The 576,716-nt window shown below is 44.0% G+C and overlaps 1 protein-coding gene and 3 pseudogenes across 7 annotated transcripts; 3 read left to right on the forward strand and 1 right to left on the reverse strand.

The window, feature by feature from the left end:
* Positions 1-51,527: 51,527 nt before the first annotated feature.
* On the reverse strand, positions 51,528-473,829 carry FOXN3 (forkhead box N3). Of its 4 annotated transcripts, XM_081226912.1 has the most exons (8): positions 473,592-473,829; positions 353,101-353,216; positions 289,642-290,198; positions 236,942-237,078; positions 177,255-177,319; positions 85,783-85,848; positions 76,278-76,383; positions 51,528-58,319 (listed from the first exon to the last, which is right to left on the reverse strand). In XM_081226912.1, the coding sequence occupies exons 3-8, from the start codon at positions 290,182-290,184 to the stop codon at positions 57,770-57,772; spliced, it is 1,467 nt and encodes a 488-aa protein (XP_081083038.1). In that variant the 5' UTR covers positions 290,185-290,198; positions 353,101-353,216; positions 473,592-473,829; the 3' UTR covers positions 51,528-57,769. The 4 variants fall into 4 exon arrangements, with proteins under 4 accessions (XP_081083038.1, XP_081083039.1, XP_081083037.1 ...); XM_081226913.1 differs by lacking the exons at positions 353,101-353,216; positions 473,592-473,829 and adding an exon at positions 293,928-294,203 and having other exon boundaries at positions 85,786-85,848; XM_081226911.1 differs by lacking the exons at positions 353,101-353,216; positions 473,592-473,829 and adding an exon at positions 293,928-294,202.
* LOC308613424 (large ribosomal subunit protein uL6-like) lies at positions 132,220-133,528 on the forward strand (annotated as a pseudogene). Its single transcript has one exon. The product of its transcript is annotated as a large ribosomal subunit protein uL6-like (transcript).
* Positions 473,830-529,615: 55,786 nt separating the features above from the next.
* On the forward strand, positions 529,616-529,963 carry LOC308614111 (10 kDa heat shock protein, mitochondrial-like; annotated as a pseudogene). The gene has a single exon. The product of its transcript is annotated as a 10 kDa heat shock protein, mitochondrial-like (transcript).
* Positions 529,964-573,838: 43,875 nt separating this feature from the next.
* On the forward strand, positions 573,839-574,305 carry LOC308614534 (cytochrome c oxidase subunit NDUFA4-like; annotated as a pseudogene). Its single transcript has one exon. The product of its transcript is annotated as a cytochrome c oxidase subunit NDUFA4-like (transcript).
* The last annotated feature ends 2,411 nt before the right edge of the window (positions 574,306-576,716 follow it).

Here is a 576,716-nt window from a genome sequence, read left to right on the forward strand (position 1 = left end):
TGCAAAAAAAAAAGGACAGGAAAAAAAAAAAAACCCAAACCTTTCAATCTAAACAGTACTGGAACCATGCCCTGGCTTTATTTATAGCTCCTTTTAAAAATAAATGGAATGTGACTTGTTAATAAGTGTAGCAGGAATAAGAAAGCTGTGACTGACTTCCCACCTTCAAATATTGCCATTTCCAAATCATTCTAGAAAACATGCATACACAAAAGCATTTCATCACCACTCAAGCCGGTTCTGGTGTTTAACAATTCTCAGTGATGAGAAGTCCTTTCATCTCTCAGCCGTTAGTCTTTTTCAGTAGATACGGAAAACAACAGGTCATCCCTACCATGAACCCTTCTTTCGAATCACCTTTCTGTGCCTCGTGAGTGACAGTAGCTGAGTTCTTCCACAGATGAGCCATAACCGAGTACGTAAAAGTCACTCTGTCTCTCTGCAAGCTCTTGGGGTATTCAAATACAATTGATGCCTTAATTCCTGACTTCTTAAATAAGAAGGAAATGGTTTGCTGTGATCTTATGTTGAAGCTGCTCAGATGTCGGGGTGAAGTGTGAATTACAAAATCAAGGAGGGGGGGCTTCCCTGGTGGCACAGTGGTTGAGAGTCCACCTGCCGATGCAGGGGACATGGGTTCGTGCCCCGGTCCGGGAAGATCCCACATGCTGCGGAGCGGCTGGGCCCGTGAGCCATGGCCGCTGAGCCTGCGCGTCCGGAGCCTGTGCTCTGCAACAGGAGAGGCCACAACAGTGAGAGGCCCGCATACCACACAAAAAAAAAAAAATCAAGGAGGAAGGACTTTTTAAATACCTCTTGGCGTGTTTATATTTGAAGGGGGAAGATGTACTTGTTCAAACATTTATGTTGCTACATTTCCACTTCTGTCAAAGGTAATAAATACTGTAAGTGGGTTCTTCAACCCTAAGTTGCCTTTGTATTATTTTGGGCCATATTCTTTCTGTCTTTAATTAAAAAGGGGCTAAGTTAAAATAAATATAACAGAAGACTCAAGGCTCAAGTTGATAACTATATATATAAATTACAGATTTCAAGCAACCAAAGGCCAGCCTGGGCGACCCAGTCTCCGTAGAAATGTGAGAGGTGGTGTGTGGGAGAGTGCCTGGCCCAGTGCTTAGCGTTTAAGTCCCTGCTCCATAAATGTTAGTCCAAACCATTCCCCTTTCCTGCCAGAGAGGGACTGGGGTTAGGGTCACATAATTCTGTTTGGAGACACTGACCAAAATGATGGTGTAAACACAATAACAATCACCTGTCTTCTCAGACATTCTTTGGGCCATCTTTAATCCCACCAGAGGTAAGATTTGGAAGGACTCTTTTTTTTTTTTTTTTTTTTTCGGTACGCGGGCCTCTCACTGCTGCAGCCTCTCCCGTTGTGGAGCACAGGCTCCAGACGTGCAGGCCCAGCAGCCAAGGCCCACGGGCCCAGCCGCTCCATGGCATGTGGGATCTTCCCGGACCAGGGCACGAACCCACGTACCCTGCATCGGCAGGTGGGCCCTCAACCACTGTGCCACCGGAGAAGCCCAGGACTCATTTTTAATACAGTTCCTCAGTGAATTTCACCTAGTCCTGGTCCTTTGTGCTTGGGCACCATTTTCTTGAGTGTACTCTTATTCTTGGCTTGATATTCTTCAGTATGTTGACATCACTGAGCAGTTGGCCTTGTTAACCGTCTTCACTACTCCATGTTTTCAGTTCATCAGCTGATGTTTCTTTTCCTTGAAAGATGGCCAGACCATGTGCACGTGTGAGTGTGTACACATGCTGGTGCATGCATGTGCGTGTGCGCTCATGTGTGTGTGTACAGTCACTAGGGAACAAACATCATAAATATATCAGGAGAGCAAAGCAGTTAGGTGACACGTGGTCCTATTTGATGCTGCAAACTCTGGGATTTCAAGCTGTTTTCAGAGGTAATGTTAGTTAGGCCCACAAGAAAAAAAAAAACTTGAGAGATATACTGGGGCATTTTAGTCAGTAACATGGCCCACTGTTTTCAGGACCTGTTTTGAGTGGAGAACATATTGCAAGAGGAAATTCCCAGCTTGCCACTCTTTTCATCAAGCCTATTAAGCTAATGATTTTATTTTAACAATGGCTTTCCCCACAGCCAGCCTGTCTGGGGTATAGACTCTGCCAGACATGGTTACTAAACACCCAGAGACTCAAGCAATTAGAGAAGATGCTATTTTTAAGTTCTGTTGTAGAGTCTCCTGGGCAATAAGCCGGCTAACCTCAGCCCCAAGTGTTCTGGAAGCTTCTGCTCTCACCATTGTGAGCTTTGACTTCCTTCAGGTACTTCTGGTCATTTCTGCCCAGGACTTATCCAAGAACTGGATGCCTGGGGGGCAAGGGGCATTGCTAATCTAGGTAGGACTCTCAAGAATCTGCAATAATGCAATAGTGCTCATAAGAGATGCTGTTTCTTTTCCCCAGTAGCTGTTGGGCTATTTACTGACATTCCCTTCCCTCGCCTGGTCCTGCTTGTGACCAAAGGTACACGTGTGTGAAGCATCTGAATTTAAAGCTTCCATGTGAGCCAGGTGGCAGCCAATGCCCTTGGGCACACTTTCAGAGTAGATCAGCATAGCCGTTGGTGGCATCGCCCCCCTTTTGGAGGTCTTTTCTCCGCTGGACCTTCTCTCCCCAGAACCCTACACGTTACCCCCAAACCCCTCCCACCCCCATTTTACTATGAGGTTGCACAGCCCTCAAATGCTGTCTGATCATTTTGTCACAGCACACCCCCCTCCCTGTCCTTGTACCCTATCCCTGCTTCTCTGCCCTCCGTGGGTATTTGAATATGCAACTGGAGTTCGAGGTCAGCCTTCCTGCCATCCTTCTCGAGTCCTACTTATACACAGGTCATTGGCTGGTTACAAGATTCCAGGGGCAGACTTACAGGGTGAACATTTTAAAGGGGGCAATCTGGGTGGGAGGAGAGAATGCTCCACCTGCTTCCCCGACCCTGGGACCAGCCCCACCTGGCTTCCACCCTAGGAACACTGACCACAATTCCAGTGGTAGGTAGTTTATCCCAATCAACCCCATCTTAGCAAATGGTGATGGGGAAATTCCCCTTGGGAAGGAGTCAGAGCCACCTTCTCTCGGTCACACACTGAGTCAGATGCTGGAACTTATTTCTTACAGAATTTGAATTCTCTACACCTCCTTGCTCTCACCCACAAATACAGTGTCTCTAAGGGCAGCTACTAGTCCAAAGGATGTCTTTCGTCGACATCTTCGAGATGAGAGTGTTTCTTTGGGGCAGACTCACCCCAAACCCAGGAGCATGAGCTTAGCTCCTTAGCACACCTCCAACCCTCCGGTGGTACCCTCATACAGAGAATAGTCTCCCCGCTGAAATCACACAGCTCTGGCCTGATTGTTATATGGTTTGAACACAAGTTTATCACTTTTGTCTACATTCTATCTCGTTCCAGAGAGGACTTGTGGCAATTTACAGACACACAAAATCAAATTGAAAAATTACACATAGATAAAAATCAAATCCAAGGACAGTGTCGATAAATGTAAGCAATTTTTTTAACAAGGGAAAATCAGAATTCAGACATACAAGCTGAGGCAGTGTTCTTAAGCACAGCTGCACATCCTTTAAAAATAGGATGTCTGGGCCCCACCCCCAGAGGTTCTGAATTAATTGCTCTGGGAAGTGACCTGGGCATTGGAATTTTTTTTTAATCTTTTTTTTGAAAATCAAATTTTTTAAAATGCATCTTTATTTTATTTTTTGGCCGTGCTGTGCAGCATGCAGGATCTTAGTTCCCTGACCAGTGATCAAACCCACGCCCCCTGCAATGGGAGCATGGAGTCTTAACCACAGGACAACCAGGGAAGTCCTGGGCATTGGAATTTTTAAAAGCTGCCCAAGTGAGTCTAACTGCAGCCAAGGTTGCGAATCACTGCTCTCAAGTGGAGCCTACCGTGATTAAAATGAGAATACAAGCCTAAATCTGAGCTCCCCAGGAGCTGAAGCCAAAAGGGAAATCTGATAAGTTTCATAATACACATTATCTCAAAGATAAGAAAGCTTTTTCTGCCTCTGAAGTCTGAAGGAAATCACTGAAATGAGAGTTCCAACATTTGCTGCACAGTTGCATGTGTGTGTGTGCACATATTCCTTGTGCGGTTTATATGCATTTGTACGTACCTTCCTTTTTATGCAAATGGGTCATATGCTCTCCTGCAACCTGCTCTCTTGTTTACAAGCCTGTCAGAACATTCGGATGTTCAGGAAACGTTTGGCAAACTTGATTTAAGAGTAACCCAGGGGCTTCCCTGGTGGCGCAGTGGTTGAGAGTCTGCCTGCCGATGCAGGGGACACGGGTTCGTGCCCTGGTCTGGGAAGATCCCACATGCCGCGGAGCGGCTGGGCCCATGAGCCATGGCCGCTGAGCCTGCGCGTCCGGAGCCTGTGCTCCGCAACGGGAGAGGCCACAACAGGGAGAGGCCCCTGTACCGCAAAAAAAAAAAAAAAGAGTAACCCAGAAGAGCATAGATGGCATCTATCCTCCCCTTTGGTAATTAAAATAATAATAATAGTAGTAATGGTAATAATAATGCTTCTATCTTTGTAAATGGTAAACTGCACTCTCACTCTCTCTTGGCTTTTCTCTGCATTTCTGCCTTCTCGGTAGCATTTGCAATCCTCGGAAGAGAGGGTGCCCAGACCAAGGGCGATGAGTGGGTGATGCTAGCAAAACCCCTTTTTATGGACAAGGGATGCCAACAGTAACCATGTTATGGTTCTTCCTTTCCAGAGACAAAACTGGACACATAATCTGTGACCATAATTCCAAAGTAGGAACCAGACCAGAAAGAGATCTAGTAGAAAAAAACAGCCCCTCAGTGTGCAAATTACATCAGGCAGTTGTAGCTAGGGTTACCATAGCCCATCATTTTGTCCCTAAGAGAGGCAGCAAGAGGGAACAGAACCTGTCTCCTTTTACACAGCTGCCTGTGTACCTGGATACGTGGGCAGGCTTCGCTCACCTCTTTGGGTGTGGTGCCTATGACAGCGGTCTAGATGCACCTCTAGCAGAAACAGTGAGGACACATTCCAGTGTCACTCAGTCTTGCCTTAAAGACTGAATGGCTCTCCTGAGCAACCCCTGTGTCTTCGTGGCCTGAAACTTTTATCTCATCATTTTAAAAAGAGTCTCCATATGCCTGGCACAGAAAACGGAGCTGCCCCTACTTTTGGCAAGATTTTAAAACAACATCCCGGCAGTAAGCATGGAAAAGACAAGCTAACTGCTTCTTGATGCTTGTAAGAAAGTAAACTCCATATGGGAGAGATTGTTGTGTGTGTTTTTTTTTTTCAGCTGCCACGTACCAGTGGCACTATGACAATTGGAAGATGTTGAAATACTTCCAGACCACTGACAGTCCCTGTTCTGAGACTCAAGTGCCCCTTACTGCCTATGATTCAACACCTAAGAGTGAGTGCCTGGCCCACCAGGCCTCCAGGACCCTGTTCCAGACCCTGTTCTGGTTGGTCATCACTGGGGCTTTGCCAGCTGTTACTATGCTGCAAACCTTCCCTGTAGCAACTCCAGCATCTGGAGCCATGCTTGGCACCTGGTAGACCCTCCATAAGTATTTGTTGAGTGAATAAATGAAGGTACAACTGTATTCTGCCTGCCTTTTAGTAAATGGACCACAGGTATGAGCATGGACCCTGGCTGGAGAACTGGCTCTTCTGTGGAGTGAAGGAGCTGAACTGAGAAGGGTCATTTACTCGTGAAGACATCGTCGGGACCAATGGGCAGACCAGGCATGACTCACCCCAAAGAGATACAGCACTCTGCCTGTGCTATATCTCAGGGTCCAGGGGCAGCCCAGATCCATCTCCAAGTTGCCCTCACCCACAACTCCAGGCTGAGCTCAGGATAAAATGTGGGCACTGACAATGCGTGAATAACCACAAACAAGCTGATATTAAAATCCCATCCGATTAAAGTTCACTCTGTGAACACTGATTTTTGCCAGGAAATAGGGAGGACTCCTGTCCCTCCCCCTCCCTTTCTCTCTTCTTTTTCTTTTTTAAAACACATTTAGAAGTGTTTTAATGGCTGTTGAAGGAAATTATTGCTGCCGCAATCACCACTCTCTGTGTGAAACGCCTTCAATAGTCCGCAGCCTCCCTCCTGAGGGTGGGGGGGACATTTGTATATGAAAATGCCACTGAGCTACATCTGCCGACAAGCAGCCACTAATCATCTCTTAAGGCAGCGGGGGCAGCCAGATGGTGGTTTTTAAGGCAAGGACAGCAGAGAACAAGGAATAAAGAGGTGGAAAAGGACCTGGCAAGAGGCCAGCACAGAAAGACTCATGTGCTCATCCTTTCTGCTAGAGGTGAGAACAGACCTGCACGCCTGGTGTCTGGGAGGTCCAATTTTCAGTTAAGTGGTGCCTCGGAAGAAGCATGAGGACTTCTCATTTGCAGTTACCTCTACAGACTATAAATTCTTTTTTTCTTTCTTTCTTTACTTTTTTTTGTGTGTGTGTGCTGCTGTAAGTTGGGCAGCTTCATCCACTGGATTGGGGGCATATAGTCACTGGACCCATGGGCTCCCCTCTCCTGCATCAAGGGCCCTCTTTTCCTCTGCCTTCCTCTGGAGTCTGGAAGTGGGGAGCAACGGCAGGAGTTAGGAGGGTGGGAAGAGAGTAGGGTCAGAATCCATATTACCCAACTCCCTCCCTGCAGAGACTCCACTGGTCCACGTCATCTGTCGGAGAACCGGCCGCCATTCCTGTTGGATGGCCCTCTCCGTCATGCCACCTGGATGTAGCATGGCTTCTGGATTCTGATAACGGCTCCCTTCTCTCCCCTTTAGGCCCGGGGGCAATAACGACTACTCCCCAACCCCTGTACACTCCATTGATGCCCCAGGACTCACTGCCCCGGGACTCACTGCCCCTTGTTAGTCTCCCCGTCCCAGCCACACCTTTGTAAATTGCCCTTTATTACACTCTTCCAAATCACCCAGCTTGATGTGCCATCTGTCTCCTGCCAGGCCCTGGCTGGCACTTGGTGCACTCAAGTCTTTATGTACCTTCTCACAGACCTTCATGCCAATCCCACAATGTCATCATAAAAATCTTTCCTCACAGAGAGGATGCTTCGTGACTCCCCCAAGGCCACTCAGCTGGAATTTGTTACTCTAGGCATCAAACGCATTTTGGTCTCACTTCCAGGTTTAGGTCTTGCTCACTGCCCCATAGGGTCCCTCAGACTTCATGGGGCTCTGCCTGTGGCTCCCTAAATCCTTCCCTCAGTCTCCTCTCATCTCCAGCTGCTTTACAACTAAAATTTGCTTACCATCTTTTTATCAAAGCACTTCAACACCTATACTTTCATTTGAGTTTCAGAACATGGACTTGCTTGGATCCAAATCATTCCAAGGCATATGAAGAACCTACAAGTTATAAGGCATCCAGCAAGGGATGCCCTTGTATCATCTTTCAGTATCTGGGACACAGTGGGTGCTCAGGAATGTCATGCGGAGGTGTGGCACTGTCCCAGCAAGTGGAGTTGACACATCTACACAGGTAGTTTGAGAAGCACTGCACTAGGGCTCTGCCACCCTGTCTGATCAATTCTTCAAGCAAGAAATAGGAAAAGAGCATGCAAGAGGCACATCTCAAGTTTTAAGATGTCAGCCAGGGAAGGGAACACTTTTTTCTACTCACATTCCATTGATGAGGACTTTCCAACATGGCTGCCACCCCTGGCAACAAGGCAAGTTGGGAAATGTAGTCCCTAACTGGGTAGCATGAGTCCAGCTACAACAGTATCACCATGCAAGATGAGGAGAGTGGATTTAGGTGGACTATTAGTTTTCTTGGTTTTGTTTTTTTTTTTTTAATCACATCAGCTTTCCTAAATACAATCTACTCCATCTCAAATCAGTCCCACCTTTTCTATAAGCTTGCTAGTAGTCTTTCCTGCCCTCTCAAGTCTCAGTTGAAACATATGGGAACAATACCAGACCAGCATCCAAAGACCTGCACTCTATCCCTGCCTCTGCCAAAAATAACTCATGATGTGGAAGAGGCTGCTTCAACTTCCTCCCCTGTCAACAGGGATAGAGATATTTATCAAAGAAAATCATTGCTGGCCAAGCACACCATGCATTATTTAACAGCAATAGCTAACGTTTATTGTTTGCTGTGTGCCAGGCACTGTTCTAAGTATGTTACGTGTATTAGTTCACTTAACTTTCAGTAAACCTATACAGAAGGTGCTATTATTATCTTCATTTTGCAACTGAAAAAAAAATGAGGCACAGAGCAGGTAAGTAACTTGACAGGGTTTCATAATCAAGTTCATAACGACTGCTATCCTGCTTCTTTAATAGACAGGTAAAGGATTTTTGAAGTATTTTATCTTGTTTTCCTAGAACCTCCTGAATTTTCACTTTAATTCATGGGCCATCTGGCTTATCTCCCTGTGAGATGAAGAATTACTTTTATGAAGGCACCATTTATTCTTCATCCTCATGCCCCCCATCAACTTTCCCAGCCTGGTGCTTTCACAGAAGAAACACTCTGTGAATGTGTGTGGATAATCTAGGTAAATATAACAATGCAATTTGTATTGAATTCATGATCCCCTAGTGGAAATGGTATAAATTTGCCATCATCACACCTGGATTCAAATCCCCTCTCTCCTGGGTACTAGCTGTGCTAGACTGAGATAGTTCTTTATCCACCTAACCTCACAGAGCAACCATTTTCTCACCATTAAAATGGGTGTAATAAAGAGAAGTTTAGTTCTTGAAACCGAGGCTGGCTATAGTAGCTTCTGCCTCCTGTGGGTGGGGTTATTCATAATAACACTGGGGAATAGATCATTAATCCATGCTTCCCCCAGCAGAGATGGGCGTGGCTGGGAGAAGGGCAAGACAAAGTGCAAAGCCAAGCTGGTTCCTCTGTGCCGCTCAAAAGAGGGACCCAGAGTGACTGTCCCACTGATGACAAAGATGTTCACCAGTCTTTGGATAAGCCCAGAACTTGGGTAGGGGTGAAAAACTGACTCCTTTTTTTGCAGAAGTGAGTGACTGGGAATCAAGTTGGAAAGGGGAGAAAGAGAAAGAGAGGGAAAAGTAGAAAGGGGGATGAACCTGGATAAGTGAGTAATGAGGGATTTGGAAGAAGAGAGAGGGCTTAGTTAGCAACATGGCTGGGATGAGAAACAGCACAAAGGAGAGAGTCTTCTTGTTGGAAATGGTGAAATAAATAAGTGCAGAAGGATGCATATTTGATTTCTTTTCTTACCCAGTCTATAATGTAATCCCCCTCCATCTCTCTAAACCTTCAGTAAAACCTTCTACATACAAATGCCTTGTGTTAATATGACTTGTTAATAATATGGGGGGTCCACACCTGGTCAAGGTGATTAGTAACTCATAGGAGCTTGAAGCCAGCGAGAATAAGAAAACTGTGTAAGCCGCCATTTCCACTCTCCACAAAATCCCAGAGAGAGTAACACTGGCTGGCTGTGACCACACACAGAGTAGCATTGAATCAATTTAATTTGAATCTTAAAGGGAAGGGAGACTCTGCTGACGCCTGGGATACAAGGAGATGATAATATCCAGGAGTCATATCTAAAAACTTTAGCAGCCTTTATGGCATGGGCACCAGCCATCAGAATGGTATGCTGGTCTGTGCACCATCATGGTAATACTGGGTGAATATCAGAACTCACAGAGGTGCAATCACATATGTAAAAACACAACATATGTAAAATCTGGCACATATTAGGTCCTTAATTAATGCTAATGTCCTCTCCTACTTTAGGAAGGAAAGGGTCAACAGGGTCAAACAACCTGGGGGAGATGGTGTGGGAGGGAGTAGAATGGAATTTGGAAAAAGGGGTTCAGAGTTCTGCCACTCCTAATCCCGGTTAGCCCAGGCGAATTCTAGAGGCAGAGGGAGGAAAAAGAAGGGAGCAGGACAAGGCCTTAGGGATAGGAGGTGTCCTCTCTTAGTCCCATGGCAAGGAGTCACAAAGGACCTTCTAAGAAGAGACGAGAGTCAGACCAGGCCTCCAGCATGATACAGAGAGAAAATGATGCCTGGGTTATATGTTCTCCCTTTGAAGTTAGTATCAAGAAGTAGGACCCTTATGGCTGCAAGATTTATTTAGAAAAAACAATTCAAAATAGTTTAAGCAAAAAGGAGGATTTATTGGCTCCTATAAACTGAAAAATCTAGGTGTTGTGAAGTTTTCGGGCTCGGTAGGATTAAGAGACTCAAACAATGTCACCCATCTCTGGACTCCACTGTGCTCCATTTTGGCTTTATGCTATGGCTCCATGAGGGGACAGGATGGCTGCTGACGACTCAGCCCATATCTTTATAGTCCATCCCTGAACCAATAACTGTGCCAAGGGAACTAAATATACTGGTTGACTTGGCCTTGCATCTGGCCCTTGACTTCATGGCATCCTACCTGTCCCCTTGCCTACTCGGTTTCAGCCACATTGGCCTCCTTTTTGTCACTCAGACGCTTCAGATATGCTCCACCTCGGGGCTTTTTTACATGCTCTTTCTTCGGCCTGAAGCACCCTTCCCGCAGAAGTCTATGGTGGCTCCCTCCTACGTGTCTTTCAGGTCTTTACTCAAATGTCACCTTCCCAATTAGGACCACTGGATTTAAAATTCACACTGTTACACCACCTACGCATACGTACGCCCTGTCCCTGTTTCCTGCCTTATTTTCCCTAGGGCACGTTTTCGTATCAGCCTATCACCAAATCAGTAAGTAAAAAGACAACATGTCAGTTTTCTCCCACCCACCCCAGTGGAAGGTGAATTCCATGAAGCCATGGATTTTTGTGCATCCCATTCGTGGCTGTGTCCCCAGGACCTAGAATAATGTCGGGCACATAGCAAGTTCTCAATAAATTGTTGAATGAAGGAGTAACAAGGTCAGAAACTCTAGATCTGAAGGCAGGACTGAGGTCAGGAGAAGTAGTTCCCTGACTGAATTGGTGGGAGGGGTATCTACTAGCAGGAGGGTGACTGGCAGCTTGGCCTCCAGAAGAGCAGATGTCCAGTTTCCCTCTCTCTCTGCAATATACACACACGCACGCGCGCACGCGCGTGCACACACACACACACACACACACATAGGTGCCCGCCATACCTCTGGCTTCCACTCAGAGTCACAGCTGGAGCGTCCTGCAGCAATCTCTCCTGTTACTGTAGCACCTCTGCACACAGACCCTGGCTGCTCTCAGTCCCGTCCCAGAAACTAGCCCTGGGAGCCAGGGGCAGAGCCATGATGGTACTCAGATGGCAGGGACAGGGATGCTTCAGTCCAACTCAATCAAACTCAATCCCTTTGCTCCCTCTTCCTCTGTACCCCACTCCCCTTTGTGTCTTTTTACATGACAATCAATAGATGCTGGGCTTTGGGGATATTATCAGAGCCCTGATTGCAACCTCTAACATTATAATCCACAGGGTTGCGGGGTGCATTAGTACATCGTGGATAAATTAATTCAGTGTAAGTAAGCACTTTGAAGCTGGGCACATCATTCGGCTTTTGAAGCTTAAGCCCCGTTTAGATTACTTGATTAAAGTGGGTCCAAAGCTTTGGCGATCAATATATTTTGCTTAAGAGCAGTGTTGCTACAGAAGCAGATTTAATTGCATCCGTGGTGCCCTGCTTTGTGCATAGCTCTTTAGAATATAATGAGATATCACCGAGCAAAAAATCAGGGCCGAGAGGGAGCAGGGAGGGACACTCATTCAATTCACCACCCTGAGAATGCACAGGGACACATATTTGCAGGACATGAGCATAAATAATCCCTGAAAATGAGAAGCTGGAAAAAATAACGATGATCATCACTGCTCATAAAATCTTGATGCACGAGACACAAGAGGAAAAGCTTGGTTCTCTGGCTCTTTTGAGGATGGTTTTCTGGATTGTGATGGGGGATTCTATTAGGTCTCAATAATGGGACACTTTCAGGATTACAGGCTGACACTTAAAGTCATTGTGGTTGATGAGTGGGTTGGCCTACCCGCCCCCACAAGGGAGGAGATGGAAGGTGTCTCGAATATCAGGGACAGTCACGCCAAATCAGCAGCAGGAACACTGGACTAGGAGTCCAGACGCGATGGGAAGAGAGAACTAGCACGTACTACATGCCTGCTATGTGCTAGCTCTAAGGGTTTCACATTTTTATTTCATTCAACTGCTAAAGCAGTGCTACGAAATGCAGGGGACTATGCCCATTTTACAGGGGTGGGCAGTGTCAACTACAAATTGTCACTTGCCACCTACCTCCACAAAGATTAAATCATGAGCTACTGCAGCTGCTGACTTTCAACACCCCCTGAAAGGAGTTCAGGTGGAGAGCAGAAATGAAGCACTCTGTGCTCTGGGGAGAACTAGCAGAACACGTCTTCAGATAGTTAGATACTTTCAGGAGCCAATTTTATGAGCCCAGTTCTTGTATCTCCTCATATCTAGAAAAGCATTAACATCCTACATGGTGACATCTGCTTCTTGTGACTAGCAGTAATATGCACAAGACTAGCAGAAACCTTGTGTAAAAAATATATGCTTGATCGCATGTATTCCCCCTTCACCAAAATCACATACGTACTGACATTCCCCCCTGCCTCTTTGGAGCAGTTTCTCAGAGCTGAAATGCTCTCTCCTGGGCTGCAGTCCTCATTTTGCCCCAAATAAAACTTAACTCGCAACTCTCACATTGTGCTTTTTTTTTTTTTTAAGTCAACAGCTGGTTGGCAATGAAGCGAAGGCAGAATTTGAACCTGGTTTTGTTTGATTCTCAAAGCCATAGTCTGTGCCAGTTCTGGTCTCCATTGGGCCACTAACCAGATGTGCCAATGTTTACCAAGTCATTTAACCAACCTTGGCCATGGTGTTCTGACCTATAAAATGAGAGGGATTCTAAGATTCCTTCTGACTCAAAGTCTTTGGTCTAGAGTAACTCTGGTTTGGGAGTCAGGAAGCTTGGGCACCAGTCTTTGACCATCAAGAACTAGCCACGTGATGGGCCAGTGGTCATTTCCCCCCTTTGCTGAGTTTACCCATTTACACTTCAGGGTAATAACTTGGTGACAATGAGATGTCAGATGAAGGAGGCCTCTGACACATCATAAATACTACACAAGTGAACCTGTTTAAAATGTTGAAATCAGATACCCAAAAGCCCATCTCTTTAATGGAACAGGAAACTCACAGACTGTCAACCCAGGACGTGAGCCATGTCAGAGTCAATAGAGCCATCGACCAACCAACCAACTAACCAACAGGTGTGGTTTTCTCCATCCTAAGTGTTCTCTCTCCTACTAGATTCCTGGAAAATTCACACCTCAAACCAGGTGCTACCGAACCAAACTTGGGTCTGCTTGGCCTCGCACAGTAAACCCAGTCTACTGACAGCAGGCTGTGGTGAAGGAAAGTGCAGCATTTATTTCAGGCACCAAGCAAGGGGGCCAGGCAGCAAGTGCTCAGAAGACCTGAACTCCCCTATGACTTTCAGGGAAAGGTTTTTTAAGACAAGGGGTGAGGGAGGGGGCTTGTGGGATGCATGATTGGCTCACGGACATTCTTCTGATTGGTTAGTGGTGGGGTGATTGGGAGTCAACATCATCAGCCTTCTGGTTCCATCCAGTCTGGGGTCTAAGTGCTCATGGTCAGCATGTAGTTAACTTCTTCCAGCTGGTGTGGGTTTCAGCATCTGCAAAACAACCCAAAGGACATGGCTCAAGATGTTATCTATAGCCCTTGAGGAGGAACTAAAAGTCCTTGACTTTGTTTAATGGCTAAACCATTACTATTGTGTCTTGCCTGACTCTTTTCCTTCCTGCATTTTCTCACTTCTCTGATTCAATTTTTTTTAAAATTATTTTCTGGATGTTTTGAAGCTCAGGGAAGGCATAGGAGGCTAAAGTTTTTCTACAGACAAGAGGCAGGCGGAAAATATGGGATGGGAGTGGGGGGTTCCTGTCTTGGGAAGGCCCCGTAGGGTCCTGCTCAGTTACACAGGAAGCCTCTGCCTTTCCAAGCCATGCCCAGTTAATTAATTGCCTTGGGGGTCAGGGCAGGGGAGGAGAAGGAAGACATGAGGAGAAAGATTCAAAACAGGCAGCAGGAGAGAGGCAGCCTGCCCCCAGCATCTTCCCACAGAGGCAGTGTGGACACCAAACCCACTCTTCCCTTTATAGCTTGAGGTCACTAATAGAGCGTGGGGCTCCAAGAGGCCTCCATCCCTTAAGTTTTCATGTAAAACCTTTTTATTTATGTTACAACAACATGATACAGTGCCATATGCCCGTGAAGCAGACCCAGTATAGAGGCTGCTGGGAGCTGAGAACGGCAGGCTTCGGAAAGCTCAGTAGAGGGCACAAGCTCTCAGAAGCAGGAAAGGGGCACAGATGGTATTTGCTTTTGACTCCTAGGGTGAGGGCTGGGGAACAAGTCAACAGTTCCTGAGACAGCATTTACTCCCATTCAGAATTTCAAAAACACTAGTTCTGGCCATCAAACACTTGAATCCCCTTTCGAGGTCTGGGAAACTCACCACCTTTTCGAGTATTGGTGGGTGGCACGAGTGCTTCTCACTCGAAAAGCTAGAATTGCCAGATCCTTACTTTCAGCCTCCCTTGCAGCTAGGACATGGGTGCATGACATAGGCTCCACCAATCACATATACCTAACCGGACTTTGAATGCAGGGTTAGCAAGATAAGGAGGCAGGAACCACAGCACGTGTAGGAAAATGGAGTTACAGTGTGTGTGTGCATACGTGTGTGTGTGTGACATTGGCCAGTGGCTAGGGGTGGCATCCGGTGCTGGTAGTTTTGGTGGTGCCCACTGCTGTGTCTGGTGCTGGGCAGTGGTGGAGGGGGTGTCCTGCCAGCCAGTTGTGCAGCAATTCATGCATTGCTCCTGCCACATAACCCCCGCCTGGTTCTCCAGCCTCTCCAGAAATTCTGTCAGCTCTCCTTTCATTCATTCCTTTGGTTTGCATTTCTGTGGCTTCCTCTTAGAAGCTCTGGCAGATGCAGAATGGAAATCAGAAAGCTGGGGCTTAGTCTTGGCTCCACTGGGCCTCAGTAAGATGGAGCAGTGGGACCCTACATTTCCTGAGTCCCATCCAGGTCTACCATGCCATGACAGGCAAGGAGAACATGAAGAACAAAAGCAGCATCCCCAGGTGTGACCCATGCAGGATGCTCAGACAGACCTGAGTATTAATCTCCTGCCTCCATTACCTACTATCTGTGTTCTTTGGCAGAGTAACTTGCATGCCTGAAGCCTCAGTTTCCTCATCTTTAAAATGGAACTAATAGTAGTGCCTACCACCTAGAGTTAGGTAATAATTAAATAAGATAATCCATGTAAAGTGTTCAATAAATACTAGATAGAAGTCAGCACAGGAATAGACTTAGTTAAAGAGGTGTCTGGAACATGCTTTGAAAACAAATTCCTGCAAAATAAATTAGGCTTTTATGTTTACTTAGACCAAAGATAATATACATGCCACTCAACTTGCATTTAAATTACTTTTTAAGGCTAGTAGAAACTTTCACATTCTTACTTCTTTTGAGCTTTTCAATCACCCTATGCAGAGCAAATATTCTCATCTCCATCTTAGAGAGTTGAAAGCCAGGACTTAGAAAAAGGTGATTCACCCAAGGTCAATTACCTCGGAAGGGGAGGGCAGGATGAGAAATCCAGGTGTCTTTTGACACAGAAACGTACTTCCTTTCTGTGCCTGCAGAGGTGTGGACCCCAAACAAGAAAAATAATTTTTTGCTCCAATGGTTTATGCTCTCATGGTTTCCTAGAGACCCTGGAATCTAGTCATGGCTAAAACCAACTCCACCACTGGACTTCTGGGTTATATGAGCTAGAAACTCCCTGTGTTGGTTTAAACTAGTTTGACTTGGTTTCTGTTGTTTGCCACCAAGAGTTCCCACTGGTACAGAAGTATCACCACTAATGTTGTTTCCTTTTATCTCTTCCATTTGACAGCTATTCACTGAATTTTTGTGATGTGTCAGGGGCTATGTTGGGCTCTGGGGATGCAACGATGAATAGGGTACAGTTCCTGCCCTCAAAATACAACCACCCTATGAGCTAGGGGTTGTCAGATGCTCCTGCTTTGGTTTTCTAGAACAAGAAACCTAGTCTCAGAGAGGTGGAAGGACTTTGCTCACAGTCATAGTTTTTTGGGGCAAAGCCAAGGAAAGAACCCCAGCAGAGAATTTTCTACAGAGAACATTACTTCACAATTGGAGTCCACAGCTGATGGATGAGGGCACAACTCAACCACAAGTCTCAGGGGTTGCCTCCATCATTTGGAATCCAATAAAAGCTGAAAGAATAAATAAGTTTCAGAAGGGCTTAGAGGAGCTCACATGAATGATAGAGCCAGAATGAGTTATTAAGGGCAAGTCAAAGAGGCTCACATCCCTAACCTTTGGAAATTGACTTCACTGAAGGCAACTACTGTGTCTTTCCCATAAAGCATCTCTTGCTACTACTGCCAGAGACAGAACAAAGGGACAGAACAAACTTTATTCTGTGCTCGCTTAGTGGGTTTTATATTTCAGATTTTGTCCTCTGCTTCCCTCAAGAAATTGGATCCAAGTGCCTCAGAACTTCTAATCAGGAAATGGAATTCCTTGGAGGAGAGAAGCAATGGCAGGAGACAAATAGATTTGCTCCTGAGGTGAGGCAAACAAGCACGGAAATTCCCTACTTGGGCCCTTTCTTAGAGCCCCAGACGTGGTACCTACAGTGGGGATGAGAACAAAGAAGGAAGTGGTCACAGCACAAAGCTACACATCGCACTGCCTAGCTATCGCCATGGTAAAAGCGAGTCCGCTCCAAGCTGGGAAGAGGAAGTGGGTCCTGTGGCCATTTTCTGCCTCATGGTCTGAGTGGTAGTTTCTAGGTCATAGGGAAAACTGGGGACAGAGCTACCAAGAACCCAGGCTCACTTCTGTCTCGAGGTCCCTGACTTCCCTAAGTGTCATCTGACCTCCCCTGTTCCCTCTCCAAATCCTCCCAAGGATTATTCCCTCAATAGGGATCTCCTTACGTCTCCCTCTCAGCAGCCAGTCAGCAAGCTACTTTTCAAAGGTATCGTGTCCCAGAATATCTGAGCTGGATGGAGCCTCAGGCATCATCTATTTCAGAACCCTTCCCCATTTTTCATGGGAGGAGATGAAAGTCGGCACATCCTGTCCTACTCTGTCTTGTCGCTGGAGAGCCATGGCCAGAGCACACTTCCTGGCTTCTGTCACGCTGTAACCAGGACCTGTAACCTACATGCCTCCCATTTTTCACACCCCCATAGGTTCCTGTGTGCAGAGTTATCCTTTTCCTTCTTCTTGCCCCAGCAGGTCTCCTTAATGAGCAAAGCCGAGAACAATGGTCCAACGACCTCGTCCTCCCACACATGTCCCTGTGCCCTGCACCTGCCCTGAGAGACCTGACTCCTGCTTCCTTCTCAGGTTTCTCCATGGCAGTGATTTTAGAAAAGAAGCACCCTGAGGGGAGTCAGCTGGACCACAGCACAGAATCACATTTTCAGAGTCTCTAAAAGAACTCTCTAAAAAGAAATGCAACTGTGAATTTTTAAATGTTGATTTACTAGAATCCACTTTAAAGCATTTCAACATTTAAAAACTCTCCCTGTATTCTCCGCTGTTTAACAGAACAGCTATTTACATTAATTTCATCTCTTCTGCATTATCCATAGAAGGCCCTGTAAGCAGATGATGTAGCATCTGCGAGCGTAATAAATCTCAGTCTTGTGACAAGCCCTCTCCACTGAAGGACCTAAGAACCCATATAGCACAGAGAGATGGGCCTCCACGGCCCCTTGCTAAGGAGAGGCCCCTCCCTGACTTATAATTTGTGATGATAATCACCTGTCAGAGCTTGAGGCTGAGAGTGCCCTGGACCAGCGGTTCTCCACCTTGACGGCACCTGTGAATCAGCTGGACATTAGTATTTTTTAAAGCTCCCCAGGTGATCCCATGTGCAGCTGAGGTTGAGTGCTCCAGGGGTTAGAAATTGTTCCACCAGTTCCCGATCTGCAGGTGAAGGGGGAACTTGAGGGCCACCCCTCGCTTGTCAGACACCACCCCCCTTTTTTGCTACTCAGCCCTTGCAAAGACTCTGCCTGCAGCAGGAAGGATGTTTATGAATACAACTTGTTATGTGGGAAGATTACAATGTGGCATATGCTTTTATTAGTTTTTAAATTATATTCTATTTTTTAATAAAGATTTTTAAAATTAATTTATTTTATTTTATTTATTTTTGGCTGTGTCAGTTCTTCCTTGCTGTACGCAGGCTTTCTCTAGTTGTGGCAGGTGGGGGCTACTCTTCGTTGCAGTGCGCAGGCTTCTCGTTGCGGTGGCTTCTCTTGTTGTGGAGCACGGGCTCTAAGCGCGTGGCCTTCAGTAGTTGTGGCACACGGGCTCAATAGTTGTGGTGCACGGGTTTAGTTGCTCCACGGCATGTGAGCTCTTCCAGGACCAGGGCTCTAACCCATGTCCCCTGCATAGGCAGGCAGATTCTTAACCACTGCACCACCAGGGAAGTCCCTATGTTCTATTGTTATAGACTACAATAAATTTATATTTTAAAGTATAACAAATAAATTATAAAATAAATACATTTATTGTATTTAAAATTTTTATGTTTTTGTTATTTTCTTTCCTTTATTATACCCACATCTATAAATAAGTTCGTGTTTGTAAGCTGCCCCCTTACAGGCCCTGCTATTTAAAATGTTGGCACAAGGCCCTGTCCTGACATTTGAGTTGCTGCATGAGACTGCTGTGTGTCCTACAAATCGTGATAATCTGCACAGAACTCTCGTCTGAGAAGACAGAGGATGTTAGCTGGAGCCCTACTGACTTTGGTGTTCCACTGGAAGTTTCATTTTTTTCCCACATCCCATACATCTGCATAGTTACGTATGTCTTTCGCTTGAAAGAGGAAGACTGAGGGAAATGTTTGTAGCTGAAAGTTCAGGTGCAATCTGTCTTTGCACCAAAGACACAGAGATGAATCATGGTCCACACACTCAGCCTAGAGGGAAAAACGGACACGTTCATTCAACATTCAACACATAATTATTGAGCACATATTAGCTCATTTTATTCACACAACAGTAAGTAGTAGTATTATCCCTATTTAATAGATAAGGAAACTGAGGCAGAGGGATTTAATAATTTGCCCAAGGTTTGCCAAAGATGGTAAGTGGAGAAGCTGGGAGAAACTTGGAGGTCAGGCAGCCTTGGTGATACCTCACAGAAACAGTGTTTTGAGCTAACAGGGTGAGTGATCCAATGGCTTCCAAGGGGGCGTTTTGAGGGGAGGGGGACACAGAGTCTCGAGTTTGGAAGGGACCTTTGAGAACATCTGATCCAATTTCCCACTGGGGCTCAAAGTTCCCGTTCAGATGCCTTTACAAGTCAGGAAGTTCTGCTTTCTATTGAGTGAAAAGAGCATCTCCCACAGAGGGATATATCCTTGGGACCAAAAACTCTGCCAAAGCAGGAAAGCACCCAGGGTAGCAGGCCCAAGGCCAACCTCCCAATGAAAGCTTTGTATTTTTCTATTCCTCTTTTCTCACCCCTGCGGGGAGGGCAGGTGTCTCTGGGTCAAGGTTCCATACTCCCTGGCATGGGGGAGTCTAATCCAACACCAGTTACCACACATTGAAGGGATTCTATCACCGCCAACAGCTCACCCACTCCCCTATCCCTAAACTTTTGCCTTTCATGCCAGTCTAAGACTAGAGAGGACCCAGCAAGGCAGCCAATGTTCATTCGGATGCACAACCAGCACTCCTCTGCCAGCCTGGAAAGCTCAGATGCAGGCAAGTGGGACAGGTGAGGCACAACTGCACTGCATGCAGGATGGGCTGGGAGCCAGTTACACAGTCAGCTGGTGTGTCTCCCTCCTCTGCGCGGTGATCTTTCTTTCCGGTGCTCCTGGGGCCCTGCACCCCTGTCTTTTTCCTTTTGATGAACTCCTTAGCCATCACTAGGCTGAGTCACCTTTACAATCCAAGAAAACATTTCCGTGAAATGTAGGCCTGGACTCTGTTCTCCAGCATCCCTAAAATTGGGGGTTCCTCAAGAGCATGGACCAAAGCCTATTTACATTTACATTTCCTACAGCACATTAAATATCTGATTTTCTTTAAAAAGTGAGGCATTTAGGGCTTCCCTGGTGGCGCAGTGGTTGGGAGTCCGCCTGCTGATGCAGGGGACATGGGTTCGTGCCCCGGTCTGGGAGGATCCCACATGCCGCGGAGCGGCTGGGCCCGTGAGCCGTGGCCGCTGAGCCTGCGCGTCTGGAGCCTGTGCTCCGCAACGGGAGAGGCCGCAACGGTGAGAGGCCCGCGTACAGCAAAGAAAAGAAAAAAAAAAAAAAGTGAGGCATTTAAAAAGGGAAAAGTTAATTTGGAAAGGCAAGATGAATGAAGAAGCACAAGAAAGTAGAGTTTAAGACTCCGAAGGGGTCTTAGAGATGCTTGATCTGGGTACAGGCAACTAAGTCGCAAGAGACTGGAGGATTTGGGCTCTTATTCCTACGACAGACATCAGTAGTCAATCACTGCATTTCTTCCCATGGTAGACATTACTAGTCAATCACAGAAGTCTTTCCAACATTTCAGATTCAATTTTGAATTAAGATTCCAACATTTTCTCAACACAGTTCCCCAGTCCAGCAAAGTTAATACTTGAGTTGAAATCTAATGCCATCTCTGATTTCTCATTACAAAAATGAACAAACGGGGACCCAGAGATTTGCTTCAGATGGTTCGTTGCAGACTGATCCCAGAACTTGTCTCGTCCAATGATTGAGCTCCCGACTCCCCACACTGATTTTCAAATGTAACGACCATGTCGGGTGAAAGAAATGATTGGACAATAGCAGGGCAATACATATTGGCCAGAACACCAGGATGAATTTTGTTTGCTTAGAAAAAACTCATTTATTGTTTGGGTGTGTGTGTGTTTAAAAGTAATGGATGATTCTTGCAGAAAATTTGAAAACATCATAAGTAAAAGGAAAAATAGTAAAAGTCATCTATAATCCCACCTCTCAAAGGTAACTGCTATTAACATTTTGGTTTATAATTGTTATGTCTTATGGGAGCATGTATGTATGAGTATATAAACATTAAATATTTTAACAAAATTGGGCTGTAGTTATACATGTATATGTATATGTGTGTGCATATATACAGGTATATATCTTTGTTATCTGGCTTTTTTTGCTGTTATCCCAGCAACCCTGCTGTTCAAACAGTGGTAGAGTGAGATGCAGGATAGGGATCCAGCTTCAAGCGTCAGGGAACAAGATAGATGCATGCTACTGCCTTGTACTTTGATAGTGTTCTAATTCCCCATTCTAGGACTGTTGAGTCAGAACCACATATTAACATATCAGTGTTAGCCCATTAGCCAAAGACATTTTAAAATATTGGCATCCCAATATAGGGGCGTGTGGGGTGAGGGGAAGCCTGTGCTCTCACATTTGGCTTGAAGAAGTATACATTAGTACAACTTGTCCAGGTGGATATTTGTCAATATGTATCAAAAAACTTGAAAATGCACATTTCCTTAGCTTTAGAAATTCCACTTTAAGAAAAAATCATTTAGAGGAAACAGGGAATATACACCTGAATATTAAATACATAAATATATGTGAACATAAAATATATAAATGTACATTGAAGCAGTCATTCTGATAACAAAGAGAAATAATTTAAATATCCAACAATATGCTAGAGTACAATGTAGCCATTAGGAAGACGTTAACTACTGACAAATGCAGCAGAAATTAGCACAACATTGTAAATCAACTATACTTCAATAAAAAAATAAATTTAAAAAAAATAAAATAAATTACTAACAAATATTGGAGAGGATGTGAAGAAAAGGGGGCCCTCGTGCACAGTTGGTGGGAATGTAAATTGGTGCAGCCACGGGGGAAAACAGTATGGCAGTTTCTCAAGAAACTAAAAATAGAACTACCATACAACCCAGCAATTCCACTCCTAGGTATTTATCCAAAAAAAAAACCCAAAACACTAATTCAAAAAAGATACATGCACCTAATGTTCATAGCAGCATTGTTTACAATTGCCAAGATATGGAAGCAACCTAAGTGTCCATCGACAAATCAATGAATAAAGAAAATGTGGCATATATATACAATGGACTACTACTCAGCCATAAAAAAGAATGATATTTTGCCATTTGCAACATGGGTGGACTTGGAGGGTAGTATGTTACGTGATGTAAGTCAGAGAAAGACAAATACTGTATGATATCACTTATATGTGGAATCTAAAAATTAAAACAAACTAGAAATATAACAGAAAAGAAACAGACTCACAGATATAGAGAACAAACTAGTGGTTACCAGCGAGGAGAGGAAAGAGGGGAGGGACAAGATAGGGGTAGGGAATTAAGAGGTACAAACTATTATATATAAAATAAGCTACAAGGATATATTGTACAACACAGGGAATACAGCCAATATTTGCTAATAACTATAAATGGGTAGTTTATCCATTTAAACTTCTAAAAATTATGAATCACTATGTCATACACCTGAAACATAAAATATTGTACAACTATACCTAAATGAAAAAAAACAATTAAAAGACATTAGCTAAGAATATCCAAAGAATATCTAAAGTGTTTATAACATATTGCTAAGTTATGGCAAGCAGATTATAAAGCAGTGTGCCCAGGCTGATCCTGTTACTGTATACATGTGAATGTGTCTGGGTAAGTGTGTTCACATGTAATTATGTCTGTATGTCTGTATGTGTATATGGGTGTGTGTGTGTGTGTGTGTGTGTTAGGCTGGAAGTAAATACCTCAAATGAGCAGCTTTTTCATGAACAGCATGGCAAAATGATGGATCATTGTTTTTCTTTGGGCTGTTCTGTATTTATCATATTTTCATCAATGAATATGTATTACTTTGGTAATTTGAAATAAAAAAGTGTTTAAAAAGGCACCAGCCCATTTGCCACCTGACAGATGGAAAACTGTTCAAGCACAGAGAAAAACAATTGCTTTAAAGTTTTAAAATTAAAATTAATATTTTTTTAAAAATCAGATTTGAGTCCAAAGAGTGAGCTACAGACAAGATAATTGAGGTGCCCCGTGGTTTCCAAACTCGTGTAGTTTTAGATAAACATCAGACTCATTTCAACTCACTATTTGCTAAAATGAATGTTTTTTGAAACAAACTCTTCTGATTCCAAATCACATTGATTTAAATGAACATCTTTGCTTTTCAGTCTGCTCTCTTTACCAGGCTCTTCTCTGTGATCAGATGGGCCCCATCTGCCATTTTGCATCAGGCCAGCTTAGGACAATGGTCTATAAAACTTGTAAAATACCTAATAAAATCTGATTAACTGAAAACCTTAATTAATCAGACCTGTGGGGCTTTGTTTTTAGGAGAAAGATCAAGGGAAGAGAAAATAAAATATTAGGGCCTTAAAACCAACAAAAAGCCCCTAAAGCTCAGCTTTGCACATGTGCTTTTTACCTTCTCCACTTTCAGACGAATCTTAAAAATCCAAGCAAAAAGAAACCCGCAAAAGCAAATAAAAGAAAATTAACATAGCCTACAATCTCTTCACTTTGATTCAGCCACCTTTTGTGATTCTGCACATTACCCATGTTACCAGTCTTCAATGCATACGCAAAACACATGCGTGCACATGCAAACTGTCGACTGAAAAGAAATGCACAACATGAGAGTTATGAGTTAAGTTTTATTTGGGGCAAAATGAGGACTACAGCCCGGGACACAGCGACTCAGATAGCTCCGAGGAACTGCTCCAAAGAGGTGGGGGGAAGGTCAGTATTATCTATGATTTTAGTGAAGGGGGTATGAACAATTCCCAGCAAGCACACATGCTGGCAGAGGCTTGCTGCCAGTCACGTGGAGCAGACGTCACCGTTAATGATTTTAGTGCTCTTCTAGATACGAGGAGGTGCAAGAATTTGGGCTCATAAAGTCTTCTCCTGAAAATATCTGTCTGGAAGGTCTGTCCTGCCACTTTTTCCCTGAGCACAGAGCACCTCATTCCTGATCTCTGCCCTGAACTTATTTCAGGGTGTGTTGAGGGTCAGCTGCTGCAGTGTCTAGTGACTTAATCCTCATAGAGGCAGATGGCAAGTGCTAATTTTTAGTTGGCAACACACACACACACACACACACTCACATATCAGGTAGTAGGGTGATGGCTGGGGGTGCTCCCTTCCTGGTGGAAGTTTGTAACTGGAGTATTATATTTGAAATGTGTTGATAATTTTTAGTTTCCGGAGGTGGACACATCATTTCTCCTTTGGAGTAGACTTCTAATATTTTCAGAAAATGTCCCAGTCTGGGCTCTTCAGTTACACAAATGTAAAGAACTTACCTAGGATACTGAGAGAAAATGGTAAGGTCACCATATGTGACCGACCGCAGCTGTGTAGTGTGACATGGCTACTGATGGAAACAAGACCATTCTTTAGCCCTTAATGCATCGGAGAAACGACTTTTATTTAAATGACAGTTTGGGTTGGACTGTTGGTGTTCCTTTCATTGTGTTATTTATAGTTATATAGCTGGCTTTAGGAGTTGTGCTGACAACCGCTGTTTTTGCTTTTTTCTGGGTCAGAGAGGTCAGAACAAACCCTGTGTGCCCATAGACATGTGGGGTGTGAGTCTGTGGGTGTGTGGGTGTGTGGGTGGGTGGAACCCCAGAAGGAAAGAGATCCCTTCTCTTTCAGTCATCTGGGGTGGGTGTGAGAGTCAGCTCTAGCACCAGGGAGGGGCCGCCTTACCTCGTTAGGGCTGGAGGAGGGCTGGGCTGGTATCTGCCCTGGGCTGGTGCCTGTGGGGCCTCCCAGGCTCTAAGCACAGACCCTGAGGGGAGCTTTGGGCCAGTGAATCCCAGTGGGCTGTAGCGCCCTGAGCTGCCAAGGCTTTTGCTGCGCTTGACTCTGGGTTATTCCCCCAAGCATTCAGCAAAGACTTGTTGAACACCTGAGTTTGGATTTAGGCAGATGGAGCAGCTAAGGGAGGGGCCCTGCTTGGAGCTAGTGGCTTAGAAAAGAGAGCCACTTCCCAAAACAGCTGCCAGAGGTGACCTACAGGGCTTTGAAGCTGTACTTACTGCAGCAAAGCAGGGCTGCCGCAGGAGGAGCAGGCAGGTCGGATTTGTGACCTGCCAATCATTCCCTAGGTCTTGAGAATGACCTTGGAAGGGAACAGGAAAGAGAATGGATTTCCTGTAATCTTTGGGGTGGGGTGTCTGGGATCATTATAATTTGGATATAAAAGGAAATGTAAACTACTTCTGTGCTCCAGCTGGGAAGTGGGTGACATGTACTAATAATATGCATATTCTTATAAAAAAAAAGGGAAATACATTACATTGTATTTTATAACCTGATTGTTTTGCTTAAGACTATGTTATAAAAAATTTCCCATAATATTAAATATTTTTACATGACATTTTATAAAATGGCTGCCATGTATTCAAATGCATGGATGTGCCATGATTTATTCAAACAATTTATTTCCAGTGTCATTATTATAAGTGATACTGTGATAAATATCTTTACTGCTAAATCTTTAAATACTCCCATGCATAGTTATTTAGATTAAAACCTTTGAAGCAAAATTTTTAGGTCAAAAGATAGACACTTTCAACGTTTGGCCACGTTGTCCTGCGCAAAGACTGCATTTCCTCTCGCAGCCCTGAGCCCTTAGCAATTCTGGCTATTGTTTCATTAAAAAATTTTGTGACTTTTGATGACAAAATAAAAAGGGCATCTCCTGGCAGTGGTGTATGTCTTCCCAGATGCAGGCAATTGGGGGGACATCCTCTGTGGAGAATTTAAAAACAATAATGAAATATGCTTTTTATTAGCGCCATACGTCAGCAATACTAAACATTATCATTGATAAATACTCCTCAAAGACAGTTTTTTGGGTCCTAATTTCTAAACAACTGCTATGGTTATTGTTGTTTCAATACCTTATATGTTACCTTAAAATTAGTGCATTTTTATTACTTATCCTTTAATATAAATTGTATTCTATATGGGAGTTAATTTGGAGAACTCCTGGTTATGTGATTGTTCCCAGTTTTGGACACATGTCGGGCAGCTACTCAGGTTCCTTTCAAGATTAAATTCATGATGGCTTGCAGTCCTTCAAGTGTACTTGGGGCACAGTTCCTATCCCCAGCCAGATGGCTGGGTTTGAACAGAAGTTTGAAATAATGATTTGAAATAAATAATGATAGCACAGAACTTGAATGACTTCATTCTGCTGTGACCACTTGGAATTTGCATTTGTGTCTAAATTTAAAAGGAAACAAAGTACAGTGTAGTAGTTTAATTTTGAAAGTGCAAATTTTAGTTCGTGCCTGAACTATTTCACTGAATTTAAATACGATCTTTAAAATCTATTCTCCTTTGAACATTGTTCATTGTTTAGAAATGAAAAAACAGATCAAGAAAATAAAACATTACTGAACAATTAGTTACTGGACACTTATTTTCATAAAACATTATTAGTTCAAACTGTTAGGTAAATATAAAAACTGTTGAATAAACAGTTGAGTTTTTTTCCATTTTTGTGCTGTAATACTTAAAAAATTTTTATTTATAGATTATATGTACAAAGTTCAATAAAAGAAAAATGTCAATATCTGCATTTCTCTTCTGGTCATTGTTATTATTCATTTTATTTCATGACTGTTACTGAAAAGAATTTTGCCCTGTTAAGGGGGTTTAAGCAGTGGCCTGCTTCAAGCAGGACTGGCTGTACCACTTCAACAGCCTAGTGCAAGATCCTTTGCTCAAAAAATGATTAAGAATTTCAAGATGGAAACAGTAGTAGAGCATTAAACCAAGTTTGGAGCCCTTCTGAACATGGGTGCTGTGTGACTCAAAGACCACACACCCACAAAGCTGGCCCTGACTCTTGAGTGTCCAATATGCTGGGAATGCCATTGTCCCCAGGTTGGCTCCCATCCTTGACTACAGGTGAGGCCCCCATATTTGCTGCCCCTCCTCCAGCCATCAGAGCAGAGCTGCAGCTCAGCAGGGTGGCTCCAGCACCCTTCACATTCTCCATCATCCTGAACTTGAATGGGACTCTGGGGGGCTCCTATGCATGGAGTCGTTTCTGTGTCCCCTGTTTCTTGTTTGTAGGGAATAGACTCCAGCCTCCATGACCTTCCCTGAATTATAAAGGGCAAGTTCAAACAGTTGCTAATCAGGGAAGGGAGGGGATGCACAGACAAGGGAGGAGCAGTCAAGAAACAATAGTGCACCATATGGTCACCTAATCTATGACAAAGGAGGCAAGAACATACAATGGAGAAAAGACAGCCTCTTCAATAAGTGGTGCTGGGAAAACTGGACAGCTACATGTAAAAGAATGAAATTAGAACACTCCCTAACACCATACACAAAAATAAACTCAAAATGGATTAAAGACCTAAATATAAGGCCAGACACTATCAAACTCTTAGAGGAAAACACAGGAAAAACAGTCTTTGACATAAACCACAGCAAGATCTTTTTTGACCAACCTCCTAGAGTAATGAAAATAAAAGCAAAAATAAACAAATGGGACCTAATTAAACTTAAAAGCTTTTGCACAGCAAAGGAAACCATAAACAAGACAAAAAGACAGCCCTCAGAATGGGAGAAAATATTTTCAAATGAAATAATGGACAAAGGATTAATCTCCAAAATATACAAACAGCTCATGGAGCTCAATATAAAAAAAACAAACAATCCAATTAAAAAATGGACAGAAGACCTAAATAGACATTTCACCAAAGAAGACATAGAGATGGCCAACAAACACATGAAAGGATGTTCAAAGTCACTAATTATTAGAGAAATGCAAATCAAAACTACAATGAGGTATCAACTCACACTGGTCAGAATGGCCATTAACAAAAAATCCACAAATAATAAATGCTGGAAAGGGTGTGGTGAAAAGGGAGCCCTCCTGCACTGTTGGTGGGAATGTAAATTGATACAACCACTATGGAGAACAGTTTGAAGGTTCCTTAAAAAACTAAAAATAGAACTACCATATGACCCAGCAATCCCACTACTGGGCATATAACCTGAGAAAACCATAATTCAAAAAGAGTCATGTACCACAATGTTCATTGCAGCCCTATTTACAATAGCCAGGACATGGAAGCAACCTAAGTGTCCCTCAACAGACGAATGGATAAAGAAGATGTGGCACATATATACAATGGAATATTACTCAGCCATAAAAAGAAATGAAATTGAGTTATTTGTAGTGAGGTGGATGGACCTAGAGTCTGTCATACAGAGTGAAGTCAGAAAGAGAAAAACAAATACCGTATGCTAATGCATACATATGGAATCTAAAAAACAAAAAGTGGTACTGATGAACCTAGTGGCAGGGCAGGAATAAAGACGTAGACATAGAGAATGGTCTTGAGGACACGGTGGGGAGGGGGAAGCTGGGGTGAAGTGAGAGTAGGATCAACACATATACACGACCAACTGTAAAATAGTCGGGTAGTGGGAAGCAGCAGCATAGCACAGCGAGATCAGCTCGGTGCTTTGCGACGACCTAGAGGGGTGGGATAGGGAGAGTGGGAGGGAGGCTCAAGAGGGAGGAGATATGGGGATATATATGTATGCATATGGGTGATTCACTTTGTTGTGCAATAGAAACTAACACAGTATTGTGAAGCAATTATACTCCAGTAAAGGTCTATTTTTAAAAAAGAAAAGAAAAGAAAAGAAACAATAGTGCAACCTTGGGACAGGATCCTGGTTCTACCTCAAGGGATACACATAACAATATCTTTGACCTCTTCTGCAGAACTAAAGCCCCCAACAAATGGAAGATGTCAGCATTCTTCATTCCAGAGAAGACCACCTGAGACCAGATTAGAGGAACCAGAGAAGCTCAACAAGAGATTATCTGAGGGACTTCCCAGGCGGTCCAGTGGTTAAGACTCCATGCTTCTACTGCAGCAGGCACGGGTTCGATCCCCTGTTGGGGAACTAAGATCTTGCATGCTGTGCAGCGTGGCCAAAAAAAAAAAAAGAGAGAGAGAGAGAGTACCTGAGACCAGATTAAGGAGTGCAGGCCCTGCACATACCTTAATCTTATCAGCAACTCTGCCCTTGAACTATTGCTATAAAACTCCTCAACAAATCCTCCCAGGTTGGGACACACAGATTTGGAGGGCAGGAGCCCACTGTGTCTCCCTTTGCCTAGCAAAGCAATAAAGCTATTCTTTTCTACTTCACCCAAAACTCTGTCTCTGAGATTTGATTCGGCACCAGCGCACAGAGGCTAAGTTTTCGGCATCAATCCCCCCACTGAAGAAATCAGCTCATCCTTCTCACCCCCAGCTGCAACCAAAATGCAGAGACAACCATGAAACTTTTGAAAAGTTGATTTCCCAGAACTGCCCGCTCCCAGATCTTTTTGAAAAAAAATTATTATTTTACCAAATGAATAGTTCTTACTCTATTGCATCTCTGGAAAAACTGTTGGGTAGTTGTTTCCTTGTCTGTGATCTCTTTGGGGATGAGTTTTATGCCAAATCTGTGCTGGGTAGAGAGAGGTAAAATTTGACCTACTCATTTCCTTGCACACCATTGTAAGAAAACACTAACGACGGTTTGGATGCCACGCAACTGTGACTGTTTGAAGATAAAGCAATGGTGATGAAGGTAAGAAATTTTTATTTAAGTGCCTATTGAGGTCCAATTCCCAGACATAGGAGGGAAACAAAGACAAATTAGCACAGTCCAGCCCTCCAAGGCGGAGAGGGCTCCTTACACAGTGGAGGGATAGCCTTCCTCAGAAGCAAGCAGAGACTCACTGGAGAAGGGGCAAGGGGGAGGTGGTGGCTTCTCTGCTGCCCCAATCTGATGGAAGAGGCTGTGAGACAGTAAATGTCTCTTGGCCTTGATATTCCTGCCTGTAAAAGAAGCATCTATAAAATGCTCCAAACTTCATAGGTCGCTAGCGAGAAATAACTAATAAAAACCCACTTGTGATTCTTAAAGTGCATTTGACACAAACTGAAACTACACAAAGGAATGTGCTTCTTGGGTTTTCTTGTGAAAGGCTGGGAGTAAGTGAACCGTAGCCTTTGCAAAGAGGCCACAAGAGTATTTCTGAGACAAGAGTCTTGTTTTCATGTACGTAAAGGGATCATCTCCTTGAAGTCAAGAATCCCTGATGTGCTGGATCAAGTGCTGCCGATATGCCCATTTGGAGCTGGTAAGAAAGGTAAACAGGGATTTCAGAAGATTTGTCATTGTAATTTAAGATAAGCCAGTGACGCAAATGAAGCTTCCATTTAACTCCAAGTGCTGATTGTGTATTGTGGTCTCGGGGTTCCACCCCTGTCCTGCATATCCTTGAGAATGGAGCCCCTCCCTGGATCCAGCTCACAGGTGACAGAGACTCTGCCACTCAGACACTGGTCTGTCCCCAAGCCCAGTGTGCCTCTGGTATATGCGTGAATGGGCCCCTGCAGCCATGGAGTGGGAGTTGATTTCAGGGATGTCTGCTCCAGGCCAAGAAATACCCTTCTAGTGGAAGCCCTTACAGAGAGGTGAAGTCTGTGTGATTTGGGGATGCTTCATCAATGAAGCTCAGAGCCTGGCCCCATGGGACTAAATCCTGAGCTCACCACCATACTACCCTGAGACCATGGGCAAGTTACATTCTAAGTTTCACACTCCTTGCCTGCAAAATGGGTGTAATCATAATATCTACTTCAACACCTGACATGTAGTAAGTGCTTAATAATTATTAGAAGAAAAGTAAAGCTTTTTTTCACTTAAAACTAAGGCAGAGGAAGTGTACTTAATGCCACTGAACTGTACACTTAAAAAATAAGTAAAATGATAAATGTTATGTACATGTTACCACAATAAAAATTGTTTTTAATTAAAATTTTATGGGAACTGATGCTTTCAGCTATGATAGTGTAACAAGGATTGGACTTGCTCTCCTTCCTTAACTAAAAATGTGGATAAAACATATGAAAAAACACTTTTCAGATGTTAGACAATAGGCAGTACAGAAAATGATCTCTGAGAGAAGAGAAATAAATAAGGGGAATGAATTTCAAGGTACAGCCAGGGAGGGAAGCCCAAACGGAGCCTGATGGTCTTTCTGAGTTGGGAGACAGAGTTGAGAATTCAAGGCTATTATAGCCTCTAGAACTCACAGGGCAGAACACCTGAGAGAAGAGAGCTGCATGGAGAGGAGAGAGCTACAAAGAGAAGGAGTGTTGAGCACCTGCAGTGGGACCTGCAGGGGTTCTCCTTGAATGGCTGCTGATCATTGTATGATGTGAGGAGACTACCTGAGGCTGGAAAAAGAACCAGCAAACAGAGCAGACCAAACACTCCATGCGGCTCACTCAGGGCTAAGTAGTGCATGTTCTCATGAGCCAGAATGGAAAAAAATGTCACAACACACAGGGCGAAGATAGAGGTGCTCAGGGGGCCTGTTTCAGTAGTGGGAAAAAATTTCCCTAGTCTAAAGCATGTTCTGGTCTCACCTAACAAAGCTTAAAAGCAAGACTCAAAAGGATTAAAGTAACTTAACTATATCCCAGAACAAAGTTCAAGAATATTTAAGGAGACATAAAAATATCCTGCACCCAACAACATAGCATCTGGCATTCAATTAAAAGAAATTACTAGGCATGTAAAGAAGCAGGAAAATATATATGACCCAAAATGAGTTGAAAAATAATTCAATAGAAACAGACATGACACAGATGATGTAATTAGTAAACAAGGACATTAAAACAGTCATTTAAACTGTATTTCATATGTTTAAGAAGGTAGAGGAAAGCATGAGCATACCAAGGAGAGACACAGAAGATAGAAAAAAAAAAAGACCCAAATAGAGCTACAAGAAATGAAAAATACAATGTCAGCAATAAGAAATATACTGGGTGAGAGTTACAACAGATGAAACACTGCAGAGTAAGATATTAATAAACTTGAAGTCATAGCAATAGAAATCATCAAAAATGAAACAGAAAAAAAAAACAAATGGGAAAAAACCAGCAGAGCATCAGTCATCAATGGAACAATTTCAAGCAGTGTAATATGCATGTAATTGAAGTCTCTGAAGGAGGGTGGGAGGAATGGAAAGAAATATTTGAAGAAATGATGACTAAAATTTTTTCCAAATTTGAAGAAAAGTATAAACTCATACATCCAAGAAGCTCAGTGACTCCCAAGCACAAGAAACATGAAGAAAACTATACCAATGCAAACAAAAATGGAATTGTTTAGAACCAGTGATAAATAGAAAACCTTAAAAGCAGCCAAAGGAAAAAAGTACACACTACATACAGAGGAAGAAAGATAAGGATGACCATAGTTTTCTCACCAGAAATAATGTAAGTCAGGAGACCACGGAGATATATTTTTAAAATAGTGAAGGAAAAAAAAAACCCTGTCAACCTAGAATTCTATACCCAGCAGAAGTATCTTTCAAGAAGCAGAAGCTGACATACTAAAGCTGAAAGAATTTATTCCAAGCAGACCTGCACTACAAGAAATGTTAAAGGAAGTCCTTTGGAAATTCCCTAACAGTTCAGTGGTTAGGGCTCGGCACTCTCACTGCCGGAGCCCAGGTTCGATCCCTGGTCAGGGAACTAAAATCCTGCAAGCTGTGCGGCTCAGCCAAAAAATAAAGGAAGGAAGGATGGAAGGAAGGAAGGAAGGAAGGAAGTCCTTTGGGCAGAAGGAAAATGAGACAAGATGGAAATATATATATTCACACAAAGGAATGAAGAGCACTGGAAATGGCATCTGTGTGAGTGAATATAAAAGACTTTCCCCCTTACTTTGAAAATATCTTTAAAAATTAAAGCAGATGCTCTCCTCTTGCCATTTAAATTGCCCATTTTCTGGAGCAGATAATTCACAGGATTGGGACCCACAACATGAGACTCTTCCTGCTTTTTCCTCTAGCAAATGAGGTGACAATTGGCCTCTTTGGCCCTTAGTTTCCCTCACTTGTCAAATAGGGGATCCTTTGTCTCAGCCTGTTTTACAAGTGGTTGTGAAGATAAAATAAGCTAATAAATCATAAACTTTTGTAAGATTAAAGCAGCCTACAACATGACTGGTCTTGTTTTAATTTTGCAGCCCACTCCAAGAAAACAGCTTCTCATGGTGAATCTGCCCAACTGATGCTGAAAGCTATTTCTAGGGCAGCAGATCTGTGTCTCCTCTCTCTCTCCATGGAGATTCCTCCTCCATCGTTTGGGGTAGGTGAGATCCCTCGAGAACACACCTTCCCTCATTCTGGTCAAGCCCACCCAAGAGTCCTGCCCAGTCCACTCACAAAGAACAGCAGTGCCCTAGTGGTTCTTGCTGGCCCTGCCTGGTCAGGCTCATGGAATAATACTGTTTCCTGGCTGGACACGGTGCAAGGAATGGAGCCTTATTGGAGTGGCAAGAAGCCAGGTCTTTCTGACTGTGGACTCTTCCTGCTTGCTCAGGCCAAGGTGGCACTAGGGTGACCTATGCCAGGGCTGCACCAGTGGGCAATGGATCAGGCCCATGCTGAGGTTTAAGAGCAATGAGTCACGCTGGGTTTGTGCCCTGGGCAGGGAGAGTTTCCTCTATCCCAGAAGATTGTTCAGAACGCTGTCCCTCCTGCTTTTGCTTCAACAAGCATTTGCCGAACACCACCACGTACCAGATTCACGGCCACAGGCAGTCTACACGTCATTTAATTTCTTTACAACAGCCCTGGGCGGTTGGTATTTACATCCCCATTTCACAGATGAGCAAACTAAGGTTCATTTTCCTTAGCTGGTGGTACAGCTGAATCCAGCCCTTTTCTCCTATCTCAAGTCCAAAGCTCTGGTCATCTTCCTGCATGACCTGTATGTTGGGGGCTCGCAGAGCACAGGGGACTGAGCAGGCTTCAGAAGAAGGAGCACGAGAGTAATATTGGCTAACATTTATGAAAAGGCTAGTCTGTGCGAGCCACTGTGCAAACTCTTCACAAGAACCATCTCATTTAATCCTCACAGGCATTCTAAGAACTAAATACTAGGTTTCTCCCCATTTCACTTGCCCAGCTTGGAAGGGGTCGACTGGGATTTGCAGGACTTCCATTATTTTGTTCCAAAGAGGCCATGGGCCTTAGGTTGGTTCCAACAAGAGCAGATCCGGAGACAACATAGTTTACTTGGGAGGGGGTCCCAGGAAGCAGTGGGGGCAGGGAGAGTGAGACATGAAAGTGTAGGAAACCATAAAGGTATGGTATGGAGAAGGCAAACTCTATGGGCAACCAGGCCTTCATCCCTAGGGAGAACTTTGAAACAGCAAAGGACAGTGCTTTCCAAACTTTAAGAAGCACACAGATCTCCTGGGACCCTGAAAAAAATGCAGATTCTGATACAGACGTTTGGGGTGGAGCCCGAGAGTCTGCATGGCTCACAAGCTGCCAACGATGTGGATGCCGCTGGGCCCTGGACCACACTTTGAGTAGCAAAGGTGTAGCACACACATTAGAATGACCCCATACCAGAAGGCTGAGAATGCTGGGATATTTAACTCCATTTCCCATCCAGAATTGGCTGAGGGCTGCTGGGCCCTTCTGACCAGCCCTGGAATGACGTTGTGCTGTTTGAGGCCCTGTTGGCGGGGACAGGAGCCTGCATGCTAAGGGGGCCCGGGCAGGGGACACAGACAGCTTCATGACATCCTGGGATTGTCCTGATCACACGTCCTCCCCGCCCAGGTTCCTGCCTGCTGTCTCTGGGAGGGAAGCCTATCTGTGCCCATGTGTATAGATGCCGAGAACAGCTGAGGCATCAGACAGAGCCGCCCTCCAGCAGGGGCCCTGGGCTGCTCCTAGCCCGTCCAGACCCCAGAATTCCTTAGGGGGTTCCTCCCCACTCCCTCAGTCACTCTGGGGCTCCAAAATAGGGGGCCAGCTTTAAAAGACCCTCCACTGATGAGTGGGATTCAGGCCAGGGTCCCTGAACACAGTCCTGTCGGCCTGGCCTTTGTCTTGGGCCTGGCCCCCCTGCTTCTGGTAACATTGTGACCCCAGGGACTGGGCATGGTGGCCCCTCCCCACAGGGACCCAAGACCAGTCCCAGATGGGCACAGCACACGGTGTTAATCGGAATGCCGGGGACGGAAGCTGGCTACTTGTAGAGCTCCTGGAGCAGGCTTGCTGTTTATTCCAGATGCAGAAAGGAGTACGTAAGATAATTAAATTGGGTCGCTGCAGAACTGCTTGGTTCCACATTTAGCAGAGACATGAAACAATTGTAGAAAAGTTGTAGGGCAGCAGGCTCCCGCGTCAGCTCGCAGCTCTTGATGGGTTACTGAGAACATTCCCCTCCATTCTTGAATTCATCTCCACCTTCTGCCACATGCCTGCAGTACATGTCAGGTGGCTGAGGAGTGTTCTTGTTTTTGTTTTGCTTGTGTTTGGGTGTTTTAAGACTAGGCTTCTGGTATAATTACCCCTCCTTCTCAGCTCCCCAAACGTCATTGCTTTGGGTCTTTTATCTTAATTGCAATTTGTTGATTCGTATCTTGCTTGGTTCCAAAAGGGAATTGAGGTAGTTTATTTTCATACTAAAGGAACAATAAAACAAGCCATCATGAAGCATAAGAGAAGAGGAAAATGTAAAAAAGAGAAAGGAGAAAATGTGTACCAAAAACCCTTGTCTGAGGGAAGTTACAGTAGTGAAACCCAAGCTTCCTTGCTGTCTGAAAAAAGTGAAGGAAAATATATACCATGTATATTTCATTGTCTACAAGTTCATGGTGGGGGGAATAAACAAACACTCAACTGATTCTTGGCTCTGAGTTTTGAGAAGATTTTATCGTCATGGGGGTTTTGGCCGGGGTCCTTGAGTAACTTAAAGAACAATACCCTAAATGTCATTCTCAAACACAGAAGAGTTCCTTTTATTGACAGTTTCTTATATCACTTCTTAAAACAAGATGACTGCACAATAAAGCAAGGTTTCCTTAAAGGAATTTATGAAGCTATCTTATAATAAATAAAGCCAAGAATTTAAATGTTTTATTTAAAAAGATTTTATTCATAATAATAATAATGTGATTAGTACATATGTGTGATAGCCAGATAATCCCCAAAGACTTATTAAGTTTTTTTTCAAGAGTGAAATTAGGAAGCGTTTACACACAATGGCAGCAAGATCGGCCACCAGTAAAGAGGCAGCCCAAGTGGCTGATGGCTGTGTTGGTTTCCTAGGGCTGCCGCTACAAAGCACCAGTGACTTAAACAACAGAAGTGTATTGTCTCACAATTTCAGAGGCTAGAAGTTCAAGATCAAGGTGTCACTAGGGCCATGCTCCCTCTGAAGGCTCTAAGGAAGGATGTGCTCCAGGCCTCTCCCCAGCTTCTGGTACTTCCTTGGCTTATGGAAGCATAACTCCAGTCTCCGCATGGTGTTCTCCCTCTGTGTCTGTCTCCACGTTTTCCTTTTTTATAAAGACACCAGTCATATTGGATTAGGGGCCCACCCTACTCCAGTAGGACTTCACCTTAACGAATTCCATCTGCAATGACCCTATGTCCAAACAAGGTCACATTCTGAAGTGCTGGGAGTTAGGACTGCAACATATGAATTTTCGTAACTGTGGCCAAGGACATGGGTGACCCTGAAATCAAGTCACAGGGACCGGGCTGTTCTCTTGGATGGAAAAGCTGACATGTTACTGAGCTGAAACCAAACTGAACGTCTCATGTCGAGGCTGGAGGGAAACCTTATAATCGAAACTGCAAGATTTCTCCTGGAGCCTGGAAAAAGAGAAAGCCAAACAGCAAGAATCTGTCTGTGTTTATCCAGCATCAGCCGAGAGGGAGAGTCAGCAAACCTGGGGACTCTAGCAACCTGGCCTCCAGAGTGCCCACCAGGTCTTTCCTTGGTTTGGATGAGATCTCTCTCAAGATCTTCTTGGTTCTCGTTTTGAGCTCATCAAATTCATTACTTCACTTTCTCACGGACCCTAATACACGATCTACAATATGGATCTGGGGTCGGGGTTCTTTGGACTCTGCAGAGGGAGTATACAGTCTCCCCCCTCCCCCCACCCCCAAAACGACTCTGTTGTCAATTCACCTTTTTTTTTGTGTGTGTGCGGTACACGGGCCTCTCACCACTGTGGCCTCTCCCGCCGCGGAGCACAGGCTCCGGACGCGCAGGCTCAGCGGCCATGGCTCACGGGCCCAGCCGCTCCACGGCATGTGGGATCTTCCCGGACCGGGGCACGAACCCGTGTCCCCTGCATTGGCAGGCGGACTCTCAACCACTGCACCACCAGGGAAGCCCTCATTTCACCTTTTGACAGTATGGTTTATCCATCAGTCTTTTGTGACCTTAGTTAATGGTAGTCTGGCCTGCCCCACCTGTCCCTTGGGAGCAGCTGCCAAATCCAGAGACCAGTTCCCTGGAGATGCTAATTCAGAGAACAGAAAGGAAAAAGCAAGGCTTGAGAGGAGGGGGGAGGAGTGGAAGGACATAGAGAGAGGGCACTGAAGTAGAGCTGGTGGAACAGGTGGAGAGAAAACAAACGTCCTGTGGGCTGAAGTGGAGAGATCGCTCATGTGTACGTGGCACTGGGGGGCAGGGACATGGCAAATGAAAGGCTATAGAACAGCACTGGGTGCAAGAAGATTGGGGGGAGAGGAAAGGTGTTATGAAAAGCATTAATGCCGCATATATTTTGCTTGTTTTGTTGTTTTTTAAAGAGATACAAATTAAAAATTGGAATTCCTAGGGTTTTTGTGCGTCGCTTGCTTTTTGTTGTTGTTACTGTTGATGACTTTTGGCTATTTGACAGGACTTCTTTGAAAGCAACGCATAGGACAGCACTGTGCAAGAGAAATAGAACCTGAGCCACATGTGTAATTTAAAATTTTCTAGTAATAGCCGCTTAAAAAAAAGGTGCAAGGAATTTTAATAATATATTTTATTTAATACAATATATCCAAATATTACTGCAAAATGTAATCAATATTTTATAAGATATTAATGAGATATTTTACATCCTCTTTTTCATATTGAGTCCTTGAAATCCAGTGTACTTAGAGCACATCTCAATTTAGATTCCACATTTCAACTGCTCTAGAGTGGCCACATATGGCTTGTGGCTCTTATATTTGTCAGTGCTAGCACAGATATAGAGGCTAGACTGTGTAGTTCTGGGATTCCTAATGATAACATAATAATAATAGCAATAATAATAGTCACTTCTTGAGCCTCTTAGATGTGACACATGCTATATTAATCCTCTTTGTCATGTATCATCTCATGTAATCCTTTTAACAGCCCTACGTGGTGGTACTGTTATCATTCCATTCTATGGATGCAGAAACAGAGCCTCAGAGAGGGTGAGCGATTTGCCCAAAGTCACACAGCTGGTAAACAGCAGAGCTGGAATGGGAAACCTAGCTGGCTTGACACCAGCCACTTTACCTCATTTGCTCAGGGTCAGCAAAGAGGCCAGCCAGCGGCCAGGTTGCCCCAGCCCTTCCTTTAGAGCCTGGGCACAAGGGCTGACTTTCTTTTCTGATTAGTGGAGCTGCCATGTTGACTAAATAAAGACCAGTAAGAACATTAATTGTACAGCAGAGTGTTCTTTGTGACTGAGAACAGAGCAGTAACAAGATGTCCTGACTCTCATCAGCTGCAGGAAGCTGCAACTTCAAGGCCTGTGACCAGGTCCACACAATGCAATTCTTCTCAATGACACTTAGCAAAGAGGCAGAGAGAGAATTGATTGTCATTAAAAGCCGGACAAGAGTGTTGATTGTCCCCCCAGTGATGATTTGAGGATTCTGACTTAGCGATGCCAAGAACATCGGTGCAGAGACATTTGTGATGTGATTTCCCCCATGGAAGGGGGCTCCAGTGTGGCCAGACAGTGTAAAAGAAGCAGGAAACCGAGGCCAGGGCAAAGGATGGGTGCCCATGTCTCCCTCCTCCATCCCATCCCCCACAGGCAGCAGGAGATGACTGGCGGGTCTGGTCTGGGAGGTGGGTGATCCTATGGGACCTGGGAGAGGGGCCGTTCCTTTCCCACTGGCCCTGTTTGCCTGGATGCTCTAGGAGCCCTTCGAGATGTGACATTTCTGGGTCTGGGGCTCCGTGGGAAAGGAATGGTCCCCTCACCCTGTTGGCCACAGGGGCAGCACCATCTGAAGGTGGAGGACCTGGCCATGGATGTGGTCAGGACAAGCCAAGCCAAAGCATCCTCTATTTACCCCCTGAAACCCCAGGCAGGGTGGTCTCACGCCCAGGAGCTCTCCTAGGCGGGAGGCGATACGGTGTTCTCAAGGGCTCCTGAATGCATTTCCAGCTTGCCTTCATTCTGCTTCTTGCTGCAGTTGGAAGAGCACATGCAAGGCTCTCCCACAGAGCATCTGGGCTAAGATCCCAGTGACATGTGCTCCTCCACCCATCCACCCGTCCACCCATCCAGCCATCCATCCATCCACCCATCCATCCGTCCGTCCGTCCATCCATCCATCCATCCACCCACCCACCTGTCTGTCCGTCCATCCATCCACCCATCCGTCCGTTCGTCCGTCCATCCATCCATCCATCCATCCGTCCATCCATCCATCCATCCATCCATCCATCTGTCCATCCATCCAAGAAACACTGACCAAGTGACCACTGCATGCCAGATGATTTGGTAGATCCTGGGGATAAAGAAATGTGCAGGGTGAAAGGCTTGTCCTTTAGCAGAACATGGCACAGACAGACATGGAAATCAGTAGCTACAAGGAAACATGGCAAGCGCTAGAATACAGGAATTTTAACCACAAATACCTTGGTTGCAGAGACTATGGAAGTTAAATGCCTAGAGAAGACAGGGGAAGGGAGTTTTGCAGGATGAGAGGCCATCCCAGAAAGGCAGAGAGGACAGTCTGTGCAAAGGGACAGGGGCCACCAAGAGACATTCTAGAAATTGCAACTTACCGAGCAGCAGCTGGAGCTCAGAGTGGGCATGGGAGGGGTCGGGAGATCAGGCTGGGGGCTGGTAGGGGCCAGGTGTGCAGGGCTCAGATGCCATACTTGGAATCCGGACCTTAGTCAGAGCTCAGTGTACATGGGGGGATTTTAGGCAGGTGAAGTGTCAGAGGGGTGATCAGGATGGTCAGCCTGCCTGTTGTAGTGCAGGGGACAGACAAGAGGGGCAGGACCAGAGTGCGGCCCGGGGCCTGTTGCCCCCAGTTTCATTGCTTGACCTTCTTCTGCTTGGCTCTGCTGAGCTTGGCTAGGCATTGCAGCAGGGCTGACACTGGAGGCTGTATTTCCTGCTCTCACGCCACTTGGCTTCCCTCAGGGTTTGTCCAGTGGGAAGCAGTGACAGGTGGGTGGAGGAAAGGGCTTTTCTTTCCAAACTTCTCTGCCCAGGTGGTCTGTCCACGGCTTTGACTCCACGGCCCCTTCCAGCTAGACAGGCCTGTGCAGCTGTGCTTTCTAGTAACCCTGCCTCTCGCCAGCCCCTCTCGATTCAGGGGTGGTGACGGCTCTCTGCTCTTGCTGGGCCACCCCACTGCCCCCTCAGAGGGCCCAGCAGCCCCCTCAGCTCCTCCATCACCAGCACAGCCAGCTCCCCCCGGGGTCTCTCCCTGCTTGGGCTTGACTGACACAGTGAGGAAGGGGGCTGGTGGGCGCCAATTATACAAATTCTCTCACCACAGAAGTCCGAAGGAGTGATGACAAAGGTCTGAACAGAGGTTATGACTGTAGTTGGAATGGAACTTAGAGACACCTGAGAGGCAGAATTGATAGGACTTGTTGACACAATGTGGGAAGCAAGGGCTAAAAGAAATTGTGGACCGCTTCAGGGTAATACAGGGGTCAGCAAACTTTTTCTGTAAAAGGCCGGATAGTAAATATTTTAGACATCGTAAGTCATTTGTCTCTGTCTCAAACACTCAATTTTTGCTGTTATTGTGCAAAAGCAGCCATAGACAATGTATAAAAGAATGGGTAAGGCTGTGTCTCCCAAAAACTTCATTTATAAAAACAGAGGGAGGCTGCAATTGGCCCGTGGGATGTAGTTTGCCGACTCCTAAGCTCGGGCCTTAGGTGGCTGACGGAAGGACTGTAGTGTTGGGAACACAACAGGGCATCCAGGAAGAAAGACTGATGTGGGACAGGAGTCAGGAGGAGAGTTGGGAGATGTATAATGGTGTGTCCTGCATCCATTAGGAATTGTGTTTCGCTGCAAGTAACAGATCTGAAACAATCATGTTTTAAAGAAGACTGGGTTTTATTTTGTCTCATGGAAAAGAAGTCTGGAGGTTGGGAGTACAGGGCTGCTATGGCAATTCCATGGTGTCAGTGTTGTCCCAGGCTCCTTATAACTTTCTTCTCCACCATCCTTAGCACTTGGTTTTCATTTTCAAGGTCATCTCAGAGTTGCCTCATGGTCACCAAATGGCCTCTGCTCTCTGGCTATCACATTATTTATTTTTTTAAAGATTTATTATTTATTTATTTATGGCTGCATCAGGTCTTAGTTGTGGTACGCGGGATATTCATTGTGGTACGTGGGTTTCTCCCTAGTTGTGGTGTGCAGGTTTTCTCTCTCTAGTTGTGGCGCGCAGGCTCCAGGCACGTGGGCTCCGTAGTTTGTGGCCCACGAGCTCTAGCTGAGGTGTGCAAGCTCAGTAGTTGTGGCTCATGGGCTTATTTGCCCTGCGGTATGTGGGATCTTAGTTCCCTGACCAGAAATTGAACCCACATCCCCTGCATTGTAAGGCAGATTCTTTACCACTGGACCACCAGGGAAGTTCCCAGCTATCACATTAGAATTCCAGCTTTCACAATGGAGTTTCATGTTGTAGGAAGGAGGGTGGGGAGGAGGATCAGTAATGGTAAGAGATGTGTTAGTCCTCTTTTAAAGAGTTTTCCAGAAGCCCCACCCAATACTTCCCCTTACATCCCACTGGCCTCAATCTGCAAGGGAAGCTGGGAAACGTATAACAGCTTTTCAGATGGGCATACAGCCACTCCCATTGAAATCACGGTTCTGCTGGTGAGTGGTGAAGGGTGAATGGACATTGGATGGGTAGCTAGAGGTCTCTGTCAACAGTGCTGGTTTGGCTGTGTTGAGTTGGAGGTCTTTGTGGTCTGGCCATACAGGTCTGGATCTTGGGTAAGGAGGTTGGGTCTAAGGTGACATGGAATCACTCTCAAATGGGTGGAGCCAAATGTGAAGATGGAAGCTCCCTGGGAAAGGGCTTACTCTTCTCTCTCTGGACCCCAGTGTCCCACCTGGAGAGATTTGGTGCAATGATACACAGGTGGCTTCCCATTTGGGAATTCTATCTTACTATACTGCGACATTGCAATGCCTTGCAAGCTTCCTATGGGCGTGCATCTTGTCTTAGTCATTCTGTATGCCCAGGACCTAGCATGCATCTGACCCTAGAGTCCTAGTATGTGTTCGCTGAATGAATAAATGAGCCTTTTTAAGCTCATGCAGACTCTTGGGGATGGGAGGTCTTAGGGGACCCAGGGGAGAGAATTTTCAAATGTAGATGGTAATCTAATTTGCAGATCTAGGACCAAGAACATACCTTACCCCAATTTCTGGTCTGGAAATGACACAACACCTGCTTTGGATCCCTGACTACATTGACTACAGAACCACTTTCCCACAGACTCATTCTACCTTTGCTTCACAGCTTGGCTGAGGATGAATATTAGGCAACTTTCTTATGGAAAAGAGACAGAGATGCAGCACTGGCTCAGGATCAAAGGAAAATTTGGGTGGACTGACATATCATTGCCAACCATCGGTTTAGTCAAATGAGGACATTAAAAACTAACATCTCCGGGCTTCCCTGGTGGCGCAGTGGCTAAGAGTCCGCCTGCTGATGCAGGGGACACGGGTTCGTGCCCCGGTCCGGGAAGATCCCACATGCCGTGGAGCGGCTGGGCCTGTGAGCCATGGCCACTGAGCCTGTGCATCCGGAGCCTGTGCTCTGCAACGGGAGAGGCCACAACAGTGAGAGGCCCGCGTACTGCAAAAAAACCCCAAAAAACTAACATCTCCATCTATGATCACCATAATTTTATAGAAGACAGGACATTCTAACACCAATAGAGCAGAAGAGATATAATCTTAGACTAAAGGATAGTCTTTTGAATGGAATAATTTGAACTTTTTGAAAAATTCCCTCCATCATTCAACTATTCTTATCTTGCCAACCACCAAGAACTTTGTCAGGAGCTGTTGCTGATTCACCAACCAGCAATCAGAACTGATGAACAAGGCCACCCTAGACAAGTTAAGTGACGTTCCCAAAGCTGGTAGAGATGGAATCAAAACTTCATTTCCTGCCTCACTGAGTAAGACACTCTCACAAAATAAACTGGGTGAACGTCAGTGAGTTCTCAGTTTTATTGATCGTCATATGGCAAAATATCATGACAGAGTTTAGCTTTTGATTTTAAATACTGTACAGATCATTGTAGACCAGCAAATAAGAGCTTCCAGCTATTCTGGTGGTCTCAAGTGGGGAGAAGTTATTCTCACTCCGGGTCCAAATTTCCCTTGAATGGAATGTGCCAAGTGAATTTACCAACCTATAAGTTCTTTTGAGAACACTGGGACATTGGAACCATCAAGTAGATAAAATGGGATGAGACTGAATTAAATAAAAATGTTTAAAGTATCCAAGTTGCAGTGACTGTCTTGGGGGTTCAGCGTAGAACAAGATCTGATGCCTGCTTTCATCCAAGGAGCTCCCCTCTAGGGGAGGGAGCTGACAGGTAGATGAAGAATCTTACTTTCGTGTGATGGAAGCCACCATACAGGCAGGACTTGGTGCTATGGGGACATGGGGAGAGAATCCTTTGACTTAGGTCTTAAAGGATTGACAGGGATTTTTCTGGAGGAAAGAGGTAGGGAGGGGGGAGAACATACATTCCAGGGAGAGAGAAAGAATATGAGGAAGCCCAAGCCAGGAAAGACCTGAGGAATTTGGAGGCTGGGGTCATCGAGGGTGGCCACAGTCCACGTGGGTAGAGGGGCTCAAGATTAAGTTGGAAATTTGGGCTGGGGCTCCTTTTGGAGGGCCACCTTGTGGGATTTGGCCATTCTCCTGCAGGCAATGAAGCCAAGTGTGAAGATCTGAAGCAGATGATACAATCAGAAGTGACTGGGAGGGACTTTCCCTGGCGGTCCAGTGGTTAGTACTCGGCGCTTCCACTGCAGGGGACACGGGTTCGATCCCTGGTGGGATAACTAAGATCCCACATGTCGTGAGGCACAACAACAACAAAAGAAGTGACTGGGAAAGATGATTCTCGTGGCTCTGAGGGAACGTGTGGTCAGGGGAGGCTCATGGTTATGGCTGACATCCAGATGAGAAGCAACGGAGCTTGACCAGGAGGGTGGTCATGAAGGTGGAGGACAAGGAACAAGCAAAGGTGAGTTTGAGGTGCAACTGACGAAATATGGTGCTGGATTCCCTGGAGGAGCTGCCAGAGCAGAAGGGATTCAGGATGACTTGGGGGCTCTTAGAGAGGTTGGTTTGGGATGGGTGGGTTGCGTTCTTGATAGCACCTTGTAAACACTAAGGACCAATTTCATGTGCAGCGTGTTTATGTTATTATTAAGTTATGAGTTCTTAGATATATGAAATGAGCTCCATCCTCAACGTGTAAGACTGTTAACTTAAGCATGAGTATAACCTCCTTCTGAATTTTCTTAATTAGCGCTTGAACTTTTCACTCCGAAGGGGCTAGTTATTGCCAATAAAGATGAGAAAATATTGAGTAGTTTCCCTGCCAATGGGTCAGGATGGGTTAGATGACATTTTCAGTCTGAAAGAAATGGTCTAGTAGAAAGGATTAAGCATCAAAAAGTCATGGCTTTTGTATTGTGTGACTAGAGCCCCTGATAATCAGTGTGCATGGCATGCCCCCTCTGAGCTCTGGGTGGAGTTTGCTGCCATGGTCCACCTGGGGGCAGGAGGCTGAACACATTGAAACTTCTCAGGTCTGTGGGTCCATGTTCAGTGAGTAAGAGTTTCAGGGAGAGGACTAGACTGATAATCAACTGAATGCTTCATGGATCTTTCTGCACATCCTTGTTCTCCCATAATGGTGGCAGGATTACTAAAATAAAGCAAGAGGATGCTGTGCCGCTTGGATTCTCCAATCTTCGCTCTTACAGCAATTTTGAGTGATGAAGGCTAGGTGGTGGGGAGAGAAAGCAGGGAGGGGGGAAGGGTGAGGTTGAATGCTTGCTTATAAATCGAGAACTTGAAGCATTGTGTGGAAGAGAAGGACACACCCAATTATTTTATCATAGAGCTGGTAACCAGTAGCAAGTATCAATTCAGTAAGAAATCATTCTCCCATGGGAGGGATGGCCATGTCTGCAAATGGCAAACAGGCTCTTATCTAATTCCTCACCAGCCAACAGACGTGAGAAGAGGAGAGATGAGAGGAAGAGGAAGACAAAAGCTGTATTGATCTTCACAACAAGTGTTTTTATGTCTTGAAAAGGCCACCCACTACTGAGAAGTTTGGGGAACAATATACCACCCGCCAGTGAGATACCCATTACTTGATACAGCTGCATTTTTAGAGGTGATCATATTTGAAGGTAGGAACCAGATTTTTCGTCTTCATTCCCAGAGCCATCAGGATTGGCAAAAAGTTGCTGAAAAACACGGGTGGGTTGACTATGACTGTGAAGGAGAGAATCTATTTTAAAATTTCCTTAATCTATTTCTTCTTTAATTTCTTCTCTATTCTTTCATGTTTTGGTGTAGCCTTCTCAGACTACTGAAGTTCTGGATGCTTAACTATATATGCCATGCGGGATAGTGTCAAGTATTTAAAAAGAAATAGGTGCCAGAAGTAACCAAACTCAAGTTCTGAGTTTTGTTTTAAAGAGGAAGACCATTATTTTAGATGCATTTGACTATGTTTAGAGACTCACTACCGGCTAGATATGGCAGTGCTCTAAATGGGCTTGCACATGGAGTGAAGAAATGCCACTCAGCATTATGCTGAGACTTCTTGATTGTAAACAGGAGGAGACTGTCTGCAAACTTCAGATCTATAGTCTCAATGCTGTCCTTGGGCAAAATTCTGGGACGGATTATTACAAGAATGGTTTGTAAGCTCTTGGCAAGGAAGCCAACTTGAGCTCGCTAAGATATAGTAAGTGAACGGATGGATGAAGATGTGGATGAATAAATTGTGGCTGCTTTTCATATGAGGGGTATATTCCTTAAAATCTCACATTATTTAATATATGCATAAATCAAGACTAATTCCCCCCATAGGAATAAAGTAGGATTTACATTATTTCAAGGTTTGTACATTAAGTGAAACAATTTTTCTCCGTTGCCTTATTTCAAATTTGCATAATTCACATTAGCATAGAGTAGGACTTTATTTCCCTTTTTATAAAGGAAGACTATGGACTTATACTTGGAGATCAAGGGTGTACTTGACAAACTTTTGACTGGATGGAGACATGTAGGCTTCATATATCTTCATAAAGCCAGGTATACATATAACTAGTTGAATGATTTCCCTCTAAGGGGGATGATTGAAATGAAAGTTGACTTACAAGGGGGTCTCCAGAACCATGCTACATGGCTCCAGCTTTGTCCTAATCAGCAAACAAAAGACATTTTCAAATTTGTGATCCAATGACGCCTGGAGGGAAAGCAAGTTTTTCCGATGGACCCTCATACCCCCACCCCACTGCTAATCTCAATTGGCCTTGAACAATGGACCAAATCTAAGGAGGTGACATTTAATAGAGATAAATATAAAGTCCAGCACTTTGATCCAAAATGAACATCTGGAGAAGCACACTAACAGCTGGGACTTAGTTGTTTTAGTTAATAGCAAGTTCAACGTGAATCTGCGGTGTGATACTGACTTCTGAAAAAAAAAAAGAGTTTAGCCTTTGGTTACATTAATAGAGGATCTAGAATGAAGAAAGTGATAGTTTCTCATCATCAAACTGTACTCAGTTCTGACTACAAACTGGAACATGTCCAGAAGAGAGAAAGAATAGACAGAACTTGGAATATTTATTCTGGAAAAGACTTTGGGAAGAAATTATTCAAACATATAAATGGTTGCCATGTAGAAGATGAGTTAGGTTTGCATCTTTGTGGCTTTCCAGGCTAGTCCATGGAACTTCAGCCAAACGTTTTAGGGGGTGGAATTTGTCTCAATATAAGGACAATTAGAGTGTCTGAAGAAAAGAGAACCATCTGGGGACAGCTGATGTGTTTGGTCATCATGGCACCATTTAATGGCTAATCAGGAACACTGCTAGAAAAGAGACTATGACTCTCATTTCTTTTTCCTCAACTCTTGAAGAGTCAGTCACAGATGATTCAGAAAGAAGAAAATAAATGGCCAGTAAATGATGGGAAATCATGTAACTTTGCTAGTAAGTAAACGAAAACTCAAACAGTAATTAATTGTCAATTAAACCTCAATTTTAAAAAAACAGCAATAAAATACTACTTTTGTCTGGTAGCAAAAATTAAAGAGAAAAATAAATTCCAATGTTGGTAAGGGTGCAATGAAATTGGGGTTTTCATTCATTGCTGTTGGCACTGATGCCTTTTGGAAAGCCTGTATATAAAGCGCTGTAACATTGATAATACTTTTGTTCCAATAGTCCAACAGGCTATCCAACCAAAAGACAAGTTGAAACTATGCAAATAGCCACTTACCTGAAGATCTTCATTGTGGTATTACTTAAAATAGAAAGAAACTGTAAGCAATTTAAACAATGAAAAGGAAGGTAACAGTTGAAGATGACAGGCCACCTACTCAATAGAGTGTTATATATCATTTACAAAGAGAGTCATTTTCACTACAGCTGTAGGCAAAATGCATAGGACATGATATTAAGTGTGTATGTGTGGGGAATTGTCAGCTACGAAATTCTAGAGATGTGATGATTATAATTATATACCAAATAGATGGATATAGCAAAAGATAAGAAGGAAAATTTCCTCTTGAGTCCAGGTCTGCCATTAGACAGCTGTGTCATCTTGGGTAAATCCCTTAACTTTTTTGTGCTTCAGCTGCCAGGTCTATAAAACAGGGTGTTAGGACTCAACGGTCCCCAATGTCCCTTCCAGTTTTATGATGTGACTAGAATGGACCCATTTAATGAAGAAACCACATCCCAGTAGGATTAAGACATCAGCCACTGTTTTGTTTTCAGACTTCCCTCATCATACAGTGCTTCATCCATATTACATATTTTTAGAAATCAGTTTTGAGATGAGTAACAGATGAGAAAAAATAGAATTCCTTGATTCTTCTCAAATAAATTGCTGCATTTTGAAGGAGATTTAGCCATATGTTCTGTAAGTACTTTACTATGGAGTAACATAAAACATTAGGAAACTTTATCCCAAAATGCCCCAGAATGATTGCAACTCAAGATGCTGTTGTTTGAGTATTATTTAAAGCACTGTTCTGGGTTTATTGACACGAAACAAAGGGAAGAGGTGGATGTTCAATAAGCTGATTTATTCACTTATATTTGAGTCTTTTAAAAAATGGTCCTCTAGGTGGTCACAAAGCACCGAGCTGATCTCCCTGTGCTATGCGGCTGCTTCACTTCGTTATAAAGCAGAAACTAACACACCATTGTAAAGCAATTATACTCCAATAAAGATGTTAAAAAAAAAAAGCGGTCCTTACCAAGTTCCTGAACCCCTGGTTTTGTATCCCAATCGATTTTAAAATGGTCAAAACACATTTATGTTTGTGTACTTACAAGACCATTTGATTCCTAGGGGATCTGAGAAGCAGGGTGACAGACATGAGCTTTCAAGGGATAAACAAAAGCCTCCTAGTCATGCCAGACTCCCTCTGAAATTGCCCTCATCTGTTCAGAACTTTCTAGAAGGATGGTGACTTCTTAGTTCAGAACACTTCCTTTCACCAGGCAGAGCAGTCAAGAGGCGAAGAGAAACTGGTCAGGGTAGCAGCACCACTCACCTTCACTCATCCCACCAGGGCAGCATCAACACGCCAAATGGCCTTTGTGGTCCGTGAGGTACTGGGGCGCGGGTGGTGGGTGGGTCGTTTCACTGCTCTGAGGATTCATACAACTCTGCAGACAGTGTTGTCTTATCTTTTCAGAAAATATTCCATTTTCAATTGTCCAGGAAGAATTTTTAAGTAGCAGAGAGAGCCCACATCTAGATTACCCAAACATTAGAGGACAGCTTGCATTTTACTTAAATATGCAAATGAGGCATCTATCCAGCACATAATTACATCCTCAAGGCAGAGTCCAGAATCTCGTAGTTTGCTCAAAGGAAACACGAAACATTAGATATACAGTTCCGCAGCCAAATGCACGGCACAGATCGCAAATGCTGCTATTAAACCACGGAATAAAAGTCACTTATGAGTGTGAGCTTTATTAGTACTTTTGATGTCCTCTTTCTTTGCATTTATACCAGGCTGCTTTTAATAAAATGAAGACACTGGTCATTCCTTTGTTTACTTCTTTTGGAGGAACTGGAGAGTGAGTTGAAGAGGGAGGCTGTGGCCCCATTTTGATGAGCGCAGAGGACACAGAGAGGCACATGAATACAAGGTAAGGAAGTAAAGCTGCTTGAACACACGTAGAAGCAGCTCAGAGACATGCGAGTGCTGTCCTTTCAAATCAGTCACCTGACAATACTCTGAACTTATTTCAACAAGGTCACCACTGCTTAACCCTTGGGAAGCGCTGCTCCAGAAAGACTGGCCCCAACCCCTCTGGGGCATCATCAAAGCACCTGAGCATATGCCTTCCCAGCAACTCAGCTCCTCTTCCATTAGCTTTCAAGTCCCTTCCACACTGGCTCACCTTGTCACTGTGGCCCTTCAGTCACTGGGATAGAGTGGGTGCTAAAGGAATGCTTCTTGAATTAGAAAAGAACAAAAATAATGTGCAATACCTAATACGGTGAATTTGACTTTGGTGGCAGTTTTACTCTATTGTCATGCAGTAATTTCAATTCCACCTTTTCCACCTGTCTCCTTTCCCATTTATACCGTCTTATAGCCCAGAGGCCCCCTACTGTGGTCTTCACTACAGGTAACGAACAACTATCAGATGTTTTCCCTCTCTTCTGTGGAATGGTCAATGTCCCCCGGAGGTCAGATCAGAATTTTGAAGGTGTTATCATCTTGACAGAGTTCCCTCAGATCTTCTGATAATCTAACTGGCTGTCTTGTCTTCAGACACCTTGAGAATCACTTATGAAATATGTTTGATATGGGCTTTTTATGGTGGGTGGCCACACTTTATATTTGGTATTGTCATACCCAACTTGGTCAACTACCCGATTCATCAGATTTGACCCAAATGACTTTCTGATATTCCTCCCAATCAATTCCCCTGAAATACTGAAGATCTGTCAACGAGGAGGGAGCACCACAGCTTTGAAGGTGATCCCAACAGTGCAAATGGACATGGCTGCAACCCTGGCAAACATACTGTATCCTGGAGCGACCACTCTGAGAAGCCTTGCTGGGAATCCATTCCAGCAGGCCCAGTAGAAGTGATTTTGCAGTAGCACCTTGACCACAGGAGGTACAGCCTGGGCACCTAGAAGACACTCGTGAGTATGGGGGTCCAGCAGAAGGGTATCGGTGGAGACCAGGTCTAAGAGTGTTGCTGCTGCTACTGTGAGATCTACAGATGGTCATAGTACACTAGAACAACCATCACAAAAGGAACCAGAACTCTGAAAGAACATCCCTTCTACTCCTCCAGCAGGGTGACTGGTGCCCTGGGACCTATTACTTGTCCCAACCACTCCTCTCCCAACCAGCTCCTTCGTGCCTCTTAGGGCATGTGTGTGGCCCTTGAGGGGTGATGGATTAAATCCTGGAAGGTCAGAGTCTCAGGGTTAGGAAAGTTATCCTAAGAAGCCCTCGGGACCTGGGATAGGCTGGCAGGCTCCAGCCCCATTGTATAATTTTAGTATATTGTTTGACAATTTCCAAATGAAAGGCACAATCTTTCTTAACCACAAGCTCTAAGGTTTGTGGCAGGAGGCCTGCTGTCCAACAATTCTTCAGGTCAGACTTGGAATTCTCCCGGGTTCCACCCGCCCTTAGGCTGTGAATCTGTGTATTTGCAAAAGGTGTGTGATTTTCTACTGAAAAAGCAGCATGCATGAGGATAGGCACAGATAAGTACAGTGGAGACTCTAACATCAGACCGTAAAAAACAGAACACATACCCTAGTGCAGGTAAGAAATATAAATGATTTTACTGCTCAGCATTTGCATATGGAGACGCAGTGCACACAATACCACGTGGCATTTTTCTTCAATTGATGCAACTCAGTAATTTTTATTGCAACTGGAAGACAATACATCACAGAAACTTTATGGTAGGTCTGGGGAAAAGTGTTATTTACAATAAATGATGAAATAGTTTGTCTTTGGCAATATGATTACATATGAAGAATGCGAAATGCAAGTATGGATGCCTCCAAAGCAACACCATCAGGTCCCTAAACTTAGGCGGATTGTGCCTGCTTCCACACTGCTCCTCTAGGTAACACAAACGCAACTGAACATCACTGTCTCCTCTATGGTTCTCCCTTTCTATTCATGATATTGGCAGTTTCATACAGAAAAAAAAAATACCGAAAAAAATTGGCTTTTGAAACCTTATTACTCTAGTAAATGAATTTGGCCATCAAGGTCTATTGGCCAGAGGTCACATGACCCTAAGTATTGAGAGTAAACCTCTTGTCTTCTGATTGCTTTATCACTGTTACTTATTTTTCTGTAAAACAAAAGCAGAACTCAGAAATGTTACAGAATCAGAGTATCAAAAAATGTACAAGTGTATAATGCTTCCCAGACACACACGGATACTTGTTTCTTCCACATTGTTACCATGGCAGTATAAGTAGTGAGTGTGAATGACAGCAGGAAACTGGTTACTGAATCAGCTGTGAGCGTCGATGTCTCAACATACATACTCAAGAAATGCTGAACGTTTAAATAACTGAAATTGTGCTAAGAGTTTCATCTAAAAAAAAAAGGGAGGGGTTGGGAACTCAGGCCACAGTCATGAAAGGATGAAAGACAATTTCTAGGTTTGATAGACTCACCATATCGAAGCCTTTGAGAATCCAATATGGAACATTAACTCTTTGCAAAAAGTAGGGAAGGCTGTTCTCAACTTTTGCAAATGAAATACAGTGGAAAACACTGTTGCATCTATTCCAAATAAATAGTCTTGATTTCAACACTAACAAAACGAACAGGAAGGGTACTTGTGAGCATGGTCACAGTAAGTCAGAAGTGATCTTTCACCCAAGTCTGATTTCAAAAGTAGGACAGACAGCAAAATGCAGCACCATAGACACATTGGTTTCGGCTGTTAAAAGATGGATCATTTTAAAAATCGGATTTTCCTTCCTTAATTTTTGGTCAGTGAAGCTAGCACTTGTTTGCTGAACTGTGGAAGAATTGCAAGGTCACACGCTATATTCATGATAAAGCAACGGAGCTGATGAGTCTGTGCTTAATTCAAGAATAACCAGTAGGGGAGAGAGAGAGAGAACAGGAGTTTACCACCATCACTGGCTCTCTCTCAAAGGAAGAGGGGTTGACAGATGAATTCACAAAGGCAGGCGGGACTATACAGAACACTGAATGCCATGTGTAAATCCTCATGGGATTCCAGAAGGGGGAACACCACACAACGTATATACTTTGATTTACACATTCCGTTACAAAGAAAAGAAAAAAAAGACACCATTACAACTTTGTAACTGTGTTAACTGCAATATAAACCAAAGTCCCGAGTTTTAGCAGGTAACTAAAAAGAGGGTTATCACTTAGGTTATATAGCAAAAGTGTTGATGTATATTATATATAGTAGTATAAATAATAAAAAAGTATTATTTAAATTAGATCACAGTGCTGCATTATGTGCATAACAGTGTTTGATATAGTATTCGAGCTGGGACCTACGACACAAAGGATTTAACTGTCAACACTGGTTAAGTCACAATCAAGAGGGGACATGGAGTTCAAATGCGTTCTTTTGGTGGCAAAAAAAAAAAAATCCTGAAGATGAAAGAAAAATACTCCTCTACAGAAACATAAAAAAGAAAAAGGCAACATCTGGGCAGCTGTGATCCACCAGAAAGAAACGAGTCCCAACCTGAATCAAGTTTAAAAGGGAAAGAGAAGTCACATTGAGTTGAATCCAATCCCATATGGAAAACCCTCCCATGTAGGTCACTTGTACATAACTCTGATTCCTCCTCCGAGAGCCCTTTGATGACAGAGGCCAAGGGCCCACACACGTGGAGTGGCGGTCACTGAAAGGAGGAACTGGTAGCGCTTGGTGCCCAGCAGTCCTGCCGCGTCCCAGGACTGAGTTGGGCACAAAAGCCATCCGGACGGTTTTCCCTCTACAAAGCCCACAGCCTGAAGCCGTCCCAGGTGAGACCACCTTTCAGTGCGATGGCCTTCTCCAGTGGCCCCGTGGTATTCACAGCCATGCCTAGCAAGGGCTAGACACGCTGAAAATCAGCTCTTAGGAAAAGCCTCCCACACATGCCTTCTAAAAACTCAGCCCCAAGACTAAAACCTGCTACAGTTGTCTTGGCCAGGGTTTTCTCACACCACCATCTCGATGTGGGTTGGGTTCATTTTAGTTTCAGATAGACAGTTTTACCAAAGAACTCTTGAACGTATATATACTGCTTAGAGAGGGGGAAGGGAAGTAGGAGCTTAGGGTATATCATAAGGCTGGGGAAAATCTATGATGCAAACCTTTTCCACATAATACTAGGTAAAGATAAAAGACAACGGTAGAAGCATAAAAATAACTGTCTACGTGTATATCATTTAAGAAAAAAGAGCTTACGATCTCTTTCTCTTAAATGTGTCCGAGGACCAACAGCAAGTAACTGTAGATGTCATGGTGCCGACGGATGTGTTCACGTTTGTTTTCCAAAAGCATCTTCAAATATTGCTATAGTTCCCCATTTTCCCCTCCCCCCTGCCCCACGTAAGTATGTGAGATACTGGAATGACACGTGAAACGCCACTTCTCCCGGCAGGAGAAATGAAAGCAAAAACACCAAACCCCTTGAACGGTGCTCAGGCAATTGTTGTCAGACTAATGCATACATAGGCTAGTTTGGAAGCTAAAAGAACACCTGACGTTTGAGAAGAAATGCCAAGACTAAAGTGATTACACTTGAGCAAAATATTCTTTCACAAATAGGCTTGTGCTTAAATTCTCTACTGCTCTTGGAGGAGGGGGTGAGAGAGGGTGCCTCCTGCCCCTTGGCTTGGCAAGGACATGGACAACCTCATTCTGCAATGAATTCACTACAAACGGCCACATACACATCGATACTTTTTTTTTTCTCAACAATCAAAATACAAAGTTAAACACAATTGAGCCATTGTTTTGGTTATGCATAATGTGTATGCCTCCAAAAACAGAAGAAAAATAGAAAAAAGTACCCTCACTAAAGTTTCCCCTAGGTCTCCCAGCGGCTCCTACGTAGGGACTGAGGGAGACTCAGGAAAAATAACACTTAGAAAGCTGCCCGATGAGGTATTTATGCAAAAAGAGTGGTTCTGGAGTTAAGAACACACTTTTATAAGATATTTATCTATTTCTCAAAGAGATCAGAAAAGTAAATCACACACATTGCATTTTATTATTTTCTAAAAGAGGCCTTTGCTCCTTTAGAAAAAGGAAATGAGGGGAGACAGCCCACGGTGGGGTTTGAAGTGGAAGAAATCCCCTGCCAGAAACAGTCCTGGATGTTTACCTCGGTCTTTCAGGAGGGAAGTCTGAATTTGACCTTGGGGGTGGGGTGAGCGTGGGAGACTGAGGTGGGCTCAGTCAGGTGACAACACAAAAAGTGTCGCCCAGGTTCCACAGCTGTGGATGGCTTTCGGGGTGTCAGATGTTTGGGGAGACAGAGGGAACGGAGCACTTCAAAAAGACATCCTTATTCCCATCGACACCCTGAACAAGTACGCTGCAAGTTTTCAGGTTCAGGTAATGAATCTGACCTGTGTAGGGGTGTAGATCTTTTTTTTTTTCCCCCTCAGGTTCTCTCATCAGCAACCCAGAGGAAGATAATGCACCAGTTAATTTCCACCGTCCTGGCTGATGGAGCTTCTGACAGTGCCTGGTGCTGGCAGATGGGCTCCACAATGGCCCACCCTGTCCTATCTTAAAAATCAAGATCACCCCAGTTCCCTCCCTCTCCCTCACCATATCTTGAGCCATGGGAGTGGGCATTTTTGTTCATGTTTTAAAATTCCCTTCCATGTGGGTGGAAGATCAAATTCTTTTAGAGGGTTCTCTGGATCTCCCCAAATCATTTCTTTTAGGCAAAGATAACAGGAGTTTCTGGTCTGCGTGGCATCATCTGGTTGTCTAGATTCAGCGCTCACAATCTAGGTGGGCTTCATTCCAGGCTGGTTCGCGTGCCCAGGTGGTAGAGACGGCCAGCCCCTCCTTCCCACCATGAGATGGCGTCACGGGAAAACATCTGGGGCTGGTCCTTCCAACACCCGCGTCACTTCCTCCTTCACGTGTACCCTAACTCACACCCTCATCCAATAAGGCCCATTAGTGTGTTTCCCCTTCTCCTGGTGAATTTGCATAATTATTCACTGCCTTTTTCCTCGAAACCAAATCATGGTCATGGTTTTCTCAAGTCAGCGTCCCATAATTCTCTTGATTCTATCATACACACTCACTACTAAGTTTGCCCTCAAATTATTGCGTCATGGTAAACATGTACAGACAAAGAGAAAGGACACACTTTTCAACAGAGAATCAGAGGGGGTCGGGGCTGAAGTGCAGACAAGGCAGTGCAGAGCTCCACCATCCAGGCCCTACTAGAACATGAAGAGATTTTGTATTGCAGAGTAAGCTCCCCAACAGTCAGAATTTGTCCCTGAAGAAGGTTAAACCTTAAACACCTGCTTCAAAAAACAAAAACAAAATAACTGGAAAAAAGGGGGGAAAAAACAACGAAAAAAATTAAAGGAAAGGAAAATAAAAGGAAAAAAAGAAGAAAACCAAAAGAACCTCTAAGCCTAAGGGCTTAAAAATTAGAGGCATAGCCTTTTCTCTATTTTCTATATTTATATGAAAATAATTCATGCTTCATGCTAAATACATTGTTTACCTTACAAGAACTTTATTTTTGAATAAAAAAAGTTTGTGTTTTTGTGATTTTTTTTCTTTTTTTTTCTTTTTTCAAAGGAATTCCATGCATTGTGGATCAGAAATTTCTGCTGGCTACACTGGCTGAATGTGGAAATCATTGATTTTCGCAAAGATGAATCTTGACTGACATTAATTGCAAACTCCATTTTGAGGGCAGTATAGGAATTTGTTTTCCTTTCTTTTTTGCCATGTTTTACTTTAGTTTGTCCATCAATGTGCCTTGCATCTTTTAAAAATACACCACAATACTAATGGCAGGTTCTGTAGCTTTTTGTTTTGTTTTGTTTTCACTTGGATCAAATGGTTTTGACAGACAGAAAAAGATTTGTACCATGATTTCCTTTGTTAACAGCTACTGTAATTTTTTGGAACTTGATTCTCACTTGGGCAGTTAAGAAGACATAGCTTGTTTTTTGCATCAGTTTTTTCTTTTTCTCTCCTGTGTGTGTGTGTGTGTGGTGTGTCTGTGTGTGTGTGTGCATGCGCATGTGTGCAGGACCAACCTTCAGGCTTATGGCTTGTGGAACCTTCTCTTCATTTAATGTAGAACAGAATTCAATGATTAGCAACATCACTAAAAACTGACCCAGTTTCTTCTCATGAGTCACTGACACCTGTTGAACATGAATGGTCCAGTGTCCACCCCGGAAGATGCTACTAGGCTTCACGGTTAAGAAGCACAGAGGACTGGTGACCGCCTCCCCACCCCTGCGTCGCACGCTTGGGGCAATGCCAAGGGTTTTCCTGGCACAGTTTGATGCCCAGCGCCACGAGCTTGGGTCTGCTCCTAGGGGGACCAGGGGTCCTTCCTTCTCCTCGGTTGCCTTATGTGCATTCACTCAGCAAACCCGACTGGGTGCACATCCTGACCTTTTAAACCTAAAGGTTGGGCCTGATCGATGGTTACTTTGCACACGTGCCTTCTAAGCGCCAGATGTGTATCCCCGTGGCATTATCGTTGCCATCCCTGTGGATTCAGCCACGGGTTTCTGACAAGCTGGAGGAAGCAATGGTAATTTTGGCTTTTTCGGTTTTGTCTTCAGGTAATGAAAAGCTTTTGTAAAACAGCTGAGTGTCAATATGAGTTCTATGGCTTCAATCTCCTTTAAACATAAAATTCTTAAGGGTCCAAAACAAAGGAGGGGGGCAAATTAAAAAAAAAGAAAGAAAGAAAGAAAACCAAACCAAAAAAAAAAAAAAAAGAAAAAAGAAAAAAGAATAATAAATTGCTGATATTGCCACAAATCATTAGAAATCTCCTGACATGCTGAAACCAAATGGCCGTAAGTTCAAAACAAATCAGTGACTTGTTTTTAATTTTTTGTGGTTTCCTTTTGTTCTTTCTGCCCCTTTGCCGTCCGATTGGTGATGTTATTCAAACAGGACCGAATCCCCGCCAAGTGCAGGAGCGACCCCGCCGCCTCTTTCATCTCCTCGTCATCGCTTTCGGGGGGCTTTTCCGTGCGTCTCTTTTTGAGGGGCAGCGTGTCGCTGGGGACCTTCCTTGCCTTGGCGAGGTGCTGGCGCTTCTTGTGCTGGGACGCGTAGCCGCTGTCCCCCAGAGCATCCTTGGCCTCCTTCGGGCTGCGTTTCCTGTCATCCTCCTCCGCCTCGCTGTGGCTCTCGTGGCTCTGGAAGCTGCCCTCGCTGCCCTCGCTGCCCTCCTGGCTCCCCTTGGTGGCAAACTCGTAGTGGTCGTCGGCCGAGGAGGAGGAGACGGAGTCGCTGGCGGGCGAGGTGCTCCTGGCGTTGGAGGACTTGGCACTGCTGTAGTTGTGATCCTCCTTGGGGTCTCCACTGACCACCGGGGAGCCACACGACGGCTCGCTCTCAGTCCGCATCCGGCAGCTGGTGAGGCCATTCCTGCGGGGCGGGGACAGCGGTGGGGAGAGGGGCGGGGAACGGGAGACAAGAGAGGACACGGATTAAACCCCTGCGACGAGACACCCAGCAGCCCACTGAGTTGCCACAGCAGACGCTTTGCCATCCAATCCGGCGATGTGCCAACAGGTGGGTCTGCTTTGAAGACAGGGTCCTAAATCCTGACACCTCCGTCTTCCCTGCTTATCTGCTATCATTGACATTTTCACTCAAGTTGTGCAGCTGAGACATCAAAACAACACTCTTTTGAAGTGACGGCGGTGGAAGCGCCATCTCTTCTATTAAACCATAAAAATCAAGCTGTGCTGCTTGGTTTCACATACCCATCAACACCGCGGAGGAGACACCACCGGGCGATGCTGGCTGGGTTACTTCAGAGAAAAAAGCCTGCTCTGTTCTAAAGCGGCTCTGGTAGGAGCCTTTTGTTAGAAGACTAAATCTGATGTTCACGAAAAAGAGGTACCTGCCATGTGGTGACAGCTACTCACTCCTGCGTCCCTTCCCTCATTCATTCATTCCACAAATATTCACTGCACACCTAATATAAATGCACGGCCTTAGGGAGGGTCCCGGGGGGAGGCATCCGAGGTGGAATCAAATCCAGACTGTCACAAAGATGTGCACAGATGAACAGAGAAGCAAGCCATGGTTAGATCACAGACGAGAGAGCAGTAAGCCACCATCTACTAAACTTACCACCTGCCAGGCGCCCTGCTGCATCTGCACAGATGACTGCATTTAACTCTATAAAGTGGTTATATTAGCATCCTTATTTTAAGGATGCTGGAAGTGAGGTCTGGAGATGTCTGGTAATTTACTTAAAGCCACATCGCTAATGAGTAGCAGAGTTGGGATGAGAACCAAAGTCTTAAGCTCGAGCTCTCTGTAACATCATCAGACCGACGCTCACTCTTTCCTGATTTCCCTATAACTAGGTCACCTGCTATGTATTTCCATCGGAACCCGGTAGCACCCATCACACCTCTGATCATGTGATCGTGTCCGTACGGCTGAGCAGTGAACTGGCCTCCCTTGTGCTTCCTTATTGGCAAAGTGGGTATAGTACCTGCCTCCTGCTCCACGGGGTTGTTGGGCTGAGGATGTGGACGAACGCCTGCCGGCACCTGGACCAGCGCCTGGCATAGCAGCAAGGACTGTGATGCTTATTCCTGGTTCGGCCATACACTCTGTGGAATGAGCACCAATCCTGTCTGCACGGCAGCTGTAGTTCTGATGGTGCCTGGCACACAGAAGGCGTTCATAAGAGGCAGTGATCAGAGGTGAAGACCCACAGGTGGGGGGGGTGTTACTTACAGCTGGAGGGGGCAGAGGGAGGGCACAAGGTTTGTGGAAGACATGGAACCTGGCCTTGGATGTGAGGGCCGGAGGCTCTGGGCAGGGAGGAGAATGTTCCACTGTACCATGTTGGCCCCATTTCCTGCAGACTCATCCACAGGTAATATATTTCTAGATCTTGGGAAGATGGGCACACTTTTCCTTCCTACACAGCCCCAACTGTAAGCACCCTACGTTCCCTCCATAGACAGCACTTCCCACCATCACTATGATCGTGTGGTGATGCCCAGTGTCGGTGGTTCCCACTAAAGAGTTAGCACCACAAGGCAGGGCCCAGTCATTGATCTGTCCTCAGGGGCTAACACTGTGCCAGGCACGGAGTGGACCCACAACACATACACTGAGCAAGTGTCGGAGCAGATGGGATTGTTTGGCAGAGAGTAGGAACTCTGGGGAGATGGCTGTGGGTCTCCACCAGCACGCCTTCCCAGACACTCCCCGAGGAAGCGGCCCTGGCAGAAAGGCTATGGGGTGGGCCCCCCCATGAGAGTCAGTCTGGAGCCCTTTCCCTTTCTCTCCTGCCACCCCTGTGGGCCTCGAGGCTCAGGGAGATCCTGCTGCAGGCCAAAGAGAAAGGAAGAGGCGAGGAGAGTCCTTGGTGTAAATGGTGTAGCAGGCATCTCCTTCCTTCCGGTGCTCCGTTAAATTTAAGCTGGTGGTGAGGAACACCCCGCCCCCGTCATGTGCACCAGCAAAATTCATGGGGGCCATTATCAAAATTCCATCCTTGCCAGAGGCCTTAAGATCATCACGATAAACCGTGACAATTACAATGTGTGCATTTGTATGATAAAGTCCTAGCAGGCTCCAGAAGGGTCCCAGCATCTGTCTTGCACTCTGTGATCCCAGATCGACACCCCCTCCCCAAAGTCCTTATAGAAACAGCCTGCCTTTCAAGACAGACAGACTTTGGGGTTCGCATCCCAGCACTGTTTATTAGTGAGACCCTCTACAGGCTCCTCATCTGCCTTATGGGGCTATGTGACAATAAAATGAAAAGCTCCAAGCACAGAAGACGGCTCTTAGGGGTGCCTGAGAATTCTGACATGGTCCCCTCTCTTGCTGTCTGCCTGCCCAGAGCTCTCCCTGCTGCCCCAAGCAGTCCCATTTTCTTCCTAGGCCAGGTCAGCAGGCTGATGGGAATGCAGCATAAGTAAGAGGCAAGAGGCTCGGAGACAGAAATTCCTCACGGGCTTGCCTGTACAGACAGCCCCTGTGCTTTGGGGTATGGTCTCTGCCATATGTTTTCTGCAGACTTCCTGTTTTTTGGCTATGTCTTGGATGCACAAAAGTGGCCAGGGAAAGATTCCTGTGAGGTACTACCAAACGTGAAACTGGGTAAATGTAATGAATTGTACAGGTAGCTATGAAGAGGTATTAAAGTGAATGAAAATGAAAGTCCCGTACAATGGTTCTCAGGATTGCTGCTGTTGCAGGTAACTCCTGTGAAATCCCCACAAAATTAGTCTACTGAACTAACCTAAAAGGGTTCTGAATGAACCCAACTATACTTGGATGAGTTGACTGGGCTATGGTTGGCTTTTAGAAAATCAATTCAGTTCTGAATCCTTTTTTTTTTTTTTTTTTTAACAACATGGGCCTTATGATTCACTTCACTACCACAGTTAAGCAGAATTTGATACCTCTCTGAGCATGTATGAAGAGGGAGACGGAGAGGAGAGGGAGAGAATTCCGGGAGCAAAAGAGTAAGAAAAAGGCAAGTGTTGCAAAAATCTAATTCTTAGTGAATCTGGGTGAAAGGTATATATGGTGTTCATTGTGCTTCTTTTTCTTTTTTTTCCACAGGTGAAACATATTTTTAAGTAAAATGTTTGGGGTGCAGGGTAGAGGAGTGGGAGAAATACACCAGAATGAAAGCAACGGTACATTTCAGTTACATGCTATCATAAGAGGGAAGGTTCTGAGCCTGAGAACTTCTTTTTCTCTCTTTCTCTTTCAAGGATATAAGCAAGCATAAACCATAATGGAAAAGAATATTTTAAAATATGTATATATGAGTATAACTGAATCACGTTGCTGTACAGCAGTAATTAACACAACATTGTGAATCAACTATACTTAAAAAAACAACAACAAGGATATAAGCATGAGAGAAGCACTCAAGACACACCAGAATCACACTGAGACCTTCTTCTTAAAGGCATCATAGGAAGTGAAGGATAAGAGAGAAGCAAATCACTTCCCTAGCTTATGAATTCAAGGTTGTGTAGTGCAGGGTCTCTGGTTCCTCCTGGAAACATACTGCACGTCAACAGGGATTCCACAACCCACACCTTGCAGCGCTGGCCCCACACAACCACTTCACAGACAGACAAACAGAATAAACTCAGGGAGCCCCGTGACTCATCCGAGGTGGCCCTGCTAGTTCTCAAAGACGGCTCAGGCAGGAAACTTAAATGTCTCCCTGTCCGCCCCAGGAAGCAAGCTTACTGTGATGAAGACAGGAAACAACTTACCATTGGACAATATTTCTGGACGAAAACAGGTACACAGACGTAACTTCAAGGAGTCAGAATTAAAATATAAATACACCTCTCTCACACTTGATATTGATACAATTAGCTTTCCCTGAGATTTTAGCATGGGCTCATAATCCATAAATTACACACAAACTCAGCAGGAAGCAACAAGCTCCTTCAATTATTAATCACTCGATGCAATGTTGTTCATGGTGGGACATGCTGGCTGCACTGACTTGGCGTCAGAGACCTCCTGCTGCAGGGGCTGTCATTCCGGGGAACCAACTACTTTAAAAGAAGAAACCAGGCATCCTGGACATGTTGGAAGGGGGATTTCTAACCACCTCCTTAAAAATCATTCATTAAAATGAACACTCGATACATCTGAAATGCCTGCCATTTTTCAGTTTTAGCTGAGTTTCTATGTAACAGTACTCACAACACTCATGTGAGCATAAATTAAAGCCACCTGATTCTACTAGGATGCCACAGAACCACACGCTATTCATCTCAAATAAAAACCTGGTATTCATTCTCTCGTCAAATCGGCGGGGGCGGGGGGGGCGCAGGAAATACTGAACATAAAAGGTGAGACATCACATTAGTTCAGGCCGACAATGAGCAACGCTTGCAACTAACAAGTTAAGGTATAGCTTCTGATCAGACATGGCCATTTTGCTGGGTTTTTTTACGGGTTCATGATTTGTTCCATTATCGTATCATCAGTATTGATCTCATCAGTGTTGTCTCCACCTTTCACTTGTGTACTAGGGTTCTGTCTGGAGCTGGCGGTTTTAAACCTAGCTAGCACTGAGGGTGAAGTTGTCCTCCTTAGGGATTTACTTGAGAACACTGGTCTTTTGCTAACTGTGAAAAGAAGAAGGTTCAATTAATGGGATTATAGAAGCAGCACTCGAAGTGCGGCGCTTCTCTCCAAAACCGACTGTAGGTAGAAAGACACAGAGGACAAGAGATGACCTGAAGCTTCCATTTCCAGCCAGTTGGCAGAGGAGATATTTAGAAGGCATTCTTCCAACTATCATACAAAAGATGCTGGATAAAGGGCAGCAACATATTTCTGAGTCGTTGCTGGGTTCCCTGGAAAATAAGGGGACTCTTAGAGCTCTACATAAATGCACACGTACCAAAAGAACTTCACACACACACACAGACGAAAATCTAAAAAAAAACGGGACAGAATCTGAAATGTGAGCAGTAGGCAACCAAGAAAGGCAGGGTTTTCATGAAGCAAATGCCTCCTCTAGCCCTGGGACAAGAGCCCAATCTTAGGGGGAGGGAGCGGCAGGAGGATTGATTTTGGCAGCTCCCGGGTTTCTGTGGCCCCTTGAGGGGGTTAAAGTGGCCTTGGATGCATTGGTCCCCAGGCTACCAGCAGAAGTTTTAAAAGCAAATGCTCTCTTAAAGAAAGTAAGCCACACTGAGGTCACCAGGATTCCTGTATATCAAGTTTAATCAAACATTCAAGTAGAAGCTCATAACCTAAAATCACCAAACAGGCCACTAGGAACGTATAAATGTAAAAATGCCACATAAAAAGCTGGGACCCTTGAATGATGATGCCTTCAATGAGATCCTAGGGAAAAATAACTGCCCCTCACAGGCAGACAATGGGGATAAAAGCCAGCCTTGACCTCAGCTCCAGATGGAACTGGAGACAAGAAAAGCCTCCCTTGAGAATTTTTAACCACAAGCCTGAAGTCTTGTGGGTATGAGGCCAGAATTCTACTGTGTGGACCAAAAGACCTTAAGCTAAATTTAGTTTCAAATGCCCAATTGTGCCTACTAGAAGAAAATACAAACCCTTTTTGGAAGAACATACTTTAAACCCAGGCCACAAAGAATTCCCACAGATAAGGTTTTAAGGAACATAGGTTCACAATAAAAAAAAAATCATTAAACACAAAAGAAACAATCCACCATAAAGAGACAACAGAAAAAAACATCCTATAGAATCTGAACGGCAAAGTCTGAAAATATTGCAATAATTAGGCACAGAATGTAAACTATGTATAAAATAATAAAAGAGGGAATTGACAAATATTAGAAAGAAAGACTGGATTATTAAAACCAAGCAGACTTGGGCTTCCCTGGTGGCGCAGTGGTTGAGAGTCCACCTGCCGATGCAGGGGACACGGGTTTGTGCCCCGGTCCGGGAGGATCCCACATGCCGTGGAGCGGCTAGGCCCGTGAGCCATGGCCACTGGGCCTGCGCATCCAGAGCCTGTGCTCCGCAACAGGAGAGGCCACAACAGTGAGAGGCCCGCGTACCACAAAAAACAAACAAACAAAACAAAAACAAAAAGAAGCAGACAGGTTTTGGCATGCATCAAATAGAATTTCTAGAGCTGAAAAATATAATCCCTGAAATTAAAAAACTCAATGTAATTGAGTTGTAAAAAAAAAAAAAAAAAAGTAAAAAAAATTAGTGAATTGAACGATGGAGCTAAAGATATGATAGAAAATCCAGCAGAGAGAGATGAAGAGATTGAAAATATGGAAGAGAGATTGGGTAATATGGCACATAGTAAGAAGATCCAATATAAATCTAACTGGAGTTCCAGGGTGAAAGGAAAAATGGGGAAGATCCAATCCCAGAATAGAAAATGGCTGAGAATTTTCTAGTTTTGATGAAAGTTACCAATCTTCAGATTCAGAAAGCCAACAAGTCCCATGGAGGATAAATAAAAAGAAATGCAAATCTAGATGTATCATAGTCATCACAGACAATACAAAAAAAAAAAAAAAAAGGAGTAGAAAGGAAACACATTACCTAAGGAGAAGTAGCAATTAAGATAAAACCGATTACACAGGTGAAGGTGGAACAATATTCTCAAAGTGAAAGAGAAAAAAAAAACTGTCAAACTACAATACTATTGTCTAAGAATGAAGGCAAAATAAATATATTTTCAGACAAATTCAAGACTTTAATTAAAAGCAGATACTCATCTATAGGAACTTCTTAAGAATATTTTTCAGGAAAAAAAAGAAAATGATCCAAAAAGAAAGGTCTGACTTAGAAAACAAACTTATGGTTACAAAAGAGGAAAGGTGGAGGGGAGAGATAAATTAGGAGGCTGGGATTAACATATACACACTACTATATATAAAATAGATAATCAACAAGGACCTGCTGTACAGCATAGGGAACTTTACTCAGTACTCTGTAATAACCTACATGGGAAAAGAATCTGAAAAAGAATAGATATATGTGTATGTATAACTGAATCACTTTGCTGTACACCTGAAACTAACAACATTGTAAATCTACTATACTCCAATGTAAAATAAAAATGAAAAACAGAAACAAAAAGAAAGGTCTCAGATGCAAGAAAAAAAATGATAAGCAAAGAAAATGTAATCAGGTATTGACCAGACAATACAATAGAGTCGTCCCTTGGGGACGACTGTGGGGTTTTGGTTCCAGGACCCCCACAGGTACCCAAATCTGCAAATGCTCAAGTCCCTTATATAAAATGGTAATAGTGTTTGCTTATAACCTATGCACATCCTCCCATACACTGTAAATCATCTCTAGATTACTGATAATGCCTAATTCAATGTAAATGCGATGTAAATAGTTGCTGGTGCACAGGGCAAAGAAATTTTGATTTTTGTAACTTTCTGGAATTCTTTTTTTTCCCCAAATATTTTCTATCAGCAGTTGATTGAATCATGGATGCAGAATCTGTGGATACGGAGGGTTGACTCTAATAACAACTGACTTAAAACAAACAAACAAACAAGAAACTGAAATAGAACTAAAGTCCTAGACAAATGTAGCATATCATTTGGGAGGTGGAGAGAACAGAAGTTAAAGCATTCCAGGGGCCTTGTATTGATCAGGAGGTTAAAGATACTGATTAACTCTACACATTTTAAAATATTCATGTTAAAAGTTCTAGGATCAACACTAAAAGAAGAGAAAAATATATATAATTTCTAAAACATCAGAAGAGGGGAAAAAGGAATGAGGAGTGGAAGAATCTGATCAATTTAAAACGATGTTAGAAAGGAATCTGGAAAAGGGGGGACAAACAAATGCAAATTAAGATGGTAGAAATAAATCCAAATATGTCATTTAAAATGGGCTAAAAATCTTCATTAAAAGGTAAAGATCATTAACACAGATTTTTTAAAAAGCCATATGCTGCTTATAAGAGATGAACCGAAAACATAAGGATTAAGACAGGTTAAAAGTAAAAGGAGGAAAAACATCGTGCCATGCTGGTGTAGCTACATTAAAACCAGATAAGATAGATTTTTTTTTTTTTTTTTTTAAGACTATTTTTTCTTTTCTTTTTTTTTTTTTAAATTAATTTATTTATTTTTGGCTGTGTTGGGGCTTCGTTTCTGTGCGAGGGCTTTCTCCAGTTGCGGCAAGCGGGGACCACTCTTCATTGCGGTGTGCGGGCCTCTCACTGCGGTGGCCTCTCTTGTTGCGGAGCACAGGCTCCAGACGCGCAGGCTCAGTAGCCGTGGCGCACGGGCCCAGCCGCTCCGCGGCATGTGGGATCCTCCCAGACCAGGGCTCGAACCCGTGTCCCCTGCACTGGCAGGCAGATTCTCAACCACTGCGCCACCAGGGAAGCCCCCAGATAAGATAGATTTTTAAGGCAAAAATCATTATTACAGATAAAGAGAGTCATTAAACATTCATAAAGGTTCAATTCACCAGGAAGATATAACTGTTCTAAACATGGAGACCTCCAATAAGATAGCTTCAAAATATACCCCAAATTGGAAGAGCTATGAGAAATGATCAAACCCACATCTCCTTCCCTCCCTCCTTCCTTCCCTCCACCCCCCCCTCCTAAGACACACACAGACATGGTTAATAGGTAGATTTGATCTAATGGACATACATAGAACATGTGCTCATAATGGAGAAGGTATATGATTTTGAAGCACACACAAAATATTTATAAAAAGTGATATACACTACTAGACCACATAGCAAGTCTCCACAAATATCAAAAAAGCAGTATCTTACAGGTCAATTCTCTGACCACAATGTATTATAATTAATAATCAATGTTGAAGAGGTAACTAAAAGCAAAAATAAGAAATAACCATCTCCTCCTAGGTTTGAAAATTTAAAGACACACTTCTAAAAACATGTATGGGTCAAAGAAGGAATCAAAATGGAAATTAGAAAATACTTTGAACATGTAACAATAATGAAAATAAAAGGTATCAAAACTTACAGATGCAACTAAGCAGTAGTTTGAAGGAAATTATAACCTTAAACTTTTATATAAAAAGAAGAAAAGTTTAAAATAAAAGTATCCAATCCAGACCAAACAACAAAAAAGAATAAGCTCAAAGAAAGAAAGGAAATTATAAAGTAGCAGAAATCAATGAAATAGAGAATAGATACAACCTTATGCCAACATATTTGAAAACAGGTGAAATGGACAAATCCCTACAGTTACCAAAATGAATTTAAAAATAAATAAAAAATAAGTTAATCATTAAAGAAATTAAATCAATAGTTAAAAATCACCCCACAATGAAAACACCAGCTCCACAGTGTTTTGCAAGTAAGTTCCATCAAACATTAAGCAATGGATAACTCCAATCTTACCTAATCTCAGAGAATCTAATAGCAAATACTCTTTTAACTCAGTATATGAGAATAATGTAATCCTGACATGAAAACTAAATAAAAATAGCACTAGAGAAACATGGACATGGGCAAATATGCAAAATTCATACCTAAGATGTTAGCGTACCAACACTAGCAATATGTAAAAAATATATGTATCATAAGCATATCAGAAATGAAGATTTTACTCAAAATTGGGAATTGATAATGTAATTCACCAAGTAAAAAACAATGAGAGAAAATATTTATAGTTATCTTAAATGATGTAAACATTTTGTTGATGAAATTCAACAACCATTTATGATAAAGTATCATAGCAAGCCAAAAATAGAAGGAACTTTTTTTGTTATGATAAAGTATATTTCCTAAAAAAACCCTATAACAAACATTCTATCAATTGTTCATCAATAACACAGCTCCCTTTAAAATAAGACACAATATAAAGATGTCTATTACCATTACTTTTACTCAGAGGTCCTAACTGCAATAGGACAGGAAAAATAAAAGATATAAGAATTAGAAAAATCCACACCATTATTTATATAAGATATAATTTTATACATAGAAGAATCTACAGATAAATTATTAAAGTTACTAAGGCGGTTTATTTTATTTGGTAAGGTTGCTGGAAAAAATCAAAATAATTAACTCCAGATGGATTACAGCTTTAAATGAGTAGGAAAAACTTTTTGAATCTTTTAGAAAAAAACTACAGAAGACCATACAATCTTGGAACAGGGACTTTATAAAGACACTAGATTTCATTACAAAATGATTACTAAGCATGAAAATTAAGAGCTTCTGTTCATCAAAAGGCATTATTATGGACCGTGAAATGACCATCCACAAACTTAGAAAAGTTATTAGCAACACATATAGTCAATAAAGGATTAATATCCAGAATATACAAAGAACTCCTACAAAGATAAGAAAAAGAGAAACAACCTGATAGAAAAATGAATAAAAACGTTGAGCAGGCAATCCATCAAAGAGCACATTCAAGCAGCCAATTAAATATATGAAGAACTGTGCAATATCTTTAGTAAGAAGGGAAATGGAAATTAAAATGCAATGAGATACTGTCACATATTCACTAGATGGGTTGAGATTGCAAAGTATGACAATTCCAAATGACTGTGAAGATGAAGAGGAAAGGGAAGTATCATACTCTGCTGGTAGGAGTGTAAATGGATACAAGCACTTTAGAAAACAATTTGTCATCACCTGGTAAAGTTGAGCATGTTCATACCTTACAAACCAACAATTCCCACACCTGGACATGCATCTTAAACGAAACTGGAGACATGTATAGGAATTTCCATAGCAGCTTTGCTTGTAACAGCGAAGAACTATAAACAATTCAAATGTCTTAAAAAAAACTGTGGTATAGCCACATAGTGGAATATTATACAGCCATGAAAATCATCATCAGTTACAACTATATGCAGCAAACCAAATAAACTTAATAATGAATAAAAAGAGCAAGTTGGAAAGAAGATATATAATATCATTCTAGTTATATAAAACTCAAAACCAAGCAAAACTAAATATAGTATTTACAGATATCAAAAATACTTTTAGAAACCTAGGAATAGTAAATACAAAATTTGGGATTATGGTTATCTTTCAGATAGCAGGTGCAGGGGCCTCTGATGCTTGCTCCAGCTGGGTAGCCCTTGCCAGGAAGCATATGGGTTCAACAACTCCAGGACTTCTGTCTCAGTGGTCACCTCCAGGGTGGGGGCAGGAAGGAGCACAATTTTCTCCCATGAGCTGCAAATTATCCCCTTAAAAGACTGAGGTAAATGTGACTCCCTCTCTGTACTAGATCGCAGAACACAACAGGAATGATCCTAAAACTCTCTATGAACTGTTTTGCATTTGGCACAGTTCTGCATACCGGGAGAGCAGGGGATTTTTAGATACAATGGGAAAAGCCGCCTGGACTTTCAAACCAATGCCATTGATTTGAAACACGAGGAGCAGCTCCAGAACGCTGATCAAATTTTACACAGGGAACTCGCTGGTCATTGTTTAGATTTCTGGACCAGAAGACACAGAAGTCGAGACAAAAAGCCGAGCCGGCAGCCGAGTAGGAACTCTTGTGCATCCCTTGTCCTCCTGGTATTGTTTTTTCCTTTTCCCTTTAACCGCTCCGTTTAGTAATATTTCCTCCTCTCCTTCCCACCAAGCATAACCTAATACTGAGTTTTAGAATTGCCTTCAAAGACCATGGTTTCAGAAGATAAAATCTGACAGGTACTTGGTTTTTTAAAAACAAAACAAAATACAATACAAAAGAGAAAGATCAGCGGCAAACTTTCCCTCCACTTGTATAACTGGTCCCCACCCTATCTTAAAACTGAAGGTTGCAGGCTTCCTAAACTCCTGTGACGAACATCTTCTCCAAGGGAAAGACAAAGAGAATGACAAGGAGTAGATCTAAAGCTGATACATAGGTTTTCCTGGTGACTCTATATTGACAGGACCTTACGTATTAATCTTTTGTATGTACAGAACCATTAATTTCTGACTTGCTTCCTGTTCCACGGGAAGTACAGTTTTCACTTGAGGTTCTTAGAGATCCATATAAAATTAAGCAGTCTTAGGTGGGTGATCAAATGGAACTTCCTTATAATTTTACAACATGCTATGGTTTAGACTACTGTCATGACTCCTCAAAACCATGGCTTTGCCACAAATGTGCACTGTCCTCAAGGTGGCACAGAAGCCCAATCTAAAGCCTTTCCTGGGGGTTGGGACTGAGCTTCAGGTACCCAGAAAGGGGACTTGGGAAGGTCTGTGGAGGGCAGGTTGGATGAATCCATAAGGCTCTCTCCATTACTCATTTCATTTTTTTTCCTCTTTAAAAGTTTGTGATAAAATACACAAACAAAAAACCTTACCATCTTAACCTTTATGAAGCATACAGTTCAGTGGCATTAAATACATTCATAACATTGTGCAGGCATCCCCACCATCCATCTCCAGAACACTTCATCTTGTAAAACTGTAACTCTGTCCCCATTAAACAATTTACCGCCCCCCATTCCCTCTCTCCATAGTTACTGGCAACTACCATTCTACATTCTCTATGAATCAGACTACCCTAGGTACCTCATATAAGTGGAATCATACAGTATTTGTCTTTGTGAGTGTCTTATTTCACTTAAAATAAATGTCCTCAAGGTTCATCCATATTGTAGCATGTATCAGAACTTCCTTCCATGTTAAGGCTGAATATTCTATTGTGTGTATATATACCACATTTTGCTTGTTTGTTCATCTGCTGATGGACTCTTGAGTTGCTTACACGTTTTAGCTACTGTGTGAATAATGTTGCTACGAACACGGATGTACAAATATCTCTTGGAGAACCGGCTTTCCATTCTTTTGGGTATATACCCAGGAGTGGAATTGATGGATCATATGTTAGTCACTATTTTTAATTTTTGGAGGACTGCCATCCTGTTTTCACAGTGGCTGCACCATTTTATAACCCTACCAACAGTGCTCAAGGGTTCCAATTTTTCCACACCCTTGGCAACACTTATTATTTTCTGTTTTCTTGGTAGTGCCATCCTAATGGGTGTTAAGTGGTATCTCACTGTAGTTTTGATTTGCATTTCCCTAATGATTAGTGATGTTGAGCATTTTTCTATGTGCTTATTGATTACTTGTGTATCTTCTTTGGACATAAGTCTGTTCAAGTCCTTTCCCATTTATGAATAGGGTTGTTTGTTTTTCTAATTATTTATTTATTGAACACCTGTATAATGTTTACTGTGCGCCAGGCATGTAACTGTGTGTTAATCCTAATAACTCATGAGGCAGGTGCTGGTTTTCTCGTGAGAAGCCCAGGTACACCTGGCCCAAGGTCACACAGCTGCAGGCTATGGACCCAGGAAACTTGGTTCCCAAGTTCATGCATGCAATTTCTGGGCTCTTTTGACATACAAAGGATGGCCCTCCCACCAGTTCTCTCTCAATCCTCTGGCAAGCCCTGGACATTTAATTTTTCTCTGCCACCTGAGAGGTCACTTGGGGTCAAAAAGTCTTAAGAGTTGAAAACAAGGTGGCTCAGACCCAGGAGATTGCTATGGCCTGTACCTGGGAAGCAGCCCATAATTCTATGAATTAAGAAGTCTTATGCTCCCATTTCCCAAGAGTTCCAGAAACAGTTCTTCTTGGACTAGAATTGTTTGGCCTATTCAGTGTATTCTCTGCAAGAAATTTCACTGGAGATGCAGCAGAAGACACGGGCATAAAACTATGAGACGTGGGAGCAGTTACTTTGAGGAAAATGTGTCTCGAGGACTCTCTGCCCAAAAGCAAATTTAAAAATAAGCAGGTTTCCGATGTCTAAGGATGGGCGATCCCTGAGGTTACTGAGTAAAAAGTCAACACTGTAAAGTCAATTATACTATTGACAGATACTCTTACAAGGAGATTACACATCATAATTATATGCAAAGGAACCCAGCAAATACAAGCTGTGTAATGATCAGCTAATAAAAGTAACACTTCATCTATGTCAATAACAGTTTCAGAGTTAAGACAAACAAACATGGCCTTTGCCACTCGGGAGGAAAAAAAAAATCCCTGAAAGACAAATATTTTCACTTAAGGAGAAGTTGCTTAGACTCACACAGAAAACCTGTCACACAAAGCAGAGTAGGAGACAGGTCTTCAGGGGGTGCTAATGACTATCTGGCCTTCCTGCCAGCCCTAGCTGAACTGATGGGGGCAGCAACCCCTGTAAACATGTGAACACCCCCAGGGACCCTTGGTCACTGCCACGTGGTCTGGCGGATGACGTTTGCTGTTGTTCTATTCTCTGCTGGACTGTTTCCCCCCCCTTTTTTTTTTTTCGGGTACGCGGGCCTCTCACTGTTGTGGCCTCTCCCGTTGTGGAGCACAGGCTCCGGACGCGCAGGCTCAGCGGCCATGGCTCACGGGCCCAGCCGCTCCGCGGCACGTGGGATCTTCCCGGACCGGGGCACGAACCCGTGTCCCCTGCATCGGCAGGCGGACTCTCAACCACTGCGCCACCAGGGAAGCCCTGTTTTCCCTTTAGCCTTAGTTGAATTTAGGTTCAACTGACACATGGCCAAATTAAAAAAAAATTGCAATTGTAATGAATGTGAAAAAGCAAAATAAGATCCCCCCTCCCCTCCAAACACTTCTTAATGGGTTTTACACAGTCTCCCGCAAATACCCACCTAGCTATGTTTATGTTCATTTTTCCTGAAAGTGTCACACTGCCTCCTATTTGGGCCATAAAGAGGGCAAAGGTATTATAAGCAAGGGTCCCTGATCTTCCAGAGCCTGTGACATTCCTCTCACTAATGTCTCTTAAACTGAGGTGTAAAGTGCAGAATTGGTATTTGGATAATGGACTGCTAATGCACAATGGTTTTCTTTATCTCTATTTATGCAAATGGGAACTTGTCTAGTTTCTGCAAACTGCGGTTGTACATTTCACTGAAATGATTCTGCTTAAACCTCCTGTGATGTTGAGGAAGGTCACTCTTCGACTATGAGCGCTTTTGTAGGGGGACAGACGTTATGAAGCTATTGTCACTCAGCCCCAACCCCAGCCTACTGTAGTGTTTCGTAAGCTGGGGCAGGCTGGGCTGGGCAAGCCATATGTCTGCAGCACTCCTGGCTCTGCCTTCGAGAGACTGGGAAGGGGGTGGAGGAAGAGGGGACACGCTCCTTCCTGTGTGCTTCCTGTTCCTGCATCACCCCAGCAATGCCTCTTCCCCTCTGCAGCGCCAGTTCAGTCCTATAGTAGCTGCTGAATCCAGTTCGTGATTCTTCCAATACTGGAGACCCAACTTCTTCACGTTCCCTGAGAGGTACGTGCCCTAGCAGGAGCCTTCTCCTTAGGGATACCTCTGGTCCTTCCACGGGTCCCTCTTCTGAGCTCAGAGATTCCAGCCCAGCTCAGTGGTACCTCCTAAGAGGTCTGGATCCCAGCCCCAGCCCCTCCTCTGAGGTCTGAGGTCCAGCTTTGAGAGGCAGTCATTCCAACCTCACCCGAGGGGATGTGGCTGCTTCCTACAACTGTTTCCTCCGTGATACCCTGAGTTCTCTGTTACCCTTCCAGTTGCCTGGTTACTAACTTTCTACCTGGTTAACGGTTCTTTATTTTGAAGTCTCTCTATTCGAGTACCTAGTGTGGCTTCTGTCTCCCAACTGGATCTGACTGATGGATAGGTCTAGCCCTGAACCTGTTTGTGGTCTTTTACCGTGGAAGGAGCCTAGGTGAGGCACTGGCTGGACTGGATGAGTAGCAACTCTTTTACCAGAAACAAGACATCATTGTTTTGCTGTAGTGCTATGTTATCTTCTAACCAGAACATAACCAGTTAAAAAAAATTATATTTTACATAATGCTTCTAGAGGCTAATCAGTAAATTTTTGCAATAATATATGCCATGAAGGTAATAATTAAAATTAGGAATTAAAATTAGGAGCAGCTCCTGCTGAAGGCCAGCCCAGTCTCAGGCCTCCCTTTGCTCTGCCTGGCTCTTCCCTTCTCTGAGGGAATGGCTGGAGCCACGTGGAGAGCTTCGTTTGCTTTCAAAGGCACGGAAAAGATGCTGAAGACGACAAACTGAAAGTCTGTACCTAGCATCTGCTCAGGAAAGTAGATTGTTACTCCCCATAAGAACAGTCTACGGTCTCAAAGTCTTCTCAACCAAAAAGGTAAACTAGGAGGTTAGGCAGAAACAATTTTAAGAAGGAATGGAAAACAGAATGTCTCTCTCATAATGTGAGGCCAAGGCATGGATATTTTGGCTTCATGGAAGAGGCTTACCATTTATGAATTCAGTTACCGATCTCAGGATATCTAAGAAAAATATGGGAGAAGTACAAGAAAAAGAACCTTCCCATACACTTTTGGAAAGTATCACCATGTCTGGTTAAGAGAAATGATAGGTGCTTTTTATCATTCTGTGACTATTCTAATTCCTACCAACTTTCCTCCTTAGCAGGTTCCAAATGCCAGCGCCTGCCCTGAAGATTAAGGACTTCCATCCTAGCAAAAGTAGTTGGTTTGCTGGGAAGATTAAAAGACACAAGTGAGTGGAGAATCTCCACATGGTTGATTCACATCAGGGAGCTCGATGCTACATGTCCCTCAGGGCCCAGTTAACAGACTTCCTGGGATGGTTTCCTTTGGGACATGAAACACTATGAAAGCAAAATTGCCATTAGGCGTGAACTGGATCCAAAAGTGCAGGAAAGAAGCTAGAAGGTGATGCTGTGAAGGGATGCAGCTCAGCATGGCAGGCCTTTTCTAAACAAGTAGCTGTGCAACGTGCAATGAGACATCAGCCAAGTGAGTGAGACCCAGCCCCTGTCCTCAGCAAGCAAACCACAGAGGACAGAGGGACACACACACACAGGGTCACTCATCAAAGGGTCACAACCAAAGCACGGGCTTATGGGTTCCAAGAAAAGAGAAATTAATCTGATGTTGGCTCAGAGGCCTGTGCAGAAAAGCTCTGTGAAAGAATCATGTTTGTGATGGGCCATGAAGGATATGCTGCCTTGTATATGGGGTCTGAGGGAAATCGACAGAGAGGAAACTGTATGAATAAGATGGGCAAACACTGGATGTATGTGGAGAACAAATTTGGCTCAAGGAGATGGGAGGACCAGGGGGACATCAGGGTGATGTGGTGGGAGCCAAGGAGGATGCTTCTGCAGACAGCTGGAGAGGCACATTTTAGGAAATCAGTCTGGCGATGGTTGATGGGTGGGCGAGGGCAGGCAGAGAAGCAGCAAGGAATAGGAGGAAGGCATTCAAACTGGTGCGTGTGAGGCTTCCAAGCTAGCGACAGACCCTACTCTGGGGCTGGCAGAGGAGGTGAGAAGGATGGAGGAAAGAAGTTTCCCAAGGAAGAGTTCATGTGGTTTGGCAACTGACTGGATTCTCAGAAGCAGGGGACTGATGCCACCTGGTATTTATACATCACTTACCAAAGCACTTTTCACACATGATTTTTTGCATGGGAGTTCCACTGCAACCCCTCCCAGGACTAGAGGATTTCATGGATGAGGGAACTGAGGCCCAGAGAGGTCAGACATCCACCCAAAGTCAAAGGACTGGGAAGAGACAGGGCTAAGTCTAGAGGTCGACCAGCTAGCCTAGAATCTAATGACTAACTTGCCCACCATTGCCTTCTGTTCACCTGACCCCACCTTTTTAGAATAAAGCAACTTAGTTTCATCTGTCTTCATTTAATCTGCAAAGAGACCAGGATAATCTGATGGCCCAAGAAGGAGAAGGTGGCACTTGGATTGGGGTCCCTGGGAGCTCCTTGAACTTTTTCGAACACCCAAACTGTTTCTGTCTTTACTACTTAGAGGCTGGTCTTCTCCATCCCCTCGAGTAGCCCCGTGGGACACACAGTGTCCTTCCCACTCCGCAGGTGGGCTCTGCCCAGCCAGCTTCTCCCTTACCTCACGGCTGCTGTCATTCCAATGGGAGAGATTGGCAGCGGCCGGACTCCGGGAAACAGGCCTCGGCTCAGAACCCGCGTTCCGTTTTGTATCACTCCTGGAGGAACTGCAAGGGCAAAAAGGGAAAAGACACCAACACGTGAATCCAACTGTGAAGCTTTCTGTTCTGAGTCAGAAATTTTGGATACACCAGAGACAGAGAGAGAGAGAGAAGGGAGAAAGAGACAGTCATAGGTACACAGAGCAAGCAGAGACAGAGAAACACACACACACACACACACACACACACACACACACGGAGATAGATACAGAAAAAAATACCATGAGAGCGAGACAGAAAGAGAGAAAGATACCACACCTCAAGAAAGAGATCTAGTCAGCCAAGTCAGACCAATAGCTTATGATTGATGCCTTGGTGGGGGGGAAAAAAGATGAGTTTTAAAAAGTGGGCTTCAAATATTATTTTCTTGCACTTATTAAATATAATCTTTTATCTCTAGTCAGACCCTAAAGAGATCTTAAGAACCTGACACCATCTGACAGCAGACGACCAAACAAAAGCATTTCCTCATGCTTCGCTGTTCATGGTCAGAACTGGGAATATCTTTCTAAGCGTCCTTAATCCAACAAGGGAAAAAGAGCCAAAAGCAGAGCAGAGCTGATTTTACAAACTCAGCACCTCAGCGCTCACAGCATCATCTCGTCATCTCATAATCCTCACAACCATCTCGGCTGGGAGTGAAGGGTCGTCAATGGCGTGGATCTGGCTTCTGCCTCAGAGTCACACAGCCCACTCTGGAGGGCCTGCCTTCCTCCTTGCCAGAAGCTTCCTCTAAGCAAATCTCCTGAGAGCTCTCTCATCATCCCATGGCCTCCTCAACACACTCATCCCTGGATTAATCCTAAACCAACCTTTCACGCCAGTGACCATCAGATACTGCCCATGCTGCATATAAACTCACGGTGGCCTTACATGAATCTGAGGATTTACAGAAGAGGGGAACCGTAGGAAATCCCTGATATTCGATCTTTTTTGACCTCCCAAACAGCAGTTTCTTCTGGTTCAAGCTAATATGCTTACTGCACCATCGACACTCCTCCATGTGTGTGTGTATGGGGCCAGGCATGCATCCTGTGTGAGCACACTGACACAGGGCTTGTACACCTGGGTTTTAATCTTAGTTTTTCTGGTAGGACTCCATGCAAGCTCACGGAATCTCTGTGTCCCGCTTTGAACGGTGTTCTCTAAGACTCCTTCCGCTGCCAGCATCCTAAAGAGTCCCCAGAGCTCTGGCTGTGTTCATGTAGCCCCTGGCACAGTCTCATCCCGGGGCAAGGTGGACAAATTGTGCTTTCTCAAACAAACACCTTACCAAAAAGACTCTAGAAAATCGTACCTTCAAAAATAAAAACCACTCTGGATATTAAGTTTTTAAAGCTGATATTATTTGTGTAGAATAACTACTTTTCCCAAAATACACAGCATATACTTTTTACTCCTATCATTTTCAGGTCTCTAAGAGCACATTTACTTAAATATTCTGAACCTTTAGTCAGGTCTTTCACGTAGGATGAATGTCCACTCTGGAATATGGGATTAAGTTACAGACCGATCCCTTGGGCATTCTGTAGCTCCTACTAATATATTTTTTTCCATTTCTCATCCAGGTTTGTGTAAGGCCCTAGTTACTAGGTTTTATAAAAGGTGGGATGGGAGACAAAATTGAAACCAGTGCCTGAAGTCAGTACTACTAGTGCAGTCGGGGTTCCAGAATCCCCTGTCTCTTCCCATATTTAATTATGAAGGTAGGTTGAACTAGATCAGGAATTCCTACCCATCCCATACTATCAGCCTGATTTCAGATATTAGATCATCTGAGGCAGGGGACTCACCAGGTATCTTAAAAGCATGAAACCTGTTATGATGTGATATTGCAGCTAATTATCATAGTTTGCCCAGTTGATGAGTTTTCTAGAACTCTCAAAGAGTGTCTAGAATTTATATTTACCTGAATTATTCCTATAAAGCTACAAGACAGTGTGGTATTGGTGTAAGTGCAGAAATATAGATCAATGGAACAAAACAGAGTCCAGAAATAGACTCGTGTGTGTGGTCAACTGATTTTTTGACAAAAAATATGCAGACAACACAATGGGGGAAAAGAGAGAACAATCAGAGATCCATTTGGAAAAAAATGAACTGCGGTCCTAAACTCATACCATTAGGAAAATTAATTAGAAATGGATCATAGACCTAAACGTAAGCACTAAAACTACGCAACTTCTAGACGAAAATACCAATAGTTTCTGTGGACAGATATATGAAAAAACCAGTAGAACTATGCAGTTTGTAGACAGATGCTTCAGGTTGCTTGAAAAGAGAGGTGTTTTTGGTTTGTCTCTCTGTTTTGGGGATCGTGGGAAAGGGTTTTTCAATTATTTTGCTGTAGGGTACTCTCTTCAAAATGGTCAGATGACCACAGGTTCAGTTTAATTCTGATAATACTATTTAATATACCAGTCACTAGGGGTCTCATCTAGAACAGCAAGCAAATCTCATAGAATGGTATCCCCCCCCCAAACTTAAATATTTAAAATGTATACCATGGTTATAATTCTCACCAGTAAAAATTATTACAGTCCCATATACAGATTGTATCAATTAATGGATTAAATTACCAACTACCTGCCTATGTATGAGAAGAAGGGGACACAGGGTCCCCACAGTTAAGTGGGACAGATAGAGAACTGAAGAGGTAATGAAAATATACTATGGCGACTGCTAGGGCAGGGGGCCTATAGGCACGAAAGATGGAGACACCTAACCCCCAAAAAAGCTATCTGGGAAGCCTTCCTGTAAGAAGTGCCGTCGAAGTTGGGATTCAAAGGCACAAACCAGGCCTAGAAGTGATAAAAATCACAATGCGCACACGAACTAAAAAGTAATTTTGATAAAGCACATAATCCTAGCAGGAATGAGATGCCTTTGGACTTCATCCCATGGATACTGGGAAAACCATTTAAGGGTTCTGGGCAAGGAAGTGGTCTGCAGCATAGTGGCTGAGAGCCAGACTCTGGTGTTTCCCATCTATGTCCTTTACTGCCTGTGTCCCCTGACAAGCTACTTAAGTAAGAAAGAGACAAATGGTATTTATCACACAGAGTATTTAGAGATTTAACTGAATTAATAAAGGCATTGTTATTTTGAAAATACACGTTAGTCATCAATCCCATCATCATCATCATCATCATCATCATCATCATCATCATCAACATGCTCAACATTCCCAGAGCAATCCTGGGGTGGCCTGTGCTGTCTCCAGTCCAGGTAAGATGAAAGCCCCCAAGAATAGGTAAAGACAAAACCAGACCGTATTGGAAGACCTTGACCATCTTTCTGGTCACAGACTTAGCCGGAAGAGCAACCACTGCTCTCACGGCGCTTCCATTCTCCTTGAACAAATCATGCCAGAGTCACCATTTTGGCCAAAACACCGGAACCACCTAAAATCCTGGGACAAAGGCTAGGGAGCCCTGGAAAGTGAAGAGCGCGGATGAGAGTCATGGAGCACGCATTCCCCTGGCCTCTGGTACGGCCATGGAATCAGCTGCCAGTCAAAGGAGAAATGCAGCCCCACTTTTTCCTTTGCCCAGAGTCCTCTGCCCAAGTGCCTAGAACCTCTAAGCACCAGGGGCGCACCTGGCATGAAAGGAAACAGAGAAAGGAAGCCAGCCCTCACTGAGCACCTACTGGAGCCTGGGTTCTTTTGACTCTCTTGTCTCATTTAAGCTTCAGGGAAGAAGCCTCCTGCATGGTTACAAGTCATGGGGCCACATGGCCTCCGTTCAGAGTCTTGCCCCACCACTAGCTCTGTGACTTTGGGCAAGTGCCTTACCCTTTCTGTGCCTCAGTTTCCTCACCTGTAAAGTAGGCATAAACATACCTCAGAGGATCATTTTGAAGATTAAACAAGATAAAGTACACAAATTGCTAGCTCAGTGGCTGGCCCATTATATAAGCTCATCATCACCGTCATCACCATGTTCATCCTTCCACCATCCCATCTCACCGCAATGGCATCTTCTTACTAATTATCTCTGAGGCATAGGACCTAACGGGGTCAGGACATGGGGAAATTCTTTCAGCCTATTATGCTTTTTGTAGCTCTCCCTAACTCTGCACTCATCCCTGAAAACATCTTCCTGGTTAATGAACTGTATTCACTTCAAAGAGAATCTCACGGACGGAGCTATGCCCCAGCATTAAAAGGTTTTCCCTGAGCTATTTTCTGAACCTCGCAAGACTTCTGGTGTGCAGACTAGGCTCTTCTTCTGAATCCTGGAGCTCGTTCTCAAATGAGCTGCCACTGAACGGTGCCTCGGCCAAACCCGGCATTTCTCAGTCCTCAGCACTGGCAGTGCGCCTCACGTGCGGCGGGCGGGTGTGCCCCTCTCTGCTCACAGGCTGCCAGGAGCCCGGCTGTGACACTTAACTGTCCTCCCATCTTTTCTCCTTTCTGTCTCTATCCCCAAGTGGTAAGAATGTGGCTTCTGAAAGATGAATCACAGCCAGTCTAAAATGTCTGAGAAAGGTATTCTGAGGTCCCTATCGCGTGGTTTTTTTAACCCGAGTCCACCACTCCTCAGTCCTTCTCCTATCAGCACGTCGACTTCCTTTCATTTCCCTTGCATTTCCCTCAACGTATTTCAAAGCACGTAAACCCCAGTGCACCCCACCCAATGTGCTGAAATTATACCCGGGCTCCAGCTAGAGAAGAGATGTCATAAGAAACTGGACATTCAAAATCAACTTTAAACTCAGATTTGTGGCTCTCACTAAATCAACTATACTCCAACAAAAATTAAAAAAAAAAAAGCACAGGCCTCCAGCATCATCCCTTTCTGTTAGATCAGTTAAATACTTGGCTCTTCACAGGGAACTCTGCCCAATACTCTGTAATAACCTAAATGGGAAAAGAATTAGAAAAAGAACAGACACATGTATGTGTATAACTGAACCACTTTGCTGTGCACCTGAAACTAACACAACATTATTAATCAACTATGCTCCAATATAAAATAAAAATTTTTTCAAATGGCTTTTATAGGTGAGAAGACATACATCTGAGACTCTCAAATCCTGGGATGAGGTGCTAAGGACATCAGCACCAGGGCTCCCAGCTGATCGACCACTTTATCTTAAGTTATACAATGACCCTAAACTTTCTTACTTTTAACGAGCAAGAAAGCAACACACACACACACACGCACGCACACACACACACACACACACACACACACACTCCAATCAAGCAGCACCGCTCACTGTGATCTAAATGTGATCGTCTCCAGAACCTAAAAAAAAAAAGTTGAAGGCACAAGAGAAACCTTCCTGCAGCTCCGCCCCATCCTGGCTTCCCCAGCTTCCCTCCTGATGCTCAGTTTCCTTGATTTTCACAGCTTGTGAAAGTAACCCCTGCGCTCCTGCTGCTGCCTTTGGAGACAAGCCCTGGCTAAGCTACCAGAGGCCATAAGCTGAGCAGCAGGTGATTCCGATAAGCCTTCCCTTTCCTAAAATTGGCCTTTCCACCTGCTTCCTTGGAAAGATGCTGGGGAGGGGGCTGAGAGAGGGGAGCCTGCTTCCTGGTTGCCCTGCTTCGCCGGTGGCTGGTGCATCCATACACAGCCTCGTTCTGGGGAGGGGGATGCAGAACTCCGCCTCCCCCCTCCGCCCCATTTTGTTGTTTTGTTTATTACCTAGAGTTCCTCTCTGGAACATTCCAACCAGGGATCGTGCAAGCCTTTGAAGATGCGTAATGGTGATCTGACTTCTCCTGACTTAATAACAATTCTTCCACTGGGGTTAAAGATGACTCACAGGGCTTGTCGAAGGGGAACTGCAAAGCAGGTATTTAAGTAGACTCTAGAGGCTGGAATTAGTCTACACAGCCACTTTTTACTGGGGGGCGGGTAGGTGGATGGACTTGACTAGAAGCATCATCCAAAGTTCAAGAGATAAGGAGGAAGCAGTGTCCTGCTTGGATTTTTCTGGAAGTAGTGTTTTCCAGAGCACCTGAGACACGATGGCACACCTTGTAGAATGTTCCCCATACTGCGATCTGGGAAAGTCTGAGAAAGGTAACATTACCGCTGGTGCCACCAGAGGAGACAAAACGCTGTGGCCTGAGGTTTTGATTAGACGTGCACTGCTGCCGCACCCAAAGAGAAGCATCAGAGTGCAGGGAGGGGCTGAGGGGACCCACAGGGAGCCCAGCTCAAGCAACACACAGTGCAGTGAGCACCCCTGGGGCAGGATCGGGTCCCCCCAAGAGAAGCGTCTTGGCTGACTGGGGTTCTTGTCAACTTCTGGAGAAGTTTCCTTTGTATGACCTACTCAGCTCACACCCAGACTGAGGCCAGGCTGCACCGAGCTAGCTGTGCAGATGCTGAGCAGGGAGGGTGAGTGGAAAAGACCTAAGTGGCTGCCATCTGGTGACCTGAAGTGGACTGGCTACGAAGGGTGATGACAAAGGAAAAGGCTTTCTTTCAAACCATCCAGGACAGCCTCCGACTGCTGGGAGTGCCAGTGGCAGACAGACTAGGTTGGTGGCCGGTGGCCCCCATTCAAAGAGGGGCATCACACAGCCTGGGAGGTGAAAACAAGGGGCTATAAATAGCAGCACACGAGGAAGCTCTATAAACAGAGCCCAGCCACGGAGCAACACGGGGGAGAACACAGGCACGCTCCGTGCAGACAGGAACCCGTGCTCCCCACGCGTGGGCAGTGGCAGGACCCCTGAACCTGGGTGATGCACGTACACATCCTCACCGGGACACGTGCACACAAACACCCCTCGGCAGGCTGCCCACGCTCCATCACTGCCTGGGTGTCTGCTGCCTTTGAACCTTTTGGTCGAGGGGTCACCTCTTACTTTTTCCAGGCTTTGCACAAAGCCAGCAGTATAGGGCACAGTGGCTTCACCACCGTATGTATGGAATGCGTCTCCCTTCAGGAGGCGAGGTACTGCATCACTTCCCAGGACAAGAAACATCAGGCAGGGAGGGGAAGGGAGAGTGAAGCAAAGAAGAGCTAAGTGAAAAGAGAGGCCTGGCGTCGGGGACACAAACCTCTGACTGCGTTTCTCAGAAGGCTGAGGAGGGACCCCCTGGCTCCCCCAAGTGCCTGGAGCAGACGCTCAACGGACACTCACTTCCTTCCAACGGTACTGGTCCAATTTTGGGGGGCTTTGCATCCGGTCCACTGAGTATGCCCTAGCTTGGCCTCAAGGGGATTTGACAAGGCTTGGGGTCAGACAGGAAGGTGACTATAAAGGTGATGTTCTACCCTCTGCCCAGTCCTTAAATTTACTTCTCTGCTGCTCCTGCCAATGTGCCTCCTTCCACGACTTTCATGGGCTTCCTGGTTCCTTCCTTCCAGGACCCTGGAACCCCCTCTTGGCGGGGGCCTTCACAAAGGCTATAGCCGGGTTTCTCACAGTGGTGAGAGTGAGGTAGGAAAGCCCTGCATGACCCTACAGCTTCAAGATGCGAACGTGCTTTGAAAACTCAAATTCAGCATTTCAATGTAACTAAGACTACGGACACCGTGAAAAAAATAAGTATTACAGTTTATGTTACAGTAAGGGAGAGAAGAAGTTCATTTAGCCATGAGAACATTGAAACAATTAACTTCTCAGCTAAGCAGGATCAACCCTTTTCCTCTTCTATCTGTGGTCAAGAATCTAGTGATAATGGATTTTTATAAAGCTGCTGTTAATGACCAATCCCTTTGCCTTTTCCTGCTTAACTCCATTATTCCAGTTCATCAAGTTATTTCTTTAAACCAATGATCACTGCGGGCAGCGGCTGGGTGCAAAGGAAGGTGCCTGAACCTTACACAGCTCTGATACAATCAGTACGCTCGTCTCATGATGAATTACGCAACTTGATTTCAGAAACCATTTCAGACCGTAACTGAATTACAGTCTGGTCTATCCTCTTCCTGCAAGAGTCATCTGAGAACGGAGGTTTTGGTGTTTTTTTTTCTGATTTTGTTTTTTTCATTTCCTTGTAACTTCAAACATCATTTAAAACCCACGCTTCAGGTTAACCGCTAGTTACAGGACTGCACCAGTACACATCTGCTTACAGTGGTGTTTCCTTCTCGGAGGTGTGGGCAGCTGTTATTTCAACTGTCGGCAAGCTGAGTTTAGCAAAGAGAGAATGAGAATTCTGTGCCTTCAGGATCAGGTAATGGCAGCCCGCGGCACAGGCATGAGTCTCTCCCGAGAATGCCTGGCTGCATCTCTTGGATCCTTTAAAAAAAGGACCAGGTAAGGAAGGATGGAGCCAAGTTTCCTAAAGCTGTTGGAAGGCTGTGACGAGTAGAAGGCTAGGAGGGATGGTCTGGAACGCCACATCAAAAGACGCCTGGGTAGGGTCTGGGAACAGATGTTCTCCTGTGGGAAACCCTATCAGCTCCAGAAGCGGGGGATTCCCTTTGCTCAGGAAGCCATGCAGCGCTCAGAATGAGGCAGGTGGGCGCCAGCCCTGCTGGGCATCGCGTGCCGCTTCACGCCGCCATCTCCATGCCGTGAGTTTCATGTGCAGGAGGCGGTGATGCAATTGTCCTGCCAGCGAGCTAAGCGGCCCGTGGTGGCTATCTGCTCAACAGGCTTCTGGTGGGGGGTGGAATGTGCCAGAGAAACTAGCCTCAAGTTGGGAGGAGGAGGGGACAGATGTCTGCGTCTGGGTCATTTGTCATCACTTGGGAAGGAGACCTTTCTAACAATGTTGTAGCTCCAGAGGTGGGGAGAAACAACCGATGGTGGAGAGAAAAGTTCAAGTTAGGAAAAGAGTTGTCTCAAGCTTGACATTGCTCAAGGGCCAGCAGAAGATGAAGACAGGAGCCCTGCTTCGCTAAACCAGCCCTGCCCTTCTATCTGTGGCGCCCTGGAAAGCTGGCGGGGAAGACGCAGGGCGGGGGGGCACCACAGTGTTTCCATTTTAAGGCTGTTCCAAAGTCCTGCATCCCCGCCTTGCCAGATTTTCCTCTCCTCTCTCTAAAATGGTAGCCTGTTATTAATGAGGTCCCCAAGGGGAGAGGAATGTCTAAAAACGGACACTGCTGAGTTCCATGACTGTCAGGTTGGCCCCCGGTAGCCTCTTCTAGCAGAAAACTATAAACTCACAGGAACAATTCCTGCAGGACAAAGGGTCTCTCCTCTGAGACTCATTACAGGGTCCACTTCCCTGCCCCCAAGTCTTAAGCCCTGAAATTATATTAGAACTTTCTCATCTTGGATACACACCTATGCATTCATTCATACATATGCGTAGCTGCATCTCTATGTGCACATGTATGTAATCATGCACTGAGGTAGTTTAAAGTGATTCTATAAGGGAAGGTTGGCTTGAGCATTAGTTTTTCCTATGGCCTGGTATATAAAGGAGAAGGTTAAGTTCACAAACTATGGTGCTGTAGGCTATAGAAATATCTACTCACAACCTGCTTGTATCTCAGGGGGAGTATTCAAAAGCATCATGGCACTGGCAGCATCAATGTCAGGATCTGGAAAAATCAACCAATAAACAACATTATTTACAACGGGGCGGGTGTGTGTGGGTGTTTTTCCCCCTGTACGTTACAGTTTATGAATGCAACAGAGAAAAAAAATTCCAGGAACTAGAGGAGCTATCCCAAAGGTGACTTTTCTTCCCATTTGGATTTGCAAGGAAGAACGTTACTCTAGAACGAGATTTAAGGGGCATGTTAGCAAGTTTTTCAGATAAAGCATGGTTTTTTTTTTCGCATTTTGCTAATTTCATAATTTGCACTGTATGTTCCTGATAAGTTGCTGATCTTTTCACCAGCACAGCTTTGTCCCCGGGGGTGAAGGAGAGGAGAGTGGGGTGACAATAGAAAGTTCAGCCACTGGAATCTTTAATGAACCAGGGAAGCTCACAGCACCAAAAGAAAGCACTAAATACACCTGCATCTAGGGAGACACAAACAAGATATTCGGTCATTTCCATTTGTCAGCAGAATGTAAACTGTATTTTTTTTTTTTTTTTTTTTTTTTTGCTGTACGCGGGCCTCTCACTGCTGTGGCCTCTCCCGTTGCGGAGCACAGGCTCCGGACACACAGGCTCCGCGGCCATGGCTCGCGGGCCCAGCCGCTCCGCGACATGTGGGATCCTCCCGGACCGGGGCCCGAACCCGTGTCCCCTGCATCGGCAGGCGGACTCTCAACCACTGCGCCACCAGGGAGGCCCTGTAAACTGTATTTTATGAGGTTGTCACAGCAGTGGTGGAGGCAGTGAAGGCATTAAACACACACACACGTCAATATAAAGAAAAAAATTAAAGTTCTGATGTTGAGGGGACAACATTTGTTTCCACATCTATTATTGCTTTTAATATGGGACCAAAAAAAAAAACCCAAAAAACTCATCACTTCATTGCTATCAGTCTTAATAGGTTTCTGAATCCTTTCTGATCCACCGGTTGACAGATGGCAGGTTATATACAGACAGAAAAATATTATCCTTTTATAACTAAATTCATTTTCCTCTGAGAAACAGCAGCTCTGCTGCTATGGAAATGAAAGTCACCATGGCAACAGTAAACAACCCCCAAGAATGGTCACTGAATAGGCTGAAAAGAACATCTGCCCCAGCGCAGCGTCCCAGCTGCCCTGGGGTAAAATTCGCTAATAGTGCAACGAGGCCGAGTGACAGGAGCTGCCGCTTGAGCCCGGTCCAAATAAAGGAAGTCTACATACAAATGCCTGCCCTTGAAGATTACTACCTCCGCGTCCACTAAACCGATGACTAATGACGGGGTGCGGGGTGGCGGGGTCGCACTTGTCAGTTTTCGTATACATTACAAACCAAAAAATTCAATTTACTGCTAATGGCTCCATGGCACTTTATCTGGGGTTTGATGTTAGAAAATAACTTTTTTACCGTTTAAAAAAGTACATATTTCATAACTTTATATGTGCAGTTTAATTCCAGGGGAGTAATGTGATACAGTATAAAGCCCTACCAGTGATTAATAATACGGTTGACTCTGGTTTCAGAAGACAGTGTCTCAAAACAGAAAAAAACCCAAAAAACAAACAAAGGTGAAGGAACTTGACTCTTCAGGTCTTTTTCTATTTTGCCTGCAGGAGGTCCGTTACTTACACTTCATAATGGAGTGAAAATTTATTTTAAGAAGTATATTGTATGAGAAACAGGTAGACTAACTTATTTGACAACTCCTGGGGTGAAACTCCTAAAACAGTCATCGATTCCCACTGATGTTAAAATATATATATTAGTTGAATGATGAACCAAAAAACTTAAAGTTCCACTCAGTGCTCCCAGGGTTGCCGCTGCCCCTGCCCTCTCATGTCCCCACCAGGACAAAGGGCTCACAGTGTCAGCGTACTGCTGGTACCCCACAAGCCATGGGCAGCAAGCAGCTCCTGGGAGGTGCCATGGTTGCGGGGGCTGAGGCCTTCCTCTCCTAGTCCCTCTTTTTGGAAAGGACCTTTCCTTTCTCAGGAATGAGAAAACATGCCTGTTTCCCCTCGCCAAGCAAAGGTTCTTTGCCATCTTCGAGAATGCAAGTGCTGCAGGCAGCCCAGGTTTGGCCTGGCTGGACGGTCCCCACCTCCCCAGGCCACTCTCACTGGAGTTTTCCTGAGTGACCAGGAGGTCTGATGCAGGCAGAACAAGAGGAAATATAGTTAAGAAGTCTGGAGCCTTTTCCTACTTATTTTGCCAGAAAACTGAAGAAAGTAGTTCCGTACTCTTCAAAAACACATCCGACTTCTGGAGGAAGGTGTAAATGGCCACAGATAGAAAGATGTAATGAAAGAAAGAAAAAGGGAGAGAAAGAGAACTTTAAAGGGGAAGAGTATTAACATCACATGGACTTCACAGAACCTAAGCGGGGCAGCCTCAAGGGCAACATGGGGAATGCTTCAGACCCTCGTAACATCCACCCATGACCCCTACCCCCACCCCACCCAGCCAAGCCCAATAAACATATAATCTAAGTAAAAATAGGATGCATTAGGACAAGCCCTCCAATCCTTCCTTCCAACCAGATTTGCCATGCCTGAGGCCTACACAGATAAGAATTCTGTCGCTATCTTGGCACTCCTGCTGGTCTCCAGGCATTTGGGGCAAATGTAACACCCCGTCTTCTCATTATTTCATTCATAGTCAATTCCTAAGCCCCACTCTCCATTCTGAATGGGTCAGTTCCTGCTCATGAAGCCCTATGAGCAGAATGGAATGGAGGGCAAGGCATGGGACTCCTCCCTCAGGGTATCTTGGTAGGTGAATTGGCAAACATGAGAACTGTAAATGGTATGAGAAAACGGGATCATGAGTTTGTGCAGCTGTGTACACCCTGGCACGACAGTGCCAGCCCTTCCCTGGGGGATGCAGTGAGTGTCATCCTTGGCGTATTGTTTGATGAGTCTGACAAATTTTATACCCGTGCTACCACCCCCATAATCAAGGTAAAGAGCAGAGTGAAGATACAGGTTTCCATCACCCCAAAGTTTCCTTGTGCCCCTTTGCTGTCATCCCTACCCTTGCTCTGGGCAACTACTGATTTGCTTTCTGTTATTCATCCAGGCTGTGGTGTCAGCAGTTCATCCACCAGTTCATTCCTATTACTGTTATTGTCAAGTAGTACCCCATTGTATGGATACACTACAATCTGTTTATCCATCTACCTGTAGATGGACATTTGGGTTGATTCCAGTTTGGGAACTTACAAAAAAAAGCTGCCGTGAACTTGTCTACCAGCCTTCCGAGAACAGCTTTTCATTCCCTTGGGTAACCGCTGGGAAGTGTATGTTTAACGTGACAGAGGACTGATTCTCTTTTCCAAAGAGGCTGTACCACGTATGAGTTCCAGTTGCTCCACATTTTTGTCAGCACTTTTTGTCAATCTTTTAAAACTTGAGCCTTTCTAGATGTGTTGTGGTACTTCCTCGTGGTTTTAACTTGTATTTCCCTACTGACCAACGATGTTGAACATCTTTTCATGTGTATAATGGCCATGTGTAGATCTTCTTTTGTGGAAAGCCTGTTCAAGTTTGTGCCTGTTTTTTCATTGGGTTGTTAAATTTCTTACTATTGAATTGTAAGGTTTCTTTAAACATTCTAGATAGAAGTCCTTTGCAAGATACATTTTTCTGAGTCCACGGCCTGTCTGTTCAGCTTCTTTTTTCTTTTTTTGCTACACCCCCAAGTTGTTCAGCTTCTTAATAGTGTCTTTTAATAAGCAGAAGTTTGAAATTTTTGTAAAATCCAATTTCTCTATTTCTTTTATAGCTCAATGCTTTTTGTGTCCCAACTAAGAAATCTCTGCCTACCCCAAAATTGCACAGAATTGTCTCCTGAGTGGCATCTTTTTGTCTCATTTGTTAGTGTATCAAATATAACATTATCTGGGTTCAATACTCAGATACAGATAAATGAAAATGGAAGTAATCAACCAGACCTCTTTCTTGATCCAGTAAGCTGCTTAAGCACAGATCTCTCAGAACTGTACAGTCAATGCTAGAAGGGCCAGCTTTGGCTCCAGGTGTGTTGAAGAAACACCAGACAGCCTGAAAGAAGCCTCAATCAGCCATGTTTCTATGTCAAAAAGTCTCTCGGATCCTCTACTAAACATCTGACACACCTTTACGCTTGTCACACCCAGGCATCCTGTGCGTGTTTCAGTCTTCAGAGCCGAAAACCACCCATCTCTCCTCTCTAAAGAGATGCTACAATATTATTAAAATGTCTGAGATTTTTTCCCTTAAAAAAAAAATCAAGAAAGTGATGCATGCCCACTGTGAACAAAATATATACACTAGGTGGATATAATTTGAGGAATAAATGCCTTCCCCATAGACCCACTCCCAGATTCACATTTTCCTGTACATATGTCCAGAAACTGTCTATACAAGTACAGGTGTTTATGTATAGTCACTGAAATACCAGCACACATACACTTACACATGCACACATATCTATTCTTTAAAAATTGGTTCATGTGGAAAATACTCTTCTGAAGATAACTTTGTCCCTCTATTTTTCACTTAATGACAGATCTTGGCACACTGTCTTATTAGTATACATAAGCCGAAGTTTTTTGTGGTGACTTTTTCATGCATAAAAACACACCACAGTGTTCGTACCGACATTCCCCCTCCTGTAGACTGCAGACTCTCATAAGGCAGACACAAAGCATTTGTAACCGGAAACCTGTGCCCAGCACACTGCTTTCTCCCTACAAATCCTGAGCCCCTGAGGACACCGCCTTAGCACAGCAATCCCCTCCTCCTCTCCCGGCCCCCCTCCCTATGAGGACCCAGCATGGCCCCCATCTCTCCCTCCTCTGCCATGCACAGCTCTTACTTCTCAACCTCTCTCTGGGGCTCACCCCCAGCTGCCACCTTGGAGACGTGTTAGTTTTCATGAGCACACTTTGGGTGTCCCTAAAAGACTCTCAATCCCTGTGCTCAGGAGAGACTTGGCAGTGGTCTGTGTCCTTAGGTAGCCAAGGGGCTTTCTGATGGAAGCATAACTTCCTGGTGGGATGCTTTTGACCAAGGATGCTTGTTTTGGAGCTTTTTGGCTGGAGCTGTTTTAGGGGACTGGGCAGCTGTTTTGGAGCCAGAGATGCTTTGCTTCGGAGGCATGGTTGATTCTGACAGATGAAAGGTCCAGGACTAGATCCGGGGAGGAAGAGCAGCATGTTGGCTGCGTCATATTTTTCCCTGGGCTTAAAAGAAAGGAATTCTACCCCCAAGATGGTTCAATCCAGCTTACCAGCATAAGAAAAGAGGAAGAAGATATTTTGGCCAAGAACTCTTTTTAGGAATGAAGATCCACCTGGCAGAAGTACCCTTTATGTTGTATCTCTGGGGAATGTGGGTGAGGCAGAGGGGGACAGGAGAACAGAGCAGCACAACCCTCTTTATTTTTGGAGGGGGTGGGGGCGTGTTTCACAGCAGTACCGAGTTCAGCGTCCTAATAGCAGAGGCCATATCATTTACCACTCGGTTAATTCAGTAAAACATCAAGAGTGCCATCATGGATGCTTAATGACCATCCTTAAAACCCAGCGAATCTCAAATCCCATATTTAAAAAAATTCCTCCTTTCTCATGCTTCAGTAACAAATGTTACTTCTCCTCTGGCCTGGCTCCCAGCGGCCCATTTCAATTTTCATCTTTAATACAGTTGTCTTATCACATTGCCTCTTCTCTGTACTATGAGACTGAAAAATGGTCACACATCTTAAAGATGTTTTCAAATCCTCTTTCTCCTGAAGGTATATAGACAATTATGTTATCCTACAGTGAAATAACAGGTAACAAAGTTTCCAGAACCAATGGTTCAGCTGTTTGGATTTAAAAAAAAAAAAGGTTGTGCTTCATTTTACCAAAATGTGGAGACAGTTTCTTCTGGGCACCGGGGGGAGGCTTTTTCTTTGTGAGTATCATGGGAAGAGCACAAGGCAAGGCATGAGTATTCTTGGGTTTGAGTCCTGGGGCTGCTGTTGATCAACATGTGACTTTCATTTTGCTGGGTCTGAGTTCATTCCTTTTAAAAGGGTGATGGGTGGCTACAGACATGGGAGGGGCTGAACTGGTTTTAAATCTCATTCCACAGAGTTCCTGGCTCCACCCACAATGTCCCATAATGTCACCTGACTTTTTCCTCCCTTTCCAGCTCACGGCTGCCGGAACTATGGACTCCAAGGAGTATCTACCAAATGGGGCATCTGCTCCAAGGCCTTTGGAGGCAGTTAACACTCTTAGCAAGGCTGGAAGACTATCCTAGTGTCCCTGGAGTGTGGTGGGCTGTCATTCTGGGCATCTGCTGGGTCCACTTCAGAGCAATCCATTTGGCCTGGCATGGGTATGTTGCGGGTTCTTGGTGTGGCTTCTGTTTATACCCATGTCCCTTCCTCTAGGATCTGGGGTCATAAGGAAGTGACTGCAGAGACCATCTGTTTTAACAAACGAAGAATACAAAAGATGGCCAGAAACCCCTGGTTCAATCCTCACTGCTATAGAAAGGCTGCAAAAATGTGAGTACCATCCTGAGCATCTCTGAGTTGACCGACCTAACAAAACAGTGATAATGAAACTTTTCCCATATATAAAGCCTGAGAACAACCAACAATCATAGCTCTCTTAGAAATCACTGTTTCTGGACTTCCCTGGTGGCGCAGTGGTTGAGAGTCCACCTGCCGATGCAGGGGACACGGGTTTGTGCCCCGGTCCGGGAAGATCCCACATGCCGCGGAGCGGCTAGGCCCGTGAGCCATGGCCGCTGAGCCTGTGCGTCCGGAGCCTGTGCTCTGCAACGGGAGAGGTCACAACAGTGGGAGGCCCGTGTACCAACCCCCCCCCCAAAAAAAAAGAAATCACTGTTTCTCTATTTCTCCCTGCTCCCTTTCATATCTGAAATGTTTTACAGGATGCTAAAAGGTCTTTAGGTAACTGAATAAAAGAGATTCAAGCAGCATTAAAAAAAAAGCCAAACAATGGATGACAAACACTCGGCCAAAAAATTACTGGACATATGGACACAGTATACATTCAATCAGATGCACACACCAAGGTGCTCATATTCTCTCTGACATTCTTCACAAGAAAGTGAGCCCTGCTACAAGGGCTCCTCCCTCTCTGCCTTTTCACTGCTGTATCCCCAGCACCTAGAACAGTGCCTGGAGCACACGGGGTGCTAGAAAAATAGATGTTGAACATTTGAATGCACACCTCATCCAATTCAATTGCCTGATGCTCCCAGGGCATAAGCCTCTGGATGTGCAGTGGAATCCCCAGGAAACTCCAGAAAGCCAAATGTCAGGCCCCATCCCAGATGACACTGAGCTTTGTAAAAATTTATCAGGGGGTTCTGATGTGCAGGAAAGGGAAAGAGCCTCCTTTAGTAGGGTTTTTTTTTTTTTTTTTTTTTTTTTGCGGTACACAGGCCTCTCACTGTCGTGGCCTCTCCCGTTGCGGAGCACAGGCTCTGGATGCGCAGGCTCAGCGGCCACGGCTCACAGGACCAGCCACTCCGCGGCACGTGGGATCTTCCCGGACCGGGGCACGAACCTGTGTCCCCTGCACCGGCAGGCGGACTCTCAACCACTGCGCCACCAGGGAAGCCCTTTAGTAGAGTATTTGAATGCCATCCAAAGAAACCCATTGAGGATGGCAAGTTCTCCCTAGAAATCCTTTCTCATCTATAACTTTCCTAGATCTCTTTGCTTTGAAATACCTTTATCCATTTTCCTGTAACTGCATGAGAGTGACATCTGAAAGTATTTACTTAATCCCTGAAAATGGAGGGAAAAAATACTTGGATTACTTTTAGAGCTAAGGGAACAAGAAATAGATGAAAGCAAATACACAAGCAAGAAAAGAAATAAAAATCTCAATAAGGTGTACACTTCCTGGGGCATTCTGAGTAGATACGCATGGTTTCATTACGTACATTCCATATACTCCATGAGTCAGTGGTTCTCAATCAGGGATGATTTTGCACCCCTTCCCTCATATGGCAATGTTGTCTGCCCCTTGTACGGCAACGTCTGGAGGTGGTTTTCATTGTCATGACTGGGGGGGGTGGGGAGGATGCTACTGGCACCTGGTGGCAACACCTAACCCAGGGATGCTATCCAACATTCTACAGTGTACTGACAGCCCCACAACAAAGAATTATTGGATTCAGAATGTGAATAGTGCTGAGGTTGAGAAACTCTGTATTAAGCTTACATGTACACGTGCTACGCTCAGGAAAAACAGTTCTTCGAGCCAAAGTATCTCAAATAGAATACATCAAAAGTAAACAAATAGACATAAAATTCACTCTGTTGTTGATGTCTCTTTTTCTCCCCTTTTTGCAAAATCCCTAAGTGTCGGTTAATAGAGATAGGATATCTACATTTGTGGCTTTGAAACCACTGAAGTAGGTAGGAGTCACACGCTTTGGCTGCTGTTGCAATCGATCAAGACATCTGCACCAGCCGCCTCTGAGCTCGAAGGCAACAGAACGGGCTCGGGCGGGCTGGGGGCGGGCGGTGGTCCTGTCAGATCTACTGAGGTCATTTACCAGGAATATTTTTTCCACCTCCCTTCTGGCTGGAGGCGATTAAGATGGTATTCACCTCGGCTACATATCTGAGAGGCTCTCACAGCCAGACGAGGGAAAGTGACACCGATGAGGCCGGTGGACGATCTTCACGATGGATGGGGTTTAGGGAATCACAGCCTCACACAAAAATTGACTCCAAGTTGTGACTTTTAAAAACTATCTTTAGGATGAGAGTTGGAGCTAGAGAACACCAGGAGCAGTCCTGCTTCTCCAAAAGATTAAGTCAAAAAACAAAACAAAACAAAAAAACCTCCAAACTCTTGCTACACTGAAGAAACGAATTGAATTAAAACTAACAATTAAACAAGTTGAAACGAACAGTTGTTTGTTGTCACAAAAGAGCATCTACATCAGGTCGGGGCGAACTACAGGATGAATAAATTCTACGTGCATTTTAGGATTATTAGGCTCCCATTCACACATCTTCTTCCTCAGCTTAAACCCAGTGACTGGTGGGCTCTAAATGAGGGATTTACTGGCTCTGAGGAGCAGCATCATGGTCAACTCTGCAAACTAGGACCACAGTTCTACAAGCCAGCTTCCCAACCAGGGACATCCTTCTAACGCCTGTAAAGTGCCCATTTATTACCCTGATCCTACTTCATGCAGAGGGATTGGAGGGGAAGCATCTGGAAGGTAAGTGCTGAGCTCAGGGTGCACCCTGGGCTGCGAGTCAGGTGACAGGGGCTGTCACCTCTGTAAGTCTCAGACGCCCTGTTTCTAATGTGACGTTAGGGAGGCTGAGCCTCGGGCCCTCCGGGGCCTCGAACTCTCTGTGAGTCACTCACTTTTACGGCTGCTTCTCTCCCTGCTTGAGAAGTAAAAGCAAGCTCCTCGACACTCCTCAGGCTTCTGTTTTTCTCTGGAGAACACGAAACGCTTTAACTTTGTTGTGTTCTGAGTCGCTTAATTCTAAAGTCTCCTTTGCTTCCTCAGAGGTCTGCGTTTCATTCCCTACTTTTCCAAGTCTGTGCTTCCAATGAAAGCAATGGCAACACCCTCTCTTGGCTCACTTCAGGTTCACCCCTCTCCTCTCAGCCAAGACAGTCACACCAACACCTCATATCGGCGCTCTGAATTTTCCCCACGATGAATGTCTGCCTCTTGTTTTTTAGATTTTATTTATTTATTTATTTGTTTATTTATTTATTTATGGCTGTGTTGGGTCTTCGTTTCTGTGCGAGGGCTTTCTCTAGTTGTGGCAAGCGGGGGCCACTCTTCATCGCGGTGCGCGGGCCTCTCACTATTGCGGCCTCTCTTGTTGCGGAGCACAGGCTCCAGACGCGCAGGCTCAGTAGTTGTGGCTCACGGGCCCAGTTGCTCCGCGGCATGTGGGATCCTCCCAGACCAGGGCTCGAAACTGTGTCCCCTGCATTGGCAGGCGGACTCTCAACCACTGCGCCACCAGGGAAGCCCGAATGCCTGCCTCTTTAGTATCTTTGACCAGTTGATGGAAATCTTTCTAGCAGCTGCCTGGGAGCGAACAAACAGAAAGGAACCACATGGACCAAGATGGACAGTACAAAGGGTCCAACATTCTAGAACTGGAGCATGTGGGCAAAGGTGACAGGAAACCCAGAACGGGTTATGACTTCTGTCCCGTGAGATGTAACCATTACTTAAGAGGCAACGACTTCTGGTTTGGTTCTGTTTGGCTTGTTAAACTGCTCTACAGCTGCTTGTCTGCGGGGAGTTTCTAAAAAAACCTCTTTTTAAACTTCTTGTAGGCGAATGAGAAACTACATATTCCTCAGAAGTGCCTTCCCCTTTGCACCTCATTCAGTTGTAAATCTCTGCTTACTGCATGCTCCGACTTTTGCCTCTCTGGGGATGCTGTACATGACACCCATGAGCAGAGGAGACATCTGGGGACTTTGTAGAGGGGTTTCTGATGCTGGGAGGGAGGACTGAAGGGGATACATGCTGAAGCCTTTTAGACTCTGGAATTCTTTGCTTTGAAAACCTCGTCTTTGCTCCTTGGCTTCTTCAACCAGTGATAGAGCAAAAGCCCACCACCCAGCTGGGACCAGGAAGCCAGGCCTGAGTATGGAAGGCTTCCAGGGGCAGGAACGGGAATGGGGGGCTCCCAAAAGAGCCCTGAGAACCGGAAGGCCTGGCCACACTGACGTCTCGGAGGAAGGATGCACCAAGTCCAGAAGCCAGAGGCAGAACCAGGCTGGGGATCCCTGAGACAGGAGCTAAAGGCCCAGTGGGACAACAAGAGCAACAGAGGGCTGGATGCATAACAGGCGGGAGGTGGTAGGGGAACTCCAGGGCATCTATCTTAGCCGGCTGCCCCCCTCCCCATGCGGCGAGCTTGCCCTCCCCAGCTATCACTTCTTCCCACCTACTGGAAAACCAGCTCCTGCCCAGTCCCCACCCTAGAAACCACTTCCACCTCTAAGAAAGGTCACAGGATTTCTGGCAACTCCTGCACAAACTCTTCCATAGCTCCAGCCGTTCTCATGGTGGCCTGGTCCCCACCAGGCATGCAATACTTGTTGTTGCTGACAATTGAATATTTCCATTTGCATCTCCAGTTAGCTCTGTCTTAAACTGGGTAGATGTGCAAAACCCCTTTTCCAGAAGCAAAGATTCCACCTCAGAGTGACACCGGCAGGTGTGTTAGTGAAAGTAAATATCACACAGAAGGCTGACATCAGTGTTCCAAGGCACAAAGCGACTGCTTGCCCAGCTTTTAACTGTCTTCCTCCCTAATGTTCAAGGGATGAAGAACTGGAGGAAGTAACTCTAAACACAAGGCTCACTTTGTCTGGGAATGCATGTATTATGCTGACTCAAAAGAATTTCAAAAGGAACAGGGAACCATTGATTTTCCCAGATCTGACAGGTGACTGTCATCAGATAGGACACGTCAGAACTAAACCTTACCCCTCAGGAATTCCCTGGTGGTTCAGTGGTTAGGACTCCGTGCTTTCACTGCCGAGGGCCTGGGTTCAATCCCTGGTCGGGGAACTAAGATCCCACAAGCAGTGTGGCGCGGCCAAAAAAAATATATAAATAGGGGCTTCCCTGGTGGCACAGTGGTTGAGAGTCCTCCTGCCGATGCAGGGGACATGGGTTCGTGCCCCGGTCCTGGGGGATCCCACATGCCGCAGAGCGGCTGGGCCTATGAGCCATGGCCTCTGAGCCTGCGCTCCGCAACGGGAGAGGCCACAAAAGTGAGAGGCCCGCGTACCGCAAAAAAAATAAAAATAAAAATAAAAATAAATAAATAAAATAAAATAAATAAACCTTGCCCTGTGCTTTCCACATCAAGTCTACCATACTGAATTGCACACACCATCCCATGCAATGCGTTACCATCTATGTGTTCCTGTGCCATAAACCAGTGGTCCCCAACCTTTCTGGCACCAGGGACGGGTTTCGTGGAAGACAATTTTTCCATGGACTGGGGGGTGGGGGGATGGTTCAGGAGGTAATGTGAGCGATGGGGAGCGATGGGGGGTGATGGGGGCGATGGGGGTGATGGGGGCGATGGGGGGTTATGGGAGCGATGGGGGAGATGGGGAGCGATGGGGGTGATGGGGGGCGATGGGGAGCGATGGGGGTGATGGGGGGCGATGGGGAGCGGCACATGAAGCTTTGCTCGCTCGCTCGCCTGCCGCTCACCTCCTGCTGTGCAGCCCGGTTCCTAATAGGCACTGGCCCATGGCTCGGGGGTTGGGGACCCCTGCCCTAAACGATCAATTCAGTTGAGTTGAAAAAGGTTTTTCCCATGCTGAAATCAACTTCCTTACCAGAGAGCTGCTCCTCAAGAACCTGGAAGAGGAGACCACTGCCACTCTGGACCCTCATCTCCACCATCAGCTTAACTCCACAGCTGGGCCACGGTTATGCTCTACATCTGGGAGCGATGCCCAGCATTTCCCTTTCTTTTACTTCAAGACAAGTCAGAGGGTGTTCTAAGTACCCATCTGCAGTCAGAGGATGTGGGTAGGGGTGAGGGGAACAAATTAAAAATAAAATAATTCACCTGCTACAGCCCATTGGTTACACCATCCCCAGAGAGGGATTCCCTGGGAGGCTGGAACAGAGCCTGCAGTAAGTAGTGATGGATGGCTGGACGAATGTGGTGGCCAAGGGCCTTCCGAGGGACACGCGGTCCCCCACCGTGACTCTTTGCGTCTGCACCCCGGGGGTTGAGTTCAAGGGCACATCGCAGAATTCTCTCACTTGGGTACAGTGGATCTCCAAATGAACGTTTAGGGTATTCTCTGGGGAGAGGCCTATCTATCCACCAAAGCTGGAGCACTCTCCCTTCCACTGTGCCCTGTGTCCACGGCAACTGAGGGAGGCCAGCCTGCCAGGCCCGGGTGTGGAGGAGCACTTGCCCTCTTCTGGGGGGAGGATGGAGAGCAGGAGAACCAGCACCCAGCCCACAACCTCAAGTGAGAAAACTGAGCAGACAAAGCCAACCGACAGGAAGTAAGGCAGTGGGGAGGCGGAGTGGGATTGGGAAGGGCTACCGAGTGTGGTTCAGACACTCGGATCGCAGTACGGGGCAGGCAGACAGCAGACACGGGATGGGTCCAGGGCTGGGCTGCAGGGGGCGGGACAGGTCAGTGGAGGGCAAGCAGAATCACCGCAGGCTCGTGTAACTGTCTACAGTTTTCTTCAAGCTAGTCTGGAGGGCTCCGTCCATCCACAGTGCCCCAGAGCTGGGCAGCTGACCAGGAGTGGGCCAGCAAAGCAGGGACTTCTGCACGCTTTCAGCTCCAAGAAAGGAAATATGTTAGTACTCTTTGGCCACCCTGTTTCCAGATGGAAAGGCATAAGAATTTACTACTAAAACCCAGTTACTTAAATCCTATTTGGGGCATCTTAATAAAAGGCGTGAAGGAAGCAAACAGGCTCCCTCCCTGACACACACATACCCACACAACAATCACCAGCTGACACCATCCTGCTTCCACTGGGGAGTGGGTCCTGGGAAACCCGTCTCTTTCTCCCTTAAAGACCTGAGTTTCAGATACAAAGAGGAACCAGAACAGGGGAAGCACATTTCCCATCAAAGACCCTGAAGTCCTTATTCCTGCTTTCGTCTGTACACACCAAACTAAAGACTCCACAACACTCTTGGGAGACTGGAGTGCATTCTTCACCAGGACTGACGCTGAATGCTGCCCAACCATCTCCTCCGCTATTTTTCCAAAGTGAATCAGGGTTGCTGATTCTCGCAACAGGATTACTGGTCACTGAGCTCTGTCTGGGCCTCAGTTTTAATGCTTTGCCTTTTATGCTTTCTGGTCTAATCCTCACCCCCAAATACATTATAAAAAAAAAAGATAAAAGCACATCTGTTGCTTGGTATTTTGTGTGTGTGTAGTTCTCTGAAACATGTTTATTCAGAAACAACTTACACTATGAAATACATTTATTGAAAAATAAAAACAAAGCACCAACAAAGCACTTGTTTTCCTTTATCCTACAGGGGAACTTTACCTAATGTCTGTCTCAAAGCTGGCTCCTGGGATGTCCTGCACCTTTTAGGGGTTGCGGAGAAGGTGGATACAACAAGGAGGCTATAATAATGTAATTGTCATTGATTCCATTTTCACTGCATAGTGTCTACTCAGTTGCATACAAAGAGACTGGTCCCATCCATTCATTACTGAGAACAAAAAATATCGTGAGGCTGTTAAGAAGTAATTCATTTTAGACACAACTAAATATGGAAATATATGGAAATGTAGATTCAAGATTAAGACTACAAATGAAAGTATCATGGAAATAAAAGGATTACGTTTTCTACCCAACAAGATTTACATATAACGCTATGCTACTGGGAGAGAAATCCTGAAGGAGATACCAACCAGCTGAGAAGGCTACAGACCCTAAAAGGGTGGAAGATCCCTGCACTCTGAGAGCCCACGGGTGGGGAGGGTAGGAATGATTCCTGTGAGTTTAGACTTTAGTCTAACCATGAAGCAACGAGCTGATCTTCTGGTGGGAAAATGGGAAACTGGTTCTAAGGACAACCTCCACAGAAGTTTCCAGAACAATTTTTGGGAATGTCTTCATCCCTGGAACAAGTATTTTGCCTTGAGTCTACTTTGAAGGACGCTTCTTTTTTTGGATGTGCTTGAAAAAAAAAATTGAGCTCCTTACTTCCCAGCCACATAGCCTACATGAGTAAAAGAACCAGCACATAAAAACACTAAGTAAATATACTGTGGGATAAAGTAGGCCAAGTGCTGAGGGCAAGAGCTTGGTTAGGGAAGCATGCTTTTAAAGGAGGTGAGTTCAGGCCAGAGCTGATTTCCTTTTGCAGATGCTATGTATTCATTCCAGAACTATAAATGCTAAGCCAAGAAAGGTTTTCAGCTTGTGTCTGGGGCACACTTGTTTTCGGAAAGACCAAGAGAGATGAAGATCATCAGACAATATGATGAACAGACCCAGGAAGACTCTGAAGGTAAAATGGACAAAAGGTGACAGTGCGGATGGGGTAAGGTCTGTTCCCACTGGGGCTGCGTAAGGGCAAAACCATATGGAGACAGCTTTGCAGGCCAGCCCAGCAAGCAGGTGGATCAGGTGACTTCATGACAGCAACTGTGTTCCTTCTCTTACCGTGAAAGGCACATTTCATCTTTCAAAAGGAAAAAAAAGTTACAGCAAGTATTATATGAGCAAAACCAAACAAAGAATACCGGAAAACAGAGAAGGAAAAACCAGAGCAACTGCCACCGTGCTGGCACCTGTGGTTTTCTCTTCCCTTTCAAGATTCTTCTAGGAAGGCTTTTGGTATATTTTTCACTGAGCTGGAACCCTCAGACCTGCCCGTGCCTCAGGTCAGTGTGGCAGCTGACCCCCAAAACCCTGCTGCGGCAAGCTCTGACCACCAAGGTGCTTGGTGACAGGCGTTCAGCCCATCCTGCGAGGCCAGGCGCGAGCTGACCTACTGCCACCAGCCTCCTGTCCCCACAGATGATTGCTGCGCCAGAGAATGTGTATGTGTGTGATGGGGGCACGTCGGGTGTGGAAGGGAGAGGTAAGGACAAAACTTAGACTCTAGAAATCTGGGCTTTGGCTTGACTTACGATAGAGAGAAAATGCTGAGCAGCCTAAGTGTTCCCTCCTTCCCTCCCCCACTTAGTATTTATGTCTTACTGTTTCTTTTTTTTTTTTGGCCGCACCTCACGGCTGGCAGGATCCTAGTTCCCCGACCAGGGATCGAACCCGGACCCCTGGCAGTGAAAGTGCCAAGTCCTAACCACTGGACTCCCAGGGAAGTTCGACTGTTTCTCTCTAGATAAGACAAAGAATTTGTTTAAAAAAGGTGTTTCTGCTTTTTATTAAAAAAAGTACTTCACAGAGCCAATCTCACCTAAAATTGAACCCACATAATCAACACAGTATTCCCTGAATCCTGCCGACTAAGCCGACAAAAGGAAACACCAAAAAAACACAATGAAACAAAAACAAACAAAATACACGGTAGTCCCTCAAAGTTACATTTCACCCAGTCTGCTGTAACGTGCCTGTAGACTGATGGAATTGATGGCAAAAATGGGAAGAATGAACCCAGATACCAGTGCATCCGCCTTCTGAGCAGTGCTCCTCTGAGATCACCAACCGGTTGTCTCCTGCCAAAGAAGGCCCCCGAGTCACTTTTAGAACTTGTCACCTGGTGCCTTAGTAGCCAGGTGAGGGTTCATGGGATGCTAGCAGCAGAGGGATGACTGGCCATGTCTGAACGCACAGAGGCAAGTAGTACCTGGAACTGCCCAGTACAGCTCTGCCACTAAGCCTCCTCTGAAACTCCCACCCACAGCAGTCTCTCCCTGCCCAGACACCTAGAGCTCTCCTTACTATTTCCTGTCATCTGTCTCGGGTTATCTTCTAATCATTTCTTGTACGCTACATACCTAGGGTCTTACCAAAAAGATGCAAAGAGGGTCTTCCCAAAGCTAGTGAGCATTCACCTTCTGGACCATACCTCACTTCTAACACACTTGCCTTATTTGCATTATGGGAAAAACAAGGAATTCTTTTTGCCACGCAATTCTCGGGAAGGATGCTTGCTTCAAGAGCAGAAGACACGCTGAGGCCCACAGGTCGCCAGCCCATACCTTCTGACAGTGAGCCACAAGTTCAGGTGTCTGAGTAGCATGAAGAGGAACCAGGAAGAACCTGTTCTTGAACTGCCAGGCAGGGTGTGCAAATTGCAAAGACTGTGACTCTCCTGGGTTGCTAAGACCTGATCCAGAGCTTGCAGTCAAGGGTCTTCTGGTCCTCGAGAGATGGACTTTTAAGGATGTCCCATTCATTCCTAAGTAACTGATCAGTTTCTAGGCTCTGCTACTTCTAGAACCTACTACATGACGCAACCACAAAGGCCTCCTTGGGCTTGACCTTTCCATATACTGTGATCTCACCTGTAACACTGATTTCAAAGGCAAAAGAAACATTAGTCTTATCGGCCTCAGAGGGGCTTATATGCAAACAAGAGGTGCTTCTAAACAGTTTATAACAACTCATCCAAAGAAGCTATACAGATTATCAAGGTGCTGAGAACTTAATTGGGTAGAGTCCGAGATCCATAACAAATAGAAGAACTACATGGTTAAAATTACCAGTGGCAACGGACTGTAGTCTCTACCATTTCCTGGGAAAAGAAACCAGGGCTTCTTAGAGAAATGGCTGACTCCTGGTCTGGAGCAGGAAATATACACAATGAGCTCAGAGTGCCCTGTCATATCAGAAGAAGACACTATTGAAGTCTATGGTCTTCATGTCAAAAAGACTCAGAAACCTACTTGAAGCCTCTCCCATTGGCCAAAGATGGGACAATTTGAGCCCCCATAAAGCCAGTAACTGCGTTAAACTGAAACACATCAAATACGCTTAAACCCAATAGTTCATAATGATATTTTTAAAAAACTGAAACTCATTGGTCAACTTTGGGAAGTGCTGGGGAACTGACTCATTCTTTGAGAGCTAATAAAAGAATCAAGTGACTGCTGTTCCTTTCTTGTACGCAGCATACCCAGATTAGCTAAGGGATTGATGAGGAAATGTTTCTCTTTAAAGAAATATTCAAGATTATACATGAAAAAGGAAAGATGAGAGTTTGCATCTACAAAATTTTGCAAGCCTCTGATGAATAACTTTATCTAAGCAGTGATAATCAATGGCTGCTAACAACACAGAAAAGAAACAACCAGACACAATATATTACCTGACAGAGGAATAACACCCCACTTAGAAGTCGTCCTACCAAAACAAATCAGTGTTCAGTCTGAATCTCTTTAAGCCTCCATAGTGGTGGTTCTCAACCAGGGAGTGACTGTGGTCCCTTGGGGATACTTGGCAACGTCTGGAGACATTTTGATTGTTGTAACTGGCATGTGTGTGTGTGTGTGTGTGTGTGTGTGTGTGTGTACTGACATCTAGCGTGTAGAGCCCAGGGATGCTGCTAAACATCCTACAAGGCAAAGGATGGCGCCTCACAGCAAAGAATTATCTGGCCCCAAACAGCAAGTGCCAAGGTTGAAAAACCCAGCTCTCAACTGAGCCACCAATTTATAGAAAATTCAGGGGACAAAGGAACAAGTTAAAAGACAACACAAGATGAATCTGTAGAATCCAGACTGTGGAAGATAAACAACCCAACCTCATAAACAACAACAGCTGCAGCAAGAAAAAGAGATAGATAATTATGGAAGGGAACCTACAGATTGAAAGAGACTTAATCGATTACAATGTATGACATTTATTTGCTTCCTGATTTGAAAAACAAATGGTTAAATAAAAACCTACAAGCAATTGGGGAAAAGTAACACTGATAAATTACTAAGGAATTATCCTTTCCCCTGGTTTTATTGAGATATAATGGACATACAACATTGTGAAAATTTAAGGCATACAACATGATTTGAGATATGTATATACTGCAAAATGACAATTAAAAATAAACTTACCAAAATAAATTTAGTTAAATCCACCACTTCACACAGTTACAACTGTTTTTCCTCATGTTGAGAACTTTTAAGATCAAAGGAATTACCATTAAAAATTTTAAGGTGTATTATTGATATTGTGGTTGTGCTTTAAACGTTTCTACATTTTTGAGATAGACATAGAAGAAGTTACATGATATCCAGGGATTTGCTCCAGAATTCCCACTACTTGGGGGTGAAAGTGGGAGAGGTATAGATGGAACAAACCTGGCCAGGATTTGATGATCATTGGGTGAAAGGTAATAGGAGTTTATTATTCTATTCTTTGCAATATATCGAAATATTCTCTAATAAAAATTTCTGTTAGAAAAAAATGGTGGCAAAATACACCAGCCCAACTGTACCAGATGTGGAATAGGCTCTTAATTAACAAAAACAGGACCCATGACAGGAAGCTCCAGGTGATGCTGGATTCTGAGAAGGCCGTCATGGAAGACAGACTAAGGTCTAGACTCAACTGAAGTTTTATTTCCCTCTTGAACATGAGTTAAATTTGACCTTCCACTAGAATAACTGTTAAACAGTGGTTAAACCCAACACTTAAACAGCATGATAAAGCACAGCAGGCCCAATTTAGTTTTGTCTTATGGTGTATGCCTGGTTGAGGCTGGGGGGAAGAGAGAGGGGTCAGCACCCTCCTGACCCCTGTAGGCAATTAACTTATACTTCCAAGCAGGAGGTGCTATTATCTTTAACTCAGCAGGCATAACTGTACATAATTAGAGGTCATAATTACGGTTCTCTTTTTAAAATGTGACCATAGTATCCAAATTGACCTCCTGTGGCAGCGCTGCCTACATGCTGGGAAGAACATAAAAGGCGGGTAACAGGCGGTCCAGTGACGGGCAGCCAGAATCCCCGTGCAGTGTCTGAGGTCAGGAGACCGTACTTATTCCCCATGGAACTTCGATCTGTTTGGGGTTTACGAATTATCATTTTTTACTGAGACACATTTTATTTCTTTAAATAGACACAGATGAGCCAGAGCATTCCACTGTCTTTTTGACCATGGGAAAAACACAAAAGCAACCTTGCAAATTAATACTCCAGTAATTATGTGCGTCGGCTGTCTAATTATCCATGTAATGACAAAGTTGAAAAGATCAATTCTGGATCATTTTTCCACTGTAGTGTTTTGTAAAGTTGCTACAGAGACCCCATTTCACTTAAAAAATTCTGATTTATTGTTATTTTATTATACCTGATAATCGGCCCCACCTAGCAATATTTCTGGCTTATGTAGCCTGAATCATCATAGAGAACAAATCATTTTGTGGAGAAATAAAACCTACCTGGATTTTCATATAGCCAGACTTCTCTCAGTTCTAAGCAGAGAATAACAGAATTTTTGAGCTCAAAGAGACCCTGTGAAATCACCTAGGGTCTTCAGATTTCTGGATAAAAAGCCCGAGGCAGGCCCAGAAAGAAGGGGGAGCAAATGTGACGGCAGAAAACGATGGGCTGAGGAACTCACAGGAACATTTCAGGACCAACCGGTGGGCAGCATCTTATTTAGTGGTCCAGTTAATTCCAATTCCCGCTTCCAACACAAAATCTAAGCAGCTATTCTGTCTCATATTCCTCTCCTCAGGAGCATCTGATTCTTCACCCTTCACCAGAAGCCACTAAATAACCCTGACAAATAGCTAACTTCTTACCCACAGTATTTGAAATGCTCAGTCAGTGCTTGAAAAATTGGAAAGAGAGACGCAGTAGCACCAGCTAATCTCTTGCTGGCTGAAAAAAAGGGATCAAAAAATTCCCAAGTTTGATACCACTGGTTTCAAAAAGGATAAGACAATGTCAATTCACAACATGTACAGCCAGGTGACAATTCCCGCTTGGAGGCCTGAGAAATGTACTTTTTCACCAATATATTTTTCTTGAATAGAACAGCCTGGGAGTGCATGATGGTTCTCTATATTTGTAAAAGCTCCTCTATTCAGAGAAGAGAAACGTAACTGCTATTCAGAAGTGTCCAAAACTAGAGTTTCAATAAAGAATGATTGCCTTACTGCTTTTATAGGCATGTCACTATGAAGCAATACTACTTTACTACTATTTTCCCTTGGTTCAGTAAAAGAAGTCAAAGGAACAAGTCTAAATACATCACAACAAAGGTATTTAATTGAGCCTAGTTCATTTGCATCTCAGTGTAAAATCACTGCATGATATACTAATGCAAACACATTGATAAAGTTCATCCTACCGCTGCAATGAAAAAGGGGAAATGGCTCAGTGGTAAATTCTTCAAGTTTACATTATTTATTGGAACACTTCATGTAGTTATTCGGCCCAGAAACTCCACTTCCACGCTTCACAAGGATTTTGCAAATTACGCGCCCCTGTGTCACAGTTCCAGAACTGTGGTTTGTCACAGCACCCAGTATACTGTTGTCACTCAAACATCCTATAAAAATAAAAGGCTTGGTTCCTTAGAGCTTTGCTTTACTGCTTAGTAAATCAGCATCCACCATATTTATCCCTAAGTGCTATCTGCTGCATTAATTTACACATACAAGCGACAAATTAAATACCATCATTTCCTACTTCAATTAAATTTTGAATCTGGACTGCACACTTCATTTAGCTATTTGTTGGCCCCGGCAGTGGGGCAGCCTCAGCACCTAGTGACTGAAAGGGTTAAAAAACACGGCCTGGTTAGGTCAGCCCCTTCCTGTGGGGGTCATCAGACTGCGCATGTTTCAAAGTAAAACATTCCTTCCACACTGTAAAATCCTGGCATCTGCTGAGTAGCAAATCCAGCTCATTCCGTTTTGCTTTATTTTATTCTCAAAAGAAACTATACAGTTTGGACTACAGAACACAATTTCTACATTTCTTCCCACTCTCTAGCTGCCTATTTTCTCCATCTAAGTACTTTGCAAAAACCCAAATAGACTAGCTAATGAATCCAAAGTGGATTTAATTTTATTGATTCCATTTCACATAAAATTGTTCATTTTTCCAATTCTTTTTTTTATTTCATTACCTCTCATCTGGAATATACTGTGTCCCTCCAAACCAGCTGATGTCATTCTATATGCTTCTCTCTGCGGTTTTCAGTGCTAGAGGGAGGAGAACCCAAACTTGAAGCAATTTTGGAGATTAAGCTTCCCAAGTAAATCCATTTTTATCACAATCTTCATGTTCCAAAGTGGCCAAGTCATCCTGGTCGTGTTTATTAACTAAAGGTAATAGCAAAGATCCTAATCAGAGCCTCAGTGGATGCAGCTGCACAAACTAATTCTCTCTCTGTGAATGTGAACAGATGGTTCTCAACTCCAACCACTGGATCCCAATAGTGCCCTGGGACTGAACGGCAGCACCTCGGATTCTTGATGACCACCCAAAGAAAAGCAGTTTGCAAGGAAGGAAATAGATGCTTGCCCTGAAGACAGAGCAGGAAACCCCAGGGGGAGGGGCGAGGGTAGGTGGCCCTTCCATAGGAAGACTTACGTGGAACCTGCAGAAAGTGCAGGCAAACACTGGGATTCTGTGCATGTTTCTGGAGAGGGTCCATAGCTTTTATCCAGTTGTCTCAGGGATGGATTATACAGAAAAGGGTAAGAATCATCAGCTTTACACTCGCTCAACAGAGATTTGAGTCTCACCCTGGAGTGCATCATTAGGACAGGACTAAACGCTCTCCTCTTGCTGAAAGGAAGCATTACGAGTCTTTGCTCTGGAATGATCCTGAAATCTTTGCAATGCCAACAAAGATGTATTCTGTTAAGAACTGAACATTTGTGCCCCCCCCCCAGATTCATATATTGAAGCCCTTACCCTCAATGTGATGGTATCTGGACATGGGGCCTTTGGGAAGGAATTAGGGTTAGATTTAGGCATGAGGGTGGTGCCCTCATGATGGGATTAGTGGCCTTATAAGAATAAGAAGAGAGAGAAAAATCTCCCTCTCTCTGTCTCCCTCTCCCTCCCTCCCTCCCTCCCTCTCTTTCTCTCTCTCTCTCTCTGTGTGTGTGTGTGTGTGTGTGTGTGAAAGAATGCAGTGAGAAGGTGGCCATCTGCAAGCCAGTAAGTAAGCTCTCACTAGACACCAAATCCCACCGGACCTTGATCTTCGACTTTCCAGTTTCCAGACTGAGAAAATATATTTCTGTTAAAGCCACCCAATCTATGGGTTTTGTTATGGCAGCTGGAGTAGACTAAGACATATTTCTTGGGGGGTGTTGTATTATCAGAATTCAACAATTCACAAAGATTGTGTGCAGCCGACACTGGATTGCTCAGCCTGTAGTCCATTAGCCTTCTAGCTGGAGAGGCTGGGAAGCTAAACTTCTTCATTTTTCAGACTCCCTTGCAGCTAGTGTTCTGGGTGTGAATTCAGTTCTGCCAATTAGACGCAGTCAGGTTGACTGAAGGTACAGGTGAGGTGAGGCCCTTTGGCTGTCCGAGTGGGCACACAGGGATGCACAGACACTGGGTCTTCCTGCAGTGGCCATCAAGGTCCATTCTCCAGCACCCTCCCTGGGTGCTGAGTGGCAGCCACAGGAGTTGCAGTGGTCCCTGGGTCACAGACATGAGGCGTGTTCCTGCCCTCATGCTGCCGTAACCTCTCTGGTGGTTGGTTCTATAGGATTCTGGAAATCATGCCTGAAGGCCAGTCAGAATTCCCCTCGTCTGGCTCTTTCAACAATTTGGTAAGCACCTAATGCCCTGTATGGCCTCCCTTTCTGTTTCAACCACTTAGAACACCTGCCATTCCCTCCTCCATCTCCCAGACCACAGAACTGGGACATCACTGATGAGAACCCAGAGAGCTGTTTGCCTCCAGTAGGGCAATGGGAGGACAGCTCACTTGGTTAAATCAGGACCAGTTTGAAGCAGTTACCCTCTATAGCTCTCTGTTTTCTAAAGAGATAAATGAATAAACTCAGATCTTTTTAACTGATATAATTTCAAGAAGATACTCAAAGGTGGCCCAGGCTTCTCCAGTTCTATGAGGTTGACAGAGGGAGGGGGAACTTCCTCACTAACTTTTTTTTCTGGGCATAGGGGTACGTCCTGGGCATGTTCCAGGCTACCCAGGTAAGTCACTCAGCATCCTCCACATGCACAGTTTCTTCTGAGACTCAGAAAGTGTCAGAGCAGATCCACAAAATGTGACTACACAACTGTCACCCTGTCTCCCTACCTCCTTGCACATAGTATGGCCTTGAGACAACCTCAGCCAGCACTGAATCCTTGCTTCTCACCAAGGGCCTTATAGGAAAAGGGGACACGTGCGTGGAAACTTTGCATCTGGCGTTCAATTCTGTTTAAGGCAGGGGTTGTTTGCGGCCTGTTAGGAACCGGGCCGCCCAGCAGGAGGTGAGCGGAGGGCAAGCGAGCGAAACTTCATCTGCCGCTCCCTATCGCGTGCATTACTGCCTGAACCATCCCTCCCCCTCCCTCCATGGAAAAGTTGTCTTCCCTGAAACTAGTCCCCGGTGCCAAAAAGGTTGGGGACCACTGGTTTAAGGCACTATTTCTTACCCCTCTCATAAAAAGCCATTATAGATCACCCTTGTTCTCAGAGTCAGGCACCTCGCTGGTATGTGTGCTTGTCCTACAAATGAGAGCTGTGTGTACCACCACATTTCCCTCTTTGCTCTTGCTGTTGTCAGAGCTGGGTGTTGAATCAATTGTTGCCATTTTCGTGGCCTAGGCTCTTGAAGTACAGCCCCTGGGAGTGACCCTCCCTCCCTTTCCTTCCCATACAGCTACTCTTAAAAAAATCCTACATTAGGGACTGCTGATGTTATTGCTTTTTCTGCTTTTATGATCATAAGTCAACTCCCTTCTTTTTTTGGAGATAGGTGAGATGTAGATAACTAAAATATTTGCTTTGGGGAAGCCACTGGTCTGAGGATATGACCCTGCCGGCTGACCTAAGTGAGGAATACTGAAGGATAATAAATAAGACCCTTTCCCTTTTGCTCTGGAGGAGACAGGAAGACTGCCACCCAGAGGAAACTGGACAACTGTGTTTCTAGAAAAGAAGCAGGCAATTACCAAAACTTGTGATGCAGCTGCTCAAGGGCACACCTCATAATTTATTAGGCTATTGCTTCCAATTTTATACTCGCTTCGACAGTATTGAAGAAGATGCTATTATCACTGCACCTTCCTAACTTATGGGTCTTTCCTCAATGAGCTTTCTCACGGATCCTTGAAGGCTGAAAAAACTAAGCCTTTCGGGGCAACAGGCAAGCACAAAAGGAGCAAAACATTCTGGAAGAATTTAGAAAATCCCTAAAGATAACAAGTCAGCGTGGATGCTCTCCCAACTCTGATGAGGTGTCTTCTCTTTATTATGTCCCAACCAGTCTGGGCCAGGTTACTTAGCGCAAATGGCTTCTGTCTTCTTATCTGTTAACGAGGGAGTTTCCTTATCTGTGAACTAAGGAGGCTCAATCTCTAAATTCTATCACCGGTGAAGCAGGCTCAATCCTATTTTCCCCACTGGGATGCTGAGAAAGGACAAAGTTTGTCTCTGGAAGTCTCTACCAGAGCCCAGGCCCTGTGCCTTTTCCACCCCTCGGCCGGCCCCGCTGGCTGCACTTTCCAGGCTGGACAGAAAGGGGCAGAAAGGGCCGCCCGTGCTGGGCTTTCTTGTTTGGTTAATCTCTTCACATCTATTTGCTCGGCTGCCCGGACAACTCAACAGCAAACAAAGGCCTGGGCTTCATGCCGCCGGCTCCAAATTGGGAACCTGCCTATTTTGTTTGCTTTGGGGCACAAGGAGGGAGCAAGCGGCAGCTTTTGTAAATCAAGCTGGTGATATTCTTCACTCAATTACGGCTGTGAAAAGATGGAGAGATGCAAAGGCCCCCTTCCAGGGCAGGCGCTTCACACTGACCCCCACCCCTCCCCACTGCTCCTTCCCTGGATTCGCCCCCGAAGGTGGTTCAACCCTGACAGCAACTGACCATAGTTTCTGCATTTTGTCAGATTTTTTTTTTTTCTCAGCCCAGTGGGGATCAAGTAATGTGAACGCCTTCTAGCTAAGCAGAATATTTTCTTAAAAGAAAAAACACAGGCTACAACCAGCTTGGGAGTAACACGATTCCATTTTCTGATCTGTATCAGAGGGCCAGACGCTGCTTCTGACTGTTAAACTGTTTATCGGGTAAGGTGAGCCTGGCCAAGCCCTTTAAAAAAGCAAGAGAATTAAAAGAATTTGCCTTCAGATGGTTAACAAAAATGGGAGAAAGGACGTGAGGTTGAGGGTCAGTGGGGCATATGGAAAATTATTTTGCAAGGCGTCTACACCAGAGAAAAACAGGATTGGTTGGTTAATTATGTAATTAAACTGCAGTCAGCAATGGGCTGGGTCTTCTATCTTTCAAAATCCAAACCAGTTATTCAAGCTTTCATTGGGTACAGTTTAGAGATTCTATCTGGGGAAGGCACCCAATTTTTCTTGTCTGGATTAGAGTTAAAAAAAAAAAAAAGTGCTGCTTTGCAAATCTGGCTTCCAGTCTGGAGGATAAAACAATCACAACCCCCTCCCCATTCCTCAAATACCTTTTTTTTTTTTGCTTCATTTCTTCAGAGTTAGGAGAATAGAGGTTTTTTTTTTTTTTTTTGGCAGAAAGCCAAAGTAATATCCCAGCAAGATATCTGACTTCTTTACAGAGACACATACTGTTTAATGTTTGATTTTGGTTTTCAAAAGCAGAACAATTTTCATATCACTATATAAAAGGCTTCCACTATTTAAAATGTCGGTTCTAAATTAATTTTATACTCCCGAGGCAGAATGCATCTGACCACATTGAATTCTATCCATTTAATAAGGTGAGAAAAGTTTGCGGACAAGAATTTAGTGAAAGCGACAGTAAAAACTTTCAGTTTAGAACAAGAAGTTAAAGTCAATTGTTTCTGGAAGCTTGGTTTTGTTTGTTCATAGGGCATGCCTCCAGCTGTTTATCCCTGTCAGCCCAAATGCAGAACGGAGGTAGCTTCTGTTGTAGGACCGTCAAGAGAATTTGCTGGACCAAGAGATCTATAGTGACATCCGATACATGGGTTGGGTGGTGGTGGTGAGACAGCTGAAAAATTCGATGACTTGCTGTCTTAAAATTTTAACAGCTGGGCAGATGCTGAGGGCATAATGAAATGGGTCCCTGTATCTAAAACTCTTCATTCACCTTGAAGATAGACCAGGATCTTCTTAAGAAAGTAACCTCAGTTCCTCTTGCGAAAGTTGATTAACTTGCTGAGAGGTGCAAAGGTGAGAAGTGGGACATTTTTGACAATGAGCAAAAAGATGAGGTGGGCAGCACAATGCCTTACCGGCTGGGGCACTAGGAACAGATCGGGCTCACGTCACCGGAGGCACCTAGGCTGACACACTTCCATTGATACGAAAGTTGGTTAACAGGCATTTACATAGGACTTAGTGTGAACAGATGCACAAGCAGTTCATAAGTGATGTGTGTTTGTTGGGGGGCGGGGAGGTGTTGTCTGTGGGTAGAACACTTGAGTAATAAAAAGCATCATGTCTTGATGGGGTATAAACTTTTCATCCTCCCTACTGGATAAAAAACAAAACCAACATCTTTAAAACCCCAGCATTTTACCCAAGGCAAAATAATCTATGAGGATAGGTCAAGGTGGCGGTGGGGGAATGCCTTGGCAGATAAGGCGTTTCTAACATACTTATATTGCAAACGCATTTAGAATGCACCCAGGTCACCACCCCGCACCCCTAACCCAGTGTTCACCAGCTTGTGCCAGAACCCCAGGAACCACCTTCAACCAGGTCTTGCTGCCTCGAGCTCTCCCCTTGCTAAACCACTGTCCACATGGCACCAGTCTCAAGAACCCCTTTCCTTCTAAACCTCCGCCAGCTCTTCTCCATTCTGTAAGACATGGTCCAACCCTCCTGCCTGGTACTCAAAGCCAAGTGACTTGCCACTCTCACGGAGCAGCCCTGTCCCTCCAGCCAGCCTTGGCACTCGTGGGTGTTCTTATTCATGTCGCCGCCAACCTGAGAACCCTTCCCCATCCTTTCTTCCTAGGAAAATTGTACCCACCCCTTAATGAAAGTCCAACTTCTGCACATTTATTCCCTGCCATGTAGAACGGTCAGTAAGGACTTCTACCCATTTGATTTTCAATCTTCATGACCCTACAACCAAGCTAGATGCTTCTTGAGGGCCAGGACTGTTGAAGTAGCATCTTACTGTCCTTCGTATCTATCCTTCTCCAGCTTGGACCTTTTCTGTGCTGGTTTTGTTTAAGAGAACACCTTCATTTATCTTTTATGAGGCTCCAGAGAAAATAAGATGTAAAAGTCCTGGAAACTGCTCAAAGGGAGATCTCTAGATGCGCTCTCTTCCTTAGCCCCAATTGCTAGTGAGAAGGGCACCCAGAAGTCTGAGTTCTGGAGCCAGACACACATGCACATGGGTTCTAATATATCATTTCATTGCTGTGTGACTTTGGGCAAGTCACTTCACCTCTCTGAGCCTCACTTTCCTTTCCAAAGGGAACCATATACCCTAGTTCATAGGGTGGTTATTAAGAATTAAATGAAAAAAATATATAATAAAAAATATACTAAAATTTTTTGGTTAGTTGCTTTAGAAATCTTAGTTTCCCTCTTCTACCAATCAGTCCCAACAAATTATTGCTGGAAACAAAGCCCAGCCCTGTAAGCTCTGAAGTGACCTGTATCCCCTCCCCTCTGTGGACCCCTCCCCTGCGCTGGGCCAGCAGCATCACTGTGGGTCTGGCTCACTAAGCTGGTGGCTCCCCAAGGTGCCAATGCACTCAGGCAAAATGAAGCTAACATCTGTATTCTATTTGCTAATGAGCAATCATCATTTGTACCTTTCTCCAGCCTGGGATTCAGCTGCCTGGAATACTAATGCCATTAAAAATTGGAGTCTTTTTTTGAAACACACACACTCATTTAGCAAAATGCGGTTTAACCCATTGACATATGTATGGTTCCTGGGATTCGTAAACAATATCTGGCTGGTTACGAAGCTCTCGATTCCCCTCTACCCCACCTCTCCATGCTTGAATATTTGGGTGTTTGAGTGGGGCTTGGAAGCCAGGAAACTTGAGTGGTCTTAGACTTGCCTTTTCAACTAACTCAACATATGCAATCAGACAAGTCAATAGACCTTTCTTTTTTGACTTAATTTTTAATCACACGATTAATACAAGAATGTAGTTGCTTATTTTTAAAATTAGGCCACTACTAAAAAGATCACCTAATCCTATGGCCTTGCCCCTTCACTGAAGGTGACATTCCCTCGGTGTGTATCTGACCAGAGCTTTTCCTTTGCAGACAAGCAGACAAGAATCTGTATCTTTCACAACAATATAATGTTGCTGTCTTAGATGAATGGAGACAGACTTACACATCGTTTTGCAATGTGTTTCTTTCATTCATTCAACAGTAAGTCTTGGCCTCTCTCCATCTGGGGTACAGAGGGATGGAGTGCATGTCTTTCATTGCTGCATAGTTTATTTCAACATCTCCCTGGACATGGACATTTATTTAGGTTGTTTCTAATTTCTGGCTTTTACAAAGAAAGCTGCAGCAAAAACATGTGGACAGCTCTTCTAGGGAATTCATCCTAAAGAAATTTTCTGGGCCTCACTTTCCTGTCTGCAAAATGAGAAGGTTGGACTGAACAGTCTGTTGTGACTGTACTTCCAATCAATGTTGTGTGTCATTAGAGGCAACTGTAAGAAGGCTGCGTTTCTACACACAACTCAATCCAGCCCCCAGCTAAGACTCTCCTATGCTTCCAAGGTCTTCCATAATCTGAACTCATTTGTCCTTATTTTCTGCTTTTATCTAATACATCCAGTTGCTCCTGATCCATCTTTGTAAAGTCCTTCTCCTAAGAAATTCCTGCCCCTCCTTAATACTCGACAGGCATCATTGGAGGTGCTCAGAGCTTATAACGCATGTGTAGGCACGCACATCTGTGTGAAGGCCAGCCCCTCAGGGAAAGGTCTTGTCTGCTTGCTCATCACCATGCCCCAGGAGCCAGGAGCAGTGCCCCTTACCCAGTGGGCTCTCTTCAAATATCTGGTGAATGGATGACTGTTATCAATACCTTGGCCATGAGCTAGGAGTGAAGTCTGGGGCAAGTTGACTTCACCTCTCTTTGCCTTTGTTTCCACACCTGGAAAACGCAAAATAGTACCTCCCTCCCTTACAGGGCTGCTGGGCGGATCAAACAAGTTGATACATGCAAAGCCCTAAGAACAATGCCTGGTACATAGACACAGTCAAGTCATATGAGCTGTTATTACAGTTATCACTGTAACTTGGGTAAGTTTGATATTCCACTTGATCAATGGGATATTGTATTCGGGCCACCCTTGAAACTGTGGGGATGCGGTGCTAAGATATCTGAGCCAGATATGCCAGAGCTGTGAGTGAGACAGAAGTATGGGGTAGTGGCCTTGTCACTCATGGTACTCGTATCCTGCTTACAGTTTACTGTCCTTTTCTTTATAATGATGTATAATTCCATACTGATAACAGTTTAATGAACAGAACTTTGTGTTTTATTTTGCTTTTTGCAAGCGAGGCTTTCTCATCTATGTTCCAAAGTCCCCTCCTCCTCCTTTCTTATCACTCCATTATTCTTCTTCATTTTACACCATTGATTCCAGTGGTTCCCCCAGGAGGGGCCCAGTTCTCTGGATGTCTTTAGGGCCTTCCTTGGTTCCACTTTGGATCACAGAAGTGGCAGCTCAGTTGGGAACACAGGCTCTGGGGCCAGCCCCAGCCTTTACCAGCCATGTCATCTCAGTCAAGATACTTAAGCTCTCTGTGCGTCAGGTTCCTTATCTGTCAGTCAGGCTGTGGTGAGGACTAGATGAGCTGATGTGCACAAATCACGTAGGAGAGTACCTGGCACTCGGGACTGCTGTATTATCATCATCGGACCAAAATGATGCAACCCAAGTACCATCATCTTGAGGTCCTGCTGTGCGAGCTGTGCTTGCAGGTGGTGTGATGGATTCTTCTGGACTGTGTACACACACACACAACTCTTTCCACACTACCTACTCCATACCTCGCTGGGTGAAGAATGTGGATTCATGGGCTGGATGATGAAGAGGATACAGCCATGATGTGGCAAAGATGACCGATCTAGACTCAGTGGTTCTCTTGGCCTTGGCTCTCTTTGAAACCCACCCAGGCAACTGAACATCAGTAGTCGTATCAGAGGAATTTCCATCCATTTCATCCAATATACACTTTGAAAGATGGGACAGACACATCAGAGACTCCGCCCTGAGAACCACCAGAAAGCAAAGATTAGCTTCCGTTCAGATGCTTCTTTCAGAGGGCTGTTCACTCAGGGTCTGACAAAATATAACAATGACTGAAATGTGACCAAGGGGAGGCAATCCTGACAGCAAGGAGCACCACTGAAATTGATTACAGGCGCTACAGAGAAGGTATTCAAACCCTGAAGCTTAGTGAGTTGGGCCAGTGGCTGGAAGTGAGTTCAGGGAGGCATTCATAACATAACCTATTTTTACACCAGCAATAGATACGAAACTCTCAAATGAAGGCAGAAGCCTGTGTGTGTAATACAAGCCCTGGGATGATATCAGGGCTACTCAGCATTAGCACGAAGAAAGAAAAAGACTAGCATGGATTTTACTATTTGACAACAAATACGGAGCTAACAATGATGGTTTTGTTAGAACTGTAGTTCTATTCCAGGGAAGCGTCTTAAGCCAGCATTTCCTCCTTTCTCCGGGATAGTGTTCTATCGCTATGACAACCAGTAACACTTTGCACACCACAGAGCACTATATCATGTATCACCATGGCAGAAAGGAAATGCCATACGGTACTTAAAAGCCACCTTTTCCCTCTCTCTCTCTCTCTCTCTCTAAGTCCGTTATCACTCCCCATGCATTATTCACCGCACCACATTATATATAACCTTTGGTTACAGGCAGGTTCGTGATACACGTAGCAAAGGCCAGGAAGTCTCGCAAATCCCTTCACACTTTAAATGATAACCAAACTGCATTATTCTGGTTTTTCTTCAACATAGTTATAAAGAACTTGCTTTTACCAACTTTCTCATTGGCTCAAGAACCTTTGTCAGACTTTTACAAATGTTTGTTTCATGAAGGAAGAACTCACTTAGCCACGTTGTTGGGAAATACAGCACTCTCTTTAAGACAATTTTCCAATACATGAAGCACTGCCTCTGGGTGAAATATCTTTTTTTTTTTTCCATTTTAACTATTTTAACAAAATTTAAAAATTATATCGCATACTTCCCTGTCTACACAATATTTTCTTGAGGACTGAATTGTCACCATGGAAACCCATCACTGGGCGTTGCTATAACACATGATGCTCTCCAGGACTGATGTCACTTGTGGAGTGGCCGGCTGGGGGGCTGGGAGCTCTGGCAGCCAAAGATGAGGATCCACAGGCCCACGTTAGCATTTAGCATTACAGGCATACCTCGTTTTATTGCTCTCCGCAGATGCCGCGTTCTTCACAAATTGAAGGTTTGTGGCAACCCTGCGTCAAGCAAGTCTATCAGCACTGTTTTTTCCAAAAGCATTTGCTCACTTCATGTCCCTCTGTCACAGTTTGGTAATTCTTACAATATTTCAAACTTTGTCATTATTATATTTGTTATGGTGATCTGTGATCTTGGATGTTACTACTACAACTCCCTGCAGGCTCAGATGATGGTTAGCATTTTTTAGCAATCATGTATTTTTAAATTAAAATATGTACATTGTGTTATTTTACACACAATGCTACTGCACACTTAACAGACTACAGTATAGTGTAAACATAAATTTCATATGCACTAGGAAACCAAATGTGACTCACTTTATAGCACTATTCACTTTATTGCGGTGGTCTGGAACCAAACCCATGATACTATATCTCAGGTATGTCTGTATATGAAGATCGTGCACAATCCCAAAGAGTTTCAAGGTCTTTGGACACTCATGGAAAGACATCTGCATATATTAAAATTCAGAAAATGTAAAATCTTTCTGGTGACAACCAGAGGGTAGGGGATATAGATCTTGGTGAGTGGTCAGAAGAATCTGTAATGTTTGCCTTTAATGTAAGGGATTTAGGACAAGTGAAACTTACCTCTTTAAGTTGCGGTCTCATTTACAGAGTGACTATAAGAAGGGGCTCAGCCCAGCCGTCAGGGGCATATACATCCACCTGAGTGCTGGTTGATACCCACTGCTCATTAAGAAATCCCAGCAAGCTGAGAAGGCAGCTCCTCCCTCACCACTGCCCCGCCCCTGAAATTCAGGTAGGAAGGCGATGCTCAAAATTATTTGAGATGACCTCAAAGAACAATTAACTGTTTTTAAGTGAAGTAAGCATCTTCCCTCCCTTCCTTCTTCTTTTTTTTAAAAATAAATTTATTTACTTATTTATTTATTGGCTGAGTTGGGTCTTTGTTGCTGCGCGCGGGCTTTCTCTAGTTGCAGCAAGTGGGGGCTACTCTTCATTGCGGTGGCTTCTCTTGCTGCGGAGCACGGGCTCTAGGCGCGCGGGCTCAGCAGCTGTGGCTTGTGGGCTCTAGAGCACAGGCTCAGTAGTTGCGGCGCGTGGGCTTAGTTGCTCTGAGGCATGTGTGATCTTCCCAGACCAGGGTTCGAACCCGTGTCCCCTGCATTGGCAGGTGGATTCTTAACCGCTGCGCCACCAGGGAAGCCCTTTTTATTCTTCTTCTTTTTTTTTTTTTTTAAAGATGTAGACAACTGCTTATTTTTTATAACTTGTTATCTGGGGGCAAAAAAAGTTCTGTCGAGGATATCTGAACAACGGAATGTGCCCTTATTATTTCTGCAGGGTGAGAAACTATTTGGGCTCAAATTTTTTAAAATGTGCACAGGGAGTCAGATTTGGTTTGCTGCTTTCAGTAATTTGAATGATCATCATGGTTCTGACCCAGGCCCACACTCTGAACTCAACCTTTGACCACTGTGCAGATTTCTGCGTGAGGAGAGAATGCAGGACTGACGGGGGAAGGGAAGCTGCGGCGTGTGGTCCTGACGGCCAGCCTCCCTCGGGAAGAGCTCTGGACCGGGGCAGGGTACAGACCATTGACGTTGGTGCCATGGCCAGACCCTCGCTGCCTCCTGGCCCACGGCGAAGGCGGCCGTGAGGACAATGGGCAGGACCTCTCGGGGACATCCAGGCACCGGCAGCTGATGGCTCCCCAAGAGTTTGGGTGGGGCTTGTCTGCCCATCTTTGGAGACCTCTTCGGGGTAAAGGAAGTTCAGACAGCCTGAGGATGGCGCAGGGCTCCCGAGCAGCCTCCGGGATCCTCAGGTTGCTCAGACTTTCTCTCTCAAAGCTGCCAGAAGTACGTGGGAGGTCCCTCCAAGGAGCACCTGATGGGGATTTGTGGTAGCTCTTCCCCTGGACAGTCATGGACGGGAGGAGAGGCACTGCTAGTGAATAGAAGTTTCCAAAGATCCCTGATGTGCAGAAGGTTCTGTAAGGCAGAGGGGAGGGTTCCCTTCTTTTCCTTCTTGGAAGGAAATGTGAGTGAGCACTTTTTAACCCAGAGAAGATTTAGAATAAAGTACAAACATGGTTAAGAAAATGAGATCTGTCAAATTAATTTTTTTAAAAAGAAATCAATGTAGATCTAGTATATATATATATATATATATATATTTTTTTTTTTTTTTTTTTTTTTTTTTTTTTTTGCGGTACGCGGGCCTCTCACTGTTGTGGCCTCTCCCGTTGTGGAGCACAGGCTCCGACGCGCAGGCTCAGCAGCCATGGCTCACGGGCCCAGCCGCTCCGCGGCATGTGGGATCCCCCCGGACCGGGGCACGAACCCGCGTCCCCTGCCTCGGCAGGCGGACTCTCAACCACTGCGCCACCAGGGAAGCCCTAGATCTAGTATTTTAAATATTTGCTACAACTAAGAGAACTGGCCTGTAAGAATAACGACCAGCCTTGCAACATCAACTTAAACTGTGGAATTAAATAACCAATTCAGACTTTGATTTTAAATCAAAATCTCACTGAAGTCATATACAATAGAAGAAAACTTAAAAGACAGTAGGGTGTAACATACTTATAAGCTTAATTAGATTTATAAGAATTGCTTAAGTGCTCTGGGCGGCTTGTTTGTTGAGTCAGGCAATTGAGTACTTAATACATTTAATATGTTTGATTTCCTTTACAAATGCAGTTTAAAATGTTTAAAGGAGTTTAATTAACTAAGTTTGCAAATCAGACCGAGCATTAATAAAAGGTCCCCTTAAAAGTGATTGTTAAAAATTGCTAGAATAAATAAATTGAGATCTTCTGACCACCTCTTAAAAGCCTAATGAAAGGTAAGGTTTCAAATTTTGTAACTTTAATAAAAATTAACTTTAAAAAGGAAATATCAGAGGAAACTTTTTTGCTCAAAATGCTTTGAAACTCCACGCTGCCTAAAATTATTAGGCACCTAAATTATTATCTTACCTAATTACTGTCCACCTAAAAATTTATCCTTTCTGGTTATTCAGTCTTCTATACGAATTTATTGGTGTACCTACTGTGTGTCAGGTATTGTGTTAGGCACAACTAGGTATGTCCCGGCTCTTACAAGCATCTGGTAGGAGAGATTAAGATATGTAAACCAAGTAGAATATGGATACAAATTGTTAGAAAACAGGTGACAACTGACTAATGAAGGTATAAAATAATACTGGAATTCAGAGGAAGATACTGATGAAGGCGTCATAACGGAAGTAATATTTAAACTGAATTTAGTTTGGAATTTTCCCTGAGTCTGTCATTCACATATTGATGCTTCTACTGTCCTGTGAACTTTAAAAGTCTGTTAGAATTATGTGCAGAGTAAAGGTTAATAAGATGTGAGCAAAAGTCCACAGGGTTCTCTTAAAAGGGTTTATTTTGTGACTGTTGTGACATCTTTGCTCAGCATTTTTTCTGTTTTCTCTGTGAGCTTGGTTTTCTATTCCCCACCTACCTTATAGGTGAGGTTGCCAGATAATTGACCTCTGGATAAGCATCCTACTACCAGAAATAGGGTTATGACTGACCAATTTTAGATGTAGAATGAGAGCTGTTTTATCTCTAAAGTTAAGTCCAAAAGGCAAGGATGCCATTCTAGTGAGAAAATAGTAAACTCCCAAATGAGAGGGTGGAGGGAGAGAGGGAAATCTAATTATCTCTGACCATCGATCCACCAGGGAGACTTTGATTTACTTGCCAGAACAGCACGACTATCAGGAAAATTTAAAATTATTCTTCATTAAGTGTTATGGGTTGAATTGTGTCCACTTCCCCCACCCTCACCCACCCAATTAATTAGCGTGTTGAAGTCCTACCCAGCATCTCAGAACATAATCTTATTTGGAAACAGGGTCATCACAGATAGAATTAGTTAAGATGAGGTCATACTAGAGTAGGTTGGGCCCTTAATATAATATGACTGGTGTCCTTATAAAAAAGGGAAATTTGGACACTGACACAACAGAAGCACAGGGGAAATGCCATGTGAAAAGGGGAGTGATGCCCCCGAAGTAAAGGAAGTACCAGAAGCTAGGAGGGAGGCATGGGGCACATCCTTCCCCAGCGCCTCAGAGGGAGCACAGCCCCGCTGACACCCTGATCTCAGACTTCCAGCCGCCAGAACCGTGTGAGCATAAGCAGCTCCTTTAAGCCACCTAGTTTGTGGTACTTTTGCTACGGCAGCCCGAGGAAACTAATACACTAAGAAAACAGAGCTAGAAGGAAGAGCAACTCTGGGAATATCCCATTAAATTCTACCACAGACCAACTCACATTCAATTTTGAACTTTTTTATTAATGCTGAATTAGACTCCAAATAAACCAAGAATCATCTCAGTCAACATGCAGCTACCCCCTCAGCACCCAGGAATGAAGAGTCTGAAGTTATTTTGGGGTCTGGCTGCCTCTCATTTGTCCAAACCATGATCTTTTTGTCTCAAAAAATAGAGCAAGCGTGGCCACGATATTGACATAGGCCGTAGTACATGTTTGCTGTGGATCTTCTCCCACACAGCCTAGAATCAGCTCTTTTCTCTCATTTAATACTCCCTTCACGGCGCTGACTCCATCTAGATAAAATAAGACTAATCAATTTTTCCCCATTCAGTCATGTCGGGTTCTTCCCACAGATATGATGCGACTCCTCAGTGAACTAATGACGTGTTTGTAGGATGTCAACTGTGTCTTTTTTCAAAGATTCCAGAGCAGAGGTTCTTTTGAGTTTTTAGGAGGTGATTATGTCAGACAAAGACCAAGGAGACCCCCGACGGGTCATGATCTTGTATAATCTCCTTCCCTTTGAGGACAGATGGAAGGTGTTACTTGCTTCTAGTGATAAAATAAGGTAAAGGTGATGGGTAGTCACGTCCTGGGTCACGTTACATCAGGTAGGACTGTGTCGCAGCAGACCCGAATGAGAGATTCTCTTGCTGGCCTTGAAGCAGCTGCCTGATTGTGAGAGTCTGGGAGGGGGCCACGTGGCAGGGACCATGTGGGTATCTACCCCACCCGAGAGCCAGCAAGAAAAGGGGACCTCCACCCTGCAACCACAAGGATCTGAATTCTGGCAGCAACTATATGAGCTTGAAGGAGGAGTCAACTCCAGAAAGGACCGCAGCCCTAAGACACTTGTTTGCTGCCTGGTGAGACCCTGGGCAGAGGACTTAGTTAAGTTGGGCCTGGATTCCTGACCCAGGGCAACTGTGAGATTACAAGTATGTGCTGTTTGAAGACTCTGATGTGGTGACCACATCCTTTGAGGGTCTGATGAAAAAGAAGGATTCTTTCATTAGAAAAGCTCAGGAAGGGCTTCCCTGGTGGCGCAGTGGTTGAGAGTCCGCCTGCCGATGCAGGGGACACGGGTTCGTGCCCCGGTCCGGGGAGATCCCACATGCCGTGGAGCGGCTGGGCCCGTGGGCCATGGCCGCTGAGCCTGCGCGTCCGGAGCCTGCGCGTCCGGAGCCTGTGCTCGGCAATGGGAGAGGCCGCAACAGTGAGAGGCCAGCGAACCGCAAAAAAAAAAAAAAAAAGAAAAAAAAGAAAAGCTCAGGAAGGCACATGTTTTGAACACAATTTCAGGAATTTGTCTAGACCCCCTAAACCTCATCGATGAGCCCCAAGATGTTCTTGATCGCACAGTTATGAACCTATCTTTCTGTCTGGTCAATACTATTTACTGCAAAACGTGGTAATGTCTGAGAAACTAACAAGGTCACAGTACGTAAGGACCACCTGTTAGTCTATTTCTACAGTCTAAAACGTGAATTTAAATAATTTGTGTCTCACTGCTAATCTGTAAGATAGAGCTATTCTTTTAATATCATCTTCAACTTGCTTGGAGGGATAGAAAAGCACAGATTTGAAGAGAGAAGCCAATTTCTTGTTTTACCAGGAAAAAAAATCTTCATTCCTGCCTCTTCAGGCTTAATGATAGGAACCGAAAAACCAACCAACCAACCAACCAACCAACCAACCAGCAGACAAAAAACCTCACAAACAAACTCAGAAGCATGGCTCGCAGGAACAAGGAAGTGTTTTTAAGTGTTTAAAAAAAGGACACTTTTTAGGAAGATAGGCTCAGTTCATTTCAGTTAATTTCCCCACAGAAGAGTACTTGGAGTAGAAAGAGTATTGGAAAGAAAACAAACGGAAATTTAAAAATCTGGGTTTAAGTCTTGTTCTACTTGTTTGTGTGCTGTGTGCCTGGGAAGAAGTTACTTTATTTCTCCGAGCCTGGGTTTTCTCCACCCTAACATGGGTTGTTTTGAGAACTAGGTGAAATAACAGTCATAAAGTGCCAGGCCTTCTCATAAGCAACCAAAACAACCACCATGGGCCTCACGGAGGGAATTCCTTCAGCTGCCCTGAAGAGGGGAGGGCAGTCCTGACCTATGATGGATGTTGACTGTTAATGATCTCATTCTCCTGCACGGACGTCTATGAGAAAAGAGGTTAAGTGTGGTTGCCCCGGGGAAAGATAAGGGGGAACTTCCCCACGACAATACTCATCTCTTGAATCCAGAACAAGAGCAAAAACAATTCACCTCTTCAGAGGACTTTGTCAGACAAAAGAAGTAAAGAAACAAAGGTAACCCCAAACCAAAAAAACCCTACAGCACCAGAGCATTTATTAAGTCCTTGTGACTTTCAGCTCTGGGAATAAATAGGCTGTATTTGGGCAGGAACCAAACACTACTGACCCCTCACTAGCAGGAAATAAACTTGCAATGGCTTATCCTCAGTAGGCATGAGGTCTCCCTGGTCCACCTCTGCCAAGGATGGGATGGAGGACCATGGGCAGGGCTGGGGACAGGCAGGGGATGCAAAGGGTTGTCCCTCCGTGTGACACTCTCTGAGGCCAATGAGAGATGAAAGGAGGGATGGGTGACATTCAAAAGAGTGAACAACGGCTATGCCACAGACACCAACTAAACAGACAGACATCAAGGGGAACTGAACTGGCCCTCCTGGTGCAGACGGGAGGGATCCGCTCAGGAAGGCCAAGGGCCTTGGCTTTGCAGCCTGGAGTCTAACCGAAGTAGCTACTGGCTAGATCAGCCTCTCATGCCTAGAAGTTCTGCAGTGAAAGAGAGGATACAACACCACGATCAATAGTCTTTGGACAAAGGTAAGGTCGCTGATGCCATGAAGTCACTAGTCCAAAACACAAGTGTCACAGAAAGCAATGCTTTGTATATCATATCACATGGTTTGCTCATATGTCTGTGTACCCCTAATCTCCCCTAGGGGACTGTGAACCTCCCCAGGGCAGGGATAATGCCCCTTGCATTTCTATATCCCAGGCATCCAACACAGTGCCAGGCACAGCGCACTCAGAAATGTCTGCTGCATGGATAACCTCTTACCCCGTTCCGTTTCTTTCTCCACTGGCTTCTCACCCACTAACTTCCTCCGTGAAACTGATTTCCAGTGCCAGCATTACTGGCTGCGTGACCTTGGGCAAGTCACTTCACCTCTCTGTGGGTCACTTCCCCCCCACCATGGGGTTGAAAATAGTATCTACTTCATAGAGTATTTGGGATTAAATATATTACATACATGCCTGGCACAAAATAAGCACTATTAGAGTGTTACTTACTGTTGTTATTTTGATGACCACTTTTTTAGTTAGTAGATTTTTTTGTTTTTCATCTGTTTCCCTCACGAGGCTCCACGAGGCAGGGATTTGTGTCTGTTTTCTTCACTGATGAATCCCAAGCACCAAGAACTGTGCCAAGCCCCGATAAATATTTATCAAATGAATAGATGAACTTAAGTGCTTAGATCGTAATGGCCACATCTTCCCTTATGTTAAATTGTATGAACATCCTCACGATGTTCTGCCTTGTCTCCCAATGTAGATGAAAGTTCTCTACTTTTTGTTGAAAATAATAGCTTCCATTTATTAAGTACTTTCACAACTATTTTCTCATTTGAGCCTCCCAACAACCCTGTAATAAATTCCCATGGTGTCTACTGGAGTAGGACATGCCCAGCATCTCTGCAAAACTATCAGGACTTGAGGTTGATGGTAATGACGGTAATGTCCCACCTCATCTCACCTGTGAAAGGCCATTTATTACTTGATGAGGAGGAGCAAGGTTGCCTCATATTTTTGCATTGATTTACCTTGGGGTGATTTTACTGTTGTTGTTATTCTACTGAACAAAAAAGCCTACTTGTTTTTATTTGCCATCTTCCCAACGGCTATTTGACAATATATATTTTTTCTTTCCAGTTAAAAAAATAGTACATGTTCATTGTAGAAAATGTGATTTAAAGAAAGAAGGGTTGGGAATTCCCTGGTGGTTCAGTGGTTAGGACTCTGCGCTTTCACTGCAGGGGGCGTGGGTTCGATCCCTGGTTGGGGAACTAAGATGTGGCACAGCCAAAAAAAAAAAAAAAAGAAAGAAGGGTATGAAGAAGAAAACTGAAACTACCCACAACCCGATTTTATGTTAGTACTTGCTTCTTAGGAAGTATTTGAAGCAAACTATTACTGTTTTGTAGAAAGATGTTAGCGTGGCTTCTTGGTCACAGTGAATTCTGGGAGTCAAGAGCAGTCAGGCCTGGGGAGGGGGTGGCAGGGAGGTGGCAGGAGCTAAGAAGCCTGAGAGGGAGGGTGGCTGAGGATGAAAAGGAGTAGACTGGGTCCAGGTCCAAGTGGTGGGGAAGGGGCAAGGTGGGGGTCGGATCTGTTCTGCTGGCAGCGTGGAAGGTGTGTCCTTCACGGTTCACGGTTCCGACGACTAGAGTTTTGTTAGAGCAGGATGTGGGCACCACTCCCTGAGGACTAAGAGCTGTTGAGAAGGTCCCAGCCAGAGAGTCAGGGTGCTGGGGCCCTGGAAGGGACAGACACAGAACCCTCACATCTGGAGTCAGAAGTAGGTCAAGAATAGCATGGCCGCCCTATGTGGTACTGCCTTCTGATCCATGTCGCCTACTTAGGGGTGCCTCTGAGCTGGGGCATGGGACAGATGTGCTTGTTCTACAATCTTCCCAGGCTGGGTAGGTGGGAGTAGGGGGACAGTGATATAATTGATTTCTAGGTCTGCTCAAATCCATTGGCTGGGGGCCGCAAATTATTGGCTACTAAATTTATATTTGAAATAACTGGGAGGAGGCCAAGGTAGAAGCAGCTGATAGCAGTCACTTCAGAGACAGGTGAGCTCAGTGTTGCAGGAAAGTGTGAACTGAAGTCTCAAGAATCCTACCTGCCCTTAGGTTGTAACGTCTCCTAATTGTATCTGGGCCAGGTCTGGAAAAAGTCAAAGGGGCCACTCACGGCAGCCATAAAAAGTCCCTACCGTACTGTACATTTCCGTATCTAGGCTGGCTTCCAGTTTCTGACCGGCTAGAGACATGGGCTGAGACCAGAAGGTTCGTATAAGCCAGAATCTGAAAGTCAGTTCTTTTAAACTGCTCATCTGTAGGATGATACGTCTGAAACTCATTTTATATTTTTCATACACAAACTGTTCACATACACATAGTCCATCCTGTATATAGTATCACTGACAACCAATAGATCCCATGTGCTTTAATCAGTAACATTACTGCCTCCGCTGTTACAGGAAACTATGAACTGTTGTGATCTTCTATCCTTGTTTCAATCCATATAAACCAGGGCAAGAACAAACAGGACCCCAAATTATATAACCTGGAAGGATTATATAACAAAGGTCCTGATGCACCTTTAACTGTATCTGTGCCAAGCAGGGCTGAAAGACCACATCTTTTCAGAAGTAACACGAGCTGCCGAGAGGTGTGCAAACCATCTTTCAATATTGGTTTAACAAATCCCACTTGCTCACTATCAACAAAAGTCTCTGCTCTTCTAACCTTGTTTTTCCACAGCACTGGATGAAGCAACCCTATTTCAGGGTGACAGTTTGTTAAAGTGACAACGCACCAGCACTTAGAATGCGTACAGGAAGATGGAAGATGAGAGTGTCAATTTCTCTGAGAGGCTAGTCTCCAGCTCCCGGCAATGATCATGTCATAAGGGCTGCTAAAGCCACTTCTGGATTTCAAAATGGCAGGACGCTGATCACTGGTGACGGGAAGCATTTGCACGGGGAGACTTTTGAAAGCCACACAGCATGTCTTTGTTGGAGGAACCCAAGAAACAATCACAGTAACAACAAAAAATAACAATAACAAACTCCCCTTCCTTTCAGAGTGTGCTGTCAAGCAAAATGATTCCTCCCCGTGTCCCCTTTACATCTTCCTGATAGAAATTACATTCCAGGGCACCCAACACAAAGGACACTCACGCAAGCAATGTGCCTTGTAAGTGACATTCCTCGGAACCTTTAGGAGAGAGATTGATTTAAAGCTACCATGACGGCGTGTGTGCACTGCTACTGCCATAATGAATCTACCTGGCGTCCTGCACTCGAGATTTAAACCAAGCCTGGAAAGATGAAATCTATGGAAACAACATTAGTGGCTCTATTCCACCGGGCAGAGGGACAGGAAACTCAGAATGAGGCTGAAAGTGCAACTTGTGGTGTCTGAGGTCATATAATAGCTGCTGATTTTTATAAATTCTACCCTCTGCAACACGTGGGTCGGACGGTCAGTGAATGAACCTGTGAGCTGGAACTTCCCATCCACTTGAGGCTGGGGTGGATTTTAGTTTTCAATGACACAGAGTAAAACTAAATACCCTTGGGTCTTTCATTTTAAAGATGCATAAACTTGTTCTTTCAAATCCCTTTCCTGAAGGTCAACATGTTCCCCTTGTTTGCTTTTTTTTTTTTTTTTTTTGCGTTATGCGGGCCTCTCACTGTTGTGGCCTCTCCCGTTGCGGAGCACAGGCTCCGGACGCGCAGGCTCAGCGGCCATGGCTCACGGGCCTATCCGCTCCGCGGCATGTGAGATCTTCCCGGACCGGGGCACGAACCTGTGTCCCCTGCATCGGCAGGCGGATTCTCAACCACTGTGCCACCAGGGAAGCCCTGCTTTTTCTTTTTTAAAGTGCCTCTTCTTTCTTCCCCCTACCAGCCCCAGTAAATAAAGAAGAGTCTAAAGGCGTAAGTTAAAATGCTGTGACCCAAAAAAAACTTTCCAAAGTCAGAACCACAGACTTTAGAGTCCCTGTAGAAATCTTAGAGGTCTGGATGTGAGATTTAGGATCTGAATTCAAGTCCTGACTCTGTTACTAGCAGAGTGGCCTTGGATGGGTCACGTGATAACTTCTTTCCAAGGCAGTTTATCATGTGGCAGGAGGAAGAGTTGGTATAAATGAACTCGGAAGTCTTTTGCCCTAGAACCCTTTAATTCCCATCTACTGCATTTTTCTAATGGGAACCACGTCACAGTTGGCTGTGCCTGCTCACTCCACCCTCTGTCACCAGCTCACTGTCCTCCATGTAGATCCCAGAAACCTCAGCCTAAAGACCAGAAAACCGAGGAGCCCCTCTGATGATCAAATTCCCCCTGCAAAGACCACCTATTAGCCACCGATGTGACCTCAACAGGCACAACTGAACCTCCCTGACAGACTGTTGAATCCAAGTCGAATTCCACGAGTAGAGGGCCCGGTATAAACTAGGTATGTTAGTTCCTAGGGCTGCCATAACAAAGAACCACAAACTGGGTGCTTAAAACAACGAGGTCCAAAATCAAGGTGCTGGAGAGCCATGCTCCTTCTGAAACTCGTAGGAGAGAACGCTTCCTTGCCTCTTCCAGTGCTGGTCACCCATCCTGGCACTCCTTGGCTTGCAGCTCCAATCTCTGCCTCCATCATCTCATGGAGTTCTTCTCATGTGTGTCTGTGTCTAAATTTCCCTCTTCTAATAAGAACACCAATCACAGTGGATCAGGGCCCACCCTAGTGACCTCATCTTGATGACAAGACATAAACAGATTCCATCTGCAAAGACCCTATTTCTAAATAAGATCACATTCCCAGGTACCGAAGGGTGGGTTAGGACTTCCAACATATCTTGGGGTGGAGGGTGCAATTCAACCCCTAACGCTAGGTAGGTAAGCACACTTTGAAGTCTTAACTCAAGTGCACAAATGAATGAGGGGATGACAAAAGCCCACTTTAGGTAAAGTGGAAGGAAAAACATAAGTGGAAAGACATTATGGTTCTAATGGTCATATGGGGAAAAGATGCTTTTTTTCAATGGTTGGGCAGGTGAGCGCTGATGAGGAAAGTGCTGTTCTCTCTTCAGTCCAGCCCTACGTGCTCTGTGCTATGTTCCCTGGACGCGCCTATGCTTTTACCTCTCGGCCCACCCATTGCCAGCAGTGCCACCCTACCCCCAGCTGCTGAAATCCTCCTACCTCTTGAAGCACCAGCTCAAATTTCACCAGCAGAAAGCCAAGTTACCTGCATCTGACCTTTGATGGCATTTTGTCTGCTCCTTGGTGACCCCTGAACTATGGTCATTTGTACCCTCTCTGCCTACCACTCCTTGAGAGCAGGGATCATTTCTTACTCAATCACTGCACTCACAGTAGGTGCGTGTAAATACTTGCTAAAGTAAACCAGCAGGAAGATAAGAGGAGAATGGAAAATATCTGCTGTTTTGAAAACTTCACCATGGAGAGGGACCTTTGAAACCAGGGGCTGTTAGAACACTGTGGCTTATTGATTCCCCCACTGAATCTCTGTGACCTCTACTACCGTGCCATATTTCTTGGAAATCATAAGAAAGGCAGAAAAATAAGCCAACCAATGAAAGCAAAGAATGGGAGCTCTTTTGATGCAGAAGAGATTCTCACTGACCCTCTGAGAACTCATCTCCTTGACCAGTCATCATCATCTGTCTACAACAGAAGAAAAGTCCCCCTTGGCCTAAGTTTCAGGCCCCCCGACACACAATTATTTGGCAAATAACTGTTGATAGGCAACTGACAGCATGCAGCGGCGCCTACAGCACCTTTTTGTAAATATCTGGTATTACCAACAGCTTGCAGAAAATGCAAGTTTATTTTTTATTTTTTATAAATATCTATTTATTTGGTTGCAACAGGTCTTAGTTGTGGCACGCGAACTCTTAGTTGCGGCATGCATGTGGGATCTAGTTCCCTGACCGGGGATCAAACCCGGGCCCCCTGCATTGGGAGCGTGGAGTCTTAATCACCGCACCACCAGGGAAGTCCCGGAAATGCAATTTAAGTGAATGCTGTCGGCACGACAGTGGATTGAAGTTCATCAAAAGGCTTCTATTGGTGAGTGCCAATCTGCTGGGGTAAGAGCCTGTATAATGTCCCTGACACTTTGATGACCCTAACAGGTCTTTCTTCTGCTGGGAAGTACAGGAGTGATACTGAAGACCTGATATGTTTACACCTTTGTGCTCAGCCTAAATCTCTTTGTTCAGCTTCTTTTAGAATCAAGCAAGTCAAACCAGTAACTTGGTCGAACATTTTTATTCATCAAGACCTGAATTCAGGATTTTCTTTTCTGCTGGTAGTAAATTATACAGCTGCTTAAAAGTATACCTAAAAATTGACCATCTGAAGGGACTTCTGCTTCCAGGAAATGGAATAGACATACTTTTCCCTATTCTTCCCACCAAACACAACTAAAAATGATGGACATTAAATATAAGACAAACATAAGAAGACTCTGAAAGGTAGAGAGAAGAAAGCAGACCAACTAAGGACCGTATAAAAAAGGCAAGGTGGGCTTCCCTGGTGGCGCAGTGGTTGAGAGTCCGCCTGCCGATGCAGGGGACACAGGTTCGTGCCCCAGTCCAGGAAGATCCCACATATTGCAGAGCGGTTGGGCCCGTGAGCCATGGCCGCTGAGCCTGCACATCTGGAGCCTGTGCTCCACAATGGGAGAGGCCACAGCAGTGAGAGGCCCGCGTACAGCAAAAAAAAAAAAAAAAAGGCAAGGTACAGACCAAATTAACAAAATATTAGTAAATATAATTCAGGAATATTTAAATAGAATTATATACTGTGACTAAGTGGGGTTTATTCCAGGGATGGAAGACTGGTTCAGTATTCAAAAATCAATCAAAGTAATCTACCATGTCAACAGGCTATAGAAGAAAAATCATATGATCATATCAACTGATGTAGAAATGGTATATGAAAAATACATCTAATCATGATAAAAATGCCCAGAAAATGAGGAATAGAAGGGGTCTTACCCAACTTGTCAAGGAGCATCTATTAAAAAACCCTATAGCTAACATTATGCTTAATAAGGAAAGACTGAATGCTTTCCTCCCTATGATTGAGAACAAGGCAAGGATGTCTGCTTTCACCACTCTTATTTAACATAGTGTTGGAAGTTCTAACCAGTGAAATAAGGCAAGAAAGTGAAATAAAGGCATATGGATCAAAAGGGAAGAAACAAAACTGTCTTTATTTGCAGACTGTCTACATAGAACTTCCTACGGAATATACAAAAAGCCTTCTAGAACTAAAATGTACATTCAGCAAGGTCTCAGAATACAAGATAAGCATACAAAATCAACTATATTCCTATATGTTAGCAGTAAATGAATGGATACCAAAAATTTAAAAATAATATCATTTACAATTGTTCAAGAAAAATGAAATACTTGGGTGTAAATATAACACGTATAGGACTTATATGTTGAAAACTACAAAAATGCTCATAAAAGAAATCAAAGAAGATCTAAACAAACAGAGAGGTATACCATGTTCATGGATTAGAAGACTCAACATAGTAAAGATGTCATTTGTCCTCAAACTGATATACAGGCTTAATGCAATTCCTATCAAAACCCCAGCAAGATTCTTTTGTAGATACAGGTGAGATTATATATATTATACTATAGTTTTGCAAGATGTTACCATTGGGAGAAACAGAATTTCTTTGAATTACAACTGTTTTACAGCTCCATATGAATCTACAATTATCTCACAAGGTTTGTTAAAAATAAAAACTGTTCTTTGCTGCATTTACTGTGAGGATGAAGACCATTCTCAGCAATCAGACTGCAGACATTCCAGAAAATGCTGACCTCACACAATTACTGTGTGAAGGGTCACACAATTACTGTGAAGGGAACCAGAAGAGCCTTTTGGAGGGACTTCAATCATATCAATGTAGAACTCAGTTTCCTTGGAAACAAAAGAAAGAGGCTCCAGGTTGACAAATGGCGGGGATACAGAAAGAAACTGGCCACTTTTCGACTACCTGTATCATGTACAGAACATGATCAAGGGCGTTATGTTGGGTTTCCATTACAAAATGAGGTCTGTGTATGCTCATCTCCCCATCAATGTTGTTATTCAGAACAGGTCTCTTGTTGAAATCTGAAATTTCTTGGGCAAAAAATAGATGCTCCAGGTTCAGGTGAAGCCAGACATCATTTGTTCAGTACCTCAAGCCCAGAAAGGTGAGTTAATTCTCAAAGAAAATGACATCGAAATTGCATCAAATTCAGCTGCTTTGATTCAGCAAGCCAAAACAGTTGAAAACAAGAATATTAGAAAAATTTTAGATGGTATCTACATCTCTGCAGAAAGACCAGTTCGGCAGGTGATGAATAAGATTTAAGTTATCCAGCTACAGAAACAACAAGATGCCAGATGATTCCTAAGACCTCTCTGTGATATTTTAAAGAGGCACTAAAAGCCCTGTATTGATTTGGGGGAAGACAAACAAAACCAGAAAACCCCAAAGGAACAAAACGTGACCACCCCTCCCCTTAATGTCTTCTTCTCATACTGAGAACTAGTGAAGTGCAAAAAATGACTAATAGAGTAGGATACCTTGATCACTCTATTCCTTTATCCCATTTATAATTCTTTGTAGCACTCATAACTGTACAACATTATATTATATTATATCACATTTGGTTATCTGTCCATCTGTCTGTCCTATTTGTCTGTCTTGTTTCCCCCACTGAAATGGAAGCTCCATGTGGGCAGGACCTCTGTCTTGTTCACGCTCTAGCACATTCTATAAGTACTAAAAAAAAGTTGCTGAATGACTATGAGGAACTCAAGTCATATGCCTTTTTTTTTTTTGCGGTACGCGGGCCTCTCACTATTGTGGCCTCTCCCGTCGCGGAGCACAGGCTCCGGACACGCAGGCTCAGCGGCCACGGCTCACGGGCCCAGCCGCTCTGCGGCATGTGGGATCTTCCCGGACCGGGGCATGAACCCGTGTCCCCTGCATCAGCAGGCGGACTCTCAACCACTGCGCCACAAGGGAAGCCCCATATGCCTTTTTTAGATAGAGCATTTCCAACTGCCTAACTTCCCCCAGATCCCTTCTCCTGTAAGCACCTGCTCTTCAGCATTATCCACCAGCAGGACCATCTCTTAAATCAGTTTCACTGAACCTTTAGTCTTCAGCTCCACTCTAGACCCTTCCCAGGTCCCCACCTTCTGTACTCATAGCACCAGAACAGCCCAGTCTTGGGAATCATTTCCAGGGGTCACTTTCAATCTAGGGTGCTGGAACTTCCTTTGAGGCATGTGGCTTTAGGCAGTATCAACAGTCACTCTGCTTACCTGGTCCATACAGCAAGAACATGCTCCCTAATCCCAGCCCTGCTTCTTGATTGGATCAATTTGATGTACCTCTAATTTAATTTGCACCCAGATCCTGGGGATGTCTGGAACTAATCTGATGATCTTTAAACTATTATGTTTTCCATGTATGTCTCAGCTGCCAATATCATATAGGGGGACTTTAATGTGAAATAATAACTTTAATTGCCAGTGGCTTCTAACTTCTTACCATATTCCTCATTATTACAGTGCTGGGAACAGACAAGTGTGTGGCAGCCTAGGGGACACACAGCCATTGCCGCCAGCCAGACAGTGGCCTTAGGGGTCAGCTGGGCAGTCCTTCGGTTACACAGAGAACTACAGGATGTTTTATTTTGTCTGTTCTATTCAGAGAATATATCCCAAGCAGCTAGTGTGCAGTGGGTGCTCAATAAGTGGCTGTGGGTTGAATGAATACACCAAAATCTTGGGAATCTCTAAGTTAGAGTACAGCGGCATTTCTTAGCTTAAAACCTGATAATGAACATCAATAACATGGCATTTACTGAACTACATCTAGAATGTGAGTGAAACGTATCAATTTCTAAATGGTTTGGGGGGAGGGAATTATAAATTAAAATTCTTGCTATTGGAAGAGTTCTAGCTTACTACCCTTGCTGCCATGGAAATGACAAATAGACAACATAATTACAGACTGCCAGTAATTAACATACACCCAGCTAGAGCAAACATGAAAATTTAAAATGAACAATTATATACTAAAAAAGAGACTGCGAATGATCCACTGGGGGAAAAGGCAGAAATCTATGAATGAGATGGTGTTAAACAGTCAGATGTAATTCACTCTACTTTCCTCCTCCCTAAGAGCTTTGCCAGCCAGGCGCAGTGACTTTCTCCTGTCAAGCCAGTGGAACCAGAGCGCTGAATTGGTATCTCCAAGCGGGCAATTTTCCTAGTTGTAAATAACCAGCAGCTTTGTGGGAATCAATTAGGAGGCTCCCATTTCTTCTCGATGAGTCTTATTTCACTCTATCCATCTTCCTTCGTTAATTTCTTAAGTTGGGTTTGAGGGATGCAGAGAGAAAGATTACTTGTTTTGATCTCTCAGACTTCTTGGGGGAGGCAAGGTGAGGAGAAGAGTTTTCAGATCTTTCTCACTAAGAATTCAAGTAGATACTTTCAAATCACTCTCCCTTTTCAAGGCCCGAAACTGGATGGGCATTGAAACTCCACAGGCATTATGTACGATGTCTAGCAACAGAGGCTTAAAGCCTGTAAGAAAATGATGGTCACAAGACAAATGAAATTAGTGTAGGTGCAAATCAACGTTTATTGCAAAGACGCAGATGGTCTGCAAAAGTCACAGTCTCATATAACATGGTCTTCTCGTGAATCAAGTGTTTAGTCTTAGCCCATGGCCCCTACTGTCACTCGTTGGGTTTATGGTGATGGCAATAATAGTCCTGATCAGAACAATGACACTAATACTAGAAGCTGTTAATTCCTGAAAACCCGTCATGTGCTCGATACTTTACTAGGTTCTTCTATTGCTCAGAACAGCCTGGCAACATCAGTATTATTATTCCCATATTATATATGAGGAAACTGTGGTCCAGAGAGGTTTGCATGGCTTGCAAATTCTGGAGCCAAGAAGATTTGAACCCAGGTCAATGTCTAGAGAACTAGTTGATCCCAAAGATAATCTTGTTCCACGATGCCATGTTCTCTCTTTTGTTCAACCAGCAAAAACTGGTCAAGCCCCACTATGGGGCAGGTATTCCCCCTACTAAGTCTGAGGCTTTTTGAGGAACTCGGAGTGACCTCACCTCAACGACAATGGGGAGGAAGAAAGGGACCAGGTAAACAAAGTCGGCCTCCGCAGCTGACGCGGGGCCTTCTCCCGGGTACCTGGGCTTCTCAGTAAACATCCATCAGATCTCTCCCCCGGCTAAAATATTCCTAATTGTAGAACTCACTGGCACTTGGATCATTACCTCTTTGGAAAATGAGGTGCAGTAAGAAAAAGAAAAATTCAATGGGGAAAAAAAAAAAAGAGCAGCGGGCAAAAGGAGGAAACATACAGAAAAAAATACAAATGGCCTTTAACCTCACTCAATTAAAGAAGTGAACCAACAAAACGCCACTTTGCAACCCTATCTGTAGAATGTCCAAGACCAGAGGATACTTTAATCCAGCCACACAGTGAAAAACTCCGGAGTCCCCAAAAAAGGATAGCTCTATATGCATTGATACAGAAAGATCTTTATGATCAGAATAATGCATGTGGTATGTCCCCGTCTGCATAAATGTGCACACATACTCAGGTGTGTAAAGGCATTGGCTATCAAACGACACGTAAGAAACTGATCATGCCGGTTACCTCTGGGGAGGGGGACTAGAGCTGTATTTCTTTGACAGGAGGATGACAGTTTTCACTATATATCTTTTTGTACTTTATGATTTTTTTTACAACATATTAAAAAGAAAGGGAGAAACAAAGCGGAGTGATGAAGAGCAGGCAGTGACTCGCCTGGGGTCTCACAAATGGCCAGTGGCTGGGCCGGGCCCCCAGAACCCTGACTGACAGCCCAGTGCTCTTTCCATGGCAGCAGCATCTATATAGACAGTCTGATTCTCTACACCTCACTCAGTACTCGCCACCCACAATGATCACTCTTGGAGAAACTGCACCAACCTCCCCGGCTCCATGATTTTGTCAGTTAGCACTGACTGATAAGCCACAGTTTTCCAATTAGCGCCATCCCCCATATTACAGACAATGGAATCCTTTGAGCGATGAGTAGGGGATGACACTGGCTGGACCCGTCGGAACTCTATCCCTGTGACACTCTCTACTCAAAGTGATGCCCTACGGCTTGAAGTCCAACTAAAACATTTACATGGATTTTAGGTTTCTATATAGAAAAGTTCATGCTGAGCTTAAGTCCTCATGATGTGCACAAATATTACTCAATATGGATTATTCCCAGCAAATTTTCCACTTCAGGCCAACGTGTAACCAGCCACTTCCCTATTAACCACCTACTGTCCTCCCTACATACCCATGAAGCATCGGCTGTCAGCTTGTAGAGATAAAGCCCAAACCTAGCACCATGGTTGGCTCTGCATTTTGGAGTCAGCCAGAACAAGTGACATGACAACAGGTGACGCACTGTCCTTCCAGCCTCAGTCTCCCCGTCTACAAAGTGGAGACATCAGTGTCTAAGGGAAGAACCAGAAAGTCTGCTGGTGCTACGGAAACAGTAACTGGAGCTACTCATACTGTGGATTCCTTTTGCCCAGCTAAGCAATAGGCAGTCGACTATAAATTGCTTTTGGGGGGTTCCCCTCAGAAACCCAAGTTCTGGAATATGCATTCAGATTCCTGCAGAAGTGTGGGGGGCATCACTGAAGGCTGCATGAGGAGTCAGGGTCGCCGTCCTTCTCACAAAAATATACAAACACAGCCCTACTGCAGGTGTCAGGTCCATTCACACCGAGCCTCTTTCTCTGGAGCTGCGCCTTCCCTCGCCCACGGGGAGAGCCCCTGGTTGCCATGATTCACGTCATGAGATGGCTCTCCTGGACCAGCTGACTGGACTGGGGGGGTCACATGACTACAATTGTTCCAATCAGAATTCCCATTGCTCCTGGGAACTGAGACCAAAAGATGGCGGGTCCACGGGGGCTGCTCTCTTCTACAGAGGATATTTAGCTTGAAAGCTACCGATGACCACTGACCACTTCATACACAACATTAGAGAAAACACAGAGGACGCACAGAAAGAAGCAGTGAGGAGGTGAGTGCTGCTTGCGTTCTTGGCAGCCGTCTGGTTCCCAGTCCTGGCGCCTCCCAGCTACAAGCCTGGCCTTGGGGTCCTGAGGCCCTTGGTAATGCCTCCAATAGGTCTCTATCTTTATATACATTTCTTCTTGAGCTAGCTGCTTTCTGTTACTTGCAACCAAAAGAGGCCTAAGGCATTCCTAATTCCATCTTTGCAGATCCCAATCAGCATTTCAGAACAGCCTGCAGATGGCACTTTCCATTCTGAGACAAAGAATTATTACTCTAAGAGTGCTGAATTGGTGCTATTACCTTTATTTTGCCTGATTGCATTACTCAAACAGAAAGAGCTATGAAGAATAATAACAATAAAGATACCATTAAAGTAAAATATTTGACACTCATAAGATTAAAAGCTGAATACAATAATCTTCTCATAATCATTGCAGGATATGCAGCACTTAATCAACAATTACACTGGGAAAATGCCCGAGACTTGATGCTTAAGTAGCAGGGAAAAGCAAAGGAGAAAGTCAGGAAATCACCATAAAAAGAGAAGGGAGTATTATCCAATCTAAATACTGCATGTATTATTATAAGAGTTCTACCTTTTCCTATCAATGCTATACAAAAAAATAATAATAATAAACAATCCAAGAATACACACCCTGAACCAAAACACTCTGGTGAAAGAGGTATTTTTAAAAACCACTTACAGTATTCACATAATGGTGGCACAGTCCATCAATCAGGGTGCTTGCGTGTGTGTGTTTTTTAATAGCTTTATTGAGGTATGATTTACACTTTCTCTGTACAAGAGTTTCTTCAACCAGTCTTGCCCCCTGATGGGAAAGAGAAATGAAATGCTCCAAGCTGGAAACCAGAACCTGGTGGGGCAAGAAGCTGGGGTGAGGCCAATTCAGAAACAGGAGGAGACAAACCCTCCCTCCTAGGAGGTTGGGGGTTCACATCCCTGCAGAGTCATACAAGTGATTGTGAGGAAGTATGTATGTATTTTCACATACAGAACATCGTTTTTAAAAGGCAAAGTACAGGTGCCATGTCAAAATATCTCACGACCAAGAGGAAACCTCTGAGCCACCTTGGGAAATGAGTAGCCATTTAAGACACCCACAATCTCTTTGGGCTAAGTCAGATTTCTACAACATGGGTTTTATTTTTAATGTTTTTTTTTGAAGAGCTGATTCTTCATTCAGGATGCATACAATGAAAGCAGCACAAATACCCACACTGTATTATAAATAGCCTCTGTTAAGGAGGGCTGGGAGTATCACAACATATTTTAACCCAGATATAGTTTTGACAACCCCTGTATGTTCTTTCATAACCTCTAAGCATCAGCTTTGCTGTGTTATTTTATATGAATACATCCTTGATGGCTGCAGCGATAGACAATGAGGCTATGACTCCATGAACACATAATAATGCTGCCCTTTTCTTTTCTGAGAGGGTTTATTTTCCTTCTTCTACAGGTAAACGCAGGAAACCTGACATCATGGAATGCCACTGAAGTAGTAAATGATCAATGTCAACCACAATAATAGTGCTTCAAAAAAATTACCTCAACAATCCTACTTTTGCCATTTTCCATGACCTATGGAGGTGAGGGAGCGCCACGAATGGGCTCCTGCAACTCTGAGGGAGGAATCTAAACACAGCCGTGTCTGCCTGGCATCCGCCAATGGACCCATGTGAGCGCTCTCCCTGACATGCCTCAGTTCACATAAGAGCTCCCCTAAGTCCATCTCGCAGGAGAATGAAAACAGTAAAAAGCTATATTCAGCCCTGGCTACACAAGAAAATCTCTCTGCACTGATGCTAACAGAGATGCTCAGAGAAAAAAGTTACAACAAACCAACCTGCAAAATCCAACTCATTGTCAACTAGTAGAGACATGCAGTTAATCTTCACACCAAGTATCTAGAAATCCGATTTGTACAGAATTGAGGCAAAATCACCCTGAGAAACCAAGCAAAATGAAATCAAGTTTCAGCAAAAGACAAAGTATTTTCTTCAGCAGAAACAAATCATATTGGTACTCGTCTTTCCTGACCTTAAATCTGAACTTATAATACAAAGGCAACCCAAGGCAAGGTCCCCAAATAATCCAGGAGTCTTGAAATATTTTCCCTTGTCTACCCCATACCTACAAATGTCATCTACAAGTCCTTCTACGAGTCCTATCTTCAGGAAGCAAAGACACACAGGAATCTGCCTATGGCTTAATATGTTCAGAGTTCACCTACCAACTGTCAGGAAAATCTTATCAAGTGTGAAGGGTATGAAAAGGCAAATTTACTAGACTTGTTTTAGGTTTGTTGTCTGATTTCCCATTAGGCTCTGGGCATGTGCTAATATATAAGCTGACATATACATACACAAAAAGAAATCTGCCCTTCAGGATATGATGTGTATAAGAATTTCACTTCAAAGGAGACCATAGAGAAAAACACTTACTTTGTCTTCTTATAGCTACAAGAGTGAAGACTCCCCAGACTTAACTTTCTCCTTAAGATTATAGAAAAGGGAAACACACAAAAAGTTCACATCAGGGCATGTGAAAACCCAGTTATCCTTCATACACATACAAAAATGTGTCAGAACAGCTTCCGGAGAGGGCTTTTGGCATGGATGATCAAACGTTAAAAACCAGAGGGGCCCTTCCGAATCGTCTAAGTCCAACTTCCTGACTTCAGGTAGGAAGTCAGGAAGCACTGAAGCACGTGCTTCCTAAATGAGCATGTGTGTGCTCATTTCCTTTAACTCATATTAACGGAGCACCTACCATATGCCAAGTACTGTTCTAAATGCTGGGAATACAGCAATGAACAAAGAAGAAAGTCCCGGCCTTAAGGAGCTGATATTCTAGGGGTGTGATGAGAAGATGGAAAATAATCAAGACTTATATTGTCAGGTGGATGGAAGTGCTATGGGATACACAGTAGGGGTTGCTGAATGAATTTCACAGATGGGCAAACTGAAGCTTCAAAAGTTGCAAAGCTAGTCTGAATTCAAAGCAGCAGCAGAACTGGATAACCTAAGTTCTGGGCTTTTTATGTTTTTATGCAGCAAAGGAATACCAAAACGCTAATAAATACAAAGGAAAAATTAAGTGTAATGCACACGCATCCTATTTTTGGAAGCACATGCAAAAGATACGCAGGTGGGCATCGGTCACGTTCTTCCTGTTTCCGTCTTTAGGATGCTGCACTGATCTATTGGCTGAGAGCTGACAATCTTCACCCTGCAACTCGAAATATCAAAGAAGTGTTCTGGGGCATAAAATACTCCAGGGCAAGAAATGTTTTCTTGTTTGAAAGCGAGAAACAATATTCACTACAGGTTTCTCATTTCAGAATTTTTTGGGCTTTTAGTGCTTGAAAAAGGCACTGGAAGGAAAAAAAAGAAAGACGGAGAGAAACAGAAGCTTGGCTTTTCTCGTCCCCGTCTCTTGAACTGGGTATCTCTTGCGGTATATATTTTTCCCCCATTTGGAGGGTCTCAATATCAAGATTACAAATCACTTGTGAAATAAAAGTAAAGAAGACTGTTTCATCCACCCGGGCCCTCATGTGGAAAAGCAGTTCCGTGAGAAAGAAGCAATTTTCAGGTAAAAGAGACATAATAGAATGCTTCAAAATTCACATTTCTCCCTCCTTCTCCCCCAAAAGTGGAGCTTTTCCCTGTGTGTGCTCTGTACGTGGCTTGGTTAAACACACATGCGCATCTGCGTGCGTGGGCGCGCGCGCGCGCACACACACACACACAAACACTGGAGGAGCCCAGCAGGGAAGGGGGCCCCCTGAGACACACGGTAAGCAGCAAGGGAACAGAGCCCCACCTGCCCTACCCCCTCCGCATGCTGCAAGCCTACAGGCGCCCTCTCTGAGCGCTCAGGATCAGAGCGCGAATTCCAGCAGGCCAATGACTTACATATCTGATTTACAAAATGATCATTTTGGGGGTGTGGTGGCGGAGCCATGGCTAAAGGGTATGGGCTTTTTTTTTTTTTTTTGAGGTGATAAGAATATTCTGAAATTAATGGTGGTGGTGATTGCACAACTCTGTGACTAGACTAAAAACCAGTGAATTGTATGGTATGTGAATTACACCTGAATAAAACTGTTACCGAAAAAAAGGTCAACATTTTCATCAACCCCAAAATATCAACAGGCTTTCCCATTACATTACCCTAATGGTAAGAGGCCACCGGTGAGAGCTGCTGTTCACAGTTTAATTGTTTTACATCTTTAAATTAAAAGATATACTTTCCCAGGGCATGATTTCCTCCAGGCCTGGGTGTCTGCACTACAGCAGATCAGAGGCCCATGAGGGACATACCCCAGGGTTGAGGTCCTTTACCCTGAAACGGTGGGTTTCCCATATTCCTATGCTCAGTGTTCTGAAGGCCCCAGTGAAGGGCAATTAGAGAGAGTGGGGAGACCCTATCTCTTAACTCATTGTTTGGGGAATGGAGCTGCATAGCTGAAGAAAAGAGAAGGCAGGACATGGTTGAAAAAGCTCAAATCTGGATTACTGAGAAAATCAAATTAAATGAATAGTATCTCCTGTCCCAATTCACTCCTCCAATTTCAGGGTGTAGAATTTAAGGAGAGACTTTCTTTCCTTCCTTCCACTCATCCAATATCCATCCACCCAACTGTCCATCCATCCATCCACCCATCCTTTATCAAGAGTCTCTGGTGCAAAAACAGAGATACAAATAAAATAACTTCTGTAAATTGCAAAGTGTATATAGAACTTAAGTATGATTATTATAATCAAACCTGAAGGATATCCTTTTTACCTCTTTGCCCTCATATCCATGCCTGGGAACTAAGAAAACTTTGATGAGTAAAACCAAAAAAACTGGGTTATTAGTGGAGCTTTATGGAATCCAGGAGAGCTAGGAGAGGGCAGAGAAGAATTACTAGAAGATGTCAAATTAAATTAGATCGTACTTCCAGGTTCAATTAAACAGACAATTCAGTAAGTTTATACCTTAGGCTTGAATTATGTTAAGGAGAGAGAAAAAGTTGTATAGTTCAAGGCCTCTGCTAAGAGTTTATGGTAAACAGCCATGTCTGACCACCTCTACTGCCAGCGCCCTGGTCAAACTGCCATCACCCTCATGTGGATTATGACGGTAGCCTCTTAACTGAATTCCACTTCCACAGACCCCGCCACTTGCCCAGCTATTCTGTCCTCCACTCTCCAGGGTGATCTTTTCTTTGTTTGTTTGTTTGTTTGTTCTATAGTTTTTTAAAAAACTTTATTTTATATTGGAGTATAGCCGATGAACAATGTTGTGATAGTTTCAGGTGCACAGCAAAGCGACTCAGCCATACATGTGCATGTACCCATTCTCCCCCAAACTCCCCTCCCATCCAGGCTGCCACATAACATTGAGCAGAGTTCCCTGTGCTATACAGTAGGTCCTTGTTGGCTATCCATTTTAAATACAGCAGTGTGTACATGTCAATCCCAAACTCCCTAACTTTTTTTTTTTTAAATTGGGGTATAGTTGCTTTACAATGTTGTGTTAGTTTCTGCTGTACAGAGAAGAGAATCGGTTATACGTATACATATATCCCCTCTTTTTTGGACTTCCTTCCCATTTAGGTCACCACAGAGTACTGAGTAGAGTTCCCTGTGCTATAAAGTAGGTTCTCACGTGGAATCTAGAAAAATGGTTCAGATGAACCTATCTGCAAAGCAGAAATAGAGACACAGATGTAGAGAACTAACATATGGACACCAAGTGGGGAAAGGGGGGTGGGATGAACTGGGAGATTGGGATTGACATATATCCAGAGTGATCTTTATAAAAGGTGTACCAGATTAAGTCTTGCCCCTCCTCAAAACCCTCCAACAGTTTCTCATCATAATTAGAATAAAACCCCAGTCTCTATTTCATGATTTATGATGATCTGGCCTCTGCTTGCCACTCCCAATTCCTTTCCTACAACCTTTTGTCTTGTTCATACCTCTCCAGCCACATTGATATTACTGTTCTTTCAACAAGCCATGATTGTTCCTGCCACAGGGCCTTTGCACTTGCCCTCTGCCTAAAAAGCTCTTCCCCTACATGGTGACATGACTGGTACCTTCTCATCATTTTGGTTCCTACATCAATTATTCAGAAAGGCCTTTCCTGGCTGCCTTCCCTAAAATAGCACCCTAAGACCACCACTCTATCCTTGCCTTGCTTTATTCTTATTTATGACAAGTATCCCCACCTGAGATCACACTACATATTCATTTCTCTATTTGTTTGCTTTCTGACTTCCCACTAAAATATATATGTCACAGCATAGAGACCTTAGTACTTATTCACTGCCGGTTTCCTGAGGGTCTGAGACTGTCACTAACGTACAACAGGCATTTTATAAATATGCAAATAGATGATTCTGATCTTAGTTCTACCCTCCACACTTCTGCATTTTAGTATTGTTTTGCTTTTCGTCAACAGAAGCAAATGATCTATAATCAGTGTCTAGAACAATTTTATAACTTCATTATTAATATTTTTCCCATCCCTATCTTCTCCCTTCCCTGATGGCTTGTTTTAATCAAAGGCAGCTTTCAGCTGATATGGGCCTAAGACCCTGAAAATGTAGCAACCGTTGTATTTACAGATATGATGCCCATGGGGAAGAAAGTCAAAGCTGAAACCCTAAGCATGTATCTATGTATAGTGCGCTATGTGGGACTTGTGGAAAACTGCCTGCTTTCACCTGTTGGGGAATTGATTGAAGTATGAAATCTACTCTACCCAGAGGAATAAAATTAAAACTTCCTTAACTGTAGAAATCATTTTGGCTTGAAGTAAAATGAAAAGGCAAAAACTTCAATTAAGTAAATCTCAAGAGCAAATAATCCAAGAAACTGGTGAATTTTTTTAAAAGCCATTCTAATGGTTTAAACAGCTTATTCAAGTGGTCTACTTTAAAATGCCAGGAATTCAACCTCTTGATTTAAGAGCTCTGGAATTCAAGTGCTTCAAATTGAGAAAATAATACACAAGTAAATGGTCGTAATTTCTTCTTTGTGCTTCCTGGCATTATATCCTCCAGATATACAGCTCTGTGCAGAGTCATCTTCCCTAAGTGCCTCGCATCTCTCACGGGAAAGTGGAAGCCAGGACAAACATCACCTTGCTTGAATACTGAACACCACTCCTTAGTTGAAATTATAAAGCTCTTGCCTTAAAATTACAAACAAGCGATCAAATAAATATTTCAGGGGCTCATTTAAATGAGCCTCTTGGGAGTCTGGACTCAACAGATGGGCTGTATTCTCAAAAGCTTGCCACGGTGGAGAGGAAGGTATCTAGAAATTCCTGTGGACCCACATGGTGTATTTATAGAAGACCTGGGGCGGTCAAGGCCTCTGTTGCTGTCTTCCCTGTCACTGCTCCATCCTCCTCTCCCAAGCCCTTTCCCCTTTCATCTGACAGCGTCTTCACTTAGTTGGAATCACAGACACAGAGCTCCTCAGCTGAGTAATTCTTAGAACAGCGGCTGTCAGGTAAGGAGAATTTATTTACAAGCATTGCAGCCTTTGAAATGCTAGGAGAGCCACTCAACGATGCAGACAATAAATACCTTCCAGTACAGATCTGTCCAAACAGATGCTGCCTTCTAGGAATGAAACAATAATTTCCCAATGTTTCATGTAGACAGAGTCATCCTGCAAGTGGGACAATTACTACACCATGCATTTGGAAAGCATTCAGCAAGCACCTACTATCCGCCAGGGACTGTGGCTGTGGAGAAAGGTCTCACAGTCCCTGAATAAGATGCTTGGGAGAAACACATGATGGTACAACGCCATAAAGGCCCAGAGGTGTGCGGGACTACAGCAGGAACTTGGATAAAATCCGACCGCTGTCGAGGAGGGCAGACTAATTCGGAAGTCAGCCGACTATAGCCAGCCCATGGGCCAAATCTGTCCGTTTCTGTATGGATGCCCTATGAGCTGACGATGGCTTATATATTTTTTAATTATTGAAAAAAAAAGAATATTTTGTGACATGAATATTATATGAAATTCAAATTTCAGTGTCCGTAAATAAAACTTTACAGGACACAGCCAGAGTTTAGAAGCTGTAAAACCTAACTGTGTGATCTGCAGAGTTTACAATATTTACTGTCTGCTCTTTACAGAAAAAGTGAGCTGACTCCTCCAGTCCATTGGACTAATGCAACTGAGCAGGACTGAGGTTTTTTGTTTTTAAAAGATATAAATGTATAACTAACTCCAGTGTACTGTGTGATGGTTAGCAATGAGACACTTTTCAGAGAATCCACAAAGACATCTGTTAGTTATAATGTAAAACAAAACAGCCTTTGATGTCTCCTAGACCAATGCTCACATTTTGCAGGTGAAAAACTGGACCCCAAGAAGTCAAGTTACTCTGCCAGGTCCATAGGGAACGGCACAGTCAAGAAGAAAGTGTCCTTGCTGTCCCCAAACTCATATATGTCCCATCCTGCTAACTGAAAGAAAAAAACAAAAGATCTTTACTGAGAACTATCTAAAAAAAATAAAATTAGGCTTTGAAAGGGCTAGATTTATATTTTTCCTAACTAAGCCCCCTACTTGAGAACCTCCTTAGAACGCACCACCTCCTCCTTCTCTAACCTCTGACCTTCTTCCCACTAATACTCTCCACTTCCCAGACGCTTCCTGCAGCCCCGTCACACCTGATAAAGGCACGGTCCCGAAATACGTCCTAGGCCATCCAACCTCACTCACAAAACCATCCCATCTGCCTGGGATCCTTTTCTTAGTTGTCTGATCCATCAGGTCCCCTAATTCTAATGTTTTTGGGGTCTCCAAGCTTTCCAAGGCCTACAAAAATGAGACCTGAAAAGCAAACTCACTGCAAAAGCACCTTGTAAACGTAAAGAAAAAAAAAATCACTTAAACGTCTCTAAAAATAACATTATACTAACCAGTCCAGAGCATAGTTTATATATAATGATATTTAATGTGGGAGGAGGTAGGTGTACCTTGTTAGTTCAGTAGGATAGAGGGGGCTGACTTGAGCTAAACAAACACTTAAGATGTCCTGCTGTCCTTCTATATAAAGACCCCACCCGACTGCCATGTCCTTTATGAAATGTTTCTTCATTTTCAAGTTATTTTCTTTGTGTTCTAATAGAATGTGCTATTTTCGATTCATAAAATCATTTCTAGGCACAAATCATAGACTATACCTACAGAATACTACTGATATGCTATGAGAAGCATGAAGTCGTCTGAATATATGGCCTTTGCCCTTGACGCATTTACAAACGCGGGGACGGAAGTCATAAAACAACTCAAAGGCATAAAGTAGCTTTGTGATACACGAGCTAAGAATTCAGACAGGGTTGGTTGAAAATGTCAGGGAAAAGTCCTTTGGAAGTACTGTATGTTGAACAGCAACCATTTACTGAGTGTCTACGAGGCGTCATTTACATGCTTAGTCATTTGAATCGTCCCCTTTACTCTTCATAACAGCCTCACAAAGTAGTGATCCTTATACCCACTTAGCAGATGAGGAAATGGAGGTTAAGCAACTTGACAAAGGACACTCAGCGAATAACCTGGTGAACTACAAGCCAAACCCAGGCTACAGAGCCTAGGACTACTTTTATTACATGAGCTTCTCAAACGGGGTCATCTGCTACCACCCACACTCCACCCCTGACATGTGATGGTATCTGAAAAGCCAAGATGAAGATGATACCTGAGCCTCCATTTTACATGCAACTTGAGGGAGAGTTAAAAGTAAACAGAAACACTATTACTAGACTAAATACACAGATACCGCATGAACAGAATATAAAATTTGCAGAGGTTTTCCATTAAAGAAATGGAAAATACAGCAGTGAATGTATTGCCCCAAAGCGTGGGGAGGTTTAGGACTGTGGAAACCACCCGATTTACCTTAAGAGGGCAGTCGCTTTATGGAGAGACAGGCGACAAGGTCAGGCAGAGCTTAGAAGGGGGCTGTCAAGGGCACTGAATGTCTGTGTCTTGTCTCCGCATGGGTCTTGGTGGGCCAGCGAGAAGAGCGTGCCGCAGTGCGTCGGGCACCTGGGCCGCCACAGTTCAGCTATAAATGGCTTCGCTGCTGCCCCCGCTTGTCACTGCTCATCGAGGCATAACGCGAGATGGCCCAGGCCTGGGGGGACCAAAAACGGAGGGTGCACGCATGCGTGTGCAGGCATCCTCTTGCCTTACTCTCGGAAGGGTTCATGGGCATCGTGGAAAAGGGCCTGCAGCAGGAACCTGACATTCACGCTAGGGCCTGAAGGTTCTGGAAGAGTGACTCCAAGGAGCTCCCCAGGGAGCACTGCCCAGGGCTGCTACATGTTCGTGCTGCCTCGGGGTGGAGAGACGATTCCAGTTTTCATCACTGCATTAGGCCCGGTCCCTCCTGTTGGCCCTGAAATGCTGTCCGTGGGGGAGATCCAGTGGTTCTCTCCCATGAAATAGACTGGGCTGCAGAAATCTCAACTGAGAGCACAGAAAAGATCAGATCTTATTTCACTCCCAGAGTCGTTTCTTAAGATAAAAGTCTGGCTGGTGGGAGCGAGAATGCCTTTGGGCTGGAGTGCCCAGAAACAGGCCAAATTACCAGAAGGGAACCGCAATTCAACCTTGCTCCAAATGAAAGAGAATAAACAGACATGTCTGTCAAGATCCGTCCTTATAAACCTTTTGCCTCCTCTGCCCTCTTTCCAGTTTCTCTGTTCCCTCTCATCAGCCATCATTGTGTTTTTTGAGTCCCTCACTGCCTTCTTGAAATCCTCTAGGATTTCCTCATTCTCCAGCCCTCATTCTAGACTCCAGCTGTATCCCTGAGGAAGTCCCTTATCTTCTCCAAGTCTCCATTCCCTCATCTGTATGTGTCCCAAGACTCTATGGCAATGGGCCACACACAGCCCTGGGCACCAGTGCTACCCACACCAGACTCAATGATGGTCAAAATTTCCTTCATCCGTCAAGAGCGGCCCCAGGACCCAGCTTGTTTGGGTGGAAATCCCAGCTTTGTCACAGAAGAACTGCATGCACCTGAGCAGCTAATTCCAATTATGAAACTTATGCTCTGGTCTCGCCACCTGTCAACACAGGTCATAACCGTACCTGCCTGCATGGGTTTCCACGGGGTTGAGTGAATTAAAGCCAGCACAACGCTTAGAAGCGAGTCCACCATAGCGAGCCGTTAGTTCCAAATGTTTTAGCAGCCATCACCACCATCCTATCCTACCTTTAGCAGGGCTGCGTTAATTGCCCAAACCTGGACTATTTCCCCAGTAGAACCGGGAAGCTTGCTCTCTAACCAGTGACTCAGAGGCAAGAGCCCGAGTGAAGCAGGGTGTATGGTGCTAAGAACCATGAAGCCGGACATCACGGAGCATGGCCACTCAGGTCCAGCCAGCTCCTGGCCCGAGGCAGGGTGGGCCCGGGGCTGCCGTATCTCCAAGTTGTCAAGAGAAGGCAGAAATCTGAACACTGCTGTGAAAACTCCTAATTTTAAGCAATGGCAATGAATTTATATGTTCAAAATCACTCTGTCTGACAAACAAAACCCATCTGTGTGCCAGATCTGCCCTCTGCCCACCCCTCCTCGGCCCATCGGTCTGTGCCCTCCGCTGGGTGGGGTCATTTACAAATTGTGCTTCTGAACATGTCTCTTCCTAAGGGGCCCCAGCAGAGCTTCTTGTCCTTCTCACCTCCTCAGACCCAGAGCCCTCAAGGCCACCTTCTTTGGCCACACCCTCCCGGCTGCGGCCCAAAGTGGACCTTCTGTTGATCCATCCCCCCCCACACACACAGTGCATTAGAGGCACTTAGCAGGGATCCGCAGGAGAGCTAAGTGCTTTAATGACGCTCCTATATCGATTTAGAGCTTTTTTTTATTCCTTCACTTGGATTTCCTGAACACGGTGCATCTGTGCAGTGAACTGTCCTGGAGGCTAGGTTCCCAGAGGCCACGGGCCCCTCCATCAAGTTCTCCCCCAGCATCCCACCCCCCTACCCCGTACACAGGGAGTGCGTGACTCTGTGCCACCGAATCCTTCTCCTGATGAAGGCACAGAAGGCTAAGGGCACAGTGCGTTGTTCAGTGTCTTTGGAGAAATTCACACAGTCACGCCAACACTTCTGTCTCCACAAGCCACCTGCCCATGTGGCCACCTTCTGTTCTCCTTTCTACAAATGCACAGTTTCAAGTGATGCCCCAATCTCCAACTGTGTGAACTCAAGTCAAACCCAAGGAGACTGAGCTCTCCATATTTATATCAGGCACAGGCTGTCTACTCAGATGAGTACTGCTGGTCTGCGTTCATTCATTCATCTACTCATTCACTCATTCACCAAGCATCGACTCACTCCAGGTCAGACACAGCACTGAGCACGAGAAGGGCCAGAAAAATTAAGTACAAAAAGTCCTATGGCGGGGCTTCCCTGGTGGCGCAGTGGTTGAGAGTCCGCCTGCCGATGCAGGGGACACGGGTTCGTGCCCCGGTCCGGGAAGATCCCACACGCCGCGGAGCGGCTGGGCCTGTGAGCCGTGGCCGCTGAGCCTGCGCGTCCGGAGCCTGTGCTCCGCAACGGAAGAGGCCACAACAGTGAGAGGCCCGCGTACCGCAAAAAAAAAAAAAGTCCTACGGCAAAAGTCTATTCCGGTAAACAGAGGCTAGATGCCACCCAACACTCCCATCCGGATGAGGCGCAGAGTTGAACACAAACTCTAAACGTTTGGCTCTGAAGGAGTGGTCCAAAGATCAAATCAGAAGTCCTTGCTCCAGGTCCAACACTCTTTTCAAAGCACCCTGCAGAATATTCTAAACAGGATTCGAACAGAACCATTAATAAGGCCTGGTGTCCAGACTCAGATGTCAGCAAACTGGGATCTTCAGGGAAACATGACCCTCATCAAGGTCCTCAAGAATCCATCAGTGAGATTCCATCAGTGCCTTCTGCACAGTAAGCCCTCCCTACACATTCTAAAACCATATCAGGTGGTTCTCATGCTTTTTTGGGTTAATGTTCCAATGCACCTAAGGGCACAAAACCCCTGTCCATGGGTGATGGAGATTCACAAGGAGTCTGAAGGGTGTGTATGTGGGTGGGTGTGTCTGAACACTTATCCAATGGGCACACCTGATATGCCTTTAATGAAAGGATTAAGTCTGGTTACCTGCCAGCCAACTAAGTAGAATTAGCTGGCACAGCCCTGCCCGTCCTGCCAGCCAACCCCACGTCCTCCCGAAGGATGCCTGCTATCATTTTCAAAGGGGAGATCGAGTAGTCTTTCTGGCATTGAAAAAAGCCTCTCCACACCACGAGTTTCAATCGCCCTCAAACCAAAATCAGTCCATCAGCAAGACATTGCCTCCTGTGATCCAAGCCTGTTTTTGTGTGCCCCTCCTGGGGTGGGGCCGGGGGCTGCACCTGAGCAGACGGTTGATGGGCAGCTCAGCACCAAGGGAAGCAGGGGCAGGGATCAAGGATGTCTCTGCAGACTTCGCAGCCTTGCCACGTTCCACGCGGCCAGGACAAACAGGGCGTGTGTGGGTCTATTTTGGTCACACAGCTGCACACATGGGATTTATGAAGATGTCTGGTGCTTGGCTCCCGGGAGATTTGTGCACCAAGCTGCTGCTCTATCGGCAGGAAAGAAGCTGAGCTCTGGAGAGTCTGCTCACGTTTCCTCGTTCCCACTGAGCAAGGTATATCCCAAGTTCCGATCCCTTACGACTCTTCCCAAGTCACGAGCCTTCTGTTTTCTCTTTCCCCAATTCGCGAGCGTGCAAGGCTGTGCATTACTGTGTTTGGCACCCAGTGGCCTCCGTGTTCTCTATCAGTCCACTGCCGGGCTGCCTCTTCTTGGTGGAATTTAGCTTTATTGATTTCTATTTCTGACTTGCTCGACACTGCCTCATTCATTATTCAGGGAAAACCTGGCGATGAGGCCACAGTTGACATCCTGCCAACAGAAGCCTGAGCAGGTGGGACCTCTGTGAATAGCAGAGGCCTGTGTGAGTAGCAGGTTAGGTGAATAGGAAAACACACGGGGTTAACCACTGAGGCCAAAGGTTCGAACCCTGTATAAACCAATATAAATCAGTTATCTTCGAGCAGAGAAAAACCCCACTGTTTAGTCGGAAAATGAAGCCCTCCTTAGCCAGCCACACTGCAGGTATGTGGTGGCGGTAACTGGGGCAGGGGCTGGAGGCTCCCATGAATCACCATCATCAATTCCTCTGCTGACTCACGGGCACACGGACACATAAGGATACACACCCACCCTACTGCTAGAGGCTGAGTCCCACCATCTTCCCACAGGGTCAATGGGTGTTGATAGTGAGGGCAACACTTCCAAGGTGTTATAATCATAAGATGCAGGGGACCGACCCATTTTGTTGTTTTGTTATTTGTTTTCTTCTTCACAGAGCACAGAAGGGAATTCTATTTAAACCATCAGAAGAGAATTTCAAATTAAAGAGTGGGAAGAAGTTCCTTCCAGAAATTCAGGCTGAAACGTACTATTGAAGAAAGTAGTAAAATTATCCTCTAGAGAAAACTTTTAAGAACAGAACTAATTACCACCTGTAAGTACCAATTTGTGCATAATCCGATTCTGGGGGGAGGAGGCTAGATGAGAAAATCTCTCAAAATCCCCTCTGGGCTTCCCCATCAGGTTGAATTTTCACCACAAAAAGTTTGAAACGCTGGAGCTGATTTCCGTTTGCGGCCCTGGTGTGAGATGCTCTCTGGTCACAGGCCTTCGGCCGATTTTAACCTCAGCGTTACACAAAGTGCACAGCTTGGGTACCAGTGAGAACTCTCCAAGGGGCAGGGTTTCTTCAGAACACACAGATGAAAAGACAGTGGTGCGTGCACTTGTACCAAACTTTGGGCATCATATCCTAATACCATAATAGAGACTCTGTCTATTTATTCTTCTAATTTGTAAAAGTAAACGAGACTGCATAAAGAATGAAATAGGAAATAACCATCTGTCCTTTGGCTGAAAATTGGAATGTCTTTGAACACACACACACACTAGAGCCATGACAAATGGGGCTTAGAGTCACATTACAAAAGCGCTGCAGGCCATGGCTTGGGATGGCAGTGAGATCCTGGCCCAGTGGCGCTCCATGGCCTTTCTGAGAGGGTGGTGACACTGGGGTTGTGAGAGAGGCTGAGGCGGGGGACTCTTGGCCCCTAACCCCTTAGTTCAACCAGACACTTCTGATGTCATGTTTGACCTTATTTCAGCAAGGGGGTCAGGGGGAAGCGAGGGGAAGGGGAGGAGAAGGAAGAAGAAGGAAAAGAAGAAAGGAAAAGAAAAAAGAACACTTCACCACAAATGGAGTGCCAAGTTTCTGGATTCTCCTGGAATGGGCAAATTTGGAGCAGATCCCAGTTCCCCCGTTTCCTTCCTTAGTTGCTCGCCAGTGACTGGGAGATGACTACGATGCCTCTTCCTCACAGGGCTACGGTGAGCTCTAGCGACGGGGAGCAGGTATGGCCCAAGCTCGATGCCAAGCACGTAAGAGGCAAGGTTAGTAAGTGGCAGCCCCTGTGACAAAGCCAGTACCACTGGAGCCCTGTTTACTGGTAAATATTTTCTAAACCTTATTATATTTTCTAATTTAAAGAATTCATATTCAATAATGATAAATATAACTAATAATTAAAGTGATCCAATTTAAAGGTATATTCAATGTGCTTTACCTTCAAACGTCTTTATTCACATTACAGTATACCTTCCCAATCTGTATCACTTCCCTTTTTTTTTTTTTTTTTTTTTGGTACGCGGGACTCTCACTGTTGTGGCCCCTCCCGTTGCAGAGCACAGGCTCCGGACGCGCAGGCTCAGTGGCCACGGCTCACGGGCCCAGCCGTTCCTGGACCGGGGCACGAACCCGTGTCCCCCTGCATCGGCAGGCGGACTCTCAACCACTGCGCCACCAGGGAAGTTTTGTTTTGTTTTGTTTTGTTTAAAGAATATGTTGGGGGTAGGAGTTTAGTAATTTATTTATTTATTTTTGCTGTGTTGGGGCTTCGTTTCTGTGCGAGGGCTTTCTCTAGTTGCGGCAAGCGGGGGCCACTCTTCATCGCGGTGCGCGGGCCTCTCACTGTTGCGGCCTCTCTTGTTGCGGAGCACAGGCTCCAGACGCGCAGGCTCAGTAGTAGTGGCTCATGGGCCTAGTTGTTCCGCGGCATGTGGGATCCTCCCAGACCAGGGCTCGAAGCCGTGTCCCCTGCGTTGGCAGGCGGATTCTCAACCACTGCGCCACCAGGGAAGCCCCTGTATCGCTTCCCTTCTAAACTCTACCTCGAAAAGGGGTGGAGAAAATATGAAGAGAGGTCTGCCATGGGAATGCATCCCGTTCTCCCCTCCCTGTGTCCCTTCAGGCTCCTTCACTCTCCCCTCCTTCCTCTCTAGACTTACTTCCACTGGTGAATTTGGGCCTCTCACATGATTGGTCACTGGCAACTCATCAACCCAGTATTTCTAGCTCTGGACACTTACCTGGTTTAGTTACATTTTTCTCACTACCTAAAACAGAAGCTGTCAAGTCTGTCTGAACATCAGCATCACTTGGAAGCTTTTAAAAGTACAGATTCCATGGCCCTACCCCAGCCTAAAGATGGCAACATCCCTGGGCTATCACTGAAGAACTGGCTTCTCAACGCCTCGTTGCCATGGCCCTGCCTGAAGAGATGTTACAGAAAACTGCCCATGGAACTAGGCATAATCTTCAGGATGCATCTGGCTACACAACTAAGGATTTCTCTCACTCCCTCTGAGGATCTAAAGGACAAATTAGGGGCTTCCCTGGTGGCACAGTGGTTGAGAGTCCGCCTGCCGATGCAGGGGACATGGGTCCTTGCCACGGTCTGGGAAGATCCCACATGCGGCGGAGTGGCTGGGCCCGTGAGCCATGGCCGCTGAGCCTGTGAGTCCGGAGCCTGTGCTCCACAACAGGAGAGGCCACAACAGTGAGAGGCCCGCATACCGCAAAAAAATAATAATAATAAAAAAATAAAGGACAAATTAGTACCAGGGACCTCTGCATTCCTCTTTGGTAACAAGTTGATTTTAATCTGAACATTTAAACCATACAAGTGATTATGTTTCTCTCGTTGCCTTGGCTACCGGGAAGCTTAGAGCCACATTCATGACTGACCACTCTATCTTTTAAACCAATACATAGAACCTAGGATATTAATTTTATATATTAATGTTATCTCCTAACTTTACCTTGGGTATCCTACCCTTCTTTTCCCTTTATTTTGATTGTTGCCTGTCCTTTAAAAAAATTCTAGTTGCACTGCATTTTCATAAGGTATTGCAAATTCTTTTTGGAACAAGGTAGGATATGTTAGACAAATTAATTAAATAGAGTCATTGACATGCGGCCCTTTTCAACACAACAGCCCTAAAGCAGATGGTAACAGGCACCAAAAGTAGAGACTAGGGCTCCGAGGAAACCTTTTGGCTTTGGGGTCACTACCCCCAACAGAAACCTTCCTATGGCCCCAGTTGTCCCAGAACACCTGCAAACATTTCTAAACTGCATATTCAATATGTTTTAAGATTATGAATATTTTCAACGGCTATACACATTCAAAATGGGGAATCCTGATGTTCAATTCTGAACCTATTGTCTCTCAATCCCATTGAGCAGATCCACACATGGAATTTCTGGTCCTCATGGAAATGTACCAGGTTGGTCTGTAAAATTACAGACAAGTAATATAGATCCTGGAAGTCTGTGGCACTGTGTATCAGACAACAAGAACAGATCATTTAGAAGACCGGAACATTATTCCAGTTGTTTAAAAACATGTAATAATTTTTAAAAGTAATGGATACAGCAAACAGCCTGCACCCGATGTCCCCACATCACCCTCCTTCATGCTTTTAACTGAACTAACTACCCAAATACTACCTGTTCTCCAACGTGATCGAAAAGATTATTATCTGCCACTGAAGTGCTTTCCTGTATCGGTTAGAGACTCTGTTCTCCCAAGCACAGAGCCAGGAGCACTTCTGATGTGGCCAAGAATCCCGGGGGGCTCAGCCTGTGGGGCAGCCTGGACCAGAGCTCTGGGCTGCAGGGAAGACCAACCCTGTGCTTGTGGTGATTGCCATGTACTGTGAAAATACAGAGGGGCTCCTGGTCCTTCTTAGCCCTAAATCTGCCCATCTGCATCAAAAGGGTGGACCAGCCAAAGGTCTCCTGGCTGGCATGGTCTGGGTGCATTCCCGCTTTGCCCCGGGTCTCACGTGTATGGGCAACGAGACCTGTTTTTGTCATTCTGTTAGTTGTTATTTCTCTCACGTAACAATGTGAGGATATGGATCATGTTTATTAAAGAGAAAAGAAGTCTCAGGTACATATATTAGGTACAAGGAAGGGATGAGAGCTAAAGCTTCCCTATTCTCTAAGATTTAAGTAGCCAAGAATGCCTTCAACACTCTGCCATTTTACATTATTGCAAACATTGCTCGATCTTTGAAGATGTAAACTAACCACTAACAATAACCTAATGAACATAAACCAGCAGTTGTAAAATTTATTTTATTCTTTTATATACTTTAGTTGTCTAACCAACACAACCTGATGGCAGTCAGTAGAAAGTGAATAAAAAACTACCCATGATCCCATGGCTCAAAGTAACTACAATGAAAATTTCAGTAGATGCCCTCTCAATGCTCACTTATGTATGTATCTTGGGGTCAGCCTCAGTCTGGGCCATACACAGAAGCAGTGTGCTGGATTCAAACCCAGGGGCGTGCAATTTCTTTCTTTCTTTCTTTCTTTTTTGGCAGGGGGTGGAGGGAGTAGAAAAGAAGAGCTTTATTGCTCTGCCAGGCAAACGGTGCCACAGCGGGCTCATGCCTTCTGAACTGCACGTTCTGACCTGGAGGGGTAGCGAGGAGGTTTACGGTAATGGTTCAAAGAGAGCGTGGTCAGCTCGTGGACATTCTTCTGATTGGTTGGTGGGGAGGTAAGTGGGAGTCCGCATATCAACCTTCTGGTTCCAACCAGTTTGGGGTCTACATGCCTGTGGGCAGCAGACAGTTAACTTCTCCCACCTGGTGGGGGGTTTAAGTATCTGCAAAACAGCTCAAAGTTATTGTTATGTGTATTCCTTGAGGGGGAATCAGGACCCTGGCCTGAAGGCTGAACTATTGTTTCTTTGTTGTTGTTGTTTATTGTTTGTTTGTTTTAAATTTTTATTGGGGTGGGGCGTGCAATTTCTAATTGCACCTAAGGAAACCCACCAAGCCCTCATGGTCTAGTCATTTCCAATTACGGAGTGCTTACTGTATGCCAGGCATTGAGGTGACCCCATGTAAATCTTCCCCATGACCTTGCCTGGTGGTTCTTACTTCGCACTTCACAGATGGAGGAACTGAGACTTGAAAAGATTCAATACTGCTAGTGGGTAAAAAAGCTGGGACTCTCTCAACATCGCTAATTATTAGAGGAATGCAAATCAAAACTACAATGAGGTACCACCACACACTGGTCAGAATGGCCATCATTAAAAAGTCTACAGATCACAAATGTTGGAGAGGATGTAGAGAAAAGCGAACCCTCCTACACTGTTGGTGGGAATGTAAACTGGTGCAGCCACTATGGAAAACAGCATGGAGGTTCCTTAAAAACTGAAAATAGAACTACCATACAATCCAGCAATCCCACTCCTGGGCATATATCCAGAGAAAACTCTTAATTCAAAAAGATACATGCACCCCTATGTTCATAGCAGCACTATTCACAATAGCCAAGACATGGAAACAACCTAAATGTCCATCAACAGATGAATGGATAAAGAAGACGTGATACCTATATACAATGGAATATTACTCAGCCATAAAAAAGCATGAAATAACGCCTTTTGGAGCAACATGGATGGACCTAGAGATTATCATACTCAGTGAAGTAAGTCAGACAGAGAAATATATCACTTATATGTGGAATCTAAAATATGACACAGGGCTTCCCTGGTGGCGCAGTGGTTGAGAGTCCGCCTACCGATGCAGGGGACACGGGTTCGTGCCCCGGTGCGGGAAGATCCCACATGCCCGGGAGTGGCTGGGCCTGTGAGGCACAGCTGCTGAGCCTGCATGTCCGGAGCCTGTGCTCCGCAACGGGAGAGGCCACAACAGTGAGAGGCCCGTGTACCGCAAAAAAAAAAAAAAAAAAAGAGACACAAATGAATTTATCTATGAAACAGAAACAGACTCACAGACATAGAGAACAGACTTGTGGTTGCCAAGGAGGTGGGGTGGGGGAGGGATGGAATGGGAGCTTGGTATTAGCAGATGCAAACTATTATATATAGGATGGATAAACAACAAGGTTCTACTGTGTAGCACAGGAAGCTATATTCAGTATCCTATGATAAACCATAATGGAAAAGAATATGAAAAAGAATGTGTGTGTGTGTGTGTATGTGTGTATATAATATATATAACTGAATCACTTCTTCTACAGCAGAAATTAATACAACATTGTAAATCAACTATACTACAATAAAATAAATTTAGAAAAAAAATAAAGAAAAGCTGGGATTCGAGGCCAGGTCTGGTGCCAGTGTGATAAGAAAGAAGCATCCATTTTATATTACTGCTTTTGATCATGCAATGTCCTTTGGGATTTCCTTCCTTCCTTTCCATACCTCTGAGCATACCAGGAAGAGAAAGGGAGTTTACTCCAATTTGAAAGGGTGGCAGAAAAGGAGAGCTGGGCTGGCCTGGGGAGGGCTGCTTTTGCCACCAATCTGCCCTGTGACCCAGAGATCCTGGACTCCCTGGGCCCAGCTTACCTGTCTGCTCACTGAGGGTGTGGCCAGCTGAGTGTCTAGGAAGCCTTCCAGCTCCGAAATTCCATGACTCTAGTTGGTTCCTACATAAACGCACCAAGTGCAAACTGGAGGCCTGTGTGATTTGTGGCGCTCTGCTGGTATCGCCAAAATAACAGTCCCGAATACAAAATTACCTTGTTCCGAACAAGGAAGCAAGTACTTTTTAATTAGACAAGAGGGGAGGATGAGGACAAATTAGGACAGAAAAAATATGCTAAGTCACGTAAGAGACACACGCAGACACTCCCACAACTTAATTTTGTACTATGATGTGACCCCAAAACTAAGGATGTGTACTTTCTTGCACTATCACTGAGATAAAAATAGCAGAACACCTGATGTAGGGTATGAATATAAGCCACACTACTGATACTTCAAAGCCTGGTATAAATGACTATAGGAGTGAAGCAAGTCCTTCAGAAATATTTATAGGCACACGTCAGAGATACTGCGGGTTCGGTTCCAGACCACCGCAATAAAGCAGATATCGCAATAAAGCTAAGTCACAAGAATTTTTTGGTCTCCCAGTGCAGATAAAAGTTATGTTTACATTCTACTGTTGTCTCTTAAGTATGCAATATGTTAACTAAAAAATACTTTATTGCTAAAAAATGCTAACCATCATCTGGGCCTTCAGCAAGTTGGAGGAATAACATCAAAGATGACTGTTCACAGATCATCATAACATATATAATAATAATGACAAAGTCTGAAGTATTGCAAGAATTACCAAAACACAAAGACATGAAGTGAGCAAATGCTATTGGAAACAACTGTGTCAATAAAACTGCTTGATGCAGGGTTGCCACAGACCTTCAATTTGTAAAAAACACAAAATTTGCGAAGCACGATAAAGCAAAGTACACTTGTACCGTGTAGACTCTCAACACTTAAACTAATCACAATCAGAACGTGTAGGTACTTAAGCTTTGCTGAAAAACAGAAAGCATACTGTAATACTGTCTTAACTCTTTTGGGAAAAACAAATACGGACATATCTGAGATTCCCTCTGTCCCTGAAATAGGGGAGTATCACAGCCTTTGGCTTGGGAACACACAAGACAAACTCTAGGTCTGAGTAGTAACATAAAAATGATGCTATGGTTTTTTAAAATTATTATTATTATTACAACACATTCTTAGAAGATTTGAAAATTTAAGACGCAGCATTAGCCACTTAGTATTTACAAAAGGGCCGATGTAAAGACTTAGAGATTAATTGAAGATAACAAATGGTTCAGTGGTCTGACAGGCTTTCCTGAACACCTTAATCATTTCAACAAATGCTACAGAGGAAGGGTCCTCTTTTCTAAGTCAACCTTCAAGGTACAACCACAATTCTATGTGCTATCAGTTGAAAAAGATCTTGGTTACTCCCTATTCCACTGGAAGCTTACAAATCTCAGTGTAACTGGCCTGGCTTGTTTTTATTTTTCTTTTTAATTGAGATATAATAGACATGTAACATTATATTAGGTTTAGGCATACAATATAATGATTTGATATTTGTATATATTGTGAGATAATCACCACAGTAAGTATAGTTAATCTCCATCACCACACAGTTAAAATTGTTTTTCTTGTGATAAGAACTTAAGATCTACTCTCTTAGCAGCTTTCAAACATACAATGCAGTATTATTAAATAGTCGCCATGCTGTACACTACACCCCAAGTCTTTTTAATTTTATAACTGGAAGTCTGTACCTTTTGACCCTTTCACCCATTTTGCACCCCTACCACCCTGACCCCGGCCTGCTTGTTTTTAAATCTCAAAAGTTTTCAAACACGTTTTCTCCACTAGCAAAATGCTTGCTAGGAAGTTTCAAGGTTTAAATAATGATTTCTAGATCAATTACTTTACCGACGATTTTATCCATCAAGACACTATGAGGCAAAGAAAAACCACTTTTGTTTAGATAAACTTTTACACTTTTACATGAGTCTCCTATGTGCTTTGGCAAAGACCTATTCAAAGTTTTTGATAAAGAGCTTTCATTTTTTTTCTAATGTCACTTATAGTCACATAGATTCATCTTAATCTACATTTAAGAACCTAACTCTCTGGTTATGAGTGTTAAAAAATAACAACCCAGTCTCAGAAAAGATGGACATTACAGTAATCTTTGCCAGCTGGCATGTTCAAAATGGAATCTAAATATTTTATTAACAATATCAATAAAAAGCAGGTTCAGTGGGCCTTAATAAAACACGCTTGAATTGTGAGAGAAATTTTCATTATTTTGTTTCACCCAGCTTTAATTTAGTACACTGATTTAATAAAATCTATGACAATCTCATTTTTTAATCATGTAAGAATTCTGAGGTTCACTACATATGCATAAAAAATAATCTGAGATCAAGCAGGTGTAATGAAATTTTTGTTGCCGAATCGTTTTTGAAACTTTTGACTGAAGTAACATATACCCAGCAAAGTCCACATATGTGTCCAGCTCAGTGAATTTTCACAAACAATTTACCCAGGTAACCAGCACCCAGGTAACCAAACTGGCACCTCAGGAGCCCCCTTCTACCCCGTCCAGTCACTACCTCACACCCCAAGGAGAACTGCAACTTGATTTCTCTCTGCCCACCTTCCCTGTGAGCTCTGGCTGGGGCAACACTGAGCCCAGGTGACCACAGCGTCAGGACCACAAAGCACTGGCTTGCACGTGATTTCATTTACTTCTTGAGAGCTAGGTGGTAACCTCCTTGATCTTACAGATGGAGAAACAGAAGCTCAAGGCTGAGTATCTGAGCAAGCCAAGAAGAACATATGTAAATGAATGTGCAGCTGTGTGTGTGTGTGTGTGTGTGTGAGAGAGAGAGAGAGAGAGAGAGAGAGAAAGAGAGAGAGAGCAAGAGACTGATTACGAGGGACCGTCAGAGTCAGTATCAAAGTCAGGTCCCTCCAAAGCCAAACTCAGTTTTGCAGCACAAAAGCTATTCTAGACAATCCCATTTTTCTCCAAATTCATTGATTCACATGTCCAACAAATGCCATTTGTAGTTGATGTCCTTATATAGAGAAGAACTATCCCACCCCTGAGCCCCACCCCTTACCCTCAAAACACACACACACACACACACACACACACAGTATGGCGGGTTTTGACATGAAATCCATTTTCTCACTCAGCATCTTAACTTCCCCTCACTATAGTTTGGATTGTGAACAATTTTGAGACTCATTAGAGGTTATCTTAATTTTAAAAATTAAGTTGGAAACCAGCAAGTGAAATTGAAGAGGCTCCATCTCTGGTTCTGAACTGGATTTTCATTACCCAATTACTCTTCAAATTATACTGATTTAAGATGTGATTATTATTACTTTTCCTAAGTAGACTGGGTAATGAGAGAAATGCAAAGCATCCCAGCCTAATGGTATGTGAGGTTCTAACACCTCTCTCACCTGCCCAGTCGCCCCGCACACCTCACCTCCACCCAAGCTACTTCTGGGTCTGCCACTCTCCTCTCACCTCTTCAGCAAAGCTGTTGGCATCTTTTTCTGGCTTCAGACCAGTGATGACCACTACGATCCAAGTCACCCTGACCACCTTCTGCTGTGATCATGTGATATGATGGGTACCATCCTGCAGGAGCTTCCGGTGTTTATGACTATTGGCTCTCAGTTCTTGACCCCTCCTTATACGGCTGGTTTCCAGATTTAAACTGCACCATCCAGCCCAATGCCACTATCTAGCCACTCCCTTCACCTCAGAGTCAAACCGATCTTCTACTACCTTTCTCAGAATCTCCCCACAATTCTGCCCGGAACACTTTTCTTTCATCTCCCCATCTTCTTTCCTGCCAGGAATTAGGGAAGCTACCTGAAACGGACATGGTGACTTTCCCATCTCCATCCTGGATCATTGTATCTCGCCACTGCTTTCGAAGCAACGTACGTCACATATGACTGTCTGTGCACTTGTTAATGACCTGTGCCTTTGGGGTGGGTTTCATGACTTCGTAAGCTTGGCTAAGTGAGCGTTTCCACCATTGATGTAATATGACGCATCTTTGGTACTAAGGCCCGGAGCGACACGTGACGGAGAAGGGCACAGTTAACTGTGTCAAGGAGTCCCTATGGGCAGATTTAGGAGCTGCAGGGCCAAGAGCCTTGTGCTGCACAAGCAGCACCCCTCAGCGAAGTGTTCCCTGACTCCTGACTTCCTCCCCCCAGAATCTGAGCCCTTCTGCAGTGGCACAAACCACCCAGGCTTCTTAGTGATTCTGTCTCCCAGCTAGACTGTGATGTCACAGCTAGGGTACCTGGCACATTGTAGGAAATCAAGGAATGTTCGTGAAATATATGCATGTAATTCACTATTATGGGCTGAAGTGTGTCCCCCTCCCCAAATTCATATGTTGAAACTCTAACCCCCAATATGACTGAATTTGGATACAGAGCCTTTAAAGAGGTAATTAAGATTAAACGGGAAGTAAGGCTGAGGCTCTAATGCGACAGGACCCTAATAGGGCCCAAATCCGATAGGACTGGTGTCCTTCTAAGAAGAGGGAGAGACCAGAGGAAGCACACATACAAAGAAGCGGCCATGTGAGGACACAGTGAGAGGGTGGCCACCTGCAAGCCACGGAGAGGCCCGGGAAAAATCAAGCCTGCTGACTCCCAGCCTCCAGAACGGTGAGAAAATGAATCTCTGTTGCAGAAGCCCCTTGGTCTGAGGTATTTTGTTGTGGCTGCCCTAGCTGATTCATACATTAACTGTCCAAGCATCTTGTATTCTGAAGTGAGGACCCTGGGGATCAACTCTGGCTGCTAAGAGAACTTCTCAAACATCCCGAGGTTGGTTGCTCAAGGTTAATCCTCAACAAAAGGGAAGTTGTTTCCCATCTTCTGTCTCTCCTTTATCACCAATGAGGCAAGTCTGGTTAAAGTAATGCATTCCACTGACCCCCACTTTGCCAGGAAAGGTGAATGTCATCATTGCCTAAGATCCTGGGCCTCTGTGAAATCACTTAACTTGACCGACACCACCGCATGCCCTGAGACCTTGGCACCTGTACACCCGTGGATGATGGCCCTTCTCGTGCAAAGAAAGCTAGAAGAGTCTCAAAGGGGAAGATGTGCACTCAGCCTTTGACCTTCCATTTGATGGCCACGAATACTTGCATATGTAACCTAACATTTTCTTGCCCATTGCCTCGTTTTTTAAAATGGTTGTGCTGTTGTCGTGGATAGTTCCTTTCCCGCTCTTTGGGAACTGACCCTGACTTGCAATCTGGAGACCCTTCCATTTCCCCATCCGTCCATGTGCTTCCAAGTGACGCTTCCACCCCCCATGTAAACCAACCCGCACCTCCCATTCCTCTGATTACAGCGCTGGTTCCAGACGGTCATGTGATCCAAGCTGGTCTAATTACAGTGCTGTTCGTAACTTCTTCTGGGAACACCGGGAAAATGCTAGAGTCAAAGTCTGTAGCCCAAGGGGCTGCAGGCAGCCACTTTGTAAATTCAATCTGAGTCTCTCTGAGCCTATTCCCACCAAAGGCAAAGCTGAGTTTTGGGACAGAGAGAATAGGTATTATGATTACCATGATCCTACTTTGTTTGTTTAACTCAAGTCACCATCTCTGGAAAGCTCTCCAAGCTCGTCTTCTTTCAAATGACAGCCAAACCACTAAGTGGGCCTCCTAGGACAATGGGGAGGTTGGAATTTCACTGACACACAGAAATCAGCAGTGATATATATTTAGCTGAATGGATGCTATTCACTTATCGAGATTCTTTATTGGTCAGGACTCTTGGATGTACACATACACACACAGACAGAAACACCCACGTCAAGCTGGGTTAAGTAAAAAGGAGAATTTATGAGCTCATCTAATCGAACCACAGGAAGGACTGTAGTAGAGCGGTCCCTTGTCTCTGCTTCTTTGCGCTGGTGCCATTTCCTGTACACTGGTCAATTCTATTGATACGTGGGAGGCCTTGTGATGACAGCACATCCTTTAGAGCTCCCATACCCGAGAGAAGAAAGGCCAGGGTAGAGCTCTGGCCTGGGCTGGGTCATGTGCCTGTCTCTCAACCAATCGCCGAGGCCAGGGAGCTCCTGTAAAAAGTTGGCACCTCTCATTTGTAATATTATGTCGCAATATCATGTTGGGGGAGCGAACAGTGGGCCCCACAAGAGAAAAAAGATGCCACTGATGCCCTGATATGGCTATTGGTACCCATGCCGTCCCCGGGAGCACCCCAATTAGGGCCTACAACAGCTGCAAAAGTTTAGAAGTGAAAACTTCATTCATAATTGTTTCATTTCCCAACCATGGCAAAACTTAAAAAATGAAGTCTCTCAAAGTCTGAGAAATATGGTACACACAAATGATAAACACAGAACTGGCCTTTCTATATGTCACAGGCTTTTTGTCTCTTGTCACAATGTCCTCAGAATCTTGTCCAACGTGTAGGAGATGACTCCATAGCCAAGACACTGGGTTACAGTAGCCCTACTGGCAGGTGTCATCAGGCACAGACCTGTGGTTCTAACACCTCCTTGCAAGGTGTATCCAATAAGCAGAATGCCATCATCCTGAGCATGCCGCATAAAAAAAAAATCACAGCCCAAAGAGGGGCCAACCATGTGCGCTACAGTGACCATGAAGCAGGGGACAAGTTCAACGAGATCCTTAATTTAAACAAAGTTCTAAAGTTCTTTATCACTGCAAGTATGTCTCTCCTTCTTTATCTCCCTCTCCCTCCCTCCCATCTTTGAAACGCATCTTTGCAAATAGTTCATATTCTGGCACCATCAAGACGCTAAGAGGAAGAAACAGGAATACAGATCACAAACTATTCCAAACCATCCCCAAGGAAACTTCTTTTTCTGTGTCACATTTCTGCAAGATCTTAGTCACTCAAAAGCGTCCGTGAGAACAGCTGGCGAGGGCTCAAGTTCTCCTCCTCCTGTGCATATCTTGTGCACATTTGCCTTCATGTAGCGGGAGCTTCAGAGAGGCTGAAATCAGTCTTAAACATTCCTGAAGATATAACATCAGTTCAACTGGGCAAGGATTTTTTTTTTTTTTATGTTGTTGTCTGGGGGTGGAAGGAATTGAAAACCTTAGGAAATCGCAGAAATGCTATCATAAACATAATGAATTCTATTTACTGAACACAATAATCACCAGGCACTGTGCCAGCCCTGTACATACACTATTTTAATTCTCACAAAATCCCATGAAGCACTACTATCTGTCTTACTGGCTGCAAAGGCTCGAACGATCGGATAAGCTGCTTGAAATCACGCAGCTGGTGGACGGCAGAGGTTGGCCTTTGCACCCAAGACTGGCCAGCTCCAAGATCCATCCTCTTCTCTCCCAGTCATGCTGCCTCCCCTGGAGGGAAAGTAGTGGCCATGGCAGCTACACTTGGAGCACCTACTAAGTGCCAGGGACAATACACAGATTGTCATCTAATCTTCACATATAATTATACTCATCTTGCAAGACTGGTATTTTTGCATTTTACAGCAGTTCAAAGAAGTTTACATAACTTCCCCAAAGTCAGACAGCAATTAGGCAGCAAGGCAGGGAATGGATCCAGGTAGGCCTGAATTGAAAACTGATGTCTTTTATCCTCATACCATCTTTTGTGGGATGGAAACACCAGAGGAAGAGGGGCAGGGGGTTGACAGGCGAGTCACATCTACACACACACACACACACACACACACACACACACACACACACACAGAGGCATACACTCCTGACCTATCACATGCACTGCAGCGGGTACTACCCAGAAGTTCTAAGCCACACCTTTTGGTCGTCAAGGGAACCAAACAAGAACACAAACTTGACCTCTTGCAGTTTACAGGTGGATGCTTTTAAGTTCACTTCTGAAACTGTAATGTGAACATTTCCCTTAGACTCTTCTAAAAAATTCTTCTTCATTGTAAGCCTCTTGGCAATTGTATTGAAATATTTCTAAACTTCCATCCACGCACGGTTAAACAGGACTTCAAGGGGGCTGACTTTTTCAACTGTATTTTAAGATTGAGCACTTTGATAAAAGCAGGCTCCGCAGTACAATACGATCCAAAGTTGTCTAATCTTTTTATTTTACCATCTATATGATACAATTTAGTAGACAAGGAAAACATTTTTAAATGCTCCAAAAATTAAACTATAAGGAAATATTCCTGTTGCTGAATTGTAATCCGTGTACAACTATCTTTATCTATTTCCTAGTATAAAATTCAGATACACTCAAATAAAATATTCATTCTGTTAAGAAGTACGCCCTCTCATTGCATTAATCTTTGAATGACTAATCTCAGGATTTCCCTTTCTCTCTTTCCTCAGTCTTTAAAATATCTTAAAGTGGGCTTCCCTGGTGGCTCAGTGGTTGAGAGTCTGCCTGCAGAGGCGAGGGACACGGGTTCGTGCCCGGGTCCGGGAAGATCCCACATGCCGCGGAGCGGCTGGGCCCGTGAGCCATGGCCGCTGAGCCTGCACGTCTGGAGCCTGTGCTCTGCAACGGGAGAGGCCACAACAGTGAGAGGCCCGCGTACCGCAAAAAAAAAAAAAAGAAAATACCTTAAAGTTAGCTGTTTACAATAGTCATGTGAGGGGACAAAAGAAGACTCTTAACTACTCAAACAAAAGAAGACAAGCATTCATTTCCATCTTTTTGTCTCGTTATAAATTGCTTTTAAGCATTATAACTGGATTCTCCCCAGCTCCAGTCTGCAAAACACAGCAGACTGTCTGTCTAAACACCTAAAGTGCAAAGCTGTTTAGAAATATTGATGCCATTTTGAGCCAGAGATGAGTGTGAGTCCAGGTTTCTGACCCTGGCTCTGTGACCTTGAGCAGCACAATTGCTCCAGGCCTTATTTTTCCCATCTGCAAAACGGGAGTAATAATACCTAAGGCATAAAGCTAATATAGGAATAGTGTAAAGAATATATACAGCCAGACACAAAAGGTCACTTACTGTCTGATTCCATTTATGTGAAACGTCCAGAATAGGCAGGTCCATAGAGACAGAAGATGAGCGGTCGTGCCCCGAAGGCCCTGCTGCCACTGTAATCATCAGAGCCCACAGGTGGCTCTCTTCAGCCCCATCCATCCCCCCCCCACGCCCCCACTGGCTCCTCCGCAGAGGGGCTGCTCTTGCCCAGTCCCCTCTCTCTGAAACTCTCTCCCTTCATTTCAGTGATTTCCTCCAGTTTCTGACTAAGCAGCTTCTTTGATGCCATGGTTGCTTGCTGTCAGCTGCACTCCACTTTCTATCACAAATCTAGGTCTTCAAGATGGAGCTTTTCCCTCTTTTTCACTCTATAACCCCCTGAAAATCTCATCTAGGCTCGTAACTTCCACGGTCATTTCTGGATTGACAACTTCTAAAACTCCCTCTCCGGCCCTGCCCTCCATCTCCTAAACTCCTGCCCCAGTTTCCACCTTCCTCTGGAAACAGCAGAACCAGCTTGCACCCACCCACCCGGCAGGGGCCTGGCCCAGAGGAAGCGCTCAATGCCAGGTCCCTGGTAAAGCTGGCACTTCCTGCTGGCTTCCCTATTTCTGTCTATAGGGCCGAGTACAACACTGGATTTTCATGAAAAGCGTTTCTATGGACAATGGTACAGAGACTGGCTGAAATTAAAGTCAGATAGGAAAACACAGGCTATCTGGCTGGTGCTTCCTCAGAGTCCATGCCAGGCTGCAGACACTGGGAAGTTGGGGCAAATCTGGATTCCCAAGAGACAGTGAAGGGCTTCCCTGGTGGCACAGTGGTTAAGAATCCGCCTGCCAATGCAGGGGACACAGGTTTGAACCCTGGTCCGGGAAGATCCTACACGCCGCGGAGCAACTAAGCCTGTGCATCACAACTACTGAGCCTGCGCTCTAGAGCCCATGAGCCACAACTACTGAAGCCCACATGCCACAACTACTGAAGCCTGCGTGCCTAGAGCCCGTGCTCCGCAACAAGAGAAGCCATAGTGATGAGAAGCCCGCACACCGCAATGAAGAGTAGCCCCCGCTCACCACAACTAGAGAAAGCCTGCATGCAGCAACAAAGACCCAACACAGCGAAAAATAAAAAATAATAAATTAAGAAAAAAAAAAAAAGACCGTGAAGGTCAGAATTCTATCAAAGGCTTCTTTTAAGATAGCATTTCCAGAGTCAGACAAAGACAAATACCGTATGGTATTACTTACATGTGAAATCTAAAAAATACAACCAGCTAGTGAATATAACAAAAAAGAAGCAGACTCGGATGTAGAGAACAAACCGATGGTTACCAGTGGGGAGAGGAAAGGCGGGAGGGGATTAAGAGGTATAAACTATTAGGTACAAAGTAAACTACAAGAATATACTGTATAGCACAGGGAATACAGCCAATGCTTTATAATAACTATAAATGGAGTATAAGCTTTAAATATTGTGAAGCACTATACTGTACACTTGTTACATATAATACTGTACAACAACTACACTTCAATAAAAAAAACGTTGGGGGGGGCTTCCCTGGTGGCGCAGTGGTTGAGAGTCCGCCTGCCGACGCAGGGGACACAGGTTCGTGCCCCAGTCCGGGAGGATCCCACATGCCGCGGAGCGGCTGGGCCCGTGAGCCATGGCCGCCGAGCCTGTGCGTCCGGAGCCTGTGCTCCGCAGCGGGAGAGGCCACAGCAGGGAGAGGCCCGTGTACCGCGAAAAAAAAAAAAAAAAAAACGATGGGGGTAAAAATAAAATAAAACTGCATTTCCTTACAGTTTTTAACTAACTTCAGAGCCTGTTCTCAGTGACTACACAGAACTTGAGTGATGAGAAGAACAGAGAAGCAGCCCTTTAACTTCACTTGATGGTAAACAAAAACAGCCAGGTGACTTTATTATTGTATTACATAAATATCTGTACAAATAACTCAGGGCAGAACAGTAAGACAAACAGGCCAAGAGAGAAGGGCTCCTCGGAAAAACCAAAGGGCTTCTGCAGGCCAAACAAAGACAGAAGGCAATTAGCACTGGGGGGAAAACGTAGAGAGGTTTTTTTTGTTCCCTTTCTGTTATTACTGTTGCTTTTTTTTTTTTTTTTTGTAACGGGTATGCCTGGGGGCAAGAATCAAGAGATTTATGCATTAGGTGGATGCCCTCTTTGCAAAATGGACAAAAGAGTCAGCTTGTGGAGCAGATTAGATGAAAGAAGCCAAAGAGCCCAGAGGCTGCAACCAAATGGGAAAGAAATGTGTAGGGGAGGGGCAGGGTAAACCCGAACAAAACCTTCAATCTGTGTCTTGATGGAGAGAAAGGAAGCGCCTGGACTAGAGACCCAGGCCATGCAGACACCCTGGTTCTATCAGAAAGGAAACACTGGCGAGGCTGGCAGTGTGACTGGACATCATGCAAAGGAGAGGCTTTTGGGAGACCACTCCTTTAAGGAATTTTGGAACCTTTCACCCTGAATACACCGGCCAGGATTAACGGGCACGAAACAGAGTCAAGGGTTAACTCCACTCTTTATTAAGTGTTTGTGAGGTGCCAGGCCAGGCACTGGACTGGACAAATGTTTCCACGTTCACACCCTCCTTTAATCTCTGCAAAGATTCTGGGGAGCACAACTCATAGCCCCATTTTACAGACAACTGAAACTGAGACCCAAGGTCAAACAGCTGGTGCCCAAACAGAGAGGGATTTAAAGCTGGGCTGATGTGGTGCTGAATCCGTGCTTTTTTGCGTGGTTATCTATGCACCTGCTGGGTATGTACAACTGTACAGCAAGGGGTATAACTCAGTCTTTGTGAGCTGGTGGACCTCACAAGGAAGCAGTCCTATTTGAAAGGAATCTGATACAAAGAGTTGAACAAGTCGTCTTTCAGATCCACGTATAAATCCAGTAGGATCCGGGGTATTCCATCTTTTGCCCTGTTCTGAGAATCACTAGCCCCAACAAATGGACAAGGGAAATTTTAGCAGAGAAGAGAAATAGCACAGGGACACCACATTCAGAGGATGTTAGCCCTGTTTTCCTAAGATTCATAGTTTTGTAAAATGTTATAATAACTAACTCTGGGAATTCAGCCTGTTCTCAGGGCTTTACCGATATGAATTCATTGAGCCCTATAAGAACCCCATACGGCAAGCATGTTTATTCTTATCCCCACAGAGAGGGTTAAGCCAGGTGCCCACGAGGCCAAGATGGGTCCTTTCCAGGTTGTCCAAATCTGTAGTATGTTTCCTCCCTACGATCCACGAGAAAGGGTTTGTTCAAGGGTCAAGATGTAGCCAGGCAGCCATCACCCTGTTTCCTCTCCGTGGGCCATCTGCTGGCACTGCTGGCTGAAGGTGGCACTCCACCCCTGAGCTACACCTCAAAACCATTTTGACCCACTTTACTATATTTCATTTTTTCTTTTCTTTTTTTTTTTTTTTGGTTGCACCACGCAGCATGCAGGATCTTCCCCGACCAAGGATCAAACCCGTGTACCCTGCAGTGGAAGCAGGGAGTCTTAACCACTGGACCACCAGGAAAGTCCTCGACCCATTTTAGGGAAGTTGCTAGTATGGATCAGAGCTGTAATCCACAGGAAACCCCTGCCACTCCTGAGGTCCGCTCCTTGATTCACAGGCAGGAACATGAAACCCTAGGGATGCCTGAGTTTTGCCCAAGGTCAGAGTTTACCAAGTGGCGGAGTTGGGACCACAGCCAGGTCTCCTCACTGGTAATCCAGGGCTCCTTTCCATGAGAACTCGTTTCAGATATACTGACTACTTGCTGCTGAGCCTTTCACAGCCCCAAACACAACCAAAGGGAGGTACTGCATACAGTTTACCAGAAAAAAACCCACTGCGGAGCTATGGGAGAGGGTAAGGAGTAAGGGTTGTGGAGAGTGGGCGATACATAAAAGGACTCCCAGCAAAGTAAGTGCATGAAGCCGGCCTAGAACTTGGGAAGCTGGCATTCCCCAAAGCAGGTCATCTACTGGGCATAATCCACTTCCTGCGTGTTTCACACCAGTGGCAAGCACATCTGTGCGCTCATGGGGACAACATGCATCTGACAGCAGAAGAGCTGGTTTCCTTTCCCCTATCTGCACTCAGGCCTGCGGCAGCTCAGCCCTGCTCTGTGCACTGAAAAGGCCTGGAAGGTCTTTCCATTTCATTAGCTCATCCGGGGGCTGTCAGAAGTGAAAAGAAATAAGCATCTGCTATGCGTGTTAGGGAATTTATTTGAATTCCACCCCTGCATCCTATGGGAAGAGAGTTAATAATAATTAGTGGCCCCATACAGGAGGGATAGAGAGGAGAAAAGTGGAGGGAGGGCCCGGAAGGCTGGCAGGGGGTTGGTAACTGGGCAGGTCTGCATGACCTGTGGTGGCATCAGGGCTTGAGCTGCTTTGCAAGAAGGGTTGGGACATGGGGTCTGACCCCAGGACGGGCGGTCAGTGGTGGAGGCGGCAGGTCCTGGGCCTCCCAGGGAGGTTCCAGACCAATCCAGTGCTTGACACACAGAGACTAATGAAATGCTTGCAGGTGGGGCAGCGTGGGTAGGCCCAGACGGTCAGCTGGCTCAGAGCTGTAAAGGCAGCAGCTTCTCTTTGAACAAAACTCCGTGGGGAGCTCGGAGGCCTAGAAAGCCTATGAAGGCCAAAGGGGGGGCAGACATGGAGGATCGGATGGGTGGCATCTCGTAGCAAGTCTTAGTAGAAGAAACGATGCGAGCAAGGGCAGCGATGCCATGTGTAGCTGTGGGATGCACCCTCCGGGGAGCAGACCCTGAACGGTCAGACCAGAGGTGAGGAATGTCTTTAATTAGGAATCACTGACTCATTAAAATAATTCATCCAAGGGTGATGTTTAAATAAAGTAACCTAATTTTAAGTTTCATGGGTGAAGGGAATATGTGTGTCTATGTGGCAGAAGGAGACGGGGGAGTTTGGGGCCAGGGAGTTTGGAAGAAAACTTACAATAGTTTACTCTTTTTTGTGTGTGTGTGGTACGCAGGCCTCTCACTGTTGTGGCCTCTCCCGTTGCGGAGCTCCAGACGCGCAAGCTCAGCGGCCATGGCTCACGGGCCCAGCCGCTCCGCGGCATGTGGGATCCTCCCAGACCGGGGCACGAACCCATGTCCCCTGCATCAGCAGGTGGACTCTCAACCACTGCGCCACCAGGGAAGCCCAGTTTACTCTTTTAATTAAGAAAATAAGAGATATTATAACCTAAGAAATTTTAAAATGTACTTCACAAGGACACTCTACTCAATACTCTGTAATGGCCTATATGGGAAAAGAATCTACAAAAGAGGGGCTATGTGTATATGTATAACTGATTCACTTTGCTGTACACCTGAAACTTACATGACATTGTAAATCAACTATACTCTAGTAAAAATTAAAAAAAGAAAAAGATGGTAAAAAAAATGTATTTCACACACAGAGACTGTCACCAAGACACACAGAGACAGGCAGAGGGGACAGTTGGGGACACCTGTCAGCTGGCCACTCCTGAGGGCTCTGAATAAGCCACACTCATCTGTTGGGCCCCATCCTGGGTCCCCTTTTAGCAAAGGGTTTGTCCCCTTCTGGCAATCAGCTAGGTTACTATTGTACAAGACCTGAAGTGCTCTCTATGCACTGAAACTGCTAACATACTAAAATGTCTCTAGCAGCCTAAATGGCATTTAAAATAAATACTGTGAATTGATGAAATGACCAATTATGTTAAGTACCCATGCCTGGTGTAATCCAAACCAAATCTTACCCCATTATCCTCAAAACTACAAGATGATTCAGCAGGTCCTCTTGCCAGTGAATCTGCAAGAACCGAAACACAGAGGCCGCCCTCAACAGGACCTTGAGGGCTTCCAGTTGATTCTTGCAATTGGTTTTATGCTGGAAAAAAATAACTATACTACCTCTCTGCTCAACAGCTTATAAACCAAACAACTATTAGACAATACACCTCGGTTCCCCACTGTACCAATTAGGTCATTCTGTTCCACTGATTTCAGGTTTTACCTTCCATTACTTCCTCTTTGGAAATCTCAGCTTTCTTCTGAAAAACATCTTGGAGTGCATGATGATGTCATTATTGCAAAGTGCCCGCAAAGCCCTCATTTCTGCATCCACCCCCACAGAGTCCCCATCGCTCTCTCTACCTGTGGTCCTCTCGTGCCCATGTGCTCTGGTTGTTTCCCTCCTGGCACCACCCCCATCTATTTACTTTTTAAGGCCTTGTACAAGTGTCAACTCTCCCAAGAAGGGACATGCCCATGTTCCCTCCCTTCTGTCAAAAACAAGGCTCTGTCCTCGAAGCAATGGGGCACATCTGCTCATTTTGCTGCTTTTGGATTCTTTTAGTCTCAACCCGTAGGGTGACTTCACAGAGCAGGTTCTCCCCGGCCCCATGCAGTCCGGTTTCGCCAGTTCTGCTTGTGGTCAGGGCCCACGGTCACAGCTGGGCTTTGCTGGCCGGTTGCTGGGTCCCTGTGTCACCCTGTGCGACCAAGCTTCACCTACTACCCTGCTTCTAGGAACTGGGTTTTTTAGGGGATCCTCCTGGCCTGCAATCCCAATCCTTGTGGCTGGAACCTATTAACAGAGTTCTTTCCTAGTCTGATTATCTAGAAAAACATCCTCCTGCTTGCTTTAGACATAAAGAAAAAATGTGGACATATATTGAAAATATAAAGTATAAAGATGAGAAAGTGAGCATAAATCAGCTACATTTTCTTCTACTTGATTCTAAACTAAACCTTCCTCTGCCATGACTGGGCAGCTCCCTTCTTTCTATGCCCGTATCTTTACTGTAAAACTTTTGTTCATGGGCATCAGCCACTTCTTGATAAGCCAGTACTGCCCGCCAGAGAAACACAAGAATATGACACAAATGAACTTATCTACGAAACAGAAGCAGACTCATAGACATAGAGAAGAGACGGTGGCTGCCAAGGGGGAGGAGGGGTGGGAGGGGGATGGAATGGGAGTGTGGGATTAGCAGAGGCAAACCATTATATATAGAATGGAAACACAACAAGGTCCTATTGTATAGCACAAGGAACTACATTCAATATCCTGTGATAAACTATAATGGAAAAGAATATAAAAAAGAGATATATATATATAAAACGGAATCACTTTGCTGTATAGCAGAAACTAATACAACATTGTAAATCAACTATACATCAATAAAATAAAGTTTAAAAAAGAATAATTCAGAAGAACACACAGAGTTTAAAAAACCTCATTACAATGTAAGTGTCTCGTGAACGCTCTATACAGATACAGCAAATGAAGAAACACAACAGGAAAAAAAACATTAGCAAATCCCCACCCACACTCCAGAATTCTCACCACGCTACTTCCGAGTTTCACATGTACATAAAAAGTAAATGGGATGTATTGAATTGGATGTGGATTCAACGAGCATCTGAAATCTGTAATCATTTAATTCTCAATGCCCAGAGTAATTAGGAGAATGTTTAACCCTATGTAGAAAAGAAGAAAAGTCTACCGCCCATGAGACAGAATCTCACGGTGAAATCCCTCAGCTTCATAAACCTTGTCAATTTTTCCCTCAGGCTTCTGTCCTGCAGAAATAACCCAAAACTAACATGCTCAGAGCAAATCTTCCCTAATGTGGAACTTAATGAATAAAAATCCTATAAGAAAATGCTCTAAGTAAATAAAATCCCTTTTGTGAAAATAATCCAACCATGAATGATATTCGTATCATTGCTACAGATCTAGAGGAAACATAAGGATGCACCTAACTTTGAAATCCACTTGAAAAAACCCAAAAGCTCATCATAATCGGTCTCCATTTACACTTTCTGAAGGGAGAACAGAATAGATTTTTTTTAATTATGTATTAATTTTTGAGAGTGGAGGGAGTTCCCTTTTTTTCTTAAATATTTAGGATATTTATGATGGTCATTAAAATTAGGATTAATCAGACCTGCTTACCTACATTTCACCTGGACCAAGCAAAGATGCAAAGAAATTCTTAAGTTCCCAGTTTCACAGGCTATTAAAAAAACAACATACAATTGTATGGCCTTGAAAACAATAGCACAAATGTGATGACATCTCTCACAATTGTTTGAGCTACTCTGGAAACCTGAAGATAAATGCCTCTTTTCTTAGCTACATATATATCCTACTCCTTTCACACACATGGCTGGCCCTGGGCGTGTAACTTTTAGGGAAAAGAGGCGTAACGGCTCTAAACCAACCAAGATGCACTGAAACTCCTCACCCTAAGCCCAGTACAGTTCCAAAGCTCTTGGCAAAACCAAATCCATCTGCTTTGGGCCAGTTGTGCCACTCTGACAGCCTGCCAATCAAGAGAGGCTAATGGGGAAGGGAAGTCAGAAGACACTTGGGGGCCAGCCAATTCCAGCTGATCTGCAGAGCAGACATCTCCCCAAAGTACTTTCTCGAAGTACTTAGCGTGCATCTCATTGCTATTTTTAGTTCTGTGTTCTTCTTCAACTTTGGCCATTTTTATAGAAACTTGACAGCAAAAGTAGAGATGAAAGGCGGTTTGAATCCCTTGAGTGCATTGGACAGGAAGTCGCGCAAGGCAGCTGAGGATGGACTGGGCAGCAGAAAGAATGTCCCCCTGCAAATGACACCTGCAGGGATGAGGGAGGGTGTCTGAACTCTGAGCCTCAGAACAAACCACAGTCACCCTTCCAGGCACACATGGACGTCAGGGCACAGCAAGCAACAAGTGGATCTCCACGATGACCCAAGTGCCAAAACACCCACAACATTCCTCACAGCCCAAGCACTGGAAATCTGTAATAGGGTTTGATTTTACCAGCCCCATTTATGCTATCGTTGCATCCTAACTGCCCACGTAATTCCAATTTCACCAAAGCAAGCCAACCACTTCTGGAATCTGACCAGTGACAAGAGACCAAAGAAGCCGTCTTATTTCAGACTAACAATTCATATCAACCAGGAGACGTCAGTAGGAAGAAATAAAGAGAACTGGACAAACAGAGCCATCCCACAGCAGTCACAGAGTGCCCGCTCTGAAGCAGACAGAACTCTCCTGACAGACACCAGGAGCAAAGGAGTAGTGGGGGGATGGGGGAGGGGAGGGGGAGGGGGGCTGCCAGAGACCTACCTTGTAGAAGGGCTCCATTTCTCTTGAAGAAGGTGCTGCCCGGCCAGAGGGGTGGACCTGATGTGCTAAAACAGAAGAGAAACCAGCGTGAGGGCGAGCTTGTCTGCACTGACTCAGCAGCACTCGGAACAACCCTTCCTCCAAACACATCCTTCAAAATGGCCTCAGAACACTTTCCCAATTATGCATTATTAACACCCTCTGAAAATGTATCTTTAAGAACCGTTAGTCTTGTTTTATGATGAATGGGCTTCATATTTCAACGTGCAAAACCCGTCCATGTGGGTATGCAGGTTACTGTCCTAACCCTGCTCGCTCTTGGGCACTGAAATCATTTGCAGGTAAACAAAATGGCCACATCAGATGCTCAACATCATAGCTTATAACTTGTCGCTAATTTCTTCATAATTTTATGACTTTATGAGGCAAAGAACTCCCATCCATGTCTTCTGAGATCAGCAGGTTTTTCACCACTTCCTAGTGCCACCTGCCCATTATAAACGCGAGCTTGCCTTTCTTGGCTTTTCTGCCACCAAATTCTTAATATACAGATATGACCTTGATCGACTCCCTCCCTCCCCTGTCTTCTTGTTTCATATCCCGTTTTCAATTCCTGGGCTTAAAATGCTGCACTCCACATCCCATAAAACATTTTGCAGATATGTTACCACTCATAGTCCTGTAACAGGAGAGGCAAGAAAAGACGAAAGATTAATGTATCACAGTGACACTTTACTACATTTATAGACAAGCATTTTCACTGTTTTAAGACACCCGGTGAAAAACTTTATAACCAAGCCGGTCTTGGAGTAGAAAGGAGGTGATTCTAAATCAAGGATTGGTTTAGATTAATGTTAGAAAGCACTTAGTCAAAATTGTTACTACAGCCAGCCCAAGAGGCAGTATAAATTACTTTCTCCAAAACAGAATGCGGCAAATGATACCGGTTAATGCATCATCAATCACCTTCAGCGTTAAAAAAAATTTCAAAGTTGGTCTAAATAATAAGTTTGTAAGTTTGGCAAACACGGACACACACACACACACACAGAGAATAAGAAATCTGAAGGACTATCCAATGAGTGTTTCTAGAGTCAATCAGGGTCTCTAGTAATACAGGGGAACAATCCTGTTAACAAGAAGGAGAAATGCCAGTGACACATTCTGTTGACCAACATTTCGTCCCCAGAGGTACAAATAGCACACCAGGTATGGGGACATGTTACATGGTTGGTGCGGAGTAAAGAAGGAGGAAGAAAAGTGCTACAGCACACACATACATCAAAACAATGTCAAACGTGTCCGAAAACACACAGTATGAACCTTGATGTAAATGATAAAACTTTTGTTTTATTTTGGTTCGGATCCACTGTACTCAGAGTGAGTGAGGATAATGCATCTCAGCTATGGCTTTTCCTGCAGCCCTGATTCTCAGCTCTGGCTGCTGTGGCCTCTGAGTGGCCAGGAGTTGCACAGGACAGCAGGAGATCTGGCTGGGGTCTCAGGGCTGCAGGATAATGGCAGCAAGCTGAGTTCTCTTCCGTATGATTCCTGTCCTATTCCGATTTGAGGCTGTTAAGGCTCAAAGTTGCATGAAGAATAATGTGCATTAAAATGCTTAAGATCATCTTTTAACAACCCCAGCCAGCTCCTGGGATTTTACCATCTTATTTTTATAAGAAAGCAGGAAATAGCCAGCTGGCTGTGGCCAACACTGAATCACCTGATTTCTAAAGATATTTAAAAACTGAGGACTTCATTATAGAGGAGTTGGCGCTTCTGGAGAATTCAGTAATTGACTATTACTGCAGGAGCCTGAATATCTAGCTGACTTCCCTCCAAATCGCCTCTTTATTCTGACCTTGATTTGGCTGAAAACTGAGTAGACGCCAGGGATGGAGTAAACGTGGGGAATGGAGGACGGGTAAATCCAGTGGTTTAGGTAAGGAAAATTCTCTGTATGGTAGAAATCTACTTCAGGATTTCTACAACATCCTTTTAATGCACCTAAGTCGCCGATCGCTATTCTGGTCGTTCTGCTGTGCTGCCGGTGTAATCTACACTCTCACAGTGGAGACAGATCTGGACTGGCCCACCTACCCGCTCTGATGTAGCCCCTGTTGTGACTGATGCATCCACCTGTGGGCTCGATTCCTGCCATGCTAATTGCAAAGCTTTTGAGCTCACTGGCCCCATATTCTACACTCTTCTCTGGTACGGTCTCTCCAAGTGACATCTTCTAACTGTTAGGAGATTCAAGGATTTATGAAGAGCTTGTTGAAAACTGTGCTTGGACATGGAGAGAAAAAGTAGAAGCCATATTTTATGGCCTCTAGGAGCTTACTGTCATACTTAGCTAGCTCCAACCTCTTGTGACTCTATCTAAAGAGACTAGAAGTGCTTGTGGAAAGGCCAACAGTTGTGGCCCTAGTGGCTACAGGTTGGGGAGAGAGCAAACTGCTTTTTTTCCTCCATCTGGAGATATCCCTGGCTCACTGGGCTTTAAAGCTCAAAGTTAGCTTTTAAAAAGTATACAAAGTTACTTTAAAATGTATAGCAACCACAGTAATTCAGAGAAGCTAGTGGTTGAGACCTTTGTGGGAGTATCTCAGGCCACTCTGGAAACCACTCATTTGTGTGGCAAATCAAGGAGGGGAAGGTGGGTGGCCTGTGCAGAGGAGGATGGGGGACTCTCCACACTCAAGTCACCTAAACGCCAGTGAACTTGTAAATAGTCACTGCCATGGGAAGTGGCCACTAGGGCCCCCTTCAACCTACCAGAGTGGGTTTTAATCACCTTACAATGGTGCTCACCTTGCTTGAAGACAGGATACCAAATTACCAAGTACAGAGCACAGCGATCAACACTTTTCCATGGGATCCTCCGATCTCATGAGAGGGCAAAGGCGGAACCCACCTTTCCCATTCTTCAGGTGAGGAGATAGAGGGGCTTGTCCAAGTCATCACATGGCTGGTCAGCAATCAGCCCAAGACCAGCCCACTGCACCACAGAGACACACGTGAACGGCCCCGATTTCATTTCTCATCGTCCAGCTTTCTCTTCCAGTCTTTCGGCACCAAACCCTTCGCTATCCTTCTTCATGGAAGAAGGCTGTGGACGGTATTTCACTAGGAATCTCTCCAAGGCAAAATCCCAGGCTAGGAAAAGCAATCAGGCTCACCAGATGCGAAAGACAGCCACGTGGGCTCCTATGAGCAGAAACAATACAACGCTGGCGCCACAGCTGTCTCACCTGAGTAAGGCTCTAACCAAATCTCATGACCTTCATTTCAGCACCAGAAACCAAACCCACGTGTGGCAAAGGAAGTTGAGCAACAGGTTAAGAGGGCCTGGCCTGCCAGAAAAGGCAGTTTGTCAGCTGGCACTTGAGAACATTGATCCAGCTGATCATTAAGACCAGAGCTGAGCCAGCAAATCCCAAGGGAAGTGCCCTACCATCCCACCAGCACCTGCCAGGGACTCAGAGCTCTGACTCTCCCTGGGCCTCACACACTCAGCTGCGGTTCTTCCAGCTCCCAAGGCGACACTGTAGGTCAACAGGTCATCCGGCCCTAAGGTGGCTCTTGGCATAATGATGCCATCTGTCAAGTGACACCCATGAGCTGTCATCATTGTCAGAACCGGATGAACTCTAACCAAGACCCTGGGGGGTTCTGGCAAGATCCACACCTGTATTCACCAGCCTGGACTTTCTGTGAGTCTAAGAAAAGAAAATTAGGAAAAGTACTTCTTTTCTAAGTACTTTTTAAAAAGTACTTTTTGTCTAAGAACCCAGCTGCCAACTGTGAACTGGCTGATCTGAAAGAGAGAACAGGGTACTGCAACACGGATGAACCCCGAGGGCATCATGCTAAGTGAAATACACTAGCCACAAAAGGACAAATTTCAAGTTCACAGAGACAGAGTGGAAGGGGAGTTCCCAGAGGCTGGAGGGAGCGGGGAGTAGGGAGCTGTTTAGTGGGTACAGAGTTGCAGTTGTGTAAGATGAAAAGGGTTATGGGGGTTGGTTACCCAATAATGTGAAGGTACTTAACACTATTGAACTGTACACTTCCACGGCTAAGATGGTATATTTTATGTTATGTGTATTTTACTACCACAACAAAAAATTTTTACTATAAAATGACAGAGGGAGAGAGAGAGAGAGAAAGAACGAATACAGGAAGGACCCCGGAAGAAGTGAATCAAAGTCTAAAGAGTTTTGGGCAGTGAAAGATCAACCTACTTGCCGTGTTTCTGAAGGTCCCCTGCAGTAAGCATCTCTGCCAGAGTGGCCCAAAGTACACTAAATAACAGAAAGGGATGTGGTGAGACCAGCCTCTCCTAACCTGGTCCTTACAGAGGCCAGAGCTTGCCTGCTAGTCTTCAGGCAGCTGAGCAGATATCTGACATATTCTTAGCACCAGAAACAATGTGAAGGCTGTCCTCTTGGATGTGTGAAATCTACCACCAGACTGTGTTTCTCCAGGAATAAAAGAGTCAAAGCAGCTGAAGGGGGAAATTCCTGAAAAAATACTTGGAATTCTACTGTTAATTCTAACTGTGGATTGATCAACAGAATGTCATAGAAAAACAAATATGACCTACACCACATACTAACACAGACACGTTGGGTGAAGGATGTCAGTCTTGAAGTTTGGAATGCAGGAATCAGACGTGTGTGAGATGGTCTCAAGTTTCACAAAACACCCTTCATAATTTGAGACGCATCACTGAAGAGTCCAGTTGAAAGTTCAGAAGTCTCAGGGACTTTTACAACCTTCCATACAAAACCAGAGTATGTTGACATTCAAATGGATCTCAGTGGCCACCTGGTTCCATCCGAGCTGTGGTGGGGACAGCACAAGATTTGGACTCAAGGAATTTGTCTGTTGAAAACACGAGCTGAAAACACGTCTCAATTCCACTCCTACAAACAGGGAGCAGTTACAGCATGTAGTGCTGGAGAATTAAATGAGATGATGCATGTACAAAGGACACTCTGTGAACTGCAAAAATCCCAATGGTTTTCTTGATTACAAGAAAACTGTAGTTCAGAGAAGTTAAATGATGTCCTCGGTGCCAACACTTTCTCCTACATCCTGTGGACTCTCCCAGTTAGGCTCTTGGCTTCATTTCTGTGACGGAAGAGCTAACCACACCTTCATCTTCCTCTTCCCCTTAAGGATGCTTTGAGATCATCTCATTTGCAAACGTTCCTCCACCCGAAGTAGCAATGAACACTTTCTAAAAATCAATAGGCTGGAAGCAGCAGCTTCACGGATGCCACCTACTCCAAAGAAAGCTAAAAAAAAGACAGCTCTGCCCAGAATCCTGCATAGATCCAAACTATTAAGTACGGCTGCCCACAGTGACCTTTCAGGGTCAGGCAGTCAAGAGGCAGAAGAGAGCAGGTGGAAACGTATCAGGACTGGCCAATTTTCAGGGGCTGACAATTATTGGGAAGGCATTACTGAAGTGATCAGACAATAACCAGCAAGGACCACAAAAGCCACAATGGAGAGTGTGGCAAGATCACTCTGAAGGCAAAACTCGGATCCTGGTAAGAAATGGAATGGCTTTGTCACCTTAGCCAAATGTTAAGACTGGAGAATTGGGAGATTGGGATTGACATATATACACTAATATGTATAAAATGGATAACTAATAAGAACCTGCTGTATAAAAAAATAAAGTTAAATTTAAAAAATTTTTAAAAAGACTGGAGACTCATCCTGTCTCCAACTGGATCAAACTGCAAAGCATTCCCGTGTGCCCATCACAGCCAACGGTATGCTAGGCTGGAGCAGATGTGGGGGAATGGCTGTGAGACTCGGACAGGGATGGCTGCTCTGGAACAAGATCTACTGTGCGATTTTAAATACATCAATAATGTTCCACGAAGTATGCTATGAAGTTTAGGGCTTCCCTCCTCAGACACGTTTGAGATGTGCTGTTGACCTGTGGCAGGGTTTCTCAACCTTGGCACTGCTGGCCTTTGGGGCTGGATCATCTTTATGGTGGGAGCCATCCCGTGGGTGCTAGGGTGTTCGGCAGCCTCCCTGGCCTCTACCCACTAGATTCCAGCACCAACCCCGCCCCAGTTGTAACAAATAAAAATGTCTCCAGAAATTACCATGTGTCCTCTGGGAGATAAAATGGCTCCCAGCCAAGAACCATTACCTGATGGTCAGCAACCCAACGAAGCTGCCCTCACACTTCTCTCCACTCGCCAAGTCCCAACACCCCCTCCCTCCCCGCTCCATACCTCATCAGGCAAAAACGTCACCTCCTCTTTTCTAAAACCAAAGCCATTCCTCACAAGCTCACTCACCCTCCATTATTTCTACCTGTGTCTGCACCTTCTTCTTTGCCAAAGCAATACCCCTATTGCCCTCTTTTCCTCTGGCATCTTTCCTCCTGCCATTATCCCTTGTCTCCCCTCGCCTCCCCCTTCCAGGACTTCTTAGCTGACCCATCATCCAACATCACATAGTGTCCAGACCCTCCTCTTGGCCCCCATGACCCTGCCATGCACTAACCAAGCCCAGGAGCTGGGCGACAGTGCCCGACCTCCGCTCTTCTGTGTCATGGTGTCCCTGGACTGGCTGCAATCCCCTCACGTCTGGGTCATCAGAGGCCCCCAAGTCACCCCGCCATTCAGGGCTAAGGGCCTTGATGGCTCTACAGCCCCTCTCCCCTGCCCACTCCATGCCCGCCCACGTGCACTCACATGAGAGGCTTACTTTATTATGATTTTTTTCTAATTACATAAACTCTCTATCACTTTTGACATTATCTCTTTAAAACCCTTTCCAAGTTTAGCCTCACAACACCCACCTACCCTGGCTCTCCTCCTCCCACTCTCCTTTCTATGAAATCTGCTAGCTCTTTGTCCAGCCTTAGCCCCATAATGATGGGTATTCCTAGAGTTTTAGCCCTCTCTTCTTTTCTATTCATTCTCCTTTCTTAGGAGAGTTCATGAACTCCTGGGAAATCTGGCTTTTCCAATTCTGTATCTCGAGCTGATCTTGCCTCCAGACTCTGGAATGTATTTCAGGCTGCATCCCCCCATGCCACATCGATTCAAATGAGGGAGCCAGTTTCCCACCTCTGTTTCCCCTGCTGGTCCCCACGGGCACTTTCCACACTGCCCCGGATTTCTCAGTGTCTCTATTGGTTCTCTAGGGCTGTCACAACAAAGTACCACAGATAAGTATCTTAAAACAATAGAAAGTTCTTCTCTCCCAGTGGTGGAGGTTAGGAGTCCAAAGTCAAGGGTGGTTCCTTCTAAGGGCTGTAAGTGAGAATCTGTTCTATGCCGCTCCCCTAGTTTCTGGTGGTTGCAGGCAATCCTTGGCCTTCCTTGGCTTATATATGCATCACCCTGTCTCTGCCTTCATGTTTATATTCTCCCTGTGTGTGCTTTCTGTGTTCAAATTCCTCCTTTTTATATTGGCTTAGGGGTCCACCCTACTGCAGTATGACCTCATCTTCACTAACAACCGCAATGAGCATATTTCCAAATGAGATCATATTCTGGAGTGCTGGGTGTGAGGACCTAATATCAATATATGAAGTTTTGGAGGGGACAACTCAGCCCACCACAGTGTCTGTGACTGTCTCCCTTTACACATGGTGCACTCACTCCCTGACACACTGCGACATCTGAGTGTGTCTTCTCCTAAATCCCTACCACCTACGGCAATGCTTGGAACTTGGCTGGTACCTGTCAATGTTTGTTGAAAGAATAAAAGTTACCAATTAATTTAACTCAGCATTCCTCAAAAAAAGAAAAAATAATGTCTCAGCTTTTGCTGATAGCCTGTAAAATGTTCAAGTTAAAAATTCTGGTGCTCATGGAACATTCTACAGGATAGATCATATCTTGGGTCACAAATCAAGCCTCGGTAAATTTAAGAAAATTGAAATCTTACCAAGTATCTTTTCCGACCATAATGCTGTAAGACTAGATATCAATTACAGGAAAAAATCTGTATAAGATACAAACACATGGAAGCTGAACAATACACTACTTAATAACAAAGAGATCACTGAGGAAATCAAAAACTACCTAGAAACAAATAACAATGAAAACACGACGACCCAAAATCTATGGGATGCAGCAAAAGTAGTTGTAGGAGGGAAGTTTATAGCCATACAATCCTACCTCAAGAAACAAGAAACATCTCAAATAAACAATCTAACCTTACACCTAAGGCAATTAGAGAAAGAAGAACCAAAAAAAACCCACAGTTAGTAGAAAGAAAGAAATCATAAAGATCAGATCAGAAAAAAATGAAAAAGAAATGAAGGAAACAATAGCAAAGATCAATAAAACTAAAAGCTGGTTCTTTGAGAAGATAAACAAAATTGATAAACCATTAGCCAGACTCATCAAGAAAAAAAGGGAGAAGACTCAAATCAATAGAATTAGAAATGAAAAAGGAGAAGTAACAACTGACACTGCAGAAATAGAAAGGATCATGAGAGATTACTACGAGAAACTATATGCCAATAAAATGGACAACCTGGAGGAAATGGGCAAATTATTAGAAAAGCACACTTTTGAGACTGAACCAGGAAGAAATAGAAAATATAAACAGACCAATCACAAGCACTGAAATTGAGACTGTGATTAAAAATCTTCCAACAAGGGCTTCCCTGGTGGCGCAGTGGTTGAGAGTCCGCCTGCCAATGCAGGGGACACGGATTCGTGTCCCAGTCCGGGAAGATCCCACGTGTCACGGAGCAGCTGGGCCCGTGAGCCATGGCCGCTGAGCCTGCGCATCCAGAGCCTGTGCTCCGCAACGGGAGAGGCCACAACAGTGAGAGGCCCGCGTACCCGAAAAAAAAAAAAAAAAAAATCTTCCAACAAACAAAAAGCCCAGGACCAGATGGCTTCCCAGGCGAATTCTTATCAAACATTTAGAGAAGAGCTAACACCTATCCTTCTCAAACTCCTCCAAAATATAGCAGAGGGAGGAACACTCCCAAACTCATTCTATGAGACCTCCATCACCCTGATACCAAAACCAGACAAAGATGTCACAAAGAAAGAAAACTACAGGCCAATATCACTGATGAACATAGATGCAAAAATCCTCAACAAAATACTAGCAAACAGAATCCAACAGCACATTAAAAGGATCATACACCATGATCAAGTGGGGTTTATCCCAGGAATGCAAGAATTCTTCAATATACGCAAATCAATCAATGTGATACACCCTATTAACAAATTGAAGGAGAAAAACCATATGATCATCTCAATAGATGCAGAAAAACCTTTCGACAAAATTCAACACCCATTCATGATACAAAAACCCTCCAGAAAGTAGGCATAGAGGGAACTTTCCTCAACATAATAAAGGCCATATACGACAAACCCACAGCCAACATCGTTCTCAATGGTGAAAAACTAAAACCATTTCCACTAAGATCAGGAAGAAGACAAAGTTGCCCACTCTCACCACTATTATTCAACATAGCTTTGGAAGTTTTAGCCACAGCAATCAGAGAAGAAAAAGAAATAAAAGGAATCCAAATCAGAAAAGAAGAAGTAAAGCTGTCATTGTTTGCAGATGACATGATTCTATACATAGAGAATCCTAAAGACTCTACCAGAAAACTACCAAAGCTAATCAATGAATTTGGTAGGGTTGCAGGATACAAAATTAATGCACAGAAATCTCTTGCATTCCTATACACTAATGATGAAAAATCTGAAAGAGAAATTAAGGAAACACTCCCATTTACCATTGCAACAAAAAGAATAAGATACCTAGGAATAAACCTATGTAGGAGACAAAAGACCTGTATGCAGAAACTATAAGACAGTGATGAAAGAAATTAAAGATGGTACAAACAGATGGAGAGATATACCATGTTCTTGCATTGGAAGAATCAACACTGTGAAAATGACTATACTACCCAAAGCAATCTATAGATTCAGTGCAATCCCTATCAAACTACCAATGGCATTTTTCACAGAACTAGAACAAAGAATTTCACAATTTGCATGGAAACACAAAAGACCCTGAATCGTCAAAGCAGTCTTGAGAAAGAAAAACGGAGCTGGAGGAATCAGGCTCCCTGACTTGAGACTATACTACAAAGCTACAGTGATCAAGACAGTATGGTACGGGCACAAAAACACAAATCTAGATCAATGGAACAGGATAGAAAGCCCAGAGATAAACCCAAACCCACAAGGAAGCCAAGAATATATAGTGGAGAAAAGACAGCCTCTTCAATAAGTGGGGATGGGAAAACTGGACAGCTACATGTAAAAGAATGAAATTAGAACACTCCCTAACACCATACACAAAAATAAATTCAAAATGGATTAAAGGCCTAAATGTAAGGCCAGACATTATAAAACTCTTAGAGGAAAACATAGGCAGAACACTCTGACATAAATCACAGCAAGATCCTTTTTGACCCACCTCCTAGAGAAATGGAAATAAAAACAAAAATAAACAAATGGGACCTAATGAAACCTCAAAGCTTTTGAACAGCAAAGGAAACCATAAAAAAGACGAGAAGACAACCCTCAGAATGGGAGAAAATATTCGCAAATGAAGCAACTGACAAAGGATTAACCTCCAAGATTTTCAAGCAGCTCATGAAACTCAATACCAAAAAAACAAACAACCCAATCCAAAAATGGGCAGAATACCTAAATCGACCTTTCTCCAAAGAAGACATACAGATTGCCAACAAACACATGAAGGAATGCTCAACGTCACTAATCATTAGAGAAATACAATTCAAAACTACAATGACGTATCACCTCACACCAGTCAGAATGGTCATCATCAAAAAATCTAGAAACAATAAATGCTGGAAAGGGTGTGGAGAAAAGGGAACACTCTTGCACTGTTGGTGGGAATGTAAATTGATACAGCCACTATGGAGAACAGTTTGAAGGTTTCTTAAAAAACTAAAAATAGAACTACCATACGACCCAGCAATCCCACTACTGGGCATATACCCTGAGACAACCATAATTCAAAAAGAGTCATGTACCACAGTGTTCACTGCAGCTCTATTTACGATAGCCAGGACATGGAAGCAACCTAAGTATCCATCAACAGATGAATGGGTAAAGAAGATGTGGCACATATATACAATGGAATATTACTCAGCCATAAAAAGAAATGAAATTGTGTTATTTGTAGTGAGGTGGATGGACCTAGAGTCTGTCATACACAGTGAAGTAAGTCAGAAGGAGAAAAACAAATACTGTATGCTAACAAATACATATGGAATCTTAAAAAAAAAAAAGGTTCTGAAGAACCTAGGGGCAGGACAGGATTAAAACGCAGACGTAGGCAATGGACTTGAGGACACGGGGAGGGGGAAGGGTAAGCTGGGACAAAGTGAGAGAGTGGCATGGACATATATACACTACCAAATGTAAAATAGCTAGCTAGTGTGAAGCAGCCACATAGCACAGGGAGATCAGCTCAGTGTTTTGTGACCACTTGGAGGGGTGGGATAGGAAGGGTGGGAGGGAGACGCAAGAGGGAGGAGATATGGGGATATATGTAGATGTATAGCTGATTCACTTTGTTATAAAGCAAAACTAACACACCATTGCAAAGCAATTATACTCCAATAAAGATGTTAAAAAAAAAAATCTGGGATCTCAACCAAGGTTCTCTCCTGAACCCCCATCTGCTGTCATCCATTCCTGCCAACCCCTTCTTTCAAAAGACTGTGGCAATTTCCCTTCCTTTGTGTTTCTACTCTACTGTGTCAACTCATATGCAGATGTTTCCACTAGCATCCTAATAGGACTGCCCATCTCCAGTCTTTCCCCCAACCCCAGTTCTCCCTGCCTAATACCTTTACAGTCCCCTCAGAGCACAGTATCTTCCTGAGCTCTCCCCTTGGTTTGCAAACTGTTCCCCAGGGAACCTCCAGGGAGTGCCTATAGTGCTGCCAGGGGTGGGCGTGGAGGACGGCTGTCTAGGTGATCTACTGCACCAATATCAACAAAGCATCTCATACTATGTGTAAAATAGATAACTAATGAGAACCTACTGTATAGCACAGGGAACTGTACTCAGTGATCTGTGGTGACCTAAATGGGAAGGAAAGCCAAAAAAGAGGGGATATATGTATACGTACAGCTGATTCACTTTGCTGTACAGTAGAAACTAACACAACACTGTAAAGCAACTGTACTCCAATGAAAATTAATTTTTTTTAAAAAGCATCTCATTTTTCATGTGTCTGACGTGTTGAGTTTCCACATAATTTTTCATTTGAAGAGCTTGATGGTTATAAAAGTGGGTGAAAACCAGTAGCTTATAGGGCAGAGTTAAGTCCAATAGGTTCTCTGCCCCTAAGAGGCCTTTCTATTCCTTCTCCAACGTTCCCCCTGCTCCCCAACATACCACCTGAGGCAGGTCTTCAGAACACGCTCGTACCCCATATATTTCTATGACCCATTCAAGCCAATTTGAAACAGGAGGGAAGGGGGCAGGGCACAACCTTTAAAAGAATGAAACAGCCATTGAGGACACAACATCAACTGGTTAGACCCAACTAGGTCCAAGATGGTGGAAGATTCGACTTCCAGTGGACCTTGAGCCTCATTATATGCTCATTGTAATAATACATCAGCATATGCTAAATGACACACCCACCAGTGCCATGACAGTGCTGAGGCAGACCATAAAAGGTCAAAAAGTGGGCAGTGGCACAATTCCTGGAAATCTCCACCCCTTCTCCACAATATCAGTAGTTGGAACAATCCTCCCACTCATTAGCCTATGAAATTACCCAGCCCGTAAAAACTAACCACCCCATATTTCAGGGCTGCTCTCACCTTCTGAGGTGGCCCACACTCTGTCTGTGGAGTGTGCTTCTCCCATGGCCGCTCTCACTTTCCAAGATGACCCCAAGCCCTGGAGCCGCTCTCACCTTTTGAGACAGACCACATTCTGTCTATGGAATGTGTTTCTCTCTAAATAAACCCACTTCTTACCTATCACTTTGCTTCTCACTGAATTCCTTCTGTGAGGGGACATAAAAGAACCTGAGCTTCATTAAGTCCTGAGACCAGGTGTGTGATCTCAATTAAAAGACACTGGGTTCAAGTCCCAATCTGGGTTGTGTGGTTTCAAATTCTGTTCCCCTCTGCTGAAATGCCCTGCTCCCATGTTCTCTCTGCCTATTCAACTCCCATCCATCCTTTATGGTTCAACTCAAATCCCGGATCTTTTTCTGGTCACTCCCACGCTGGAACTTCTCCCCACTCTGAATTTGGTAATTCCTGTATAGTACAGTCTACTTGGTAATTCCTGCATAGTACAATTTGGCAGCTGATCGTACTATGTGATATTTCCTAATCTGATGTCTTACACCTTTAATTCGCTTTGCATAGGTGTGTGTCTTACCTTTCCAAAGGGCAGAAACCCCATGTAGGCAGAGACTAAAGGTGACTCCCCTCCTAGAATTTAGCCAAGTTCACTGTACACAAAAATTATTGCTATTATTCTACTAAGTGATGGTGTAAAATAGCAGAAATGCTACCTGCATATCATAAACAGAATTATTTCACGCAGTAGGATTTCTAAAAAGTTCTCTTAGTAGACATAATTCTCTTACAAAGGAACTAGCCTATATAGTAAATAACATTCCTTCTTCCACTATCATCATCTCAGATAAAAACTTAAAAATCTTTAAAAATGGAAACAAAATTATAAATCGCATCTTTGATGGTAAGTAATACGTGAGGTAATTTGGATTACTCTTTTATGTGATTTCTTGATTACTTAGGAATATATAAATAACTAGATAAGTACATGTATATTTTTGAAAATATGGAATGCATGTTTGAGTATACTGAAGAAATTCTGCCTGAAGCCTGGGCTACAATTTTAGATGCATACAGCTCATGATACATCTTATGAACAGATGCAAAGGTGTTTATCATTATCTTTGTGCTACACAGTTTCTAATTTTACATATGAAAACCAAGGCATCATTCAGCATAAAGTACATTATTTGCATGATATATTTGCATTTGTAAAACACCCACATTTACTTTTACTGCTTAATGGGCCTGGTTAAAATGGGCCACTCTATATAAATGGAGCACACTGGTTCCCAACTCAATGGTGCTGATAAGAAAACGACTCCTTTTAGATGCAAATGAACCTACTAATCACAATTAAAATGGTGGAGTTGAGGAAAGCTGAGCAGCTGTTCCAAGAGCTACAAGTCTAGGGCCAGTTTGGTTCCAGCTTAATCTCAGGAGCAGCCTGGGACTCCCCAGAGGACAACTGCCCAGGGGCCAATGGGATAAACTTAGCTTTTTCAAAGGTGGTTGGGAGAGGTTAGAGGTAGCTCCCGAACCTGGGCTGACTGTGCAATTGTGGTCATCCGTCCAGTTCAAAGGACATAAGTGGTGCAGAAGGGAGGAGGACTGCATTTGTAAGACTCACAGAGGAAAGGCAAGACACAAAAAATTAAGTAACCGAGGCATCCCTTTGAAACGGTGTAGTCGCTATGGAAAACGGTGTGGTGGTTCCTCAAACAATTACACATAGAATTACCACAGAATCCAGTCCACTTCTGGGACTATACTCAAAAGAACTGAAAGCAGGAACTCCAAGAGTTGCTTGTACCCCCACGTTCACAGCAGCATTATTCACAATAGGTAAAGAGCAGAAGCGACCAGAGTGTCCATCAATGCATGAATGGATAAAGAGTATCTGCTAAATACATACAATGGAATATTATTCAGTCTTAAAAGAAGAAATTCCAACACATACTATAACACAGATGAAACTTGAGGACATTATGCTAAGTGAAATAAACCTGCCACAAAAAGACAAATACTGTATGATTCTGCTTATATAAGGTACCTAGAGTAGTCAAATTCATGAAAGGCAGAAAGTAGAATGGTGGTGGCCAGGGTCTGCGGGGAGGAGGGAACGGGGCGCTGTTGTTTAATGGTTACAGAGTTTCAGTTTTGCAAGATGAAGTTAGTTCTGGAGATGGAAGGTGGGGATGATTGCACCGCAATGTGAATGTACTTAATGCCAATGAACTGTACACTTAAAAACAGTTAAGATGATGTGCTTCCCTGGTGGCGCAGTGGTTAAGAGTCCGCCTGCCGATGCAGGGGACGTGGGTTCGTGCCCCGGTCCGGGAAGATCCCACATGCCACGGAGCAGCTGGGCCCGTGAGCCATGGCCACTGAGCCTGCGCGTCCGGAGCCTGTGCTCCGCAACGGGAGAGGCCACAACAGTGAGAGGCCCGTGTACCGCGAAACAAAAAAATAGTTAAGATGATAAATTAATACTATGTGGATTTTACTATAACTAATGAGAACCTACTGTGTAGCACAGGGAACTCTACTCAATGCTCTGTGGTGACCTAAATGGGAAGGAAATCCAAAGAAGAGGGGATATATGTATACGTATAACTGATTCACTTTGCTGTACAGTAGAAACTAACACAACATTGTAAAGCAGCTATAGTCCAATAAAAATTTTAAAAAATAAAAACAAGTAGTAGCTAACTAGCTACCTAGATAAGTAAATAAATATGCAGCCATTCCCTAATGGCCAGCCAGACACTCATGTAGGGCAGGTGGAGCTTTTGCTCCTCTGGGCCAAGGCTCTGGCAATAGGAGCTGGGTTGCTCACCTTCCTTTCTCTGACTCATCCATTCATTGAATAACATGTCTTTACACCTGCTATGGGGACACAGCAATGAAGAAACTATACTGTCCTCCAAGAGGCAGGGCCATGGCTGGCTAAACAGATAAAATAAAGAATCCGTGGTTGTTCAGAGAATGACACACAGCTCTGGACCCTACTGCCCTTGGGTCCCTCAATTACTAAGCTATGACTCTGGACACTAGCACCTTCTGGACAACAACCCTCTTTTTGGGCAGAAACCACGGACAATTCCTTTCTTCCATGAGGCCTACCCTGATTTGATCTTTATCTGTCTCTTGTTTGAAGCCTGGCAGCCCCACCGTCAACACACAGCCTTCAACACCAACTGTCCTGCCAGTTCTCCAGCTGCCTCCCCGGGGAAACTACAGACCCTCCAGAAGTGTCATCCATCTTGCTGGGTGCTCAGCACAGGGCATGGTACCTAGTACCTGCTCAATAAACACTGACTATTATCCCAGCCCAGAGCAGCCCCTCAATATACCCTTAGGTGCATTCCTGGGGGGTTGAAACCTGGAGGCTTTGTCATGGAATTTCTCTATCTCAGGGTCACTGCCCATGAATACAGACACCAAGACCCTTCAAGGAGCAGCTTGTGTGAGGATGGCAGGTCTGGGATGCAGTGACCTAGGGTGGCACAGGGACAGTGTGGCCCTCTGGCCATGTTGGGCTGCAGGGGCATCGAGACTGAGGAACCCCAGCCCTTCTCTCCTTCCCTTGGAAGCGGTTTTGTGGCGATCTTGAACAATTGTGCAAAGAGGCTCCAGCTTAACAGGTGGAACCAGTTGGGGACCTGAAACAGTATCATGTAGTTGGAGACAAGTGACCTTTCCCCAAAATCCACTCCTTTAAGAGGATCACCTCTTGGGCAAAAATATCATTTTGTTTTGAACTCAATATCATTTTGCCTTGAAATCCTTGGGCCATCGGCCGTCACCAAGAAGCAGGAAGGGTCGGCCACACTCCTATCTTCTGTCCCAGGACTGAAGGGTTGTTCTGAGGCTGTCACAACCATGCACTGCACAATATAGATAATGCTAATAACATTACCCGTCGCTATTCCATTGCACTAATACAGCTTTCAGGGAAAAACCTCAGTAACAGAGACAAAAGTCACTATGACCTATTTATCTTTCAGGCTTGTGGAGATCAAGAGATATAAACGTTTAGTCGAAGTTTTGGACACAGTTTGATTCCCAGCGCTCCCTACAATGCTGAAAACTGGTCACAGACAAGAAAATGACCTATTTGTGGCAAAACTGTGGTTTACCTTGACAATTCATTTCCTCCCTTTGAGAGCCAGTCCCACCCCTGGGCTCCACCAAGAAGATGAGAGACATAAATGCTGATTTTAGAAAGCTGATGCTATAGAGGTAGACATCTCCATCTACACGTTCTATCAAGGGTGCCAAATCCAGGCGCTCAAATGCTGAAGTTGTACATAACAGAAGTTGTTTTCTTTCTTTCTTTCTTTTTAAAATATTTCTCCTATGGTTTATTGGATCTAGTTATGGTTGGCTTTGAAGTGACACAAAGCAATTTTCCATTTCCAGAAGGTAATCTCTTACATCTGCCAAGGCAACAAATATTGTGATTGGCATCAGCGTCTAAACTATGCCTTTGTCCTAATACTTCCAACTGAGCATGAAGAGCTGGCTCTACCTTCAAAGATGTGCCCTCCACTCCCTCCTCTCCCCGTGATCCCTCGCCACCTGTACCAAGCCGTGACTTGCCTGTGACTCTCTTATTCTCAAATCGTCCCATGTGTAGCCTGAGCCCCACTCAGGAAAACCAGAGAAGAAATGACTGGAAAACCCAAGTGCACTGGTCCTCTTCCCATACCATGTGGGCTAGAGCTTATATAACTGACTCTTAACCTAAAACTTCACACCCATTTGATTCTTCTAGAAAACCTAGAGAAACATCCATTCCTCTCCTTAAAAGACAATGAAGCAGTTAGGGAGTTTGGGATTGACATGTACACACTGCTGCTATAGTTAAAATGGATAACCAACAAGGACCTAGTGTACAGCACAGGGAACTCTGCTCAATATTATTTAACAACCTAAATGGGAAAAGAATTTGAAAAAGAATAGATACATGTATATGTATAACTGAATCACTTTGCTGTACATGTGAAACTAACACAACATTGTTAATCAACTATACTCCAATATAAAATAAAAAGTTAAAAAAAAAAGACAGTGGGGCTTCCCTGGTGGCGCAGTGGTTAAGAGTCCACCTGCCGATGCAGGGGACACGGGTTCGTGCCTCGGTCCGGGAAGATCCCATGTGCCGTGGAGCGGCTGGGCCCATGAGCCATGGCCGCCGAGCCTGCGCGTCAGGAGCCTGTGCTCTGCAACAGGAGAGGCCACAACAGTGAGAGGCCCGCGTACCGCAAAAAAAAAAAAAAAAAAAAAAAAAAAGGCAACGAAGCAAATAATGTTGCTAAACGTCCTTAACAGTATTAAAGTCAAGGAGAAAATAGTTTCAGAACAGTCATGTTACTTCTTGGCCACAGTTACAGAGATGGGGGGTGTGAGGATTGCGCTTTACACAGTTCCATGGTACATGGTGACTGGTGGGAACATTTCTTCCTGGGTAAAAACAGTCGGTGTAGCTGTGTGAGAGGTTTTTTGTTTTGCTTTGTTTTGTTCTGGACTTCCCTCTTCTTTGACTCGCCACAACGAAAGTGAAGCCTGAAGCATATTCAGGAAACCCTTAGCTTCCTGAAAACTTTGGGAGAACCTGACTCCCATGGGTAGACTGTGCTTCCTGATGCCTGGTCATCACGCTCACCTGGGAGTGTCCACGGATCACACACAGCACACGCTTGACGTCCAAGGCTCACAGTAGCCTCATTGGTGCCACCTTCCTGAGAGCTCCTGAAGGACACGAGTCATGCCCCTGACTCGCTTGCAGAGCCCAGCCCTGAATCTGGCTGGAAGAGGTCTTCCCACGGTGTTACCTCCGCACCTCCCACTGCCCTCCTTTCAAGGCAAAGCCCCACGGAGTCACGTGCCACCCAGTTTCAGGACCACTGTCCCAGGCTTAGCCTTTCCTGGGACACTGCTCTACGTTTCGGGCATCCTCATCACACGTATGTTAAATAAATTGCTGCCACTTCGTCTCCACAGATGTACGGAGTTTCATTAGCGGTGACTCCATGGAATTTTTGTGAAATTCAGTCAATCGTGTGTTCAAAACCACTCCCTGGGCTCCCTGTGGGTTGTGTCACTCCCAATTTTCCTAGCTCTAAGCAACGGGCTCAACCTGCTCCGGCTTCATCTCCTACCATCCCTTGTCTTGTTTTCGCTTGTTTGTGTTTATTTGTTTGTATTTCTTTTGGTTTTCGCTCTGGCAACACCAAGTTGCTCATGGGCTCCCGAACATACCAGAATGCCTCTCACCTCTGTCTTTGCTCACTCAGCTGCCACGCTTGAAACACCTCTCCCTCTACTGTCCTCTTTGCAAACTCTGACGCGTTCTCGAAAATTCTGCTCTTCCGATATCTCCTTCTTGGCTTCATCCGTGCCCGGAGCACATCCAGCTCTCCCACGCTGTTCTCTCCAGGTATCACCCTGTATTGTAATCTGTTTGTTTATGCGGCTAGACCATGAACTCTGGGAGGATGACGGCAACTCTTCTATGAGTCCAAAGTTCTCAGTAGCTCGCATGGAGCAGGCGTTCAATAAATGTCTACTGAAAAAAACTAGCCTGATGAAGTCTACAGAGCTGGTATCAGGATCCTCATTTTGCAGCTAAGGACACAATTCAGAAAGGTGAGGCCACGAGGGTCCTGCAGCTGGTAAGTGACTCATGTTCTTTCCACTGTACCATGATGTTGATATAACCCAACACTCATTTCCTGTTATCTCTGGAGTTCTGTGACCTACAGGAAATAAAAGTTTACGGGATGCTTCTGAGCATCTATACATCGCCTTCTTTTCAGAATGGACACCTAGAAGGACAGTCCTATAATTCACCATTATCAGTGCATCTAGTTTAACTCAGAGCCCAGGCAGCCAAGCGCTAAATTAACATTACTCTTCTCTGCAGAGGCGATGGGGGCTCTGAACAGGCACAAGACGCCTGCATAACTTTGAAGAAGAGATTTACACACCTCTTTGTCTCCCATAGAAATGGACTCAGGAGCTGCAGCAGCGCATAAATGATCCTTTCTTTCCACTGTTTATAGTTGAAAGCAGCCGTTTTCAGCTTCTTGCCGGTGATCACGCCACTACAAATAGCTTGGATGCTGTCATATGCAAACTTGAGCAGAACCTGAAAGCATCCCCTTTTAGTTCTGAGCAGGTTCAACTTTAAAAGAGAGGCAGCTGTGAACAGACCCCGGCGTGTTTACATGATGCTGAAGCAGTTTGGCTCGTAGTGAAAAAAAAGAAAAAGAAAAAGAAAAAAAACAGTAAAAAGGGACAGAAATGGGTTTGCAGCCTCTGGTTGACAACACTTCTTTTTGCTGAACTGGAGCCCCGGGAGAACAGTGGGGTTGGCAGGGAAAATCCAAAATGCCCAGCTTCAAGGGGAAACTGACTGAAGCACAACTGTGGAGAAGACAGGAGAGAGACTGCTTCCTACGATGTGAGATTCCCGACTCTGCTTGAGGTAGGGGTGGGGAAGTGGCCAAGAAAATGGTACTTTTAGAGAAGAGAACTTATAAAGGAGGGGTACTTTTCTATCTTGTAGAGGACATCGAAGAGCTGTTTCTAGAAATCAAGGAAACAAAGAATGAAACATATTCAACATCTTGGCCATTCCTTGGATGCCTCATATTGGTTCACTGGGCAACTGGACCTCTCTGGATGTTTGCAGAAAGCCAGACCCAAACTGAAGGCAAAGCAGAGCATGGGCTTGGGAACCAGAGGAAACCTGAACTTTCATCTCAGCTCCTCCCCTTCTGGCCCAAAGGACCTGCTGTGTCTTCCCTATCTTCCACCCAGGGTACGAGGATTAAGTGAGAAAACGCACGCCGAAGTGCCTGGTGGGGTGGGCGACCCCTAACAGACAGTCAACAGTGTCCTTCAGAAACATGTGACCATAAGAAAGAGTGTCTGGGGTCAAGTCTGGAATACAAGCAGTTTCATTAAAAAAAAAAAAAAAAAAAAAAGCATCCACCAAATAAATTGTGTTTTTTTTCCTTCCTTCTTAATTCTAATGTCCAAAGGATGACTCACACCATATTTGCTTATGAAGTGAGAATTCATTTTCCAAGGGTTTTGTCCTAGAAAATTTGCACGGAGCCTGGCTGAGCTGCAGGGGGACAAGGGCTCTGGCTGCCACAGGACTTATCACAGGTGCTGGGTGCTCGCTGCAGGCCACTAGGAGATGGAGAACAAGGTCAAGAATGGCGAAGTGGTGGCACCTGCCCATGAGCCAGGGTCCTCACCTGGGACGCTTATGCTGGAACTCCACATACATTTCACAACCCATAATTTAACAAAAACCTCAGATTATTTTATGGAGACCTGGAGAAAACAACGCCTCTATTACATCACCGTCCCATTCTATGAGCTTCAGTGCTGTGAGTAGACGTCTGACTCAAGCACAAGAATGAAAAGGCACCCTAAACACACTATAAGTTTTAGCTGCACCTCAAGGTTATATTAGTGGAGGAATTTATCAGCTAAGTTGCATGTACTTGAACAACAGAACAGACTTTATATACTGCTGTATCTTTAACACTCATTTTTGGGTTAACAAGACAAAAGAATTTACAGTTACTGCCAACGGCTTGCTGGCAGCTAATACCCCCGATTAGCCGTTGCCTAGCAACAGTCAAGCATGCTTCCTCCCAAATCAGGAAGAACCACTGCTAAATCTAGACTAATTACAAAATGGGACAAATATTTAAAAGCTTTATATTTATTAAGGATTCGGGGAGGGCATCCTAATAAGAATGATTTCTATTAAACAAATTTAACTAAATACAACACAAATCTGTCTTTGTTTCGTTGTCCCACGTTATGCAGATCATTTTAGGAAAACTGGATGTTTTTGCATCTTTCCTAATTTCTCCAAAGACTGTCCTAAACAAAACCATGTGCTTTTTATTTATTTATTTTTTATACAGCAGGTTCTTATTAGTTATCTATTTTACACATTAGTGTATATATGTCAATCCCAATCTCCCAATTCATCACATCACCACCACCCACCCCCTTTCCCCCCTTGGTGTCCATACATTTGTTCTCTACATCTGTGTCTCACCATGTGCTTATATTTTGTAGAAGCACATCTTTTGCTTACTACTCTAAGAATAAGGATGAAATGAAGCAACAGAGACACCTAAACCTTTTAAAATATACATATCTGCAAAGAAATTAGGAGGCTACCATCACAATTCTCACAACTCTTAAAGAGATATCTGGATGGAAAGCTCAGCAGCTTTCTACCTTCATTTCCTACCTTTGTCTGCATTCTCGATCTCCTCTATTTCACGAGCCGCTCAGAGTTCTCTGCGTGGAGAATGAGCCCAGAGTTGTTTCAGAGTCCACAATGCTGGCCTCCCTGCCGTAAAGGCTATTTTGCTGGCAAAGTTCTGAGCAATCAAAGTTCTAAAGTCAAGAGACCTGGCTTCATCCCCTAGAGTGGAGGCAGGAGGATCAGGAGAGCCCAAAACACACGCACACGCACACGCATGCACGCACACAAGCACCATAGAGTTTGGCCCCCTTTCACATGCAAATGTAAAAGGATTTCATATGTAGGAATATTCTCCCCAAAAGACAAGACACCAACCTCAAAGGCAGTATAGGAACTGAACAGGGGTCTGCAAACTATGGGCCAAACCGTACTGCCCCAGAGGTAAGAATGGCGTTTACATTTTGAAGTGGTTGAAACAAAAAATGAAATATGAAATCCAAATTGCAGGTCCTTCACTTATGTGTATGTCTGTTTCGTGTTAATATTTAGTATTTGGCCCTTTAGAATGAAAGTCTGGAGATCTCTGAAGTGGAATAAAGACCAGGGACATTTTAGTTCTTGAAAAAGAAACTGATTTTGGATTAACTTTAAACGTGACCAAAACAAAGCAAATGAGCCATTTCCCACCAAATGGCCTTGAGTCCGGGCTGCTTCATGAAGGCACTACCAAAATTTCCAGAAAACAGTTCCTGTGGAATGCTAATTTAATTAGTATTAAATTTAATCATCGTTACTTGGAATCTTTTTGATTTCAGCTAACCAACCCTCCCTCCCCTACCACACACACAAATTCTCTTCAAAATGTTTTTCTTAGATTGTTTCTCCTGTATCTTGTTATTAGTGGAACAATCTGAGTAACTCATCAGATGGTCTATGTAAATCTACACCATTTTCTAAACGGAAATAATTTTATTATTAAAAACAAACATGAGTACTGTTTTTAGGTCTGAGGAGAATATGGAATTAATTATATTTTGTGTGTAAATAAGCCTGCCCACCAGATAGTGCTGCATCGTCCACGAACTTTGTTAGAAAGTGCTGATCCAGATTAAAACATGGATATGCTGCTTCACTCAAGTCTGAAACAGCCCAAGGACTCTTTGCTTTTGCTACCCTCTCCCTTGGGTTCTCCATTTACCAAGCCACAGTATTTCCTTGAAGCTCACTGGCAGCCTGCACTTCTGTTTATACTTTAGAGACACATGTTTTGCATCATATTACAGCCCACGGTTTTTGTACAACTGTGGTTTTCACCATCTAACCATCCTTCCAAATTCCACTATCAACCAAAGCTTAGAAAAAGTGCCATTCTTCCAAGCCTTCCAGAATCACTTACAATAAACCCTAAAGCAATCTTCCATTAATCAAAACGCAAGTATGTGCCAGATAGAAGCAACTTTTGGACACTCCACGCCTGACATAAGAAAGAGGAAAGACCTTCAAGTCTGGTCACTATTTAAGACAATGACAATTTTGGAAGAAGAGCACAAGAATAATTATCAAAATAAAAATTGTATTTATGCCCCTGATCCAGAATTAGCTCTTCTGAAATGAACTTGAATCTTCTGGAATTACCTCAGGTCGTGCTACACTGTTCTCTGCAGATGGACACAGTTGTAGGGTCACGAAGGCCCACAGTTTTCTCTGAAAACAATCCTAGTATTTTCAGGCTGAAGTGGGTAAAATGTGTGACTGGGGACACCTGGTCAACTTGGTGGTCTGCTGGTGCTTCTGGTCCACACTCTCCTCAGGAAAATGCCCTCCTCAGCACACGGAGCCAGGGTGGTTGTGCTTTACATCAATGGCCATGGCTGACTGGGCCGGGGTAGAACCTGACCCAGGTTCTGGGTCTAAGGGACATCAGTTTTAGGTGACCCTTAATCTACTTGGCCTAGCTCAAAACGAGGAGCTGAGCCATTCAGAGTCCTCAGGCCCGGAATTATAAGAATAGAAGCAGAAGTACACACACATATAAATTAAGCTTGTTAATGTGATGGATGATATCGATTTTTGAATGCTGAACCACTGTTGCATACCTAGAATAAATCCCACTTGGCCGTGGTTTATAGTTCTTTTTATACATAGTTGGATTTTATTTGCTAATATTTTGTTAAGGATTTTTGCATCTATGTTCATGAGTGATACTTGTCTGTAATTTCCTTTTCTTGTAATATCTTCATCCATTTTTGGTATTAAGGTAATGCTGGCCTCAGAACCAGTTATGAAGTATTTCCTCTGCTTCTATCTTCTGAAAAAGACTGGCAAGAATTAGTATAATTTCTTTCTTAAATGTTTGATAGAATTCATCAGTGAGCCCATCTGGGCCTGGGGCTTTCTGTTTGAGAAGGTTATTAGTTATTGATTCAACTTCTTTAATAGAATGAGGCCTATTCAGATTGCCTATTTCAGATTGTCTATTTCTTCCTGTGTGAGTTTTGGCAGATTTTATCTTTCAGGGAATTGGTCCATTTAATCTGGGTTATAAAATTTGTGGGCAAAAAGTTGTTCATAATACTCCTTTATGATCCTTTTAAATTTCCATGGGATCTGTAGTGATGTTCTTTCTTTCATTTCTAATATTACTAATTTGCATCCTCTCTTTGTTCTTCTTAGTTAGCCTGGCTAGAGGCTTCTCAATTTTATCGATCTATTCAAAGAACCAGCTTTTGGTTTTAGTGATTTTTCGCTACCAATTTTCTGTTTTCAACTTCACTGATGTCTGCGCTCATCTTTTTTCTTGTGCTTACTTTGGATTTAATCTTCTCTTCTTTTTCTAGTTTCCTAAGGTGGAAACTTAGATTACTGATTTTAGATCTTTCTTCTTTTCTAGTATATCCTTTTGATGTTGTAAATTTCCATCTAAGCACTGCTTTCACTGCATCCCACAAATTTTGAGAAGTTGTGCTTTCATTTTCACTTAGTTCAAAATATTTTACAACTTCTCTATTCTGTTTTTAAATTTCTCTTAAGAGTTCTTCTTTGGCTCGCGTTAGCCATCAGTGTGTTGTTTAATCTCCACATAGTTTGGCATTTTCCAATTAACTATCTTGGTGAACATTCCATGTGAGTTTGAGAACGTGTAACCTGGTATTGTTGGATGAATTAGTCTATGGATGTTCATTATATCCAGTTGGTTGATGGTGCTGCTGAGTTCAACTATGTCCTCACTGATTTTCTGCCTTCTGGATCGGTCCATTTCTGAGAAAGAGGTGTTGAAGTCTCCAACTGTAACAGTGGATTTATCTATTTCTCTTTGGAATTCTATTAGTTTTTCCCTCACATAGTTTGACACTCTGTTGCTAGGCACAAACACGTTAAAATTACGTCTTCTTGTAGAACTGACCCATTTACCATTATGTAATGCTCTTCTTTATCCCTGAGCATTTTCTTTGCTTTGAAGTCTGCTTTGTCTGAAATTAATATAGTTACTCCTGCTTTCTTTCCGTACATTTTCCTCCATCTATTTACCTTTCATCTATGTGTGTCTTTATATTTAAAGTGGGTTTCTTGTCAACAACATGTCGTTGGGTCTTGTTTCTTAATTCACTCTGCCATTATCTGCCTTTTCATTGGTGCATTCACACTACTGACATTCAAAGTGATTATTGATACAGTTGGATTAATATCTAGCCTATTGGTTAGTGTTTTCTATTCACTGCCCTTTTGTTCTTATTTTTGTCTTCCACTTTTTTCCTGCTTTTTGAGGTTTTAATGGAATGCTTTATATAATACCATTTTCTCTCTTCTTTTAGCATATCAGTTACACTTCTTTTTTTTTTTTTTTTTTTACTTTTTAAGTGGTTGTCCTTTGCTCCTTATATTTAAGACCCCAAACTAAAAGACCAGGTTTGAGGCCCTCCCTCCAATTTCACCCCTTATAAGCCCTTGTGCCTCACTAGGCCTTCTCCTCTGATAAGTGTAAGGGTTGGACTTGCATTCTCTATAGACACTTTGGACTCACATTCTGGAACCCCATTCCTGTGCTTTTCAAAGGGCACCTAGCACCACCACTTCACGTTACAGTATGGAAAACTGATTGGGAGAGGTTTTGCATAGCCCTGCACTGATAAGGAGCAGAGGGAGACCAGGTCACTGCTATTTCCATTACATAGGCTGCCTCTGTTATTAGACTTAAAAATTTACTTTAAAAGGGTAGGGGGGGGGGCTTCCCTGGTGGCGCAGTGGTTGAGAGTCCACCTGCCGATGCAGGGGACGCGGGTTCGTGCCCTGGTCCGGGAAGATCCCACGTGCCACGGAGCGGCTGGGACCGTGAGCCATGGCCGCTGAGCCTGCGCGTCCAGAGCCTGTGCTCCACAGCGGGAGAGGCCACAACAGTGAGAGGCCCGCGTAACACCAAAAAAAAAAAAAAAAAAATAGTTAAGACAGTGAATTTTATGTTATGTGCATTTTACCACAATTAAAATTTTTTTCATAAATATTAACAATCTGGAAATAAGGGTACTTTTATTGAGTTCTTTATACCCTTTCCTTGTTTGACCATTCTACATGAGTATGTACTAAGTTCATAATCAGAAAATACAAAAAAGCTATTTTAATTCTGGGAAAAGATAAATACACTTTGAAAAGATGGTATACTTCTACTACCCTAGGCCGGTAATCCATATAACTTAGGTTTCCAGTCTTTTAGAGTGTGTTTATTTTGAATAGTGTAGAAATCTCACTTTGGTCCCTTGTTTTGTCAGCTTCCTTTCATGTCTTATCTCACCACCACCAAAACAGCTTAAGAGTCATCAACAGTCATTGTTCTGGGGCTGATTAAAATGTCCAGGTTAATTATGTAAAAATTACTGCAACAAAAAAAGTAAAGATGCTTAAAAAAATTCCTCTTCCAGCTTTTCTTGATTTGTTTGTTCAATAAATATTTCTTAAGTGCTTAACAGATGCCTGGCAACTCGCAAAGCCTTGGGGACACAGTGGTGCCCAGGATAAGCTCGGTTCCAGGCTCCCAGAGCTTAGAACGTAAGTGGCGGAGGCAGACATGAGATGGACAGGTTGATAGGGCTCCACTTGCGTTTCCATGCTAGGCTATGCATTCACATGCATGCACGGGTGCACACACACACACACACACGCGCGCGCGCGCGCAGTCACCCAAGCCAGCTTTCACAGTCAACAACACTGATGTTATTAAGCCAACCGAGAACCTGCACAGGCCCCACGGAGGAGGGCTCTTGACTCCCACTGACCATTTACAGTCCAATTTGCTGAACCTGAGATATTGTCATAATATCAGACTGAAAGAATGGAAAATTCATTCTTGCTCAAATTTAATTCTTCCCTGCTTGCAGCAAAAGTCATCTCCCCAGTACTCATGCCCCAGACACCTAGTCATCTTGAATTATTTCCCCAAATGCACTTAATAGAAGTTCTTTGATACCTGATCAGTCCCATCCCCTGTCACCTGGCTCAGCCAAACAAGTATCTTTGCTGCCCGGGGCCCAGCCTCATTCTAGGACCCGGAGACCATCCATCCTTCTGCTCCATTCCCCTACTTCCTCCAGATTCTACATCCAAACACCTATCTGACCTCAAAATCATCCCTCTGATTTGTGTCTCTTGGCAATATTTCTCTAATATTTGCTGAATACAATCTTTATTTATTTGTTTTTAGATCCACACATATGTGAACAATTGATTATTGACAAAATACAAAAGCAAATTAGTGCAATAATTAATGATAGACTTCCACAAGTGGTGCAGGAACAATTGAATACCCATAGGCCAAAACGTAAAATTTTATCCATACTTTGCATCATGTGAATACAATCTTTAACATGAGCATAAACCTGAAAAGACACAGAACTTAAAATAAGATTATCAGAATGGGATGAAAGCAGATGTCATGGAGGCCATCAGCGCCCCCCCTCCACGTGCCCAGTAGTTCAAGTCTCCGGACACTAAACCCAACTAACGAGTCTGGGTGTTCAGAGTCCCAGGCAGTGTCCCTCCTCCTCACAGCCCCAGACTTTTGTCCACTGCTCTGCTGTCGTCACAGCACTGTGAAGGCCACAGAGGACATCTGCTGGCATTTCCTCAAGGATGCTCAGGAACAGAAGAAGGACGCGGCCCAGGCTCGGGGCAGGCTGAGAAGACCGTGGGGGGTTTTAGATGTCATTTCGTCAGAACTATCTGCATGGGCTGTATTTGCTGTCAGCTTGGAGTTCCTTTTCAAGCACTGACGTCAGATTCGTGCTGATCCAGCTACACTCTCCTGGTGGGCCCTTTGGGACTGGGAGTACCCATCAATCTGTGAGCCAGATGGCTCGAGCCTTTGTAGTATGGCTGGGCATAGAGAGAATGGTGCTAAGAGGGCCCACGTGGACCAGGGAACAGAGCCTCTAATCCACTGACTGCACCCATCCCAGGAGGCCGTCCGGAGGAGAAAGGCAAAGAGAGCAGACAGTAACACTGCTGCTTTCATTTCTGGCGAGGCCCCAGCTAAACACCTTGATGCAAACCGCTGCAGCAAGAGCCGACAACCACCATGCTTTCCCATATCCACATCCGCAGATGGGCCCTGCCAATGGTTCTGCCTTGGACTCATGGCTTGCTGTGGCCAATGGGACATTAGGAAATAGGACACCAGCAGAGACTGGAAAAGTCCTTGCATATTGGAGCAACATGTTCTCTCCTGTGGCTCGGAACCCTTCTGCCACCATGTGAATAAGCTTGGAATAGCTTCCTCAACGATGTGAGAGCCCATGGAGAGAGGACCCCGCTGTCCCTGTCATCCTAGCTGAGGTCCAAATACACATGACAGCCTAGGCAACACCACCCGGAACAGAGATGATCCAGCCACACTGAGCCCAGCCCAAACTGCCAAACACACAGAATGATGAGCACAGAAATGACTATTCTTGTAAGTCACTTAGTTTGGGGTGTTTGTTACGCAGCAGAAACTAAGTGATACAAAGATCTCCACAACAGAACCTGCACAGCAAACCACAATGCCAAGACTGTGATGGAGCTTCAAGATGTAGCTTTACATGGTGACTCTAGTGGATGCCTAATACAAATAAAGGAAAGTAGCAACAGCAATCTTGGTAACACCTTCTGCAGCATGGCCTCTGACAGTTACTCAGGGAGCTCCCAGGACAGAACTGCTTCCACGTGGCACAGCTGCTTTACACCCAACAGCAACTTACACCAACCCTTTCTACAAACTCCATGATGCAAGATTTGGTGACGGCCAGTCCAATCCTCAGGCATGTGTTAGGAGGCCAGGGTCCTGGGAGATTGCACTGGTACTGACATCTATTTGCCTCTCTCCCTGTGTCCCTTCTACCGCAGAGAGCCGGGAGGAAATCTAGGCACCCTGGAGAGAATCGTTCAGAAATCACCAGACAGGGATTGTATCCTCGAAAGGGCACACACCCCGTTAAGTAGCTCAAAATGTCACTCCAGAGAAAGACGAGTTTCAGCAGGAGTTAGAGTCTAAGGGTCCCGCGGGAAGACTTTGTTTTTATGATTGTTTCTTGGAGGCACACCAAATCCTGACACTTCTCTGTCTCTCTCTGTGAGATCAGAAATCGTGGTGAAGCACGAGTTTGGTAACTTCGCTTAAACAACTTGGTGCGCCTCTTTTCCCACCTGAGCCCTTTACACGATGTGCCACTTTCACCCATATTCCCCTCATACTCTCAGTTTAATCCATTAGAGCATCTTATATCCCCCAAATAACCATAAGCTTCTTGAGAGCACAAACCCTGTTTTAACCAACACTCCCCTTCTCTCTTTCTCATTTATTCATTCATTCATTTATTCAGCAATTGATTATTAAAGAGCCATAGCCAGACAGTGTCAGGGAGCAGCTCCCAGCGCAGAGGAAGAAAGTCAAGAGATAATTATAAAAACTAAGCCTAAGAAATAGAGTTACAGATTTAGAAAACAAACTTATGGTTACCAGGGGGTGAGGGAGAGGGAGGGATAACTTAGAAGATTGGGACTGACATAAACACACTACTATATATAAAATAGATAACTAGTGGGCTTTCCTGGTGGCGCAGTGGTTGAGAGTCCGCCTGCCGATGCAGGGGACATGGGTTCGTGCCCCGGTCCGGGAAGATCCCACATGCCGCGGAGCGGCTGGGCCCGTGAGCCATGGCCACTGAGCCTGCGCATCCGGAGCCTGTGCTCTGCAACGAGAGAGGCCACAGCAGGGAGAGGCCCGCGTACCGCAAAAAAAACAAAAACAAAAACAAAAACAAAAAAAACCCTCTGTAATGGCCTACATGGGAACAGAATCTAAAAAAGAGTGGATATACTCATATGTATAACACATTCACTTTGCGGTACACCTGAGACTAACACAACATTGTAAATCAACTATACTCCAATAAAGATTAAAAAACAAACAAACAAAAACTAAGCACAGCTAATAGTTATGGAACACCTTTCATCTGCCAGGCACATGTTCTAAGGTTTTTAAACATATACTCATTTAAACCTGCACCAATCCTAGCAGGAAGGTACTGTTCTTATCCTGACATACAGATAAGGACACTGATGCACAGAAAGGGTGTGTAACTTGCCCGTGGCAGCAGCCAGCGAGGGGCAGAGCTGCCAACACAAATCTGCACACCAACCGCTTTGCTGCGCCACCTCCCAGTGAAGGGCCCTGGAAGGCGGACCCGAGGCATTTGTGTTTTATTTCAGTGGTGGCAGTAACTCAGCCTAGGTTTTGGATGGAGGTGACATGAAGGACAGGCTGGAATGCAGATCAGAGGCAGAAAACCAGGACAGGGAAGCTGCTGCACGAAGTCCAACAAAGAGCAGTAGCGCTAACACTGGGATGGTGGCAAGGGCTATGGGAAGGCTGGATTCGAGACACTTCAGAGGCAAAACTGACAGAATTTGGTGCTTGAATGAAGGAGAGAATCAAAGATGATTCTGAGGTTTCTGACTTTGAATACTGGCTTGAAGGGAGGAACCTGCTAAGATAGAAACATTCAAGAGGCAGAACAGGCTTAGAAGGTGTGTCAAGATACCCCAGGGCTTCCCTGGTGGTGCGGTGGTTGGGAGTCCGCCTGCCGATGCAGGGGACACAGGTTCGTGCCCCGGTCCAGGAAGATCCCGCATGCCGCGGAGCGGCTGGGCCCGTGAGCCATGGCCACTGAGCCTGCGCGTCCGGAGCCTGTGCTCTGCAACAGGAGAGGCCACAGCAGCGAGAGGCCCGTGTACCGCAAAAAAAAAAAAAAAAAAAAAAAAAAAAAAGATAGCCTAGTAAAAATAATTTACCCAGGCCAAGAAATGATTATCTCAAACTGACACTGAATGACTATCCAAACCCTAAATAACCCCCAGGTTCGGTAACTTACTAGGAGAACTCATAGGACTCAGTATATAGCATAAATGTTCACGGCTATGATTTATTTCAGCAAAAGGATACAAAGTGTTTCAGCAAACGGAAAAGGCACATGGGGTGAAGTCTGGAAGAAACCAGGCACAAGCTTTCAAGAGTTCCCTCCCAGCAGTGCCCAAGGTTTTTATTGGGGACTGCACACAAAGGCACCCCCTGCCTGGCTCACGTGAAAATCCCAAATTTCTTCCATCATCACATTGTTTATACAAACAGTTAAGCCACAGTGAACCACTCTTATTACCAGTTCTGGAAACCTCTCAAGATCTAAGTACCCAGACACCAGCCCAGGGCCCGCTTTGCAAGCAAGACTTGCTAAGAAGACACCACATAGGTTAATTTTTTCTCCACAAAAGGACAAGTATTTATGTTTTGTACAGACAATGTTTTATTTCCAACACACAAGTGCTCAAATTTTAGAACTGGAGCAATTCTTCAGTCATGTTCAGATTATGAAGCTGAAGTCAGTACTTTCCTCAAACCTGAATATAATACCAAAAGCAAATAGCAAATACAAAGTCCCGGGCAGGGCGAGCAGGTTCCGAGGCTGCTTCTACTCCCCCTTGCTGTCCAGTTGGAGTGTGAGCTCGGAGATGACACTTTGCATTTCATTATTAAGGAAAGCAAACATGAGGTCTGCTGCAGAATCAAACACAATTAAAACTTTAATTAACTGAAACCCAGCTAGCCCCCGTCTTCCAATAAAAACATTTCCAGGTGGCAGGGAAAGCAGAGGATAGAGATTATTTCACTTCTAAGGGAAAGGGGCAAGTCAGATGCTCCAGTTGGGGATTTATTCAAAGCAATCACTTCTTGCCGCCTCTCGAGGGTGGGCACGTATATTACATCAATTATTACAAACCGAACACTGAAGGGCAAAATGCAATGTCCTCCAACACATCAAGTATTCGTTCAGCATATTCTAACTATTAGCAGAAAATCGACACACAGATTCAGAATAAATTTCAATGGAAGTTCAAACACAAGGCGTGGTAGTTCTGTAACCAGGGTGCCAAGGTTTCCCAAACTCAGTGTTAACTCGGGTTCTGTGGTACGAAGAAAATCTCTTGAACGTTTTCTTCGGAATCACCCACCAACTTCTCCCCTTTCTGAAAATGGAAACTTCTGTGAGTGAGCTAATCCCCAACCATCATGCAGGAATCAAACCCAAGGCTTCCCTGGTGGCGCAGTGGTTGAGAGTCCGCCTGCCGATGCAGGGGACACGGGTTCGTGCCCCGGTCCGGGAAGATCCCACATGCCGCGGAGCAGCTGGGCCCGTGAGCCATGGCCGCTGAGCCTGCACGTCAGGAGCTTGTGCTCCGCGATGGGAGAGGCCACGACAGTGAGAGGCCCGCGTGCCGCAAAAAAAAAAAAAAAAGAATCAAACCCAAGTATTATTAGCAGGGGGACAAAACCCTCGTGGGTCTCTCTGCTCACACCTGAAGGAACAGGAGGAAGGCCTGCTCTCCCACTGGCAAAAAGAAGCTTCACATCAATAAAAACTTCAGGTAAGGCAGGGAGGGCTAAGATTCAGGCACCTGGGCCAAGAGCCAAACAAAACCCACCTCCAGGAAGCATCAGAGGCGAAAAAGACTTTCAAGCACTAAGAGAATTGCTATGACGGCTATACAACCCAGCACAATGGCAGAGAGCACATTGACTTGACTCTAACCCAGCCCCAACCAAACGTGAGAAGTTCTACGAATGACCTTACATGTAGGAAGCTGCGGTCAAGGGGAAAGGATCCTCCTTCTCCAGGTCCAAAATAAAGAAACTGCATTCTGACCACACTGCCCATTCAGCTTCCAGACTTTGGCTTGAAGACACACTGACCAAATAAGATGTTCTTTAAAGTGAGGCTGTCTTTGTATGTTCTTAGCAGATCTGGCGTTCAATTTTCTTCATTTAGAGGACTTTTAATGAGCTTTTGAAATCTCTTTCCATTCCTGCCGTTCTTCTTCCTTTTTTTTTTTTTTTTAATTTTTTTTTAACAAGAAACCCAGTAAGTACAAATACAGATCAACTGATTTTTCACTATCTGAAGAATGCCAGGACGTTGATCTACCACTCCAGGCCCTAAACTGGATTGTCTCGCTGCCTTGAAGAAAACCAATACCTTATTTCCTGAACAAAAAGCAAGGAGCTTTTAGGTGCTATAATCTCATTGCAAAGCCTTTTACCCACTCCCTACTCTTTTGGCCCCAAGATCGCAATCCTCTTTGGGTAATCGGACGGTAGCGGGTGCCAGGGCAGTAGCTGCCTTTGCTTTCCCGCCCTGCTCTATGGCACTGCTCACCAGGGGCTGGGGAGGGGGCAGCGTGCCAGGGTTCAGGGCCCCATAATGGCTCTGTTCTTCCAGAGCGACTGTTAATAATTAGCAGGAAGCATTCTGTCTTTAAATCTCACAGCTTGAACAGTAAGGCTTCATAGTGCCAAAGCAACCCTGAATTCTACACAAGTGAGACTTCCTTCTACCCGTAGAACTAAATGGCCCCATTCATCCTCCAATACCCAGTTGTCAAGCACCTGCTCTGTGCGGGGTGCTCAGTCTGAAGGTGGGAGAGCAAAGCGGAGCAGGATAGAGGTGGTTCCTGTCCTCACATAACTTGGAGTCGACAGACATGACTGTGAAGTGTGAAAGCCGGACTGACGGAGCTCAGGCCACGTGAGGACACAGGGCCCGGGTCTGCAGGGGTGGTGGAGGGAAGGACAGAGAACACAGGGAACGATGCGGCGGCACAGGCAACACATGGAAGAAGTTTGGTAAGGGTGCAGGAAGAGGAGCTGGAAAGCTGTCAGGAGCCATAAGCACAGAAAGCCTCTGGAAGGAACTGTCAAGGCCAAGTAGACGGTTCAGGAGGCTCACTCCGGCCGCCTGGAGTGGGGAAGCGCACCAGGAAAGAGGCCAAGAGGAGACCAAGTGAGAGGCGCCGGCAGCTCTCCAGGGTAGAGAGCCATTAATCCACCCATCCATTCAAAACCATTAACCTTGGGGCTTCCCTGGGGGCGCAGTGGTTGAGAGTCCGCCTGCCGATGCAGGGGACACGGGTTCGTGCCCCGGTCCGGGAAGATCCCACATGCCGTGGAGCGGCTGGGCCTGTGAGCCATGGCCGCTGAGCCTGCGCGTCCAGAGCCTGTGCTCCACAACGGGAGAGGCCACAACAGTAAGAGGCCCGCGTACCGCAAAAAAAAAAAAAAATTTATCTTGTGTTATTTGGGGTTGAGCACTGTTCTACATCTAGAGGACACAGCAGTGGGCAAAACAAAGTCCCTGCTCTCAAGGGGCATACATACAAATAAATGTATATGATACAGGTAAGAATAAGAGCTAAGGAGAAAAATAAAGAAGGGCACTGGGAATAGAGAATGTTGGGGTGTGTGTGTGTGTGTACATATTATTTTTTTTTTTGTGGTATGCGGGCCTCTCACTGTTGTGGCCTCTCCCGCTGCGGAGCACAGGCTCTGACGCGCAGGCTCAGTGGCCATGGCTCACGGGCCCAGCCGCTCCGCGGCATGTGGGATCTTCCCGGACCGGGGCACGAACCTGCGTCCCCTGCATCGGCAGGCGGACTCTCAACCACTGCGCCACCAGGGAAGCCCATGTATGCATTATTTTTGATGGAGCAGCTAGGGAAAGCATCTTCGAGGAGGTGACATCTGAGCAAAGACCTAGAGGAGGAGAGACCAGATGCAATGACATCGACACTCAGAAGAAGGCAGCACAGGGGATGTGGGAGAGGGCCTGTTCCTGGCAGGGAGCAAAGGCAGGCGCAGGGGATGGCAAATCGTGCAAAATCTGGAACCAAACCGCCAGGGGTCACACCGTGGCTCCTCATTTACCAGTGCTGTGACCTTGGGTCTGTTTTAGAGACACATTTTAGGGGCATGGAATCCTGGTGTGGCGCCCCTTCTAGCTCAGTGTCTCAGTTTCCTCACAGTGCCCTTGGCAGCTCCCAAGATGCAGCTTAATACAGTTTTGCAACCTGCCACTAACATCATATAGACAAACATCCGGTGGAGAGCCATCAGCACATGATGTCTGCGAGGATTCAAGACTGAAAAGAGGGCAGAATGAAAAGTCTCCATGAAATTCCCAGCTTGGCTAATATCAGCAATACCCAAGTAACATCCCCGTTAGCCAAAGTGATCTGACCGCTGGATGTCAAAAAAATCTGCGAAGTTTTCTGTGTTTCAATGGGCTACATCAGTCCCATTACAGAAGAGAAATTATTAATACTTTCAGAGAGGTGGGGGACATTTCTCTCATTTCATGTAGAAAATGTTATTTATCCTTTTGAAATATTTATCAGTAGCCAGAGTGCTGGAAGCATTAAGATAACCGCAACCTGAATGTACTGATTCGGTTTGAAACATCCAGAAAGTGAGAGAGACAGAGACAGAGAGAAATACATACGGACATACATACCCACATATTTACCAGTTTAAGGCAAAGTAGTAGGAAAAATAAAGCTACAGTAGGATGAGTGGGAAGATAAAAAGAGAGTTACCTTTTGGGGAGAGAACATGGGAACATAGAGATAAAGGAGATTTATGAGGAGGAATAAGCAAAACAGCATTTAATCCCGAGTTAAAAGCTACATAACTTTTTCCTTTGATCTCTCAACCACAGGATGCACAGAGACCCACACGCATGGGTCCCCTGGAGACTGCATTAGGGTGTATGAGTAGCCGAGAAGGCAAAGGTGACGGTGAGAACCCTCCAGCTCCAAGGGTCCAGCCTCCCTAGTGCTACAGCTGCATGGAAGTCCATGCAGAACACTGAGCAGCTCAGAGGCTAGCGCTGTGTTTCTTAAATCCAAATGTGCACATGAACCACCCGTGCTGGTTCTGGTCTCGTAGGTCCGGGATGATGTCTGAGCGTCTGCATTTCTCACAAGCTCCCAGGGACTGGACAGACCACAAGTCCTTAAGCCCCAGCAAGGCCCTAGAGCTGCACCGTCCAATGCGCTGGTCACTCACCATGTGATGGGTTTACATTCAAATTCAAACGAAGTGAAATTAAAAATTCAGCTCCTTGGTCCAACTGGCCACATCTCCAGTGCTCGACAGCCACCTGTGGCTAGTGACTGTGCCTGGGACAGCATGGATACAGAACATTTCCATCACCACAGAAAGTTCCATTGGACACTGCTGCTCCCACTTAGAACGAGTCTTTCCTGTACTCATGCTTTAGCCTCTAACGCTGCACCATATCAAAGATTCCCTAAAGCACCAAGGAACCGAGGTTACTGTGGCTCTTTCTCCCACCTGCCCCATTTCCTGCAAAAGGAAGAGGTAAACGGTTCAGTACAGAGGAGGATGGAGAACACACCACTAGAAGGTAAAGGAATTTAAATGGGTACATTTATTTAATATCTCAGTAAGGGGGACATTACCCGCTCCCTCGTTTATCACCTACCACCCACTCTGGATGGTAGGTATCACTGGCCCAGCTTTACAGATCAATGAACAGACAACAGGAGGGGTTATACTACTGGCCCCATGTCAAGAGCTAGTGGCAGGTGGCTTTGTGCTTAGGTGTGTGTGACTCCCGAGCTCATGCTCTGTCCTCAGGGGCTGTGTTAGCTACACTGGGCATTACCTGTGCCCCTTGGGGACCAGGCCTAGCCCCTGCCCTGCCAAGCTAGACATCGGAGCTGCAGCCCTTGAAGACAGGCGTGGTCGTATCTCCCAACGCTGGAGAGAAGCCCCAACCAAGATGCTATTCACGGAGACTTCGAGACAGTCACAGAGACCGTTTAATCCAGAAGACACTTTAATCAATGATAAAAGGCAAAACTAGTTCGTATTTATCTCATGCATCCTCACTCAACAGCTATTTACCAAACAGCTACCATGTACCAGGAACTGTGTGGACCCTGGAGGTAAAGAATGAACAAAACTATAGGTCCCTGCCCTCCCGGAATGGACATCTTCTTTTATACGTGCTCTTGAAAGAAAAGGCCTCTCTTAACCTTTACATAGACTATACCTAATTTCACTTCTCTAGACACTTTAAAAAATATTAAAGAATGAGGAATCGGGGCTTCCCTGGTGGCGCAGTGGTTGAGAGTCCGCCTGCCGATGCAGGGGACACGGGTTCGTGCCCCGGTCTGGGAAGATCCTACGTGCCACGGAGCGGCTGGGCCCGTGAGCCATGGCCACTGAGCCTGCGCATCCGGAGCCTATGCTCCGCAACGGGAGAGGCCACAACAGTGAGAGGCCCGTGTACCGCAAAAAAAGAAAAAAAAAAAAATGAGGAATGAATAAAACACATGCATATTTCTAATCTCAAGAGTTGCAGAGCCTTTTAACTTTGCTCCACCTGCTGCCCCGAGGAGGACAATGACTAAATCAAAACTTCTCTTTGGCTACCTGAACACTTGGCTCATTTCACCATCCATAGCTCTCTCCAGCGGCAGGAAAATTCACCCAGAGTGGCGTGTACAATCACAGACTCACTGGACTTTAGTCAAAAGTAATGAATTTTGTGATAGAAAATGGATCTCTCTTGTTCACACAATACAGGCTCTGTCGAGAGAGCAAACAAACAGGGCTGTAAAAATTAATTGAAAAGAAAGGGTCTAATTAAATTTTTATATTACTGTACATAATGGCCAGAAATAGTAAACACGGCTTTAAAAAAAAGAAAAAAGAATCAGAGCTGTAAAACAGCGAAGAGCTCTATGGCTCTTCAGATAACAGCAACCACTGATCACTCTTTAGGGCGGACACACAGCTTCCTCTTATTTTCGAACCCCCAGTAAATGGCATAAAGTAGAAAGACCAGAGAACTGTGAAATATTTAAGCACTTACCATTCGGTCCAGTTCTACAACTATTTATTGAGTGGCCCCCAGGGCCTGACACCTAGATCCATCCATCCCCTCCACTGATGCTTACTGGTGTCTAACGCACACACATCCGCACGCAGCCCGACCTGGGCTGTAGGGTCTTTCTAGGTGGTTAAAGACAATCATGGCTCTGGGAGATGATTACAATCTTTTAAGAGAAACAGCACATGTACACACAGGACCACACTGTAAGGCAGTAATGTACCAAATATCATCCAGGTGATTCGGGAAATTTATTCTGACATGCAGTATGAGTTCAAAATTTGGTTTCTTGGAGAAGGTGAGATTTACCTGCAAGACTACACCTGAAAGGGCAATAAGTATGCAGAGCTGTCTTGGAGAAAGAGAAGAATGCTCCGAATATTCCTCTCCTGTTATATATGCCTAGAGATCTCATTCCTGACTGGGCATCCCTTGCTGGGAGCTTGGCTACGGTCACCCTTGAGGTGACCGACCCTGGAATGCTGGGGATGGAGCTTATAGGATCCAGAAGTGACAGATGTGGAGACAAGGTTTAAACTGGACAGTAAATTTACCTACAGCTTCAGGTGCAGAAGGAGTGGGTAACCTGAATCTAATGAGTTTATATAATTCCACAGGTGAACAGAAAGATACTGGTAAAAGGCATCCCCATCCCCAAAAAGCCCTGTGGAAAGAAGCCCTCTGAAATGGATGGGTCTGTTTAGAGATAGCATCTTGCTTTATGGAGCTTCAGGGCAAGCTTTCAGACTTCTGGTTTACCCCTTCTGTGGGGCCTCTAAGTGCTGCAAGCCCTCCGACCCCAGCAGAATTGTGTCTCCCCACCAGGCACAAGTGAGCCGGGAACCCACTGTAACAACATAAAATAGGGCCTCCCCACAAAGGCTGGCTGGTCACGAGGTTTCTAGCTCTAAAACATATTATAATAGTATTTAATAATTCTAATACAATTACTATTAAAATAAGCATAGACTGCTGGAGTCAGAGATCATCTAGCCCATACACATCGTTTTACACAGCTAGGAAGTGCGATCCAGAAAGAGAAAGTGACTTGGGAAAGGGAGCACGGCTAATCAGGACTAGTGTCAACATTTAAAAAAAAAAAAAAGCCAGGCTTTCAGACTTCCAGAACAGTGCTCTCCCAGACTGCATGCTAGTACTTTCCAAAATAATCATCATCACAATCAGTTCTTCAGACTTAGGAAGAACTTCAAAATAGGCAGGGAGATTAAACCACAGCAGTTTGTATAAGTGATAGAAAGCAGTTCTCATGATACGTCAGATTTATCATAAGTCCACCTTTCAAACTAGAGTGTGATAGGAAACCAGCTTAGTCATCAAAAGTGTCTCAAGTGACTTGAAGAAAGCATGGCACGCGGGAGCTCCAGCAGCAATGGATGACTGAAGAGTGAAACATTCCAGCTTATCCAGCCTAGGGGAAGGAACTGAATGTTTTGCTTTTTGGAAGATGGAACCTGGGAATCCACTGGGGGCCTCTGGAACAGGTAATGAAACCATGAAGAATTCCATGGTCCCAGACAACAACCCCATGAGGTGAGTTCAGCAGATGAACTGGCCACATCATGGCTATTTAATAAGATGAAGAGCAGGTATCCTCCCGTCAGATGTGGAGGGAGAAAGACACAGGAGAGGAAGTAAATAACTTGCTCATATCATTCAGCCACGTGACTGGCATAGGCACGGAGACTTGGACTGACATCATAACCAAATACCTATCACAGAACAAGCCTATGACACGGGTAATGGTTTCACCTCACAGCAGTGCTAGGTATTAATTTCTCACAGTTGATGACACTTTACACACACTTTAAAAATTGGAGTTTAATACAAACGAGGCAGGACTCAAACAAACAAAAGAAAACCCCAAGCCGTTTCCCGCTATTTCCAGAATAACAACTGACGAAGTCCTCACTGCCTAAAACTCAGAACATGGCCGAATCCTGGCCGCCAGTGGTCCTGAGCCAGGGGCGATGTTGCCCCCCAGGGGACACAGGACAATGTCTGGAGACATGTTTGATCATCAGAAGTTTGGGGGGTGGGCAGCCAGTGCTGCCAGCTGCTCTTGGCAACTGGTGGGTAGAGGGCAGGGATGCTGCAAACCATCCGACAATGCACAGGACAGCCTCTCACAACAAAGAATTCTCTGGTCCCAAACATCAACAGTGCCAAGGTAGAGAAAGCCTGGGTTCGATTTCAAATCACAAGGTTACGCTGAGTTTTGAGGTAAATATCATGATGTATTCCCCTAATTCAGGGAGATTGTACCAGCCTCACTCATGGCGAATCTCAGGTAACGGAAGAATAAACTATTTCTGAAGTACTTCCTTAGCGCCCAGTAAACCGAGTTAAATATCTTCACTGATTAAGTTCAGAGGCATTTTCTCTCAGTTTCCTTTATTGTGGATGCTGACTTAAGGGCCACAGAGATTCCGATGGGGTCGCTGCAAGCACAGGCCAGCTGTTTGTCAGTATCTGTGGGGGGACAGGAAGCAAAAGGGTGCCTGCAGGACAGAGAGGAACCTCCAAAGGTCTCAAGCAGAGCCAATCAGTGACTCCCATCTGCTGCAAGTTTTATGGGCAGAAGTTGCCTTGCATTGGGAGTTGCAAAAACATTGGCTCCGAGGAAGAAGCACACATCCACTTTCTTTTTTTTTTTTTTTTTGTGGTACGCTGGCCTCTCACTCCTGTGGCCTCTCCCGCCGCGGAGCACAGGCTCTGGACGCGCAGGCTCAGCGGCCATGGCTCACGGGCCCAGCCGCTCCGCGGCATGTGGGATCTTCCCGGACTGGGGCATGAACCTGTGTCCCCCGCATCGGCAGGCGGACTCTCAACCACTGCGTCACCAGGGAAGCCCTCACACATCCACTTTCTGCTATCTGGCCGCCCCTGGTCTCACTTCTGGTTCACCGTGCTTCTTCGGATTCTCATACCCAAACGTGTGAAGCATGAGCGGAGAATGGAGACAGTGGGAATCGCTATCAGCAGCTTGCGGGTAGTAGCATTTCACTTAAATGGCTGTTTGCAGCGAGCCTGGCGGTCTCGTAAAGGAAGAGGGAAGAGGAAAGGAGAACAGGCTATTTGTAAACGGGTCAGGGCTAAAGGCCAGCTGAGGAGAGGCGTGAAACCAAGAGAAAAACCATGATATACGTTTCTCCTTGGCCTTCCAAAAGAAAATTGTGGGTTTATCCAAATGTTGCAGTTGGAAAATCAGAGCTATTAGACGGAAAAGGTCATCTGCTGAGCAGGACCCACTGTTGTAAAATGCATCACCTGCGAAAATGCTAGCAGTCCTCACCTGCCAGGGAGTCTAGAATCAAGGCCACATGTGGCCATACTCTGCTCCAGGGATTCCTAAGCGCAGGAAGCCTGCCTAGGTGGCCTCAGAAACCTCAGTGCCTGGGCCTGCACAGGGGAAGGGCCAAAGGAAGGAACAGGTGTTAGAGCGTGAAACGAGGTCTGTTTCAAAGAAGTGTTATGCTGCCTTTATTATTATTAATTACGATTATTATTTTGTGGCTGGATTCTTTTTAATTATTATTGTGATAAAATATACATAACATAAAATTTGCCATATTAACCATTTTTAAGTGTACAGTTCAGTGCACTGAGTACCTTCACATAGTTGTGCAACCATCACCACTATCTATTTCCAGAAGTTTGTCCTCATTCCAAACAGAAACTCTGTACCCAGAGTGGTTTAATATCACTACCTCCTGGCTGCCCCTCATCTCAACCCTGGGTAACCTCCAATCTCCTTTCTGCCTCTATTAAGTTTAAGTGGAATCATACAACACTTGTCCTTTCGTGTCTGGCTTGTCTCTCTTACCATAATGTCCTCAAGGCTCACCCATGTTGTAGCACATATCAGAATACCGTTCCTTTTAAAGGCTGAATAATATTCCATTGTACATATAAGCCTTGTTTTGTTTATCCATTTGCCTCTGACAGACATTTGGGTTGTTTCCACCAGGGCTGCTTTTTATTTGTTTCTTTGTTTTTTTGTTTTTTGAATTTTTTTCGCTGCGCCGCACAGCACGTGGGATCTTAGTTCCCCGACCAGGGATCAAACCACGCCCCCTGCATTGGAAGCGTGGAGTCTTAACTACTGAACCACCAGGGAAGTCCAGGGCTGCTTTTTAAACAGGATGATTTATGGATTTGGTAGAGTGCTGGTGCTGGTGAAAGAGGATGAAGAGTACACTCAGGTTCTGTCTGCCACTAACTCCCCACGTGACCTTGAGATCCACGGGATTCTCAGGGTTTTCACGTATAAAACTGGGGAACTGAAATGGACCAGTGATCTCCAAAATATTTTGACCATCATCTATAGTAAGGAATAGTTTTCATTATGACTGAGTTTACACAAACCCACATACATAACTGAAACAAAAGTTTCACAAAATAACATTTACCCTCCTATGTGCAACCCACTCTGGTATTTTCTATTCTATTATTTTTCATTAAAAAAATAAAAGAATGGTTGTAAGCCCTACATTGATTTCACAACCCATTAGCAAGTGGCAACTCATGCTTTGAAACACCCTTATTTTAAATTACTTTTTCCCAAATTGGTGTTCCTTGGAATATGTTGGTAAGTGTGCCCCCCCAAAAAAGTATCTGTCTAATAAAGTGCAGAAAAAGATCTGAATTAGCTCACTACAAAGTTATCATGAGCTGCATTTCCCAAATTTATTGGCCATGGAAAACGCCACACATATTCAATAGGAAAGTCCTAACATCTCTGGAAACTGTTCACTGTAGTACCTGTTTGGGGAAACGAAACTGGGTGGTTTTAGGTTCTTTTCTGCCCCACTTTCTATGACGTGGGACACTAATTCTCAGCATGATTTTCCTGGTGCACGCTATAGAGGGAGACAAGCACCCTTCACAGTAATGCTATATCTGACTCCCAGGGTCATGCCATTCATCTATTCACATAAACGTTTGAAAGAAAATAATAGACTTTATTTTTTAGAGAAGTTTTATGTTCACAGCAAAAAGTTCCCCCAACACACACAGCCCCCTGCAGTATCAAGAGCCTATATAATTTTTTAAAATTCCCTCTAGTGATTCCGACACCCCACCTCTTGTTCCCTTAATGCTGATCTAGAGGCTTCGTTAAAACTACATCTTCCAGGACTAATTGCAAAACAGCTCAATGGTCTAGCACATTAATATCAATTGATTCTCTCAAATTTAGTATCATTCCTACACCTTTTTATATTACTGAAAATGTCCTTACTTGTTGCATTTTGCCACCCAAGTAGTCCACTCAACTTGGCACATATAAGCCAAAGTGACCAGGAGAGCTTTATCATTTTCAACAATCTAAGTCTTGCCTTAGCAACTATACACTTTCACAGCACTATTTTGATAGTTATTTACAGTTTAGTTTGTATATATGTGGGTCAACCAGAATTAGCCAGGAATTTGCAGAAGAATCTTCACTTGCTTATTCTGTACCGAAATAAAGTTAATTCTGTGTCTTTCATCCATTTTATGATTTCAATATCAAATAAAGGATGCTAATTACATTTATTCATTTGATTCACAAATATTTACTGGGTTCATACATACTGCAGGTTCAGGTCAATAATTAGTTTTTTAAAAAGAATGTGTACAAAACATATTGCTTTAACAACCATGACCAAAAAAACTTAACCCCAAAAGGTAGTTAGCTCTTGTCAGTTCTCCGTACAGACGTATTTTTTTAAATTACACATAAAAAATGATTAGAAAGATGGCTGTGTGGCCATTAATTCCCAAAGATGACAGAGTATTTAAGCAAGCTTAGAGGGAAAAATAAAACCTTAACGATCTCTGAGAATGGAATTCATCGGCAAGGCAAGTCCTTTTTTTAAAAATTTTAATTTGTTTCTACTGAAATTGAACATATGGCAGACACTGATTTTCTTTCCTTTTCTTTTTTTTCTCTTTTTCTTGGCCACGCCGCACGGCACGTGGGATCTTAGTTCCCTGACCAGGGATCGAACCCGGGCCCTTGGCAGTGAGAGCGTGGAGTCCTAACCACTGGACCACCAGGGAACTCCCCAAGACAAGACCTTTAATATTGAGAATGTTGAATTTCTTTATTTTTATTAAACAGTCAGGATAAATAATCTCCCAAATCATAAAACTCAAGTGACAAGTTTGAGCAAATATCGCATGATTCTCCCCCACCTCACATCTACATTTGCTTTTCTATTTTGTGTAAAACAGAAGTGATCCTTACACAAGCATGGGGTGCGCACGCACACACACACACACCCCCCCACGGCCCTGACTCACTTCCCTCTCCATTTCCCTCTGCGGTGCCCTCCTCCATGCACACGAGTCAGGCCCCTCTCAGCTGCCTCTCCACCCTGCTCCCCACCAAGCCCCAGGGATCTCCCTCCGACTGTCCTTGTTCCCTCCTCGCAAGCTGTTTCAGACCTTCATCTCGATCTGCTGCAGGGGCCTCTGAACTGCTCTCATCTCCATCTGTCCCACCCTCATTCGCTACAGAACTGAAAACGCCTTTTTTTTTTGCGGTACGCGGGCCTCTCACCGCCGCGGCCTCTCCCGCCGCGGAGCACAGGCCCCGGACGCGCAGGCCCAGCGGCCATGGCTCACGGGCCCAGCCACTCCGTGGCACGTGGGATCCTCCCGGACCGGGGCACGAACCCACGTCCCCTGCATCGGCAGGCGGACTCCCAACCACTGCGCCACCAGGGAAAGCCCTGAAAATGCCTTTTAAAAAGCAATGTGCCAGGGCTTCCCTGGTGGTGCAGTGGTTAAGAATCCACCTGTCAATGCAGGGGACATGGGTTCGAGCCCTGGTCCGGGAAGATCCCACGTGCCACGGAGCAACTAAGCCCTTGTGCCAAAACAACTACTGAGCCTGTGCTCTAGACCCCGCGAGCCACAACTACTGAGCCCACGTGCCACAACTGCTGAAGCCCACGCACCTAGAGCCCGTGCTCTGCAACAAGAGAAGCCACGGCAATGAGAAGCCTGTGCACCGCAACGGAGAGTAGCCCTCGCTCACTGCAACTAGAGAAAGCCTGCGAGCAGCAACGAAGACCCAGCACAGCCAAAAATAATAAATAAATAAATTAATTAAAAATAAAAACTGGGGCCTCCCTGGTGGCGCAGTGGTTGAGAGTCCGCCTGCCGATGCAGGGGATACGGGTTCGTGCCCCGGTCTGGGAGGATCCCATATGCCGCGGAGCGGCTGGGCCCGTGAGCCATGGCCGCTGGGCCTGCGCATCCGGAGCCTGTGCTCCGCAACGGGAGAGGCCACAACAGTGAGAGGCCCGCATACCACACACCAAAAAAAAAAATAAAATAAAATAAAATAAAAACTGATGTGCCGGTCTTCCTTTCCCAGGCTCACCCCTCCAACTATCAGATACTGGAGAATATTTCCATAGAAGGAAGCGACCACAAGGTGCCAAGTTAAGGCGGGAAGAGCTGAGTCTCCGGAGTCACAATAGGGAGAGACTGCCGGCTCAAGTCCCAGCTCAGTCGTTCACGAGTGACCTGGGTGACCTGCCATTGGCAGGCACAGGACTGCCTCTCTTAGCCTCAGTTCTCTAAAATGTAAAACAGTGACCAAATCAATCTCATCAGATTCTTATAAGAATTAAGACAGATTGCATACACGATGTCTGTTAATACTAAGCCTGGTACACTGTAGATGCTCAATAAATGCTTGGTTTTCTGCCTTGATTTAGGGTTCAGTGCAGGAGGAACTAATTAAATTTTAAATTCTTTATATAGGCATACTTCGTTTTATTGCGCTTCACGTGACTGCATGTTGCAGACAGTTGCATTTTTTACAGATTGAAGGTTTGTGGCAACCCTGAATTGAGCAGATCGATCAGTGCCATTTTTCCAAAAGCATTTGCTCACTTTGTGTCTCTGTGTCACATTTTGGTAATTCTCACAATATTTCAAACTTTCTCGTTATTATTATATTTGTTATGGTAATCAGTGATCTTTGATGTTCATACATACTATGACTCACTGAAGACTCAGATGATAGTATTTTTTATCAGTAAAGAACTTTTAAGTTAAGGTATATACATTGTTTTTAGACATAATGCTATTGCACACTTACTAGACAACAGCAGAGTATAAATATAACTTTTATAAGCACCGGGAAACCAAGAAATTCCTATGACTCACTTTATTGCGATATTCCCTTTATTGCAGTGGTCTGGAACCAAACCCACAATATCTCCAAGGTCTGCCTGTAATCCTATAGTGCTAAAGAGCTCACATCCATTACATAGTTTTTTCGTAGAAGTTTGGAATATCGGGTGGAAAGAGATTTTTGCTTGACTCTGCATCAAAGAGTTGTATTAGAGAAATTCACGGTGCTTCTCCTATAACTTTGACTTCAACAACAGTGATGACAGAATATTCCGCATCTAAGAGGGGACGGTAAGAGGGGGTTAGAAAGAGGGAACTTCAAAGGGCTTAAATAATAAAATTCCATTGGAGTTACCATATGCCCCACCCTGTCTTTCTCAAGAACAGCCCATTACAGAGCTTGAAGGAGGCACTGCTCAAGTGAGGGGGTCCTCAGAGTCAGGCCATGATCTACGGCCAGAACACCTCCTGCAGAATCCAGGGCCTGTGGTATCACCTATTTGTGAGTTCTGAACACGGATTTTCAAGTACAAAGAATCCAGATCATCTTTTAGCAGGGAGGGAGGGATAACATTTGGGTGACTTTCTTCTTGAGGGATGAAAGGGCAACAGTGAGATTTCCTGGGAGAAAGAAGCAAGATCTGGGGCAGGGGGGAGACGGGCTTTGTTCTCATCAAAGAAGAAAAGAATGTAGGGGGAAAAACTAATGAGTTACTGCCAAGAGATTTAAACACGGATTATGTATCTGGTAGAGAATGCACACAATTGAGTGTTTTGGCCGGCCTGCGGTGAAAACTTTTCCCATTATGATTAGGGAAGGGGGAGCCCAAGTGCCTGTTCTGCAGTTAAGTGTTCAGAGGAAGTTTCCTTTCAGTAAGGAGCAGAGGGAGGCTTCTTTTCAAAGGGATAATGAATGAGACAAAGCGAGAGCGATTCCTGGCTGGCACCACCTTACACGCATTTGAATTTTCTATGGCAGCTGCAAAATGTGTAGACCTCTGACAACATTTGGTGCCTTGGAGTCAACAGTCTGGAATTTATAACCTTTCCATCACAGAGTCACCTGATGGGTCCCTTAGGCTTCAAGAATGACCCGGTCCAAAGAGTCAGGCTTTGTGATACCCAGAGGTACACCAGGGCCTTGACAGACAGATGGGGAAGGAGATGGAAGGCCAGAGACACAAACACTGCAAACCCGCTAAATTATCGTCAGAGGGAAGGGATACAGAGTGAGCTGCCCCCCACCCCATATGTCCCTTGCCTCATGACAGTAAAGGGAGGGAGGGCATTACAATTATTCCGGGGCATCCCTGAGCAACTAGAAGAATAGGTTTGCACTATTCTCATAATCTGCACTCTGCTATCTAAGGGAAATCATTGATAAATATCTATTGAATAACACCTGTATGCAGGGTTAAAGCACAGGGAGAGAGAACTCTAAAAGAATCCTGGTTTTCACAGATCTTAAATCTAGTGGAAACTACAGAAGATAATATATAAAAAGATGCCTTACAATGCAAACCAATATTTAGGGGCCAAATTGGTATGCAGCGTGTGTAAAAACAAGACTATACAATTACCAAAAGAGAGTCTTGCGAAGGTGAGGAAGGAGAAATTAAAATGCATTGATTTTCCATGGGCCAGGCACAAATGCATTTGATACAGCCCTTTACTTAATTTAATACCCAGGGCACCCCTTTGAGACAGGTATTCTTTTTTTTCTTCTTCTTTTTTGGCCACGCCACGCAGCATTCGGGACCTTAGTTTCTTAGTTCCCCAACCAGGGATCGAACCCGTGCCCCCTGCAGTGGAAGCTCAGAGTCTTATCCACTGGACCGCCAGGGAAGTCCCAAGATAGGTATTCTTAGGCCACAACAGGAATGACAAAATGTAACTTGGCCAAGATCATACAGATAGAGAGTGGCCCAGGCAAGGTTCTAACCCGCATCTTTCTGAGACGTACTGGGATTTGCTCTAGGCCTGGTTTGATGGTGGTCAGCCTGCAGGAGCTGGGAGGGAGCCTGGGGATGGTCAAGTGGGGCTCTCAGGCTGTGCTCCCTGGTGTGCCTTGTTGCACATGAGGAGCTGAGGCCCAGGGAGGCAGAAGGACCTGCCCAAGGGCACCAAAGCTCATCAGATACAAGTCACCTTGTGTGACTTCTGGTCTACCACAGGGCAGGATTCTGACAGGTGGGGAGGGTCGGGGACGCCAGCACCCCGCTCTGAGACCTTAAGGTCTTTAGCTCTTTTTCGTTTTTCTGCTTTCTTGCTGTTGTTCCAGACTTGCCTCTTCCTCCTGAGGACGTCACAGCTGCTGGACCCATCCATCCACCTTCAGGACCAGCTAGGGTCCATTCCCCAGCAAGTGTGGGCGGACATGAGGCCAGGCAGGGGGCTGTGGGCCTGAGGAACTCACCAAAGCCCATCAGAACACCCACTTCCAGTGGTTTTCTGCTGGAAAGTTTAAAAGGGGGGGAATCTCTCTATGTTCCTCAATTTCTCTACAAGCAGAAAAGGAAATGGGGGGGAGGAGGGAGTCAATTTCTAGGTCAAAGGAATCCTAAGATACTAAACTCTGCTCTCTTTATCATTTAAAAAAATCATTTCACTGAAAGTCCCACAATTGCAGAGGGAAAGGGACAGGAAGAAGAGAAGAAAGAGGAAGAGGGGGAGAGGGAGGGTGGAGGAAGAGGAGGCAAGGGGAGGGGGAGGGGAGGGTGGAGGAAGAGGAGGCAAGGGGAGGGGGAGGGGAGGGTGGAGGAACAGGAGGAAAGGGGATGGGGAGGGGAGGGTGGAGGAAGAGGAAAAGGAAGAGGGGGAGAGGGAGGTGTGGAGGAAGAGGAGGAAAGGGGAGGGGGAAGGGTGGAGGAAGAGGAGGAGTAGGAAGAGAAAGCCACTAAACTCCTACTTGTTTCCTCTGAATGTTTTTTTTTTCCACTCACTTTTATTCTTGCCAAGCTAGATGGGGGTGGTGGGTGGTGTGTGTTGGCGGCGGGGGGGGGTACTAAGTGTGTTAGAGAGATATGGGTGGCTAACAGACTTTGACCAAAACTTTCCATTTAAAGTAGATAAACATACCGTATACATGTCTCTACTTGGACTATTGTGATTAAGCAACTCAATCTAAGAAGATAAGGATTAAGAAATGTGTCTAAAGGGTTTATGGATGCTGTCTCCAGATGAATGAAAAATCAGCAAGAGTTAGCAATTAATGTGGGATTAACGTGTGATGCTTCTCACACTCTTCCTGCACCTTTCACATACACAGCAGAGTCTCAAAGATGGTGTGACAAATAACGCGATGTGGCCCTTACGTAAGAAAAAACAAAAGGTTAAGAATGTGACCAGAGACCGGCCCAAAACATGTGATACCACAGAATAAGGACAGGGGTTTGGCTCTTCCACAGAGATTTATACAAAGGGTGGGTGTTGCTCTCGTTAATTCTGTGGATAAACAATAGGAGGAAGGTCTGGATGATTTGATGGACAGCTTTTGGAAATGATCTTCTGCTTGGCAAAACACCACAGTGATAATTTTCTTCACACGGAAGGAAATGCAAAGAAGTGTCACTAAAACAAGAGAGGTAATTATAGGGCAGGAATCAAAATACTGGGTGACACAGAATGAAGAGTAACTAAATTAGTCCCATTATGGCCTTGAAATCTGGACTTAACAATTTCAGGAGAAGAATCTGACCTCTCATTTCTGAGTAACAAAGCCATGCATATCTTCCCTGTGTTTTGTCTCCAACCACACTGTGGGCTTGGAGAATACAAACACCACGCTACCAAGTGATATTCCATTACTCTCCTATGCTGGCAGTTCAACAGACTTAGAAACAGAACCTTGCAAGAGCTGGAAGGGGTGACCTTGCAATTCTCCCAGCAATAATTAAATCTCTTCAAGGGACCCTGGCAGCTGGGCATCTCAATTTGACTAGCATCCCAAGAGTAGCTGGTTCACACACTACCCAAACACTTACCCACCCAAACACTTACCCATCCACCCAAACACTTACCCACCCAAACACTTACCCACCCAAACAGTTACCCATCCACCCAGTTACCCACCCAAATACTTACCCACCCAAACAGTTACCCATCCACCTAAACACTTGCCCACCCAAACAGTTACCCACCCACCCAAACATTTACCCACCCAAACACTTACCCATCCAAACAGTTACCCATCCACCCAAACACTTACCCACCCAAACAGTTACCCACCCAAACAGTTACCCAACCAAACAGTTACCCATCCACCCAAACAGTTACCCAGATCCTGGTATGTGTCTGACATTGTCAGATGCTGTTCTGTTGGAGAGATCTTTTTGAAGTGTCCCCAAATCTTTCTTTCTATAACTTCAACCCACTGGACCCAAATCCCTCCTAGCAGAAGTTGAAGACGGCTGGCATGCTGATCTTCTGAAAGTATTTTCTCCAGATCACACATTTCCAGCTCTTCCATCAGCCTCACCGCTTTTCTCATTATCTTAAAGTCCCCCTCCCACCTGGTCAGAGACATCGCAGTGAGGTCTGGTCTACACTGAAAGTGGGAATTACTGGTCATCATATCACTTGTTCAAATACTCACCTTTTATTAATATAACCTGAAACTACTTACAGTACACTTTTGACCAACATTAATTCACAGCTGACGCACTTATAGTACACGAATTCTCCCCACCCCCATTCTTCCTTCCTCAAATCTTTTATGAATGTTGGGTTCCACTGTCTAATCTAATTATATGAGGTCTCGACTTCTTAATCCCCCTCCTTTTCAGTCTATAAAATCCAGGAGTGTTTAGTGTAACCAGAAGTTGGAGAAAGAGGAGTCTTAGAAATGGCAGTGGTTGGTTTTAATTTTCTATGGTGATGAAAAATTTGCCCATTTTTAGACAACTAGTGAGAACCTACTATATAGGGAACTGTCCTCAATGCTCTGGGTGCCCTAAACGTGAAGGAAATCCAAAAAAGAGGGGAGATATATATGTGGCTGATTCACTTTGCTGTACAGTAGAAACTAACACAACATTGTAAAGCAACTATACTCCAATAAAAATTTTTTTAAAAATTTGCCGATTTTACCCTGCTGCAAAAGCGAGTGTGCAGTCTGTTGTCTCATGTTGTACATGACTGACTGCATGCGTTTTTGACAGCTTTCATATTTCTAACATGTAAATCAATTTCTCCCCCTCTGAGAAGGTGAGGGGGTTGACAAACATGCAGAATGCAGGTCGGCCCCTAAGATGCTCTGACCAGGAATTTGCCAGGTCCTCTGCTGGCTATTTGGAGATGCAAATAAACAGGAAGCAAATCGGTAAAGACCCTGGACTCCTGCTGAGTCCATCAACACTTCAACTTTCTAACCAGGAATCAGGGACACAGAACCCCTTTCTTATCCATTATCTCAGTAGTTAGATCAAGAGAAATTTATCAGTAGCAGATTTAAAGAGATCCTAACACTTCTGCTGACAGAATACCAACCAGGGACTGAGGGCACCCCAAGAGTTCAGAGGATGAAAAAGAACTCAGCTTGGCTCTCTCCTGGCCATGAGTTTCACTCCGCACCTGAGTAAAATAGATATTATCAGCCCGGCTGCTTAAACATTCAGCTTTCAAAGTGAGTGTGAAAACAGGATGAAATTGGATGACTGGGCACTATATTCATACAATACACCTAGTACATAAGAGCTCAAAGATAACAGAGATTATTTTCCATTTAAATAAAATAACGGAGGATGAAATGAGGATGAAATGTACAATGGACAACATACTGCAGGCAAAACGCTGAGGTTAAAAATATCCCGAGATAGGGGCTTCCCTGGTGGCGCAGTGGTTGAGAGTCCGCCTGCCGATGCAGGGGACAAGGGTTCGTGCCCCACTGTGGGAAGATCCCACATGCCGCGGAGTGGCTGGGCCCGTGAGCCACGGCCGCTGAGCCTGCGTGTCCGGAGCCTGTCCTCCGCAACGGGAGAGGCCACAACAGTGAGAGGGCCCGCGTACCGCAAAAAAAAAAACCAAAAACATATATATATATATACATTCCGAGACCAACTCAGAAAATAGAATGGAAGTCAATAGACAATATGATTTGATATGCAAAGAAAATCATAGCTAACTCATGAATTTTTTTTTTTTTTTTTTTTGGTACGCGGGCCTCTCACTGCCGTGGCCTCTCCCCCTGCGGAGCACAGGCTCCGGATGCACAGGCCCAACGGCCATGGCTCACGGGCCCAGACACTCCGCAGCATGTGGGATCTTCCCGGACCGGGACACGTGAACCCGCGTCCCCTGCATTGGCAGGCGGACTCCCAACCACTGCGCCACCAGGGAAGCCCTAACTCATGGATTTTTAAAACTCACACTAAATGAGCATTGTTTTTTATATATCAGAGTGAACCCCTACAATTGTAAGCCTTTTCTATGATGTCTCCTCCAATTTTTTAACAAAACAAAGTTTGTACTTCAAAGTACTATTATTAGAAAATCTTGTCATTCAATCCCATATTCATTTTACCACATTAATTTAGCACATCCTTCAATATATTTAGCACAATGAAGCTTCACACTGATTTTAAATGGTTTTTAAAATTTAAAAGAATATTGTCCTTTAAAAAATTAAGCATAATGTTGCAGTTTAACGCATATGCTTTCAAAATACCTAATACCTCACCCTTTTTAATTACACTTACACAAGTAAGTGTATTGTATATGAGGAGCTTTTAAAAAACTATTCATGGTTTCCATCAAATATGTTGCTTACAAGTAAATACAAGGCGTGTAATGTGTAATAATGATGTAACTAATCTAAATCCTCACATTCATTCTTTATACTTGACTGAATTAAAAGTTGCAACAACACAACAATCTAACAAACCCCTTTAATACAAGTTAAAACTGATTTTATTGTGGCTTTGCAGTTCTTCTGCCAACAGTTAAATGCATACCACTTTGAATAACTGGAATGAAAGATGTCTTATAAGTTAAAAAATTATTGGATGTTATCCAAGCAATGAATAAGCTATTCCTTGCTGTGTACAAATTCAGCATTTTAGTGGGGGAATTAACATGGTTATGTTAACAAGCTTAACACTGTAAGGATTTTCTAATCTTTTAATTGTCTAAAAGGATGAGTTCCCTAAACACCCCACCTTCCCTACCTCCTCCCAATGCAATCCCCCATCTGCCATCATCAGGTCTCTCCTTCGGCCAACGCTTACTTACCTGGTGAGGAATCCCTGATGATTTCCTTAATTCAAACATATACTCTGACCACTCTGTACAATTTCTATATCCTTAGCAGTATTGTTCTGCTATGTAGGCATTTTTTAAAATTATAAAGAATAAGCTCAAAGCACATGAATAGGGCAGCAGGCAAGATAAAAATAAAACCTTTTGGTGAGTCAGCACTAAAATCAGCCATTTTCATTAAGACCCTCAATATCTGAAAGGCCAAAACCTTTGGAGAGGTCATTAACGTATCTTTTGCGGCTCATTAAACTGCTCTGAAGAAGCAAAAAGAAACATAAGGAGCTAAATGATAAGCTTAAATGTTCAGAATTTTCTTTAAAAAAAAAAAAATAGGTGAGAGCAACAGAAACTTTCTTGAAATGTTTTAAACTTTAAAGTCTTCCAAAAAATAAATCTTCAGGCCTAGATCAGCAAATAAAAGTCTTATGGATTTTTCTAACTTTGTACATGTTAGGCTACAATACTTTATATAAAATATAAAATAAGTTGTCATTATTTTTAAAGATATTTAAGCAAAAAGTGAAAGGTGCATTGGGGAACAGAAGTCCCCTCAATCAGGGTTTATGTTCCTCTAAAGCCCAACCATGGCTGCCCCATCACATAGACCAGAGGCAGATAAGATGCTGAGATTTCTTTGGAGGTACCAAGGAAGCATAAAACTATAGTGGCTCTGGCTTCCAAATTAGGTATATTTTACTAAATTTCCCTTCTCTGAAAAAATGATCATCCAGGAAACTCTCTATAAACCATCCTGTTTGAGTCATCATAAAACCTGTTCCCGCCTATGGTGAGAGATGATTGAAACTTTTTTTCTGTAAACTGATTTTGGATTGGTGCCTATCCTGGAGAGGATGCTACATAAGACCCTATACATAACTTTTGAAAACAATCTGTTGTCATAAACATTGTCTTGGGGTGCCCACTATTTAAGGGGTATGAATTGAGTATCATCAAGTTTAAGGGCCCCCACTATAAAGTATCAAAATCATAAAAGCCAAGGTCACCCACTGGGGAGCTGTTTATTTAACCATCAGACACAGATAAAGATTAGAAAAGGGAAAATTCCTAAAAAGTTGGTGGGAGTGTAGATTGGAACAGAGTCTAAAATTGGAAGGCAAATTGGCAATATCTATATCAAAAGCATTAAAATATGCATATCCATTAATAAGAAATCCCACATCCACAAAAGAGGGGCATAGGCAACAAAACCATTAAACCAGATAATAGGACTTTTCTGAAGACGTATGGGCAAGAAACCCAACTCCGCCATCCTCCCTCCTCTTTCCAGACCTAGAGTCTGAAAGTCACACTGGCAAAAGCTGGGAACAAAAAGAAGCTGATTTGGCATGGGCAGCTTGGCCTCGGGGGCCCTACCAAGCACAGTTGAGCGCCATTTCACAGAAATAGAGTTCCAAGAACTGTAAGAGCCAACTTACAGCCAAGCCCCTTGTACGGCTCAGCAGATCCTAGGGAGAATGAGGTAAAAGCAAGAGCTCCTGGTCCTCATCAGCTCTTCAGTTGTCTTGTAACATGACAGAGACAGACTCCAAATGGGTCAGGCAAACTGCTCAGCGATGTAGCGATTTTTACTTTCCATTACAACAAAAGGGACGTGGTTATTTTAAACTGATAAACTCAACCAGTCTGTGCATCGGGGACTGCTTTTTCTTTAACAGAAAAGTTACAGAGACAGTGCAGAGAGTTCTCACAGACCCTACACTCAGTTTGCCCAAGGTTAACACCTTAGGTTACTAAGGTACATTTGTCACAACTAAGGAACCAACACTGATATGTTATTAACTGAACTGCACACTTTATTCCTATTTCACTAGTTTTTCCCTAATGTCCTTTTTCTGTTCCAGGAACCTATCCAAGAGATCCCATTACCCATTTAGTCACCATGTCTCACCATGTCTTCGTAGCCTCTGGTCTGTAACAGTTTCTCAGACTTTCCTTGTTTTTGATGACCTGACAGGTTTGAAGACAATTAGTCAGGTATTTTTAAGAACATCCCCCACACACACAACTTAGGGACAAAACCTTGCCTAATGTTTTTCTCTGATTACAGAGAAGTTAGGGATTTGGGGGAGGAGGACAACAAAGGTGAAGTGATCATTTCTTGACATCGTTATCACAGGTACATCTTGTCAACTTCACATCACAGATGCTGTTAGCTTTGACCACCTGGCCAAGGTAGTGTTTGCCAGGTTTTCCACCATAAACTTTCTTTTCCACCCCCTTTCCACACTCTGCTCTTTGGAAGTAAGTCATTAAGTGCAGCCACTCAAGGGGTGGGGAGTTAAACTCCCACTCCTTGAATGGATGAAGATCTACATAAATTATTTAGAATTCTTCCGTATGGGAAATTTGTCTCTACGCTCATTTATTTATTTGAGCATTTATTTATATCAGTATGGATTCACAGACATGTATTTTATATTTGGGGTTATATCCCAATGCTATGTTATTTATTTGTTGTTCATATAGTCCCAGCTTTGGCCACTGGGAGCAAATTCAGGGTGGTTCTGGTATGCTTTTTACATCCTTGTTTTCGGAACACTTCCTAACTTTCTGCTTCTCCATATTTTTATTAGTGAAATGCCTTACTTAAGAAAAGGGTTTTGGGCTTCCCTGGTGGCGCAGTGATTGAGAGTCTGTCTGCCGATGCAGGGGACACGGGTTCGTGCCCTGGTCCGGGAGGATCCCACATGCCGCAGAGCGGTTGGGCTCGTGAGCCATGGCCACTGAGCCTGCGCGTCCGGAGCCTGTGCTCCACAACGGGAGAGGCCACAGCGGTGAGAGGTCCGTGTACCGCAAAAAAAAAAAAAAAAAGATTAGATCAAACTGAATAGGGTAGTCCCCTAATCCCGTATAACGGATGTCCTTATAAAAAAGGGAAATTTGGACACGGCACACAGGAAGAACAAAGTGCAGCACACAGTGAAGATGAAGGCAGAGATCACAGTGATGCTTCTAACAAATATTCAAAAGGGTATACTGGAAAACAGGGGCACAAGTCTCCGTGTGGCAGTGTGGAGCATCATATTTGGACGTGAACAAAGTTTCGGGGTCAGTGTTTTCAGATGCTTCATTTTCCCTGCAGAGTTTCTAGCCACCTGCAGCTTGGTTCAGAGCACTACTTGCCAAGCACACCTGCAAGTACTAGCAATAACCACCCATCTAGTATAATCACCATCTTCAGCATGCTAAGTACCAGCTCTGTGAAATCCAAGCACTTGCCAGGTGCCCCTCACAGCAATCCTGCGGGGCAGACAGGTGATTCCCTGCATCACAGAGGACCCAGCCAGATCGTGGCAGGTCATCATTTGTGGTCCCTTTTTTATGACTCGCTTTGTCCCACTTCCACCTTCCCTAAGTCACATCCACAAGTGGCCCGATGGCTTAGAACAGAACTGACTACATCACTGTCAGCTATACGAATATTATACAATCATCCAGCATTTAGGACCCTTAGTACAATTTTACACACTACAGGATACTGAAGCAAACTCTAAGCTTTCAGATGAAGGAACTATAGTCCCCGGGAAAGAGAAAGTGACTTGTTCTTATAGTTAAGACATGGAAGAGGCAGGCTGAAATCTGGTCTGTCTTCTCACTCCACATCCAGTAATCTTTTTTTTTTTTTTTTTGCGGTACGCGGGCCTCTCACTGCTGTGGCCTCTCCCGTTGCGGAGCACAGGCTCCGGACGCACAGGCTCAGGGGCCATGGCTCACGGGCCCAGCCACTCCACGGCATGTGGGATCTTCCCGGACCGGGGCACGAACCCGTGTCCCCGGAATCGGCAGGCGGACTCTCAACCACTGCGCCACCAGGGGAGCCTCCAGTAATCTTTATGGAGGTGAAATCTAAGCTCCCGCATGGGTAGAGGCAGAAACTTTTTTTTTCCCCTCAGTCAACTGGGAGAAGAGGAACTGGATGTAACAGACTGGGATCTGAAGTTTTCGTTTGGAAATTATTTTCATTACAAAAGTTGCAGTTCATCTGCATTTTTATTCCTGTATTAAAAAAATCAAATGAAGTCATTAGGCTTAGGCCAGCTCATAAAGCCTCTCGCCTGAGTATGCATTCCTCTTGCAACCTCTAGAGCTCTACTATAATCCTTCAAATTATTAAATAATTACTGTGTTTCCCTTGGGGTCACGTTTGGCAACAAAATACTGGTCTAAATGAACCAGTGATATGACCCAGTGAATCACACTTATGTTCTTAACTTCTTAGAGGCAAAAGGATATGAAATACTTCCGAGGTACAAACTGGGAGGAAAGTGAAGGGTTTTCTGTGGGGTGTGGAGGGTGAGGGGAGCAGAATGACAAAGGAACATGAGAATCTGGGAATTATTCCAATAATGAGGGTCATCCCCTCCCCCATCAACCCTGCATATCAGTAAGTCTCCACTCCAAACCCAGTTTTCTCCCATTTCAGGAGTGGTTACGGCCACAAGGAGAAAACCAAGCATATGGCTCTGCCCTTCTGGACATTTCTACAATGCTGGCTGGGCTGCTTTGGAAAATCCCATTTTATCTCCTACAGCTATATGACCTCAAGTTGTCATTTCCAATAAAGTATGCTTCCACTGATTTTTATGAACATAGACAAAAGCTGCTACAACCTTTTTTGCCCCCAAATCTTTCAAGCCAACTGTAGTTGCTATGTAGGGTTATTTGTTTCTAAGGCAACAGCCCATATCTAAGTACTAATGGCCTGTCCTTTCGCCAGGCAACAAACAGCCTTGTGATGCAACTGCACCTGTCTCGGCTACGTGTTACTATGGAGATGTTGCCGTTGCTATGGCTACCATCACGCTAATCGCCTAGCGAAGGCAGACATACAGCAGTCTTCTCAGAGAGCCCAGCTGTTCCTCCCCGTCTCTTGCTGAAGACTGATTGTCTAAGGCCTGTGATGGAATGCTTCTCAACTGAGATGCACAAGAACTTCATTAATGCTGTTTCAGAGGATCACTTTGTGCTCCCTTCTGCAGAACAAACACCAGACTAGGGAAAGAATCCGCAATGACACAGACTGTGAAACTACCGACATCTATGAATTCACGCCTTTCCTCATTGACGTAAACTTGTAGTCCAAGGATCATTCTCTTAACTGAGTGGTGACAATAGAAACATCTCTATACGTTAAAGAAAAATAATTTTTTTTTGTAGAGTTGAGGGATAGATTTCAAACCAAAACACTATGCAAGAGAAAATCAATTTTAAAAACTGGTTCTGTTTTATATGGCTATTGTTTTAGACTCTAACAGTAACCTATTTTTTTTTAAGTGACAGGTTGCATATCCTCCCCTCCAATTCTATCTCTGTAAAAATGGCACCCATGACCTCACTGTCTCAAAACAAATGGGCATGTGAGGCGCAATCCTAGTCTCTACTGTTCTTTGCTGTTTTCCTTGAAGAGGTAAACACCAAGTAACCACAACAAAACGATCACTCTGGAGCACCGTGTACATGGAGACAGGGAACGGCAACAACTCTGTGCATCCTTCAGTGAAACACTGGAGACACTCTGGCTTGGAGGATGGGAAGTTGGAATCGCTTACCCGACGCATTCCTGGACTCTCATCCCGGCAAACGGCCACACTCTGAGATGTTAAAGCTGACAACTTTCCTTTGTAAATGTTTCTACCCAGGAAGACAGTATTTCACCCACCATGAAGGCTTCTGGAAGGAGACACATTCGTCCCAAGCAGCAGAAGCGGTAAGGTTTGCAGAAAAAACAATTGGATATGCCTCCAAGAATACTTAACTTCCTTCTCATTTATCTACAGTTATTTTTAAAATCATACAGCCTATTAAATTCGTTTCAGTGCCTGTCTCTGCCAAAATAATGCAACTTCAGTAGACAACAAACAAACAAACCCCAAAACAAAAGAAGTCTGAATGGCTTACCTTTGATATGCCTGAGGAGAGGCGGGAGGTGTATTGAACACATTCGAGTGTGGGTGATAAGGTGTCTTTTTCAAAGCCTGAATTAGATTTTGTCTATACTCTGGGTCTATGCACCACAACGACCCTTTCCCGATACTCTGCAAAGAACAATAAAATACAAAAGTGATTAATACAGAGACAGTACCCACTGTGCAGTAAGTAGATGTATCACTCTCATCAAAGTTACTGATTTTGAAAAGCCTCTCACTTCTTTGTTAACTGTCTGCCAGCCTTAACTACCGTACTATTGTGCTCTGACAACAGAACACCAGGCAGTGCGCTTCTGTGTATTCACATTAAGTTTAACAAAATGAATATGTTATTTCCAGGTGATGTTGCTACAGTAATATTGTAATTTTCATATCCTACTGACCAAAACCCTCAGTTCCCTTATTATTTTTCAGTGTCAACTTTGAAAAACATATGTATTCCCTTTAAAAAGTGAGTTTTAAATTTGTCAGGTATCAAGGGTTGAGAGAAAAAGAGGGCAGAGACACCCTCAAAACTGTCTCTGCTTTAAAAATTCGAGGGTTATGTTTTCAAACCATATTACATCGGTGCCACTTTACAAAAACAGAAAAGTAATCCACTTGTTTTTTCCTACTTAACAAAAGAATGACATTTAAGCTTCAAATGGAATTCTGTAATGACCTTCCCAAAGAAACAAAAGAACTCAGGCAGCAGTGGTAAACCTTAGCCAGAATCCAGGACTTATTTTTTGATATCCTCCATTCTGGATTTTGCTCCAGACCTGAATCTTCAGAAGTCAGAAATTTTAAAAGACAAATTTTATCAAACTGGTTCCATGGAAAGAGGGAGATTTGCTCGGAGGCCCACTTTCAGCTGGACGCTTTCGTTCTGGGCACACAGCATTTTATAAAACAAATGTAAGACCTGCCTCTGAGGCCCGCTGGATCTGGCGGCAGGCTGGTATGACGGGCAGTCACTGTTCTGACTGCTCGCTTTCAAGTGACCGAATGTACCCCAGCTGCTTGATAAGGTCATTTGTAAACATTTACTGATTTGGAGAGAAAAGAAGTCAAATTATATAAACCCACACCCACCCCAAGCTTCCAGCCAACGACTCGCTAATTTTCACAACTATTATACTACAGGAAGACTTAGAAAGCAAACAAGAAAATCATTTAACTATTATGCAGGGGGCAAAGTCCAAGAAAATCCCTTAGAAGGAGAACTAAAAATAAATTATTCCTAAAACCTTTAAAGTTTTAAAAATTTGTATTTCAGTCATCAGCTTATCAGATAGTTTACTTACAAACTTATTCACAGAACCCCTTAAAATTCTTTACTATCAACACCACCGACGCACTCAGCACAGGGAATGGCTCAAAGCCAAGGTCCAGGGCTACAGCCTCTGCTCCCCCCCAACCGCTGCTCCCCGCACCCGACCCCCAAGTGCAGGCCTGACCCCAAACACAGTCCCAGTCAGGCCAACCTGCCTGGGCTAAACACCAAAGCTCCCAGCTTAACCACCCGATGCTTAAAGAAATGAAAGATTTCAACTTTAGAAAACTCAACACCCTACATGGTCTTTTCCTTCCATGCGTACATTTTCAAGCCCAGAAGGGGGACTAATGACACTTTCTGGGTAAAGCAGGCAAGGCCACCAATGATCAGCCCTGGACCTTCCATTCTGTCCTTTGGAAAAAAGCTGTGCAGCACACTTTTTAGAAGAAAGCAAAAGCCAAGATGCTGAGAGGCGTGGGGGAAGACCAGTAACTACCAAATCTGGGTAATGTAAAGCAAACCACAAAAGCCAGTCAACTCCTCGGCAGCAGGGGTCCTGGCCTGAGTCCATCAAAGGCTCCCTGTTGAGCCCTGTGCCAGTGGGACTCCCTTTCCAATCCCCTTGAAGACAAGGCTCCCAACTAGCTAGTTGGAGGGCCAGGGCCCATGTGCAACCCAAACGTTTCTGCAGTGAGATTACCCTGGTTCTGGGAACCACACAGGGCTTCTGTTTCCATCAAGGTGGCTTTCAGGGTAGGGCCGTTTAACCTTACAGGGAATAAAAATATGACAAACAAATGAAGGGAAATAACAATAAGGCAAGAAGGTGGTTTCTCCTAATCCTTAGCATCTTGTTTATTATACTACACTACTATTTACCAGAAGAAAAAGGGGAAAACCCCGCAGGATTGGGGTGCAGGTACAAGAGGCAGGCCGAGCTATAGTAAGAATGGGAGTTCTAAAGCCAGACAGATGTTTCCTGTGTGGCCTTGGGCAAATCAGGGTCCCCTAGAAAGTCCAGGCTTCCTCAGGGACAAAATAAAGACCCACTTAGAGAAAGGTGTGCGGTGCACATGACAGGAAACACCTAGAACAGTGGAGAATGTATAGGCATTCGATAGATGGCGGAGGGCGGAGGGGACCACGAACAGCTCCTTTTGGACAGAAGAAAGAAGGCAAAGCTGGCTGCACCATGCTTTCCACATCTGATTTTCCCATCATGAAAGAATCACCAAATTCCAACAGAGGCAGTGGGTGGGGCCTCCAGCAAGCCGACCTTCCACGTGAGGACTAAGTATTAATCTACAGGAGTGCCATTGGTCCCGGCTCAGCAAGTGCACTCTGGAGAGCTTTCCTACTTTCTAAGACGCCTCACTTTATTGCCACCCCACTCTCCCATCGCCCTCCTATGAATCTCTCACTCCATGTTACTTCTCCCTTGCGCAGGAAGCCAACTCTGACTTCCCTACTAGAAGTTTTCTTTTGCTCGGGTCTTCGCACAGTGACCACCAAGCTAAGGTTTAATTCCAAACTTGGTCAGCACACATTCACAGCATCTTCGCTGCAGGAAACGTGCCCGAGCTTGGGATCATCACGGCTCCTACCTTGATCAGTTCTGCATTTTACAGTGAGCGTGGTCTGGAACTGTGATAGATTTTCACAGACCAAACACTCATTTCAGTATCTCACACTCAGAATTTCCAGAGAGAAGAAAATAAGCCAAAAAAGCATCTTCAGGACACACCTATGGGGACACTGTAGATCCCTCAAACCCCTCCAATGATTTTCCAGTGGAGAGCTCTAGGCAGAGCTTGGAAGGAACATGAAAGAGGCTGGCACCGCATCTTATTTGCAAGCATTCTCGTTGGTTTCATGTAACAGTTCAGAATAGTAAAAAGGTTGACTTGAAAACTTTTAAAATGGAACTATGCAGAACAGAGAATGCTCAAGTTTATTCGGCCAGGAAAAATTACATTTAATGCCCATAACAGGGGAGAAAAGGGTGTAATTTGATTAGAGTTGCATAATAAGTTTGAGGGTCAGAGCTTTCAGAATTATCTGCATCTCATCTAAAGAATATGGATTTCTTTTTTTGAACCATAATAACTGAGAGGCTCATGCACCATTAAATGTTAGGGAATTCAAGATAATAAGGAAAGAAAGATTTCTATTCATAGACACATTTTCATATTTGAAAAGTATTTATATATATTTATATAGGTAATATATTTTTATAAAATATATAAATATACATATTTTCTATACTTATAAATATATAATATATAAAATGCATATTTATAAATATGTTTTTATATATTATATATATATAAATATATATATATTTAAGACAAAAACATGTCTGTGAAGGAAGGGAGAGGTGAAGGAAGATCTTTCTTACATGAGCACGGGCGTGTGTGCACACACACAGAGTTTGAGAAAACTAATGTGAAAAGGAAAAAGGAGTAAAAACGTACGGATGGGGCTTCCCTGGTGGCGCAGTGGTTGAGAGTCCGCCTGCCGATGCAGGGGCATGGGTTCGTGCCCCGGTCTGGGAAGAGCCCACATGCCGCGGAGCGGCTGGGCCCGTGAGCCATGGCCGCTGAGCCTGCGCGTCCGGAGCCTGTGCTCCGCAATGGGAGAGGCCACAACAGTGAGAGGCCCGCGTACCGCAAAAAAAAAAAAAAAAAAAAAAAAAAACATACGGATGAAGCCAAGTTGTTGTTGTTTTAATTAAAAAGCACCTGGTGGGGGGCTTCCCTGGTGGCGCAGTGGTTGAGAGTCCGCCTACCGATGCAGGCGACCCGGGTGACCCGGGTTCGTGCCCCGGTCCGGGAAGATCCCACATGCCGCGGAGGGGCTGGGCCCGTGAGTCACGGCCGCTGAGCCTGCGCGTCCGGAGCCTGTGCTCCGCAACGGGAGAGGCCACAACACTGAGAGGCCTGTGTACCGCAAAAAAAAAAAAAAAAAAAAAAAAAAAAAAGCACCTGGGGAATAATAGACAATTCCTTGTTAGCAATAAAAACATCAGTACATAGCAGGAAAAAAAAGACCAGGAGAACCTATATTGTAGAAAGAACTGATTAGTGAGAAGGGTTTTAAAAAAAGAGAGAGATAAGAATAACAACTAAATTAAATCCTAAATCTAACTTCTAAGGATAACTGCTTTTTCCCTGAGAGGTCTGGATCCAGGGGCATCCCCGGCAGCCCATGAATTTCTCCCTGTTCCCGGACCTCCGCAGACCCGCACGGCAGCACTGGCCAGTCTGCCAAACATCCAGCCTTCACTGCGGGTCTCTTCACTAGGTTGTCCCTGAGGATAAACCGTATTTTAAAACATTGTTTACAAAATGTGGCCCATGATACATTAATGGGGCATGCAGTCAATGTAATGGGTCACAACCAGCACTGCCTTCATGGAACAGACTAGAACCAAATAGAACAGCTTAGAAAGCATCTGTACTAAAGTAATATTTTGTGAAATGTGTGTGTGAGTACACCTGCGTGTTGGTGTACAGTGGATCACAAAGTAACATACACTTCTTACTGGGGATCTGGGTCCAAAAAGGGTGGTAAACACTGTTCTAGAGCAATGGTTTCCACTTTCTTCCTTCTCGTCACTTCTGAGGGATAAAGCCCTTTCCCAGCTGTAACGGAGGACTCCCTCAATGTGACCCCCAACTCACAGGGGAGGGACCATGCTTGGGGATGGGGGTTAATGAGGCAGGACCCATGGCAAAATGGAGCAGCGAGCTGGATACGTGTTTCTGGTGACTCTGAAACCATGCCCTCCACCTTTTTTTAACTCTTTATTTTGTACTGGAGTATAATGATTAACAATGCTGCGTTCGTTTCAGGTGTACAGCAAAGTGATTCCGTTATACATATACATGTATCTATTCTTTTTCAAATTGTTTTCCCATTTAGGTTGTTACATAATATTGAGCAGAGTTCCCTGTGCCGTCCACTAGGTCCTTGCTGGTTATCCATTTTAAATATAGCAGTGTATACATGTCAATTCCAAACAATCCCTTTTGATGTTTCTGATATGCCATTTCCACGGATGTTTCCAACACCACCCACCCTCTTCCATTCCCTCACCCATATGGTACCCACTGTATGCCAGGCACCATGGGGGTACATTAGTGAATACAGAACAATACAATAAGGCAACTGCTCTCTTGAAGCTTGGATTCTGGACGGGGAAGAAGACGGTAAGTAAGTCAAGAAATAAATAAGCAAGATCATGACAGACTGTACTGCCTGCTGTGAAGGAAATAAAGAGAGTTGTGAGTTGGAAGACAGGAACTTGCTGCTGTGTGAAAAATAAAAGGGTTGGGAGCAGAAGAGGACCTGCCGGGATCTGTGATGAGCTGATGCCATAGCCCAGGCCCGACGTGACCAGGTGGCAGCAGTGACGTAGAAGAGAGGGCAGCTTCGGGATGTAATCTGGAGAAGCAATGGGACCTGGCAATGGATTAGAAGTGGCAGGTAAAGAAAAGAGAAGAATGATGGTTTGATTTGAGTAACTAGGTCAGATTGGGAGGCAGGGGGAAATCCAGTGCTCAGGTGAACGTACAACCTTTGAGCCTTTGTATTAAGAGCTACTGATTAAGGTACGTGAAGGAACTTGCTGGACATATGCCACTCCCTTCCCTCTGCTGTCCCCTCACTGACCCCAAACTTTATAGCAAAAGCTTACGGACACAGAAAGGTAGATCTGAGGTGGTCTGGCTTCAGAGGTTTAACATTAACTGATTCTTCTACAGCAGGCACTGGTAAACGTTTTCTTAAAGGATCAGAGTAACTATTTTAGTCTTTGTTGGGAATTCCCTGGTGGTCCAGTGGTTAGGAGTTGGCATTTCCACAGCACGGGGCACGGGTTCAATTCTTGGCCGGGGAACTAAGATCCCACGAGCCACATGACACAGCCAAAAAAAAAAAAAAAAAAAATTTAGTCTTTGTAGGCCACACGGTCCCTGTTGCAACTATTCACCTCTGCCGTTGCAGAACAAAAGCAACCACGGATGTAAATGAACAGACATGGCTGTGCTTCCATAATATTTTATTTACAAAAACACAGGCCACTGTTGGCTGGTCCCTCTCTACAGCTTCTGCACTTGAACCCAGCGTTCAGACTCAAAGCTCCTGTAGTTTGGGAACCCAAAACCAGGTAAGGGGAGTCTTCAGGCGCTAAGAGAGTTGGGCTGGGTCCTGTGGGATTGGGGAGGGGATGCCAATGATGATCTAAGTCAAGTGCTCCAAGGCAGGAAAGGGGCCCATCTGCAGGGATGCGGGAGGGAAGAGGTACGGACGCTCACTGGAGTAAGTACGCCCATCAGTGATGAGTACACATATTAGTATTTGTTGAGCTGCACCTAACACCACTGCTTCTGAAAGTCAATGTGTATGTCCAGTTCACTTTCCCTCTCTGGGTCTCAGTTTCTCATCTATAAATTAGATGGTCAGACTAAATCATCCCACGGGCTCCTAACTCTATGCTTTGAGGATGTGTTACTACAGATTACTTAGTACACACGTACCTTCAATTCCCCATCTCCTTCCTAGCTTCCCAACACTGCCATTTTTCAGTTCTGGGCGCTTTGGGCAAGTTACTTAACTCCTCTGAGCTTCAACTTCCTCATCTATAAAAAGGGAGTGATATAATAATACCTGATTCACAGGACTGTTGCAAGGATTAAATGAGATAATCCTATGCAGGGCGCATAATAAAAGCTCCACAAACACTACCCTCCTGATCATGATGGTAAAATATTAAATAGCCAGCTTTCCTTGACATCAAGCTCCAAAACATGCAGGCCCTGCCCTGTGAGGGGGAATACTAGCCAAATGGTGAAATAATGCAAATTTCATCTTAAAAAAAAAAATCACACATGGCTATTTGTTTTCCACTGTCTGATGGTACTTTCCTTGGTCCGAAGGAAGCTTTTTTTTTTTTTTTTTTTTTTTTTTTTTGCGGTATGCGGGCCTCTCACTGCTGTGGGCCCAGCCACTCCGCGGCATGTGGGATCTTCCCGGACCGGGGCACGAACCCGTGTCCCCTGCATCGGCAGGCGGACTCCCAACCACTGTGCCACCAGGGAAGCCCCAAAGTAAGCATTTTATATCAGATGTACTAAGGTAGAAATGAAAGGATCAAAACAGAACAAAGCAAAGTCGTGGGCACTGGAGTGATGCCAGGAGGGATACGAGGTTCTGAGGATGCTCCTCTCTTTGAGTCGCTTCCTTGTGCATCGAGGCCCCTGGGTGCCAGGACCCTGTGGCAACCCAGGACTTCCCAAGGGAGGTCCCTACCCTTCAGACCTTAAACCTGCCACCTCCTGAGTGGAGAGGCCCTAACCTCCACGCTGCCCTGGTACAGGGTGGGGAGACAGCTGACTTAGGGAATAACGCTGTTGTGCCTCATTCTGAAGCAGGCCATTTAACAACACCTGTAACCATGACACAAGGCAGGGTCCATTTTTTAGGGTGCAGAACCTCCAGAGGAAGACAAACAATACACAACTCTAAAGGACTACACAAGCTGGCCAATGCAGTGTAGGTTGGCAGAGGAGGGAAAGGATGAGTCCTGCAGGGGACAAAGGTGCTGAAACCTCGCACTTGTGCACATATACACACACAAGCACACAACACACACACACACACACATATTCCGTCAGGCCAGCTCCTCCTACGGGCCCACCCAATGCCCACGCCCTCTCCAGCTACTCCCCTACCCCAGGCTGCCCCCGCTAGAAACTGCAGCCCCTTGGAGACTGTGTTCTCCCCATCCCTCCTCTAACTTTCCCATCAAAGCCCCAGGACAGAGTCTGGCTTTCTGAGGTTCATGCTCCCTGGGGCTGTCAACAGTGAGAGGCAAACACTCTTCACTGACTCTGACCAGTGAGGGGGCAAGAGGCAATGCCAGGGCTTCCCAGGGAGAATTCTAGAATGCAACCCCGCACATGGCTCCCAAGCAACAAAGGGATCCGCCTGTGTGGATCTTGTCTACACCACTACCCTACTGTGGTGTTACCAGGAATAAACCTCTTGTCCTCTCTGACTGCCAGTTTCTTCACCTACATACTAGAGGTAAAACAAGCTTCTCCCAGTCTTGTTGGGCTTAAAGGTGATAACATATAAAATGCGCCTAACACCATACCCAGCGTGAAAAAGACACTTAATTTAATTCTACTTCCTGTCAAAGGACATCACAGGAGAAGTTGGGTGAAACTGGAAAAAACAAATAAAACAGAAAAGTTATTCTAACAAGTGCCAGTAACGTCATACCACAACAAGATGCTTATTTAGCAAGTGAGTGACTCCTAAAGACCCTTTTTGTCCTAAAATTCTATAATTTATAATCTAAAAACATCAAGGGGGATTTTTAAAATTTAAAACTGTTAAGAAAAGGATCTGGGGAATTCCCTTGTGGTCCAGTGGTTAGGAATCCACGCTTCCAATGCAGGGGGCATGGGTTCGATCCCTGGTCAGGGAACTAAGATCCCGCAAGTGGGTACAGCCAAAAAAAAAGAAAAAAGAAAGTAAAATAAAGAAAAGGATCTGAAAAATTAGCCAAATACATGAAACAGAGGAGGAGAGAGGGAAAAAGAACAAAACTGATCACAAAGAATTTTTTTCTAGATACATCATAACAAAATAGACAACTACTCCAGAAGAAAGATAGTTTTAAAAAGAAATCACATCAGACAGTTGGATTTCCCAAACTGTTTGCAGTGTTTTAAATGTCCCACTTTGCTTTCTAAATAGTTTTTTTGTTTGTTTGTTTTCCAAAAGCAGAAGGAGGAATGGAAAAGACATATTACATACCTGGTCCAGACAGGAATCCCTCTCTCAAGACCCTGGCCTGGTGGGCCTCAGTCTAGCTTCATTCTGGGGAGCGGCCCTGCAGGCGGGGAGGGCAGCCCCAGTACCTGGAGGACCAGCCCAGCTTGTGGGCATCGGGAGCTGGACACAGAGCCCCTGAGATTCACAGCCTCTGACTATTTCGAACTCACTAACATTGCATCTTCTGAATATCAGATACACAAATCTCCTGCAATCCCGCAATCATCTTGCTATTATTTTACACATGTATTCTAAAAGCTAGGAAGATGGAAATCAAGATAACATGTCACTTGTACAATATTCAAACACCTGAGCTCTATAATGAGCCTTTTCCACAAGCGTGCCTCGGCTGTCTCTGAAAGCCTCCCTCCCTTCACCAAGCATCCATGGAGATGGGGACGAGGGAATGCAGGTGGCACAGGTGGGGAAGGCACTTTTTAGGCCTGAGGAAAATGCTTCACCTCCAGTGGAGAAGCTGGACAGACTGTGTGTGTGTTTAACTGGTGCAGGAAAAGTCAATCATTTCCTTGCATTAACACCTAACTAAAACCAAAATAGTCCCAAGATCTGCCTAAAACCAAATTGATCTCTAGGACAAACCTGGCAGGTGAAGCTGGGTCGGGGTGGGAATGGCTGAAGGACACCAGTTGATTGGAGTTTACAACCAACGGCTCTTGCTCTACAGGAATCTCTCCTCTATCACTCACCATGATGCTGACTTCCACAGCTCATCACTTAATTTCCACCGGGGGTTAGGAGAGGCCAAAGGGAGGGAAACTGTGAAGCACATCAACTCATGGAGGCTGGCAAAGCTAGCAAGTGTTTGTTTGGGTTGAAATGAGTTATTTTTGGTGCCCTCTAGACTACTGTTTTCCAACTACCAAAGGCAGTCAAGAGCTAGTGCACTAACAACAATCAATAATAAAATGATTACCAAAACACCTAGAAGACATTTACTTAAAAATACTGTCAAACTCTATGCTGGTAAGTTCTAATAAAGAAAAGGGAACATACACACACACACACACACACACAGAGGCACGCACACACGCACCCTGATACTCCAAGCCAGAAAGCCAAAGAATTGGCATCTTTAAAATCACTGCTTTTATCCAACTAAATCTTGGAATTCTCCCAATTAGTTTCACCAATCTGTCCTTTGGGGCCCTTGAGCAAATAAGAGTCAACGATTCTTCCCTTTCTGAAACCTCACAGTATTAGCCTAGGCAAGCTGAGAAGAAATACAGACACAGAGAAGTTTACAAAAACTTCATACACTCCCCAAACACACAGGAAATATAAAAAGCTGGTGGTTTTATATACTTGTAATACCAGCCGTGCTACACCACTTCAAAGAGTGAAATTACTACTCAAATGAAATCAAGATATTGTGGCATCAAACAGTCCTCCCTCTCTCTCTCTCTCATACACATACACAGAGGATATATGGATAGATAAATAAATCCTACATGACCACTTAACTGCTAATAACTTTATTACAGAAACAAAGATGAGCAAATTTACAAGGTTTTATTTGTCACTGGATATAAAACAGGTTATATATAAATATATAAAACAGGACGGTACGTGATAAAGTTGTTTGGAATGTGGATATATTCCGTTTTAAAATTTATAAATAACAGTTGTTTGCATCACATCTACAACCTTAGAGTTAAAACTGCATAAGTAAATTGCAAAGAGGCTACATGGGAGAATAAAAGACATATATTGACTTGCCTTTTTCAGGCCTTTTTTTCCCCCAATTTAAAAAGCAAACTGACTTAAAGCTAGTAAATAGGAGGGGAGGTAAAACTCACCATTCAGTACACTGTCAGAAATAAGAACTCAGTTATTTTAAAAGTTCAAGACCCAGGAAAGGATTTTTATAAACCCACTATGGAGAGGTGAGAAGATGACAGCCAGCTCCAGCTCTGGACCGAACTTACACTCCTTCTGGTACCTCTTTTTAAAAAGTGATTCAAACGTGGCAAATGAGAATTACCGCAATAACGTTTTATGGAGGGTGACAAAGGCCCACGTGGGTCTGACAGAGACACCCGTGGTTGGATTACAACTGGCCCACCAGTGCCACTTTATCTTCTGGTTGTCCATAGTTACTCATCTATTTTTAAATGTTCCAATATGATCTTATCTAAATGGCACATATAATTTGATCACCTTATTTCCATAACTAAGAGTTGTTAAATGTGCCTGGCCAGGTAAGAGTTACAGTTACAGGCTGTGTGTCTACTGGGCTGGAGCTTAACGATTACGGCCTTTTACTTTTTTTAAATAATCATAAAGACCCTCTCAGTAGAACACGCACGCTGGGTTGGTAGTTTGGTTGGCTTGGTTGGTTGTTGTTGTGGGTTTTTTTTGCGGTACGCGGGCCTCTCACTGTCATGGCCTCTCCCGTTGCGGAGCACAGGCTCCAGACGCGCAGGCTCAGCGGCCATGGCTCACGGGCCCAGCCACTCCGCGGCATGTGGGATCTTCCCGGACCGGGGCACAAACCCGCGTCCCCTGCATCGGCAGGCGGACTCTCAACCACTGCGCCACCAGGGAAGCCCAGTTGGTTGGTCTTTTAAAGAGCAGACCACTGGCCACGGGACCAACGAGTCACCCACTCTCCCTGATGGTCCGTCCCCATGGGGTCTTTGCTGGCAGTTCTTAGGCTGGGAATCCAGCTTCTCGCCACAGTATTTTGCTATAAGCAACTCGGCCCACTTTGAAGGAGAAGTTACCTTTACAGTGCCTCTAAATTCTAGCACAAGCATCCCAACCGCAAAGGAGACACTTTCAACAAATGGTATCTGAGCACAGCCTGGGTCCCTGATGTTGTAGCGTCCGCTACGAGGATAAATCTGAAACCATCCCTGACGCAGGTGGGGGAAGCAATAATGACCAAATGACCCTGTAAGATTCCTTTGATATTACTGTGGGTGCTAGTCAGACAGAATCCATGGGGCCCTGGGAGCAGAGGGAGTGGCCGAATTTGTTGCGGGACAGGGAGAGGGTGTCCAGGACAATTGCAGGTAAGAGGTGGCTGGTCCAGAACGCCAAAGGAACACATGCCTGACAGAGCGCTAGGCAGAGAGGGGAGGGGAGACAGAATCAGAGGATGATCTGATCCTGCGATTAATGATGAAGAAAAATATAAGTGAACAGAGTCCCCCAAAAAGACTCGCTGACCTGGACCCCAGGAACCACATGAAAACCTTGGTGAGGCCTGAGCTTCCTGGTGTCTAAACGACCTCTCTTGGCCTCACACTGAGTCTCCCTGAGGCCCTTTTCTGAGTACGACTGACCCTTGAGCAATGCAGGGGTTGGGGGGCACAGACCCCCAGGCCCCCATGCACAGTCAAAAATCTTTGTATATTGGGGCTTCCCTGGTGGCGCAGTGGTTGAGAGTCCGCCTGCCAATGCAGGGTACACGGGTTCGTGCCCCGGTCTGGGAGGATCCCACATGCCGTGGAACGGCTGGGCCCGTGAGCCATGGCCGCTGAGCCTGCACGTCCGGAGCCTGTGCTCCGCGACGGGAGAGGCCACAACAGTGAGAGGCTTTGTATAACCCTTGACTCCCCCAAAACTCAACTACTAAGAGCCTCCTGTTGACCAGAAGCCTTACCAGTAACATACACAATTAACACATATTTCGTATGTTCCTTAATTTTTTTCGATATCCCTAGGCTACACAGTTCGCCTGCCAGTTTTTTCAAATGGTCACAAATGTCCAAAATTTTTTCCAATATATTTACTGAAAAAACCCTGCACAAAAGTAGACCCGAGCAGTTCAAATCCCTGTTGTTCAAGGGTCAAGTGTATTTAAAAAGCAAATTACACCCTTAACCTCATCATCATATCATCCTCACAAACTGTGTTCCTGGGAGGTTCTGCAAAAGGGCAGATACCTCAGTATCTGCGTGTCTCTCCCACAGACTGCTGATTTTGGTGATAATGTGATACGTGTCCCCTGGAAAGGCCAGTGTCAAAACTGAGCACTGGTCACTACGGGGATTCACCTGGGCCACAAGCACAGTGACCTAGAAGATTCGTACAGGGCCACAGAGGCAACCTGGGACAGCACACCTGCTTCTGGATGCTTCTCAGCTCACCTGAGAACTCACTGCAACCTGAGGGGCACAACACAGAGAACAGCCCTCTAGAGAGTCAACCAGAAGCTCATGAGGTTCCTAACAACTGACAATTACACAAGGCGACCTGATAGCCAAGCACAGGACCTTCGGAGAAAGTCTGCCAAGGGTTCTGAGTTACCTGATTACAATGCCTGGGCGGGGGTGGGTATCTCTGGCTTACTACAGAGCGCCTTTCATCTCATGGTGTAAAAGTCCTCTCTGACCACCGTTTCCTCAGTCCTGAACTGGATCTCGGGAAGGACTCCTGAGGCCAGCATCTGATCCCCCCCCCACGGGGGAGGGGAGAAACAGGGACGCTGGGTGCATTGCCCAGGGATACCCGGGGATTCCTACAAACCGCACTCAGACCATGCCACAATGATTAATTAAGGTTTCCCAAAACAGCCAGCCCTTGATTATCCATGGAAATTTTATACACAAGAAATTTTAACTCACTCAGGATCTTGCAGAGTCACTTGGCCTAAATGTCAGTCCAAGTCGGAACTCAAGCTACACATACGTGAGTAGCGGTGGTAGTGACGGCAATGACCGTGAACACTGACCACGAACTGACCATGTGCCAGGCACCAACCTAGCATTTCATGTGCATTATTTCGTTTAATTCGCCCAACCAACCTGGAAGGTGGGTAGTAGGATGGCCCTACCGATAAGGAAGTTAAGGTTCAAACAAGTTAACTAACTTGCCTCAGTTTGACTCAGGAACCCGTGCATGTCACCACCAAAGTAAGAGTCCTGTGACCAACACTAGTAGGTAGGTAACCAGCTGCAAGAAAACCTATCACACATTTCCAAGTCAAATCACGAATAATTTGGGGATGATCTACTGTATGAAGTGATGTCCATCCTTAAATGGCAGTGTGCATACAGATGCTTTCTGATACACATACACTTATTCACACACAGATTTTCTTTAATCGTTCATGTCAGATGAAAAACAGTCAAATAGTTACTATTGTTATTATGACGACTTTATATTTGCATTGCTGGCACGTGACCCTCTGCAAACAAAACATCACCTTTCTGTTTGTAAAGCAAATTTCGAAGGGCAATCAAATATCTCAGGTGGCCCTAAACAACTCGATGAAGGAATCTGAGAAGATTCAGGTTGTTCATAGCCAAGAAAAACAGGCTCCGAAAAGATAGGGGCTTCCCTAGATCCTAATCAGCAAGAAGCAGAGCCAGCCACAGGCTTCTGAGTTGTCCGCCCCCCCCCACCATCTTTCCACCAAATCATGTTGCTTCCATGAGAAAATCCAGCCTCCTGGAAGTGTTTTCAAATCTTTAGCATTCAGAGGGTTCCAACAATCTACAGGAAGGGCTGTACCAGGATAAACAGAATCCCACAAACTGGGGCAACTTGTGTATGTTTGTCCCAATGTTTTTTACATCCTCTCCCTTCCAGGTGGGACCCCACGTCTCTGAATTCACCTGGCAGGAAGGAGATGCTTAAAATCATGTGCTACTTTAAAGAAATTCTCAAAGGGAATTAGGAGAGAAAGGGCTTTGGTTTGATGGACATGTTCTAAAATGGGTGAGAAAAAGCTAAACTCCAACATCCTTCTGCTGGAATCATCTACACTGGATTTGTTTGGCAACATAAACACAGCCTTAAATTACACTCAACTTCTGGGATAAGGTCTATACGGCCTGTGGGGTCCACACACCACAGGGAGGATGTGATTTACATTTCTGATACGTTATGTCCTTATAAGTACATAATGAGTACTTATAAGTGCATCTATAACTCATTGTTGTCTTTTAAGACAACAGAAAGAAATGTTGTACTTCGGGTGTTTCAACGATGCAGCTGTTCCCCAAAACAAAAACAACAAAAGACAGCATCTATTCCGGCAGCACTTCCTTCCCCATGTGGCAGCCCTGAGGACAACTTACAGCTTGCAGGGGCTCTTGAATGGAAAGCATGCTCTGGGCATTTAAGCTGTGGTGAACCTGTGCGGTGGGTCCCAGGAGTCCCAGCTCAGAGAGACTCTCCATATACACAGGAGAGCTTGTGGGGATGCGTCCTGCTCAAAAGGCCAGCTCTGTCTTCTGCATTCCCAAAGGGAGCCCTGGAGGAAGGGAAGCTCTCCTTTGGGAGAGATCTCCCCGGATTTTGTACCATCCTCCAGTGATGGGAAAGTAAGTATCAAACACTTGAAAATGAAGACTATTACAACTTAGCTGAGGGCTTCCCTGGTGGCGCAGTGGTTGAGAGTCCGCCTGCCAATGCAGGGGACGCGGGTTCGTGCCGCGGAGCAGCTGGGCCCGTGAGCTATGGCCGCTGGGCTTGCGCGTCCGGAGCCCGTGCTCCGCAACGGGAGAGGCCACAGCGGTGAGAGGCCCGCGTACCGCAAAAAGGAAAAAAACAAAAAAAACTTAGCTGAAAGGAGTTGGGGGTTCTGTTTACTGCGGTTTGCTGTTGTTGTTGTTTTATTTTTGGCCACGCCCGTGGCATGCAGGATCTTAGTTCCCCAACTAGGGATTGAACCCGCACCCCCTGCAGTGGAAGTGCAGAGTCTTAACCACCGGACCGCCAGGTAAGTCCCTGTTTAGGTATTTTAAATTAAGGAAAGATCTTTAGATATTGTTTACAAACCTCCCATTGTGATCCACCCGACCACCAGGAGCCCCATTCCTCTCTGGCCTCTGCCAGGGCTAAGCACACACATGCACTAGATATTCAGGGCACGTGAGGACCAACGCAACAGTTCTTAGTCCCCCCCATTCTATATCTTACAAGCGTGCTGGATAGACTCCCTCCGCCCCGCAGGCCACTCTACCCTCCTCTGCTCACAACCCTCGGAGGCTGACACGTGTAGACACATGGACAGTCTCCCGGGCCCACTGACCTCCAGTCTGCGTCCTCCAACGGGAGGTATCAGTGAGAGAAGTTAGGGTGGGAGGAGAAGGAGGGCAGGGTATTTATTCTCCTGGCTTTCTCCAAGAAGTGAGCTGCGTCCCGCGGCCAAAGGCCCTGCCCCTACTGAGGGTCCACAACCTCAGCTACCTTCTCCCCCAGGTTCCAGCTCCTGCTCCCTTCCTTCGCCCCTGGACCCAGAGGTGAGGAAAGTTCCCCGGTGCAGCCAGCCATCCCCCCTCCTCCGGAGGGAGTGCACCACCCTTGCTGGTTTCTTGTATCCCTGCCCACTGCTGCCAACTAGTCTTTTATTAAACACGCCTTGGTTACTTCAGCTTGAGTGTGCCATCTGTCTCCTGCCAGGACAGTGACTGGCAAAAATAAAAACCAAACTGATCACTCTAGAATTTCACTCTCGGAATCTACGTGCCACAATGTGTGCATACTAATTCCCTTGCAATTTCTGCAAGGCAGAGAGGATAGCAATCAGGCAGGGGGAAAAAATGCCACCAATACTTCCATCATAATTTACTCTATTGTGTACCTTGAAAGAGCAGAATTCATCTTCTTAAAAAGTGAAGTAAGCTTTCAAACATGAAAACTCAATTACAGGATTAGAAAAGTATGTTGTTCCTAAAAATATTCTCTGTAGAATTCCTTTACAAGTGCATCATCAATGATTTCCACTATGTTTCAGAGTCACTTTAACCATGCGTAAAAATTGCAAATAGGACAGCATTTGTTGGGAAGTTCCAGTTTTAGAAGAGCAGATTGAAACTACATCTTATCTAAAACCTTTTATAGAGTAGATAATAGCTCTATGGTATGAATTCAATGACTATAACAACAATAACATAAAATCAAAATTTCTAAGAATTTAAGACCTAACAGTCAACCTCACCCTGAAGACCCCTGGTGTTTTATACTAGGTCAGAGTGACCTACAGGAAATCAAAACATAAACCAAAGTTTCAAATCTAAAAACTATGAGCTGTTTTGGGATGGGGTTGGGTTGGGTGGGGATATCTAACAAACCTACTAAAGGAAAAAAAAAACAACCGTTGATAACATAACACTGACATTCTTTAATCACTGAGAAATGGTTCAAATCCAGTGCCAGTATCTACAATGTTAAAAACAAAACTAAAAAGGGCTTTTAAGAAATTACATGTAAACCAGGTGTTAGCAATGTATTTTTTGTAAAAACACTGAAAGTCTGTCTCAACCAGGACTCTGTAAGGAACAAGCCCATACAACTTCATCTAAAACCAAATAGTTCAGTGAAGGCTTATCATGGTTCTTCCACAGACCTGGGTTCCAATAGTGGGGTGTTGGTTATTTTCCAAGGGTTGAGCCTGTTGCTACAGATCCCAGAGTCACAGCAGGTTAGAAATTTTGCAACAGGTATTAAGAGAGGGAGCATGTAAACGTCTTTATCTTGGGAAACCATGATGAAATCCAGACACCACAGCCTTAGCCCTCTCCTTATATCTGTCCTACAAAGCACATAGCAAAGTTACGAGCTTACATTTATTTGTGGGGCTATGTGATCAATGCCTATCTCCCCTCACTAACATGTAAACTCTCTGAAGGTAGCATCTATTTCCATTTCTACTCAGGACCCAGTGCCAACACAGATACAAGTGCCCAACAGATTCTCCAATCATTTAAACCACACCTTCCACAGTAGGATTGAGAAAAAATAAGTTTGAGACTTCACTAAATATACTTTTTCATAGAATGCTAATGTTGGAACTAAGAAATACTTTACTATTCAAAATAGAAGTTCAATCAAAAGGAGAACAATGCAAATTAAAATGGTAAGATAGGACAATATGCCCACGGGAACTGCTAAAATTAAGAACACTGACAATACTAAATGCGGTCAGGATGGGAAGCTACTGAAATACTCACAAATTGTTGGGCAGGATGTAAACCAGCACAACTGCTTTGGAAAACAGTTCAGCATTTTCTTATAAAATTAAACATACATTTACATGGGACCCAGCAAACCCAGTCCTAGATATTTACCCAACTGAAATGAATGCACCTATCCACACACAGACTTGTACAAGAATGTTCAGAGCAGATTTATTCATAATTCCTAAAAAACTGCAAACAATCCCAAATCCATCAGCTGGTGACTAGATAAACAAATTCTGTATCTCCATAAAATGGAATACTACTCAGCAATAAAAAGGTATGTATTATTATTGACATTTGTGATTCTCAAAAACATGCTGAGTAAGAGAAGCCAGAAATAAAATATACAATTTATGATTTCATTAATATGAAATTTTAGAAAAAGTAAAACTAATCTACTGAAAAAGAAAGTACAACAGTGGTTGCCCAAGGGTCTGGGTGGAGGGAGAGGAGATCGACTCAAAGGAGAAGGAAGCATTTCATGCTGATGAGAAGGTTCTGCTCTCCACTGTAACCGCTGCTTACACAGGCGCATACATATTAGTCAAAATGCTTTCAATGGGTGCATTTTATTATGAATTTATTAAATTTTGCCTCAGTAAAGTTGATTTAAAAAGAAAAAGAACAAACCATAATTTTAAAACAAAATTTAAAAAGCAAACAAAATAACCTAACTAGAGGATCAAGTGGGCAATATAACCTGACAAGGAAAAGAGTTCGTTCACGTGACTTTTGAATTCACTACTGGCTGTGCAGTCTAGTGGAATGTATATTAAGGACAAAATGAACTACAAAGAAATACTACGTTTCCATCAGAATTACATTATTAAGACAATATGATTTTGAAACTGTTTTATGTATCTCGTAGAGTTCAGCAAAAAGTGCACGTGTTAATAGCATTAACAGTATTAGGAGCCAAGCAAAGAGCTATGAAGACAAAATCAAAGACTTAAACCCACTAATGTTTAAAGTGATTTGGAAATAGCAATAAACGCATGATTCTATTTTTCCTTAGCTCTGTGCACTGAAAATAATAACACCCCAGCCATAGTGAACACCCCTAGCATACAGATTCGGTTTCTAAATACCATTCTCCACTAAATGGAATCGGAGCTTTTTTGGAGAAATGGATGATCCCGTGCCTGGAAATAGAAAGTATAAGATGAGCCTAAGGCATTTCCGTGCAAGAAAGCAAGGTAGTGCTCGAAGACGAAAAGAGGCTTGTTCAAAAGACAGAAAAAAGCAGCTTGAAAGGCCCTACTGGCCAAGTTTGGGATAATTTGAGCATCAAAACAACATCTGTTGCTTCGCTTGCAAATATTTTCTCCCATTCTGAGGGTTGTCTTTTCGTCTTGTTTATAGTTTCCTTGGCTGTGCAAAAGCTTTTAAGTTTCATTAGGTCCCGTTTGTTTAGTTTTGTTCTTATACCCATTACTCTAGGAGGTGGGTCAAATATGATCTTGCTGTGATTTATGTCATAGAGTGGATTAATATCCAAAATATACAAGCAGCTCATGCAGATCAATATCAAAAAAAAAAAAAAATGAACAACCCAATCCAAAAATGGGCAGAAGACCTAAATGGACATTTCTCCAAAGAAGACATAGAGATGGCGAACAAACATACGAAAAGATGCTCAACACTGTTAATCATTAGAGATATGCAAATAAAAACCATAATGAGGTATCACCTCACACCGGTGAGAATGGCCATCATCAAAAAATCTAGACACAATAAATGCTGGGGAGGGTGTGGAGAAAAGGTAACCCTCTTGCACTGTTGGTGGGAATGTAAATTGATACAGCCACTATGGAGAACAGTATGGAGGTTCTTTGAAAAACTAAAAATAGAACTACCATACGACCCAGCAATCCCACTACTGGGCATATACCCAGAGAAAACCATAATTCAAAAAGATACATGTACCACAATGTTCATTGCAGCACTATTTACAATAGCCAGGACATGGAAGCAACCTAAATGTCCATCGACAGACATATGGATAAAGAAGATGTGGCACATATATACAATGGAATATTACTCAGCCATAAAAGGAACGAAACCGAGTTATTTGTAGTGAGGTGGATGGACCTAGAGTCTGTCATACAGAGTGAAGTAAGTCAGTAGGAGAAAAACAAATACCGTATGCTAATGCATATGTATGAAATCTAGAAAAATGGTACTGATGACTCTAGTGGTAGGGCAGGAATAAAGATGCAGACGTTGAGAACGGACCTGAGGACACAGCTGGGGAAGGGGAGGCTGGGACGTAGTGAGAGAGTGGCATGGACATGTATACACTACCAAATGTAAAACAGATAGCTAGTGGGAAGCTGCTGCATAGCACAGGGAGATCAGCTCAGTGCTTTGTGACCACCTAGAGGGGTGGGATAGGGAGGGTGGGAGGGAGGCTCAAGAGGGAGGGGATATGGGGATATATGTATGCATATAGCTGATTCACTTTGTTGTACAACAGAAACTAACACACCATTGTAAAGCAATTATACTCCAATAAAGATGTATAAAAAATCTGCAATTGATTATAAAGCATTGACTTAAATAAAAACCTATGAGGCCATAGCAATATTCACAGAGAGAAATTTATTTTGCTGCCATTAGAGGTGACTATTACACCAATCCCTTTTTCTACACATCGGTCATTACAGGTCCTTTTTGGAACTTTAATGCCAACTAATGATAGAATTAGAAAAGTCACCATTGTGCAACTCCCCAGTGAAAGAATTCAGTCAAGAATCATCAATGGATACACACACAGTGCCAAATTATCTCCTCATAGAGTACGGGCTAATTGCAAAGCAAAAAACACAGATAGTGTTGTGCCTACCCAGGAGAACATCGTTATTCCTAAGAAATTCATGCTGACGTTTTGATGCCTACAACTTTCTTCTAATTAGGTCATATAATCTATACATAAAGATGAAGCAAATATAACAGGTTAACAATTACGGATTCTAGGTAGTAGGGTAATAGGTCACTGTATTATTTTTGCAGAGGTGTAAATCTCATCACGATCTGTAACGTCTGATCCCAGACAGAACCTATACAATCTACAGGTACACTATACATCTCCATAAGTGAGCTGTGCTGAATTGTGACCCTAACCCCACAAATTCACATGTTGATGTCCAAACCCCTAGTATCTCAGAATGTGACTGTATTTGGAGACAGGGTCTTTAAAGAGGCAGTTAAGCTAAAATGAGGTCATCAGGGTGGGCGCTAATCCAATATACGACTGGTATCCTCATAAGAAGAGGAAATTTGGACACAGACACGCACAGAAGGATGACCATGTGAAGACACAGGGAGAAGGCGGCCGTCTACAAGCCAAGGAGAGAGGCCTCAGGAGAAACCAACCCTGCCAATACCTTGATCTCAGACTTCCAGCCTCCAGAATTGTGAGAAAATAAATGTCTGTTGTTCAAGCCCCCCAGTCTGTGGTGCTTATTGTGGCACATCTGGTAAACTAATAGGAAAGATTTCCAGGAGAAGGAGGAAGGCTATGCCTCTAATTCAAATGGAGGAACAGCTTTTGCCACCGTGTGCACATTAGCCATTCACTGATATAGAAAATCAAGAGCTCCCAGGATACCGCGTGCGTGTGTGCGTGCGTGCATGCATGTGTGTGTGTGTGTGTGTGTGTGTGTAGGGGGGTGAGAGTTGAGACAGCTATCCAGGATGACTTCATGTCTGCTGCATCAGCTGGGGAACACCCAGGCACCCTGGAATCACAGGCTCTTGCACACTCACTGGACTCCTCTCAGAGCCAGACATGTCTGGGGAGGTCCCCGCAGCCGTGGTGTATCCCAGGAGAGACACTTAAAACGCACATATCTATCTGCTGTAAGTGATCAGATGTGGAATTTTCATCACTGAGCAGAAGTGCTTCAAATATATTAAAATCATTTCTCCTTGAAATAAAACAAACATTCTCATGTTTGTCAGCACAGTTCTTCTTTATTAAAAAGAGGAGACATTTAAAATATGTACTTTTTATTACACAATTTTTACCTTTTCAGAAACAAAAAAGCAAGTAAAAACTGGTAAGAAAGACTAAGAAAATAGTGTCTCATCAAATTTTTTTTTTGCAAATTATTCGAATCCTGCTCAGGTTATGAGGATAGAGGGTCAGTTCTAGAATCTCGGGATGTGAGAGCTGGAAAGGGTCTCAGAGATCTGGCTGGCCCTCCTCATTTGCCATTTAAGGGACCCAAAGTCTGGCCTGGCCCCAGTCTCCTGGTTGTAACCACACAGTCTTCTCTCAACCAGACCTTCACTCTGGGACCCTCCATGGCTGTGGTGAGAGCCCTGAGTCCTCCCCAGCAGACAGCGGTGAGGATGGGAAGATTTTGCTGGAACCGCAGCCCATGGCTTCTCAACCTCAGCCCTACTGGCATGAGGGGCAGGGTAATTCTTTGCTGTGGGGCTGTGCTGTGTGTTACAGGAGGTTAAGCAACATCTCTGGTCTCTACCCACTAGATGTCAGCAGGACTCCTCCCCCAACGTGTGACAACCAGTCTCCAGATATTGCCAAGCGGCCCCTGAGGGGACAAAACCACCTCCATTAAGAGCTGTTGCTCCGGGCTTCCCTGGTGGCGCAGTGGTTAAGAATCCGCCTGCCAATGCAGGGGACACAGGTTCGAGCCCTGGCCCGGGAAGACCCCACATGCCATGGAGCAACTAGGCCCGTGCGCCACAACTACTGAGCCTGTGCTCTAGAGCCCGAGCACCTAGAGCACGTGCTCTGCAACAAGAGAAGCCACTGCAGTGAGAAGCCCGCGCACCACATGGAAGAGTAGCCCCCGCTCACCGCAACTAGAGAGAAAGCCCGCGCACAGCAACGAAGACCCAATGCAGCTAAAAATAAATAAATAAAATTAAAAAAAAAAAAAGAGCTGTTGCTCCAGAGCACAATAAACTACTAAGTTCCAGCAGGAAGAGGACTCCCTGAACCCGGAACGCAGGACAGTGCCTTTTCCCACATCACTGACCTCCCCACTGCGGGTGGCTGAGGCCCTCTCTTCCCAGCCTCATTCCTGTTAAGGTCCTATTTTCCTGGGACACCGAAGGACTTCAGTCAAGCTTGACGTCCTTTTCCAAGTTAACATCAAAATGCAGTCAGCTTTCCCAAGAAGAACATCTCAGAATGAGCTCTGCATTGACGGCGCTGCACCCCCAGTCCTTGCCCTGGCCCTTCCTGACGTGCCCAGAGCGCGGGCCCCTCGAACCACGTCCCTTAACAGCGCTATCCACAGACAGGGCTGCTTCTCACTCAGCACCATGGCCAGGACCTCACGGGCCCCACAGACCACGAGGAGTGGTCTTGGGAATCACCTTCAGACTCACTTGTGAAGCTCAGCCGTGTGGACCAGAGGCAAAACCAGCCCTGAGATGCCTAAAGCTCTGTATGTAACTCTGAAATCAAGCTCAGCAACTGCAGGAGAAATGCCCTGTTCTCAGAAAATCATCACAAAGACACCAGCAAGGTAATTGAACTGTCATCTGCAAATATTATCGATAAATACCAATAATAATCCTCCACTGTAGACTATTTACTCTCAGTATTCCTGAAGCGACTAAGAGGATTATGCCTCGGACCAAGGCCTCAACCTACAAAACCACACGGATTATAGGTTTGCTCTTAATTTTATAAAGCCTTCCCACAACATCTGGTGGCATGACCATAACAGCCCAACTAATCCTACACGCCCTGACATCCCAGCCCCGGAGAGCACGCTGCCAAGTCTACGGCCCCAGCACACACAGTCCGGGAGGGGCTCCACGACGTTTGCCTAAATGAAGGTAAAGCTGGCCCCAGGCCCTTTGCTTGACCCTCTCAACTCTCTCCAAAGCTTCACCTGGCCCGCCCACTGCCCACACATTGGCTGTCTACCGGCCACCCTCTCCAGATGACCCCTGGGTGCCCAGAGTCTCCCATGGCCAGACCACGACCCATCAGCTTCCCCACGGCCCCCCAAAATCCACCATCTCCTCCTTGATGCCTGTCACGGTGCCCGATGTCACCACCCTCTCTAAGCAGCTGTAAGCCTCGACTCTTACTCCCCCTCCATGTCTGCCCACCCCGCTGCCCCCAGCTGTCATCACAGCCTCACACTCTACCTCCAGGAGAGGAGGTCTGGCATCACCTACCCCTTTCCTACAGCTACCAACCTAGTCAACCCCTCACTGCCCCGGCCAAACCCCTGGCCCCTAATCCACCACACTGCTCCCTCCCGCCAGGTGTAACTACTCCAATCACCACTATTCCCCATGGCCAAGCCTTTGACAGCTCCCAGTGTAGAGAGAAAACATCCCACCTTCCAGGCCTCACAGTCTGCACCTTCCTAGCTTCCTGACCTTCTCCTGTGCCATCCCCTTCCCTGTTCCCTCATCCCCCTTTTCCACCAGCTCCCTCTCCAAACTCATCTGTGTCCATTCCAAGTTTGCTCAAGCTACCTTCCTACCCCTCCCACAGATGCCCTGTGAGGTGGATTGGGAGGACATGGGTGTCAGAGTCAGACAGACCCCACCTCAGATTCTGCTCTGCTGCTTACCAGCTGTGTGACCCGTGACAGGTTACCTCATTGTTCTTTGGAGCCTCGGTTTCCTCATCTATAAAATGGGACAACAATTCCCCACTTCGTAGCATGCTGAGATCATTAAATAACAGGAGAACATTTGACAAAGAAAGGGTAGTATCTGAGGCAAGGTAAATGTGGACAAGAGCTTACAGGTCACACTGAACAAGGCAGGTAAATGACAATGAAATGCACCCCCATCTGATGGGAGGGTGTCCTGCTGGGTCCCGAGTCGGGGGGTGGGGGCAGGCCCAGTGCAACACTGTTCCCCCAAAACCCAAGCGCTTAGAATGCTTAAGTTGTTTTGTGTTTTGCACATGGTTGCTTTTTCGTTTTTGGCTGGAGCCAGTACCATCTGTGAATTACACTGCAGAGGCCAGGTTTTCGATAATTTGAATTAGACCTCAGGGAGCCTGAACTAAACATATGTCCCACAAAAATATAAATTAATTCGTATGTTTTCATCTATTAATTGGGAAAAGGGGCTTTTTATCAATGTCTAAATTTCTAGGAACCGTCAGAGAAAGGTCTGGTTCTTCCCATCACACACACCACCTGGCAAGAAGACATCTTCCAACAGGTCAGCCTTCTCTAGACAGACATGAGGATGGCGTACCAGCATTAGAGACAGCAAACACAATGGATGGTCTTTAAATAAAAGTACCAGCAAGCTCACTTCATTTTGCTTAAATGAAGGTAAAGCTGGCCCCAGGTCCTTTGCTTGACCCTCTCAACTCTCTCCAGAGCTTCACCTGGCCCGCCCACTGCCCACACATTGGCTGTCTACCGGCCATCCTCTCCAGATGACCCTTGGGTGCCTGGAGTCCGCCATGGCCCAGCCAGGAACCATCAGCTTCCCCACGGCCACCCAAATCCACCGTCTCCTCCTTGATGAGACAAGTGTGAGTGTGCTGGTCTCCTAGAGCTGTCATAATAAGTTACCACAAACTTGGTGAATTCAAACAAAAGAAATATTAAGTCACAGGCCTGAAGTCTGAATCCAAGAAGCTGACAGAACCACACTCCCCTGAAGGCTCCAGGGAATAACATCCTTCCCGGCCTCCTCCCAGGCCTGGTGGCTCCCAGCCATCCTCAGCATTCCTTGGCTTGTAGCCGCATCCCTCCCATCTTTGCCTTCCTTATCTAAACACAGCACTCTTCCCCGTGTGGCTGTGTCCTCTCTTCTTACAGGGACACGAGTCACTGGATTTAGGGTCCACCCAAATCCAGTATGACCGCATCGTAACTACTTACACCTGCAAAAGACTTATTTCCAAATGAGATCACATGCTGAGCTTCCAGGTGGACACGAATTTGGAGGGGATACTCCAACCCATTACAGTGATGATCGAGGAAAATCAAGGAATTTTCTAGAATCATTAGGGCAAAAAAGAACTTCAAATATAACCATAGATGTTAAATACGTTTCTTTGCTGATACCAACCCCAGTGGACTGGCGGTGGCTTCCAGGAGCGACTCTCTGAGATGGAGCCTGAGCCTGCGTCTGCACACAGGTGAGAGCTGTGGCTGATGAGGGCTGCCCACCCTGGGCATGGAATGCGGGGCTGGAGATGGACTCCACATCTCTGCGCTCCCTGGCCTGATGCAACATGCTCACTTTGCAGGCGCAGAAGCCAAGCCCGTGAAATGTACAAGTCACACCTCCACTTGGTAGAAGCATCAGGACTAGAACCCAGGTCACCTGACAACCACCACTTCCAATAGCTTCAATGAGATGGACAACTTTCCTGTGTCACAGACAAACTACCTACTACAGGCAGACACTAAAAATCAGCCAATGGTTTTCACTGCCAGAAATTGGTTTTGTCCACTTAGAAAACTTTCTAACCTGGATTAATAAACTTCTTTCCTTCAGCAAACACTGGCCACACACCTACCACAGTACTAGGAATGAGTCCTAGGAACACCTGGGCTAGTTATAAGAGACAACATAATGCAACATGGAGGGGCAGAGATAAAGATATGCCCACAGTATTATGGTTCCACTGAGGAGAGGGAGTCAGCCTGGCCTAGGCAGAGAGCATCATGGAAGACTTCTTGGAGGAGGTGACCCCTGTCAAAGACTAAAGGATACACAGGAGTTATCCAGGGGCAGATAAGGATAAGGCCATAACAGCATGAGCAAAAATCTTGATCACTTCTTGAACTATAGCTAGGGTTGCTAACGTGTTGTAAATTATGTGGTTTTATATTCCTTGGAGAAAGAGCCCCACAGTGTACTCTTTCTACAAACTGGCACCTGAGGATTATGACTCTCTCCTGAATTGTCATCTTACCAGCAAAGCAGAATTATGTAACCTGCTGAGTTTCCATTTTTGCCTTGGCTGTCAGGGTACTCAACTGAAATAAATATATCAGCTTAAGGATTTGGAATTATGTGCTTTTCCCTCTCTCTCTACAGGGTTTGTCTATTTCTGATTTTCACTTTCACAGCCTTATTGTAACGTCTTCTATGTCTAACAGTAATCTTTATTACAAGGAAGTGGGGTATAAATAATAATCATGCTGATAAGGTACATATGCCACTGTCTATGAACATGACCCTGGAAATCGAAAAGCTAGAACCTCATCACCTCGAACCTAAGTTAGACTCCACATGGCTAATTTTTTTCAGAAGCCCAAACCCATCAACTTCTGAGAGGAAAGGGGCTAATTAATTACTAACAAAGCCATCTGGGTCCTGAGGAGAGTGAAGCAAATTTCTCTTTGAATCACAAAGGCTGAGGCAGGGGAAAGAAAAATTAAAAAAAGAGTTGTTTAATGTTCTCTCTGGTCTCTTAAATTTAACTCACACAAGAGAGGTAGAAGAAAGCAAAGGAGAAAAAGAACAAGACAAGAACTACTTATATTACCAACATGTAAAGACACCTCCATAAGGGCCATCCTCACAAACCCTCACTTCCACTCACCGAGAGAATAAAAAACTGAAGGTTGAGACAAAGGTTTAATATCCATCCATCCACTGAAGACGTGATCCTCCTTTACTTTCTTCAGCTCTGCACCTCAACACCAAATGCCCTCACTGACAGCAAACAGCTCAGGAGACGCACACTGGGGAATGGGGGAGGGTGGAAAATTCCACTCTTTGCCCAGATGTAGGCGATCTAACAGTCTGGAGAAAATTAGCCAACCGAAAATTATTTTTTAATTGCTGCCTGTGCACATAGCACTTGCTAAGTGCCACTGGAGAGAAAATACAAGGCATCGCCCCTGACACCAAGGAACTCATCATCTGGACTCAGAGACCCATGGCCTCCCGTCAGGGTCATGTGGGGTCACTGGCACACACTGCACAACTCCGGGAGGTGCCACTGCACAAAGGCTACAACGTGAAGTTGCTGTTCTAAACCTGGCACTGCTGGGCTATAGGAAAACCTCAGCAAGTTACATAACCAGTCTCCTGAGGTGGTTATGAGAATTGAGAGATTAGACATGTAAGGTTAAATGAGAAAGTGTCTGACACATAATAAGTGCTCAATTAACATCAACTAGACAAATCGTTATCTAATTAGAGAGAAAGTCAACTGTATTAGTCTGCTTGGGCTGCCTTCATAAAATACCACTGCCTGGGAGGCTTAAACAACAGGAATTTATTTCTCACAGTTCTGGAGGCTCTAAGTCCAAGATCGAGGTGCTGCCTGATTCAGATCCTGGTAAGGACTCTCTTCTTGGCTTGCAGACGGCCACCTATGCACTGTGTCTTCACATGGCCTCTCCCTGGTATGTGAGCGTGGAGAGAGAGCTTGCTCTCTCTTCCTCTTCTTATAAAGCCACCAATCCTATCAGGTTAGGACTGCAGCCTTATGACCTCATTTAACCTTAATTACCTCCTAAAAGCTCTATGTCCAAATAGAGTCACACTGGGGATATGAATTTAGGGAGGATACAATTGAGTCCACAGCACCCGCATAGGAGAAATGACCACCAGTTTACTATGTATTGAGTACCTAGTATATTCCAGGAGTTGTACCATCATTATATCCCTTAATCTTTAAGCAACCATGTAAGAAAGGCATTATTCTTCTCCTCCTCACAGATGAGGACATGAAACTCATTAACAGTAATTAACTTGCTGAAGGACACGCATCTGGCAGATGGCAAAACAAAGATTCATACCCAGGTCTCTCTGATTCCAACCTCCAAGCTCCTAAAAATCATCTGCACCGCTCCTTATTTCATTAGATAGCAGACTTTGTTATAAAGTTTATTATAAGCTGCACAGACTTTAAGTGCCAAGGGCCAGAGAGTGTAATAAGATCAGGAGGAGAGTCCATTAAGGAGATGGGCTTTAAACTGAGCTCCTAGGAAAGAGCTTGGCTGGGCTGTACAGAAGGGAGAGAGAAAAGCAAGTCCACGGAAAGACAGCACAAGTAGTGGACCATGCCTGGTGGGCTCTGTAGAGCAGACAGGGGACCCACCTGTCCCCAGCAGTGGGCACGTGCAGAGAAGCAACGAGATGAGGACAACAGCTAAATGGGTGAAGGCTCCAAAGGGTCTATAAAGTCAGGGAGGAGATGAGAACTTAACTTCCACGGGTGGCAGCAACCAACGAAGACTCCTGAGCAGAGGATACAGTGGTGACAGTATTCAAACTACAGGGGACAGAGCTGGGAGATGGGAAAGGCTGTACCTGCCACTCAGGGATAAAGGGGGTGGGGCCACAAGCAAGGTGTCGTCCAGAGGCCCAAGGAGAGGAGGAATCAAAGACAACAGCGGGTCTAGCACCAAGGGGACCAGGAGAATGGAGTGCCAGTTACTCGTTCAGCAGAACTTCTGGAGCCCCCTGTGTAAGGCGCTGTGCTCCACTCGGAGAAGGAGAGAGATGGTGAACAAGTAACATGTAAGTGTTTCAATACACCTGCGGCAAAGCGCTCCCTGGAGGAAAAGTCCTGATGGAGCCCAGTGGGAGGGCTTCAGCAGGACCTCTAGGAAGAGGTGTCACGAAAGCTAGAACCTGATAGTTAAGAAGGTGTCAGGTTGGGGGAAGAGCACAAAAATTTAAAAATGAGATGCCCAAGAGGCTGACAGCAAAGCCTCTGATGGGGGAAGACGTGGTGAGACAGGATGGATCCAAGACATCAGGGAACACAGCTCTGCCGGTGGCTGGCTCACCGGTCCCCGATTGCTCTGTGATACCAGGTGGGATCCACAAAGGGGTCCTGGAAAAATCGGAGGATCCAAAGTCAGGTAATTCAGGAAGAGAAAGTCCTGGGAAACTGGACACCTGAAGCACTGGGGAGGGGAACTAGTATGACTCGGTCAACACCGTAATATGTCTTGCCATTAAGAAAGGAAACATTCATCCTGGGAGGCTCCAGTGGGCAGCTGCAGCTTGAGGGGCGGCTTACAGGAGCTCTGTTTGGGTTTTCAGGGCAATCCTTTTTGTCCCATCTGGGATGCTTTCCCGAAATGGGTTCGAAAGTAAAACGCAGCAAAGTCAAAACACTTCTCTGTTACCATGCCCACCTCACCAGCGTAAACGCAGGTTCCTTCTCAGAGTGCTTAAAACAAAACCAAGAAAAGAACAATTATGAAGTCCTTAAATACGCCCAAACTTTCAGACTCGCAGCATTTCACACACACTGTAATTTTCTCCTTTCCCTTCCCAGCAGAGGACTCCCACAGTTCCCCAATCAAGACCCGAGATTCACGCCCAAGGATTTCCAGCTCCTTCTCAATGGGTGTGTTTAGGAGAATTACACTCTTCATAACTCTTATTATTAAAAACTTTTTAATTTTTATACAAAGGCAAAGTACACAGAATCCAAATGATTGCACAAAAAAAACAGTGTTGTGAAGATAAGGATGGAAAGCTGCTGAAACTGACGATGTGTTGACTGGCAGGGGTGGTAGGATGGCTAGAGGCATTCGCTTGTTGATGATGTACAGGAAGCCAAATTCGGTGTACAAAGGGCGGTCTGGAGGTGTCGATGCATGATATTAGTAAGCCCACCACGAGGCAGCACAGAAATGATCCAGCTGGTCATGGCCACAGAGGGGACACTGCCCTTTGGCCCACCACCAAAGAGGGATGGATAATGAATAAGAAGGGTCTTTCCAACCACCCAATTTTATAAAATTGTGGCTTATTTTTTTCTGTTTTGTAAACCATAAAAAATTCTGCACTGGGAATGTTTTCAGCCATATGTTTCAATAGCACTATATATATATATATATATATATATATATATATATATATATATATATATATATATATATATATATATATATGGTATATGTTTGAAAAGTAAGGAAAACTGTTACTTTAAGAAAATGATAAAGCCATGAAATCCACTAATATATTTTTCAATCAGGAGACTATGTTCAGGGATTTTCTCTAAGCTGCTTTTTTTTTTTTTTTTTTAAAGAGGAACTCCCAACCCACAGAGCAGACAACTTGCTTTTTCTTCCAACTGACAAGCAGTATCATTCTGTATTAGATACTAGAGAATTCTTCTTATTGAATGTGCTTTTATTCTGGGGGGTGGGGGGAAGCCTAGTAGGAATAAAATACAAGGTATTGAAGAAAATAAAAACAGCACAAGGATGCACCAAAGTCATTGAATCCACTCGTATGACCCAAATCTCCAGCAGCCCTTCTGAAGTCCTTGCTCTTCCCTGGTGATGCCATGAGAGGGGCTGGTACTTCCGTCCTCACCTATGGGAGGGGAGACCCTCTCAGGAGGAGTCCAGATCCTCTCAAGAGTTCCTGCCCTTAGCACTTAGGAGGCGGTATCTCCAGAAAGTTCTTTTTCCAGATGCTAAGCTTAACAGTGGGTCCAGCCCACCGCAAACCAGAGGTGAAGAGGACTGGCATCTGTACAGGAAACTCTGTTTACTTACTTATGTCTGGTCTCCTGGGGCCCATTAAGGACGGCGAAAACTTTAGGAAAGAGAATCACCTTGAACCCAAGGAGCCGCCTGACTGCACATGGCCAGTCCCAGACTGACCTCAGCTCTCGAGGACGGCCAGCGAGTCCTCCTCCTCGCAAAGCAGCCCGGGTTCAAGGGCACAACTGTTGCTCAGAAACAAAATGTTGTTACACTGGGCAAGCTGAAGACACTCGACAAAAGTGCCTTCGGATGCTTAGTAGAACTGAGGTCATGCAAACACTGAGTCATCGGGAACAAAGTAGCCAATACATTAATAATTCTAAGGGGATGCAGCCAGGCCCTCCGTACCAAGAACCCATCTGACGTGACCATTTGGGGTTGTGCAAACTGAGTCTCGTGATTTCATGTCTCAGTCGGAAGGATTTTTCTGCTGAAGAACATGGTACTCCAAACAAGAGTCTCTCCTTCCAAGTTCAAGGTTTACACAGATCCTAAGAAATGTCAGGCAGGTATGGCACCTAGTTAAACCAATTCAAGACGACTGCCAGGCAGGAAGGACCATCCTAGGGGTTCAATGCATCTAAGACCCTGCCATGGGCACAGGGGCACGTGAGTGGGCCCCGGAGACAGACGCCTGGTGCAGGAGACAGCCCAGGATGGGGCGGGGAGCACTGGAGGGCTTCGGGGAGGACTGAGCCAGGCCCACAAACACCTCAAAGTAGGCAGAGATGAGCCTGCAAAGTCTCTGCTCTAACAAGGTACCTTCTGAAGAGGATGAGATGAGTGACAAGAGTTGAAAACAGGCTGACATCTCTAAGGTTTTCACGTGTAAAGTTAAAAAGTTAAGCCCACTTCCTGCTCCATCACCCCGTACTATCTTCACCTACTAGAAACACCGAGAAAAGCCTTTCAGAAAATGCTTCCATTCAGAGAAGAGAGGGGAGGTGAGACAAAGGAGGAAAAACAAAAAAGGAGCACATGGGCACTCATTACAATCCATTACTGATAAAGGGGAGGTGAGACAAAGGAGGAAAAACAAAAAAGGAGCACATGGGCACTCATTACAATCCATTACTGATAAGGAAGAGAAAGTTCAAGTGCACGACCAACAAGCAACGGTCCCAGAAGAACGAATCCCATCAGTTTGTGTCCCAAGCTGTCTGCTTAGCAGTCTGTGGAGCAAGTATGCCCAGAACCCTGTAACTTCCCCTCACTTGGTCGTCAAGACCTGTGGTCTCCTCATCCACCATCCAAACCCAAAGAGGAAAACAAACGATTTGTCTCCTAACTTGGTTTCTTCTTCTTTAATGTGAATAAGGTCAGGTTTCGAATGTCCTTGAATAGGCAGCGTTAGGAGTAGGAGAAGCTCTAAGCTCTGGAGACGTGGGTTCCGGATCGGAATCCATCACCAGCCCCCGCTGTGAGTCTGCAAGCACCTCTCCCACCTCAGTTCCCTCCTCTGTGAAAGGACACCGTCCGGCTGTATGATTCCTAATTACATCTGGCTAGGTTTTACTCTTAACATCATTAGTGTAAGCAGAAAGTCACTGCTACTTCTTTTTGCTGCTGTGTTAGTTTCCCATGGCTGCTGTAAAAAGGTGCCACAAACTGGGTGCCTTAAAAATAACAAAAATTTGGGCTTCCCTGGTGGCGCAGTGGTTGAGAGTCCGCCTGCCGATGCAGGGACACAGGTTCGTGCCCCGGTCCGGGAAGATCCCACATGCCGTGGAGCGGCTGGGCCCGTGAGCCATGGCCGCTGAGCCTGCACGTCTGGAGCCTGTGCTCTGCAGCGGGAGAGGCCACAACAGTGAGAGGCCCGCGTACAGCAAAAAAAATAAAATAACAAATTTATTCTCTTGTAGTTCTGGCTTGAAGTCCAAAATCCAGGCATCAGCAGGGTTGGTTCTTTCTGGAAGTTCTGAAAGAAAATGTGCCTCTCTCCTAACTCCTGGTGTTGCCGGCAATCCTTGAGTTTCTTGACTTGTAGACACATCACTCCAACCTCTGCTTCTGTCTCCACATGGCGTCCCTCCCTGTGTGTGTATCTCTCCTCTTCCTATACGGACACCAGTTATACGGGATTCAGGCCCACCCTTATCCTGTCTGTCCTCCTCTTAACTTGATTCCATCTGCGAAGTCCCTATTTCCAAATAAGGTCTCACTCACAGGTACCGAGGGTTAGGGCTTCAACACGTCTTTTGCGGGGACACAATTCAACGCATAATGCTCACTCAGACAGGCAAATGAAGGGCACCATGAGGAATCCAAAAATGACACCGTGTGAATAAGCTGCCATTTCTGAAGAGATGACCTGAAAACCTTCACGGCCGTCTCCAAATGGCCCTCGATCAGCCACGGCCAGGTGACAGCCATAAGCAGGGCTCCTCACCAGACCCCATACCTCAGCACCGGGGCAAACAGATGGCTCAGACTGTGTACACCAAACACTCTGCACGGGGCAAAAAAAAAAAAAAAAAGACCAACTGGGAGTACATTTCAGAAAACTCAACCACTGCTAAGAAAATAACCATCTGGCCATAAATTACGCCTGCACAGACAGCAGGCTTGTCCAGAGGGAGGCAGGACAGACGCAGTGATGGTGACAGAGGGGCCAAAGTGAAGCGAGAGCCCAGAGGTGTGGCTCGTCCAGAGCAGGAAGTTGGGGAGGAAAGATGGGGATGAGCACAAGTGCCCGTCACCGCCCCCGACATCGCTGGGAGTTTAGGAAATGTTTTTTTTTTTTTTTTTTTTTGCGGTACGCGGGCTTCTCACTGTGTGGCCTCTCCCGCTGCGGAGCACAGGCTCCGGACGCGCAGGCTCAGTGGCCATGGCTCATGGGCCCAGCCGCTCCGCGGCATGTGGGATCCTCCCGGACCGGGGCACGAACCCGTGTCCCCTGCATTGGCAGGCGGACTCCCAACCACTGTGCCACCAGGGAAGCCCTGAAATGTTTTTTGATAAAGGAGACATAATCATCAAGAGAAATGCACAGAAAAAAAGAAACCAACAGCCCACATAGACACGCTTGGACTAAGAGATCTGACCAGGCACACAGGTGTGACAAGGGTGCCCACACAGCCACTCACACACCTAGAACCCCGTTTCCGCAGGAACAGAATACTGGGAGCTGCTGTTCTCTATTTTGGGCTCCCAGGAGCACTGGGGGAAGGTTTAGAAGCGCTGGGTCCTAACGGCCGACTGTGAGATACTGGCGGGCATGAGAGACCCAGGGGGCAACTCAAGCACAGCTAGTGAGTCCCCATCTACGCGGCTTCATACAGTTTTGTTTTTCTTTTCCCTTCTGGCCGCACCGCGCAGCATGTGGGATCTTAGTTCCCCAACCACGGATTGAACCTGTGCCCCCTGCAGTGGAAGTGCGGAGTCTTAACCACTGGACTGCCAGGGACGTCCCAATACAGTTTTGATTTCGGCACGAGAAAGGGCTTGCAGATTACACACATCCCAGTCCTGCTGTTCCCACACGGGAAGGGTCTTCCACAGAGCTAGCACCGTGAGGGCAGGGCTTCTCCCCGACACTTCCTCAAGCCCTCTGGAAATCACACATTTATGCACAGCACTGCTGTGTAAGCTGCCACATCCGGCTCCTGTGATTTGGGTAGAAGTGTTCTTTCTAGGCACACCGAGCTGACACTGGTGATCTGACACAGATCAGAATCTGTGACTGGGGGTCATCCTGTATGTCTAACAAAAGCATGGAGGAGGGAGGATAAACAGTCCCCCAGGGCAAGTGGTTTGGGAACCATGGATCTAGGCCAACGCGGCTTACAGATGAATTACAACACATTGAATAAACACAGTGGGACCACAAGAGAGGGATTATTGAAGCGAATGGAGAAATCTCAGGTTCAGAGAGATGCAGGCACTTGCCTAGGTCACAGAGCTGGTCAGTGACCCAGTTAGCTCTAGAGCCCAGAGACCCTAAACATCTACCTCACTGCTCTGTGCACCATCCAAGCTTTCTATGAACCCTCTCTGTGCAACAGATACCCTGTTCATCAACACATATAAAAGCCAAGCTGCAGGCACCCCTCCTCGCTCTCCCACAGCACCTTGTATGGAGGTCACACACCAAGTCGGGCATGAATTTCTTTATATGCTCATCTCCCCCACAAGACTGGAATCATCCTTGTTTTCCTGATGCCTAGCGCAAAGCCTGTTTGTAAGCACGAAGTGCACACTTGCTGAATGAATGAATGAGTTATCAGAAAGTTTCAGGCACCAGACAGGAGGGGTAATGTATTACTATTATTTCAGAGAAACAACTCCCTCAATATAAACTGGTCTCTAAGGAAGAAGGAAAAACTTTTCAAATACGTTAAAGAACCAGAGATAATAATTGTAGAGTTAATCAAGACAAATACTTAAGTAAAAAAATCCTCCAACTATCCTCTGATTCCATTTGTCACTGCTTCTGGGCATTCTCTACACATAACATATGTATCAACAAACAGGTCCTATGCTCACCAGGAAAGATCTGGGAGGACTTCATCGATGGCTATAATACTAATGAGCAGGTAACTCAAAATAGTGCCTGTAAGACATTCAAAGACTAAAATTCAAGGACATTCTGAGTAATTTATGAAACAAAAATGTGATAGGCTTGAGCATATTTTCAAAGGTCACAAACAGAAATGATTTTTTTAATAAAAAAATTTACTACATTCAGTAACTCAAAATAAGACACATGAAGGAAAATAAATCCCATGTAAACGGCACAAGTTCGTGTCCATTTCCAATTAATCAGAGTCTTGAGGAAGGAGTGAAGCAAGGAGATGGTGAAGAGGAAAAAGCAGCAGACCTGGACTCTGCGCCCAGATACATGAGTTTCTAGCAAGTCACTTGCACTGTCTGGACCTCAGATTCTTCTACAAACCCCCACCATCTTCTAGAATCCCAGTAAAGAGATCTCTATCAAAGAATTTAGGGAACAGCAAGAGCCAAGAAAATCTGCTGTGCTTTAACAAAAGTGACAGACTCTTGGGTGTCATCCACAATTCAGCGACCCCCCAGGGCAGGGGGTCAATTCTCCCGTATCGCCTGAACCCCCTCTTCAGCTACCAACTGTAAAACACTCCTTGGTCAGCACATTCAGTGCTAAGACTCTTTCCCTTTTGTTAATTCTTGACAAAAGGGTGGCGGCTCTTGGCCACTGAAGGTAGACAGAGGCCGTTATCCGGGCAAGCCCACAGTCTTACAGTGGACTGAAAAAAAAATTGGAAGCAGTGTTCCTCCTAATTAAAGCAAGCTACTATACAGGGTATACAAACCTTATTAACAGTAAATATTTGAGTGTTCAAAAAACCTAAACCTCAGTTTATCTTAAAACACTTGAATTGGTGGCTTATGGCTTGTCCATTCTCTTATAAGGTATTTCAAGAATACCTACCATGAACTATGGAAAACAGTATGGAGGCTCCTTAAAAAACTAAAAATAGAGCTACCAGCAATCTCACTTCTGGGCATATATCCAGAAAAGATGAAAACTCTAATTTGAAAAGATATATGCACCCCAATGTTCATAGCATCACTATTTATAATAGCCAAGACATGGAAGCAACCTAAGTGTCCATTAACAGATAAATGGATAAAGAAGATGTGCTATGTGCATATATATACAATATATATAAAAGCCATATAAAAGAGTGAAATATTGCCATTTGCAGCAGCATGGATGGACCTAGAGAATAACCATACTAAGTGAAGTAAGCCAGACAGAGAAAGACAAATATTTTGAGATCACTTATATGTGGAATCTAAAAAAATACAAATGAATTTATTTACAAAACAGAAACGGACTCACAGACATAGAAAACAAACTTATGGTTACCAAAGGGGAAAGGATGGTGGGGAGGGATAAATCAGGAGTTTGGGATTAGCAAATACACACTATTATATATAAAATAGATAAACAACAAGGTCCTACTGTATAGCACAGGGAACTATATTCAATAACTTGTAATAACCTAAAATGGAAAATAATCTGAAATATGTATATAATCAACTATATTTCAATTTTTAAAAAAAGAGAGGGGACTTCCCTGGTGGCGCAGTGGTTGAGAGTCCGCCTGCCGATGCAGGGGACACGGGTTCGGGCCCCGGTCTGGGAAGATCCCACATGCCACGGAACGGCTGGGCCCGTGAGCCATGGCCGCTGAGCCTGCGCGTCCGGAGCCTATGCTCCGCAACGGGAGAGGCCAAGACAGTGAGAAGCCCGCGTACCGCAAAAAAAAAAAAAAAAGAGAGAGAGAGAGGAACTAGACAAAATATTTTGAAATGAAAAAAAAAAAAGATTACCCACCATATACCAGGCACCCCCTCATTCCAGGGGGTGCAAAAGTAGATTCCATGTGGTCCCTGCCCTCAGCCTCAGTGTGGGGAGAGGAGTGAAGCGAGAACACCACAGGGACAGATACTAAGGGGATAATTACACTGCAAAATAAGTGCTGAAAAATAATGGGCAAAGTGGGGAACGAAAACTAAAATGGGCAGGGATGGCTTGGAGAAGGTTGGGAGGGGTGCAGGTCAGCTGGGTCTTCCAAGGTGAGAATGCAGCGTCCAGAAGAGCAAAGAGGAGGAACGATCCAGGCAGAGGGAACAGCGTACGCAAGTCAAAGTCTCAAAGTCGGCGTTAGAGCACATGGCCTTCTGCAGGAACAGAGCCCAGAGATCCAGCAGAAGGACTGGAGTATCAGAATAATGACAGAAGAGGATGAAACGGGAAGACAGCTTCCTTTAAATGATGAGGGGAAAAAAAGGAAGAGGAAGGAGCATAGATTAAAAAGAGATTGAAAAGATTTGAAGAGATACAGGTATCCCCTGCTTTTCGAAAGTTTGCTTTATGCCACTTCCCTTTTACAAAAGACCTATTTTAGTACTTGTTTCACTAACAGAAAGAAATCCGAAGCTCTTTGCTTTTACGAGAAAAGGCAAAAAGCGAAAATAGCGTTCAGTTTTTTGCAGCAAATACCCCAGCAGCAAGGGGGGGTGCCCACCAAGCTCCTTCCCCAGGAACCATACTCAGTATCAAACTGCCACAGCTCTGAACTGTGTCTGTGAGTGTCTGTACTTTACCCTGATTTATTTTGTGCATCCGTTAGCAAGATGTGTCCTACGAAAGGTTTCGTAGGAATGCTCTATTTTCAGACAGTGGGGAGAAACCCTGTACGTCAACCAAATATCACAAGTGGACCTTCTTTGGATTCTAATCTGAAAAAAACACTGCTAATTTTTTTTTTTTTAAAAACAGGCAATCAGATAAATTCTAAAACGGACTGGATTTTAGACATAGTAAAGAATTACGGTTAATTTGGTTTAGGAGTGATATGGTTTCGTGGTGCGGGGGTGTGTTTGTGTGTGTTTGAGAGTTCTTATATATTAGAGATACATTCTGAAATATCTGTAGATACAATGATACACTGCCTGGGATTTGCTTTAAATAATGGGGGGTGGGGGTGGGGTGGCGTGAGAAGGGTCGGGGAAGGTCAGATGAAACAAGATAGGTCACATGTTAATGACACATATGGTTTGTGGACTCCCATGACGGTTACATGGTACACTGAAGTCCATTATACTACAGTATTAACATCTTCCAGAATACAAAGTATAAGGAAGGCAGACTTTATAAGCCCAGCTGAAGAGTTTGATCTTGGTCCTCTAAGCGCTGCTTCCGAAAATTTCAGTGTAAAAAAGAATCATTTGGGGAGTGTGCTTAAATGCAGATGCCCAGACGGAACCACCAGAAATTCTCAGGAAGTCTGGGCTAAGGCTCAGAAATCTGCATTTCTAATAAACACTCTAGATCATTCTAGGTTTGTGGTCAGAGCCACACTCTGAGATCAACCACTCCAGGTAAGAGGAGCCACTATAGGTCTGTGAATTAAATAAGCCCTCGGGCAGCCCTGTTTAGAGGGACTTGAGGGGACACAGTAAAGTGAAGGGGAGGTGGAGAAGGGATTAGGAGGCTCCTGCACCACCCAGCAAATGAGGAAGATCAGCAGCTGTAGGGTTAGAGAGGAAGGGATGGCCAGACAGACTTAAAGGAGGCAGAATCAAGAGACATTTGTGGGCTTCCCTGGTGGCGCAGTGGTTGAGAGTCTGCCTGCCGATGCAGGGGACACGGGTTCGTGCCCCGGTCCAGGAAGATCCCACATGCCGCGGAGCGGCTGGGCCCGTGAGCCATGGCCGCTGAGCCTGCGCGTCCGGAGCCTGTGCTCCGCAACGGGGGAAGCCACAAAGGTGAGAGGCCTGCGTACCGCAAAAAAAAAAAAGAGAGAGACATTTGTAACTGACTGGGTATGGAGTTGAAAAAGAGGGAAGCATCAGGGATGACCCCAAAGTGTCCGCAAGGACCCCGTCTTATACCTCTGTGTCCCCCACCGCATCTAGCACAATGCCCTCCACATTCCAAGAGCTCAAGGTAGTTGAATGAACGAAGGAATGAAAGAAATCACCTATTTGACCCTCTTTCCCATAGAACTAAAGGGTTAATATCACTGTTTACCTACAATGCCAAAGGGGAAAAGATGTTACCGCCTGAAACCAGAAGAGGGAAAGATCCACCCGGACACCAAAAAATGATTAAATCCACAGGGCAGTGCCGAGCGGGTGGGTCGCTCATTTCATTCCTCTGTAAACTCCAGGAATTCCAGAATGGTCAGGTCATTCATAGGCAGTGATGGCACCAACAAATAAAAGCAACGATCAGTGAAAACAGAATTCATTAAATAAAAATAAGAGCAAAACACTTAAAATGAAAAATAAGTTGCAGAGTGTTTGTTGTTTATAAATCTGGCCCAAGTTAGTTAAATCTATTGAAAATCAGTCAGAGCTGGCCATGGTCTTTTTCTCCATAAATTTCTGGGCAGCAGGAAGTTCTGCAGCAGAGGACAGGGCTGCTGCCAAAACCTTGAAGACAATAAGCAAGAATCACTTGCCTCCAGCTTTGCATCTTTGTATATGCCCTGGGTTTGCTCAGAAATGTCTAAGGGCTCTCCCCTGCCTTAGGAGCAAAGTCTAGACTCCTTGGCGTGGCACTCAAGACCCCCGAAGTCCAGCTCAACTGACCTTTCCAAATCTATTTCCCTCTCTATCCCACAGGAGCCTTCTGCTTCAGGCAAAAGCAAAAGTCCCAGATCTTGGTTCAACACCTGGCTGGGTCACTTCACTGGCAAGCCAATGAATTTCTCTGAGCCTCAGTTTCCCCACTTATAAATAGAACATAGTATCTACTTTTACAGTTGTCGGAAAGCTACAAGATCATGGATGCAAATGCCTCACACAATTACAAACAGCCCCCAGCAAGACCTGTGACAATGTCAGTTCCCGGTTTCAGATCCAGTCTTCCCCAAATGCATTCCCACCCCCCGTGTCCAACCTAACCCTAATGACTCCAGTGACCTCCTATCTCCCTGTTACCAGCCCCAGTCCTGGCCACCCAGCTAATGAAATTCCATCTCCTCTCTGGGATTTCTCCCATGGCTCTGCTAACCCTCAGGGATGATTTTCTCCTTTGGATTCCCAAACCATGTAATTCTGGCCATTGGACAATCAATCCCTTGGCAATTAGCAAATGATACTTTCCTGGTCTCTTTTTATCTTTGCTCAGTCTACTCCACCAGAGTTTCATAATCTCTTTGTATCTCCAGTCCCTGGCATGAAGTAATTACATTTTTTCCCCCATTTTGAACATCTCAATGTGATGACAGGGGCTGGTACACAATAGTTATTATTATTGGCAAGAACCATTACCCAATCTCTTGTTCTTGAAAATCAGGACAACTTGGGTTGGATAGATGACATTTACTCCTGTCTGGAACAGGGGGCTAGAGTTCATCATTTTTGGTAATCAATCAACCCTGTGATTACAGGCAATTTGAGGGCAGCTGGCAGGAAAAAGTAGCCACCAAAGAAAAACTTTGCTAGTTTGAGAACCACCCGCCTCAAATCTACGGAAATGAAATGTAAGAAAGATGAAGTCATCACAGAGACCATTAATGAAGGGAGGCTCAAGACAGTCCCCGGATTCTCTGGTGTGAAAATCTCCGTTATCTGTTGGAGAGATGCTGAGGGAACACAAAGGGAAGCAGAAATCACAAAATACTTCAGAGTTATTTATTATTTTTCTTTGCATTATTAAAATGTTTCCAAAGACCAAAGGCTTTCCAGAAAAGTTTTTGTTGCAGGCATGTTTTAAGCCCAAGCCCAAGCCCAAGCCCAAGCCCAGTCCCCATCCCAGATGAAGCGATGGTCCCAGCAGCTGCCTTGATCCAGGGGACCCTGCCCATGTTGTGACCAGGGCTGAACATCTGATTCAGGGAGGACAAGTCTGTGACTCTGAAACGATGACAAGGACACTGCACAGAGATGACGGGCACCGGGGCCATCACATCGCAAGGGTTGGCGTCAACACGCCACCTCATCAAGCCAGTGGTGTGAGGAAGAGGAAATCAAGAGCCACACGGGGGAAGCCAGGCTACTAAGAGGAGACTGGAACGGATCCCCAGAGAAAGGCAGGAATGAGCATCCGTGTGGCCACAGAGGGACAGAGGGAGCAGTTCCAATCGCCATGGACCCCAGATGTGCTTTACCGCTTGTCACCACTGGTCCATGGGACTATTATGTCCTTGGGAGGACTACTCTTCTACTTAAGGCAACTTGAGTGACTTTGTTTTCCTTGCAACCAAATGCACCCTGACGAGGACATTCTCCTTAAATGAAACTAAATAAATTCCACTAGGAGATCCCTCTTAGAATCTACTTCAACTGACAGCAACTACTTTTGTCTGATTTATTACCTGGGTAAGCCCTTCCTTCTGGAAGCGGGGCGCGGGGGGCAGCGATCTCTTTTAAAGCAGGACTGATTTTACACTAGCAGGGCCAGCGAGTGCAGCCCTACAATACAGCGCCCTACACGACACATCGAAACTAGTTTGGTCAGCTTATCCATTCCCGGAAAGCAGGGGAGCCACCACATCAGCAACTCCGTTGCTAAGGCAACTGCTTACTTACCATATCAAATGCAAACTCGTTGCTATGGAGAGACATATACAAGAAAAATTCCTCTCTCCAGCCAGAGACCAGATGGCAGGGAACTCGCCAAAGCCATGGGTTAGGGGGCTCTACTAAATGGGATGTTTAGTGGAGTGCATTTTTCTCGTCATATCAGAGATGCCACTGGCCCTGAACACATTTAGAAGTTATACCCTCGTTACAAGGAGCAAAAATTGTTCTCTTCTGCCTAAAAAACTACAGGCAGTAACTACCATAACTACAAATAAGTTATTTTTGAAATAATTCGGAGTTTCTCCCTCTAAATATAAACCGCTTTTGTTTTTATGCGCCATGCTGAACATACCCCAAAATGAATTTTCTAGTCAAACACTAATGGAAATATAATTTCCTACAGAACTAAAATAGAGGTTTCATTTCAGCTCCTCTCTGATGGAGAGGTAATCCAGAAATCCTCTTTAGTTTCCACCAAATAAACGCTAATGCATCCCAGATTTATACCTCTACTCCGACTTCTCTAGTGAGCTTGAAACTCACATATCAAACTTCCAACTTGATAGCCCCCCCGAGATGTTCAAAAGTCATATCAAGTTTAACATGGTCAAAATAGTATTTTTTGCTCTAACCCCCATCTCACTTCCCAACCCACGTTTGCACATACACCTTCATCTGCAAATCCCAATCCTGGTCTAAGCCAGCATCATTTCCATCATCTCTAACCTGTACCACAGGAACAAGCCCCAAACAGATGTTCCCCCTCCAGTCCCTTTAAACACCTCATTCTCCCCTCACTGACATACTTCCTACAGGCCTTCTTTCTGTTCCTTGTACATTTCAAGCCACTGCCACCTCAGGGCCTTTGCACATGCTGTTCTCTCTGTCCCAAGTTTTTGCTTGGCTGCATCCCTCTTGCCATTCAAGGCGTGGCCCAGTCAGCTCCTCCAGGAAGCCTGCCTCTCTCCTCCCCACCCCCTCTCTGGTACATTATCCTATTTTACTGTCTTCATTGCACGTATCATCATCTGATACAGTACCTATGTGTCCATGTATGGATCTACTGTTTAACACGTGCCTCCCTGTCGCCCTCCCTCTCCTCACCCCATGGATGGTCCAGGAGAAATGTGAGGGACCATCACAGGTCACCACTGTATCCCCAGCACCCAGAACAGTGCCTGGCCCTGCACAAACACATGTGGCACAGATGAACCACTGCTGAAAATACTTCTACTATGAAGTAGCAGTACTTCTACTTCTTTTTGTAAGTGAGGAGTCTATTTTTTACTTTGCAAAGTAAGGCTTCCGTAGGGTCTCAGAACTGTGGCTGTGAATGCAGGTTCTCACTTTACATGACTGTATCTAGGGAAGATTCTAGAAGGAACTCAACATTCCGTGAAGTATTCCGGGAGTACTTAGCGTGACCCTGCACCCCAGCTCTGTGCCACACTGCCTGTCCTCTGGTGCCAGGAGACTGGATTTTTTTTCTCCTTCCACGACAGCCACGATCGGAGTCAGTGCTCACCTGACTTGGCCTTTTCTTCTAGAAACAAAGTATGTATGTACAAGTGTTCTGCTAGCTGACTGTTTTCTACGTAATGACATCAGTTAAATCATTTATGGGTCCTGTCCCTCAAGGATGACAGTCACCGCTTTCTATGAGGCCCTTCACAGAGCTCCAATAAGTGGAAGGCAACACTGATCTTGACCTCACTGGGCCCAGAGGGGACCCCCCACAAACCCTGTGGGGACAAAAGGAAGAGAAGGAAGGGTAATTGGAGAGCCTGTTCCCCTGAGAAGCAGCACAGTCCCTCTGCCAGTATTTACTGGTCTCCTGCTGAGTTCACAAGCAAAGGTACTCAAACAGCACACGTGCACACACACACAGACACATACACACACACGTAAATCAAAGACTTCATTCTCTTCTTGGAACTGTCAGTAACCTCGCACAGCAAACCATCAAGTTATTATTAAAAGAACTACTTTACGTTCCTCCCTATCTTCAACCATATATTTCCCTTGCTTTTCTTCTTATCACACCTGCCACAGACTACATCTTCACCTCTATCAAGCTATTGCTTTTGAAGATATTAAATGCAATTTAACCAGAATATCTGGAAGCAAAACGCTGATTAACTGGAATATTTGAAAAACGGGTCATCATCTCTGCTTTAAGTTACAAGAGCAATTTAAATTTCCCCCTTTAGCATCCTAGCTCCCCACCAATTCTTCATACTCATTTACATAACCTCCCCGACCACCCATTTCTCTCTTTCCTTTTCTCTGATACTGTTCCAACACATCCCTTGGGTCCAGCAACATGCATCTCCTAGACCGCCTAGACTCTGTGACAGAAAATCTCATGCTTGCTTAGTAAGACAACCAGCATTTTATTTGGGATTGCAATGGGCTCAGCTAAAAGACTACATTCCCCAGGCTTCTTTGCTGCCAAGAGGGGTCATGTGGCCAGGTGCTAGCCAATAAGCTGAAAGCAGAGAGCGGGGGTGGGGGTGGGGGTTTCTGGAAAAGCTCCTTAAAATTGGTAACTCAATGGAACCCCTTTTTGTCCTTCCCTGCATACCCCTTTCTGCTTCCTGAAATGAGAACAAGCTAGCAGATGCCATCTTGGACCATAAGAAGACTTTGAGAATGGAAACCAGCAGTGTACTAAGAATAGTAGAGCAGAAAGATAAACGGAATGTTGATCTCTGTCCAATACCTCAAGACTTACTTTATGTGACAAAGCGATGCACTTCTAGCTTAATTCACTGTTATTTGGAGTTTCTATTTATAATAGAAACAGTCAAACCTCATCCTAACTACTCTATTCTTGGAGGTCTCATGTTCATTCATGCTTTGTTAACAATTTATTCAAGTGCCCCCCGCGCCGCCCCCCCGTAAGGAATATTCAAAACTTGTCCATTACTGTCTTTTATCTCAGCTCCAAGTGCCCCTCGTTGGGGAGGGGAAGCCTCCTTGACTGACCTCAATGACACCAATCACTTACTCATCTGGCACACTTCTCATACCTGTGACAGTTTACTCTTCTTTATTTATATTTTTATAATGTCTCCTATTTCACTGGAATGTAAACTCCTAAAAGGCAAGAACCAAATCTCGTCTTTAATTTTAACCTTTGATATCAACAAATAATTCTATTGAATAAAGCAACTAATAAGCAGAAGGTGCTCGAAGCCCCTGAAATTATAGGCAATGAGATACTGAAGTCCTACTAACAGGGAGGCATTCCACAGGAGCCGCGGGATGGAATTCCTGCTGTCTGAAAACTTTAAGCCAGTGTTGAAGCAAATGTAGCCAAGATAAATTCTTACAGGGCTGGTTGGATGCATTCACTGAGAGAAGCAGCAAAAAAGTTAAAAGTGCCAAGGGTGGAGAACAAGAATTAAACACTTTAAGGGGTCCACGAATCCCAAATCTGCAAACAAAAGACCAGCCTAATAAACACAGTATCATCGAAATGAACATTACGTTAGCTTTTAAATACATCATCATCTGTTTCAAGTGCAAAAATGTCCACTGGGAAGGAGATAGAATTTTCTAAAAAATCTACAATCTGCCATCATATTGCTAAAGCTTAAGAGCATTAAGATGGCCAAGGGCTCCATGAGAGGATACTGATTAATCCCAACAACCCACCACTATTTGTGAAAGAAGTGAAACACATGACTTTCAAATAGGAGATCAGTGTGCCAACTTCCTATATTATTTAGCATAGAGAATTATCCTGCAGCTAAACTGATTTCAAAGGGAAATCCTAGAGCCTCTTCAGCTCAACAGGGGAGGTTCTGAGAATAATTTCTTGCTGGCTGCATATCCAGCCAGTACACCAACGAAGAAGCATCTCATAGACCTACCTAGGGACTACCAAACCCTACCTTGCAAAATGGTACAGGACAGATACATTAATGGGGCCCTGTGATCCCAAAGAACCAAGCTTTCCAGAACACGTGTATAGACCCTCATCAAGGTCAATAGCAGGGGAGTCACTGTGGGGACTAGAAGAGCAGGGTATCCTTGAAATGGAAGGGCCAGAAAAGCAATGATGTGAGAAACCAGAAACAGATAAGTAAAAAGGGGGAGAGAGTGCTGAAAGAAGGGCTTCTGCTGGTGAATTCCGTTAGCTAGAAGGAATTTCTGCAGGTGGGGCTCACTGGACCACGAAGTCGTTCTAGGCCATGGCCACATACATTCAATCTTGCACCCTTATAGCACTTCGTATAGTTAAGTATAGTACGTACTGAGCACAACAGGTGCTTTAAAAAGTTTGTCGAATGAATGAATGAGCAATGAACAGCTGGAAAGAGCAAGACAACAGAAATGTCCCCCCAGCCAAAGCATCTATGCCTGGAAGAATCAAGAAAGAGCAGTGTCTGGAAGGAACAAATGGGCAGGATCGGTGGGGCAGCGTGGCCGAAGGCAGTACATAGTTTTTTGGGCCTCACTGAGGATGCTGGTATGAAGTGCTTCCTATTCCAGGGCCTGTGACATGGGCCCCAGAGACGGCCTGAAAGGTTGGTAACGTCTCAACCTTCCAAGGCTACAAAGCCTATAGCATAGACAATAGAAAGCAGCCTGCCAGGCAGTGGGCGCTGGCGAGAAAGAGGCTGTGTTCCTACTGCTGTCCAGGGCAGCGCCAGCGCAGGGACAAACAGGACCGTCACTTGCCCCACAGGCCACGGAAGAATCTTATACACTTCATCTCATTTTTGCATGTCCTACCATCCAACATTACCCTGATTTTTAGTCATTTACCCATCAGGACAGGACTGCACAGTTTTTCAAAGAGCATCGTTTATCCCCACCCCCCCAAAATAATAACAGTAGTAGTTAAGGGCTTTCTTCTTCCTAAAATGACCATCACAGGTATGGTGGCCATTTCACGGGAAAGGGAAATGCTCTTGATTCTGCGGTTGCACCCCCAAGAGGAGGGAATGAGAGCAACTGTGATATGGGGGTGTTGCCATATAAGAGGTGCCACATTTTCAAAACTGCCTTTGAAAAAGAATTTCATCCACCAGGATGGAAAAGCGAACATCAAGGGGGCTGGGAATTGGAGGGAGAACTTGTATTAAACAGTGTCTATGCAGGGAGAAGGGGCTTTGAACTTGGGCCAGACCTCAGTGGAGGGGACCTGGGAGGCAAGGGGCCTGGGAAGAGCCTGGAAACAGGGAGCTGGAGGGCCATGATAGGCTTCGTGCAAACGCCGACATCCTTCCAGTTGCTTGACAAGGACGGAGCTTGGCCCCATCCTGAAAGCACAAAAATGTTCTCTATATTTACCTTTCCCTATCCTGTACCCGCAGAGCAAATTCTGAGTTTATCTGGGTTATTTTAATTCCGCTATAACTCATGATCATAGGCTACTTTGAGGAAGCACATAGAGATCATCGACAGCAGCGTCTACACTGAGAAAGTGTGCTCAGGCACCAGAGTTAATTTCAGCACATGCCCTTCAGATTTGCAGGGAATTCAGGTGAATTCCTATTGTGCTACTTACTAGCTGCGTGACCTCCAGCAAGTTGCTTAACCACTCTGAGCTTAACTCATCATCTACTTTAAGAATGAAACTAGGGCCTACCTCATAGGGTTGTAGTGAGAAAGAAATGATATATTGGGAAAGCACAAAGAAAGTGTTCCATATTAAGTCCACTATTGTTATTATAAAACACCAGTGGTTCTGCACCTTTCCTGGGTCAGAGGTCCCATTAAGAACCTAAAAACTGATCCAACAAAATCTTGAGATCCTCTAGGAAAATGCATAGTCACGTGACATGTTATCAATAATTTCAGGCTGTTTGCAAAGCCTCTCACATTCACAGACCCCAAATTAAGAAGCTTCAAGTAACAATAAACTCTTGCTTCTATAGCTGAGAAAACTGAGGCCCAAGACAGCCATGTATCTCCAGCATCAAAACTACAACCAGGTATCTTGGCTTCCAGTCCAGGCCTCTTTCAACCAAGACAAGCTGCTTATATTTACAAGCTAAAACTGTACTTAAAGCACTCAGCCCTGGATATAATAAACATATTTCTGTACACTGTTTCCTTTATAAACCCTGTTATGACAACAATGTGTTTTGTTAAAGTGTCAAGAGGGCAAGTAAAGAAAAAGCACAGAAATAGCAACACACACCCCTGAGCCATTATAATCCAGTTTATAAAAAAATAAAAAGTACACTTTACTTCTCATTTACAAATACTCAGAGAGGTTAGTACATGCTAATCTTATGGTTCCAACTAAGAACTGTATTTAGGAAATAACAAAACTTAATCCCAGACTTTGGACCTCAATCTTGATTGATGTGGGCAAAGGGCATCCATAGATGAAACCATAAGATGAAAGGCTTACGGGGACTTTGCAGAGGAGAGCACAGCCGACTCTACAGGAACCCACAACACAAGCGCAGCATCCCCAGGAGTGGGTCAACCAGCCTTCCTGATGTGAGGAGGCACGAGACTCGTCTATAAAGTATTCCTGAGGGAAAACAAGCCGGAATGGGATCTAGCCTTTTAGCACTCACTTCCATTTCACAGGATATACGTACAAGGGCACAGCGGAACAAGCTTAATGAAACCCCAGTGAAGCAGACATAGGACGTGGAGGGTCTATTTGACAAGGAAGGGGCAAGGGCCTGCCGTGGATGGAAACAGGCTGAAGAAACAAAGCCACATGCAATGTGTAAACAATGTTTGGATCCTTATTCAAGCAAACATTTTGTAAACCATCCAGGATATCTGAACACAGATCTGGCTTTAGGTGATAACCAAAGAACTGTTCACTTGACCAGAGAGAACGCTGGCATGGTGGTTATGGAAACTGTTCTTACACATGCTCAAATATGTTGGGATAAAATGATATGAGGGCTAGGATTTGCTTCAAAATACTTAAGCAACAGCAAAAAAAAAAAAAAAAGAACGAAGTAAGAGAGGCAAGCCCTTGTTAACTACTAAATCTGGTGTGCGCAGTGATGGTGGTTATACAGAGTCACTGTACTACTGTATGCAGTCACTACCGTACAGGGACTGATTCTCTCTACTGTATATGCTTGAAATTTTCCATGATTGGAATAAAAACAAAAACAAAACAAACAAACAAAAAAACCTCTATCTTTCAAAGTCCTGTTAGAGATAAAACAAGAAGAAAAAAAAAAAAACAAACCTCTATTCTCACCTAACTTACCCATTCATGAGAATATGTCCTTGATGAAATCTCAGCACGGGAAAGAACCCAAAAAGGGATCTAGTTCAAGGATTCCCAAATCTGGCTGTAAATCAGAAATACCTATGAAGCTTATCAGAATTTCAGTTTTCTCCAGCCCACCTCAAACCCACTGAATCAGAGTCTCCAGGAAGGGGCCGAGAAGTGGCGGTTGTGTGTTAAGTGCCCTAGGTGATTCTGGTGCCACCCAGGGTGCTCCCTCTCCAGCACCCCAGCCAAGCAGCTGTGCAGCAGGGGACTGTCCCAAGCCCCCAGGGACAAGGATCACACCACATTCTGCATTCTCATGCTTATGCCAAGTTTAAAACCTTGTCCCACACTTTTAAAAAGAAAACAAAAAGCCGAATGGCTAACTCTGCAAACACAGCTCGCAAGGCTTCCATCCTCCCCTTTCCCTGGCATCTTTCTCACCAACATTTGGGCACATTTAGTCACTGTGTTGCAGCAGAACCTCAGCACGGGAGCTACAGCCAAGTAAAATCCTCTGGGAAAACACGAGCTTACCTGAGAGCCCTAGGAGCTTCCCCTGGGCAGAGTGTGAGGGAAATGCCTTGGCCTTACTCAGCTGGCCACCGGAGAAAACCACAGATAAAGGCGTCGAGACCAGTGCCTGAAGGTACCCGCGAGGCTGCCCCTCTCAGGGCAGCCAGCAGCTGGCCCCAGGGTTATCCGAGGAAAGAGGAGTAAAATGGGGAGTTCACACACCTTGCTTTGTTCTCACAGCATCACAAACCCCGGGAACAAACTCCCAGCCACGAAAGTGACTGGCATCTGATCAGAAGCATGTCGATACAGGTCGGTACGCCCAGGAAGCCAGAACTCAACATTTCACAAGATAAACAAACTCAAGCCCTTAAAACCATTCCCTTTCTACAGGCGCTATCTGCAGAATAACAACCATCACCCCAGGAAAACACGACTCCCAGAGCAGGGCAGGGGGGCGCAAGGGGGTGATGGCGCTCCTGCCAGGGTGCCATCCAACGCCCGCTTGTCACTCCCCAGGCTGATGAATAATACTCCCGAGTCTCTCTGCATACTTTGGAGCTGGTCTTGTTTAACGTTTCAGAGTGTACATTTGCTAAATTACTATTATGTGCCCCGGCGTGATGACAAACACGCCGACCCAGGCATGTGGTAACTTGCAGAATCATTTCACACCAACTTAAAGCCCTGATCATTGCTTCATCAGGGACGTGCTGCTCTGGCGGACCTGACATACCTTTCTTCTCTTCCTTCTAACCCTGGAATATTGCTTCCCAAGATTTTCCCTTTCTTGAGACCCACCTATATGGAAGTTTTTAACACCACAGACTTGGTTCTTTACAGGGGAGTGGCGAATTTTCTCTAAGTTCAAGGAATGATCTTAAAACACTCAGCAGAGCCAAGTCCAGAGGTCGGTCTTCGGATGCCCATGCTGGGATGCGGAGGGGAGGAGAGCAAGTGAGGGACACCTGGGGACAACAGCAGTGCCCTGCGATTGTTACAGTTACATAAAAATAAGTACGTAACTGGGAAGGCAGGGCCCAGGGCACTCAGGAGTGTTCACACTTGCACGCTGGATCCAGGCACCACCTGCACCCACGATCAGCGGCAAAGCTCCGCAGTCTCCACATCTTTCCTCTTCCTGGGCAACACCCCCCTCAAACCCTGCATGCCCACGCTCCATCTTAACATAAACTCTGGGTGAACAGCATCTGCAGACAAACGTGTCCAGTGGCAGCAAGGAAAAATAGGGCTTCACCACTGCCACAGTCGTAGTCTTCCAGGCCAAGGACAAGTAGAATCTTCTCAGGCTCAAGATTCAACTGGAAGCACATACCTGTTCCTGGAAAGAAAGAAATGAAAGGCCCCAACCCTGCCCAGCTGCTGAGCCCCCTCCAGAGGGGTCCTGAGCCCGAACCTGAACTTTAAAAAGGATGGAAAGCAGACTGCCAGCTCCACACCACAGAACCACTAACACGGAAACCAAAACCGTGAGAATAGGGCAACACGAAAACTTTGTGGAGAGTACGTTTTCTGGCAAGTTATTTTAACTGTGGCTACATTACTTTTCAGAACCCCAAGCTAGGTCGCAATTTTGATTTCCAGCTCTCACAGTCAATCCTATTTCTACCGTACCTATTGTGCTCCTTACAAGAAAAATAAAGCAAATTATTAAAACTGTCTTCCTTTAGCGAACCACGAAGCTCGAGCTTTAAAGGCTTTAAAGTCAAAATTCCACCTTCTGAAAGTCAGTCTTACCCTCAGCCCACCTTCCATACTCAGAGGGAGTTTCAAAGTTGCCAAACACTTTGTAGACACCCGATTTCAAGAGAGTCACCTGGGCAATTCGTGTCTTTGGCCTTGGAGTATATAAGGATGCTCAAATCACCCCCCGCAATGTCCACCACTGTCTATTTATTCCAGAATCCTGGACCAGCTAGCTGCCTTTCTCCAAGTTAATATTCAGAATGAAAATAGATGCCATTTTTTTCTAGCCCTCAGCGGCAACTTTCCTCAAATACACACACACACACACACACACACACACACACACACACACATATGTATGTATACACACACACCTCGTGGTTCATGGCTGCCATCAGAATACAGACCTTTGTTTGGTCTCCAAAACCAAAGGGGGACCCCCCCACCGACTCCGAAGGACGATGATACTCAGAACCAATCAAGTCTGTAAACCACTGTTTTGTAACCATGCTCCCCAGTGGGAAACCCTCAATCTGGCTTTAGAAACACCAAACACAGGAAAAGGAAGTTCTTGACAATTATCTAAATGAATGAAATGAGAGAGAATTACCCGTTTATAACTGCTACTTCCGTGTGGTGAATTTACATTCCTGAACATTTTTTATTAATGGAGAAACATGTTTAATTTCAAAAAGAAAAACCTGAGTTCCAGACCCAGAGGCTTACCTGACTCCTCTCTTTGTCCACTTTCTTAAAACACTTATTCAAGGACAAATTATGTCTCACTGAGTTTTTCCACCCAGTAGGTGCGTTTGCAAAATACGGAAAATGTTCCAAGATCCAGTTGTAGATATCCTTTACCGGCAGGCGCTTGGTTGGAGAGTCCTCGATGGCCATAAATATGAGGCAGCTGAAGGAGTAAGGGGGCTTGCAGTTGGGGTTCTGCCTGGCATCGTAGGGCATGTCCGAGTGGGCGGGGGATGGGGGCGTGTCATCGTCCAGGTCCTGGACGGGGCTGACGCTCCGCAGGACAGAGTCCCCGAAGCTCTTCAGCAGGTTTTTGCTCTCGTGCAGCCAGTTCAGGTTGGTCAGCTCTTCATCTTCCATGGCCCCCTCTTCTAATCGGATGTCAGGCAGAGAAAAGTCGAGGTCATCGTCTTCCTGAAGGGCCTTGGAGAAACCGCTGCCCCGGTAACACTGACTCAGCCCACTGGAGACACTAATTCCTGAGCTTTCTGGCTTCTTACTGGGAGGCATGACTGGACCCATTTACGTGAAGGCTCCTGGGAAACACATGACAGAGAGAAGACGAGGCGGTGAAACCCAAAACAGAGAGGCAGCCATGCCCTCCCTAATGACTATGCCCCCCTCCCACCCCTGCCACCTCTGTGGACCCCCTTCCACTTAGGAACATCCCCTCACAGCTTCCACACTGAGTGACATTAACCCACATTCCACCACACAGAGATGCCCGATTAACAGTAGTAAATTCGGTCTACCACGCACATAGCACAATGACCCGTTACCCCTTAGGTGCAAGACAGGAAATGTTCCCGGCACCTTTAATGTGCACGTGCCAAGAAAAGAAGGGGAGGGGGAGGGGTGGATTGGGAGTTTGGGATTAGCAGATGCAAACTATGATATATAGAATGGATAAGCCTACTGTATAGCACAGGGAACTATATTCAATATCCTATGATAAACCGCAATGGAAAAGAATACGAAAAAGAATATATATACATATAAAATCACTTTGCTGTACACCAGAAACTAACACAACATTGTAAATCAACTATACTTCAATTAAAAAAAAAAAAAAAAGAATGGGAAATCCCACAATACCTTCTTCCTGATCTACGAAGACTCTCACTGTGACCCTGGAAAAATCAGTTATTTCCTGCTGCTTCCGTTTACCTATTATACATGAATATGTACAAATTCTTTCGAGCTGCACAAGAAACACCACAAAATAAGTGCAACCACAGCCCATGTCACTTTGGGTGACAGGTCTCACTGTTTATCTTTCTCAAAAAAAAAAAAAAGGACATACCTATAAGTTTCAGGCCAGTTGGTTCAGATTAAGTTCAGCTCTTTCCATACAAAGACCGCTGCAACTGCCTAGGAATCAAAACTACGGCTATGATGAGCATCAGTTTGGTAGTGTTTTATTTGATTTATTTTTCCTTCTTTCTCCACAAGTCATGACCTAAAACTGCAACTTTAACAACATTTGGCAAGTCTAAAGAGCGATGCCAAGGAATTCTGTGGATTCAAACTGGAGGAGGAAGTACATTTAATTTCTTTGGGACACTACAATCTGAACAAAAAAGTGAGTAACGTCAGACACCACACGAATACATGGGACTGTGAAGATAAGCCATTAACTGGAGTTAAAATCGGTGAAAAAATTCAGGAGAGCAACCACGAGCTTCAAGACAGGAGGGCAAATCCAACAAAAACTGCTACAGAATTCTACTCTACCCCTCCCCCATTGTTATCAATGACCTAGAACAGGGAGTAAAATATCTGATGAGGAAAGACAATGGGGGAGGTGACAAGTCCACAAAAAGAATGACCCCGACAGATACAAGGCACATTCAACCCTTGAGCACTCAATGTGAGATGGAAGGAACAGTAAGATAATGAAAGAGGTCTCCCACTCTCCGTCTACAGCGCTCAGACAATGCGCTTGGTGTCTGTTTTATCCTCCACCCCACCCCTGAGTTAAGAAGATCAAGCAGTCTATCTAGAAAAAAGAATGAACACATCAAGAGCAAGGACATGATCATTCTAAGGCACAAAATGCCCACTGATAACATGCCTAAAATAACTGCCACTTCAGCTAGGGAAGCTCTAGAATGAGATTCTAGAAAGCATACTGTGGGGCACTAAACAGCTAGTCAAAGGTGCCTGAGAATGGTAGCAGCCCCCCTCCCCAGAAGTGGACAAACAGAACCTACAGACAGAAAGGCCTGAGGGGGAGCTCTCTGGAGCTGCTGGTAGATGTCCAACACTAAGGAGAGAAAACATGCACAGAGACCAAAGTCCCACGGAAGCAGGGCAGTTCAGATACCTACCTCGGGTTCATCCACAGGGAATATTTTTTCATCAAAAAAGGAGGCTAACCTGAGTAGTACAGGACACATTTTAAAGAATAATCTAGTATCTTAAATTTGGGGGTAAGACGGAGACCAGCCTGATTCTTTTACCTTCTTTACGAACAAATCAAAATTAGGCTTGTCTCTCTCAAAGTTTCGACGTACCCCCATCAAAAAACCTAATTTTCTGATAACCAGGAATATCCACATTGTCAAGTACAAAAGAGAACAACGACCCAGCCACTGAAGTCAACTTTAGCTCCAGAGGAAAGTTTTATGTCTCCTGAGCTTCCAAACAGGAAAATTATATCATGGCTGACAGTAAAGTAATTTAATTGCACTGTTGCTATGACAACATGCTGCTCTCTTTCTTTTTAATTTGCTTATTTGTCAGTAGCTTCCCAAAGGAACCAACACGCTATTCTCCACGTTTTCTTTTGTTTTAAACAAACATTGCCAGCAATATGGTTTGATTAGAAAAACAGCACTGTCAAGAAAAGAGGGTTACCGGGGCCCAGAACCCTTGGATCATTTGTCTGCTTTGTGTTTCTGTGCCCCCCATGTTCTCCAACTGTTAACTGCATCCCTATAAATCCCGCATTTTATAGCAACGGTATCAAGAGCTGCTGATCACTACAGTTCCATTTTAAAAAACAGTTCCCAGAAACCACAGCTGAGGACTTTTCCATTATTATACTCTAACTACATAATTCACCAAATCTTTTTTTCCTCCTATTTTAGAGGGGGGGAAAAAAAAAAGAACCCGGATCATGTGAGTCTGCAGTTAAGCAAACATTTTTAATCTGCTGCCAATAAGGTTGCTCCACCGGATCCGCAAATAGTTATTCACTAGTGACCTCCTTAACAATTTTTCGGTTTGCTATTGGTTACGTTCCCCACACGCACACCCTCTTCTTGTTTTTTTATGACTTGCTGTGTTTTCTTATCTTTTTTTCCTTTTTAACGGAGAAAACGCAGCAGGAAAGCTAGTTTCTTGCCCACTACCAGAGGGCTCCAAATAACTGACAAAGACATTACTGGCCCAGCTCTGAACAGATGCTCAATGTGAACTTTAAAAAGTTGAGAAATCCTCTCCAAGCCGAGCAGGGCAGTTGCGAGTTTGGGGGGGGGGCAACCCCCCCCCCTCTGCGCGCGCGCACGCACGCACGCGCTCCACTCCAGTCTACTGTACTTGTCAAAAACATTTCAAGGGGACCTGCGGGAGCGGCGATTGGCTGCGTCCCGCGTCAATCAGCGGCGTTGCCAGGCAACGGGGAAACTGCTCTTCTGCCCGTATACAGGGCAATTGGGAGCTCGCATACCTTCACTGCCGGTCAGATGTCATAAACCTTTTATTGGCCGCACCGCGGCGAGCCTTAAAAACACATCAATAAAAGCCCGCCGTCCCCCAACTTCTCCAGGACCCAAGGAGGGTTTCAAAGAGGGCCGGGGTGAGGAGTCAAGCCTCGAGAGTCTCCGGAGACTCTCTCTGCCGGTGCCAAGCCTGCAGTTTGGGGAGGGGGGGGGGAATCTTTGTTAGGAGGCTGTCTGTCGTCTTGGGGTCTCCCCTTGATCGGCACCCCCTGCCCCGGCCCGGAACGGCGGAGATCCAGTCCTTCGCGGACAATACTAACTCTGTTCCTTTAGGGCGGCTTTTCGGAAATCGAGGCACCGGGAAACAGCCCGCACGTCGGGGCAGGAAACTCTTCGGACTGGGCAACTTCCCCGCTCGGGGGCTCCCGTCTCCCCGCCCGGCCAGGCCCCCCAATCCCGGGCCCTCTCACCCAGGAACTGCGGAGTCCCCGGTCTGCCGAGAGCGGCGAGGTCGTCTCCTGGACGGCCTCGAACGACTGCCCCCGCCCCGAGTCACCCAAATCCCATTCGGGCGCTGGCGGGAGCGGGGAGCAAACTCACCTGGCCGGAGCGGGTCGCGGGGACGCGGGGGCGCCGCTGCCCTTCAGTGGGAGCCGACAAACTTTCGCAGGCGCCCAGCGGTCATCGCTTGGTGGCCCGGCTAAGGACGCGCGGACGCGGCGCGGCGAGCCCGGGGCGGCGGGCGGCAGGGGCGCGGGGGTCGCGGCGCGGCATGGGACCTGCGGCGTCCGCCGGGCGCGCCGCGCGTCCTCCCGCCGGCCCCGCCGCTCTCCCCGCCCCGTCCCGCCTCCCGCTCGCCTCCGCCGCGGCGCGTCGGGCCGGGGCGCGCCGAGCGGCGAGAAATTGTTTCCACTGCAAACAAAAAAAGGCGACACATGACCAGGCAGGAGGAGGGGAAGCGCGGGGAGGGAGGGGAGCGGAGGGGAGGGACGGAGCGGAGGGGGCGGAGGGAGCGGGAGAGAGGGAAAACGTGGGCCGGGCCGCCAGCGGCCTGGGGCGCGGGGCGCGGACCCGCCGGGGCGGCCCTTGCCGGAGCTCCCCGCGCCACGATCGGCCCTGCTACCCGCGCCCGGGCGCTCCCGAGGCGCAGCCGGAGCCGAGACCCGGCTGGGCCGCGCGGACTCGCTTCCCGCGGCCTCGCGGAGCGGGGGTGGCCGGCGCGGGCTCTGCGACCCCGGGAAGACGCGACCGTGATCGGCGGGTCTGGTGGGGCGGGCGGCGCGCGGCCTGTCCCTTCCCCGGGCTCTGGCCACGCGGGCCGGCGGGCGCCGCGCCTCTGGCAACGTGTCGCCGGAACGCTCCTACCCATCCGCATGCCTTACATGGCTCGAAAGTAAAAAGAATTACGATGCGGGCGAGGCTTGCGAGGGGGAGAAGAGATTCCACTTCTCCCCAACTACGGCGTCTTGGCGGGACTCCCGGGGCCATCCCCAGCCCTCCTCCAGCTGCCACCTCGTGCCCTGGGAGGAAAGGCACAAAGGCACCGCAGCCTCCCGCCCAGGTGGCTGCTCCTCTCGTCTGTCAGCAGGCGCGTGTCTGCCGGGGGAGGGAGGGTGGCCATTACAGATTACAGAGCAAGAGGCCCGTCCTGAAGGCCAAACCGTGGGGCCTCCAGTGGGTTGTGCTCAACGCCCCAGCCGACCTCTAAACCTCCAGCGAAAACAAGCCTCATGTCTTTCATATTTAGAGCTTTCAAGAACCCCACCGACAACTCGCAGGGCCACCACTCCAAGTCTTTAGGCGCCTCCAAAGATGGGCCACCCGCTGCTGAAGCCACACCAAGCAGCAGCCTTTGGAGAGGATGAAAGGAGAGTCCAACAGGACACCCTGGTGGTGACATAAATAAAAATATGATTGCACACCACGCCCAGGTAACCAAATCAGTAGGTTCCTGCACAGAAGAGAATCCCAGGTCATTCTGCCGGCCACCCCCTGAGCCAGAGGACAGGCCCTTTTGAGCTCTGAAAACCGCAGGAAAACCAGTGAGAAGGCCCGGAGTGATCTCCCTCAGAAACCCCTCCAGGTTGCAGTACCTTGTAACCTAGCCAAAGGGGGAGAAAAATCCCACTGGGTTTCTGAGTTTTTTTAATTTCCGAAAATAAGGAAACCCCAATCAATCTGAGAGTCGTTCCACTTCACAAAGCTCCAAGATGGTGGGTGGTAAGTTTTCAGCAGGGCACTCACCACAGGCCTTATTACTTACCAGTGCCAAGGCAAATCCCCACCCACCTGGAAGATGATTCAGAGGTGAAGGCCCAGGGGCAGCCTGAGGTCATCCAGCCCCACCCCCTAAATTACTGAACACCTGACCTACCCCAAGTCACTAAGCAAAAAGCGTGAAGCAAGAGGGACAAACGAGATATATCTGAAGTCCTGAGTCGAAGTTTCTCAAGGTCAGAGGTGGTAACAAAGCCAGGACAGGAGCTCAGTCAAATGCAGATACCTCCATCTGCCTATCAGTTGAGGCTGGTGAATCTCTCATCAAAGGAACCAAGGCCAGAGACCTTTGCTGGCTTGGGGAGGAAGATATAGTCCTCTTCTGTCCTCCCCTTCAACTGCCAGGTCCCAAGCCTCCCCACCCGACCACACTCACACCGTAGGTGGAAATCTCTATGTTAAGTAGAGGTGGCAGTTATGTTCACCGCTTGTCCCTTCCTTCCTCCTCAGAGTTCAAAAGGACGGGTTGTAAGCACGTGGTTATTGTAACAAGGACTGTGTCTAAAGCAGCCATCCTATGTGAACAGAAACTTAAAGACGCAGCAAGCTTTGGGCCAGGAGCAGCCCCTAAGCAGAGGGTGGAGTAAGGTGAGGTAAGCTGCCTTTCATGAGCTCACCTCTCTTTCCCTCTGCGGCTTTTGGTTTCTTCCACTCTCGAACATATTTCTTAATTTCTCTCTCCTGTTACCAATGCAGCAAGAGTTGTGAGAAGGTATCATCATCCTGAAGAGGAAGTGGTGGACCAGCCCTGCCTGATGTGGAGAGCGGGGTACACGTGGTTGCCTGTCTGTCTGAAATGGGGAATACAGACCTTTGCTAAAAGCCAAAAGAAGGCTTCGAGTGGCCTTTCCACCTTATAATTCCATAGACTCCTATCTCTGGGACCTGCTCCCTGACAAAGGGGGGCAAGAGCCAAGTTCGCTTAGGAACAGCCTCGTTCTCAATTCCCCTCTTGAACTTTCAGGAAGTACCCTGTGCCTTAGAGCCGGAGAAGCCCCAAAGAAACAAGTGGAACTGTTTAAATCACTGTTTTACAAACACGTTTGACAGCAGAATCCTAGGTGTGCTCTAGAACTCACTTTGGGCAACACCTATTTCCTGACTGGGGACTGGATGGGACCGTTCCGCGGCCCTATCTGGGCCTGGGCTGAGAGTACTTGTATCTGGGACCGGGAGAACCCAGATTCTAGCCCAGTCAGTTCACAATCAGCATGGGACCCCAGGTTCCTCCTCTGTGGAGAGGCCTGGCCCTCGCCGTGGTGTTTTGTGCTTTCTTCTCCAACATGCTTCTCTGCCCTGGAACATTAAAGCCCCTCCCTCATCACTGGTTATTTAGCCAACATGATTATTTATGGACAGTTCAGCGTAAAGCCCCACGATCCCTCTCGAGGCCATCGTAACAACTGAACTGATGGCAGTGAAAGAGGGCTGCAGGTGAGAAGACCTGAGGGACTTTCAAATACGAGGAGGAATCTGAGGCAGGCCTGGAAAGACGGGCTTCTGAACAGGATCCTTCAAATTGACTCCAGGGAAAAGGATACCCAAGTGGGAACTTGGGTCAAGCCTGGGACAGGAAGCACAGCTGGACTGCGTGGAACTGGGGTGTCATTAGGTGGCTTTCCTCTCCATCCATCTCTTTCCCTCTGAGACCAAGCTGTCTTTCCTACCTCCCTCTATATGTCTGTCCACTCTCCTCCCTGAAGGCTGCCTTCCTTTACTCATGTATCACCACACATGGCTGCCAGCAGCAAGTGCAAAGGACCTTCTGATTGCCAGCACCCACCACCTTCAGACTGCCTCAGCCTTCCGCTACATAGTTCAGATTCCCAGGGAAATAATCTGATTGGCTTGGCATAATTCAGGTAACTCTTCCCTTCTCCCCTCCTAACAGCAGGAGGCATAGTAGAACCATCTGGTACAACAGGACTGGGGAGGGGAAGGGAGGTGACTTTGGAAGGAGAATAATAAACATAGGTCCATAGAAACGGGGAAGGGACATTCTAGACCTAAGCTTCTCAACTGGGGATACCTGGGAAGCCACACCTAATAGATCAGAATCTCCTAGGACATGTCCCAGGCATATGCACTTTGAGAAAGCGCCACAGCACAAACTGCTTTTCCAGGCAGGAGACGTGAATGGCGCATACAGATTTATCAACTATGACTTGACTGTATTAGAACATGCATTCAGGACTTCCCTGGTGGCGCAGTGGTTAAGAATCTGCCTGCCAATGCAGGGGACATGGGTTCGAGCCCTGGTCCGGGAGGATCCCACATGCCGTGGAGCAACTAAGCCCATGCGCCACAACTACTGAGCCTGCGCTCTAGAGCCCATGAGCCACAACTGTTGAGCCCGTGCACCACAACTACTGAAGCCCGTGCGCCTAGAGCACATGCTCCGCAGAGAGAAGCCACCACAATGAGAAGCCCATGCACTGCAACGAAGAGTAGTAGCCCTGGCTTGCCGCAACTAGAGAAAGCCCATGCGCGCAGCAACGAAGACCCAAGGCAGCCAAAGATAAATTAAAAAAAAAAAAAAAAAAAAGAAGATGCATTCATTCCTTGAACAAATATATTGAGTGCCAACCAAGTACATGACGTTATTAGGTTCCAGGGATACAAAGTTTTTGTTCCTTATGGAGCATGCATATTAGCGGATAAGCGAGGAAACATCCTATCACAAAACTCCCTGAATGCTAAGGTAAGCAGTTTATGTACAGTAATCAGAGGGGAAGAGGAACTCACTGAGTATTTTTGGATCCAGAAGTTGCTCTATCAGAAATATGCTTTTAAAAAAAAAGAATAGCTTGCCTCTAGTAGATAAATAAGTCCTAGAGCCCGAATACACAGTACAGTGATTACAGACAACAAAACTGTATTATAAGCATTAAACTTGCTAAGTGACTAGATCTTAATTATTCCCAATACTAGAAGAAATGATAATTATGTGACACAATAGAGGTATTAGCTAATGCTATAGTGGCGATAATATTTCAGTATAAATGTATCAAATCAGTATGCTGTACACCTTAAACTCACACAGTGTTATATGTCAAATATATCTCAATTTTAAAAAAGAAGAACAATGGGATCATGGATCCAAGATGAGTTTTGGGAGCGGAAAGAAGGAAATGGAAGACCAAAAGTAGACAGAACCAATCAGAAAGCACTGCAGTAATCCATACAAAAACAAACAAAGATGATCTTTTTTAACATATATATATATATATATATATTTTTTTTTTTTTTTTTGTGGTACGCGGGCCTCGCACTGCTGTGGCCTCTCCCGTTGTGGAGCACAGGCTCCGGACGCACAGGCTCAGCGGCCATGGCTCACGGGCCCAGCCGCTCCGCAGCATGTGGGATCTTTCCGGACCGGGGCATGAACCCGTGTCCCCTGCATCGGCAGGCGGACTCTCAACCACTGCGCCACCAGGGAAGCCCAACATATTTTTTAATAAGAAAAAATGTTAAAATAGTAAAATAGTGTTTCCCTCTGCGGGGTAGAGTTATGGGGTAATATTTTTGCCTGCTTCTTTCATACTTGTCTATATTTTCCAAATTTTCTACAATGAGCACCCAACACATTTATAATGTTTGAATAATAAAAGGGGGGTTCCATTAGAGCAGTGGTTCTCAAACCTGAATGTGCATCAGAATTACCTGTAGGGCTTATGTAAACTCAGCTTGCTGGCCCCCACCCCCAGAGTGTCTGATTCAGTAGGTCTGAGCTAGGGCCTGAGAATTTGCATCTCTAAGAAGCTCCTAGGTGATGCTGCTGCTGGTCCAGGGACCACATTTTGGGACCCACTGAATTAGAAAGTATTCAGTGAGACTGGAAAAAATGAATGCATGAGAGGCTTCACAGGAAGAACCAAGAGAATCTACCCAATGACTGAATATGAGAAGACAGGAGATTATGTTCAAAGATAACTCCTTAATTGTGGGTTGACTAAGTCTCTTTGAGATAACATGTGAGAATGCTGTTCATCGTAGAAAAATAGTTCCTCACCTCCTTCCCTTCTTTGCAGAAGGAGGAGACACCCAGGACCACAGCTGGAAGACCCTCCATCTCTTGGTGAGTTTCAAAGGCTCGTTCAAGCATCCTTTGGGCTTTCCGGCCATCCCCTCTTGGGGTTTTCCTCTTGTGCGTCCTTGGTGTTTACCTGACAGGTTCTGAAGGGTGGTGCCTGGGTAAAGGCTTATTAGAATTTCTCCAGCAGGGATTAGAGCCAGGAGGCTTATATGAAGAGGGAAGGAGGGCTGTGGAGTAAGGGAAAGTACAGCTGAACCCGTGGAGGGACATTCATCAGGTGCCCTAGCCAAAGCCGAGCCTATCAAGTCACCTGCTGGAAGCAAAATGGAAAATATAGAACCTTTCACCTCCTCTTTGAGCATAAACAAAAGTGTGAGCTGATGATCCAGAATCCAGATTTAGTCAATTCATTCAGTTAAAAAGTACTTATTAAGCATCTAGCTATACCATGCCCAGTACTGTGTGGAGGGCACTGGGAAGGAACTGGGAGAAATAAAAGATATGGCACTTGCCCTCAAGGATGGGGAAGATTCAGTGAGCATTAATGAAGCAACCACAAATAAACACACACAGAGAGCCTAATACCAAGAACAGAGCTGATATAGCTTAGTGGCCTGGGACTTCGTTCGTATTCTCACTTCACCACATACTAACTGGGTAACCTTAATCAAGGTATTTAACTTCTTTCTCTCTACCTAGTTTCCCCATCTTTTTTTTTTTTAATAAATTTATTTATTTATTTGTTTTTGGCTGCGTTGGGTCACAGGCTTTCTCTAGTTGCTGCCAGCGGGGGCTACTCTTTGTTGTGGTGCGCGGGCTTCTCATTGCAGTGGCTTTTCTTATTGCTGTGCACGGGCTCTAGGCGCGCGGGCTTAAGTACTTGTGGCTCGCGGGCTCTAGAGCGCAGGCTCAGTAGTTGTGGCGCACGGGCTTAGTTGCTCCACGGCGTGTGGGATCTTCCCGGACCAGGGCTCGAACCCATGTCCCCTGCATCAGCAGGCGGATTCTCGGTCACTGCGCCACCAGGGCAACCCCCTAGTTTCCTCATCTTAAAAAAAAAGGGGGGGGGGCTTCCCTGGTGGTGCAGTGGTTGAGAGTCCGCCTGCCGATGCAGGGGACATGGGTTCATGCCCTGGTCTGGGAAGATCCCACATGCCGCGGAGCGGCTGGGCCCGTGAGCCATGGCCGCTGAGCCTGCGCGTCCGGAGCCTGTGCTCTGCAATGGGCGGCGGGGCGGCGGGGCGGCGGGGCGGCGGATGGAGGATACAGCAAGACCCACTTTGTAGGGTTGTGATAAAGATTAAATGAATGAATATCCGTAAAACACATGTAACAGTGCCCTGGCACTTAGAGCTATTTTTGTTAAGTAAATAAATCATAAGAAAAATAATGACATATTTGACTACAAAACAATTTAAACTTTGTATGTAAGACCAAAGGTCATAAATCAAGTTCAAAGACCAAAAAAAAAAAAAAAAAAAACAAGGAAGTATTTGTCATACATATGAAAAAGGGTTAATATTTTATTTATTTATTTATTTTTAAAGGATCTTTTTTTTTTTTCTCTAGATGTTGGGGGTAGGAGTTTATTAAGTAATTTATTTATTTTTGCTGTATTGGGTCTTTGTTTCTGTGCGAGGGCTTTCTCTAGTTGTGGCAAGCGGGGGCCACTCTTCATCGCGGTGCGCGGGCCTCTCACTATCACAGCCTCTCTTGTTGCGGAGCACAGGCTCCAGACGCGCAGGCTCAGTAGTTGTGGCTCACGGGCCTAGTTGCTCCGCGGCATGTGGGATCTTCCCAGACCAGGGCTCGAACCCGTGTCCCCTGCATTAGCAGGCAGATTCTCAACCACTGTGCCACCAGGGAAGCCCAAAGGTTAATATTTTAAATCTGTAACTCTTACAACTCAATGAGAAAAATTATCACCCTAATGAGAAATGGGGCAGATTCACAAAAGGAGAAACACAAATGGCAACATACCCATGAAAAGATGCTCAACCTCAGTAAAAAAAAAAAAAAAAAAAAAGCAAAGAAATCCCAGAAATGCCAATTCAAGCAATTGTGATATCTCATTTCATCCATCAGATTGGCACAGACTTAAAAAGAATAACCACACCAATATTGGTGTGGGTATCGGAGGAACGTGACTTGGTGTAACTATTTAAGAGGGCAGTCTGGTGAACTGAATTAAAACTTAAGCGAGCATGGTCATTGACTCTAAATTTCCAGCTTCTAGGAATTTATCCTAAGGAGATGCCAAAGCAAGACAGTAAACTTCCCCAGCAGACTGCCTACCCCCATGAGATAATAAGCCCCATAAAACCAGAATCCATACCTATTTTATTCAGCATTGTACACAAGCAAAGTTACTCCAGTGTCTGACACACACAGAAGACACTCAGTCAATATGTATTGAGTGAAAGCACTGAAATGTGCAACCATCTTTTCAGGTGGATGTTTGTTGGGACACTGTTTTTTAAAATCGTGGTACCTTGGAAACTGCCATAATAAGAGGCTAGAGGCATGTTATTAAATTATATGGGCCACAATTACCCATGTTCCCTTTGTTCCCTTCTACTTGCATTTTCCAGTCGTTTTAAGTGAAGCTTTCCCTTTTCTGAATCACTTTCACCTTCTCATATACTGTATGTGTGAAACAATTTGCAAACATTTCATAAAGTAAGAGTTTGGGGGGAAATAGATATGTTGGCAAAACTTCTCACCAATTGAAGCATTTTGTGATCTTTTCGATCAGAAGGGACAAAATGATCCCTTTCTGAAAAGGCTGGCGCTCCAAGCAAACAAGAGAATTGCTAAGTATAACAAACGTTATACCCTGCATAATGGGGTCTATTGTCTGGTTGTGGGAAAGCTTTCAATTTATTGGTTTTGAGTATCAAACGTTTTCTACAAACTCTTATGTAGGTTCAAAGATGAGGGAAAATACTCTTGAATTAAGAATTTGTGGGGAAGGGGGAGCATTTACTCTCCATTTCCAGATGGATCTTCTATGACAACTTATGCTTCTAAGGGACCAAATGTGGTTGCATCTTTCTGGTTGTTGTTTTTTTCAATCTGACAGAAAAATCTGTGCCCAACTGAGGCACACCCTGCATGGCCAGAACTACTCCTGCTTCTCCTGCCCTCCCAGGGATACTCCCTGCAGTCAAAGCTTGTCCTAAAGGAGGCTGCCCCTCTGAGTACTTGGATTCCATTTATCTGCAGTCAATTCTTATTATTCAGTCAAACACTGAATTAGCAAATATTGAACCACTGCTCCTAGAGGAAATCTAGGGTTAGGTTCCTGCGAACCACTGGTCACAACATTTTCATTAACTGATCAATACGTTACGTTATTTTCTCCGATTCCATTTAAAGATACCTGATTTAATATATATTGTTGATTCATTAACATTGAATTCATGGCCACCAGCACCAGAACTCATGTCTGAACAAAGCTTATCGAACACAGGAAAAGCTTGTCTTTTCTCCACACAGCAATCACAGTCTTCTGGCTTAGGAACACAAGATAGCACTTCAGCACTTGTGATTGGGTGCCATTTTAAACAGCAAAATCGCCAACAAAAAGCACACCAAAAAAGTGACACTAAAGAGACATTTAAAAGGATACTTGTTTGTAGTATGAAAGCTGAAACAAAAAGGCGGAGAGTTGCTTTGTCTCAGCTGGGAATGTGTGTGTTAGATTACTCATATTTGTTGCCACTCTGCACATGTCCACGAATGACCACGAAAGCACCACAAGTATTGATTTTATGATTACAAATAAATTTTAGCAAGTAAGAGAATTTGCAAACATGGAACCCGTGAAGAATGAAATCGATTGTATTTAATTGACCACTTATTCAGTGCCAGTGAGTGTTCTAAGACTTTGCAAATATTCACTGTTTCAGCCTCACATTAACCATGCGAAGTAGATACTGTTATTATGGCCATCTTATAAATGAGGAGCCTGAGGCACAGAGAGGTTTAGCCACCCCACCTGCCCAAGGTCACACAGCTGGTAAGTGATGGGGCTGGGATTTGAACCCACACAGTTTGGCTCCAGAGTTTGGAGCCGTGTTCCTACCAAGGGAAGCTTCAGATCAATCCAAAGCATTTGGTTTTGTCTTAAAGAACCTCTTAGAGGTCAAGGATGTAAAGGCCAGAAGCAGTGGGGTTCAAGAAAGGAAAAACTGTGACCAGGAGGTAGAAGGAAAAGAGGGACTTTTAAGCTGAATGAGAAGGGACTACTTTCAAAAAAGACAAAGTTCAGCTTCTATTTCATAATCAACATGGTATGGTGTACCTTTATAATAAAAAATAAATCAACTAGCTACTGAGTGTCAAACAGACTAAGTGCCTTGAGAGGCAAGGACCCCATCTTACACTTCTCTTCTGCTCATAGCATGTGGAATTAGTGGTAATCAAAAAAATCAATCACTTAACAGGAAAAAAAAATGCTCTTTTTTATTCCTCTCTCAAAATGGTATCTAATAACTCAACGGATCAGTGAAAGAGAAGTAGCATCATCAACCTTTTCCTCCTCCAACGTTTTTAAGAGCATTTATTGTTTTCCTCTCTTCAGCAAGTACACCAAGTACCACAGTCATGGGTTTCGGTGACTATGGCTGCCAAAGTCTTAACCGTGCCAAGAAATAACTTCTCTCATTTTACTTTTTTGGAGGGATGTGAAAAGAAAACAATCAAGTCTTCTCCTTAAGATTGTCTTTTTAAAACAAGGTAAAAGCTCCGAATTTGGTGAACTCTCTGGGAAAGATTACATAGATTAAAACTATTATCAACATATTGCCCTGCTGTACAAAGTTCATTTATGAAGATAAGCAAGTTACTCAGTTTATTACGACAGCCAAACCTGAAGTCTCTTCTCCTCTACTGGGTAGGGCAATTCACCCAATACTTTCCGTTTTTAAACCCTGACTCCTTCCAAAAATAGCATCTCTTGTGCCTTCACTATTGTGATTCAGATGCAAGCAAAACGTGCCCATAAAGTGTGAGGCATGAGTGCATGTGAGTGCTCCATCACTAAGGGGTGGAGGCTGGGAAGGAAGTGGCCAACTGGACTGCCGTCCTTCTGTGGGTGCGATCAACAGCACCTCATTTCTCTGTACTCAAAGACGTGTGACTCTGGCTCCAAAGATTTGGACCCTAAACAACCAGGCGTTTCTTCTAGAGAGGAATACTGAGCATCTTTCCTCCTTGCCCCAGGGCCAGCTGTCTGACAATATGGATCCCAGAAGGGGGTGCTGCCCACATTGGTGATGGCAGCCACTAGTGCCTGTTGCTCATAGCTAGTGTCAAAGAGACCTCAGCACGGGGGTGCAGGCAGTTGGCTGAGACTCCCCGGGCAAGCATCCATGCACCAGGAGTGCCAGCAGAGGCGACCCGAGGGCCAAGGTGGGCATGCCACAGAGTCCTGGACTTCCAGATGGAGTCCAGTCCCAGAGGGTGGACGTCAGAGCTCTCCGGAGGCTGCCCAGGCCAAGTTCAAAGGGAGGGATGAGCGTCATGACATCCGTTCCAAAGCAATCCCACCTGCTCTTGGCATGCCCAGGCTCATCTCCCCCTCATACCAGCCCCCAAGGCAAGTCTCCAAGGGCACAGTAAGGAGGCAGCTGCAACCATTAGCTTCCTCTTAATGATCTGAACTGGGAAGTGGTAGAGATGGGGAAGAAATAATGGCCATTCCCAGTGATGTGGACCCTCCAGTTGGCTGGGCTCCTGCAAGGTCGTCTTGTCGATCTCTTTGTAGGAAAAACGTGGTCCTCTTTGGCCTTGGGAATCTGGCCAGGCAGCTTTGCTGGAATAAGTTTCTTCATCCACAGACACCCGCACCACACGGACGTTGAGGGCTGTAACTAATGCACACCTACTCCGAGACAGCCGGCCCTCCTCCAAACTCCAGTGACATCTCCTTGCCTGAAACGCCTGCCACCCTGTGACAGCCCGGCTCAGCCGCTCAACAAGGACCCCCTAGCTTGCTGCTGTTGAAGAACTTGAATATCAAACCATGCACCAAGGGAATCCTACACAGGAGTTGCTAGGAAAAAAAGCTCACTCCATCTACTTCATTCTTGCTGGCAGACGCAACTAAAAGGTCATTTTTAACCCCCAAAAAACTCATTTGAACTTGGGGTGCAAGAGGCATCTAAAATGTGAGAGTCCCTGGGCCGGCAAAGGAAGAGAAGGAGAAGGTTTCAAGGAAACACAAAAGCAACGCAGACCTAATGGGTGAGCAGGCTGCCTGACAACAAGGCGGCCAACTGCCAAACTGTCATTGTGCTCGGCGGCTGAACAGAAGGCTCGAGTAATGACAACCACAAAACTCATTTCAAGTCTGAAAAGGTGACTAATGAGCTCATTCATGCTGCCTATAAATTATTCACTACAACACTGATCCCACTCAAGACAAACAGTAAAGTAAACTTTAAACACAGACACCTCCGGCCTCCAAAGTAGAACGAGTTATGTCTGTAAAACTTTTCACAATGAGGGATACTTGTCTCTCCCTCCGTCCATTGTCACATTCATTCTTCTGTTTACTTTTTTTTACTGCCTTTAATCAAGTTTAAGCAGACACAGCTGTTAGACATTTATTTCTCTGTTGAGTTTTTTCCATTAGCTATTACGAGCAATCATGATGCTCTAAAAATAGCAGCAAATTATATTCTCTCGAAATTGAAGGCTGACCTTAAAATGAAGCCCAGGTCTTCGGAAATAATATTCATATGCACATGTTGGGTGAGTGACAGCCCTGCACAAAGGCGCAACAAAAGTGCATTTTCCACTCTTGGAGAGGTTTGCAACTCGCTTCCAAATTTCCTTAGGTTCTAGTGGAAACCGGTTGCTTGAACATCTAACAAGACAGAACCTGCTTCCAATGGTCATGTTTTGGTTGAGATTTTCATGAAAACTCACCATCTTAACCGAATAAAAGGGGAAATGTCTCATTTAGGCTGTTCAGCAGAGATAAACCCAGCCGCAGGTTTGTTGGAAACCCACCACGTTGCTGCAGACTGCTTTCAGTTTCCTGTTTAACATTAAATAAAGAATTTTAGCTCCTCTGTTTCTACAAACTGTGCTGTTTGCAACTACTATCACCACTGAAAGCATTAGGACTGTGGAGAAGTAGCCCTATGTTTTTCAAACCTTTTTTAAATCTTAGTATCTATTTCCAAGACATAGTAAGAGTTAAAAATAGTCCTCAAATAAGTACTTACATTAGTTCTTGGTCAGATTGCTGAACATTATGTATTTTTAAACTGCTTTGAATACTTTGAACAGGAGCCACAGAAAAGCCACAGAAAACACTCATAGTCAAATACCGCCAGATGGAGATTCTGAATAACCAAAAGTGAAAGCAGAAAGGTCTGAGGCTGAGTCGTGCCCTGTACACACCTCAAGATGACAGGAAAAAAATGAATGATTCCCCAGTCTTGGGCAGGGGAACCTTGCATATAACATATGACAAATAACACATGGAAGGCCAATTCAGACCAGGGCTTGAACTTCAACGTGAGACCGGGCCAAGCTCTGTCTCCATTTAAGGAAAATCTTTCACATTGTTTTCAGTTTCTTGCACATGAACTAAAGACTTGTCCAGCCATTTCTGTTGTCTGAAATGCAAAGCAAGTTTTTCTTTTAAAAGAAAGAGGAGTCCTGCAATATTTATAGCGAAGTACTTTGCCACCTACCGACAGCAATCTGGTGGTTCTTCACGTGTCTGCATGTTTTTTACCCAAGTTTCTGTATGGAGTAAGCCATTCTTTCGGTCCTCTGTGCAAAAGAGTTCTTGCAGATTTGCTGCTGTTGTTGTTTGAATCAAACATGTAAAAACCCAAATCCATCCAAAGAAATTGAGACGTCTAAGATGGCATCCCGTTGAAGTCTCAGCTTCTCTACCACTCTTCGGAGACTCACTAGATTTCTGTCACCTCTCTGTGGAAGGGTGGGGACAAAATATTGCTTTGAAACCGAGCCACAGGGGGCTTTTCCCTAGTAACATGTCTGACAGGCAGAGTTCGCCTCTTCCTTCATTGGTGGGAAACCTGGCTTGTCCACAGACCACCCTAACACCACCTTACTCCTAACTGTCTTGAGGAGGACCAAAGGGAATGTCAGTTTTGCCTGAGGACGTTCAAGGCACCTAAATAACAAAAGCCAAAACAATGAACACCAAGTACCCAATTACTGCAATCCAAAAAATTATACAGCATACAAAACAACAAAAGCTGTCCAATGTTTCCTACCTGCCAGGCACCCTGCCAAGAGCTTTACCTGCATTATTTATTTTATCCTTCCACTATCCTTCCCAGGTAGGGGCTGTCATCCTCTTTTACAGAGGAGGACACTGAGGCTTAAAGAAGTTAAGTTATGGGAGTTCCCTTGTGGCCTAGTGGTTAGAATTCCAGGCTTTCACTGCCATGACCAGGGTTTAATCTCTGGTCGGGGAACTGAGATCCCGCAAGCTGGGCTTCCCTGGTGGTGCAGTGGTTGAGGGTCCGCCTGCCGATGCAGGGGACACGGGTTCGTGCCCCGGTCCGGGAGGATGCCACATGACGCGGAGTGGCTGGGCCCGTGAGCCATGGCCGCTGAGCCTGCGTGTCTGGAGCCTGTGCTCCGCAACGGGAGAGGTCACAACAGTGAGAGGCCCGCGTACCGCAAAAAAAAAAAAAAAAAAGATCCCACAAGCTGCATGGCATGGCAAAAATAAAATAAAATAAAAGTTGTTTGCTGGTGGTCAATAATTGGCACTTAGAGGTGAAATGAAAAGTTAAGACCCCAAGTCTCTTCGGCCTGCAGAGCCCATCCTCTTAAGCACCGCACTCTCCTATCTATTTATACTATCCAAGATCTCATTTCCAAGATCACAGAATGTAACTTGCTGCTTGCAGTCTACCTCTTGGGCTTCTTCGTCGGAGGTTTTTGGGTTTCTCTGATTTGGTTCTTGCGTAGCATTCTTCAAATGGACCACTAAACATACACGCCCTTCCTACTTTTGCAGGCTCAGCTGCTGATGCTCACATAGAAATGGACATCATTCAGTGAATGACAAACATATCTACAAAAGGCCGTAAGACCCAGGGTAATGGTCACACACCAGCACTGAGCTCCTGCCTGAATTATAAAACAAAGATTTTTGGGACAACAACAAAAAAAAAACCTCAGGACAGTTGACAACTCCAGAGGCCAGGCCTGAAACTCCAAGCCTGTCCCTACCTCCTATCTGGATGGACCCGCAGAAGGAACGATCAGCTATTAAGGTGCCCATGAGGCAACTCATAAAACAATCTACTCTGGGCTTCCCTGGTGGTACAGTGGTTAAGAGTCTGCCTGCCGATGCAGGGGACACGGGTTCGTGCCCCGGTCTGGGAAGATCCCACATGCCATGGAGCGGCTGGGCCCGTGAGCCATGGCCACTGAGCCTGCGCATCTGGAGCCTGCGCTCTGCAACGGGAGAGGCCACAACAGTGAGAGGCCCACGTACAGCAAAAAAAAAAAAAAAAAAAAAAAAAACCAATCTACTCTCTCTCCAGTCCTCGTTGTCCCCTCCCCCAATCCAACAAATGACCTACCACCACAGGGATAAAGATCTTGTGGTTTCACTTCAGGCTAATGCTTCCAAGGCACAGACATTTGACTAGCAACCATTTTTGAATTATTTCTCTTTCACTTTGCACACAAAGTTAGGTGCTAATTGTCTGCCGGTTTAAAAACACCACCAACCACCACACCAGAATGAATTTCCAAACGCTATATTGCAGGGAATTAGATTAAGGCACAGATCAACCTCTGCCAACTCTATACATATGTTCAAAAATGACCCAACCACAATAAAAACATACTGACTGTACTACTAATCAGATTAACTTTTCCCCATAGATCCTGGACAGGAGGGTAAAACTCTCCGACTGAGGCAGCCCTGGGCCCTACAGGTCCTCAGAGTCTACACACAGCTCTGTACACGGGGAAGGGAGGAAACAGGCCCCCAGAGCTCACTGCCATCTCCAGCACCCATGCCACCCTCACGTCCACGGCACTCCCAATTGGATTTTGGTACCGAGGCCCAGGAGTTCATTCCCTCAGGAACCACCCTCAGATGCTTCCTTGAAAGCTTTCCTGGTGCCACGACTGGGATCTCATGTCCAGACTGGCCAAAGGCTCCATAAAAAGTGGATGCAGTAGAAAGCTGAGGTCTGTGGTTTCATTCTTGAGAAACCCTCAACTAACCACAGGGATCTGATTCCACTGCCATTTAGAGTCATTCTCTGGCTTCTGGCAACACCAGCTCCCTCTGAATCCAAATTAAACCTCTCTCGGCTTCTTTGTGATACCAGCTTCCTAGCAGAGCCTCCAATGGTTATGGTAAGAAAACTAAGCCGGGCCCAGACCTTCCTGGATCTCCTGTGAACGAACATCCAAGTTACGTTTGCTGCGAACAAAATATGCTTTACTAAGTCAAAGCAGGCTTTCTATGCTGTTTTCCGGGGCTCCTCCCCTCACATCCTCCACTGCTCATTTTTCTAGATCAAAATCTGCAACTCATGGGGAGGAGGAAAGTTACTAAGGCTGACTGCCCTGACTTATCGAAACAGCTATTTGTTTCCTAATTACATTCTTAGTTCTACAGCGCTGGCCAAAAAAAGGTTTGTTCATTCATTACAAAAACCAATTAATAAAAATAAAATCATAAAGCTTACCCTTAGGAAGGACTTCACTCATGGATTCGGACAAGCCCGCAATTTAATGGGACAACTGAGGCCCGGAGAAGTGAAGTGACTCAGGGCCACATGTCAGAACGCACACTGGTAGTTTCCTCTCTGGTGTCTATTCTCTCCCTTCTCAACAGCACCCAATTCCCCAGCCTGGTGGTTTGGGCAGGACTGATCCCATCATCAGCTCCAGGGGCAGTGGACTGGCGTTGAAGAACAGGCAGGTCCAGCCAGGACTCAGTGGATGGGCCAACACATTTCCTGTCTTGTTCCTGAGCTGGATTTTCTGTCATTTGTAACCCAAAGCATCCCAACACATCCCCCATGCAGAGTTAGTGGCAGATGCCACTTCTTGACTCCCTGTCCACGGATGTTTCTGCCGGAGTAAAGTCTTTAACATTACAAAATAGAGAAAACTAATCTAAAAAAAAACAACAACAACAAATGGGGGACTTCCCTGGCGGTCCAGTGGTTAAGACTCTGCACTTCCGATGTAGGGCACGTGGGTTCGATCCCTGGTCAGAGAGCTAAGATTCCACATGCTGCGGAGGGCAGCCAAAAAAAAAAAAATACAAATGAACTTATTTACAAAACAGAAATAGACCCACAGGCAAAAAAAACCCCAAACATAGTTACCAAAGTGGAAAGGAAGGGAGGGAAGGGATAAATTAGGAGTTCGGGATTAATATATACACACTACTATATATAAAGTAGATAACCAACAAGGACCTACTGTATAGCACAGGAAACTATACTCAATATACTTATGCCTTATAGGTAATAACCTATAAGGGAAAAGAATCTGAAAAAGAATATATATACGTGTATGTGTTTATGAATATATATGTATAACTGAGTCACTGTGCTGTACATCTGAAACTAACACAACATTGTAAATCAACTATGCGTCAATAAAAAAAATAGAGAAAACAGTATTTTGACAAATTTAGTGGCTGGACTTGATAGGAATAGAAAGATTTGGGAGAAAAATGAAATTAAACATTATCGATGAGCACTTTAAAAGTATGGCTGAATGTATAAATTTGGCCATATTAATAGAGCATTACTGATGAAGGGAGAATTCATGAATAGAGATTAAATGGAAGGAATGCATGGCTAGAGGGAAGGCCAGCTCCACCTAGAATTTGATACAAACCATGACTCCCACTCAGGTCTCAAGAGTTTGACCCTAAGCTGAGCCCATACCAACCTCCCTGAGGGACAATATCTGAACTTTATACCCCCAAGTACCCAGTTCCAGATCGGGTGCTGACAGGAAGGTGATGATGGTCATAGTGAAATGGAGCGGGACCCTGTGGTCCTCGCCCCCCATGTCCTCTGCCTGTGTTTTGTCTGTGGAAAAACTTCAGCCAAAGAATAAGTTTAATCAGAGAAGTGAGAAAATGCAGAAACAAAGGAAAACAGTCAAAGGAGACCAAATAATAATAGTTTAGTCATTAAGCAAAGTCAAGGACCTTTAGTTCCTCCTTAAGGGCTATAGATCATATTCTGAGCCGTATCCTGTGAGCTGTCTTTTTTTTTTTTTTTTTTTTTTTTTTTTCTTTTTGCGGTATGCGGGCCTCCCACTGTTGTGGCCTCTCCCGTTGCGGAGCACAGGCTCCGGATGCGCAGGCCCAGCGGCCATGGCTCACGGGCCCAGCCGCTCCGCGGCATATGGGATCCTCCCAGACCGGGGCACGAACCCGTATCCCCTGCATCGGCAGGCGGACTCTCAACCACTGCGCCACCAAGGAGGCCCCTGTGAGCTGTCTTATAGATACTGAGATCCCCACCAGGTGGAAGAAGTTACCTACATGATGAGCAGGCTGTAGCCATGACATCAGCTGCCACAATCCTGAGAATTGGCCTCAAAGAAATGGGAACAAACCGACCCTGGAACAGAAGATTAACTGTAGCTAAAACAATCAAGATGACGCTGGTCAGACCACAGATGACCAATTTCAAGATGATGGTCAGGGCTTCCCTGGTGGCGCAGTGGTTGAGAATCTGCCTGCCAATGCAGGGGACACGGGTTCGAGCCCTGGTCTGGGAAGATCCCACATGCCGCGGAGCAACTGGGTCCGTGAGCCACAACTACTGAGCTTGCGAGTCTGGAGCCTGTGCTCTGCAACAAGAGAGGCCGTGATAGTGAGAGGCCCACGCATCGCGATGAAGAGTGGCCTCTGCTTGCCACAACTAGAAAAAGCCCTCGCACAGAAACAAAGACCCAACATAGCCAAAATAGGTAAATAAATAAATTAATTAATAAATTAATTAATTAAAAAAAAAAAGATGACGGTCAGAGCTGACTGTGCTGTTTCTGCACGTAGCCCCTTCCCTCCATCTATAAAAGTTCTTGCCCCCTGATTGTCAGGGAGGGGGACTTGGCCTTTGGACAGCCGTCGGCCCTCCCCCTCCCCACTCCCGCCCCCAGCCCCCGGTTGCAGGCATCCAAAATAAAGCAAACTTTCCTTTCCATCAACTTGGCCTCTTTATTGGCTTTTGAGCGGCGAGTAGCCGGACCCCACTTTCAGTTACAACAGTGGCTCAGTTTATTGTGTAGTCACTACCTGAAGACACTGAGCTGTGAGTCACCACTCTGTCATCCAAGGCTCCCAATGACCAACGTGAAGTAGATTGATCAAAGTAGACAGTCAACAAATGATACTGAATGAACGACTTGCACAGATGTAACTAAATTAAGATTCTATTTAGTGTCAATGAGAATTCATTTTTAGTAAATCTAAAACTATAAAATTAAAAAGATGAGTGTCAGTAAATATAATAAAATATGATCTAGTTAACATTTCTTGAGTACTCACAGGAAAATTTACCATGAAATACTGAAGCTTAAACCTCAACACCCCTCACTCAGGCCCCTTCCGCGGCCCAGGTAAGGACCCCAGAAATGTGTCTAATAGGCCTCTTTTATATTTAAGATTAGACGCTGCATACAAAAATTTTAAATGCCCTGAAACCTTATAGCTCACACACTGAAAGAAACTTGAAAGAGCTTTCCGCAAGTCTGACAATAATCCTAAAAATTTATCTGACATTACCGACAACCAGTTGTAAAGCTAAAAAACTTTTTTTCTAAACTATCAATTGTAAAAAACAAATCCCAACCAACCATGCTATAGGAATGGGTGAATTATCTTGCTGTTCTCTAGAGAGAAAATGGCATTCCAAAATCATTATCATATGAAGAAATGATCAAAGAGTACACAGCCCAAAAGCTATAGGAAGAAAAGTAACATAGACATATGTTAAACAGCTGATCAATAATAATATTATGTTATTTTGTTTTGATTTCATGATGTTTAGGATGTCAGCTTTTTAATCATACACTTTTTTGTGTTTTCTTTTATCATTTGAAATAAATGCTTACTTATACCTGGTTCCATATTTGTAATTTTACATTCTTTTCTTAAAGAGTTCCCTCCTACCGCAAATTGAATAGGCTTCAGGCCATACACAGCCCGCATCTTCCCCATGTGCGCCTACTGTGCGCCAGGCTCATCGCTTCTCATGGACTATCTCCTCTGTCGGCCAACAGCTCTTTGAGGAAGGTACGATTATCTTTATTTTACAAGAGACCTGGGCTTCAAGCTGGTTAAAATGACCTGCCAAAGGTTACTCAGCTAAGAGGTGGCACAGCCGAGAGTGAACCCAGCAGCCTGATCCAGCAAGCTCCGAGCCAGGGCGCCATCCTCACCCACCAGGTCTGCTTCTTGGCCTGCCCACCCCCACTACGGCAAGAAAGGAGAGGGCCACCCCCACCCCCTCTGATCGGGGTGTGCTTTCCTGGCCTCTGGCTGCTGCAGCAGCTTCCTAGTAGGGCTTGGGGAAAAGGGAGCCCCTCAAACCCATGCAGCAGAGAGAGCCCTGTTTCAGTTCCCTGCAGCGCTGTGGGTTCAACCCTTGTAAATGAGCAACAGTGGGACCCTGCAGTGGGTCACCTTTCAGCTACACCCTCTTGGTCCGTGACCAGCCCTTTGATGTTATTTATGGTTCAGGTGATGGTGATTAAGCTGCAGCAAAACAGATATGGCGAGAGTAGGTCCAGGTGTCCAAGCCTGGTTGAGGTCTGAATACTAACAGATGACCGCTTTAGGGAGGGGACGGGGAGAGGGCTGGACACCGGTCCAGCTGCGGAAAAGGCAGCCCTGAATGAAGTGTGAGAGCACAGCTGAAGCTCCAGCTCTCCTTCCACTCCAGCCAGGCCCCCTGCCCAGGGTCTCCACCCAGCCTGGGCCATCCCTTCCCCTCAGTTCAAAACAGCAACTGCACCCTCCAGTCCCTCCTCTGAGGCCTCTTCCCCAACTACCCGAAGCCTCTGCACACAGGACTGGACCTGCTCTTTCTCGGTACCACTCATTTAATGTTAAAAATGATAACATTGCAAGGCGGTGTGTGATTCCCTTCTCCAAGGAGTGAGCTGGGAAGCCAGGAGGAGCCCATGGAAGCTGTGCAAGTAGGCTAGAGCTTTGATTTTGCCCTTAACCTAGTGTCACTGCTCATTTCCAGGGCTCTCAGTCACCCTCCGGGTCTCAGCTCTGTCCTACACACCCCACCAGCTCGAACAGAAAAAACTTTCCTGTGCTAGATGGGATATAGATGTACCAAGTCCCAAAGGGAGAGACCACCCAGTCCGCAGCCTGCAGGGTGGGCTGTGTTAACATATCTAAAGAACTAAATGTCCTCCTGAAAGGGAGGGAGGGGTGGGAGTGGGGTGGGAGGGTCAGGGTACTGGAGGCCCTTACAGATTCCACAAAGGTGGACCTTTTTCTGAGACCAGCCCAGTGCACTGGCAGCATTAACCCTGGCCTTGAGGTTGGGGCCTCAGCAACAATGGCATCCAGCCACACAGGGGGCTGGGAGCAATTGATTTTGCAGTCGCACTCATTCAAATCATTGAAATCATCCAAGCCTTCCCTTCCTGATTCCCAAGCTCACCAAACCACTTCTAGGCAGTGATATTTCTCGCTTCAAATGAACGCACGGGCGTTCTGATTTGCCCCACCTGTCCAGTGAGCTTAGGGAACAGGTGCGCCCTTGGGAAACAGGTTTGCTGCTTGGGCTGAAGTCGGTTCACGGAGGTGAGGGCACACAGCGGGAGCTCTCCTTCACCTCACCCAACACTGCTGTCGGCCATCCGCACCCACCGTCATTATGTCGGAGAAGCCAAGTAGACAGATTCCTGCCCAGCAGACAGTAAACATTAGAAATCTTTGCTGAGCAAGGGATGGAATGGGGGATTGATCGATCTGTTCTAGGAAGCGATGGATCCATTAGAAGGACTGCACTCATACTTCTTACTGCCACGACATCCATTTAAAAGACAGGCGGCAGGGGGCTTCCCTGGTGGTGCAGTGGTTGGGAGTCCGCCTGCCGATGCAGGGAACGCGGGGTCGTGCCCCGGTTCTGGGAGGATCCTGCGTGCCGCGGAGCGGCAGGGCCCGTAAGCCATGGCTGCTGGGCCTGCGCGTCCGGAGCCTGTGCTCTGCAACGGGGAGAGGCCACAACAGTGAGAGGCCCGCGTACCGCAAAAAAAAAAAAAGACTGGCGGCAGGAGGGGCAAGCACATAGGCTACGCAGCCCTAGTCAAGCTTGCGGGCGTGGCCAAGTCATTTGACCTCTTGGTGCCTTACTGCCTTCACCTGTAAAATGGGGGTATAATACTTCCCTCATAGGGCTGCAAGGAGGATCAAATAAAGGGACATTTGTAAAGCACCTACGGGGATGCATGGCACAGGGTAAATGCTATACAAGTGTTTACTATTATTATGTAAAATATAAAGAGGATTATAATAGAGTGAGAGTTAAGAGCCAACTTTAAGAATTATTCACTCATGATTTACATTAACTGTGCCTAATAGCGGTACATTGTCTCCCAAGCAGAATGATTAAACCTTTTCTTCTTTTCTCTCTTTATAGTTTAAGGTATCAAGAAACCATTGAAGTTCTTTCCTGGAATTAATTAGGATTTCTCGATGTTTTCTACAACTCCCCAAAGATTTGCTGAAAAACTTTTCTAATCTTGGTCCTAGATCCCGTGCTGTCTCTGCTGAAAGAAAAATAGCACTCCCTCTCTTAACAGCAGAACTGGAATAAACTTTCCTGACCTTAATGACAAAATTCTCCAATCCCAGCCCAGTTTGTAGGACACTGTCCTTGGAGAATGCACGTTCCTAGGCGGGAGTGTTGCAGGTAAGCTGAACACACGGACAGCTAGTTTTTAAGTCATTTTCTTTGCAAACCCACCTGTTCCTCTCAGGGGACAGGTATCAGCCATCTCTAGTGACACTTCCGCACGATGTACCATTGCCTCGATGCAAATGGGTCACACCACTCCCAGCCCTCTGCCGCTAATAAAAACTGTTGCTGTGGATGATGAGGCAAACAGGGAGCTCACTGCAACACATCTGTGGTAATTAGGCCCTTCCTGGGGTCCACATTCTGATGGGAGAAATGGATTGTAGGCGTAGACTGTGGGCAGGATGGAACATTCTGGCTGTGCAGGCAGACAATGCAACTATGCCCCTCAATAGCGGAAAACACCCCCAGACTGATTAGTTCAGGGGTTCATGTGCCCTGAATTCTCCAGTCTCCCCAACGTCTCCCTTGAGGCCACGCCCATGTTCATGGGATGACTGGCCATCTACTGCTTGTTAGGTACAGTCTATTGCTTGAACATACAGTTCTCAGTTTTATCCTAACCGGCCAGCCTTCCCAGCCACGGACAAAATTTACACATCAGCCTTTACCCAACTTCAGAGCCTGCTCAGTGTTCGAACTGAAAGTTTCTCATGGCTAACTTGACTTTCCCACCCAACCTCAGAAATGAAGAAGAAGGAACCTTTGATAGCAAACTACAACCTGCCAGCCAATCAAGTCCACTACCTGTTTCGTAAATAAAATTCTATTGGAACAAAACCCCAGCCATTAGTTTGTATATCACCGATGGCTGCTTTCCCAAGAAGGGGCAGGGTGGAGCGGTCCCAGCAGAAACCGTATAGCCTGCAAAGCCTAAAATATTTACTATCTGGCCCTTTAGAGAAAAGAAGAGAGGATGACAAAAGCCACCAGAGTATTTATACCAGTTCCTGATGGCTTATGACTCATGGTTTAAATGGAACAGTAGCCTAGTGAGTTAGCAGAAGGGAACTTGGGTTCAAGTGCTGTTTCTACCAATGGCTCAGCTTTGAGAGTTCATGCAAGTATTTTCACCTCCCTGCTTTCATTTCATTCATAAAATAGGATTAGTCATGGGTGGCAAATGCATGACAAATAATTAGCTAATACTCCAATGTGTGCATTTTGAATGCACAACAGGAAGAATTGGCTATTTGTTTTCTGTGTATAAGTTAGAGTTATACACAATCCCTCCCTATTTGCTGTTCCTCCACATTTGTGACGTCAACCAACCATGGAACATGCAGCACTACAGTATTTACTACTGAAAAAAGTTCACGTGTAAGTGGACCCACGTAGTTCAAACTCATGCTGTCCAAAGGTCAACTGTAGTACCTATCATATTAGAACATTCTTTTGATGCAGAAAATAAACAATTCCTTATCCTCATTCTAACTTAAATTGTCCTATCTGTGTGTCCCTGGTATCTCCTATTTGTTTTATCTTTTCTTTTATAAAGTTGTGGGGTTTTTTGATATGGACAATCTTTAAAGTCTTTATTGAATTTGTTACAATATTGCTTCTGTTTTATGGCCGTGAGGCATGTGGGATCTCAGTTCCTTGACCAGGAATCGAACCCACACCCCCTGCATTGGAAGGCGAAGTCTTAACCACTGGACCGCCAGGGAAGTCCCTGCCTTATCATGTTTTAATACCTACTAATTAAGCAAAGCTAGAACCCAGCAAGGAAAGAATTTCAAGAAAAAAATTCAACAACAAAGGTCAGGTCTTGGTATAAGTTATCACTCTTTGGGGAGGTATAGGTATGTAAGGTATAATAGCTGGCCTCTGATTTCAAATCACAAGCAGGAGGAAAGGTTATTATAGTGAGCATAAGGGAGGGTGGTTATTTCTCTCTCTCTCACTCACACAGACCCCAATTTCCTCATTTATGACCCTCCAGAAAAGGCAACTAAGAGTAACTTTCTCTTTCTGACTTACTTCACTCTGTATGACAGACTCTAGGTCCATCCACCTCACTACAAATATCTCAATTTCGTTTCTTTTTATGGCTGAGTAATATTCCATTGTATACATGTGCCACATCTTCTTTATCCATTCATCCAATGATGGACACTTAGGTTGCTTCCATGTCCTGGCTATTGTAAATAGAGCTGCAATGAACATTTTGGTACATGGCTCTTTTTGAGTTATAGTTTTCTCAGGGTAAATGCCCAGTGGTGGAACCGCTGGGTCGTATGGTAGTTCTATTTTTAGTTTTTTAAGGAACCTCCATACTGTTCTCCATAGTGGCTGTATCAATTTACATTCCCACCAACAGTGCAAGAATGTTCCCTTTTCTCCACACCCTATCCAGCATTTATTGTTTCTAGATTTTTTGATGATGGCCATTCTGACCAGTGTGAGATAATATCTCATTGTAGTTTTGATATGCATTTCTCTGATGATTAATCATGTTGAGCATTCTTTCATGTGTTTGTTGGCAATCTGTATATCTTCTTTGGAGAAATGTCTGTTTCGGTCTTCTGCCCATTTTTGGATTTAGTTGTTTGTTTTTTTGTTATTGAGCTGCATGAGCTGCTTGTAAGTCTTGGAGATTAATCCTTTGTCAGCTGCTTCATTTGCAAATATTTTCTCCCATTCTGAGGGTTGTCTTTTGGTCTTGTTTATGGTTTCCTTTGCTGTGCAAAAGCTTTTAAGTTTCATTAGGTCCCATTTGTTTATTTTTGTCTTTATTTCCATTTCTCTAGGAGCTGGGTCAAAAAGGATCTTGCTGTGATTTATGTCATAGAGTGTTCTGCCTATGTTTTCCTCTAAGAGTTTGATAGTGTCTGAGATGTGGCACATATATACAATGGAATATTACTCGGCCATAAAAAGAAATGAAATTGAGATATTTGTAGTGAGGTGGATGGACCTAGAGTCTGTCATACAGAGTGAAGTAAGTCAGAAAGAGAAAAATAAATACCATATGCTAACACATATATATGGAATCCAAGGGAAAAAAAAAAGGTCATGAAGAACCTAGGGGTAAGACAGGAATAAAGACACAGACCTACTAGAGAATGGACTTGAGGATATGGGGAGGAGGAAGGATAAGCTGTGACAAAGTGAGAGAGTGGCATGGACATATATACACTACCAAATGTAAAATAGATAGCTAGTGGGAAGCAGCCGCATAGCACAGGGAGATCAGCTCGGTGCTCTGTGACCACCTAGAGGGGTGGGATAGGGAGGGTGGGAGGGAGGGAGACACAAGAGGGAAGAGATATGGGAACATATGTATATGTATAACTGATTCACTTTGTTATAAAGCAGAAACTAACACACCATTGTAAAGCAATTATACCCCAATAAAGATGTTAAAAAAATCTACAAACAATAAATGCTTGTAGAGTGTGTGTGGAGAAAAGGGAACCCTCTTGCACTGTTGGTGGGAATGTAAATTGATACAGCCACTATGGAGAACAGTATGGAGGTTCCTTAAAAAAACTAAAAATAGAACTACCATATGACCCAGCAGTCCCACTACTGGGCATATACCCTGAGAAAACCATAACTCAAAAAGAGTCATGTACCACAATGTTCATTGCAGCTCTATTTACAATAGCCAGGACATGGAAGCAACCTAATTGTCTATCGACAGATGAATAGATAAGATGTGGCACATATATACAATGGAATATTACTCAACCATAAAAAGAAATGAAATTGAGTTATTTGTAGTGAGGTGGATGGACCTAGAGTCTAGAGTCATACAGAGTGAAGTAAGTCAGAAAGAGAAAAACAAATACCGTATGCTAACACATACATATGGAATCAAAAAAGAAAAAAAAATGGTCTGAAGAACTTAGGGGCAGGACAGGAATAAAGACACAGATGTAGAGAATGGACTTGAGGACATGGGGAGGGGGAAGGGTAAGCTGGGACAAAGTGAGAGAGTGGCATGGACATATGTACACTACCAAATATAAAACAGATAGCTAGTGGGAAGCAGCCGCATAGCACAGGGAAATCAGCTCGATGTTTTGTGACCACCTAGAGGGGTGGGATAGGGAGGGTGGGAGGGAGATGCAAGAGGGAGGAGATATGGGGATATATGTATATGTATAGCTGATTCACTTTGTTATAAAGCAGAAATTAACCCATTGTAAAGCAATTATACTCCAATAAAGATGTTTAAAAAAAAAAAAGAGTAACTTTCTCTGCATCAACTTTTAACAGAAATGGGAATTCCCTGGCGGTCGGTCCCGTGGTTAGGATCACTTTCACTACCGTGTGCCCTGGGTTCAATCCCTCGTCGGAGAATTAAGATGCCGCAAGAAAAAAAAAAAACCCACTTTTATCAGAAATAACGTTCTGCCCATTCTAAGCCTCTGCATTCCTCAGCTTCCCAGCATCCTGCCACTTGATGGATTACCTCAGCCCTCACACACTCCCCTGGCTTTAGACATCTGTTTCTACGGTTATGGTAGAGCTTGCCTCTTGGAGTGGAAGGCAGTACAGAGCAGACGTTAAAGATGTCGCTTCCGGGCTTCCCTGGTGGCGCAGTGGTTGGGAGTCCGCCTGCTGATGCAGAGGACACGGGTTCACGCCCCGGTCGGGGAGAATACCACATGCCGCGGAGCGGCTGGGCCCGTAAGCCATGGCCGCTGAGCCTGCGCATCCGGAGCCTGTGCTCCAAGGGCCGCGAACCGCCAAAAAAAAAAAAAAAAAAAAAAAGATGTTGCTTCGAAGCAGATGGACTGGGGTTTGAATCCCAGCTTCTTCTATTCCAATGACCTGCTCCAGTTACCTGTCTTCTGAGCTCAAGGTCCCCACCTGTAAAATAGGGGCGATGAGTACCTACACTTCAGGGTGAACCATGAGCCTCAACGAGGAAAATGTCTGTGAAATGCTTTTTGCACTGTGACTGGCACCAGGCAAGGCTCAATCCACGGAGCTGCCATCCTTGTTTGCTTGGGGTACGGGGACATTAGGCTGAGTTAGTGCAAGTCAACCGCAGCTTATTTTTTTTCACCAGGTGAGAGGCACTTCCTTAATTTAATTATATAACTAATACAGAAACTCTTCCCTGTTTGAGCACAGCCCCAGGTTCCTAGAGGACCAGAGCCCTGGAGACCAATAGTGCCCAGGGATCAGGACTTCAGCAGCCCATCTGCTGTCTGGCTCCCCGGGAGAGCTCCGGTCCTGCCAGCCCTGCAGCAAAACCCCAGTGTCCTCAGAAGCGACAGAGCTGAGATCTCTGTGTCCTGAGCTGGAGCCCTAGGAGGCCTCTTCTCAAGCCGTTCAGAGGACATTCAGGACAGTTCTCAGACTCACTCAAGGGCTCAGCACAAGTTTTATAAAAAAGAGTTGGGCCTAGAACCCAGTTCTGCTCACTTCTCTTTCTCTCTTTCCTCAAAGCCACATTTAAAAAAAAAAAATATATATATATATATATATATACTATATATACATATATTATATACAGTATATATAATAAGTTGTCACTGCAAAAAACTTGGAAACTAGAGAAAAATAAAAAGGGAGGAAAACCTCGTCTATAACTTCATTGCCCAAAGCTTCTACACCTTTGTTAATTCAGACAGTCTTCCAGAGTGTTTCTACTCATATAATGAAAATGAGATCCTGTAAATATACTTTGTACCCTGCTTTCTTCCACTTCACAATGTAGGAAGTCTGTTTCTACTACACAAGTTTGCGCTTCGGGTGGGCTTGAGACCGTATCATGGCACCTTCTGTGTGCCTGGCACACAGAAGTAGTAGGCACTCAGTAAATGGTCATGGAGTGCCCATGTGACACTGTGATGACCAATGGCTTAGCCACCCCCATTCTATTGGACACTTAGCTTATCTGCTCCTACGAACAATGTCAGATGAACAGCCTTATTCAGGCATCGTGTACAAAGCTCTATGTCCTTGGAATGAATTCCTAAAAGTGGAATCACTGGGTCAGAGTATTCACATTATAAGGCCTTGGATCCCTGTTGCCGAACTGCTCTCCAGAAAGTCAATCCTAATTTATATCCTCCACCGGTGATACAGAAGAGTGAAAAGCACAGTATTCTCCATAGAGTAAGTATGTGAGTTAAGAGGAAACTGTAGAATCCCTCAGTAGGTATTTTAATAAAGAACTGAGGGCTGGAATTGAAGTGCATTCAATATCTAGCAGCCCCACACAGTATAGAGTATCCTTCTGAACTTTCACCAGCTTCCCCCTCCAACATCCTCTACCATGTGGCACCTAATATTGCCACAAGGGAAATTATCAACTCCCTACCATCCAAACAGATAACTGTACTAGGAAACGTTCCCCACGCCCCCAGGAACACAGGAGGTTTCTTAGAACGCAGCACAAAAAAATCCAATCTTTCCATATAAACAGTGACCCACACCCAATCTGTGTCTCTGGCACCAAGTGTGTTTTGCTTGAGCTTGTCTATAAATATCTGCAGTTTAAAGTAAATGTCCACAGTGGTTTCCAAATGTCTTTTTGATTACACGCATGCGTTAAAGATACACAGCTAATCTCAAAAACACACTTTTAATACTTGTTTCTGAGAAAAAATTCTGTTCTTCCTAATCTAAAATCACCAAAATAAATTCCAAATGAATGTATCTATCCATGTTTTAACTGATCCCCCCCGCGCCCCCATAGGTCAAGGAGGTCATTTGTGGACATGAAAACGGAGGTGTGTAGATCCTGATCCACAAAGCCCCAAGCCCACTCTCTCCACAGAGCCAGTGTTCATTCGGAAACTAGCAGGGGTACCTTGGCAATGAAGAGGGTCCAGTGTCTACAGGCGCTCTCTCTCCCTGTCCCCACCATGCTGGACAAGACCCTCATGATACGATGTGATGATGAGCTTGACTTGCTGGCCCCTCCTCTCTCTCCCAGTCCTCTACCTTCTATCTTCCCACAATGCCAAGAGTTGACTGTACGGGGAAATCACTAGCTTCTCTCCAAGGCCTTTCAGACAGAGCAAAATAGGAAAAAATATTTATATTCTTTTTTGTTGTTGTTGTTGTGTTGGGTCTTCATTGCTGTGCCCAGGCTTTCTCTAGTTGTGGTAAGCGGGGGCTACTCTTCATTGTGGTTCATGAGCTTCTCATTGCGGTGGCTTCTCTTGTTGTGGCACACGGGCTCTAGGGCATGAGGGCTTCAGTAGTTATGGCTCATGGGCTCAGTAGTTGCGGCTCGCGGGCTCTAGAGTGCAGGCTCAGTAGTTGTGGCACAGGGGCTTAGTGGCTCCGCAGCATGTGGGATCTTCCCGGACCAGAGATCGAACCCGTGTCCCCTGCGTTGGCAGGCGGATTCTTAACCACTAAGCCACCAGAGAAGTCCCAATATTTATATTCTTAACAAAAGAAACTCTAGATTCAAATCCCACCTTTGTCCCAGAATTACTGTGTCAGGTACCTTCTGTGTCTTCATTTCTCCATCTTCAAAATGGGTGGGTTTTTTAACCTGCATCTCCCTTGCGTGTTTCACGAGAACTCTGCAGAGAACTGAATCATAAACATTTTTCACGTGTTCCTGAGAGGCAAAGCACCTCTTTAAATTCAAGGTGTTCCTTTGTTAATTACTTCTGCTTTCTTGACTTAACAATCAAGCACAAGTCTTCTACCCAAATCGTCCCCATTCCTTAGTTTCTGATGGCAATGTTATCAAGATATCTCCTAACTTTTGAACCATCTGTGATGTTTTTTTAAAATATCCATTTGGTTCTTCACAATCAATTAATATTAGCTACTCTTTACCTTATATCCTTTTCCTATAAACACACACACACACACACACACACACACTCACACAATATGGAAGTCCAAATTCTTTTCTTTGACTCAAAATAAACCACAGGCCTCCAGTACTCAACAGCGAAAAATCACAAAGTCCATGTCCACATTTATCCATGAAAGAAAATTTAATAGTTCAGCATGTCACACAGCAAGTCAATCAGAGGACTGGGAAATCAACACAGGAGTTCCGCAGTCCGTGTTTCCAGTTTTCTTATGATAGGAACAAGACAGAGTTTATTTGAGAAGGAAATGCCAAGGTGACATTTGGAATTACCACGTTTGTGGGAGCAGGAGGCCAAGTTCTAGGGCATTTTGCGTTCTCTTTTGGAGCCGTGGCTTTGCCAGATCCACATCCCCATATGCACACAGTTCAGCCAACTCACCATGGGAGTCCGATAGCCTTGCCCAAAGACTTCTCCTCCGGACGCCAAAAGGGACTTTGCCATCAGGATGCCTCTTGGGGAGGTGGGCTCATGGGGAGAGCCAGAAAGCTGGCCCTCTCAAGAAATCCAGTTGGCCTAGAAGTCAGATTTCTTGAGTTAAGGGGAATAGACCAGGGGGGCCAGAGGGGGAACTGAGTGGTCCAGCAACGGGACATAGCAGAAGACCAAGATGAGGGCACCCCTGTCACTAGAGGCATACTCGCCACGTCCCCTTGTTCTGAAGCCCCTGACGGTGCTACCTTGATAGCAGGATCTGCTTGTTGTATGGGGGCAGAGCCAATGGCCCCCATTCACCACATCCACTACCCTGTGTAGGCAAGTGCTCTGAACCCACGCCGGGCAGGGGAGTCACCGGGCAGCTTCTGACACTCCCCGCTCTTGCATTACGGAGCCAGGGGATGGCAGGAAAGAAACTGCTCTAAGACAGCTGCCTGTGACTGTGCCCACCTATGGACCCAGCTCTAGTCCATTTCATGGGGCCTTCGCATTCTCCCCACCTTCCCAGAAATGTTTCTAGACCAGGAGTCAATGAAAGGTGTTCTGCAGGGTGCATTATTTTACTAAGTCCTAATATCCTGTGACACAGAGGGCCGTGTCAGCCAAGAACATTATAAGTAATTACCCCTTTCAGTATCTGCCCACCGAGGTGCAGATCTGTCAAGGTCCCTGGTGGCCCACAGCTACCATCCGCACCTTCCCCCAGGAGCCTCGGAGCCCACGGCCCTCACTGGCAGCATTCCCTTCCCTCCTCTTTCCTCACATCTTGGTTAACACGCTTTGCTGAAATGTCAACAATTCCCTGGATCCCAACCCAATCCACCATTAAGTCTGCCTTAGAGCTCGGTCCTTTTGGATGAGCCTGGGAACCACTCTGGACCTCAGTGTCTTTCTGACAATGGGGGGCAGGAACAGCTCTTCTCCAAAGTTCTTTCTAGCTGAGAAAATGAATATTCTCTATTTTTCTTCTTAAAACTTTGCTCCCTGTGCCTTTGACAGAAATAACTTTCCAGTCTCGCCTGTTAAATGAATCTGGAACACTGAGCCTGCCAGACAAGTCCCCCAGGGCTAGCCTTTCCTTCCTTGGTATCTGTGGGACATTGCATGGCCTGGAGGCAACATCCTCCCACCATAGGTTTAAAGAAGGATGTTTCAGTTTTGCAATTTGCAATCGGTGGGGCAGACTGGACGAATTCTAAGGTCTCTTTCAGAGTGAAGAGCCCAGGATTTTGCAAGTGGAAAGCTCAAGCTAACCACCAAAGGTCAGGACAAAAAGAGAGAAAAGCCAGTGTTGATTGAACACCTGGAAGCAGACCCAAACTTTAGCTGCCTCTCATTTTGCTCCTGCTGCCAGGATGCTGATGAAATCCATAGAGGTATAGGGTGAATCAGCCAGATCTCCACCATCAGCCCAGCCCTGGGTGGGTGGGTGGGTGGGGCATCCGTGGCAACCAGCTGCTTTCAGGTAAGGCAAAGACCATGTGGCAATACTGTGCTCTAAACAGTCTGCATGGTTGTCAGGAAATGTAATTCCTCAAACCAGGACCCTAACCCTAAAAATGACCACCGGCCACCACATACTGCCCCTGGGCTGAAAGTTTTGGAAATGGAACTTCTGGAGCATGTTATAACTTAACAAGCTTTCCTCGGGCTGGCCTATGGATTGATATGTTCTCAGTTCATCGTGTTACCTGTCAGTCATGTGTCACCATGCAGGTGTCAGCCTGAGCACAGGCCAGGAGGTATGGGATGCTGCGACATCTCTGTGTTCATTCTGGAGAATTACTGTAGCTTGAGGGTGACAGTCCCACAAGTTAAGTCTTCATCATCCCTGCCTGCCTGTCTTAACACTGCAGATTCACTTTTTTATTTTTGAGTGTATTCACTCACTACCCATGTGAAAAAAATTGAAGGCTTGTGTGGGTATATTATACGGTTTAAATTAAAAGAGCTTTTAAAAAACACAAAGTATATTTTTGGAAGTCATCACTCAAGCATGGGTGGTTGGGGACCTTAGAGTGGCCCAAATCATTCATTTTTCTTAAGAGGACACTATTTCTTCACCTCCTACCTTGTCTAAATATCTCTGAATTCACTTGACACTCAAAAAAGGATCATTTTCATGAAGTGATTTCAGAGAGTTAAGAAGCAGCCACACCTTAAAGCCCCTACCTGAAGCTCTTCCTCCCCCTACTGCCGTGTCCAAAATCCAGTACCCTAAATTCATACTAGTGTGTAAATGACTGATACCAAGGTCATCCCCTAGGACTGGCTGGAGAGAAAGCAGGGCTCCAAGTGCCCCCGAGAGGTATAAAGGTGTGTTTTCAGGGTGTACCCTAAGGGGCAGGGAAGGAGAAAGGCAGAAAAACAGGCTGAGGGCACCCAGAACAAAGAGGCCACTGCACTATTTTCCCTAGAGATGATCTTGCTTTTTCCTAATTTGGCTTTTAAAAGAGGGGCACCCCGTAGCAGTGACCTTTCAAGGAGGGATAATTTATCCTCCTTGGCTTAACTGGTGCCTGAGTGGAGCCGCTATGGCAAGGCACCCTGGCCAAGCCCATTTCCATCTCCCCAGCACTCCTCAGGGATGGGGGGAAGGAGCGTGGCTGAGACTGTCAGCGCCATCACAGGAGCATCACTAATGTGGACACAGGAGGTGCCGGCTCCTACTTCCCAGCCAGGTGTCCAGGCTGGCAAGGCCATCTGGGTTAGGAAATGTGTGTTCTAAAGCCTGCTGGGGGAAGCCCGTTTTGATGGGAAGCTTTAGCTTAAGAATCAGCCGGCTTCAAGAAGCTTCCTCAGCCTGGCCCCCTGTAAGATGTGAGGCCTTGGAAATTAGTTATTTCCCCTTATGGAGCCCTGAGAAGGCCAGTGCATCCACATTCAACAACCTGCAGCCAGGGTCCAGGAAACGAGTCAGCTCCAACAGAAAACCCTGGGGAAAAAAATGTCGGGAAGGGATAAGACTTTAGTTTCAGGTTTCCAAAAGCCTGAAGATATAAACCCAAAATGAAAACCATTTACGAAGTGCCTATCTAAAATGGAACCACCATACCTTTAAACTCTTTGTACCCTGACGGAAGAGATAACAAACATTAGAAAATGAACTTAAATTGTACCAAATCATAACATTACCTCTAAAAATCTTTAGCTCCAGGGAATTCCCTGGCGGTCCAGTGGTTACGACTCTGCGCTTTCACTGCCGAGGGCGCAGGTTCAATCCCTGGCCGGGGAACTAAAATCCTGCAAGCTGTGCGGAGCAGCCAAAAAATAAAAATTAAAATTAAAAAATAAATAAAATAAAAATATTTAGCTCCAGGATTGAAAAGATCTGTAAAAACCCAGTGGATGAAGATGTAAGGACACAGGCAGTCTCGTTCCATTGATGGGAATGTTAGTGGGTCCTATCATTTTTTGAGGGATATTTAGCAATATCTATTAAGTTTAAAATGCACGTCGGCTTTGACTCAGCAATTCTCCTTCTCGGAATCCAGTGCCCAGAAATACACAGTTGTGCAAAAATATGCGTGTACAAGGATTAGTTCAGCATTATTTATAATAGAGGAAAACTTTTTTAGAGGAAAAGAATTCCATGTCCATCAAAAAGGGATCAGTTAGCTAAACCCTGATTCATTCATATAATGAAAACTTACGGCTTTTAAAAGAAAAAGGCAGACCATGGTGCTTATGGGAAAAGGTGTTCAGAGAGAAAAGCACATTGCAAACCACATACCAAGTCTGTTTTTTGTAAAATAGCATTAGATATATTAATATATGCAGGAAAAACTCTTCCATGGGTGGATCATTAGGGATGTTAAACTTTCCTTGATAAGCACTTCTAAACTGTTAGGATTTTAACATTTATCTTTAACCTTAAACAATAACTTGTAATCAGAAGGGGAAAACAAATGAAAGCCTCCATCTTCACGTTAATTATCTACAACCCCTTATCTTATCCTGGAGGGGGAGTGAGGACTGTGGTTGTTCTCATATGTTCTAGAGAATGGTGGCTACGGGCTCTGTATTTAATCCCAGCAATTCCATTTGATAAATGGCTCAAAATCCCAACGCTTCAAATACTCTCACACTTAAGATATTTTGTGCTTGAGCAGTGGCCGTTGTGATGAACAGAATGCAGGACTGTGACTTGGGAATATCACCCTGGACCAGTTTTCTTCCTGTGTCCCAACTTTTTCATCATAAGATAAAGGGTTTGAAGGGACCCTGACCTCACCCTGACCAGACGCTCCATGGATGAAGTACTCAATCGGCATTTGTTGAAATACTGGAGGACAGAGACGGGGCCTGATATGGGGAAATGATGGGAAAAGGAACAGCTGAGAAAAGTCTTACCAGCATCACTGGGAGTTGGTGTAGAGTCAGCCAAGGGGGAAAGAACAAAAGGGTTTTGACGCAGGGGAAAAACAAGCACGTTTTTGAGGTTCTCAACTGGAGACCTCAATGTCTGGAAATATGTAGGTACGGTTTGGGCTGTCACACTAGTGGGGGAAGGCAGGGGCTAGCAGCATCTACTGGGTGGGGGCAGAGATGCTAAACTCGCCACAAGGAAAGGGACAGGTGCACCCCAGTTCCATCCATGCGGCCCACGGAGTAACACTGAGGGGGGCCCGCCAGGCTGGTAGCCATCAGCTTCCTTCCCTGACACATGGCCCGGGGGCTGGGGCTGGGTGCTGGATGGGTGGGTGGGTCTCGAAGGAAAGCAAGGAGGCAAGACCACTGGGATATCCACCAGGCAGCCCACCTTCTGCAGCCTGTTCCCAAGTCAGCCTGAGTCATAAAACTGCAAACGGCCTAACTCCAAAATGGCCCATTCTGGATCTTTTATGATAATCGTACTTCCCCTTTAATAAACACTAATAACGAATTAAACCTCCTTGAAGGAGCCACATCTCTAGAGTCACGTGCCTGAATAAGTCCTAACCACAAGAGACTTCGGGCTCTGCAGTTCAAGGCCTTCCTATTACATTTTGGACCCTGGTCTCCCCCTTGCTTACTTTAAGTGGGGTCCCAGGTTCCGCAGGGCACCGTTGTCTGATGTAAACTCCAAAAAACAGAGACCTGTCTACCTTATTCCTCACAGCATCCCCAGCACAGAGAACAATGGCCGGCACATAGTAGGTGCTCAGTAAATATTTTAACAGATGAATGAAAGTGGAAGCGGCATAATCTAAGGAGCGGGGTTAACTATGTATAAGCTGTGTGGCCCTGGGCAAGTCACTTAACCTTTCTGAGCCTTTGGTTCTTCATCTGTGAAGCAGAATAACAATAACCACCTTCTAGGGCTTCAGGGGAGACTGAAATGAGGTATGGGAGACATAGAGCATGGGCTACTTAGTTCTCAGTAGGTTCTTGGAAAATGGGAACTAACACTGTGTCATTATTATTAATAACTCCAACTCACACCCTAGCCCACGCATCTCCTGCAATCACAAGCATCACATAAAAGATACGCAATTTGGTTCAGCTTGCCCTTTGTGAGCTACTAGTCAATAACCAACACAGCAACAGCCTCTTCTTTAAACATGATGTTCCTCCAGTCTCCTTCAAAGAGCTGCACTCAGAGCATTATCAGTTGATCCATTGTTTCCAAAGACCTTCACGAAGCACTGCAAAGGTGTACGTGCCAGAAGGACATGAAGACCAGTCAAGGAGAGCCAGCAGGTTTGTGGGCACTTCTGGTTCAGCCCTGGCCCAAACTGTTGAGGTGTGACTCTGATTGGGCCTCCTGATACCTGAGCCTGTTCCACTAAGGAAAATCCAACATGCCATCGTGGTTATAAGCATGGAGTTGGGAGCCAGAAGCTAAGGTTCAAAGCCTGGGTCCACCACTCTTAACCGTATGACCTTGGGCAAGTTACTTAACTACTTGAAACCTCAGTGCTCTCATCTGGAAAATGGGGGACAACAATAGTATCTACCTGGGGAAAGAGGGGAAGAAAGGAATAGATTGTGCTTCTCTTGGTTTTGTAAGAAATCATGGAACTCAATCAACCCATTTGCAAAAACCCCATGGAGACTATCTTTCCTATGTTTTCCATTTTTATTAATCAGTCATCTTGAATCCTCTCCGAAGGGTGGAGGAAAGAGCTTGCTGGTGATACACTGGCTGTCTCTACAGGAACATGAGCAGAATGCTTGACACACAGTAGGTCTTCAATAAATATCTGTTGAATGACTGAATAAGTGATTCAGAAGTTGAAAAAGTCTGACAGTCCATCATACGTGTTTGACCTAAGAAACTAGGTGCAAACTAAGGTGAGGGAAAATCTTATATTTTTGAAACCAAGGTCTAGAATCTGTATTAATATAAATCTCTTTGACCCAAGCCCTCCAAGGCTTCTCCCCTCTAAGAAATATCGATATTTCCTGTGTCTCTTGCCACCTGCATCTCTTCCCTTTGCATTGACCCAAGCCCACTCTCTGGGCCTTGCAGGATCAGCTCTAACTTGTCTCGTTCCTATATTAGAAATACACAAGGTACTTTTTTTTTTTTTTGGCTGCACTGGGTCTTCGTTGCTGCGCGCAGGCTTTCTCTAGTTGCAGTGAGCAGGGGCTACTCTTCGTTGAGGTGCACGGGCTCCTCATTGCGGTGGCTTCTCGTTGCAGAGCACGGGCTTGAGGTGCACGGACTTCAGACTTCAGCTGTGGCACGCGGGCTCAGCAGTTGCGGCCCACGGGCCCTAGAGCATGCGGGCTTCAGTAGTTGCAGCACGTGGGCTCAGCAGTTGTGGCACACGGGCTTAGTTGCTCCGCAGCATATGGGATCTTCCCAGACCAGGGATCAAACCCATGTCCCCTGCATTGGCAGGATTCTTAACAACTGCACCACCAGGGAAGCCCCAAGGTACCTTTTTAGAGACAGCCACTTGGGTGGCCCCTCCTAGTGAGTCGTGGGCTCTCCACTGAAGAACTTCCTTTCCTCCTGGGATAATAGGCAAGTTGTTCTCCCCAAAACTCAGCATGTGGGTCAACTGTGGACACTAACTGCCTCTTGGGTGCCCTTTTACCAAGTGTCTGACAGTGCACTTCTCAGAAAATGACCCTATTCCTCCTGTACTCCACAGAGACATACAATGTGAACTGAGAGCTTGACTATTATGCTTGTGAATAATGTGAGTTTCAAGTGCGGCCTTGGCACGCCTGAGAACAAATAATTACCAGAAAGTTCTCCAGCTGCCCTCACAATGTGCCGCTACTTTGTCTTGGGTGTGGAGCCCTGTTGGCTGGCCCCGTGGGAGCCTCAGTGAACAGAGCCATCAAGACCCCCTCCAGGTCCCAGTCAATGACTGCAGCACAGAGTTTTGGCCGATCTGGCCCTGGAGAAGATAAAGCCCTTAAACTAAGATTAGCCACGCTCATTCCAGCCCCACTCACAGCCAAGAGTCAAAAGTCGATATTTGCTGAGTGGAAAAGGACAAAAGGAAACAAATTTCGTTTGCAAGCTCTCCAAACAGACCAGAAAAAGTAATTATCTGTTGCTTACCCCGTGCGTCTCCTCTCATAAAAAGACTAAGCTAATACGTCCCTGCTTTGAGGGAATATCAACATTTTGGTCTCTGGATCACAGAGCATCAGCCGGCTCTCTGAATAGGGTGTTCAGCAAAGAGTTGTGTGCAGGATGGACTCTTTAAAAAAGCAACAGGGCCAAAAAAATTTTTTTTAAGTTGGGGGAGGGGGACTTCCCTGGTGGTCCAGGGGTTAAGACTCTATGTTTCCACTGCAGGGGGCTCATGTTCGATCCTTGGTCGGGGACCTAAGATCCCACATGCCACGTGGTGAGGCCAAATTATTTTTTATTTTTATTTTTTTTAACATCTTTACTGGAGTATAATTGCTTTACAAGGGTGTGTTAGTTTCTGCTTTATAACAAAGTGAATCCGTTATACATATACATATGTTCCCATATCTCTTCCCTCTGGCGTCTCCCTCCCTCCCACCCTCCCTATCCCACCCCTCTAGGTGGTCACAAAGCACTGAGCTGATCTCCCTGTGCTATGCGGCTGCTTCCCACTAGCTATCTACCTTACGTTTGGTAGTGTATATAGGTCCATGCCTCTCTCTCGCTTTGTCACAGCTTACCCTTCCCCCTCCCCATATCCTCAAGTCCATTCTCTAGTAGGTCTGTGTCTTTATTCCCGTCTTACCCCTAGGTTCTTCATGACATTTTTTTGTTTGTTTTTTCTTGGATTCCATATATATGTGTTAGCATACGGTATTTGTTTTTCTCTTTCTGACTTACTTCACTCTGTATGACAGACTCTAGGTCCATCCACCTCACTACAAATATCTCAATTTCGTTTCTTTTTATGGCCGAGTAATATTCCATTGTTTATATGTGCCACATCTCAGACACCATCAAACTCTTAGAGGAAAACATAGGCAGAACACTCTATGACATAAATCACAGCAAGATCCTTTTTGACCCAGCTCCTAGAGAAATGGAAATAAAGACAAAAATAAACACATGGGACCTAATGAAATTTAAAAGCTTTTGCACAGCAAAGGAAACCATAAACAAGACCAAAAGACAACCCTCAGAATGGGAGAAAATATTTGCAAATGAAGCAGCTGACAAAGGATTAATCTCCACGATTTACAAGCAGCTCATGCAGCTCAATAACAAAAAACCAAACAACCCAATCCAAAAATGGGCAGAAGACCTAAATAGACATTTCTCCAAAGAAGATATACAGATTGCCAACAAACACATGAAAGAACGCTCAACATCATTAATCGTTAGAGAAATGCAAATCAAAACTACAATGAGATATCATCTCACACTGGTCAGAATGGCCATCATCAAAAAACCTAGAAACAATAAATGCTGGAAAGGGTGTGGAGAAAAGGGAACACTCTTGCACTGTTGGTGGGAATGTAAATTGATACAGCCACTATGGAGAACAGTATGGAGGTTCCTTAAAAAACTAAAAATAGAACTACCATACGACCCAGCAATCCCACTCCTGGGCATATACCCTGAGAAAACCATAACTCAAAAAGAGTCATGTACCAAAATGTTCATTGCAGCTCTATTTACAATAGCCAGGACATGGAAGCAACCTAAGTGTCCATCATCGGATGAATGGATAAAGAAGATGTGGCACATATATACAAAGGCCAAATTATTAAAAAAAAAAAAAAAAAAAGCAACAGGGCCGTTTTAAGCAACCTTATGATGACTTGAAATGACAATGACACTGTTGCTACTTTAGACCAGTAAAAGCTTGAGAAAGGTTAGAAAGAAAACTCCTAAACTATTGCTTGACGATCACTGAGGAGCTGGGTCATAAAAAGCACCCTCTGAATCAGAGTGAATTTAAATCTGCATCCAAACCACTAGCCTTTGGTGTACAACGATGGCATATTTTGATCAGGAAGAGACTTTAGGATTATCTAGGCTGTTGCCCAGTCCAGGTCCACCTCCCACCTGGGGCATCTGCTCCACACACTGTGTACACTGTACGCCACACAGCCAAAAGCACACCCCTTCTCACTCCCGTAAGCCACAGCTTTCCTGGGCTCTCCCGTCTGTGCAAGTGCCGACTGGATTGAGAAGTCAGGCCCATCACAAGCATCATGAGACCCAGAAGCCTTCGCCAGGAAGGGAATTGCCTGTATGGTATCAGAGTCCCCAGTGAGGGCTGCATTCAGCGACCCGTGCCCAAGACCAAACAAACAGCTCTATGGGAACCGTGGGGTGAGCGAGTGGGGTGGGCATCTGCACGGGGTGGCATCTGGTTCAGAACTGTCAGCCTCACAGCAGGAGGGGAAGACTGTAAACTCTGCCGGACAGGGGCTAAGGGATGCTGAGAGGACCCTGGCAACCCAGCCCGGGCTGGAATTCCCGGGGGAGCCCACTGCACACTTATCTGGGTCTATTGTTCACTTTCCTTTCTCTAGAAAGCCAGGCTACTTCTTGATGGGGAGATGGGGGGAGCAGGGTGATGGACTTCTTTTTCTTGCATTTTGTTCTAAAAGACAGGGACATCCTAGTTAGATCTTCTTCCCTGAGTGTTCCAGAGGAGCAGTGCAAGCTGTGTCTAACAGGGTCACCGCCCCAAAAGGACAAGCTCAAAAGGTCAGAGCCAAGTACTAGACCTTTTTTTTTAATAAATTTTATTTATTTATTTATTTATTTATTTATTTTGGCTGTGTTGGGTCTTCGTTGCTGCGCACAGGCTTTCTCTAGCTGCGGCGAGCAGGGGCTACTCTTCGCTGCGGTGCACAGGCTTCTTATTGCAGTGGCTTCTCTTGTGGAGCATGGGCTCAAAGTGTGCGGGCTTCAGTAGTTGTGGCACACAGGCTCAGGAGTTGTGGCTTAGGTCTCTAGAGCGCAGGCTCAGTAGTTGTGGCGCACGGGCTTAGTTGCTCCGTGGCATGTGGGATCCTCCCGGACCAGGGCTCGAACCCGTGTGCCCTGCATTGGCAGGCGGATTCTTAACCACTGCACCACCAGGGAAGCCCTAGACGTTTTGATTAAATGTGCATATTCCTTTTTTGGTGGGTGGGTGCTGTTTAATCTGTGTGGATCCAGTAATCAACAGGCATCTCTCTCCCTGTTCAAATGGAAGGAAACATCTTTTTTTTTTTTTTTTTTTTTTAGGAAACATCTAAATAGCATCCAATACCTCATTTCTTCGTGTACAACAAATGTCAATGATATGCAAACACAGGCACTTCACGGTGAAAGAGTGGTTTGTCAGCGTGGATAGTGAATGGGCTTCTCTTCTTGCTTCTGGTTACTCTGAGCTCTGCCTGGGAGCGGGGATCTTGCTGGGAGGCATCCAGGAGGCTCTCCCAGGTCAGATCTGCACATTGTAGACATTGCCTTTGTTGCTCAAAAGGATGGATCAGACAGAAAATAAATTAAGTAGAGTTATCAACCGATTACAGTCATTCTCTGAGTTCTCACCTCGGCTACGCTGTGGGTAATCTGCAAAGAGGCATCGAGCCCCAGACCCCTAGCCTGGCACTCAGGGCTCCTCGTACTCTAAACCTGCTAACCTATCCTTGCTGACTTCACTCCCTTCTGGCCTCTGGCATTTCCGGGACGGGCCATCCTTTCTCTTGTCCAGACCTCTCAGGCTCACTCCAGCACTTTCTCTGGACAGCTTTCCTTGACCAATCACTGAGCCCCCTTGACACCCTTTACCTCAGTATCATTCATCCTGTATCTCCAGAACCCAACACAGAACTGATACGTGGTAGGTGTTTGAATAATGTTCACTGAATAGATAAATCAGATATTCCTGAAACAATGAGCAAACTAAGTTTAAAAGAGGTAAAGAAATGTGCACATTAAAAATGTAACGCACACACACAGACAAGTCCTTTATATGCGATGAATACGTATAAAAGCTGGTGAAGTCCTCTAAACAAGGTCTGTAGTCTAGTTAATAGTATTGTACCAATGATGTACAATGGTGCTTTTAACGACGTACTAAAGTTATATAAGATGTTATCGGGCTTCCCTGGTGGCGCAGTGGTTGAGAGTCCGCCTGCCGATGCAGGGGACACAGGTTCGTGCCCCGGTCCGGGAAGATCCCACATGCCGCGGAGCGGCTGGGCCCGTGAGCCATGGCCGCTGAGCCTGCACGTCCGGAGCCTGTGCTCCGCAACGGGAGAGGCCACAACAGTGAGAGGCCCGCATACCGCAAAAAAAAAAAAAGATGTTATCACGGGGGAAGCCAGAGGAAGGATGCATGGGTCCTCGCTATGTTATTTTTGCAACTTCTGAGTCTAGGATTATTTCCAAATAAAAAGTTTCATAAAATAAATGAAACAAAAGAGGCAAGGAGTTTCAGGTACCAAATGAGCAGCTGAGGTGAGGGGCTGCAGTGTCCCTGCTGCGGGACCCCATCGTGTTCCCACCTGATGCTCCCAGGTTAGGGGTGATTCCAGCCTCACTTTCCCTCTCCCTTCCCTCCCTCAGGTCTCAGCTGCCATGTCCTCCCCACAGGGTGTCTTCCCAGACCACCAGCACCACAGCCACTTTCTCACAAGCTTATTTACTGCCTTCAGTGCATGGATCGTAATCAGAAATCTCTTGTCTGTTTGTCGCCTGTCTTTTCCCACCAAAAGGCAGATGCCACAGGACCTGGGACCTCAGCTGCGTGTTTACCACTTTGTCCCCAGTACCAGGGCATATCCTGGCCCACAGTACTTAAGAAATACTTTTAGATGAATAATGGATATGTTAATTAATAAAGGTATTAAATGAACTTTAATAAAGCTAAATTAATAAACCAATAAACTGGTAAATTAATAAACTGATGCTGAGTGACATTATTAGCCTTAAAGCCTTTCTAATAAAAATAGTAAGAACAACAAGCAAGTTCACTACAAAATATAGCACTTTAACTATGGCTCGTTGGAAATGACTTGAAACATACAATGGGATGTCTGGAGTAGGTGCCCGAAGGAAGCAGACACCCCTAGAGCCGGTGCAATCAGGAAAGATGTCCAGTGAGCAACTGTCTGGACGGACATGGAAAGATGGATAGGTTTTTAAAAGAAGTCAAACTAGGAAAGGAGAAAAAAGGGTGCTTCAGAATTAAGAAGCAGCATGAAAGAAAACCTTAGTGGCATCCAGGCCCACATCTGTCCGTGTAGGAAGTTGGTGACCTATCATGAGCAGTGCTGGGGTCAGGACAGTGAACGGGAGAGACAGACCCTGCCTGAGAGCTTCCACTTTAGATAATCAGCTTTCTGTCTGATAAAATAGTATCTGTAAACATCTACTTTTCTCATGAATGAAGGCTTCCTGCTTGTACGGCAGGGAGCATAGAGACTGCCTCGATAGTTCTGAATTCTTACTAGCTGGAAGAATAGCCAGGAGGCTATTTAAAATTGACTGGGGGAAGTAGGAACCCTTGCCCCTTTGGGGCAGACCCCTCCATTGTGGGGAGGGCCACTTTGGTGAGCTCTCCCGACCGTGCAGACAGAAGTCAAGTTCTTCCTCTTTCTTCCTTACAGGAACCCCTGATATTGGAAAATTCATCCAAGATCAAATGCATCAGACTGGGATGTTAAGGAATCTGACTAATGATGTCAAAAGCCATCTCATGAGTGATACACTCCTACCTAATTCCTTTTTTCTGTCATGCCCACCACCAAGCTGGACTAGGACTGCTGGAGGACAAGAGACCTGGAAAGTTATCAGGAAATTCTAGGAGGGCAGGTTTAAAACTAAACATTTGCACCCCACCCCTCATTTCAGAAGGCCACAGGTTGGGCAGTCTTGGAGCAACCAGTTCTTACCCATAACAGGTCTTCCTAGCCAAGTACGCTGGGTTCAAGCTATTCCCATAGACTTTGGTTCTTCTACAGCACAGAGTATATTTCAATAAAGTCTTTAACCCACAGAAGCATCCTGAGGCCTCTTTGTTCTAGCCTCAGCCACTGGGGCCGGAACATGGCATCACTGCTCTAGGGCCATAAGAAGTTGGGGCTCCCCTGATGGTTTTGCTGCGGATCAATGCCTCCGGCATCAGAGATATGCAGGGGTATGTGTCTCCCAGTCCACTGTCCCCAGCTGAGTGTAGTGCAGATGGAACAGATCCCAGTCTTCTCCAGATTCCATCAGCTGAGTAGGCATGGGGGCAGCAAAGAATAAGGAAGGATCATGGAAGGGAGAAGGGACTAAGGAAAGTTCATGTATGGGGCTATGAGATGCCTCTATCTTCTTACCGTTCCCCAGGCTTGCCCCGTTTCCCAGACCCGGGGAGCTCCTATGCTAACTTGGAGTTTAGAGGCAGTTCAAGTGCCTACTCTTCTGGCACTCAGCCTTTCTCAAATCATGGCCAAGAGCTCTCATCCTCCCAGCCCACTAAAAGGCAATCCTGGTGCCACATACACATGGCTACAGTGTCTAGATACCTTTCCAGCAACACCTGGAAAACTTGAGTGAGTTCCCCTTCCCAGAAGTCTTGCTGCAAAAGCTTCCTTTGCTTAGTTTATGAAGTGGGCTCCACCCTCTTGCTGAACCCTTCAGTAAGTTCAGCAAGATGGCCACACGAGGTGTGTTTTATACCACCGACTACACGCAAAAGGGGCTCCCCCGGGCTTCCCTGGTGGCACAGTGGTTAAAAATCCGCCTGCCAATGCAGGGGACATGGGTTTGAGCCCTGGTCTGCGAAGATCCCACATGCCGCAGAGCAACTAAGCACGTGCACCACAACTACTGAGCCTGCGCTCTAGAGCCCGCAAGCCACAACTACTGAAGCCCGCAGGCCTAGAGCCCGTGCTCTGCAACAAGAGAAGCCACCGCAATGAGAAGCCCACGCACCATAACGAAGAGTAGCCCCCACTCGCCGCAACTAGAGAAAGCCCGTGCACAGCAAAGAAGACCCAACGCAACCATAAATAAATAAATAAATAAATAAATAAATAAACAAATAAATAAATTTAAAGGGAAAATAAAGGGGGGCTCCCTGAAACTCACAGATTTAAGCATTGCAAAGACTGTGAAGGGTGATCTAACACTTCCAACCTGAGCTGTTTATCATTTCAGGCCCTGAGAGGTCACATTCCATTTACTCCTGCAGATGAAGATCTGTTGGTGCTACAGACTGGAGGACACTCTGGAGATGTCCCACTTAAATCTCAACCCTGGAGCTACCTAGATGTGGTAGCCTTAGAGCATCATTCTGGATTGATCCTAAGATTAGTTTTTAATGCTATTCCAGCTTTTAGGCTTTCATGCAGTGTTATTTTTACAGGCTGATCACAGGGGTAGAATGTTAGGGTGGTCCCTTTCTCATTTGCTTTATTTATTTTTATAAATTATACGCATGCACACACCTTTCTACCGGCTGCCCCAAAATCAGTCTCAGTGTGAACACCACTGAGCACTCAGGCAGGGAGAAGTCAGCGAGAAGTCAGCAAGCAGGGCCTATGCCTGCCCCGCCCCAAAAGCCTCCCTAGTGCTCCAGCTTCTGGACCATCACCTCCACTTATTTTTCCTCCTTTTCATCTCTTTTCCTCTGTGTCTGCACCCCTCCTCCCCCTTAATCACAGTACAGTTCACTGAGGCATACAAGTCACTCTGCTTAAAGCAAACTGAGATGGGAATAACCAACACATTCAGCCCCCCAGGGGCAGCCATTCTGCTACCAAACACAACTTTGCCAAACCAAAAGGAAACTCCACTTCTTTCTCCTCTTCCTCATCGCTCTTCCAATTGATGGCAAGTGTAGGGGTTCTGTTTTGTGCATGACTTGCTTTCTGGTGCCTCTTGACTGCTCAGACAACTGATTTGCCCATGAGCACCAGCTCTATCCATGTTGGAAATGTTCCTGAGTCTTAATTAAGGGCCAGTACTAGGCACTTGGATCAGCAGGATGAATCAAGACCTAGCCCATCAGGAACCCACACCTAGTGAAGGACACAGCCTGTAACAGCAATTACTCTACAGTGTGGTTAAGTGCTGGGATGCGGGTACAAACAGAATGTCACGAGGAACTGCAAGATACAAGGTCCCCCCCAGTTAAAGCAAATCCTTTAACATGAGATAAAAAATTTACAGGGGGCTTGGGGCAGCTGACCAAGAATCTTGACCCCCTTTCTTGGTTTTCTCGGTTCAGTGATTGTTCCAGTCACCACGTTGAGGCAGTTTATTTAACCTCACTGTGCCTTGGCTTTTTCATGTGTAAAACGGGAATAGGTGAGTCAATACATGTAAACGTCTCAGAATTTAGACGGCACTCAAAAAACATGTATTATTGTTACTTATTACCATTATATCTTTGCACCCTTCCCATGTCATCCTATTTAAATGCTGCCCAGTGTGCCAAGGATATATACTTGTCTACCAAGGATAAACACTTACTCAGTCCCCGGGGGATGGGTATTGAGGTTGTATCTAATTTTTTGCTGTTGCTATTATGAACAATATCAATATTCCGATTCACCAGTTTTTGATACTTTGGTGAGTAGATCCATAGGATACATTATTGAGGGTGAACTTGCTGGGTCAATGCTTTTAATAGATATTGCCAAATGCCCTTCCAAGATGCTCTACCAATGTATCTATCCCCCCAGGAAAACAGAGAGAGGGTGTCTATTTCCCAACTCCAGCTCAGAATTGGATATTCTCAAATTTTTAAATACTTACAAGTGACAAATGGCATCACATTTGTCGTTTTGATTTGAGCCTCTTTAAATTATGAGTGAGGTTGAGAACTCTTTAATTTACAGATGAGAAAAATAGACACCCAGTGTCCCCTAACTGGCTTAAGGTCTAATCCTGAGCTAGTTATACAGACAAGCCTGGACCAGATCTCGGCTCTGGGACCACCCTAAGGATGCCCTGACCCCCAGCACCAGGAGGAGAGTCTGACAACCAGGGGACAAACTTCTTCTTTCTCCCTGCCGGGCACACCAGCTGGGTAGGCAGGTGGCTCTCCGATGCCTGGGTTAGGGTGAGAGCCTCCCTCGGGACCCGCAATCCCAAGGCATGTGCTTCCCCTGCCTGACAGGGAAATCTCAGCCTCATCCTCGGCCCAGGAAGCAGGGCTGTGGGGGCCTCTCCAATTGGAGAGCTGCTGACTTCAGCTCGAATACAGAAAGCTTTGCCTCCGAACTGCCTGAGGTTCCAAGGTGTTTTTTCTCCTGTTCATGTCATATCAAATGTTGTTCCAACTGAGAGCAAAGTGGTTCGTGTTGTGATTGGACCTTCGCATTCCTGTATCCCCTTCTCTGTGGAACTGGACTTTATTAACTGGGAAAGAAAAGCTCCTTGCAGTAGGGAAAGGATCTCTGGTCACATCCCACGGGCAGGGACAGGGCAGGTGCTCACGGAGCAACACAGGGGTGTGAGTACCCGGTCTAGGTGAAGGGCTCAGCTTCTGGGTCTCCCTGGTGCTGTGACCTTGGGTGATTCTCTCTAAGCCTCACCGTCCCCACCTGAACGATGGAAATGACACCGATACCTGCTTTGCCTAACCTGCAGGGTTGTTTCAAGCTAAGTAGATCATGTGGGTGACACTGCTTTGAAACTGTGAGACTCAACACAAATGGGAGATCTTGGTGAATGTCAACCAGCTGGTCGCCATCGGCTTCCATGCCACAATGTTCCTGTAGGAAGCAGCCATCCTCAGACATGGGGTGGGGTCTGCCCCTGCTCCCAGATATTCCTGAAGCCATCCACCTCACACCAAGCACACCAGAACCAGGCTGACCACCATGACACAGACTGAGTCGAGGCTTCACCTTGATTGTGCAAAAAAGCATTTCATAAGCATCTGTTTATACACCAGCTAAACTAGGTGTTCAGCAAAGAGAACATCCAGTAACTTCATATTCCTTTGGCAAATTAGGAAGCACAGCTCCACTTGCTGGAATTTCTCAGCCAACTGATACTCATCATACATTAGAATTAAAAACTAAACATGGCCATTTTGAAGGGAATCATCCTACAGTTATTACGTATTTCCGTACTACTTTCTTTAAAAAAAAAAAAAAAGAGTTAAATACAGTCCAGCCTGTCTGCTTATCTCACTGCCACTGTCATAAACACTGATTATCCTTCTAAGTCTCATAAGAACCTGTTCTACCACTCCTAGCTTTGAGACCCTGGCAAATTATTTAACCACTTTGTGCCTAAGTTTCCTTGAAAATCAGACAACCAAGTTAATTAGGAGTGTGGCTACATTAATAACACAAAACCAGCAAGGATCAACTTAAAGTTTAGTGCATGGTTTTGGAGAAAGCTCTTTTGTTCTCTGAGATATGTTTTGTTTCTCCCTAACTCCTGGCTATATTCCAGAGAGCTGAATTTGCTGGCTCCGTGAGGCTCTCTTGTGTAGATATAAATTCCTTTTGGGGACTTGAAGAACATAACTAAGGCCCTGATGGGGATTGTTACACCGACAACCCAAGCCCAAACCCAAGCGTGCAGTTCCAGAAGGGAGACTTAAAGCCAGCACCCTGGAACAGCAGGGCAGAGACGAACAGAAGACACAGAGAGCACAGAGGCAAGGACAACGGGAGCCTCCCTGAGCCTGGAGAGCGAGGCACAACTTCCCTACTGTCAGCTGTACACACAGACCAATGCCCCAAACAAGCGAGCTTTGTCTTTGCAAGAAGAAACCTTCAGGGACTTCTCTGGTGGCACAGTGGTTAAGAACCCACCTGCCAATGCAGGGGACACGGGTTCGAGCCCCGGTCCAGGAAGATCCCACATGCCGCGGAGCAACGAAGCCAGGGTGCAACTACTGAGCCTACGCTCTAGAGCCCGCGAGCCACAACTACTGAGCCCACGTGCCACAACTGCTGAAGCCCGCGCGCGCGCCTAGAGCCTGTGCTCCGCAACGAGAAGCCGGTGTGCTGCATCAAAGAGTAGCCCCTGCTCCCCGCAACCAGAGAAAGCCGGCACGCAGCAACAAAGACCCAAAGCAGCCAAAAATAAATAAATAAATAAAATTTTTAGAAAAAGAAGAAACCTTCAGATGCCCACTTAGGAAACTGAAATATACAGGATGAAATATAAAAGTGAACACCCAAGAGGGGGAAACCAAGCAATGTGGCTGCTCCAGAAGGTCTGTGTAGGAGGAGCTGAGAAGGGGCACAGGATTGGCCAAGAAGGGGATGGCTGTGGGGCTCCGCAGATGGCCCACAGGCAAAACAAGCACACAGAACGCTTGCTTGAGTGGCTTATGCTGTATGTGAGATGGAGAGTTTGCGGGGCTAGAGCCCCGAGCCACTCCTTGGTTCAGTCTCTGGAGAGGACAATGATGAAGAGATGAAGCAACTCCATTTCAGGTGACTGGTCCATTTTTCTGAAGGATGTAAAGAATTCTCTCATAAGCTCTGCTCACTTGCATCCATTGAGCTAGGTTTCTAGAGTTCTATCTATAATATTAAAGTTGTACATTATGGGCATCACACAGCTATTTATAGATATTTCAGCTCTCTCTCCTTCATGTACACAGATATATAACATTTTCCCACCTTGTTGAAGCTAGGTGTGGCCACGTGACTAGCTCTGGCCAATAAAATGTGAGCGGAAGTTGGATGGCTTTAAGAGCCACCACGTGCTTCACCATTTTCTCCTTTCCCTCAGCCTTGGTGACAGGGAATGTTCCATTGCCTCCATCCGGGAGTGAGGTCAAGGATGCCTTGGAGCACAGTCCCTAGTCAACCTCAATAGATACGTAGGGGAAGCAAGAAATAAACCTTCATTGTTTTATGCCCCTGAGTCTTGGGGGCCATCTGTTACCCTATCACCTAGTCTACCCTGAGTGATACACACGTACCACTTAGCCACCAGAACATGACCTTCTTCTAAATCAGTAACTGGTTGTGCACCCAGAGAATTCGCAGTACTAGGAACCTAGCTGTTTATTAGAGACGTAGACACAATTTTTAATTATGAGAAACCAAACTCCTTTCCAAAAGGTAATTTTTTTTTTTTTTTTTTGCAGTACGCGGGCCTCTCACTGTTGTGGCCTCTCCCGTTGCGGAGCACAGGCTCCGGATGCGCAGGCTCAGCGGCCATGGCTCACGGGCCCAGCCACTCCACGGCATGTGGGATCTTCCCGGACCGGGGCACGAACCCGTGTCCCCTGCATCGGCAGGCGGACTCTCAACCACTGCGCCACCAGGGAAGCCCCCAAAAGGTAAATTTTAAAACTAAGCTCTCAGGAATTCCCTGGCGGTCCAGTGATCAGGACTTGGTGCATTCATTGCCAAGGGCCCAGGTTCAATCCTTGGTCGGGGGAACTAAATCCTACAAGCCATGTAGCATGGCCAAAAAATAAATTAATTAATTAATTAAAATGAAAAGGAATTAAATAAAACTGAGCTCTCAAACAATCCCCCAAACCCTCTAATTACTTTCCCGAGCCCCAGTGTACACGTCCCCAGGTGCAAGGCCAGACATTAAAACCTGCTACAAATGCATCATCTACCAGCAGAGGAGAAGGCAATCATCTTAAGAAAGTCCACTTTCCAACGTGGAAGATTTCCTGCACGACATTCTTGATCAACACGTGAGTTCATCCTCCCAGACGTCAAGCTGGACTGGCCAAATGGGAACTCCTTTGTGGGCTCTCTTTCCCTGTTGAATCCAGAGTTTTAAAATGCAGTTCCTTTCAAATCCCCTGGTGGTCCAGTGGTTAGAACTCTGTGTTTCCACTGCAGGAGGGGTGGACCCAATCCTTGGTGGAGGAACTAAGATCCCGCATGCCACACGCGTGGCCAAAAAATAAAATAAAATAAAATAAAATGCAGCTCCTTGAACATCACTATGGGTTGACACCGCCCAGAGTCAGGTTCAACCCCATTTCTCATGCCTCCAAAGGCATATTTTAATTCACCATCTTATTTAATATATAAAACATGAATTAAGACAAAACTTGCAGTACTCTCCTACACTAAAAAAAAAAAATCCACAAAGTTTTTCTACAGCAAATGTATCAAAATATACGTCTCACACAGTTGCAATGTAGTCCAGGTACACGGGCTAAGTTGCGACCAATGAAATCTTCCCATTTCTAAAGACCAGGACCAAAGGCACAGCTTCTGTTTATATGAAGCCACTGATTCAATCATTTGGGGTCAGATTTATTGTTTTAGCCATCATTACCTTTTTCACTTATAAATCAGTATCCATCTAGTCATTTTAGTGACCAAAATAACTATACCATGATCTAATTTCTTAGGTTGTTAAAATGACCAGATCAGAGTCACAGAGGGTGAATCAATAAAATGCCTGGAAATAAATATGAGGGGAAATGTACAGCCACCCCATTGGTTGTCAAGGTCGAAAGGCCTGCCTAACACCCGTATCTGTGCCTCAAGCCTTACAATTTATGTCTATGTTCTGCCTTCCCAAGGTGCCGGGGCCAATCTCTAAGAATTTTGACGTGCACGTATTGCAGAACCACTCAGATGTGATAATCAATTAAATTATTAATGAAAGAACTATACAAATAAAACATCAAGCTCTTTTATGCAGTAATAATTATTATCATAAGCAATGCAAATTGAATAATAAGAATCATCAGGACAGTTCGGTAATAAGCTAACAATTTCTGGCAATCAGACCAACCATCTCTGCTCAAGCTGTTTAATAAAATAAATAGCAGGCTGTTGACATTTTTGTTCAGTTAAGCACACATACATCCAGAGACTACTTATGTGTCCTGGGTAGAAGAGCTAAAAAAGAAGTGGAGACTGAATAATACAAAAGTGGAACCACTTACAACGGGGATCATTTAGATATCTCCACAAGAAAACAATGAATCCTATAAACTGTCCCAGAATCAAATGACATCATTTGCTTATTTATACATACATTACATACACATATATTTACATATACATCTGCATTACATGAATATACATATATATACAACATTATAAGAATCTTCTTATAATGTTTCAGGTACTTTCACGTGAGGGATAAAGTTAAATGCCGTAAGAATACTAGGCCGTGCCGTCACTATTTAGAAGCATTTATCAAGCACCTAACTTCCTATCACACAGGCACACACCACTTTGCAAAAAAGCAAGCCAGGGCTTCCCTGGTGGCGCAGTGGTTGGGAGTCCGCCTGCCGATGCAGGGGACACGGGTTCGTGCCCCGGTCCGGGAAGATCCCATATGCCGCAGAGCAGCTGGGCCCGTGAGCCATGGCCACTGAGCCTGCGCATCCAGAGCCTATGCTCCGCAACGGGAGAGGCCACAACAGTGAGAGGCCCGCGTACCTCAAAAAAAAAAAAGAAAAAAGAAAACCATTTCCTTCTTTACCTTAGAGAACCCCCGATGCTGGAACCCTCTAGAAATCAGCACTGCCCAATTTTCTACCAGTTCACCCAGGACTGATTCAGAAGAGAAGCTGTCCATTCTCCGATCAAACTAACCACAGAGAAAGTCTATTAAATTCTAATTGGCAAGTAATTTGGACCTTCCAGTAGCAGCTACAACCAAGTTCCTGCCTCTTTTTGTGCACCTGGAAAAATACGTTTTCCATCTGAGGTAATGATATCCTCTGGTATTCAGAGGAAAAAAGTCAAATGCAGTGAAGTCTCCTCAGCTTCCAGCAAGAAGAAGGAAATGCTGAAGAGTGAGCTGAACCTACCTGCCGTCAGATGTGTCCACGTCACAAACAAACTCATCTTCTCCTAGGTTGGTTAAAAGTCCAACCATTCAGAGGCCATTTGACTGGGCTTGGGGGTGTATTACGCCCTTTACAAAAGCGCCTTCCCTTCCTTCATCATGAGCCGCCATATTAACGAGACCAATTTGGATGCCATTCTCTTTCAAGGGGTATCAACTTCAAAACAGCTCTACCTCTTCAGACTCTGGCAGATGCCCCTGCTCTGAGTTGCAATTATTCCTTTGAACCTAACTCTATCCTAAAAGCCAAAAACCTCTCACCTGAGCTACGCGGCTACCACCACTGATGGAGCTACGAGACTTGAGCACAGTTCTGAGTTTGGGCTCAAAAGACTCGGTCCCTGGTTAATGCCCAAATATCCATTTTGGGAGTTCACATGCATATACCAGAGTGAGAGTAAAATAAATGTGGGCACATAAATATGCCCACTACAGGGAAACAACACAATATGGCACTTTTTACCAGGAGTAACAGTTCACCCTCTGCCTTTGCAGGGGGGATGGGGTCTGCCGATTTCCACCAGGAGACAAAGGTGTGACTGTGTATTCTTAAGCCAGAGTGCTGTGGCCAGATGCCTACTCATCGTTTCAAATGCCTTTCTTCTCTCCTCCCTAAAGCAGGAAGAAAGTCTTAATTGATGCTGTGTCTCTAGCACTTGCTAATCTCCTGTTTAATAAGGAAGACAAGCCACAGGCTGCGGACCTCCAGTAAACAGTAGTAGAAGCCAGTAAGGAGGAGAGAGAGGGAGGTGAGGAGGGAACCAAGGAGAAGGGGCGAGAGAAGCCAAGTCAGGGAGGTTCCCAGATCGTGATTTTGCACCACAATAAAATGTCAAAAATAGTTTCGGAGAGGCGTAGGTTGCCAACTTTTTATTTTTCCAAGTAAAGAATATTGAACTCACTATCTTGAGCTTATTTTTCTCTTTGCCTTGGACTGGGGAAAAGTTCATCTTTGAACACTTATTTGTACATATCTGTTTGTTCCCCCCTCCTCCCCACACCCCAACCACTGTAAACTCAAGCAGGCCCCTCAGAATCTCTCTACCTTCCACACAGGAGGGCCCCTGGTGTCCAGGAACCACTGAAATAGACAGATTGGATCCCGAATCTGAGAATTATTTCTTACTTTCTCATTTCACTTCACGATGTTTCACATTTCCTTATCTTCCTTCAGAGAATTTCTGTGAAACACCTTTTCTAAGGTGACATAACTATATGGCCATCTCAAAAAAAATCAACACATTTTACATCGGATTCATTTCAACCCTTGATAAGAAAGCAGTATGCATGCTTCTAATGGAAATGAATTCTAACAAAAGGGTGTATTCACACTTTCAGCCTAGGGGCCTGACCCACGAGGGCCAAGAACACATGTGCAAGGAATGTGAATGCCGTCTTTTGCAGGCAGACAGCAGAAGGAGCAAATGACCAAAGATTTCCATCCATTTATCTTGACACAAACCTACTCTTCCGCCAGCCAAGATGACGGTTCTGAAGGGAACCAACTTGCAGAGTCTGGACCCGAACCAGGGCTTTCAGCAACAACTAGGGATTTAGACCAGCTTAATTTCTGAATTCTTGCAAACCAAAGACCATATATGTTAAAGTGGCCAGCTCAGGGCCTCTGTGCAAAAATCTCCCTCTTCCCTTGAGAAGAGAGCTCTGTATCTGGCCTCTCTCTCTCTGGCAAACAGCTTGCAAAGGGCTTTCAAACACGAAGAACTCTTTGTTGAAAGAGCTCTCATATCTGCCTTGTTATCTGCAATACATAGAAACAACTGACTTAGGTGTCTTTTCAATTCATTCTCATTAAATAAAAGATGGATTTTCATCTCATTTCCAATTATCAGTCAGGAACATACATTCGTTTTTTGTGGCTGCATTGGGTCTTCGTTGCTGCGCTCGGGCTTTCTCTAGTTTCGTTGCGGTGCATGGGCTTATTGAGGTGGCTTCTCCTGTTGTGGAGCAAGGGCTCTAGGTGCACGGGCTTCAGGAGTTGTGGCACGTGGGCTCAGGAGTTGTGGCACACAGGCTTAGTTGCTCCGTGGCATGTGGGATCTTCCCGGACCAGGGCTCGAATCCATGTCCCCTGCATTGGCAGGCGGATTCAAACCACTGTGCCACCCGGGAACATACATTCTTAAGTAATGACAATTATAATCATTTTAAGAGCTACCATAAAATGAGCGTTTACTGTCTGCCAAGCACTGTGCCAAGTATTTTACTTTTATTTATTTATTTTTTTATTGACGTGTAGTTGACATACAACATTATGTTAGTTTCAGGTGTACAACATCGTGATCTGACAATCGAATACATTATGAAAGGATTATCACGGCAAGTAAAACCATCTGTCCCCATGCAAAATTATTACAGTACTATTGACTCTATTCCTTATGCTGTATTTTACATTCCCACGACTTATTGATTTTAGAGCTGGAAGTCTGCATCTCTTAATCCCCTTCACCCAACCCTCCTCCCCTGTGCCAAACATTTTATAAGAATTATTTTAGGGCTTCCCTGGTGGCACAGTGGTTGAGAGTCCGCCTGCCGATGCAGGGGACACAGGTTCGTGTCCTGGTCCAGGAAGATCCCACATGCCACGGAGCAGCTGGGCCCGTGAGCCATGGCCGCTGAGCCTGTGCGTCCGGAGCCTGTGCTCCGCAAGGGAGAGGCCACAACTGTAAGAGGCCCGCGTGATGCAAAAAAAAAAAAAGATTTTATTTAATTCTCATGCCAACTCTATAAGGTAAATATCATTATCCCCCTTTTACAGATGGGGAAATGGAGGCTCAGATACCTTCCATTATTTTCTAGGAATCCACAGCTCAGAAATCACACCCCAAGTCATTCAGCTGGAAAGAGGAGGGACAGGAATCTGAAACTCTGGCTGATATGCTAACCCTAACATCCACTGCCTCCCCCTGGCACCCTTGGGTCACTCACTACAAGCAACCCTGCCAGAAGCCACAGCTTTTACGGTGCATGAACTTTAACTGGCACCGCTAAAAACGCAGGCCATCCCGTCTTTACTAGAAGCCAGCGCTGTTTTCACTCTGCTTCCAAGTCCTGTTGAGGCTTTATGCCCGCTCTCTCAGGCCTTGGACCACCACAGCAGTCATTCAGTCCAATTAGACAAAGCCATTTCTCTCAGGAGAGCTGGTGTAATTCCACAATGGTTTATGAGGGGCCAAAACTCTGATCTTGTTTTAAATAAAGCAAGCCCTCCAAAGGTCACAAATCTCTTTCATCTGCTTTAGTTTGTGAGGACAACAAGACAAACGTTAGTGGGGAAGCTCTCCCCTCCACCACCGATGTCTCGCTTTGTGACCTTCCTTGGAGATTCCGTGGCCCCTCAGTTTCTCTATATACAGAATACAAACTCTTACCTTCTTCACAAAAATGAGTGTGGCGACCAAGTGAGATAGTAAAAATACTGGGAGAAAAAAAAAATTAAATGCCGTCCACAACGAAGGTGTTAATGTCATATCTTTTCCAAACAGTACAGGTTCTGGCAAATTCCACTGGGCATTTATTTACAAGGCCAAAGCACAGATCCAGAAACTCTCTCTGTTACATATACGGGGATTTCCATTTAATGAAATGTTTCTGGGAAACACCTTAGAGCCATAAGCAAACGTGCTAAGTGGGCAGCCATAGGAAAACTCCCCATAGGTCTATGAATCAGTCCTTAGGAGAATTTTCTGTTTTGTTTATTAACAGTTGGGCCCCATTCATGACACAAGCATAACTTCCCTTGGCATTAAAGTAACTGGGAACTGAGATTAATTGCCCGATTTTTAATTACATTTGGCCTCTTGGCACTGCATGTTGTTAAGTACCCTGTCTCTTAGGGCACACTGACAGCAAGTGATCTGTCGTCGGCTATTCTGAAAGAGATTTGGTGTCTGTGCAGTTTATGATCACTAAAATAAAGGGTTCTAGCCTTCTAAGAATCTAACACACACGCTCTTTGTGTGGCTTTACAAACGCCTCAAATAATGAGACCATCACAGGAAAACATATTGAATTGAGTTTCTCGACTATTTACACACCCCCTAACCTGTCCAGCTGCTTCTGCCTCTTCTGGCCTCAGACTCCATTTTGAACATGGATTTCTTTTTTCCTTTCTGGAGTCTCTTATTTTCTCCACTGTATTCATTCAGGGGCGGGGTGGGGAAAGACCTCATAAATGTCATTTCATATTCCAAGCAATTTGCTATAGGCAGCTACACCATTACTTTGTACAAATAAATTTACATAAATCATTATTAGAATGTTTTATCTTAGCAAGATTATTTGGTTCCCAGAGCACAAATTAAATGCATGCTTAAAGCAGAATATTTTAAAGTTATTCCTATATTGTTTATGAGATGGGATTAGAAATTTCCATCTAATTTTTCTTTCGTAATGGAATTCCTTTAGTTTTCTTTGTACATCTAGAAACCACATGTATAATTTTCTGGGGGGTTTCTTGAAGCAAGCATTGCAATAGATGCTTCTGATACATTTGGTCCATTTTTCAGAGACTATTCCCTTTGATTCCATGGGGTCAGTTCTGAACAGTGATTAGGAAGGCCAGGAACCAGGGAAATTAAAACCATCTCCTGAGTAGATGGGTTTTTGTCTGATATTATTCTTCAAGCAAACTGGTCGTTGGTTGTGGTTTGGCTTTTTTTTTTTTTTTTTTTTAATAAACAAACCTGTAAACAAACTTCCTGAAAATGGAGCTCAGTTTCTACTCACTGTTTAAGTTGGGAAGATGCCTGTTTGGATCAACTGCACAGCACATGGCACGTCCTCACTGGCTGGAGTTCTACTCCACCCTAGCTTTCAAAATAAGATCTTTTCTCCCTATATATAAAGGCGGTGCCCATTTTTAAAACAAGCTGTAGTCAACATCAGGGAAGCGGGCAGAAAGGGACCACCTGAAAGTCAGGAGCAGGGCTTGCCACCCTGAACCTGTTAACTGCCGGCTCCGGAGAACCCCTTCATGATTCCATGACTTGTCTTCCTAACCTTCCATTCCACTTCTCAGCTCAGAATCACCCATTGTGAATCACCAGGTACTGACCTCACACAGCACCTGGTTTATCCCGGGGCCCTGTCAAGCCACACCTGCCAGGCAGAGTGTAGAGGGGAGGGGGGGCAGGTATGTAAGAATAAACAATCAGGTAGAGAGGCAGAGGCCAGGTATGGGCAAGCCCAAGGAAGCAGAAGGCCAGCCAGCTAGCAGCCAAGCCAGGGCTGGGGCACCAGAGACTAGGGTCCCCTGAAGGAAGCTGTCAGCCAAGGTGACTCTGTAACAGAGCAGGTAGGGTGTCCCCAGGGGAACCTTAAGGGACCCAAGCCCTGAGAAGGAGCCTGGCTCTGGCTGGGATAGAGGCTCAGGGTCCTCCAAGCCCTGTCTGGTCCTCACTGGCTAGGCTCATGGCAGGCTCATTCCCACCTTCCGGGCCAGACCAGGCTGCTCCTCTTCCTTCTTGGCTGAATGATCCACAGTGACCAAGCCCTCCTCCAGCTCTCCCTCTTCCATGAACTCTCTGATTATTTCAATCCCAATCCTCAAAGTCTCTTAATTCCCTGAACCAGAGAGCTACCATAGTCATGGCTCCAGCCAGAAGCTGAGCACCATCCGCCATTTTCTTATGAGTGAGTCGTGGCTCTTTTGCTAAGGTCTGAGCTTCATGAGGATGTATCTTATATTTTTATACATCTTATAGTTTTTGATCCCCATCTGCCCTGAGAACACAAAACAGATACTCAATAATACTTATTAAACTCAATTAAAAGGTCCAACATTAGAAAGATTAATACAACTCAAAAGAAATATAGTATTATGGGAAAGAAAATGACTTAGAGAAACTACGTACGGCAGAGGCTAGTTTTTATACAAAACTTCCCAGCAATGTTCCTGTTGCATTGTGTCTATGACACACACCAAAATTTTAAATAAAGATGTGACTCAACATTCTCATTATCTTAATGCCTAAATTCATTGACCACATTGTCAGTCTGATCAGCTGTATAAAGTGATCATTAAGAAGACGTGGAGGAAGAGGGGGAGGATATCAATTGCTGGAGAAACAATCAATTTGGCATTTGCATTTAAATATAGCTTTGGTATTTCATTTATTCAGTGTAATCTCCATGAGGTGTAAACCAGCTGGGGAAGGCAAAGCTTGGTTACCTGAGTCAGAATGGGTCCAGGAAACCGAGGTCAGCATTGCTCCAGTCACAGAAAGGACAGAGAGGCCTCCATGATCACGAGAACGCTGGTCTTCTGGGAGATGATGCGTCTAGTGGCTGGTGGAGAGGAGAAGAAGGAAGACGGGATTACAGCAGAGGAGGAGAGAGAACCCTCTCAACCACAGTGGATGTCATCTCTGGCCTGACTCTCTAAAACATGACATACTTCAGCGAAAAAGTCAACTGCAACGGTACCTCTTTATTTCTTGGAAAGTTATTGAAGCACTGGGTCTTTCGTGATGGAGTGTTCTTGAAACTGCCTCATGGGGCGTAAAAGGACCCAGAGATTTGAAAATACATGCCATAGATATTATGAGATTATCTTATTTTACTATAGCTGCCATTGAGACATTTGTGCGATCATTCTACTTTACTTCAGCTGCCACTGAAACACTTGTCTATATAAAGGAAAAACATCAGAGCACCAGCAAGCCTTCAAGGCCAGCATTCCACCATGAGAACCAGCCTTGATCCTCTGGGTAGACCAGGTATACAGGCTGCAAAGTCAATGATGCTCTAGTCTGTTGTTGTAAAATAAAATTACGCTGGTTCTATTCCTGGAGAAAAAGATGCCATCAAGCTAAAGCTCACAAAATGGGCTACACATTTGGAGGATGCAGTTAACCCATCATCTTACAAAATAGAAAAGTTGGTACACGAGATAGATGGCATAATAATTTCTAATGGAAGATATTTTTTTGACCTACACATCAAGGAAGAAGCAGCCATAGGCTCTCCAATGAAAAGAATGGTGTGAGCCTATGAGCTTTAGTGTGAGAATGTTAGGAAATACATTCATTCTATCAGTGGTTCTCAAACTGTGGTCCCTGGAAGGGTAGCATCAGTATCACCTGAGAATTTGTTGGAAATGCAGATTCTTGGCCCTACCCAAGATCTACTAAATCTGAATATTTGGAGGTGGGGCTCAGGGATCTGTTTTAACAAGCCCTCCAAGTGACACTGATACATCTTCAATCATCGAAAGACATTGAGTCCATTGTTAAAAAATAAAATTACCCTACTCTACTGCATGTTAAGTTTCAATTAAGGGCCAAGTACTGGGCTAGGGATTGGGGAGGGAAGAAGGGTCAGAGAGAGAAGATGATGAAATCCCTGCCCTTGAGAAATGTATTGTCCTCTGTGGGAGATAAAACAGGTATACAGGCAACTCAAATACAGACCGTGTTATGTTCTCTAACAAAGAGTTAGAAGGTTTCAAAGGAGACATTTGTATCTGATTGGTGTGGGGAGGCAGGTAAGGGAAAGCATCAAGACAATAGTAATGGGACTTGAGATCTGCACAGGATTTTGACAGGCGGGAATAGGGAAAAGCTGAAGCAAAGGCCCAGAGGTGAGAAAGCATGAGGGCTATTCAGGTGCATGGAGGAACCAGGTCTGGCTGATACGTGAGAAACCTGGAGGTGATCTCGGTGAGACAAGGTTACTGCCAAGCACAGACACGTAAATGCTAGGGGCCCGTTGCTTCTCTTTCTTGTATGAAGACTACTTAGCGGCATCTATGGCTTATGTTTAGAAACTGACGTCTGATAAACCAGGTGATTTAATAATTTCTAAGTCTAGTCTGCTTTTCTGTACGTTTTGGACTGCTTTTTCTAGAGGGGAGCACCTCAGCTGCTTCAAGGATTAACTGCTGAAGGTTTGCCCTGGAGGAAGACACAGAAGAACATTTCAAAGCAGGCATAAGAATCCGGATGTCACAGTAGCCTCGGGCCATTCTGCAAAGGGGCAAAATGTTACCACACCTGAAAAGCCCCCGAAGGCACTGATGGTTTTAGCTTTATAAAATAACTCAAGTGGAGAGGGGTGTGCCTCAGTCAAAAGGAAAAGTTAAACCAGGGACTGGGAGAAATGGGTGTAGGGATCAAAGGGTACAGACTTCCAGTTATAAAGTGGATCAAAGGGTACAGACTTCCAGTTATAAAGTAAGTCGTGGAGATACAGGATAACTATAGTTAATAAGACTGTATTGCATATTTGAAAGTTGCCAAGAGAGTAGATTTTAAAAGTTCTCCTCACAAGAAAAAAAATTTTTTTGTAACTATGTAAGGTGGAGGATGTCAACTCTACTTATTGCGGTAATCATTTTGCAACGTATACAAATATTGAATCATTGTGGTACACCTGAAACTAATACAATTTTATGTCAATCATACCTCAATTAAAAAAATTAAAACATGCCCTAAAAAAGTTAAATACTCAACACTTCTAATTAGAGAAAAAAACTACTTTTCATGATCAAGAAGGTATGGCTTTTGCTTCTAGAAAACTGACAGAAATAGAAGGCTTTATTTCCTGGTGCTGCTAGATGAATGATGAAAAACTGAAAATGCTTTTGATGTCATGCAAGGCTCTGATGGAAATGAAGCTGGATTCAGAATCCATTGTTTATCCCAGTTCTGCCATTTAGCCATCTGTGTCATAAAGGGCAAGGCACTCAACTTCCTAAACCTCAGTTTTTCATCCATCAAGAATTAGAGGGCTTCCCTAGTGGCGCAGTGGTTGAGAGTCCGCCTGCCGATGCAGGGGACACAGGTTCGTGCCCCGGTCCAGGAAGATCCCACATGTCGCGGAGCGGCTGGGCCCGTGAGCCGTGGCCGCTGAGCCTGCGTGTCCAGAGCCTGTGCTCCGCAACGGGAGAGGCCACAACAGTGAGAGGCCCGCATACCGAAAAAAAAAAAAAAAAAGAATTAGAGACACTGACTTGTCCCACCTTTGAAATTTAAATAAGAAAACAGACAAGAAGTTGCTCTGAAAATTATAAGGTGCAATATTACACAGGGGTATATTTTTATTGTATACATAATTATACTACTCGCTGAGACATTTGGGTACTAATCAATACTTGTTACTGTATTGGCCTTTGAAAATATAAAAGCAAAATGTTTCTTATGCCCAGACTCTCCTTTTAAATATTTGCAGATAGAGCAGTTCTAAGGCACAAACTTGGCATCAACCAAACTGTCCTCCCAAGAAACATTTCAAGGTAAATTTTTTACTTCTAATTTTTTTTTTTAACTTTCATTCCTCTGACCTCGCTAGAGCATCCAGATATCTTTCAGCAGCTCCTGTGAGCACGACTCAGTCTGCAGCAACACAGACATATGATGGCGATAATTTATCATCTCTGCAGTAGTTTAGTCCCAGACGGACCATTTACTAATTTATTTCCATATGTAACTGGCAGAAAGATTAATCAGGCTTCCAACTCAGAAACCTGAATTGTGCTTCATTCCCTTAACAGGCTAACTCTGGACCAGAGGAAGTATACCGTTTACATAGAAAACCAAGAGTTTCTCTTAAAAAGCCTGTCGACCTTAGACACAGGCCTTTAAACACACACACACACACACACACACACACACACACGGCCTGCTCCTTATGTCAACTTGGAGGGCTGGTTCTTTCTTTAGATACTAATGGACTTCCCATAGGAGCTGTGTCTGATAGAGCTGCAGGCAGAAGTAATGCCAAATCAGGCCCAGTTGCAACTACAGTCCCCTCCCTGTGTGCAAGCACGGGGTCTCGTATTTCTGAAACTGAACAGATCTTTTTGCCATGGTGCTACACCCAGCTGGCCGGCTGTGCAGTGCCCAGGCACTGGAAACTATGTGCTTTCTTTTTTCCACTCTTTTTAAGGGTCTGAACTTGACTGAATCCAGCAGCTGCCAAAGCTCCAGCAAGGCGATGGCTAATGAATTGTTAGCATTGCTCTCAGTCCCCCTGAGTTCAACTCTCAGTTCTCTTTTGTTTTTAATTCTATCCCAGTGATACCAGCCTTGAGCAAAGAGTGGTTAATGGAATTATTGTTGGATGACGGTGTTTACAGATAGAAGGCCAGCCAATCCCAAAGCGGGGCAGAAAGGAATTTGACTGGTTATATCTTCAGTGGAACCCAAGGCCACAGCCAGGAAGGCTCAGGAGGCAGGACCATGTAGAGATATTACCGGCTGGATCCACACACCTGGGTCACTAAACAACCATGTGGCTTTGGAAAAGTCACTTACCGGTTCAAGTTCACAGTTCTCTCCTCTGTAATATGATTTTAGCTCCCTAAAGTTCTTTCTGGCTCTAAAATCTTTGATTCCATGAAGATGAAAAAATTATCAGCCATTCACCTGGTTTCCGTGTTTAGATGATGTCAAACAGCCAGAAGTTTGGAAGCATCTGAAAGTAGCTGAATGGGTCACGATGCTTGGTTCTGTGACAGACATAGACTTAGGAATCTCAGTATCTAACAGTCTGTCTTTGAGCAGAAGATTGTTCAGTGATATATATCTTTGCAAGTGTTTAAGAATTCAATGAGGGGTGGAATGGGGAGGGTGGGAGGGAGGGAGATGCATGAGGGAAGGGATGTGGGAACAGATGTATATGTATGACTGATTCACTTTGTTATAAAGCAGAAACTAATAAAAAAATAAAAAATAAATTAAAAAAAAGAATTCAATGAAAAACAAGTTGGAAGTACTGTTCTAGGTATGGTAAAAGCTACAGAAGTACCTAAATCAGGGTCCTGTGTCTTTGATACATTTACATCACAGTTCAGAAAAGATACAATTCATCCTAATATAGTGAAATAAGTGCTATAATTTGAAGACCAACGGTTATGGAAGCATGATGGAAAGGATGGAAAAATCATCCCAATGAGGGTGACAAGGGGGAGATCTGTAAGGTTTTCTGGAGGAATTGGAATTGAAGCCGGGAAAGTGGGAGGAAAGGAATCTGGGCAGAGACAGCAGCAAGAGCAAAGGCCTAGAAACTTCCGCACGAGGCCAGGATGCAGCAGTTATTACCCTAGGGCAGGCCCCGGGATGCTCAAGAAAGAGACCCAGTGACAGAGAAGCTGGAAAGGGACGAATGGTGGAAAGCCCTGGACACCAGCCTGGGGATTGGCTCTTAGCCTGTGACCACTAAGAACTTTCAGAAACAACCAGGCAGTGGAGACTCTACATGAGCTACGCCCAGGAAGTTTATTCTGGCAATTCTATTACCATTGACGATTGGTAATAAGATCAGTCTGTACCTTCATGTTTCTCTTATTCATTTCATGCTGCCACTCTTTGGGAATCCCTCAAATTTACTTTTTTCCAAATCGATTTCCTGGCTCTTCAGATGGAAGCAATTGAGTTGCCTACAAAGCACTGCCAGGATTTTACATTTGAATGACTGGTGCCGCCTAGGGCTTTATGTTTTGGTTTATGTGTTTTTCTATTCTTACGAAAGAGTTAACATACCATGGCTTAGACTGGTGTTTTCTGGAGATTTTTTTTTACACTGGGAAGTACTTTGGGATGATGAAAAAAATATATACAAACGTGTCCACTTTTGGAAGGGCTTGCACTCCCCAAACAGGCAAAAGTTGAACTATCATCCAAAGTAGTTCATTGGCACTTTTTTGATTTCCAGTTTCAGAGCTCAAGGGTAATGAACCCAAGGCTTCCAGGGCCCCTCAAATGTAATAGCAGAACATCAAGTAAACCCTCACACCAATAGTATTTGGTTTCTCTGCCTCGGGAGACCAAGCACAGGTGGCTTCCTGCAGCTGTCACAGAGAGAGGCTGCCCACCAGGATACCCAGGGCCTGCCGGGCAGCTCAGGCCATGGGGGAGGGGGTCTGAAAGCCTGCCCTCCAGTCGGGCCCAAAGATGGGCTGGGGTCCCGAAACTACAGAGATGAGTGTGAGACTAGGCAGAGGGGCTCCCCGTCTGAGAAGGGAGCTGCCTTTAGTATGAGCCACCATCAAACAAAAACAAAAACAAAAACAAAAACTCCCCTTAGAAGACACAGACTTCACTTCCCGTCTCTGGGTGGCTCGGGCTACAGATGGGCATCTCTGGGAGGTTTCAACGCTAGTTTCACTTTGGATCACCTTATGTAGAAGGCAAATCGTATCTATCCACTAGGGTGTCAAACATTCTAGGGTTCCATCCCTGACTCACAACCCCAAATCCCTCCCAGCCCCCCACACCCCCAGGTGTGCAGGAAGCCCCCAAACCCCCTCCTCCCATAGGTGTTCTCTGAACATTCAATCAAATAATGACCTTGAAGAACAGTGTGCAGTAGACGTGGGAGACAGTTCCCTGTGCACATAAAAAACAGTCTCACACATACAAGAGTTGCGTTTCTCATACCACTTTTTGTAAAAGTCCACCTATGGTCAGAAAACGAATCCTCCTCAAATGAATAGATTAGTTTAAATTACCATGCCATTTTACAGTCTCTTTCCTGATACACAAATAATACGACTGTAAGGTAAATGCGGGCTTACACTGAATAATGGGCATAAATAAAAAGATTCTGACATGAAAAACTCAGTATAAATTGAACTACAACATACTTGAAAGCTCCCGCAATCATAATCTGCACATCAAAATCCATTAACCTAATACCTAGGCTGCTATTCACAAGCAGAGGTCTAGCCTGTAACTAAATACTCATTTGAACGATTCTCCTCCTAAATTACTGTACAATTTGATTGCAAAGTCACACACTTACAAAGTCTATCATCTTTACTTGGGCGCTCTCTAACCAACACTCAAGTCTTATCAGGCTACAATGTGGCAGCATAATATAAACACACAGGACAGTAAATGGTACCAAAAAGTAGCAGCGAATGTGAAAGACAAACCAGGGTCATCCTGGTGAGAAGGGAGATATTTACATAAGCATTCAGAAAGACAATGGAGCCCCAATTTCTCTTTAACTGCATACCCAGTCAACCTCTCTGCTCCCCACCTGATCATTTTCATATAAAAGCAATTTTAGAATGATACATTCAAATACCTTAGTTGCCATAAACTCAGCAGCAGTTAAAGATTCTGGTGCACATTGATTTGCTTTAAGACTCAGCTATTTTCAACCAAAGCTTACATTCCTTACCCATCACTACCCACCCTCCAAAAAAATCAGCTTCACTGACAATATCCTTCTTAAATATGTCATCTACAAAAGCCATTTTCTTACCTTTGTAACTCACTCACATTTGTTTCATTTGATGATATTTACCCAAGCAAGGATAATTGTTTGACTGGAATCTTGCAACTTTCAACTTTGCCTAGATTTTGCTGTCATGAGGAAGGGGAATGCCAAAATCCCCAATACATGGCTTAGCTGAGCTAATATACATCTGAATCAGAGCTATATTTTAAATTCTTTTACACTTACTTAATATAGTACGTGCTGCCTGTCCACTGATGCGATATCAGAAACCTGCAAGCTACTATTTCTGCAACTGTGTCACTGTAGATAGTCTGAAACATGTACGTAGCTGTTGCCATGGAAACAAACACAGCTAGGGTAGAGTGCCACGCTGTGTTAATTCCTTCACCCATGAACCCCAGGGGAATGCTAACATTCATCTTCTTTCTCCTTTAGTCTCACACTGCTTTAATATTTTTTTAGCATTATCAAATGATGTACTAAATACATATGGTACACCTGAAAATACGGATGGCTGAAATGAGCTGTGTGCCAACCTAGCCTGCTGGGTACCTACTTAAGGTGGTGCAAATAGGCATGGATCCTTTCACTAACTTCTCCTGAGAGAAATGGAGAACTTTGTTTCTTTCTTTTCAAATGGTGTGCGTAGGACAAAAACAGGTGAGCATCTATCTCATCTCACCTAAGAACAGTTATCATGGAATTGCACCACAATGAAGATGCTATCAGAAATGTGCCATCTCAGTTCTGTGAAAGGCAGGGGGAGGTTTTGCAAACTTTCCGAAGTGGATCCAAGCTAAGAGTTGTTCTCCCTTCTAACTAGAGCTGCATTAGCAGGCTGTAAATCCAATCGTTTTAATTAGGCAAAAGCATAAACCCCAACAAGGGCTTCATCTGTCCCCAGTTGGTCTTTGTTCCTAAACCCATGGAAGAAGGTATTAGAATGAGTGAGGGACTGACAAGATGGAAATCTGCCATCGATCAGAAAGAAATGTGATTTTCCTGGAATCTGAACATTCTCGTATTTGCATCACGTTCAAATGTTTGGATCGGTGAAGAAAAATCAAACTCTTTCATGACACCTAAAAGCCAAAACATGTAGATACTGTCTTGCTGGGCCATCTTCCCATTCTTCAAACTGGTATGCCACTTTCAGTACTGGGGTTACTCATCACAGTCAACAAAAGTAAGCTCTTCGAAATCTTAATTACAGCCTATCCCTTGGGCTACTTAATAATATTCAATCTAGATGAAAATGGCCACACTTTAGATTTACATGCTGATGTGCTTCACTGGAATACAATTTTCACACTGAACAATCAATTGCAGGCTTTAAAAATGCAGATCCGTGACTCTGAACTGGCATGTTTTAAAGAAACCACTACTTTATTTGCAAGGGCTATGGCAAAATCATCCTACAAAAGATCAGCAAAGTTTGACTATTATTTTCCTAAACTGAATCATTCTTGGCTACATACTATGATAATAATGATGAACGCATCCGTAAGATAAGGCAAAACAGAAAACAGGTATGTATATACACTTTACTGGTCAAAGAACTATGTCACTTTTTGAAAGCTATCTCAAGAGGACTCCAGTATATTAAAGTCTAGTCTTCGAGTACCAGCAGGGCAGGTAGTGATGACTCTTTAACTAATCCTGACCGCTACTTACAAACTTAAAAGAGCAGAGTCACAGCAGTAAAAAACAGTCATTTCTTACCTTTACTTCACCCTTCCATATTTGTTGAGTATTATGAAGTGTTTTCATATAGGTAATCTCATCTGACTATGACAAGATTACACTATGAATTAGTGTGGCAATTATCAGCAATCTCATCTCCTATGGGAGAGCACTGAGATTCCAAAGTCCGTGACTGGCCTGGAGTCACACATTCAGAGGCACAACTCTGCCTTCTGTTAACTGATCTCATGCTCTTTCCAAGAGCCACACTGCCTCTAGGTGTGCTCACAAATGTACCGGCTTGTAAAGGATTTAAAATAACTGTAGCAGCAATACTTATAAGAGGACAGATACTAAGTATCAGATAAATGGGCGTGGGCATCCATCATGGCTGGTGGTTAAAGTTAGGCAATGCTCCTCTCAGCCCTCGCCCACCTATATTCTTCCAAGGGTGGAAGGAGATGGGTCAGCCTTCAGGCTGAGGTCAGCCCATGCCCCCAAAGCACATCCTCTCAGCCTGCTCCCACGTCCTGAACTCTCTTCCTTCCCATGTGTCCCACCCTAAATCCTGGCCATCCTCAGAGAGGGCCTTAGAGGGAAAAGATGATCAGAGGCTCCTCGGGCTTTGGAGGTAACAGGGGGATTGGGATCTGCAGGAAGCAGCAATAAATTGGTTAGCATCCTGTGATGGTTAATTTTACGTGTCAACTTGATTGGGCCACAGGGTACCCCCATACTTGGCTAAACATGATTCTGGGTGTGTCTGTGAGGGTAGTTCTGGATGGGACTTGAATCTGTGGATTGAGTGAAGCAGACTGCCCTCCCCAACATGGGCGGGACTTATCCAATCCATTGGAGGCCTGAACAAATAGCAGGTGAGGGAGAATTCACTCTTTCTGCCTATTTCTGAACCGGGACTTTGGTTTTCTCCTGCACTTAGACTGGAATTTAGACCAACTTTCCTGGTCCTCAGCCCCTTGGACTTGGACTGGAACTGCCCCGCCAGCTCTCCTGGGTCTCCAGCTCAGAGGCAGCAGATCATGGGACTTCTCAGCCTCCATAATTGCATGAACCAATTCCTTAATAGAAAGATATATAGATATAGATATAGATATACACACAGACATACACATGCACGGTTGGTTCTGTTTCTCTGGAAAATCCTAATACATCTCCTTAAGGAAGGAAGCCATTCTGGACCAGTAGCCACCAAATAATCCGAAGTAGATTTCATTGTGGTTTGGGCTATTCATGACCTCCTACCCACATCACCCTGAATATCAAGAATGAACTGGAGTCCAGAATGCCTCCGACAAGCTGAAGAAGTTCACGGAGCGGGTCTTCAACACCATCGACATGAGCTAGGCTGGGAGAGAGGGCCGCGGGGGCGCCTGCCCCCTTAGTCCTGCCCGTGAAGGCATCCTCCGAGCTGCCACCCCAGCTCCCAACTTTGCCCCCTTTCGGGGAGTGCACAACATGACAATTGCAGATCAACAATCATTATCTGCCTTTTGTAGAAAAGAAAAAGAAAAAGGTAAATAAAAAATTTTTAAACTAAAGTAAAAGTTTAACTGCTAAAACAAAAAAAAAAGAATGAACTGGATTTTGTCATGCTACATCATTTTGGTGAAAGAGGACTTCTCGGAGTGAAATCTTCCAGGCCATTGGATTTGTTCTAGTTTGGCCTGGGGGAGCTGATGAAGCAGCAGAAGGCATCCTTAGGGGCAGCGTTCTGGGGAGGCTTCTCCCAGAGGGCAGGGGAAACTGGTTTCTTCCAATGGGTGTCCCAATTCAAGAGTCAATGATTTGGTCCCTTTTGACGAAAACCTTTCTAAAATGGATTGTATGAGAAAACAATGGATTGGGCAAAGTGGATAACATGTGATTTAGCCTGTTACAAATATTTTTCATGATTTGGCTGGCATTATGCGCATTATAATACAGAGGTGCCCTCAGAAGCCAGAGAACCTTGAGGCAGGAGGGCAGACGGGGCAGCGTACAGGACAAGGCCCCTCGCTAGTGCAATGTTCTCATCACTGTATTTGCATTTTAATTTCCTCTGGCCTCCACTTGCCCCTCCCTGGCTGTCAGGGTATCAGCTGGCCTTCTGAACACACCAAGGGGCCTTGTTCTGGCTGTTCCCTCCCTGTTTTGATTCACATCTAATATGCCAGGGGCTGGGAAACCAAATAAGAGAGTTGATTAGAATTTTGTCTGAAAGAAGATGAATACAGGCCTGAGAAAGTGTCCCTGAGCACAGAAGTGTCGACTTCTGGATGCCCTTGACTCTAGATCAATTAGCCTAAAGCCAGTCACCTGATGAGCAATTTGCCTATAATTTGAAACCTTTTTGAGTGTTTTTACATAGGAATGTCCTTTGGTTTTTTTGTTTGTTTGTTTGTTTTTACCATCTCTTTGGCTTTATAAGGTTTGTAAATGAAGGGCACATCCAGCTTGTTTTTAAATTTTAGTTTACGTTTCATTTTAATTTTTAAATTAAATATTTTTTTTGAGATAGTGGCCATAAATGCGAAAAACACTCCACACGGAATTGAATTTCTGGTGAACTGGTTATTAGGCAAATTGGTAAGAGAACTGGTGTTTTAAGGGAATTTTCACTTCTCATTTTCATTTTTTTAGAATTCAAAAACCCGTCCAAGGACAGTCGCGGTTCAACCAGACCAGAACGCACACACTGCCTGCTGCCTGGGCCTTGTTTTCTTCTCCTTGCACAGGACCCTCTGCACTGTTGAGTTTCCAGCCTCCACAGGAGGGAAGGAATTCGGTATTCCTCGACTTTGTTTTTTCCCACCATGAATTTAATTTTCGGGCAGTACTGAGTTCAGCTTAGCTTGTGGGTGTCAGCTAGAGCAGTGCTCACCTTGTACTCACTCAGGCCAGGAGCCTCTGTTGTGTGTTTTGAAGCAGTAGGCACAGGGGGCGTAAGAGGAACCCAGTATCTTTTGCATCAAAGCAACGCGTAGACTGCAGAAGTCTGAGAACCACTCACCTGACAGCCCAAATCTTTTGTTTTTTTTGATGCTGCCTTTTTAAAAAATATTATTTTATTCAAGTATAGCTGATGTTGTGTTAATTTCTGCTGTATAGCAAAGTGATTCAGTTATACACATATATATATTCTTTTTCATATTCTTTTCCATTACGGTTTATCACAGGATACTGAATATAGTTCCCTGTGCTATACAGCAGGACCTTGTTGCATACCCACCCTATAGATAATAGTTTGCACCTGCTAATCCCAAACTCCCATTCCATCCCTCCCCCACCCCCACCCCCCTTTGGCAACCACGAGTCTGTTCTCTATGCCTGTGAGTCTTGGGTAGATAAGTTCATTTGTGACAACTCAATTCTTAATGCAAGCGGGGCAAAAGGCCCAAGGTCAAGGTACATCCAGTATGACTGGAACGGATGGCCTCAGCCCCATCCAAAAGGAGGGGCCAGGTGCCTTGCCTCACTCTGTTCCAAGTGCCCTTTGAAGGGAAACCAAAAACCAGACCGGCCTTTAAGGCCAGAAGCCAAGTTGACCCAAGAGATCAGGCACAAGCTAGTGTGGTCGGACAGCATCCGGGCTGCAAAGAGGGACGGGAAAGAATCAGAGGTGGTCTCTGGACTCCCCTATTATCCACTTGTGGCTCTGACACAAACATTGTCCCTCTGGGCAGACCTCCTGAGCCGCTGAACCACTCTGCAGAGAGCAAGCATTCCAACCAGCCTGGTACCCTGGCTGGAGCTGCAAGAATGTGGGCCAGTAAGTGCGGGTCGCCTTTTTCCTGGAGCAGCTGCTCTGCTGTTTGTCGTGCAGCAGTGAGGAATCCCTGGGGCCAGCTCTTGGAGAAGAGAAACTGACCAGGAAGGTCTTAATCTTAAGCTGCTCACTTGGGTACTGAGTCAGGATTTGGGAAGAAAATTCTCCTGGGAATGGAAACTTTTCCTTTTCATTCTCAAATTACCACTGTGACATTTGCTCTATTGGGGACAGAGCAGCTAGCTGTCCTAAGTGTGTATGAACTTCCTCTATCTTTATATGAAAGATAAGGAGCTCAGTTCACATGCCCTTGATGGGGTCATGTCCACTGCAGGACTGGACACTAATACCTAGTCACTGGGGCAGCTGTAAAATGTGTTCTTTTCCTTTTTTAATCTGAGGATGCAATGAATTACATAAAAGTGTTTTACCCTAATCCTCCCTGCTTAAGAAAAGTGAAAGTTTTTAATACAGTAAGTCACTAGTAATATATATAATCAGAATGTAAAGCACTCCTATTAGAACATTTTGGGGTCAGAGATTTCCCTGGTGGTCCAGTGGTAAAGAATCCGCCTTCCAATGCAGGGGACGCAGGTTTGATCCCTGGTCGGGGAACTAAGATCCCACATGCCGGGGCAACTAAGCCCGCGTGCTGCAACTACTAAGCTTGCTCACCTTAATGAAAGAGCCCGCGTGGCGCAAACTACAGAGCCCACGTGCCCTAGACCCTGTGTGCCACAACTAGAGAGAAGCCCACACGCCGCAACGAAGAGCCTGTGTGCCGCAACGAAAGATCCCGTGTGCCGCAACTAAGACACAACGCAGCCAAAAAAAAAAAAAAAGAAGAACATTTTGGGGTCTGTTTTAATAGTGATCAAATAACACTGACTTAAATAAAAATATGGTTGTTTTTTACTTCTCATGAAACAGCCTGAGATGGTGGGCAGCCCGGTGGCAGGGCAGGGGGTGAGTGGGATGTGTTGGAGCAACTGATACCCTGAAGGCAGGAACCCAGAATTTTTCTATCTTGTCACTCTGCTATCTTCTTGTGTGTTTCCCACATTTGTATGGGCTTAAGTAGCTCACTACCACCTTGCCCCTGTCCTAATTAGAAGCAAAGAGGAAAGAGAACGTGAAAGGCTTGCTCCTTCGTCTTAAAGGCAAAGTCCAGATGTTGTATCCATCCGTTCCATGTTCATCCATCAGCCAGAACTTAGTCACTTAGTCATCGCTGGCAGATGGTGTTCAGCTAGCTAAAGCTCTGGGGTTTTAGTATTAAAAGGAAGAAGGAAGGGATGGATACTGGTGGAAAACTAGCAGTGTTTTAAAGACACTAAATATATGTATGGATACAAACATATATAGAAAAGTTGACAAACATGCATGGGAATGATAAGCACCAAATTCAAGATGGCGGTTACATGGGGGCACAAGGGAGAGATTAGTCCTGGGATTGGGGAAGGGATACCAGAAGTCTGTAATCATATCTTCAATTTTTTTAAAAACATATTTGAAGTAAAAATTGCAAAATGTTGAGATCTGCCGAAGTTGGATAATGGTTACATGGGTGTTTTGGCTTTTATATTAGAAATAAATTATAATAAAATCCACAAAATTTAGCATTATCTCAACAACCTGACTGCAACTCAACTTATAACTAAACTGTATTTCATCAATTCTAAAAAGCACATTTTTCTACATTTGAACTCTCTGAAATGAGTGCATCTAATTATATTAGGCAGCATTTCTCTTAGTGGGATATAATGTTTTACTTTACAATGAATGATAACTTAGATTTGAAGATATACAATGTATAAGTTCTATGGCATGTGGTCCGTGGCTCATTTTAATATGTTTGACAGTGGGGGAAGGGGGACTGTTTCCACAAGAGGGCATCGCAAAGCTTATGAATCTCTTCAAGCCCCATACCTGGGCTCTCTCTGTTAGGTGGTTTTCCAACTTCCAAGCCAACGTTCCTTGCAATGATAGTGTGTCTGATTAAGGTCGTGTGAAACACAAACATTTGGACTAATTTTCTCTGCAACTGAAGAAAATCTGGCAGATAAAAGCCCTCCTTAATTAGTTTTAAAGTGCTTGAGAATCTCCTACCTGGTAAGTAACAAAAGCATAAATGGCACCTACAAATGAAACTCCTCCAAAGGGGAAGAAATCAGAGTCAGGTAATTACTGGACCAAAATTTTAGACAGGCTGAGAAGGCACAGCCATCTGAGGACAACAAAGGCTTCTCCATCCACCCAAAGCGAAGTCCATGCTCCTGGCCTATAGAGGCAATGGGCAAGACTACCGTAGTCCCTTTTCCTTTGATATATGCTATTGTAGAACTCTCTTGTAGAAAATTAGCTAAGAATACATGGGCAACATTGTTCCTTCCATATTATCAAGATGCAAATAAACCAAAATGGGAAAAAAATCCATACAGCTGGTTTATTTGAATGCAGAATAATAAATCACCATTTTCTTTAATTTATGAAAGTTTTCTTCATCTCTCACATTCAGTTCGTATACCGTTGCCATTTTCAAAATTCAAACCTGATGTGGATTTGGAATTCAGTGAAGCACACTGGAAGACATCTGAGTGAAAAAATAAAAGTTCTAGCCATATGCTACTGGTGCATGAATTTGAATATTTGAAAGGTAATCTAGAAATGAGAATGTTTCCAATTCTCCTTACCAACAACAGTTAATTCATAGCAACAACACATTTTATAGATGGAGCCACTTCACCATCTGAGAGACAACAGGAGGACAGACGGAGTCTGGGGCTGGGGTTTTGTCCCTGCCTAGTGAGTGACAAGCCTGTGATTTTCACTAGGGCTCCACCACTCTGAAGCCCTGCTCGGTCAATGATGAGGGTGCGAGAACGAGTCTTACCTCACTGGACATACTAGCACATAAAAGAGCTGCTAAATGTTTCACGTTGGGTTCACAATTGGGTGAAAAACCAGAAGACCATGCACAATGGCTCCTTCCAAAAGCCGTATGTGACACCATGAAACAAGCTCTAATATTAATAAGCCCACTGGAGTTTTTACTTCTTTCTCTTTATCCACATAGCCGGAAAGGAAATGACCCAGGGCCAAACCCACAGCAGGGGCTCCCCTCCTTCTTGTCTGTCCCCATGACTAGGATGGCAGGAGCCCCCAGCCCTAGCTGGGAGGCTTTCCTGACAGTGCCCAGCTAGCCTTGCTCATTCTGTTCCTGGGCCAGGCCTCTAACTGGGTCACTCAGCCAGGGAATATACAAGCCAAGGGATCACGTGCATTGCTAATCAACTCACGTGCATTTGGGGAACGTCAACCCGTGCAAGACTGGAATCGGAGGTATTATGCTAGCCCACTTCCAAACCCACGGGTCAAGAATCCAACCCATGTGTTTGCAGGACGGCTACAATGCCATGGGGTTGTCCAAATGCTGAATGTGTTGATTCCTACGCATCCATCTCACTTTGTGTCAGAAGTGAGCGATCTTTATACCAACCTATTGATAAACTGAGAGGACAAAGTGATAGCATTTCTTCTGGATCTATCCTGGCCATAATTCCCAATGGACTGCCCTTCCATCTGCTCCAGTGTAGGTAGACTGGCGCTCTTCTCAAGGGCATTAGAGAGGGCCAGAGCAGGGCAAAGAGCCACAACTCTGTGGAAGGAGACAGAGTGTCCATGACAACCTGGGCCAGCCACCAATGTGTCTCCCCAGCTCCCCCTGCCACCCCAAAACCTTAACCTTAATCACAGCCCCAGGTCTGGGGAAAATCTCCGAGGAGTGGCTTCACATTGCATGGGGAGAGAACCTCTTCTTGGTATGAACTCTCCATAAGATGACACCTTATGATATTACCAGACCAAACCCCCTCTCACAGCAACCATGGCCCACAAGACCAGTTGTTACCACTTCCCAATCTCAACGAACCCTTCTAGAACCCCTGGATCGAATCCCCACTCAGCCCAGCAGCTTCCAAACCAAACATGACCTTGTCATGAAGCGCTCTGTTTCTCGACAGGCCTCCATGTACCCTAGAGGCCTAGAATGATCTCCACCCCCGGCAAAGAAACAGAATATCAACGGGGTACAGCCAAGGGCTGGAAAAGATGCATGATCTGTGACTCAGCTCCCTGCATGGTCTCTGCCCGGCTAAGCTGTGATGGTTGCATCGTATCTCTGCAGCCTGAACTTGATCACAGCAGGACCAAGGGAGTTTTGGTGCTGGTTGTTAACGTGGTGTTTGCTCACTTGCTTTACTCTGTGGGTTGCCTAAAATTACACAGCTAATGAAACACCATGCCTGAACCCATCTGCTTTACGCAGCGTGGACAGCAGATAATTAAGCAGTCGGTCAAGCGAGCCCAGAAGTCTGTCTCATGGCACAATGGCAAAGATCTGAAAATACCCGATCCCAGCAAGCACTGGGCTCCTCTGGACCTCCAAGGTGGTAAGGGAAGACGCCGCTCCATTGCAGCTACCAGGTGGCCCCACCAATGGAAAACAGCAGTGACAAATGAAGACGGTTTTCTCCTAGAGTCCTCGGCAGGCCAGGAAACACCTGAGAAATCTGAGAATTTGACCACATCCAGAAACCAACGTTCAATAATAACTCCCTACCTGGGCAAGTGCTTCGCTGAAAAGGTCTGTTTGCTTACAAGCCATACATCAGCTTGCCTTAACTTTATCATAAGGAGAAATCCAAAACATCTTCTGAAAGAGATCAACCCTAACTTTATTTAGGTCACATTGCGGACATACACAATTAACGGGAAGTAGGTGACTAATTCAGAAACAGCCAAGAAAGGTCAATGCCTAGTTCATTCCTTAACCCACAGTGGTCCGTGAGTAACATTAATAGGCATTTGCCACTGTTTGATCATCAATGCCATACTCATTAAACCAACAGGAGTAGGGAGAGGATTTCACACTCATTAAAAAAAAAAAAAAAGAGTATGCTAGTATGTAGTGACATAAGCATGGAAGTCACACATTTCAAAACAGCTCTTGGGACTTCACCGGTGGTGAAGTGGTTAAGAATCCGCCTGCCCATGCAGGGGACACGGGTTTGATCCCTGGTCCAGGAAGATCCCACATGCCATGGAGCAACCAAGCCCGAGCCCGAGAGCCGCAACTACTGAGCCCATGCGCCACAACTACTGAAGCTCGCGCACCTAGAGCCTGCGCTCTGCGACAAGAGAAGCCACAGCAACGAGAAACCCATGCACTGCCACAAAGAGTAGCCCCCGCTCGCCACAACTAGAGAAAGCCTGCATGCAGCAACCAAGACCCAACGCAGCCAAAAAAATAAAAATAAAAATAATAATCTTAAAACAGCTCTCAAAAGCATTTATATAATAAAGTCTCAAAACCCTGCCTGTGAAGTAGAAATGGTTATAACCCCATCTTATCAATAAGCAGCCTGATAGCCAGGCACCTGAAAAGTGATTTGCCCCAAGCTCCTCAGAAGTTAATACAGGCTCACCTCAGAGATATTTTGAGTTCGGTTCCAGACCACTGCAATAAAGCGAATATCACAATAAAGCGAGTCACGGGAATTTTTTGGTTTGCCAGTGCAGAAAAAGTCACATCTACACTATACTGTAGTCTAGTTAGTGTGCAATAGCATTATGTCTAAAACAAAATTTACATACCTTAATTATTGCTAAAAAAAATGCTAACCATCACTGGAGCCTTGAGTGAGTTGTAATCTTTTCGCAATAGTACCATTAGAGATCACTGATCACCATAATAAATATAATAATAATGAAAATTTTTGAAATACTGTGAGAAATACCAAAATGTGACACAGACACATGAAGTGAGCAAATGATGTTGGAAAGATGGCTCCAACAGACTTGCTCATTGCAGGGTTGCCGCAAACCTTCAATTTGTAAAAAACACAATATCTTCGAAGTGCAATAAAATGAGGTTTGCATGTAACAGCCAGGCCAAAATTAGATCGTCAAGATTCCAGGCTCCATGCCCAGGCCACAGAGCTGTGTGTTCTGCCTCAGGAGGGCAGGCTGAGTCCATGACACCCGATGCTAGCGGGAACCAGTCAGTATATCATCAGAAGCAACATTTCCACGTACCCCCTTTCTGCACCTGGAACCACTGGGCCCATAAGGGGCCTGGCCAAAGATAATAGGAACTTGGTCTACAGATCAGCCACCACACCTGTGGCTCTGCTCAAAGCATACACCCTGCTGAAGGCGGGGGAGCAACGTTATATGCACACACAGAAGGCAGCATTGTCCCCTGTCATGGGATAGAGCGTGGGCATCTGTAATACTAAATGTTAAGAGGACAGAGCACGTCCTAGAAATTCCACAGCAGGACTTTCCTGACAGTCCAGTAGTCAGGACTTTGCAATTCCAATGCAGGGGGCGTGGGTTCGATCCCTGGTCAGGGAACCAAGATCCCACTTGTCGTACAGTGCGGCCAAAAAAAAAAGAGAGAAAGAAATTCCACAGCGCAGAGTATCAGCTCCCCAGGCACCTTCCCGTCCTATACAACCCCAGAGAGAGTTTGGTCTGATGGATAAGAAATGTGATGGTAGGAGAGGCGCACACTCAGAAAAAGAGAGGAACTTGGCCAGAGCAGATAATGTCAGCATCATTCTAATCTCTTCATTTCACTCAGGAGGAAACTGAGGCCGAAAGGCAGTAAAGCGCCCTCCCAAGGTCGCCAGATCATTAGCGGACATGCTCTGAGCAGACTTCCGGGCTTCTGATGCCCAAAGCCACAGACTTTTCTCAGCCAGTGCTTCTCAAACGTGAACCTGCCATCGGACCACCTGCAGGCCCTGTGAGGCACAGGTTCCGACCCCGCAGGTCCCGACCCCGCAGGTCTGGGGTGGGGCTGAGGGTCTGCATTTCTCGCCAGTGCTCAGAGGATGGACTGCACATGGTAGCAGGATTTGAACACCACACATTCTATGACCTTATGACTTAAGGCATCCTCCCGATGACGCCGCTCAAAATGATAGGCTTTGTACATGGTGAAAATAAAATGATCACTATCAATTGGCCCTTTAAAAGTATACGTCCTTCTCGGGAGTTCCCTGGAGGGGTTAGGGACTCCACTGGTTAGTCCAGTGGTTAGGACTCCGCGCTTCCACTGCAGGGGGCACGGGTTCAAACCCTGGCTGGGGAACTAAGATCCTACAAGCCGTGCGGCATGGCCAATTAAAAAAAAAAGTATATGTCCTTCTCCATAGCACTTACTACTAATTGCAAATGATATATATTATTTCCTGTGTTCATTGTCCATCTCCCCACTAGCATGTCAGCCCCAAGAAGGCAAGGATTTTGTCTGTTCTGTTCACCGCTGTATCTATTCCAGTGTGTGGCACGTAACAGGCATTTAAATATCTGTGAAATGAAGAAAGAATTTAATTTTTAGTGGAAATTTTAAAGTGCCGACCATCATTCTCAAAAACTTCAGTGATTGTTTGCATACTTCTAATAGTATTTTTCAATCTGAAGAAACTACTTGGAGATTTCAAAAGGATCGTTGTTACAGATTGTGGGAGATATTTTTATCTTGTCATGCAAGCACGGGCTTCGTGGAGAAAGGCATTCCCCGTGTTTTTCAGCTCTCATTCACCATTCAGCCTGGATTCCTCCTCCTTCCCTCTCACAGGACCCAGACAAGAGACAGATCAAAATTGGCAGGCAGACCTCCCCATGAGAGGGGCCTCCCATTCCTACACACAAATGCGAACGAGTCGAGAAAAGCTGGAAGCAGGATGGGGAATTCCTCGCTGTGCGTGTGGAGATGCTGACACTTGGGGAGGTATGTGACTCACACACGGTCTCACTGCCCTTTGATGGCAGGGCTGGGACTCGAACCCATGCCCCCTAATTCCCAATACTCTTTACACTGTGCTTCTCCTTACAAACAGAATCGGGGACCTGGTTTGAGAATGACTTCAGCTCCAAGATCCATGACAGGGATCCAGAATAAGTCTCATGATATCCATGGAACCAGAGAGAGTCCTGCACATGCACCGAAGGTGGCCTCAGCTAAGCAGAGAGGGCTGTGTGTCCAGGGTAACCCCAGGACCCATGCTGCCCTCTGACCTGGCTGTGCATCTTGCCAATACACATCCCCAATCACACAGACAAGCATGGGGGCATGAGCAGCTCCCCATAAACTCCCCAAAGATATATGATCATAGTCACCATCACATTCAGAACGACAGGACATTTTTGGAGCTTGGAGGTTGCAACTTTGAAGTCACAGATTGAAATGAATGACCAAATCCACTGCCACCTGCCTTTTCCCAAAGGCTACTTCTGCTCCCATACCAACCCACATGTGCACACCTAGCCGGAACAGGCCTAGAGGCATTCACGAGTGTCCAAAGAGTTCTTCAACTCACAGTCAGATCACCTTAGGGGTAAGGATTCTCAGAAAACCTGCCTGGTTTATAATTCACATTATAACTCATATTCAGAGTCCAAAAGTCTAAAGGTCATCCCCTAAAGGCCCTGGACCCAAAGTAGCCCAGGTTTAATGAGGTTTTGCAGTCCTGATAAGAACAATGCAGATTCACTAGAGGCAAAAAGGGCAGTACGCTGCTTTCACAAAACAGCAAACCCCTGTTCTCAGCCATCTGCCTACAATGTAGAACAAACAACTGTGTCTGCATCTCTCCAAAGCAGAGCAGGAAGACATACTGAGGCAGGGACTGGGCAGCACGACCAGTTGCTTGGCAACTCTAGGGGAGGAAAGACTTCTCCTCTACCCTCTTAGGCTCTGTGATTGGAACCTGTGGATTAAACTGACAAAAGACAGATTAACGGAAGAAAAAACTTACAAATTGTACTTGACGTTAATATTTTTACGTGGAATAGGAGACTTCAAAGAAAGAAATGAATGTACCACAAGGTTCATTGTAGCACTATTTACAATAGCCAGGACACGGAAACAACCTAAACGTCCATTGACAGATGAATGGATAAAGAAGATGTGGCACATATATACAGTGGAATATTACTCAGCCATAAAGAGGAACAAAATTGAGTTATTTGTAGTGAGGTGGATGGACCTAGAGTCAGTCATACAGAGTGAAGTAAGTCGGAAAGAGAAACACAAATACTGTATGCTAACACATATATATGGAATCTAGAAAAATGGTACCGATGAACCTAGTGGTAGGGCAGGAATAAAGATGCAGAGGTTGAGAATGGACTTGAGGACACAGTGGGGGAAGGGGAGGCTGGGACGTAGTGAGAGAGTAGCATTGACATGTATACACTACCAACTGTAAAATAGATAGCTAGTGGGCAGCTGCTGCATAGCACAGGGAGATCAGCTCAGTGCTTTGTGACCACTTAGCGGGGTGGGATAGAGAGGGTGGGAGGGAGGCTCAAGAGGGAGGGGATATGGGGATATACGTATGCATATAGCTGATTCACTTTGCTGTACAGCAGAAACTAACACACCATTGTAAAGCAGTTATACTCCAATAAAGATGTATAAAAAAGAAAGAAAGAAAGAAAGAAAGAAAGAAATGAAACCCAAAGAATTAGACCCAGGGGTTTATATATCAGTTTAACAAAGAGTGATAAATTGTAGAGATGTGACATACTAAAGGAAGATGGGTTTATGGGAAAGTGATCTGGAAATACACAGGGGAAACTAATGAGAAAGAGGGTTATTCTAGTAAAAGGTGTCTTTGGGCAGACACAGCTCAGCTTCAACTCCCCTTCTCCAATGATCAGAATGTCTTCCTCTTCCTGGTACAGAGAGGACACCTTTCTCATAGGAAATGTATGCTCTGCTTGTAGGCGGAGAGGGAAGCACCCAGAGCTCTCCCTGAGTCTGCTGAGTTTCAAGTGCCTTCAGCTCAAAATAATCAACAGGCCAAAGTGGCAGCTTTGGGGATGGTATGTTCTGATTCCCTCAGGACGGGGAAGCAAGGGCTGACGGGTGGCTTGGGGAACGACTCTCACATGTCAAAGGTGAGAAGAGTGAAGTATAAGAGAGAAACTAGGCAGTCACAGCTTCCCCAAACCCTACTTCCCAAATGCAGCTTCCATGGTGTCTAATGCTGTCGCCAATACCACCATCTTTGAGTTTGTTTGTTTGTTTTTAATCTCAAAACACTAACCACTGGGCTTCCCTGGTGGCGCAGTGATTGGGAGTCTGCCTGCCGATGCAGGGGACACGGGTTCGGGCCCCGGTCCGGGAGGATCCCACATGTCGCGGAGCGGCTGGGCCCGTGAGCCATGGCCGCCGAGCCTGCGCGTCCAGAGCCTGTGCTCCGCAACGGGAGAGGCCACAGCAGTGAGAGGCCCGTGTACCGCAAAAACAACAACAACAACAACAAAAGAAACACTAACCACTGTCACACCAACTGTAACCATCCCTTCTTCTTTCTCTCCTTCTCTCTCTCACACACACACACACACACACACACACACACACACACACACACACGCTCCTCGACACTTAGAGGAAAGTTGATAGCATTTCCAGATGAACTAGAAGGGAGGGGACATGGCTCTATCTCTGTTTTCTTCCAGGGTGTCAGAGGCTAATGTGAAAGGGCTGCTTGAGGACCAGGTGATGACGCTGATAATGGAAAACAAGATACTAAGGAGACAACCCAGAACAGAGGAGAAGGTGTTAGAAAAAGGGAAAGAGGTGAATGAGGGACGAGGAGGGTGGAGGACGGGCGAAGCTGTCCTAACAGCCAGGCAACCAGGCATTACTCCACTGCCAGCACACAGGCCGCCTGGGCCAGAACAACGGAGCAACACTGCTCCCATGGAGCTTTTCTGCTGCAGGTCGCAGAGGGAGCTGGCTACTGTAAATGCATTTGCCCTTGGCCTCAGCATCAATCAGACTTGAGACCTTAGCATCTGCAGTTGTAAGCTCTGGCCTTTCCTCACCTCCTCCCTGGGGTGAACCTCTGTGTAAATCACATGCCAAGACAACAGCCATGTTACCTCCATTAAGTGCAATTAAATTGCCAAGGAACGTTCCTTATCACACGATCGTAGAGCTAGCGGCTTAGACCTTAGAAACAGACATCAGCTACCGTAACCCAACTTTATTACAGAAACGGAGGCCCAGAGAAGTCGGTCAAGGTCATATAAGCTGTGAGGAGCCGAGCTGGTGCCGATTGTCAGGACAGCCCTCTTTCCACCCCCACGCTGCCTAACACACCACAGTTAATTTTAGTTCGTCACACATTCGGCTTGTGCTTTCGAGGAATTTTACAGTCCCCACTCCATCTGTGCATTTTGCCATTCTACTAGCTTCACGTTATTCAGTGCCTCCCAACTATCTATTGATATCTGTGGCACTCTCCTTAAAAAAAGAGGGGTCCAAGAGTTTAAATTGATCGTCATCTGTTTGTCATTTCGACAGCACAGAGGTGGCAAAACATTCACAGCTGAGCGTGTTCTGTGTTATTCTGAAGGGCCAGTTCTAGATGGACAGTCCACTTCGGGCAAGGGCGAAAAACATTTCTTCCACGATTTACAGCCACTAAGAATAAGGTCACCACTGTCTACGTATGGCATACACCGTCACTTAGGAAGGTATTAGGTTTTACTTTTCACGAGTGTTTCAAATAGAGGGAAGACCATTTAGGTGGAAACCTGCCGGTCAGAATGTATTCATTCCAGTGTGCATCACTGTTAAAATAACACATGTAACGAAAAGTTAAAGGCCTGGGTTTTAGGATGACCAGTCATGTATGTTGAGGCTGTCAGGCTGCAGCACAAACCATTCCTGCAGCTCCTGATACCCAAGGACCGTTTAAGGAGCCATAATTATGACAGCATGGTCGCCTCTGGGACCTAGGAGCAGGTATGCCCCTCATCTCTGTCAGAGCACCGGTCAAAAGCCACACCACTTGAAATGGCTACAGGGTTTTCAAAATGCCATCGACTGTGGGCAAAAAAAACCCCACAAACCAACCAGCATCCAAATTGTCCAAATTAAGCATCCAAATTGTTACAGAAAAGTCGTTTATTTCATCTGCAAGTTGTACATCTCAGGGAAGCAGAGACACAGCATTATTGTTTATGAAGCATCTACACACAGAATAGCTTTTTATTTGTGTGCAGATACTGTGCGTACAGAGATGGCTATCTGTGCAGATAAATGCTTCACGGACTTTGAACTTTAGAAAAATGGGATCTGGCTAAAGTTTCTCCTCTCTCTGCTCTCTCTACTGCTTTAATCTTTTATATCCGTAAATAGGCCAGATGGAAATGGAAGCCTCTACTTCCATTTAAAGGAAACGAAATTTCAAGGATGGACACACACTTAGCATTCTACATGCAGTGACTTGTCTTTCTGCTGTCACCTAAGTTCCGACTTCTGTAATTAAGATGCCACTTAGGACTCAGGAAAATACAACGGTGTTCAATGGCCTCCTAGTGCATTCAAAGCTCTGGGGTAGGCACCAAGGGTCAGGCTTCCAGCAGCTCTGTAAAGCAGACACCTGCCCAACAGTCACCCAACAGTCTCAGTCCTGGACTGCTCGTTTTGACCTGTCCACGGACCTCACCTGCCCTCTTCCACACCCTCCCCAGCACTGACTTTACCCCTTGACCTGCTGTTTGCACCGCTTCTCTAAAATCAGTCACCTGTGGTCATCTCCTCGGCCACCCAGGCTTTCCTGAAACATGCTGCCATCCAGATTCTGCTCCTGCCGTTCACCTGAGGACCAGCTCTCCACCTAGCAGGCGCCCCAACCAAAGGGGTTCGCGTTCTCTACTCCCTGGGCAGGGCAGGACTCTGGCCATGTGAAAGATTAAAGACATAGATGCCATATCCCAAGGCTTCCAGAAGTTTACAGTTTCCGTCGGAGTACAAACATAACCACGTAAGATGGCGGGTGTCAACGCTGTGGCATAGAGGACCCTAGAAAAGCCTAAATGAAGACCCGTCAGGGAGATGACCTTGCATGAGCAGATGTCAGGCAGATGCAGGGCATTTCAGAGAGGACAAAAGCATTCACTCATTCATTCAACAAACATGGCTTCCATGTGTAACAGGTATAGGGTACTCCAGCTAATACACAGATAAATACGCCAAGGAGCTAACACGAGATGGTGTGCACACCAACATCTCTAATGCTTAAATGGCCGTGACAAGGGCTGAAAGAGTGATTGTAGAAGCCCCGGCTTTGCTTGGAGACTGTCTTCTTCTCTTTCCAACAGCCCTCCCCGCTACCAAGACCAACAGCGGTGCTTCTGAGTGTCACATAAAGGAGCCAAAGATGACCCCTGTGTATTGGCCCCTAAGTTGTTTATTTCTTCAGTGCCCTCTGGGCCCCAGTAGCTCAAAAGCCGGCTGGTGCAAAACTCAGATTTGTACACATCCAATTATTTTTTAAATAGCCCAAACAAGATTTTTAGTCATTTAGAACTGACCTGCTTTGCATACCCCACAAAACTACACCCAGAATTTGCCGGTCATTAATAAGACAGAGGCTTATGGTTGTAAGACCCTAAGCCACGACCTACTGCCCTTTGGAGCTCGCTGACCTAAAGACTCCCCAGCATGCTGCTGGGTGACGTCACCTAGACACATGTAAACCCCTTCTTCCGGTACCCTCTCCCCTGGAGCTCCCGTGTCCTCCTCCCCTTCCAAGGACCTACCCTCAACCCTCTCGCTGTAATCCACAAGCCCTCCCCCCCCCCGCCCCCAGACTACTGCCCTGAGGGGTATCTACCTTCCTCCCCATGCAAACCTGCCTAAGTATTGCCCAATAAAGCTTGTGTGCGCTACCGCCACCTTGTGGTCATGTCTTTCCCCTTGATCAGCCCTCAAATCACTGGAATCTCCTCCACCAGGCTGCCATGTTTATAATCATGTGACCTTGCTCTCCAGGCCTGGACTGACTGGAGGAAGGGGTACATACCTGACCCAAGCTACGTGCATCAGATTATCTTTCTTGGGAATATGGAATCGGGATTTAGAGAATAGGAAACAGCAAGTTAGACACACAAGTTTCCTTAAAATATATTCTCCCCCACTCTAAGAACAACTAAGTTTGTTTGAAGGGGTCTCTGTTACTTGTATTGAAACCTTGTTAAATAATTTAAAAACAGATACAAAAGAGCCCAGCACAGGGCAAGATGAGTTTCAACCGCTGGCAATCAGGAAAGACTTCACATAAGAAAAGAAACAGGCATTGGAATTAGGCCTTAAAGAATGAGTTCTTCACAAGCATTCATCCACAGGCATGTGAATGAGCGTGGTGCCTGCTCAAAAGGAAGGTGGACCAAGCTGGAGGAAATCATGAAGCTGGAGGGGAGGGGAGGATTGAGATCAGACAGGTAGGCTGCACCCAGCTGTGGATGCCTGTGGACACTCAGGCTGCAAGCCAGAGGAGGCCAATTTATCTGAAGGGAAACCAGGTTTTTTTATTTCCCTGAAGTTCTGAAGTTGTGCTACATTCTGAGAGTAAAGTGTTGGAGTGGAGCTGAAGTGACATGCTTCTACTCACTCTGTCTCCTTTACCTTCAGGAAAGCTAAAAATTATGGAGAAAGGGTTGCAAAAATGAATGCAAAGGTAGCTGGCTTCCTCCAGAACTACCGATCTATCACCATCTGTGAGTGAGGAGACCCCATCATAGGCAATGGAGATCTACTGGCAATGTAGAAACTGGGAATGTGATACATTAGGAAGTTTTAGGCAAAGGTGTTGAAGATGGTTTAGAGGAGGAGAGCCCAGAGCCAGAAGGTCAGGTGTAAAAGGATAAAGCCTGACCTGGGATGATGAGGCCAATAGGAATAGAGAGACTAGAGCCCAAAGTCCCTCAAGGAAAAGCAGGAGTTAAGATTGAGACTGACTTGGGTAGGAGGGGGCAGTCATGCCTTCTCTGTAGGGGTAAAGCCAAGGGAGATTTAAGAACCTAGAGCCATGGATAAAACTTTAAAAATTAGGGAAAGAGGAGAGTTGGTTTCTGATAATAGTAGAAGGGTATCTAACAGAATAATACTCTTGCAAATAACAAATACTAAACTTTAGATTTAAAACACAAACAAATGTGCAAACAAACAAAAATACTACCTGAAAGCATTAGGAGTCACAAAAGTGGCAAACACTGTCTACACCTGAATGAAGGAGAAGGCAATAGATGGAATTTCTGCTTTTTAAAACTTCACTAGTCAGTGCTGCATAAAGCACTTAAAACTTGGATGGAAAACCTTCAAGGCGTTACTGGCTTAAAGAACCAGAAAACAGAGTCTAAGGCATCCACAGCAGCTATAAAGTGAGGGTGAGATCCCAGAAAGGGAGAATCTGAGAAGGGGAAGCCCCAGTTTTTGTGTAAAAACGCTGCTCAAATCTTTGGCTGTATGTGTGTGAGGAAGATTACAAGCTTCAAGCAAAGGCTAAAAGAACTGAAAAGATTTAGGTGTTTCCCACCACAAGAAAGACAGGGCTTGGAATCAGACTTAATTCAAGATAACTGCCTGACAAAACAAAGCAAATCAACATTTTTCAAGAATAACAGAATCCAGAGTCTCTAAAATGTATCATCCACAACATCCAGGTTACAATCCAAAATGAGTACACATATGAAGAAGAAATAAAATATAAGCTGTACTCAAGAGAAATGTCAAAAGCAATCAAAAAGATTGAACCCAATAAATTCCAGATTTTGGAATTACAGACAAAGATTTTAAAAGCCTATTCAAACTATTCATATGATATTTTACCACCAAAAACTCTACTCATAGTATAAACAAAATAGGCTCATAATGAACAAGAACCAAATGCAACCAAATGAAAAATAAAAATCTGAAATTAAAAAGTCTCCTGAATGGCCTTAAGAGCAGAATGGAATGAAGAGAAGAGAGTATGTGAACTTGAAGACAATACAGATTAATTTAGTCTGTAAAACAGAGAGAAATAAAGACTGGACAAAATTAGAACCTTAGGTACCTATGAGACTGTCTCTATCTATCTACCCATGTATAGCAATTAAAGCCTGAGAAGGAGAGGAGAGGAGGACGGGAGAGAAAGAATGAGGAACAAAGATTATTTAAAGATATAACATCCTAAATTTCCCAAATTTGGTTAAAGACTTAAATTTTCACGTTTAAGAAGATCAGTAAATACCAAGCAACATATAGACAACCAAACCACACTTAGGCACATGATAGTCAAACGTCTGGAGGGAAAAAAAAATTAAAAACAAAAACAGAAAAGATGGTGAATGTACCCAGAAAGGGTAGGAAACATGTTAGGTAAAGACCAAAGATACAGATGACAGCAGATTATTCATCAGAATGAATGCAAGTCAGAAGATAGCGGAGCCATATCTTTAAAGTGTTGAAAGGAAAAAACTGTCAAACTAGAATTGTATACCCAGTGAAAATAGCTTCCAAAAACTAAGTGAAATAAAGACTTTTTCAGACATAGGAAAGCTAAAAGAATTTATCACCAGAAAACCTGCATGATAAGAAATTTTAAAGGAAGTCATTGAGGAGGAGGGAAAGTGATACCAGATAAAAATTTGGATATACACAAAAGAATAAAAAACACCAGAAATGATAACTATGTAGGTTAACATAAAGATCTTTTTTTTTCTGGGCTTCCCTGGTAGCACAGTGGTTGAGAGTCCGCCTGCCGATGCAGGGGACATGGGTTCGTGCCCCGGTCCGGGAAGATCCCACGTGCCGTGGAGCGGCTGGGCCCGTGAGCCATGGACACTGAGCCTGCGCGTCCAGAGCCTGTGCTCCGCAACGGGAGAGGCCACAACAGTGAGAGGCCCACGTACCACAAAAAAAAAAAAAAAAAAAAAAAAAAAATCTTTTTTCTTATTATTTAAATCCCTTTAAAAGGCAATTGACTGTTTAAAGCAAAAATAATAACAATGAATGGTGAAGTTTATAACAAACATAGAAATAAAACTTATGACAGCAATAGCATGAAGACCAGGAGAAAAGAAATAGCAATGTACCCTTTTAACATTCTTATACTATATATTAATTATTTCACTATTACTTGAAGGTAGACTGTCATAAGTTAAAGATGTATACTACAAATATATACTACCAATAAAGCAACCACTGAAATACTACAAAGAGATATAGCTATTAAGTAAACAAAGGAAATTAAATAGTTGAAAAAGAATGCTCAATCCAAAAGGAGACATAAAAGAAGAAAAGGGCAGTAAAGAACAGATTCAATAAACATAAAGCAAATAACAAAGGGGTCAGTTTATTTTTTATTTATTTATTTATTTTTTTGCGGTACGCGGGGCTCTCACTGTCGTGGCCTCTCCCTTTGCAGAGCACAGGCTCCGGACACGCAGGCTCAGTGGCCAGGGCTCACGGGCCCAACTGCTCTACGGCATGTGGGATCTTCCTGGACCAGGGCACAAACCCGCGTCCCCTGCATCGGCAGGCGGACTCTCAACCACTGCGCCACCAGGGAAGCCCCAAGGGGTCAGTTTAAACCCAACCAAATCAATAATCACATTACAGTAAATAGTTATAGTTATATCCCAATTTAAAGACAAAGATTGTCAGATGAGAAAGAACAAGACAAAATCACAGGCTGCTTATAAGAAACCCACTTTAAATATAAAGTCACAAAGTAAATGGATGAAAGAAGATACACCCATACCACAGTAACATTAATCTAAAGAAAGCTGGAATGGCTCAATTACTATAAGACAAAGTAGATTTCTAATCAAAGAATGGGTACTTTCATAATGATAGAGGAGTCAATTAATCAAGAGAACCTAACAACCCTAGATGTTTAGACACCTAATAACAGAATTTTTAAAAACATGAAGAAAAGTGATAGAACTGCAAGGAAAAATAGGTAAATCCACAATTATAGTCTGAGATCTCAAAAACTGATAGAACAAGTAAACAGGAAATGGGTAAGGGTAGAATTGAACAACACTATCAACAAAATTGATCTAATGTCAAGAACACTATGCCCAACAACAGAACACTACGCATTCAAGTGCACATGGAACATTTACCAAGATAGATCACTTTCTGAGCCATAAAATATACCAATATATGCAAAGGACTCAAGTCATATAAATATGTTCTTTAGCCATAATGGAATTAAATTAGAAATCAGTAGCAGAATGATATTTGGAAAAGTCTTAAATAATTGAAAAATAAATAACACATCTCTACATAACCTATGAGACAAAGAGGAAAACAAAAAAGAAATCAGAAAGTATTCTGAACTGAATGAAAATGAAAACACAACATAATACAATTTGTGGGGCACTGCTAAAGCAGACTTAGAGGAAAGTTTAAAACACTGAATGCCTATATTTTTTAAAAAAGGTCCCAAATTAATAACTTCAGTGTCTTCCATCTTAAGAAACTAGGGGGGGGGGGAAGCAGATGAAACCCAAAGCAAGCAGAAGAGAGGAAATAAGAAAGCAAATAATAGAGTCAAAAATAATTTAAATAGAAAAAAAAACAAAAAATGGGGGAATAAATCAATGAAACTAAAAGCTAGTTCTTTGAGAAGGTCAATAAAACTAATAAATCTCTAATTAATATTATCAGGGAAAAAGGAGAGAAAAAAACAAATTGCCAAAATCAGGAATGAGAATGGTGACGTCACTACAATTTATAGATATTAAAAGTATGTTAAGGTTCCGGGTAAGATGGCGGAAGAGTAAGACGCGGAGATCACCTTCCTCCCCACGGATACACCACAAATACAGCTACACGTGGAACAACTCCTACAGAACACCTACTGAACGCTGGCAGAAGACCCCAGACCTCCCAAAAGGCAAGAAACTCCCCACATACCTGGGTGGGGCAAAGCGGAGAGATTCCCGCACAGAGGATCGGTGCCGAGCGGCACTCACCAGCCCGAGAGGCTTGTCTGCTCGCCCGCCAGGGCGGGCGGCGCTGGAAGCTGAGGCTCGGGCTTCGGTCAGAGCGCAGGGAAAGGACTGGGGCTGGCGGCGAGAACTCAGCCTGAAGGGGGCTAATGTGCCACAGCTAGCCGGCAGGGAGTCTGGGAAAACTCTGGAGCTGCCGAAGAGGCAAGAGACTTTTTCTTCCCTCTTGGTTTCCTGGTGCGCGAGGACAGGGGATTAAGAGCGCTGCTTAAAGGGGCTCCACAGACGGGCGCGAGTCATGACTGAAAGCGCGGAGCCCAGTGACGGGCGTGGGACGCTGGGGCTGCTGCTGCCGCCGCCAAGAAGCCTGTGTGCGAGCGCAGGTCACTGTCCACACCGCCCTTCCAGGAGCCTGTGCAGCCCGCCACTGCCGGGGTCCCGGGATCCAGGGGCAGCTTCCCTGGCAGAACGCACGGCGCGCCTCGGGCTGGTGCAACGTCACGCCGACCTCTGCCGCTGCAGGCTCGCCCCGCACTCCGTGCCCCTCCCTCCCGCCCGGCCTGAGTGAGCCAGAGTCCCCGAAGCGGCTGCTCCTTTAACCCTGTCCTGTCTGAGCGAAGAACAGACGCCCTCCGGCGACCTACACGCAGAGGCGGGGCCAAATCCAAAGCTGAGACCCAGGAGCTGTGAGAACAAAGAAGAGAAAGGGAAACCTCTCCCAGCAGCCTCAGAAGCAGCGGATTAAAGCTCCACAATCAACTTGATGTACCCTGCATCTGTGGAATACATGAATAGACAACACATCATCCCAAATTGAGGAGCCCGGAGTCAGTGCTGTGCCTCTGAGGTGGGAGAGCCAACTTCAGGACACTGGTCTACAAGAGACCTCCCAGCTCCACATAATATCAAATGGCGAAAATCTTCCAGAGATCTCCATCTCAACACCAGCACCCAGCTTCACTCAACGACCAGCAAGCTACAGTGCTGGACACCCTATGCCAAACAACTAGCAAGACAGGAACACAACGCCACCCATTAGCAGAGAGGCGGCCTAAAATCATAAAAAGTCCGCAGACACCCCAAAACACACCACCAGACGTGGACCTGCCCACCAGAAAGACAAGATCCAGCCTCATTCACCAGAACACAGGCACTAGTACCTTCCACCAGGAAGTCTACACAACCCACTAAACCAACCTTAGCCACTGGGGACAGACACCAAAAACAACGGGAACTACGAACCTGCAGCCTGCAGAAAGGAGACCCCAAACACAGTAACATAAGCAAAATGAGAAGACAGAAAAACACACAGCAGGAGAAGGAACAAGATAAAAACCCACCAGACCTAACAAATGAAGAGGTAATAGGCAGTCTACCTGAAAAAGAATTCAGAATAATGATGGTAAAGATGATCCAAGATTCTATTTCCCAGATCCAAAATCTTGGAAATAGAATAGACAAAATGCAAGAAACAGTTAACAAGGACCTAGAAGAACTAAAGATGAATCAAGCATCGATTAAAAACACAATACATGAAATAAAAAATACTCTAGATGGGATCAATAGCAGAATAACTGAGGCAGAAGAACGGATAAGTGAGGTGGAAGATAAAATAGTGGAAATAACTGCTGCAGAGCAAAATAAAGAAAAAAGAATGAAAAGAACAGAGGACAGTCTCAGAGACCTCTGGGACAACATTAAACACACCAACATTCGAATTATAGGGGTTCCAGAAGAAGAAGAGAAAAAGAAAGGGACTGAGAAAATATTTGAAGAGATTATAGTTGAAAACTTCCCTAATATGGGAAAGGAAATAGTGAATCAAGTCCAGGAGGCACAGAGAGTCCCATACAGAATAAATCCAAGGAGAAATACGCCAAGACACATATTAATCAAACTGTCAAAAATTAAACACAAAGAAATCATATTAAAAGCAGCAAGGCAAAAACAACAAATAACACACAAGGGAATCCCCATCAGGATAACAGCTGATCTCTCAGCAGAAACTCTACAAGCCAGAAGGGATTGGCAGGACATAATTAAAGTGATGAAGGAGAAAAACCTGCAACCAAGATTACTCTACCCAGCAAAGATCTCATTCAGATTTGATGGAGAAATTAAAACGTTTACAGACAAGCAAAAGCTGAGAGAGTTCAGCACCACCAAACCAGCTTTACAACAAATGCTAAAGGAACTTCTCTAGGCAAGAAGCACAACAGAAGGAAAAGACCTACAATAACGAACCCAAAACAATTAAGAAAATGGGAATAGGAACATACATATCGATAATTACCTTAAATGTAAATGGACTAAATGCTCCCACCAAAAGACACAGATTGGCTGAATGGATACAAAAACAAGACCCATATATATGCTGTCTACAAGAAACCCACTTCAGACCTAGAGACACATACAGACTGAAAGTAAGGGGATGGAAAAAGATATTCCATGCAAATGGAAACCAAAAGAAAGCTGGAGTAGCAATTCTCATATCAGACAAAATAGACTTTAAAATAAAGACTACTAGAAGAGACAAAGAAGGACACTACATAATGATCAAGGGATCGATCCAAGAAGAAGATATAACAATTGTAAATATTTATGCACCAAACATAGGAGCACCTCAATACATAAGGCAAATACTAACAGCCATAAAAGGAGAAATCGACAGTAACACAATCATAGTAGGGGACTTTAACACCCCACTTTCACCAATGGACAGACCATCCAAAATGAAAATAAATAAGGAGACACAAGCTTTAAATGATACATTAAACAAGATGGACTTAATTGATATTTATAGGACATTCCATCCAAAAACAACAGAATACACATTTTTCTCAAGTGCTCATGGAACATTCTCCAGGATAGATCATATCTTGGGTCACAAATCAAGCCTTGGTAAATTTAAGAAAATTGAAATTGTATCAAGTATCTTTTCTGCCCACAATGCTATGAGACTAGATATCAATTACAGGAAAAGAGCTGTAAAAAATACAAACACATGGAGGCTAAACAATACACTACTTAATAACGAAGTGATCACTGAAGAAATCAAAGAGGAAATAAAAAAATACCTAGAAACAAATGACAATGGAGACACAACGACCCAAAACCTAATGGGATGCAGCAAAAGCAGTTCTAAGAGGGAAGTTTATAGCAATACAATCCCACCTTAAGAAACAGGAAACATCTCGAATAAACAACCTAACCTTGCACCTAAAGCAATTAGAGAAAGAAGAACAAAAACATCCCAAAGTTAGCAGAAGGAAAGAAATCATAAAAATCAGATCAGAAATAAATGAAAAAGAAATGAAGGAAACGATAGCAAAGATCAATAAAACTAAAAGCTGGTTCTTTGAGAAGATAAACAAAATTGATAAACCATTAGCCAGACTCATCAAGAAAAAAAGGGAGAAGACTCAAATCAATAGAATTAGAAATGAAAAAGGAGAAGTAACAACTGACACTGCAGAAATACAAAAGATCATGAGAGATTACTATAAGCAACTCTATGCCCATAAAATGGACAACCTGGAAGAGATGGACAAATTCTTAAAAATGCACAACCTGCCAAGACTGACTCAGGAAGAAATAGAAAATATGAATAGACCAATCACAAGCACTGAAATTGAAACTGTGATTAAAAATCTTCCATCAAACAAAAGCCCAGGACCAGATGGCTTCACAGGCGAATTCTATCAAACATTTAGAGAAGAGCTAACACCCATCCTTCTCAAACTCTTCCAAACAATATCAGAGGAAGGAACACTCCCAAACTCATTCTACGAGGCCACCATCACCTTGATACCAAAACCAGGCAAGGATGTCACAAAGAAAGAAAACTACAGGCCAATATCACTGATGAACATAGATGCAAAAATCCTCAACAAAATACTAGCAAACAGGGGCTTCCCTGGTGGCGCAGTGGTTGAGAATCTGCCTGCTAATGCAGGGGACACGGGTTCGAGCCCTGGTCTGGGAGGATCCCACATGCCGCGGAGCAACTAGGCCCGTGAGCCACAACTACTGAGCCTGCGCGTCTGGAGCCTGTGCTCCGCAACAAGAGGCCGCGATAGTGAGAGGCCCGCGCACCGCGATGAAGAGTGGCCCCCGCTTGCCACAACTAGAGAAAGCCCTCACACAGAAATGAAGACGCAACACAGCAAAAATAAATTAATTAATTAATAAAAACTCCTACCCCCAACATCTTCTTTAAAAAAAAAAAAAAAAAAAAAAATACTAGCAAACAGAATCCAACAGCACATTAAAAGGATCATACACCATGATCAAGTGGGGTTTATTCCAGGAATGCAAGGATTCTTCAATATACGCAAATCAATCAATGTGATACACCATATTAACAAGTTGAAGGAGAAAAACCATATGATCATCTCAATAGATGCAGAGAAAGCTTTCGACAAAATTCAACAGCCATTTATGATAAAAACCCTGCAGAAAGTAGGCATAGAGGGAACTTTCCTCAACATCATAAAGGCCATATATGAGAAACCCACAGCCAACATTGTCCTCAATGGTGAAAAACTGAAACCATTTCCACTAAGATCAGGAACAAGACAAGGCTGCCCACTCTCACCACTCTTATTCAACCTAGTTTTGGAAGTTTTAGCCACAGCAATCAGAGAAGAAAAGGAAATAAAAGGAATCCAGGACTTCCCTCGTGGCGCAGTGGTTGAGAGTCCGCCTGCCGATGCAGGGGACATGGGTTCGTGCCCCGGTCTGGGGAGATCCCACATGCCACAAGCGGCTGGGCCCGTGAGCCATGGCCGCTGAGCCTGCGCATCCGGAGCCTGTGCTCCGCGGCGGGAGAGGCCGCAGCAGTGAGAGGCCCGCGTACCGAAAAAAAAAAAAAAAAAAAAGGAATCCAAATTGGAAAAGAAGAAGTAAAGCTGTCACTGTTTGCAGATGACATGATACTATACATAGAGAATCCTAAAGATGCTACCGAAAAACTACTAGAGCTAATCAATGAATTTGGTAAAGTAGCAGGATACAAAATTAATGTACAGAAATCTCTGGCATTCCTATACACTAATGATGAAAAATCTGAAAATGAAATCAAGAAAACACTCCCATTTACCATTGCAACAAAAAGAATAAAATATCTAGGAATAAACCTACCTAAGGAGACAAAAGACCTGTATGCAGAAAATTATAAGACACTGATGAAAGAAATTAAAGATGATACAAATAGATGGAGAGATATACCATGCTCCTGGATTGGAAGAATCAATATTGTGAAAATGACTCTACTACCCAAAGCAATCTACAGATTCAATGCAATCCCTATCAAACTACCAATGGCATTTTTCACAGAACTAGAACAAAAAATTTCAAAATTTGTTTGGAAAAACAAAAGACCCCGAATAGCCAAAGCAATCTTGAGAACGAAAAACGGAGCTGGAGGAATCAGGCTCCCTGACTTCAGACTATACTACAAAGCTACAGTAATCAAGACAGTGTGGTACTGGCATAAAAACAGAAAGATAGATCAGAGATTAGGATAGAAAGCCCAGAGATAAACCCACACACATATGGCCAACTTATCTTTGATAAAGGAGGCAGGAATGTACAGTGGAGAAAGGACAGCCTCTTCAGTAAGTGGTGCTGGGAAAACTGGACAGGGACATGTAAAAGTTTGAGATTAGATCATTCCCTAACACCATATACAAAAATAAGCTCAAAATGGATTAAAGACTTAAATGTAAGGCCAGAAACTATCAAACTCTTAGAGGAAAACATAGGTAGAACACTCTATGACATAAATCACAGCAAGATCCTTTTGGACCCACCTCCTAGAGAAATGGAAATAAAAAGAAAGATAAACAAATGGGACCTAATGAAACTTCAAAGCTTTTGCACAGCAAAGGAAACCATAAACAAGACCAAAAGACAACCCTCAGAATGGGAGAAAATATTTGCAAATGAAGCAACTGCCAAAGGATTAATCTCCAAAATTTATAAACAGCTCATGCAGCTCAATAGCAAAAAAACAAACAACCCAATCCAAAAATGGGCAGAAGACGTAAATAGGCATTTCTCCAAAGAAGATATACAGACTGCCAACAAACACATGAAAGAATGCTCAACATCATTAATCATTAGAGAAATGCAAATCAAAACTACAATGAGATATCATCTCACACCAGTCAGAATGGCCATCATCAAGAAATCTAGAAACAATAAATGCTGGAGAGGGTGTGGAGAAAAGGGAACACTCTTGCACTGCTGGTGGGAATGTGAATTGGTACAGCCACTATGGAGAACAGTATGGAGGTTCCTTAAAAAACTACAAATAGAACTACCATACGACCCAGCAATCCCACTACTGGGCATATACCCTGAGAAAACCATAATTCCAAAAGAGACATGTACCAAAATGTTCATTGCAGCTCTGTTCACAATAGCCCGGAGCTGGAAACAACCTAAGTGTCCATCATCGGATGAATGGATAAAGAAGATGTGGCACATATATACAATGGAATATTACTCAGCCATAAAAAGAAACGAAACTGAGCTATTTGTAATGAGGTGGATAGACCTAGTGTCTGTCATACAGAGTGAAGTAAGTCAGAAAGAGAAAGACAAATACCATATGCTAACACATATATACGGAATTAAAAAAAAAAAAAAGTCATGAAGAACCTAGGGGTAAAATGGGAATAAAGACACAGACCTACTTGAGAATGGACTTGTGGATATGGGGAGGGGGAAGGGTAAGCTGTGACAAAGCGAAAGAGAGGCATGGACATATATACACTACCAAACGTAAGGTAGATAGATAGTGGGAAGCAGCCGCAGAGCACAGGGAGATCAGCTCGGTGCTTTGTGACCGCCTGGAGGGGTGGGATGGGGAGGGTGGGAGGGAGGGAGATGCATGAGGGAAGGGATGTGGGAACAGATGTATATGTATGACTGATTCACTTTGTTATAAAGCAGAAACTAAAAAAAAAAAAAAAAAAAGTATGTTAAGTGGGCATTATGAACAACTTTATGCCAATAAATTCAGTAATTTAAATTAAGTTGACATGTTTCATGAAAGACACAAATTAACAAAAATCAATAGAAAAAATAATCTGAATAGGTTTACATTTATTAGAGAAACTGAACTTTTAGGTAAAAAAATTTTCCCATGAAGAAGACTCCAGGCTCAAATAATTTCAGTGGTGAATTCTACCAAACATTTAAGGAAAAAAATAATACTAATTGGTCACAAACACTTCCAGGAAATTGAAGAAGACAGAATGCTTTCCACTATATTCTATGAGACCAGGATCACTCCAATACCAAAACCTGACAAAGATCACAAGAAAAGAAAACTAAAGACCAATACCCTTCAGGAACATACATGCAAAAATTCTTAACAAAAATGTTTAACAAATTAAATTCAATGTTAAATGTAAAAGATAATATATATATGACCAAGTGGGGTTTATTCCAGGAATGCAGGGTTGAAATAACATTAGAAAAATCAATCAATACAGTTCATCATAGTAAAAACTAAAAAATTCATATGATCATCTCAATAGACACAGATAAAGCATTTGACAAAATCCAGTCTCTTTTCTTGGTAAAATAGGCAAACAAGGAATAGAAAGGAACTTCATCAACTTAATTAAGAGCACCAATTTTTTTAATCCTATAGCTACTATCATACTTAAAGATGAAAGACTGAATTCTTTGCTCCTATGATGAGAAACAGGCAAGATTTTCTGTTCTCACCACTTCTATTTAATATTTCATTGTAGGTTCTAGCGGAACTTTCAGACAAGAAAAAGAAATAAAAGGCAATCAGGTGAAAAAGGACAAAGTAAAATTGTATTTGCAGATGATGTGATCATCTGTGTAGAAAATCCCAAACAATGTGCAAAAAAGACCCTGGAACTAACAAGTGAGTTCAGCAAGGTTGCAGAATACATCATCAGTACACAAAAGCAGTTGTATTTCTATATCTTGGCACATAATCAGAATTGAAAATACAATTTACAATAACATATAAACATTAAAATACTGAGGGATAAATCTGACAAAAGATGTGCAAGACCTGTATGGTAAGAACTACAAAAAATTACTGAGAGAAATTAAGGACCTAAATAAATGGACAGAAATACCATGTTCATGGATTGGAAGACTCAATTCATTAAAGTGTTAATTCTCTTCAAACTGACCTAAAGATTCAACATAATCCCAATCAAAATCTCATCAGACTTTTCTTGTCGCAGTCGCCAAGATGATTAACAATTCATGTGTAAGTACAAAGGACCCAGAATAGCCAAAACAACTTTCAAAAAGAATGAATTTGGAGGAACTGCACTACATGACCCTAGATTTATTATAAAGCCGCAATAATCAAGACCGTGTGGTACTAGCATCAAGATAGACAAATAGATCAATGAAACAAAATACAGAGTCCAGAAATAGACTCACACGTATTTGGTCAATTAATTTTAAACAAAGGTACAAAAGTAATTCAATGGAAAAAGGAAGTTTTTTCAACAAATGGTTCTGGAACAATTTGAATTCCATGTATTTAAAAATGAACTTCAATATATATTGTACCTTGCACCATATACAAAAATAAATTCAAAATGGACCACAGAAATATATGTAAAACCTTAAAACTTTTAGAGAAAAACATAAGGGAAAATCTTTGTGACTTCATGTTGGGCAAATACCTCTTAGTTATAACACCAAAAGTGCTATCCATAAAAAAAAAATGATAAATTGGACTTCAAAATTAAGAAAGTCTGCTCTTTGAAAGACACAGTTAAGAGAATGAAAATACAAGTCATAGACTGTGATAAAATATTTGTATATCACATACCTGACCAAAAAAAAAAACCATATCTAGAATATATTTCAAAACTCTCAAAACTCAGTAATGAGTAAATAACCAACCCAACAATATACTGGGCAAAAGACTTCAATGGACACTTCACTAAAGAAGATATATTAATGGCAAATAACATGAAAAGATGCTCAATAACATTAGTCAGCAGAGAAATGTAAATTAAATCTATAATGAGATATTACTACTACATACCAATTAGAATGGCTAAAATTTTTAAAGATCATACCAAGTTTGGGCAAGGATGTGAAGCAACTGGAACTCATACAATGCTGGGGGGAATGTAAAATGGTACAGATACTTTGCGAAACATTATGGCAGTTTCTTAAAAATTAAACATAAACCTACCATATAATCCAGCCATTTCAATCTTGGGCATTTACCCAAGAGAAATGAAAACACATGACCATACATAGATTTGCATACAAATATTCACAGCAGCTGTATTTCTAAAAGGCATAAACTGCAAACACTCAAATGTCCATCAAAAGGTGAACAGAAAAATAAATTGTGACATGTCCATGCAAAGAATAATGCTCAGCAGTAAAGAGACTGAAGTGTTAACACACACTACAACGTGGATGAACCTAAAGTAAATATCCTGAATGAAAGAAGCTAGACCTACCTCCTCATACTATGCTACACACTCACACTAGACACATCTACATACTATGTGACTCCATTTATATAAAATTCTAGACAGTGTATCTATAGTGACAGAGGCAGATTAAAGGTCACTTGCCTACTTGAAGGAGGGGCGGGATGAAAGGAGAGATTACAGAGGAGAAAGAAGCTTTTGCAGGTGATGAATATCTTCATTACCTTGATTGTTAGATGGATTCACAGGTGTATCCATACGTCAAAACTTACCAAACTGTACACTTTGAATATACACAGTGTACTATGCATCAATGCTACCTCAATAAAGGTATTTTTTGAAAAGATTACCTAATATCTTAAGACATGCTTCTTAATGTTTTCGACCAACGTACTTCTATAGAATAAAAGGAATCAAACCCTAGGGGCCTGGGGATATAACCCATAGTAGCCAGCTACAAAAATCTAATTTCTTTAAGTCTCATGCTATACCTTAATTTGTACACATGTTACTGCCTAGTCCATAAATAATAATATGTTTTAATAATGTTTTAATATAAACGTACTGTTTAATATTACTTAACTAGTCAGAGTATGTAACATTGCCCCCCCACACACTCAAATCTTCAGGTGAAACAGATACCTCAAGAAGGTGTACCCTCTTTTCTTTGTGGCATTGCTTATCCCGGCACATGACTAAAAGGAGTATAAAAAAATTTCAGGAGGGCTTCCCTGATGGCGCAGTGGTTGAGAGTCCGCCTGCCGATGCAGGGAACACGGGTTCGTGCTCCGGTCCGGGAGGATCCCACATGCCACGGAGCGGCTGGGCCCGTGCGCCAGGGCCGCTGAGCCTGCGCGTCCGGAGCCTGTGCTCCGCAACGGGAGAGGCCACGGCAGTGAGAGGCCCGCGTACCGCAAAAAAAAAAAAAATTTCAGTAGCACAACTGTGAAGTCTAGATGCTTTGACTGGCTTCCTGTAGTGTTTCTCTCCCACCACAAGTCCTCTTTTTTCTACTTGAAATCACTGGGAAACAAGGGCAGAAAATACACTTACCAATGTCAGGCACTACTTTCCTCTTTAAAGGAAGTAACACCTAAGAATTCCAAATGTTTGTCACGCAATCAATTTGAAAGAAAGAAAAATACTTTAGACTCTTCATTTATCCAGGAAGGGGGCACTTTGGGTTCTGAATAACTGAAAAGTCTAGATATTCCAGAAAATCTTTTTCTGTTGTTGTTTACTTTCCACTGGATTAAATAAAGCCTCCAGATTATAATTATGAATTTTAGGTTTCATTCCATAGTCCTGTGGCTGTTGAGAAGGGTGGAGAAGAACCTGCAGTGCAGTGGCCCCAGTCTCCCAGGTCTATAGGCTCATCTGTCTGCTGTGGTCTCCTGAGTACTTGCAAAACTTGTGGGCAGAACATGCAATGAATGAATCTGATTAGTTGAGCTCGCTTTTTTATGATAAAGCATTTGTAATTTTACGATGCTTTTTAAGTAAGTGATTTAAAATAAATGTCATTTTCTCTGGAGTTAAAGAAATGATTAAAAATTACTTCTTGGAATAATACAAAATTGAGTTCAACTATGGCCAGGTTGACCTCAGCTTGCCAGAGAAGATGCTGTCAGAAAGATTAAGTACCTAAGAGTTCTAATTTCTTTAAGATTTTCTCTTTTCCCTTCACTCAGTGCTTATGAAATCCCAATGCTAGTAACATCAGAACATTAATGATGTTGCAAGTAGCTTAAAGCAGGGCTTCTCAAACTTGAATGTGCACATAAATCACATGGGAGCTTGTTAAAATGCAGATTCTGATTCAGTAGGTCTGGGCTGGAGCCTAAGACGTTGCATTTCTGAAAAGGTCCCAGGTGATGCATCAGCCAGGTACAACATACATGCTGCTGGTTCCAGTCAACACTTAGCAAGGGCTGAAACTGCAGTGGTTCTCAAAATGTGGTACCTGGATAAGCAGCATCAGCATCACCTGGCAACATGGGAGAAATGCAAGTCCTCCAGCCTCACCCCAGACCTCCTGAACCAGAAACTGGTGATGGAGCCCAGCTGTCTGTGTGTTAATAAGCCTTCCAGGTGATTCTGATGTACAATGATATTTGAGAACCTCTGGCTTAGAGAAAGAGGGAATAACTGACTGCAGCTAGTGAAAACCAGGTCCATTTCAACAGGCCTGCAGTTCTAAGAGAAAGCCAAGGAAACTTCAAGAAGAAGCCCAGTTATAGAGGACTATTTTAAACCAGAATGCGTTTAAGTCTTCCAAGAGACATCATCAGCTCTATAATTTTTTTAAAGAAAGAAAATACCATGTGAAATACACGAACATAAAAGCTTTCTTGTTGACAAGGTACAATATATATATATACCACCAGCATAATCACGGGCTCCATTTTCACTTATTTATAATAAACATGTCACAACCATATTTTTTAAAACCCTTTTCCCTTTCCAAATTCTATGTTTAAATTAGAACACACAAAACTACATCTATTCTTAAACTTTACAAACCTTAAATAACGTGTGAGCACATTATGAAATGATCAGGAAAACACGACACAGCCCCCGATTTAGAGTGGCAAAACAAAAATCTATCCATTGGGCAAACCACATAATCAGAGGATCTTATTTAGATCAATGTTGGCAAGTTGATTTTACCCCAACATTTCCACTGATAACCCAATGAGGATGAGGTCAACCAGATTATTTTGAATAATTTTGCCATTTACCTAGAGATTTTAAAAAAATCACCATGGTAGGCACCAGATAAAAGAGAACTAGCTGTACATGTAGGTAAGAAAACTCAAAAGATAAATTAGATTGAATCACAGAGAAAGGTAGTAGGCTGACATACCAGAATTCAAGAAAAACAGGAAAAAATTAATGGAGAAAGAAACTAAATTTGGGGGACTTCCCTGGTGGCGCAGTGGCTAAGAATCCACCTGCCAATGGAGGGGACATGGGTTCGATCTCTGGTCCGGGAAGATCTCACATGCCACGGAGCCACTAAGCCCTTGTGCCAAAACAACTGAGCCTGCGCTCTAGAGCCCACAAGCCATAACTACTGAGCCCGTGAGCCACAACTACTGAAGACCGTGCACTCTAGGGTCCATGCTCCGCAATGAAGAGTAGCCCCCACTCACCACAACTAAGAAAACCTGTGCACAGCAACGAAGACCCAACGCAGCCCAAAAAAAAAGAAACTAAATTTTATACTCAGGCTCCCCTCAAGGTCATGTAGAGAATGCAAAGCATATAAAAATTAGTACCTATAAAAAGAGCAGTTGAGAACATAAGTAGACATTGATCATACCAAGTTGCCTGGGGCCACATGAACTCAAAAGTCAAAAAATTATTATTGTGCCTGTACTTTATGCATCTCCTGCACAGAGGGCAGCTACACACCAGTCTTCTCCATCCATGTCTTATTCTCTTCCAGCTGCCCTAAGAAAAGCATTCACACCAGCAGATGTTCTGGACTGATGTCCCTCTCAAAGTGTGAGCCGGGGATCAGCACCATCAACATCACCTGGAAATGCCGACTCTCTTGGGCCCCTCCCTGGACCTGTTGATTCAGAATCTGCATTTTAACAACATCTCTAGATTTGTGGGCACATCCCACTTGAGGAGTGCTGCTCAAGCCTGCTTTCGGTCTCTTGGACCCACCTGTGACTTCCTGACTTTTTTCTGGTTGGTGTTGAGGTGAAGACACCCCTTCTCAATCACCCCAAGCTCAAATATTGGCTCAGGAGGCAGTTCCTTGTAAAGAAGTAAATGTTCAAACTGGAGTAGAACCAATAGTATGACTCCTGTTCTACAGATTGAGAAAAATAGAGAATTATTGAAGGTCAATGCTTAGCATTAGCAAAGTACTAACTAAAAGCCATGTTTCTTCTTACTTATGTTATACCATACTGTCTGGTATTTCCTAGAAATCCCAAAAAGAAAAAGAAGAAGCTCCACTTAAGTAATGTAGTTCTGACCAGTGGACCTATAATCAAGAATATACTCTATTACTTTTCTTTTCTTTCCTTCTTTCTTGTTTTTTTTTCTTCCCCCAGCAGTAAATTAGGGTCAAGTCTCAATGCCTGCTGATATCTTGATCAATATTATTTCACAGCATCTTCCCACTACTTGGAAGTTTGCCTGCATCTGGATGTGGTTGTTTACTTTTTTCTTTTTCCTACTTTGGAGTTCAGAGAGAATATACTTATACTTTCTCTGTGATGGAAAGAAACCCCAGGATTCATTTTTCAAAGGAACACTGGAATTTTACTTTTTAGCCCTTAAAGAGAGGAATCCATCAAACTAAAGACTTAATCAAGTGCTCTCTGGGTTGGCTTTGAAGGTTTCTGCTCCCCACTCAGGATGGAGGCTTCCAAACCAAAGTCCCTACAAGCAAACTGCCCTAGCTGCAAAGAACACAGGAAAAGAAAGACATCAGTCATCTTCTAGGCCGATGGTTTCTCATTCTTTGCTGAATGTCAAAGTCCTCTGGGTAGGTTTTAAAAATCCCCATGGCCAGGCCACACCCCAATTAGGTCAGAACCTCTGGGCACAGAACCAGGCATCATATTTTTTTTTCAAACTCCCCAGGTGATTCCAATGCACATCCAAGTCTGAGAACCAATGAGCCTGGCGTGACACCCACAAAACCTCACGCTGACGCCATGAGGTCAGTTCTATCCGTGGCTCCGCACCTCCTATATTTTCTCCATTCTTCCTACGAGCCAGGCAGCAGAATCTTGGGGGATATACTCTCACTCACGTTCCAGAACGTGCTCTTCTGAAACAGCTGCTTCAATGGGGGTATATTTCTTTGCAATGCTCTACCATGTAATAAAGAAATTCTTTCTCATTCCCTTAATATTCCTCCCCATTAAAGCATAACCTACAAACAGGTGAATTATACGTATGCAGTGAGTGTAAAGGACAGCTGTTTTATCTCAATGGAGCACTTTCTCTTTGTGATTCCATTATTTTACTCTGGCATGACATGCCTAATGTTTTAAGTAAGGCTCAGCTTTTCTTTCTTTCTTTCTTTCTTTCCTTTTTTTTTTTTTACTGGAGGTGAAATTTCAGCTGGAAATCTACTCTAAAAGATCTTCAAGAAAGAGTCCGAGTAAGAACACGGCCGTATTTATTTTTTATGAGTAGCTGAAGGCTGATCAAAACGTTCCTCCCAAGCCACAAAATGGGTAACCCTGGCATTTTTCAGGGCTATTTTTTGGCACACTGAACACAGGTCGAGGCAGCATTTTATTTTAATTCTTCTTCTTGAAGCTCCTGAATCTTCAAGCAGCAATTCTTAAAGAAACTCATTCATGGTTAGCAGATAATGCAGCCTTTTTTCGCCCTGCAGTGACCTAGTACAGAGAAAATATAGTGAATACACTTCTTTTCTTTTTTTACCAAAGAGGTGCCGTTAACTTGTCCTTGAATTGCGACTGCCTGTGTGTGAACTTCTAGAATATTTTCCAAATTGTCGTTTCAACAAGCGGAGCTTGCTGAGTTTGCCAAACCTACTTCCTTACCTTTGTCTGTTCTGTTCTTTGGCAACTTCTTTTGACAGGCTACCCCATTCAAGGTCTTTCCCCTGCTCTAATCCATCTCAGTACATCCTCTTCAATTTTACTTTTACCTATTCATAATATGGATCTTCAAAGGAACTCCCCAAAAGGAGGGTGTCAGAATCACGATCAATTTTCTGTTAACATCGGAAGGAAGATTTATGTATATGCCCATAGAAACATACGTTCTTTGTAACTCCCAGTAAGTACAAAAGAATTGAAGTCACATATTCTACTCCATAAACTTGGTTCTATTTAAGATACAAGACTACATTAGTAAAGACAAATTTAATTTTTGTCAGTTGTCAGACAAATTTAAAATTTTAAATTTAAAAGACAGATTTAAAATTTGTCAGTTGCAAATAATGGCACATTTGTTTGGTGCTGATTTTGAGTCTTTCCAATACATCAACGCTCTTCGCTAAAAGGTCACTGGAGGCAAAATACAGCGACCAGCCAAAATGTTTCAGGTGAGAAATGAAGGGCAAGAAAGACATGCCAGCATCTTAACAGCATCGATGGTGGGCTAAGGGCATAGGGGCTCCAAATCTGGCAGACCTGGGTTCAAATCCTGGCTGTGTGGATAATCAGCCTATGACCATCCCCAACTCTAAAATGCGAATAATGGGAATTCCCTGGTGGTCCAGTGGTTAGGACTCCACACTTCCACTGCCGAGGGTGCAGGTTCAATCCCTGTTTGGGGAACTAAGATCCCACAAGCCGCACTGCACGACCAAAAAATAAATAAAATAAAATGCAAATAATAGCAATAATGACCTTCACAGGGTTGCCGTGAGGATTAAAGGGCTTAGAAAGTAGTGAGTACAGGTCAGCTATTCCTACTGCATTTTAAAGAAATGCAACCCAAACAAACCCATGAGGCAAAAGGAGTGGGTATTATCTATATGCATCTTACTGCTGAGAAAAGTAAGGTTCCCAGAGATTAAATAAACTCATCCTCCTCACGTATCTTTCTAAAACACAAAAATGACTATGCTGTTCCCTGTTAAAAACTCTTCAGTGGCTCTCAGGACCAGGAAATTAGAAAGAGGCATAAAGTCCAAACTCCCTATCATGGCATAATCCCTGGATAAGATTTTTTTTTTTTCCAAAACTCAACCCCAAATCACTTCTGCCACGAAGCATTTCTGCAGCACCACAGATAGCGTTGCCCCTCCCTCCTTTGGGCTCCCACTCTACCTGGACACACTTTTAGCAAAGCACTCATGGCATTTTTCTGAGCATGTTGGTTTATGCATCTGAATCTATACACTAAACAGGAAGTTCCTTAAAAACAAGAACACTGTCCTATTCATCTCTGTAGCCTTAGCATCTAGCCTAGCACCGAACACCTGGTAGATAGCCCATAAAATGCTTGATGAATGAATGAATGAATGAATGGTCCAAAGCCATCCAACAAATAAATGGCAAGGCCAGAGCAGACCCCACATCTTCCAACTTCCTGTTGGGCCATGGTTCCCTGAAACCACACTGCCTTTGTCAATGTGTGGGTGACCTCTCAGAAAAGACCCTGAGGCTCAACCTCCGTATTCAGAATGGACTTGCCATGTAACCTTAGGCCATGTATTAAAAAACAAACCAAAATAACCACAAATCTGCATGCATCGATTTCTATCTGTAAAAGAGGGCTCATACTTAACACTGGGCTTTAGAATACACAGGAGGTGGGGGAAGAAGAGAGAAAAACCAATCAGATAACACGATGTGCCCCTCTTGAAAAGTGCCTTAATCTAAAACTGTCACAATAGTAAATATAATCAGATAACAACAATAATACCAAATACCACAGTTTACTACAATCCTTTCTTCTGAGGCTTTCAATTGGAACTGAAAACACAACTACTAATTAAATTGGACAAGGGGAGGTATCATTTTCCAAATGGAACCCTAGTGATATAAATGAGTTACTGCAGCTTCTCGAATTTCTCACTGTCACTCAAAGAGGGGGTTCTTCACTGGGCTAGAGTCAACTCAGAAAAACAGATCCACATCCTGCATGTTTATTCTTTTATTCGAAATACAGCTGATTTCTATATTTCCTATGTAGTTACTGAGCCACTGTAAGACCACAAAGATGCTACAGCCCAGTTCCTCCCCTCAAGGAGCTTAATGTACATGGTGGGTGAAGTGCGCGGAGGGCGAAAAACCTAGTCGAGACCTGGGCCAAAAATAAGTCTCAAGGCAGGAGATAAAGACCAGGGGACTCACATTTCCTGTCTTGGAGGAATCTGGGTAAAAAAATAAAAACAGTTTTAAGGTGGAACAGGGTGAAACAGGAGGCTGTGATCTTTAGAGGGCCTGAGAACATTCTGTTTTCTCTTCTTCTTTTCCTTTTTTAAAAATTCAATTCTAGGGTCTCCCTGGTGGCGCAGTGGTTGAGAGTCCGCCTGCCAATGCAGGGGATACGGGTTCGTGCCCCGGTCTGGGAGGATCCCACATGCCGCGGAGCGGCTGGGCCCGTGAGCCATGGCCGCTGGGCCTGCGCATCCGGAGCCTGTGCTCCGCAACGGGAGAGGCCACAACAGTGAGAGGCCCGCATACCGCAAAAAAAGAAAAAAAAAAAAAATTCAATTCTATAGTGGAATGCACCAAGCTCTTTCCTTGCCTTTTACTTGAAGACTTTTCCAAATTACGCTTTTAAAGGCATTAGGAGAAAAAATAAAGGTTCTGTAGTCCCATGGAAATTTGGGCAAATTAAATTAAAAATTTAAATTTTAGAATAAAAATACTTTTTTGTTGAAGAACGGCTCAGACCTCTTAATATGCAAAAGTGAATTCAGAATTGCCTAGAAGGGGAGTTAATATGCAGTTTTGACCAAATTAATTTAACGCAAGACTTTTTTTTTTTTGTCTATGTTTTTTAGAAACACCTAACATCTTGCTGGCTAGTGTTCTGTTAAAACACATAGAAAATACTGGTCTAGTATAAATGACAAATAAATCACCTTCCCTTCTTGTAATTTTACAGACTTTGTCACAGGTCTAAAGAAAAAAGTGAGTGCCTATAATGGACAAATAAAGGGGGCATTATAGCTAGCACCTGCAGCAGTAGAGGGACTTTAAAATTATGTAAGTCCAACTTTGGATCCTGCTCACCACTTATACTATGAGACCTTGGTTTTAAAAGTGCTCAAACTTTCTTGGCCTCAGTTTCCACATCAGTCAAATGGGAATAATGGCATTACCTGCCCCAAGGGTGAGTGGGAATATTTGTGTAGTCAAATCATCCAGCAGAGCGCTTAGCACAGAGCAAGCTCTCAATGTTCAGAAACTATCGCATGAGACACTCCAGGGTGACAGGGAGGCCCGTTACGGTCAGTCCGCTGTAGCTGTGTCTTCTTAGGCTAAAACGAAGATGCTTTCAACTCAAACACAACTGAAAGACTCGACATTGGCCACATGGGAAAAGAGCAAGAAAGATGCCAAAATGGAAGAGAAGTCTGAAGGAAAATCCTCTCCAGCCAAATTTTCAAGGAAATGAATTATATGAAATTACAAAAACAGTGCCCTTGGGGCTGCTTCTACTTTTCTCTGACATCTGATACGCACATATAACGAAGTATCAGGAGAACAAAGAAAATGCACAGAACAGCATGATAAACGCTTTTAGTCACTTTCTCAGTCAGAGCCTTCGAATCGGTGTTTGCAGCATGGCCGGGGAAGGAAACACAAGATCCATGCGTGGTAAATTTACAGCAGATTTTGAGATCCAGCACATTTCTGAGGAAATATATGGAGATAGTGGCAAAGCCAGCAACAAATGACCATGTGATTCATGGAAAGATCCAGACTTTGAAACAGATCCTTCACTTGGCCAAGTCCCTTAGTTTTCACCACTGCCCTCTAGTAGACCTGCTGAATACAGACCTACAACAAAAGCAAATCCTCACACTAGAGTTTCATAGTACTCATTAAAAAAAAAAAAAAAAATCTTGCGTGTAAAGTTGCCTGGAGCACTAAAGCAACCAGTTAGAAAGAAAAAGAATGAGCTATATGACTTAAAAATCCAATTTGCTAGGATAAAATGTCCCAAGATTGCTGATAACAGGAGTTTGTATGAAATATTCCTTCATAGAAGTGTGCCAGATTAGGTCTTGGAAACATTTTTGTTGTGCAGAGACTTTCAGTAGTAAGTAGGAAATACCTAATAAGTATTTGCAACATGAAGGAATGGAACGAACTGATGAACAAACAAAAGAACAAAGTGGCTGAATCCCAGCATTCATGAATTGGAAGAGTTCTAAGATCCCTACTAATTTCAGTTTTGGTTTGTACACTGTCTTGGGAAGCTCACAAATCTCACCAGGCAGACCTCCCCACTGGAACAACATAATGGGTGACAATGAACCCTTCCAAAGGTTTCAGTTTATCCAACATATTTTTTTTCCAACGTATTTTCTGTTAGTGGTAAGAATGCTGGTGTTCCCAAGGAGTTAAGTACTTTAACAGGTAATACTTCTGTTATCTAATTGCCACCAACATTCCTCTGTTCCCCTTATATCTTAGCTAAGTACTTACCACAACCTGTAATTTTCTTATGGTTTCACGGCTGACTGTGGGCATCTCCCACTTCTAAGTGTAACTTCCTGAAAGTAAAGACCTCGGCTTCCCCCGGCACCTAGCCCAGTACCTGCACATAGGCAGAAGGTATGCATTAAAGATTTGTTGGTTTTATAGATGGAATCAGCGCTGTGGAAGTAGGAGCTTTTCCTCTCTCCTTTCCCTTCAGAAGCATCGTTTGGGTGGCGCTGTCATTAAGAGTCAACTGGCTGGCCGCTCTCAACACAGCTGTGTATCCTTGAGCAAACCTTTTCACCTCTCTGGTTTCCTTCTTTGTAAAGGAGCATTTGGGGGTGCTTGAACTACTCTCTCAAAGGTTCCTTGCATCAGTAACATTCTAAGATTATTTGGGAAAATAAACCCAAAACACCTGCATTTTCATAATTAATAAAGTTTACAATGATCAGAACAAATAAACAAGTGAATTTCAAGATTGTTCTCTCGAGTAAGTCATGGTTTCCTTCAAGTTAGCTCATTTCTCCACCAGATCACACTGTGTATTTACCTTTCAGCATTTGGCCCTTAGAAAGGGTGAAATTGATGAGGTGGCTAAGGTCCACTTTCTAAAAAAAGAGCAACCCCTTCCCCCCTGTTCAGATAATTTCTGCAGCCTGTTTGCAAGATTTCTAACATGAGGTGCAACTGTCATTTAATTAAGTGGTTCTTAGAGATTTTGATTTTTCCTGCCACCAACGGGTTAATGTGCTGAGATCCTCCTTTGTTTTACAAAGGGGCAAGAAAACACATTGAGTTGATACAGTCCATTATTAAAATTGCATTTCAGCAGAGGCAAACAACCCCAGCCACCTGACGCTGGGCTTAGCCATCGTCTTCTCTTGCTACAACCCAAAGCTATTACGTTAAAAGCATAAGCAGAACAGTAGGGCTGACAGCAGTGCAAGCTCCCCTGGTAGACGGAAATCATCAGTCCTGTTGGTGAAGCATTAGCTACAGAAGGAGAAAAGACAGTCTTTGACTGGAGGATGAAGGGAAGGGATACACAGCCACTTTTCAATCAGAGCTAGATCGTGTATACTGGAAGAAATAACAGCTTCGACAGCCAGATGATGAGTTTGCCTCCAGAAAGTGGGCGCCAGCAAGTATACCTGTGAAGACTATGAAAAGTCTGGGGTTGAATGAAGCTGCTCTTACCTGCTCCACCTTCACCTGGGATGCTCACAGCCCCCACCCATTCCCTGCGTGGTAGTTTCTACAGAAATTAAACAAAGAGCTTTTTCAGGGGCCAAGCAGGCAGAAAACAAACTTCTTTAGCTTGGGCAGTGTTAAGCAATCTTAATAAGGTCTGAATCTTTACTTGGAAGTCAATGAAATTAGCAGCAGAGTTTAGAAGCCAGAAACACGGTGCTGGATTATTTTAAAAAGCAAAAACAAAAAAACTCCAACCATTCTTTGCAGCTAAACTCCAGCTCCGGTTCTCTGGGCTAGAATAGTAGTGTTAATAGATTCTGCCTCGACTAAAAAGGGAGCCAGTGGCAGAAAATCTATTCCTCCAGCAAGGTTGCCGGGCAACGAGCAAGCTTTTGGCATGTGGCTGATGTCTCCCGGCAGCCCGGACTACACAAAGTAAGCTCTTCCATCACTTATAACTAACTTGATTTTGATGGATTAAAACCAAATCAAAAGGTACTGTAAGTCACTCGTTTCCAAATTCAGGAATCTGGGTGAGACAGAAAACATCCCAATACCAAACATAAGACTAACTGATTAGGAAAAGTAGAATCCACTAAAGATCATTCTGCTGGGTGATAAATCTCTTACACATCCTAGTAGACACACAATTTTATTTTAAGATGAGAATATCCAAAAGCAATGGGAAAAAACAGCATTCAAGAATATTTGGGGGTGGGGGCATGAGTGAAATAGGTGAGAGAGATTAAGAGGTACAAATTTCCAGTTACAAAATACATGAGTCACAGGGATGAAATGTACAGCGTGAGGAATATAGTCAATACTATTGTAATATCTTTGTATGGTGACAGATGGTAACTAGACTTATAAGGGTGATCATTTTGTGATGTACAGAAATAATCGAATCACTATGCTGTGCATCTGGAACTAACAGTATTGTAGGTCAGTTATACTTCCATTAAAAATATATATTTTGGAATAATAATAAAATAATAAAAAAATAATAAAAATAATATATTTTGGAATTGTTATAAAGATGGAGCCTCAATGTTACGAGGAGTTCTGGATTCAAATGCATCTTTGTGTCTGGCGTCACTGAAGGTGTTTGCACCTTTTTTTGCAAACATCTGAGCACATTACTCAATAATCAGCAAACCCTCGCTAAGGGCTCTGAGATCCCACCCCTGTGCTGTAGGCGTGATGGAAAAAATGTAAGACTCTGGGCCAAGGCCTCATTCAGAACACATTTACTATTAGGACATAAGGTAAGATGGTTTCTCTCACCAACTAAGTTCTTCCGCAAAAGGTTAGTTTTGGCACTGATTGTGTTCGCTTATGAAAACCACCTCCAAGATACACTGACCGAGCTGACTAGACTTCCCAAATGATGAAGACTGAAGGCCAGGCCTGTCCTTTCCCAGGGTTCTGGGGTGAACCAGGCCTACCTTCCAGGGCTCTGAATACCATAAAATACACTCACACTTGATCCCAAACTTTTCTCTTTTAGAAAAACATCCTTCACAACATTCATAGTGTATCTCCTTTCATAAAAAAAAAACTCCTTTTGGGGACTTTCCTGGCGGTCCAGTGGTTAAGACTCCGCGCTTCCACTGCAGGGGGGACGGATTCGATCCCTGGTCGGGAAACTAAGATCCCACACTCTGTGCGGTATGGCAAAATAAAAAATAAAAATTAAAAAAAAATCCTTTCGGGGCTTCCCTGGTGGCAATAGTGGTTGACAGTCCTCCTGCCGATGAAGGGGACACGGGTTCGTGCCCCGGTCCGGGAGAATCCCACGTGCCGCGGAGCGGCTGGGCCCGTGAGCCATGGCCGCTGAGCCTGCGCGTCCGGAGCCTGTGCTCCACAACGGGAGAGGCCACAGCAGTGAGATGCCGGCGTACCGCAAAAAAAAAAAAAAGAAAAATCCTTTTGTTCAGAAAGCTGCACATACTTGCACGGACAGAGGCATCCTCTTCTCGTGCAATCCTGAACCTGTGGTCGGTCATTAGCAGCCACAGGGCCACCACAGGGGATGCTGAAGGCAAAGGCAACCAGATGAAGCAGCCCAGCAGAGGTGCCCACCCATCTCCTTGGAGTTCCAGGCAAAACCGGCTTGTGCCCATCGGCCCCTTCTAATGTGGAGAATGCACATGACTCCAAGCGAAGCATTCGTGTTCCAGACGTGGCATGTCCCATTTGTGGCCTCGTCAGCCCCTCGTCCATTATGGATCCATTATGCCTTTCGTCAACTTCCATGTTTCTTGCAACACATTAAAATGCACTGCCGGGACTAAAAGCAGCCTCCTCTGTAACCATTATGATGATAAAATGCAACTTGATGGAAATCGATATATTATCATCGCTCCCTATCAAGACATATGCCCTCAGGAAACAAAGAGTTGTTAGTTTTAGTATGAAAAAGGCTTAATGGGTCTTCGCATGAGCTTGTCAGGTGGCTGAGCAGGTGCACGGCACTGCCACTCTCCACAAGTCTAATGCTTGCCCACTCTTTAAGATCGAGTCTGAATGCCACCCCAGAAATTCTTTTTTTTTTTTTTTTTTTTTTTGCGGTATGCGGGCCCCTCACTGTTGCGGCCCCTCCCGTTGCGGAGCACAGGCTCCGGACGCGCAAGCTCAGCGGCCATGGCTCACGGGCCCAGCCGCTCCGCGGCATGTGGGATCCTCCTGGACCGGGGCACAAACCCGTCTCCCCTGCATCGGCAGGCGGACTCCCAACCACTGCGCCACCAGGGAAGCCCTCCCCCCCCGCCCCAGAAATTCTTAACTGTGCCCTCCACCCCTACACTCAGCTCTTCCTGTTACCTGCAGCCCTGCTCCTGCACTGAACCTTCTCTACTGTATATACATCCTGTGCATACAACCATTCTCTCTGCTACCAGGTGTATGTTCCCCACGAGCAAGCTCAGGGCCTTATTCAGAGCAGATGTTCAATGTTAGGTGATTTTGTTTTTCATTGGAAGAAAACAAAATGGTGGGTAAATACAACGCCTGAAAAATTGAAAAACTTTTTTTTTTAGTTTGTAGGTAATCTGAGATATCTGGCCAAACCCTTAGTGCTGTGTCATGGAAAAAAGAGCCTGTGGGCTGACTGTTAAGTCAGCCAACCAGCTCTAGCCTTCCTATTGGAGTACCTTGTGCACCATGTAAGTAATCTAGTAAACTGTAGTTTTGCAGAGGAATTATTCAGTAAGTAGAGGCCATGAGAAAATTAAGAGTTGATGAAATTTTTTCCTCATGTTTTCCTTTCTTGAAACTATTTCCTATGTTATAAAAGCCTTACAAATGTATTATATAGCCTTCATCTTTTTCATATATATATATACACACACACACATACACACACGCACACAATATCAACAGCCAATTGTTGATTGTCAAATTTTCACTTTACCTGATGAGTTTGCAAGATGGCTTCTTCCAAGTTTATTGATAATAGCACCTTGTTATGTTTCCTATCCAGGATTCATTACTATTTGTAATTTATTATTTGTTGTGTCCTGGTTTGTCTGTCTCCCCAATAGACTGGTAGCTCCCCAAGGGTAGAAACCATTTTATCTTGAATTCTATTAGTATCCCCACTGCCCAGCACCAAGCCTGACATGGATGAGGCACCCAGACACTTACTGAACTATCACTGCCTGAAGTAATTAATTGACCAATAAATTCTTGCCTAACTGAAGTTCTGCCTTGGTTGAGGGTCTTCAAAATAAGATCGCGATTGGGCAACCAGGCTACTGGTCCTGCAATAGATTTTGCTTCAGAGAAACTCTTGCAAACCAGAATACCGAAGCTAGTGCCCTCCTTTAGGGAAACTTAGGGAGCCTGAAATCCTAGGAAAGCCAGTAGGAGCTGGAAGGAGAAGCTGGCAAAGGGAAAATATCTGTTATTTTATTCGAAGAGAACATTCAAAATCAGAAACACCTATATTCAGATGTTCAAGACAGAGACACTTGAGCTGAAGTCAAAATACACATTTGTTTTTAAATACAAGTTTGGGACTAGAAACACCCCTATTCACTTAGAGTAAAAATTCTCTCTCACTCGTCCACCCTCTCGTCCTCCCCTGCCTGCCCCCCTTAACCCCTGCCCCACAGAGTCCGCAGATTTTTCTCATAATGTATATCAGATAATTTTATTTTTCCCCACATGTTTATTTATGTTCGTCAGAATATATGCTCTGATTTTTTTATTCAGAAAAGAAATCATAAATATAAGTGTGAATGCGAGTAGGCTATACATAGGTTTCTAAAGATGTGTGCATATCATCACAGTATTATGTTTCTTTACTCTCACTAACATAGCAGAGTAGCAGAGACATGGAAAAATCAAAGCAGTGGATAATTTTTTTAATTATTCATATTTGACTCTAGGACAGTAACAGTTTAAACATTAGGCTTCCCTTCTGTTCTTAATTCTATTTAGCTTAGGCTATTAAGACTAATTTATGTTTCAAAGGCATACACTAACAGACCATATGAGATAATATATGTAAACATACTCTGTAATTAACATGTATTACTCTGTAATAATGCAAATGTGTTAGTATCATAATAATTATTTTTCTTTCAATTTGTATGTACGTATATATGTCTGTTTATATAGTATATATGTAGCCTAACAGCCTAACAGTATAGTTTTCAAATACCTGTTCACAGACCAATACTCGTCAGTGACAAAGTTTTCACTGGCCAGAGGCAAAAGGAGAAAAATCCTAACAATGTATTACGGATTTTTAAAAATATAATGCTAAATGTATTATATTTAAAAGATTGCTTTTATTCTGAAATTAAGTTCTTACTGATTTTTTTTTCCTGGTTTGTTCGAACGTCCATTGTTTTGTCGAATTATAGTGCTAACAAGTGGCAATTTTTAAAGCCCTTACTTGCCAAAAAAAAAAAAAAGAAGAAAATTTTCTTTTGAAACTTATTAATCCAGGGAACCTAAAAGTCTGAAAAAAACTGATTCAGTCAACAAAAACACCAACATTTCCATAGTCTGTTCAAGAAAAGAAAGTGAGGCTCCCCTTTACCTGCAGCTTTAGTGCTTCTAGTCATCCAATCCCAATAACATCTGGAACATCCCGAGAGATCCAGCCTCTGAGCTGAGCCCTCCCAGGCTCCCAGCAGTCCAGCACCTATTGGGCTTCTGCGTGATCACTTCATTTTCCCCAACAGCCTCAACAAGAAGCACCACTTCGGAAGAAACCCCAAATCTTAAACCAGTCCAAGGTGGGGGCAGGTTGAGGGAGGCACCGAATCCAATTTTTTACAGGCAAAGAGACTTCAAAGTCTCCATCCGATGGCTCAAACATCCATAACAGAATTGGTATTTCTTCTCGGATTCAAGGCATGGCCAAGTCACACAGGCTCACTTCCAGGGTCCAGTTTTCACTTGGAAGCTGCAGCCCAGGCAGGCTCACTGCCCTTTGATCTGGTTGGAACCGGAGTGTTACAAATATGCTTGTATTAAGCTATCTCCAGTCTGCCTGAGGGCCTCGGTCTGGAATGCGAGAACGGGAGCTTCAAACAGTGAGGTTCCCAAGTCTTCACTTTCGTTACATTTTTTTCTGGCAGGCTGGCCAATGCTCCTTCCATGGCAGGCAGCGATGGGGTGCCCGTGGAGTGCAGTAACGCAGAATGGCATCATAAGGCAGAACTAGAGAGTTTTGTCTCTATTCTCTGGGCCAGGAATCCAGGCGAGGAACAAGGGAAACTACAAGCAAGCACCAGAACCCTAAATTATACTTTTATTAAGCCACCCACAGGCATCTGTAAAGCACCTAGGAGCTCTGAGCACTGTGTTATTAAGACGCAAAGGAGGCATCACCATCTTTGGCCATCAAAGCATCCACGTTCCACCAGCTAGTGGGTAATGAATCATTTCAAGAGCTCCATCCCTTCTATCCCGGGGGCCTTCTCCTCCTAGACTTGACAGTGCGGGCCTCCATTTTCAAAATCAGAATGTATAGAAAACCCGTTTAGCTGGAAGATATTCTGTGTGAAAGAATGTGCAGTAAATAGCAAACATTTCCAACAGCACAGCCAGTATTTTCCTATTTCCTGGACAATTTACTAAAAATCTTCCACCCCTGCTTTCATAGGTTGAGGGCATCAAACCGCCTGCTGGTGACAGAGAGAAACCAACACATTCTGCAGTGCCCAGGGATAAAACTGAAAAGAGAGAGAGAAGTGTCCCTGACAAAAGTAGACCCTGAACTTCTCTTGAGTCACCTGTTACCGAGAGACTTTAAATGCTGGATGATCAGAGATGTTTCACCAGCTTATGCCACACCAGTCATAATCCCCAAAATATCAAGAACCCCCAAGTCCTTGAGTGACTGCTTCATGCAAACATGGAAATAATGCAACAGAACCACTGTTTCTTTGATTCCTCCAGATGGAAAAGGTAGTGTCTTTAATATCATGCTTACTGGACATCCATCATCCAAAGCACAATGCAACCACTGTAGGGCAGAGAGAGAGAATATACTCTGTGGGGTAGAGACATGCGGGGGAAAAAAAAACAAAAAAAAAACGAGAGCCTCAACGCACTGAAGAAACGGTCTTCTGCTTCTCACTGGAATAATGGTGGGATGTGTACAAGAATGTTTCTGGCTGGCCTTAAAAGAAAGAAACTCTTTCAGAGAGCAGCGACCTTAAACATCTTATCAGCCTTTGAAGTTATGCACAATGACATCCTTTGGTTCCTTGCCCAGGGCAGAGGTTTAAGCTTTAAGACTCCATTTACTTACAAAGAATTGTAGAAATATTTTTGCTGCGGCACAAGGCAAAAGAGCCGGTTCTTTAAAACAGCAAATGATAGAATGGTGAGGTAGGGGAAAACATCCTTTATAAGGAGCACCCCGCTGTGTTAAGGGGATCAAGAGTTATAGATCTAACTTTCTGGGGTTAACCTCCTTTATTTTCAATCTTCTGTACCATTCAGATCAGTTTTGTGAAACTCACATCAAAGTGATAGAAGCAGAGTAGGTTCTGTTGCTGCCACCCGCCTTCTAACTCATCCCTGGTCCCACGTGCCCTACCAATGCCTGTGCTTCCTACGAACACCACTATATCTCTGTAACCCATCTCCCCCCAACCCAAAAGAAAGGGTACCCCCTGCTCCCTCCAATGCTACCTCTTGAGTAGGAGTCCAAGGTGGGATAACGTCCCCCACAGGGTGGTGAGGGGGAGCCTTGTGCCCACTGCTGCCTTCACACAACTTTCTAGGGCATCTAGACTTGTGTTTCTTCCTTATGGTGGGTCCCGTCTCTCTGGTCAACCACTGCATCCCTGCACACTGTGTGCCCAGCCAGCACAGTGTTGAGTATATAGTAAGTACTCAAGACACGCTTGTAGAAGAAAGGCCCAGTGACCTCCACCCCAACATTTTCTCTTTCCTTTTTGCCAGGTATCTTCTGTCTTGGGGTACACTCTATTTTAGGGTCTCCCTGATGATTCAATCTTGGGCACTAGAACGTTCACTTGCCAGAGCTGTTTATTTGCTTTTGCTTTCATCTCAGGCCATGGCAAAAGTTCTTTTGCAAGACCCCAAAAAACTGGGAATCCAGGGGTTCTGGGAATCTCCTCTAATAGTCACCTAAGAAAAGGTAATAATGCTGTATGCCATCATTTTCATGATTTGATAAGCTACATAAAACTAATTACTGAATTGGAGCCAAACACTTGAAGGAAAACAGAAGGAAATCTGTTGCCTTGAGATTTATCTTTCTTCTTCAAAGAACTCAGAGTTGCTTCTATAGTACATGATGTTAGGATAGGCCTTGGGCCAATCATTGTAAAGAGCATCTGAAAAATTACTCAGAATTGTGTGCTCAGTTGTTTTGCAAAGGATATAGCTATTTGTTTGCTTAAGCGAGGCTGTAAGGATTGCTGGAAACGTTCTGTGAAAATATTAGCCAAACTCAAGTCCCTATCAGCAAATACATGCATGCAGTTCACACATGTGTCACACCACACGTATGATCTCTGACTTACAGGTATGAATAATGTATAAACAAGCTGAACCCCATTCCAACAAGCAAGTGACTTTAGTTCACAATGGAAATGTAAACATGACCCTTCGTTGAAGATAGCCTTTAACTCCAAATTGTCCGTATACACAATAAAACAAGCTCTTTACTGGGCCTGGAGGGCGTCTCCACATGGGCTGTGGTGAATTCTCCTAATTGAAAGGCATGATAAGTCAACATGAAGGGGCTTTTTCGAATGGCACGTGTTCACGGAGGGCCTCTTCATTTGAAAATCTTCAAGAGACCCCACCTGGTCCACGGGGCTCCAATTGGTCTTCATAGCAAAGAGAACACACAGTTCTCCATAATTACACAAAGGGGACAATTTGGTAAAGAAGAACTAACTCTATGAAGTAGTGCTTGTGGGTTCATCGAGTCAAAAGACAAGCCCCATTAAAAGAGCCTTTTGCTTAAATAATATATAAAAATAAAGAAAGCAAAACTCAGGCGGTACGATCCCCAGATACACAACTTGTAATTTCTAATAAAGCAGGAAGGCAGAACGTGAGTCACTTAACAAAATGCTCAATACCCAATTAGGATCCACAGTCCCTGAACAGCTATCTGATTACCCCGGAGATTAATTCCCTGGGCGGCAGGCCCCAAGGGTCCTTTCTAGCCAGCTCCATCACTCATTGGGAAGTCAGGGAAGATGAATATCTAGGTTAGGTTTGATGCTCACAACTTTTCAAGGGTTACTCAGATCTCAGAAATAAAGATTGGCAGATCAAGGAGAGAGCACAGACACGATCATTCAGTTCATTAGAATCGTGAAACTAAAATCTCCTTTTGCAGTTGTAAAGAGCCAGCTCAAGTTAGTTTTCCAAATAGTGAAAGGAAAATACTCTAACAAACAAAGAGGCATATGAAAGTCAAGCATGGTAAAGGGCAGGGAAAAAAAAAAAAAAAAAACAACCCTGAGTAATTCCTCTTAAGTGGCTTTCTTCCTTTCATTTTATTTTACTTTATTTTAGCAATAAGAAAGTAGGAGAGTTGGGACTTCGTCCATATTTTTTTGTTGTTCACTTTGATTTTTCGTTTACTTTTGTTTTGTTTCAATTTTTTAAATTTGTTGGTAATAGCTACCTATAGACAAAATTCAAAAGGTTCAAAAGGATATGCAGTGAAAAGTAATCTTATCACCCCCCTGTCACCAGCCACCCAATTCTACTCCTGGGCAGTAAACAAACAAAAACCAGCAATTACCACCAAAGGGTGTGTGTGTGTTTGGGGGAGGGGGGTAGGGTGGGTGGCGGTAGACAAAGAAAAGAAAGAAAAAAACCCTAAAACAATGATCTAAATCTGGTGTATCCTTTCAGATATAATCTATGCAAATATTAGCATTTCTTTTCTTTGTGAAAAGACAAAAGCCATGTTTTTTATAAACTGTTCTGTACTTTGCATTTTTCTCTCAACATATCTTCAAGGTCAATCCCTATCAGTAAATACAGAGATGCCTAATTTTATACAAGTACAAACACATCTGTAGGATAAATTTCAAGAAATGGAATTGCTTGCTCCAAATATATGCATTTTCTATTTCAATTAATGTTACCAAAGTGCTTTTTCTAGAGACTGTATCAATCTATACTCCCCTCAGCAATGTGAGTGTCTGCTTCTCCTCACCTTGGCTAATACATGGCACCAACCATGACAGGTAAACATGATCTCTTAAAGTTCTAGTTTATATTTCTCTTATTAGCAGGAGGGTAAGTATCTTTTCATATATTTAAGAGCCATTTATTTCCTATCCTGTCAACTGCATGTCCATATCTTAGGTGACTTTCTACCACTTTCTTTCTCTTCAGTAAAGGCAGCGTCTCTAGCAAATGATATCCAAACTGGTTTTTTTTTTTTTTTTAATTTTTTTTTCTTGGCCGCGCTGCGTGGCATGTGGGATCTTAGTTTCCCAACCAGGGATAGAACCCGCACACCCTGCATCGGAAGCATGGAGTTTTAACCACTGCACCTCCAGGGACGTCCCCTCCAAACTGGTCTTTTGTATAGTTCTTTAAGCCCGTGCATACATCACCTAATTTAATAATTGCAATAAGCTAGTAAGCAGGCATAAAAATATTTTCTCCATTTTATAGGTGAGGAAGCCAAGGTTTTGTTTGTAGGTCTGACCAACAAGCTCACTGGAAGTTTGTAGCCAGGACTAGAATTCATGTAGCTTACCTTTTAGTCTAATGATTTGTGCGTGCGTGCGTGCATTCTGGTGTGTGTTTACTACATTAAAATGCCTCTTAGGGCTTCCCTGGTGGCGCAGTGGTTGAGAGTCCGCCTGCCGATGCAGGGGACACAGGTTCGTGCCCCGGTCCGGGAAGACCCCACATGCCGTGGAGCGGCTGGGCCCGTGAGCCATGGCCGCTGAGCCTGCACATCTGGAGCCTGTGCTCCGCAACGGGAGAGGCCACAACAGTGAGAGAGGCCCGCGTACAGCAAAAAAAAAAAAAAAAAAAAAAAATGCCTCTTAGATTGTAGAAAAGATGAGAAAGGAAATATTCTCTTCTTCTCTAACGATGAATTTGCATTTTCTATTTACCTGGCCAGTTTTCATTGTATAGCAAATAAAGGAAACTAAAACTTTATTTGTTCTCATTCTGTTGTGCAGGCCAAAGCATGGACAAGCACTGACTCTTCATGTATTGTACATCACCAAGCTATCAACCTTTTATTACCAACCTGGATGGACCGAGTACTGGGTGGAGGGGAGATAGAACAGTACTGACATACATCCTCCCCAGGAAGAGGGGGACCCTGGAGAGGCCTTCCCATGTTGAATGTCCTGGGGGAGAGCAGGAATACACGAACTCCTACGAGGGGGCAGGAGGAGGCGCCCCCAGGACAAAGGAGAAGAAGGTCACAAGCCATAGGGGTCTGTCAACTTGGTGCTATTGACAAGGAGTGCTTCTGGGTTCAACCTAGGATACTGATGCCCACGTAGTCTCCAGCCCGTCCCTGGGGAGCTGGTCTCTAGTCTACCAGGAAGAGACTGTGGGGTGGAAAGTACCCAGCTAATTTGGGAAAAGGGACAGGAAGGCTCTAAAAAAGCTGGAAGACCTTCTTCTGCTTCCCCCGCCTCTGCTGGGGCGGGGGATGGGGGGCAGTGGGGCAAGGGATCCAAAGCTGTGAGTGATGGGGACAAAAGCATCATGAGGAAAAATACAATCAGAGCTGCCACCAGACCCTACAGGGCAGAAAAGGGCTCGCTGGGCCCAGCAGTCGTTCAGGTGCTAAGCTGGGGGGAACACCAGCAGCAAACTGCACTAGGTGGGACTTAGATCCAAAACCCTGAGATTGTCACCCAAGCTCTCGACTGTCTTCAAAGCCGGTGTGGCCAGAGCATATGATGAGCGATGTTTCATAAATCTGAGCCTTTAGTGAAAGGTGCCAATTTCATCCTTAAGTTTAGTTACTGTGTCATTCATTCATTCCCTTCAAAGGCAGTCCTTTCCATAAAACGCTCCTCCTAATTTCCACTCAAGTCCTGGGAGAGTAAGCATGTCAGGACTGTGCAGAAATTCCATGGCAGTTTGCTGCAGCTCCTGTCCCACGTGCAATGCAGCTGAACGCATGAAAGGGACCATTCCAAGGGTATCAACTCACTCTCAGTGGCGCCCCTACTGGCTTCAGCCAGCCAGCCCCAAGAGCTGGCTGAGGTGCCACCCTACAGTGGGACTTTGCCTGGTTAGCTGGCTAGACCGGGCCTCCTGGCAGGTCTTCAGCAGTAGACCTGCTCGCCGAGGTGGGACAGGTGCCAAAGGCAAAGATTCCACTGCAAGTGTGAAGGAGGTCTTTGACATCACACAAAATGTGATCTCATGTTATGCAGAAGTTAGGTACTAAAGCCAAAACATAAGGCAAAAAAGCAAGTGTAGACAAAATACCTTAAAATTTAAAAATTAAGATAGAGTGTGACTTCCCTGGCGGTCTAGTGGTTAAGACTCTGCGCTTCCACTGCAGGGCCCACGGGTTCGATCCCTGGTCGGGAAACTAAGATCCCACATGCTGCGCAGCACAGCCAGAAAAAATTAAGATACAGGAACCTTATAGATGTGAAACAGGAGGGAAGGGGGCAGGGCAAAACCTTTAAAAGAATGACATAGCCTTTGAGGACATGACAAAAACTGGTTAGAACATACTAGGTCCAAGATGGCGGAAGATTCGACTTCCAGTGGACCTTGAGCCTCATTACACGCACACTGTAATACATTAGCATCTAAATGACACACCTACAGGTGCCATGACACTTCTGAGGCTAATTTCCAGTTCCTGGAAATCCCCAAAACAGTTGGAATAATCCTCCCCCTCATTAGCCTATGAAATTACCCAGCCCATAAAAACGAACCACACCGTATTTTGGGTCCTCTCACCTTCTGAGATGGCCCACACTCCCAAAGCCGTTCTTGCCTTTTGAGATGGATGGCATTCTGTCTCTGGAATGTGACTCTCTCTAAATAAATCCACTTCTTACCTAATACTTTGTCTCTCACTGAATTCTTTCTGCAACGAGACATCGAAAACCTGAGCTTCATTAAGTCCTGAGACCAGGTGTGTGATTGCAATTAAAAGACAGTGGGTTCAAGTCCCAACCTGGGTTCTGGCCGGGTTCAAGTCCTGGCCTATGGGTTCAAGTCCCAATCTGAGTTGTGTGGTTTCAGATATAAAAATTAACAATGTGTAGTTATTGATGGGACAACGAAGATGGATATTAAAGACTTGCTTCTACTTCTCCAGACAATCTCTCTCTCTCTCTCTCTCTCTCTCTCTTTCTCTATCATCTATCTTGTCCAGGAGCATATCTTGGCCATGAAATATCTCCACTGTATACAAAGGGTAGGGGGCAAAGAACAAGTGAATTAGTACAGGAAAGAGGCAGTATGAAGCCAGAAACAGGGTGACTGAACCAGGAAAGGATCAGTGCAAAACTGATAGGCAGACGGTGGGTAGAGGTGAGCAGAGCCCCCATCTGCTGGGCTGGTACTGAGAGGCAGGGTCTACTGCATGGACAGGGCAGGGTTGATCACAGGCCTTTCAGTACCTGGGGTTCTCAGCCAGGTAAACAAGGCAGGAGGTTTGGGCACAGAAACAGGGTAGGGAACAGTTTGCGGAACCTATAAAAAGAACCAAGACTCAAGGTCAAGGTTGGACTAGGCAACAAGGATTCTGGAATGGAGTTCCTTAAACCCTGCCTCAGATCAAGATTTGTCCTAGGATTTGGGCAAGCCCATCCCTCAGGGGAGGCTGAGCCAGCTTTGGCCGTGCAGTGAGGAGAGATGCCTAGGTCTGGAGCCCAGGGGTCCAGCACATCCAGCCACATCAGGGGTGAGGGAGGAAGCAGGCCAGGCAGACCATCATGGAGGCTCCAGCAGGCCCTGGGGAGGCAGCTGGAAAGCAGGGGTGACGACGGGGCAAGATGGGTACAACTTAGTTTTCGCTACCTGGCTGAGATGCTCCATGCATTCCTGCAAACCTATTGACATCTGAGCAGGCTTAGGCCTCTCTTAACACAGAACTTCTTCCTATTTATCACTTTAAGATTCTCACTTGCCTTCTCAGCACGGGAGGAAGGCACAGCACTACCAAAAGATAACAAAGTACAATTACAATACACAATGTATCAGAACTTCTCTGTACAAATAGCGTCTGGCAGCCAAGTTCCTCTTACCACTGAGTGGAGGGTGTCGGGAAAGAGTCAAGTTATTCTCTGGGACCAGGCAGCAACAGGGAAGGGAAACAGGCAGCTGTATTCACTCAAAAATACACCCTGGGGAGAGGGAGTCTGCCCAGAGCAGTGAGGGTCTGCCAGGCTAGTCTTTCTTGCACAAGCCAGTAACGAGCATTGGCAAGGAGCTGGACCAGGTTGTGGCCACGTGCAGCCCCAGGGTCACTGGTGAAGGAATGCGGAGAGAAACCAGGAACCACCCTCACTCCACCTGTCCTGACTGGACGCAAAGAGGGGGAAGCATGCCCCGCCCCCAGTTACCCATACAACTCAGTCCTGGTACGGAAGCTTTGGGCAGCAAAACTCTAGCCCTGGGATGCACTGGCTTTATGTAAAGTAGTAATCTTGTCACTGATTTTATTTATTTATTTATTAAATAATTTTCTAGTTCTGTCATTCCTTCTGCATTTATTTATTTGTTTATTTATTATTTTATTTTGGGCCGCATTGGGTCTTCGTTGCTGTGCACGGGCTTTCTCTAGTTGCGATGAGTGGGGGCTACTCTTCGTTGTGGTCCGCGGGCTTCTCATTGCGGTGGCTTCTCTTGTTGTGGAGCATGGGCTCTAGGTGCACGGACTTCAGTAGTTGCAGCACGTGGGCTCAGCAGTTGCGGCACGCGGGCCCTACAGCACACGGGCTTTAGTAGTTGTGGCTCGTGGGCTCTAGATCGCAGGCTCAGTACTTGTGGTGCACAAGCTTAGCTGCTCTGTGGCATGTGGGATCTTCCCAGACTAGGGCTCAAACCCACGTCCCCTGCATTGGCAGGTGGATTCTTAACCACTGCGCCACCAGGGAAGTCCTGTCACTGATTTTAGAAGTGACTCCAGAGCCGGTTTACAAGCCTGAGCCTCATTACTTTACAATAACTTATCGTCATGGACCCAAAATTACATTACCCAGCAAGTATTACCTGCTTGCAAGTGATCTACTTTTTGTTATCTCTGAGGATATTCGAAAGAAAAATAAAACTAGCTACACCACTTACTGAATGCGTCCTGCATGCCGGTTACTGGGATAAGCGCTTTACACACATGGCTCTGAGGCCATAACTAACTTTCTCAAGGTCACACAGCCAATTACTAGACAAGCTGACATTGGAAACCAGGTTTCCCCTTCCCAGCTTTGCTCTGTGGCATCCAGATACAGTCTCAGTTCAGAAATTTCCAACAGAGTCCTCCAGATTATTTAAAACATGTAACAACTGCCATGCCCATGCCTAGACCAGTTGTAAAGGACACTGGTAGTAAATGACAGGTAAGGGGGTCCATGTGCCTTCCGGATGAAATCAGCTCTGAGTGTAAGCTCAGGGGTACAAGAGGTACAGCCTCAACTGAGATGACAGGGGTTGCTACCCTACACCAGACATGGAACCAAAAGCTGTACCAGAAATTTTCTGCCCCACCATTTTGTAGAACAATGCCTTCAAAGGGTTACTACGAGGACATTACACAAACCTTGACAGTGTCAAAACTATGCTCAATTAAACTAATAGAGGTTGTTCCATTTCAAAACATGCCTGTGTTACATCCTGATAAGGAGGTATCAAAAGAAAATGAATTTGGATCACTTTTGAATGATGACATCTGCATTCACAGCAATTCACCTATCAAACTAATTTAGGCTTAGAGCCCAAATCAACACTGCTGTCAGAGAGTTGATTTCTATTCATTTAAAAACTTCCAGGCTCAAGAGTGATCAGTGGGAATTTTAATGTCTTGGGAAAAGGGAGAAAAAAGAGAATGTGAGTACTGCACACAGCAACAAGACTGGAACTCACAATTCAGCCAGCAAGTGTTTACGGAGCATCCAGTACAAGGTTCCATCCTATGCATGGAGGAAATTCCAAGTCACAACCTCTGTCCTAACGGGGCACACAGTTCCATCCAAAGATGCTGACAATGAGGATGAGGATGAGTGTGACAGCTAACTATTAGTGCTGACTTACTATAAGCCAGGTACTGTCCCATGTGCCTTACTAAATTAATCTTCACCAGGTACTACTGATTAATAGGTCCATTTTACAGATGAGTAAATTGAGGCACATTAAGTAGTAAATGTTTAAATAGTACTTCTCATAGATGAGTTTCAAATAATTTTAATGTTCTATCTCATCTGATCCTCATAGAACCACAATGAGACAGGCAGCATCAGACACAGGCACACAAAGTGGTAACGGCAGAACCTTGAGTAGAAGGTAGGGCTTGTGGCTGCTAATCCATAATTTCTATAAAGAGAGAGCATTAAAAGGCAGTCCTGTGAGATCCAAATGAGGTACTGACAAGGAATTCTATAGGACTTCACTCAGGAGGAGATCACTTCCTATTTGGGCAGCATCCATGGAGAACAGGGATGGATGCACGCCTTTGAGGGTAGGTTGTGCTCAGAGGAGTAGAAAGAGAAGGGGACACCACTGCAGACTGCAACAGGAGCCAGAGCAAAGCATGGAGGTGGACAGGGGCACTGTGTATTTGGAGATCAGGAAGTAGATCATGTTGGTTTGAAGGAGGCTCCTTAGGGCAACCGCAAGGAGATAACAATGGTGGAAATGGGGTGCAATTATGAATTTTGTCTAGAGCATGATAGGACAGAGGAATTAAAATTTCAAGCTTTCCAGAAGGTGAATTTAGAGTGAGGGGATAGTGAAAAAATAATAGTTAAGGAGACAAATAGGATAACTGTGATTGCTGAATAAATTATAGAATAAGTAATATAGAATAAATTGTATATTATAATTATTCTAAATTATAAATAAATATAGAACAAGTATAAGAGTAAAGAGAATCAACTCTCCAAATTGAAGGCTTTAATGAGACAGAAAAAGAACTCAGAGAATCTCTACAATAATGTCTACAGCTCAAATCTTGTCTCTGAATTGTTTCTAACTTTATCCTTTTCCTGTGGCTAATCCTCGGGTTGACTCACATGCTCTCACTCCTTGCTAAAAAGTGAAAGCTACGCATCATCCTCATTAATAATAAATGGAAAAGACTCAGGTTCCTGCACTTGACGGGAAAAGCATCAAGACAGAACAAGCTCTGAAAGTACAGTTGAAGGTGATAATGATTCATCGCAGTTCGACGTCTCCAAAAACCCTCCATGGAAAACCTTACCCAAGCCCACCTGTTCTGCGTTGAATTGTGTCCCCTTGAAAAAATACACTGAAATCCTAACTCCTGGAACCTCTGAATGTGACCTTATTCAGAAACTGGATCTTGCAGATGCAATTAGTTAAGATGAGGTTATACTGGAGTAAAGTGCGTCCTAAAGCCAACATGACGGGTGTCCTTATGAGGAGAGAAAAGACTCAGAGACACACACAGGGAGGAAACCACGAGATGCTGGGGGCAGAAACTGGAACTATGCTGCCACAGCCAAGGAAAGGTAAGGATTGGCAGTGCCACTAGAAGCTAGGAGAGAGGCACAGAACAGTTCCCCCCAGAGCCTTCAGTTTGCATAGCCCTGCCAATACTTTGATCTTGGATTTCTAGCCTCCAAAACATATGAGAGAATATATTTCTGTTGCTTTAAAGCCACTCAGTTGTTGCATCCTTCGTTAGAGCAGCCCTAGGGCACCAATACGCTGGCTTCATTTCAGCTTCTGGGAGGTAGGACAGAAAAGGAAAAACCAGGCACATCTGGGGGCTTGGAGACTTGAATTCCAGGCTCCATTTTGCAACCACCTCCTAGGTGACCCTCCCTGGACCCAGAATCCTCGTCTTTGAAATGAAGCATTCAGGCTGGATGAGCCCTAAGTCCTCTTTTGGTTTCAAACTCTGTATCCATCACATCATAGACAAGAAAGTCATCTGCTCGAACATCTACTGAAGGTGAGTGTATGATGGGGCTGAAAAAGGAAAACACAAATTCAAGAAAACTCCCATCACCAGTAGAAGTCAAGGAGAAAGGGAAAAGAAAGAGTAATTAGCGGTGGTCCTTGCATTTACCATATGCCACATTATCATTCCATCTTCATGTCAAATCTAGCCTGCAGCCCCCATGCCATGGCGAGTTAATACAAAGAGACACTGGGAGCTGCCAGATGCAGAAGGTTAATACAGGGGATAAGAGAATCTCGACGAGCTACACTCCATTTCCCAAACCTGCTCGTGTCAAGGTCATTTAACCCCAGAAATACGAAACCTGCTGCCTGGAGAAGACAAAAAAAAAAAAAAGAAGAAGAAAAAGGAAGGCTGGCATTGAAACTGTCCCCTCACCCCTCATCCCAGTCATACAACATGTTTGCAGCTGGGGGGGCGCTTCGAAACTGCTAGAAACTAATGATTATGAAACAAACCCCACTAGGAAAGACCAACAAGAAATTCCTGTAAAAACCTCATACATACGCACTATTTTATTGTACCTTTTTTTCCAAGAGTAAATTGCGGCTGTCAAATTGCACCCTTTCATTACTGTCATGGACTCTTTTAAGAACAGCTAATCAGAAAAGCCTACAGAGGTATTTAATCAGATTTTTTTTTCTTCCAATGACCTAATGTTTTGATATGAAACTGCGGCCAGCTCACGCAGCGTAGAAATTTAGCACTGTCAGCATTTAATTATTATTTTATCACAGATTTCTTTACTTTCCTACAGGGAAGAAATAACTTTTTTTAAAAAAATGCAACAAGCGCTTAGCTTTTAAAATTGCCAAGATGCTGCCCTCATTATTTTGCTTTGTCAAAAATACTAGGTGTGGAGATGGGACGTATCACAGAAATGCACTTTTGAGTTAATAAGAGCCACCACTATCACCAGCTTCAATCTTCCGGAACACCAAGGCAATGTGGTGAAAAGTATGTACATCGTGCTGGTTTCCAGGGGATGAAACACTCACGACTCATTCAGGTTTGTATGTGTCAGCAGCTGTATGTTCCAAGCAATAGCCCTGCCCCTGGACACCTGAATGAAGCCCTCGGCTTCACTCTCCTCCTCCTCTTCCTCTTCTTCCAAGTAAACTTTGCCTTGTCTTCTCTAAGGTGGGAAAAAGAGAACAGGGAGGAGAAAGGAAGCTACATGGAAAAGGGGAGAGAAGACAGGTGTGCAGGTGTGACCCTGACTCCAACAACAGTCGACCTAAGACTCCAAGTCTAGAGGCCAAGAAAGGGAGCATCGGGGCCAAAGGTCTAGACGTGTTCTTCAATCCGGTTTCTCTTTTATTTCTTCCTCCTCATTCATCTGAAGTCTCTTTTCAGAAAGATAGCCATTTCATCATCAACACCACAAAAAAACCCCTCTTCATTTGCCTCTCTTCCCCTTTACCCACAGAGTTCCCACTTCAGAGTCGAGCTCTGTGAACAAGCTGGGGATGCTTGGTGCAGGCAAATCATCTCCAAATATTTACTGAGCATCTACTGTAAGTGAGCAATGGTGTTAACTACTGAGGGGGCGACATGGTATAAACATAGGTACAAAGTGGTACCCAGGGAAGAGCCACGTGTAGGAAGAAAGCTAGTCATAGGGCTTCCCTGGTGGCGCAGTGGTTGAGAATCCGCCTGCCGATGCAGGGGACACGGGTTCGTGCCCCGGTCTGGGAAGACTCCACATGCCGCGGAGCAGCTAGGCCCGTGAGCCATGGCCGCTGGGCCTGCGCGTCCAGAGCCTGTGCTCCGCAGCGGGAGAGGCCACAACAGTGAGAGGCCCGCGTACCGCAAAAAAAAACACAAAAAAGCTAGTCATTTATCAGAGCGTGGTACAACTCACGAGTGGTGAGGACAAGAAAGGTTACACTGGTTTGCGCTTACCAGCTCCAGGAGGTGCTTGTGCCACCAATGCACCTAATTTCAAAGCAGAACTTGAAACCCTTACCCCACATCTGTCCTCCCACCCCTCCCCCAAATTTCTCCATCTCCATAAATGCCACCTCCTAGATGTCAGCATCCCAAGACCTCCTTGCCCCTCCCCACTTCTGTTCCAGCCCACGAGAAAGTCCTCTTCATCTGCACTTTATTCTGTCTAGTGCAGGGACATCCCTCACCTGGCCTCCAGGACTGCCTCTCACCCACCTCGGAACTTCTCTATACACAACAGCAAAAGTGATGATCTAAACAGAAACTTGACTGTGCCATTCGCACGTGTGAACCTGGCCAAAGGTTTCCCATGGCACAGAATAAATCCAACCCCCTCCCCAAGCAGCCTGCCCCAGATCACCTGCTGGGCCTCCACCGGGCTATAACCCTAACAACTAGCATAAAGCCTGGCACAAATCAAAGATTCAATGTTTGTTTAAATGAATGAATCAAGTGTTTGTTATTCATTTCCCAAAAGACATAAATAACACATGGGGACGATATACATAAATATATGTGTTTACACATGGCTTGGATCATGGATGGTTTGGCCCTTTCTAGGATAACCTTCAAGCTGAGTTGTAGATTAGGCTTTCTTTTCAGTTCCCACAGTTTGATCCAGATTATCCGTGGGCAGCAGAGGGGCAAAAGGGATGGAGGTGAGGAATGGGTGGCAGCCTCTGAGCCAGGGAAACAACAGCAGTGGTGGAAAGCCTTGGTGATCTTGGGTGAGTAGCAGGCTAAGATTTCAGCCCAGCTCTGCTGCACCTGTAGCTGTGGCCTGCCTTCTATTTCTATACCCTAAGGGAAGGGCTACTTCCTCCATCAGGGGGCTGTTTGGACACGGAGCACTTTATGGCTACTACCTAAACATACAGTTGGCATAGACAGTCAACCTCAAAGAAACCTTTACGCCGCCAGAAACTCTTGGTCATGACAAATCAATTCAACATAAACATGTTGAAGCCAGATATTGTTCTAGTCAATGGAAATGTGCAGCTAAAATTAAAAAAATAGTTCCTGCCTTTACGGGACTTACAGACCAGAGTGGGAGGCAGTCATCTATACATACATGGCCTCAGATCCACGCCAGGAAACAGTACTATCAGCAGCAGCTGATAGGAATCGGGGTTGATGCTATTACAACGGGGACCCAGGAATGTCTGCATCTTTCCCCTCACCCTAACTCCTTCACTTTCCCACCCATGGTGCTATACACAGGAACAAAGGCCTAAGAGGAATCAAAGTTTGACTATATCAAGAGCTGAGCCAATCCAGCACTCTGGCAAGGGTTCCTCACCTGGCCTTGTAGACGAGGGCAAACACTTGGAGTCACTTGGTAATTTTTAAGGCATAGTGATCTTGCCCACCACTGCTGTGGCCCATTTCACGTTCTATATGTGGCACATCAGTTTCAAACCTGCTCCACCCAAGTGGCGGGAAAGGCAGTTGAGGGAGGCGCGGAAACACACATCCCTTGCAGCACACCCTATGAGGTAGTTAATATGGTTCCTGTTTTACAGATGAAGAAACAGGCTTGGGGAAGTAAAGGGAATGACTGCCTAAGATCATACAGCCATGGGACAGCTGAGGAGGGTCTAAACCCAGGTCTTTTGATCTCAAGTTCAGTTCACTATTCTGGCATTGAGCCTCACCATGATAGGAAATGCCACATGTATGAACAGCATGTATATGCAGGAAGCAGATTTTACGGCCAATCCATAACCACAGTCAGCAACCTAAAAGCAACTGTTTCTAGAAATTTCAAATTGTGGTAAGACTTCAACCACCTAGAATAACTCTCCAGAATAACCCAGAGATTTAAATAAGAAGGATTTCTCAGTAGGTAAAAAGCTCACACCCTCAACACTGCACTCAGAGATTGTGCCCTTGAACTTTTGTTCAGAAAGCTATTAACTCTTTCTTTGAACACAATTCTAATCACTTGTGTTCTCTGATTTCTTAGCCTCTGGCCTGGGAGATGTGGTCAATTATAATGGATTCCTGGAGGGAGAGAGAGTGGTTACAATGAAAAGTGATAGAAAGTTTAAAAAAAAAAAAAAAAGGATCATGCAGAGGTTGGCAAACTTTTCCTGTAAAGATAAAGATCAGAAAGTAAATATTTTAGGCATCATGGATCATACTTTCTCTGTTGTGACGACTCAACTTCACCCTTGTAGCTCAAAATAAGCCGCAGACCAATGTGTAAATGAAGGAGCATGGCTGTGTTCCAATAGACTTTTATTTACAGAAACAGGTGGTGGGTCAAGTTTGGCCCAGAGGCTACAGTCTGCAAACCGTGGAATAAAAAAAAGCTTCAACGCCAACACAGTATCTAGAAAATCTCAGCAGTCTGGGACCATATCTTAAAGAAACAAATAATCCCAACCTCAACAGCCCTTAGGACAACTGGCATCACAGAATATCATGGTCCTTCATCGTAAGATTATAGAAGTTTAGAAATCTAAACAGCCTTGGGAATATTATGGCCCGACTTCCCATTTTTACACATGAGGAAATAAGTTCTCAGAGAGGTTAAGAGACTTGCTAAAGGTCAAACAGCTAATTAATGATTAAACTTAAATTAGAAGCAGGGTTTTGATTCTATGTTTAGAACTCTTTCCATTATTCCATGTCTATTATTTTAGCCTTTCGGTAACAATGGATAGAGGAAATGCTCATTTAATTAAAACACTACACCCTTGAGATTGTTAAGATTCTGAAATCACTAAAATACACAGTTCCAGATGTTTAGAAAGATGATTGTGAATCATCAAGACAAAGGTTAAATTAGGTTTAATGTCCTCAGAGAATATAATTTCAGAAGTAGGGATAAAAAGAATACATTTCAAATAATTAAAAAGTTAATATACGTGGAAATTTTTATTCTCCCTTGTGCATGGGAAATGAGGTACCGCTGTCCGTTAGTATGAGCAGAAAAGCCTGCCATCATATTTGATCAATTTAGACCTGTTCATAAATTCTGACCACTTCCAGGACAGCCCAAAAATCACCAAGGCATTGGCAGGCCCCAAGTAATTTCTCAAATTGCTGGACGCCCATATTCATTCAATTGCCTTTTCTAAGTGAAAAACTAAAGCCACCCTCAGTCCTACCTGCCCCTTTCTCTTTTCTATCATTAGCAATGCCTTCTGCTCCTTTTCTGAATTAATTAGGAAATAAAAATAGAACCCCTGACATGTTTATAAAGATTCCAAATGCTGGTTAAACATGAAAGAACAGAGGTTGGGAACATGGAGGTGACAAATTTTATTTCTGTGATGACAAGTTAGAGTACTCCTGCCAGCTGGACCTTGCAGCAGCCAGAAGCATGCACCTGTCTACGGGGAAGTCAGAGAGGAGGGGGCGAGCAGAAAGAGACTGGGGGGTCAGTGGCCTGCCACACCATGCAAATGAGCTCTAATGGCTCGGGGTCACTGAGTACAGCTCATCTTTTTTTTTTTTTTTCTTTTTTTTGCGGTACGCGGGCCTCTCACTGTTGTGGCCTCTCCCGTTGCGGAGCACAGGCTCCGGACGCGCAGGCTCAGCGGCCATGGCTCACGGGCCCAGCCGCTCCGCGGCATTTGGGATCCTCCCGGACCGGGGCACGAACCCGTGTCCCCTACATCGGCAGGCGGACTCTCAACCACTGAGCCACCAGGGAAGCCCCATGTACTGCTCATCTTGGGGAGGTTCCTGAGAGCCCCTGACACCGGGGAATGCAGGGAGACCACTTCTCTTTTCCCGACCACAAGTGGTCCTGTTTCTGTTTACAGACCCCGGAGCAGGGCTGTGGCTCAGGGAGTTCACCTTCCTCTAAACAGGAGAAGGGCGAAGGGGGTGGGTCGACTACTGCTTTGGAGTGTCCCCGAGATGCACTTCCCAGTTTGACAAACCTGCCAAAGGAAATGAGAAGCGATAAGTGATTGGGCCCCGATTAGATCAGCCACCTTGGGAAAGGTGCTGAGCCAGAGATATTGCACTGAAATAAGGAGAAACCTGGGACTAGATTTCTAGCAAGCAATCCCGAGGTAGATATGGTCTGAATTGGAAATGGATTTCATGGGCAGATAAAGTCTAATAAATGGCAGGTCCCTCAAAACTCATATATCATCCAGTCTCATACAGTGTCTGTGAAGTTTGTTATCAATAATTTAACAACAGGAGAACCTAGCCCTTAGCAAATATTTAATTTCAAAACATACCTACTGATTTACTCAGATACAGCATACATAGTATATTAAAAATATATTACAAGAAGCCAAATGTCAATAAAGCTGCACTTAGAGAAGACCAGGGGCACTGGGTGCTTTCCGAATATTTCCGTTACAGGAGGGACTGGACCCTCCATCCAAAGAGCTAGTCCACTAGCAATTTCTAAATTGTGTGGAGAAGAAAGCTTGCTTGTGAGCCCTGCTTCAAACAGCACGGACATCACCTGAGCTCCTATTCCCAGCCAAGCAACAAGCCAGATGCCACGTGTACAAGTTCTGAGGGACAAGAACTAGGGGTCCCCTCAGGAACAGCTCTCCATGCCAGGCCTGAAGGCTAAAGGAAGCGAGGGCATTTATACAAAGCAAGGTCTTTAGTAGCAAAGAGGCGACTTTTTTTTTTTAATTGACGTATAGTTGATTGACAATATGTTAATTTCTGCTGTACAGCAAAGCGATTCAGTTATATACATATATATATGTATGTGTGTATATATATGTATATATATATATACACACATACATTCTTTTTTTAAATTCTTTCCCATTATGGTTTATCACAGGATAGTGAATACGGTTCCCTGTGCTCTACAGTAGGACCTTGTTCTTTATCCATTCTCTGTATGATAGTTTGCACCTGCTAATCCCAAACTCGCCCTCCATCCCTCCCCCACCCTGACACCCCACTGGCAACCACAGGTCTGTTCTCTATGTCTGTTTCTGTTTCATAGATAAGTTCATTTGTATCATATTTTAGATTCCACATATAAGTGATATCATATGGTATTCGTCTTTCTCTTTCTGACTTACTTCACTTAGCATGATATTATCTCGGTCCCTCCACGCTGCTGCAAATGGCATTATTTCACTCTTTTTTATGGCTGAGTAATGTTCCATTGTCCACATCTTCTTTATCCATGCATCTGTCAATGGACATTTAGGTTGTTTTCATGTCTTAGCTGTTGTGAAAAGTGCTGCTACAAACATAGGGGTGCAGGTATCTTTTTGGATTATAGTTTTGTCCAGATATATGCCCAGGAGTGGGATTGCTGGATCATATGGCAACTCTATTTTTAGTTCATTGAGGAACCTCCATATTGTTTTCCACAGTGGCTGCACCAATTTACATTCCCACCAACAGTGTAGGAGGGTCCAAAGAGGGGACATTTGTAAGGGGACAGGAGGCAGAGGGAACTATCTCCATGGTCACTGTCTACAAGTACCGTTGATCTGAGCCACTCCCCCTGCAGCGCCCCCAATCATCCAGTCCTCTCCACAACAGACCCTCGCCACTTGCTGGTTGGAAGGTGTCACCCCTTGCTATGATCTGAACGTTTGTGTCCCCTGAAATTTCACCTGTTGGAATGCTAATGCCCAATGTGTTGGTGCTAGAAGGCGGAGCCTTTGGGAGGTGACTGGGTCACGAAGGCAGAGCCCTCGTGAATGGGATTAGTACCATTATAAAAGGGGTCCCAGAGAGCTCTGGAGCCCCTTCCACCATGTAAGGCTATGATGAGAAGTCTGCAACCCAGAAGAGGGCTCTCCCCCAACCACACAGGCACCCTGATCTCAGACTTCCAACTCCAGACTGGGAGAAATACATTTCTGTTGTTTATAAGCCACCCAGTCTGTGGGATTTTGTTTTAACGGCCTGAACAGACTAGGACACCCATTGGCAACTGGTGTCAGCTGCAAGACATCCAGAGAAATGGCTGTTTTCTGAGGGAATGGTGGTTCATTTAACTGAGTTTAAAATGGAGGTAGAGGCTCAAAAGGACAGATCAGTTCCATGGTAAACACTCCCCTGAGAAGGTTTTAGGTCTTTTGGGGGGTTGATTACGGCCTGGGAGAGAGCAGAGGAGGAGGAAGAGGACAGAGAGAGAGAACAGGTGTCAGTCAGTGGGTGCCTCTAACTCTCGTGCACCCAGAAAGCGCTGAGGGGGATGACTGAGCTAAGGGCTCAAGGGAGCCAGGGGTCAGTCCTGGCTCTGCCGCCCCGAGCTAACGGCCTCAGGATTTGACTCCACAGTCTTTTTTTAAAAAAATATTTACTTATTTAGTTTTGGGGGCTGCGTTTTGGGTCTTAGTTACAGCATGCGGGAACTTAGTCGTGGCATGCAGGATCCTCTGCTGCGGTGCTCGGGCTCCTCATTGCAGCACGCAGGCTTCTCTCTAGCTGTGGCCCGTGTGCTCAGTAGTTGCAGCGTGCGGGCTTAGTTGCCCCGCGGCACGTGGGATCCTGGTTCCCCGACCAGAGATCGAACGTGCGTCCCCTGCATTGGAAGGTGGATTCTTTTTTTTTTTTTTTGCAGTACGCAGGCCTCTCACTGTTGTGGCCTCTCCTGTTGTGGAGCACAGGCTCCGGACGCGCAGGCTCAGCGGCCATGGCTCACGGGCCCAGCCGCTCTGTGGCATGTGGGATCTTCCCGGACCGGGGCATGAACCCGTGTCCCCTGCATGAGCAGGGGGACTCTCAACCACTGCGCCACCAGGGAAGCCCTGGAAGGTGGATTCTTAACCACTGGACCCCCAGGGAAATCCCTGACTCCACAGTCTTAAAGGGCCCCTCCATTCTAGGGTGTGGAACATAACTGTCATCAGCTCTCAGCAAAGGTATTCCCACCACTTTCCATCTCACTACACTGGCATTGCAATGGGAAGCTTCTCTGATCATCCTATAGGCAGTGGCCAGAAGGGGAAAGGAAGAGTGGGGAACTGTCCCAGATCTGGCTCTTAACTCTCTGGGTTTTTCCACACATGAAAGGTGGCCCTTCCGGCTCTCAAAAGCTCTTCCCTGTGAAATCCAGAGCTGCCTTGATAGCCAGAAAACTATGAATTTCTTAGTTCTGTATGCAGTGCCTTTAAAGAGGTTAGAAGTGCACACCAGAACTCCAAAACAAAACACACACACACACACACCACCGCCAGAGCTCACCCTGTACCCAAACAACCTAGCAACACAAGCCAGAAGCTTAATCAGATGAGATCAGGTGAGAAAATCACAAAGTCCTTAAAGCCAGCGTGAGGTGCTGAGAACAAAGTTGTCTGAGCTGACAATGATGAGGTCGACCCAGACTCAGTTTCTCCTTCACAAACTGCAATCCTCCTCCTCCTCTCCTTCCCCGATAAAACCCCTACCTTTCAGAGACATGAAGTGGCCAGACCACCAAGGGGACCCCCAGGAGATACTGATTCCAGAAGGTCATCGTTAAAAGCACTCAAGTGATGACCTTGAGGGACCCGGGCACCTGGACAGGCTTGCAGGTCTGCTGGTCACCAACCGCTTGACCCTCTAGATTCATGCTGAAGACAGCATGGAGGGGGACTCCAGTGTTTGTTTTGGGTCAGTGAAGCCTGGCAGGGCTGGGGGACGGGGGGGGTAGGTGTGAACACTGGAATGAAAAAGAGTGAGGGGGCTAGACAACCTGCCCACCCCCACTTATGCCAAAGGCCGGTCCTCTCCACCGCTGGTGAATTCTCTGCAAAACAAAAGCCCAGTCTGCAGTTTACCGTTACAGCCAAGCACAAAACACAGCTCGCGAACACACAAACCACAAAGTATGTAAAAGTCAGCATTCTGGAACCAAAAGGAACTGCCACGTTCAGTCCCTTGGATGCTGATTACAGCTGACTCCTTTCCTCTCTCGAGGCATCCACGGATTCGAAATTCAACCTAGACTCAAAATCGGAGGATAGGGGCTTCCCTGGTGGCGCAGTGGCTGGGAGTCTGCCTGCCGATGCAGGGGACACGGGTTCGTGTCCCGGTCCGGGAGGATCCCACATGCCACGGAGCGGCTGGGCCCGTGAGCCATGGCCGCTGAGCCTGTGCGTCCGGAGCCTGTGCTCCGCAACGGGAGAGGCCACGGCAGTGAGAGGCCCGCGTACCGCAAAAAAATAAAAATAAAAATAAAAATTCGGAGGATAGCAAGGTTCTCTAACAATCATTTGTTGTTCAGGGTTAACAACCCCAGATCACGCTTTTGTGTACTTTTGGAAGCGCTAAGCGATGCCCCGGCCACGTGGTCCGAGAAATAATATAACTCTCGATGCCTGGACGGGGCTCCCAACTGTCCTCCTGCCTCGGCGGCAGCCGTTGATAAAACTCTCCACTCAGCAGAACTGGGAGCTGGACGCGCCATGTTTCACTGATAAACTCCTCACTCTGAAGTTAGTACGAGTGGGAGAAGAATCAGGACTTTGATTTTTGCAACGTCCACTCCTGACACCATAACAATTTATTTTCAGCCCATTTCCTTCCCCTCTGATGACTCCCTAGTTAATCTGCCAGACACCATGTCAGTGAACTCTGGGAACCCCTGGAGGAAAAACGTTAGAAATATCAAAACGGCCACGTGCGTGGGCACTTGGCACTTTGTTGAGCAACTTCAGTTTAGTGCTTTAGACCACTCTGCATTAACTAATGTAGAACATTTTGCTTTCGCAGACTTAGCTGACTGCTTTTCACTGCCAAACTAAATACTCCACTTTAAAGCATACCCCCGTGTATGCATGTGATTTCTCCTTTTAGGTGAGGAATGTAATGTTGACATAAATGTCAAATAAAATTAATGAGAGAATGGGCCCTCAAATGGGACTCCGGTGAAGGGAATTTGTTAGACGGGGACCTTTGAGCCCAAATGTATATATAATTATATAACACTCATATGAGGAAAGAATCTGAATGTTAAGCTTTAGCAAATTTATCACCTTTGGCAGAAATGCTGTTACCTACAAAAAGCAGGATGCACGTAAATCAAGATGAAAATACCATGAGATTAGTCTGTTGCAGCAAGCTACCGTAGAATTAGCAGGGTGGCCCAGCTGCGGGTATCAAATCCTTCCCTTATCTATACAGAATTCAGGTCGGATGTCTGCTTCTCTGCCTGAATACTTCCGCTGTTGACTTTGCAAATGGACTTCCTCCTGCCTTATCCAGCTCCTTCCCCATCCCTTATCCCACCGGCCACTTAGGATGAGTAAAAATGGCAGTTAGAGCAATAACAGGTATTTTCACTCAATAGTCAAGGCACCAGATTCTAAGCAGAGTGGCTGCCTCCGTCCGTACACTGATATAACTACTGTCTTTTATTTGTAGTCTCAAAAATCTTCCCCAAGTATGGCAGAATCACAGAAAATCACTCTAATCATTGAAAAGAGCCCTGTTCCCAGTAAAGCAGCAAGTCTTCTCTTGTCAGGGTAAAAGGCATGGAGTAAAATTTCCTCCAAGCACGGGGGAACCTGCATTTACCCCCATGCCAAGGAAAATGGCCAGCAGGACCCACCTGCAGCCACAGGAGCATTTATGCAGAGAATCTGCAAATGTCTGGGGTGAGCGGGTGCCTCACGAGCAGGAGTTTCAAAGAAAACAGTGACGGTGTTTTGTTTTTCACACCTCAGACTGAATCCTAAGGACTAGACAGACAGCACCCAACACGCTCCTCTTTGATACACTGATTTCAAATACAATCACATAATTTTGAAAATCCATGATGCTTTCCCTAAATAAAATGAAAAAGGAATTAGAAGGGTAGGTTCCATTTCTTCACAGTTACCTGGATACCCTCCTTCTCCTGGAAAACCCCCCAAAGAATAGCACACTAATTATGATGGTTCTAAGAGTGGTTCCTCCAATGATGAGAATCACAGCAGAATCAAACAAAACACACAAATTCCTTCTGATGTTCATGCATCTTTAAACAGTTCACAAAATCCATATATTTGGGCCAGTCACACAGAATCTCTAATTAATTTACAGTGAGGGAAAGAGAAAGAGAAAGAATCTGAGGACCAACTTCAAACAACTCACACCCTGTCCATGTACTATGAAGTCATCCTGACTCTGGATAATTTGAAATGCCTGCACAGGACCCAGGGAACATTCTCCTTTTTATTCTTCTTCTCCAGGCCATCAGTTCATAATGAACAAATATGGAAATTTTTCTGAGGGGGAAATCCAACTACCAAAATAACTCCTTCATAATTCATATGTGCAATCACAACGGTGATTAATAAAATCCTGAAACAGTTCCTAAAAGCCTAAAGCATTAATTACTCTGTTAGATGTCAGGACTCTATGAAAACCTATGACAGCAGGTTACTCAGGCAAATTAAACCATGAGAACTTAAGGCGGAAAAAGAGAGACCTTTGCTTGGTGGATTTGCAAGCTGGTCAATGTATGCTTTCGAAGAGGGGTAACCAACCCACAGCTCTTCGGGGCTCCATATTTCAGTCTTGAAAGACATATGAAAGAGGTAAAAAAAAATGCCATTGCAAATTGAATTTATGCTGGGATGAAAGGTAATATTATATCCTTTGAAAGACCTAAAGTAAATGAATGATACTACTTCCATTAAGGGGAAACTAACTTTCATTGAGCGTGTCCAGCGCTGGCTAGTTGATACGATTCTTTTCTTGCTTCTGGGACACCCCACACCCAATTCTTCTTCAGCTGCAATGAAAGCTCCTTCTCAGTTATTTTTGCTAGCTCATCTCTTCTTGGTCGGATCTCTAAATTTGAGTGCTCAGGGCTCTGTTCTGGGCCCTTTTCTCTTTTCTGTCCCTTCTCTATGGATGATAGCACCCAATCTTATAGCTGTAGACACCACCTATGTGCCAATGACCGCCCCCCCCACCCACCCAAGTTGTAGATGTCAATGTCCAGTGCCTTTCTGACATGCCCAGCAGGCATCTCAAGCCTAGGCTGTCCAAAACAGAACTCCGGATCTCCGCTCCCCACCCCAGGTCTTTCCAACCTCACGAAAGGACACTGCCTTCCAAATTCCTCAAATAATCCTCCATTGTTCCTTTCCCCTCCCCACACTTCTAATCCATGAGCTCTACTTCCAAAATACATCCTGAATCTTTTTACTTCTCACCGTTCCAATTTACCACTGTAGTTGAAGCTCCTTCTCTCCCAGAAACCATCATACCTCTTAAATGGTCTCTCTGCTTCCATCCTCCACACAGTAGGCAGAACGTTCAAAAAATAAATCATACGCGGCAACTCCTTTGTTTAAAATTCCCTGGTGGTTTCCCATTATACCCAGTATACCAAGTATAAAGTCCATACTTCCCTTGCCCATAAGACCCGACGAGATGAGGCCCTGACATTTCATCTCCTACTCACTCCACAACTCACCAACCCCCAGCCACACTGGTCCTTCTTCTGGTTCCTCAAATGTGCAAGCTGTTTCCCACCTCAGGGCCTTTGCATGCACTGTGCCCTTTGGCTGGCCCTTTATGACTAAAGAACTCTTCTCTGGTCACTCTTATCAAAGTGGTCCCACCAGCATTCTTTACCGTTCTTTACCTTGTATGGTTATTTTACAGCCGATAGTACCTTATACATTTATTTGTTTAGCTACTTATTGTTTCCTTGTCCCTTCAATCAAATGTCAGCTCCATGACAGCAGGAACACTGACTATCTTCCTCACTGCTACAGAATAGACACCCAATAATCTTTGCTCAGTAAGTACATAAGTGAATAAATATATTCCCCTAACTTTCGCCCCAACTTTATGAGATAGATTATTCCTATTTTGAAGGGGAAAAAATTGAGGTTTCCAGGAGTATGTCCAAGGTCATTCAGGTAATTGGAGGCAAAGTCAGAATCTGAACCTGAACCTATTTCACTCCAATGACCATCCTTCCAGATACCAGATTAGTATTCTAGAAGAGTCTTGAAAATCCAATCAAGAGGGACTTCCCTGGTGGTCTAGTGATTAAGAATCCACCTTCCATTGCAGGGGATGCGGGTTCAATTCCTGGTAGGGGAACTAAGATCCCACATGCCATGGGGCAACTAAGCCCATGCACCACAACTAGAGAGAAGCCTGCATGCCGCAACTAAGACCCAATGCAGCCAAATAAATAAATATTTTTAAAAAAATCCAATCAAGAGAAATTCTGCTCCTAAGATTTTCCAGAAACAAACTGCCTGGGAAATTGTATTAGACTCAGAATTTCTTCTACCACAACTTTGCCATCTATAAAATGGGTGAACAAAATGAGTTTCTCATGGAAGTATTAGAAGACATAATTTCCTTCCTGATTATAAAAAGTTTTGTAGGGCTTCCCCGGTGGCGCAATGGTTGAGAGTCCGCCTGCCGATGCAGGGGACACGGGTTCGTGCCCTGTTCCGGGAAGATCCCACATGCCACAGAGCGGATAGGCCCGTGAGCCATGGCCACTGAGCCTGCGTGTCCGGAGCCTGTGCTCCGCAACGGGAGAGGCCACAACAGTGAGAGGCCCGTGTACCGCAAAAAAAAAAAAAAGTTTTGTAAACTCTCAGATGATTGTTTTTCAGGACTACCATGCTGAGCAGTTTTAACTAAAATGTGTTCTGTGCAGACACCACTGTGCAGGGTTCTCAGTTACACTGAGTAATCATACACGTACAGGCAAGAGTTATAGACCACAAAATACTGCCAAATGTGGAATCCACTTTCCCAAAACCCTTTAAAGGGGAGGTGATCTCATCCTACTAGAGGGTTTTAGGCAAGAGAAGGGAATAGGTGGTTTCTAGAAGGTCCCCCACACCAGCCCCCGTGTGTATAATCATTTGTACCAATACCTGATTGTGTAATCAACCCTCCAGAACTGGGACTGCTCTCCCCCAGTATACTATTTTTCTTTCACTCAACAAAATCACTTTGACATTCATCCATGTTGTTGCATGTATAATCGTTTATTAATTTGTATTACTGAATAGTGCTCTGTTGTACGGATGTATCATCATTTGTTTTTCAATTCACCTCTTGAACATTTGGGTTGTTCCCAGGTTGGGGTTATTCTAAACAGAGCTGCTATGGTGATTTATATACAAATCTTTGGTGAATGTGTGCTTTTATTTCTCCTAGGCAAATATCGAGGATTGGATTGTTCACAAGCCACCTGGTCTACAGTACCTTGTTATAGCAGCCCAACGGACAGACATATCTACCAAATGCAGGAGGTGGGGAGGTGGACTCAAACTAAACATGGTAACCAAATGCCCTCCTAGTACAACCTGAATCCAGTACCCCCTACCACCATGCCCTTAGTGTGCCTCTACTACCAGTGACATGCAGTCCGTATCCTTCAATATTTATTTGCTAAAGCTGTTAAAGCTAAGACGCAGATTAAGTTCTAAGCTTTTAAAGTCAATGTAAAAAGGGAAATATCTTCAGTCACATGACTCAGTCACCGTAAGATACAAGCAAACCAACTGTTCGCTCCTGTAGCTCTCTATAAAGACCTTGTTGCGTATATTAGTCAGGGATCTCCAGAAAACAGAACCAATGGGTGAGTGTGTGTGTGTGTATATATATATATATATATATAGAGAGAGAGAGAGAGAGGGAGAGAGAGAGATTTATTTTAAGGAATTGGCTCATATAATTATAGGAGCTGACAACTCCATATTCTGCAGTGAAGCTCAGCAGGCTGGAGAACACAGGAAGAGCTGATGTTGCAGCTCGAGTTCAGACAGTCTGGAGACAGAACTCCCTTTTCCTCAGTGGGCCTCAGTCTTTTTCTCCTAAGGTCTTCAGCTGATTGACTGAGGCCCAACCACATTATGGAGGGTTATACAGTTTACTCAATGTCCACAGATTTATATGTTAATCTTACCTAAAAACACTTCCACAGCGACGTCTAGACTGGTATTTGACTAAATATCTGAGTAAGGTGGCCTCGCCAAGTGGCACACAAAATTAACCATCACACTGTGCAAAGGAGGATTTGCAAACTCAAATTCCCACAGGAGCCAAGCAGGCAAAGTAACTGAGTGAAGCTAGTGTCAGATGATAGGGAATGGTGGGGACTGGGGACAGCTGGAGGGTGTTTGCTTCATCTAAAGACAATCAAATTCGAAAATTTTAAAACCACTGTTTGGGAGAAGCAACAATCATCTGCAGGACAAATAAAGCCTAGGAATCACCTAGGCAGCAAACACACCAATGGGGTCCACAGGGGATACTGCCCAATGGCAGCAGGATAAAACACAATTCCATCAAAGTTCCAGGCTAATACTATATCAGATATGGAGTTTCTAGTAGTCAGGCTGAAATTAGGAATGGGTCAGACAACCAACAAGCCTTCATAAACATGGCCTTGTTCAATCAAAGGTTTGATCAGTGTTGAATAGCATCTTTGAGGTTAAATTCCTGGTTGGCATCTGTGTTGCTTGTCAAGTATGGAGAGATGTGATTTAAGACAGAGCAGGGCTGTGGGGTAGAGCTTCCATCTTCATGAAGAAGGACCTGGCAAAGCCTAATAAAAGGCACTCAGTACCCGTGGGCAGAGCTAACACTCCCCTGTGCAACAAGGATTTCAGGACACTTTAATATACAGGCAAATGGGCAAGCAAGTTTCCACGACTGAAATACTTCTAGCCTGGAATTTTGTAAAACATAATCAAACACACATCTTGGAAAGGGTGTACCATGCCTATCTCCCAATCAGACAACTTCTTGGTGTGCCCTCCAAGATTAACTAGCTGCAAAACGTACACCACAAATTTAGTGACCCGATGTATGATATTATTAACTATAAACCAGTTTAAGATGCGGAAACACCTACCAAACAATTAAATCACTTAAGAGTATTTGAACTGCAACCATTTTTTTTCTGGCAATAACTAAACAGCAGAGCTGACTGCCTACCACAGACACTTCCAGATAATGAGACTAAAACCATATCTGTCTTTTTTTTTTTCTTTTGGCTGTGCCGCACGGCATGTGGGATCTTAGTTCCCCGACCAGGGATCAAACCCGTGCCCCCTCCATTGGAAGCGCGGAGTCTTAACCACTGGACCCCACCCAAGACATATCTGTCTTTTTTTTTTTTTTTTTGCAGTACGCGGGCCTCTCACTGTTGTGGCCTCTCCCGTTGCGGAGCACAGGCTCCAGACGCGCAGGCTCAGCGGCCATGGCTCATGGGCCCAGCTGCTCCGCGGCATGTGGGATCCTCCCGGACCGGGGCACAAACCCGCGTCCCCTGCATCGGCAGGCGGACCCTCAACCACTGTGCCACCAGGGAAGCCCCATATCTGTCTTTCTATAAGACGATGTATTCTTATCATCTTTAGGAAAGAGGCACTCCTCCCTCCAGATCACCGTGAAACCAGACTTACTTAAGCATTTCAAGTTTACCTATAGGTATGGGCCATTCAAAACACAATACTCTTACCAGAACCTTTATTAACTTCTTACAAATCAAATTACTGATGAAAGTCAAAGGAGTCTCATTTAAAAATTTCAAGGTAGACAAAGAAACTGACCGTGCTTAAACAATTTTCCAGTTACTAAGGAGGAAGGGAAAGGGAGAAGGACCCTACTGACCACTGGGCACGGTCTCAACGCTCCTCATAATTCGAGAATCCCATACCCATGCAGCCTATTTCACATTCCCAGCTTTGGATGCATGAGAGGAGGGAGAAAAAGCCTACTCAGCTGAAGTCTACAGGAGAAGAGTTGCAGAGTGCCATGCAGCATCAATCAGAGATGCTGTGAACACCAGCCTAGGACTGGAAGTTGGCTACCCTGAAACCACTTAGCAACAGCGGTCAAGATGCAGCTTCTAAAAATCTGCCATGAGAATGAAGTGTGGCATGCGTATTCCCAGAGACTTTTATTTTCAACAATAAGCCAATCCTGAGAACGGCTGTGTGGCTGTATTCACATCACAAAGCTTCGAAGGCTATTTTAAGAGCACCTCGTTTCTACTTAGGCAGGGGAGAGAAACTCAGTCCCTTCGGGCACCTCAGAGCTATTCCCCTTCCCTTTCCTACTCCTCTTTTCCAGACAGTTTGGAAGCAAAGACAGCTTAGAAGGAGGCAGAAGTGCTGGGCACATGTAATGGGCTGATGCCCGGCAGGGTCCAGGTTTGCTGGGCACCCAAGAGACAGAAGGAAGGAAGAACCTACCAAGAGTTGGATGCAGCACCCAAGGAGATGCTATCATTTGCATCTACACACCGGCAAATGAGAGACAAGAGAGAACATGGGGGAAAGGGTAAAGAAAGCACGAAGACTGGGCTTCCCTGGTGGCGCAGTGGTTAAGAATCCACCTGCCAATGCAGGGGACACGGGTTCAAGCCCTCGTCCGGGAAGATCCCACATGCTGCAGAGCAATTAAGCCTGTGTGCCACAACTACTGAGCCTGCGCTCTAGAGCCGGAGAGCCACAACTACTGAAGCTCGTGCACCTAGAGCCCGTGCTCCACAACAAGAGAAGTCACCGCAATGAGAAGCCCACGCACCGCAAGGAAGAGCAGACACCTGCTCACCGCAACTACAGAAAGCCCATACGCAACAATGAAGACCCAACGCAGCCAAAAATAAATAAATTTATTAAAAAAAAAAAAAAGGAAAGCAAGAAGGCAGAGTACTGCAATGATTAGGGAGGTCGGCATCAGTCAATCAATCAATGTTTCCTAAGCCTTTGTGCTTGTGCCTGCAAGTAAACTAAAGATGTGTAAGTCATGGTTTCTGTCCTTAAAGAGTTAACACAACCCACAAAGACAAAAAGAATGAGAGAGGAGACAACAGCAGATGAGCTGTCAAGCAATGTCTAAAGATAGAGGAGTGATGGCTGAATTTAGGCATATTGAAGAAAGCTGAGACTAAAATTCCAGCCGAGGGAAAACTGATCAGATGCTAATGGATTAGCCTCACAGAATCCCACAAAGGCTTTGGAATTGGAGGCATCAAGCACAGTGCACTATGGGAGTGAGATGTGGAGGTTAGTTAGACTCTACAATGAAAAGTTAGACCTTCACATTCTCAACACTTCCTGGGGGCATAACCAGGTGATTCCTCCTCCCCTTTCCCATAAAGTCAATTTTAATTCTAGGTAAATTGAAAAGAAGAGCACAGGGGTAGGACACCAGACTAAAAACAGAAGGTGAAATGGACAACAAGTGTCTGTAGCCCCTTGCCCAGCTGGGTATCAGAATACCAGCACCCAGACTTACATCCCTTCTACAGGATTAGAAGATCCTTCTCTGAAGAAACGGAATGGCCCCAGAAGGAAACCTCCTGAGTGAGACCGAAATTTGAAAAAACTGGGTCCCAGCCCAGCCACTCCACAGGAAGCCCCCTCCCGAAGCACACAGCTTCCAATAAGCTCTTCAGAACCTTCCATTTAAATATGAAAGGACATCCAAGGAAAACCTACACTACAAGTCAGAAACCTAAGCAATCAGGAAAAACAGTAAAGTCTGAGGAAACGGAGATAATGCAGGAAACAGAAGAAAATATCAAAAACACGAATTAATATATTATGTAAGATAAGAGAAGGCATTGCTTTAAAAAAAAGAGCAGGCTGTTGCAAAAAGAAACATTCAAGGAAAAATGTAAAGTTCTTGGAAATTAAAAATATGATGGACAAAATAAAAAATTCAGTAGATGATTTGGAAAGAAAGAAAAGGAAACCATCCAGAAAGTAAGGTAATAAGACAGAAAGATGATCAAGACAAAAGGGAAAAAAAAATAAGAAAATTTAAAAATCAGTCTGAAGTTCAACTCTCGGAGTTTCTAAGTGTTCAGAGAAAATGGTGAGAGGAAAATGATTAAAAACAACACATAAACAAACAAGTAAACACAAATCCGTAAGAACCTTTCCTAAAACAGGAACGTAAGTCTTTCAGTTGAAAGGTTTGATTAAATCCACTTCCAGAAAGAAAAAAATCTGTTTACATAGAAAAGATGAACCATCAAAATGGCATATGACTTCTCAACAGCAACAAGAGAAGCTAGATGTCAATTAGTATTACCTTCAAAATATGGAGGGAAGATGATTTTCAATCTAGAATCATATATATACCCAAACTGCTGACTAAGGAAGATGGTGAATTAAAGACATTTCCCAAGATTAAGTTCTTTGAGAATTTAACTCCTATGTTTGTGCATTAGTAAACTGTTAGCAGATATGCTCCACCAAAAGCAGCAAACCATACAAGAAAAAACATGGGATCCAGGAAATGGGAACCATACAGGACACAGGTGAGAAGGAAATCCCTGCACAAAACCTCTTCTAGAACAGGCTATAGAGCAACCACAGCAGATGACAGCAGGAAAAACAATACAGAAGGGGTACATGATCTGATACGTTTGGCCAAGAGCAAAATGAGATTGAGGGATGCTATTAGAAGGCATGGGAAGAATTAAAGAGAAAGAAAAACAGAAGGAAGGGAGGGAGGGTAAAAGGAAAGTGTATGTTTGTATATCTACAAATATATACACAAATCAAAGAGAAGCAATGTTTACTAGTAGGAAAAAATGAAAAGTTGCACAAGAAAGGATTTGTAATCATAGTATATCATTGGTCTCACTGATGCATAGTGTTTACGTAATAATATAAACGGTGTCAATTCAAAAGAAGGGAAAGGGAAAAGGTCTTAATTATCACAGTACCAAGTCAAGGGGTAATATTTAAATTGATTAAAAATCAAGAAAATGATGGTAAAGGTACATTACTGATTTTTAAAAATTTCCATTGTGAACTATAACATAGAGAAAAGTGAACACAACAAGATGTACAGCTCAATGATTTATCAAAAAGCAGACATCCAGGTAATCATCACTGAAGTCAAAACATAGAACTTTGACAGCACCCCTGAAACTCTCATCCTTCTCCTCTTAATTAGCACCCTGATCTTCCCCAACAACTATTATGTTAACTCTGACAGTAATCACTTTATAGTTTTGCTATCTAAGTATGCATCCCTAAAGACTATAGTTTCATCAAGCCTGTGTTTTGTGTTTTATATAAATGAAACACAGGGGTGTGTGTGTATGTGTGTGTGCGTGTGTGTGTGTGTGTGTGTGGCTCCCTTCACACATTAATGCCAATGAGACTTAGCCAGGTTGTGGTGCAGTTTGTTTTTATTGGTTTTTTTATTTATATAAATATACCATAAAGTGTGTGTGCACATACACACACATGCACACATTATATTATACTCTTGATGGATATTGGGTGGTTTTCAGTTTGGGGCCTTTATGAATACTGGTGCTATGAACTTTTCTCTCCATAATTTTTGGTATATTTGTATTCACTTTTCCTTGAAACTGTACATCAGATTAGAATTGTGGCCTCACAGCATATGCCCTTGTTCAATTTTATTAGATAATGCTAATTAGTATTCCAAAATGGTTGTACCAATTTAGTCTCACCAGCAGTGTATGAGAATTCTCATTTCTCCAAATCCTCACCACCTGTTAGTATTGAAAGTCATTTTTAATTTTAGGCAGTGGGTGGAAGTGTAGTCACATTTTATGTGGTTTCTAACTTATATTTCCCTGAAGGCTTATGAAGTGGAGCACTTTTTTCACAAGTCTATTGGACATATGGATAGCATCTTTTGTGAAGCTCCTGTTTAGGTCTATTACCCATTTTTCTATGTTATCTTTCTTTTACTGATTTGAGGAATTCTTTGTATATCCTTCCCACGAGCCCTATGTAAATCATAGATATTGCAAATACCTTTAAGTTGTCTCTCACCCTCTTAACTATGTCTTTTGATGAATGTAAGTTCTTCATTTTAATACAGTCCAATTTTATTGTCTTTTTTATGATTTTTTCTTTTGGGTCCTGTGTAGGAATTCCTTTCCTAGACAAAGTCATGACTATATTATCCTACATTATCTTCGGGATATTTTATTATTTTGTCTTTCACATTTAGATCTTGAATTCACTTGGAATGGGTTTTGGTGTATGGTGTAAATTTAGGGTCAAGGGTGTATGTTGATATTTAATTGTTCCAGGGCTGTTTATTAAAAAATGGCCGTCCCATCCCCAAGGGGATGGGATTTTTATCATTGATAGTGTGTCTGTATATACACAGGTCTGTTTGGGGACTCTGTTCTTTTTCACTCATCTATTCATCTATGCTTGCACCAGTGCCACACTCCCCCAGCTACTCTAGCAGGACAACAATAAATCTTAATATCTGGTGGACTAAGTCCTCTTTTCTTATTCTTCTTCAAGAGTATCTTGGCTATTCTTGGTCCTTTGTGTTTCCATATAAATTTTAGGATCAGCTTATAAATTTTCACAAAAACCCTCTTGGGATTTTGATTGAGATTTCGCTGACAGTTTGAGATTGACATCTTTTTTTAAAAAACGGAGGCCTCCATTTCATAAACATAACATATCCCTCCACTTATTTACGTCTTCTTTAATTTCTCTCAGTAATGTCAAATGGTTTTCAACATAGGTCTTCATAACTTTTGTTAGATTTATTCCTAGGTATTTGATTATTTTTATTCTGACATAAAGTCATTGTAAATCTGTTTATTGGTAATAAGTAGAAATAGAATTTTTTTTTCATATTTACTTTGTATCCGGCCAACTTGTTAAATTCACTTTTAAGTCCCAACAATTTATCTGAAATTCCTTTTGAATTTTCTACATACATAGTAATTTCATCCCCCAATAATTATAGTTTTATTTATTCCTTTTCAATCCTAATATCTTTATTTCTCTTTTGTGCCTCATTGCATTAGCTGGGATTTGCCATGCAATGATGAAGAGTAGATGTGATAACTGACATATCTGTCTTATTTCTTACTCTCAAACAAACTTTTAACATTTCATCCATTACTCATGATGTTTTCTACTTTTTAACGATACATGGTATTTTTTGTAGATACTCTTCTTGGAGTAAGAAAATTTTCTCCTGGTAATTAGTTTGCTGACCCTTTTAAAAAATCATGAATAAATGTTGCATTACAAGACATACATTTTCTGCATTTATTGAAATGATCGTATGATTTTTTATTCTGTTATATACTGAGTTACACTGATTGATTTTCAAATATATGACCTCAATCTTACAGTTTGGGAAGATAATCAACTTGATCATAATGTAGTAATTTATTGCTGGATTCACTTTGCCAGTGTTTTGTTTAGGATTTTTGAATCCATATTCATAAGTGAAACTGGCCCAGAATTTTTCTTATTTATGTCAGGTTTTAGTATAAGAATTCTGCTGACCTCTTAAAACAAGTTGGGAGTGTTCCTTCTTTTTCTATTACCTGGAAGAGTTTGTGGAAAAAAATGTGTTATTTCTTCCTTAAATATTTAATGAATTTAACAGAAAAACCATCTGGGTCTGAAATTGTCCTTGTGGTAAGGTTTTTAATTGAATATTCATATGAGTAGATATAGTGCTACTCAGACTGTTATTCTTCTTATGTCAGCTTTGATAAGTGGCCTTTTTAGAAAATTTGTCCATTTCTTCTAAAATTTCATTTCATAATTTGCCATGGTGTTATTCATCACATTCTGTCCTTATCATTTAAATATAGTGATGTCCTTTGCTTCATCCCTGATATTGGCTATTTGTGCTTTTTTTTCCCTTGATTAGTCTCACCAGAATTTATTGATTTTGTTAGTCCTTTGACTCTGTTGATTCTGGCTATGGGATGTCTGTTTTCTATTTCATTACTTTCTTCTCTTATTTGTATTATTTCCTTCCTCCTACCTTTAAAATTTTTTAATTGCTTTTCTTTGTTAACTTCTTGAAATTAATGCTGAGGTTATTTATTTTTAAACCACTTTTTTTCCTAATGTATATATTTGAGGCTATAAATATCCCTCTAATCATGGCTTTAGCTGTATTCCATGTCTGGTATCTCATATTTCATTGTCATTAATTTGTAAATATTACCTAATTTTCATTGTCATTTCTTCTTTGACCCACGATTGCTTAATTTCTAAACACACGGGGATTTTTCAGTTATCTTTTTCATTGTTGAATTCTAGTTTAATGTCACTGTTATCTGAAATACACTCTGTATGATCCCCATCCGTTGAAATTTGCTGAGTTGCTTAATGACTCAGACTATGCGCAATGTCGACAAATATCTCCTGTGCCCTTGAAAGAAATGAGTATTTCATATTTGTCAAGTGCACTGTTTTATAATTAGATCAGGTCTGTTAATTAACTTTGTTCAAACTATATCCTAACTGATTCTTACTGTCTGCTCACTGTATCAATTACCAGGAGAGATATGTTAAAATTTCTAACTATATCAATATCTATCTCTACTTATAGGTCTTATAATTGTATGTGTATGAGAATATGTGTGTGTGTTTTTAAAGTGCATACAAATTTAGAAATATTTTATTTTCCTGGCAAATTGAATCTTTTTTGTTATGAAATAATCTCTCTTCATCTCTGACAACACTTTTTGCCTGTTAAGAGGGTCTACTTTATCTGACATTCATTTAGCTATAGAATCTTTCTTTTGGTTAGTGTTTGCATAGTATATCTTTTTACATCCTCTTATATTTGACCCTTCCGTATATTTTTAAATAATGTGTATCTCTTTAAAGCAGTATATAGGTTTTTAAAAAGTTCAATCTGATAATATTTGACTTTTAATTAGGGTATTTACTCTGTTTATATTTAATATAACTGCTGATATATCTGGGCCTAAACCTACTAGTTTTTATTTGTCTCATAAGATCCTAGTCTAGGATCCTTTTTCTCCCATTTTCCACCTTCTGTTGAATTATTTGAGTATTTTTTATTATTCTATTTCCCCCTTCTCTTAGCTTATTATTTATATATTCCTCCATCATTCTTTTAAAGATTATCCAGAGTTTAAAGCATGCACCCTTGACTTATTAATGGCTAACACTAATTAGTTTTTATCACTTCCTTTACAATATAAAGGGCTTAGAACAATTTCATTTCATTAATCTGTCCAGACTTGAGTTCCACTTTGATCATATATATTTATTCCTTATATATTTTAAACTCCACAAGACAAAATTATTATTATTTTGTATGGCTAGTATTTATTTATATTTAACTAATTATTATTTCTATTGCTCTTCATTCCTTCCTACATCTCTGAGCTTTCATCTGGGATAATTTTCCTTCTGTCCAAAGGATGCCTTTTAGTATTTTCTTTAGGATAAATGTGCTCATAATAATTTTTTTAAACATTTTTAGTTTTTTCTGAAAATCCTTCTAGGTAGATATAGAATTCATGGTTAACAGTTGTTTTCTTTCAGCAACTTGAAGATATCATCCATTCCCTTTTGACTTTATTGTTTCAGTGAGTCAGCTGTCAATCTTATCGTTGCTCCTTTGAAGACAAAAGGTACCCACTCTTCCAGCCCTGACTGCTTTTCAGCTTTTCTCTTTGTTTTTATTTTCAGAAATCACACTGTGTTGTTCCTAGGTGAAGTTTCTTTATACAGACCCTGTTTGGTGTCTTAGGGCTTCTTGATCCTGCGGCTCTGTGTCATTTGTTCGTTTTGGAAAATTCTCAGTCATTTTTTTCCCCCAATTATTTCTCCTGTTCCACTTTCTCTCTCCCTACCTACTGAAACTCCAATTATTTGTATATGAGGCCTTTCTACTATATTTCACAAATCTTTCAAATTACTTTCCATTATTTTGCCTCTCTGTGCTTTATTTGGGTATTTTCTTCTGCCTTATATTCTAGTTCACTAACTCTCTCTTCAACTACATCTGGTGAATCCATCCATATTTTAACAACTTTATTAAAGTATAACTTTCATACCATAAAATGCACCTATTGTAAATGTATATTCAATGATTTTAGTATGTTAATTCAGTTGTGCAACCATCACCATCACCATAATCCAGTCTTAGAGGATTTCCATCACCCCAAAAAGTTCATCTATTTAGATTTTAACTTTAGTAACTATATTTTTCAGTTCTAGGTTTTTATTTATAATTTTCAGTTCTCTGGCAAGTTTTTAAATCTTTTAATTCTTTGAATATATTAATCATAGTTATTTTAGAGACTATATCTAATTAATTCACTATCTGGATCCCTTGTAGGTATATCTTAGTTGTCAAATTTTCTTCTTGGTTTTTGATTATGTCTCATTTTCTCACATATCTAGTTATTTTTCATTGGGTGACAGATATAGTACATGAAAAACTCTAGTGAACATGAGGCTCTGGAAGATGTATCTTCCTCCAGAGAGGATTTTTGCTTTTGCATCTGGCAGGCATCTAAGCTAGTGACACTAATCTGAAAATATTTCACTTTTGGCTTCAGTCCCTGTGAGAGTTTTTCTATTTCTGGTACATCTTGATTCAGAGCTCCAAATGAAAACTGAGGTTGTTTACTAGGGTTTCTGCTCCTTGGCAGGACTTGACTACCTAACCCCATGAGTTTGTTGAAAGCTCTGTTAAGTTTTCAGTCTCTTAGCCACTACTTTTGGAATTGATAATTGTCTCAAGAAGAAGATACAAAAGCTGGGCTCACCTCTTAGATGAGGGGACTTTCCTGCCCCCAAATCTTAGCTCTGCTATTCCTCATTGCCTTGATGGTTCTCCAGTGCTTCCAAACTGACTTCTTTTTTCTTTCTTTCTTTTTAATTTTAAGCATCTTTTCTCAGCAGAAGAGTTGGTCTCTAAACAAACTGGATCTACTATTGCTAGACATATTGACTACCACTGTAAGTAAGGTGACCATAATTTATCATACAAATCAGGATGCTTTTGAAAATGAAAAGAGGTAGTATTAGTCATTACACTGGGGCAATAGGCACAAATCCAAACTATCACAAACAAATCAAGATATATGGTCACCCCAATAATAATGCATGGAGTACTTTGCTTAAAATATATAAATTAATTTAAAATTCACATTGGCCATATCAAGAATGTGGAGATTTTTTCCCTACCCTTTGTAGTGACAGAATATTTGGTATTAAGTATACAAATGAGCCCTTGTTCAACATGAGAAGACACCATTCAGTAGCTCATTGTATCAGTAGAAGAAATTAACTATTCTACCCAGCCTGCTAGTTCATGGGCTCTATATCTTATTAATGTCCTTGGCTGAGACTTGGTATTTCCAAAAGAGTAGTTTTGGAAACTCTTCCAAACAAGAGAGATTTTTTTTTCTAAAAAGATAAGAGAGAAGCCTTAGAGTTGAGAAGAAAATGAACATAATTTTCAAAAAGAGCACTGTGTACCCCCCTCCCAACTTCATCTCTCTTATTAGAAATTCTGCACTCTACTCTCATCTGCCAGAAATTCTATGCCCTGTTCCATGAAGGAAACAACATAATAAGTGAAAGGCTAGCTCTGCCTTGGCTTTTGAGGGAGCTATATTATCCACCTAGGTCATCTTCTAAAGTGAACTCCTTTGGGCTGGAAAGCTATTCTCTGACCAATGTCAGAGCTAAGCCCAAGGAGCTGCTCAATCGAATAAAACATGGTCAATACCTAATTACAGACTCTCCACATCTTGTATTTTGCAGCCTGACCCTTCCTGCAATTTTGCTGTATTCAGAATACACTTCCTTTTCTTCATCTGCATATTTTAGATGGCTTGATTCAAAACAATGTTTTGTATATAAACAGCACAACATTTTTCCAAAGCACAGGCTTTATCAGCATATAAAGTAATTTGCCACATGCATTGTGTTTGCATCCGAGCAGATGGATAATAGATTAGAGTTTCTAAGATGTCAGTGCATTTTCCCATCCACAGTACAGTGCAGAAGAGAAAGAAAACTACTCAATGAAAGCAAATTATGATTCCAACAACTTAACTCAGGTCCACATGTCATTCTCATTTACTAAGACCCATAGCAACAGAAAATAAAATGAAGCATTGAAAACATCGAGCCTAGCAACAAAGTAATGAGTTAAACTCAAGTAAAGAGTGATACTGAGGCCAATAACCTAGGGCCCAGTTTAGCTGAGATTATCTGTGGCTCTGAAGAATATTCAAGAGCTAAATTCCTCTGCTTCTTGTTAACTACTAGCCTGGAGAAAGGGTGGCCTCCTTAAGCAAGACCTAAACCAAAGGAAAAAGGAGGGCAAGGTCTCTACTTAAGGGCTTGAGACGGCACCAAGCCTTTTTTTCCCACATCATACAAATAACTAGAACCTCACCATCACTGTATCAATCACAAAGCCAACTACAAAGGTGTTTTCTCACTCAAAGCAGTTTGTCTGCACCTCCTCATCCAACCCCCTATAAGGCAGAGTCTTACCTGTATTGCTCATCTCCCAATGCCCTGCCTCTCAACAATATCTAGCACTCCTTAGACCTCAACAAATATTTTCAGAATGACTGAATGAATTCTCGAAACAACCCAGAGAGAGCTGAAAAGGCTGATTTCAACAGTGCAGAAGAAGCTACAGAGACAGATTAAACTGATCCCCCATGGAAATGCAACTATTGTTTGTAGTGCCCCCTCCAGACTCCCGACGTTTGGGGTTTTCTCCAAATTTTTATTTCGACATATTTCAAATCTAAGAAGAAAAGTTGAAGGCATAACATAATGAATAAGTTGCAGACCACAACACCACATCCCTAAATCTGTTACAACAAGAACCTTCTTTCATTCAGAGGTTTAATTTTTTTTTTTTTTTTTTTTTTTTTTTTTTTTATAGAGCATACAGCATGTTCAAAACTGAGTGGTAGGGGACATTTTCAAAAGTTGAGCACAGGGCTTCCCTGGTGGCACAGTGGTTGAGAGTCTGCCTGCCGATGCAGGGGACACGGGTTCGTGCCCCGGTCCGGGAAGATCCCACATGCCACAGAGTGGCTGGGCCCGTGAGCCATGGCTGCTGAGCCTGCGCGTCCAGAGCCTGTGCTCCACAACGGGAGAGGCCACAACAGTGAGAGGCCCGCGTACAGCAAAAAAAAAAAAAAAAAAAGAAGTTGAGCACGAAATTCACACCTTCAAGGAAGTTATTATATAGTTGGGGATTTTAACTGTACAAACATGAAATAATTCAGGATAATTAGGTCCTAAAGTTGGTGGCCTTGATTATAAGTGAAACAGGAGCTCAGAAAAGTGAGAAATCAGGTTGGGTTGAAGTTTCACGGAGGAAATACATGGCAGAGACAGACTGGTTATTTATTAAACCTGTTTCTTCTTTGTCCTAGACACGCATCCATACTACTTTTCCCAGCAACCCCTCTTTGCAGTCAGATGTGGCAATCTTACCAAGTATTAGCTAATAGAATGGAAAAGGAAGTGGAATGTGCCACATCTAGGTCTGGCTGGTAAAAACATGCCACTCATGAGTCTTCACATTCTTTCATTTTTTGCCAGTGTGATCCAAATAAGCACAATGACCTTGGGAGCCATAGATTGACAATGGCAGAGCCATAGGAAGGAAAGTGGCTCATTCCCTAAATCACCACCTGAGTCAGAGCCATCCTTTAATCAGGAATACCCATTTTGGACATATAAGGAATAAACATCTATTGTTTTGATTCACTGCACGATGTTGGGTTTATTGAAGCAACTAGTGTTACCTCAACTAATACAAGTTAGGGCTTAAATTACCCTGGAATATGTGTATCAGGAGGTAATATTTTGAAAATAATGACTGTGCTTTTCCTCTACTGTTTTTTGCACATATAATCTTCACCCTAGTTGCCCAGAGGCATTCATATGTTTCAGGGACTATTAGAATTATTAAATAAGGAATACAAAGAGAAAGAATAGCTCTTTTTCTGGAAATATGGCAGAATAGATACCTTTAAAATCTTCTGAAAACAATCAAAACTGCCGGACAAAATATTTCCTCAAAAACAGTTTGAAATGCTAACTTAGGCTTCTATTTTTACAAGTTAGCAGGGCATAAGGGTCAGTGATAAAGTTGCTGGCACTGACAAAGCCAGGGCCCACCAAAGTACAAAGTGTAATAGGAGGTGTCCTGCTAAAGATAGGATTCCAAAAGGCTACCAGAATTGCCTGTCTCAAAAATCAGCGCTCAGTAGAGGGGAGAAAGTCTTTACTGAACATTTATAACCATAAGACAATCCTTACATGGGTTTTGAGTATGAATTGATTACGTGGTCGGTCCCCAAACCTCTAGCTGAGAATTTTTAAGTCCTTGCTTTGCAGATCGGTGATGATCCCAGGCACTTGGGAGAAACAAATGCAAAATCTAGTGAAACTCACCTTCAATTCAAACCTCAAATTATTCCCATTGATAAAGTCAAAAAAAAATAAGGTAACAGTAAAATAAAACAAAGTAAAATAAAAACCACAAACACACACATGCATATAGAAACAAAGCATCATGAACAAAAACTAGCAGAACTTCCGTGTAAGATGGCGGAAGAGAAAGACGCGGAGATCACCTTCCTCCCCACGGATACACCAGAAATACAGCTACACGTGGAACAACTCCTACAGAACACCTACTGAACGCTGGCAGAAGACCCCAGACCTCCCAAAAGGCAAGAAACCCCCCACATACCTGGGTAGGGCAAAGCGGAGAGATCCCCACACAGAGGATCGGTGCCGAGCGGCACTCACCAGCCCAAGAGGCTTGTCTGCTCGCCCGCCGGGGCGCGCAGCGCTGGAAGCTGAGGCTCGGGCTTCGGTCAGAGCGGAGGGAGAGGACTGGGGCTGGCGGCGAGAACTCAGCCTGAAGGGGGCTAATGTGCCACAGCTAGCCGGGAGGGAGTCCGGGAAAACTCTGGAGTTGCCGAAGAGGCAAGAGACTTTTTCTTCCCTCTTGGTTTCCTGGTGCGCGAGGAGAGGGGATTAAGAGCGCTGCTTAAAGGGGCTCCACAGACGGGCGCGAGTCGCGACTGAAAGCGCGGAGCCCAGTGACGGGCGTGGGACGCTGGGACTGCTGCTGCCGCCGCCATGAAGCCTGTGTGCGAGCGCAGGTCACTGCCCACACCGCCCTTCCGGGAGCCTGTGCAGCCCGCCACTGCCGAGGTCCCGGGATCCAGGGGCGGCTTCCCTGGGAGAACGCACGGCGCGCCTCGGGCTGGTGCAACGTCACGCCGACCTCTGCCGCTGCAGGCTCGCCCCGCACTCCGTGCCCCTCTCTCCCGCCCGGCCTGAGTGAGCCAGAGTCCCCGAAGAGGCTGCTCCTTTAACCCTGTCCTGTCTGAGCGAAGAACAGACGCTCTCCGGCAACCTACACGCAGAGGCGGGGCCAAATCCAAAGCTGAGACCCAGGAGCTGTGAGAAGAAAGAGAAAGGGAAACCTCTCCCAGCAGCCTCAGAAGCAGCGGATTAAAGCTCCACAATCAACTTGATGTACCCTGCATCTGTGGAATACATGAATAGACAACACATCATCCCAAACTGAGGAGCCCGGAGTCAGTGCTGTGCCTCTGAGGTGGGAGAGCCAACTTCAGGACACTGGTCCACAAGAGACCTCCCAGCTCCACATAATATCAAACGGCGAAAATCTTCCAGAGATCTCCATCTCAACACCAGCACCCAGCTTCACTCAACGACCAGAAAGCTACAGTGCTGGACACCCTATGCCAAACAACTAGCAAGACAGGAACACAACGCCACCCATTAGCAGAGAGGTGGCCTAAAATCATAAAAAGTCCGCAGACACCCCAAAACACACCACCAGACGTGGACCTGCCCACCAGAAAGACAAGATCCAGCCTCATCCACCAGAACACAGGCACTAGTCCCCTCCACCAGGAAGCCTACACAACCCACTAAACCAACCTTAGCCACTGGGGACAGACACCAAAAACAACGGGAACTACGAACCGGCAGCCTGCAAAAAGGAGACCCCAAACACAGTAACATAAGCAAAATGAGAAGACAGAAAAACACACAGCAGGAGAAGGAGCAAGATAAAAACCCACCAGATCTAACAAATGAAGAGGTAATAGGCAGTCTACCTGAAAAAGAATTCAGAATAATGATGGTAAAGATGATCCAAGATTCTATTTCCCAGATCCAAAATCTTGGAAGTAGAATAGACAAAATGCAAGAAACAGTTAACAAGGACCTAGAAGAACTAAAGATGAATCAAGCATCGATTAAAAACACAATACATGAAATAAAAAATACTCTAGATGGGATCAATAGCAGAATAACTGAGGCAGAAGAATGGATAAGTGAGGTGGAAGATAAAATAGTGGAAATAACTGCTGCAGAGCAAAATAAAGAAAAAAGAATGAAAAGAACAGAGGACAGTCTCAGAGACCTCTGGGACAACATTAAACGCACCAACATTCGAATTATAGGGGTTCCAGAAGAAGAAGAGAAAAAGAAAGGGACTGAGAAAATATTTGAAGAGATTATAGTTGAAAACTTCCCTAATATGGGAAAGGAAAGAGTTAATCAAGTCCAGGAGGCACAGAGAGTCCCATACAGAATAAATCCAAGGAGAAATACGCCAAGACACATATTAATCAAACTGTCAAAAATTAAACACAAAGAAATCACATTAAAAGCAGCAAGGCAAAAACAACAAATAACACACAAGGGAATCCCCATTAGGATAACAGCTGATCTCTCAGCAGAAACTCTACAAGCCAGAAGGGAGTGGCAGGACATAATTAAAGTGATGAAGGAGAAAAACCTGCAACCAAGATTACTCTACCCAGCAAGGATCTCATTCAGATTTGATGGAGAAATTAAAACCTTTACAGACAAGCAAAAGCTGAGAGAGTTCAGCACCACCAAACCAGCTTTACAACAAATGCTAAAGGAACTTCTCTAGGCAAGAAACACAACAGAAGTAAAAGACCTACAATAACGAACACAAAACAAATAAGAAAATGGGAACAGGAACATACATATCGATAATTACCTTAAATGTAAATGGACTAAATGCTCCCACCAAAAGACACAGATTGGCTGAATGGATACAAAAACAAGACCCATATATATGCTGTCTACAAGAGACCCACTTCAGACCTAGAGACACATACAGACTGAAAGCAAGGGGATGGAAAAAGATATTCCATGCAAATGGAAACCAAAAGAAAGCTGGAGTAGCAATTCTCATACCAGACAAAATAGACTTTAAAATAAAGACTACTAGAAGAGACAAAGAAGGACACTACATAATGATCAAGGGATCGATCCAAGAAGAAGATATAACAATTGTAAATATTTATGCACCCAACATAGGAGCACCTCAATACACAAGGCAAATACTAACAGCCATAAAAGGGGAAATTGACAGTAACACAATCATAGTAGGGGACTTTAACACCCCACTTTCACCAATGGACAGATCATCCAAAATGAAAATAAATAAGGAGACACAAGCTTTAAATGATACATTAAACAAGATGGACTTAATTGATATTTATAGGACATTCCATCCAAAAACAACAGAATACACATTTTTCTCAAGTGCTCATGGAACATTCTCCAGGATAGATCATATCTTGGGTCACAAATCAAGCCTTGGTAAATTTAAGAAAATTGAAATTGTATCAAGTATCTTTTCCGACCACAATGCTATGAGACTAGATATCAATTACAGGAAAAGAGCTGTAAAAAATACAAACACATGGAGGCTAAACAATACACTACTTAATAACGAAGTGATCACTGAAGAAATCAAAGAGGAAATTAAAAAATACCTAGAAACAAATGACAATGGAGACACGACGACCCAAAACCTATGGGATGCAGCAAAAGCAGTTCTAAGAGGGAAGTTTATAGCAATACAATCCCACCTTAAGAAAGAGGAAACATCTCGAATAAACAACCTAACCTTGCACCTAAAGCAATTAGAGAAAGAAGAACAAAAACATCCCAAAGTTAGCAGAAGGAAAGAAATCATAAAAATCAGATCAGAAATAAATGAAAAAGAAATGAAGGAAACGATAGCAAAGATCAATAAAACTAAAAGCTGGTTCTTTGAGAAGATAAACAAAATTGATAAACCATTAGCCAGACTCATCAAGAAAAAAAGGGAGAAGACTCAAATCAATAGAATTAGAAATGAAAAAGGAGAAGTAACAACTGACACTGCAGAAATACAAAAGATCATGAGAGATTACTATAAGCAACTCTATGCCCATAAAATGGACAACCTGGAAGAAATGGACCAATTCTTAGAAATGCACAACCTGCCAAGACTGAATCAGGAAGAAATAGAAAATATGAACAGACCAATCACAAGCACTGAAATTGAAACTGTGATCAAAAATCTTCCAACAAACAAAAGCCCAGGACCAGATGGCTTCACAGGCGAATTCTATCAAGCATTTAGAGAAGAGCTAACACCTATCCTTCTGAAGCTCTTCCAAAATATAGCAGAGGGAGGAACACTCCCAAACTCATTCTACGAGGCCACCATCACCTTGATACCAAAACCAGACAAGGATGTCACAAAGAAAGATAACTACAGGCCAATATCACTGATGAACATAGATGCAAAAATCCTCAACAAAATACTAGCAAACAGAATCCAACAGCACATTAAAAGGATCATACACCATGATCAAGTGGGGTTTATTCCAGGAATGCAAGGATTCTTCAATATACGCAAATCAATCAACGTGATACACCATATTAACAAATTGAAGGAGAAAAACCATATGATCATCTCAATAGATGCAGAGAAAGCTTTCGACAAAATTCAACACCCATTTATGATAAAAACCCTGCAGAAAGTAGGCATAGAGGGAACTTTCCTCAACATAATAAAGGCCATATATGACAAACCCACAGCCAGCATCGTCCTCAATGGTGAAAAACTGAAACCATTTCCACTAAGATCAGGAACAAGACAAGGTTGCCCACTCTCACCACTCTTATTCAACCTAGTTTTGGAAGTTTTAGCCACAGCAATCAGAGAAGAAAAGGAAATAAAAGGAATCCAAATCGGAAAAGAAGAAGTAAAGCTGTCACTATTTGCAGCATGATACTATACATAGAGAATCCTAAAGATGCTACCAGAAAACTACTAGAGCTAATCAATGAATTTGGTAAAGTTGCAGGATACAAAATTAATGCACAGAAATCTCTGGCATTCCTATATACTAATGATGAAAAATCTGAAAGTGAAATCAAGGAAACACTCCCATTTACCATTGCAACAAAAAGAATAAAATATCTAGGAATAAACCTACCTAAGGAGACAAAAGACCTGTATGCAGAAAATTATAAGACACTGATGAAAGAAATTAAAGATGATACAAATAGATGGAGAGATGTACCATGTTCTTGGATTGGAAGAATCAACATTGTGAAAATGACTCTACTACCCAAAGCAATCTACAGATTCAATGCAATCCCTATCAAACTACCACTGGCATTTTTCACAGAACTAGAACAAAAAATTTCACAATTTGTATGGAAACACAAAAGACCCCGAATAGCCAAAGCAATCTTGAGAACGAAAAATGGAGCTGGAGGCATCAGGCTCCCTGACTTCAGACTATACTACAAAGCTACAGTAATCAAGACAGTATGGTACTGGCACAAAAACAGAAAGATAGATCACTGGAACAGGATAGAAAGCCCAGAGTTAAACCCACGGACATATGGTCACCTTATCTTTGATAAAGGAGGCAGGAATGTACAATGGAGAAAGGACAGTCTCTTCAATAAGTGGTGCTGGGAAAACTGGATAGGGACATGTAAAAGTATGAGATTAGATCACTCCCTAACGCCATACACAAAAATAAGCTCAAAGTGGATTAAAGACCTAAATGTAAGGCCAGACACTATCAAACTCCTAGAGGAAAACATAGGCAGAACACTCTATGACATAAATCACAGCAAGATCCTTTTTGACCCACCTCCTAGAGAAATGGAAATAAAGACAAAAATAAACACATGGGACCTAATGAAACTTAAAAGCTTTTGCACAGCAAAGGAAACCATAAACAAGACCAAAAGACAACCCTCAGAATGGGAGAAAATATTTGCAAATGAAGCAACTGACAAAGGATTAATCTCCAAAATTTATAAGCAGCTCATGCAGCTCAATAACAAAAAAACAAACAACCCAATCCAAAAATGGGCAGAAGACCTAAATAGACATTTCTCCACAGAAGATATACAGACTGCCAACAAACACATGAAAGGATGCTCAACATCTTTACTCATTAGAGAAATGCAAATCAAAACTACAATGAGATATCATCTCACACCAGTCAGAATGGCCATCATCAAAAAATCTAGAAACAATAAATGCTGGAGAGGTTGTGGAAAAAAGGGAACCCTCTTGCACTGCTGGTGGGAATGTGAATTGGTACAGCCGCTATGGAGAACGGTATGGAGGTTCCTTAAAAAACTACAAATAGAACTACCATATGACCCAGCAATCCCACTACTGGGCATATACCCTGAGAAAACCATAATTCAAAAAGAGACATGTACCAAAATGTTCATAGCAGCCCTATTTACAACAGCCCGGAGCTGGAAACAACCTAAGTGTCCATCATCAGATGAATGGATAAAGAAGATGTGGCACATATATACAATGGAATATTACTCAGCCATAAAAAGAAATGAAATTGAGCTATTTGTAATGAGGTGGATAGACCTAGAGTCTGTCATACAGAGTGAAGTAAGTCAGAAAGAGAAAGACAAATACTGTATGCTAACACATATATATGGAATTTAAGAAAAAAAAATGTCATGAAGAACATAGGGGTAAGACAGGAATAAAGACACAGACCTACTAGAGAATGGACTTGAGGATATGGGGAGGGGGAAGGGTAAGCTGTGACAAAGTGAAAGAGCGGCATGGACATATATACACTACCAAACGTAAGTTAGATAGCTAGTGGGAAGCAGCCGCATAGCACAGGGAGATCAGCTCAGTGCTTTGTTACCGCCTGGAGGGGTGGGATAGGGAGGGTGGGAGGGAGACGCAAAAGGGAGGGGATATGGAAACATAGGTATATGTATAACTGATCAAATTTGTTATAAAGCAAAAAAAAAAAAACTAGCAGAAATAAGAGATAGTAGAACTGAACCCATAGACATCAAATTTTTAAATTATCAACTAACAATATTGTTGATCAACTCTTTAAGTTTTTTAAAAGTCTAAAAACTTACCAGATGCACAATATAAAATAAATGTTTAAAAAATAATAGAAGGAAACAAGTATATAAACTATGAGCAAGATCAGACAGGTTAGATACAAGAAACAAAAAGGACTGAAAAAATTATCGACTGTAGCATATAAAGATACTATATAGACAGAAAACATGAAAAAGAGGTTAATACATAGAAAAGACAACAGAAGTCTAACATATACCTAATCTAAAATCCAGAAGTAGAAAAAAGAGCACTAAGCAGGAATAATACTCTGAGAACCTTCCAGAAGTGATGAAAAAAATCAATCCACAAATTCACAAAACAAAATATCCAAAGCAAAATAAATACATAAAAAAGAAATTCACATCAGTAGACACTTTATAATAAAACTGCAGAATGCCAAAGATAAAAAGAACATCTTCAAAGCAGTTATAAGGTTTTCTTGAAAAATGAATACCTTCCAAGACAAATGGCAATTAGATTTAGTACTGATTTCTTAGCAGCAGAAGTCAGAAGACAACGGAACATCTCTAATGTGTTGAAAGAAAGTAACCAGAATTTTATACCTAGCAAAACTATATTTTAAGGAAAAAAAGGAAAGAATTAGAATTTTCCAACAAACAGTAAGTAAAATAGGTCTCCCTCTATTGATCCTCACTTAACGAAATCTATGAAGAGAAGTGATGGGTAGGGGAGTACAAGTTGGGGAAGAAATTATAAGCAAAGAAAGTAATAAATATGTGGGTAAATCTGAACAAATTTCTATTTTTAAATGATAATGTCTAACCCATGAAGCTAAAAAAAAAACCACAAGATAAAACTAAAACACTGGGCAAAAATGGGACCCAAGCTAGCAGGGGGAGGTGTGAGAGGTGGTAATGACTGGAATTAAATGGTCTAAGCTCCTTGCATTGTTTAGGAGGAGAGGAAAGATAATGATTCACTTTAGACTTTTAAGTATGCATGCTTAAATTTCTAGAGAACCACTACAAGAATAATAATAGAGTGTAAAACTTCCAAAGTACTACAGAATAATACATGAAATAAGGAAAAAATGTTAATTCAAAAGAAGGCAAGAGGTGAAAGAAAAAGAAACATGAAGAGGTGAAAGAAAAAGAAACATGAAGAGGTAGGACAAACGGAAAGAATAAAATAACATGAAAGGATAAATTTAAATCAATCTGAAATTACAAGAAATATAAATGCTTACATATTTCATTTAAAAGATATGTACAACTGCATAAAAACAATACCCAGTGTTATGTCATTTACAAAAGATACATCTAAAATACAGGACGTAGGGACTTCCCTGGCAGTCCAGTGGTTAAGATGCCTCGCTTCCTCTGCAAGGGGCATGGATTCGACCCCTGGTCAGGGAACTAAGATCTCGCATGCTGTGTGGCATGGCCAAAAAATAGAAAATAAAATAAAATAAAATACAGACGTAAAGAGTTTGAAAAAACAAAGAATGGAAAACAAATAGCAAGAACTAATAATGAAGAAGCTATTATATCCTACTGTTGACTAGTATTGTTGCATGGACACCAGACAAAACATGCTTTAAGACAAAAAGCATTATGAGAGTTAAAGTGCACTACTTCATAATAATAAAAAATTTGATTCTCCAAGAAGCTAGAAGAATTCTAAATGTGTATATACCAAATAGTGTAACTTCAAAATATATCAAGAAAAAAAATGATAATCTACCACCTTACGGAGAGATTTTTAATACACTTCGCTCGGTAAAAAAATAGATCAAATTGGGATAGGGACTCCCCTGGTGGCACAGTGGTTAAGAATCTGCCTGCCAATGCAGGGGACATGGGTTTGAGCCCTGGTCCAGGAAGATCCCACATGCCATGGAGCAACTAAGCCCGTGTGCCACAACTACTGAGGCTGTGCTCTAGAGCCCACAAGCCACAACTACTGAGCCCGTATGCCACAGTTACTGAGCCCACATGCTGCAACTACTGAAGTCCGTGTGCCTAGAGCCCATGCTCCGCAACAAAAGAAGCCACCACAATGAGAAGCCCACACACTGCAACGAAGAGTAGCCCCCACTCACCGCAACTAGAGAAAACCCATGTGCAGCAACGAAGACCCAATGCAGCCAAAAATAAATAAATAAATAAATAAATTTCAAAAAAAAAATTAGGATAGTGTCATCTTGCAAAAGATAGTGCCTTAGGGGCATACGGGGACTTCTTGGGTGAAGCCAACATTCTATTTATTAATATAAGTGCTGATTACATAGGTATGTTCACTTAAAAAAAAATCCATCTGGGGCTTCCCTGGCGGTGCAGTGGATGAGAGTCCACCTGCCGATGCAGGGGACATGGGTTCGTGCCCTGGTCCGGGAGGATCCCACATGCCACAGAGCGGCTGGGCCAGTGAGCCATGGCCACTGAGCCTGCGCGTCCGGAGCCTGTGCTCCGCAATGGGAGAGGCCACAACAGTGAGAGGCCCGCATACCGAAAAAGAAAAAAAAAAAAATCCATCTGTCTACAGATGTAACTGTAGACATAAATACACACACAACATATGTTTACATATATATAAATACATAGGTATCTATACTATATATCTGTATATACTACAAATGGTGTGTGGGTGTGTATATATATATATAATGTTTCCATCTATATGAAATTGTGTGCAACTAAACTATATACAGGTTCAGGATTTTAAAAGTATGTGGTAAAATTATAAAGAAAAACAAGGGCACGAACCAGAAACAACATACTTCACATCTACTCACATCCAAGTGGCTAGAATTTTGCCATTCTTTTTGACTTTTTTAATAAATTTATTTATTTATTTGTTTTTATTTTTTTGGCTGTGTTGGGTCTTCAACGCTGTACGCGGGCTTTCTCTAGTTGTGGCAAGCGGGGGGGCTACTCTTTGTTGCAGTGTGCGGGCTTCTCATTGTCGTGGCTTCTCTTGTTGCAGAGCATGGGCTCTAGGCGCTCGGGCTTCAGTAGTTGTGGCACACAGGCTCGGTAGTGGTGACTTGCGGGCTCTAGAACGCAGGCTCAGTAGTTGTGGTGCACGGGCTTAGTTGCTCCATGGCATGTGGGATCTTCCTGGGCCAGGGCTCAAACCCCTGTCCCCTGCATTGGCAGGCAGATTCTTAACCACTGCGCCACCAGGGAAGCCCAAATTTTGCCATTCTTAGCTGCAAGGGAGTCTTAGAAATGTAGTTAATGGACATAGGTGGGAAACTAGTTGACTCTGCCATAGGTAGAAATTCCATAGCCTTGAAAGTCAGTCTTTCTCCTGGGACAGGATTTTCACCTATTAGCAGCAGTCTGGAGGACCCAGCTCAAAGAATTGACCTGAAGGCAACAGAAGATACTGCTTTCTTCCATGAGTGACAGTGAAGTTGCTAATCTTTCTGCCTGAATGGTAGAAGGATGAGATGGTGGAGGGGAAGTGAAAGAAAAGCCCACCTCTTTCTGGGTCCAGTTAATGATGGGAAGGAAAAAGGAGATAAGAGAAGAAGACAGTGGATTCTGCCTCTTGATAGAGGAGGTACCCCTGAGTGCGGAGGGATGTCTTTGTGTCCATCCCCCTCCATCATCCAAGAGCCCTAGCCAGAGAGGGTCTGCACCAGCCTGGAACACAGCTTCCTCAGCCCAGCACGGCAGCCTGATCAAACAGAGGGAGCTGTGTGGTGGGGTGCCTCGGGTAGACTGTGGATAGAGTACTGGACCCCTTGCAAGGACCACCAGGCCAGTGGGCTTGATGGATGGTGTCACACATACTCAGAGTTTGCTGCCAGTGGGAGCTGAGGGTGGACCCAGCCAGCAGGGGATGACACGTCAGGTTCTGATAAAGCCAACAGGATGACCAGATCAACTTTTTTTGCAAACTGTGGGTCCCTTATTGGGTCCCAAGTGTGGTTTTTTGAAATAAAATAGAATGGAAAAGATCAGAGTAGATCAAGTATAAAAAGGATAATAATACCTTGTAAAATTTCTATTTCAGCTATACAGGTTATTTTGTAAAAACTTTTGTATCACCTGTCCATATATGCTTACTGGAATCTCATGAACATGTATCTGTATTTTACTTTGAACCTTTGGAAACCACTGGACCAGACTATGTGTTATAAGAGCCACAGACTTCATCGGCTAATACAGAACAAGCAACACCATGGCAAGAGGCCCAGCCTCTGAGAGCCAAGGCCACCGTAACTAAGGAAACAGAGTTGCTAGTCCTCTGTAAGAAATCAGAGTACACGAGACACCCCTTCCTCACAGTCTGACATCACAGGCAAAGAAAGGGAACAACAGGAAGGAAGGGATATTGTTTTCCCAGGAAGACTGAGAATTATCTTAAGGGACTATTTGGACTATCCGATCAAACTACGTTTTTATTTTATTTATTTATTATTTTTTTTGCGGTACGCGGGCCTCTCACTGTTGTGGTCTCTCCCGTTGCAGAGCACAGGCTCCGGACGCGCAGGCTCAGCGGCCATGGCTCATGGGCCCAGCTGCTCCGTGGCATGTGGGATCTTCCCGGACTGGGGCACGAACCCGTGTCTCCTGCATCAGCAGGCGGACTCTCAACCACTGCGCCACCAGGGAAGCCCCAAACTACGTTTTTAAATGGATGGGATCAAAAGTTATTATTCTTTTTCCTGATAACCAATGGGTGTTTGCTGGGAGGAAGGTTTGCTGCAGACCAAATAGACAAATCGCATTTTTCTGCACCTCCCAGTTGCAGAGTGGGTGAAACTGGTGACCCTACAATGTGTGAAGCGGGGAAGAAGAAGGTTGTGGTCGGGGAACAGTATGAAGAAAGTCAGGGGAGCTGGAAGGAATCAGGCAAGTTCATGGATGAATGAACCCTGACCAGGTCTGGGGGCATTTCCTGAGCACTAATGGGGATGGTCAGATTATAGAAGGTCTTGAAAGTTAGGCAGAGGAGGACAGACTCGGTAAGGAGAGTAAGGAGAGACACAGGGAGCCCGCAGAGGTTCTCAGTAGATGAGGGACACAACACAACAATAACAATGTAAACATAAAAATAGCTACAATCATTTAAGTTGGAACTAGGCATCAGGCTGCCTGTCAAGGGTTTATCATTAGCTCTCACAAGCATCCTTTCAGGATTCCCACATTAATGAGTCTTATTTCACATTACTGAGTCTGAGGTTAAGGTCACACAGTTGTAAGTAGGTGTGAAAGCAAGAAGTCTCACTTCAAAGCCCTTCACTTCCAGAGTCGTTTAGGGACAGGAGTCTTCAGGAGGACAGAGGAAGGCAAGGGGCCAGGAGGGACAAAGCACCTCGGAGGTTCCCAGCAGTATTCTCAGAGTGAGGACTAGAACTCAAGATGAGGAGATGACCATGAGGTGGATTTCAAAGAAAGCAGCAAGGAGCCCTGGTGATCAATGAGATACCTGGCACGTAAAACAAGTGGCTGTCCAAGTTTCCCAACCTGGGAAACAAGGATCACGGTTGTAACAGAGAAAAACCAAAACAAAACAAAAACATACACAACAAAATAAGTGCCCTTATTGAAAATTTCTGCCTGAATGCTTAGACTCAGAGCTTATGTCCTTCTCTTGTTCCCATTTCTCAGACCGAAAAACCACTTTCTCAGGATCTTCATTTTGAAGTTCAGAGGACCACTAAAAAGGACTCTTGTAAAGCATTCTCAGATCCAAGACTGTGGAAGGAGCTGAGAAGTGGAGAACATCGTAGAGGCTGCTGGTGCCCAGCCCACGTCCCCTCCAGGCCTCACTACTCAGCGCCACCAGTCCAACCTTCACCTCAACCAGAGGCATCAAGAACCTCCCTGAGAACCTTGTCTGGCCGAAGCTTGCGCACCAACCTCAAGTGCTGGGAATCAACGTCTCCTGAGTCATCAACCAGTTCCTGGAAGCGACATGCTGGACATCAGCTCTCAGCACGCCTAGGCTCCCCTCGCAGTGTAACCGGGGATGGAGGTGGAGGGGGCGGGGTGGGGGGGCATAGATGAGTCTCCCACTCGCGCCCCCTACTGTTGTCTTCCTGGGATCGTCTCCCAAGTAAACTACCCACCCTGGAATCCTCCTTGCACGGTCCGCTTATACCTGGAGAGAGGAACTCGGGGAGGGCGTCACTTCAATCTGTCGACATCAGCTGAGAATATAAACTTCAATAGGGCCAAATTTGGGGATACTTACAGTTTAAGAAGCCAGTGAGAGTTAGGGAACAGACGGTTGGCTCTGCTGGTGATTTCTTCCCCTTTAGTGCCCTATCACAGGGCACAGTCGCTTATATGCAGTAGGCACGCAATAACTGTTCATTGAATGAATGGGTGGATGATTCGTTCCCCCAAACTGGTGCATATATATCCTGAACACGTCCCTAGATCAATTCTTTAAAATGATTTCACATGTGAGATCTGTGAAAGTACACGTGTGAAATATGAATTAGTTCCATTCAAGTGCTGATCATTTACCTGAAGTCTTCCAGAGAATGAGAAAGTGCCAGCCACCTGCATCACTGAAAATGTCCACATCGGTTCCATTGCTAGTTCCAACCAGTCACATACATGCCAGGCATAGTGGGGTGCCCAGGTGAAGATTTAACTTGTCATTTTCCCCTTTGCCAGAATGAGAGTACAGCTCCTTGCTTAGATGAGAAAGTCAGACTAACCCAGTTTCACTTGGTCTATATAAACCCATGTGGAGTTTGTTTGATTTACAGGTAAGGGGTTCTCAAGAAGGAGACACCCAACACCCTCCTAATCGGACAACTTAAGCCACTTGTTTTTTATTCTGAAAAAAAATAAAGGAGATATCATTGAATTTGCATCTCTGAGTTTGTTGAGCAGTTCATATGAATTATAAAGAGAACATTGTCTAGGAAATCTGTTTTCTGGATGCCACCAACAGAAATTATAAGTGTAATATTTGGGTAATTAAAGAAAATCATAGCCCTGTGGTAAGAGCCTTTTGTTTACCAACTAGGTGAATGTGCTCAGGGATGCATGAAGGGAATTTCAAAAGATGAAGATGGCGACTTCCCTGGTGGCCAAGAGGTTAAGAATCCGCCTGCCAGTGCAGGGGACACAGGTTCGGTCCCTGCTCCGGGAAGATCCCACATGCCACGGAGCAACTAAGCCCGTGCGCCACAACTACTGAGCCTGCGTGCCTAGAGCCCGTGCTCCGCAACAAGAGAAGCCACCACGATGAGAAGCCCCGCGCACTGCAACAAAGAGTAGCCCCCGCTCGCTGCAATTAGAGAAAGACTGCACACAGCAACGAAGACCCAACGCAGCCAAAAATTAATTAATTAATTTTAAAACATTCATTCAAAGAAAGAAAAGATGAAGATAAATTAAGGAAGGTAAGCTCTGACAAGGGAACTAAAAGGTTCCTCCCATCACTAATGGTCAAACATGGGAATACAGAATGTCAAGAAGCAAAACCCTACTTCTTGCCAAAATCACAATCTTTTTCCCGCCCCTTGCAATTTTTCCCAGGAGGAGACTCCATTTCAAGCATAGAAGGGGGAGTTATCAACCCTGGAATAGAAACAGAGGGGTAGTTGTAAGGTAGCCAGTGGGATGGAAAATGACTGGAACTCAGAGTCAGGGGGCCTGAGGGTGAGAACTAGTTGTACCAAAGAGTGTGTGGCCTGGAAACATAGTTACCTCAGTTTCTTCATCTGTGAAGGGACATTACTGCATATTATCATTATTTATTATTAGTAGTAGTAATATTATATTAATACTAGATTATTATAATAATTAATAGGGGCAGCACCTGATAAACGAAAACCCCTTACCAGTTTGATGTGATTTTTCTATATTACCCAATATTGCCAAACTTACCATGAGCAACTTATTTCTTTTCCGAGAGACCATTCTAAATGCTAAATCCAATTCCACGAAACAATATGACCGTCTTAATTTAGAGACCTTATTAACTAGGCATTAAATGGTAACTGTTTTCATTTTACAGGCTGCAAAAATGTTAAGTTTGCCAAATTAGAACACTTCAGACCTTAAAGAGAAATCTGAGGTTATCTAAAATCTAACCTTGTATAATATTCTAAAATCACCTCTTCCAGTAGGACTTGCTACTGTCTGAATCTTAAGAAAGTGACATCTGCAAAGGTAGCGGACACACTCTGTGTAATATCTGGAGTCCTCCATTAACAGCTTCAGCAAGGTCCTGGTAACTGCACAGCATCCTTGAGTTCCAAAACAAAGTCCCCAAGAACATCGGAGTATAAATGCTCACTCAAGGAGAGTCACTGGTCTATTATTATGCATACGCCTTGGGACAGCTCCCTTGGTTTTCTATGGCTGTACACACTCATTCTTCTTTGAAATGCAGGTGGGAGGAGGAATAAGATAGCTTTAAACAGCCTAAACGTGAAAAGCTTTATTCAACCCAATTCAACAAACAAAAGTTAACCACAGTCATTTTCATCCACTACCACGGCCAACTATTTTGTGCTTATACTAGTTTTATCTTTCTAGAGGAAACATTTTCTTTAAAAAAAGAAAAAGTTCCGGCACAAATTGTTGGAAGATCTGTGGCTTCCCAGAATATTGATTATTTTAATCGCCATCTCTGACCCACACAGGTACTAGAAACATGGCAAGCACAGTGGAAGTAATAGGAGCACGCAGACAGGGCGCTGTCCTTTCTACTTCTATAAACTCCCCAACTGTGCAGCCTCCAAGAAACAATGCAAGGAGGTTTGCTGTGACCCTAAGAAGCACAATGCTATTGATACCGTTTGCGTGAAGTCTCTGCTGCTTGCTCCTTCTTTCTGTAACCGAGCATATGTGAATCAAGGGGTTGTGAAAATTAGGAGTGGAAGTGAAAGAGATCCCTCTGTCTGCCACCCCTAGAAATCTTAATATTTATGGCCTCTGGGATGTAAAAAAGGGGAACTGAACTCAATCCCACTACTGCCATTTCAGTAAATCTCATAATAGAAGAGATAATCTGAATATGTTTGATGATATTCAAATATCATCCATGTGTTATCATTTTACTCAAAACACTACCGCGTCTGCCAAGCAGATTATATAGCTTGGCAAACTTTCACTTCATGAATGACACTTAATATGAAATAATTCTCACTGACAGAGTAACAGTGATATAACAGATCCTGAGGTGGTACTAGAATAAACCCACACATTCCAGGACAATGATAACCGACTAATCTCAAACACCTCCACGTGATGTTCCTGTAACTTATGAGGGAAGGGGGCCCTTTAAAAACATCCTTTCTGGGGATATATGTATATGTATAGCTGATTCACTTTGTTATAAAGTAGAAACTAACACACCGTTGTAAAGCAATTATACTCCAATAAAGATGTAAAAAAAAAAAAGAAAGTCCTTTCCCCTTCCCTTGTTACAGATGGAACCAGGGCTCCTCCACACTTACAGCCAGTCCAGCCTAGCGCTCTACACAGAATGGCTTATTAGAGCCCATTGTCGGCCATTCCTTCTTCCTCCTCTGAGCACAAGTGCCCTCTTAAACTGTCAAGGCAAAAGTTCTCTCTTCAGCTCAGAAGTTCCAGGACTCTGCAAGCAACTCCCTCGGGGCCTTCCTTAGAGAATATTTGGGGCACTTAAAAAGCAGTGGTTTTCAAACAGTTCACAGGGATACTAGGGTCCTAGGGTGTGCCCCAGGCACAGCCCAGGAGAAGAGAGCAGATTCTGGGTTCCTGGCTCTTGGTTCCCCCAGAGCAGCTCTGTTTTTACTCCACTCATATATTAGGGTCTTGCATAAGACTCCATTTGGTGCTAAATATAAAACCAAAATGATGTCTTCAAAAATGCGTGAAAACCATCGCAACAAATGGTGCCCTCCCTTAGGCTCTCTTAACCCCCTCCCCAGGCTGTTCCCTTCAAAGGGAGGTTTCTGTACTTACTTTCCTTTAAAGGACCTCACCCTGTTTCCTCTTCCAGAATTTGAAACATACATGAATTGAAACTATTAAATATATTTATTTATAATATTCAAAAAGTAATCCAGAGTTTTGCACAATAAATCTTTTCAAGGTTATGATTCGTTTTTCTCATACAGACTCTAGCCTGGCTTTAGCTATAGCCCCTCCCCAAATTCCAACTCTCCCCCACTCCATCAGCAAAGGAGGCATACACCTGACATTTAATCTTTATGGATTTTACTGTTACAAGCCAAGAGAAGAATGAAGCGGCCTCTTTCCCGTTACCTCTCCACAAAACTGGCATTTGGTTGGTATTCAGCGCTAATTATTAGAAATTTGGCATCATCATCAAAAAACGCCAACTTCAGTCAATGTCTATATATCTGACAACTGAAAATGAATTGGAATTTTATTGAACGTCTTGTTAATGTGTGTTGGTCAAATAAGTTGTTCATAGCAGTATAATGACCAATGTTTCTAATCTCAGAGTCAAAAATAAATGAACAGAAATGCCAAAGATTTGGAGTAATTTAATTGTACTCCTTAAAAGTCCATTTAAAAATGAACTGTTCTGGGCAAACTATTTGACAGACAATGGAGCATGAAGGCAGATTCTAGAACCTAACAAATCCCATTCATTTCCTTCAGTTTGTAAAAACAAGCAACTGACATGTTTCCTGCCAATGAACATAGCTGAAGATAAGAAAGCTCCCTACAGGAAATCCTTTGCTAAAAGAGAACAGTTGTGCCACTAAGCTTAACCTTTTTCACCACATCTCAATCAGTTAAATATTTGACAAGACGGGATCATGAAGTACATGCTAAATCACCCCAATGATGCTATATTGCTTCTAACCTCTGTATTTCCTATGGCACAGATGCAGGATATTAAAGAAATATTACAGTATAGTTAGGATTCTTTCCACCTCCTCTCCCCTGCCACCATGCAATTAGTTGATGAAAACAAGGGATATTTTCTGCTTTTTAAAAAGACCAAAGTGTGAGTTAAGTGAGATGTAAAATTGACCATTTTCAGTTAAGATTAAGCAATACCATGCTATAAATCATCACGATTATAAGAAGGATATTTCTAAATGAATATCAAGCACTTCAAATTTGAAGACTACCATTGACAAGATTAGAAAAATATAAGAAATGCACCGGTTTTATATTTACAAGCTTCAATGTTGATCCTCAAATTCAAAATTTAGCCTCCTCGGTTATTTTTTGCTTAGCAAAGTGAAAGGGGGAGATCTCCAAACTTTTCTCCTTTCTTTACTCTCCTCACTAAAACCACTACCAAGATATTGAAAATATTCGCAACCTTGAGTTGGGGAACCTCTCAATTATCCTAAAAACTAAAGCACTCTTCTCCATCCACAGAAGAAGAGGAAACTTTTCTAAGTTAACCAATAATAATAACTGCAGTTTTGAAAGAGCCCTTATTTCTGTTTAGGATTATCCTTTCCCTGCTTCGCTACTAAGAACACCCTTCCTTATACTTCCCAAAGCACCAGACAGAGTCTTCATCTATCCTGTACAGGCAGCCTTAGAGCAAAGCTCCAAAATGCCACAGTTCTTCAAATTCAATTGCAACAGTTCAAGTAGAAGCCTCTTGCAAACAGAAACTCTTCATTATACCGTCCCCAAATGACTCTTCAGCCACAGGTAACAGCCTAGTCTTTACAGCTCCACAAAGAGTGTTGTTCTAACAGTAGACTTACAAATCAGTTCACTTCCACAATTAAGTGATCAAACACATTCTTCTTAGCCTTCCCTGGCGCAACTCCGAGACAGCAAAATGCAAAGTAAGCACGCGTGCTCATCCTTGCTTTAAGCCCTTTTCCTCACATCTTTTCAGTAAAAATACAGTTATGAAATCCAGGAGACTGCATTTTTGGTTGTTGTTGTAAAATGACCTTGATTTGACAGGCACGGTCTCAGGTTTCAACAGATGCTGTGGGAAAGCTTACAGAAGGCAACATGTTCTCCAGGCATCTGTGATGACATGCAGGTTTTGTTTTTTTGTTTTTTAAATGGTGGTTATGGTAGTGTACGAGTGTTGGAGGGGGTAACCCGTCTCAGTTTCCATGACAACCATGTCTCTACTCATCGGTTGTTAGATACCATCCACTTCCTGTGTCTAAATTTTTAAGCCAATCGGAAAAGTGTTTATACATTTAACAACTTCTGGGACGGTGCTTCTTTAATTGGGGTGTTTTCAGGCTCAGATGGAGTTGTCCACCGGCCTTATATTTTTCCGCTTATGTAGAACATTTCACAATATTTACCAACTCATTCTTTTAAGGTGAAGAATGCCCTTTTTTTTTTTTAACTTGAAATGCATTCTCCTCAAACCAGACGCCACAATTTCTTATAACAGTGTGCAAGCTGATTTTGATTGTTGGCTCTTCGTGGCCTTTTTCTTTCACTCTTACAGACTTAAATTTAGTGCATGATACATGCTAATAATGCACAAGACACTTACATTATCAAAGTAAAGATACAGTTAAGCACCATCTGCTGACAGTGATATTTAACTCTTCAGATCAAAAAAAAAAAAAACAGGAAAAATTATTCTAAGTTGAACAACTTTGCATTCTATAACTCCCAAGGAGAAACCACTGAGAACGTATTGTAAAGTGATATGTCTATAAAAGCTGATGTCTGCAAAGAAATTTGTCACCAGAATGGCCTACTTTCTTTGGATAGAAGCAACAACAAAAAATTAAACACAAAGGTATCTCAAGCAAACTGCACCCAAATTAAAAATCAACCTTGCAGAAATCTGGGCACAAGAAGGCTACTCTGAAATTACAGCATGATTTTCAAAGAAGGTTTTGGGTGACTGTTTCCCTAAGTCTTCATCGAACTGACCAATCAGTGTGAGAGCAGAGTGGGCTGGAGTCATCTGTGCAGTCTTCCGAGCTCTCCAAGCTGCTCTCCCCTCTCTAAGGCAGCGCTGGCGATCAATGAAAAACAGGGAACAAAAGGAATATAACAGGATGTCTCCTTAGCTAAGGAAAATGATTCCCTTTTTCCTCAATGAGCCAGCCGCACCCTGCCCACAACAGCTCCACATGGGAGCTCCCAGCAGACCAGACCTTTCGGCTGAAGCACATTTTACATGTGCAAATCATGTGTCCCAACTGCTGGCAAATGTGTCACCTTAAGCACATCCTGTGACAGAGGGCTCCCCGAGCCCAACCAATTGAAACTAATAAATTAAATAAATTAATAATCCCACCATTAAAAGCTGCCAAGAAAGACTGTGTTTCCCTTTCCCAAATGTCAAATCCGAGAGTATAAACAAAGCCTGAAAAATAGTCTCTTCAGCCTCCTCAGCCAGTAATCATGCTTTTCTCCTCAAAACCAGGTTTCTCCAAAAAGAGAAATATTCTGACTGCCCTCAAAGGCAACTCTCATCTGTATATGTCACATCAGGATAACCAGTTACAGTATTTGAGAAGAGGTTTAAACTGCCCACAGATTTGACACTGTTTATAATTGATAGCAAAACACTTGCGACAGCAATGCTGTAAACTCTGCCCCAGCCAAACTCCACATTTAACACGTTAGTTCCTTGAAAATAAAAGTAATGCCTGGGGAGCCCACAAAAGTAAAGACCTAGGAAGTAATGAACAGAATTACATCAATTATTTCATAATTTTTAAAAATTATCCATTTGCCTGCTATTTAAAAAAAATTTTTTTTAACTACTATCCACAAATTCCTGAGAAACTTTTTTTTTTTTTAATGAACTTACTTTTGAGACAAAACTAATGAAAATATGCAACTTGCCAGCCCTGGATCTCTCCCATTCGGACTGCATGCTATAAATCAATCTGAAACCAGGTGGAAATACGGGGGCGGACACCTTAAAAAATCAAAGGGTGCCCCAAAATGCAGCAGCCTGAACAGTGAGGGCTTCTCGTGACAATGCTGAACCAGAGCAGAAGGTCAGGAGGCAGGAAATGAGCCCCATTTTCGTTACCTTCGATCGCCTGCCCCCCCTTCTGCTTCTCGCGGGCGCATTGGGGGGCTGCGGCGGCGCTGGACTCGCGGGTGGCCCCGCCGCCGGGTCGCGCCGTCTCCCGGCAGAGCTGCAGCCGATCGCGGCCGGAACCCCGGCTCCAGCCCCGGCGCCCGCCCGGGGTCGGCGGCGCGGCTCCCACCCGGGCCCGGAGCCCTGCTGGGTCCTAGTGCGCGCCGCGCGCCTGCCGGCGGCCAGGTCTGCAGCCCGCACGTACGGCAGGCGGCTCGCGAGCACCGTGGTTCCCCGGGAAAACCGAAAACCCCGTCGTCCTCTTTCAAAACCAGACACGGTAGGTGCGGATGAACTGGAGCTTAATGTCAAATCCCGGCCTAAGATGTTAAAAGAAAAACATTGGGGACAACTGAACTCATTGAAAGCGGATATTAACATCTGTAGCCCCAGTGTAAAGCGTAGGGCAGTAACTGGTTTCCGTAGGTTCGCCCGGTGCACTTGTGATAGTGTACATTCACAGACGATAAGAGAGAGTGCGGGATCAGTAATGATAGGTTCCGAAGATATAACGGCGCCCCCGCGAAGAAAAAGGTTGAAAATTGTGTGTTTAAAACGATGTTTTAAACAGTTTTCCAATGATTTTTTTTCCTAACACGTCCTTCTGCATTTTGCTTTCTCTTACTTTATCATATGCTATTTTAAATAACAAAGGCCCATATGGCAAAACACGTAGTCATTTGATTTTCAAAAGACCTCAACAATTGCATCAGAATATGCACTCATGTATCTCCTAAGAAATCAACGAGCAAGAATTAATGGTGGCATATGGTGTGCTTCATGGAGAAAACTGAATTACAAATTAAAACAAATGCAAAAATTCACAAATTCAGTAAACTGAAAGTAAATTATGACCCTAGATATATACACAAATCAGCTTATGTACAGTTAGGGGAAATGTAAGTTCTAGATTTCTCTAACTGCGGAAAGTGTGTTACATGAAGAGATTCCCCTCATTTGCCCCCAAAAGGGCTTTCAGCGCCCTCTCAACACATTCGTTTACTACAGCCCACCTGGAAGGCAACTTTTAAACTTGCAAGTGCTCATTTAAGAGGACAATTCTATTAGCTCTTAATTCAAAATAAAAGTGCTTTAGTTTGAAAAGCCTGTTTGAAAGGCTTCAAGACTGGGAGCTTTACTTTCAGTCTTTGATATCACCAAGTTTGAAGGTCACAATTCTGTAAAACTGCTAGTAACAATGGCGCTGTGGTTTGACACCAAGAGGAAAATCAAATGTGTGTTTTCTGAGTTCTATTTTTGGAGCTCAAAAAGTCCCCTTGAAAATTACTCTTGCCCTCCTCCTTCCCAATTATAGCTAAATAAATGTAATGGAAGATTTTTAGTATTAATTAAACATCAAAGGCACCTTTCCTGCTGCCTGATGTCCACGCAAAGAACCAGTTGTAGTATGTACACTTGTCGATCTTCAAAGCCCTCGCACAGACATCTCATGTGATCTTTACCATACTTCTGTGATAAAACAGACATTGTAATCCCCGATTTTCAAACGAGAAAGTGGAGGTCCCGAAGGGTACAGTGACTTGTCCAAAATCACACAGCTGGTCCTCAGAGCATCTGGGATCCCCAACTCAGATTCCAACATCTCCAACAGACTCCTGCTTTTTCAAGTGCCCATCTGGCCTCCCAACTATTTCTCTACAAATACTATGGAAAATGAGGTATCCAAAACAAAAATTCAGTTATGTTCCTGTAGTCATCATTTCTTACCTGTTTTAGAGGAGCGATTTACCAGAATGGAAATAAGAGGCTAGTTGCAAAAGTTTTAGTCTCTGCTAAATGAGAAAGCTGGCTGGTCGGACTTCTGTCCTGTGGCTGTCCGGGGCACCCTGGCAGACTGAAAACTTGAAACTCTGGGGCTAAGCAATGTCCCTGTCACCTATACACCTTTTTGTTCTTTATCAGAGGCTAGAAACTGACTCCACTTGACACATGGAGGAGAGAGGTTTTCTCAAGTGGAACTTTGTTCTCTATGTGCAGTCCCAGCACTGAAAGTCCACAAGAACCCTAGAACCTCAAAAGTTTCAGATACCTGGTGGCCTGTTCATGAGATCCAGGGCATCCCTGCCCAGACCTGGTGATAATCGAGGCGTTACTTCTCAGCCCTCCTGCACCCCTGGGAAAGTCGCCAGTCAGTTCTGTTTGTAGCATTCCACTTCCTCCTCTCCTCTGCCGAAAGGAAATGTAACTTCTCTTATGATGTGTCCCAAACCAGCTAAATACCGGCCAGGTGAGGGCTGGGTGACATTTAACTGAAAAGACAGAAATATCTGATTCTTAAAAAATGATTCATTCCTTTTCGTGGGCAGCTCATAAGGAAGAGTCTGGGCGTGGCAATGTCCTCAGAAGATGTGTACGACCTTCCTGGGGAACCACTTAGAAGGATTAATGCAAAACTTACGTGGTGAAATCGTGTGATTCCTTTGTTGAAAACTGGTCTAATTATAATCACACCATCCACTGTGGCCTTCAAATGTTGTACATGCTAGGCTGAAAGTCAGCTTAGCACCAACAGGAGGTGATGAGAAGCTGAAAAGAAGAGCTGGTGGTGAGCAATTCCTCAAAGCAAGAGTGCACCAGAAGAGGGACTGGTCAGAAGAAACCATCATTCATTCATTCATTCATTCATTCATTCTCTATACCTCAAACGTTGAAAACCTAATGTTTTCATGTTTAATGTAAGCAAGGTACTGTTCTAGGCTCTGGGTATAAAAAATAAATAATGCATTATACGGAGCCCTCAGACAGGCAAACAGTTGCAGAGCGGTGGTCTAAGTGCTGCAGTAAAACCATGTTACAGGCACTGTGTGTTCGAATGCCAGTGGTTCCAGTCCTGGGCCAGTTTGACTTTAGAGCCATTCTCAGCCTTGCCTCTGCTCTGTTTTGCTAGGAGCTGACTCGTGCAGGCCAAGGTTTACAGAATCCTGGGTCAGTTGGCTAATAGAGGGATATGGCCCATGAGAGGCATTGGAGGGAAAGTGGAGGGTGGGAGGAAAGGAGAGGCCAGAGACTTTCTTCACCTCCCTCTTGCCTCTGACAGCATCTGTAGCCATGACTGCATCTAGCTGAGGCTTCTGCCAGGTGACCCCAGCCCTTGGCTCAGGTAACACTCTCACTTCCTGTTAACTCTCCAGCTTAGTGACATTAATGGCTTTCTGCTAAAATTAGTTGCTGGGTAACTTCACCTTCCTCTGTTTACACCTCACATCCTCCATCACCTGTGGAGCAATCCCCTGCATTAAATTCCTTCTGTGCACATCAGCAAATCCCAGTGGAAGGGCAACTTACAAAACACCTGAGCAGTACCCCTCAAAAGTATCAAGGTCATTAAAAACCAGGAAATGCTGAGAAACTGTTACAGCAAAGAGGAGCTTTAAGGAGACAGGACGATTAAATGTATTGTGGTGTGCTGGATGGGATCCTGGGACAGAAAAAGGACATCAGGTAAAAACTAAGGAAATTTAATAAAGTATGGATTTTAGCTGGTAATACTGTATCAATACTGGTTCATTGATTATAACAAATGTACCATACACTAACATGTAAGATGTTAGTAATAGGGGGAAGTAGGTGTGAGGTAGGTGGCAACTCTCTGTACTATCTTCTCGATTTTTCTGTAAATTTAAAACTGTTACTTTTAAAAAGTGTATTTAAAAAAAATTCTTCCGTGGTAAACATTTGAAGTGGTTTTGTTTCCCTACTACAGAAACCCCACTACCTCCCTTCCCAAGCAGGGGCTAGGTCTGATCCAGCAGGTCTAGGGCTTTTTTACAGGGAACTAAAACAGGGGGTTTCATGGTCAAGACATCAGGACATCCCAGCAAGGGATCAAGCAGCTCTAGGAAGCCAGGAAAAAACCTGAATCTGAAGCCAGAATGTGGTCTGGGCAAGGATGATGAGAGGCGGGAGATGGCTGTGAGTGAGGAAAGCAAGACAGCCAGCCTGGGTGTGGAGCCAGGGTCCAGGGTGATGGCTGAGAAGGGAGGCTGCTTGAAAGACTATGGGGTGGGGGAAGGGCTGGCCCTGGCCACTCTGGGTGAACAGAGAGAGGAGGAAGAGGGAAAAAGGAAGAACAATAATAATAGCAACTAAGAGTCACTGAGTCATTTTACCTGCATTTTCTCATTTCTAGTCCCTTATAAGCAGGGTACTGTTTTTATTCCCATTTTACAGATGAACAAACTTGCCCCAAATTGCACAGATATTTAGGGGCAGAATAACAGCTCAAATACAAGTCTGTAGGACACCAAAAGAGGGCCAACAAGTCACCATGCTGGGCACCCTTGGTAGAAGCCATGAAGTTGAGTCTTCAAGGACAAGTAGAGGTTAAGATGTGAGCAAGTGTGGGGAGAAGAAGGACTTCACGGAGGGGACATCCTAGGTGTGGGCAAGGGCATGGAGGGATGAGAAAGCCAGGCAGGTCAGAGAGCTGCATGGAGAGCCATGAGGCTAAAACAAAGGTTTCAAGTGAGGAAGTGCCGGTAGGTCCCACTGGAGATGCTGGCAGGGGCCAGTGACCACCCAGTTTTACACTTTATCTTGACTTGCACATGGCAAACACATTTATCTCCCTTAAGCCTTTGCTCAAATGTCCCCTTCTCAATGTCTCTTGAGCCTCCCCATCCTGCTGTACTTTCTTCCTTCTTCCCTTGTACTTACCCCTTACTAATTTACTTATTATTCATTGTTTGTCTCCCTCCACCACCAACCCCCATACGAATAAAAGTTCCACAAGGCCAGGAATCTGTTTTATTCAGTGATAATTTCCAAGAACACCAAACAGTGTCTGGCCCACAGGAGGTGCTCAATGATTTTTTTTTTAATGAATGAATGAATGAAGTTAGTAACTAAGAAAGTATTTGTATCAGCCAGGATACTTCAGAGAAACAGAACCAATAGGAAGTGAAGATATATAGAAAGCAGTTTTTGTAAGGCATTGGCTCACATGATAATAGAGGCTAAGTCCCAAGATCTGCAGTCAGCAAGGAGAACCATTGGTGTGGTCTCGGCCTGAACAATGGCGGGCTCAAGACCCAGGAAGTGCAGATGTCTCAGTTGGAGTCTGACGGCAGGACAGAACTGATGTCCCAGTTCAAGGCAGTCAGGCAGGAAGAGGTTCTCCTTACTCAACCCTTTTGTCCTATTCAGGCCTTCAACTGATTATATGAGGCCCACCCATGTTAGGGAGGGCAATCTGCTTTATCCAGTCTGCTGAGTCAAATATTAATCTCACCCAAAACACCACCACTGATGTAACCAGATATCTGACCAAATATCTAGGTACCCCATGGCCCAGTTAAGTCGATACATAAAATTCACCATCACAGTTTTGAAAGGGACTCGATCATTCTAGAACCTGTAAGGAGAATAATTTACAAGGGAGCAAGACAAAGGCAGGGAGACTCATAAGGAGGATATTATTATACCAGCTCAGGCAAGAATTGATGCAGACCTGCAGGAAGCCATCATTGGTAGCTCCAGATGACCCTTCTGTGACCCACGGGTGATATGTGATGTTACATACCAAAGGTATCACATAGACACAATGCCAGGAGGAATCAGTCAGAAGTGCAATGTCCAGAGAAGAACAAACTGGAGGACTATGGTGGGTCCTGGTCATTGAGAAGTCCCCTTGCGGCAGGCTGGGGACAAGAGCATCTTCTGGCCTCTTTAACAGTTCAGTTGGAGTCGACATAAGTGGGGGTGGCTACCTGGCTCTCCTTTGGGGGATTTTCCACTTCACTAGATGGTCCTGGTGTTGAATGGGAGCAGGCATCTTATAGTGTGACCATCATTCTCTGACTGTAGGATTAGCCCCAGACTGGGCCCTTGCCCCCAGGCCAGGCTGATCAGAGTCTTCTGGAATTTTCTAACTGAAGTCAGAGGAAGTGGGCTTCCTTCTGCTCTGGTTTCCAAGCTGTAGGGTGCTGCCTGCAGCCACATCCTCAGTTTGTGGGCTCAGGAGGTGGGTCACAACCCAACTCTTAACCCAAGCAGGACATAAAAACATGATGAAAGCATGAAATAAACTTTGGATTCTCCAAAGACACCTTTTCCCCCTCTACCATCATAAACGGTTTAGAAGAGGCTGTATAGATAGCCACCGTTTAGATACACACAGAGATGCTCAGAAATCCTCACTCAATTGGAAATTATGTCGTAACACTAACTTTCTAGATACAGGTGATATCAGGTGATATTGAAAGGCAGATTTTCCACTTCCTTCTTTGGATGCTTTAAATTGCAATAAAATGCCACCTGCCTTTGCCCTATGAGGTCACAAACCTTAACATCCTCCATGAAACCAATGGTGTCACCCTTCTACTAACACACTGAAGAGACGGTGCACTAGCACGTGACTCAGACTTCATTATCTTTACCCACCACTTTCTAAGGATTTAATGCCTCCCACAGGTGACGGCACTAAATCACTACTGTGAAGCCATGCTTGTCGAAAGGAACGGACCAACCTCACTTTGCTTCATTCATGTCTTTGATATTTATCACATTTCCTCCTTTATCGACCAAATCCGGTAATTTGCAGGTGGTCCTGCGTTGGCAGCAGTGATGAACGGGTGGCATCCCCTTCTCTGGAGGACCAGTTACAGAATTGGCTGCAATTCGTGTCCTCAGACCCATTTCCCTCCGCTCTGGCTCAGCCCTTGTGGAGTGATTTATCCCGGGGTCTGACTCCTGAGCAGAGCTTGGGGCAGAGCGCTGCCAGAAACAGGCCGGCCCGGCTCCAGGCCAACCAGCTGGCTTCTGAGCTGAGACTCCCGGTGTCTCCCCAGACCCGCTTTGTCTCCCCGGGCCTCGCTCTTTCAGCTGTCTCGCCTCAGGTAATCATCGACGCTCTGCAGTTCCCCGGCTCTTTTTATCCCCTCATTTCAGATCACTTTACACACGTTAAGTAAGCCTTGAAATACCCAGGAAAGAAAAACAAAAGTTTCCCCGGGAGGTCTGCACTGTGCTCCCCCCAGCAGTGCTCCCCCTCGGAAGCAGGCCAGCAGGAGGGCAGCCCCCACTCACCCCGAGGAGGAAGGATCCTGTTCCGTAGAGCAGACAGGGTTGGGGTGAAGAGGGTTGCACCAACTCCACACATCACAGAAAACCCCATTCACTTTACAGTCACATGTCAGCATCACAGAACAACCTCCCACCTCGGGGTCACCCGCCACAGTTGATCCAGATGACCTTCGGAAGGTGGGTCCCAGGCAAGGCTCTGATTGAGAGGCAGTATCTGTATCACGCGTGTGATGAATGCCCTTCAGTCTGTACTGTAGTGGTGACGGTCACGGTCATGGGCTTTGGAATCAGAGAGGCCTTATTCCACACCACGGCCCTGCCACTTCCCACCTGAGCTGTCTTGCACACGTGGCTTGGAATCCTAAATCCCACTGTCCTAGTTGTAAAGAGGATATCATAGTATCCACCAAACCCCCTCTTTGGTTTCTGAGGAGGATGAATCAGATCACGCGGGCAAAATATCGGGGGCCACAATTTAAAGCGTATTTATTTTGGGCACATAAAATGGTATATTTCAAAACCATCTCTCTTATCTAATCCCAGTCCATCTGAATTAATGTAGTTCTCTAGCTGTGTTGGAACCTTTAACCTTTATCTCAAATTAGCACTGAAGTCTCTCATTGACAAGAAATGGTGCGGGAATCCAAATGAAGTCTGTAGTTTAGTTGACAGCTTATACCATATTCAGTGTCTTAGTTTTGATAAATGTATCATGGTTATTTACAATATTGACATCCAGGAAGCTGGGTGAATGGTATACTGGAACTCTTTCTTTCTTTGCAACAAATGCTCATCTGACAACAACAATAATGTAATTAAAATGCATCAAAGTCAGTAACACTCACACATAGGTCTAATACTTCACCTATACTTTTAGTATACTATAGTCAAATATCTCCTTAGGGTTCAAAACAATGCCAAGTTTCTTTGGTACCAAAAGGAGAGGCAATTTAATGTTATCTCTCGCTGTCCTCACCACCAAGAAAAATTCCTTGAGTTTCCAGTGTCTGCAAGGCACCATACTGTACGTTAAAACTGCAAACATTACTGTCAGGAAAAAAACGCTGCCTGCGTGGAAGTCGTTTTAAGGTAGCTGTTCAGATGTAAGATATTTGATAACTTTACCATTGAAGTCCCCAGTGCTTCCCTTATTTCACAGGAAATGGACGACTTGCCAGTCAACCAGCTCCACGCTCTCCCTTCCAGTGGGCAGTGACTACGAAGAACGATCTTGTCAAATAACGCCGTAGATTATCCTGCTTGCCACCCTGAGTACAGGTTTTGAGATGTTCATCTTAAAAGGCTGAGATCTTTTCTCTCTCTCACTTAAAGGAGACCAGAGGCTTTACATACTTTTATTTCCTTATTTCTTGTACCAGGCACATTGTGAGATACTCATGGGGGTCAGAAGGAGGTTTGCCAAAGGCAGAGGGTGAGTTTTGTTAATGGCTTTGATGTAGATCTCATCAAAGAATGTGAATATCCTGTGGCCACATTACAACAGGTTCAGGAAAAGAGCCGCTGCTTTAAAATGTGAAGATAGATATGCTATCAGGTTGCCCAGCTCTCTAGGCTATTAGGAATCTGTGAAGTGTGACTCTCTCCTGAACATATGTTGGCAAAGCATCTCATAATTGAAAGTGCTGTTGGCACCTACTACGTGCAGGGGATTGGGCTGGGTCTGGACCCATAGAGTAGATGAAGACATGGTCCCAGTTCTCAAGGGCAAGAACGACATTTGTCACTGTTTTTAGTTGCCCAGGATGTGACCTCCTGCCTGTGCTTGGGGGAATCCCCAACCTCGGGAGTCAAAGCCACCTCCCCGCTAAAGACCGGAAAGTCCCCTGGAAGTGCCAGAGACAGACTTCCCAGCCTTTCTTGCGGTTGGGAGGGGAGGGGCATGACCTAGGCTCCCCCTGCAACTGGCGATACCAAGGAGTGGGATGCTGCAGAATTCAGCAGCCATAGGGGTGGTGGCAGCCTCCAGGGCACAGTGCAGCATCTTTGGGGTCCATAGCAGGGTCACCGCCAGACCCGTCTGCAGCAAAACTGCAGGCTTTGAACCAGGCTGCATCACCTCATTGCTGATCCCACCTCCAGCCCACCTGAGGATTTCTGGGGGCCACCTGCCATGCTGAGCATAAATGCCCTTTCTGCTTAGACCATCCAGACTCAGCCTCTGTTGACTGACACAAGGGCCCTGCCTCCAGTCTCCCTAGTGGATACCAGTTGAGCCAACCAGCCATTATTTTTCAAGCCGCAGCATTGGGTTTGCACTGATCCTTCACTCTGTCACCAGACTCCTTATAATAACACACACTTAGGTACGGGGCCATTTGTGGTCATGGAATAAGCCAGTTGCTCCCATGGGGGATTTAACTAGTTACCTTGGCTGCTGGTGCTAAGCGAATCAACCAGAAATGTAAGCAAATTTAATCTCAGATACATTTCTGCATGGATAAAATGAGGCATGTATTGTACACATGTTTCTGGTACTGTAGTCTCTCTTTTTTTTTTTAATGACACTAAAGAATGTAAGACACTAGAGTTCTGGGCAAAAATAAAATATAAAACAAAATAAACCTTCATAGTGACAGAGAAAACATCATTTTTGTTGTTGTTTTAAATAGAGAAGAAACAGTTTCAATATTCCGTTCATCTTCCTTATTCAGTCTCTCCGTTTGTCTTGTAGAAATCGCATTGTGGTGCATACTTGTAATTCATCCACTGACTCTTCTTGATGACACTGAACTTGGCAATAAGAAACTTTCAATGTGAGATTGGATCATTTTGTCTCAAAGAGCAAAGAATTGATTCCTTAAGAGACTGAGAAAATATGAACTTCCGCTGATGAAAACCAGGAACGCAAGTCTTTCACATTATTCTCCCAACAAGTTAAACGTGGAAGTGGGCTCATTTCTTAACAAAACGAGAAGGCAGAGATCATTAAGCTTCCCACTTACACTTACTTTGAGCAACTAAGCCCAGGAGCAAATGCTTGAGTGTCAAATGAGAGCAGGGTGGATTGAAGAGATGGGAGTGGAGGTCTCAGTGAAAGGCGTCGCCCCCTGCCTTTCCTGTTGAATCCCCGTGCGTTCAGTTGTCTGCAGACTTGTTACTCGAGAAGGAAGGTGATCGTCCCACCACACAGCTGCAAAGAGGGGGCCACGGTGTCCACCTTCCTCCCTCCCATGCCTTCCTCACCCTGACTCCCCCGATCCATCTCACTAATGCACTAACAAGTCCCCCACGGCTCACTCTACCTGCTGTGCTGTGTGACGCTGCTGCTTCATTTTCTGGGAACTCTTGCTTTCCTGGAGCTCTACTTGCTTCTGGTTTTCCTCCTACCTTTCTGGCCAGTCCTTCCCAGTTTCTCTCCCTGGCTTCTCCTCTGCCTGCTTCCTGATGCTGGTATTCTATCACGGGCTTTTTTCTCTTTTCTTTCCACTTGCGCTCTCTCTAGGTGATCACATCCACGTCTGTGCCTTAGAATGATCACCAATAATCCACAACCAGCACCCAGCTCCCTCCGGAATTCCAAATCTCTGTCTCCAATGAGCTCCTGGACCACTCGACCCTGGATGTTTTGCTGTTGCCTCAAATTCAACATCCGTTATGTCCCAGTCTGAATTATTTATCCTCCTGCTCTAAACCTCTTCTTTCTATATTCCCATATTCAGCGTCCAGAAACCTCAACATTACCCTAACACCCTCTTCCCGCCTGCTCTACATTCATGCACCGAATTCTATAGATTCTGCCTCAGAAATTGTTCTGAAACTTGGCCCCTCCACTCCGTCCCCACGGCCTCTGCCTCGGTTCAGCCCCTTCATATCTTGACCACCGCTACTGCCCCCAGCGTACCCGGCACGGCTTTCCAGTTAGCCTCGCACCAGATGAGATGTGCTGCTTGGGCAGCCAAGGGAGAAAAGCCCATCAGACCTGGGAATCCAAGCAGATGGGAGCGAGGAAAAGAACAAAGGTTTCTCAGGGGGTCAGGACCCTGGAGGATTCTGAGGCTTGAATGGAAGAGACAGTTATGAAACCTCAGCAAGTCTTGCCTCTGCCAGTGACCAAGCCAATCCCTGGAGCCACTCTCAGGGTCCGTACATGGCTGCTTGCCTCCACCCACTTCCTAGTTCCAGGGAAGCTGCCCATGGCCATATAATTAGTTATCCTAAAAGACCACTTTGGCTCCATCACTTTCTGACCCCCGATCTTTGGTGACTCCCCATCGGCCATAGAATACACAGCATAGAGTTGACATCCTCCTCTCAGCACTCCAGAAGCCCTATAACTCTCTCATGGCTCTGTTCCCCTGTGTATCTTCGCTTTCTGAAAGTAACCTTTCTCCTCTGAACTACTGACCGTGACTTTTCAATTGCTGAAATTTTGCCTATGCGTTTTCTCTTCCTAGAACCCTGTCATATAATTCCTCAAACTTATTTGTTTCGATCACACATGATTATTCATTTGCTCAACCAATATTTATTGAGAGCCAACTATGGGCCAACTGGATTCCAGTGAAGAAGGCAAATCTCTGACCTTGAGGAGTTCCTCATCCACTGGAAAGACAGACAGGCAAGGGAAAGGAAGTTACGTTACAATGTGATCAATTCGGCAATGGTGCTACCAGACGAAGACCTCGGAGCATCCTTCTGGGAATCTCTCATATCTCATCATCACGGAGACAATTGGGTCACCTTATGGAGGAAATACTGTCTCTCTTTTGAACTCCAAGGGTGTGATTCTCAACTTTGTGGTACGAAGATTCATGTGGAGTGCTGTTTAATCACACAGTTTCTAAGGGTCCATTTCCTGAGATTCTGTTTCAGTAGGTCTGGGCTTGGGACTACAAATAAGCATTTTTAGTAAACCCCCCAGTGAACTTAATAGATGAGGCCACAGTTCACACTTGGAAAAACATTGCTAAGGGGTTTACTGTTTTCGCAACTCACAAAACATACCAGATACTGCCTTGTAATCTACATGCTTACATATATGGCTTCTACAGTTTGCTAAATAATAACTCTTTAAATGTAGGGTCCTTTTCTTTTTTTAACATCTTTATATTCTTCCACAGCACAAGAACAAGGCAAAAGAAATTGCATACCTTTTGTACCTTCATAAGTCCTTAATAGTTTTAGTTAAGCCCTTTATTGTGTTTGAATTTTTATATCTACATATTGCTTTTAAAAATTAAAATTTAAAAAAGATTGATCTGAGGACGTATTGCTGCTGAAGGCTGAGTTATTAGTGACAAGATGGGATGTGCAGGGGGCTTGCTGCTATATCCCTGAGGCCCAAGCCCCTCACATGGGGGCAACAAAGCCAGGGTACCCACTGCACATGTCACTCAGGGCAGCTAACGCTGCACTAACATGGGGTTAAGTACATGTTTCAGAAAGATGCCATTGGGCCTTGGAGGAGGGTGTTCTTCAAAGCTAAATCTGATTTCCTGCAGCACAATTGTGGCAAACCATTCTTTCAAACAAGTTTTTCAGTGGCCTTTCATGAAAATGTGGATGGAGGCCCAAGATTCCCTGGCCCAGCTGGAGGAAGTCAGCCTTCCTTTGCTTGCAGCCTCCAGCAGGCACTGCACCTGACCATCCCTGCCTGGAACAGCTACAGGACCGCCGGACACCCTGGGTTGGTGTACTGAGATGCTGGTCCCAACCAGTGGGTCTGACTCCTCCCTCTCTCTGCTCCAACTGGATCCTTTCCTAGATGTGAACATGACTGCCCGTGATGCCACACGTGCTGGGCCCCTGGTTGTGTTTCTTGGGGTGCAGTCCCTGGACCACCCACATCAGAGTCTTCCCAGGTAGTGAACCTGAGCCAGAGCAGGGCCTTTGAATCATCAGTAGAGAAACAAAAGAGGAAGATTAAGCTGGGATTAATATTCTCTTTACTGTTTTTTCCTACAATTCTCTTTCTGTTCTCAGGAGAGGCTTATATACTATTCCCTGAGAGCCTCCACTTGCCCCAGCTTCCAGCTCTCCTCTCCCCACAGCTGAAACCATTAACCCACCTATGCAGTATTAGCCTTACTCCAATCTTGAGATTCTAGAAAGTTCAAGAATCTAGAACAAGTCCAGATGTTGGGCAGGGGAGTTTTAACAATCTACTCTTTAACGAGGCATATATTATACCTCAGAACCCAGTGAGATGTGTCTTGGGATCTAACAGGACAAGGAAGGTTGGGAGCTATCAAGACCCAGAGCAAGACTTAAAACTGGACCCAGAACTGGACCAAGATGGAGCCAGCCCAGTCACAGGTGCTGGTATTGCACCCACTGCAGCAGGTGCCCTACTCTGCAATAGGGACAATTGCAGGGCAGACTCACATGCTCAGGTATGTCCCAGCAAAGCAATTGGGACCCAGAGGTATGGTCAATAGCCAGAAGTAACATAGCCCACTGGTGAACAAAGGGTCCCTAGCTTTTAGGCTGAGTTTGACGAGCTTCTCTTAGAGGACCTGTACTACTAGGCGATTTAGCAGAACAGGGAAGCAACACAAGAATCTAGTTATCAATTCCGGGTGGGGTATGGCGAAGAACGTACCATGGCTTTGGAGCAAAGCTAGCTTTGATAGTTGAACAAAACAAAAAGGAAGAGGGACATATACAGAGGGCTGAGGTCTGGAGACGGGCTTCAGAAATCATCTCTATGTTCCTTTTTATAGGATTCAGAGGAGTCAACAATACCCCATCACAGGGCTGAAGTAGAAGGCAAAGAGGGTAAACAAGGCAGCCCTGGACAATGTCCTGGGTCCAAAAGCCAACCACTGCCTCAAATATATAACATTTCTTTACTTTAACGCCAGCATCCTTCCTTATCCTCACATGCCCTGGTTCATGCTCTCTGAAAACTGGGATTGATCATCATGTGTGCCTCTTCAGAATATCTGCTCAGCAAAATGGGATTAAAAACAAAGTTAGTACTACAGACAGGAGCCCCAAATTTATTCCTTTGGGCAATGTTTCCTTTTCATAAGCATTTAGTAGAAGTGAGAACCTTTAGAAGCTCTGATTTAGTCCAACCCACTGATGTAATCTAAGGCTCTATATGATCTATTATTTTAATTTCTAGAACAAAATTCCAAGGGCAAGTCTACTGGTGTTGCCACAGAAAATTTAAAAATGGAAAGCTCATCACTTCTTGGTAGTTATAAGTGTAAAATCTCATGATGTGCTTTATACTTTTTTATTGGCAGGTGGTTTTATAGGCTAGACCATGTGGTGGGGTTTGCCTTCGCTAATGGCAAAATAGGAACATCAATTTATTTGGGTGGAAGTGTTCTAACGTTGCTCTAAAAATCATGGATGTACGTCACCAGATAATCCCGGTCTCAACTCTCCTTGGTGGCTTACCTTTACTATCGTCACACAGCTCATGGATTTAGGAAGATGTGCCTCCCTACCTTACCACTTCCCAATTCAGCTCACCCTACTTTATATAAGCTCCATATTCTCCCCACCCCTCCCCTTCTCAATGGCAAGACAGGGGTCTGGTCATTCCTTCTCCTACTGTATCTTTGAGATTATGTCAACGTGGTTTTTATTTCACATTTCCTTTAAGATGTTTGTTTGTGCTAAAGAACCCATACAGAGATTTTTTTTTTTCCTCCCAGGGGATTAGCATTTTAGTAAGAGCTGAATAATAAAAGTGGATTGTAAAAGCCTGTCAGAAATGTAGTGGTGCGTGTCTTACTTCTCATAATTGCCTTGGAATGATTAGGATTGAACTTTGTTGTTGCTGTGTTCTCGTTCCAAAGTGAAAACAGGCACTTTTTCTCTGCCAGGTCTCAAGAATGGATGTCAAGGGGGAAATGACCTGTGATGCCTTATAAAAAGGTAAATTCTAATTTTCTAGATAAAAAAGATGTGGAGCAACTTAAGATGGGGCATTAAGGTGTGGACCACTAGGACTGCTTTGAATGGTTCTTAATCTTTTGTGGATGTCACTTACACTCCTTCGAGAATTTGAAGCAATTGCATACATACACAAAGATATATAAAATACGGCAACAATTTCAAGGGAATTGTGGACTTTATGTCCCTCAGATGAAAAAGATCCTTGTGGGGTCATCAAAATACTCTCCCCCTTCTTTTGCTTCGATCTTAATCCAGAAGTTAGAATAAATGGATGAAATTTAGAGTCCAATTAAGTTGCAAATATACCATGATGCTTAGCATTGTGCTGGGTACAAAGAACCCAGAAGAATGTAAAACCTCATCCTTGCCCCAGAGTCTCAAGACTTTGAGATGACTATACAAACTTACATGATGTACCTTTCAACAAGACCGTGTAGAGTTCAGTGCCAATTTGTGTGGTAGAGGGTCAATGGCTTAAACAAAGAAGATTTCATAGAGAAAGAAGGATTTCAGTTGCACTTGACAGGATCTGTAGGGCTTAGATCAACAAAAGGGAAATGTGAATGCTTTCCGTGGAGACAATATGGTTCAAGAGAGAGAATGTGAGCTTTGACATCTGATACATCTGGGTTTGAATCACCACTCTGTTGATTACAGGCTCTGTAACCATGCTAAATTTATTTAATATCTCTGGATTTACATTTCTACATTTGTAAAATGGGCATTTTTGTAGAATGGATGGGAATAATAAATGAGATAATTTTTTAAAAGCATATGGAGCAGTGCCAAGAAGGCAACAACTACATTTCTCTTGTTTGCTACCATATCACAAGTGCGTAACCCACGGGCTGGCACATAGAAGGTGTTTGGATAAATATCTTCAAGAATGTTAAATGGAAGAGTGAAAGAATGAATGAATGAAAAATATGTTGAGTAGTAGGCAATAACAATGAATCCAATGCGTGGCAATATATAATTTATTTTTCAAACATATTATAATAAATAAAATTATAGGATAGCTCTAACTAAACTGGTTTCACATTGTGTCCTAGATTATCCAAGGACAAACTCTCCAGTGTCTGGGTTATTTAGGCCCTTTACAACTTCGTTGCCGGCTTCACAATTCTGGCTGATTTTAATGAGTTTTTTTTCCTCTATCTTTGGTTTTCAGTTTTCAGCAGTTTACTATGATGTCCCTAAGTGTGATTTCTTTGTATTTATCCAACTTGGGATTCAATGACCTTCTTGAATCTGGAGGTTGATGGTTTGCATCAGTTTTGGCAAATATTTGGCCAATACCCTTCAAATATTTTTTCTGTCCTATTCCCTTCTTCTCCAAGTCTCTGATTACCTACGTGTTAGACCTTTTCACTGTATCTCATATATCTTTTACCCTCTTTTCTGTTGTTGGTTTTTTTTTCTCATTCATTTGTCTCTGCTTCAGTTGAACATTTTCTATTAACTTGTCTTTCAGTCACTAAGTTTTGTTCTTTTGTACCTAATCAACCATTAAACCCATTTAATGGGCTCTTAACATCAGATAGCAGGCTTTTCAACTCTAAAATTTTTATTTTATTCTTTTTAAATAGATTCCTCTCTAGTAAAATTTTCTTTTATTTTCCTGAATGTAGTAATCATAGTTATTTTAAAGCTCTTATCTGCTATTTCCAATGTCTGGGTTATAGGCCTATTTCTATTGCTTATTTTTTCTCTTGGTTTTCAGTCTTATGGTACTTCATATGGGGCTTGTATCAGCTGTATCACTTTTTGTGACCACCTCTATTAGATAAATCCTTAAGAGATCTCCAGATATTTATAATATGTGTGTAAGGCAGAAGCTTCTTTCCCAAATCACAAAGACATCTACTTGTGAGCAAATATCTAAGGGGACAAACATCACTATCTGGTTAACAACATCTAGGTTACTTAGGGTTCTGAGGGATTTCCTTCATTCAACAAGTATTTGAGATCCTATTATGTGCCAGTACTATTCTTGTGCTAAGGCTATTTTGGTGGTCAAGATAAGGTCTCTGTACTTATGAAACTTGCATTTTATGGGGGAAAGACAGCAAAAAATAAACAAATAAACAGCAAGAAAACTCTCAGAAAGTCATGAGTATTCTGCCGATAATTAAAGTAGAGTGACCTGATAAATAGTAACTTAGGGAGATACTTTACTTTGGATGGTTAGGGAAGGATTTTTGGGAAGAAGGTGACTCTCAAGGTGATAACTGAATGACAAGAAGGAATCAGCCATGCGAGTATGAAAAAGGATTTGAGGCAGAAGGGAGAACTAGCACAAAGTCTTTAAGAGAGGAATGAGGTTGACACATGTGGTGGTTAAATTTATGTGTCAACTTAACTGGGTCATGGTATATTTAGTTGCTCAGATATTTGTTTCAACATGATTTCTGGGTGTGTCTGTGAAGGTGCTTCCAGGTGAGGTTAGCATTTGAATCCATAGGCTGAGTAAACAAGACTGTCCTCCCCAATGTGGGTGGGCATCACCCAATCCATTGAGGGCCTGAATAGAACAAAAAGGTGGAGGAAGGGAGAATTCACTCTCTCTGCTTTACTGCTTGAGCTGGACCATTGGTCTTCTCTTACCCTAGGACTGGGATTTATCACTAGCACCCCGGGCTCTTAGGCCTTCAGACTTGGACTCATATCATCAGCTCTCCTGGTGCTCAGGTCTTCAGATTCAGACTACAACCCACATCACTAGGTCACCTGAGTTTCCAGTTTGCAGATGGTAGATGTTGGGACTTCCCAGCCTCCATAGTCATGTGAGCCAGTTCCTTAAAATAAACCTCTTTATGTACGTAAATATAAAGATGCTACTGATTCTCTCTGGAGAATGCTGACTAATGTTCAAGGAAAAGAAAGAAGGTCAGAGTGACCCAAGTATAAATGGGGGAAATTGAAAGTGAAAGAAACGAGGCAGTGGACAGAGACTGTCTAGATCCTTTAGAGCTTTATAAGTCAGAGTAAGGAGTTCAGATTTATCCTAAACGTGGTAAGAAGCTACTGAAAAGCTTTAAGTAGGAGAGGAACAGGGTCTGATTTATATATATATATATATATATTTTTTTTTTTTTTTCAGTACGCGGGCCTCTCACTGCTGTGGCCTCTCCCGTTGCGGAGCACAGGCTCCGGACGCGCAGGCTCAGCGGCCATGGCTCACGGGCCTAGCCGCTCCGCGGCATGTGGGATCTTCCCGGACCGGGGCATGAACCCATGTCCCCTGCATCGGCAGGTGGACTCTCAACCACTGCGCCACCAGGGAAGCCCTGATTTATATTTTTAAAAGCTCACTTTAGCTTTTGTGTGGAAAGAAGCAGTTTGCAGAGAGGCAAGATTGAAATGGAGAAACAAGTTGGGCTGTGATTGCAGTGGTCCAGGAGAGGGATGTTGAGGACTTGGATGAGGATAATGAGAGTGGAGATGAACAGGAATGGAAAGACTCAGGATTCCTTTTGAAGGTAGAGTCCACAGAGCTTGCCAACAGCTCGATATGAGTGAGAAAGGAGAGATAGTTAGAGAAAAATCCTAGATTTCTGGCATAAGCAGCTAGGTGGACAGTAAAGCCATCCCACTGATTTGGGAAAACTAAGGGAAAGCTCATTTGGAGGTCAGTTGGATGGATTAGGAATTCTGCTTTGGCCACGTTAAATTAGAGATGCCCACTCACCATCCCAATGGACATAGCAAACTAATACTTTGGTACACGCCTCTAGCTTTCCAGAGAGAAGTTCAGCACAGATAAAGAGTGGGAAATCATTCACATGTAGATGCCATTTGAATCAGCCTTGGGACTAGATAAGACGTCTATATTTCTTGGCCAAGTATATAGAAACATGACATCTCGGACTGGAAAAGACATTAAAGATCCTCTAGTTCAATCCTATTCTTTTATAAACAGGAAAAATGAGGCCTGTGAGGTGAAGTGCTTTTTTCATAGTCATACAGTCCATCAGAGTCTAGGATTTCCTTACTTGGTTCAGTGCAGTTTTATTTACCTTCTGCTTCTAAAATAGTGCAACTTAACTCCAAAGTTATAGCAAATATTTGTTGAATGAGATAATTACACTCTGTGCAATATTGGATTTTAAATGACAAAAAAAAGTTTAAAAGGAAAAGAAACCACAAATAGATTGCTTTAAAATATTTCACTATCAATTGGAATTCAAATAAAGAAGCAGCTTGGTTGGCAGACTGGTTGGCTCAGTGAAAAATGAATTAGCAGAAACATTTTTATCCAGAATTTATTGTAGCTGAGGCAACCTTTTTGAGAGAAGACTTTAAATTAAAAGGCCAATCGTTTCTTCATCATATAGAAGAAAAAAACTTGCAATGTAAAATCTCATTACCTGAGTTGTTAAACTGGGTAGTAAAATTCTTTAGACCACTGGTTGTTACATACACACACACACACACACACATTTACAGTTTCCTTAGATAAACAGCAAGTGTGTGTCCTCCTGCTACAGCAAAGTGGTACAGAAGGAAGCTGTGAGATTGAAAAGAACAACCGTGGACATTTTGTGTTGGCTCACTTAGAATAAAGTGAAAGAGGCAAGAAGTTGAAACTGATGTTAACTGCTTTCCAATTTAGCAGCAAAAAGCTAACCTAGGCACTGCAGGTAAAAGAACGTGGCAATAAATGATCAATAATTCCTTGTACAAATGTACCTCTGACTTGTTTATGAAACTCTCAATAACTATAGAAGATATTCCAAATAGAATGTTCCAGATGTTGTTCTGCCTGAGAGACTTTTCTTTTTTTTTTTTTTGAATTTTATTGTATTTATTTTTTATACAGCAGGTTCTTATTAGTTATCTATTTTATTCATATTAGTGTATACATGTCAATCCCAATCTCCCAGTTCATCCCCCTAACCCTCCAGTTTCCCCCCTTGGTGTCCATACGTTTGGTCTCTACATCTGTGTCTCTATTTCTGCCTTGCAAACTGGTTCATCTGTACCATTTTCTAGATTTCACCTACATGCGTGAATATACAATACTTGTTTTTCTCTTTCTGACTTAGTTCACTCTGTATGACAGTCTCTAGGTCCATCCACATCTGAGAGACTTTTCTGAGAAGAAAGCAACATCTGTGCCTTTCCCCTCTGTCTGTATCCAGCAAACTTCCTGGTACCAACACAGGAGACAAACATAAGCATCATTTAACCTCTTTGAGCTTCAATTTCCTGGTCAGTAAAATGAAGCAGGTGATTGCTTGAGAATTCCTATGGGCTTTGAAATCATATTTCCAACATTTGCCAAGGCCAAAATCAATAAAAAGAAAAAAATAAATTCTAAGGTCGTGTGAGACTAACTTTTTTTCTATGCTGGAGCACAGCTGTGACCAGCCACTCGGTAAGTCACCTACCTTTGACCCCCTTTCTTTATGCCCCCAGTTAAAATACCTTTTCTTTGGTATTTTATTGAGTCTTTAAAGTAGTAAACACCATTTTATAAATAACGTCATAGTAACTTCTCCAGTAACTACAACATATAAATCCAACTTTCAAACATGATCTCAGATGAAATCTTCAGTGCAAATATAAATGATGCGTTCTTTGCAATGCCTGAAGATATGGTAGAAGACTAGCCTAATGTGAAGACGTGCTCTAACGTTAGGTTGGTAAACAAGAGACCACTTGTCAAAACCAGGGGGTGTCCCCTTTCAGGAAGGAGGACTTTCTCTCTTCTTGATCCCATCTGGGAGGTCTTTGCTGGGGGCTGATGCCACACCAATGACTGACAGCTGAGTGCAAGAGGAGTCTTCTGCTTACTGATTGCCCACGCAAGATCAAGGCCTCTCTTCCCGTATCTTGCTTCGTTCAGTTAATTCTCTATGTTTGGGGGAAATAAAACTCGACATGAACCCTGATTGCCGCTGTCACCACTAAATGTTGACCCAATTTAATGTCAACTCAAATTTGACGTATGCCAATTTTCATAGTGGGGAGCTTCCAGATTTTCCAGGATTTTGGTGGTGGTAGAACAGGAGACATTCCTGACAGTCTTCTTCTTTTTAACAACCAGTTACTTTTACTACTGTATCCCCAGCAGTTAGTGCAGTGCTTGGTATGTAGTAGGCACACTGTATTTGCTGAAAGCTGAGTGAGTGAATGAATGAATAAATAGACATCCTTATAGTCTGGGGAAGAACTTTATGTGCTGCGAAGGCGGAGAGCAGGACTGCATTTACAGTTCACTTTTAAATGTCCCAAACTGGCTCCATATCATATGTTATCAGGGAAATGCAAGTTAAAACAATGAGATATCACTCTACACCTAGTAAAACAGCAAAATTGGAACTGACAACACCAAATGCTGGTGAGGATGTGGAACAAAAGGAATTCTCATTCACTGCTAGTGGGAATGCAAAGTGGTACAGCCACTTTGGAAGACAGTTTGGCTCTTATCATATGGTCCAACAGTTGTGCTCCTTGGTATTTATCCAAAGGAGTAGAAACCTATATCCACACAGAAAGCTGTCATAGATGTTTATAAACAGCTGTATTCATAGTTGCCAAAACCTAAAAGTAACCAAGATATCCTTCAGTAGGTGAATGGATAAAGAAACTGTGGTACATTGAGACGATGGGATGATACTCAGCACTAAAAAGAAATGAGCTATTGATCCATGAAGAGACATGGAGGAACCTTAAATACATATGACTAAGTGAAAGAAGTCAGTCTGAAAAGGCTACAGACTATGTGACATTCTGGAAAAGGCAAAACTATGGAGACAGTCAGAAGATCAGTGGTTGCCAGGGACTGGGGCACAGCACAGAGGATTTTTAGGGCAGGGAAGCTACCGTCTATCATACCATAATGATGGACACATGTCCTTGTACATTTGTCCAAACCAAGCAGTAGAGTGAATCCTAATGGGAAGTATGGACTTTGGATGGCAACACTGTGTCAATGTAGGTTCATCAGTTGTAACAAATGTCCCACTCTGATGGGGGATGTGGATAACAGGGGAGACTGCATGCGGGGCGGGGGGGTGGTGGGGGGGAGGGGCCATATGGCATATCTCTGTTCCTTCCCCTCAGTTTTGCTGTGAAACTTAAACTGCTCTAAAAAAAGAGTCTATTTTGAAAAAAACATTCTAATAATATTCAGAAAAGGGAAATGAGGTGAAATATTTCCTAGGCTCCCTCTTCCCAACTTCAACTCTGAGCCCAGTGCAAGCACCCAGTTTCCTCACTCCATGTATAGACCTCAGTTAAACTGCAGGAAGCAAAAAGATCTGTTTTACTCCAAAGCCTGTCCTCTTTCCATTTTACCATATCATCTCATCATCCAAAAGTCTCCTAAAGTATGTTGTACACCCACCTCATCTTAAATGGAGAATACTGAACATGAAATCAAGTTGATGACTTAAAGATGTAGTTAGGGGGCTTCCCTGGTGGCGCAGTGGTTAAGAATCTGCCTGCCAATGCAGGGGACACGGGTTCAAGCCCTGATCCGGGAAGATCCCACATGCCACGGAGCAACTAAGCCCGTGTGCCAGAACTACTGAGCCTGTGCTCTGGAGACCGCGAGCCACAGCTATTGAGGCCATGCGCCGCAACTACTGAAGTCCACGTGCCCTAGGGCCTGTGATCCACAACAAGAGGCCACTGCAATGAGAAGCTGGTGCACCGCAACAAAGAGTAGCCCCCCGCTCGCTGCAACCAGAGTAAGCCCGCGCGCAGCAACGAAGACCCAATGCAGCCAAAAATAAAAATAAATAAAAAAAGATGTAGTTAGGAACATAATTTCTAGGGTAATGGAGATTGCTGCAGAATGTAGAGCTATTTGACCAGACACAAACTGGTTCCTCATTGCTGTAATTTTTTTAAATGAATTTTTATTGGAGTATAGTTGATTTACAATGTTGTGTTAGTTCCTGCTGTACAGCAAAGTAAATCAGTTATACATATACATATATCCACTCTTTTTTAGATTCTATTCCCATATAGGTCATTACATAGTATTGAGTAGAGTTCCCTGTGCTCTACAGTAGGTTCTTATTAGTTATTTATTTTACATATACTAGTGTGTATATGTCAATATTAATCTCTTAATTTATCCCTCTCCCGTGCTGTAATTTTTGGATTACTGAGTCTGGGTCTTTTTCTATCTTCTCCTTTGTCACCAGCCATCATGTCAATTTCTAGAAGCCTCTTGATCTTTTTTGAATTAGTTGTTTCTAATCTTCTGTGGGCTAAGAAACCAGGTAACCAGGTTTATTAGGATCATGTCTAAAATGGGAAAAGACAGTTGCTGAATGACAGAGTAAAAGGATGGAAATCAAATTCATGAGCTTAGCGAATGAGATCTATGGTGTTTATTTTAACTTCTCAGAGGCCTTTTTCTTTGAGCTGTGTTCTCAGTGACTGACATTATTGGAAAAATGACCTCTGGGTAGGTGAGTTATTGCTACAAAATGGCATTGTTTCCTCTAAAATGAATAAGAATGGCAGCTAATACTATATTCCATTTTCTTTGTAGAATGCATTCTTTGTTTAAAAAGAAGCGAGCAAAAAACCCAACAACAAAAAAAGGTGGAGCAATATACTCTGGGAAAAAGACCTAAAGTGAGTCACATTATATGAATAGCTAAGTTGATAGGAAAATAAATGTTGTTTTGCTCATACGCTGAAAAGTCAATAAGCAGAAAATGAACTTCAGAGTAGCAGGGCCAATATTCATTTAGATGTCCTTTGTAATTAAAAAACAAGACCCAAACAAAACAAAGCAATAGCGTAGGCACAATGCCTAGAAGGGTTACGTATGCAGGGGAACAAATTGTTGTATAAATAGATTTGTAAAACTTATTCATGAGACATCGATAGCTCATTAATGGAGAGGATGATTCATTTATTCAGAAGAGGTTCCATTATTTTTAGATTCTGTAGTTTAAAGTATAGTAAGGGATTTGAAAATGGAAAATTCTAGTAAAAGGATTTAGAACACCAAAATGGGAAGAAAATTCCTAAGAGCTCAGAGGTTTATACTCTTGGAAATTGTTCAATAAAGATTTAAAGGCCTTTATCTGGTTTTAATGCTGCTCATTCTTCACCTGCCTCATGACAAATACCTCTCCTTTACCTCTACCCTTCTTCTTAAGACTATCTTCAGGTGGCCATGAAGGATATTTTATTGTATCAATAGCCTATAAGCAGCTTCTTATCTTTTAACCACAGCCTTGGACTCTAAACTCTACCTTGTATACCAGAGATGTTATATAGGTCTACCTTGTACGCAAACTCCAATCATTTGATGGTGCCTTCCTAGAGGGTTACAGTTAGAAAGTTTCTGAGCTCACATCTGTGCTCAGCAGGAAGGAATGTAGTGGTTGATTAGTGATGTCTACCATGGGCAAGACAGAGGTGATGGAAATATGCATGCCTTAAAATCGCCATCCCATTCCAATATCCTGCCAACAGTGAACCAAGAGAGGCTGGTTCACACTCAGCTTCTCTCTTGGGCACTGGACTTCCTGTTAATTAGAAAGATCAACTCCCTATATCCAATACCAGCTTGTGGAATATGCAAGTGTGTTGTTTCTGCATTTGAAGAGGATGAGTGTATATGAATTTGATTCTTGGCCACTTGGTGGGTGGATTATATAAATTATGGACATATTTTAAGTCAGTTGAAGAGTATTTAACACAAATATACTTTAAATATGACAAACAGAGAGAGAGAGAGAGGGAGAGGAAGAAAGAACAACATCTATATCCCAATGAAGTTTTTTTCCATTTCTTAACCTAGCACCATTTCTTAATCTCTCTCTCTTCTGAATTAAAAAAAAAATTAAATCAAAGAGAGCAAGTTTTCAACCAGATCATTAAAAAGGGAAAAAACTGATAACACTGATCAACAGGAAATATGACAATTCATGGCATAGTAACAAATTAGCCATATAATTCCATATACTTGAAGGTGCATTTGACCAAAAACTAAATGGGAGCGGGACAGCTCTTGAGAAGAAATCAAAGGAGAAAAAAAAAAAGAGAGAAGGAATTCAATTCATTCAAGGAATGTTGGGCTCCTGCCCTCAGGGAGTTCCTGGTCAAATTTATATTGTCCCATACACATTCCTGGGTCATGGATGGAGACCTGCAAGCTAGTAGCTGCTGACTTTTTCTGATTAAAAAAAAAAAGCAAGTATACAAGGTATTTCAAAACTGAAATTTCCTCCTATCTTCTTTTCTTGGTAGCCCTGTTCATGACCTTGTTATGCTCTGGCAAGTGGATCCCTTCCAGATGTCTACCAGGCTTTTCCTCCTGTCCACCATCACTGTACATTTTCATACTCAGAAAAGTGCAAAATAATAACATCAGTATATAAGTATTTATGCAAGAATTAAAGTCTTTCAGAAGTCTTTCTTACCTTTGTAAGACCTAAGTACTTTTAAAACTTGAATGAAAGTTGAATGAACAAAGGAAAACAAATGTAAAAGAATGTAAAAGAGCATCTGCTTTCCCTTGCTTCTAGGCCTGCACTGAGCAACACAGTAGCCACTAGCCCCAGGTGGCTACTGAGGATTTGAAATGTGGCTAGTCTGAATCTAGGTGTGCCATAAGTATAAAATATATGCTGAATTATGAAAACTTAGAACAAAAGAGAATGTAAAATATACCACTACTAATTTTGTCTACTGGTTACATATAGAAATGGTAGTATATTGGACATATTGGGTTAAATAAAATCTATTACTAAAACTAATTTCACTTGTTTCTTTTTACCTTTTTAATGTGGCTATTAGAAAAATTTAAATTACCTAAGTGGCTCACAGTATGTTTATATAGGACAGAGCTTCTCTAGGTAATTTTTTCTGTAAAACATTCAAGATGGATGGTGGTATAGTTTATTTTTGAAGATTTACAGAAATAGAGGTAAGTAGTCTATGCTAATTTATCCTTTAAGTCCAGAAAATCCCTTCTAACTGCCTAAAAGGACAAAAATATTATGAGTGTCTATAGCACAGGGTCACAAACTCTACAAGGCACAGATAGTACATATTTCAGGTTGTCAGGACTAAATGATCTCTGTCATTTTTGGCCTCTCTCCACAGCTTGTGGAATCTTATTTCTCTGACCAAGGATTGAACCCAGGCCAAGGCAGTGACAGTACGGACTACTAATCGCTGGACATCCAGGGAATTCCCTGTTCAACTGTGTTCTTACAGTGTGAAAGCCGCCATGTCCAAGATCTAAAGAGTGAGTGTGGCTGTGTCATAATAAAATTTTATTTACAAAAGCAGGTGGACATGCCATGAGGCACTAGGAATTTCTAAGTACGTAATAGTAGGCATGACAAAAATACCCCATAAGTTGAGAAAATTTGACACAAGTGGTCAACTTGCTTTTGTTCAAAAATAGGTATTGTCTTCTTTTGTAAATATTGGAATAATTTGGCACGGGGAGACACTAGGTCTGAAATCATGAAAAGTCTGCATTAAAGATGATTTGGTTTTCTTTTTCGGCTGTGCCATGGGCCATGTGGGATCTTAATTCCCCGACCAGGGATGGAACCCATGCTTCCTGCAGTGGAAGCGAAGAGTCTTAACCACTGGAAGGCCAGGGAAGTCCCAAAGATGATATATTTTAATACAAAGTAATTTTTCAATTACATATACACTACATTTAGTATTACCTTTTGCAACAATAATTTGTTATAAAGCTACTTGTCTCTGAAATGATTCCATATTCATAATTTAAAGAAAGAAAACATGTATCTTCACATATGATTCATTATAGTCTACTGCAATGTCTGTTTTCCCAGAGCTGAGGAGATCGTGTGTTCTCAGCCAATGAGACAGGATGTGACAGACTCTGCTATATGCTGCAGTCCAATAAGCATTACTGTACTATGAAGCATATACTCTCAACCAATCAGCTTTCTGCTATGCCACTTAAATGGGTTTTGTAATGTGTTGCTTAGTTTAGGATGGCCTCTCTTTTCGACACTTATTTTGTGTTCTGGATAGTTTTGAACCCATCAATGACTGGCAATGTGTACGTGTGATAAGACTGGACTTGATTTTAAGGGAAGAGTATCACCAGGGATTTTAAATATCAATTTTACAATAGCTTGGGAGACCTTCATGGAAATAGTTGAGGAAACAAGAGTAAAGATCAACAGATGATTGGGACTGGTGGAAACTTTTGATGCTGTGAAGGACATCATGAACATCCCTGCAGGCTGGCGGTAGGGTGGGGTGGGGCGGTGGGTAGGGAGGCTTATGCCCTTTATGGGGATTTGGAAAGAATAGACATGAGTTGGCAGCATAGTGATGTGAGATGCTGAGCATATAACTCCATAGGGATGGGGCTTCCCCAGTCTACTCCAGTACAGGTTTGGGAGGCAGTCCCATTTCTAGAAAAGCAGCCCTCGTGATAAATAAGTTTATGAGTGACACAGAATTCAAAGTAGACTTAACATAGTCTTTTCAAGTTTGTTTTGACAAATAAGACATCTTTGGATCTGCTTTAATAAATCTATTTTAAAATGTAGTGTAACTTACATGTTTCATTAATTATGTATTCAACCACCTAAACAGCTTGAAAACAGTTTATTTTGTAAATTGGGTTTAATATTTTCCTCTGAAATATTTTTAAACCATTCATTTCCATTACAAACTCTGTAATACAAAAGTAATCTCTGAGCTGATCTCTGACCAAATCATGACAAATTCTCAATCAGCAGCATCTAAATTAGGGCATCCACCAGCTAAACAGTGGCATCAGTCATTAATCTCTTTGTAAAATTGTTTATTTTTCTGTTTAAAAGACATAGTAAAATCTTGTTCCTGTAAGTTATGGTTCAAAATTGCAAAGGGATATATGATCCCTCTAAAGAAGATAGTCTGCTTCAGAAAGCAGTTTGTATTCCATTCTGGGTTAGAGATGGTTACCAAGGAGACAGCTCAACTTCATCAGTAGGCTTCTAGGATCAGGAATCTAGTGGGCTCTTAGAAAGTGTTTGTAGAAAGAAAAAGGAGAGAAATAAAGAAGGAAAGAAAAGAGGGAGGGGGAAGGGAGGGAGGACAGGCTTTTTCCTATTAGGAAAGAACATTATGATGGTTAATTTCATGTGTCAACTCGGCTAGGCTACAGAACCCAGATATTTGGTCAAATGTTATTCTAAATATTTCTGTGAAGGTATTTTTCAGATGGGATTAACATTTAAATCAGTAGATGTTGAGTAAATCAGATTGCCCACCATAATGTGGGTGGGCCTCATCAAATCAGTCGAAGACCTTAATTGAAAAACCCTGACTGCCCCCTTAGAACATAGAATCTTGCCAGAAGACTGCCTTTTGAGGCAAACTGTAGCATCAACTCTTTCCTGGGTTCCCACTCCTGCTATAGTACCTTCTCTCTCCCAGCCTGCACCTATAACCTCATAGGGAGTTCTGTATGATCACTTGGAGAAAGAGAAAACTTGGGCCTTGTTTACAATAGTCCTGTGTGATATGCAGCCACCACCCCAAAGTGCACAGCTACAGCACTACAACCCTTTCTGGGATATCACTGAAGGACAGTGGTGAAGTGAAATCCTCCCGGTGGGTAGAATTTTGAGCAGTGCACCTGATTGTTCATTTTGCTTGTTAGGAGAAATGGCCAGATTAGATAGCAATTAGATAACAATTCACAGTCTCTGGCCATGTGAGGTCTGTGGTTTGACTTGGAAGGAACACGACTGGAAAATTGGTGACAAGGAGGTCTAGAGAAGACATATGTGACAGACCTCTCTGAATGTGCAAAAAATGTGAAGATATCTGTGTCCCATGTGAATGCTCGCCAAATGGTGACCCCAGAAGAGGAGGATTTTAATAGTCAAGTGGATAGGATGACCTGCTCTGTAGATACCAGTCAGCCTCTTTCCCCCTGCCAGCCCTGTTATTACCCAGTGGACTCATGAACAAAGTGGCCATAGTGGCCGGGATAGAGGTTATGCATGGGCCCAGCAACATGGACTTCTACTCACCAAAGTCAACTTGGTTGCAGCCACTGCTGAGTGTCCAATCTGCCAGCAGCAGAGAATAATACTGAGTCCCTGATATGGCATCATTGCCTGGGGTGATCAACCAACTACCTGGTTAATTACATTGGACCACTTCCATCATGGAAGGGGCAATGTTTTGTTCTTACTGAAATAGACACTCTGGATACAGATTTGCCTTCCCTACACACACTGCTTCTGCCAAAATTACCATCTGTGGACTTAAAAAATGCCTCATCCACTGTCATGGTACTCCACATAGCATTGCTTCTGATCAAGGAACTTGCTTCACAGCAAGTGAAGTGTGCCAGTGGGTTCATTCCCATTGGAATACACTGATCTTACCATATTCCCCACCATCCTAAAGCAGCTGGCTTGACAGAAAGGTGTGATGGCCTTTTGAAGACTCAGTTACAGCATCAGCTGGGCTGTAACTTGTAGGGCTAGGGCAAGGTTTTCCAGGAAGTTGTATATGCTCTGAGTCAGAGTGCAGTATATGGTGCTATTTCTCCCATAGCCAGGATTCACAACTCTGGGAATCAAGGGGTGGAAATGAGAATGACACCAGTCACTATTATCCCTAGTGATCCACTAGCAAAATTTTTGTTTCTTGTCCCAAGATCTTATTCTCACTGGCCTAGAGGTCTTAGTTCCAGGGAGAGATTCTTTTACTAGGAAACACAGCAATGATTCCAGTGAACTGGAAGTTAAGACTACCACCCAGGCACTTTGGGCTTCTCATGCCTCTGAATCAACAGGCAAAGATGGGAGTTACTGTGCTGATTGAAGTGACTGATCCTGATTCCCAAGAGGAAATTGGACTGCTACCCCACAATGTAGGTAAGGAAGAGTATGTATGGGATACAGCAGACCCCATAGAGTTTCTCTTGGTATTACCATGTGCTGTGATGGAAAACCACATCAACCCAACTCTTGCAGGACTACTAATGACTAATGGCCCAGACCCTTCAGGAATGAAGGTTTAGGACACCTACCAGGTAAAGAACCACGACCAGCTGACATGCTTACTGATGGACTTTTGAGTGATGATGATGTGTCAGTGAAAGTTCATCAGCTCTGCTGGGGCATGTTGATAACTGGGGAGGCTATGCATGTATGGGCACAGGGTGTATGTGGGAAATCTCTATTTCTCTAAATTTTGCTGTAAACTTAAGCTGCTCTAAAAATAACGTCTATTAAAAAAAAAAAAGAAAGAAAAAAAGACTGAGGTACTCCAAGGAAGAGGACTGCTTTTGAACTCAAGCTACAAAATCAGCTATTCCATCAGTCTCTAGTCTGTTAGCCCATCCTTCACAGCCTCCAAAATCACACGAGGCGATTCCTTAAAAATCTCTCTGTATATGTATATGTATATGTTTATGCATATGAATATATGTGTGTATGTGTGTGTGTGTGTGTATACATCCTGTTGGTTGTGTCTCTCTGGAGAACCCTAATATAAACATCATATAAAGTAATATTATGCTGATATAAACACCTTCTACATGTCCTTAAATTTTTTTTTTAATTGTTGTTGTTACATGGAGAGAGAGATGGTGTAAGTCAAGGCTTGAGGAGACGTGAAGCTTTAGTGGGTGTAGCGGTAAGCAGTCAGAGGCAGGGCTCTCCTGGTAAGAGTCACCCCAGTCCCAGTCATCAGGTCCATGTGAGATGGACCCGATGGTCTTAAACTCGCAGTTGGTAGGTGAGAGCAGAGGGGCCACCTGAACAGAAAAGTCCATTTCTTTAATGAATCCTACCAGACCTCAAGCAGATCCCATCCTAGATTCTGATTCTGATTCTGAGAGCCAGGAGCTTTGATGACAGCTATGGTGCTAGTCAGCTAGAACAGCCAGAAGCTTTGATTGGAAGTATAAGGATTCCAAGGACTGAAAAAGAAGTTTTCTACAGAGCTTTAAGAATAAAACAGAGATTAACAGTGGCTGATAAGATTCAAGGATGGATGAGAAATGTAGCAAATGTACTTAGGTATGTATTTTTTATAGTAATTTGCTCTGTGGGGCTATCTTGTTTGCTTTTTTAATGTTTATTATTTGTTTTAATAAAGGGATATAGTCTATGTAAAAAGAAATTATAATTAGGTTATGAAATAAATTAATCTTTTGACTAATCATACCTTTGGGAGATTTGGGTTTTTTAGACTGCAAAGCTCTAATGTAAGAATCGTCACTTACATGGCGGCCAGTACCCTAATCGTATGCAAAGCGCTAAGAGGAACTAAACAGTCTTTTGAGTGCCAGGCTTACAGACTCAACCCCATAAAGAGAAAGAAATATCGGAGAAGCAAAACTATATTAAGATTTCCATGTCTGGGTGAACTTCAAATGCTCCATGGCCAATAATTATAGCAGAATAGCACTCAAGACACCCTATCTACAGACCTACTAGAGAATGGACTTGAGGATATGGGGAGGGGGAAGGGTAAGCTGTGACAAAGCGAGAGAGTGGCATGGACATATATACAGTACCAAACGTAAAATAGATAGCTAGTGGGAAGCAGCCGCATAGCACAGGGAGATCAGCTCAGTGCTTTGTGACCACCTAGAGGGGTGGGATAGGGAGGGTGGGAGGGAGGGAGACGCAAGAGGGAAGAGATATGGGAACATATGTATATGTAGAACCGATTCACTTTGTTATAAAGCAGAAACTAACACACCATTGTAAAGCAATTATACTCCAATAAAGATGTAAAAAAAAAAAAAAAGACACCCTATCTAGGTCTGGGGTTGTGAACTTTTTCAACTAGGAGGACTCTCTATAATATTTCCAAAATCACTGGGATCCCCTATAGAATGCTAGCCACATTTTAGTATCTGATGCAAACATACATAATAACAAAAAAGTTAGGAAGAACTTGGAAGTTATTTTAAATGAATGTGCCTATTCATTCATATGCACAAGCTCCATGATTTACTTAGTCTAGGCAGGTACATGGATTCATAAGCCCCGTGTAGTAATTCTTCAGTAGCCTCAGGGCTCCTCTGCTACTGATTTAGATAATGAGATGCGAAGCGTCTCAATAACCTATACATCTTTAAAACCTCTGCATCTTACTGAGAGCAAAAGCAAGGTTCTCCCTCTGGATTCCTTATCACGGATCTCACTGATGCTCTCAATAGCTCCCTAACTGGTCTCACTGCTTCCACTCACCTCCACACCCTCTCCCAGTTCAAATCCATCCGGCACATCATGGCCAGAGATACCTTTCTAAAAATCTAGATCTGATCTGGCCACTTCCCCACTCAAACATATGCATGGCCCCTCATCACCAAGAGCGGTGGTTCTCAATCTTGAGCACACATTAGACTCATTTGGAGGACCCCTTAAAATGCGGATCATCGTGGGGTTCCATTCCCAGAGTTTCTGACTCAGTAAGTCTGAGGCCAGGACTAACGATTTGCATTTCTAAGAAGTTTCCAGGTGATGGTGATGGTGGTGGTCTGAGACCACATCTCGAGAACCACAGCCCTAAGTGTAAAACCCAGACCAAAGTAGGTCCTCCACTCCCTGGACCCCGACATCTCTCAAATATCGTCTCCTGCCTGGTCTGCCCTTCACCCTTTACCCACTTGTCAAATTCCAACTCATCCTAAGCCTAAGCATCACCTCCCTCTCAGAATGCCGTCCAGGAAAATACCAATTTCTCTTTCAAGTTCCCACTGACTGTGCCAAGCATCTTACCGAGCATCGCACTTTTACTGAGCATTGCATCTCTTTGCAACCATTTGCTTACACATATCTGCTTCACCCACTAGATTGGGTGCCCCATGAACAGGGGGTCTGGTCATACAGCTTAGAGCTTCCAGCACCAGAAGATAGTAGGTGCTCAATAAGTATTTATGCGGGCTTTTAAATCAGTATAAATAGCAAACGCACAACTTTAAAAACACACTGTTTCTCTAAGACGTTTAGAAACCCTGCACCCTTCCGGCTAGCGTCAGTAGGATTAGACTGTTGTCAGTGACTCAGAGTTCAAGATGCTGCTTGCAGCAAAGAAAGTAATATGTTGTTAACACCCTGTAGCTACTTGTGATCCTGATTAAAGAGGACATGTATACGTCATGCATGCAAATAGAGTGAAGAAACATCTGAAATCCTTATTAGAATCTAGGACCAACTAGACTGACACCAAACCAAAAACTTGTGTTTGTCTCTGAAACTCTGTATGACTCAGTGAAAATCAAAGATGGTTCCATATTCCTCCCAGCAATGCAGCACCAGAGAGAGGGAAACTCTATTTCAGTGATCTTTTCTATGTATTTTTTACAAACACAGCTGAGAATTCCCAAGTAACAGACTAATTGGAGGATGGCAATAAGAGACGAAGGAACTTTAAAATTTTTTGAGATTCTCTATAGTCCATGAGGTAAAGAGAAAAAATAGAGCCTATAAGAACATCTGATGTGGCTGCTTATAAACAGTGGACTATATGCGTACTGGGTCTAAAGACTATTTGTGGTACAATTGCCTGTGGAGGGATACCCGGAGAACTGAAAATCAGCATCTTCAAATGTAAACAATATTATATTCACGGAGTCTATTGTTCTATTATGAGCTCCTACATGATGTATATTCTGGTTGATTACTCATTGATGATTAGGGGATTTTTGTGTTACACTTCCAAGGGTAGATATATCTGGTCAGTGACTGCTTTAACCTGTCAATTACTCCTTCTTTCCTTCCTTCCTTCCTTTTTTCCTTCCCTCCTTCTCTCCTTCTTCTAACTCTATTGCCCTTATATATTCATACACATACATACCAATTTTATATGTATATGTATACACACAGACATACACACACATTCTCCTATTGTTCAATTACTTCTCTTGATTTTCATGAATTAATATGACAACTGATACCTCCTCATGCTCTGATAACAGCTACCAAATTTTGCTCAACCTTTAACTATCTGTTATCAGATCCTGCTTATCAGAACATATTCAGCTTTTAAGATGTTTTTCAGATATTCTGTTCATTTTTATTCAGTTAAATAATTGAGTGTCACAGGTTCTGGTGACACCACAGCAAATAAAGTAAATATGATTCCTGACCTCATTGGGCTTACAGCATTATGAGGGAGACTGTCAGTAAACAAGTAATCTCACAAATAAGTAAACAATTACCAAGTACAAGTGCCTTGAAAGAAAAGTCTTTCCTGAGACAACAAGAATGAAGAATCTGGACTTCCCTGGTGGCACAGTGGTTAAGAATCCGCCTGCCAATGCAGGAGACACAGTTCAATCCCTGGTCTGGGAAGATCCCACATGCCACAGAGCAACTAAGCCCGTGTGCCACAACTACTGAGCCTGCGCTCTAGAGCTTGCGAGCCACAACTACTGAAGCTTGCATGCCACAGCTAATGAAGCCCGTGCGCCTAGAGCCCGTGCTCTGCAACAAGAGAAACTACCACAATGAGAAGCCCGTGCACCGCAACAAAGAGTAGCCTCCACTCGCCACAACTAGAGAAAACCTGTGCGCAGCAACAAAGACCCAACGTAGCCAAAAAAAAAAAAAAAAAAAAAAGAGTGAAGAATCTAATTTAAATGAAGCAAATATGGAAGATGTCATCATTGACCCCCAATTCTTCTTCCTTTCCTGTATCCAAGCCTTTTGTCATGTGATTGTCCCAGCCTCTCCCACATAAGGGGTGGAGGGCACTTCCCACCTTTAATTCTGGCTTTGGCCTTGGAATTTGGTTTGACCAAGAGAAGGAGGCAAAAATGATGTTGTGCCAGTCTTGAGTCTAAGTCTCAAGAGTCCACCGTATTTATATTTGCCTATTGTACTTCCGTCATTGCTGTGAGAAGACTATACCCAGATTAGCCTGCTGGTCCCAGAAGGAGAACAGACACTCAAAGCACCCTGACCCTCCTAATGTGCTCCAGTCAATCCTGGCTTAAAGCGAAGCCTCCGGCCATCCCACAGGCTCATGTGTGATCCCACCTTACATCAGATGACCCAGTGGACCTATAGGTGCATGAACTACAATAATAAGTGATTATTTTTTGAGCCACTGAGTTTTGGCTTGTTACACAGCTATTGTTAGAAACAGCTAACTGATGCAGGGCATCAGAGAATTCTCTCCCAGACAGTGACATTTGGACTGAGACCAAAATATTAAGTAGGTATTAGACAGATGAAGAATGAAAGTAAGAATGTTCTTACAGACCGGAGGCTTCAGGGGAGAAAGAACTTGATCACTCAGATGATTGGAAGAAGGTTTAGAGAACAGGATGAGCTGAAGACGGGGAGCAGGGGCTAGGTCACGCATGGTTCCTCATATAGTCTTTTTAGAGAATTTCAGATTCAATTTCAAAAACTGGACTCAGAGGAGAGCTGTTGGTAATCAAGAACATTAAAATCAAAGGATTGCTGTCTTCATTATGATTAATCTAGAACTGCACGGTCCATTAGGGTAGCCACTAGCCACATATGGCAACTTAAGTTCAAAGTAATGAAAATTCAGTTCCTCACTTGTACTAGCCTCATTTCAAATGCCCAGTAGCCCATGTGGCTAGTGGCTACCATATCAGCTGCACAAATATAGAACATTTCCATTATGATGGAAAATTCTACTGGACAGGGTCTTAGTTTCTTTTTACTGTGTAACAAATTACCATAAACTGAGTGGCTTAAAACAGCACAAATGTATTATTTCAGATTCCATAAGTCAGGAATCCAGGTACAGCTTATGTGGGTCCTCTCCGCAGGGTCTCACCAGGCGGCAATCAGCCTGTAGCCTAGGGTCTCCTCTAAGGCTCGGGATCTTCTCCCAAGCCCCCTAGTTGTTGGAATTCATTTTGTTGTATCCACGTAGCCCAGGGGCTGCTTGCAGCTCCTAGCGGCCACCTTGAGGTCCTTACCATGTGTCCCCCTCATCTCATAACATGGCAGTTTGTTGTTTATCCTTGAGGCCAGCAGGACATTATTTCTCCTCTGATAATTTCCCTTTTGACTAACTCAGTCAACTGAAGAGTAACCTAATCAAAGGGAGGGATATCCCATCATACTCACTGCTTTACACACATTCAAGTGGAGGTGATTATATAGGGTGTATATGCCAGGGCATGGGGGAACCTTCAGGGCCATCTTAAAACTCTGTGTACCACAGACAGAACTGATCTAGAAAGTGGGAAAAGCTTAAATAAATTAATAAATAGAGAAGGCAAGTGGCGGGAGAATTTCGCGTGATTAGCACAGGCTTGGACCACAGGTGTAATCTCTATTTAAATAATCTCTTACATCACCGAGGTCTGTAACAGCCTTCTTGTAATTAAAGACTGGCTGCAACCAGGATCAAGGTTTATCCACAGTAATTTCACCCTCAAAGTAGCTGTAACCACTACTCTGCCTGCAACCGGGGAGCAGTATAAACAAGACCCATAAAAGCAAACACATTAAAAAAAAAAAAAAGCAAACACAAATAGATGTTACCTTAAGAGCTGACATCCCTAGATTCTATTTCCTTGCAGTTACTAACCTCCAACAGTTTCTGACCTTCTGCTAAGTCTTGATCTTCAAAACCCAATTGCTCCTTCTCAGATTTACTGGTTTACTGGCTTGACAGAGTCCAGCCTTGGCCTGAACTCCCTGGCTTCCAGACCCTTGGCCCCTCCAACTGCAAACATTCTTGGGCACAGTCCCCTCCTCTTGCAAGCCCTGTCTAGGTGCTGCCCATCCCCCAAGTGACTTGGGTTTCGGAGGAGGAGAGGACTTTAAATATTGATTTTCAGGGAGAGGTGCACTGGCAGAAAAAAAGCAGTTACACCATTTGGTTTCTCTTTTTTAATTGAAGTATTGTCGATTTACAATATTATATTCGTTTCAGGTGTACAGCATAGTGATTTAGTTTTTTACAGCTTATACTCCATTAAAAGTTATTACCAGATAATGGCTATAATTCCCTGTGCTCTACAATCTATCTTTGTTGCTTATCTATTCTATACGTAGTAGTTTTTATCTCTTAATCCTGTACCCCTCCCTTGCCTCTCCCCTCACCCCTCCCTTCAGGTAACCACTAATTTGTTTTCTATATCTGTGAGTCTGTTTCTGTTTTGCATACACATTCCTTTGTATTATTTTTTAGTTTCCACATATAAGTGATATCACCCAGTATTTGATTGGTTGCCCTGAAGGTAAACGTCAGCCATGAATTATAAGGACTATGTAAGGCTAATTATTCATTTTAAAGAGGTGCTAATTAAAAATCATGTAAGGAATGTATTTACCATTTTGATAAAATTGTATCTACATAATTTTAAATTCCACAAAGAAAGTGGTTTTTTTTAATGTTGCATTTAGTTATTTTAAGAAATTCTATTTCAAAGCTGTACCTGATTCTGAAATGGCTTCTATAGTAGCACTTCCTTTAAAAAAGTTTTTTTCTGTTACAAGTGAAGAATAAGTGTTTGCATTCTAACTACGATCAGTATTTCAACAGAGTGGAGATATTTTAGTGCCTTCGGTGGGCATTTATCTTCTTGCCATCAGCACAATAGAACAAAAGAGTACCCGTATTAGCATTAATAATAAAACCAAGTCCATTATGCAGATTTTCTTGTCAGTTAAATTTGTTGCAGGCTCAGTTTTGGATTCAATTTCATACATTTGGAAGTACTTTTGCTGTCAAGCAAATTTTTATCATTTTAATTTTGGAGGGTTTTTCTTCTTTGTTTTTTCCTCTCCTGTGTCTAAATTACCTTTTTAGAGGTTGGCAAATGGTTCTTCCCCACTGATATAGGAAGGGTTTGATTTGGCAAACTTAGGTATTTTCCCTGCCATGTGAATAGGGTTAATTTGAACAGAGCCGTTTCATTTTAACAGCCTCAACTTGCTCGGTGTACGTCCTGCCAAACAGCTTTGTGTATGATTGTCGACTGATGTCAGCACAGTTCTAGAAATAGTATTTGATAGTTAACAGCTGCCACAGAGCCAGAAGGGGAACACGAGACATTGTATTTCAGGAGGGTTTACGAAACTGGTGGCTATTGTATTTATTTATTTATTTATTTGATTTCTTGACAACAGGAGAGTTTAAGATACCAAGTATAGGCTTTTTAAAAAGACTGATATTCCTAAGTAGGTCAAGTGGATCCTAGGACCTTGACACTATATACCATTTAAATATTCTGCTCTCAAATAATATTTGACTAAGAGAGGTTTTTACTCATTTTGTGATGATGTATATGGTCAACAGGTATGTAACAAAAAACAGGTAGGTCGAGGCTTGGCAAACTTTTTCTTTAAAGAGCCAGGTAGTAAATATTCTAGGTTTTCTGGGCCATGCAGTCTCTGTGGCACCTACCCAGTTCTACTGTTACAGGGCTAAAGCAGACAATATGTAACAAATAGGAGTGGCTGTGTTCTAATAAAACTTTATTTACAAAACAAGCAGTGGGCTGGCTTTGGCCATGGGCTATAGTGTTTCCACCCTTGTTTTGAATACTAAGTGGGAATATTCCACACAATTCCATGCAGCATTCCATAAAGGTTAAAGGTACTTACACTCTCTTACAGGCTTCTGAATCAAATTCCCCATGCATTCCCTGTGGAAACACGTGCAGTTCTTTTATGGACGCAGAGGGGTACTTAATTACATATGTATATGTGCTCTACAACCACTCTAATAATGGTCTGAGAGTAACGTGAGCAATAGATATGCCTTAATGAACTGAGAGGATAAAGATCATGATCTCTGGTGTACAATGAACCTGATTTTTCCTACCTTTCTTACTTTATTTAAGTTAATATCACCCTTAAAGTTTGAATTATCCTGCAAGAATGCAGGTTCATTAACTCCAGTTCAGCTTGTGCATCATCTTAATGGGACATATTTTGTAATGATGTAAATCACAAAACAGTTCTGTGCTCCAAATGACCTGCATATTTCATTGAAGTCATTACAAGCAGTGCATACTAGTAAGAAAATGGATGTTATTATTTAAAGATAACTTACACAGAGAAAAAAATCCAAGGAAGAAAAACTAAAGCATGGTCTAAAAAAAGGAAGTCAAAGAAGATGCTGGTTGCCAAATGTTATCTCGAAAGCCTTTATATGCCTTGCCCTTGCCCACTCTCCACCATGTACAGACTACCATGAAAATTACCAATTTGACCGTATACAAAGATGGGGGAAAATGTAACAATGCCTTACACTTTTTATTTTTTTGTATTCATGTATCACATTTGTTCTAGAAATGCCATTTTCGCCTTTGGCATCTCAAAGGCAAATTGATGGTCCCAAGCTGGAGAACGTCTACTTGAAAAGGATCCCATGCACTAACAACTTCCTAAAAAATGATCACTTTTTCCAAACTTGCCTCTTGCTCGAGGCTACATTTTCTTTTTTTTTTTTTTTTTTTTTCTTTTTGTGGTATGCGGGCCTCTCACTGTTGTGGCCTCTCCCGTTGCGGAGCACAGGCTCCGGACGCGCAGGCCCAGCGGCCACGGCTCACGGGCCCAGCCGCTCCGCGGCATATGGGATCCTCCCAGACCGGGGCACGAACCCGTATCCCCTGCATCGGCAGGCGGACTCTCAACCACTGCGCCACCAGGGAGGCCCTACATTTTCTTTTAACAATAGTTTTTGGAAACTTTCCCTCTCTTAATGTTACTACAATCTCTTTGTTGTCTTGTTCTTTCTTGTTTTTCCTATTTGTTACTTTCTAGAGATGGGAATGTCATCTATTTGTCTAATGGGATTCAGAATGATTTTAATACTGTTGCTCCTTTTAGCTCAGTCTATTACTTGCCTTCAATATATATATCATATAACACAATAGTGTAGCACCATGTCAAAGGCTATGATGCTTTTTCTTTAATGGGTTATCTTATAGCAATTTAAATTGAATAAGTAAATCATTACACTCTAAGTTATTCTTATCTATTTACATAATTTATAAAAACTATGCCTGTCATTTTGTTAATCATTTCCTAATTGAGTTAGGACCATCTGTAGATCTCTTTGGCTCTAAGTTATCTGAAGGATGCTGTGTTGTCAGCAACCATTTTTCAGTTTACTCTCCCACTGTCATGAGTAAACATCACTGGTCTCAGTACTGATTGCTAGAATATCTCAGCCCTAACTTCATCATCATGCTCTTCAAACGGCATGGAAGTGTTTTTTATGGGTGATCTTCTCTCTCCCAAACTCTCCATTTTATCCCCTGGAATCCCTATTAAATGCTAAGCAAATTTCCTAACATATTCCATCACGTCACAAAATATTCCCTCCACTTCCTAATTATAACTGAAATCTGCTCTCCCTCGAGGACATGGGTGTTCTTTATAGGACTCTTAAGCAGCTGTTCATTCTCACAGGATTGACATGTGAATAGGCCAGGAGCTGGGGGTGGTGTGAGTGCAAGAGGGCTTGATATTCCCTTAGCTTCTCATTGTGACAGCCAAGTCATTACTTCTCTACCTTCATCTAGGCTTTCCTTCCTCTTTGAACCTCGTGCCATCCAATTATGTAGCATTTTACCACCCCTCATGTCTGGCATCTACTGGTCCAGAGGTTTGCATGGTAGAGGCACTTCACAAATAGGGAAGGAATTTATGAAATAATCAATATAATTCCCCAGATTCATCAAAGACAATTCAGTCCCTCCACCACAGGTACCACAGTCATTTTAGGGGTTCTTGGTTTCCAAGAGGGTAACCTGTCTAAAATCCTTAGCTCACTCTTTTTTTACACCTCAACTCCAAAGATTTATACCTCCACACTCATGATTGTACTACACTTTACCATCATCTAGAGCACTTTACTAACTCAAACACTTTAAACAATTTAAAATTCTTGAAGTGTGCTCCAAATCAATCCCTTACTGTCCTTACTTTGTTCCCTATCAAACCATCCACCTAAGTGTTTCTCTGAATTTTGATATCTTCAAACAACTTTATGTCCATTTAGAACACATGTGGGTATTCAAATGTAGGCAAATTATTTTTTAAAAGATTAATCAAAACTTTTAGAGTGACAAATGAGGTGTTTTATACCAATGCTCCTTCTGAGAAAAATTAGAAAAGCTGAAGCAAATATTAAACACACACACACACACACCCCAAAACTCTAAAGATATCATAGAAATATCAAAGCAGAGATAATTTGTAGGATCAAGATTTGAATAAGGAAAAACCCAAAGAGGTAAGCCTGGTATTTGGAGTGGAGTGTGGCTGAGAAAATGAGAAAGTAAGCAGAGATATTAGTGGTCTCATAGATTCAAGAAGTGCTATGAATACCCAAGCAGTATGTATATACAGATGCTTGATAGTAAAGCTGCTAAAATACAAAGACAAAGAGATAATCTTAGATGCCTCCAGAAGAAAAATTATATATGAGCTTCAAAGAAGCAATACTATAGGACTTACAGCTGACTTCTCAACAGAAGTAATGAATCCAGAAGGCAGTGGAATCATATCCTCCAAGTACTGAAAGAAGATAGATAGCTGCAACCTAGAATTCTATGTCCAGCAAAAATATTCCTCAAAAATGAGGATAAAATAAAAACATATTTAGGCAAGTGAAAACTGAGATTCTTTTAGCAGCAAACATTCTCTTTTGCAAATGTGAAAGAGAAAATTTTAGGAAGAAGAACTATGATCCTAGATGGTATTTGCAGAAAAAGAATGAATGATAAATATGTACATAAATTTAAATATTTACCCTACGAAGCAATAGTTATAATGTCCTGTGGGGCTTGAAATATACAGGTACAATTAAGGTACATTACAATAACAGCCCAAAATGTGAGGGGTAAATGGACTTAATGTATTTTTAATTTCAAGTAATATCAAAGAAGAAATAAAGTAACAATTTATATCTTACTTTTTTTTAACATCTTTATTGAAGTAAAATTGCTTTACAATGGTGTGTTAGTTTCTACTGTATAACAAAGTGAATCAGCTATATGTATACATATATCTCCATACCCCCTCCCTCTTGTGCCTCCCTCCCACCCTTCCTATCTCGCCCCTCTAGGTGGTCACAAAGCACGGAGCTGATCTCCCTTTGCTATGTGGCTACTTCCCACTAGCTATTTTACATTTGGTAGTGTATATATGTCAATGCCACTCTCTCACTTCATCCCAGCTTACCCTTCCCCCTCCCCATGTCCTCAAGTCCATTCTCTACATCTGCATCTTTATTCCTGTCCTGCCCCTAGGGTCTTCAGAACCTTTTTTTTTTTTTTTTAGATTCCATATATATGTGTTAGCATACGGTATTTGTTTTTCTATTTTTGACTTACTTCACTCTGTATGACAGAATCTAGGTCCATCCACCTCACTACAAATAACTCAATTTCATTTCTTTTTATGACTGAGTAATATTCCATTGTATGTATGTGCCACATCTTCTTTATCCATTCACCTGTCGATGGACACTTAGGTTGCTTCCATGTCCTATTATAAATAGAGCTGCAATGAACATTGTGGTACATGACTCTTTTTGAATTATGGTTTTCTCAGGGTATATGCCCAGTAGTGGGATTGCTGGGTCATATGGTAGTTCTATTTTTAGTTTTTTAAGGAACCTCCATACTGTTCTCCATAGTGGCTGTATCAATTTACATTCCCACCAACAGTGCAAGAGGGTTCCCTTTTCTCCACACCTTCTCCAGGATTTATTGTTTGTAGATTTTTTGATGATGGCCATTCTAACCGGTGTGAGGTGATACCTCATTGTAGTTTTGTTATATCATACTTTAAGTAAACCAGGAATGCATGTTGTAATCTATTGGGCAACTACTAAAAAGAATAGTTTAAAATACATAGATAACAAGTGAAGAGAACTAGAAAATGTAATAACAAAAATGGAATTAATGAATAATAACACAAAGAAGAGAGAAAAAGGAACATAGAACATGTAGAACAAATAGAAAACAAATGGTAAGATGGTAGATTTAAATCCAGATACATTGGTAATTACATTAAATGTAAATTGACTACATTTTTCAGTTAAGAGGCAAAAATTTGAGACTAGATTGAAACAATGACATACTGTTTACACTAGTCACATCTTAAGCATAAGAATACAGATAAGTTGAAAGCAAAAAGATAGAAAAAGATATACTATGTGAACAAAATGAGAAGAAAACTGATGTACTATTATCAGTCAAAGTAGACTTTAAAGCAAGAAGCATTACTGGAGATAATGAAGGATATTTAATTATATATCTCTACAAGACAAAGTTAAAAGGAGAAATAGATAAATCCATACACATAATGAAAAATTTTAATATACTCCACTCAGTAAGCTGATAGAGCAACAGACAAAAAGATCAGTAAGACTATAAGTTAATTGAATAGCATGAGCTAAAAAATTTAACATAGAGAGAACACTTTACCTAACAACTGTAGAATACACATTCTTATCAAACATATATGGAGAATGTATTATCCATATGGAGAAAATTGTCCATATGTTGAGCCATAAATTTAAAATAATTAAAATCATACACAGCTTCTCAGGCTGCAACTGAATTTAATAGAAGTTAATAATAATAAAAAAAAACCTAGAACCCCCCCCCAATATTTGGAAATTAAAGAGTATAGTTCTTAATTAGCATAGGTTAAAAATAAAGCATAATGCAAAAGAGAAAATATTCTGAAGTGAATAATAATGAAAATACAACATACCAAAACTTGTAAGATACAGCTAAAGCAGTGTTTAGAGAAAAATTTTATCATTAAATGCATAGGTTTGAAAAAATAAAAAGGCTAAAAATGAATTAGCTAAGCAACCTCTCAAGAAGTTAGGGGAAAATAGCATTATAGGCCCAAAGAAAGGAGAAGGAGGGAAATAACATAAATAAGAGGAGAAATTAATGAAATAGAAAACAAACATAACAAAATCAGCGGAGTGTACAGAGTTGGGTCCTTGAAAAGTCCAAAAAATTTGATAAAGCCCTAGAAATACTGGATCAAGATGATGCCAAAAGTAGTTCTACCAATTCACATACTCCACCAGCATTTTCTCAGAAGATCCATTGCTCTAATTCACACTCAGTACTGTCAGGGTTTTTGGTTTTTCCTATTTTAGGCATTTTGGAGTGTATGTAATGGTATCTTATTATGGTTTTAATTTTAGTTTCCCTAATGGCTTATGTGGTTGAGCTCACTTTTATATGTTTATTTACAATTTGTAAATCATAGTTATTGTTTATGTTTTGCTGCAACATTTAGATGTTGGATGTGTTTAAAACCAACATACCCAATATTGTATATTTTTCTTATGCCTCCAACAATTTTTTTTAAAAAATCAAGTGTAAAATTGAGAAATCTTCAAACACTGTGCTGAAATCATTTGGACCTGAGTTTGTATTTCTAGAAAAATCTAATGTCTGGTCCTCTGCCTTAAGAATTGTGGTGATGGGCAGCGAAATGATTAGTGAGAAAAACCACCTGGTAATGTAAAATGACTTCACTGGCACTATTAGTGTCATAAAGAAATAACTTTGTCTCATCCTTCATTTAAAAATGTTATGGGGGGCTTCCCTGGTGGCGCAGTGGTTTAGAGTCCGCCTGCCGATGCAGGGGACACGGGTTCGTGCCCCTATCCCGGAGGATCCCACATGCCGCGGAGCGGCTGGGCCCGCGAGCCATGGCCGCGGAGCCTGTGTGTCCGGAGCCTGTGCTCCGCAACGGGAGAGGCCACAGCAGTGAGAGGCCCGCGTACAGCAAAAAAAAATAATAAAAATAAATAAATAAATAAATAAATAAAAATGTTATGGGTACCAGCCCCCCTTCTGGCCTGCAATGGCCAACACGCTTTCATGTGAAAAGCAGAATCTCTATTCACTGTCCATTTTTTGTGTTGCCTGACAAAAAGAAGCTTGTCCTCAGTGGAGTCAAATAAATCACATTTATATTTTTCACTGTTTTCTTCAGCACTTAGGCAGTTGGGTTTCCCTCTCCTTTTGAGGCAGAAATTAGCATGTAGGAGATTTATTTGGGGAGTGCTCTTGAGAGGAACACCTGTCGGGGGAAGGGAAGGATGGTAGACTGGGAAGAGGAGAAGCTGAGCTGCAGTGTAGCCACTGCTAGGTGTCAGCCGACCCCGCCGGGAGCTCTGGAGCTGGGATAGCCATTCAGAGTTGTTCTGAGTTGGGGCACTGGGGTGGGGCCTCTGTACTGTGGTGACCAGCCATTGGCTGTGGACTGACCTGGAAAAGGAGTATGACTATAAGTGGGATAGCCCTCTCCAACCTCGGCTATTCCATCAGGGCAATGCAGCCTGTGGCCACTGCCAACGCTGATCAAATTCACGAGGCACATTATTGAACGTTCAAATGCTCTGTGGATACAGCCATGCTTGGGATGGCCTTTAGGAGCTGCATCTTTTAAAGTTGTCCAGCTCTTTCTTTGCTGTGCTTATAGGCAGTCACGTATGAATACTGAGCCCAAAATACCTACCCTGTTGACATTGTGGCTTATGGAGTACTTCATGTGCCCAAATGTAAGGCAATTGTGTATATAGGCAATACTCTATGAGAAAATAGGGAACAAAAGCCTTTTGGCAATTTGAATATAATATAAACTTTCAGGGATGCAGATGAAACAGCCAAATAGCTATGCATAATATTTACTTTAATTATGTATATTTAAAATCTCATGTTATAAACTCTCATGCGACAATTTTATTCAAAGTCTTTATATGCTTTACCATATCTGTCATCACTGGAGTCAGTTTTTGAGTTTTCTAGAGTTTTTTAGAACACATCACCTTTGTTTCCTTCTAAATTGTTTAAGATACAGTACTTTTGGAATCTCTATATAATAATGAATGACCTTGGAAATTGTACCCTAGGTTAAAAGTAGCCATTTAGTATTTGTGAACTCCATAATCACTTACTTTATTACTTCTTAAATTGTTTGTCTTTTTTTTCTTGAAACAATTGACATATAACTTTGTATAAGTTTAAGGTGTACAATATTTTGATTTGGTACATTTATATATTGCAGTATGATTACAACAGTAGTGTTAGTTAACACCTCTATTATGCCACATGATTATCGTTTCATTTTTATGGTGAAAAAATTAAGATCCAGTCTCTGAGCAACTTTGAAGTTTATAACACAGTATTGTTAACTATAATCACTATGCTGTGTATAGATCCCCAGAACTTATTTACCTACTAGTTACAAGTTTGTTCCCTTAAACAACATCTCTCCTATCTCCCCAGCCCCAGTCCCTGGTAACCACCATTGCAATCTGTTTTTATGAATTTGGCTTTTTTGGATTTCACATATAAGTGATATCATACAGTATTTACCTTCCTCTGTCTGGCTTATCTCACTTCTTAGTGTTTTTAAAAGGTTTATTCTCAACAATTTCCAACACACGTGATTGAGAGCTCATTTTACTATTAATAATTACTAAATCTGTGTTGAAGTTTTCTTTTTAACTGATGCCATAACTTACCACTATAAGAATATTAAAACAACGTCTTCTCCCAATGGGGTTATTATTGAAAATAAAGCAACTCAGACAGCACTCTGTAATATGAGTGACTTTGTAAAGATTCTAACTTAAGGCAACAGCTTCTTTTCTGAGAGATCATCTGTGGGGAAAAAAGACCTTGCATTATATTTGTGTGTATTCAGCAACCATGAGCTAAATGAAAATTTTTCCTCTGTATAATGGTTTCCAAAGATAAAACAGATTGAGAGCTGCCTTAACTTCCCAATTCCACTCTTAAATTTATCTTTATCACATCTTCCCTCTAGTGTCAGAGGAAACCTACTGAAGGTAGGAAAAAGAAGAAGAGATGCGTCATTCAAAGTTGCAACTTGTGGCAAAGATGGTCTCATTATTGCAGCGAAGCTGGGAACGTGGTAAAACCAAATAAACGAAATGACAAATTGCCAAGGAAAAGAAAAAAAGAGAGTGAGCGAGTGGCAACATTCCTTTATCAGAGAAATCAATGATGTGTGTCGTGTCAGTGGCCCTCCGCAGGGGAGAGGCCAGGTGACCCAGGCTTGGTTGAAAGCCCATGACTGAGCCCAAATCCCTTACCACAGCGACCCATTTGCTGAAGCTCCTCTTGAAGACATCTGCACGCCCCCAACACCACCCCTGGTTCCTAATTCCAATATTCATGTAACATTCTTGCTTCACTTGGCCTCCCTGCAAAGGTGAAGGATCTCTGGAAACATGCTCCTCCCTTGAATTCACTAACTCACCTTCTACACAGCTTTCCTCTTCTCCTTCTGAACACTCCCTTTCCATCTTTTCCAAGGAAATCTCTCATGATTTACTAGTAAAAGTTCTTGTTCCCTAGAATTCCACTGTCTGCCCTCTGCTTAAACTGCATACTCTGCCTAAGCACACTCACTTATCCCTGTAGCTTTATCTGTTGCCTGTAAAGTGAGACCTTCCAGCCAGATTGTTTGGGTTTAAATCTCAAATGAACCATGTTCTAGCTGTAGAATCTCAGAAATGGGTATAATAAAAGGACTGATCTCACAGGACTGTTTAATGATTAAATGAGATCATACATACAACATGTTTAGTACAGTGTCTGGCACATGGTATAAAAACACATGAAATGTCAGCTGCTCTTCTTAGAGTCTATTTCCAGCCAATATCTCCAACCTGAGTTATCTTGCATATTATCATTTAGATGTCCCATAAACACTGCAGATGCAACAGGTTCCATTTAAAACTCATCATCCCACCCTCTCCACCTCACTGTCCCCGCTGTCACCCCATACACACACCCCTAAATATAGTCTTCCTTCAGTAACATACCCTAATGTCAGATAGCATCCTTGAGATGGAGAGCTCATTTGCAATATTTCATTTTGCCAAGTTATTTTGTTATTTCATTTAATGCGATCAGTATCCATACATGTGTTTGAGCCCAAAACCTTTGCCTGATTCTTAACTCCTCTTTCTATCTCCACCCAAAACCCTCCCCTTGCTCCAAATTAAGACTTAAGGTAGCAGAAGAGCCACTCCAGACAGAAAGGACAGCGTGTGCAAGCGCTGAATGGGTGAATGGGTGCCACATGTTTGTCTTTCAAAACTGTCTGCTGCCAACACACAATTTCAAGAATGTGTGTGGCAGAATTACAGTCCAAATAAAATAATACCTAATATGTTGTGTCTGTATGTGGTCATTTTTTAATGTGCTTGAATACATTGTCTTATTTGATGTGCAAAAAATCATGTGAGTTGGGCAGGGAAGATATTACTTTTCCCATTTTAATATTTTCTTTTTTTTTTTTGACAGTTTTGCTTTATTTATTTATTTATTTATGGCTGTGTTGGGTCTACGTTTCTGTGCGAGGGCTTTCTCTAGCTGTGGCAAGCGGGGGCCACTCTTCATCGCGGTGCACGGGCCTCTCACTGTCACGGCCTGTCTTGTTGCGGAGCACAGGCTCCAGACGCGCAGGCTCAGTAGCCGTGGCTCACGGGCCCAGTTGCTCTGCGGCATGTGGGATCTTCCCGGACCAGGGCTCAAACCCGTGTCCCCTGCGTTGGCAGGCAGACTCTCAACCACTGCGCCACCAGGGAAGCCCACTTTTCCCATTTTAAAGAGGAGGAAATTGAGCCCCAAAGGGGCCTCAAAGACCTGCTAGAGGTGCATGATCTGAGATCCATGAACGGAGGAGCAGCTCTACCAGTTTTTGGACCTGTGCTCTGTGCACAGTGTGGCCACCTCATCCGACAGTGATCAGGGTATCAAAGCTCATATCCAAACCACTGCCTCCAAATCAAGGGCACTTGCTGTCTGTATTACTCAGGGTTCTCCAGAGACACAGAACCAACAGGAGATACGCATGCATGCATGCACACCCATGCATACACACACATCTTAGAAATGTGTATAATAAACACATAGATCATATAGTATACCGAGTGTCTCTCTCTCTATAGATATAGATAGATGATAGATAGATATAGATATATACATATATTTATTGAGAGAGAGAGAGATTGACTTTAAGAAACAAGTTCATGTGATTATAGATGCTTGGTAGGTCCAAAATCTGCAGGGTAGGCCAGCAGTCTGGAGACCCAGGGAACAGTTGATGTTGCAGCTCAAGTCTAAAGGCTGCCTGCTGGCAGAATTCCTTCTTGCTCAGGGGCCATCAGTCTTTGTTCTCTTAAGACCTTCAACTGGGACTTCCCTGGTGGTGCAGTGGTTAAGAATCTGCCTGCCAATGCAGGGGACATGGGTTCAAGCCCTGGTCCAGAAAGATCCCACATGCCGCAGAGCAACTAAGCCCGTGCGCCACAACTACTGAGCCCACATGCCACAACTACTGAAGCCCATGCTCTGCAACAAGAGAAGACACCGCAATGAGAAGCCCACACACTGCAACAAAGAGTAGCCCCCACTTACCACAACTAGAGAAAGCCCATGTGCAGCAACGAAGACCCAATGCAGCCCAAAATAAATAAAAATAAATAAATAAGTTCATTAAAAAAAGAAAAAAGACCTTCAACTAATTGGATGAGCTCCCCCACCTCCCCCGGCACTGCTCCATGATGGAGAGTAATCTGCTTTACTCAAAGTTCACTGATCTTTGAAAAGCATAAATCAGATCTTATCACTTCCCTGCTGTGGATCCTCCAATGCCCTTCCAACACTTGAAGAATACAATCCAAATTCCTACTGTGCCCACAAGGTTCTCCTTGGGCTACATTCCAAACTCTGCTAACCTAGATTATAAACCTTCTCCTGAGTCTGTCCCCGCCCACCTAGCTAATCCCACCAATACCACTCCCCATTCCTGCTTCTTCCCTTTCAGGAATCCCTGTACATGAAATTAAGATAATTCAAGGAAGGCTTAATTGTGGGACTGTGTACAAAGCGTTGGGTGGGGTGTAGGAAAACCACAGAGATAGTGCAGTGCCTCAGGGCTGTTATCACCTGAAGGAGGGAGCAGTTACAGGACCTTGGAAGAGAAAATGGAGAAGTGTCCCAGGACACCATCAGCCAGCCAGAAACCCCTCCATAAGGACCTGAACTCACTTCAGGTCCTTCATCCAAATCTCCTCCATCCATATCTCCTCCTGGAGCTCCCCATTGGCTTAACCACAACTGGCAGCCATAGAGCACACTGGTGCTCACCAATGTAGTCCCTGCAAGTCAGTCTCCCTTCAGAGAGTAGGGGGCAAAGGGTGGAAAGTAGACCTCAAGGAGCAAATGGAAGGAATAGGGCACAAGGTCCTTAAACAGGTCCAGTGATCTCTCGAGGGGGCGTAGCATATGAACATCCCTCTATCTGGGTCAGCTTCCTCCTTCCCGCCCTCGCCCTAACACTCTCTCCAGCTCTGATGTCCCTTCACTGGGCTATGTGTCCTTACCACGTGTCAATAACACCCTGAACCTCCCCTTATCACACTGAATAGTAATTATATTAATTATCTGGCTCTCCTACCCTGTACAGCTTGTTCATAGTTATTTACCCAGCAAGTTATCTCTGTGCCCTGCACATAGGCACTCAATTTCTGTTGTTGAATTGAATTAACCAGAATTATTTTATGTTCTTTTTTTAAAAAAAATTTTATCTAAGTGAAACAGGAGAGAAGGGGGCAGGGCACAACATTTGAAAGAATGGCATAGCCCAAGGACATGACATAAACTGATTAGAGCCAAATGGGTTCAAGATGGCGGACAAGTCGACTTCCACTAGACCTTGAGCCTCAGTATACACTCACTGTAACACATAAGCAAGCTAAATGACACACCCACAGGCGCCATGACAGTTCCAAGACCGACCATAAGGATTAAAACTGGGCGGTGGCCCAATTCCTGGAAATCCCCGCCCCTTCCCCAAAGTAGCTGGAATACTCCTCCCACTCATTAGCCTATGAAATTACCTACCCCTATAAAAACTGACAATCCCATACCCTGGTGCCTTTCTCGCCTTCTGACTTGGCCCACACTCTGTCTGTGGAGTGTGTTTCTCTCTAAATAAATCCACTTCTTACCTATCACTGTCTCTCACTGAATTCTTTCTGCGATGAGACATCAAGAACCTGAGCTTCATTAAGTCCTGAAACCAGGTGTGTGATCTCAGTTGGAAGACGGTGGGTTTAGGTTGGGTTCGAGTCCTGCCATGGAGGTTCAAGTCCCAATCTGAGGTGCACAGTTTCAGAAGTACAGTTGATTTATTGTAACTTCTTACGGAAAATTCCGAACGAACTTTTTGGCCAATACAATACAATGTTGTGTTAGCATCAGGTGTACAGCAAACTAATTCAGTATGTATATTCTTCTTCAGATTCTTTTCCATTATAGGTTATTACAAGATATTGAATACAGTTCCCTGTGCTATACAGTAGGTCCTGCTGTTGATCATTTTTTTAAAATAAATTCATTTTATTTATTTATTTATTTATTTTTGGCTGCTTTGGGTCTTCATTGCTGCCGGTGGGCTTGTCTCTAGCTGTGGCAAGTGGGGGCTACTCTTCATTGTGGTGCACGGGCTTCTCATTGCGGTGGCTTCTCTTGTTGCAGAGCATGGGCTCTAGGCGCACGGGCTTCAGTAGCTGTGGCACACGGTCTCAGTAGTTGTGGCTCGTGGGCTCTAGAGAGCAGGCTCAGTATTTGTGGCACATGGGCTTAGCTGCTCCGCGGCATGTGGGATCTTCCCGGACCAGGGCTCGAACCCGTGTCCCCTGCATTGGCAGGTGGATTCTTAACCACTGTGCCACCAGGGAAGCCCCTATCTATTTTTTATATAGTAGTGTGCATCTGTTAATCCCAAACTCCTAATTTATCCCTCCCCCCACCCCATTTTATGTTCTTAGCTTCTATTTTAGCCGTAGTTATATGAAATAAAATTCATATTTTATGGCAAGACAAGACAAATTTAAACATAAATTCTTCTCTGCTCTTTGGCCTCCCTCTCGCCCCACTGTGCATTGTGTATCTTCATTATCCATGGATCAGACCTCCCCCGTTGGCAGAAACACCTGCTCAGCCATAAAGAGCAACATTCTCCCGGCACCAACAAGACAACTCCTTAAAAAATAACATTCCTCCTTAATCTTGTAAGAGGTCACGTGACCCACCAGGATTACGCTTAGATCTGGATTATGTGAACTGTCAATAATACGTCATTTGACGCACAGCCCTCTGTCTCAGAAAACTTATATAACTGTGCCTTGATTTCTAACCAGTGGAAGAGTCCTCAGAGCTTTCTGAGATGCTGTTCCCGAGTTATAATCCTCAAATTTGGCTCGAATAAAATTTTCCATTTCTTTCTTAGATTGACTGATTAATTTTTTGTCGACATATATAATACTCACTGACATCCATATTCTTATCACATGTTTGAGCAAATAGGCCAAAGTATTCATTTATACATATTCAAGCCACAAAGATACTGCAATGTTATTGTCAGCATTTTAAACAACCAATTCATTATCTTTATGTATACTCTTTTCTGCAATATGCACTGTGGATAAGACACTTACCCTCTTTAGGCCACTGGGTTTTTTTATCTGTGATAAAAGGGAATTTGGCCAGATGATTTCCATGGTGTCCTCCAACTCAAAATTTCAGAGGTTTTAAGTGAAGGGCTGCATAATCTCCTTAAACTCGGCGCCCACGTCTTACTCGTGGTTGTGTTTCCAGCACTCAGCCGAGGGTTTGGCACGCAGCAGGGACTTGAGAGCACAGCCCAGCTGTGGGGTGTCTGTTCAAACCCAGCTCTGCCACATTCTGGCTGGGTAAACCGAGGCCGTTACCTTAGCCCTTCAGAACCTCAGTCTCCTCCTTTGAAAAGTGGGGCTACTAAGTGGGATAATATTGGCAAGGAGCTGAGCACAGAAGCCAACTCACAGTCAACCATCATGGAATGTGGATGACTGTACGAGCCAGTGAATCTGGGATGCTAGACAAATTGCCTAGATTAAACTGTGCACTATTTCTTCAGTATCATGTTCTCTAAAATACTGAGTGATTAACATAACTGTTCCTACTCTCTAGTTCGTAAGTAAATGTAAATTAGTTCCTGGCATTTGTGCCAAAACACGAAATATTACTAAGATGTATGGTTAATAATTATATATACATTTACAGTAGGAGGCATACACTAAATTTATTTATCTTGTTTTTTATGTATAAATAGATACATAAACTGATCATTACACATTTAAATGAACAACAGGCCAAACATTTGCTGAAACTTTTTTGTGCGCAAGAATTTTGTTTCTAATAAAAAGAACTACTCAATTATCATATTGTTACTTAATTATTCCCGAACAAAACAGTCTGAACCTTTACTGAGTTAAACCAGAGCTCAGGAGTTACATTATCTTTCAAACCAAGTTTCTGACTATCTCAATAAATAAGAGAAGGTGTGACAACAAATGTAATGAACAAATGTGACTTTTTCTGCCAATTTTTTCCCTTAACTGTTTATGCTGTTGGTTTTGCCCATCTGGTTTTCATTTGAGAATAGAAATCACTAATCCCACAAACCATCCACTGATTTCTAATCCTAGAAAAGACTGGAATTACTTAGCAGCATAATATGTTTTTCTTTCCTCCTGTGGAAATAAATGTGCAGCTTCATAGTGGATTAAAAAGACAATTGAGAAATTTCCTATTATAAACATGTATGGTATCTTAATTTCCTAGTATAATAGCAGACAGACAAACATAATTAATTATATTTTAAATGCAAATTGCTGACAACTGTTCATCTGGTTGAAATTATTTAAGCCACATCAACTCTAAAGAAAGTCCTACTTTCTAATTCCTATTTTTTAATAAAAATAATTCCATAGGCTTTTCCATACCCAGCAATCTCTTAAAAATTTTACATGATATTTAAAGCACCATTGCTACAACCCCCATAGAGACATCTAGGCAAATATAAGTGATTTATATGCAGATTTCAACCTATTTACTGAGCTTAATAGTGAGAGACAAAATATTATATGCAAAATGTGTTCATTTAAATTTTTGATCAGATCTTTCTGCTGCTTGATGGCATGAGAAAGTTATATTGGTATAGGAGTAAATACATTTCAGAATAGAAGTCTCATACCACGTTTATCTGTAATGAAAGACCTGGACAACAATGTGGCTAGATGATCCATCGGTTTCACTCGTCTTCTTGATTGACAAGTGTCACTGCAATGTGACTCAATCCTGAGATTTCCATAGTAAGCACTAAAGTGGCTGAAATTATGACAGCTCTCAAACCAGCAATGCTGTGGGACCCACAGAGATCACGTCATCCATAGGATGCCAGCCACATGTGGTATACAAGATAATTTTAGGAATTACACACACATTGGTTGAAGTTATAGTTACGTTTGTGTATCAATGTGTATTAGAAAAAAACATAACTAGCATATTGAAGCTATGATTTCATAGATGGTATTACTTAGGAAAAGGATCAGTAATTAAGCAAAAAGTGAGTTGATTAAAGAAAAATATTAACAAAATAATAGTGCAGGTGGCATATGGAAATGACAAAAATAGTGATGGCCATATGTAAGAATGACTAAAATTTAGAAAATACTGACCTACTCCAACCCCTAATTGTATAGGTGAGGAACGTGAGGTCCTGAATAGTTTTAAAGGTTTCCCCAAGATCCTATGGCTTGTCAGAGGCAGTTTGGATTCTACAGTTTACAGCCCCACACTCTATGTATTGCACCTAAGATTGACTATCTTGCCTTTACAACATTTATTTCAGCCTCATGGAGCACACACATCTTTTTCCTGGAAGAATGAGTCAATGAGAAATTCAGATAAATTCTCAAGCTATTTATGTATTTGATGTTGTTCCTTTTTATGGAACAACGGTTGTCCAATGACAACGAGTACAGTTGTCATTGGACCAGAATAAAAAGTGCTAATGAAAGCTGATCTCACTTTCAGCTACATTTTTTTAATTGAATAAATTTGACATGTAACACTGTGTCAGTTTAAGGTGTATAGCCTGTTACTTTCATATATTTATATATTGCAATATAATTGCCATTGTAGCCATATTTATCACATTATGTAATTATAGTACAATATTATTGTCTATATTCATCATACTGTGCATTAGCTCTCTAGGGTTTATTTACTACTCCTTACAAGTTTGTACCCTTAAACATCATCACTCTTATCCCCGCCTTACCCACCAACCCCTGGTGACCATTACACTCTCTGGTTTTTTTACAGGTTTAACATTTTTAGATTCCACATATAAATGATATCATTTAGTACTTGTCTTTCTTCTGACTTATCTCACTTATCACAGTGAGCTACATTTAAACAGAGTAATATTGATTAGGTCTGTGTTGTTAATTATGAGTATAGATGTGGACTATAAGAATGATAAGTTTTGGGCTTCCCTGGTGGCGCAGTGGCTGAGAGTCCGCCTGCCGATGCAGGGGACACGGTTCGTGCCCCGGTCTGGGAGGATCCCACATGCCGCGGAGCGGCTGGGACCGTGAGCCATGGCCGCTGAGCCTGCGTGTCTGGAGCCTGTGCTCCGCAATGGTAGAGGCCACAACAGTGAGAGGCCCGCGTACCACACACAAAAAAATAATAATAATGGTAAGTTTATAACCCTCTATGCATTTTGTTAAACTAACTTGTGAGCCTTCTTACTCAATTCAGCTATGCTTAAAATTTCACTTTTATCCAACACACCAAGGCCCTTGGACATTTTTGCTTTGCATGTGAAGGATATTCTAAGATATAGATTCTATAGTTTCCTGAAAATGGGGGGGTGGAAGTGGGAGGACTCCACATAAATGTCACTGTGCTCCAAGTGATGTGCTGGAGCCATTTTCTACCAGACCATGAGCATCGCTCCCCACCCCCCTCCAGCGTTCAGAGATGTCATGTTGGTAGCTTGAAATCATTGACCACAGTGGGAGTATTTACACCACAGTAGTTGGCCAAATGCTACAAATCAGTGTTTCTTCGTTGAGAGAGTTGACTGTCAAGCATTTACAAGGAAACCACTTTTTTGAGGGTGAGGGGAAGGCAGGCCCTTTTAAAATGAGGCTTGGTGGTCTCTCCTTTCAGCGGTGGCATGAGAGCAGAGTACAAACTGCAAGCTGTGGCGGCCGGAATCCTGGCAGGACAGGCATTTAGAAAGTTTCTTCCCCTCTTTGACTGAGTACTCGTTGAAAGAAATGCAGCCAAAACTGTAACCAAAGGAGGTATTACACTTCCAGAAAAAATCACAAGGAAAAGTATTGCAAGCAACGGTAGTAGCTGTTGGATCAGGCTCTAAAGGAAAGGGTAAAGAGATTCAACCAGTTAGCATGAAAGTTGGAGATAAAGTTCTCTCAGAATATGGAGGCACCAAAGTAGTTCTAGACAACAAGGATTATTTCTTATTTGGAGATGGTGACATTCTTGGAAATATGTCGACTGAAATATGTCACTATTGAAATGGCATCACGTGAAGCTGCCCGTTCCACTGAAGTTCTGAAATCTTTCATCATGTAAATAATGTTCACATTTCTCTGTGTAAAATACACTAATGATATCCAAACTAATGACATCCAGTGTCTCTAAAATTTCGTTTCAGTGTATTGATATAAACGTTTCCAAATAAACGTATATAAATGAAAAACAAAAATGAGGCTTGGGTGCTTTAAGAAATGATATGCAAATTGACTTTTGCACCTGTTAGGGAGTAACAGAGGCAGCACCACCCCTGCTCTAGGCAGCAGGTGAATGGAGGACACAGAGAGCCTCTGACGGTGTTTGCTTTGCTTTCGGGGGACTATGGTATAATGTGAGCCCTGAGGGAAAAAGCACAGGTCCAAATAATCAGAAATGGCTCTTCTCATTATTCTGCTGACCAGAAAGACCCTGCCTAAGGCTCTTTGGAAAGTAAAGATGACAGGTAATGCCTTCTTCAGAAAGAAATATTTCTACATAAAAATCCTCATGAACGGGCTAGATGTGTGCCATCCCATAGAACTTTCTGCAGTGATGGGAATGTCCTGTATCCATGCTGTCCAGCAAGGGAGCCACTACATGCAGCTTATTTAACCCTTGAAACGTGGCTAGTCTGAATTGAGACGTGCTGTAAGGGTAAAATACACACTGGATTTCCAAGACTTAGAATGAAAAAAAGAATGTAAAATACCACATGAAAATGTTTATATTGATTACACGTGGAAATGACGATCTTTTGGATAGATTATTAAATATTATATACTATTATTAAAATTAATCTCACCTGTTTCTTTTTACTGTTTTAACGTAGCTACTAGAAAATTTTAAGTTTAAATTTAATATTTAAATTAATGCACACATGATATTTTTATTGGACACCACTGAGCTAGATCATGAAGTTCTGAGTCAGGTGCTATGGAAGAGAGAAGGGTATAGAGAATCAGAAAGGAGGGGCAAGGAAAAACAAAGCTAAATTGTGCACACCTCAGGAGACGGATTTTGTAATGCAACTTCCCCTTCCACACGGAGTGTAAGAATGTTGGGAAAATGCACCACGAGTTGCCTGTATGTGGCCTAGGAGGAGAGGGAGACACACCCAAATATTTAAAACCATGAGCAGTATGGCTGAGTGTCAAGCAGAACCTATATTCCCCTTAATCCTCCTTCCTTTGGTGGATGGGATTAGGACATGGTTTGAAAAGTTTCTACAGAATTCTGTGAGAAACTACGCTCAAATTTTCAGTCCTGCTTCCAGTAGATGTGTCCTATTTCCAGCCCCAATCTGAGAAAAAACATTGTCGTGTTTGTTTGAGAATTTACGTCAGATCATCACCACCTTGAAATCCAGAACCTCTCTTTTAGATGGGGAACCATAAGGCCTAGACTAAGGTGTAAGCACCCTCAGTAAATCAGGAGGGCTGAGGCCATATAGGACTCAGATTTCATTATTTTAATCTCAGGTCTTCCCTTTCTCAAGAAGATTTAAGAAACACAGCACAGTCATTCCAATACACTTGATGTCCAAGACCTATTTTTTGGTCTGTTTTTTAGAAGTAGGGATGGCTTCTGAATCTGTCATCAAAAGCATCTCATGGAGGGCAAATGCTGCAGCCAGCAGAAAAAAGTTTAATTTCAACATATACAAAAAAGGAAAGATGGGGAAGGGAAATTTTTTTCCTACTGCATAGAAATCCAAACTTTCAAGCCTTCAGCCATAAAGTATGTGCACCTTAATGAGACAAAAGTCACGTTCTAATCAGGAAACTTTGATCAAGTAGAAGTTAAATAACTTCCCACCTGCAAAACCATGAAGAAGGAAGCACAACAGGAAGCCCTGAGCAGTAGCGAGGCTGGTACACAAATCCTGCCTGTCTCTGCACGCGCCTTCTGGGGCTTTAACATTCACCCAGAGAGTGGGAACTATAAAAATAGACGACATGTTTCTGAAGAAGTGAAAGACTTATTGCATAATGGTGGCAAACTCTGTCTGCTAGAACAGAACGACTCGGCATGCAAACAGAAAACTAAAAAATAGCTACCACTCTAGACAAATGTATTTTTGAAATATTCAGCCTCCAGAAAAATGTATGGCTGCATTAGCAGAGTGAAAGCCTCGTCACCTGATATTGGGAAAATGGAGTCACCTTCCCTAGTCCACAAATCTGGCCCATAAATCTGGCTAATTCATGTTGACCCCTCCCGAACTGTAAGTCTCAGAGTTATTTCTCTCCTCTTCCCTTCCTTTTCTCTGTAAGACTTGTACATTAATAGAAAGGAAATAATTTGTGAACAGAAAATATCGATTTTGGCAGAAGCCCTGTAAGGCAGAGATCTACCGCTTCCTTCATTTTCATCGTGGGGAACGAGAGCAACGAGGGAAACATCCAGACGCAGACACAGCTGTCAGGTTGAAGAGGCATCTCCTCTGGTGTCTTGCTCTCTGCCCTCCCTTTTTCCGCGTCCCCTCCAGAGTTTCATGCCGACTGCGTGAGTCTCTGTCCAACCCCTTCTTCCTTGATGACTACCCGTCTGCTGATTCACCGACCCTTACAACAAATATTTATTAAGCAACTAATATGTGCAAAGCCTGGATTAGATGCTTAGAGAGGGGGCTTTGGGGAGGGGGAGAGAGAGATGCAAAGACAATTAAGATATAATAACTTTCTTAAAGGAATTTAAAATCCAGGGGAGATAAATATGAAGATTGTAATAAAATACCGAGTATATCAAGTGCTGTGCTTGTGTGGCAGGAAACCTGAAAATGCCCTAGGATAGGGCTTGTCTCAGAGTGCCTGGAAGTCCCATGGGATGCAGGTGGAAGTCTAAATGCCCAATGAATTGAGAGGCCTTTCGGGAAAAAGTAAGGGGGAGAGAGATTAGAGGTGCATAAGGTGGCTGCAAATTCAGGGCTTCCAGGTCAGAGTAATGAGACACGCTCACTGCAACAGGGCTGTCAGCTGCATCCCTGAGTCTTACAGGGTGAGGCCCAAGTGGACAGAATCTTTCCATCAATTACATGCCCATGGGGGTATCTATGGCCCAAGGTTACATTGTGTCCTTGCTAATAGACCAACTTCATTTCCCTCTGGAGTTATTGTTGGAGGCTATATGGACATGGCACAGACCCACTGTTCTAAGCAGCTGGACAGTCCAGCCAGGAGCTGGACCAAAGAAGATGTGTAAGAGGACAATGTGCATCTACCATTGTGATTGTCAGCAGCAACTTGGTGGCCTCAGAAGATAGTTCCTTTGAAAGGCTTCTCTTTGGCAGGCATCAGCAATTGTGCCTTCATAGCATCACAGATAGCAGAACAGGAAGGGAGAAAATAAGAGACCCTGGAGGCCAAGGCTAACTGCAGATGAACAAAACTCAGGTGCCCCATGGAGCCTGTGTTCTTTACAACCTGAATGTTTACTGGGCATCACCCATGTGCCTAGCATTGGATTAGACCCTAGGGCCACAAGGACCAACCAGTCAGACACTAGCCCCTGCCCCAAAGGGCTGATGGTCTGCTGGGGGCAAACAAGTATTAACTCATAGTTGCATAAATGATTATTTCATTGGGTAAGTGCTCTGAAGGAAAAGCATCGAATTGGGAAAGTATAAGGAAGTTAGGGGCAAGGTCATCTGAGGGGTTATAAACGCTTCCTTGAGGCAAGAAGTAGTTGGGCAAAGGGAGTTGGATGGAGAAGTTCCTACAATTGCAGGCAGGGACAGGACTGGAAAAAAGCTGGTTGTGACTGGTGTTATGGCTCTGTCATTATGCCAAGTCTGGGTACCCTGGAAAAACAGGGTACAAAACCTATAAAAAGGGACTGTGGGGACCCATGGGCAATTGACTTGCAAGAGCTGAGAAGCCTTCTTAGAAAAGGTGGCCTTTTAGCTGAGCTTTGAAATATGAGTAGGGTTTTGACAGGTGGAGGATGCAGGCAAATGGCATTCCAGAAAGAGGAAGAAACAGTAAAAGCAAATACTAAACATGAAGGGAAGAGATGAGCAATTGTATATCTATACCTATATCATATATATCTACACACACATCCCAATACCATGAGGTAGTTGTTATTTCTGTTTTGCAGATAAGAAATGCAAGGTCTAAAAGATACAAAGGTTGGAAAGACTTGCCCAAGGTCATCAGAGTCTTAGGTGATAGAGCTCACATTTAAACCCGTCTAAATCTGCCCCATGTTGCCTTCCTGAAAGCTCATGGCACATAATAAGCCCTCACTAAGTGGCTATCATTATAGATACAAATGTGACAGCAAAAATGATCACGTGATGTGCCCAAGGGCAGTTGGATGAAGAGGGGGGTAACGGGAATTGGGATGGAATAGCAGAAGGAGTCAAGCTTTGAACGTCTGTTAATGTAGCCCATGTGCAGTAGGTATAAAATGATCAAACAGCAAAGTCTCAGCCAAATCCATTATCCCAGGATCCTGTAAGGCAGAACCTGCTGTTTCAGTGCCTCCTGGGGTTTGTCCAGAGTCAAGAACATAAAACAACAAAAAAAATAGGAGCAGATTATAGAGATATATTAATGGTAGTTGATGAATCCTCTGTAGTTGAGGCAGAAAGCCTGAATTTTAAGGACAGAGGTCTGAGACACTGCGGACAGAAGAGTTTGAACACTGTCACGAAACTGGTGCATTTCAGCAAGGGGGTGACAAATCTCATGGGGACATAGGTAGGTTTCCAGAAGTGAACTGCAGACAATAATGAGCGGCAAGGAGCAATGACCACGTACATAGAGGTTGCTGGCTGAGGAGAGGTGGCAGTTAATGCCATAGTCGCATTTTAGAACACCGGAGGTCATGTTACTAATATGCTTTGTTTCAATGGATGCTTGTCAATATACTGCTCAGTAATTTCATTTAGAGATCAGCCACAGTATTTGCTTAGAAATTTCTCAAAAATCCCTTTTGATCGTCACTCTGATTTTATGAGCTCTTTCAGGTTTTTAAAGAAGGGATATCTAATCAACCAGTATGGTCTCAGTGCTCTTGTCCTGGTTAAAATGCTTTAGATATTTGCTTCTTAAGTGGGAGAGTTGGGGTGAGGTGAGGACAGGGCAGGGGACCTTCTTGTTTGGATAAGGCAGATAAACGTCTTTCACATTAAGGAATTTGACATTTATTCCATAGTAGATAGAGTCATCAAAAGCATTTGAGTTGGGGCTATGACAATCAGCTCTGTATTTTAGGAGGAAAATCCCAATAGCAGTGTGAAGGACGGATTAGGCCTTTCATGCACTTTTCTTTTTTTTTTAATAAACTTTATTTTATCAAAACTTAACTGCTCCCCTTTAATCAGTATGAGGGTGATATGTATTACAATAAGTATCTTAGTGCCTTACTCCTATTAGCTAATAAAAGTTAATGTAATTGAACTTCAGTTGAATTGAATAGTTCCTAGAAATGTAATGACAACCCTTCTAAAAACTGGCTTTTTAAAAACATTTTTATTGCAGTATGATTGCTTTACAATGGTGTGTTAGTTTCTACTTTATAATAAAGTGAATCAGTTATACATATACATATGTTCCCATATCTCTTCCCTCTTGCGTCTCCCTCCCTCCCACCCTCCCAATCCCACCCTTCTAGCTGGTCACAAAGCACTAAGCTGATCTCCCTGTGCTATGCGACTGCTTCCCACTAGCTATCTATTTTACATTTGGTAGTGTATATATGCCCATATATACACTACCACTCTCTCACTTTGTCCCAGCTTACTCTTCCTCCTCCCCATGTACTCAAGTCCATTCTCTAGTAGGTCTGCGTCTTTATTCCCTTCTTGCCCCTAGGTTCCTCATGACCTTTTTTTTTAGATTCCATATATATGTGTTAGCATATGTTATTTGTTTTGCTCTTTCTGACTTACTTCACTCTGTATGACAGACTCTAGGTCCATCCACCTCACTACAAATAACTCAATTTCGTTTCTTTTATGGCTGAGTAATAGTCCATTGTATATATGTACCACATCTTCTTTATCTATTCATCTGTCGATGGACACTTAGGTTGCTTCCATGTCCTGGCTATTGTAAATAGAGCTGCAATGAATATTGTGGTACATGACTCTTTTTGAATTATGGTTTTCTCAGGGTATATGCCCAGTAGTGGGATTGCTCGGTCATATGGTAGCTCTATTTTTAGTTTTTTAAGGAACCTCCATACTGTTCTCCATAGTGGCTGTATCAATTTACTTTCCCACCAACAGTGTATGAGGGTTCCCTTTTCTCCACACCCTCTCCAGCACTGAGACAAAAGACCTGTATGCAGAAAATTATAAGACACTGATGAAAGAAATTAAAGATGATACAAATAGATGGAGAGATATACCATGTTCTCAGATTGGAAGAATCAACATTGTGAAAATGACTATACTACCCAAAGCAATCTACAGATTCAATGCAATCCCTATCAAACTACCAGTAGCATTTTTCACAGAACTAGAACAAAAAAATTTCACAATTTGTATGGAAACACAAAAGACCCCGAATAGCCAAAGCAATCTTGAGAAAGAAAAATGGAGCTGGAGGAATCAGGCTCCCAGACTTCAGACTGTACTATAAAGCTACAGTAATCAAGACAGTATGGTACTGGCACAAAAACAGAATACAGATCAATGGAACAGGATAGAAAGCCCAGAGATAAACCCACGCACATATGGCCACCTTATCTTTGATAAAGGAGGCAAGAATATACAATGGAGAAAAGACAGCCTCTTTAATAAGTGGTGCTGGGAAAACTGGACAGCTACATGTAAAAGAATGAAATTAGAACACTCCCTAACACCATACACAAAAATAAACTCAAACTGGATTAAAGACCTAAATATAAGGCCAGACACTATCAAACTCTTAGAGAAAAACATAGGCAGAACACTCTATGACATAAATCACAGCAAAATCCTTTTTGACCCACCTCCTAGAGAAATGGAAATAAAAACAAAAATAAACAAATGGGACATAATGAAACTTAAAAGCTTTTGCACAGCAAAGGAAACCATAAACAAGACCAAAAGACAACCCTCAGAATGGGAGAAAATATTTGCAAATGAAGCAACTGACAAAGGATTAGTCTCCAAAATTTACAAGCAGCTCATGCAGCTCAATATCAAAAAAACAAACAGCCGAGTCCAAAAATGGGCAGAAGACCTAAATAGACATTTCTCCAAAGAAGATATACAGATTGCCAACAAACACATGAAAGAATGCTCAACATCATTAATCATTAGAGAAATGCAAATCAAAACTACAATGCGATATGATCTCACACTGGTCAGAATGGCCATCATCAAAAAACTGACTTTCTTATGAAGGGCATTTTAAGTTCTAGGAGAGAGGGCAGTAGAGCAAACATGTTGGAGAAGGAAAACATTTGATGCTAAAAGTACCACCAAGCATATCAGCCTTTGCCCTTACCATCCAAGTTTTTTCCACTGCTACAGATCACTCAGAAGTATTTGCTACAGTGTGGGATAATGCACTCATTTGAATATTTACATTTGAAAATAACAGAAATAGATTTTTTCTAGAACTTCTTTTTCTGCAGTAAATTTCTGGAAAACACAGCTTTTGCTGTGTTTAAATCAAACTGTTATGACTGTGCTTAAACGTGGCCCTCAGCTCTTCCACATTACACGGTTTTCCTCATTTCCTGGGACTGTGGTTTACTGAGAATTGACATACTTTGGGCAAGAATCTGTATAACAGATCTGTCAGCAGAGGCTGAAAAATAAATTTCATTTCAGACTGCTCTGTGTTTAAATTGTTTGAATGAGTATTGGTTCTCTTATTTCTTACGTTCTGAAACCTGCTTACCACCTGCACCTTTTTCTTTTCCTTCTTTGGATATTCATTCATTCATTCATTCCCTCATTCATTCATTTGTTCCTTTAACGAATATTGGTTGAGGTGTACTTCTGCTGGGTACTGCTCTGGGGATAGAGATAAGAAAGGTCCAGTTCTCGTCATTGAGAACAATGTGGTTTACTCGGGGGAGATGATGTGATTGAGGCTGGAAGGGGCTCCAGAAGTTCAGAGGAGCCATGTCTAACACAGATTGCAGAGTCAGGGAGCAATTCTCAGAGGACCTGGCGCTTGAGCCAGGTCTTCTGGATGAGTAGATGCTAATAACATCAGGAAGAAGAAGGAATTCTAGGCAGAGGCAAAGAGGTGTGTTTCCTTTTGTCACTTACTTTTTTTTTTTTTTTTTTGCGGTACACGGGCCTCTCACTGTTGTGGCCTCTCCCGTTGCGGGGCACAGGCTCCGGACACACATGCTCAGCGGCCATGGCTCACGGGCCCAGTTGCTCCGCGGCATGTGGGATCTTCCCGGACCGGGGCACAAACCTGTGTCCCCTGCATCGGCAGGCGGACTCTCAACCACTGCGCCACCAGGGAAGCCCCCTTTTGTCACTTTCAAACTCATATTCCTACATCCATTCTCTTTACCTTTTTAAAATTAATCATCCAGGGCTTCCCTGGTGGCGCAGTGGTTGAGAGCCTGCCTGCCGATGCAGGAGACATGGGTTCGTGCCCCGGTCCGGGAAGATCCCACATGCCGCGGAGCGGCTGGGCCCGTGAGCCATGGCCGCTGAGCCTGCGCGTCCGGAGCCTGTGCTCCGCAACGGGAGAGGCCACAACAGTGAGAGGCCCGCGTACCACAAAAAAAAAAAAAAAAATTAATCATCCAAAGTGGATAAAGATGGAGAGGAAAACACTAGAAAGTAGCAAAAGAAAAATATTTTTGAAAATATTTTTATCCAATGTCAAAAATATGCAATTCTCTGTGTTCATAAAGAAGTAAGGGGGCCTCCCTGGTGGTGCAGTGGCTAAGAATCTGCCTGCCAGTGGAGGGGACACGGGTTCGAGCCCTGGTCTGGGAAGGTCTCACATGCCACGGAGGAACTAAGCCAGTGCACCACAACTACTGAGCCTGTGCTCTAGAGCCCGCAAGCCACAACTACTGAAGCCTGTGTGCCTAGAGCCCATGCTCCGCAACAAGAGAAGCCACTGCAATGAGAAGCCCACGCACGGCAAAGAAGAGTAGACCCCACTCACCACAACTAGAGAAAGCCTGTGCACAGCAACGAAGGCCCAATGTAGTAAAAAAAAAAAAAAATTAAAAAAAAAAAAAAGAAATACCAGCTAATGGGCATGGGTGATTATTTTTAAATGCTTAAAAAAAAAAAAGACTGTTGTGATGCTTTTCACCATCAGTCTATGCTAAAAGATTCATAGCCCATATTGATTTTTCTTCCCCCAAAGACATCTCAGTTTTCAACAAGTCTTTCGGCCTGCCTCTTCCCATACACTCTTCTCCTTTCTTTCTCTGCTATCTCTAGCCTGTGGCTACCTTCCAAGGAAGTCCATTTCCTAAACATGTATACTTTTAAAGAAATTTTAGCGATGATATCTGGTTTGAGATATTTTATTGCTCATTTGTTCTTTTTTTTTTTTTTTTTTTTTTTGCTGTACGCGGGCCTCTCACTGCTGTGGCCTCTCCCGTTGCGGAGCACAGGCTCCGGACACACAGGCTCCGCGGCCATGGCTCGCGGGCCCAGCCGCTCCGCGGCATGTGGGATCTTCCGGGATAGGGGCACGAACCCGTGTCCCCTGCATCGGCAGGCGGACTCTCAACCACTGCGCCACCAGGGAAGCCCGCTCATTTGTTCTTTGAGGTTGTGTTGAGATGTTCAGGGAGAAACAGGTGACATTAGGTATCTCCGTATATGGATGCACTTGAACCTGCCCATTGAAGATGAACTAACAGGGCCAAAGTTTCAGCTAGAATTAGGGAGAAAAGCAGGGGAATTAGGGGATCTTCTTAGAGTATCCACAGCAAAAGCACCAAGATACAAAGTTTGTCTTCCATACAGTCTCAGTTCCTTATTTGGTGCCATTCTGTCTCTCTGGGTTGGGCATCCTTGTTCCCCAACCCTAAAGATCTATTTTAGGGAATTTATTTTGTTTCCTGACATGTCAGGTTGGAAATCATTCCTGATAGGGTTGTAGTGAAACAAACAAAGAAACAAACCATAATAACAATAAAAAAACCCAAAACAATAGCCACCAAAAAAAGGTCTCCTAAAGGTGTTTACAATGTGATTCACTTATTCCCTTAACAAAGGGTGGCTGGGAGCATACATGTGCCAGACACAGTGTTAATGAATGGAGATGAAATGATGAATATTCAGAATGCAGTATGTTAAATGCTAAGATAGATGTATGCACGAGGTGCTTGAAAGCTCAGAAAAAATCAAGCCTAGTGGGCCAAGCTCTGCATGCATGATTTCAGTGCCTTCTCACTACAATCTTGAGAGGTACATACTTTCATTACTCCCATCATGCAGATGAGGAAATGGAAGTTAGGAAGGATACATAATTTACCCAAGGTCGCACGGTGAGTACATGGAAGAACCTGGACTTAACTGACTCCAACCCCGTGCATCATGTTTTAGCCAGGCTCCTTCCCAGAAGAAGACACGCTCAGACTCAGTTTATAAAGAAAAGGATTAAAAGCATCCCAGGAGGGCTTCCCTGGTGGTGCAGTGGTTGAGAGTCCGCCTGCCGACGCAGGGGACACGGGTTCGTGCCCCAGTCCGGGAAGATCCCACATGCCGCGGAGCGGCTGGGCCTGTGAGCCATGGCCGCTGAGCCTGCGCGTCCGGAGCCTGTGCTCCACAATGGGAGAGGCCACAACAGTGAGAGGCCTGTGTACCGCAAAAAAAAAATAAATAAATAAAAGTATCCCGGGCAAAGAGAACACGTTCAAAGTTTCAGAGGCAAGAATCATGGCGTGTGCAAGGAATCCCATCTGGATCATTGTGGCTGAGAGTGATCTAGTTAAAAGAGCAGTGGGCCAAGGGCAAACCTGGGGAATCCCAACATTTTAGGGGAAAGGGGGAGAAACCTGAGAAGGAGTAAACCATAAGAAAGGAATGCCACTGAAGCCAAAGAACAAGAAACCTTCATGCAGGAAGGAGAGATGCAGAAGAATGAAAGAAAATGAAGAATGAAAGCCCCAGGGAGTGAAGGGTGGGATTTCGGGCACCTGAATCCCAGGGGATGGGAGAGATGATTTAGAGGCCCTTCCTTAAATACATAAATGAAAATATACTGTATAGGTGGTCACCTATCTCCTCCCACGTTGACCACTGACAAGGCCTGCTGATGGGTGGACCGATGGATGGAATCACAAAATTTTAGAGAACAACAATGAGATGATTTAATTTAATCATCTAGTTTTCCACAAGAGGAAATGGAGACTCAGAACTCTGCAGTGATTTTTTTTTTCCTGACATCGCACAGCTAATTAGGGATAGAGCTGTGATTAGAATTCAGATCATCTGACTCTCTATCTCAAAGGGAAATTTTTCAGACATGTATTCTTTGCAAAGGACGTGAATAGACAATCCACAAACGGCCAACAAACATGAAAAAATTTGTTCAGCTTCACTTGTAATCAAAGAATCCTCAACAGTACAGGGAAGCAGGCACACTCACATACTGCTGGTAGAAATCTAGATTGTAATAATTTTGGGGGGGAAGCTATTCTGGCAATATGGAAGGGGCCATATAGTGCAGTGATTAAGAATATTGGTCTCAAAATCAGACAGACTTGGGCCCAAACACCAGGTCTGCCAACCACTATCATGTAGTAACCATTTTCTGGGCACAGGTCTCAGTTTCTTCTGAAAACAAATGTGGATATTAATAGTACTTATCTCATGAATTTGTTGTGAGGATTAAATGGGAATATGTTGATAGCATACTCCCCAGCATATGGAGTCCAATAGAATGTATATTCGTGATCCTTATAACAAAGAGTTCTACAAATACATTCCTTGGACCAGCAATTTCATAGCTAGGCATTTATCTTACAAAAATAATCAGAACTGAGCATTAAGATTTATGTACATGGATATTCATCACAACATCATTTATAATAGTGAAAAATTGGAAACACAAATGTCCAACAATAGAGTGGGTAAATTAATGATGGTTCATGTGGTTGACGGAATACCACGAGGCCATTAAATATCAGGCTGCGAAAGAACACTTCATCATTGGAGAAAACATCCATACTAAGTGACAAAAGCAGGTTACACAACAATGTACAAGCATAACACCGACTGTGTAATAAACCATACACACATATGTGCATTCTATACATACAGAAAGTACTGGATGGCAATTCGGTGAGAAAGGAAGGATCTCCACCCCCATAAATCCATGCTGGTCATACAAGTGCATGTCTGTGTGAGACGCCTGTCCCCCAAGTTGAGGAAAACCTAGTTTTAGTGGATTCTGTTGTAAACTCTATAACAAGACTAAGTTAAAAGAAAAAATGAAAATAAGTTCCTTTTTCTGGGGGCTTCCCTGGTGGCACAATGGTTGAGAATCTGCCTGCCAATGCAGGGGACACGGGTTCAAGCCCTGGTCTGGGAAGATCTCACATGCCACGGAGCAACTGGGCCCGTGAGCCACAATTACTGAGCCTGCGCATCTGGAGCCTGTGCTCCGCAACAAGAGAGGCCGCGATAGTCAGAGGCCTGTGCACCGCGACGAAGAGTGGCCCCCACTTGCCACAACTAGAGAAAGCCCTCGCACAGAAACGAAGACCCAACACAGCCATAAATAAAAATAAATAAATTAATTTAAAAAAAAGCATAACACCGATTGTGTAATAAACCATACACACATATGTGCATTCTATACATATAGAATGTACTGGATGGCAATTCGGTGAGAAAGGAAGGATCCCCACCCCCATAAATCCATGCTGGTCGTACAAGTGCATGTCTGTGTGAGACGCCTGTCCCCCAAATTGAGGAAAACCTAGTTTTAGTGGATTGTGTTGTAAACTCTGTAACAAGACTAAGATAAAAGAAAAAATGAAAATAAGTTCCTTTTTCTGATACTATCAAAATGACATAAATATTTGAGTTTAACGAGCCATTCTCAACCTTCCAGATTTGAAAAGGCTTGGAAGGAAATTATATTTTACAGTTGTAAACTGATTTCAGCATGCTGGGATTTCCACATTTAACTTCTATTAATGCTTTTCAATGCCAGCATGAAAACATATACCTTAGACAATCTTCCTCAGTGGTATTTCTTACAGGGAGCTAATTAGACTAAATAAAATAAAGTAGTAAACAAAACAGGCAAACCCTCTCTGGACAAACACTGAAAAAGGATGTTAGAGTTGATTTGTTTACTACTTTCTTCCATCGATAAATCCTAGGAAATCTACAGAGGAATTATAGTACAAATGAGAACAATAAAGAACCCAAAGGAATGAGCAATCTTTTTTCCTACACCTATGATTCCAAGTGGTTCACTGTAATAAACTTTGAAAAGACTATAGTATGCATTCTTAGCTGTAAAGCACTTATCTGCTCCTTCTAGTTGCACATTATTTGTGGAAGGTTTGGAACATACACACCAAATAGGTTCTACAAATACAAAGACTCCATCATTATTGGTTTTGTGCTTTAATTTATAATGGAATTAAGTTATAAATGTGCTTCTAATAATGTACTCTTGGACAAGTCACGTAGCCCATCAAATCCTCCATAACCTCATTTGTAAATAGTTATAGGATTGAACAGAATGATTTCTAAGATTTCCTCTAGCTCTGAAATTATACAGCAAGGTATAAATTTAAAAATTTGTCAATCTTTTAGGTCAGAGGTTGGCAAACTATAGCCCATGGGTCCAATCTGGTAGGCTGCCTACTTTTTAAAATAAAGTTTTACTGGAACACAGCCACACCTGTTCATTTACACATTGTTTATGGTTGCTCTTGTGCTACAGTGGCAGAGGTGAGTAGTTGCAGCAGAGACCACGGGGCTCACAAAGCCTAAGATATTTACCACTGGCCCTTTACAAAAAGTTTGCCAATCCCTCTCTTGGGTTCAGTTTACAGATCTTATTATTCTTTATATAAAGTTAGCAAATCTTGACAATCACTTGACAATTCAGTTAAAATGCCATCAAACATTTTTAACTACAGGTATATACTTGATGTATTAGATTTCCTTTTAATGTAACTCAGGTGTCTATCTTAACAAACAATTTTCCAAGTGTTTGTATTATTCTTGTAAATCTAGTAAACCATGTTGAATCTTGTAAATATAACCATATATTTATATTATTTTTATATAACTTATAACCATTACTATAATCCTACAACTATTATGTTCCCTTGAATGTTTCAATACTTTGTATAAATGTGGAAAAGTTTCAATTAGAAGTCAGACGCCTAAATCAATTATAATTTCTATTTAAGATAACAAGACTGACCTATTTAACCAGGAGGTTAAATTCTCTTAAAAATTAACAGATATGAACAGATTCCTTCTTGAAATAAAATATAAATATTAAAGGTTGGATCCTCTTACATGTTTCTATGCTTAATTCTAAATCATCTCAGAGTTAAAATATGGCAACTCATTAAGGAAATAATTATATCGTCATTATAAATAGTTTGGGGGCCTCCCCTCTCAATGATGGATATTGCAGTAATAGCAGTGGAGATAACAGACTGGACATTTCTTGGCAACAGCGATGGGACTTGCTGAGCTCCATTTATGAGCCATGACAAGGGCACCATACATTACAGTAGGGGTGGTCACAACAGTCTATATTAGTTTGCTACAGCTGCCATAACCAAATACCACAAACTGGGTGACTTGAACAACAGAAATTAATTGTCTCTCAGTTTTGGAGGCTAGAAATCCAAAATCAAGGTGTCAGCAGGCAGGGTTGGCTCCTTCTGAGGGCTGTAACGAAAGGATCTGTTCCAGGACTGTCCTCTAGCTTCTGGTGGTTGCTGGAAATCTTTGTTATTCCTTGGCTTGTGGAAGCATAACCCTGATCTCTGCCTTCAGCTTCATATGACATTCTCCATGTGTGTATGGATGTCTTTGTGTTCAAATTTCTCCTCTTTTATAAGAATTTCAGTCATATTGCATTAGTGCCCACTCTAATGACCGCATCTTAAGTTAACCAACTATATCTGCAACAACCCTATTTCCAAATAAGGTCACATTCTGAGGTAGTGAGGGTTAGGACTTCAACATATGAATTTTGTGGGGGACACAATTAAATCCATGGACAGAGTCCATGTCCATAGGTTTGACAGCAGAGACTGGAAGGCTAAAAGTATCTTTCCTGAATTCTCTTGACATTGGGATGGTGGCTTTAATGTAGGTTCAGTACTCAAGTAAAATTTGGAAGACAACAATGGGGCAGAGGTCCTGCTTCTGCTGTTTCTTCTGGAAAGCATGGGCATGGAGGCATTTTGTTTTTCTATGAGAGTTTTCAGCAGACCACAGTGGTTTGGAGCTGGGTCTAGTGAAAGATTCTTGACTGTGGTCACTCCCTGAATATGGTAGCCTTCCAGACCATGGCCAGAACAGATGAGTCTGAAGGAAGCAATCTACATTGTATTAAGGTGACGGATCCATTTACCAAGTAAGCTGTAGGGCAGTCAGTTTTGAGTGGGAGAGAGAGTGAGCAAGAGAAAGACCTCAAGCTGATCCAACGCAAGCAGTTCTGCAATTTGGTTCTTATGACTCAGAGTATCGAATGGTGGGCCCAGCATCTATGACAGGTCAGAGTGCTCTCTGGAGCCTGTGATGAGCCCCAGTGGGAGGGTCACAGCATAGGATTTTGATTTTTTTTTTTTTTTTTTTTTTAGAAAGTGTCTCCTGACTTCTTTTAAATACATTTATTTAGGGCTTCCCTGGTGGCGCAGTGGTTGAGAGTCCGCCTGCCGATGCAGGGGACACGGGTTCGTGCCCCGGTCTGGGAAGATCCCACATGCCGCAGAGCGGCTAGGCCCGTGAGCCATGGCTGCTGAGCCTGCGCATCCGGAGCCTGTGCTCTGCAAGGGGAGAGGCCACAACAGTGAGAGGCCCGCCTACCGCAAAAAAAAAAAAAAAAAAAAAAAAAATACATTTATTTATTTATTTTTAGCTGCGTTGGGTCTTTGTTTCTGTGCGAGGGCTTTCTCTAGTTGCGGCGAGTGGGGGCCACTCTTCATCACGGTGCACGGGCCTCTCACTATCGCGGCCTCTCTTGCTGCAGAGCACAGGCTCCAGATGCGCAGGCTCAGTAGTTGTGGCTCACGGGCCCAGTTGCTCCGTGGCATGTGGGATCTTCCCAGACCAGGGCTCGAACCCGTGGCCCCTGCATCGGCAGGCAGATTCTCAACCACTGCGCCACCAGGGAAGCCCGGATTTTGATATTTTGAAAGTAAAGCTGCATCTTCTTCGCAAAGAACTATTAAGAAACAGCTCTCAGTTTGCTGAATGCTTGACAATGGAAAACCAAGTGATCTTGTGACCTGTCTTACCATCATGAAGTGGGTGCTGCATGGATCCACTCACCCACAAAGCTGGCAGAAGTGGAAGTGGTCTATGGGATACTGAGCCTATGCATGTTCAGATGGTCCAAGGAGCTCAAGTGGTTAGCTCACACTCCCACAGCGCCTGCTCTGGTTGCTTGTCTCCTTCAAACCACACGTAAACCCTCATGAGGAGTTCCCCACGAAAAGCATGGGTTTATTTAGGGACTTGGAAATAAAAAGAGGTGACTGGTGACATGGTGGTCTGGGGAATAGGGATGTGTATAGCCCTCCTGGAATAAACCCAGAGTGTGATGCATCCCACAGGTTTGCTTGCCAAAGGGCAGCACAGGCATTTGGGAGGGAGGCATGAATCCAAATGATAAGGCAGATAAGATGTCTTGTTCAGTGCCTGTGAGTCAGCTGCTTTCCTCAACCACACCAGACTGCCCAGAAAGCAGCCAAAAAGCAAGGATGGGGGTCACACCTGGGCTCAGTCATAGGGGCTTCCACGTATCAAGGCACATCTGGATACCTCTCACTGCTGAGGGCCACCTTACCAACAGCGGACTAATGCTGAGCCCCTGGTGCCACATCGTACTGCCTGGCAGCAGGTTTCATATAACTGACCTCCTCCATCGTGGGGTGGGCGACAACTTGTCCTCACTGGACTATTTCGGTTTGGATTCGCCTTCTCCGCCTGCCATGATTCTGCCAGCAATGCCATTTATGGACGCATTAAATGCATTATTCATTCTCACAATATTCCACACAACATTATTTCTTTTTTTTTTTTTTTGATTTGATTTATTTATTTGTGGTACGCGGGCCTCTCACTGCTGTGGCCTCTCCCTTTGCGGAGCACAGGCTCCGGACGTGCAGGCTCAGCGGCCATGGCTCACGGGCCCAGCCGCTCCGCGGCATGTGGGATCTTCCCGGACCGGGGCACGAGCCCGTGTCCCCTGCATCGGCAGGCAGACTCTCAACCACTGCACCACCAGGGAAGCCCCACACAACATTATTTCTGACCAAGAAACGAATGTTACTGCCAGAAAGAAACAGGTGGCTGACCTCCATGGGACTCACTGACCTACCTGTGTGCCCATCACTCAGAAGGCTGCCACGCAGAGAGCAATGGCCAGGGGACACAGCTGAGCCACACCTCGCGAGGTGCTTTCCTTCCCGGTGTGACATACACTCCAAAACAGGTGCTCTTAGCGGGTGCTGATGCTCCCACAGGCGGCTCTCACAGATCTGGAAACCAAGTGGTGGAAAAGAGAACGGCACCTCTCCTTAGTAAACCTGGTGCTATGTAAAAGCTTTTATTTGCCTCACTGTGACTTGGAGTTATCATGGAATTGGAGGTTTGTGGACTCCCCCATCGGGGAACACACGGTTTCACTGGACTGGAAGTTGAGGCTCCCACCTGGTCATCATTGGGCTCCTGACTATGAGGGAAAATGAAGGTCGCTGCTACATAGTGAGGGCCAGTAGGTGCTCTGGAGTGCCTCCCAGGACTTCCACACCCAGGGGTAAAAGTTAGAGAAGACGTCAGCAGCCCTAGAACTCAGACACCTGGAAAAGGAAGGTTTAGATCATGCCACTGGGCAAAGATGCTGGCCCACTGAGCAAACCTGCTGGGAGCAGAGACGCCATGGAGCAGGTAGCAGAGGAAGGAAGGTGTGACTGCCAGCCCTGGACTTGTGAACCACAGCGAAACGGAGGATCGTAGTAGAGATCATAGTTTTTTCTTGCTCTTTATGTATCATTTACATACATTAACCACTTTCATTTCTTTCCCCTCCCCTTTGTCCCTAATGTGTTTTTTTTTTTTTTTGCGGTACGCGGGCCTCTCACTGTTGTGGCCTCTCCCGTTGCGGAGCACAGGCTCCGGACGCGCAGGCTCAGTGGCCATGGCTCACGGGCCCAGCCGCTCCGCGGCATGTGGGATCTTCCCGGACCGGGGCACGAACCCGTGTCCCCTGCGTCGGCAGGCAGACTCTCAACCACTGCGCCACCAGGGAAGCCCCCTAATGTTTTATAAGGGGTCTGGGGGGCATGGTTAACTTTACAGTTCAGCCCATAGGTTGTGGAACATCAAGCCTGGATTGTGACTGGGCTTAAGAGAAAATGAACATTCCCCACATAGACACAGGGAAGTGTTGGTCTCCCTTCGTGGGGAGGGCAAGTGCATTTGTATGTTAGGGAGGATCTGTTGTTATTGCTATAATGTGTTTTTTGTTTCTTTGGTTTTTTTTGTTGTTGTTGTTTTGGGCCGCACTGTGTGGCTTGTGGGATCTTAGTTCCCCGACCTGGGATTGAACCCAGGCCCCCAGCAGTGAGAGTCCAGAGTCCTAACCACTGGACCTCCAGGTAATTCCCGTTATTGCTATAATTTGGAAGTTTAAGTTTGGGAAGAGCAGTGGACCAAGTTCCAACTCCCTTTCATATGCCTTCCTCGACTGCAGAGGTGGTGGGAACGCCACAGTGTTCAGACTTCCTTGAAGCAAAGTTCTGGATATAATTTAGGTTCTCACGGCACACTGGCACTATCCCAAGTTCACTTCTGGGTTGGGCTGTTCCTGCCAGCAAGCATGCTCAAGAAGCCACTGGGGTCAACAAGGTTAACACTGGTGCCCATACTAGCCTGCTAGGTGTCTGGACTTTTCTCCTTGTACGCTCCCCTCCTTAGTCGAAATGTCTGTTTTATGTGCTGTCAGAATCCTGTCTATCTGTGGATAGTCTAATCTAATAAACTAATTTAGCCTAAGTTAATTGGTGACAGTGGAAACAATGTTTTAATACAGATGATAATCATGATGAGCACAGCCACTGCTGACTAACATCATTCACTGAGTGTTGATTGTGTGCCAAGAGCTTTACAAGAATTATGTCATTTAATCCTTTAAAATTGCCAAACTTAATGAACTAAGTGCTGTTATCTCCATTTTACAGATGAGGAAACTGAGGCCTAGAGAGGTTAAAAAAAACTTGATTAACATCACATAGCTGAATGTATACACTGATGTGTATAAAATTGATGACTAATAAGAACCTGCTGTATAAAAGAATAAATTAAATAAATTAAAACAAAACAAAACAAAACATCACATAGCTAGTAAGCGTTAGAACCAGGATTTGAATCCCAGTCTGAGTTCAGTGTAGTAGTCTCCTAACTTCTATACTACGTTGCCTCCTCAAATCGCACGGAATGATCTGAGAATATTAGGTGACCTTGCAGCTGGATGGGAACAAATATTTTGAGATTTCAAGATGGGGGAACCTTCTAGCAACAGATGCATTTATATTTTCCCGAGATCGGGAGAGCTAAACGTAAGACATTAAGAACTAATGTCTTAACTAATTAAGCACTAAACAAGAACACTTTGTGGTAACACAGTCATTTCTGTAGTAACAAGTAAGCATTTTGGTCTATTTCATCGTATAATGAAAGTGGGAAACATGAATATTTAAAGAAGGAAAAAGGTACACAGGTAAATGAGCAAAAATAGAGAAATCTGGAAAAGTAGAGAAAGGTTAGTTTATTCTTATGATAAAATATTTCATTAAAGAGCCCATATTATGATAAGCCTCTAAAGGATTAAAGTAGTATAGATAAAGCAGTAAATCAAGTTTAACACAGGATTAAATAAGAGGCTGGTAGCCAGTAATAAGGATAAGATGCTCAAAGCTTAAGGTCACTGATCATTTGGAAAACAGGAAAGGTGAGCATGCAAAATGGATCCTGTGTTTGATAAATATTAGGTTCCTAAGAAACAATAACCATAAATGATAAGGTAGAAACCTTGTAATAATGGAAACTAACTGCAATGGCTATGTGGAGATCATTTTCACATTAGGAGATTATGCAGAAAATCTAGTAAGGTTCTCGACATTCATGTATTCTTAATAAAGTAGGGCATGCAGTAACTCTCTAAAACGGTCAATGAATTCTAAGGAGTGAAGGCTGGGCTAACTCATGGGTATAATCAAACCTCTACCTACCTAGAGAGAACAACCAACCAGTTAAAGAGCTGAGCTGGTCAGTTCTATTTGCCGTGCCAGGCACGTGTGGATCCTTACCAATATCTTGCAATCAAGCTGGTCTAAGCTCATACTGATGAATAACTTCTGTGAAAAGAGCTTCAGGGTAATGAATGAAGAATCAGATACTAGGAAAATTACCAAAGAAAAATTAATGTTTGCAAATGCTAATATTTTATTATAAAATATATTGCTGTTTCTACCATTTAAACTACCGAATCTGAAGCACATTCCGCAATGTGCCTTACGCACAAAAAAGTTGTTACTATACATAGTTTTGTACATTCTTTTTTTCCCCTCCAATTAGTGCTAAACATAAAACTATTATTTTCAGATCCTTGATTTAGCTTTCCGAATGCAAAATAAAGGTTCTGTTGTGATACTGGGGGAAAAAGATACAAACACACATATTCATATATAAATATAAATAATATGATCATTTGCCCAATTACAATTACATTTTCAAACGAAAAAGTATGTGAAAGAGGCTTTCTGAGAGGTTAAATATTCTGGCAAAATGAAGAATAAAGACGTTCCAAGTGAATGATCCTTTAGAGTGGGAAAAGGTGAGCTGTGAACATGCCTGTGAACTACGCTGAGGAGGATTCTCGTTCTGAGATTATGGTGGTTCTTGCCTCCAGCTTCAAGTGTTGCTCAATCAGCAAGGTGCTCAATTCACAGTGATTGCTGCGCATTTGCTTGTTGATCAAGAAAATGCATAATCTCAGCCTAGACACATTTACCATAAAAATGAATATAAGAAATAGGATTTTGATTTAAATTTTCCAGTTGCAGGAGATCGAAAAAAATATATGCAGGAGAAGATTCCATTTGAAAAGCTCTGATTCAAATAAATCTAAAGAGAATGCATCTCTATGTACCCAATGCAGTCTTCGCATTACATAGCAAGCTTTTCTCGCTCAGATCCCTTGTCCATTTGATTAAACTCACGAGCACGTGACTGACTCCGCCTCTGTTAAAAATACTCTCAAGCCGGGGCTTCCCTGGTGGCGCAGTGGTTGAGAGTCCGCCTGCCGATGCAGGGGACACGGGTTCGTGCCCCGGTCCGGGAAGATCTCACATGCCGCGGAGCGGATAGGCCCGTGAGCCATGGCCGCTGAGCCTGCGCGTCCGGAGCCTGTGCTCCGCAACGGGAGAGGCCTACAACAGTGAGAGGCCCTCGTACCGCAAAAAAAAAACAAACACAAAAAAACTCTCAGGCCAGAGAATGAGTGAGAATCGTGTGGCTTTGTCTTTGTGAGTGGGTCCTTTAACAGAGCATTCATAACACACAATACTAGCTAGGGGCGTATACGTTTAAATTTAACACCCCACAACTGAATTCTCCAAACGCAGCTCACTGCAGAGAGGGTTAGGAGAATGCAAATTCAAGTCCAGAATCCAGACTACCCTTCCAGGCATGGACATTTTCAGTTTAAAATGGCCCTCGTGAAACATGATACTTATTTGCAGGGTTGTTTTTAAAAGGCTGATTTGGAAGCCGCTCTGTTTTCTGCATATTCTCTTTCCAAGATTAAAGATCCTTCAGGTGAAACACTTGAGAGAAAAGCACGGGACGCTAGGCCGTGTGTGTACGTGTTTCTTGTGTAGCTGGGGGAAAAAGGTGCGATAAGATTCCAAAACCAAACAGTTCATTCAGCCTACACCTGGCCCGGACGACCAACTCCGTCCCCACGAGACAGACTGTAAAGTCTCCAGGCCGTTAGCTGGCTCAGGCGGCGGGGGAGCGAGTCGGGACCAACGACCTTGGGCCCCGGCCACGGTTGCAGACAGCTCGGGTCCCCCTGGGCTCCGAGCGAGCGCCTGGCCCCCTCTAGGCCGGAGCTGGAGCAGCGGAGGTGGATGGGCGCCGCCCGGCCGCCCACGCTGGGCCCGGAACCCTGGTTTCCCTCCGGCGCCGACGGCGTCGGGCGCGGCAGACGCGCTACCATGGCAACGGCGGCCTGCCCCCCCTCCCCCCCGCTTCCCGGCGCCGCCGCGGCAAGCCGGGCGGGATGGGGCGGGGCGGGTGTTGCTAGGACACCGCCGGCGGGCGTCAGCCTCCGCGGCGTGGGCTCTCGGCTTCCACCCTTCACCTACTTCAACCCTGCCGAGAGGGCTGTAGGGGAGGGTCGGAGAGGAGGTCGAGGAGCCACGTGGTGGCCGAGGGTGTCAGGGCCTTGCTCCTTTGAGGCCTGCCCTCCTCTTTCCCTTTGCCTTGCAAGTAGGGTGTCCTGTGCCCTGGGAGGAAAAGTGAATGAAAACACTTGGGCGTTGCCTCTGCCCAGGCTGGCTCTCTAAGGGTAGTGATGTCCCCGGACTCCACTGAAGACGCAGTATCCGCCGTTCTTCCCCTTCCGAAAGGAACCATTTCTTGAGCTTTACTAGGTCAAGGAGCAACGCTAAGCACTTTGCCTACATTAATTCACTTTCAGTTCTGTGAAGTAGGAGCTAGTTAACTCCATTAGAACATGAACAAAATGTGGCCAAGGTCATAGAGCTGGTTGGGTGGAGGCAGGATTTGAGGTCCTGTCTTGCTTAACTTCAAGGTCCCTGCTTTTTCACAATGCTTAAGTGTTCTCCCTCAGCTGCCTCTTGGCTAGCACATTATCCTTTGCTATCCAAACACCACACCAACTGGGACACACTGTCTGGAAATGGTCTGACAGGGAGATTAAAACAACTGAAATCAGTGTTGTCCAAAAAACCTGGGACATGTGTTTTACATTGATGTATCACTGATAATTTACAGATGTCCCCGTCTGTAATATACTAATGCAATCACCACTTAGCATCCTCAGATTCTTACTAAGGGAAGAGAGTCTAAACGCAAGAATTTGCCAAAACCCAGATCAACTCCTGGTAGGTATCCCATTCCGGGCTACATATGGTGGGACATTAAAAGGTTTATTTTCCCCCTAATTAGTGTCTATCCACAAAGAGTTTATGTGCTACTAGGGAACTGTCTTGTCAAGGATTTCTTTGCAAGTAATTTATTAAGGACATGCTTCCAGGAGAAACTAGTAAGGGAAACAGAATAGGGCAGGAGAAGAAGACAAGCAAGGCAGCAATTTACGGTCAAGTTCCAGCCTCAGCTTGATCCAAAGGCAGCTCTCTGGAGCACAAATTACACAGTGAGTTGATCCCACCTTGAGGCAAGGGAGCTGGATTTTTATACCCCTGCACTAATCAGTCACTGGCTCCAGGCCTTCCTGGAGGGGGTGGGGGACATAGCACCCAGCACTTCTGATTCCAGAGTGAGCCTGGGTGAAGTGGCTCTGGTAGATTAAGGTAGTTCTCTGAAGGTTGGAGGTGTGAGCCATTAGGAGAGAAGCACCCAGTAGCTGGGGGATGTGTACAGTGAACCAGTCAAAGGTCTCTGAAGGGATCTGGCAGAGTACCAGAAGCATCCACTACAGTCCACCCCTTGCAACACTCAGACTCACATGTTCTCACATTAAGTCTCCATCTTGTCACAGCTTATTCAAGATTCTAATTGGTCACAAATCTAGTGGGACAAACCACAGCCCTTGCTGCTGCAACTGGTCCCAAGATTATTACTAACATCCATCACCTCTCTTCTCTACCATCCATTCTAGACTCCTCTCATCCTCAACTAGCCCTTCTACCGATCTAGGGGTTTGCCTGTCGGAGTGACCCAAGTCTTCATCCTTGAGGGATCTGAGTTCCTTGCTACCACGTCTTTATCAGGCAGTGGTTGCCACGACTGCCTATTTTCAGTTAAAACTCGGCAAGCTGAGTGCCAAACACATTCCTTCCCCATTATGTAACAGCAGCCCTGCATTCTTATGATGATTGGGGTCAGTTACCTCTGCCAGTATGATCATAGCTTTCTTTGCTCACATGGAGTCCAAAACAATAGGACTACAGCAATAGCTTTAGGTTTAGTGTGAAGTATTCTCCCTCTGGGAACTAGAACCTCTAGACCCAATGCCCTAGAGTTGTGAGGACGGGAAGGATGCATTCCCCAAGCAGGTCGCTGAGAGTGGCAGTGAGCCAGGCTACTCCTCTTTCCACCCCTTGGTTCCCAGACCCATGTATTCAACTCACTGGAGACAACACAACATAATGGCTTTTGGTTTAAGGCACATGATGCATCCTGAGGGATGGTGCCCCAACCTCACAGGGTATCATTTCTAAGTTAGTGCCTTCCTCTGCCTTCAGAAGGTGGTTACAATATATTATGCTAGAATGGCGTGGTATGTTGTGGGATCTGGGGATCCCCTAGTCATTTGCCCATTACCATACCTCTTTGGGACAAAAAATGTTTTGTGAGATTCTGTGTCCATAAATCAGACATTCTGAGACCTCAAATAGTGGATCTTATCAAAGCACTGCAGTCAGGAAAGGCAAATTCATACGGTGAATTTGTACCAATCAGTCAGAACAAAATGCTGCCATTGCTAGGGTAAAAGGGGTCCTACATAATTAACTTGCCATCAAGGCTCTGGTTGGTCTCTTCAAGGAATGGACCTATAGTGGGGACTCAAAGTCAACCTCTGACAGGTCAGACATTCAGCAGTGGCAACAGCTAGATCAGCTGTAGTGAGAAGGAGCCCAGGCTTTTGGACTGATGTGTAGCCTCCATTTTTGTTACTGTAGCTACAGTAACAAAAATGAGCCTTTAGGACAAGAGCCTTTAGGACAAGAACTGAGGTAGCTAACAACAAATGCTGGCTGACATCTATTGATGAGTTATCCTGCCCACCAGTTTGCTTAATGCCTCTTCTGCAGTCAGTGCTCCCTGGTGGGCATCAGTGTACAATACAAAGGTCTTCACTCCCATGGGTCCTCTTTCCTCAAACCTCCTTGTCCCGCATCTTCCAGTTGTGTGCCTTCCAGTTCCGTGACCAGCCTGTGGAGTCAGTGTCCATTGCCCATAAGTCTATCTGTATCTTTACCTTGGGCCACCTCTCTCTCCACACAAATTGGATCACCAGGTGCAATGCCCAAAGCTCTGCCTATTACAACAATTTATCTTCATTGGTCTCTTCAGAGCCACCTCTGGGTGGGGCTACAGTGCAGCTGTCCATTTTCAGTTTGTGCCAGTATACTGAGTCAACCCATCTGTGAACCAAACTTGGGATCTTTCCTCTATTAGCTGGTCATGGGGGATACCCCATGAAGCCATAGGTGTGAGCTAATGAAGATGTCTTGGTTGGTGGATAACATAGAGTCTGGGTCCCTACTTTGTGCAATTTACTCATATGTTCTGGACCTGCTCAAGCCCAATTCCACCCAATTACATAGTCCTTATAGTTGTTATTTCCTCTATTTCTCAAAAGCTAGAGATGTTGCACAAGCCAATGCAGCTCCTTTTAGCTGTATGCCATCACAGTTCACCAAGACTGAAAGTCTTAGTAACTTTAATGATACAAAGATATAGAATGCCACAATTAATGCTTGGTACATAAAAAATATTCTGCTTTCCTCTTTTTTTAAAGATAAAGGTGCTTTTGTCCATTAAAAAAAAAAAAAGGTTTAGGGCTTCCCTGGTGGTGCAGTGGTTGAGAGTCCGCCTGCCAATGCAGGGGACACAGGTTCGTGCCCCGGTCCGGGAAGATCCCACATGCCGTGGAGCAGCTGGGCCCGTGAGCCATGGCCACTGAGCCTGTGCGTCCGGAGCCTGTGCTCCGCAACGGGAGAGGCCACAATAGCGAGAGGCCCGCGTACCGCAAAAAAAAAAAAAGTTTATTTATTTATATTTGGCTGTGTCGGGTCTTAGTTGTGGCAAGCGGGCTTCTCTCTAGTTGTGGCGTGCGGGTTTTCTCTTCTCTAGTTGTGGCACGCAGGCTCCAGGGCGTGTGGGCTCTTTAGTTGTGGCGTGCAGGCTCTCTCCTTGAGGCACGCGAGCTCAGTAGTTGTGGTGTGCGGGTTTAGTTGCCCTGTGGTATGTGGGATCTTAGTTCCCTGACAGGGATCTAACCCACATCCCCTGCATTGTAAGGCAGATCCCTTACCACTGGACCACCAGGGAAGTCCCTATTCTGCTTTCTTGATGCTTCATCATAAACTACTACTTAGAGGTTTGTATCAATATGTATGTCCTTAAATGTAAAATTAGATAAATTATTATATGTAATTTTCTTTTGTATAAAATAAAGATATGCTGATTTTCTAACAAACACAGAAAAAAAATACAGAACGCCACCTACCACCAGAGATGAGATCTCCATTTTCAGCTTGCTGGTGAATGAGCTGCATCCAGAATCCCTTTCTTAAAGTCAGCTTCCTGGGACTACTTATGGCACCATCTGTTTTAGGCAGGTTCCCCAGATGCAGACCCTGAGGAAAGGGTTTTTGTGTAAATAATTTATTAAGCAAGTTGCCTCAAGAGAAATTAGAAAGGGAGTAGGAAAAGCAGAATAGGGAACAAAAATTAGCCAGGCAAGGTTGTGATTTCAAGTGAAGTTCCAGACTCAACTTGACCCCCTGAGGAGCTTTTGAGAATAAATTGCCCAGTAGAGTTTATCCTGCCTGAAAGCAAGGGAGCTAGGTTTTAATACTTCTGCACCAGTCAGTCATTAGCTACAGGCCACAATGGGGATTTGAAATTTCCCAGGCTGTTTTGGTTCTGGAAGCATCTGAATGAAGTGGTTCCAGGGGATCCAGGGTAATGCTCTGAAGAAAGTGATAGATGTGAACTCTTTGGAGCAGAGCCTGTAGAAACTGGGGGATGGGTGCACTGAACCAGTAATGGGAGGGATTACAGGGCTTTAGACAGAGAGCCACAATTGCTAAAGGAGCTAAGATTCACATATGGAAAACTGACATAGAGCTTCTGGTTGCTGACAAGATGGTAAACTAAGTTGAGCTTCTGCCTTCTCCCAGAATCTAACTCTGAAGAAACTGGTAGGGAGACATAGAGAGGTTGGGTCCCCATGTGCGTTGATGGGGGGCACAGTGCATGGACGTTCAGAGCATCACAGAGCTGGGTGCTATGGAGACTTTTGCTTCCCTCACTGCCCTGAGCAGATTATTGCCTTCTGTGATTAGGCTACATAAGATTATGACTTCCATCTTGCTAGTACACTCTCTCTACTGTATGTCTGGGTTGCATGTCTTGATAACGCAAGCTGCCATGTTGGAGAGGCCCACGTGGCAAGGAAGAGGTGGAGGCCTCCAGCCAACAGCCAGCAAAGATCTGAGGCCCTCAGTACCATAGCCCTCAAGGAACTGAATTCTACCAGCATGAGTTTAGGATTCTTTGTGGGTTGAGCCTTCAGATGAGAACACAGCCCTGGCCAATACCTAGACAGCAGCCTTTGAGAGACCCTGAAGATAGTAGCTGGCTAAAGCAATCCCAGATCCCTAACCCATAAGAACTGTGAGATAAGATTAATATGTTATTTCAAGCCACTAAGTCTGTGGCAACTGGTTATGCAGCAATAGATAACAAATGCTAGCATTCTGCAGCTGGCCTGTAGGCTGGAGCATATCCTCCTTACAGATGGTTATCTGTGTACAGATTATATCTACCTGCTAGAATGCAGTGCCCACTTCTGGGTCTCCCTGCAGCAGCTAGGGTATTGCCCTGCACATAGCAGTCACACAGATAATGATTTCTAGGTAGGAAGCCCAGGCATTTATGAGAATAACAAAAATGGATTGAGTCCTTACTATGTGCCAGGACTTGTTGTAGACACTTTACAAATCTTAATTTATTTAATCCTCATTGATGATCAGATTAGGATTTCCATTTTGGAGCAGAAAAATGAGCCTTGCAGAGGACAAATAACTTACCCAGGTCTGACGCTTGTGAGTGGCAGAGCTGGGATTCAAGCCTTAGATAGCCTGGCTCCAGAGCCTGTGCTGCTCTCAGACCTGGGAAGAGATGGGGATCAGTGCCACCCAAACACTGTCCTTTTCTGAAGCACCAGAAAGAACTCCAACCTGTCAGCCACTGCTCGTCAACTGTTGGAGGGCAGGAATGTACCTTATTTGATATGAAATCTCACTTTTAATATTCAAAACATGGGTATATGGGCTCCCCTGGTGGCGCAGTGGTTGAGAGTCCGCCTGCCGATGCAGGGGACACGGGTTCGTGCCCCGGTCCGGGAAGATCCCGCATGCCGCGGAGCGGTTGGGCCCGTGAGCTACGGCCGCTGAGCCTGCGCGTCCGGAGCCTGTGCTCCGCGACGGGAGAGGCCACGACAGTGAGAGGCCCGCGTACCGCAAAAAAAAAAACCAAAAACATGGGTATAGTAGGAGCCTTACAAGTTGGCTGAATGAGTGAGTGAGTAAATGAATGAATGAATGAATGAGATGCGTTGAATAGGATGTGGAGAGAAAAGAAAAGGGAACGCACAGAAGGCTCTGTTTCTAGATATCACACCAGCAGACTCAAACGTCTCACCCCCAACACGTTTCTTTGCAGTTGCTACCAATATTACCTCTGCCGGTGCTTATCTGATAGCATGACTTAGGAAATAGGATGTGTTTTTCTTGATTTGGAATTGAGAGCAGAAAATAATTCATAAGAGGTAAGTGAAGTGGAATGCGGCTATTGTCCCTAACAAGTGTGTTCATTTCTTACTGGTCTGACTGCACGCGCACACACAGAAAACCCAGGATTATATCTAATTCTGCCTTTATAGCAGCTTATTACCTGCAGGGATAAGCGAGGTTATATAATGTGCTGGTTCAAAGCATGTGCTTGTTTGTATATGCAAATATCTGTCTAAATTGCTTAAAATAACAAGTTGTTTAAACCCCGCCACTGAGGGAATTTGGTTTGAAATGTTCAAACATCACCCTTTATTAGGCCTGCCTACTCCAAGCACATGAAGTGAAAGATGGTTGCTTAGCCACACAATTTGTCTGAAGAAGGAAGGAAGCTCAAGTCTTGTCTCATATTTCATTGTTTTCAGGTACTGGAATCAGAATAATAGTTAACAGTTTTTAAGATTAAGTTGCTTTGGTTTCTCGACACAGATAAAAACGTATGGGAGGGTTTGCCTATACAGTCATCCTTTGCTTCATAAAAGTGGACTCTGCCATTTCAGGCAGTGGGATTTTCTCCCTAATAAGATGTGAACAACTGAGCTTAATTTCCTTGGCCTTTTTTGGCCTTCTTCCTCTCTTTTCGTGCCATCCTGGCTGAGCCACACAAATCTGGTCACATCACACCTTGGTTAAAACTTTGTACTGACTCTCCCAGGCCCCTCAAGACAGGGTACACTTCTTGGCCTGATATCCAAGCCCTCTGTCATCCAGTCCTTACTCCTCTGACTGACTTCATCTTTCAGAGGTTTTTCCCACCTTCCAGCCTCCATATTCCCACCCTTCTGTTCTATTTTTGGTTTCTCAAATTCTCTATGATCTCCAAAGCCCTGGGCCTTTGCATTTGTGGTTCCCTCCATCTTGTTCCCCTTCCTCTCCTACCCAACCCCGAGCCCAGCCGGCCTCCACAGGTCCCCGCTAAGATGTCACCGCCTGGGAAGCCTTCCCTCCGCTGAGGCTCGGTGCCCTCCTCAAGGGTGCTATGGCTCCCGGCACAGCCCCACTGCGTTAGCGTTGTCTGATTCCCATGCTGGACTCTGAACTCCTAGAGGGGGTGTCTCGACACCCAGCACAGGGGCCTGGTTCACGCAAGAAACTAAAAACACTAAAATAAAAATCGGTTGAATGTATTTCTCATTACTCTCCTGTAACCTTTGTTTCTCTACTTTGAGCGGATCTAAATTGTAATTAGTCCAGTTTATACATTTCAATCCAAATGAATGACAGTTTACGTAAAGTAAAAGCTGTTAGCACAATAGAAAATTTTCCTGAAAACAAAATTAACTTTTGAAATGTTAACCACATGAAATTCATTGCTATAATGTAAAGCGCAAAATTGGAAACCAGTTCTCAAATGTTAGACCCCAGTACTGCTTCCAAATCCATCTATTTTCATTTCTTACAGACTCCCATCATTCTATGGGAATAAGCCCCCCTAGACGACGCTGCCTCTCACCCTCCCTCCGCAACTTTTCTTAGAAAGTGTGACATGCATTTTCTTCTGCTGGCCTAATAATGAAAGGAAGGGTAAATACAGTAAGATGTGCTTCATGTAGTGCTAGTACAGGACAGAAAAACAGCTAAGAAGATCTAAAAAAAATGCTTCTAAAATATAGTGTTTATTAGCAAAATTGATTTTTATTTAGAAGGGAATTCTCTCTGTGCAGGGCACACTCTTTCTTGCTTTGATACCTCCTCAGCTATTATCAGCAGCAATAACAGTTGAGTCAAAGAGATGAGACTTGATAATTTGGGCATTCCTAATCGGACCCCAGTGCTCTCTAGAATGGGGTGACTTTAAAACAAGTACTGGGAGTTGGGACTTTGTTACTATTTTGGAAGTTCTAGTGGACTTTGGTCTAAATACTTTGTAAACCATAAATCACTACTGTAGTTTTGCTCAGAGTCTTAAACTGCCTTTATCAGTTTGAATTTTTAGAGCCAGGGGGCCCAATTTGTACATTATGCTGTTATTCTGGGAAAAACTCCAATGTTTTCTGAACATTTTGTTCAGGAAACTGAAGTAGGCCTGACCCCACTTACCAGGACTGACTTCCCAGGTCTGTTGAAAAGGCATTCAATGGCTCACCAGGCAAGTCGGGAAACAAGAATAAAATGAAAGAAGAGAGCATAAGATATAGAGGGTGTATTAGCTTCCTGGGGCTGCCGTTAGAAATTACCACAAACTTGGCGGCAATAGAAATCTATTCTCTCACAGTTCTGGAGGCCGGGAGTCCAACATTGAGGTGTCAGCAGGACTGGTTCCTTCAGGAGGCTCTGAGGGAGAATGCCTTCCATACCTCTTAGCTTCTGGTGGTGTGGGCAATCCTGGGCGTTTGTTGGCTTGTAGACACATCACTCTGATCTCTGCTCCATCTTTACATGGCCTTCTCTTCTGTGTGTCTGTGTATGTGTCTCAAATCTCCTTTCTCTTATAAGGACTCCAGCTGCTGGATTTAGGGCCCTCACTTCTGCAGATAAGCAAATACCTTATCCAGGTTGACCTTAAGATCTTTAACATCTGCAAGGATCCTATTTCCAAATAAGGTCACATTCACAGGTACTAGGGGTTAGGACTTGGACATATCTTTTGGGGGGATGTAATTCAACCCACCACCAAGGGAGAGTTCACCTGGGTAAAAACCCTTCGTGCTTTGACCCTCCTAAGAGCTGTCTACATTTTGACCTTCTCAACTTTCTCCTCCAGCCACTGAGACAAATCCCTGCCTCTTGTCTGCGCTATTTACAATAAAACCAGAATCTGAGATACTATTGTGACGAGCTCTTGAAGACTGAAAAAGAGAAAAATAACCAAGAAACAAACAAGAAGCAAGACTGGTCCTAGAATCCTAAAAGATGGAACTTTAGAACTAGTGATGTATAACATGGCCCCTCTTTTTTTTTTTTTTTTGTAAGATTAGATTGTTTATTTGAGATTTTTCTTGTTTCTATTTCATTTATTTCTGCTCTGATCTTTATGATTTCTTTCCTTCTGCTAACTTTGGGTTTTGTTTGTTCTTCTTTCTCTGGTTCCTTTAGGTGTAAGTTTAGATTTTTTATTGGAGATTTTTCTTGTTTCTTGAGGTAGGCTTGTATAGCTATAAACTTCCCTCTTAGAACTGCTTTTGCTGCATCCCATAGGTTTTGGATCGTCGTGTTTTCTTTTTTTTTTTTTTTTTTTTCTGTACGCGGGCCTCTCACTGCTGTGGCCTCTCCCGTTGCGGAGCACAGGCTCCGGACACACAGGCTCCGCGGCCATGGCTCGCGGGCCCAGCCGCTCCGCGGCATGTGGGATCTTCCGGGATAGGGGCACGAACCCGCGTCCCCTGCATCGGCAGGCGGACTCTCAACCACTGCGCCACCAGGGAAGCCCGTCGTGTTTTCATTGTCATTTGTCTCTAGGTATTTTTTGATTTCCTCTTTGATTTCTTCAGTGATCTTTTGGTTATTTAGTAACGTATTGTTTAGCCTCCATGTGTTTGTGTTTTTTATGTTTTTTTTTCCCCTGTAATTGATTTCTAATCTCGTAGCATTGTGGTCAGAAAAGATGCTTGATATGATTTCAATTTTCTTAAATTTACTCTGGCTCTTAGATGTGACCCTGTTCTCTGCCTCCTCTCAAACTCAGCCAGCTGGTTGGTCTCCAGCCTTTGTTTACTTCTCAGCTTCCTTGATCTTTCCCAAGGCTTCAGTGCTTCTTCTCTGCCTTCTGCTGTTCCTCAGTTTCCTATTCCTCACTCTTAGCTGATTCCCAACAACTATTTTTTTCATCTGATTATTCTTAACGGAAATGAGTTTCATGTATATGAAGCAAAATTTTCATGGTTGCAAAAAAAGGCACCGTGTTAGTCAGCACAAGCGACTGAACCCCAGTTCAATCAGTTTTAGGGAATTAACTGGCTCAGGTACCTGGGATGTCTGGGGGCGCTGCCTCCAGGCATGGCTGTATCAAGTGGCTCAAGCAATGACATGAAGAGTTTGTCTGTTTATCTTTTGACTTGGTTTGACTTCTCTCAGATAGAATCTCTCCGACGTGGCAGCAAGAATGCCCTGGCATATCTAGGTTCCTATGATCCCTACCTCTCTTGATCTCACGGCAAGAGAAAGAAACTCACCCCTACCCCACCCTCACCCCCAGCTCTCATACAAACCCCCATGATGATTTTGATTTACCCTGTTTGGGTTGCATAGCCATCCCTTTGGCAAAGGGGTGGGGACATGTTTGACAGCCTCAGGGACATGACACAAAATTGGTGTAATGTTACCCATTACCTTTAGAAAGGGAAGCAATAACTGTCCACCTCGGTCCACATAACAAATTTTCCCCGAGGAACACTCATGACAGCAGAGAGAACATGAGTTCTCCACTTAACCCCCATGATCACCACAGGCTAATTTGGGAAGATTTACCCCCCATTTCCAGTTGGCTTGGGATGGGAGGGGGCCCAGCATTAGAGCCAGACAGGCCAGGAGAGAACAGCCAGAAGCCATAGGCCTCGGTATCTGGAAGCCCCTCCCTCATCATAAATGTCCCAGTGACCAAGGGGCCTGCCTGAGTCCCTGGTGAGGAGCGTGGAGAGTGTCCAGTTGCTCCTTCCACTGCTTCCCCTACCCAGGCAACCTCAGGGACAGTTTTCAATACGCATATTCCCAACGTCCTTCTTTTTTCTCCCAGATCTAAATGATGATGGTGATGGTGCTGCTAATGACAGTGATAGCATAATAATATAAAACTAAAACTTACTGAACACACCCAAGTACTGCTCAAGATGCTTAAGAGGCATTAACTCATCTAATCCTCTCAACAACTCTGTTTTACAGGTAAGAAACTGAGGCATAGAGAAATTAAGAAATTTGCCCAAGGACATATATACACTACCAAATGTAAAATAGATAGCTAGTGGGAAGCAGCCGCATAGCACAGGGAGATCAGCTCGGTGCTTTGTGACCATCTAGAGGGGTGGGATAGGGAGGGTAGGAAGGAGGGAGACTCAAGAGGGAGGAGATATGGAGATATATGTATATGTATAACTGATTCACTTTGTTATAAAGCAGAAACTAACACACCATTGTAAAGCAATTATACTCCAATAAAGATGTAAAAAAAAAAAAAAAGAAATTTGCCCAAGATCACAGAGCTAGCAAGTGGAGAGCTGGGCTTTGCACTCAAGCAGTCCCTTAACAGATAATGAATGTTAACTGAGCACTTAGTATGTCCCAAATGCTTTATAAGGATTATCTTTAATTTTTACAGCAGTGCAACAATGCAGTGACTATTATCCTTACTTCACAGAAGAAGAAAGTGAGGTGTAGGAGGAGTAAGTAACTTGCTCAGTCCCCAAAGCCTGCAGGGATCCACCCAGCTAAGTAGTTGGGAGCCGGTTCTGAACAGCAGAAACATACATCTGATGCTGCACTTTTGGAAAACGAATCTGGCAGTGGCGTAGAAGAGAGACTGTCTTTTCTCGGCTCAGTAGTATCAGCTGGAAGATCCGACCGCAGAGCCAGCAAGGGGCAGAGCTGGGGTTAGAACCACATCTGTCTGATTCCAGTGCCTGAGTTCAAATCCCCTCAGCCAAGTGGACTGAAGCTGGATGAAGGCTTAGGCTCCACAGCCCTCTTCCCTCATTGTGGGTGCTCTGGTGCCTCATGGCCCTGCTGTGCTTCCTCTTGCTTTGAACCCTTCTATTGGCCCATCTCAGCAGCAGACAGTTCCTCTGAGTCGAATATGCTCAGAAAAGCCCAAATCCGCCACCAGTTGGAGCTGGTAAGGCTGCAGTACTTCCTGTTGAATTGGGTCCTAGGGGCAGAAACTGCAATGTCATTTATACCCAAAGCTCTTTATTCGTGGGGCTTTACAAAACACAGAAGGCTGAGTCCTGTCTCATGGAGCCAACAGACCACAGACGTACATAAAATAACAGAGAAGAAGAATAAACTCTCTCCCCTCTCCTTACACCATAACTTCCATTCTGCCTGAACAGCCCCCTCCGCTGCCCCTTTTGTTTCTTTCATTACCTTCCTCTGAGCAGGCTTATTACTGACATAGACGCCTAATTAACACATCAGGTTTCCCCTTTTCCAAAAAGTCTCGGAAATTTGCCTGTTCCCTGATGCTGTTCACTCGAAGCCCCTCCTGCCGTCTTTATTTGTTCTGCTTTTCGTCCTGGCTTGTATCATTTGTTTCTCTGTATTGAAAGCTTGTCAGCTCATGGAACCTGGCACGTATTAATTAGGAGGATGGTCCAGCGCACGTCGCAGCTTGATGGAAAGCAAGCCTGAGTGGGCAACTGGGCAGAGAATCAGAAATAAGCAGAAGCAAGCAGGAGTGGGAGACGGCTTAAGACCATGACCCAATTCTCGGGCCCAGGGGTACCAACAGTCGGCCTTTTTTTCAAATAACTTTATTTATTTATTTTTGGCTGCGTTGGGTCTTCGGGGCTGCGCACGGGCTTTCTCTAGTTGTGGTGAATGGGGGCTACTCTTCATTGCAGTGCTCAGGCTTCTCACTGTGGTTTCTCTTGTAGCGGAGCCCAGGCTCTAGGAACACGGGCTTCAGTAGTTGTGGCACACGGGCTTAGTTGCTCCGTGGCACGTGGGATCTTCCCGGACCAGGGCTCGAACCTGTGTCCCCTGCATTGGCAGGCGGATTTTTAACCGCTGCGCCACCAGAGAAGTCCCAACAGTTAGCCTTTTGTGCCGTGACTCTTTACTTGGGCTAAGCCAGTCTTCAGCTTGTGCTATTAAAGCTCATATCGGGTCTCGCTTCTGTGCCTCCACCCAGTTTGTTTCCCTCTGCCAGGATGCCCATCCTTCTGTTGACCACCTCTCTGAATTCCACTGATTTACAAGGCCAAGATGAAGCCCCATCTCCTCCAAGAATCCTTCCATGATTCCTCCAATCCTAATTAACCTGCATTTTCATGACACTCTTACAGTATTTGTATCACAGAATCTAGCCCTTGACTATGTAGTCTTCTCAAAGAGAACTGTCTCAGCCTCTCCTTCCCTCAGTCTGGAGAGAATGAAAAAAAGGGCTCCTCCAGACACAGGCTGAATAAGAAAGAGGCTTGTTAGGTGTTTTGGGTCAGACGTACCCCCAGAGCAGTCCTGCAGCCACCGCAACGAGGGCAGCAGGAGAAGAGCTCAGCAGGAGAAGAGCTCAGCAGGCACCTAAGATTATACAGCAGCTACGAACCGGAATCACCAGGCATTGTTCAAAAGTATGACCAAGTATACACACCTCCGCTGCTGCCAGCTGCAAAGGGTTGCCCACCCGTGAGAGAAGCCGCTCAACTGAAAACCAGCTTCTGCAATTTGAAGTGTCTGCCTTTAGAATTTTGGACTCATCTGAAATACCTATTCCTTGTCCTGTACACAGGTTTTAATACATGTGATGAACTATTGGGTGTCTCTCTGATCCCCTCAAAATTCTTTTTCCATTTCTGGATGCCCTACCCTTGGCTTCTATGTTTGCATCCAATGGCCAGCACCAGTGACTCTCTTCAGAAGACTGGAATTTAGATTCTCCTGGGGGGCCCTTGGTCAATGAATGACTGGTACCCAACATGAAAGCTCAGCTCTCTGCCCAGAGTTGGGATCAAGTCTGAGGTGTAACTGACACTCCACAGCCCTCCCAGGGTCAGGCTGAGGCTCGGACTTGCCTGCAATGGCTCCTTGGCTTGGCTTCTTTGTGTTCTCTGTCCTGCCTGTCTGGCCTCCCACTCCCACCCCATTCCCTCTGATTTTCCCCAGGGAGCAACTCCTTTAAAAATCCCTTGCACATGAATCTTCATTTCCAAGTCTGCTTCTGGGAGAACCTGACCTAAGATAATACATATGGTGTGTTTTTCCTTTGGTCATTGGCAGTCATACACCCCACCCCACCCTACCAGCTCCACGTCTTTGAGTGATGATTGTCATTCTCTTTGAAGTAGCCCTCCAGGACCCAACTCCGAGTAAGTTTCACCACAGAGCCCATATTTCATGTTACATCATTGCAAAGGTGCCCTCCAACCCCGTAAAAACCCACCCAGTCCCTCCTGGGTGACATGATAACAGATACGCAGTCAGAAACTTATTGTTACTTTATTCCATTTAGAAGATAAAATGTATCTTATTCTTTCTTCTTGGACTTTCCCCATTTAAAATAATTTCTATGTAATACATTTAAGGACATCAACGTACTAAAATGTTTTGTCTGTGAAAGAGAGGAACCATTAGGACCAAAAGGAGTCACGGAGCTTGTATATATAATTAAGACAATGACGGTTACTTTCGATCCTGGGTAAAGGTTTCGTTTCATATTTATATCCCAAAGTTTGCAAAGATAACCAATTAAATGTTATCTTTCATCCTCCTAGAAAACAGTAATACCTTCGCCCTCTGTGACTTTGGATGCTGTCAATGGAGTCACTGATAGATTTCATTCACCTTTCTAGATCCAGCATTCCTGATATTGTGACTCAGCACACTGTGCTTCAGCACCCCTGGGCCTGCCCTAAACTCTTTTGACAAGCTACCAATGAAGCAAAGGAAAAATTTACCTTTCTGTTCTTGGTCACAATCACTAAACTCTTCCTAACTTCATTAAAATCTATCCCTAAAACCCCATCAGCATGTTGTCACCTTTGTTGCAGGCGTGCATGTTCACTTCCTACCTCTTCAAGCCTAAGGCCAAGTCTTGTAGTTCTGTGTTCCCCTATTTTGCTCGGCACGGGTCCAGAGTCACACCTGCCAAACGTATCAATCTCATGGGAAATGAAAGTCTATCAAGCCAGGTAAATAGGGTCTGTACAAGATTCAACCTATTCATGGGTCCAGGCAACTTTGCAAGCTAGAGCCTCACCTTGGCAGCTGCAATGTACTTTTCTACGATGTAATTTCTCACACTCCTTTAGCTATCTGTTGTAAGGTGCACTTGGTTTTCTTTCTAGCTCTATCGTTCTACAACTTGACCCATTTTCCTGCCTCCCTGAGACATTTAAGTCCTCCTGAACTCCAGGATTTCAGTACTTCAGATTTCTAAGAAAGGCAGTTTATTAGGAAACCTGTGTTTACTCAAGTATGTGGCAAGTCCCACTTGGCCAGCAAGCTAAATACGATTCCTTGAAATTTTCTTCCAAGCATGGACTCCAGGGAGCTAAATGTAACATTTAGTCATCAACAGGATAATTTAGGTTCATTCTTTCTACTTGACTTCTAAGAAGGGACTGGAGTTCACGCTGGTAGTCTCTAGAAAATGGAACTACCTTCCCACCCTGTAGAGGTATGTTATTATTGAAAGACCCACCTATTTCCTGCACCGGCTTCCTCTGTGCTTTGGGATTTAGGCACAGTGTCTTTTCAGACGTGCTGACTCTTTATGGCTTCGGCAATGTAATAGTGGATAAATGCCATTGGCCGTTTACCATTTGGGATTCAACTCCACGTCTGGATCTTGTTATGCAGGCATTTTCAGAGCATTACAGCTCAGCTGTGAAAGCACTCTGGCTTAAAGCGAAAACGTAGTAGAACCTTTGCTAATCTAACAGCTTAATCACACTTACCACCCCTTCACAGCAAGGACTTAATAGTAAGACTCAAAGTGAGGCTTCATGTCTTCAGAATGCACAGGAACACATTCTTCTGATGACTGTATTATCATAAATAATCTCCAACTTTGCTTATTGAAGCAAATGAGACAGTACTTTACCGCTGTGCTATCCTTTTAATGCAGGCTTCAAGGATAGCCTCAAAATGCTGGAGAACTTGACTGAGATATTCTGGTTAATGCCTTGAATTCTATCCTTCAGTACCAAGACTCTGTGAAAATGTATTGTGATCCTGGGCCATTTCGTGTCTTCAGGTACCTGAAGACAATCTTTAGAGGAATGTTCTAAACAAGGAACGTTTGGATTTAGATATGGAAATTCACACATATATAATTCTAATTATTTGGCCAGAGTAGGTTAGTCCATTTTCTCTCCCTTTGGGGGTGAGGGAAGCTTTCATATTCATATTGAAGTTGTTTCCAGTTATCTCTAAACGATTTCCATGGCATATACTAGATAAATTTGTTTTCTATTTACCATCTCGCCATTCATAAAACTGAGAGTGTGTTTCCAAAAGAAGAGAGACTGAAAAAGTGACCTACTGTTATTTTTGAAATCTAACTGATCTCACCTAAAATTCTACCATCTCTAACCAAGAAATTACAGTTGAAAGTTTCTGTGTGTGTGTGTGTGTGTGTCCAAAATCGTTACACTCTTCTATATGAGGAAGTTTTTTACAGATTCCAGAAGGCAGCCCTCAGTAACAAAGTTTAATGGAGATACAAGAGGGAAAAGTTGATGGCTCATGTTCACAAGTTCCCATGAAAATGCCTACCAATCTATCCAACAAATATGTTTTCTACTGAGTATAGTGCCTGAATCTGAGTACAACATAAATACCCTGTACAGACGGATATGGCCATTTTAAGTGACTTAAAATGTCTTGATGATTTGGGTTATAATCCAGTGTTGTGCAGGCTTCCCGTACATGAGGCTTTAGAATGCCAGTCTCTGGTTATTTCAGAATAGGGTCTAGGTATATGACTTGCTTTGTGGAGATCCCTTATTTTTTGGCAACAGGTTGCTCAAGACTTCCAAAGTAATTGGTATTCTCTCTTGTTACTTCATCTATTCTAGAGATGACATTTGTCAAAGATGGAAAAGACACCTCAGAGTTTTGCCCTGACTCAAGTTGTCCCAAGTGATGTCAATTTAACATCACTTCTTATAAATAAATTACTACAGACCCAATCATCAGAACCAAAGTTTTTCTTCAAGAAAAGGGTATTTTTCCATATATGCAAATTGAGCCAGCTATTTCTCTTGTCAGAAACTCAGCATCATTGCATGTGGCAGGAGAAACCTCAGCAGTAATCCAGTATTCCAGAGAATTCTTAGCTGATACCTTAATCTTTGAGGGAAGGAATTCCTAGGAAGTCAGTGGAGAGTAACCGCTGAGGTCTGCATCTCAACTTTTCTGGGTTTCATGATCAGTATGATCTTTCCAAGAGAATTCTTGGGAGTCTACAGAAAATCTGTTGCAAATTTAAAAATAATCCTATACAAACATATGTGAAATTATGTCCCTGCCTTGCTCAAAACACTCCGCTAACTTCCCATGACATTCGGAAGAAAATTCAGTCTTCACCATGCCTCCAGGTTTCCTCATGGCTGGCCTCTGCTTGAACCTGTGGCATCCTTGCCTCCCTCGTGGGCTCTGGTCACCATGGCCTCCTTGATATTCCAGCCTCCAGCCTTGAGCCTGTGCACTCACTGTCCCGCTGCCAGAAGCGCTCTTCCCCCAGATGACTCACCCTACACCTGTGACTTGTTCCCTCATTTGGTCTCTGCTCAGATGTCTCCCCTCCTCAGAGAGGACCTCCCTGAATCCCCGTTATGGGCTGAATTGTGTCCTCCCAGAGTTCATATTGAAGCCCTAGCCCTCAGCATCTCAAAATGCAACTATATTCATCAATAAGGCCTTTAAAGAGGTGATTAAGTTAAAAAGGGTTTGTAAGGGTGGCCCTAATTCGATATGACTGGTGTCCTAATAAGAATAAGAGATTAGCACAGACAAAGACACACAGAGATGACCAAGTGAACACACAGTGAGACGATGGCCATCTGTAAGCCGAGGAGAGAGGCCTCAGAAGAAACCAAAACTGCTGGCACCTTGATCTTGGACTTCTAACCTCTAGAACTGTGGAAAAACACACTTCTGTTGTTTAAGCCACTCTATCTGTGATATTGTGTTATGGCCGCCAAGCCAATACACTCCCCCAATCTAAGGGCCCTTCCCTGACTACTTTCCCCCATTCTGTGGTTTACATCTCTTCCTAGCCCTTGAGAGTACGAACTTATTTATTTATTTATTTATTTATTTATTTATTTATTTGTTTGTTTATTTATTTAATTTCATTTCGTTTCATTTCATTTTTTTCTTTTCCATTATGGTTTATCACAGGGTATTGAATATAGTTCCCTGTGCTATACAGTAGGACCTTGTTGTTGATACTTTTTAAAATTGAGATTTAATTGACATATAACATTATGTCAGTTTCAGGTGTACAATGTAATGATTTTATATATATATACTGTGAAATGATGACCACAGCAGGTCTATTTAACATTCACCATTGCACATAGTTACAATTTTTTTTCTTGTGCTGAGAACTTTTAAGGTCTATTTACTTTCTTAGCAACTTTCAGAAGTACAATACAATATTACTGACTACAGTCACTGTGCAGTATGTTACATCCCCAGGACTTATTTATTTTATAACTGGAAGTTTGTACCTTTTGACCACCTTCACACATGGTAGGTGTTCAGTAAATAGTTGCTTAATTAATTACTAAATATATTAAATAATGCACAGTAGTCTAGCTCTACAATAACTCTACTAGGAGCTTTGAGCCATGTATAAATACAGATATTAAGGTCTTGTGTTTAAATCAAATGAACCAACTTATTCCCTAAATGTATAGAAACCTGGATTGAAATGATTATAATCCTGGCAGGCACCTCGAAAATGATATTGAAATGAACCTAAGAACTAGAAAGGTGCTAAGTGGAAGCTATGAATATGATATCAAATTCAAGAACATAGGGCTTCCCTGGTGGCGCAGGGGTTGAGTATCTGCCTGTCAATGCAGGGGACACGGGTTCGAGCCCTGGTCTGGGAAGATCCCACATGCCGTGGAGCAACTGGGCCCGTGAGCCACAACTACTGAGCCTGCGTGTCTGGAGCCTGTGCTCCGCAAGAGAGGCCGCCATAATGAGAGGCCCGCGCACCGCGATGAAGAGTGGCCCCTGCTTGCCGCAACTAGAGAAAGCCCTCGCACAGAAACGAAGACCCAACATGGCAAAAAATAAATAAATTAATTAATAAACTCCTACCCCCAACATCTAAAAAAAAAAAAAATTCAAGAACATAACATGGTTTTTCTTTCTGCTTTCTGGTCATTATACTATATTTGGAATAGTTAGGAAAAAATGCACAACAAAGAAGCTAATGTTCTAAAAGGCAGAGATACTTGAAAGTCTTTGAACACCTCACCAGAAATAATTTAACCCAATAAGATTAAAATTCCAGATCAAAGGTAGCAAAAATACAGAAAGGAAAGAAAGACAGTTGTAAGACCTCCCATTCCCACACACGTTTACCACCACGCCAATAATTAGTAGATGTGGGGTTCCCATAGCAAATAATTTCCATTTCCACCACCTGTAAGGAATAGCATTACATCAATGTTCTTGGAAACATAGCTGGTTTCCATCACTAATGATCTGATTGGTCCAGGAACAGATAAACAGTAGAGAAAAAATAATGATACACAAGGATGAATCTTTACCATCATATAATCAATCAGCAAACATGTATTGACTACCTGCTACTATTTGAAATTCTATCCATGGTGTCATAGGAAAATCCAACATTATATTCAAAAGCTTCATGTGATTTAGGTAGTCAAGCAAACCTACATTAAATGGATATTAAGCACCTTGCTGGAATGTAAGCCAGGGCCATGACACTGATTCACCTCTGTATTTCAAGATCCTTACACCTAGCTAGGGCTGCATTAATATTTGTTGAATGAATAAATGAATATCAAAATAGAAGTAAAAATATGGCAGTGGCTCAGTTTCTTGAGTGATCCATGAGTCATGAATTCAAAACTGTTAGAATCTTTAAAAGGACTTTGGTCAGCAAGCTTTGTAGGGAAAAAAACAGGCTACTGGACATCCAATCCAAAGATAAAGATTCCCTACACTCAACCTCGTGGTCAAATATCATCCCGTGTCTACCATTGACTGCTTTACTGGCAGCGGCAACGAATGTCTGTTATTTTGGTCTGTCCTGCATGGACTCCCTCCTTCTTTGAATACCGACATCTCAATTTGCCATTCTCAGTCTTGATTCACACAGTATAGGTGGAGCCAAACCCTCTCCCCACCCAGCGAAGATGGGCAATTGGCTCAGGTCAGGCCAAGCCAAGGTTGCCTCCCACTTGACCACAGTGATTGGTTTAGGGATATTAGGTGACTCAAGACAGGTCCACAAGACTCAAGCCCAGATTCATGCTGGGACTTTAGAGAGAAAAGCCTTGTCTTTTTACCAAACTCTAGACTTTATTTATCTTCGTTTCTGTGCACCAGCTTTCTCTAGTTGCGGAGAGCGGGGGCTACTCTTCGTTGTGGTGTGCGGGTTTCTCAATGCTGTGGCTTCTCTTGCTGCGGAGCATGGGCTCTAGGCACGTGGGCTTCAGTAGCTATGGCACACAGGCTTAGTTGCTCAGCGGCATGTGGGATCTTCCCGGACCAGGGCTCGAACCCGTGTCCCCTGCATTGGCAAGCGGATTCTTAACCACTGCGCCACCAGGGAAGTCCCAAACTCTAGACTTTTAGATGTAGGCCTGATGCTAGTCAGTTTAACCATGTTAGCAGAGAGGTAGGCAACTCTAGAGGTGGAGAAAATGTGTGTGTGTGTGTGTGTGCGCGCGCACACATGCGCACTCGTGCCTGGGTGTGCACACGCTTGGGCATGGTGGGGGTAGAGGGAAAGAGAAAGAGAGAGGGAGAGAGAGAGGGAGAGCACGCAAGCCACCATTTAGTCACTTGGATACAGCCGTGCCTGAAACTGGATACACACCACCGATAAATTCCCATAGTGCTTCAGCAAATTTGAGTTGGTTTCCCGGGCTTTCTAGCAAAATAACTTGAATAATACAACACAGAGCAAGCCTCAAACTAGTCTGCTTCTCAGTGGGACATCCCATGGTGAAAGTAGTTGTCAAGAAAAAGGAATACAGTAGACTGTTCAGTCCCAGGCCTTGAAAGTTTGTTGTTCTCTCCATCTGGACTCGAGGCTTCTGCCACAACCATGCTTCGCCAGATCATTCAGGCCAAGAGGCATCCTAGCTTGATCCCCATCTTCATATTTACTGCACTGGGACATACTGGAGCAGCACTGTATGTCTTGCACCTGGCATTGTTCAATCCAGATGTCAGTTAGAACAGAAAGAATAACCCAGAACCCTGGAACAAACTGGGTTCCAATGATCAGTACCAGTTCTACTCAGTGAATGTAGATTACAGCAAACTGAAGAAAGAAGGTCCAGACTTCTAAATGAAATGTTTCACTATAAAACTGCTTAGAATGAAGTTCTTCCAGAAGCCACCTGCATAATTTTCCACTTAACCAGGAAATATTTCCCCTCTAAATGCACGAAATCATGTTGGTGTATTGTGCTGGGGTTTACACTGATTAATAAATAGTCTGAAACTTGAAAAAAAACAAAAGAAAAAGGACTACAAATTTATGGACAAGTGTGGAACTGGGAAAGTTACCTCCCCTGTCTGTGCCCAAGTTTCTGCATCTGTGAAATGGGGATAATAATGAAACCTCCCTCGTGGCATTACTGTGATTAAATAAGTCAATAAGAAAAGTGTTATATGCAAGTATCCCAAATGTTGATACGATTGGTACTATTATTAGTTATTGTTACTATTATTGTTATTTCCATCGTAAAAATGATTATATCAATGCTAGAGTTCTATTGCTCTATGTGAAGGCTCTACTTTGGAGTCATATTTGAATTGTTACCAAGTTGAATTAACTACCCATAGGGTCTATTATTGGATAAATTGAGCATTTATTCAATCATTCAGAAAGGAAATCCCGGCCCCCCCAAAAAAAAGAAAGAAAGAATTACAAAGGGACTTCCCTGGCGGTCCAGTGGTTAAGACTGCACTTCCAGTGTAGGGGGAGCGAGTTCAATCCCTGGTCGGGGAACTAAGATCCCACATGCTGCGGGGCCCCCCCAGAAAGGAAATCCACATCCAAGTCTGGGATCTGGCCTGACTCCTGAATCCACAGGGAGCACCCGTGGACAAATAGGAGAGCCCTGGAGGACAGGGTCCTTATCACTACAAGAGCCTGTCAGGACCAGGCAGCCTGTGGCTCCATCTGCACCTGTGGAACCAGGCAAATTTCCCTTCTCTGTGGAATCCAGTAGGGAAACAAGTATTTTTAAGGGAACGGAGGGAAAAGGATAATGGTAGCTTTAGCTTGAATCTGAGGCTGCTGTAAGAGAGAATAACAGTGTTGGTAATTTCTCCTTCCTGTTTAAGCACTTTGGTGAAGTGCCTTCCCCTAAATTAAACTGGGAAGTAAGAAAAAACTAGTTCACATGACAGCATACAGACCCACAGGCCCACTTGGCTACAGATTTCTAGCACACGGGAGTTGTCTTAAAGGAGAACTGGGGAACTGGGCCAGACTGCAATAGCAGAATTTCCCTCCATTGCGGAAAAAAAGGAAAAAGAAAATGAACTTCAGTCATCTCAGTCAAAAATGTACTGAGGTTTTCTTCCCAAATCCTTTATCTTTCTCCTCAGTCTCTTCTTCCTCTTTCTCCTCCTCCTCCTCTTTTTAAGAAAAACTGTGGTAACATATACATATAAAATTTACCATATCCATAATGTTAAAGTGTGCCGTCCAGTGGCACTGAGTACCTTCACATTGTGCAACCGTCCGCACCATGCATCTCCAGAACTTTCTCATCCCATCCTGAAACTGTTGACATTAAACACCAGCTCTCCATTTCCCCTCCCCCTAGCTTCTGGTATCCACTATTCTACTTTCTGTTTCTATGAATTTGACTGCTCTAGGTCTCTGATATGAGTGGAATCACACTGTATCTGTAGTTTTGTAACTGGATTATTTCACCTAGCTTAATGTTTTCAATGTTCATGTTGTGGCGTGAGCCTGAATTTCCTTCTTTTTTAAGACTGGATAATGTTCCATTGTATGTACCACATTTTGTTTATCCATTTATCTGTTGACGGACACTTACATTGCTTGCACCTTTTGACTCTTGTGAATAATGCTCCTATGAATATCGGTGTACAAATATACATGTTCCAGTACCTGATTTCAATTCCTTTGGCTATATGCCCAGAAGTGGAATTGCTAGATCATGGGGTAAATCTATGTTTAATTATTTGAGGAACCATCACACTGTTTTCCTTAGCAGTTATACTGTTTTCTATTCCCACTAGCTATGCACCATGGTTCAATTTCTCCACTTCTTCACCAGTATTTGTTATTTTCTGTTTTTCTTTTTTTTTAAAAAAAATAATGGCCGTATTAATGGGTGTGAAGTGGTATCTCATTATGGTTTTGATTTGCATTTCCCTAGTGATCAGTGATGTTGAGCATCTTTTCATGTGTTTAGTGACTTTTTGTATATCTTCTTTGATGGAATGGCTATATATTCAAGTCCTTTGCTCATTTTTTAATTGAGTCATTTGGTATTGTATTGTTGAGTTGTAAGAGTTCTTTATATATTTTGAATATGAATCCCTTATTAGATATATGATTCACTAATATTTTATCCTGTTTCCTGGGTTGGCTTTTCACTCTGTTGATAATGTCCTTTCATGCACAGAAGTTTTAAATTTTGATGTAGACCAATTTATCTATTTTTTCTTTTGTTACTTATGCTTTAGGTGTCATACCCACAAAATCATCACCAAATCCAATGTCATGAAGTTTTTTCTTTATGTTTTCTTTGAAGAGTTTTATACCTTTGACTCATGTTTAGGTTTCTGATCCATTTTGAGTTAATTTCTGTATATGGTGTAAGGTCCAACTTCATTTTTTGGCATGTGAATATCCAGTTTTCCTGTCACCATTTGTGGAAAAAAAAATACCCCACAATGTTTAGTTTTGAAAATGCTCATAACTGTGAGGTGTA

The sequence above is a fragment of the Mesoplodon bidens genome (assembly GCF_964165515.1).
Source record: "Mesoplodon bidens genome assembly, chromosome: 3".
Classification (NCBI taxonomy): domain Eukaryota; kingdom Metazoa; phylum Chordata; class Mammalia; order Artiodactyla; family Ziphiidae; genus Mesoplodon; species Mesoplodon bidens.

Coding starts and splice junctions, on each gene's coding strand:
- FOXN3 (XM_081226912.1), bottom strand. CDS start 290,184: ATGGGTCCAGTCATGCCTCCCAGTAAGAAGCCAGAAAGCTCAGGAATT. Junction 85,849..177,254: donor AAATGGAGCCCTTCTACAAG/GTAGGTCTCTGG, acceptor TGATTTTTCCAG/ATCCTGACATTGATGCTGCC. Junction 58,320..76,277: donor GGAATGACAGCAGCCGTGAG/GTAAGGGAGAAG, acceptor CCCGCCCCGCAG/GAATGGCCTCACCAGCTGCC.